This window comes from Accipiter gentilis, chromosome 24 (genome assembly GCF_929443795.1).
Source record: "Accipiter gentilis chromosome 24, bAccGen1.1, whole genome shotgun sequence".
In the NCBI taxonomy this organism is placed as follows: Eukaryota; Metazoa; Chordata; class Aves; order Accipitriformes; family Accipitridae; genus Astur; species Astur gentilis.
The window spans coordinates 12,746,385-13,301,626 of record NC_064903.1 but is presented as its reverse complement, the minus strand read 5'-3'; the positions used below and the strand labels follow the sequence as shown (position 1 = coordinate 13,301,626).

The following is a 555,242-nucleotide window of genomic DNA, read 5'->3' as shown; positions in this document are numbered from 1 at the left end:
CTCAAACACTGCACCTAAAAGGGGCAGAATCATGTCAGGGGAATTTCAGAGAAAGACAAGGTGATGCAGGACAGAAGCCGCCTGAACACTACCGTGCTATCTATTAATAACCACAGGCATTTTAATTGACCATTTTCATGAAACAGTCTCAGATAAATTTCTGCTTCAGTACAATGTGGCAGTGAGAAAAGACATTAAAACTGCAGTAAAATGTCAGTATAATATCTCTATAAAAATTGATAATGGATGTTCATATGCAGTATATCCAGTTTTCTTATGTTTTCTGCTGAAACAAATGTAATCCCAAATATATAATGCTGAAAAATCCTCCTCCTAGAACCCCAAAGAGTGACCAATTATCTCTTATCAGATGTGCACCCTGTACCAACAGGCTGCCTATGTTAGACAATCTCTTGTCTTTACAGACTACCTTAAGGTCATCCCAAATGCACACAGAATTTGCTTTACTTCCCAAAACACACTTCATCTACCATGCCCTAACTGGAGTTATTATTCACTTTTAAATTCAAAACGAAATACAAATACCACCAACTCAAAACCACACCATGATGTGTATTCCTACACAAAGTACTGACAACTGAATTGCTGCAACCTTTTGGCCAGCTGGCCCTCACAGGTGCAGCTAACTCGGTAAACTTTTGGAAAAGAGTGTTTGTCTTTTGTAATGTTCTTCACCAAAACCTCTATAGGAGCCATAATAGTAAATGTAAAATATTCCACATAGCAAAGCTTATCCCTGCAAAAACTTCAGACTATAAGAAAATGTCCCCCCCTTGTCACATTTCCAACAGTATGAATTACTGATCCGCAGTGGTGGCTACGTATTCTTTATTACAGAGGAAGAAAAGATTCTTCTTGGAGTCCAGTAACAAGAATTCTGTATTTATCTATATTGGGTTGATCTCCATCATTGTGCCCCAGCACTAGCAAACTATTTTTGGAAGCTACCAGTCATCTTTGCTTGCTAGAAGTGGTAAGGCACCAAGAACTGATTTACTCCTTTTGTAAGGCCACGATGCCAATTTACTCTTCCTCTTTCCCTCCCCCCCTGCGCTTTTCTTTCTTCTTTTTATCCCCAAGCCCGTAATTTCACTCCCGTCGGTCTCATCCAGCTGCTGCCATGGCAGGCACCTTCTAGCGCCAGGTTGTGAGAGGAGAGGCGCCCGCAGAGCGTGCCGGGCGGAGCTGCGGCCTGCCTGAGGGAAGGCTCACCAGACCCGCCCAACCAACCGCGGCACCGCAGGACCTGCCCGTCCAAAGAGGGATGAAACCGACCGCCGCTTATCGCTGACCCTCCTCGAGTTCCAACCTTTTAGGCCCCATCCCTCACAAACCTCCCCAGCTGCGCCCCCCCGCCCCACCGGCCCGGCCTCGCCTCCTCCCGCAGGCACGCCGAGACCGCTGCGCACGCGCCACGCCGCCGCGAGACCGCACATGCTCAACACCGCCCGGGACAGAAGCACTACCCTTGCCACCCTGCGCATGCGCGAGACGAGGAGGCAGTGGCGGCGGCGTGGGCAGTGCGCATGCGCGGGATGTGGCGCGGAGGTTTGAACTGCAGGGCGGTTGGAGCCGGCGCTGACAGGAGGTAATTGCGGCGGGGGCTTGCGGCCGTGGCAGCAGGCCCTGTGCCCGGGGGCCTCCCCGGGACGGCTTCTCCGCCGGGGCGGGGGGGCTCTTTGCTGCCGCTCTCGGGCTCCGGAGCCGGAGTGCCGGAGCGCGGCGGTGGGGCTGGGTCGGGAGGGCCTCGGCTCCTTCCGTTCCCTCAGGGCCGCTCCTCCGCGGAGCATCACAGAGGGGCCTGGGGGGGCGTCCAGGGGGAGCCGCTGTGTGTAGTTGGAGGGGGAAGAGTGTGCGTGCGTCGGCTGGCGAGGAGGGGGAGGGATGTTCGTGCCAAATACCCTTGTGGAAGTGTCTAGTACTGAAAGAGCTGTGCAATGGCGGGCTCACTGTTAGTAAGAAGTGGTGTTCCAGCCTGTCTGTTAGTTCTGCTTTAAGGTCTGGTGGTGCTCTCTTCCCCACCAAACCTTTCTGGTAGAAATCCTGCAGGACAACAGAAAAAAAAATAGGCAGAGCAGGCGCTAAGGAGTCTGTGAGAAAGCTGCTGTTGTACTCCAGAGTGTGGTAGCGGAGGACTGTTAGCTCGATCTGCTTTCTGAACCACTTACAGTGTGCTCAGGTGATTCAAGGTGCAACAAGCAAGATTCTAGAGCATTTGGGGTTTTCTGTAACTCTTACATGTCAGTCCAGCTCATGTCAATTTAACCACGGTATAGTGACCATCAGGAAGTTTCGTTGTTTCGAAGCATCTCAGTTATTCTTAGCCACCATCATGCGAAGCATCTTTGTGGGAGTTCTGATGTGTTTGGTGTTGTCCTTTAATACTGAGGGTGTACATTTCACCTGATGTCAGTAGGTTTCACTTGTAAATTGAATGCCCTGTGTGCTCTTCAGAGCAGGTCTCAACACAGCTAGCCAGAGATTTGCTCTTAGTATGCTGCACAGGGTTAGTGACAAACAAACCTGTAGGAAAATAGGGATGATCCTAACATCTTAAGGAAGTGAGAGCCGAAGAGGGAGTAGGAATTGAAAATCATTCTGGTTTATTGTGTCAGGAAAGCTGGGAAGCAAAAGATAGGCTCTACCATCTAGGGACACGCATGCATACTCTACCAAATCCAGGAAATTGTAGCAAAATTTCACATTTTGTGGGTAAAAGGTTGATGTCTCTAGCATATCAAGGAGAAAATGACACTTATTGTGGTTGTATTTTGCCCAGAGCTAGGCAGTTTTGTAGTGTTGGTAGCTCTTGTGCTTCACTTGGAAGTTTACCAAAATGTCATATTTCTTTCAATCCTACCAGCTGGGTAGAAGGGCTGCAGAAGAATCTAATTTTTTTGTAAAATAGGAAGATAAGTTTCTTTATGATCTTCTCAAATCTGTACATTACCTTGCAGGAAGTCATGACCTGATGACTGATTACATTGGCATACACAATACGATTAGTGAAACTGATAATGCACAAACTAAACTCAGAAGAAAATTGTTGATTGTGTTTTGCTAACTTTCTGCTTATGTTAATTTTTGGATTAAAATACTATATAAAATTTTATCAAACAATTTTTAAATTGAAAGGAGTTTGTGTTAATTTTTACTTGTACATTTTTTCTTCCCTTTTTAATGAAAGAAAGACTGGAGTTTTGATACACTGTTGTCCATGCATCTTCTGAGTATATTGTCTGATCTTTTTGGTGGCAGACAGCTCTAAGTGATTTCCTCTGAAGTTACTCTGTTACGTTATGCAGGATCCCTCCAAAATCTGTTTGCCAGGAAAATAAATTTTTCTTTTCTTGCAGGGAACCGGCTCTCTGATGTTCTTCAGCTGTTGGATGTTCATCTATTTTCTTGCCTCTTTGTAACTGAAGGATTGGAACCCACATGACAAATGACTAAAATTCTCCAGTCTCAGCTGAGAGTCTGAAAAGATGGAGCGAAGACAGAGTTTTAAGACCCAAAAGCAGCCTCTGCAAGTTCACCGTAAAAATCAAACTGATCTCTCTGCATGGCGAAAAGGAGGGAGAATTGACCCTGAAAAAAATGTCCAGAATAATCAATCTCCTAACAATCAGAAAAATGACAGCAAGCAAGGCTCCCTTGAGCAAGCTTTGAGCTACTTTGAGAAAGGTAAGAGCAGTTTTAAGGTTAGCTACCAAGTACTGAAAAAATAACCGAATTCTTAATAACAACAATGATAAAAAACCCTAATTTTACCTGCTGTTTTCCCTCTTCAGTGCCTGAGATTTGTAATATTTCTTTAATGTCTTAAAAGGTTTTCCCCTTTCTGTTACTATGTAAAGAACCCAACAAAAAGGAATATATGTAGGGACAGTTCAGAGGAGTTTAAAATAGTTTGTTTTCAGTTCAGAAGTCATCTCATCCTTGTGTTGTCTTTTTTTTTTCCCCCTCTAGTTCAAGACAGAGTTTCACTGAAAAAGAACAGTGTTCTGCAGAAACACTTGACTACTGTGGAAAGCATTGCCCTGCAAAGTGGGTTACCCCCTGAAGCATTTGATGTATTGCTAAACGTGGCACTCAGTGGCAAACTTGGTAAAATGTTTATATACTGCTAGTGTGTCCTCTGTGAATGTCTTTCCCCTCTAATCAAACCTGTTTGAGATAATGTGTTTATGGTGACTGTATTTTTAGGTACTTTTAGTGTAAAATTAATCTTTCTGGCATGCTTTGGTGTAATTTCTGAGTTCATGCTAAAATAACCTCAGGTTTTGCTACAAGGGAGTGATATCTGGAAAAATATTATGGTTTGTTACAAATATTTTTTGAAAACCTTATTTCCTTTATTCGTAACTGCAGGTGTCTGAAAGGCTTAAAGTATGTCCTTAGCAACCATTGTGTCTTTGCCTTGTTGTAACTGTGTAGGTTTCTTTTCCCCAAGATCAAAATAATTGAACAAACTGACGTAGTTGTATTAGTGAAACTTGCTAAAAGTAAAATGTCATCCTAACAATCAATTGAGCAATTTCAGTGCAGCTCTCATGCTGCTTTCTTAGAAATGGTGGCCACGGTTTCACTGTTTATACTTCTAAATAATGAAATACTCAATGAAGAAAAAACCCTAAACTTTCCCCTCCCTCCAACCCAAGAGGAGCACACAAGATTCTTTCCCCATTATGCAAGTGGTTTAGTGCTTTTCTTGATTTAAAATTACTAGCTTATCTCCAGAACACTAATCTGCTGATGTTTGGCTGACAGTCATATACTCATTTGCTGAAGGAATTGATTGTTTAATTTTACCAGAAATTTGTGTTACTTTTGGTGGTCTTGCCAAGAGTTTAAAGGCTATTTCAATACTAAAATACTCAATATTCCATTTTCTTTAAGCTGGAAAGAAATATTTGTCATTGTTTTTTGAGGTATAGGTAAGTCCCTACTAGATTCTTGTGCACTGTTACTTCAAGCAATGAACCTCTGAATAATCTTGTCCGGAGGGAATTTTGACCTAAGCTGCAAAACCATGTCAAAGAACCTGACACATGGGCACTGTCTTATTTTAAATTGTTTGTTTTCCAGCTGATACAGTGAATACTCGCTTACTGAAGAGCCTGCTTCCAGCCTCAGTAATACCAGAAACTTCAGTGGTTTCATCTGTATCTTGGCTCTGTGTCAGCAAATGCTCAGGCAACATCCAGGTAACTTAGTAAATGTTTATAGTAGTTATTGCTTCTGCACAGGAACGATGAGGACACATGATTTTAGGAAGAAAAAATCCTTAGGTTTTAATGTACGAGGTTCTTAGAGAAGATACTGTCATTTAAAAAAATTGGCAGAGACGCCCATTGCTGGAACGCAGTGGGAACTGAGGAACGTTTTTTAAGTGTGAGTGGAAATTTGCACAGTTCCTCCTTGTCCTGTATCCCTGAATTCCTTAGGAATGGTTTCCCCACCAACATTTCTGTGAAATACTTCAGCTATGTGAGGCATTCCTCACCAACTTCAGCAAGGTATTCCTTATGTTCTGTGTACATTGGCCATGGCATACATGACGACATGACAATGTTAGCAAAACAGTCTTGTTTGTCTTCATGTAGTCTGCTCAAAGGTTTACATCATAGCATCATTTAGGTTGGATCATTTAGGTTGGAAAAGACTTTTAAGATTGAGTCTAACCGTAAACCTAATGCTGCTAAGTCCACCACTAAACCATGTCCCAAAGTGCCACATCTACACAGCTTTTAAATACCTCCAGGGATGGTGACTCAACCACTTCCCTGGGCAGCCTGTTCCAATGCTTTAACCCTTACGGTGAAGAAATTTTTCCTAGTGTTCCATCTAAACCTACCCTGGTGCAACTTGAGGCCATTTCTTCTTGTCCTATCACTTGCTACTTGGGAGAAGAGACCAACACCAACCTTCCTACAACCTCCTTTCAGGCAGTTGTAGAGAGTGACAAGGTCTGCTGTGAGCCTCCTTTTCTCCAGACTAAATGATCACAATTCCCTCAGCCACTCCTCATAAGACTTGTGCTCTAGACCCTTCACCAGCTTCATTGCTCTTCTTTGGACATGCTCCAGCACCTCACTGTCTTTCTTATAGCGAGGGGCCCTCAGATCATGTCTAAGGGTTAGCACATGTTCAGAACTGAGCTGCTTTTTCCATTCTGATAAGGCAGTTGGTGCTCTTGGCAGGCTTTCTTCCACAGCTGAATTATCCCTGTACTGTTCATCTGTAGCTATTTGGTTGTCCTTGAAAGTGGCATGTATCCTTCATGATTGTGTCTCTTAAACTGTCTAGTGACTAGTCTGTCTTGCTTTTGCCCATCACTTAAAGTAATATGGCTTCTTTCCTTCCTGCAGCTGCTTTTTTTAAGATGGCTGATTGCGGTGTTTGACTTCATTGATCATAAGGAACAACTTCATGCCCTCTATGGTTTCTTCTTTTCCTTCCTGCAAGATGAGAAGATGGTAAGGAGAGCTGAAGAATATATGGAATTGACAAAATAAGCCTAAATGTTCATAAGTAGTATGCATATTAATGCTAGAGTTAGTCTAGAGTAGCTGTTGGTTAGAGACCATTTTCTGATGGTTGGATTTTTTTTTAATTTTTTTATTTATTCTAAGATTGCTGGGTAATTTAGATTCAGAAACAGGGAAGTGCTGTAGGATTGTTTTAGTTTCAGTGCTGTGGTCTGGTTGTTTAAGCATTTTTCCAAGGATTGCTATTCTGCATCACACACAGAGTGACAGTATATTCTGTCTAAATTCCAAAGAGTGACCATGATGCTGCAGTCTCCTTTGATGTCAGACATCAGCAGGTGAAGTCTCCCATTCCTGGGGAGAAACTGACTTGCACACCTTGGGCAAAAAGAAAAAAAAAACACTTTTAGAGCAATGTTTCTTTAAAGGTGAGGAACTCTAAATGGTGTTCTACTTAATCAATTTGAAATTGATTTGAAATTGGCTTAAATGAGAACAAGCAATCAGGAGATTTCTGCTATGGCAACTGTAAAATCCAGGTGCTGGAATATTGAAATGTTTGGATTCGGTTCATATTAAGATGATCTTGCCAGTCATGTTAGATGTGAAATTGTTAACATTCCTTCAGTTTAGGATGTTTTGTGGCTAACTTTTAAAGTTCCTGAAGTTCTGAGTTATACTTCTTGCAAAGTTTTTAATGGTTTTAGGTTAACATTAGTTATAATCTCTTCATAAAACTGGATTTAAGTTCTTACTGTTTAAAATAGCATTTTCAGGCATGATGGGCCAATTGGAAATTGCACCAGAGTTGCTGTGAAACTAATCTAAGACCCTTACAGCCTCAACTGTAGTTAGAAGCTCTAATAAATTATTTTGATTCAAAGGTGCCTTTCTTTTTGAAAATGTAATTGTACTTTCACTGCTGACTCCTGAAATATCTAGACCATGTTCCAAAAAACAAGATCCAAGCTCACTGAGTAGCTTAATTACTATGGGGACTGCTCATAGTGTAGATAATGTTTTTAAATAAAATTGACATGTGACATGTAAAAAAACCATGCTATTTTCTAAGGGAAGCAAGGTGTCCTCTGCCCCAGTGGGGACACAGTGATAACTTGAGGCAGCCAACTGAATGAAACTATGTTAGCTTGTGAAGCCTGTATGTTGCTTTTAGTGTATCCTGGTTAGCAGTCCGCACCAGCAGGATAGTTCATTGCTGCCTTTTCTTTGCAGTGCCCTTACGTCTGCCACTTGCTCTACCTGCTGACCAGGAAAGAAACTGGTGAGTATATCCAATTGTATGAGACAGAATACCATTTTATTTCTTATTCTGTTTGCTGGCACTGCCTTTTCTTCCAAAGGAGCTAATCCAATAACTAGCCAATATATTGCTTTTAAGGTAAGAGAGCATGAGTGGTAGTTCAGCCCTGATTTGTGTAACACTTTCTGAATTGGAAACCTGTCTGCTAGCCTAGAAATAAGACTGATTGGTTCTGCTCTTTGCCATGACTTTCTGTAATAAAGGTGATGTTGCATTTTTGCTTAAATATCTGATCCAGTGCTTTTTAAATCCATTATGTTCTTGATTGTGTTTCTAGTCAAGCCTTTTCGGATTAGGAGACTGCTTGACCTCCAAGCAAAAATGGTGAGTTTATTTCAAATCTTGTAGAGTTTGAACTGTGGTTAATAGTGCAGTTTGTAAGACTAATGTCCTTACAGGATGGAGAAGAGTGGTTAGTGTCTCAGGACAGGGTTAGACTTGGAATTGTAGGTTGTAGTTGTTGTAGCAGCAGGGCTTGTCCATCTTGCATATGCATCGTTAATTTTCTTTTGTGTTTTATGAGCACATGGAAACGACATGCACAAAGCTATACATTTTATGACTAGGTGTGGTAAAATCTCTGAAGCAAGGGGTAGCTTCATTTATCTATTACCATCTTTAATTTTCTATTCATCTTCCAAGGGGTATAAAAAAATGACTGAGAAATACAAGATTGTAGAGGATCTTGCTTCCTTTTTTGTGAGAAAAAACTGTATTATAACAACATGTTTTTGGAGCATTTAGACAGCAGAAGACTATTTTTCATAGTTTTGATTGTTAAACTTTTTATTAGAGTTATGACTACAGAAAGTTTTTTCTTCAATCCCCTTCCTATGGTATTTCATTTACATGGTTTCTGTTCTGCCTTTCATTTTCAGTTGTTCATCTATGGTTACTTACTGGCATGTAGCTGTAGAAAGCTTATAGTAGTCACTGGGGGTTTTTTGCTTCTAGAATACAGTATTCACTTTCTATATAAAACCATACCCCACATGTTTTACCTCTTGTTCTGCTATTTGACAGGGAATGCAGTCTTATCTGCAGGCTCTACTATCACTTTACAAACTCTACTGTCCTGAGCTGGTGACCATAACCCTTCCTGGGAAAATGAAGGTAAGAATTAGATTTAATCTACTTGGAACCAGTACTTATGACAGTATTTGTACTGAACTTTCCACTTAAGTTATAATATGATTTAGTGGTGAAGATTAATTCCATTTCCTCTTTTCACTGAGTAATATCAGGTTTAGATGAGGATTCCTAGCCTTGTGTTTTGTTCCCTTTTCAGCACAAGGAGATGATTTGAAATGGGATGGCATGTACCTTTTTCCTTATAAGGATTACTTTAATCCTCCTTTTGGTGTTCTTGCTGGTTTTGACTTGTTTCACACAGTGTTAAGTTCTTCAGGAAATGAACTGTCTTAATTGTAGAAGGCACTGTCCAAATTGCTGACTTTCTCAAGTACAAATAACAGTGAAGAACAGTAAGTAACTTCCTACTTGGAAAGTCTATGTCACAGGAAAGAGAAAAAAAAGTGGGGAAAAAAATGTGGTAAGCTGATTTGTCAGAGCTGATTTTCGTTTTAGAAAGGCCTATGTCTATGATTAGCTCCTTGACCAAGTAGAATATATGTAGCACAAACTGAATATATAACAGAAAATAGCAGCAGGTGAGACCTAAATTCTGCAACAAATTTTCTTTTGGTATTTCAATGGGATAGACTTAGGGTTTGGTTTTTGGGGTTTTTTTGTGTTGTTTTTTTCTTAGAAGAGACATTTAATTTATAAGTAGGCAAGTTCTGTTTGTGTAAAATAATTTGTTATATCTCAATCTGCTTGTGTACTTACATTGCTCTATAAATTTATACTTTGCATTGTGTTGCACAGTCATGTGTTGGAGAATTTATATTTTTTGGCATGCACAGAAGTGAAGTAAATAACTAGCAACTAAGACCCAAATACATCTTCAGCTGTTTTTATGGACATGCTGTGTTAACTTGTATAATAAAAGCTTGATTACCTAGGCCCAAACCAGTCTGATACTTTTGTGATGATTTGGCATTTGATTAGGATTTAAAGACTGATTGCAACTGAAGTGGCAAAAAATAAGTTTTGTGCAGAAAAGGTGTTGGGTTCATTTTTCCAGTTCTCTTTTTAGCTGTAGTATCCACATTAATTTGAGAATTCAGTTACTCATGGAATTGTTCTTTTCGGTGGATATCACTGATGCTGAATTCGGGAAGCTTTCCTAGTAACTTGCATAAGCTTACCTTGGTTATGCTTTATTTAATGCATGCTTGAGATTTATGCTATGAATTGATTTATCTGAATGAGGATTATAAATCAGAAGTGCTGGACATATCTTCTGAAAAAGGGAACATTATTTCAGGAGGAAATAAAAGTGTAACTGTTGAACTAAAGTCAAAAGGTAATGAAACTGAGGAACAACGAGAGTTCTGTGCTGTGAAAACCTAGCCTCTTGGTCTGTCAAACAGAGTTGAGTGTATATACATCGCTGTGGTGATGTTTATCAGAATAGAAACTGATCTTTCTGTCATTTTGTCTTAGTTTGGCTTCTTGCATAGATGTCTCATTTATGTTTTCAGACTTACTTCAAGAATTCAGAGGGCCCATGGAAAGCAGGAATCAACACAGTAAGGCGAAGAAACCAGGAAAACTCTCCAGTGTTCCAACCACTGTTTTTAGGCACAGCCCAACCTCAGTCACGAAAAAGGGTAGGTTATGGGCCTGAGGTAGACCCTAAAAAGGTGCAAAGCAGCTGTTTTCATAATGAATATTGCCAAATAATGGAAGTCAGGCTTTATTGCAGCACTGAGGAGGGTGGAGTAGCTATATAGAAATGCAGCATTCCCATTATAATGAAAGCTTGGATACCATTTTTGCAAAACAGGGTCTTTATGGGAACGCTGGTCACAAGTGCACTTGATTGCATTGGAAACCAAGTCATTGTCATTCATTTGTATTTCTTTTCTACAGAAATGGAATATCCAGTTGATTATACCTGTGAGCAGTACAAACACAAATAATTTAGAAGAGGATGAGAAAAAGAACCGTGTTGATTTGTACAGTATGAGTGAGTCTTTTCGAGTGGAGCAGCTGCAGACCTTTTCTCAGCTCCTACAAAATATCCACCATCTAGAAGTGAGTTTCAGGAAGGTCTTGGTAAGCTCACTGAATGTTTTGAGAGATCAAAGGATATTCCCCTATGCTCTGTTTATATGTGAATAGTGTGTGGGCTACCTAGTTCTAACAGAGCATCTAGTCCTCCCTGAGGGTGACGAATAAGTCCTGGAGATGGTCTTGTTGCTGGTGAAAGGATTGGACAACCTGACAGAATGAGATTCTCTGGCAATTTGCTGATGTAAATACTGAATAACTTTTTTTTCTTCATTTCTCTTGCAGTTTCCTTCCCAGATGGGTTCAGTGCTAACAAACCCTTTATTGCTTCACTACATGAATTGCATCAAAGATGAATCTATTTACCTGAGGCTCTACTATTGGATGGGCCAGACTCTTCAGGAAGGTAGGAACTTAGTATTACCTTGCATGGTATGGAGGTAAAGGATGCCTGAAGCTTTATACCTTTCAACAATGGTACTTTGCTATTCAGATTTATAGTGATAATCACATAGTGTTAAAACAGCTACTGGAGGAGAACTGAATTTTGTTTCTGATTGTGCTTATTCTTGCTGTGCTCATATTCAAATACAGTGTTGTCTCCTGTTTAGAATGCACCTGGTGTGCAGTTGATAATAACCAAGGTGAAGAAGAATTCAAGGACTTCCTGGAAACTATCTACAAGACCGAGTGTTTCTTGCAGGTAAGTGCCTGTTTTGTGGAAGCCAAGGGTTTCATGAAGTCTTCCCTTAAAATACTTTTGGGACTTAACTATTTCCTGTAGTATCGCTGAGAAGTGACAGTGTCCTAAGTAATAAAAATACATATTCCTATAGCGAGTCAATGTTCTGGGGATGGCCTTGTTTTCTGCAGGAAACATAATTTGAGAATGACATTGAGAATGATAATTTGAATGTCCTGGTGAATTGTATGGCAGGAAGGAGGTGTAAGCCTGTTTCTCCAGGGTGCAGTGAGCATGGCAAGGTGCAGGCATACAAGATGAGTTTTTGAGTGTTCATTTTCTGCTTTGTAGGAGGGATTTTCTTCATGTGAAGAGTTCTTGTATAAGAGCCTTCCTCTCTGGGATGGCTTCTGCTGCCGATCACAAATCCTCAGACTTGTGAGCTGGATCCCCCTCAGCAGCTTCTCTGGTATGTGTTGCAGATCCTTTGGGTGAGGCTGGACAATGTCCGATCTTGGGGACAGAATTTGTGCATAGATTGCATAATGCTTTCTCATTTCTTCCAGAAATAAAGTCACATCTCTATGATCCCCTGGCACAGTTCTTCTTCACATCGTCCCTTTACTTTAAGGTAATTTAAGTGAGTACAGTTGCTGTTTACTTCTAGTTAATATTGCTATATGCACTTGTGTCAGTTGTAGCAGTCTGAGGGATTGTTTAGGGGACTTCTTTTGGGGAAGTCTGTGTCCAAATGAGGGTAAAATATATACTTACAACATAACTTTTTTGGGAATTTGAGTGCCTTTAAGATATTTTCTTTTTTGACTGGAATTAATCTAGGGCACTGGAAAAAAGAACTGATAGTACACAGGACAATAGTTGGTTTGTTTTACTGTGATTTTAACTCAGTATTTGAAACTCACATTCTCCAGGAAAAACTATGTAATGCATACATTCAGTTCAAGGGGACATGCAATTATCTCACTGCTATTTGTGAGGTCCTGAGAAACTCTTGATACCTTTCCTTATATATATGTCAATTCTTGTGGCACTTTTTGTTTAGTATTATTCACTTACATAAATTGTCGTCAACCTGTTTTCTTTTTGCCTCTTGCAGTGCAGTGTTATTGAGTGCCTGAAAGAGCTGTTGCAGAATTGGTTAAATTGTCATGTGATTCATCTGGATTCAGAGTCTGACTCTCAAGTCCATTCTTCGTAAGTTTGTCTGAAATGAATGCTATACAGTGTTCTGTGCATGGTTCACTAGTGTATTTAGATACATATTCTAGCCCTATTACCTAGCATAAAGACCGACTAGAAGGTTAATAATGCTGTAATGTTTCTGCTGTGTATTGTAAGCTACCTTGTGAATCCTTTCTTTAAAAGTATTTCTATTGACACTGAAAACTGAAATGTCCAGAAGTCAACATCCTTGTAACACTGACAGCTGGGTCATGTTTGTAATGATGTTGGTTACAATATGTTACTAGATATATTGAAGAACAAATGCGTGTTGCTGAACACTTAGTGGGGCAGAAGGATAAACTTCAACTTCTTTTTTTACCGCTTTTCCTTTTTACTGTTTGCAATATTGTGTCATGTCATTGCTGCAGGAATACCACCCATTCTGAACTACTGAATGTGGTGGCTGAACTAATCCACTTTGTTGGATGGATCTCTACTCTTGCATTGCGTTTGGAAAACAATCCTACTTTCTTGCTATACTTCATCCTGGATTTCTATGAGACAGTATGTATCCTGTTAATTTTGGCTTTCAAAATCCCAATACTCTAATGCTGTTTGCATTTTTAAGCTAGGGTATGAAAACACCTTCCTTATTATAGCTTACAGAACTCTGTGAATAAATGGAAGAATGTTCCAAATACTTGGTAGATCTACAGGTGATTGCTGCTGTTGCATCTGCAGGCAGAACTAAATATGCTGCTAGAATGTGGTTGCTCTTAAGTCAGAGGTGTACTGTGGAAGGGGAAGTAACAATATGGCATAACTTGCTTTTTTAATGCTAATTTATAGAAAAGAACAATGTTCAGTTCAATTTTAAACAACATATCCTGATTTTTTTCCCTTAAATGTTCCCTTAAAAAATGAAATTTTTTCCCCAGTTTGTCCTGTAGACAAACTAAGCAGCACCAAATAGGCTTAAGCCTGTTCTCTATTTTCCTCACATCCTCTCTGTAGATGTGCTTACTGCCATGTGAACTCCAGCCATGCTGTTGTTGCTCCTACGATTTGGATAAAATTGTGAAGAGTTGAAAAAACAATGATAGTTCTGGAATCTACTTGTAACTAAAATGTCTATTAAAAATGCATTAAACTAATGGACAATGACATTTGCATAAGACACTGTGTTTAAAATAAATGCTCATTTTATGGGAATATACAGAGAATAATGCACCCTTTGATGTATGATTATTGGTGCTCTAGCAGACAACTAGGGTTTGAATTTTTTCTTGATGTTTTGCTTATGTATTCAGAACTCTAGAGACTTCTAAAATCATGCAGTGGAGATATTAAGTAAAGAGTCTAGATTTCTGAAAATACCAGAAATACAGTTACATGCAAATATCTGTCTATATGTTACATGGTATATCTGTACCAAAGGCAAGAGGAAAGGTGAAGGTCTGGCAAACAATCTTTAGTGAAAAGTCTGTTATGAGATTAGGAGAAGGAGTCCTAAAACAATTGTTGTACCTAATTTAACAAAATGTAAAAAGTATTCATGTTCGATGGTGGGCTGTCACAGCTTAATTGTTTATGGTCTGAGCTGTAGTGACTAGATTTGTATATTCTTAGACCACTACTCTTCTGAGAATGATGTGTACCTTCCTGAAGAGCATACCTTTGGGAATAGTTACTGTGGCTAAGCTACACAGGAAGCAATGTGTTAAGTTACAGCAATATTGCTTTCAATTATTTATCCATAATTTAAGACTTATCATAGCTGAAGATCTTGTTAAATCTGCAGAAATTTTAAAATGTCTTTTTTTACTTAAACTCAACCTTAAATTCTAAACATGAGCCTGATAATAAACCCACGTTTTATGACCATATCATCTTCTCTTAGAGCAAAGCTTTATTGTGTGTTCATGCAATTCCAGCAAGGTCAAATAGAAAGATTTAATTTCCTAGTTGGAAGAGGTGTGTGGTCTGTTTGGCTTGCTGCTATCAGCAAACTGGGCTAGGAACAAGGTCAGGTCTAGTGCAATCCCAGCTACATATGTCGGAATGATATAAAAGATCAGAAAAAAAATGGCTGCTGCTTTTTTACAGGGATCTGGGTAGATTTGACTCCGCAAGTAACGATGTCAAAACATATGGTATACCTAAATGGTTGAAACAGAGACCAAGATATGAACTGATGAATATGTCTCATACCAAGAAGGAAACAAATGGAATTGCTTCACCCTGGCCTTACCTCCTAGGTGAAGTTGATGGAGCTAGCTGGAGTTGCAGTGTCATGCTCTCTTTTGCTTCAGGGTTTGTTAATGGTAGTAATAGTCTGCCTGGATTTGCTTTCATTCCTGCAGGTGTGTGACATGTATCTGAGGTACAATCTGCCTTTGTTGATAATGCCTCCTGCTGGAGTTTTCTACCCAGCTCTCCTCAGCATGGATTCTGTCAGCTTGAATCAGCTCTGCTACGTTATGTACAGGTACTACAAATGGTGTGGGCTGTAGGACTCCTTGTCTTCTCTTTCTATCTTTTAGAAATGAAATTACTTTGGTGTAAAATCTGAAATCTACTTTTTCTTACCATGCAAGGCAAAGGTGAAAGTTCCGGTTGTGTCCAGCTTTCATGATACAGGATTTTATAGCTGTAGTTCCTACTCTTTTCAGTCTGTTATCCAAAATAGCAAGATTCTGACCTCTTTCCTAGTATTATTTCCACGTCTTTGATATGTGAAGGAAGGAGTTCCCATATTGTTTTGTGAGAACTTAAGTCAGCCAGCTGGAATCACTAGTAGTTAACTATACAACTTCTCACTCCTGTCCTTTGACCACTAAACTTGAGCTTTTCATTACAAATTCTGTAATGTGCTGAGTAGAAAGCACTTCTGCCACCTACAAACTGTGGGAATTTGGAACTGCCTTGTGCTGCCTGCAGGTCCAAATACAGCACTGTTTAGTGCTCTGCAGGATCCACCAACATGGCCACTGTGCTTGGCCTTGTTAGTTCCAGTGGTTGCATCTGAGAAGAAGAGTAGTCAATTGCTGACAGCTGGCACAGGGCTCTCCATGTGGCTTTTTCTCTAAGGAGTTTGCAGGGTAATTAACATGACAGGATGGTCTCTGGGAAATAAGAGGAGCTAGTGCTTATTATATAGAACAACTGTCAAGTTGTGTTACTTTCAGTGGCTTCTGTTTCTCTGCTTAGTGAATGAAAGTCTCCCTTCTTAAAAACACACTGCATTTTTCTGCTGATTTTAAGGCTCTGTGTCAATTCTTGTGTATTGTCTTTATTGAAGTGACTGTCCCAGGCAAACCAGTCATGTTTTAGTCATTTAAGAGATTAATATTATCAGGTGTCTCCCTACTGTGCCTGGAAAGGGAGTTCTATGCCAATTGACAAAGTCCCTTTGAATTCGTTTTCATGTTTCTTTTTTACCAGTAAAGTTTGATCTCTCTCATTGAGGAAATAAGCTTTCTTCATACATTCCTCTAGCTTTTTTCAACACTGCTAGGTAGTAAAAATTTACAGGCCCTCAACTTTCTCTTTTGTTTGGTTTTTTTCAGGTATCGAACCAACTTGGTGGCTGCAAAAGAAAATGAGCTGAGTAAAAAGGTATTGTGGACAAATCTGCTATGTGCTAGAATGGACCTTAGCAAAGGGTTGGGTTGAATGGAGGGGAGGTGCTCTGATGGCATTCTTTTAAGGACTGGAGAGAGCACACAACTGCTTTGAGGATGCTATTTATTGATTTGTTTTCTTGCCCCTCAGGAAACGGTGCAATTCAGGTTCAGTAACCAGACATACCAAGAGTACAACCAGTACATAACAGCTATGGTGGGTTGTCTGTGGACATCCAGTGTGTTCCAGAAGGATATTCACCCTCAAGGTCTTCGTATGGATGACGAACTGCTGAAGAAAACCGCAGTGCAGGAATTCAAAAACAGCTTTAACATTGTCTACCACCCAGCCATGATGGGCTATGCTGTTCTCTTCCTGCAGCAGGTAATGATATAGGCCAACATTTAGGCCTTTGGCATCACCAGATGTTCTGGCTTCACAGTTTCTGTAGAGAAGTGTCTCTCGGTGTACTGGCTGATTTGTAGAGTCAACTGATCTTTCAGAAGCTAGTAAGGCATTCTGTGTTTGTGTCAAATTGGTGGCACAATTTGAATAGTCTTTGTTGGCATGGTATGAAAGCATGAATGTAACAGTTTTAGATGTGAATTTGTGCTTATGATCATTTTGAGGATAGAACTAAAATGGCAAAATAATGAAATAAATTACTAATTCGGTAAAAGCTTTGCAATAGTGCATCCTGCCCCACAAAATATGAAGTGTGACCTAAACTTTTAAACTCCAGTAAGCCGAGAAATATGTAGTTAAATTGTATACAGGTGAGCACGATAACAGTGCTTTCTGGCTCTTGCAGTAGCTTTTGAGAATCGCTTATTAAAAAAGAAATACAAGTAGCTACTTCAAGTACAGAAGTAAGATAATATGGTGCTCTCTTGTATTGTCTGATACAAGTTCTGCTAGAAGTCATCTTGAATTCTGGGTGCCATCATATATTCAATGCAGCTACTGAAAGGTGAAGGGAGCAGCTTGCCAGAGTTGCTATTGTTCTGAGATGTGCACGCTGCTCTAAAAACCGAGGTTTTGTAGGGGGTGCACAAAGATGCCGTTTTGTTGCGATGAACACTGGCAGACTGAAGGTATGCGTAGGTGTGGCTCCTGGAATGAAGCAAGGGAAACTTGAGATTAAAGAATGCGGGTTAGGAAGACTTCATAAATTTTACTTCCTTTATATACTCAGTGTCCTGAATCTAGGTAGTTTGTCTCTTAGTGCTGTTTAAACCCAAGTTTTGTCTTTGCCAGAGATGGCTATTTTATTTTTGTTGTATACAACTGCTTTTCCTTGGTCTTTCTCCTGTTGTAGCAGGATTAGTTTTTCATATCCTTTGTCTAGATCCTTTCTGTTCTGAGGCTTCCTGATTCTTCTTTGTAGCTCTTGCAAGTAAAAAAAGCAGCCCAAAAAACCTAAACAAACAAACCAACACCAAACAACCGAAAAAACAACCCAAAACCTTCTGGTGGAGAATTTTTGCATTCTTCCTACTGCAGAACCAAGAAAGATTTTGCTTAGCAGCTATCATAGTAAATACTTAGTTGCAGTGCCATCTTTTCTTAAACACTTCAGTGCTGAGCACCAGAGGGCACTGCTCTGCAGCACACTCAAAGAACACAAGCAATAATCTAAATGTCAGTAGGTTCTCTCCTTTTGCTCTTTCTCTTTGTTGGGAATTATGTATTTAATGTTTTGAAGGAGTAGCTTTTACACTGTAGAGAGACAATGGTTAAAGATACTTATCAATATTCTCTGTGGCTGTCCAGTAATGCTGCAGGACAGGGCAAGAGGGTCTCCACATTACCTTGCCACTTACGGACACAGTATGATGCTGGAAGCCCATTCTGAAGCATGATTAAAAAACTCAGAATTTCTTTGCATGCCTGCAATTCCTGATTTAAGAGGGGACTAAGCAGAGGCCCAGCAACTCTGGACATACTCTTTATCTGACTTGATACTGTTTTTATTCCTCTCCTTAAGGCTTGGCCAGATGATACCACCTTCAACTTCAGTTTAATTAAGGTAAGATTTCTTGTTTTAGTGAAGTGAAAACAAGCGATTTTCAGCAGCTATGTGGAAGAGGATGAGGTGATAATATTCACCAATTCCACAAATGCTCTATAAAAACTTTGAAAGAGGAAAATTCCAGCTGTAGACTTTAGTTCAGTCTCTTAATAGGGCCAAACATGAGGGCGTCAACATCTGAGATGTTATGTATCTAGCCATCTGTGGGTAGTGGTCTGAGATTTTTATATATTTCCTCCATAAGTCAGTGCAGCATCAGGACAAGGCTGTTTGTTGTTCTCTGCAGGCTCCATATTTTTGGTGTACCTGAAGCAGAATTTCTATTATCAAGGAACTTAATATTAAATTCTGAGATGGATGTGTAGCTTTGTTATAGCTTTGAACAGGGATCCTCCACTTGGCAAATACAGTGGCAGGTTGTTTCATTTCCTGTATCACAGTGTACTTCAAACCTGATCTGGAAGAATCACCATTAGTGATAAAAGGAAGGCTTTAATATCCATATTCATTTGGTTCCTGACATCTTCACTGTTGATCCAATAGACTTTCCTCTTTTTAGAACTGGGATTTATAAACATCTTCAGTATTTAAAAAAGATCATGATTTGTCATGTTCAAGCTAAGAATGTGTAATAAGTAAGTGAAAAGTTTGGGCACTTGGGAAGAGGACATGTCCCTGTATACCTGTGGGTATTTACAGACTAGGATGGATGTTGTCAAACTGTGGAAGGTGATATTTGCAGACCTTTTCAGACTGGCCTAAGGAAGAGACTACGTTATGTCTTGTACATCTGACTATGCCTTATGTTTTTATAGGGAAAGAAGTGGAACTGGTATCTGGAATATCTCTATGCGCATGGTTTAAAGGGCCTGAAGGTCTTTATTGAAAGCAGCATCAATCGTGTTTCCCAGGCCTCTCACAGAAAAGCAGGGAATGTGCAAGTGTGACCCTGGGACTCACTGGAGCCTTTTTATCATATGGAACAGGAAAGCAGAATACAATGGACAGTGTTACTAAGTCTTCCTTCTTCAGAGGAAAGAACCAGAGCAATTACACTTGTCTGCATTTTTGTACTGACATCTGTTTTAGGAAAGTGAAGACACGGAAGGAATGCTTAGGCTGGCTTGGTTCACTAACACTGAACCCCTCCTCTTGTACCTGTTGAACTTCTCTGATCTGAAGCTGCTAAGCTTATATGTTATGTATCATCCACATTTTTCTTCCTTATTTTTCTGTTGGAGTAATTTCTTTGATTGAGAAACAAACATTTTCCATCTCAAAACTGCAGTAAGCAGTGCTGCTTCATTTATAAGTAATGTTGATCCCTGACCTGCTTTGCCTTCCTCGACAGTAGGTTATGAGAAACAATTTAATCAGCCTTTCAGGGATACCATATATGTACTGGATTGGAGCACAACGAATTTACCAATTCCCTGTTGTACCGTGTATATACTGGCTTTTAACAGGCTGACCAAACTGACCTTCCTGAACTTCATTTTCATTATGAAGCTTGCAAAAGAGACTTTTTGCTAACATTGCTTCTAATGTTCTTCTAATGAAGCTGGAAAATTTGGTGCTCAGTTGATGGTTTGTTGATGGTTTATTGATGATTGAGCACTTGAACAGAGTTGCCACCAGCTCACCATTTTCTGTTGATAAGTGCAAATGTAGTTTTCCCGTTTGTGGTTTTAGCTCTGTATGTGTTGTATATTATACGTGTACATATATATATAATTTATATTCTGTAAAATGTTTCCAACATGCCATTTTGAAGGAACTCTGCTACAAAATGTATCTTCTCCTGTCAATTCATTTTAACACTGAGTAGAAGTTGGGAGAAGCTGAACTCAGGTCTCCAAAATCTGAGTGAACTTTATTTCACTGCTGTAAAACGAGATTGTAACCATTTGAAAGATGGGTCAGAGTATACTGAATGTTGCATTTTGAATCTGTACTTTGATCCTGTAAAGGAATCAGTCCTGAGAGTGACTCCAGAGCCACTAAGGATGTGTTTGTTTTTTTCATCCTCTCAAAATCATACTGGCTCTAGGGTGAGTACCATACTTCTCAGCTCAAATAGATGATCTGGTTAATATGTGTATCTATATTTATATGTGTGTATATATTCTCCAGAGAATAAGAAAATCTTTCACTGAAGACTTTGAAAGAGAGATTTGCAGAGAGATCTGCTTAGACTAAAGTATTGCTCTTTCTCATCTGGTTGTGTTATTCCAGCTAGTATAAGTGGAATGCTTATAATTTCTGTCAAGAGAAACAGATCTTCAAAAACCCTGATTCTATTTTCTCAACAGAGGAAACTCCACAAATTACAAATTCCTCCAAGTGGCTATGTTTCAAGATGTGGTCCTAACATAGAACCAGTTTTCTCCTTTAAAGGCTGGTACTATTGTTTTGGACGAGCTCAGCTTGTTGGCTGAGGACTATCCCAACACCACTGGCTGGCAATCCCTGTCGTAGTGTCGCCTGTTGTTTGTTAGACTCGTTAAAGGTTTCAGGTAAGGACCCAAGAAATAGACCTCTGTAGCTTCATACTTGTTTTTATAGTTTTTCTATGAAGCTACCGTCAGAAAGGTGTTGGAAATGCTAGCACTTACACTGGAAAGCCTGTGTACTGCACTCCATAGGGACAACTTAATCCTTAGCTCTTGTCCTTGCACCATACAATTGTCTTCAGATGTTGACCAGACTTGTACTTCCATATTGCTGCACTGGAATTCTGTATAGGAATAGGGCTGGAGGGATTGACAGCCATAGGGAAACATGAGATGGAGACATGGACCCAGTTATGGATCTGTGTACAGCAGACTCATTCAGCGAGGAAAGGAGAAAATACAGAACACCTCGAAGAAGCATTTAGTTCTGGCTAGGAAGACAGACTTCGTGTTACCTGGGTGATGTTTGGAGTTTGTGGAAGGAGCAGAGCTCTGTATCATTTCTGTCAGACTAGAAGGTGCTGCCAAAGTCTTCATTTCAGTTGTGAAAGGTGCCTAGATTCATAAGAGTGTGTGTGATATATGTAAATGTATTTTAAGAGTCTTATAGAAGAATCCTTTAGGATATACTGAATGTTGTATAGTTATTGGTCCCTGAGATCAGTTTTCCCTTGAGGCTGGTGTTTGGTTGAGAAAACACAGAACAAGCATCACAGGTCTTTTATTATACCCTGTGTTACAAAAGTCTTCAAACAAATTATGTAGAATTTTGTCATTCAGGTCCACAGGCTGGATGCTTAGAGGTGCAGAAATAAAGAAACAGGGCAGATAATTTTCCTTTAATGTCAGCTTTGTTGGCCAAGATGGCTGTTTAAAATCCTTCCCATGCAGCAATGATGTGCCTAGGTATTACTGATCACTTCAGATGACTTTTAGCCTCTTTGTACACCTTGGTGGTTCTTGTCTTCTTTCACAGCTGGATATTTTTTCTTTTTTCTCTAAATGTCTGACTTTACTAACATTCCACTTTAATGGAAGAATGGTCCTTTTAGGGAGGAATGTGCTGCTGTACCTCTTCCTTCCTCCCCTGCCCCACGCTTTACCATCTAATCACCATGGTAAATTTTGTAGACCATTTTCTGTTACAGGCATGTGCTCAGAGACTTGGCTGACCACAGCATCCGCTCTGAGGACTAAAATGCAGATAGTTGAGACCCATCCATTTCATCGTAAGTGACAAATCAGTGATTTACTTCTAGTGCCTGTTTCTGCCGGTTGTAAGGTGCTGCCTGTATGTATATGAAACTAGCAGAAACAACTGTTTTGTGGTACTATTTGATAAGAATGATGCAGGATGAAAAGTTCATTTAAGGCTCGCTCACATGTTGTCAACCAGCACTCCAGAATATTTCAGTTTAGATCAGGCCTGCAACCTCCCTCCCGAGGGTATTGTATTCAACATGATTTACTAGAAAGTGCATGCTTTCATGTCACTTGGGTCTGCTTTTGAGTGTTTTTTCTTTCTAGAGGATGCTGTTTCAAGATCCAAATTTCTAGTATCAGCAGATCTCAGGGAATGCTGGTTTGTGTCCTGTCTACCTGTCAATAAAAGTTGATGACTTGCTCCAATTCCTGTCTGGCCTCCCTTTCGGGAGGCTTCTACATGCTTTCGATTTAGGGGTTTTGTAATACTACAAACAGGCCAGGGCAGTGGTCATTTCAGCTTAACCACATTCTGCAGCTTTTCTAGTAGCCTATTTAGATCCTTCCAAAAAGTGAGGCCTTTCCCTCTAGAAAAATCTTTGAGAGGGTATTAGATAGGATTTCAAAGTACAGGGCCAGAATCCTGTGTGGGGTAAGCAGGCATAGCTCCACCAATTTCTAATTGGATCTATGTTGAGTTGCACCAGCTGAACATCTGGTCCACAGTTCACAGAACCAAAGCCATTAACCCCTACCCTGTCAGACACATTAGCCTGAGCAGTATGCATCTGAAAATGCAAATACCTCAGGCTAGGGTTAAGCTGAATTCTTTTTCTGAAGCCACGTTTGCTTTGTGTTTCTGTTAATCATGATCTTCTTTTGTGGGGAGAGACTAATTTGTGTATTTTTATGCATCAGGCTGTGTTGCCCTTTCAGAGGGAGCTTGCTCTGAAAGTTAATAATTTCAACCTGTTTTCAGCTGGAATGAGGAAACTGGTTCTTCTGTGTCCCTGCTTTCTATTCTCTTGTTGGCCTACTTCTCTCTGCTTGCATTTTGCATTCCTAATGCCATGAATAAATCAGGACCCAAGGATTTAGAAGGTGGTACAGCTGTAGCCACTCAGAAAATTGAACCTCTGAGGCTTGTACTGCAGCTCTAACAACTGCCAATATGTGCGCTCCTGAACTCTTCTAATAACATTTTACTGGTGCCAAAATAAAATTCACTTTGGCCTTTTTATATAATGTTTTAAGTTTTTTGTGCCTCTACCCAGTGTCTCCTCACTTGGCTCCCTTTGTCTTTTAGTTAAAGCTCAGTTATAAGCCCTTTAGGGCAGGGCAATTGTCTCTCAGCTGCTGTGACAAAATGGTTTATCAGAAATCTTTGCACAGAGGATCAAAGAATAAGGGAAACTGAGGGATCTAACCCGGCTAAGCGTTCATCTTTACAGAATCACAGCACAGTGAAACTCCAGTCTGGCTGTGGTTGTAGATCCTCTGATAACTTGTCATTAATAATATACACTGGACTGCTTTTATTTGTAGTGCAGTGGCTCCTGAGAGAGAGTGAGGGAGCTCTTTATGTGCTCTTTAGTCAGAGGATACATCCAGTCTGGGTGAAGAACAACAGGCATTGGTAACAAGCTTGCTCTGGAGGATTAATATCTTGAAAGAACAATGTCTCCAAGTATTTTCTTTTTGGAAAGATTATTTATGTTGTACCAATGCCTTTCCCTCATGGCTCTGCTTTTTATAATAAAAATAATCATTCTAGTCTGATGATGGTTTGATTTCACCAAACTTTGCTTTTGACTAAGAAGGTCTTTTATGACCTTAGTATATGGTGACCTGGTTTTTGGCACAGGATTCCCAAGATCTGTATCTAGCTGTTAGACCTGCCCGAGTAACTCCCAAGTAATTATAGTTGGCAAGGGAGGTATTGAAGTACATAAATAATGTTCAGTAAAGTGCAGATCTTGTGATGCTGCTTCATTTCTTTGCTTCTCAGTTTCCTGTCTTGTAGGAGTAAAAAGTCTGCACAGCAGAGGGTAAGATTTTTAAAAATGCCTTAATTATTTTGGCATCTAATTTCCATTTTCAGGCTCACTGTGGTCTTGCACAAACGTAGAAACAAACAGTTGGTCTTCAAAAAAAAAAAAGCTGCAGATACCTTACACAGGCTCTAAATACTATTTTAACCTTGGCTGTATTTCAAAAACTGTAGGCTCAGAAGTGATCCCATTCTACAGCTTAATGAATCCACATGCATCAGGCAAGCTTTGGTACCTGCCAGAAATGTGACACAAAGTAGACTGTTCTAGTACAAGCTAGGTGGTGGGATATTAAGTCACTGTAATATAGTTGAGCTCCTGAGCCTCAGGCATTGGGTTTAGGTGCAAATTGCAACAGATAACTTTTGAAAATTTTATTCTCTGCCTACATCATTTGGGGTCTTCCTTTAAAAAATTCAGTGATAAGCTTCTTGTGTATATGTATACTTTTATATGCAGCTGTATTCCCATGCAGTGTCTGTGCTGCCTGTAAGTATTGAGTGTGATCTCTGCAGGAAGAGGTTGCTCTCTGCAGGTTTTCTCCCAAACCTCTGTCTAGAGTCTCTAGGCCTGTAACATTCCCATCATAGTCTGTTGTACACGGATCACTAAGCAGTTTCCTTTCTCTTAGGGCACCTCTGTTCTATGTCGAAGTGAATCTTCGGCAGCTTCTGTACGATTGCTTTCCTTCTCCTTTGTGTGCATGGCCCAGTAAATAAGGAGGGGGATGGAAAGTACATTGTAAATGTGTTGACAGCTTTTGAAGAATAAAACAGCTGCTGAAACCGCCTGTCTGCCTTCCCCTTCTCTTCTGCATGATATTTTTTTTTTCTTTACTACCATTTTCTCTTTTCTTTTTCCATCTCTCCCCCAGATTCTTTTACACTCTTTTGACACCCACCCCTCATTCTTTTGGTGCTTGCTGCTCTGAAAAGATTCCCTCTCTCCCCTATAGTCCTTTCCATTCCTCATTCAGGGGGGGACTGTTTCAATCTCTAGGAAGGAACAAATGAAAAGGGGGATTCATTCTGTTTCTGAATGCATGTCAGCTGTCTGCTTGTATCAGTTCTCTACCCATTCTTCTCTCTCACCCCAGGTACTGTGCTGTTAGAAAGTATCCCGCTGTTTTTCTAAACACTTTTGGCAGGGTCAAATCTGTGCTTGGAAGATTTTTGTGCTTATTGATCCTGGCAAAGGAGGTGCAGTTATTTATTTGACATCAGTTATTTAAACAAAAAAAGGAACAGGATGGTACAATATCTGGGCCGCTATTATTAGAGTCTCATCAAGCTGAATTTAGGGCCCCTAATTCTAGTTTTGCTCCTTCTTGAAAAGAGGCTTTTTGTGCTCTACTCACAGGCATGTTTGCCTATCTAATGTACTGGAATTGATGAGCAGGTCTGTCCCTTTGTGTGAGATATGCTCCCTCTGACTTTCCCTTTGCAGGTAGGCACAGTATAACCACTGAGATCAATGATTCTGCATCAATACCGAATTACTATTGTTTTGATGTGGATGGCTGTGTGAGAACTCTGTTGACAATCAGAATGACAATCTGTTACTTCAGTTAGGAGGAGACCCAGATGAGGGAGCCCGATGTCTCAGGAAAAGGGGGATTCACGGGCTCTTGGGGAGAAATAGGATTTCTTCAAGCCATAAGGGACCTTGTCCTGGTTCACAAGCCTTTCACCAAACCCTTCTTCAGCAGCTGGATCCACAACAACATTGTTGGTGTATGGCTCTAGGGAAAATGCTCTTTTTTTGGGGCTCTTCCTTTATTCTCCGTTTAGTAAGGATGCGCTTTCATATATATTCTCAGTCAATGTTTAGCTCTGTTCTTTGGTTTGGGTGTTTGGGGTTTGGAGACTGTTAGGTAGGATATCAAAGACTTGTTTCTGCATGTAGGAACTTCACAACCTCCAACTGCTTCTCCAGCACTAGTTGGGGAATTAAGCTCATCAGGCTCTACCAGCTGTTTCTCTGCTCAAAATGCCGCATGGATTCCTCATCAGAGGTTGCTTGACAAAATGCTGCAGCACTCTGTGCAAGGAAAGATCAGTGGAATACAGGTGTATGAACAGGCTCTAACCTACTGCCTTCCTTGCTGCTGCTGTGTTGTGCTCCCTAAAACCTTTCCTCCCTTTGCATTCTGTGTTAGGGATTTTTGACAATTTATTCCACACCAGTAAATTGTAATCTTCCTTGCACAATCTACATTCTAGATTCGTAGGTAAAGGATCATTATCTAAGATATTTTAATTGGGATACATTGATAAATTTGAGCTTTACTCAGAAAGGGAAAGAATCTAGCAGTTTCCAAAGGTTGGTAGTATCACTTCTTATGTACAAGAGGGAAAGATGATCCTCCTCTTTCAGGAGATGTGAGATTTCAAAAGGAGGGAAGTTGCAGTATTTGAAGAGGAGACGGTGTGCATTTTGGGAAACAATTCTCTGAGTCAAGGAGTCAGGGGTTTCAGCCCAGCTGACAACAAAGCACCATGAAGCTGCTTGCTTGCTCCTCCCCCCCCATGTGATGGGGAGAAAATATAAGGAAAAGCTTGTGGGTCGAGACAAGAACAGGGAGGGATCACTCACCAGTTATCATCATGGGTAAAAACCAGACTCGACTTGGGGAAAAAACAATCAATTTAATTTGTTACTAATCAAATCAGAGCAGGCTAATGAGAAGTAAAACCAAACCTTAGAACACCTTCCCCCCACCCCTCCGTCCTTCCCTCCACCCCTCCGTCCTTCCCTCCACCCCTCCGTCCTTCCCTCCACCCCTCCGTCCTTCCCTCCACCCCTCCATCCTTCCCAGGCTTATCTCCACTCCCGATTTTCTCTACCTCTCCCCCTCCCCCTCCAGCAGCGCAGGGGCATGGGGAATGGGGGTTGGAGTCCGTTCATCACACGTTGTCTCTGCTGCTCCTTCCTCTTCAGGGGGAGGGCTCCTCACTCCTCCCCTGCTCCACCGTGGAGTCCCTTCCACAGGAGACAGTCCTACAAGAACTCTTCAATGTGGGTCCTTCCCATGGGCTGCAGTCCTTCAGTCACAGACTGCTCCAGCACAGGCTCTCCCACGGAGTCCCGGCCATCTTCAGGGGCATCCCCCTGCTCTGGCATGGGGTCCTTCCTGGGCTGCAGGTGGGCATCTGCTCCCCTGCTCACCTCCATGGGCTGGGGGGGGACAGCCTGCTGTCTCACCACGGGCTGCAGGGGCACAGGGCTTTCTTTCACATTGCCATCTTCTCCCCCACTGCAGGTTCCCCTTCTTAAATATGTTATCCCAGAGGTGCTACCACTGTCACTGATGGGCTCAACTTTGGCCAGAGGCAAGTCCAACTTGGAGCCGAGGAAGCTTCTAGCAGCTTTTCACAGGAGCTGCCCCTGCAGCTCCTTCCCCGCTACCAAAAACCCCACCACACAAACCGAAAACACAGGGGCTATTTTTGAAGAGGAAGTCAATAGGTGGGAGGTTATGGGAAGCAAAGCAGTAAAAGTAGTAACAGCCTTTAACTGTGTCGACAACCTGAAGTGTTGAAAATGCAAATGCTAGAATTTTAGTTAATATTTTTATTGTTTGGTAATGCAAGACACTTAGTGTGATGGATGGTCCAGCTTACAAGTGATTTGGCCAAATTAATATTGACTTTGAATATAGAGAAAGTAATAGAGACTTTAGGGTCAGGCCAGACAGCCCTTGCTTCTAGCTTTTTAAAATTTTCAAACTAAAAGTACTGTTAGCGTATGTCAAAATAGCATAGTTTTCACCATTAATTTTCAGCAAATGCATTTGTATTCGGGGTATTCTGCATTTTGTGACTTTATATGTTTACTCAGTGTGGCTGATTCTGATTTCACAAGTGTAAACTGGAATCTGTTTCAATGATTTAAATTTATTTAGACTCCAGTATTTTAAAGGGAGCGATTCTGGTGTAAATCAGAACCTGATTTCAATTTCATGTTCGTGCCTTATAAAACCTGGCTTGATTTTTATCTATTGTATGTTTGTACACTGTATTTAGCGTTGTGCGTCTTGAGATGTCCCTGTTGGGTAGATGGAGATTCTTAGTTTTGCTAAAAAGGTACATATTTGCCATTTAGTAAAACATAAAATGTCTGAAATGTTTTGTTAGGGAAAGGCATATGGTAGGTACCACTGTGTCTTCTGGAAGCTGGGTTCTTGGAGTTCCTTGGGAGGTTTTTTTGGACTAAGTTCTCTTCAGAACTTAAAGCACACCAAATTTAGCATCCCATCTCATAAACCTTCTCACATACTTTAAAAAGTTGTAGTGCTTATGTTGAAGGTTGTGTTTATGACAAATTTGAGTTTGTCTCCCTGATTTCCTTTGAGTTCTGAATTGCTCGGCTGTTTGTCCTAATTTTATGCTTAAAACAGAAGGTATTGGGGGACTTAGGAAGATGCTCCCAGCCATGGAAGCAATTCTTTCACCAGAGATTCTGGTTTGTCTCAAAATTTAAGCTAAACTGACAGAAGAGATTTTTTTTTCCTGCTGCATTTTGCTGTCCCTAAACTATCAACAATTTAGGATGCATGTAGTGCAAAGCACCTTGTTTTTGTGGTTCATGCTGTCTGTTAATGTCTCTGTGCTGATGTCTGTCTTGTGCATGTGTAACTTGGCTTGATATGTAGTCACGTTGTTTATCCATGTTGTCATGTCCCTTATAGATGCTGTTCGTGACAGATGCATGTTGCAGTTGGATTTGGTCATGTCCCTCTATGGAATGGTGTGTTTGGAGTTACCTGGATAGCCCTTCCAGCACTCTGCTGTGTTTTTCCCCCCCCCCTTCACTCTCCTTACTTAACCTAGGACTTACTATTTGTGTGTGTGTATGTATGCACAAAAATAGCCCAGAAGAGACTCTCCTCATTTCTGTCTTCCTAATCATATCTACTTTTTTTGGTCTAAATACAGCATTTCAGAATGAGTTTTGTTGAATCAGTGCAGCTGTTGTGGAAGCAGAAGCTACTGAAGAAGCTTTTAAAAGCAAAAGGTGTGTGGAATGAGTACATATTCTTGGGCTGGTACTTGAAATATCCAGTGTTGCTCCTTTTGGAACCAATTATAAGGAGGTTGCTATTTAAAAATCTCCTCCTTTCAGTGTAGTTACATGATGTTTCTGTGCATCTTGCCTCATTATGTGCTGATGGGCTCTGCTCCTGACTCCTGGTTCACCTACCTAGGATGAAAGGAGAGGTTCCTCAGGGTCAGCCACCCATCTGCTGGAAGTTCTAGCTGGTACCACCATAAGGAGCACACTGGTTTCTTGAGAACTCTCTCAAATGTATCTTACTGAAAATCAACTATATTTTGACTGCCTTCTCCAGGTTTAAACTGGTGACCTAGAAAAGGTTTTGATCTGTTCACATCCACCTTCCAACAACGGTGTGGGATTAGAAAGTTTTGTTCTTAGGGTCCCAAAACTGGCTGAAAGGTAGACTTGGCCTCCCCACCATGCTGGTCACAGCAGTGGGCAACTGAGGCGGGTTGGGCACTGTTACTCTATGCAACAGCATTTCCTGACCTATGTTCCTCAATGCAGAGCTCATGGGAAGTCCCGTGCCACTGTGAGTAGTTTGCCAGTTGTGTTTTCCACTGCTGTGAGAGAGGTGTCTTGGCCAGAAATGATTTTCAGAAATGTAGTGGAATTGTGAAGCTGTCCTTACATATCTGTTGGCTGGGTCTAAATGAGCCAAAGCGAACCTGCATTTTGAGGTATACCTGACCTACCATTTGTGAGGAATAAATGTATGAAAATGGCAACCTTTATAAACAGCAGTGATATTTCTGTAGAACATGACTGTATGAGTAGAAAATGAACATCTTTAGTCTGCCAGCTCTGGGAAAGGAAGGGCTAAGGCTCATTAAAGGTTGCTCTGACAAGGACCAGGAAGATCGTGTTTCCCAAGTTTTAATCTTTCCAGGGAGAGGCCAAGACATTCTACTGGTGAAAGCATGGGGCTGGGATCAGATTTGAATCCTCTTTCTGACCAAGTCGTTTAACTCATCCTCTTTTTGTGTAGTATGGGAATAACTTCACTGGCATCTTGAGCAGTTTGAAATCCTTGGGTAGAATGATCTGAAGAACTGCAAACTATTTGTTACGTATGGATTGAAATCCCAACTCCAGATCTGCTTGTGTCCTCGGCCAAGTTAGCAGCTCAAATCCTTCTGTTTCTCATGAGCTGAGACAAGTTACCCTGACATTTAAAAAATCTTGGATCAGTATTTCTTCTCAGCTTGGGGAATGGGTTCTTCCTTTACTTATTTTGTTCTTTTATAAGAAGAATAGGAAGCATATCTGAAATTAAGTGATTATTCTATTTTTGCTCCTTAACTTTAATTTTAGAATGGGCTATTTTTATGTTATTAAATCTTATGCCAGACACCCAAATTGCAGTTAAGAAAGGAGGTGAATGTGTCTGGTATTTTCCAGCACACGCATGGCCACATCTAACCTAAAATGAGAGCCGCCAGTCCTGAAAGGAGGCGGGGAGATGTCGGCAGGCAGCGGGAAGCGTGTCTGAGCCCAGCAGCCTGTGTCAGGTCTCCGGAGGTCAGACCACAGCGCCTTTTGTGCATTTGTATATATGCCCCCCCCCCCCGCCCCCGCTCTTTTCTCTCTCCCTCTCCATGTGTATTTTGTCTCCTCCTCCTCCTCCTCCTCCTCCTCCTCCTCCTCCTCCTCCTGTGTGTGTGTCTTTCTTTGCATCTCCGCTCTTCTCCCTCCCCTCCTCCGGATCGATCGATCGCTGGCCGAGGAGACTTCCAAAGGGTCGGGCACTTCGTGGGATCGTCCTTGTTCCTCCTGCGTTTGCCAAGTCAAGGGTATCTCTTTGCAGGCTTGGAGAGATGCTGTTACTCCTGGTGATGTGATTGCATAGCAACACAGCAGCGCGGGGCGGTGGAGGAGGAGAGGCAGGGAGCGTGCAGACAGCCGCGCTCAGCCTCAGCATGCATCCCTGTCACAGGGACTCCTTTGCTGATTCACAGAGGCAGCCCCAGCCCCTGCTCCCGAAGCCCGGCGGCCGCTGCCCCCGTGTCTCAGACCTGGTGGACTCGGAAGGTAGGCCATGGCAAAATTTGTTTCCCACTCAGATCCTGACTGGGCTGGAAAAGGGGAAAATATTGACGGATGGTTAACCTCGGAAATACGCTCTTTGGGCGTGTGTGCGTGTGTGTGTCTGTATCCCTTCAGGGTAACACTGTCCATGTATGTGCGGGTGAGGCAACTTGCAGAGAAGAAAAGAAGGGTGTCACAGGGGACACAGTGGGAGCAAGAGAGGTGGCCAAGACCGTGTCCACAAGGGAGAGGCTGGGAACCAGTAAGTGATGCAGATTTCCAAGGCAAATAATAGTAGCCAGCATTCCAATTTCACCAGGTTTGATTCTTTTCATGCTGAAGGTTTATTTACCCTAGCAGTGTTTTCACCTGAGCTGAAGGACTGCTCTGGCCAGGGTGTGTGGTGGCCTTCTAGCATCCTCCTGGGAGGATTAGACAGCAGGGCAAGGCAGGGACCCAAATATTTCTCGAGTAGTAAGCCGGGATCAGACTCTGGTCCCAGCTCTTTCCTTTTAATTCACTACCTTACCAGTAGTGCCTTGTTCCTTTTATGTGTCCGCCCTCCCCTCCCCCAGCTTCTCCCCAATCCATTTCACTCATTCCTCCTCCTCCTCTCTCAAGGCCTTATATTGCCACCACTGACCTTACCTTTGATGCGGGCAGCCCTGACCAGCTGCAGAACCGGTCACAGGAGGCATGGGACTTTTGCTGCTCCCCAGGGCTCTGCCTCCCTCTTCGTGCCAGACAGGGCAGCCTGAGCAGCCGTTCACCAAGATTCAGTGCTGCTTTGCACAACAGATTATTACTGGTTGCCAGTCCAGTCTGTTCCCTTCAGTCTTCCCTCTGGCATGGCATCACCGGCATAGAGCTCCACCGGTGGAATTGCCATCATCATATTCATGGGGTCTCAATGCTGAGATTGCTCCACACCCCTGTCACTGTACACGGCTAATTCCACACTTTTAAATGCTGTGCTGTCTGTGGGAGAAACCGATGTTTGTTTGGGTTTTAGTTTTTAGCATTGAAAAAAAAAATCTCTAGTCAAATCTTTGTCAGTCTGTGTTTTACCTGTGCCCTAATCTGAGGTCCTTCACACCTTCTTTCCTGCTGTTCACCTATGTCTCTGGAGCCATGAGAGTTCTTCCTGCCTGATTATTGTCTTTAATGCCCTTTATTGCCCGACCATAGTACCCTACGGCAACACACTGTGCAAAGTCCCAGCTACAAGGCTCAGTCGTGCTGGGAGGGTTTCTGTTTTTCTGGCAGCCGTGTGTAGCCTGTGTGCCTGCTGTGGCTCTGATGCCACCTCACATCCTCCCCTGCCAGATCCCCATGCTGAAAGCCGCTTTCTCTGCTGCTGCAGGAATTGGCCAAGCAGGGCTCTGGTGACAAGAAGTGTGTGATGGCACTCCGGAAAGGGACCAGACTATATACGGGCAATTTCAGACTGTTTTGTTTTGCAGCACTGTGGCCAGGAACATGGGTGCCTGGAGTGCTGGGATGGGAAGGTGTTGGAGTGGTCACTGTGATGTGATGCTTCGTTAGTTGAAGAAACTAAGATGAGGACCATCTCTCTCTGGTTTAATACCTGAGACAGATCAATCCTACTTGCTAAAATTGGTCAGGACTGTAACCGTGAATGGGTTTGCTCAGGTTGGAGTGACTCTTTTCAAAACTAAACAAAGTGAGGTGGGGAAGGGAATAGAATAAATGAATGGGTTCAGATGAAAGCCCTGAGTTTTGGAGACGTATGGTGAATTTCTGATTTTAATACTATTTTGAGAAATATATTCAGGGCTTCCACTTGAGGCTGGATGCCTATGATAAAAGCAGAAAAGAGGAATTGTAAGTCTCATGAAACAAGACATACTGACGAGAAAGAATTCAGCCTTTAAAAACCGCTTCATTTTCACAGGTGTATAAAGATGAAACTGAGCTTTTCAGAATTGAGCCAAAATATCTCCATCCCATTTTCCTTTGCTGTTTCCCTTAGCATAAGAATAAGGTTGCTCTGATACATCTCAAGAAAGGAGAGGAAATGTGACTTCATGTGGCACACAGCCTGCTTATAAAATGTGCGTCTTCAGAAGGCCAGAGAAGCCCGTGCATTGACTGGGAGTTTATTATAAAGACAAGCTTGTTGGGGGCAAGGCAGAATATTCAGTACAGAGAAATAGATATTAGTCTGACACTGAGAATGAGAAACAAAGAGTCAAGGAAGCCAAAAGTTAGCACAGCATTACCTTAGCTATCGCTGTGTGGTGGGTATGCTCTTCCCACTATTGCTGATCAGTTATACAGTATGGCAAATGGGTGATGTGTTTTTCACAATGCAGCAAGACTCGTTTCCTGCCTCTAACAGCAGGGAAAGGAAAGCTCGGGTTCCTAGAGGAGAAAGACAAAGACAAGACTGAGGATTTTTAGTGGGTTTAAATAGGCTGGTTTCAGGGCTACAGGACATGACCAAGTCTATGAAGAATTGGGTTCAATTTTTATGGTTGGTGCAACCTTCTTTTGGTCGTTAGGCAAGTGCGCCCTGCCAGGCCCGCACTGTCCCTTTTGGGAGGTTGGAGGATGTTTGCTGCTTCCCCTTGCTCCTTTTGTTTGTCAGGTCTACCAGACAGCAACTTCCCTGTGTCCAGCACAGCAGGGCTGTCTGTTTACAGCTGGGTCCTCAGAGTGCTTGGGTAATTATTTGTAGTACTTGTCTAATCGAAGGAGGAGGAGAAGAGATGGGAAGAATTCTTAGGCAAAGTGAGTTTTGGAGAGAGCAGCTTAAAACCCAGCTGGGAGTCTGAAATGGCATGTGAAAGAAATTTAGATTTAAATCTTCCAAAATAAATTCCCATAAATTATTTTTAAGCAGAGAGAGGAGCAGTCAGTCCTGCATGGCTGCGATGTGGGCGTGCACCCACACTCACCTGGTTAGCTGGGGACACCATTGTCCCAGTTCTCTGGTCCAAGACTAACTGCTGAGATTTTTCAGCTTGAGTTTTTGTGTGCATGTGTGTATTTTGCTTGGGAAAATGGAGAGAAAGTGAGCCAGCAGAAGAGATGCTGCTTCTTTATTAGGACCTGTGGCACCTATTTATCCATTGAACTAAAATTACATTTTTGTTATGAGCTCAAAGTCATTTAAGAATGCAGCTCATTAGATGTGAGAGTGCCCCACTTCACCCACCCTCAGTGAATATGGCATCTTCTGTGCCACTTGCTTACTACCAGATACAGCAAAAATTTTATGTTACTTCTTAAGGACAGCTGCTGAACTGAAGGACCCTTCATTCTAATTAATGAAGGGGACCTGGCACTTAGGTGGAAGTGCAGTGTGAAGCCCAGCTGCAGCTTTGGCATCTGGGTTTTTTACCCCTTGGATGATGGGGTTGTAAATGCCCAGTCCTGGGGAAGATTGCTGATAGTCCTTTTCCCCTTTCCTTGTACACAGGAGCAAGTGAGAGCCAGGAGACTGTTGGGGTGGGTTTTTTTAAGGAGCGTGTTTAGGTATCTATTCCTGGTTTGTGAAGAGATGGAGACTAAGGGCCCATACTCTAAGAGGGAGTTGTGTTGTTTGTACGCGTGATCCCAGTGGGACAAAGACTCCTCTTCTTCTCTCACCAAACCTTCACCTAACAGGGTCTTGGGAAGTAGGTCTGCTGGCCCTCGATCTTAGGCTTAAACTATTTACTTACATGTGCAAAAAATAATTTTTGCTGGAACAGGATGTGCTATTGCGCTGTCAAGGGAGTCCTGCTGTCTGCTAGCTTGGGAATGCTCTCTTTGTTAGCATCTACATGGGAGCTGAACTTTGAAATATCTACAAGCCTCCCACCTTTCCCCTTAAAGGACACTGAGCATGCTGAGCTAAAATGTTATTACTTCTCTTGTACAGTAAGTTAAACAACAACAAAGTCATTAACATTTCCAGCAGCAGGGAATGTGTTTATATTTCCATTCCCCTCATGGGATAAAGGCTGAGCTGCCTTGCCTCAAAATGTTGCTATATTTTTTCCTTATTGGCCAAGATCTGAAGTGGAAAGTTTCAGTCCAGAAAGAACATTTTGGAGGAAATTAGCAATTCAAAGCATAAGCTTTTGTGATTGAGAGACCTCTTGACCTATATGCTGTATTTGCTGGTGTTATATGTGGTAGAGAGCTGGAAATTCAACACCTGACATTGGACTCTAGCTTCCAGAGCAGGTCCCTAATCCTGGGGGTTACTTTTACCAATGCAGGTCAGCTGCAGTGTGAATTCCCTTGATGTTTAGGAGGGTTTGGATCTGGGTTTGTATCAGGAGGATTTTAAACAAATGCAGCAAAACAGCAGAAATGCACTGTGCAGCATGTGTGCTGGTGGCAAGCTGTCATCTTACTGTTGGCTGGGATGGAGAAGAGATGCTACAGGAGATGGGGCATAGCCTGTGCACCTGAGCGCTGCCTCTCTGGCTAGCCCGTGTTGCTGCTACAACAGGTCTGTAAGTAGGAAAAGTGTAGAGATTGCTGAGTGGAGCAGTAAGTTGTGTGGTAGAGCTGAAGCAGAAGTGATTGGGCAAAGACTGTTCCAGCTGCCTTTGTCAGACTGTCTGGAAAGCAGTGTGGTGAGCTAGGCTCTCCAGTGCTGAATTCGTAACAGATACAGCTCATGTAGGAAGAGGAAAAAGGCAACAACTTTGTTTTAAATACACCCTAATGCCCAAGCATTCATCTGTTGAAGTAACTTCAAGATTTTTGGCTTTCTTACTTTTCAACTAGAGAATCATCATGGTCTCCAACTAGGCTAAAAAGTTGTGACTTGGTTACTAAAGTGTTTGGAAGCTGTAACATTGTGAAACATCTAATGCTTCATTTCTTAAGGTCTACTAAGGGCAGAGGCAAGTGTAGGATGCTTTTCATGTGGGAGGATGCAAAACAGCATCATGTAACAAGGTCGTACCTGATCTTTCTGAGGAAGGGTCTGATTACCTTTGGGCCTGGAGTGGTGGAGTGGGGGCCTCCAGCAGACCAGATGAGACACACCAGTGGGAAAGGTTTCACTCCTTGCGCTCTCCACTCTATGGGTGCAGTGCCCCAGTGCCTGCTCTGTGGTGACTTGTAAGACTGCTTCTTGCAATGTCTTCCTGTGGAAATTCTCACCTGCTCCTGCTCATACGGGCCTTGATGTTTTTCCTTCTTGCACAGAAATGTGCCCAGAGGAGCAATGTCGCTTTAAATCTGGTTGGACTGTCTGACCACATTGCTCCTTGAGTCCTCCAAAGGAGGATTTTTCAACTCCTTTTCAAGTAGAGGCTTGTAGTAGACTGCAGGGATGGTAGTTTTAGTTGCCAACACTTAAATCTTTTTTGATGGAAGTTGTCCCTTGGCTATAGCATACTGGGTCTCCAGCACCAACCTAAAGCAGTGTGCAGAAGGTGAACACTGGTGTGGGAGAGGCAAGGTGGATCGCAGGCTCAGTTCTTGACAGGTGTAGGCAGCAGGCAATAGACATTTAGCCAGGAAGCATCCACAAAACATCTACTCCACATGCTGCAGTGCCCAGACACAGTGCTGTACTGAAGCACTGAAGTAAAAGCTCAAGAGTCAGGAGCTATTTTGTGTGCCATGACAGAGGAGCAGAGCAGATCAAGAGCATTTCTCCTTGCCTGGTTCCTGTAATAGCAGGGAATTTGGCAAGGGATCATATGTAGCTGTTGGTTTGCTTGCAGTCGTGCCTCACAGTCTGATTGTCTCTCTCTCCCACTGAATGTCCTCCTTTGTGCTGGCTGCCGTGCAGCTGAGTTATTTCCATATTATCTTGGGTTCTGCATATCTGGGCTTTGTCTTTGCAATAGCAGAGTGGCAAAGAGCAGCTGAGCCATTGCCATCAAACCTGCAATAAATTTTCCATGTCAGTAAGATATTGCACAGGACATGCTTGAGGTAGTGGGTTTTGCTGGCACTTAGCTTTCCAGCTCAGTCTTGTTCTTTGAGTGCTGCCTCAGACAGGCTTTAGTTACCTTGTGCCACGGCTCTGTGTCCTGACAGACCTTGTCATCACTGAAAGATTTCAGGAGCCCGGCCCTTAGGAGGTGAGGCAAGGGCAATTCTTACTTCCATAATGCTGGCAGACAGCATAGAGACCCACCACGTTCTACGTGTCGACACCTATAGGACATGGTTTACCCATCTCTGTCTCCAGGACAGCACCTGTGCTGTGCATGAAGACTTATCCTTGAGCAAAATGCAGTAAGATCAGAGCTAGTGACCTTCCCAGTATTGCTCCCGTTCAGTGGTGCTGGTGGGAGGAACAAATGACCAGGCTGTGCTGGGAGGACTGGGAACAGAGGGCCCCTGTGTGTGGTGTTGAAGGGCTGGCTGAACCTGCCTGGCCAGCACACATCACTGCAATTACATTGCACTGCGCCACAGAAAAACTGAGGCCTCAGGATGGCAGCTGCAATGAGATGTCACAGAACCTCATTGGCAAAAGCCATGGATTTCCCAGTCACGCAGTAGAGCTCAATGGCATTCCTCTGATGAAGGCTTTGAGGCAAAATAACTTCATGCCCTGAGAACTGTATCTCTGCTAGACTGGCCCTCATCTAGAGGTCATTTAGAGGATCAGGGACAGCTCAGACCCCAAATAGCATAAGCACTGGAGGAATAGGACGTGGTGTTACCTGCTGTCAAAGACGGAAATCATCCACTGTACCCTTGGAGTTGCATGAGGTGAATTTGCCCCGCGAGGCTGTGGGGCTTTGAAGACCCTGGAATTTATAACTATTAATGTGTCCTGATGATCATGCCTGCATGGGGAAAGGAGCAGGGTGAGGGTGCTGCAATGCACAGTCTGCGATGTTCATTTGTGCAAATGGGCAGGAGGGGTAAAGGACAGGACCGTGGATTATCAGCATGTTGGAGAGCTCTCCAGAACAGGCTGTTCTGCTGGAGAGAGAGAGAATTATGGCTGTAGAAATTACTAAGGGATTTAAAAAATCATAACAGGATAAGCTGTTCTCTTAAAGTGTGTAATGGAGGGGGGAGAGGCAGTGAAAGCCCAGGCAGCAGAGTGAGGGATGTGAAAGCATGAGGGGTGGGCAGCGTGTACCAGGTCCTGGGGGCTTTCTCCTCACCAAGCTGTCCAGCATGATTGCTGGCTGTGCAGGATGTGCTGCCTGCTCCTGCCCTGCCAGGATCAAGCAGGAAGTTTCTCAGCTGGTCCAAGTGAGCTGGATGTGAAAGAGTCAACAACCTTCCAGCAGCATCGCTCTGTCTGTACCTTGGAAGCAGTCCCATGTCTGCTTAGACTTGGAGGTCTGGCTGCTGGAGCCAGGTGATAGTTTCCTTCTAAAAGTAGGAAAGCAATCACCAAGTTAGGTAGTAGGTTGGACAGGAGGCAGCACAGTCCCTCAGCACTGCCTCTTGACCCATCACAGGAAGTATTCAAGCATCACTCTTGATTTGCTCATCTGACCTCAGATGTGCTGAGTGTGGTCTGGGCAAAGCCCTGTGTAGTGTTCACAGCTTTTGTACGTTAGGTCTCCATCCTGCTGTGAACATGTTTGTGCTCAGCTCCTTTCATGGCACTACCACCGGCCAAATGTAGAGTTGTGGGATTGTGCTTCAGTTCTAGAAATTTGCCAAATTCAAGTAAATATTACCTTGCACCTTTTTCTCTAGGCTTTATTTTCTCATGTCTTTCTGTATAGCCAAGATGATTCTGGCAGTGGGATAAATCACTATTTTAGCTTATTCAGAGTACAAACAACAAAAAAACCAGCATTGTGACCAGAGGCTGCATTTCAGATCTATAGAATAGACAAGAGGCTGCTGCTAACTGGCTTTATAGGTTGTACAGTTTTAAAAACAGAATAAAAAAGGGAATTTTATAACTCAGAATGAGTAAAAACTCATGAAAAGGTAGCTGATAGTGTGAGATGCATGTATGGGGGACTGAGGCTTTAGGCAATTTTCCTTCTGAACATAAAAGGGAAAAAGAATGTTTGAAAATATTGTTGGTTATGGGGATATGTCTATTATGTCTAAACATAAGTGGACATGACAGTGAGATCCTCTCTCACCTCCTCCGTTAAACCCTGGGCATCTCCTGTAGTTCAATAAACTCAACCCTTTTTAAAAATGCAACATAATCTGTGGGATTTACTAACACAGGATATCATTACAGCAAATTGTATAATTAGATGCAAAAAAGAGTTGGACATTTAGGTGAAAAAAGATTGCAACATTAGTGCAAATATATTAAAACAAGTGCATCCTTTTAGTCTTCAGCCTTCTTGAAGGCAGCACACGAGGCACCTGGGAAGGGGGTCAGCTCCATGAGGAGATGCAAACTGACCCAGGGATTCTCACGCTGCTTTTCAGGTGCTCGTGCCCAGAGTTGTCTCTGTCCCCATGAACAACGGTTCTGATGCAGCCCCTGGTGATGCAGGAATGGCCCTATGTCCTCCCACGATGTCCTGAGTGGCACATTACAGACCAGGCGCAGCACAGCAACACTGCCCACCCACTGCCTCAGGTAAGAGCTGGGTCTGGGAGCTTTTCTCATGGCAGCTTTTTGCAGTGGTTGCAAATGTCTGTGGAGCAAACCGGGACCTCTGTTCCTGGTGGCAGAGAAAGCTGTTAGCTCCAGCCCCCCCATCGGCTTGCACTTAATGAGAATGTTAGCTCTCCTTGAGCGTTTTGGCTGCAAAGTGTTTTTGAAAGTAGAGCAAGAGTGACAACCTGCAGAGGTGGATTTCAAGCTTCCTTCAAAATAAAGAGCAAGAGACCACCATTAACAGCTTTTGTGTATTTGATGGGTTTACTTTTTTCCTGGAAACTTGGAAGAATGTCAGCTTTTGCTGAAAATGTAGGTTTCTAACCTTCCTGCTTGCAGAGAAGAGTTTGGAAATAAGCCCCTGGTGAATGCTGAAAGGCAGAGGAGGAGCCTGACCTCTTTCTAGTCTAGTTACCTTGAGGAACAGAAAGTGGATGCTCACACTGTTGGTCTCCCTCCTCCTTCCTCCAGGGTCTCTGAGCTGGCAGGCCAGGGTCCTCACGAAAGCCAGGCAGAGAGGTGAAGGTCTCCAGGATCCCTGGATAAATGGCAGGGCAGAGTGGAGGAGAACAGAAAGGTGTGATGGTGACTGTCTGCAAGGCTGCCTGCCTTGTGCTCTGCACTGAGCTGTCACAAGCTGGTTTACCACCTTGTCCTGAGTCACCCAGGACAGCAAGGCTGGGGAAATGCTGCCTCAACTCTGCTGGAGTATGGTTTCCCCTTTGCTGCCTGTAGCTGTTGGCCCCAGGGTACCTCTTACCTGACAAGGGATGATGGACAGTGCCAGTTTTCCTTGGGCACTGGTGTTGCTCCCAGGACAAATGAGGTCCATGGCTCTGCCTTCTCTTTCTTCATCACGCTTCAAACACGAAAAGCAAAGGCTGAGCCTGGGGCTCTCCCTGCTGTGGCTTGCCATCTGTCTGGACCCATCCTGCCCCAGAGAGTCAGGGTCTACAGGAGGAAGGCAGAGCTGTCTCTGGAACGGCTGCAGCATGCAAGGATGAGGCTTGCAGCTGGAGCAGGCTTTTGCTAGCTGAGTTAGGGCTTATTGGCCCTGGGGTGGCTGTTAGGTAGCTGCTAGCGGGCCAGTGCACGGGGGGTTAATGAACAGCCCAGCAGATGAAGCAAGGAGGGAGAGGGATAGAACGAGATGAGCAGGGAAGCGCCCTCCTGAGCTGCCTGAGCAGTCCAAGCCTCTATGAGGGGGTCAGAGTCCTGTGGGGTTTGCTGGGAGAGGGGATCTGGGGCGGGACACCCTGTAGGACCCACCACCACTGAGCTGCAAGACAGCGCACAGTGAGGGTGCAGACATTCTCAGCTCAGGTCAAATCCACTACAGGTTTCCCCCATTCCCTGCCTGAGCCTGGCTTTCTTCTGTGTGGGCATCAGTGTGTTGGGTGCCATGCACCAGTTGGCTGCTAGCTCCTGCAATGTTAAATGACAGCCTGCCTCATTCAAAGGGTCTGCCATGCCCTCCTCCTCACAGGTGTAGGTGTTGCCACCTGGGAAACAGCCTTCCTCTCTTTTCCTTGCTTGTCCTGAAAGCTGTCTGCAGGCTGCAGACAACTCATCCTTAGTTGTGCCCTGGCCTTGCTGAAGCCCCCTCCTTCAGCTGGTTCTGTATCTGTTGGGCCTGGGAGGTGGTGGGGAGAGGAGGCTGGCCATGCTGGTTCTAGAGGGAGAGATGGCAGCAGTCAGATGTGCGGGCAGGGAAGGAGGGGAAGAGAGGGAGAGAGAGATACAGGGAGCTTTTCATTCCTTCCCTGTAGGTGGAGGAGAGCATGGAAACAATGCTGGGCAGCAGGACTGTGGGGGGCACAAGGAGCCAGCCCAGAGCCTTCTGGCAAAAACAAACTATTTGCACCCAGTCTAGGTGGGCAGGAACATCTGTGCTGGCACCCAGTGCTGGGCTAGGGCACATGGTGGGCACAAGGGCATCTTTGGCTTCTTGGGGGTTAGGTCTCAAGGACCTGACTATTTACATTCCAGGTAGCCAAAGCTTGCTGGGGCCATTCCCTGGGTAAATCTCTTCCCTGGCAAACACCCCTGTCTGCCCTGCACGTGCTCCAGCATCTGAGGGCAAGGTGTCTGCTGGTCACCCCAGCCCAGCCCACCATCACCTTTGTCATGCCCTTGCAGAGGTGGATCTTCCCCAGTGCCCAGAGCAATCCCTCTGTGCACAGCCAGCTTCCCGCAAAGACCTTTCCCACGCCAGGGTGCCCTGCAGCACACAGATCTCTGTCCCCTTTGTGCTTTTCGGGCAGCCATGATGGCACCACCGGGGTTAAGGCAGGTTGGAGGCTGCTGGAATGCCATCGGACAAAGCTGAGATTGAGGCTGGCTGCGAGGCACAGCCGCCCCCCTCCAGATTCCTGGGGGGTCAGTTCTCAGGGTGGCCCCGCTCTGGTAAGCACAGGGCACTTGCCTGCTTCCCTGCCGGGTGCCTGGTGGCACCCGGAAGGGTGGGAGGCGATGCCCGCTCCTCCGGCGAAGCTGAGCAGCCCTGCAGTGGATCTGTGTCTAAGCACAGGTAGATGCGCTCGCCAGAGCTTGTGTGAGTGTTCTGTGCCTGAAAATAAAGGTGTTCAAGGGTGGAGGGGGAATGCAGATCCAGGCTGCTGCTGCTGGGAAGGTGGGGAAGGGATGCTTAGGGGATGCTTAGAGGGAAAGCACTGCTTTTTCCCTCTGCTTGCTTGCAGGGGTTTTGTTCTTGGGGAGCAGATGCCCTGCTTGGCCACTGTCACTGGCTCATCTGCTGGGGATGGTTTGTGAGTTGCAGGCTTGGTGGGCTTTTAATTTCTTCAAACAAGGCTGGGAGGACTGTGTTGTCTGGTGAGCTGTGCTGCAGTTGCACCCAGGTAGAGCTGATCCCTTCCTTTGGTATCCTCTGGGTTAGAGGGGAGGGCTGGAGTGTTCCCTGGCAGCACTATGGGGCTAACCTACTTCAGTGTCATGAGGATGTGCACATGCAGAGTATTGAATTTTCTACATGCAAGCAGCAATTTTAGCTTGAGTGGCTTATTATTCATGGCCCCAAGATTCCTGTGAACTCTGTGGGTAATGGTTTTCTTTGTTTTCTTGATGGTCTTGGAGTGGCAAGATGGGGAGACAGAGAACAGTCTAGCGTTAGATGTTTTCAGATGAAGCAAACTTAGCACCAGTCTCAGTGATCATTTGATTTCTCTCTGAGAACTGGCATGGGGGGGTATTGTTTTAGCTGTGCGGCCAAATTCCTTGTCTGATGGTTTCCTCCTGCCTGTTGTTCTCCTTGGCTTGGCTGGATCTGTCCCCTGGACACCTCCAGGAGCCCTTGGACAGGACAAGTAACACATATCTGCGCGTTCCCCTTGGAAGAGCTGCTGCTTTCCCCCAGAGGTGGCTGCCCTTCTCTGGCAAAGCGGTGCCTGTTGTATGTCCTGTTTAGAAAGTGCTAATGCAGTTAATTATGCTTGATTAATCACCTGTGGATAATTATCATAAATGAGCTCTAATATCAAAGTAGCATTAGATCGAAATGGTGCCATTTCCACAACAAAGCGCATCAACGTCTCACTTGTGGAAATGCAATGTGTCCGTGTGTTTTGCACAACAAACTATTTTTCAGAGAGGAAATCCCCTCTCACTCACTGAGTCCTATGTGAGGTGCTTCTAGTCCTGCTGGTGTGTGTTACTGTCACCAGCAAGTACAATGATGTCTTTGCTGCCATCACGAGCAGGAGCATGATACAGCGCTAAAAGCTCAGGAGAGGATTCCTTCCCCCAGCCACTGAGGATTTGTCCAGGTATCAGCAGCCAGTTTTTCAGGCTGAGTGGCACTGTACAAAGTGTGCTTCCTTTGTGTGGCTGGGTTAGGATTTGCTGCCATCTGCTCCACGGCCTCACAGAGCATCCTTCCCACCACTGCTCGTTCTGGAGAGGTGCAGAGGAGAAGCAGCATCTGTGGAGGAGAAGCGGCATCTCAGATTTGCTGTGTAGGCAGGGAATACCCTTGTGCTTCTGTAGAGGAGCAGGTGGCAGCTCCCAGTACTGGGGATGGCGTGAAGGAGGTTGGCAGTTCCCCTTGTTCCCTAGGAACAACAGGACCCATGGTGCTCGCCTATTCTTGAAGCACAGAAGCCCTGTATGGTGTGGAAACAAATCACTGTTAGCCCTGCAGGGACTGTGACACACAAGGGCCAGCTCTGATTTAATACCTAGCAGTGAGAAAAGTTCATTGCTGGATAACTGAAGAGCACAGAGATCCTGCAGAACAGGAGATACGCAGTAAGCCCTTCCTTCAACCTTTGCTCTTAGGGCTGCTGGAGCTGGCACTGCATCCTTCCTCCAGGCATGACCATGAGCTTCCCTGGAGCTGCTAACAAACCCCTCTGGAAGCCCGGCAGCCCCCTTGCGAGTTGAAAAGCCAGGCAGGGTCAACATGGGGGGGGTGGGGGTGGTAGGTGTCCACAGGCAAGTGTCATAAGCACTAGGCAGCGACCTCTGGATGCAGCGTGGTTCTGTTTCTGCCCAGGTTGAAGCCTCACAGGATGGTGCAGGACCTTTGTGTGTAACCTCCCAGGCTCCAAGCAGTGCTGCCAGGACCCGGGCCCCTCTGGAGATGAATCTTTGCTGGAACGAGATCAAAAAGAAATCCCACAGCCTTCGGTAAGAGTCCCTGCCTGGAGCAAGCTCCAGGGCTGGCTTGGCCTTCCAGCCCTGCCTGCAGCATGTGTTTGTCAGGAGGTTTTTGAACTTGTTTGCTTGATGAGCCGTATGAATCCACAGTGGCCTTGGCTTGGTTTCCCCTCTTGTCCACAGACCTCTGAGTCTTTCTCCCTACGCTGAAAAGCATCCCCTCCATTTCCACCCATCCTGTCCTCCTCTCCCCTCCCCTCCTTCGCACTTTCTGCTGCTTTCTCCATCCTCTGCCGCTGCTGTTTATGCGGCTTGTCTCTTTTTGTCCCACGGCCTTGCTGCCACCTTCTCTGCGCTTGTCCCTTTGCTGGGAGCCCCCTCCACTGCGCAGGGGGAACATGCCTTCCAGACTGTCAGAGGTTGCAGCTCCACAGCCAGCATGACAGAGAGCTTAACTGGGGCGTGTTAATTGTCTCCTGCCTTAATGCAAGGCTCCTGGAAGCTGCCCAGTCATGTAAATGCTGAGGCAAGCCCTCTGTGCTAGCCAGAGCACAGCCCTGACCCACAGGCAGACGCAAAGTGACTCTGTTCTCTGCTCTGGGCTCCAGGGTGATGAATAGTCTCAGAGTTTCCTCTCCCCAGTGCCTCCATGCTTCACCCCACCTAGCAGTGCAGCATCTGTGCTGGCAGAGGGTCATGCATAGACCATGCTGAGGCATGCTGCCAGTCACTGGTGGGGTCCTGTGGGTGCCTGGGGTCACCACCCCAGCCATGGTGCTGTGGCTTCTCTCCCTGGGGAACCTGCTCCTTTCCTGTCTGACCTCCATCCTGCTGTTCTCACTCTCCTGCCAGGGCCCGGCTGGAGGCCTTTTCTGACCACAGTGGGAAGCTGCAGGTGCCTCTCCAGGAGATAATAGACTGGCTCGGGCAGAAGGATGAGGAGCTCTCTGCACAGCTGCCCCTGAGGGGCGATGTCCTCCTGGTGCAGCAGGAAAAGGAGACGCACGCGGTACGTTCCCTCACACCTCTCCTGCAGCCGTTCACTGCTAAGATGAACTGCAGGTGGGCAGCCCTGCCTGGGACCGCTGCCTCGTGTCACTGCCCATGCCCACAGCCTGTGAGTGCACCAGTCCTTGCCCACCTGCATCTCTGCTTCCTATGGAATGGCAGAGCCCTAGTCCCGCAGCAAATATCCATAGCACGCAACAGGTGGAGCCCATCTGGTTTTAGACAATAAATCTGCATTATGACCTCAAGTCATCTGCAGCTACTGCAGCTGGTAGTGGGCCCCATCACTTCTCTCCTAGTTTCCTCCTTGTGTCCTACCTGTGCAACAGAGGGAATTGCCTCTTACTGGCCTTTGCTTTTGGGATCTCAGGGCCTGAGGAGGTCAGTTGGTCTAAAGGCAACCTGGTGGTCAGGACATGAGTGATTCCTGCAGTAGCATGTTATCATCGTATCTGGAACTGGGGTAAACCCAGACAGATCAGTTTCCTGCTTCCTTGATCAGAGCATTTCCTTCTTCCTGCAAGTGGCTGTTGGGCTTTAGTTGTTTTTACCTTGAAAACAAAACTAAACTGTTGCTTACTGTTGCTATCCCTCATCCTCGCTGGAGCTAACCACTTCCCCAGCGCACAAATAGCCAATCAAGCAGACAGAACCAGTGGGGGGCTGCAGTCGGAGAGGAGGAGAGGCCATCCTGAACCAGCCTGCCTCCGAAGTCTGCCCTGGCTATGTGCTGCTTTGGGGCATCCTGCCGTTCCTCTCCTTGCTCCTCTGGCAGCTGGACCTGTTGCTGAACAGCTGCTGGAAGGACTGTTTGCATGACCATGGTCTAGCTGCATGAGTGAGGAGCTTCTCCAAGCAGTCCTGTGAAAGCATCATCAATAAAGCAGTTCCTCTTGCACAGCCCTGGCTCAACACACCCTTTTGGGTTTGCTGTTCCACCTCCCCTCTCCAGAAAAGCTGCAGTCCAGACCTCTGCAGGAGCCACCTTCTTGCAGGTGGTCATTCCTTCCACGAACTGCAAAAATATTTCTCTGTTAACTTCTCTCTGTGTCTCCAGTGAGGTTTGGGCCCTAGAGTGAATAAATCACCTCAGCCCTTGGTGAGAGGGCAGCAGAGGCACAATTCTCCAGCTCAGCCTGCTGTCTCATCTCTGTGTTTTCCAGGCTTTCATGGAAGAAGTGAAGTCTCGGGGACCATACATTTACTCTGTCCTGGAGTCGGCACAGGCTTTCCTTTCCCAGCATCCATTTGAGGAATTAGAAGAACCAACTTCAGAAAGCAAAGGTCTGTGGAGCTCCCCCTTCCTTGTTCTCCCATAGCACAGCAGAGGTCCTCCTGGGCTGGGCTGGAGAGGATGGAATGGAGATGGTTGGTGTGGCACAAAGCAGCAACAACAGTGCTCTGCCTTGCACCATCATGCACCAGGCTGTTTCCAATCCTTTGCCCAAATGTCAGACCAGCACAGAGAGGTGCTTCTGTCCTGGGCAAAGGCAGAGGCTGCTGGCACAGCCCGTGATGGGGTGCACCTCATGAGACAGTATCAAATGTGCTCTGGGTAGGTTTTTAAAGGGCAGCAGGACTTCTGCTTGTGAGGACAGACAGCAGACAGAGGTCTGTGGACAGGCTGGATAACTAGAGGAGTTGGTGCAGAGATGGATACTATTATCACTTGGTTTCCCTCCCTCTTTCCAGATTTCCCTAGATTTTTTTATCTCCCTTTTTCCTGCCCTCCCTCCCTCTCTTGCCCACTCTTCTCTGGGCTGAGATCTCATTTTTGCTCTCTGTTCCCTTTCTGCTTTGCCTTCACAGATGTCTCCCCCCGCCACCGGATCCAAAACATCAGCCGCTTTGTCTGGAAGCAGGCAAACGTGGCCAGTGAGCTATGGGAGAAGCTCACGGCCCGGTGTGTGGACCAGCACCGCCACATTGAACGGACACTGGAGCAGCTGCTAGAGATTAAAGGGGCCATGGAAGAGCTCAGCACGACACTGGACCAGGCTGAAAGCGTGCGTGAAACCTGGGAACCCATTGGGGACCTCTTCATTGACTCCTTGCCAGAGCACATCCAGTCGACCAAGGTACTTCTGGCTCTGAGAAGGCTCCAGCCTTGGCCCCAGAGGTGATGAGATGCTGCTTCCCAGGAGGGCAATGCTGCTCCTCCTGACTGCTCAGTCCAATGCAGCCTCCTTACTTGGGGTCTCAGGGGCCAGTCCTCCTGCCAACAGCCCTCTAGCTTTTTGAGCGTGGATTTGGTCTGCAGTGTCCTGAGCAATTGGCTGTGCTGAGCACCTTGCCATGGCACAGACCTTACACAGGTACAGTGGCTCAGCATAGATGAGCCATTGTCCACATCCCACTTCTCAGGAGATTTGAGTAATCTCCAGTCTGGCTGGTTTGTTTTCTTGTTTTTTTCTTCCCCTGCTAAAGTACACTGTGGGAAGGGTTAGTCAGCAGCATGTTGCCAGCCACTAGACCACCCTAGCTTGTAGCAGAGGAATCAGATCCAAGTCCTGACCACTCGCCTGCTTCTTTTCTTTCTTACCCTGCCCTGTGCCTGTTCCCCTGGGCATGGGACTCCAGCTGTTCAAAGAGGAGCTCTCCCCCATGAAGGATGGGGTGAAAGTGGTCAATGATCTTGCGCACCAGCTTGCCATCTCAGATGTCCACCTGTCCATGGAGAACTCCCGTACCCTGGAGCAGATCAACACGCGCTGGAAGCAGCTGCAGGTAGGAAGGAATCAGGACCAAGCACTGCAAATAAGTTACAGGCAGGAGGACGCTGGGGAAGGGCTGTCACTGCTGAGCTTCAGGGACGATAAAGTAAGGCTTGGCATAGCAGGGATAGTATAGCTGGTGTTCCTGGAGGAGGAGAGCATCAGTTCAGTGTGAGGAGAGTGGCTGGTAAATCTGTAGAGGTCTTGAGCAGGAAAAGGCAATGGGAGGAACAAAGGATGCTGTCTTGAGAAGAATCAGGATCTGATGGAGGGGTCAGTACCAGCTATGGTTTTGTTGATGTCAGTGAAAATATGGATACAGGTGAGCTGGAGATGTGGCCTGTGCTGCCTCAGCCTGTGGGAGGAGGTGTAGAGGGCTGAGTGGACTGGGGAATGCAAATACCAAGGCAGATGGAGAAGGAAGAGGACCTGCGTGCTGGGGCGTGTCTGAGTCCATGCACAAGCCTTCCTGAATGGGGCTTCAATCTGAAATGCCTGATGGGCTGCCATTGAATTCTTCTGTCCCTTTCTCCAGGCCGCCATAAACGAACGCCTGAAGCAGCTCCAAGACGCCCACCGGGACTTCGGACCAGGCTCCCAGCACTTCCTCTCTTGTACGTGAGAGGTTCCTCCTGGCTTCCTGCCATGAGGCTGCCTCTGCAGAGTGGCTAAGCATGGGCTATTGCACAGGAGAATGGGGTGCAAGGTCCTGTTGCTGGGCCCAGAGCCACACACACAGCTAGGAAAGGGCCCAGGCCAGTGCCTGGTGCACAGAAACCAGAGCAGAAGGCATCTCCCAAAGTCAGCGTTGTGCTACCTCACCTTGTGGGACCAAGGGTGGGACATGAGTGTGGTTCCCCTTCAGAGCGCAGAGCTGTGACACTCGCAGCAGCAGCTCCCAGGTGATGCTGGGAGCGTGCCAGCCTCAGAGACTGGGTGGGCAAGACAACAGATGGCAGAAAAAGGCAGTCCCCGATACCCCATGTTAGTCATTCGGAGGCCAAAAATGTGCACATTAAGGAGGCTTTTGTTCACAAGGTGAGGCAGAGGGATGCTGTTCCTACAAAGCTGAGGTGCTGCTGGCTGGTGGCTCTCAGTCCTGCAAAGGATGGGCAGCCGGTTGTGCTCCAGAGTCTGGGGTCCATCCTTGGAAATGCTGAGCCCAGCAGTGGGGTTTGTTGGCCTGTGTTTCTCTGCAGACCATGTCCTCCTATCTGAAAGGAAGAGCGACTTTTCCAGTTGCAGGAATTGATAAGCTGCCTGTGACAAGGGAAAATAGCTGAGGATCATAAAAGGGTTTTCATCCTCTAGATAATAAACATAGGGTGGCTGGCAACTGGTATGGGATGCGTCCTCATCTTCCCTAGATGCTGCAGCTGACACACAGACCATGAGTAATGGAAACAGCAGATGCTGTGGGTGCCCAAGCCTGGCCATAACAGGCAGTGCTCTGTGTGTGTCCAAATCCCAGCTGCTATGAGTCCTGCCCGCTGGTGACCACAGCGTCTCCTTGGGCATCATCAAAGCATCATGAAGCATCTCTTCCTGAGTTCTGAGCTCAGCCAGATTCAGTGCCCCCGCCTCAAGAGAGGCAAGATGCCTCTGACAAGACCTATAGTCTTGCATCTTATAGGCAGCATTAACTTGCCTGCTCCAACACCCCCAGCTGGTGATTTGGGAAGGTACAGCCTCTTCAGAGGCTGCTGGCCTCTGACCCACCTGCTGGCACAGTCCCACTGGGCTCTCATCAGAAACAGAATCAACGTAAAGGAGTATTTGGTGTTGATCCGACATCTGTGTCTCTCTCCTTGCAGCCTCTGTCCAGGTCCCCTGGGAGCGAGCCATTTCTCCCAACAAAGTGCCATACTACATCAAGTGAGTGTGCTCCCAACTGCAGCCCGTGGTCTTCTCTGGCCCAGTGGGAATAGGAATTGGGGACCAGTTAAGAGCAGGGGGCAGTGAGCAGACTGGCCTAAGCACTGACCTCCATCAAAGCATGTGACCCCCAACCTAGCAAAGCCACTCTTTTCCTGCCTGGTGAGATGCCCCATATGAGGGGGGACACTGGCTGGAAGGAGGGGGGCCTGGCAGCAAGTGGTTCTGTGGGCATCCTCCATGCTGCTGTGGCTGGGGAGTGTGCTCACTGGGGTGCAGCAGCCCCAGTGTCTGCAGGCACTGGGGGACTTGCTTCCAGGGCTGGCCAGGTCCTTTTTTTATCTCTCATGGCAGCTGCTTAATTCCCAGTTTGACTCTTGGTTTCCTTCTATTTTCCTTCCAGTCACCAGGCCCAGACGACATGCTGGGACCACCCAAAGATGACGGAGTTGTACCAGACACTGGGTAAGGAGGCTGCCACAAAGCCATTCGAATAGCATCTGCCTTTTCGCAGTTTGGGGTGCTATGTGAGATCCCCCCAGCCCACCTGCTCCCCTCTGTGGCACAGGGTCCCCCCAAAGCAATGGGGTGCAACCACCTGCCAGGCTCTGCCCCTCCTCCTACTGCACAGACTCTGCTTCTGCTGGTGGGGCTGGAGTCTGGGAACTGCAACTGCTGCTTCCTGCCCTGGAGATAAGGATGTTGAGCTGTGGTTTTATTCTTCTTTTCCTGTGTTATTGCAGCGGATTTGAATAACATCAAGTTCTCAGCATATCGGACAGCTATGAAGCTACGACGGGTGCAAAAAGCCCTTCGATGTGAGTGCAGGAAGTATTTCCCTCCTGCTGAGTCTCCCTTGATAAAGGCATTAAACTAACACAAGCTTTTATCAGCACATCAAAGGCAGGAGCCCACCAGGAGACAGGTAGCTGAGGCGAGAAGCGCTAGGAAGATGAGTTGTGGCTGGAAAGCTGAGCAAATCCAGCAGCAAGGTGTCTGTGTCAGCTTCTTTGCAGGCATAGGATGGAAATGCCTCAAGGGCAGGTGTTAGTCAACGAGATTTGAGAACAAAGAGGTCCATCTCAGAGTTACAAAGTTGTGGGATCAGGCAGAGGCTCACCCACTACCTCCAAAGGAGCCTGGAGAAGCCATGGATGTAACCAAGAGCAGAGACCAGCCTTGCTGGCAAGGGGCAGAGAGGGCTCCACTACTTAAAGAGGAGGAAGGAAGCCAATAAACCTGACTTCTGCACTGTTGGTAAAATTCCAGTTGAAACAAGGATTAATAGCGAGGTGGATATGATATGACAGGAGTTAAACACAAAGCGTGGGTCTCTGAGAGGAAGCTGCTCCTTGGGAGCTGCTGAGGAGTTTCCAAGGGAATTGGTGAGCAGGTGGATGGGAATCTGATAGATGCAGCACCCTTGGCTGTTGGAGAGCTTTTGGTAAGGCCTCTCGCCTAAGGCTCTGTCAAAATGAAACAGCAGCAGGATGAAGGAAAAGCCCTCCTGAATTAATCGTTCCCAATGGGGAGGAGACACAGCCAGGCAGCAGTGGGGTCCCAGGCAGACCTGTGCTCCTTGACATTTTGTGAAAGGCCTGGAAGAAGGTTGAGTGAGGGTGAGAGGAGGTTTAGTACTCAAGGGACTTGAACCCTGGTGGCGGAGTAGTTTCATGACGCTGTGGTGACCAGGCTGCCCCATACCTGGGGATATTCAGGGCTGATATAGTGCAAATGAAGGAAAGCAGCAGTTAGCTTTTGCCACCCTGCAAAGTTGCCATGCAGCAGTGGCTGGAGAAACACCAGACATGGTGGGGAAAAGGGCAGAGAGCAAAGAAGAGCCCTTCCATGTGCTGCTTGTGCATCTTTGCCCATCTCTTGCATCTCACATGCTGTGCTGGTGCCTTCTTCCCAACCCAGAAATGACATGGAAGAACATGAATAAGTGCTTCTTGTCGAAGGCATATTTGAGAAGGGCAAAGAGGCTGCCAAGGCAGCTTTCCCATGGTAAGAGGTTTGATGGAATGAGTGGCCATGTAGGAAAGGGGCAGTGTGCAACATGCTAGAGCCATATGCAGTCATGGGCAGTATGGACACAAGGGTGAGCAGGAGTGATACTGGTGTGTGAACTGGGGTGCCCCAGTGCAACTGTCAGCAGCTTTGACAGGAGAAGGGAGGAGTTTTCCACAGAGTGAAGTTACAATGTGGAAATGGCACATGATCCCCCAGGCACTGAAAACATAAATAGTCTCAGAAATTGAAAGATTTTCAGGAAAGTAAGGTTGTTGGCTGCTAAACATGATAGCACATGCAAACTGTGGCCATAGAAATCTGAAAGCAGGGTAGCCAGGGTAGCTCACACTGTCCTAGCCCCATTTTAGGTTTGTGCCCTGACACTTGCAGCCAGTCAGAGCTGGAGACAGGGCTGCTCCACCTCTGGGCAGCTGTTCATATGGTCTGTGTGGCTCTGTGGCCCCTCACCTCCCCACACCAGCCCCATAGGGACCCAGCATGTGGGAGGCTGGCTCTGGGCACCTGTGGCTCTGCGCAGTGCCTTTCATGGGTAGCATTTTTGTGGCCATGGTTGGCCACAGCAACAGGGAAAGAAGGCCACACAGAATGGTGGTCCAAGTTGACCATAGGTGGAGATGTGGCTATTTTGGGAGGGGTTTATGGGTGGGAGAGCAATTCTGGGAGCTGTGCCCATCCTGCCAGCATCTTCCCCACCGCAGTGGGGCTGAGACTGCCCAGGGCAGGGCAGGACTGTGTCTCCCTCCTCTTGGTTCTCACCTCTCCAATTTTCCTCTGTGCCTCTGATCCCTCCACCTGTGCTTTCTGTGCAGTGGACATGGTAAGCCTGGCCACGGCCTTGGAAATCTTCAACGAGCATGACCTGCAGCCCAGTGACCGGGCGATGGATGTGGTGGAGGTCATCCACTGCCTGACTGCCCTCTACGAGAGGCTGGAGGAGGAGCGGGGCATCCTGGTGAATGTGCCACTCTGTGTGGATATGAGCCTCAACTGGCTGCTGAATGTCTTTGACAGGTACCACTCCCTCGGCATTCCCCTGAGCTGTGGAGCTGCCATGCTTGGAAGGAAAGCTCCATGTTACTCTTCCAGCTGGCAGTGCTGCAAAAAGGCCCTGGCCACTAGCGAGGGGGCTGCCTGGCACAGGCTTGCCTTGCTGACCCCCCTGCATAAAAAAACCCTCCAAAACATTTGCAAACCTGTGCAATATCTTGTCTTGCAGTGGCCGCAGTGGGAAGATGAGGGCTCTCTCCTTCAAGACGGGCATTGCATGTCTGTGTGGGACAGAGGTCAAGGAGAAGTTTCAGTGTGAGTGCCCCATCTCCATACCCCAGGGCCTGGTGTGGAGTAACCTGGGGAAAGCAGAACTGCTTTTGTTTCCTGGCTTAGCCTTCTTTGCCCAGGAAGAGCAGAGAAACAGCTTTCCTGCAGTGACTAATCTGCTTGCATCACCACCTCTCCCTCCCTTCCTCCCTCCCTCCCCAGGCCTACGCTGCCTAAATTAGGAGGCATTTTTGCAGACTGACTAGTGCTGCGGTGATCTTGCTTGCATGGCACTATAAGGAACAGCGCAGAGAAGGCAAACAGGCAACAGTTATCCAGTGCTTCCCAGAAGGAAAAAACCTGGGGGTGCATGGCTGGGAAGTAGGTTTCAGCCAAAATAAAGGAAGCCCCTTTCCTCACTGCATTTTAACCATGGTACTCTCTGCCATGGGATACTGTGGGGAAGTTAGCATAAGAAACATCAAGGGGTTAAATAAAGGGATTGGGCAAATTCATAGAGGACAAGCCAGCTGTGGCCATTAAAGAAGTGATGTATGTAACCTCTGTCTCAAGAAGACTCTAAACTCGTGGTTATTGGGAGCTGGAAGGATACTGGTGAAGGTTATTTAATCATAGCTCAGTTTTTCCTTCTGATTTGAGCTCCCTGCTGGAGACAGGCAATGGGGCCTCTGGTCTGATCCACACACCGCTCCCCCATGCCTGTGTCCTGCCCAGTGTATCGGGGCATCAGCTGTGTCTCTAATGGGGCTATGTGTCTGTCCTGCCAGCAGATCTCTTCAGCCAGGTGGCGAACACTGGGGGACTGTGTGACCAGAGGCACCTTGGCGTCCTGCTCCACGAGGCCATCCAGGTCCCACGCCAGCTGGGGGAAGTGGCAGCATTTGGGGGCAGCAACGTGGAACCCAGCATCCGTAGCTGCTTCCGCTTTGTAAGTAGGGTGCCATGGCCCGTGCCGCCCCCTCTGCACCAGCCATGCTGGGGAGAGTCTCTCAGAGGTGGCAAGGAGCTTGCACACCATCACAGCTGGGTCCCAGCTCTGAGCAGCCCCTTCCTCTCCCCTCCCCAGAGCAATGGGAAGCCTGCCATTGAGGCATCCCAGTTCCTGGAGTGGGCCAACCTGGAGCCACAGTCCATGGTGTGGCTGGCCGTGCTGCACCGGGTGACCATAGCTGAGCAGGTGAAGCACCAGACCAAGTGCTCCGTCTGCCGGCAGTGCCCCATCAAGGGCTTCAGGTAAGGGTTGTGATATGGGACCTTGGCCCCCAAGGGAAGTACATGGTGTCCTGCAGGAGGGAGCCGAATTTGCTCTGTGCTGTTGGGGGAACCTAGAGCTCTGCAGCAGCAGTGTTTCAGGCAGGCCAGACCAGGGGAAGGAGCAGGATGCTTTTCTGGGGACTTATCCATCAGCACTGTGGTTCAGTGGGGTGCGAGAGCAACACAGACCACCTCTGTCCCCTGCTGAGCTCTTCTTGGGCTCCAAAATGATGTGGTTTTGCTGATTCTTGCTGCTTCCCTGTGGCCTCTTGATCTCTCCAGGTATCGGAGCCTGAAGCAGTTCAATGTGGATATCTGCCAGACTTGCTTCCTCACTGGGCGGGCCAGCAAGGGCAACAAGCTGCACTACCCCATCATGGAGTACTACACCCCGGTATGGAGCTGGGCTGCGCTGGGAGGGTCTTGGCTCAGAGGAGTTCCCCATCAACGCCAGCAGCCTTGTGATGTTTAGGCTGGTGCAGCTCCAGAAGTGGATCTCTTGTGTGTTTTCATTTCCCTCTGCGTGCTGGAGGTTGCCTGTATCCCTGCTATTCTGGGGCTCGTGGTGAGCAGGATGCACGGCACCCACCGATGCCCAGTTTGGCTTGTGCAAGGCCCCGTGACAGGCTGACAGAGCTGCCCTGTGCCCTTCCTGCTTCCTCAGTTGTGTCTGCCTCTTCCTCTGTAGAGTTCGTGCCCAGCCTGAAGGGGCTTCTTTCCTGTGGATGCTGACATGTGGTCCCCCACTTTTCATTAAGTAGCGTCTTGGTAATGTTTGTGTCTCTGCAGACTACATCCAGTGAGAACATGAGAGACTTTGCCACAACGCTGAAGAACAAATTTCGGTCCAAGCAGTATTTCAGCAAGCACCCGCAGAGAGGTTACCTGCCCGTCCAGTCCGTACTTGAGGCTGACTTCTCTGAGACGTGAGTTGTCTGTGTCCTGGGCTGTGTCTTTCAACCCTGCCTGATATGTGGGCTCCATGGATGGAAGCAGCATCTTAGCTGCAAGACAGGGCTCCCCTGGGAGGGCTGGAGGGGGCACTTGCTCTGGGGGTGATACGGCACCTAGTTCTTGGAGGAACAGAGATTTCAGTCTCCCTCTCCAGCCTGTCCCTGGCTCTTCTCAGCCCACATGAGACCAGGGCAGCCTCTCCAAGCCCTAGCTTTGAGCGAGAACTGCCAAGCCTTTCCGACCAGTGTATGTCTCTTCCAGACCAGCCTCCTCCCCGATGTTACCACATGCTGACACCCACTCCCGGATCGAGCACTTTGCCAGCAGGTACCACCACTGGGCACTCCTGTCACGCCAGGGCACGGAGCATGACTCCAATGGGTGTGGAGGGGTTTTGGGGCAGATGCGTGGTGAGCTCTTGCTGCCCGCAGTCCCCTCCACACTTCCCAGCAGGCTGCCTGGCAGGCAGAGGCTGGCTGTGGTGGCTCAGGCTGCAGTGCCGTTGGGAAGAGGCCTGTACCACTTTGTTCCTGCCTGGGACATGGCTAATGCCATGCAAATTGGCAGCAAATGCCATGCATTTGACAGCAGGTGTCTTGGTGATGAAGCAGCCTCCATGTACCCTCCTGCTCTTCTCAGTATGAGCTGCTGGTTGGATTCTCACCAGGCAGATCCCTCAATGTCTTGCTCTGCCTGTGCGCTCACCAGTGCTGCTTGCACACTTCCCATGGCTGCTGCCTTGTTGTTTGTAATGCCTCTGCCCTCACCACGGGTCCAGGCAGAGTGGGGACCCAAGGAGCACAGGGAGCCTGTAGCTCAGGCCCTAGGTTGGAGCTGGCATGGTTTCAGCCCTTTGCTTATGTGAAAGGAGGCTGAGCCAGCTGCATGGCAGCAGACCTTTATTCCAGAGACTGTCACCCGAGAGCAGCAGTGTCTCTTGTTTTCTAAAAAGGCAAAACTCTCTAGAGCCTGTAAAGGGGGGCAGATTGGTGCAGGCATGCTGAGAGACCCTGCCAGAGAGGGGTCTTGCAGAGGCTGCCATAAGTAGGGTGCATCAAGCAGACATTCAGGGTGTCTCTGACCATATTTCAACCTCTTTCTCTTTCTTCCAGGCTTGCAGAGATGGAAAGCCAGAACTGTTCCTTCTTCAATGACAGCCTGTCCCCTGACGATAGCCTGTGAGTTCTGCCTCCTTTCCCTCCTCCTCACCTCCTGCCAAGTCAGGGCTCCTGTGGCTCCATCCCTGTCTAGCCAGGGCACAGAAATTCTTTCTTTCCCAGCTCCTTTGAGTCTGAGGCTCCTGGGCACCCCCAGCTACCCAGTGTTGCTGAGCCACTCCTGAGCTCTAGACCTGGAGCAGCCAGAATGAGCTTCCATACGAAGCCATCTCCCTCCAGGCTGTCCTTCCCCAAGGGCACACAAATCTCATGAGACTGATGTTTCTCACTAAGGTGTTTCTCCACCTGCTGCAACAGGGACGAGGACCAGTACCTGCTGCGCCATTCCAGCCCCATCACTGACAGAGAGCCTGGGGGCAGCCAGCAGGTTCCAGGAAGCCTCAGCATGGATGACAAAGGAGAGCTGGAGCGAATCCTCGCCCACTTAGAGGATGAAAACAGGTAGGGGCACGGGCAACTCTGAAAGTGGGGTTTATAGCCTAAGGTGAAAGGGCTGGAGAAGCTTGGCAGAGCTCAGAGTGGATCCAGGGGATAACTGCTGGGGCTGGAGCTGGGCATCAGAGGAGCCGAGTGGGCTGGTTTGGAAGGTGTCTAGGCTGAGCCCTAAAATGTTTATGGGAGCACTCAGTGAGGGTGTGCTCTCCAAGGAACGGAGAAGACTCTGTTCCCCAAAATGTTCCTGCCTCCATCCCCAGAACCTGTTCCCCTCCTGAACCCCAAAATAGTTGAAGTGCACACAGGGCACTGCTGTATCTCTTGTCCCTGAGTCCCTTGCAAACAGTTGTGGTGCTGCTCCGGACCACATGAGGTGAGGCTCTAGGCAGGGCAGATTGGCTCAGGAGGAGGTGATCCTTTCCCTGCCCTTGTTTTCAGCCTCTTAGAAAGCAGTTGCATGTCTTTTTGTAAACTGCCTGAGGGGTAGAGCTGCAGGCAGGCCACCCTGTGGTGCAGGGAGAAAGTCCAGGAGTGTGCTGGTCCTCAAGCTTCACATCTGGTAAAGCCTCCAGGATTGTTTTATCTCCGAGTCATGGGCCATCCCCAGTGTGCAGCTGTTGGGTGTTTCCAGCAGGCTTTAGAAAGGAGAGCGGTGATGCTGACCTAGGCTATCTTGCAGGATACTCCAGGGAGAGCTGAGACGTTTGAAATGGCAGCATGATGAGGCAGTGGAGTCTCCAACCTTGGCTACAGGCTCCCCTGAATCAGTGCAAGACCCCCATAATGATGAGCTCCTGGCAGAAGCACGAATCCTCCGGCAGCACAAGAGCCGCCTGGAGACCCGCATGCAGATCCTGGAGGACCACAACAAGCAGCTGGAGTCCCAGCTGCACCGGCTGAGGGAGCTGCTGCTGCAGGTACTGTCAGAGCAAGGATCCAGGGAAGCCCACCCTTGGGGTGGCCTTTGCCATAACAGAGCTGGGGTAGTGGCAGAAAGGGATAGTCAGAAGTGGGGGAGGACAAGGACAGAGGATGGTGACAACCCCCCTTCTCTCTCTAGCCTCCAGCAGAGTCAGATGGCAACAGTTCAGCAGCCTCTTCCTTGGCTTCCTCTCCACATCAGTCTGAAGGCAGCCAGGCAAAGGAGAAAGAGCACAACACCCCTGACACGGAAGCTGCAGGTGAGGATTGGGGTTGGGCTGAGCACTCAGCCCCGCTCCCTTGGTTCAATGCTGCAGGAAGCTGCCTGCACCATGCCATCCTGCAGAGATGCTGGCTGGTGAGGTGGATGCCCAGAGAGCCTGCTCACCACCAACCCCTCCACCCTCTTTCCTGCTGCAGATGATGTGGAAGCCAAAACCCAGGAAGTCAGCGTGTGCCTGGAAGAGATCATGGAGAAGCTGCGGAATGCCTTCCCCAACTCTCGAGGTACTCGAGTGAAATCCCCCTCTCTGGCCTCTTACTGCTCCCTCAGATGAGGTTTTCCCCACAGAGCCCTGCCCCGATCCCAGCTTCCCTGCGATGGCCGATCCTCTGCAGCACCTACAGCCAAGAGCTATGCTGCCACGGTGCTGCTGGGACTGGTGTGTGGCCTGGGCACAGAGAGGATGAGGAGAAGGTTTCATACCTGCAAGGAGAGGCGATCAGAGCTGCCAAGAGTATGGACCAACTAGATCCCCTCAGATGAGCTGCAAGGCAGCCTCCTGCCCTGCTTGGGACCCCGCACCTCAGGGGCTCCCCACTGTGAAGATGGACAGACCTGCCAGCATTGAGTTTGCAGCAATCACCTTGAGCGACCTCCTTGCTTCATCCCTGTCCCGACCCCTCTCCAGGAGAGGTCGAGGCCCCAGTTACCTGGTGAGATGGAAGCAATGGTGCATGCTCTCCTGGCTGCTCATGGACGGCTCTTCCCAGCAGGGATGGGGACTGGGGGATGTGTGTGCGGACGGTGCTCTACTCGCCCAGTGGGTTTTGGTGTTGGTCTTCCTGCTGTCCCTCTGTGCTCCAGCCCAGGAGCTGCATTCGGTCCCTTACCCAGGCTACCCATATGTATGCTGGGGGGAGACATTGCCTGGTGCCAGCACTAACATGAGGGTGGGGAGAGCTTCCCTCTCTGCCCACGCAGACCCTCACCCACTTTCTGCCATCCCTGAGCAGGATCCTCCTGGCTCTGCACCAGCCCTGTTCTAACCAGGTGGCTCTGCATCCTATTTTCCTGACCTCTTCATTTCTCTTTCAGGTATGACCTCCCTTATCTAACACCTCCTGTGAGCCAGAGGCTTTTCCTAACCAGCTACCTGGCTGCTTTCCTCCCCCTCCTCTCCCTGCCATGCTCCCTGTGCTGCAGCAGACCTTGCACAGACTCCCTCTGAGCCGGTCGTGCAGGATGCTTGCTAGCTCCAGAAGATCTCAGGGGAACATAGGTCATGCAGGAGTGGGACTGTGGGCTCCACAGGAGGCTGGCTCGGTCACTCGGCCACAGTGTCCAAGCCTGGGTGGAAAGGTTCAGAAGAAAGAACCGAAGCCATGAAAGCTGCCTGTCTCCGCTAGTGCTCACAGGCTGCTGCCTTTGCCCACAGCTCTCGGGGGATGCAGAGCTCAGCATCCTGTTCCTCTTCAGTTGTGCACAGGGGTCTCCAGGTTTATGGGCACCAAAACACTCCTGGAGCCACCGTTTTTAAAAAAACTCTTTCTAACAGTATCCAGCTGCCAGCCTTACGGATTGATCTCTCTCTGCCACCCAGGCCTCCGCAGCCAGCCAGGTACATACCTTCTAGTGGGGAGAGTCCCCGAGGCTTATGGAGTGGGGATGAGTCCATGTTAGAGCTTCAGCCCAGCTAGTAGCCTTATCTTGAGAGGGTCTTTATAACAGAGCCTTATCATTTAATTTGCATATATTTCTATATATATTATATATATATATATTCTGTACTTAAATACTCTCATGGACTCAATCCATAAAATTCTAATACTGTAAGTGCAGCTGCCCTTCACTTTCAGTCCAGCCCAGCATCTGCTCCCGTGGGGACCAGCACCTCACCCATTGCTGGTGCTTGCCCTGGAGCAGGGCCGCTGCAAGAGGAGCTCAGCAGAGGGCTGGCGGACTGGCAGCAGGTACTCCATCCCACCTAGTTTCCTGGGGAGCTGTGCCTTTGCCATGGCACAGAGAGCCTGTCCTGCCTGGACCCAGCTCCATCCACGAGAAGCCCCAGCTTCTACAGCTGCCAATCCCCACGGCACTGCAGAAACGGGTTGCTCCAGCCATAGCTCCAGCCCTGGGGCCACCAGCATGTTGGGCTGTGATGCAGGAGCATAGTGGTGCGGGCAGGCAGCAGGACAGGCAGGACACCTCATTGCCACTCCCAAGGAGCAGTTGCCCTGCTTCTGTGCCCCAGTTTGAGCTGGGCTGAGGGGCAGGAGGCACTCGTTGGAAGCAGGTGAGTCGTGCTGGGCAGAGGAGGCGGCTGTTCTGCAAGCTGGCAGGGTAACTTGGTGGTGGTGGCTCCTGGTCCCAAAGGCTCTCTCAGGCTGTCTGTCTCATGCTGTGTTATGTCGAGAAAGAGGTAGAGTCAGGTGCTGTGGGGTGCCCCAGAATGGAGGCTGAGATGGCCCTGGTGCTCTGGGGCCACAGGCTGAGGGATGAGATTCCGGAGCCCTCTGGGCAGGGCAGGGTGCAGGCAGGGCTGCATGCTGGTGTGAAGCATCCTGCCCAAAAAAGGGCTTGCTGTGAGGACAGGGATGGGGCTGTTGTCACTGGCTGGGATGGCATGCAGTGGTGAGCTGTTTGGGGAGGTTTGGACCAAGGCAGTGTGTGGCAGCACAGGACAGTGCGGTTGTCTTCAGTGTACTGGCAGAGGTATGAAGCAGTGCCCACTCCAGGGATTAGGTGGTGCAAGCCTTACAGCCAGGTGTTCGGGGTCTTGTGCTGCAGTGTCCACCACCAGTGGTGCAGGCTGCTGTCCTTGACATCCCCTTTCACACCCAGGCGAGCGGCAGGAGTGCAGAAGCAGTGGCATTGGTGTTAGGCTGGCTGTAAGTATGCTGTGTGTCAAGCTGCTTGTTTGACTGTGGTGAGTGACCAAATGCCAACCTGTGAGACCTGGCTGGAACCTCCTGTTATTCCAGTGGCAAGATGGGGGGACCGTGGGGAGGAGCAAGGCCTTGGACTGAGGATGAGGTCAGGAGTACCTGGCCTGGTGGGAGCTGGAGGAAGGAAAAGGCAGGATGAGGGCAGAGCTTCTGGCCCCAGTGCCAAGTATGGGAAGCAGTGGTGGCCAGGCTGGGTGCTTGGGCTGTTTGGGAGCTGGGATGCGTCAGGGAGGGGAGCAGGCTGGCTAATGCTCTGGTAACCTTGTACTGTGGTGCTGCTGTCCTTGCTGCTTCACACCATCTCTGCTTTGGAAAGAGAATAAATTTGTATTTATACTGAGACCCAGATTGGTGCTCTGGCCTCTTCTATTCATGCACCTCGGCTGAGTCAGAGCAGCTCCTGGTGCTGTGCTATCCTGACACTGCTCCTGCAGGGCTGCTGGGACACAGATGTCCCTGTGCCCTGTGTCACCCTGGCTGTCCACACCATTCAAGGCAGAGCAGAAGCAGTGAGCAGAGCCCTGGGTTCCCCAGACACAGGTGCATGCCCCAACCACCATCTTCCTTCACCGTCTTCCAGCAAGGTCTGCTCAAGGCCATGTGGCAGGCTGAGGGCTGGGGCAGGGTCTGTGTGGGGACAGTCCCTCTTCCTTGCCCAGGAACTTCTGCTATAGGAAACCCTTCAGCCCCAGGAAGGTTATAAGCAGCAGTGGGATGCTGGGCAGGCAGTCCTTTCCCTCCATACTTTCTCCCGGGACGCCTGTTAGGTTTCCAGTGCCCAGAGGTGTCCAGGTGCCTCTGCTGCAAGTGCTGCCCATGTTTCCCATGTCTCCATGGCACAGCAAGGGCCTCAGCTGAGGACTAGCCCACAGCAAGGCTGGGGGCTCTCAGTCCCTTCCTGCCACACAGAGTGCAGCCCAGCCTTGGCTGATGGTGAAGCCTGCCCAGGACTGATAGTTGTAGGGCTGGACCTGCTACCACCCTTGCCTGGAAGGGCTGGTGGGGCTGGGCAAAGGCCTGAGATGGTGCTACTGCAGGGAAGTACAGGGACAGCGCTCACACAGGAGATTCAGGTGCTTAAATGGGGGTGAAATGCAGCCTCTTGCTCTTCCCCTTTCAAGGGTAGAGCAAAATGCCCCATCCCTGTGCCACAGGCTCCAGGGCAAGGCAGGAGGTGTGGGCTGTGATCAGGGAAGCCGGTCAGGTCCAGGAACAAATCCAGCAAATGGTGCCAGGGAAGATCTTTTATTTCTCAGCCATAAAGCTCAGTGGGGCCCAGCTGAAAGGCCCTGGAGCCAATGAGTTGGGGCAGGGAGGCAGCAGGCATTGCTGCACAGCAGGGCTGGTGGTCCCTGGCAGGGTGAGGACAGCATTGTTCCAGTGTCACTGCAGGGCCAGCCCCCAGCCCTGGGGGTTGCAGGGTACAGCAGCCCCAGTGGTCCAGCAGCCTTTCCTGCATCCAGGGGTAACTGGTCCCGCTCAGGGCTGGCTGTGCCCAAGGGTCGTGGCCTCACTGCACTGCCCTGGGGGTGCATCACCCCCTTCCCTGGCTGCTATGGGGCAGGGGGGTACTTCTGCCCCTCCACCCAGCTCCTTCTCTGCCTCCAAGTGCCCAGCCTGGAGCACCGTCCTGGGGGTGAAGCTGTCTGGGGGGATATTGCCTTCCCCAGCATTTCCTCGGCCACTGCCTGTTGGCTGCTCCCCACAACTCCCCTCTTCCAGTGCCTCTACAGGTGTTTCATCCTCCAGCTCCAGGGGCCCCTCGGCTGGCCCCAGCCTTTCGCTGGATGGCCCAGGTGCTGGGGTTCTGCCTGGCTCAGCCCTGGCAGTGCTCCTTGTGCCAGCTCTCTCTGCCCCACTGGCTCCCTGTTCCAGTCCCTGCCCCAAACCTGCTGCCTCTGTCCTCCCCGCTGCCTCATATTGCCCTACAGCTAGCTTTTCCCTCTCTGCTGCTGGGCTCTCTTCCTCATCCTCCTCCTCCACTTTCTCCTCCTCTGCTTTCTCCTTCTCCCTCTCCTCTTTTTCTTTCTCTTCCACCTTCTCCTCTTCTTCCCCCTCCTCCTCTATCCCCCTCTCTGCTCCCCTGCTCTCTGGCTCTGCCCCAGAGGTGCCTGGGTTTCCTTCTTCCCCCAGTCCTGTCCTATCCCTCACTTCCACCTCCACCCTTGCAGCCTGCCCCTGGGCTGCTTCTCCTCCTGGCACTGCCCCTTCACACCCAGCCCCGGGGGTCCCTTGTTCTGCTTCTTCCATCCCTGCATGCCACTCCCCCTGCCCAGGGGTCTCTGGGACCCCAACCTTACCCTGGCGCGCCTCTTCCTGCAGCATTACCCCATCGCCCACCTCCCTGCTCTCCTGCCCCTTGCTGGCCTGTGGCCCCCGGGGCAGCTGGAAGAGCCCCTGGTAGCGTTTCTGATCCTCCACATGCTTCTTCCTCATCCTCTCCCCCAGTTGCTTCAGCTCCTTCTTCACAGCAGCTGCCATGGAGGGGTCAAGGTGAGCCACCCGCAGGAAGTCCTCCCGTGCCTCCCGCTCATTCCAGACAGCAGCATGGGCCTTCGCCCGCTTGAAATAGGCCTTGGCGTTATCTGCCAGGAGAGGAGAGCCCCCGGTGGGGGTCCTGCAGCTCGGGGCCACTAGCCACAGGAGCTGGAGACCCCGGGTATCCAGGGGACACAAAGCAGAGGTACCATCATAGGCAGGGGAACATAGGGTGGGCACACTTGTAGTTAGGGGTACCATCATGGGCAGGGGGACCTGGGCCATGCAGGTGCCATGGGGTGCAGGGATCATCATGCGCAGGGGAAACCATGGTGGGCAAGGGCATCTGGATGATGTGTGTGTGACAACATCATGGGCAGGGGGACCTAGAGGACACAGGGTGCAGGTGCCATCATGTGCAGGGGAAACCAGGGACATGGGCACTGTCATGGGCAGGGGGACCAGGGACACAGGTTCTGCAGTGGACATGGGGAGCCAGATGACATAAGTAACATCACAGGCAGAGGGATGTGGGATGAGCATTGTCATAGATTGGGGATCCAGAGGACAAAGTCCCTGAGGGCCTTGGGTAGAGCAAGGGGGTGGGATGCAGGGCACAGGTACCGTTGTGTTTCTGGAGAAGCTCCGTTGTGTGTTCCAGCACCTCATAGTACTCGCCCAGCTCCAGCTGGCACTGGCAGTAGTTGAGCACCAGTGGTGTGACCAAGCTCTCCAGCTTCAGCCAGCCATCCTCCCATGGCTTCTCCTACCCCAGGGAGCCACAGTGGGTGGTTCACAGCTGTGGCTGTCTCCTCCTGGGCACCCAGGGCCCACAGGGGAGTGCTTTGCTGAGAAAACCCAGGCAGGGATGACAGGAGGTGGCTGGATCCTGCTCACCTTGGCCTGGAGGTTCCTCAGGCAGATGACAGCCTCCTGGTACTTTGCTGCTGCCTGCCCGAACTCCTTGCGGAGGACAAGGCGGTTGCCCTCACTGTGCAGCACGGGCACTGCCGCCAGCTTCTCCTCCTTGCTCATGGCCCAGGTATCACGCTTGTATGCTGAGGGCTCCTCCACCTGCATAGGCAGGGGGAGCTGAGCTGCCTGCCCTGGCCAGCCCTGCGCTGGCAGCCATCCCCATCATCCCCCTTACCCGGAACAACTCCATGATGAAGATGAGGGGCTGCGGTGTCCGCTGCAGCTCATCCAGATCATCATAGCCCGTGCTGTGGTAGTCAAACATGTTGCCCATGCCACAGCGGTGCTTTTGTCCTTCTAGGGGGTCCCGGCCCTCTGCAATCCTCCGCATGCCCCTGGAGACCAGGGCATACATGCCCGTGTGCTGCAAGGAGGGGGAGCACCATGGGGCCAGCCTGCACCCCTTTCCTCTGGGGCAGCCCCCTGGTACCATGGCTAAAAGTGACAGCTGTGCACCCTGTGCTTGCACCAGGCAAGGCTGGAGCATCTCTGGGGTGCACAGTCCTATGCCCTGGCTCTGCAGAAAGGAGGGGAGTGGGTGCCTGCGGGCCCCTCACTCACGATGGCGTCGCACCAGAACTCGGCCACCTCCCCGACTCTCATAGAGCTGAGCAGTGTCTCCCAGATCTCCAGCTTGAACATCTTGCCCACGATGATCTCCATGGGGATGCCAGCTTCCCGACTGTCATCGATGACTGTCCGCTCAAAGTCATCCTTCAGCGTCTGGAAGTGGAAGGTGATCTGCCCCAGAGAAAGCTCAGTGTTGAGCCAGGGCAGGCACCACAGTGAGAGCCCCCCTGTCCCCTCCCCAGCCCCAAAGCCCTCTGCCACAGGGCCAGGACACAGGGCCAAGCCTGCTCCCGGTGAGGTGGTGGTTTGAGTGGCAGCTTTCCATCCACAGCAGGAGATTGTTCCTCCTACCCACTTGTCCAGACAGTAAGCAGATGGTGGAGCGTCTTAACACCCATCAGTGCTATATCCTGCTGCTCTCTTTGTATTCCCCCTTTATAACCCAGTACAAATTGTTCTCCCACAGCATAGACCAGGGCCTGGCAGAACCCACACTGATCTGCCCATACCCATGGGCTGGGCGATCTTGGAAAGCCCCAAGAGGTCCCCATTGGCACCACTCACTCGTTTGACACGTCAGAAAAGGCAGATTTCCAGCAACCCATTGTGGCTGCTGAGCTCCAACAGCCCCAGGACAGAGGGAGGAGGTGGATAACTGCACCAATGCAAGGCGAAGGCAGTGGGCAATGTGGCTGCCTGTGCCAAAACCAGCCCCTCCTGCACCCCACTAGCGAGGTATCTCCTGGAGATGGGATTTTCCCGTACCTGGAGCCTGGCTTGCGAGCAGGGAATCTAACTGTAATGGGCAGGGATGGTGGTTGCAGACCCACTCCCCTCTCCTAGGGCTTTGGGGTAACAACCAAGACAACTTACCTTGCTCCCATCCTGCAACTTCGGCAGCTCCCCTTGGCCTCCATGCAGAATCTTCTTTTTGACCCCTTCCACATTCAGCAAGTATGTTTCCTCCATGGCTGCTCCTGCCAGCCCCCCGGAGCAGGTCACAAGCACGTGCACACAGGCACACTCTGGTCCTTCCTAAGCTCCGCGTCTTCCTCAGGGTATCTCCCTTTCTTGTCTATCTGGACACACATGTCATGTCCCAGGGCTGCTGCTGGCCTTTTGCTTTGTGTGCTGGCAACGCAGCTTGGAAGCTTTCTCCCCTATCCCTGCCCTTCAGGTTGTGAGAGGGGCACACCCTCACTGAAGCCCACAGTGCCCTCTGTTGCGTTCTGGAACTGCCTTTCTAATCCTCTTCCCACCCTATCAGGTTAATCTGGGATTTGCCTGCCTAGTCTGTGAGGAATTAAAGAAACTCCCTGATCAGGAGGGCATTGTTCCTCCCACAGAGTGACAGCTCACAGGGTCCCCTTTGCACGCAGTCTCCCTCTGACCTAGCCCCGCAAGGAGCATTTCAGTGAAGGAGCCCAGCAATGCTGGTGCAAGCACCAGCCAGGGGCTGTGTGTGGTCAGGCACAAGCTGGCAAGAAGCAGTGCTAGTCTGTGCTCCAGAGACCACAGAGGAACAGACCAGGGTTGGAAACAGTACTTTATTAAGTCTGGTTTGCAGAGACAGCATTCCTCAAACATAAGAACAAGCCCATCAAGTCCACAACTCAGTAAGATGCAGAAAGATGCATGGCACTGTCCCAGGGAGAACTAAACCCCTCTGAAGGATGGTGCTGAACATTTACAGTAAATGCTGTATGACTGCTCTCACAGGCATAGTCCAGTTCTTTAGCTGAACCAAGCCTAGCACAAGGTATGTGAGAGCAAGTCTGGACACGTAGCCTCTAGCACTGCCCAGCAGCATACCTGGCAGCAGAAGGATGTTACTAGAGCAGACTTCAGCATGGCAGACAAACAATTCCAGCTCTGCTTGCAGGTACCAAGACCCAGGCTCACTCCTCACTTCTCCATGAGGGACTCCAGCTGCTCCTGCAGGGACGTCATCTGGGAACAGAGAGTGAGGTATTACAGTAAGGTATGGCTGGGACTCCTGGCAGCTCCAGCCCAAGTGCCTCTGTGTCTGCAGATCTTCCACCTATGCCAGTGGCTGCTTTCCCTGTACGTCACAGGGAGGCAGGCCTGGGCACCTCTGGGGCAGAACTCAGCGCTGCCCACAAGCTGAAGCGGCACAACAGGAACCTCGGAGTAGGAACCTCCTGCCTTGGTACCTGGCTGAAGCTCAGCAGAGCTGCCCAGGCAGGAAATCGGCCAAGACCCTACACCTACTGCCTTTCTTGTACACGAGCGCTAGTGGGTTTCTGTGTCATGTTTTACCCCATGCAGCAATCCTAGCAGCCTTGTACTGCTGACTAGACATATTTTGGCTCACTGTTCCTCCAGAACAATCAACCCCATTTCCCATACCTCCTTGTGCCTTAGGAAGCTCCATGCAACTACAGATACAACCACACCTGACCTTAACACTGGAGTTCAAAGCAGCTGGTGTGGTACAAGACTCAGGAAACTTTGTCAGAGGCCAAGCCTAGAACAGTGTTGTGCCCCAGTGCTTCCCACTCCACTGTGGGAGCTTCCTCACCTGCTGCTTCTCACGCTCTTCCTGCTGCTTGAACTCATCCAGCACAGCCTGGAGACGGGTCTGCAGAGACAAACGTGCCAGGCCACAGTTACCAATGTGTTCTCAAGTGAATGGGTGCTGGCACATGTCAAATGGTGCAGCAAGTCTCAAGCTGCATTGACAACCAGCCCCCTCATCTCCTGCAGTTTCATGGACTGTTTTACCTCCATGGGGAAATGCTGGAGTGTGTATGGTCACACCACAATTATTTTTAACCCAGCAAGGCAAAGGCCCCTGTCTTTTCCAGGGCAGCAGCTGCATCAGTCTGCTGGATCTAATGGCAAACCCATGCTAAGCAAAAGACTTGAAGAGACCCCAGGAGAGCTCTCACCTTGAGGGCTAGGTTCTCCACTTTCATGATAAGATCTTCCTGGCGCTTCCTCCTGTCCTGGGTCTCCTGGAGTTTACTTTTCAGGTTGTCAATCTGTTTCTGGATGCCCATGACTAGAAGAGAGAGTGAGCTCAGACCCAGAGCAACAGCAGAGCCTGGCACCCTGGTGATTCTGCTGTACTCTGCCACCCACTCACCTATCTGGTTAGACCCCTCATTCTCCTGTTGCTGCCCATCTGACTCATTCAGCTTGTCCTGCAGCTGCCTCTCCAAGTCCTCCTCAGTGTCCATGATGTTCAGGTCTTCATCGTCATGATGATCCCTCTCATCTTCATCTTCACTGCTGCTGCTGATGTCATTAAATATCTCCCGCAGTTCATCATGTTCTAGCAGGGTGCAAAAGGGAAGGGGAAAAACACAGCTAATGACCTCCTAGCACCCTTTGCCTGCTAGGGACCACATCAGTACAGGATGCCTGTCTCAATGACCTCTCCTCTTTGCTCTGATTAGGGCTTACCCCAAAGGGAATAAGCCCAACCGATTAATTAGTGGCTAGAAAGAAAAAAACCAGCCTTCCCCACTGCACCTGAGGAGCCATGGCCTTGCTTATGTCCCGACATTCCTGGGGAGGAGATGTCCAGGCTGGTGAGTGAACCATGGTTGTCTACTTCTTTTGTTTCATCTTCAGCAATGACTTCCCAGCCTAACAGCCAGAACAAATGAGTCAAGGGAAAAAGAAAAATGCAGTGCAACAAAAGAATGCTAAAAACTGCAGGAGATCACTGCTTCTCCAACAAGACTGGTCTTGCAGCTATGGATACCCAGGGCGAACCACTCCAGCCCCTTTTTTTGATGATTTCTCCTCTGCTGTTACACAAATTCCAGCTCAGTACCACAGTCCACAAGGAAGGTCACCTTGAAGAAACAATGAGCTTTGAACAAAGCAAAGATGAAGCTCCAAAACTTCAGTGCCTCTTGTGTGCTTATCTCCCAGTCTCTCACGCCCACACAAAGCTGAACTTGTCTCTCCTTTCCACAACCCCCAGGTCACACATAGTGTCCTGTCCCCCACGTGAGCTTTTTTTTCTCCTAAAAGGATACGGACGCTGACAGCTTCAGCATCTGTGCTCAGGAGACGCTTCACCTCTTTTTCCACATCAGGAGACTCAATATACTGGGCAAGGGAGGGGAAAGAGAACAAAGACACTGTGAAATGCCTCATGCACACTGCTGGTGCTGGTGAACTCCAACCCTCCACCTCCGGACAGAGCCCTGTTTCAAGCCTCTCTTCTCTTATGCTTTCTGCTCAGCCTTTGCTCGTGGTCACCCTAAAAGTAATTTATGCACCTCCAGAAAGCAATCCATCTTTTTTGTGCAGAGCTCCTTGGTGGGTTGTATGCTCTCACTTTTCTACTTATACTACTTATGAAATAAGACTTTCCACATGTATTCAGAAGTCCTTGAGGTGCTGTTTCCTGATGGATGGTCAACTCGACTCCTCCCCATCTCACTCAAAAGAAGGTTTCATTTTTCACTTTTAAATTACCAGGAATCTTAATGCAGTGACATCAAACCTCTCCTGTGGGCTAGAAGAAAGTCTCAAGTAATTTGCTTCCCAAATGTCATGCAAAATAGCACCCCATCCTGTTCTCAGAAACTGCAAAGAGGAGAAAAACAAGTCTTCCCAGCCTCACTGCTCTGCACCTCCCCAACACCTTGCCTGGCCTGTGCATATGCACAGAGACAGTCTCTGAGCTCCATCTGTTGTCACTCCCCCAGCTGAAATGACAGTTATTCTATTTGTAGTGTTGCTTGTTGGGGAAGTGAACAGGCTATGCATAGAGAGATTTCAGCTGGGAAAGTAGGAATGAGTGATGCCTCATTTCCATGCGAGTCCCCCTTTCTTCTCAACGAGCAGGAAGAGATGCACTATAGCAAGGCAGCCACAGAACAGAGTCCAGCAGTTCTCTGCACAGAGGATTTTGCCCTCAGGAGCACTTTGGAAAACATGGAGGAAGCACCCAAAGAAATGTTTAAATCTACTGCCCTCTCTTCACCCTCATCTCGGGCAAGGAAACATGTGAAGCAATGTTAAGAAATTACATGTTTTTTGGACTAATAGACAGTTATAGCTCTAATGCCCCTGTCTTCCTATCCCTTGGTTATTGCATCTGCATCTGTGTGAGAAGCAACTCACCTTCTTCTTAGCTGTCTTCCGGAATCGTCTCTTTCGTACATTTTTCAGGGGAAGAGTGACTATGACAGAGGAAACAGATTGCATGTGTCAAGCAGATGGCTTAATGGGAGAGCTGCATGCCAAAATGGAGAAGATCCCCTCAGGAACAGAGCACGCTCTTAAAACAGAGCAGCAGCACCCCCAGGACATGGCAGTGGTGAGTGCCATGCACAGCTGTGGGGACACTGGGGTGGTGGGATGGAGGGATTTGGCACAGCCTCTACTCACTGCCATGATTCCAGATGAATTTCTTCTCTCTGTCCTTGTCCTTCTTCTTGTTTGCCTTGGGGTCAGTGCTCACAGTTTGCTCTTCCAAAGGCGGGTAGAGATCACCATCCACAGTGCAAACAAGCATCTGGAATCACCGCATAAACACAAAGGGTGCTTATTGTAATGCAGGGACAAAAGGATGTGAAAGGTTTTCTGGAAAATGAACAATGACTGCCCACTGCATGTTGTGAGCCAAAAGGATTCATGGGCACAGGGTACAAGAAACAAAATGTTTCACACCCAGCTCAGTTCATATCTAAACACAGCAGCAGTTAAACTGTTACAAGGACAATCACATTTCATGCTTCAGAAATGGGATTTCTAAACACCAAGCAGCATGGGGAATTTTGAACTGCTAATATTGTGAGAATACAGAAACTGCCCATGTTATACTGGGTGTCCAGCTGTCACAGTGTACAAGGGTTTTCCTGGAGAGGGGAAGGAGGAATTAAGCTGTTGGGGCAGGCAAAAAGGACAGCCCATACCTGGCAAATATCTGCTGTCTTATAGAAGGTTTTCTTGTCAATGGTTTTTAAGCTCTCGATGATGCAGGGCAGATCCACCAGCTTGGCTGCCAGCGGCACCCGGTCTACACGGACAATCCCGTGGCGCCCATCCGCTGCAGAAAGCCACAGGAGAAGTTAGTGCTGTTGCTAAACAGCTAAACTGAGCAATACCTTCATGGGCAGCAGAAATTTCAGGGGAAAACACACGCAAGTTGCACAGCTTCACTTGTAGACAGCCAGAGGAGTTTTAAGATGTCCTGATCCTGCTCACTCACCATGTAGCTCAATGGTGAGCCTGTCCTTCAAGTTGACATTCCCAGACTGTACCGCTCGCCGCACAGTGGAGGCATATTCCTGGGAAGGTTGGACAGACTTACATCAGGACTGGGTGTGCTTCCTCTGAGAATCACCAAAAGCTTCTGTCCAGCCTACCCAGCTATAAACACCCCTGCCATCCCAATGCAGAAAAACAACTGCAAGAGCCGCAATGAAAATTGCACCCTCCTCCCAGTGTTAATCCTGTGGCTCTGCTATTCCCAGTGCCCTTCACACCCCCTGACACAATACAGCTGTGACAGTGGTGTGAGGACTCCAAGAGATACCCTGCCAGAGGACCACAGCTCTGGGGGAAGTTACGGCTCCCCTCACCAAGCTCTCATGGTCTCAGCAGGACATAGTCTCAGCTTTATGCTGACAAATAGCATAACAAATAGCATCAAGTGCACTGACAGCCACAGCAACTGAAGACCCAGCACTTGCTAAAGCTCTACCCTTACAGAAATTTCCTCCCTAATCCTCTAAATTGTCTTCCAAGCCTCCTGCTCTGTGTCACAGAAATGCCTCTCAAGAGGAAGCCGTGGAAAATCTGCTCAAATGAGTGGGAATGGGCTGCCCAAGGCCAGAAGCACCCAGCCTGCTTCCATGTCCCTTGCCAGGTGTGCAGATTTCCCACAGACTTCACCCACCTCGCTAATACCTCTCCCAAGCCCGGCGCTCGCCAAGCAAACTGGACCGAGCTGCGTGTAAAACGTGATGGCAGCCACTTCAGCTACACCAGACCAAACGGCCTCTTACCGGTGGCAGTCGCAGCACGAACTGGCTCTCCAGCTCATGCGGAGCATCGTCCTTGCTCTTACTCATCCTCTCTTCTTCAGCGTGGAACACGAGATACAATTACCTCGTCGCCAATTAGGCTCCTTCCAGGTAACCCGAGCCCAGCACCCCCACGGCCAGGCTCTCGCCCACCGGCGTCCCGCACAGGAGCGGCGGCGGGGGGAGCCGGGGCCTTGCCGGGGCTGCGCTGCTGTCGGGACGACACCCCCAGCAGGGCCTGTCCGGCGCCCGCGGGCAGCCCCACGACCCGCCGCCACAGCCTCCCCCGCCCCCGCTCAGCGGCCCGCGGCGGAAACCAGGCCCAGTGCGCCGGCATAGGGCGGCCCGCCCGCTCCGCTCCGCTCCGTTCCGTTCCGCTCCGTTCCTCTCCCCTCCCCTCCGCCCGGCGCTGGGGGAAGGGTGCTGGCGGCGCACCGGAAGCGGCGGCCGGCGGCGGTGCTGCCATGGGGGGCGCGGGCGGTCCGGCCGGCTTCTACGTGGGGCTGGGCCTGGCCCTGGCCTCCAGCGCCTTCATCGGCGGCAGCTTCATCCTCAAGAAGAAGGGGCTGCTCCGGCTGTGCCGCCGCGGCCGCGCCAGGGCAGGTACCGCCGCCCCCGGCCCGGGGTGGGGGGCTCGGGCTGACGGGCTTTGGGGGGCGCAAAACGCCGCGGTGCCCCCCCCCTGCGAGCGGCCCGTCACCTCCGCCTCCGGCTGCTGGGCAGGCGGCCCCGGGCTGTCACTGCGGCTGCTCGCCCGCAGCCGCGTTCCCCGGACACCGCAGGCCGCGCCAAGCCTCCAGCCGGGCAGTCCGGCCGGCGCCGGGCTTCGGCCGCCCCCCCCCCCCCCCCCCCCCCTTGCTTGTGGGGCTTTCTGGTGTAAAAGTAGACTTTTTCCACAGGGAAGAGGCTTTTTGGCGTAAAGGTAGACAGACTTTTCCCAGCCGTTGCCCATAGCCAACAAAGTCACGTTTCTAGAACGGCTCATGCGTTCTTGAAATTGCAGTCTTTCAAATGCGGAAGAACCAGGGGATAAAATCTTTGGTTTTAGGGTAAAAGAATCGGTGCTTGCCCATGTCTGGGTCAGGCCAATATGTGACAAAGCAGGCAGACCCAAGGCAGCCTTGCATTTAAGAGATCAGGCTGCTCCCACTTGCTTCTCTGTTCTGGCAGGACAATGAGCCTTTTGTGTAGCTTCACCTGAGGTTTCTTCTTACCCTTTCTTCCTGACTTAGGGCAAGGAGGTCACGCGTACCTGCAAGAGTGGCTTTGGTGGGCAGGGCTGCTGTGCAGTAAGTACCTGCTCTGAAACTGTAGCAAGATGCACTTAAGAGCATGGTTCTCATTGTTTCCAGTTGCTTTTGTGTTTTATTATCATGATTGCTGTTTGACTGCTTGATTTTTATCTGAGTGTCTGAGGATGTTGTTGATCTAATTATAACTCTAAAATATTCTAAAGTCTCATGCATTTCCAGGTTTCCCTACTAAACAGGAATTGAGGAGCTGGCCTGACTGTGTTGGGTTAAGTGCTTCTGAAATGGGCTGCCCAGATGATGTAGTTATAACGGCACATCCAGCACTGTGGGTTTAGTGCTACAGCGATTTCAGCAGCTCTGTTTTACACTTTTTAACATTAATAACAAATTGTACTTGATTTACCCTTTAAAAACTTATAAAAGCTGTTCCAGGAGAAGAACATGACTTAGAAATACGAAATGGGTCAAAACTCCTTTCAGCTTTGAGGACATTATGGAAATATTTTTCTGTGGTTACTGCTCAGGTGCATAGCCATGTGTGACTAAGGATCACCATGCGTAACCACGAGCCTTCTCTTCCCAAAAGAACCTAAATTGGGCTTCTGCTTGTTCTTGCTGGTGCTGTTCTTCCCTGGTTGCACGACATACCTCAGAGGAACATGGGGTGCTTAGGTGGAAACTGAGGCTCTCTTCTGACTGCACTCTTTGATGCTCACCTGACAGTTTCTCTTGCAGTGGGAGTTGGAGAAGCAGCAAATTTTGCTGCCTATGCCTTTGCCCCTGCAACGCTGGTAACTCCACTGGGCGCTCTAAGTGTCCTTGTTAGGTAAGCAGCCTCAGAAACACCCTTACCTCACCTACCACCCCTTAGTGGTGAAAGCAGTTGCTCTGCTTTCCTCTGTCTCTTCCCTCAGCTGCTCCATCTCTTGGCCTAATTGGTTTGGGGTTTTTTTACTATCTTTCAGTGCAGTTCTGTCCTCCACCTTCCTGAATGAGCAGCTGAATGTTCATGGGAAGATTGGCTGCATCCTGAGTATCCTGGGCTCCACGGTGATGGTGATCCATGCTCCGCAAGAAGAAGAGGTTTCCAGCCTGGAGTCAATGGCAGAGAAATTGAAAGATCCAGGTACTTAAGTAAAAGGGGTCCTGTCAACTTCAGGCTTGGAAATGACAGCAGAAGGTAGGATACAACTTGGCTAGATTGGGAAGGACTGAACTAAAGGGTAATTAAGCTGCTTCTTGTTCTGCATGCCAGTGGAGGAAACATTTCCCTGTGTCCAGGATAGCTTGTGGCTTGCCTTCTGTGGTGGGAAAAGGCTGGGGTCTCCACGCTTCTAAGCATGAAAGAATGATGACAGTCAAACACTATTTAATGGACATGCTCAGAGGAATTACACCTTATTAAGTAGCTCAAAAGATAGGGCGACAAGTCAGCTTTAGAATAGCTTTTTAGGACTGTCAGGTTCTCTTGACCCCAGATGAAAGAGGCAGACAGGAAACCCACTTTGCAGAGAGGGAGTCTGGGCGATGCTCTTACGTCACTGGGTCTGTGCCAAAGCAAGGATTGGAACTTGGGTCATTAACAGTTACCAAGTGTGCTTTTTTTGTACTGTCTATGAGGTATAGATGCAAAAAGTGAAGAGCATGGGAATTAGCTGCAGCTGGCAGCAGAAGGGGTTGGCCTGTAGTAGTGCCAGGATAGGAGGGGGAATTCCTGTATATGAGGGTGGCAGTGATATGGCTGAGGGAAGACAGAGGAGGAACTTCAGGCAAAGATGAACAAGCAATTCAAGTTACAGCCAAAAATCAGGTAGTCCTGATATTTAGAGGATGAATCAGGTTGCAAGGATATGATTTAGGCAATAGCATGAGTGGCAAAATAAGCCACAGGAGATGGAGGAAGGAAGCGCAGGGAGAAGAGCAAAGCAAAGTAACGCGTAGATGATGCTGCTCATTACAGGGAGCGCTCTGGTAGGGCCTTGCATTCCTGTGATGCGGCGCTTTCCTCTTTATCCCACCACAGCCTGCAGAGTTCAGCTAGGGCTTCCTGAGCCACCTGCCTCCCTCCTGGGCCTCCTGCAGAGCTGTGCCCCCCATCTTCCTGGTCAACAAGCCCCCCACCTCCACTAGTGCCGTAGAGCCTGGCTGTGCCACATCCATTCTACCACGGGTGCTGTATCCCCTGGCAGGCTGAATTGTGGGGCAGTGCTGTGATCAGCACCATAAAGAGCTGCTGTCTCTGCAGCTTTGCTCAGGCTGGAGACCAACTCTGCTTCCCAACCCTGGTCCCTACAGGTGGAGGCTAAAAAAGACAGAGTGATGGGGCAGTTACCCGCCTGTCTTCCATCACTACTTGCTGTTCAGTTACATCTGTCACTAGTGCTACTGTTCTCTGATAGAGCTCTTTAATTATTTCCCCAAGGATTCATTGTATTTGCTGTGTGTGTCCTGGTGAGTTCCCTTCTGCTTATCTTTGTGGCTGGACCCCGTTATGGACAGAGCAACGTCCTGGTTTATGTTTTGGTCTGCTCCGCCATTGGCTCGCTTTCCGTGTCCTGCGTCAAAGGCTTGGGGATTGCCCTGAAAGAACTGTTTTCTGGGAACCCAGTCCTGAAAGAACCACTGGGCTGGGTGCTCCTGGTGTGCCTGGTGATTTGCATCAGCATCCAGATCAACTATCTGAACAAAGCCTTGGACATCTTCAACACGTCTGTGGTCACACCTGTTTACTATGTGCTGTTCACCACAGCAGTCATGATGTGCTCTGCCATCCTCTTCAAGGAGTGGCAACACATGGTGCTAGACAACATCATCGGCACCATCAGTGGCTTCCTCACCATTGTGTCCGGCATCTTCCTCCTGCACGCCTTCAGGGACATGCCCTTCACCCCCGACCTCCTGCCCCTCTTCCTGCAGCAAGCCAGGGCAGACCTGCACACCTCATGGAGGAGTGCAGACAGACATCAGTCATGTCAGCACCAGCCTCTTCTGCCCTCAGAGGACAAGGGCTCTGAAAGTCCAGAGGAGGAAGAGGAGGAAGGTGAAAGTGTGTGAGGAAGCCTCTGAACTGCTAGCTTTCTGCTCCCACTGCTGAGCAGTTCCACTGCAAGGTTGAACATACTGCCTCAGCCGCTGCTAGCTACTGCTGCACTAGCAGGAGTTGGCAGTTACCATCTACCTGCATGAGATTGGTGACCTGCAACTGCCAGGAGGCCAACAGGGACAGCAGCCTCCTACGGTTACAGACAGGAACCCTGGGAACTGCCCAGTTCCTGGGATCTGGTGCCTCTTCACTGTTCTTTTACTTGAAGAATTGATCCGCCCTCGTCAGGACACAGGCTTCAGCTGCGCAGAGGCCTGGAGCACTAACACAGTGCTAACCCTTACTGAATGCGAAGACCATGCATTTGGGGAGGCCTCGCAGCATTTTAAGAAAATATACTTAGAAGATTAACAGTCACAAAATAATTTAACATGGTGCTAAGATTACACAGAGAGAAGATGGATGTCTGGCTTTAAAGATGACATACCTAGAATATTAATTAAAAAATCCCTCTGTCAAGTACTTGTTTTGCTCACTCTGCTAGAATTTATTTACAGATTCACATCCAAGAACAGAATACAGCCAAAACTGGAAAACTTCAGTGGTGCTGCCACGTGCTGCTGTGGCTCTTACAGAGGGACCAGCCTCTTCACACATCTGCAGTGCAGGTTGATGAACGACCAGCTTACTGTATTCTATTAAAAACCAATTTGTTCAGTTACTGAGTAGCCAGTGATACATTTGTACCGAGAGCTGGGCCAGTACTGAAAGGCATGCAGGATTACAGGGGTAGAAAGAACCGTGCAGATGCTCGAGAGAAACTCAAGATAGGGACAGGAGAGGGAATCACTTACACTGGGAACAGGAGTGACCTGAGTCCTTAGCTATTGAGGTAAGTTTCTGAAAGGTAACAGCTGTGTCCTCACTTACATAGTAAGGACTTATGTCCTCACTTATGTCCTCACTCATCTGCACAGCTCTGTTTAATACACCCTCAATTTGTTCCCAGAAAGGCTGCTGGCTACAAGCCACCCATGTTAGGAACTCACAGGCCCTGTCCAGCCACCCACAGCAAATGGATGTGTACAGAACTGCTTTACCAGGTTCCTGTGTAAAGCTCCAAGCCACTGTCAGTGGGTCACTCCAGGCTTCCCAGAGCCATGCTGTACATAAACACTGCTGAAATGCTATGCTGCCTTTCCAGAGGTCGGATCAGTAGTTTGTTGTTTTTCCAGTTAGAAGCTCCTGTGTCCTGGGGGCAGAGGTCCAGAATACACAGCCATAGGCCTCCCCTCCATGATCTCCACAGGTAAAGGTGCATGAGGTTATAAAGTAGCTGGTTACTTATCTCCTGCATTTAGTCTCTCTAAAGAAACTACGCCTTGACAGGGCAGCAGGAGCTGTTAACCCTTTGGGGAAGAGGAGGAAAAGCCACAGCCTCTCCCAGAAACAAGTTTGATTTATGGGACCAAATTGAGCAACAAATCAGACTTCAAAGCAGACCTTCTAGCCAGAAGACAATGATGCCCCCTCCCTACTAATTTTGCAATAAACAGGATCACTGGGAAGGAGGGGGAGTGATGAGAAGGCCAGATTTTCAATTCTCAGTGGTCATCCGTCTGAACAAAGGAGAATCTCATGTTAAAAATTGACCCAGTTAATATTTATTACATTGACCAGGGGAAAGCAGTTAATGGAGCAAGTCAGTATTGACAGAGTTGTGCTGCAATCTGAAAATTTGTCACTTGGCCACGTGAATGATTTACCTGTGGAAGCCTGAAAGTATTTTCCAGTAATGAGACTGCCTGGGATGAACAGCGTGCCCAACAAGCTCTTCTTGCTAAGGGTACCTGTAGCGGACTGCACAGCAATGGCACCTGCAGGGCTTGTTCGCATCCACTCAGGAGGGTTCGTTTTGTGCAGCACCGTTTGAGGCAGCAGTCGCAGGCTGACCTCGCCTAGAGCTGAGTGAGATTTGCGTCAGCGCTGGGAGCACCCCAACGTGAGCATCGACACCCCTCCATTCAGCTGAGTGGGTGCATTCCAAACACTCACACAGCATTGGCAGCCCCGAAGTCCCAGTCCCAGCACAAAGACGGCTGCTGGCCTGTGGGGCCAGGGGCAGCACATCACCCCCAGGAGGAGCAACTGTGCCTCTGTCGTGGGCTCTCATCTGGCTGCAACTTCCCCGAGACTGGCATTTAATTAAATCCTAAACCCCAGAGCTCATCCTGGCTCACTTGGGTGTCAGAGTGACCAGGAACTGGCATGGCAGAGGACCTGGCCTCGTGGGGGGCTGGCTGGTGTCCCCTGGGGCGCGGGTCCTGCTCAGTCGGACAGGCTCTCCGAGAAGGCGGACTTGGACTTCTGCGTCTGCTCCAGCCGGTTCAGGATGAACTGGCTGGTATCGATGAAGCGCTCCACGCAGTTCACGAAGCACGTCTCGGCCCGGCTGTCCAGCTTCGGACCCGGCTTGTCCATGCACTTCTCCTGCACACAGCGGGGGACCCGTTGGCCCCGGGGGCGCCGCGGCCCGACACCCCCGGCACACCGGGGACCTGCCTCCTGGCCTTCTCCAACCCTCGGGCACACCGGTGTCATCCCCCCACGGGAACCTCATCCTCTCGGGTGCATACAGCTCCCGCCCCGCCCCGTCCAGGGCTCGTCCCGGCCCGTTCCCCCGGATCGCCCCCCCCCCCCCCCCGCGAGAGCGTCCCCCGGGCTCACCGGGGCTGCGACTGCTCCCACGGCGCCTCCATTTTGTTCCCATCTCCCTCCTCCCCCCAGGGGCAAGGGTCAGCGCGACGTTCCAGCCCGCCTGTCCCACCACCGCGACCCGCCGCTCCGGTCACCGGAGCCGGCGGCGCCACTCGCGGGCCGTCCGTACCCAGCAGAGCTCGGTCATCTGGTGCACCAGCTGCTGGAAGCGCTGCTTCTGCGTCTCCACCTCGATGAAGCGCTGGAGCTGGGGGTCGGCGCCGCCCAAGCCGGCGGCGGACGGCGCGTCCATCCCGCTACCGCTACTACCGGTACCACCGGTATTACCGGCACCGCCGCGCCGCGACCTTCACGTGCCGCGCCGCGCCGCCGCCGCGCATGCGCGCCGCCCGCCCAGCGCCCGCCCCTTCCGCGCGCACTGCGCATGCGCGGCCGCTGGCCGCGTGCCCCCTACCGGCGGGGCGGAGCGCGGCGGTGCCGGGGCGCGGCGACAGCCAGGGAGGCGGCGGCGTCGGGAACCGTTTATTGTGCACAGGCCCGGCCCGCCGCCGCCTGCGGAGCTGGTCGGCACCGGGGCCGCGGCCGTCAGGGTCCCCGCCTCTGTCCTTGGCTGTGAGGGACGCTGCCAGTGACGGGGGCTGCGGCGTGGCTGCCCCTCGGGCTCCTGCTTGCCCCGGGGGTGCAGCCAGTGCCGTGTCCGTGACAGCGGTGCTGCGGTATCGTCCGGTGCGCAGGTCAGTCCCGACGGGTGGTGGGGCAGCACCAGCCCAGTAGTAGCAGCCACTGGCACCAGGCAGGGGCCAGCGGGCCAGGCCAGCCCAAGCCTAGGGTCAGGGCTCTTCGTCCGTGATCTCCCGGATGCTGCCCAGGAGTGCCGTGAAGGTGGGGCGCTCCTCGGCCTTCTGCCATGCAAGAGGGGGGGCCCTGCTGGAGCCTGCCGGCCACCCCACTGCTCCCCGCACCCCAGGGGAGCCGCAGAGCCAGGTCAGGTGCCCCAGGGCAGCTGGGGGTGGTCACCAAGGGCAAGAGCAACTCACCTCATGCCAGCAGCTGTACATGATGGCATAGACCCGCTCTGAGGCCTGCTGTGGCCGGTAGAGGCGCAGGCCTTGGATGACGTGCTCTGTTGTCTCGCTGTTGTTAAACCTCTCGTAAGGCATCTTTCCCAGAGAGTAAACTTCCCACATCAGAACGCCTGTTACAGGAAACAGCAGGTACAGTTCATGGCATGGGAGCGCCTGTGCCTGAAGCTAACCAGCAGAGGAGCTCGCTGTTGGGGCACCCTCTCTTCCTGATCCCCGAGTCATTAATGCCATGTTCTTACCAAAAGCCCAGACATCAGACTTGCTGCTGAACTTGCTGTACAGAAGGACTTCAGGGGGAGACCATCGCACTGGAAACTTTGACCCCATGGAGCTTGTATACTCATCATCTAGAACATACCTGCAGCAGATAACTGGATCAGGGTGCCTGTCTTGGATTTCACCTTTCATTCCTCCATTCCTCCATGCAACCAACCAAGCCCAAAAGAAATCAACAGCTCTCAGAGTGACCAGAGGTTGCACTCCACACGGGCTTCAACAGGCAGAAATGTCCCTTTGCAAACAAGCGTATGTTAGTCAAGATTGGGAAAGGGATACGGTGACACAGAAGCACAGCCAGTTTGGACAGATGTGGAGAGAAAGCTGCAGCCAGGAGACTAGAGGTGGGGGAAAGAAGGAGCAAAGAGAGGGGGAAAAGGGACAGGGGAAATAAGAAAGGGATGGTGGAAAGTGGAGAGGCAGAAGGTTAAGTCAGATATATGAAGCAGAAAGACAGGAGAAGATGGAGGAAAAGCAGAGCTGGAGGATGGTGGGGAGAAAGACTAAAGTGTAGAAGAGACTGAAGGAGGAGATGGGGGATTGAACAGGACAGTGACACAGACTATCTACCAGACCTGGAAAGGCCAAAATCTGATACTTTCACAATTCCTTGGTCGTTCACCAAACAGTTGCGAGCAGCCTGTGAATGGAGAGAGGGAGGCAGTCACTCCTACCTGCTCCTGCCTCTCCCATTCCCCTGTACCATCTGGAACTTCATCTCACCCCCACCCACTTAACACTTTGCCTCACTTTGTCCTGCAGGTTCACCTGGGTTGGGGCAATCTACAAAGTCCTCAGCAAAGATAGCAAGAGAGGCCTCCAGGCATCCTGTTTATCTACAGAGGAGCAGCTTCCCTGGTGGGATTTTGTGTGAACACAGCAGCACCAGCAGGAGATCAGGTATGGCACCTAGCAGGACTGCAAGCTGGCAATGGCAGCCTAAGGCCTGACAAACTGCAGGCTCAGCTTTTCATGGGGGTTGAGAGGTCCCTTTTCATGTCTGAGTCAGCAATGCTGCCTAACGCAAACCCTGCCTTAGCCACAAATGCATTTCCCATCCCCTGGAAAACTACCTAGTCCTGCCCTTTCTGCAATCTCTGCTAACTTACTGCAGAGCAGTGACTTCAGAGCATCCCACCCATGCTGAGGTGGGCAGGGAAGCTTAAAGTGATGTTCTGCAGAGAAGGCTACTGAGCTGCCTCTCCTCATGCTGATGAATTAGCTGGACCCTGTCTAGGACATGCTGTGGCTGTCTCTGAGCTGGAGATGTGTCCTTCAGCCACAGCCCTACCAGGTCTCGGTGCAGGAACTGCTTGGATTCCAGGTACTCCATAGCTTCACAAACATCCTTGCACATCTCCAGCAGCTCAGCAGGCTGGAACCGCTGCCGAGTTTCCCTCAGGAAGTTCAGGAGGCAGCCGTTGGCCATGTACTCTGTGATGATGAAGATGGGACGCTGCTTGGTGCAGACCCCATAGAGCTGCACCAGCTTCTCATGAGACAGGTTCCTGTGTTGGGGACAAGAAGGGCAATTCTAAGCATCTTGAAGGCCAAGCAGCAAAAAAAGCATCTGTGAATAAAGAGAGTTTGGGAAGGGAAGGTGCTTCTGGCCCAGCTGACGGTGGAAAAGTTCACCAGGGAATCAGCACAAAGGCAGTAGGTTCCCAAATGCATTCTGCAGAGTGTGAGGGTGCCTGAGACTGCCCCTCCACACCACCCAGGAATGCAGCCATTCTGGCGAGGCATATGCAGCACTGACCTGCAGGCTGTTCACCACTTACATCATAACTTTGGCTTCATCGATAAACTCATCCTCTGACATGGAACCCTCCCTGATCATCTTGATAGCAACGTCGTACTGGCCTCTCCATTTCCCGTACTTCACCACGCCAAACTGCCCAGTCCCCAGTTCTTTCAGGAAGGTCAGATCCTTTGGGTCAATCTCCCATGACCCTAGGACAAAGAGTGCAGGACAAAGAGTGCAAGCGTAATGTGAGTGCAGGTGACCTCCCTGCAGGATTCTCCCAGTCATCTGATCTGGCAAGCCCAAGAAGAGCTCAAGAGCATGTGCTGCCTAAAAAACCATCCCAAAAAATCCATGAAATCTGAGACTTGTTCCCCCAAGGGATGAGGAGCAAAGTAGCTTGTGGTTTCTCTTGGTCAGTACTGTCACTAGAGGGCCAGTGATTGTTGGGAAGTGATTCCTGGGAAGGCTGTGAGCCCTGCTGCCATGGGACAGCCAGGGTCCCAGCCCCAGAAAGTTACTGCCAGTAGAAATGGCTCCTGCAACCAGGGAACTGTGAGATAGGCCAGGCCAGCTTACCATAGCCGAGGCCAGCTGTGGAAGGAGCACTTTTCTGATGTTGAGACACAGGGTACTTCAGTCTGGATATGAGCCCTGAAACACAAAAAGGTAGATTGCTGCACCACGCTTACCCGCCACATTCCCACAGGGAACACAAGCATCCTGCCTTCAGTGCAGGAAGGTGAGGATACTGTCGTGTCAGTAAAAACACTGCTGGCCTCACCCTGTCTCCCAAACACTGACCGGCAGAGTTGTGCTGATGGTATGTGATGAGCTCCGGGATGGTGTTGAACAGGTGCTTTTCTGCCAGGTAATACTGATTCTGGGGCGTGCAGCATACAACATAATGGCGGATCGTGCCTTGGGGGTCTCTGGAGAGACATTATGTGGGGTCAGCGGCATGCGGAGGACAGGCAGAGGGTGAGGGGTGCCTGGAGGGGCCCTCTGAGGTAGGAACAAGCTGTTCCGAGATCCACTTACACAGAGGACTTGGCGTAGACGGAGACAGTGTATTTCCCCGTTTTGCTGGTGGAGTCTCGGACAATGAAGCCCCCTTCCTTGCCCTAAAACAAAAAGGGGTCGGACAGGATGGTTGCATGACTATAACAGGCAAGACATAAAGTGAGTGAAGATCACAGCATGGCTGGAGAGGGTGCGGTAAGTCTGGAGTCCTACTTCCAGTCCCTGCCTGGCGGACCACCTACTGAAGTGCCTGCCAGGAGGGTAGAGATGGTTCCTGGGACTGTTGGCATGACACTCGCCTGCCAGCGCAAGCCATGGTTGGTCCCATGCTGGAAACAACGTGACAGCAGCCCATGGAGGGCTGGTATGTAGAAAGAACACAGCCTCAGGAGTCAACACTTACCTCCTGTTTCAGCAGTTGCTCTGCTTGGCTCCGAGTGATATTCTTTGAGTACCACCTGGAACAGGGACACAGCCATCAGGGAGATCACTGCAGCCACCACTGTCCCCAGCCTGGTCTGACCTTGGCCCAGCCAGGATAGGCAGTGCAGGGAGCAGGGCAGAGATGGCTGTCACAGGGCCAGAGGCTCTCAAAGCGTGTGCAAGAGGGAGAGCGACCCAGCCAGGCTGGGCTCGCAGGCTGCATAGATTAACAGAGCTGAATGTAAAAAGTCTCCGACCACGCACAACTTGCCATGTCCCTACATCTTCTCTTACTTACTCAAAGATCTCCAGGGAACTGCTGGTTTCAGTGACATAGTTGCTGGGTATGTATCCTTCCCTCCTGCAGGAGAAAAGGGGCTGGTCACACACTGATGGAGGAGGCCAAGGGGGAAGCAGGTTCCTGTCCCAAGAAGGCTGAGTAGAAATGGGCTCAGAAACCTTGGCACAAACCCATTTGGGTTCATGCTTGGGGAGCGCTGATACCACAGCCTGCTTCAGTCTCCCTCACCCTCCTCATGTGCCATCCCATGCAGGAGCCTGCAGGCAGGCAGGCAGCCTGTCCTAACCCCTGCAATGCTGAAGAGGTGTGTTTGCCCACCAGTGCCTTGGCATCAGGAGAAGGCATCATTGTGGGTCGAGTGGCATGGGCAGCAGGAGCTCTTACCCATTCTTGTCACAGGCTTTCCACCAGGGCAGGTGGCTTTCCTCCAGGATGAAGTACTCCTCGCCTTTCTGCAGTTGCAGGTCCTGCGCGTTCATCGGAAGGTAGTTGTAGAGGGCCACCACCTTCTTCATCTCGCCTGCTGTGCTGGGGGCTGGCTCAGGTGGCAGGGGCTTCATCACCATCTTCCCCAGAGCAAGGGAGAGCGTGGGACACAGTGAGGCTGGCAGACACACCGTTTCCCAGGCAAGACCCTCCCCAGGCCTGGTAGGGCAGTGGGCTCAGGCCAGGTCAGCGCAGCATTCATCTCAGCTCCCACATGCATCTACACCAGGAGACCAATCACTCCCCAGCGCTTTTTATTGCAACATTTCCTCCTTGGAGACCCATCCTCACAAAAGATAAGTGTTTTCTCTCTACCTTTTGGCTTAACCCATGACTCCTCCACCCTATATCAGGGCTTCTCTATCGTCCCTGGGTTACCTCAGGGGTAAGATCATTTGACTTTCCTGCAGGCCTTTGAGCTCCATCCCCTGGTTCAAGCTCCTCCTCCCTTAGGGCACCATCTTGACAGCCCTTTCCAGAGCAGAGCCCTGGCCTGTACATCTCTCAGCAGTGCCCTTTAGTCACTCAACATATTGGCTTTTCCCAGGTAGACCTTTCCTTAAACACCTTGGAGCTGATGCTGGCCCCTACCTGGTCCTCCTCAGGAGTAGGGGGAAGAGGCTTCTTTGTCTTGCGATGTGACCGCCCAACTTTTAAACCTTCAGATCAGAAAAGGGACTAAGGTGAGAAAAGATCAACAGCGTCATGCTGCGGTGGTCCCCAGGGGCTGGGGAAGGGTGCCCCCAGTGTCTTACTGCCATTCCTGCTCTCCAGGATCTGGCAGCCCATGGCGTTCTTGGCTGTCTGGGAGCAGCACAGGTACTGGCCATCGATCCAAAAGCAGGGGTGATACTTCTGTACCAGGTCGCTGTTGTACCGGATCACTGTGGCAGAGGAGGGGAAATGTGTGTGACACGGGGCTGTGTCCCCAGCCCGCTGCAGAGAGCTCTCTGCTCCCTGAATGCATATGATCAGCCCCATTAAATCATTTCACCCTCTGCTGTGCTACTGATACACAGTCACATGTGGCCCTGCTACTCAGGCTTCCCTCAGATCGTTTGTGTTTTGGTGCTGTGGCTATTGCAAACCCTGTGCCACGAAAACCCTAGCTTGGGGAGGGCCCGGCCTTTCCTCTCAGATCTGATCAAAGCTCTTTGGCAGCTCTGCAAAGGGATACAAGCATGCTTGGAGGGCTAGGTGCTGCTGTGACCAGCCCTCCAGCCCCCGAAAACGTCCAGCATCCCCCAGGCTGCTGAGGCCCATGGTTCACAGCTCTTTTGAACCCTTTTTTTCAGAAGTGGGGAGGGAGGCCTGTGCTGTGCCTGGCTTTTCCATAGGGAAAGCAGGGCACTGCCATCATCCCCTGCCTGCTTAGACTTCCCTTGCTGGGAAACCGCTCACTTGCCACGCAGGTGCTGACCGGCTTCCTCATACTTCTCCCCAACCTAGAGGGACAACTGGATGTGCCTAAACACCACCGCACCACAGCAGCTCTGCAGGGTGCAGAGAGCCCCTTCTCTGGTGGAGCAGGATGAGGGCATCCCAGTAGCAAAAGGCCAGTATTTTCTCTCCCCTCTTCCCTGTGGATTTTACAGTGGCTTCAGCTGCCACAGCACCCCCCATCCCATAGCAGGGAAGTGGTGAGAGGGCTGGCTGCCTGCCGGCGCAGAGCAGCAGGGCTCTCATGAAATAACCGACTTCCCCGTTATCAGCCTACTCTGCTTCCGCCCCACTCGGTCAAACTTCCCTGTGTCAATTTGAGCAGCTAATCTCGCCCCACCAGCACAAAGCCACAGAAAGATACATATGCACCAAGAGACACATATGGGCAGCTCCAGCGGATTTTGGCTGACAGCAAGCACCCAAGTCCCTCTGCGCACTGCTGCTGCAACATGCTCTCAGCTCCAGGAGGTAGCACCCACGCAACTGAATGTTAGCTCAGCAGCACTGAATGAAGCTCAGGATGGGTTGGGAGAGACGTTCCCTGACTTCCAGCAGGCTTTTTGTCATGTTTCCTAAAGCACCTTGCATGGCAGTACAGCAGCTGCGTGGCCATGTCTGCTATTTCCTCTTGCCCTCAATAACTTCTGAGCCTGCTTGAGCTAATTTGGAGCAGGCTTGTGAGAGGGCAAGAAGCCTCAGCCAAGGTGGCTGCAGCGCTGCAGAAGTCAGGGGGTGACAGAGGTGTGTGTCCACCTCCCCTGGGCAGGAGTGGCTGGTGTCAGCTCAGGGATGTTAGGGAGCATGCATGTGGGGGTATGGCCTTATGAGTACGCTCATCACGGGAGAAGTTTCTGATCAGCGCTTGCTCATCCGTAGACATAGGATAATGTAACCACAAGATAGCAAGCCCCCGGAAACCCGGTGCTCTAGGTTGTGCCGCACGCACAGCCAATTGTTTGTGTTTGCTTTCTGAGGGACCGCAGAGCCCCCAAACTCACCACTCTTCAGCTGATGGATCCAGCGTTTGCGCAACTCCTCTGTCGGGGAGAAGACGTAGAGGGGCCCTTCGTCATATACCACCTGCAGGACCACATGCCTCAGTGCCCCAGCTGGGGGTCTTCCAGGGAGGACAGGGACAGCCAAGGCTTGTGGCCACCCTGAGCAGCCGGTGCAGAGCACAAGCCGTGCTGGTGTGTGCTAGCCCTGCATGGTGCTCGTGGGACCATGACAGAGAGGTTATAAATAAGCCCCCCTCCCCCGAGGCTTTCCACTTCCTTCTCTGACTTTCGGTGTGGCGGGGGCCAAACTGGGTGCCAGCTTGGGCAGGCAGCTGGGCTGGGGGCTGAGCAGGCAGCCAACAGACAGCATACCTCCAGCATCAGCCAGGGGACTGAAAGGGGCAGCACAGAGCTCAGAGCAGGTTTCCATCTAAGCAGCCCCCTTAAATAGAGCTGCCCAATGCCTCGGGGCTTGCAGAGGCTCACCTGCCTGCCCCCCACACTGTGGACAGCAGCAGGGCCTCCCAAAATGGCTGAGTGACAGCTGGCACTGGGGCAGTGATGTCGTGTTTGGCCCCAGGTTCCTCTGGAGTCGTCCCCCCAGCACCCTGCAGCCAGGCACAGCGGACTGGCAAAAGGGGTGCAGTGAGGACTCACCTGGAAGGGGTAGGGGAACCTTTCAATGATTGAGATCTGCTCCATGTTGTAATCGTCTCCTTTCCTCTGGAAGAGAGAGGCAGAGGCGGATGCTGGCATCCTGCTGCTCGGCTGCTGGCATCTCCCTTGGGACCCACAGCCTTTAGCATCCCCCTGCTCCCCCAGCCCTGCATCAAGCCGGACCCCTGGTATGGTATGGGCTGTGCATGCAGAGCCCCCCATGCCAAGCAGGGCTGTCCCCCTCTCCCACCACCTCAGGGCAGGGTAACTCTCCCTCCTTCCCCATCAAGGGGACAGGGGGACACAAGTGGGGACCCCAGGACCCTTCTCACCGGGACCTGCCGCTCGGGGGGAGGGTTGTTTTCAGGCACCACTGTCTCCACACAGGTGATCTTCTCAATGTCCACTGAGCCCTTCTTACTGCCCCGGCGCTGCAAGAGATGGGGTTGGTTCGAATGATCGCTAAGGGGCAGACCCGGGGAGACTCAAGCCAACCACCATCCCCATCCAACCACCCCGGGGGCTGGGTGCTGGTGAAGGACAACTGGTGACCCTTGGGCACTGCCACGGCACAGCCCCTGGGGCCCTGGGGCCGCTGACTCACCCCCCGCTCAAAGTCATACTCGTAGTAGGACAGCTTGCTCTCCGTCAACAGGAACAGGCGCTTCTTGAAGTTGAGGGGAGATGTCTTCTTCTTCTGCTGTGAGCGCTTCAAGAAGATGCTCTCCAGGATGACATTGGCCATGTCAGCCCCACCAGCCTCCTCCGTGCCGTGCTCACCAGGTTGCTGTGGGCACAACAACACTGACACAGTGCTTGCTCAGCCAAAAACCTGGCACTGCTGGACCTTGCTCAGGTGCACTCTCCCCACACCTGAGGGGCAGCCAAGGGGTGCTGGGACCCCCACGAGGGGAATCAGCTGCAGAGGTCTGCAGCCGGTCAGTGTCGGGTATTTGCGATGTGACCTCTCCCTCTCACGTCCCCTCTCCGATGGCAGGCTGCAGACCAAGCCACCACCCAGCCACCACTTTGGCTCCTGCTGGATGCTGGAGGGGGCGCCTGGGTCTACAGGCGGACACAGACAGCTGGAGAGGGAGGGAGCCAGAGAGGCTGTGAGAAGCGTAGCCCCGGGGAGGAGCGCATAGCCTGAGCAGCAACACCCAGCAGGCTCCCTCCTCCCCTCCAACATCGTGGGTGTGTGTTTGTGTGGGCTGTTTCCTCCTGCCACACCACAGGCCTCTGTGCCAGAGACATGCTGACTTGGCAGTGTGCAAGGGACAGCCGCAGAAGGCCAGTCCCTAAAACATTGTGGTTGGGTCCTGGCCCCCAATAGCCGCAGTGCCATGCTGCCGAGAGCAGTAGCGCTAAAATCATCCTTGCCCTCTGCGTCCATGGAGCCTGCAGGAGTGCAGGGATAATGCTCAACCCCCTTCCCTCCCCTGTGAGCAGTGCTCACCAGAGGCCAGTCTCAAAGGGCTGCCTCCAGCCAGCAACCAGAGGAGCTAAATCCTCCCCCAGCCCTCCTCAGTGAAGCTCTCCTCCTGAGCCTCTCCTGGGATGGTCTGGGCAGGAAAGGGCTCAGATGAGAGCCCTGCATCCCACTGCTGCCCTGCCTTCAGGGGGTTGGAAATCTGCCCTGGCCCAACTCTTGGAGCAGCCCATCCATCTCGCCCTGTGCCCCTCCATGCTGCACCCAGGCACTGAGACACCCAGACAGTTCCAGCACCCCACAGAACCACGCAGCTGGAGCTGTGGTCTTCTCCTCCTCTGAAGGCTGTAACCAACACCTGACTCTAGGCTGGACCTAACAGGCAGCTGATGAGCTACGTGGAGCCACTGCTGAACTGTCATCCCCTGGAGCCCTCCTCCATGTCTCCTGCCCTGAAAACCTACACGCTCTGCTACCCTTTCACCTCCACCTTATTCCCTTTTTTCTTCTACAAACACAGCTTTGGAAAGCAACCTGGGAGAAGGTGTTCCCCTCCCTGCTGCCCGCAGCCTGTCTCCTCTGGGAGAGGCTCAGAGATGGGCCAGAGTCAGAGGTTGAGCCCCCCACTACCCAGCTGGGCAGTCCATTCACTCCCCCCACATAAGAGGCAGCATTGGCTCACTCCTGACAGTGGCCAGCTGGGGACCAAAGATGCCAGGAGCTGGTCCCACCCACTGTGCCTCTCTCCAGGGCATGTCCCAGCCCCGGAGCAGGAGCGTCCTCCCATCCACTGGCAATGCCCAGACTCTCCCAGCACAGATCCTGCTGCTGCAATCCTGACCCTGTCCCACTGCAGTGGCTATACAGAGAGGCTGGGGACAAGCAGGGTTCCCCCCTCCCCGGGTCCCCCCTTCTGTCCCCTTGTGGCCCTCATGGCTCAAGCCTTTCTGGCTTGTTTGGGTGGTTTAAAAAAAAAAAAAAAAGCTTAAAAGCTGAGCCATCAGAGTCTTTTAGAAAAAACAGCAGCCTCCGCTGCCTGATCCAGGCCTGGGGAGGAGGGAACTGGGGTCCCTGCTGGGCACAGGGCAGGTAGCTGTGGTGCCCACTGACCCCAGACTGCTGGCGGGGTGGTGGGAGAGCCCAGAGCGACCCCAGCATGTCCCTGTAGCCTCAGTTTCCCTAACTATAAAATGTGGCTGCTCGTCCCGTGTCCCAAGAGCAGGAGGGCTCCCATTGCTCCCCCTGGCATAGACACGGGGGCTGAGCAGAGGAGCCACCAGCTCCAGCCCATCCCAACTGCAGCGCTGGGTCCCCAGAAGCTTTACCTTGAGTCGCAGAAGCTGCGTCACCGCCAGCAGTGCTGGGCAGATGGGACACGTCCTCGCTGTGTCCTCTGGAACAGCGCCACCAGAGAGGAAAGGACGATGAGTATCTCAGAGGGCTGCTCTGCCCCAGTATGGCGCAGCAGCCCTGTCCCCAGCACAGCCTCCCTGTCATCAGCACTTGCCTCCTTGTCCCCAGCATGGCACAGCCTCCCTCTCCCCAGCACTGCCACCGGCCCCTTTCTGTCCCTGCCTGTCCTTTGGGGTGGTAGGTGCCTCACAGGACTCACCCCCGCAGCCAGCCATCACTGCCACGCTGTAACAGCAGAGGTGGCGAGTGGGTGGGTGGAAGCATGTCCTGTGTGTGGTCCCCCCCAGCTAATGTGACTTCCTGCTGCTGTCACACCTCGGCCAAGCGTGCTCTGACACCACCACCGGGCCTGGCCCAGCACACACCGCTAGCCCCATGCCACCAGATGCTGTGCCCCACTGCAGCCCTGGGGCCACCCCCCTCCAGGCAGGCTCCCTGACCCCTGCCTGTGTCCTGCTAAGGAGCTGAGCCTGGGTGCCACCACTGGTTGATGGGGGACTGGCAGGGGGCTGGCATGCTCAGGGCAAGTGGGAAGGGTGACGGCATGTCTGGGAATAAGAAACTCCACAGTCCCTGTGTTTCAGGTGCAGCCTGGAGGGTGACAAAAATGAAGACCAAGAAGGACAGAGAAGGGAATCTGCTGCATGGGAGAGACTTGGGAACAAACCCAGAGCTGCACCCCAGCAGCACCCACTGCAAAAAGCACGAGCAAGGAGTGGTCAAGGGCACTGTCAGCACCCCAACCCCCTGCACTGGAGCACCCCTGGGGTCCCCAGCACCCACAAACCACCCTGTTCCTGTGCTCTGCTGCAGCCCTGGCGTCCCTAGTGCCCATACAACACCCTGCCCCCCTGCCCCAGTGCACCCCTGCAGCCCCTGGCACCCATGCACCACCCCACCGCCCTGCTCTGCTGCACCCCATGGCCCCCAGCACTGTGGCCCCATGGCAGCTGTCCCACCCCCAGTCAGATGCCACCTGCTCAGAGCTGGCCAGGCTGCAGGACAAGGCTGAGGCTTCCCAGCTCGGCTCACCCGCTGCTTGGCAGCGTGCGGCCTGCACCAGGGATGGATCTCCAGCCCCCGTCAGGCACCACGGCCCCCGGCACTGCTGAAGAGGTGACCAGAGGCGTGAGGCCACAGGCAGGCACCGCATGGAGGCTCCGGCCTCCCGCTGCCATGCCCCCAACCGTGCGACATTGATGGGCCATGCTGGCGCCCAGGGCACGGCCACCCTCGTGCTCCCTGCAGTGCCTCTCCCCACACCACGCAGTGCCGGGACGGGGCTCCCGTGGGCCCTCTGCGGCCCAGCGCACTCACCGAGCCCTCCCGCCGCCGCTCCGTACAGCCGGGGTCCTGCCGTGCCCGCTGCTCCGTGCCCGCCTGAGCGGCCCGGGCCGGCAGGTCGGGGTGGCTGTGGTGGCGGGGAGGCAGGGAGGCACGGAAGGACGGGGCCGGCCAACCCCACCCTTTCGGTTCCCCTTTTTTTGGTTTCTGACTCAAAAGCAGCAGCTGTGTTTCCTCCTGGAGGCAGCCAGGCCACCTCTGTGGGGCCGCCGGGGCTCCGGCCGCAGCCAGGGCCTGCCCTGCACGGAGGGGGACGGAAGGCCTGGACGCGGGGCCGGGACGCGGGGACCGGAGCGCAGGGCCGGGGCTGGGGCCGGCGTCCGGGCCGTGAGGCGGGCAGGGGGCAGCGCCACGTTCCCGCTGGCTGCCTGCCCCTGCTCCCCGCGTCCCACTCCCTGCTCGTCCCACAGACCCCCTACCCCAGTCAACCCCTGGCACTCCCCCGCCGCGTATCCCCCGCACCCCCACTCCTCCGCAGCCCCCCGCGCCCCCCGCCCGGGGCCGCCGCACCGCTCTCCTCCCACGGAGAGGGGGCGCTGCACGCCCACCGCCCGACGGGGCCGCTGGCCCTCCCTGCACCGTCCCGCTCTCTATGGTCCCCCGCTCCCAGCTGCTTCCGCTTCCGGGGCGCTCCTTCTCTTCGGGGGGCGGTCGACAAGATGGTGAGTGCTGGCGGCAGCGGGTTTGGTTCCATCTGCTGCCATCCGCCCCGGCAGTGGCTTGTTCCGCCCGCCCGAGGCGCTGGCCGTTGTGGTGGGTGTTCGGCCGGTGGCTAGGCAGGGTCAGGGCGGCGTGGGGAGGCCCTAGGCCCGGTATGGTGGGGCAGGGCCTCCCCTGGGGGAGAGGAAGGGCGGCCGGGCTGCGCTTGGCAGCGCCCGGGCGAGGGAGGTCCCGGAGCGCGCCGTCGCGTGTCTTCAGTTCCCTGCGCGGCTCCTGGCCGTGCTGACTTTTCCCTGCTACTCCAGGTGAACGTCCCGAAAACCCGTCGGACCTACTGCAAGAAATGCGGCAAGCATCAGCCGCACAAAGTCACCCAGTACAAGAAGGGGAAGGACTCCCTCTACGCCCAGGGTAGGGATGGGTGCCCTCCGGGGGCTCTGGGGCATGGCCCGGGGGAAGTTGCGTGGTGCCCGGGTGGTCATGCTCTGCACCAGGGTGATGGCTGTGGGAGAAGGGGGGATTGCTTCTGATCGGTTGTGCAGCTGCAGGCTGAAGTCTGCTAGAGTTTGGTAAGAGTGCCATTTGTGCTTGTAGCATGTCTTGAGCTGTTGCCTAAACAGAGCCATTTCCTCCCATAGGAAAAAGACGCTACGATAGGAAGCAAAGTGGCTATGGGGGTCAGACAAAGCCCATCTTCCGTAAGAAGGTGAGTGCTGCTCCTGGAAGGAGGACCTGGAACTCTTTTGGCAACCCACATGCCCAGCTGAAGAGGGACATTTCAGCCTCCTGCAGCCTTGTGGTGGTCCTGTGCTCAAGCTGTGTAACAGCAGGTCTTGTGTTGGTAGTGCTGTCTGGGGAGTGTCAGTTCCCCATCCACATCTGCTCATCTTCCCTGCTGCTCTGGTCTCATGTAGATGCTCCTTTTTTTTTGAGAAGTGACGTAGCATGTGTTTGCAGAGCAGTTTCTGCAGGGAGCTTGATGCTGTAGGGGAGCAGCGTCTTAGTGGAAGTGATACTTTTAATGATAAGAGTAGTGTATTCCTCACTGCTTGCCAAAGGTGAAGAGTATGGTGAAGGGAAAGGGAGCCTGCGGCTTGCTTTCCTTATGTTCTTGAAGTGGCAGTAGTTTATCACTGAAACTTTTTGCTGGGTTTGTGAGGCTCTCTGTGTAGTGAGGCTGCCTTCACTGACAAGGGTATGATCAAAGTGAAGCGTGTGCAACTCCTGGGGATACCACAGAACATGACATAATTTCCTTGCAGTCCACTGTTTCCAGAGAAATCCATATCATCGAGCCAGGAAATGAGAGCTGCTGCATTAGGCCTTTCCTGAGGGTAGTGGAAGGACAGCAGTGCATTCTGTTAGATGCGTTGCAGAAACCTTCCTCTTCAGTGCGGGTACCTAGGACTGCAAACTTGCAGCATTTTTTTGCTCTGTACCTCCTGCCAAAGAGTCGAGTGGGAGGGAGCAAAATCTGTGGTATTTACAGCAGCGAAGCAAAACCCGATGGGCTGATTCGTTATAGTTTTGTGTGAACTGTTTAGTTACACTTATAGAGCTGCTTGGTTTGTTGCTGGAAAGCCCTGGTGTTCTGCTGGAGATGTTCAGGAAGCCTTCCAGCAAGAATTAAAAAATGAGGCAGCAGTTTCTCAAGTTGACTTTCAGCCAGGAACTGGGAAGACCTTGCAGAAAATGCTTCTGCAAGCAGGGTACCCGAAGCCACTATACTACTCTCACAGATTGGCACTCCACCTGTACACTTCCATCCCCTCTTCTGTTTCTTCCCAATCAGCGTTATATGAATGATTGGACGAAGCTGTAACCGGTGGTTACAACTCTGTACAGCTGCTACAGTAGCCTCGCAGCTTTGGATTCTTCCCTCTGTAGTCTTCTGAGTTTCATCTAACTTCTCAGCTGCAGGTCTGCATTGTTGCTGCTCCTTCCAGGGAAAGTTTGTCACTTGTGCTGCTTTCAGGTGTTTCTTCTGCCTGGCTTTCGGCTGAACTTCTGAGCCCTGTCAGTCTGTTCTCCCACACTGAACAAGTGCCTCTTCCTTCATACGTTCACTGGCACAGACTTTCTTCCAGCTTGGCTGATCTCTGCAGGGGACCAGCCCTGCCCCACTGAATGCTTTTGCCAGCATCCTTTATTGTCAAGGTACAGATCCACTGTACTTGTGTACTGGTCCTTAAGGTGCCCTTCTGTTTTTAATGGAGAGAGCCTAACTCTGTTGATACTCTTTTCTTTACACTGAGAACAAGCTGCTGAATCTTCAGGAGTGCAGATAACAAGCTTTTCCTGAGTGACAATTTGTCCACTTGTGGATATTTTGTTCATTGATACACTCTGTTCCTCTCCTCCCAGGCTAAGACCACGAAGAAGATTGTGCTGAGGCTGGAGTGTGTGGAGCCCAACTGCAGGTCCAAGAGGATGCTGGCGATTAAGAGGTGCAAGCACTTTGAACTGGGAGGAGACAAGAAGAGAAAGGTAGGTTTGTGTACCATGAGTGGCTAAGAAAGGGTGGCAACGTTCAGTGGTGAATAAACTCGCTCTGTCTCTTCCTTCTTACAGGGCCAGGTGATCCAGTTCTAAGCTCCATCCTACTTGTTGTTATGGTCCATATTAAAGTATTTGGAAGCGATCTGTTGCTTGTTTTTGTGTCTCTTTTGTTGGTGGGATGGGACTTGCAAGTACATCAACCCAGGAGGAAGGTGTTGCTTGCAAAGCTGCTTAGTAAGTAAACAGTTCGTAGTCTGAAGGCTTTTGAAAAAACCCTGCCAATGGCTGGGATCTCCTTACTGTGTTACCAAGAGGTGGTTTAGAATATGTAGAGCCTGAGGCTCTGATGGATTTTTGCACCAGTGGCTTCTCTGCCTGAGTGTTGTGTTGCTACTTTTCTCCAGGCTTATTTATGAGCTTCCATGGTGGAAGGCTGTCTTCAAAAGGGCCTCCTCTAAACTTCTGGAGCTTGTTTCATTTAAAATAGTTCATGACTCCATTAGACTGGTTCTGTTTCAGAAATGCTATGGTGAATTTGAATTGTTGGTAGATGAAGTAGTGATTGGAAAAAATAAAAAAAAAGCAAAAAGCAGAGGTGTCCAATTAGGCCTTTTTCCTCTCCCAAGCCCTTGCCTGAGAGGAGAGGTGTGTTAAGATTCCTTGCACCCAGCAATGGTTTCAACACAGTAGGGACCAGAGTAATCCAAACTCCGCCCAACAGCCCCTGCACATGACTGTAGGCCACTCTTGACAAACAGGGAGCAGTTGCACTACCCTAAGGGGCAGCACATGAGCAAAGGCCCTGGAGCAGCTAGTGGGTGCAGTACTAGGGGGTTCATCTGATGAAACATCACACGCAATGTCAGATGGGGGTTATGTGCTGTGGCTCAGCTATGACCTGCGTGCAGTGGCTGTGTTACAGTAGCTCAGAGACAGGAGAGGGACAGCTTCATGCCCATGGTTCCTCCAGCTGCATGCTGTCACACTGAAAGTGATGGTGTGACAGGCCTCAGCTGCCTGCCCTGTGTCTGACTGCTGTTGGGACCTCTTCTTGGAATTTTCCTTAGAAGAAAAAGCCTAAGCACAGCACTGAAATTTCAAATGAGTGGTGACTGATGGACAACTACTGAGAGCATGGTACAGGATAGCCTACCCTGGGCTTTGATGGGATCATCCACTTGAGGTAGCAGTATACTGCCTGTGAGAAGGAAGTCCACTGTCAGCAGGTGCTGAGAATGCAATGTGGATCTTGCTCTCTCAAAAGTAACTTTCATGTAGTGGAAATAGAGCTGGAAGATGGAGAAATGCCTCTGCACATCTTCATAGGGACTGAGAGCGCTCAGTTACTGAACACTAACAGAATTTGTATCTTTCCTTATTCAGTACTGGCTGATGTGATTGGCATTTTCAAACTCCTGCTGCTCAAGCTGTTAGCAGCAGTGGTTTGGTCTTGGCCTACAAGATGGACTGTATGGCTGCATTGTGTCAGCTTTACTGAGGGCTATTTGTAGTAGTCGTGACAAATTTCACAGGACCTTACTGACTGGAACAAACTGGCCTGTTTTCTAAAACCTGATTTAATTTCAGATACCATGCTGTACTGCTGTACAGTGGAACAAAGAAAAAGCTTAGCCTTTTTAAGGGACGTTTTAATCAGTGCTCAATCATGGAAATAAGAACAAATCAAGATATCCTGATTGTGTAGTAGTCAGAAGAGAACATACTTCATCACTTATGCAATAATGACTTTTGCAACCATCATGTACAAGTATCCATCCCCTGTATTGGAGGGACCTGTGTTATTCAACCTACAGGCTACTGCCAGCAGTGGAAAGCACACAGGTGTTTCTGGAAGGCAGCTCACTGAGGAAGGGGACCCCAGTGGCCTCATGAAGGGTGGAGAGGGAACTCATCTAAAGGGAAGTGATAGCCACTGGTGGGAGGAAGACTCTTGGGGTAAGGAGAAACCCTCAAAAGCTGAATCCTAAGCCCTGATACTTAATCACATTTGGACTAAGCAGGCAGCTGTCAAGAAAACCGTTCCTAAGTGCAGTGATTTAGGCCAGTCCCTGAGTTGTTCAGAAGGTGGAAGTAGACATCCACACTATGAGGACACTTACTGGGTTTCTTCAGCAGGGGTAGGAGCAAGTTTTCTTGATCTTGGACTGTATGCCCCAGCCTGGCAAAGCAAAAGCAAGGCAGCCAGCCAATGCATGTTTCCCTCTTGTCCCTGAAATGCTCAAGGAGAGCTGTCAGATGCTGCATGTAGCCTTTGCATTTCTTTGGTTGGTAGTGGCAGTGGGCATTAACAGGAGTTGCTGCCCTGCTGGGGCCCTTCTAGCTCCTTGGAGGAGTTCACTGAGATGCCAGAGAAAGGCTAAATGGAAGAGAAGCAGCACCCCTTTCTCTGTTATCTCTTGGTGATGGAGTGATGGGTATTTGTCACATTAGGCTGAAGGTTCAAAGTCCCCGTAGAAGCACTTCGAGTAGTAAATGCCTGAGGAGAGAACAAAGGCACCCCGTTTGGAGGAAGGAGACAGGCTTCTCCGGACAAGATGTTTAGACAGAGCCTGAGGCTTACAAAAAGACTGTCTTTGTGCCTCCTATAGTGCCACTACTTTCAGCAACACAGTGCCTGTTGGGTTCACCTCCACACTCAGGGAGGACACCCAGCTGTAAACCCCCCAGTCCCTGCTGGCTGGCAGGATCTGCCGGATGGAGCATGCTGGGTTGCAGGCTAGCCCATTGCCAAGGAAGGTGAGGGAGAAGGTGAAGTTCTGGGGTCCCCCGATCTCCTGCTGGTTCAGCACTGCCACGGCATAGGCTTGGCCAGCCAGGGGCCGCTCCCACAGCTCAAAGTTCTTGTCCTGCCAAGGAGAAAATAAACCTGTGGCTTACATTAGGGGAGGTAGAACTGATGGTCTTCATGTCTAAGTAGGCTTCAGGAACAAGTGGGCTCACTGGGTTCCTGTTTCCAAACCTGAGCACTCCTCTATACCCCATGTGTCCCCCTTCTGGGGAGGCTGGTTGCCTGTGCCCCACACTGTGCCCCCAGCCTCATCCTGCCATACCTTGGTGATCTGGTATCCCTGCTTGCCCAGCGGATCCTGGTTGATGGCGATTGTCTCTTTGTTCTGGAGCAGCCACTTAGCCTCAGGACTAATGCGCCGCAGGTCATTGGACATGAAGAGGGGAGCTGCCATAATAGCCCACATTGCCATCTGAGTCACCGCCTGGTCCCAGCTCAGCCCAAAGTTTCCAATCACCAGCTGTGACAAGAAAACAAAAATGCCTAGTAATGCTGCCTGCCGAGAAGAAACTGGGTCACCAACTTGAGCACTGGTAAATAACAGGATGCTGAGCGTGGGAGCCCTATGTGGGGACTGGTTAGATAGCCTGAGTGCCAGGAACAGGACCAGCTGGTTGGGAAAGGCAAGGCATGCCTAGTGTGGCAATTTAGGATGAACCACTGGTGGCAGTAAAGAAGGATCCTTAACTGGCTAGGCAGCGTTTAACAATCTGCTTTTGGATGCAGCTATTCCTTCCTTGCAATGCTGGCACCCAGCCTGGCATCCAGGGGTTTTCCCTGTGGTGGGAGATCAGCACTTCGGAGACAGTCTGCTGCTGCCACAACTGTGTTTGGATCTGGCACTGCTGGTGGAGGTTGCAGTACACAGAGACAGTGCTTCCTCCGTACTGTCTGTAGCTCTCTCTCCCTTTCCAGCGAGAGACCCTCTAATCAAGTTCCTGATCCTAGGTCGCTGTCAGAGCCCTTCCCCTCAACATTTCTCCCCCAATTCTCTCCCTTCCCATCCTTCTCAGCCTACAGCCAAGGAAAGGATTTTTTGCTGGTGCTGCAAGGGAGGTGGGCCTTGCTCTACTTGCCATGTCAGGATCATTCCAGCCCCCTGGCCCAGCTATCTTCACAATGCTGTCCTGGTGAAGTGCTGTCCAGTCCAAGATACTCTTGATGCTGCTCCAGGAATCATAGACATCAAAAAAGTTCCTCCAGTGATTGCAGTACTGTTTGATCTCCGTGTAATTGGGCTGCCAAAACAATGAGTGTGATTAACTACAGAGCCTGGCTGTATAAGAACAAGACCATACACAAGGCTAGACTGGATCAGGGATAATTTCGGGGAGAAGTATGGTAACACCTTCCATCACCAGCTATCTGGATGATCTAGTGCATGTTGGTTCCCTAGGATGCCTTGTGCCCAGCAACTCCAGTCTGCCATTCTCCAGACAACACTATTGCTTCCCTTGGGAGAACAGTTGTGGCCACCTAGCTCTGTTAGAAAATTCCTTTGAGTGCTATTTTACTGAAGGTGTGATGGGGCCAGTGGGATTAAACTGTGACATCCAGTAATTACTGGCATTTCTTGGGTTTACACCCTTTGGTGACTAATGCATTTAACTCCCAGTGGGAGGGAACAGCACCATCCTGCCATGGTGGAACAGGGGAAGCCAGCTATGGGTGGAGGGCAACATGTCAGTCATGCACCCTGGCTGGCAGAAATCTGTCAGTAAACAATGCGGAGAATTACTATTAAATAGGCTGTCCTAAAGTCTCTCTCCTGGTCCCTAGAGGTGACTGTAAGGCTGAGTCTGTAGCACTCTGTGTCCAAGAGAAATAACACCAAACTACCCGCTAGCTGTATGTCTGCATTGCCAATGTTTTGTTGCTTGGTTCCTTGGAGACAGAAAGCAGATGGATGCTGCTGTATTCTTTAGCATGCTCCAGCTGGGCTGTGCCATCATGCTGCAGGATACTACTGAATTCTTTTCAGCAGAGTAATGACTTGCCTCAGGTATACTTCAGGGCTCCAGGGGAAAAAATGGTTTTCCCCCACCTTATAGCCTTGTTCTCATTCAGACCAGAGAGTGGCAAGTTTCTTGGGAGGCTGTTTTGCAGTATTAATGCTTCTCTGTTCTTCCCACTTTCAGCCCCAGGATAAGCCTTGATAAAAAACCCTTACCTGCTGCAGGGGCCTCAAGTAGAAAGGCCACTCACAAGAGTACACGATGCTCCTTCCGGTCTTGTTCAGGGCCAGAGACATGTGCCTGTAACCTAAAGGAAGAGGACAGACAGAGGTTACACAATCTCCCTGGTCAAACAGAAACTAATCCAATGTCACAGGTTCAACTCTTGTGAAGTCAAGGCTGAACACATTATTGTGGCTGAAACACCACAGGGAAGACAGGGGAGCTTATAGTCTGCAGCCAGTCTTCTACCTCCCAAGGACAGATGAGCTTCTTCACAGCTTTGATACAGGTCACAGGCAGGCTTATTGCTCCGAGACTGCTGATCTCTTTGTACACAAAGCCATGGGAATAGGCTGCAATTTTGCTGTATGGCATTTTTTCCTCTAGACACCTGGGAAATACAAGTTGGTATCTATCAAGCTGCTGGATACAGCTTCACTGGGTAATGTTGCAGGATTATGTTCTTATGAGGCTTGTGCACCATATGGATAGGGCAGGAATGCAAAAGCACTAGTTTTTTCCTATCCTTGTCCCCAGACAGCCTGGTTAAGTCCCTTTTAATCAGCAAAGAAGGAACAAAAAGTTTGCTCCATCCCCTGGAACTGTTTCAGTACAACTGGATTGTATCTGGGTTACACATATGATCCAACAAGAGCTTTCAGCTCAGCTGTCCCTTATGGTGTTCAGCTGCTCTCCTGGCTGTAGCAGGGGGCATATGCCCCACCAACTGGCTTCGATGGGATTGTCACTTGGGCAGGTTCTCCTTGTCAGGCAGAGCTAAGGCTGTGTGCAAGACTCCTGCTGCCAAACACCGTGGTGCTGACTGTGCCAGCAGTGAGAGCCCAGTCAAGAGAAAACCACCTTCTGAGTTGCATCGTTCCTTCCCACAAATCTGCTCCTGTGGCACTGGGATTTGCTTGTGCTTGCAGACAGACTGCAGCCAAGCTCTCTCGGCACAGCGAGCTACTGAGCTTTCAGCTGCTGACGTGCCAGCCTGTGCACAAATACCTTCTGAACTGGGATTTACACTGGCGTGCTTTAAAATGAAAACCCCAGTAGGACTTTCATGCCAGAATTCCCTTCATTTTTTTCCTGTTAAAAGCCATGATAACTTCCCTTTTTACGGCTGACACAAGCTGTTCTAGCCTCAAGCTGATCCACGTTGACATGGCCTCACCAAAGGGATTAAGGGTCAAGTGTGTGAAATGCTTTGAGCTCTCCAGTAAAGGCACTGCTGAAAGGCAAAGCCTCTGCTGCATTAAGAGCTGAGGCAGCAGTCTGCACAGAGAGCCCCCAGAGTACACAGTTGGTGTTTCCGTGATCGGCATGATGAGGTCTCTGGTGTGAGAAAGCTGCTTTTTCAAGCTGTGCACACCAATGAAAGCTCCAGGAGGCTGAACAGGTGAAAGACACTTGGGCCAGCAACACTTACTACCTTGGCCTTGGGCACAGAGTCCCATACTTGCTTTTGTAAGCAAATCCCTTAAATGAGTAGGCTCAGGGAAAAGCAACTCCCTGGAGCCCACCCTGGGCCTAGCATTGCTGCTCCCTGCAGAATATTCCACCCTGTGGCACAGCGCTGCCTTGAATCCACACCTACCTTCTTCCAGCAGCTCCAGCGTGCCAGAGTTGCAGCCGTCAAACTTCAGCAGGTCCACGCCCCAGGAGGCAAATGTTTGGGCGTCCAGGTCGTAGTGGTTGTAACTGCCAGGGAAGCCAGCACATGTCTTGTTCCCAACATCGCTGTAGATTCCCAGCTTCAGCCCCTTGGAGTGGACCTGTGCTTGCAGACAGAAAAGAGCACTGGGGACGGGGCAGCTGTGAGGCAGCAGGGAACGGAGCTGGGCTGGCAAGGGATGCAAAACTCCGCTCCGGCAGGCAGGGCCTTAGCTCAGCAGCTACGCAGCTGTACCCCTCCCAGCCTTCCTTCTCCTCCCCTGCTCCCAGCGTGGCTGCAGGTCAGGTCCCCGACTGCTGTCACTGCCCTACGCCACGGCGGGTAGCACTCACATAGTCAGCCAGCCTGCGGATTCCGCTGGGGAACCGTTTTGGGTCAGCCTGGAGCCTGCCGCGTTCATCCCGTGTCGGGGCCATCCAGCAGTCGTCAATGCAAACGAACTCATAGCCTGCGTCCCTCCAGCCCTCGGCAACCATCACGTCGGCCATCTCCACGAAAAGCCGCTCACTGGGCAGGGGGAGAAGGCACGACCAGGAAAGAAAGCGGAGAACGTGGCAGCCCGATTTCTAGCACCGGCACGGCAACCGTGCCGCCCTTCTGCCACGGGGCTGGCCCAGCCGTGAGCACGAAAACGGCCGGGGAGCGCAGGGAATGCCCCGGGCCCGGCACGGGGGCGAGCCTGGCTCTCTGCGCTGGCATGGGGAAGGCACACCGGCTGCCACGGGACCGGGCCGCAGAGCACCGCGCCGGGCCGGCTGTCCCCGGCCCAGACACCCCCAGTGCCGGTAGCAGGCCTGCCCCGGGGCCGGTACCCCCCACCCCACTCCCGCCGCCGGCAATACCTGACGCAGCGGCGCGGGTCGGCGGCGCAGTCGGTGCCGCAGAGGAAGCGCTCCCAGTGCAGCCAGCCCATCGGCGGCGTCCGCGCTAGCCCGTTGTCCAGCGCCAGCCCGTTGTCCAGCGCCAGCGCCGCCGCCGCCGCCGCCAGGACCCAGCGAAGCGCCCCCCGCGCCGCCGCCATGTCTGCCCGCGAGCCGCCGCGACGATGGGCTGTCCCACCGGCTAATCGCCGCGCGGCGCCCTCCACCCCTCCGCCAATCGCGGGTAGCGGGGCGGGCCTCTGTCCGGGCGGTCACGTGGGAGCGGTGGTCACGTGAGCGAGGAGGGAGAGGGGGTGGGGGTGGTGACGGGGCTGAGGTCCGGCGGGGCTGCGGCTTCTCCGGGGTCGCTTGCTCCGTGCCCGCCGGGGGACGCGTGTGCCAGGCCGGCCTTCCCTGAGGCCCCCCGTGAGGTGCTAGGGGGGCTGCGCCCGGGATGGGAGCCTGCGCATGTTCCTCTTCCCTGCTGCTGAGCCCGGTCCTGCCGCAGCGCGGCACCGTGCCCGGGCTCGGGTGCGCCAGAGCTGTCCGGGGCGGGGGGGGGGGCCTTGGGGCTGCCGTGAGCATAGGGGCGGTGGGCTTGTGCGTGCTCCGTAGTGTCAACGCTGACCGAGTGAGCACAGGGCCCTGTGGAAGGGGATTTGTTCCCCGTGGGCCTAGGGCTTGGTTTTGGCTCAACTCTTAAGCTCTGCCTCAAACGCTCCCGTGAGCAGCTCCTGAATGAACCCTCTGATGGCACCTTCCTCCTCGGAGTGCCTTCTTCCCCCTGAATTGTTTCCTCTGTCACCACTCCCCTCTTAACCCACCTGGGTTCCTTCACGCCTCTGAGACACACCGCTGCGTTCATTTTCCTCGCTTTGCCTCGCTTACCTTGAGCACTACCACGCCTTGACCATGACAGCTTGTCTGACATCAATGGAGGAAGAGGAGTTTGGTGTTACAGCGTTTCTTCAGACAGCGTCTTGGGGCCTGCCCGTCCTGGCTGCATGGGGTGTTTGGAGGACAGGGCTCTCGGGTGTCTCAGCTGTGCTGAGGAGCTGGCAGGGTCTCTACCGTGAGCTCAGGGTGCTTTATGGTACTGTAGGTTAGGAGGTAAGGAAGGGGAACGGGGTCTCTGCAGAGACTGGCTCTCTTGCAGGGATCCAAAGATCAGAGTGAAGCCTGGAGCCGGATCCAGCGCTGGCAAGAGGCCAATACAGAGTGTAGGGTATGGGCAGGCTGTTCACTGCCGGTCTGCCTGTTTGTGGGGCTGGATCCAGCATGTCTCTGTCTGGGGTGCCTGTGCCCATCCAGATCTTTGCACTCAGATATTGTGGTCTCTCTTCAGACAAGTTGAGCCATGTGAATAAGTCATAGTCAGTGGGCATTGCCCCATTCACACTAGTAAAATCAGCTTGATTGGGGGGTTGAGATGAGAACCTCTGGCAATGCTGGTGTCAGCGGGTCCCAGAGGGCTGTAAGGGGCACCTGCCTCCCAGTCAACGTCTCTGAGATGAGCCCCAGATTTAATCCCTGTTTTTTGCAGGAGTCACGCAGCTGTGAGCGCTGCTGGGCCTCACTCTGCTGGAGGTATCAGCTTTGGCAGCATGTCTGACCTGTCAGGGAGGCATAGAGGCTCTCACTGCCAAGGCAACAGTGGGAAATGGGAAAGGAGGAGCTGATTCTTCCCCCTGTCCATCTGCCCCAGGGCTGGACCAACCCCTGCAGCCCCACTGGAGCTCTCATCATGGGCCCCACCACAGCAGGAGGAGGTGACCAGGATGCTGGTTCGCAGCGGGACCACTGTAGGGCTGCGGCCACCAAAGCATTGTGCTCTGGGTGCTGCTGGTGTGCGGGGCCATTGAGCATCTCGCTAGGTGTCCTCCGATCCCTGCTCTGGCACATCCAGCGAACAAAAGCTCTTCAGAGCCCATGGTTTGATAATTGCTCCTTGTTTCAGTGCTGGGATCCTCCCCCTGCCCCTTAAGGGGCTGAAGCGCAGAGGCTTCTCAGAGTTGGACAAAACAAGCCACTTCGGGGGCTGGAAAACCTCATCGCTTTGTTTTTTCTTGTGCAAAACCACAGCCCAGAGCCAGGCAGTTATCCCATGTTCCCAGGGCTTGGGAGCGCTGCAAAGCTGATCCCTGCTTGTGTCCGGGCTCCAGCCCTCCCTCGCTGCCCCTTTCCAGGTGTCCTGCCTGCCCCAGGAGTGCCTGGCACACCCACACCCCTTGGGCTGGGGAGCATGTGGGGTGCCTTGTGGCCTGCATGTGCTGGCTGGCTTCCTGAGTGGTGCAGGCTGATCCCAAAGCAGTGCTGGGGGGTGGATGTGGCCATGGGCATGTGGGGTTTGGCAGGGCACTGGCAAAGCCCCTCTGAGCGGGCAGAGGTGATGGACTGTGGTGTGATACTGCAGCTTAGACGGCAGGGACATGCTGGGGGCCAAAGTGCCCCTTGGCTCCTGGGGCTCCTCTGTCGGCAGGGGCAATGCTGGCAGAGCTGTGCTGAGGGCTGGGATGCCAGCACAGCCACGCTGCCTGAGCACCCTGCAGCTGGACCTTCCCTGTGTGGAAGGATCCTACCCCCATGGGGCCGGCTACAGCAGTTCTGCAGTCCTGCTAGGGCCCTGTGCACTGTGGTGTGGCTGGATCCCAGCAGGGCATGCTGTCAGTCCAACTCCTGGTACTTTCCTCATGCCTCAGTTTCCCCATCTGTAAGGAGCAGCCCTGGTCTGCTCAACACTGGCTGGCTGACTTTAGAGCTTGATAATTTCTTTAAAAAAAATCCATGCCTGGGCAACATGCAAAGGGCGCTGAGTGCTTAGAGCCCCAGCAGAGCTGTTGCCTGCTCTTGCTCTGTTGAACTCACCTGGCTCCAAGCCTGGTGTCCCAAACAGAATGGGACATGCTGTGCTGCAAGCATTGGTCCATCCAGACAGGGGTATTTGCTAAGCCTCTGGCATTTGTTGCCCCAAGGCAGCTCCAGGCTGTGGGTGCAGGTAGGAGGCCCTGGTGAGGGAGGGGGGGAGAAAGGGAAGGTTTGGAGTCATGATGCCACCATGCGCAGAGGCAGATCTCGGCTCCAGCAGGATCAGGCCCTCTGTTGTTGGTGGAGCAGCAGCCTGGCTGGCATGCCATCGCAGTGCCTGGCCGAAGGCACATTTCCTCAGTCCCACTCAGGGAGACCTTAGGGCTGGTGAGGGGCCGTGCTGCCCCAATGTGGCCCTGAGCATGCTGTTGGCAAGCTGTCTGGAAGCTGCCAGTGCTGATGATGCTCATTTTACTGTCTGGGAGTCCTGTTATCCTGGTGTAACTCCACTAACTTCCATTTAAACCAGCAATTAACTTGGCCATGGCTGTTTGGTCCCATGCTCACAGCTGCTTCCCATGGTGGCTAGGATGCATCTCCCAATGCAGAGCCTCCGGCAGGGAATAGAAAGCTGACTCCATCTGAAGGCTGTGGGCTTTGCTGGGGGACGGAGCCACCTGGGCTGGCCCTTGGCTATGCTGCAATCTGTGGGAGGGCGCAGGGCTCAGCACCCCCAGCCTCTGTGCTGCTGCTGTCTCCAAGATGTGAGGGACCCACTGGAGCTGTGTGCTGGAGGGCAGTGACAGGCCTGCAGCTGTGGGGGTGTCCCAGTGGCTCCCAGTCCAAACTTGGCTGCTGGGAGGACCAGGGGCAGGGGCTGAGTGCTGCTCCTGGCCCCAAAACTGCTCCTGGGGACACCCAAACTGCAAGGGGCTGTGGGGCTGCACTTCCCTCATGCCTTTGCTAGTGCAGTGCCAGCAGCAAGGCCCCCCAACCTTGCTGCGACCAGTGCGTGGGACCCAGGGGCTTTAGCTTAGGAAGAATGTGTTGGGTTTTTACCATTTTCGTTTTTCCGGGATGCACCAGTTCCCAGAGCCGTGTGGCTTAGAGCTGACTGCAGCATTTATCTCCAAACAGACGCTGAGTGCCCAGACCTGATGTTTGGCAAGGGAGAGAAAGGAGAGCAGCAAGTGAAGAAATGGGGCCCACCATGCTGGCATGAAATGGCTCCCTGCTCTCTCCTTGGCCATGTGCTTTCTAGGTTTGGGGTGGGGGCAGGAGTAAGACCTCAAGGGGGTTTGGTTTGTCCCATCTAAACAACCACTGCACCAAGACGGCATGTGTGCACCTCGCTTTCTCTCCTCCCTGCCACAGAAGACCCCGATGGGGCTGGGCAGGCGACGGGGCTGCGAGGTACCAACAGAGCCGGTCTATGAAACTTGGCCGGGAGGACAGAGGGAGATTGATGTTTGCTTGGGCACTCAGCCCTCAGCTGCGGGCTCTGCCTGCCCCTGCGCCAGCTGGGGACAAAAGCGCCGGCCCCGGATGGCACTGCAGGGCTGGTGTAAGCCCCCTGGGACAGCTGGCAGCTCTGTAAAGCTGGCACCCGCCCAGCAAACCAGCGCAAAGGGACCACGCAGAGAGGCTTGCCCATCGGGATGCTCACCCATGTTCGGGTGTCTGAGCTCCACTGTGGAGCCGGAGCACCCCCCCGCCCCGCATCTGCCCCATCTTGGGTCCTGTCCCCTGGCCAAGCCTGGATGGGGTGGAAAGGAGCTGGGGTGACCACGGGGAGCACCCCACAGAGCTGGCAGGGGGAGGAGAGTGATGGGGTTTGGGGCTGGGAGCTTGCAGAGTCTCCTGCCCAGCCCTGCTGGCATCTCCCACATGGGAGATAAAACCTGACAGTCACCACCAATTATGTCAGAAAAATCACCCACGTAGGTAATGATGTCTGGGTGTAATTGCAGGTCAGGGCTCCTGTCCCCACAGGGCTCTTGTGCCCTCGTCCCCATGTCCCTCCCACATATGGGGGCCCCCACCTGGACCTGGCCGCAGGGTCCTTGGCAGAGACAAACCCCCAACACACCACTGAAAAATCCCAGAAAGGCTTTATTTGCGTAGGAAGATTGATGCTGTTTTAAAACCCACCGCTGCTAGAGGGTGGCTTGGCTGCCCAGCGCCTGCAGGTGCTGCCTGGGTGCTGGCACCTCCCTGTCCGGCACTGCCTCGGGGCGGGGCGGGGGGGGGGGGGGGCAGGTGCCAGGCGAGCCGAGGAGACAAGGTGCACCCTTCCCTCTGCCTCCAAATGGGGCCTCCCCAAAAACAAGTCTTGAAAGCCTGGCCTGGACATATGGTGGGGCCCTGCAGGGACCCTCACAGTGGGGAAGGCATGCACTGCGGTGGTGGTGGGATGGAGCTGGTTTGGCCCATTCTGGTGGGTCCCAGGCATGGCCTGGGGCCAGTTCTTCTCCACTTGTCCTGTCTGAAATAGGTGCATGCAGCTGAGCAGTCTGCAGGGTTTAGGGGGCTGGGCAGGGGGGTGTGGGGCTTTGCTCTTGGTAAGTTGTACAAGGGAGAGGGTGATTCCTGCCCAAGGAACGGGGCCAGGGGCCATGGCGGGGATTTCTGTCCAGGTCTGGCTTCAGTGGGCTGTGCTGGCCTCCTGCCCACATTGCCCTGCCCTACAGGGTCCCTTTTGCCATGACAGGCAGGTCACCGGAGCCCTCACTATGCCATGGTGGCACCACTGCCTCCAAAGAAAGGGGCGAATCCCTTTTCCATCCTGGCCTGCCTGAAAGACCCTGGGCCCTCTCCTGCACCCACAGCCATGGGGGGATGGACTCCACCAGGCTGTGAGCAGGGGGAAAGGAGAGCATCAACACGTTTCTCTCTGTAGGTCCTACATAAACATCACCTACTGCTTTTATTTCCTGCTAAGCATGGAGGATATCCAGGTCTGGAGGGCTAGAAGCCTTGCTGAGCTTGTCCTGTTGAGGTTTCGAATGCTCTCCTCTGCGGTGGAGGAGCAGCAGGGGTGAATCCGCTCAGAGGACACCGTGCCTGGGCGCTGGGGTGGGAAGAAAGCTGGGGAATGGGGCGGTTTTCACCTCCAGCTCTCTGCTGGCACTGTGGTGCAGTGGGAACGCAGCAGTCTGGGGATGCCACCACTCACTCTACTCCTCCAAAGGGATCAGCCAAGATGCCCCCACTACTCTGATCCCCAAAAATCTCCCTCAGAGGTTGGGCTGTGGGCCCTATGCTGCAGGTAGTGCAGTGCTGGCTCCGCAGTGCCACACAGCACCCGTCTGCTGCTCCAATGGCCGTCTGTGCCCCTTCACCATTAGCGAGACTGGGCTCGCCTGCTGCCTGCCTGAGGGCTGGTGTTTCCTTGGAGGAAATGGGAAACAGAGCCTCCTGCCCAGTGTCCCTGCCGCAGTCCTGCCTGCGGCCACAGGCATTATAGGCAGCTCTGGGCTCTGCAGGGAGGAGAGCATCTGCAACCTGCTGCTTTGCTGTGGATTGGAGCTGGCTGGGGGCTGGAGGGGCCCTGTCTGTTGCTGGGCTGGGGACTATGGGGCCATAGCCAGCACCCCACACAGTCCAGGTGCAGGCAGGGGTGCTGCCTGCTGTTTCCTGCAACCGAGCTCTGGGCCATGGGAGGAGAGAGGGCTGAAGCCTCTCACCTGGCTGCTCATGGTCCACAGCTTGGTGATGCAGCCTGAAGAAGCAGCAGCCTGACATGGAGGGTGTTTGGCTGGAAGGTGGTGTTCCATGGCCACCAGCTGTCCAGCACCCCAAAGTACCAGGGGCTTCCCTGTGCCCTGGCAGCACAGCATCCCCGGGTACCTGGGGGTGACACCATGCAGGAGGCAGGAGGGGTCCTTCTCTCCAGTTGACCGTGGGGACCTGGGGTTGCTGATCCCCCCTTCAGTGCCCCAGCATCCAAAGGGACTTGGGGGCTGCCACATGTCCAAGCTCCAAGGCCCAGCCCAGCTGTGCCACTGCTCCAGGACAGAGGGAAACGTGGTTCTGGCTGAGCTCGCGGTGCCTAGGCACACTGCGGGGGTCAGACTGAGAGGCAGTCGTGCTTTGCTGGGTTTCAGGGCACCGAGTGGATGTCCTCCGAGCGCAGCACTTTGTAGACAACCCAGTAGAAGATATTGAAGACCAGGAAGGTGAAGGGGAAGACAGCTCGGGAGATGGTGTCAATGCGCTTGGCCCGGTCGATGTAGCGCCTGCGGAGGCCCTCCCCTTCCCGCAGCAGCACGCTAGTTGTTGGGGGGCTGTAGATGCCAGGGCCCTCCCCAGCCCCATCCTTTGGCTGCAGGCAGTGGCCGAGCCCGTAGCCTCGCAAGTAGAAGCGGCTCTCGCGGACAAGCTCTTCCTCCTGGCGAAGGGAATGGCTGTCAGCCGGGGCATCCTGCGGGCACCAGTACTGCAGGGTGAGCAGGCGCTTGTGGCTGCATCTCTTATATGCCCCCCACGAGGCAATACAGTCATGTAAGTGCCCAGCACAAGGTTAGGCACTCTTTCAGAAAGCCCGAAGTGTGCAGGTAAAAGCATGGGGCTGGCAGGCTGCAGGCAGTGGCAGGCAGCAGTGTGCATTGGGTGTGGGGGCGAGCACTGACGGACTGCCTTGTCATCTAGGATGTGTTTTAAGGGTGCATCCAAGGGCAACCTTGACCCTGGCAGCCCGACACTGATCCTCCCGGCCTCCTCCCAGCTCCAGCTCGGGGGCTTGGGAAGCCCTGCTCTCTGGCAGCCAGGGGGGACAGGGGCGAACTGGGGGGGGGGGGGGGATGGGCACATGGGGTTGCAGGGCACAGGGGTGCAGAGTACACTGGGGTGCAGGGAGCTTGGGGGTGCAGGGAGCTTGAGGGTGCAGGCACTGCTGTGGCAGCTGTGTTCACTGTGAGGTGGAAGTGTGCCTGTGCTGGTAAATAGGAGGGGGCAGGCAGCTTGCTGGGGCAGAGCTGGGCAGGGTTGCAGGGGCCTGGCTACCATCAGGGCTTGCAGGGCCTCCCAGTCCCTCCAAGGGCCTAGGCCCCTGTTTCTCCCCGTGGCTGCTTGGCAGGGACTGCCTGGTGCAGCAGAGGAGAGAGGCTGAGAGAGCTGGATTCCTTGCTGGTCTCTGCCCTTGCTCACCCCATCTGCCCCCAAGCTGGCGGGGGGCTGCAGGGAGGGCAGCATGCCCGTGGGGCTGCATGCCCATGATCAAGCCTGCAAAAGTGCCGTGAGAGCTGGGCGCCTGCCCTCACCTTTGGGTCGCAGCCCACTGCCATCATTCGCGGCAGAGCCCTGCTCGCCTCGCAGCCCCTTGGGTGCTGGCCAGTGGTGCCTGTGCTCCTCTCCACTGACAGCTGCGCATCGTTAGCAACTTGCCTTGTCCTGCTTTTTTATGCTTGGGGGTGTGTGTGTGCAAAGATCTGGTGAGGGACCAGCATGTGCAAGCCTAGGCTGCGCATCTGGCATCTCACCAAGCCCGCAGGCCACTCATTTGGTCTCTGTGGCTCATCCCCTCTATGCCCTGCCAGTGCCATATCTGGCTGTGGTGGGTCTCTTCTCCCAGGGGGTGCTGCAGGCCAGGCCCTCGCCTCACACCATGCCCACACGCAGCCTGGATGACAGATCCCAAATGCCATCTCTGACCAGCACTGCCCTCCAAATCGCCTAGAGCAGCCTCCTCGCTGAGGTCAGCCTGCACAGGCGCTCAGCCGGCAAGGGGGCTCTCATGCGGAGAGCTTGTGCCCTGGCATCTTTATTTAACTCAGCAATCCGCCGGCTAAGCAAGATTTCTCAGTGGGAAGAGCAGCAGCGCCTCAAATTGCTGAGATGATTTGTTCTCATTTGCAGCGGAGTTTTATTCCCCTGCCCCAGGCTGAGCACTTGCGGCTGCCCTGAGGGACTTAGTGGAGGGGAGCCGGGGTGCCCTGGGGCCAACAGCTATTCCCCCAGCCCGGGGAGCCAGTGGGCCCAGCCAGGGTGTTTGGGGCAGGAGATGGCAGACTGGGAGTGCTGGTCCTCCCACCTGGGTCCCTCTGGGCTGGGGCAGCCCTGGGGTGCTTACTGGGGGACGAGGCTGGGTGCAGGGAGCTCCCTGGGCCCAGCTTTGCAAGGTTTGTGGGAGGAATTTGCCATGGGGCTGTGGTACCCAGGCTGTGCTGTGTCAGGCAGTGCTGGCACGGGAGCTGCAAGCAGTGGGGCTCTGCTCCAGTCTCTGAGCAGCAACCCGGGATGCTCCTGGCTGCACCCAGTGCCTTGCCAGCAGCACCCCAGGGTGGCTCTGCAGCCTCCACCTCACGGTGACTGCACTTCAGTCTCTTTTAAGCAGATGGTCCCTGGGTTTGGCAGAGCCTCCCCCTCCCTGCTCCCGTTGGTTTCATCTCCAGGAGCCGGTGCTCAGGGGCTGTGAAAGGCAGGGAGAAAGGGAGCATGCTGGGGGGAGCCAGGAAGATTCACCCGGCATTCAAGGGCTGATGATGGTGGAGGGGAAGCTTGGGGCAGCCTGGCTGGGTGGGGAGGCAAGAATGTAGCAGGCCTGATCTCCCTGGAGCTGTGGTCGTCCCCCAGCATCTCCCCCCAGCCTGGGAGCCTCTCCTGCCCCACCGCTCCTCCCTATGCCTCAAGCTGCAAAGTGCCCCTGTGCCCTGAGTAAACGCCTGCACTGGAGTTTCTGCAGGCAGCCATGAGTGCTTCAAGCCTGCCTGTGCCAGGAAAGCCAGGCAGGCAGAGACCTCACCCGGCCAGAGGCATGGGCATGGCCTGGGGAGACGGGCAACAGCCCAGGAGCAGCCATCGGTCTGCCCTAGCATCACTCACACCTCAGCAAAGGGGGCTGTGCTGGTCCTGCTTTATGGAAGGAGAAACTAAGGCACGGAGCAGGGGTGTCTCCAGGGAAATCTGCTCCATTCTCGTCCCTCTCACAAATCTCTTTTCAGCCCAGGGAGCGGCAGCTCCATCCTATGGGCACATGCTCTGTGCATATCACTGCCCTGCTTCTTCCATGGGCCCCTGCTGGCCCCCGGGGTGAGCTCCTGGGGGGGCTTGTTTTGGGGAGAGGGAGGTGAGACTGGCTGGGGGTGCGCTGCGCTGCACTGCACAGGGGGCTGCCAGAGGGTTGTGCTTTACCCGGGAGCTGGAGAGCGTCGCGTAGGTGTGCTCGCTGCCGTGCCGGCCGCTCAGCTGCTGCAGGGACTCCAGGCTGGCTGTCCCGCTGCTCAGGCCCTTTTGGCATCCGACAGTGTGCACCAAACAGAAACAGGACAGCAGTTTGACCGATGGCTCTGCCCTGGCCCCAGGGACAGAAGCTCTGGGCACTGGGATGGGGACAATGGGGGGACGGGCGCGCCACGTGGGGGGAAAAGCCCCCCCAGCAGTGCCCGGGCACTGGGATCCATCTTCAGCATGTGCCAAAGGGACTTGGCTGCACAGGCCACTGCGTGCCTGTGTAGTGTGTACATGTACTCATGTTTTCCATGGAGGTCTGGTGCCTCACAGTGTGTTTATGGCAAGAAAATGAGAGTGGGGCAGCCGCATGCCTTCCCTGAGCATCTCACAGGCCTGATGCCTGCGCCGATGGGCTGATGGAGGGGAGGGCTGTCCCACAAGCATGAGACCCTGCCTCTCCAGGCCTTGGTGTGCTCTCATCTGCAGCTCAGACCCTCTCCCTGAGTGCCACCAGGTCCCCTTGGTGCTTCACTACCCTGATGCAGCAGTGGGCCCCTATCACCGCTGCAGCACAGCGAGGAGCCTGGGAGTTTGGGGCTGCAGGGGAAAGGCCATTTCCCCCACCTTTGCTGTTTATTTTTCTGCTTTTTTAGAGGTAGCAGAGCCCTAGTATGTCCTGGCAGGAGGAGGACAGCACCCTGGGTGTGTTTGTGCTGCCAGGGCCTGGGGGACCCATGGGTGCTGTGCAGTGTGCTGCTCAGGCAGGCAGAAGGACTACGATGCCCGTGGGTCCCTCATCTGCTGGAGGGGCTGGCTCGGAATACAGTCCAGCGCTAAGCCCTGCCCCGGTGGCTGCTGAGAAACTGGCGCTGCAGTCCCAGGGTGTCCCCTCAGCGGCTGAGGACAGACAGATATTGTGACAGTGGTGGTGGGAGGGACTTACCATCCTCTGCCGCCGCTGACGCCGGCGCAGGCGCATGAACTCCTTGTGCTGGCGGGAGACAAAGTTGACAGCTGCATACTCCAACAAGGCGGCGAAGACAAAGAGCAGGCACACAGCCATCCAGATGTCAATGGCCTTCACATAGGAGACCTGCGAGGGCAAGAGGGGGCTCAGGGACCCGCTGCCTCCCACCTCACTCATCCCGCCCACTGCCAGCTTTGCCCTGCTGCCAAGGGGCACAGGAGCCCTCTCAGTTGGGACACATGGGCCAGAGCTCGCCTGGCCAAGCAGTGCCGTGTTTCCCCTCAGCACATGCGGTGCCCCAGCCAGCAAGGCTACGGAGCCAGCCATTCCTAAGGGAATACTGCCCCTGGCGCACCGGGGGCAGCAGTGGGCACCTCAGCTGCCCCAGGCAGGCTGCAGCATGGGAGCCCAGCATGGAGCCAGGACTGACCTTGGGCAGGGAGGCACGGGAGCCGGCACTCTGCGTGGTCATGGTGAGCACGGTGGTGATGCCCAAGCCCACCCGGGCTGGTGCTGCGTCCATGTTGATCCAGAAGGAGACCCAGGAGAGGATGACGATAAGCAGGCTGGGGATGTACATCTGGATCAGGTAGTAACCCATCTGCCTCTCCAGGTGGAACTTCACCTCGATGCAGGTGAACTTGCCTGCAGGGAAAGAGCCCCAATGGGTGAGAGGCACACCCAGGCCATGGTGGAGGGGGGGTGGCAGCAGGTGCCTGGGGTGCTCACCTGTGTTGTAGTACTTGGTGCAATAGCCCAGGTCCTTCTCATCCCTGAGGATGAACTGAGGGAGCGTCAAGCCCTCAGCCACCTGCACAGCCTCCTGCTCCTCCAGCCACTCAAAGATGAGGTCATTCATGGTGTAGCCAACTGTGGGGGGATGGAGGGAGCCATGGGATGGGGGGGACATGGATCCCATTCATCCCCACCCTGAACAACCGCTCCTTCCTTCTCACCTCCCTCAGAAGCAGGGAGATGCCAGCTGTTGGATGGGATGGGATGGGATGGGATGGGATGGGATGGAGGTGGGGGGTTGACAAAGCACAGCTTGAACCCCCCCTAAGTACTCACAGCTCTCCAGCTGCATGGTGCATGTCTGGATGTCCATAGGGAAGTTCTTGAGGTCCATGGGGCAGGACAGGATCAGCGTCAGCCTGGAGGAGGAAGAGGAAAGGAGGGGGTTGCTGGGGGCTGGGGCAGTCAAGGGGGAAAAGCTGCTTCACAGGAGGCAAGAGGAAAGCTTTGCCTCCCCACTCAGGCACTGCACCAGAGGAGAAGAGTTCTACCTAATGCTGTAGAGCACGTTGCCATTCTTGAAGATGCGCAGCAGTTTGTTGTCAGTGGTGACCTCGTGGAAATTGGCCCCTTTCTCATTGGCGAAGAACAAGTCTGGCTTCCAGATGGAGTCGAGCATGGAGGGGTCGAGGTCAAGGGAGTCATCAGGGTACTCACGGTAAGCCAGGCGGGGGTCATTCCACTGCTGCCGCAGGAAGACATTCACCCGGTAGTCCTGGGGCAGAGGGCACCACCTCAGCCGGGAGCACCCCACAGTGCCCAGGGAGGAGGAAGAGATGGAGGAGGAGGAAGAGATGGAGGAGGAAGAAGAGATGAAGAAGAAGGTGGAAGGGGGTGTCTCAGTTGAGGCTCAGCTCTACAGGTGCTGCCTGCCTGACACTAACCACACACAGGGCAGGGGCAGCTCAGGAGCCTTCCCATGCTGTCAGCAGCCAGGGGAAATTAAAAAGCCAAAGCCACAGCAGCCAAGAGGAGGAGAAAGAGAAGGACCAGTAGCTGCTGCCTGCAATGTTTGTCGCAGGGCTCTGTGGCCCTGGGGGGGCTTGATGTGATGGTTGATGGTATTAAGGCTTTGCAGCAGCACAAATAGGGAATTTTTAGCCTTGGGGCTTCCTCAGAGGAGTTCCTCATGCACCCGAGGAGGCTGGGGATCACAGGGACACAGAGCTTGCTTGCATTGTACGGCACCTGCTGAGCCTGCGAACAGCAGGGAGCTACCACCAGCTGCCTTGCTCCGACCCTTCAGGGTGTTTTTCCCAGCTCAGGCATGGGGAAAGTGGCCCACACAGCCAAGTTCTGGTTAACTGACCCCAGAAAAGCCACAGCCAGTTGCTATGGCTCTGCATGTCCCCACCATAGTGCCAGGGCCAGCTCCGGAGAAGGGCTCACAGGACCCCTGTAAGCACGGCCACCCCTGTAAGGCTTGGGCACCAGGACCTGCACACTCCCTGGCAGAGCCACCACCAGCCCCAAGGCGCTGGGAGAGGAGCCTGTCACACTGGAGAAACCCTCACCATGGTGGTCTCTGTGACGGAGCCGAAGCTGTTGATGAAGATGTTGCACGTCACGTTGACAGGCGGACCTGGAAAACAGCATCAAGCCTCCTCTCACCACTGGCTGGGGAGACATGTGCCCTGCACAGGCACACGTGGGGATGCCACCTCCTGTATGCATTGTGCAGATGAATGCACATGAGCATCCCCCTGCCTGCTGGGGTCACCCCCAAAGTGTGTCAGGGTGAACCCCAGCACTCCCTGCAAGTACTGCAGCTGCCCACACTGCCAGGCAAAGCAGGCACATGCAGGGTGGCTGTGATCGCTGGAGCAGCCAGGACTCTGAGGAGGGTGTTGGATCGGAGGGATGTGGGTCAGGCTTCTGCCTCCATACCTGCCCATTCCCTGGTTTTGGGCAGCCTTAAGCATGGGTTGCTGCCAGGTCTGGAAGCCTCATGTCCTTCCCTTACCTTTGAAGTTGGGTCGAATCCGGGCATCATACCCTGATGTTCGTCCCATAAGCTTGTCCAGGAAATCAGAGGGTGACATGGGCTGGGGTGAGCTTCGGGAAGCAGCTTTAATCTCTTCCCGCCCTGAGACCAGCCTGTGGGGCAGAAGAGGCAGGTTAGGTGTCTGCCAGCACCAGGGGTCTGCAGGCACATTCCGGCACCTCGGGGTGATTGCCAGCTGTCAGGGGAAGCGGCTGTGCCTGCGCCGCACCCGCTCCAGCACTGAGTCAGCGCACTGACCCCAGGACCCCTTCCTCCTTCCACTGTGATCCCGACGGCTTCCCCTCCTTGCCTGCCACAGCCTGAGTGCTGTGTGCCGGCATTTTGCCTGTCCCCCCTGCTAGCAAAGCCCCTGCCCACCGTGTCCCCTGGCATGGTGTACGGGGCTGGGTGCCTCCTGGCTCCAGGGCTGCGGTGGGGACCGGGCGCAGCAGGCGATGGCCTTGTGCATGACAGCCGGGCTCTGTGTGGGTGCTGGAGGGGGAAAGCGGACAGAGTCCCTACCGGCTTCAGTTGCCAGCCTTGGCCTGAGTTGCTGAGCAAACATCCATACCCCGCCTGGCACAGACTCAGGGCTTGGGGGACACAAAAACCCCCCGAGCCATGGGCTGGCCTGGCATGAGTGAGGAGGTGCCTAGGAGCACAGTTGGGGTTGTGACACCTTGCCAGGGGCCAAGATGATGTGACAGGAGAAAAGCAGTGAAGCCCACCTCTGCACCGACTATGGTGTGGAGCTGACATGAGCTCTCCCACGCAGCACTCCCAGTGATGATGGAGACTTATTTAACCTGACCTTGGAGCAGATATTTCTGTGAACGCATCTTAGCCTGCCAGTTTCTCTCCTTCTGTCAGTCTATAATGATCATTTCAAGGAACAATGCAAGAGACATTCACTCACCACATTGCCAGGCATGTGGCTGTGATGGAGAGGAATTAGCCAGAGAACTCCAGACACAAAGGCAGCTTTGAGCATGCTGCTGGTGCTGCTGCACACAGCCTCATGACTCTGCCAGGTCCATGCCCAGGTGGGTCCCACTCCTTCTTGGAGCTACAACCCCATTATCACAAGCAGAGAATGATGCTGGGAGCTGGGACCCCCTGGGGTCCTTGTTCCTACCTCCTTGTTCCTACCAACACACCTTGTTCCTACCTCCTCTCAGGGGAGTGGGATTCATCTTGGAGGGGCTTATGTGCATCCTTGCCAGCTAGAAATGGCCACAATGGCCACCCCAAAATGATCCAGCCGAGCAGGTTTTCCTTTAATTGGAGATGGGCAGCAGAGAGTACCCAAGACTGCTCCTGGCCAAGAGCAAAAGGCTTGGAGAAATTCCCCTTCCAGGAGCTGCATTAGAAAGGTGCAGCTTTGGGAGGAGGGCTGCGAGAGGCCAGGGCAACAAGGAGTTAAGTCAGGCCTCTGCCTGCCACATAGCTGTGAACCATGTCCTCCTCTGCTGGAGAGGAGGATGAGGGTTCTTCCCTGGAGCATGTGGGAGGAAGGGTCCCTTGGTGCAGTGGCAGCTAGCTCCTTGAAGAGGCTCAGCTACCTTGCTGAGCAGCAGCGGATCTGTAGACCCAGCAATGCTTGGACCTTGGAGACCGCAGAGCATGCAGAAATGCCCTGGGTGCAGCCACCTCCAGCGGCATCCCTGGCAGGGCCATGCTGGCACACAGCCCCTGGGTCCTGGCTCTTCTCAAGGTTTGGCTGCAGCTCCCGAGTTCGGGCACTGCCTGTCCCGGGGGACTCTGCCACTAACCTGGCAGGGACACTGCGGAGCCCTGGAGCTCAGCACCTCTGTGGAGCGAGGGGATGGTGGGGCTGGAAAATGCTCACATCTGCCTAAAAATGCCACCCCAAGACAAGCAGTTTCCTCATGTGAAGCAATGACATTTTGATACGATTTCCCCCCTCCCCACCAAAAATGCTGTGGTTCCCCGCTGCGCTGCTCCAGCCGTACTGGCCGAGTGATGGGAGGGAGAGTGGGGGCAGGGAGCAGGCTCAGCCCAGGGGCACTGCAGACACCCAACCCCTCCCTGCCTTGCCCACTCTCCCCTGCATCCCACCTTGTCCCAGATAGCATCCAAGGTGGCTGGAGAGGGAAAAAAGGACCTGGGGGCTTTGGATTTTCTACCCAAGTGGGCCAAGAGTTCTTCCGGCACCCATGGGACCTGGGACACCCACTGGCCTGGATGACCCCAGGGGCTGGGTCAGGGACAGTCCTAAGCCCCCCCCCCAAACACCCTGAGCCAGAAGAGGGTCTGGGCATCACAGGGGCTTTGCAGCACTGGAGAAGGAGCTGCCTGGGCCATGACCTGGCTCAGGTCGCCCCTTCTCCCACTGTGGCAAGGGTCCCCAGCTGGCCTGGGGCCAGGGAGACCATCAGGGACCCAGCACTGGGGTAGGGGCTGCTGGGGACAGGCAGAACCTGGCTGTGTGCAGCTGGGGCTGGAGGGAGAGGGTCTGGTGGATCCCCGCGGTGCTGGGTCAGGGTCCCAGGGAACAGGGGGTGAGGCCAGATTTGGGGGGAGCTCCGGCAGCCTCTAGGGAGGTCTGGTGTGGAGCTGGGAGGGTTCTGGCTGGAGGGAGCAGCCCCTGGAGAGAGGTCCGGGTCGGGGGTGGGGGTCCCGGGGGTCCTCCGGGTCTGGGACCGGGGTGCCCGGGTCCTGCAGGAGAGATCCACCTCCGAGAGGGGTTGATGCCTGGGACCCAGAGGGGAAGAATTGCGGCTCCCGGGGGATGGGGGTCCGGGTGCCGGAGGAGGGGGTGCCGGGGGAGCGGTGCGGAGAGCAGCGGCCCCCGCAGCCCCACGGCCCGCGAGTGGGGGCTGCCCCGCCGGACGCGCAGCGCCGAACACCCGCGCCGTGCGCTCACCTGAGCGGGCCGCGCCGGGGCAGGAGGCAGCCGAGGAGGAGGAGGAAGGCGAGGGCGCCGGCCCGGAGCGCGCCCATCGCGCCGCAGCCCGCAGCCCCGCCGCCCCGGGCGCACGGGCATGACCCGGCCGGCGCCGGCGGCGCCCCCGCTCCCGCTCCCGCTCCCGCTCCCGTCGCACGGGGGCCGCCGCCGCCGCTGCCGCCGCCCCCCGCCCGGTCCCGCTCTTCATAGTCCGGGCGAGCGGGAGCCCGCCGCGGGGTGGGCGCCGGCCGGCTGCGGGCCCCGGGAGCCGGGCGGAGCCTCGCCCGCCGCGGCGGGGAGGAGGCGGGCACGGCGGCGGGGGGCTCCCCGCCGCCGTGCCCGCCTCCTCCCCGGCGCCTCGGGGACCTCTGCCGCCCCGTCGGGGCTGTCCCGGAGCCCACGTCCCCCGCGAGGGGCTCCTCGGCGCGGGGCGGCAGGGCCCTGCCCCGGTGGCGGGGAGGGAGGTGGCTCTCTGCGGGGTTTGCGAGGGTCCCGGGGCGCGCCGGGGCTGGGGGATGCCCTGGGATCGAGGGATGCGCCGGGGCTTAGGGATGCGGCAGGGCTGACGGCTGTGCTGGGATCAAAGGACGAGCAGGGCTGAGGGATGCTCCGGGGGCGAGGGATGTGCTGGGATCGAGGAGTGTGCAGGGGCTGAGGGATGCCCTGGAGGTACTGCCCGTCTGAGTGGGAGGGAGCGGCTGGGAGCGGCCGGGCTCCTTCCTCCCTCTGCCTGGCCTGGCGGTGCCTGTCCGGGGCCGCAGGTCAGGGCCGGCCCGCAGGCAGGCTGGGGCAAAGACCCCTCCTGCTGGGACCCCTGTGCTTGCCTTTTCCAGAGGCTCAGCAGATGGGCAAGCCTGTCCCTCCGTAGGTGCCGGTAAACTCCTAGGAGAAGACAAGATGGACAGTCACGTCTGCGTGATACGGGCAGCTGCAGTGGCTGCCGGGGAGCGGGAAACCAAGGCAGAGCTGCTTGTTAACCAGGGCAGCACAGGCAGGGCTGAGACTTGGGCTGCCGGGCTGCCTCTGCCCTGTCCCCTTGGGCCACCCGGCCAAGCTGCAGAGTTGCCTCTAGTCCTAGGCAATCTGTGATTAATTTGTGAGGAAGCAAGTAGTATTAAAAAAAGAGAAAAGCGCAGAATAAATGAATCCCAGCGGATATGTCATTCAGGTTTCCATTCACCCTACTGTGGCTAGCTCATCTCGTTTATTTGTATTAATTACAGTTTGGTAATGGCTAGAAGCTGCTATATGAAGCCATTGCTGCAGGCGCCGGAAGAGGAGAATCTCAGCGGAGCAGGACGAGAGCGTGGTAACCCCCATGCCTGCTCTCCCCAGGGCAAGTGAGGGGCTTGGGTCTGCGCCGCCTTCTCCTCGGCAGAAAGCCAGCACAGGATTTTGAGAGCTCCGTGCTGAGTTTGCTGTAGGGAGGCAGCATGAGTGAGGGCTGGCTGTGTGAAACCAAGCCTGGGATGCCTTGTCCAGTGCCAGGGAGAGAACAGCGGGCTGAAGGCAGCAGGCACTTAGCTGCAAGGCAGCGTGCAGGAGTCCTTGTCCCCACTTATTGGCTCTCCCAGCACCAGGAGCTGGGAGAAGTCTCCTCCGATTACCATTGCCATTAATGTTTACGGGGCCGCGGTGCTGAGAGGCGCAAGGCAGGATCTGGAGCCCCAGGGCACAGCGTAAACACACACTGTGTGACAGCTCCTCTTCCAGGGACTGTCCGAGTTAAGTGGACCTGACACTGTCAGGAGGAGGGGAGCCAGCGACATCCTCTCCACCCTCTGGGGAAACCGAGGCACCCGTGTGTTGTGCCTGCATCCGTGCCTGCATCCATGCCTGCATCTGCCAAGGGGCCTGGGGATGGTTGGAATGGCTGTGGAGCTGGTTCTGCAGGTGGCCATGAGCATGGACTCTCAACATAACCAGCTACAAGCCTCAGCCACGTGTGCTGTGGTCAGCAGGGCACCAGGGCCAAGCTAATGAGGCCCTTGGAGAGGCCGGTGAAGCCAATGCGGCAACGCAGCTCCCTGATGGGTAGGGCTGCAGGGAATGGTGCAGCCATAGCCCTCCTGCCCGCCTTGCAGCTCTGCAGGCAACCAGCACTGCGAGGAGCAAAGCGGTGCTGAAAATAAGCTCTGAGAAAATGAAGGCAGCGAGCATCCCATCGGGAAGGCGAAGGCAGCACTGATTTGTTGCTGGCCAGTTCAGGGGGATGGAGCAGGAGCTGCAAAAGCAGAGCCTGCCTGTGCCTGGGGGACCCCAGGCACTGCGCCACATCCCGGACGGGGATTTTTGGAAGTGACTAGAATAGGCTTCTTCCCCATGTTCCTCAAATCAGAGCATGAGGTGTTTTTTCTGTAAACAGCAAAGATGCCAGCCAGCAGGCAGCTGCTGGCAATGGGCTCCCGGAGGCAGACACCTACCTCCAGGCTGCCCTGCAGCTGCTCTCCCCGGGGACAGCAAGACCGGGGGGCCAAGGACCCAGGCCGTGGGCAACTGCTGCCAGCCTGGTGCAGTCCCCAGGGCTGGCATTGGCATGACCCTCTCTGGGAATCCCTCTGTCCCTGCCCTGAAGCCATCCTCACCAGGGCGCCAGACTCTGCTAATAAAGAGAGATGCAGGCAGCAGAGGCTGGGGTCCCTAAGACAGGGACAAAAGCATGGTATCTTTTTTCCCTTTCCCTCTGCTATCTCTGAGCCCACATCAAACTGTTCCCCTGGGACTGGACTGTTACCTGCTGCAAATCTGCCTGGATCCAGAGCCTGGAGGAGGGCTGTGCTAATCCACACTGCCTGGATCCTGACCCCTCTCTGCTGCTCAGCCCCTGCGTTGCCACATCTATATATTTAATCCCACCTGATAAACCCTGTAGTGCATTTGCAGACAACACAATTCTGAAGGGCTGAGTGATTCAACCCTTTGAAAACAGGTTTGGTTTTTTTCCAGATTGAGGTGCTTAAGCTCAATTTGAGGATGAACAGTTGCCTGTAAGATCAATTTTGTGCTGTTCATGTTGTGGGGGGAGCAGGAGGGAGGGCAGCAGGTGAAGGAGCGTGCTTTGCTCTTCGCATAGGGCCACAAAGGCCCCCTGGGCTGGCAGCCCCACTCGGGGGGTGGGGGGGAGGGGGGCTGGGGACCAGGATGCTGCTGCCCACGCTGCTCCTTGGTCGGTCCTTCAGAGTCAGCTTGGATCTTCACCTTTGCCCCAGAGCCAGGAGATCCTGCAGCACCAGGAGGGGTAGAAGCTTCAGCTGGGCACAGGTTTGTGGTGAGCTGTAAGCAACCTGCTCCAGCTCCCCTCCAGCAGGCTTGGAGGGTGGGGGGACTCCGGAGTGGGTTTGATAGCAGCTTAGAGGCAGCTCCCATTTTGGGGGGTGTCGCATGCTCTGCATCTTGCAGTCCCAGCCCCAGTGATGGTCCAGGACATGGGCCAGCCTCCCGCCAAAGACAGGATAACAACTGCAATTAATCAGAGGCAGAGGCAGATGCTCTAGGAGACTCTGCTTATTTTAATTAGAGAGCACCACATAGCACGCACCTCCATCCCCTGTCTCCTAATTCCCTCCTGCCTTCCTTCCCCTCTCCAAGACTCCCAGCCAACGCAGCTGACTCCAGACATCCTCCTCTCTCTTTTGCCCTAGGACTGGGATTTTTTTGCAGAAACCAAGGCGTGAAACAGAGATGCTGAATGCAGAGGGCTCTGCCAGCCAGCCAGTGTGCAAGCACTGCCATGAGCTTCTGCTCTGTACCGATTGCTTAAAAGCTTAATGAGCACTGGGGAGCAAAGTGCTCCTTGTGAAAGATTCAAGGCCTCTGTGTCTTCAGTTTAGGGCTATGTAAGCTCCCCTTTCCATTTTTTAATCCTCTGAGCAGTGAAAGCAAGGGAAAGCAGACACAGTCTCATCGCTGTTTCTAAGGAAAGCAGCAAAACAAATAGGAAAACCTGCATGCTTGCATTCAGGGAGAGGACAGCCCCTCCGCCCCGGGGTGGACATGGTGGCAGGCTCCCCCAAAGCAAACATTTTGAGGCGTCTAATCAGGTGTGAAATTAATGCCAGGAAGACACATTCATTGCTGCCAGCCTGAGGCTCTCCCTGGCCACCCAGTGTGCACCCAGATTGGGTGCTTCATTCTCATTTAATGGCACATTCATCTAGTTCCCCAGTGTTGTGCTGGTCCCCATCTTTCCCCGGAGAAGCTGTATAATGGGCTGAAGGTGCTTTCCTTTCCCAGCAGGAGCAAAAATCATCTCAGGGCAATAAATGCATGGCTAGGGGATGAATAACTGTGGTGCTGTTTTGGTGGGGAGACTGGGGCCCTGCTGGCATCAGAGCACAGGCAGAGAGCCTGAACTCCTACCACACCTCAGCAAAGCAAGCGGACACTGGGTTTGGGTGTAGCTGCTGGCAGGACATCCCCTCCAGTGGCCCAGGAAGGTCATGGGGTGCTGGGGGGATTTGGGGCTGCTCCTAGGGAAAGGTGGCACTGTGGCATGGGAGGAGGGGACAGGATGGCAGCAGTGCTGGGGAGCCCAGTAGGTGCGTGGTGCTTATGCAGCAGTGCCAGTGGGACCCAGTGCCTCGCTGAGCTGGGCAGGGTGACCCAGAGGATATTGCAAGGTGAACCAAGACATTGGTCCCAACTCCAGCTAATGTCACTCTATGATTTTGTGGCACTTTTCCAGGCTAAAAATACCCCTGCTGTTGGTGCGGCGCGGCATGGGGCGGGTTCTGCGTGCAGTGGCTGCGGAACCGGCCAAGGGCAGCCAGCCGGTGGGGCTGGGGTGGCCCTGGAGCAGCCATGGGGCTGACCCTCCTGCTCCCTGAGCAGCCAAATGCAGAGGTCACCTATTTTCTCCTCCTCCTCTGAGGTGACCTGGCACCTCTCTCCAGGGCTGTACCGGATGCAACCGCTCAGCCAGTAGTCCCCAAAACACCATGTGGGGAGAGAGTCCTCAGTGATGTCTCTGAGCTGTGTTTCACCCCAGCAATGGGTCCTTTGCTGATTCTGGAGGGTCATACCAGCTCCTCAGGGTGTGTCTGGCCCATCTGGGGACCAGCTTGGGGGTGGGATGCTGCAGCAAGCCTCATTTCCCCAGTGAGTGGCAGCGAGGCCTGAGGAGCTCAGCCCATCGCTGTGGCTGTGGGGCTGCTGCATGTGCTAAGGAAATGGGGGGTACAGCTGGGGTGGTGGGCGGCACCAGGCCAAGGGACCTCACCTGTCTCGGTGTGTCTGAGCTGCTGGGGAGCTGAGTTTGGGACACTTGAGTGGGTGGCTGGAGGGGACAGGGCTGACAAGCCTCTCCCAGGCTTGGAGGCAGTCCCAGCACGGCAGGATGTGGCTGGGCCAGCCCCATCCACCTTCACTACCCTCCTTGCCATGGGGGCAACTCAGCCCTGCGCCACTCTGCTGTCACAAGCAGATCACTCAGAGCCGGGCAATGAGAAATGCAGGATCTGGCCCTGGGCCCACATCTGCGTCCATGGTGGGACTTTTCAGGATGATCCATAGGGATTCAGTCGCCTGTGCCATTGTGCAGCCTTGGGGTATGTCATGTCATCCTGGGAACCGCTGTGATGGAGGCCACATGGGCAGAGCGTGGCTGACGTTGGGGCCAGATGCTGTGCTGGGTGGGAGCCAGCCGCGTGGCCGAGGAAGGGGCAGGCCATGTTGCAGAAGCCACACTGCCAGTGGCTGTGCAGCTCCAGCTCAGTGCTGCCTTGGAGAGCTCTTCTGCACTCTGTCAAGTTGGTCATGCAGGTTGGAGGGTGTTTCAGATGTTGCTCTCCTGAAAGCTATCAAAGAAAAGAGAGTGTAACACTTGTTCTTCAATACCCACCCTCATCTAACGGCACTTATCCTCATGTGTCTAACATATTTCTGATATTTTATGGCAGGTTTTCAAGGAAATACTTTGTGTACGTTGCCCCATCACATATGAGCAGGGGGCTGCCACCCTGGCCTGAAGACAGGTCCTAACTAAGCCTAGATCATCCTAACTTGCCTTTTCCCATCCAGGGGTAGTGGACCTTGTGCTTCCTGCCACAGATGGTGCTCTGCTTTAGGTGAACTACGTGGATCGTATTTGCAGATAGAGCACATGCAGAGGGAAATGGAGGCAGAGGGAAGGCTGGAGCAACGGTAGCGGCTGATCCCGTGACCTTGACAAGCTGGACATGCTGAACGGGGAGATTTAATTTAGATAAGTGTCAAGCAAGACTCTTGGGGCCAGCAGCAAAGCCTGGCACAGATTCCAAAACCCTCAGTGGGTGCCTTGCTCCCCAAGGGTGACCTGGCCCTTTCCCATCTTTGTGTCCCTTCTCTTTTACCATGGGTCACCCCTTTGCTGCCTGCCTTGTCCCCAAATTGCCCCATGGTGTGGGCTGGTTCCCTCCTGAGGCTGGGCATGCAGGAGGGGAATTACAAGGGGGAAGCTTGGACTGCAGCAGAGCTCTCTCTTGGCTGAGGATGCTCCCATCTCTGCTCCCAGAAATGGCCCTGCTTGGCGAGGATGGCGATCGGATGGGGTTGGGATCTGCTGATGGGCTGCCGGGAGCTGCAGCAGTAGCCTAACCCCTGCTGCAGTTGTTTCCAGCATTTCCAATTACCCTGGGGAAAATCTATTGGATTTTGACACTGCAAGACTCCCCAGACCGTAACCTCTGCCTCCCCCAGCTCTGTCCCGCAGCTCTTCTCCCTGCCTGAGCCTGGGGAGGAGAGGAGCTGCTGTGCAAAATCAATGCCTTGGCCAGTGCTGGGCTAAGGGGTGTTGTGTCAGCAAAGGCAGGTGGGGGATATGGGACAGGGTCAGCGTGGTCCCCGAGTCTCCTCCCCACTTTGGGGTACCCAGCTCTGTGCATCCTTGGCCACGGTTGCCATGGTGATGTGCATCCCTTGCTGCAGCAGGAGTGCTTGCAGAGTTTGATGAGCTCTGTTTGCTGTTCTCGCCTCCGCGGCTCTCCTGCCCTTGGCCCTGGCGGTCTCCAAGCATGAAAGCAGGAGATCACTGGGAGCAAAATGCGTGGTAGCGTTGCAGGGTGTTAACCACAGGCTGCCTGCCTCAGCCTAGTTGGATAGGATTGTTTTTTTCCACTAGAGACCCCCAGGAGGGACAAGTTTGGAAAACAAAGCGTTACACATCTGTGGCATTAAGTGGCAAGCAGGAGGGAGAAGGAATACGAAATCAGCCCCCCTGCCCTGTGCTCCCCTGCTGCTCCCCCTCCCCCCCACACACCCCCCCCCCCGGCACGGCCAGCGTGGTGGAGATGAAGGATTTGTTTAATTAGATGGCAAATCCCCCTGCTGATGCACAAATGCAAACAGCAGTGGCTCAGGCAGCAGCTGCTTCCTGGGGGAATCTTGGCTGCGGCAGTCAGGGTGCAGGGCTGCCATGATGGCACCTGCGTCCCATGGAGCTGGTGGGTGTCACAGTGCCCACGAAGCCATGGCTTGCGGAGGGACATCATGCTGGGTGCCACCCTATGTGGCTGCAGAGGATGGTGCCGTAAGAAGCCTAGTGTAACCCTGGGTTTGCTCCCCCACTCCATCCTCTTCCTCCCATGCTGTTATGGGCTCTGGGGTGGCTGTCCTGGGGTCCTTGATGCAAGTGGCACCCTGGCAAAGGCATCTCATCAGTCCCCATGCCATCACCTTGCCATCCCCAGGGAGCAAGGTTGATTCTCCCTGTGCAGCTGCTGGCACAGAGGGGCTGCACAGCAGCATTACCTAAGTAAATGTAACAACTGGAGCAGCAAATGAGTCCCTCGTCCCCAGAGCGACCCCGGCAGAGGAGCCTGCATGGCATTCGTGGGTTGTTTCCACCTGGCCCAGCTGCAGGGGATGCAGGAGGGTTGTGTGGCTGCTGCTCTCCACCCAGGTCTCCGAGAGCCACCTGCATCTGTGACTCTGGGGAGAGACAGTGGGTGCCAGGTAGGAAGTGTCTGCATCTCTGTCATCCTACCATTGGGTTTGCTATCCAGGAAATGGCACAGTGTGCCCAAGGTGCTGTGGCAGTAATGCCACCCGGGGGGCTCTCACTGCTGTCCTTTTGCTGCCCCACGGAGTGGTGACCTCCCCAGCGCTCACTTACTCTTCCTTCGGGAAAGCCCCACCACAGCTGGCACCTGCTGGCTCTGGGAAGGGTCCTGCCAGTCCAGGGACAGGGTCGGAGCGGCCAGGTCAGACCCTGTCCCCTGGTCCCTGGGACGGGCATCACCCCTGGCACGCATGGGTGAGTTGGGCCTGGAGCTGGCATAGGGGTGAGCAAGAGGATAAGAATCTTCCTGGGCTCTGGAGGGAAATACAGGGAAAAGCTCCCTCTCTGGGTAGAAATCCAAGACAAAACACCACAGACACAACCTCCGCTGCTCAGGACTGTGCTGGCTAACCCAGGACCTCCCTCAGCATCACTGTCCCTCCTCTGGGCTCAGGGAAACCATGGCCAAGTTAGCACCTCCTTGGCTCTTTGGAGGCATGCAAATTCACCCGAAACTTCCACAATGGGTCCCATGGGCGGCAGGAAATAAATGAGGGTGCCCTAGAGCTAAGCCTGTCCCTGGTCCTGCCTTCACCCTCCCTTTACAGACCCCACTCTGGCTTCGCAGGGGCAAATAGAAACAGAGTGATCCTGGGCTGTATTTGCTCTTGTCAGACATCATCGGCTCCAAGGAGGCAGAATGACATTTGTCTTTCGCTTCCAAGATTTTCTGAAAGGTAAATGAGAACAGTTCAAGAATACGACCCCACAAATGGCAGAGCAAGACAGTAATGAACAGCCCAGAGAACATCAGCGTGAGGCGTCTGTTTACCCTCCTTTAGGAAGCAAATCAAGGAGAAAGGCAGTGGACGTGAAAGGCAAATCTGCTGGAAAATCAGCCAGGGGAAAAAAAAAAAATCTTCTCCCCAAACCTATAATTAACCCAGGGGACTCACTGCACTGGGTGAGGAGCTTGGTAAGAATTTTGGGGGGAAATTAGAAACCAGAATAAGAAAGCAGTTTGGACCAGCATATTACCCCCAATTTCTGCAGTAAATAACGGGGCTATTTGGTGGGTAAAGGGAGCAGCGAGCAGCCAGCAAGCCCTCTGGGCCCTAGGCTGCCTCTCACATCAGCTGGACCCTGGGTTGTGCTGCCAGCAGCTGCTTGTACCCCTGATTCCCCCCCGGGCACAGGCAGCCGTGCCTGCACACGTGCACTGTGTGGCCCTGCCACCCTGGGCTTCACAGCCTGTGAAAGATCTGGGGACAGCAAGGCAGCAGCAGCGCTCCTGCATGCATCACCTCTGGGGTGCCAGACACCCTGCCCCAAGCACGCCTGGGGGGCTGGTGGTCCCCTCTGCCCTCCAGGCTCACAGCTCCTCCTACACCAGTGAGCCCAGGCATGGAAGAAGACCTTCCAAATCTTAAAACTTGGTATTTAAAAAATTTAAGTTACAAAAATTTAAATTTAAGAAATTTAAAACTTGGCTCCTGCAGGGAAAAACATCAGCCAGGCTCACCAAAAAGGAGGCACGGTCATCTGCTCATCTTCTCCCAAGGGCGACTAGGTGGGGAGGTGAACTCAGCTCAGGTGTAATCTCAGCTGCCCAGCACCTCCGTGGGTGCCACTGGGGTCCCAGATAAAGTCCGGCAGCTGATGCAGGCAGGAGATGGGCACTGGTGCCAGGGAGGAGGGATCTGCCCCAGGTTATCTGGCAGGGCTTAGTTGCACTGCCTGAGGCCCTGTTTGCTGGGGTGTCCTGAGAGCATCCCTGGGAGGCTCAGGGTGCAGGATCCTGCTGCTGCCCACGCCCGAGGCTGGTACCCTTTGCCCAGCCCTTGGCTAAGCCCGGTGAGGGTTTTAGCCCACTCCTCTCTTGAACAGCCCCTGCCCTTCCTCTCTCATCCCACAACACTGGCCTATCCATCCGTCCTTCAGTGTGCCTCCCCTGTCCTCTGCCAGCAGCTGCCAGCTTCTTTTTTTTTTTTGTTTCCAATTTAATTTTTATTAGCACATTTTGCAGCCTTGCAGCAACCCAGGAATACAAATAGGACAGCGAGTGCAGCCAGGCCCAGGCAGCGGTGAGCAGGGCCAGCTCCAGTGGGCATCCTTGGCACTGATGGGAGGAGGCAGCTGGACAGATGCTGCCAGTGCCACCATGACCTTCCCGTGGTTGCCATCTCCTCTCTGCCTGCATGGGGCTGCCTGGGAGAGCAGGAGATTTTGCACAGCAGGAAAACCCTGGGCATCCCTGGCTGCTGCAAGCAGCTGCCTGGCTTGCCCTGGCTGCAGAGCTGCTCTGGGGCACCTGATAGCAGGACACCTCTCAGGCTCCCCGGCTGGGGTGTTTTTACCCTGCTGATGGATGAACTGAGGCAGCAAGGCAGGTGAAGAAGGACAGTTAAAATCAGCAGCAGATAATGAGAAATTCAGCCTGGTCGGGGAAGCAGCTGCCTAAAAATAGCAGCAAGGTTCTCAGCTGTGACAAGATACACCCAGATTTCTCCCTCTGCCCCATCTATAATGGATAAGGGCGCTGCATGCGCCGTCACTGGCTCCTCTTGGGAGTACCAGGGCTGTGCCTTCAATTTGGAGGCTGCAGGGTGGAGGGGCTTTCTGTGTTTTGCAGGATCAGCACCCATGGAAGCATGTGATTTTGGCCACCATGTGGGGACATAAGCAAAGAAATCAACTGGGTGGGTGGGGGGAAATCCTCCCTGAAACTGTGGGGCTGCAGCAGCCAGAAGCGGGCAGGAAACCTTCTCCCAGCCAGCCCCCACTGCGACTGGCCTCCCTGCTGCCTTCTGGCTCACCCTGGGGAGGGCTGCCTGCGTGCCCAGTGTGTGCCAGGGGGCCAGGGCAAGCAGGAGGCTGTCCCATGCCATCAGTGTGATGGGAGCAAGTGTGACAGGCTGTCTGCAGTGATTATGGGTGAGGTGCATATGGGGACAGGGACAGGGATGATGCTTTGGTCTTCTGCCCCATATACTCCTGCTTGCTTTTCCATCTTGCTTCTTTGTGCTAATGTGGTGGAGCAGTGCAGATCAGCGGTGCCTGTGTGGCTCTTCCTTTGCCATTGCTGTCACCTGCTTGTCCCTCCAGCCCCAAATTTGCCTTCCCCATGGCCCAGGGAAAGCTTGAGTCTGAGATGCAGCTGTGAAGCATCAAGGATGGAAGAGAAAAAACCCACAAACATCCTAGAGAGGCCTTACCATGCAGGGAGTATATTTAGAGATATATGTGTGTGTTTTCCTCCAGATACTTCATTATGGTGCAGCCTGTCCCAGTGTCTTAGTGCAGATTGTGGGTGGCTGGGGAAGGAAAGCCTTCTCCGAGTCTAGCCCCCAGCACACTTCACAAGGGGCAGCATGGTAGTCCCAGCCTCTGTTAATGAGTGCAGATAGCTAAGTCCTTAATTGCCTTGTGGGTGGTGGTTTTGGACATAATTGGCCACTTCCAGTTTGTGATGTTACCCAGCTACGGTCACCTCGTAATGGCCATGGGAGGGTGACAGCCTTGCAACATCCCTTTGGAAATAACCCATGACCCCTACAGCCACTGGAAACCAGCAGGGCCCAGCCTGCAGCACAGGGTCAGCACAGCAAAGGGTCAGAACACATTGCAAGGTTATCTGGATTGATTTATAAGCATGTTTATTTTTACCAGCCTGGCATGGCCCTCTCCTGGCTGGCAAACAGGGATGCGTCTTCCCTTCCACGCCTGAGAAATAGCAGCATTTTCTCTGGCAGGGACAAGCTGACAAGGAAGCTTTTATGCTGGCTGGCAGGCTCCCTGCAGCCGCACGCTGCCCTGGGGGCCTCATCCAGGAAGGGGCTGAGCTGCAGGATTGCTCCAAGTGTGCGAAAGCATGCAGTTACAAACTGAGGATTTGCAGGAGAGGCTCTCAGCCTTTCCAACTGAAATGTAAAGGGAGCGACATGCAAGAAAGCCTTTTCAGCATCCCTGTGGCCACACATACCCCTGAGCCTCTGCCCCCCCCAGCACAGGCAGATGGTGCAGTGTTCGGGGTCCGCTGTTGGCTGCCCACCCAGCTGCTCAGTGCGTGGTACCTGCCACGCTGACAGAGGAAAGGCAATTCCAACTACTTTCCTGCATGCTTTCTTCTACCTTAAGCCTTAGAAATCCAGGGAAGGGATTTTCCCCTTTTCCCATCTCCCTGTGTTGCAGCTCTGCTCTGGAGCACTCGCGGGAGCACTGCTGGGAGATGGGCTGGTCCCTACAGCCAGTGGGTGATGCTAGCAGCAGCACTGAGGGGTTTCCATCCCAGGAGGGAAATACTTGCTGACAGAGTGGCCATTCACCAAGAATTTTAAGCCATTTTGTGTAGAAATCACAGTCCCTCTTAGCTTCCCACCTTTTCCCCAATGGTGTCAAGCTGCTGCTTCCCTTCAGGGTGTTCCGAAACTGCAGAGTCAGCAAGACTGGGCTTTCTATGGAAAGAAAAAGAAGAACTTATATTTTTTTTCCCCTATGTAATTTTTTTTTTTAATATATTATGTTATATTTTATATGTTATATTTAGGGGGGGGTGTTGTGTCATATTTTTTCCTCCTGGTGGCCAGAGGTCCCCCTGCGCTGCAGGCTGGGCCCTGCTGGTTTCCAGTGGCTGTAGGGTAGTTCTCTGCCACCCTGCCTTGCAGTGGGAAACTAAGGCAGGGACTGGTGCTGGGGGGGGTGAGGAGCTGGGTCCCACAGATGTGGGGTGCAGATGGCCACCATGAAGCACAAGTGGTGTTTCCCCCACAGCCCACCTGTGGGCAAGCCAAGGGGTGGCTGTCAGGGTGGGCAAGGAAGGGGCAGGGGTCCCCACAAGGTGGCCCGCCCTGCTCCTGGCCTGCCACAGCCCAGAGACCCCCCAGCCCACCAGCGTCCCCAGCCCCAGGGACAGCCAGGCCCTGCCACCTCACTGCCTGGCACAAAGCGGGGCATTGAGGGACACAGCAGCGCTTTGTCCAGCCCGTGCCCACCGGGAAGGGGCCGGTTGCCCTCTGCAGGCTTCCCTGGTGCTGTGCTGGCTCTGCAGCCGCAGCACCCAGGCGAGCTGGGGGCACCCATGGGAGCTGTGGCAGCCATGGGACATGGGGCATCCAAGGGGGCTGGGGTACCCATGGGAGCAGGACCACCCAAGGGGGCTGGCTCCATCTGCTGCAGCCCTGGAGCCGTACCTGTCACTTGGGGACCCCATGGCTGTGCCCACCTGAGCGCTGTTCCCCCACGGGGGCCAAGGGGCCTGGGAAAGTGGTCTCAGGATTCCTATTAAAAGGGGTAAAACTCCCAGTTTGGAGCCCCCAAGGCTGAAAGCAGGTCCCTGGGACAGGGGACCCTGTACCCCGCTGGCAGGTGCTGGGGTGTCAGGGAGGTGTCAGAGGGGCACCCCCAACCGTGGGGCAGTCTCCCACACTGCCACAGTGGGCAGCCCAGGGCAAACACAGCCTGGCGGGGCCAGGGGTGCCCGGAGCCACTGATGAGGGGACACCCCATGAAGCCTCCCCACTCTCTTTCTTTTGCAGAAGCCTTTTCCCCCAAAAGCCCTGAGCGGGGCTGTGGGGAGGCTCTGCCCACGCAGCTGCCAGGCACCCAGGAGCTGGCAGCCAAGGGGTGCTGCTGGGGGGGTCGAGGGGGAGGGGCGGGGTCCTGTCCCTTTAAGGGGGGTGGCTGTCACTCAGAGAGCCCTTTTCTTTGCTGGAGAGCGGGACAGGCCCCCAGAGGGGGAAATACAGGGCGAGGGACCGCCAGGCAGGCGAGGGCTCCAGCAGACAGCACCAAAGCAGCCGAGCGGGTGGTCGGAGGAGTTGACCAAGTCCAGCACAATGGGTGAGTATGGGGTGAGGGTGGCGGACACCCGGAGAGCTGTTGCTGGTGGCTCTGTGGACCCTGTCCCAGAGCAGAGGCCCCTGAAACTTTCCTCTGGTGCTGGTCTGGTCGGGTGGCCCCTGTGTGGCCATGCCGGCCATGGGAGCTGCCGGGGGAGGATGCCTCGGCACGGCGGGAACGGTGTTTTCTTTCCCAAAGTGATTTTATGTCCCTGTATGCTCATGCGCTGTCTGTGGGGACAGGTGCCATCCCCATGGCTGGTCCCACCCAAGCCCTCGCCACACAGGCTGGAGAGATGAGAGTTCCTGCCCGGGGCTGGTGGGAGCTGGGAGGTCCAGGCGGGGTGCTGAGACCTGCCACAGCTCGTGCCACTTGTACGCCGGGAGCCGTGGGAAAACAGAGGCACTCCTCATGCCTCAGTTTCCCTATTGATACACCAGAACTAATACTTACCAGCATACCCCCCAGGGCATCAGGGGTGCTCTGCTCCCAGAGGTGACAGGGGCTGCCGGCACTCTGCCTCCTCCTCCTGTCTGCAGCCTATCGTTTGGCTCCAGCAGCCGCTGAGCCTGGGTACAAGGCCTGGGGTTGTGTGGCACAAGGGCTCTTTCTCTCCTCCCTTCCCCTCCCCAGGCTTCCCCAGCGCAGCTTCCCAAAGCTCGAGGGGCCGGAGCTGTGGCAGGGAGCCTGCCAGGCCCTGCCGCATCCTGGGACCCGCAGGCCCCCAGGAATGGGGCCATTCACCATGCCCCAGTCCGGGCACCTGCCATGCCACTTCTCAGGTGGCCAAAAATAAAAATGAAAAAGGTGTGTTTGGCCCAGCACCCTGCTGCTGTGGGTCCCAGTGAGGTTCAAGGAGCAGTGCTGGCCAGGAGGAGCAAGACCCCCCTGGACCTGCCACATCCAAGGCAAACAAGCGGGAGGGGTCCCAGTGCTCCCCCATAGCACTGCCTTTGTTCCCTGTTTGCTTTCAGCATGGGGCAGCCGCCAGGGCGTCAGTGCCAGGACAATCCCCCATTGTCATTGGTGCCACCGCGCGACCTTGCTCCCAGTGGGGAGGGGAGGGCACCCCACGGCTTCCTTGTCCTTTGAGGGAGGAGATAAGCACTGTGGGATCCGTGGAGGGAGTGTGGGTTTGGGAACGCTTCCCACGGGTGCCTGCCTGGCATTCAAGGCACAAATGCTATGCCCAGATGGGATATGCCCAGGCAGCCACCATGCCCAGGACAGTGGGGTGCCGAAGCTCACATCTTGGGGAAGGGGAGCAGCTTCCCTGCACAGAGGTGTTGCACAGCCAGGGCAGCAGGTTATTGCAGCTTAGCTGGAGCCAAACTAAAGCTCCAGAGCCAGATGCTGGTGGGTGCAAACCCACCTGGCTGCCCACCCCTAAACTGGGCAGGAGAGTGGCTGGCTGAGCACCTCTGAACCCAGCCCATCAGGAACCTGAGCTAATGATCCTGTATGTTAGAGCCCTGATGTGCAGAAGGAGCAGGTGTTCATGGCCCCACTGCTGAAAAAATTCCAGCATTTAGGCAATCCAAGCAGCGTACTGGCATGTGCCCTCGCTTTCCATACCCACACACAGGTACACATGCCCTCTTGCCAAATATCTGTCCCTTAGGACTAAATCTATCACACAAGCACTGACGTTTGGGGAACTAACATGGCTCCTCTCCATAAGCACATCTGCCCGTGGAACGGGGCTGCTGCAGCACAAGCTGCCCATGGGGTGCCAGGAAAGGGGATAAGTGCACCCCAGCGTGCTGCCTGGAAGCCCAGTGTGCTTGGGGCATGTGCCAGCTCCTCCTGCACTGCCCCAAAGCTGGGCCATGTTGCTAGGTCTCCAGTTAAGTTTGTCTCTGTGGAGGTGCTGGTCTCCCCTCCATCTTCAATGGCAAAAGAAAAATGCAGGCAGCTGGCATCGCCATTGCCCGCAGCTGGGCTGCGCTCACAGCGGGGAGCCCATTAGCAGCTTGTTTCGTGGGTCCCACTGGCATTACGCTACATCGCCTTGTATTTCCATCTTGTTTCGCATGGGTCAGCACAGCTGGCTTGCCTCAGCTCCCTGGCCGCCTCACACCCAAGGGCTGACTTGCAGCCCCAGTGCCCCACACTGCCGTCACCCCTGTTCCTGGGCACACTTGGGTGCAATCCTGCCTGGCTGCTTAGAGAGCTCTTGGGGAAGCTGCTGGGCTTCCTCTCCAGTATTGCAATGAATCACTTAATCATTTCTGGATTTTCCTTCAGCCTGCTTCCCTCCTCCTGCTGGGCACCTTCCTCGCCCTGTGCTTCCCTGCTCCTGAGCTGCAGGCTCCAAGTGCTCCCTGTCCCGGCAGCCCCATCCCACCTCAACTCTCTTCTCCCTAGGTTTGCTCGAGTGCTGTGCCAGATGTCTCATTGGGGCACCCTTTGCTTCGCTGGTTGCCACTGGCTTGTGCTTCTTCGGGGTAGCACTGTTTTGTGGCTGTGGGCACGAAGCCCTCACAGGCACCGAGCAGCTCATTGAGACCTACTTCTCCAAAAACTACCAGGACTACGAGTATCTCATTGATGTGTAAGTACCCTGTGGTGCTGCATTGCCCTCGCACTGGGGCCCCTCACGTCTCTGTCTTGCTCTGTGCTGGGAGGAGGTGTCTGGCCACGTTGGCCGGGCCGATGTTGTCACCCAGGCACCACGGAGACCCCAGGCTATGTTTGCCATGTGCCAGTGCCGCGGCTGCATGGCAGTGTCCAGTGGCCACTTGTTTCCGTTTCACACCTGTTTTATCTGACCCTCGCTAGGTGCTCTGGCTAGTGCTGGACCTCTGTACTGGGTAGGTATGGAGGGTACGGGGGAGCCGGCAGTGGCCCACAGCCTTGCTCACCACAGCTTTGCCCCCGTTCGCTCCTCTTGTGGCTTCACCCTCTGTTTCAGTCCCCCCAGGGTGGCACGGGGAGGGTAAGTCGCTGCAGCCAGGCTGCCCCGGCCATGCTGCACGTGGGGCTGAGCTCTCCAGCACCACCCCAGCACCTGAGCATCCCTGCCCACTCCTCTCCCTGGCAGCATCCACGCTTTTCAGTATGTCATCTATGGCACGGCCTCCTTCTTCTTCCTCTACGGAGCCCTGCTGCTGGCCGAAGGCTTCTACACCACCGGTGCCGTCCGGCAAATCTTCGGGGACTACAAGACCACCATCTGCGGCAAGGGCCTCAGCGCAACGGTAACTGGGGGCCCGAAAGGGAGGGGAGCGCGAGGCCCCCAGCGAGCTCACTCATTGCAGCGGGTGTGTCAGTGTTTGGGAAAGTGGCTAGGACATCCTGACAAGGTGATCTTAACCGGGGTTTGGCACCCCTTCGCGCGCCTGCAGCGGGTTCGCCACGCTCGGCGTGGCCGAAGGGCAGGAGACTGTGGCCGTCCGGGTTTCGGGGTATCCCAAAGGGAAGCGCAGCCCGGCCACCCTCCCCCAGACCTGCTGTGGCCTCTGGGGACCAAAGCAGCCCAAATAGCCACATTTAACAAAACTGCTTCATGTTTAAGCATTGGCGGGGAGAGCCAGGAGCATCCGTGCGGTGCTGGCAGCCCAAGGCTCTCTGGCACCTCGTCCCCCTGGCGTTGTCCCCTCTGCTGTGCTTGGGGACCATGACAAAGTGCTGGTAAGGGGAGCCCGTGGCCTGGGGGAGCGGAGGGGGATGGCTGCGGTTCCCTCGGGGGCTGGTCGGGGTGGCACTGCAGAGGGAGGGCAGGAGAGCCACATTTGCACGCCAAAGCGGGTTTTGCAGCTGCCCTCCCGCAGAAGCCAAGCCCTGCTTGCCGCGGCCGTGGTTACTCGCCCTGCGCGGGACGTGGCAGCCATCCTGCTGCCGCCACCAGTCACCCCCACACACGCGTAGCTGGCCGTGAGCCCGGGGCGAGCCTGGCGCTGGTGCTGGCCCCATGAGCCGCAGGAATGCCCGGCTTGGGCTGCTGCTCCATGCTGGCTGCTTTGGGGATCCACCAGGTGTGGTGGGCAGCGTGGAGCCAGATGCAGGCAGCATCCCAGTCCCCTGCCTGCCCTGCACCCTCTCCTGCCCGGGGACCCTCGCGCTCCCCTGTCTGTGTCCTTGGCCAGTCGGTAACCACGCTCTGCCTCGGCTTGTCCTGCCCCTTGCAGTTTGTGGGCATTACCTATGTCCTGACCATCATCTGGCTCCTGGTCTTTGCATGCTCCGCGGTGCCCGTCTACATCTACTTTAACACTTGGACCACCTGCCAGTCCATTGCCAACCCCAGCAAGACCTCAGCCAGCATTGGCACCCTGTGTGCAGATGCCAGGATGTATGGTGAGTGACGGGTCCACTGCCCAGGAGCCTGGGCTCAGGGTGGAAGAGAGGGGATGGAGGAGAGGGTCCAGGTGGATAAGGCTGGGATAAAGCAGGGGCAAGTGCTGAAGAGCCCCGAAACACTGGGGCGTGTGGCACACGTGACTGTGGGAGGCTGAGCAAGGTGGCTGTCTGGTGGCCATGCCTGGCTCACCTGGCTTCCCATGTCTCACCAGGTGTCCTGCCCTGGAATGCTTTCCCCGGCAAGGTGTGTGGCTCCAACCTGCTCTCCATCTGCAAGACCAGCGAGGTGAGGACCTCTGTCACCCCATGTGTGCTTCCCTCAGTGAGTGGTCTCGGCACTGGCCTTCCTGGCCAGCACACAGGACCCTGGGCACTCACCCCCTCTTCCCTTGCAGTTCCAGATGACTTTCCACCTCTTCATCGCAGCCTTCGTGGGGGCAGCCGCCACACTGGTCTCACTGGTGAGTTGGTGCTCCCCCTGCCCGGCTGTTCTCCTCCACCCAGCGAGGATGTGGGGGCAGAGGACAACAGAGGTGGTGGGCATGGATGTGACAGAGCCTGTGCTCATGTCATTTTCTGGCACATAAGTGCAGATGGTGAATTCGGGCCATAAGAATGTAGAGGTGACTGATGGAGGGGATCTGGACAGGCTTTAGGAGACCACCAGGGAGAGGTCCTGCTGCCCATGCACTGAGTCCCCTGCCTTTCCCTGGCTCTTCTCTTGCTTTACACCAGTGATGAGACACTACTGTGTCCTGTCGGTGCAGCGGGGCCACAGGGCTCCATGGGGCAACTGCCCTGTTGGGGTTCTGGGCTCAGGGATGTGACCTCAAGTGTACCACAGTGAGGTGTGTCCCCCGCTTGCACTCCTCGCCCATGAGAGCTTTGTTTCTCCTCCTCCCCTCTTGCTCACTCTCTTCCCACCCACAGCTCACCTTCATGATTGCTGCCACCTACAACTTTGCCGTCCTCAAGCTGATGGGCCGAGGCACCAAGTTCTAGCCTGCGCGGTGGAGTCCAGCCAGACCAAATGCCCTTCTTCTCTCTAACCCCGAGGCTTTAACACTGCAGCCACCCGACACCAGGTCTCCTGCGTTAACTCTGCCTTCGCCGCTGACTCCCCTCCTCTTCCTCCCTCGCATCCATCGTGCTGAGCGTGACCAGGAAGGAGAGCTTCCCACCAGTGGACACCTCTTCATGCACTTTTCTCTCTCTGCTCATCTGCAACCGGTTCGCTCTAGGGCCAAGCCCATCACAACCAGCCAGAGAAGAGGAGGGACTTACTCCAGTGTCCTGATGTTGCCTAGGGACAAGCAAAGTCCTTCATGCTCCTGAGAGGAGGAAATCCATGTAGGTTGCTCCATTAGTAGCAAGAGGCTACCTAGAGAGAAAAGGAAGTTGGCCCAGTCGCGGTACCATTGCTAGAGACTCTCCTGGAGCTGTCTGCTGTCACCACCCATGGATGGAGAATAAGAGAAGGATTATTTTTTTTCCCTTAGCAAAGAAAGGTGAATTTACCCCAAATTGCCTGCTGCAGCCAAGGCAAAGGGAGTTTAGGGCAAGGATCTTCCCGTTGCGGAGAAGAGAGCCCTGACCCCAATGCTGATAGAGCCCTAAAACAGCTGCCCTTACTAAAGCCTAAAGGAGTTTGGTGTCTCTGTAGACAAAAGGGGCTCCTGGCTTTACACTCCAGGCAGCAGAGAGGCAGCAGATAGGTTTGATTGAGAGGGGACATCTCTGCACTGTGCCCCGGGAGCGTAAAGCCAGAGCTGTCCCTCTGTAGGCAGGGGTGACCCTTTGGACTGCGCACCTTTGCCCACCCTGCCCTGCAAGTGCCACGCTCACCGCACGCTCTCGTCCCTTCACAATGGTGCTCTTCTCTGGGGTGACGTCTGCTTCTCTAACCTCTGCTGCGTCAGAGAGCTTGATTTGTTTCTCACCTGTGTCAAACATAACTTTCCCTCATTCTGTCCCCCTCTTCCCCTCACTTTTCTTCCTGTGCTTCCTGCAAGTCAGGACAATTGTCTTGTATCTGCCAGAGCGGGAGGGACTGGCAGCATCTCGCTTCTAGCCAAAACCCATGAAGGAGTTGAGGAGGGAAGGAAAGGCAGTGGTTTGGGGGTCACGAGGCGGAAACACAGCCTGTCTCTGCAAACCAGACCTTTTCCAGTGCCGGTTCAGTCTTTTCCCACAGAAGGGGGCAGCAGGGTGAGGGGTTTGGTGGAAACAACCTCTCCCCCATGATCGCTCACCATGGCAGCTGGAGGAAAGCCCCCTGGCTGGGTAGCATGGGTCCAGCCAGACCCGCCAAAATGCTGTTTCCAGTCCTTCCCGCCAACCAGTATTTTGTTTTGCTCTTCCTTGCCTCTCCTTAATGCTAATCTTTGTGTTTATTTATTGGAGAAACTACTTTCAGTGGCAGACTGTAGCTCCATCTTGCATGGATATTTTTTTTTGTCTGTATTATTATTATATTTTTTTTAAGTGCCGGTTTCAGCAGGGGCAAGGATAAAGGAGCAGATCTGCTGAGCAGAGCATTCGAAGGACCCTTGCTGCCAGGAATGCTGAAATAGGTTGGCCAGGCTACCAACGCACACGGGCTGGGGATGGGGGAGATGCCAGGAGGGACAGCAGGGTGGGGAGAAACCAGTCAAGATCCGGAAATTCATATTGACTCTATCTCTCTTGGGGGTTTGCTGGGGGTTTTTTTGGTACCTGTTTAACAAAAAAATAACCAGATCCTCCTTCCACCCTTGTCCCCAGACCCCAAACACACACACACACACACACGCACACATGTGCACACACACACACGCGCGAAAAGGAGAGTTAATCAACTGAAAGTGTTTCCTTCATTTCTGATCTAGAATTTCAACTTGTTAACAACCAATAAAAAGGAGCAAGTTTTTAGAGACTTATCTTACAAGATGTATTTTATAAAAATTAAAGGAAATAAATTAAAATTAAGAACATTCTGAACAAGATACATGTCTGTCTGTCCATTTGTTGTGCAGGATTCCGCCCCCCCGCCCCCACCCCGCGCCAAAAAAACACCATGGATGGGGAGGCTGCAGAGGAGAAGGTTGTAGAGGAGCAGTACTCACCAGCCCCATGTGTGGGCCAGCAGCCCCTGCAGGACTCTGCCCACCCCACCATCCCACCCCAGCCATGAGGTTCATAACTCTGACTTCAAAATCTTGGTTCCCAGCTGGGGAGCTCTTAAAACCTCTATTTCTTCTTCAGCCACCCAGAGGAAAGCTGGGGTCTTGTAGGAGCTGCTTGCTCATGTTTGGCAATGTGCTGCTGTCCTTTAATATTCAGCCTATGTGGTGACAGCCTCTGCCACATCTCCTAACGTAGCACCTACAGCAAAACCGCAGCAAAACTAATCAGCATGGCTCAAACAAAGCTCGCTGGCTTGCATCAGGCAATGCATGTAGTACAAGCACATCCAGAGCCACGCAGGATGCACCATTCTCTCACTTGCAGAGAGCCCTGTGTGAAATAGGATGGTCTTTTTCAGGCACGAGGGCAGACTCAACTATCACAGGGCCCTACATGTCCTGTCTGCAACTGTGTGGGTGGCTGCGTGCCGTTTGCTGCAGGGTTGTTAACAGTTTGCACAGTGCTGGCACATGGGGAGACCATTGGATGGTGTTTTTCAGCCCTTGATCCAAACACCGCCCGTAGATGCACATTTCCATGGCAGCTACTCAAAAATTATCGATTCAAATGTTGCTTCTCTTGGAAATTCCCCTCAAGAACTGTGCTCAGGAACCTCCAGGGAGCAAGGCCACAGAGGGATGCTCTTAGCCCCATGCTCAAACCCCAGCACTACTCCCGTTTGTAGCAGATCTGCCCAAGAGGCAGATTTCAGGCAAAGCTAGGTGCCCATGACCGGCAGGGCAGGCTAAGAGCCAGCAGGCTGTTACCTACCCACAGCCAGGACCCATGCTGCACTTCCTAAATGGGACGCTAGCCCAAATCCCACTCTCTCCTCTCTCCCCTGGCTTCAGCCCCCTCCGGGCAGGCAATAAGGCTTCCCATACAGCCCAGCCAGGGGAGGTTTACTTCATGCATTGCTGCTGCCCCAGCTCAGTGCACAGCTGTGCCTGCACACCAGCCTTGCCCCAGCTCACAGAAACCCATGGAGCTGCAGCCAGCATCAATGGGACTCTTTGTTCCCTGCATTCCCAGATGCCATCACCCTCCTCTCCCCATGCTGAAAGGGCCCTGTGTGTGCACGACCAGCCACTGGACAGGAGCGAGCCGGGGAACAAAACACCATCTCTTTCCCCTGGCAGCGACTGGTGCCCCCCGGCCGGGGTGAGAGTTGGGGACAGCAGCGCAACATAGCATGTGAAAGCGGCCAGTGTGGCCAGGACGCCGGGCAAGTCTGAGGGCCGAAGAACACATGTAGCGTCGTCGGGTGTACCCTTGGCTGTCCCCTGCTGCTGCCCTACCTGGGGACATGGGACCTGCCCTCACAGCTCCTTCCCTGGGCACCCTGTGCCCTCTGGGAAGTGGCTGAGAAAAGACAGGGAATAAACCCTGCTGGGTACCAAACCACATCTCTGCAAACTGGCCCATAATGAGAGCTGCAAGGAGGGGAGCCGATGCGATCGAACACCTCCCTCTAACTAGCAGGTGAAATGTGGCTGCAGTTTGCTCCCACAAAGGCTGGACCAGGGCGAGGGACCCTAGAGCAGGTCCCATGGGCTGCCTTGCCGGGCAGCAGGCAAAGAGACTCCCACCCCTTCATCCCATGTCCTGCCACTCCAGGACGCAGCCCTGCACTGCTGCTAGCCAGCGACACTGGGCAGCGAACCCTTGGGGCAGCGAAGACGGAAACCTCCCCTGCGGAGGGAAAGGCGAGGGGAAGGGATGGCGGCACCCAAGGGTCTTCGTGTAGGCGCGGCCACGGGCGGGTCCCCAGCCCCCCGCTGAGGCGGCCTCCACGGGCGAAGCCCCGCCACGCCGGTGCTGCTCCCGGCCGCCTCCCTCGGCCGGGCCGGGCCGGGCCCGGCTCCCGCATCCCCGGTCCTCCGTCTCCTCCCCGCGGCCGCCGGCCGCAGCGGCGGCTGCCCGGGCTGGTGCTGCCAGGCCCAGCGGGGCAAGGCGACCGTCGTGCCCCGGCTTCCCCCCGACCCCCGACCCTGCCTCCTGTGCGCTGCCCGTGCTTCCCCGGGGAAGCTCTCCCTGCAAAGGCAGGAGACCTGCTAAGGGTGACCTGGGAGCCTCCAAAACAAAGCCAGCCCACCAGCCACACATCAGAAAAATAACGACCATCTCCCTCCAGCGCCTTCATTTACACTGGGCTCAGTCCTGCACAGTCCAGCAAGGGAATAGTAAATAAAAGCTACCCTAAACATCCAGACGCTGCCATGCAAAGCCTGTGGGCAAGCCTCTAACTACATAGCAAATTCCTCTGAAGCCACACAGGCAGTCTCCTGCCTTGCTCTCTTAGCAAGGACTCTGGCTCAGCCCCGGGGAAAGGCTGCACAGGACGAGCAGGGAGGCTCAGGGAAAGGAGACAGTGCTAGAGGCAAACCCGACAGCTGCCCACTGCCCTGGCTCAGCCCTCCACCCCTCTGCTGCACTAACAGCAGAGCAGACAGCAGACACACCGGCTGTGGTAGGGCATGCTCATGCTGCTCCTCACCAGCAGCTCCCCCAGCCCTGTCCTGGCTTCAGTTAGGGCAAGGAAAGGGCTGCGAGCAGCCAGCAATGCCCTGGCAGGGGTGGTAGCTGGCGAGCAGCCCTGCCTGCCAGGGCCACGGCATGGTAGTGCTGCCCATCTGCCCTAGATGAAGGTTTCACCTGCTGCCTCTCAGGCACTCAGCTGGTTTCTCTCCATTTCTGCACATGGTTTGGCTCTGTTAGGGAGATGCCTGGGGACAGAAGGGAATAGCAAGTGGCAAGTCCTCATGGAAAGGACTGACAGATCTTAAGACAGGCAGATACTGTACTTGGCTGCTCATGAAGACAAGAGTCCTGCATCTGCATGTGGCCACATGCACCAGCCCCTAAAGGATCCCTTGCAGCCACCAGGAAGAGCTGCTCCACCAGCCATGCAAGCACTGGGGTCAAGGTGTATCTCTGTCCATCCCCAACTGCTTTTGCCTGAGCAATCACCTCAGCAGGTAACCCATCGTTTCACTGACTTCCCAGATTGTCCCAGGCCCCAGTCTGCCAGTCAGGGGACTCTGACTCACGTGAGGCCTTTGGGCAACCACTGTCGGAGCTGCCATTGCATCCCACCACATCCCTCCTCGGCAGAGAGGGGAGTGTTCCTTACTCCAGAGCAGAACATGCCAGTGCCCCCGGTGCCAGAGCTGCAACAAACTCCCTGTTAAGAACTGGAGCCTGGAGTGGGGTTCAGAGGCTCCTGAAAAAGCATTTTTAGACTCTTTATATCTTTTTGCTCATCCTCAAACACATACAAGAACATGCAGTCCCCAGAGACCGTGTTCCCATAAACCTCCTTACAGCTGTACTGCTGTGAGGATCCAGCCTCCTGAGCTAGGGAGGAGCTGCACTCAGGAAACACACAGTGGGTGAGCAACTTCAGTCACCCAGAGAGCAACTCCAGGGCATAGGCAGCCATTTGGGGCTCCTCAGCTAGAGGTTCTAGATAAGATTTTGGTTTCCTCAGCCCACCAAGCAGCTGCACAGCCTTACAGCTGCACTACCTGGCCCAGAGCCGCAAAATCCTCAAGATGCCTGTGGGAGAGGGATGGATGGGACACCCCCCCCCCCCCCCCCAACACTCATCTTGCTTTGCAAGCACATAGGGATAAGCTACAGCATGTTCCACACAGTGCAGCCCACCACTTTCCTTTGGAGACACTCCTTTGCCCTCCAGGGATCCATCCTCTCCTCAGCCCATGACAAAACCCCATGAGCTACTGCTTGCAGTGGCAAAGTGGGGAATGAGGGAACAGCCTCACTATTGCTCCTGCCTCAGCCCCACTTTTTCTTACAAACATCTCACATCAGGGGAGTCAGTGGCTCTGATGGTTTTAGACAGACCCTTGCTGACGTGAGACAGCCTCACCCAACTCCCGTGACTCCTCCAAGCCTGGGACCATCTCCCACCAGGTCACGCTGTCTGTCTATTATCAGCTGTGTCTTGAAACGGCTGAAGTAAGATGCTGGAGGTCCCCAGATAGTCCAGCCCACACTTAGAAAGCAGGATTTTCAGGGACTTGAAACCCTACGCTGCCTCTGGAAGTATGGATAGGCAAGCAGACATGCAAGAAAAATAAACTAAAAGGTTCTGCCAACAGAAACAGCAGGCACAGACTCTGTAAGCACACAGAAAGCCTCCCAAAATAAGCGACAATCCTGGCAGGACAGGGGAAGAAAACAGTCCCCATATGCTGATTTTTGTCTCGGCATCCTGTGGAAATCATGCCTGGTTACAACCCCCTGGAGCCCAAGGAACCAGTTCCAAGACTGCAGGAAGAAATCAAAGGAAAGTACCCGGCTTGCTGCTGAGAGCCCAGGCTGAAAATTAAAATGTAGTAACAGAGTGTGGAATATTTCTGTTATGAAAGTGTTTTCTGATAGATTCTTGAAAAGACAAAACTGGTCACTGGATTCAGCTGGTAAATAAGTTATAGTCCTTCAACTACTGGCCTAGCTAGGTATATTCAGGAATAACCAACCCCTTTGATCCCTTCTTGACTTCTCTCTGCCAGATGCTGTAACCAACCCAGTTCCACATTCCTCAAGAGAACAGGAGCCATCTTGAACTTTGATAAACCAAGAAGGCAGCCACTTCTTGAGTTCACTTGAATACATCCATGTTTTATTTCCTTAAATAAAGATAGAATCTTGGTTTTACAATTCCAGTTCTGTAGCAATAGCAACAACCGCAGCAGCATGAGTAGACACAGGGAGGGGATGGCTGTTGGCACTGAACTTTGCAACAAAGAGTTCAAAATCCTGGCTCCTTTGGAAATTGTGCGTATCATTTAAAATAAATTAAGCAATTTAAATATATTATAATTTACTTTTTTAGTGTATTTTTAAAACACATAAGCCTAATAAAATAGGTTTGATTTTTTTTTAAAAAAAAGTCAATGGTCCAACGTCTGTTAGGAATAAAAGATGCTGCGTAATACTCTCCGGCAATACAGTTGCACAGCCTGTGCCCAATGCGGCTCTTGAGCTTCAGCTATCAGCATCAATACACGCCCAAGGTATGGCAAACAACTTGCTGTACCCGTGCCTCCTACACCTTGGCTTGTTCAGTCTCTGCCCTCTCCCACAGGAAGTGCCAGTCCTCACACAGAGCCCATGAGATCCATGCTGGGGCAGCAGCGGTTTCACCTTCAGAGAGCTCCCTCAGCAGTTCCTCCAGCAGCGCTGGGCAGTGCACAAGGGCCTGAGCTTGTTCCGACCCCGGGACCCCTGCACTAACCAGTTCCCAGAGAACGTGTCTGTTCAGAGATGTAAATCAGAACCACAGGTCACAGAGTCTTGGATCTTGAAGGAAATATCAAGCAGTGTTAAACTGAAGAAAAATCTAGAGGCCTGGGGAGGTCAGACATTGGTAAATAAACAGTAACAGTAACTTTAATATCCTGTAAAAATCTGTTGCACCCATGGAGGCAGAGCCTTCTCTTATACCTCAAGGGACCTGGTTGTCCAGAGGCTGCAAGCACTCCCTATCTATCTCTGAATCCAAGCGTTCAGCCCTGTTTAGAAATCAAATCCCTCTAAAGCACTTTGCATTAAAGCTTCAGTCCCTTTGACATGTGGCTGCCCCACAGAGAAGGGCAGGATCACCCTGAGTTCCCCCAGAGGAGACTCCTTGCATGCTCAGAGACTGCTCAGCAACAGGGATTAGCTGCCACCAGCCAGCCGGAAGGCAGAGAGTGCCCTGCTCTAAAGCACAGCATAAGTGAGGCTGCTCGATTTGAGCTACACAATTTACCATCTAGTAGCTCATCACAGTGGGAACTGCATTCAGCAGCTAGTGGATATGTACTCAGGGAAGCTCTCCCTGTGGCAGGCTCCTATGTGCTTATGGGCAAAGTCATAGTTTTGGACAAACGTTTGCATGGGAAGTTGCAGGACATGAGGTTATAATGGCAAAGACTGCAGTCAGCAAGCACTCACCTCTTTGCTGCACAGACAGCTTGGGACTAAACCTAGCAGGCGGCAGAAGCTGAGATCAACAAGGCCTAGCATCCTTTTCTAGAAGGTTCCCTGCCCCACACTACCACTTTTCAGCCATGTTTAAACAGAGGTGGAACCACTGCAGCTCTCTCCCCAGTGGACTGAACACTGCAGCCATAAACAAAGGCCAATTAACTAAGTAGACATCCTCTACCAGTAAAATCTGTCATATGAATTATAGATAAAACATACTGGATTCCCCATTAGGGAGTTAGGGCCAGGGCAATGGCATGAGTTAACTGTGTTCAGCTGCACTGCACCTGACAACAGGTAATGAAGTGAATGGTTCTATGTTGCAGCATCCAGATGAGAACATCCGTGCTAAAGCAACTGAAGATACTGATCCACCAGCTAATGAAGCACAGTGGCCACCAGCCCCACACACCGAGCGAGGGGATTTAACAGCTGACCACGCATGACTCCCCCAGTCACCTGCACACCTAGGAGACATCCCACCCACCTACCATCAGTCTGCTAGAGAATATCACCTGGACAAGGTGATTACTTGTGACAGAAACCAGCTGAAGTTTCATGGTCCAGATCTCCTGAACTCCTGGTAACTCTAAACCCTTTGACGTGACCCGGTGAGTGTCCACATAGGTATTTTTCATCGAGGGCTTCAAGGTATGAGAAGCGAGATCCGGTGTTGAACCTCCAGAAGAGACAAGGAAATATATATTAAACAAGCAGCAGACAGTCTCTCCACAAAACAACACTCACACAAGACAAAGTTAGATGTGAGGAAAAACAGTCAAGAAATAGGCAGCTACGAAGAAGTGATGCTGCCACATTCAAACACAGGTCCATCTCTCCTTCATATGTTGCTTCAGGTCAGAGCTCTAACAATTCTCAGCACAATTCAGTCTCAGGACACAGTGCACTTCTCCCAAACAACAGATACACACACCTCAGCCACTCTAGTATTTGGCATTCTCACAGTGCATGGGCTAGGTTCTACAACAGGTTTCGTTCAGTATGCTGAGCAGACTTTCCTTTGGCAGTAAGGTCATGAGTTTAGTGGGTCTAGTATTTTTTATTTTTTTTTTTTTTTAGTTCAGGACTAAAATACTTCAAGGAGTGTCTAGAGTGCTCTCAGCTTTGTTCCACAGGCAGTTCTTGGTACAAATCAGATCACTACTGTCTTTAGTGAATTTAAAGGACTTTAACCCAGTCCTTGAAACCTGCTAAAACAGGCAGAGGTGGAAGCAGGACTACGCTCACATGCTCTTTTAACAGCTCCCTCGTGCAGATGCATGCTCTGTGCCTGAAAACTCCAGCCAGAATTCAGATGGTGAGGCTGCAACTCCCCAGTGAGCAAACCACCTATTGTCCTTGTGGCCACTCTCCTCAGAGTGCCGCAGAGCTGCCCACGCTTATTCTGATCCAGCTGCTGGCTTGAGCGACATTCCTGAAGCAGCAGCCACTCTTAACAACAGGAAGACCCCGATTTGGAGCTGGAGTGCAGGTCAATGGTGTGGCCCAGCATGCAGTGCTCTAGCTGCTCCTCCACTGCCAGCACCTGTCGCACAGCCTCCTCAAAGGCCACTGCCACATTCGTGTCATCCTTGGCACTAGTCTCCAGGTATGGATAGTTACCATTTTCCATGCACCAGGCCTGGGCCTCCTCTGTGCTCACTTGCCTCTCAAGTTTGTCTATCTTGTTGCCCAGGACTACAAATGGGAAGTGTTCAGGGTCCTTCACATCAGCATAATAGACAAACTCCTTCTGCCAGTTACTGAGGTTCTCAAAGCTCTGCCGGTCGTCCACACTGAAGGTCAGCAGGCAGCAGTCTGCTCCCCTGTAAAAGGGGGTTCGCAGGCTCTTGAATCTCTCCTGTCCCGCAGTGTCCCAAATCTGGAGGGTCACAAAACGTCCATCCACCTCCAGGTCCCGGTTTAAGAACTCCACACCAATTGTGTGGAAAGCCTGTGAGTCAAACTTGTTGGTGACATACCGGTTCATGAGGGAACTTTTCCCAACTCCACCATCCCCAAGGAGAATGACCTTTAAGAGCAAGGACTTCCCACTCATTGCAGCAGGACGGAGGGGCGCAGTACCAAGGCAATCTGCAGGGTTCAGAAATAGTACAAAATAGCTATTTGACTCCTGGATTTGCAGAAAGTTGCACACAGAAGAATAGAATATGGTATTTCCATCCCCATTTCTGAACAAGTTTTGTATATAAGAGGTAACCTCTCTTATTAGAAAGATTAGAGCTGGGAATTGGACAAGCTTTCAGGCACACAAGTCCTCCCCAGGTCCAAATTGGAAGCAGCAGGTCAGCACTGTAAGCACAAGGTGAGAACAACTGTTGGGAGTTTAGTATCAATTATACCACTTTTGGTGAAAACTCTGTATCTGAAAGCTTGTCTAGTTTTTCCAAAGATACCATCACTAGTTAAACATCTTTTCTGGCCTGTGTCCTCAGGCTATCACAGAAACAGCAAAATCACCAGGGATCACTGTCACCAGGCTTTCCCTTCCACCATACAATCACTAGCTAAATAATTTCTCCTATCTGACTTGCTCTACTGGAAGGATGTAAAAGATGTACAGGCCTAACATCAATACAAGTCATCCGGCAAAACAGTTCTTAATCACCCCAAGAACGCTGACTCACCTTACAAGTGGAGCTGTGCTTGTTCTCTGTGCATGATCTCTACAGCTCAGAAGGGGTTTCCCAGGCACAGAGACTCAACTTCTCTGCTGCTCTTTTCTGGCAATGCTTTTCACAGGCCAGTTTGCTAGGGCACAGGTGCAAGTTCACATTGCAACAGCCCCAACACCACAGGTTCCTTAGTCAGCAGTTGCAAGAGAAAGGCCAAGTGCCAACCAGTCCCCCCTTCCAGGGACATTCTGCAAACGAAGGTAAAGGCCTGACACGGAATAAGACATTTGTGTGGTTGCTGTCTGTACTGTACCTGCTCTAGAAACACAGTGCTTCTGTCTCCAGGACTGTCCAAGGAACACCTTCCTCCAGCGTAACAGTCACTAAAAAACAAACATCAGTCAACAAGGTTGCCAGAGCTCTGCTCGGTGCACTGCCTTTCAATTTGTAATGTTGATGCAGGCTGGAAGAACAACAGCAGAGCTCTAGGAAATTGGAAGTACAGTATTGATGGGTGGAGTAAAACAGGCAAGAACAAGGCACCGAGGACAGAGTTTCCCTTGCCCTAAGTAAAATGGAACACAGCCCATTTCTGACCAGGGCAGAGCCAGTACCTTATGGATGCTAAACCCAAAATAAGAAAAGAATAAATTGAAGCAGCTCTGGCATGAGTGCACAGGCTGTGTAACCTGTATCTCCCCTCAAAGCTATTGACATCCCCTGGATTGATCTGCTTGGCCTGCCTACCCACACACTCTGGGAATCTGATCTGAGGATTGAACATGTACCTGAATCTGCTAACCAGAAGAGTGAGCCAGCTGGCAAGAGCCTGGTATGAAAAAAGACTGGCTTGCTTACACCTGCTATCAACATTCCTGGGAAGGGTGTGGACACATAGAGCTGACACCACCTCCGACCCATCAAAACAGGAGCATTTGACACTGCTCAGATCAGCACTCCTACTCCTTCCAGACCAAAAATCACTTTCTGCATTAATCGCAGGGGGCCCTCTTCAACATTGTTTCTGCTCTTTTAACCAGTGCTTACCACAAAGCCAAAATCAGAAACTTCTGCGTCAAGTTAGTTTCTGTGGGAAGTAGAGAAACTAACTAAAGGCTCCCCAGTTTCACTTCCCCTGCAAAGAAACACCCCAAATCCAGCACGGCTAAACTAACTTGATGAGCCATGGGACATTTAAGAAGCATCTGTGCAACCCAGTGGTTCTAAAGCAAAGAACAAAATGCAAATGTCACAAGAGACAAACAGGAATGCAGCATAGCTCCCCGGGGCCGATGGCTTTGGGGAACTCTCCCTTGAGCATGTGAGCTGTTCAAAACCCTTGCTCTTCCTTTTTCAAACCCTTGCTGAAGGGGCTTAAGATGGTCCCTGGCCCTGCCACCAAAGCCCTTCCTGACACACGCCACCAGCCCTGACAAGAGTTTCCGTTTAGAAATGGTTTGTTAGCAAGTGACTAGCAGAAGTTTTAAAAACGACTAATGGGTTAGGCTACTCCAGAGCCTGGCAGGTCAGCAAACTAGTGACAGACATGACACAGCCACGACACCGATGGGCACACTGCCACCCACGACACCGACGTTAGCAACGCTGTTTGCAACTTTCGTTCACCAGCCAGCCCTTTACAAGCTATTTCAGAGGCTAACCTCGACTTGCAGCAGGACCGAAACCCCTCACGCAGGACGCCAGAACCTGTTTGCAGATAAAAACAGAGGGATGGGTGCGTGCGTGGGAGCTGCACGCTGGCCCCCCCCCCTCCCCGCGCCCCGGCTCCCGGCTCGAAAGGAGGCGAGACCCTCCGGCGGGCCCCTGCCTGGCTGCCCGGCCTTCTCCCGACCCGCAGCCGGACCCCCAGGCCGGAGCGTCCGAGATGAGGCGCAGGGAGGAGGGGGAACGGGACGGGACGGCCACGGCCGAGGAGCTGCACCCCGCCGCGGGGCCCCTCGGAAGAGGGCCGGGGGAAAGAGGCGGCCCACCGGCCCCAAGAAGCGTCTGGGGGCCGGGGCGGGGGGGAAATGGCGCCGGGCCCGCCCGCCCTTACCTCCCTCCGCGCCGCCGCCGCCGCCGCCCACCTGACCCGCCGGGCGCAGGTGCCGGCCGCCCACGCGCCTGCGCAGCGCACGCGCCCTACCGACGGCGGCCGCGCGAGGCAGCGGGGAGGGGCCGGGCGGGGCCTCGCCCCGCCCCCGCCCCGCCCCGCGCCCTCCTGCGGCGGGGGGGTAGGGCCAGGCCTGGCGGCCGGTGCCGCGCTGGTGCCCTCCCTGCCCCTCGTGCCGTCCGCGCGTCAGCCCGCCGGGCCCCGCCTGGCCCCCTCTGCGCTCTCCTGCCACTCCCCTCGCTCCGGTCCCCCACAGTCCCCTCCTGCCCCCTCGCCGCCCTCCTCGCGGTGCCCTCCGGTCGCCCTTCTGTCACTTCGTTCCCCCCGTCTGCCACCCCGCGGTCCCCGCACCAGCTGGCCGCTGCCGACCCGCTGCCGGACCGGGGGGTGCCCTCTCGCGTGTGAGGCCACGGCACCCTGGCCGCAAAAAGCCCCTTACCCGCCTGCAGAACACGGTCCCCTGCGCCGTGTCACCGCAGGCCGGCGGTGGTGGCCGTCTCCAGCCCTGCGCATCCCCCCACGCCTGTTGTGGCGTGCTCGAACGAAGGCCCGTCCTTCACCCCGCCAGCAGGATCCCAGCTGCCGCGCGAGGGGGGCGTACAGAAATAGATTAACAAATGCCCCAAATGGCTTCTTCCCGATTCCCCGGTTAGCGCTGAGGGTGGCAAATGGCTGCCAGCTGCCCGAAGGAGCGCGACTCCTCCCACCCTCGCCATCACCCGTGGGACCAGGAGGGAGAACGTCTTAAAGAAGGAGGCTTCTGGGGAAGAGCAGCAAATACAGACGGTTCAGAGGGATGGAAGGAAAAACAGAGGCGAGGTCACCCCAGACTGGGGCAGACAGCAACGGGAGAGGGATGGGGACACCAGACCCCTGGGTGGCTGCAGGGGTGGGGGGGGGGGGGAACCGGAGCCACCTGCCCCCACCCCCCCACCCCCGGCATCGTCAGCTCTTCTTCCCGCCCTTGCCTGGTGCCCACCCAGAGACAGCTCCAGAATCTGGGGACGTCTCTCGCTGGGGGCTGCAAGATGCCCCAGGCACCTTCCCCAGGGAGGTGAGAGCGGGGACCCCTCACATGGACACCCAGGGCTTTTTGGCAGTCCGAACTCAGCACCAGCCCCAGGGCCAAGCGGGTGCCATGAAAGTGCATTGATTCCCCCCTCCCCCCCGGAAAAACCATGAGATGGGAGGAGGATTTAAATTAAGCCCGGGATTATAGTAATACCAGCCTCGGTGATCTGTCAGAGAAGATGGGGAACAAGAGAAGCGTAGGGGGATGAGGAGGGGGCAGCAGGCCAAGGGCCTGAGGGTGCAGGGTGTTGGCAGTCTGGGACTAGGGGAGTCTGGGGAATATGGGGGTGCTCCTCAGGCATGTATTTGGGGCACCAACGTACCTACCAGCACCAGGGCCAGAAGCACAGGGTGCTGCTGGTACAGGTGGCAGACCCAGCCTGCACCACCAGCTGGGGCTCGCTCCAAACGAGTCTGGATCCCCATGCCAGCCCTGCCAGCACCGCACACCGCTGGGGCAAGCCTCCGAGCACGGCACACCTCCCCCTGCCAGCTCCCTTTGCCCAGCAGCCGTTTAATCCCATTATTTGTCATTACTTATTTATTAGAGATCTAATTTAGCATGTAAGAATACTGAGGCCAGGAGGGGTGAGACACCTCCTGAGTGAGATAGAGCCACCAAGACACATCCTGCTAAGGCAAGAGGGGCACAATGCTCTGCAGCAGCACTGCACTGTACCCTGACAATCTGGACCACCCCAGGCAGGTCTGGCAAACACTAAAGTCTCAGGGGATGCTGCTTGCAGGGCTTAGGGAGGGCAGCATGTCCCCACAGTGCAGCCAGGACAGCACAGGACCCGTGGCCTCAGCTGACTGTGCCGGTGCTCAGGAGGCCCCCCACGTTCCCCCAGGCTGAGCCGTGGGTGCCGGGAGCTGTTGGAGAGTCACCTGCCCGTCTGAGCAGGGATCTACCTGGGCAGGTTTGGCTCCAGGCAGCTGTGCATCTTGGCTGCCTCGCTGAGCTGGGCTACAACCCATTTGGCATCTATAGTGGGTTGACCTTGGCTGAATGCCAGGTGCCCACCAAGCCGCTCTATCACTCCCTTCCTCAGTAGGACAGAGGGGGAGGAAATAAGATGGAAAAGAACTTGTGGGTCAAGATAAAGACAGTTTAGTAAAGCAAAAGCAAAGGTCGTGCACGGAAGCAAAGGCAAACAAAAGATTCATTCTCTACTTCCCATCAGCAGGTCATGTCCAGCCACTTCCCAGGAAGTAGGGCTTCAGTAAGTGTAGCAGTTGCTCTGGAAGACAAATGTCATAATAACAAACGCCCCCACTCCTCCTCCTTTCTCTTAGCTTTTACTGCTGAGCAGATGTCCTATGGTATGGAATCTCCCTTTGGTCAGCTTGGGTCAGCTGTCCTGGCTATGTCCCATGGCAAGATCTTGCCCACCCCCAGCCTACTGGTCAGGGGGGAATGTTGGAGAGACAGCCTCGATGCTGTGGGAGCACTGCTCAGCAGCAGCCAAAACACTGGTGTGTTATCAACACCTTTCTAGCTACCAATACAGAGCACAGCACTCTGAGGGCTGCTAGGGGGAAAATTAACTCCATCTCAGCCAAACCCAATACCTTCTCCACCCCTTATTCCATACTATTTGCATCATGTTCACGTTCCACATAATTTAATACATATATATATATCTCTTCTAACCATCCCATTGTATTTGACTCTCATTACTGAAATCTCTTCTTACCAACACTTAGAACTTATACTACATACTTAAACCATCTTTATACCCAACATACAGATTTATACATTCTCATAAACTACTATCCTCTGTCCTTTAACAGATAGATATTCTGCCATTCCATGGGCTTCCTCTACTCCTCCAAATGTTCACAAGAACAGGCTATGACTTGGGCCCCATCTGTCAAAGATGGCTGCTCAGGACAGGAGAAGCAGTAGGTTCAATTGTTGGGCACCAACACGGGCTTGGTTTGGGTCATCGTTGCACTTGCCTGGTTCCTTGCGAAACTCACTCTTTGTCCATTCAGGTCATTCCTGCTGCATCACTTCCTACAACATACAACTCACATCACATTATTTTTCCCCAGGGTTAAATCTCCTTGAGACACACACTAGGTCTCCCCATCCTTCCACATTACCCACAAAGTACACCCAGGTCCTTGAGTGAAAACAATCCCACAAATGGGTTTGCCTTTTCCCAAGGGAGAAGCAATCCACACTGCTTTCCCCAGCCACTTCTCTATGTGCACTACGGGGACCTTATCTTCTCCCAGAGTATGTAGGGGTTTTGTTTGGGCAGGACCAGGATAGTTAGCAGATCCTCTGGTGTTAACCAGCCAAGTGGCTTCTGCTAAATTTATATCCCAGTGCTTCCGTGCCCCATTGCCCAACGCTCTCAACGTAGTCTTTAAAAATCCATTATATCTCTCAGTCTTTTCAGAGGCTTGTGGGTGATAGGGGATGTGATACAACCACTCAAAGCCATGTTTCTTGGCCCAGGAGTTTATGAGGTTATTTCAGAAATTAGTCCCATTGTCTGATTCAATTCTTTCTGGGGTACTATGTCAGCACAAAATTTGCCTTTCAAGGCATAAGATGGTGTTTCGGGCAGTGGCATAGTTTACAGGGTATGTTTCTAGCCAACCAGTAGTTGATTCCACCATGGTGAGTATGTAGCACTTGCCTTGGTGTGTTCATGGCAGTGGTCTAATATAGTCAGTTTGCCAGGCCTCGCCATATTGAAAACCCCAGCCACACCACCCTCTGTTCCAGGGAGACTTTACTCATGTGGCTCACTTGATTGGAGCACGTGTTTCACATTCATGAGTGACTGTGTGATGGTCTCCATGGTCAGGTCCACCCCTCTATCACAAGCCCATTTGTATGTTGTATCTCTCCCTAGATATCCCCATGTTTCGTGGGCCCATCAAGCTACGAATAGCTCATGCTTATGCTCCCAGTCCAGGTCCACCCAAGCTAATTCAATTTTGGCAGCCTTCTCTACTTGTTCATTGTTGCAATGTTCAGTAGTGCGGCTTTGGGGCGTGTGAGCATCTACATGACATACCTTTAGAGAGATGTTCTCTACCCGGGCAGGGATGTCCTGCCACAATGCAGCAGCCCAGATGGGTTTACCCTTGCACTGCCAGTTGGTCTTCTTCCACTGCTGTAGCCACCCCCACAGGGCATTAGCCACCATCCAGGAGTCAGTATAGAGATAAAGTACTGGCCACTTATCTTGTTCAGCAAGCTCTAGAGCTAGTTGGATGTTTTTTAATTCTGCAAACTGACTTGACTCACATTCTCCTTCAGTGGCTTCAATGACTTGTCACGTGGGACTCCACACAGCAGCTTTCCACTTCAGTGGTTTCCTACAACATGACAGGATCAGTCAGTAAACAAAGCATAACGCCTTTCATCTTCTGATAACTCATTATATGTTGGTGTCTCTTGGGCATGAGCCACCTCCTCAGGCAATGCTCCAAAATCTCTGCCTTTTGGCCAGTCCATGATCTCTTCCAGGATTCCTGGGCGGTTGGGTTTCCCCAGTCGAGCTTGTTGCATGATCAATGCTACCCACTTACTCCATGTAGCACTGGTTGCACAACATGTAGAGGGGATGTTTCCTTTGAACATCCAGTGTAACACGGGCAATCGTGGTGCAAGAGGAGATATGCTTCTGTACCAACAACTTCTGAAGTGGCCCAAACCCCCTTATATGCTGCTAGTATCTCTTCTTCAGTCGGGGTGTAGTAGGCTTCTGATCCTCAATACCTCCAGCCACAAAACCTTAATGGTCAACCTTGGATTTCTCCTGATGTTTTCTGCCAGAGGCTCCAGGTGAGACCATGCTCCCCAGCTGCAGTGTAGAGTACATTTTGCACAGCTGGTCCTGTCTGGACAGGCCCAAGAGCTGCCGCATGAGCTATCTCCTGTATGATATGCTCAAAGTCTTGTTGTTGCTCAAGGGCCCATGCAAAATAGTTCTTTCATGTTATTGGATAAAGAGGGCTCACAAGCTGACTATAACCTGGAACATGCATTCTCCAGAATCCCACAAGGGCTAGGAAAGCCTGTGTTTCCTTCTTGTTAGCTGGTGGAGACAGTTGCTATCTTGCTGATCACATCCATAGGGACATGATGCCATCCATCCTGCCATTTTTATTCCCAAGAACAGAATCTCCTATGCAGGTCCCTTGACTTTGCTTCTTTTTATGGTGAACCCAGCTTTCAGAACAATCTGAATTACTCTTTTTCCCTTCTCAAACACTTCTTCTGCCTTGTTGCCCCACACAATGACATCATCAATGTATTGTAGATGTTCAGGGCATCACCCTTTTCCAGTGCACTTTGGATTATTCCATGACAAATGGTAGGGCTGTGCTTCCACCCCTAGGGCAGTCAATTCCAGGTGTATTGAACACCCCTCCATGTGAAAGCAAGCTGTGGCCTGCATTCTGCTGCCAAAGGAATTGAAAAAAATGCGTTGGCAATGTCAATTGTAGCATACCACTTGGCTGCCTTTGACTCCAGTTCATACTGGAGCTCTAACATGTCTGGTACAGCAGCACTCAGTGGTAGTGGGACTTCATTCAGGCCACAGTAGTCTACTGTTAACCTCCACCCTCCGTCAGACTCTTGCACTGGCCGTATGGGACTATTAAAAGGTGAGTGAGTCTTGCTGATCACTTCTTGGCTCTCCAGTTGATGAATCAGCTCATGGATGGGAGCCAGGGAGTCTCAGTTCATGCACTATTGCCGCCGGTGCACTGTCCTGGTAGCGATGGGCACCTGTTGTTCTTCAGCTCGCAGCAATCCCACAATGAAGGGATCTTCCAAGAGGCCAGGCAGGGTAGATAGCTGTTTGATCTTCTCTGTGTTCACAGTGGCTACACCAAAAGCCCATCGGTGCCCTTTTGGGTCCCTGGAGTACCCTCTCCTGAGGTAGTCTATGGCAAGGATATGAGGGGCCTCTGGACCAGTCACAATGGTGTGCTTTTGCCACTTGTCCCCTGTTAAGCTCACCTCAGCCTCCAATAGACAATTTTTGGCATCTCTCTGTCAGTCCAGAGATCCCAATGGGTCCTGTGCCTCTATACCCTGATGGCACCAGCATACATTGTGCACCAGTGTCTACCAAAGCTTTATACTTCTGTGTGTCTGATACAGCAGGTCATCAAATCCACACAGTCCAGTAAACCTAGTCATCCCTTTCCTCCTCCTGGCCGGAGGCAGGGACCTCTATTCCTGTTCCTGGTCAGAGTATTCACTGTCTGACCCTTTCAGTGCCAGACCAGAAGTCCCCTCACCAGCATCAAGGGAAGTGATTTCAGTCCTTCTATGTCTGGGAGACCGCCGATTGCCTTCTTGGGTCTCTACAGCAACTAAGCTGACAGTCTTCTTGGGTGACCCCTACATAACAGCTGTCTTGCCTCTCAGTTCGTATACAAGGGTTTCCAGCTTAAAGGTGGGTTCACCATCCCACTTCCTCATGTCCTCCCCCTGGCTACGCAGGAAGAACCAGAGTGCACCATGTGGCATACGCCTGGGCCTCCCTTTCCCTCTGACCAGGGGAGGAGGGGACTGACTTATTGGGGCAACCCTGACAGCCAAGGCACTGGCCCATGGGGGTGAGGAGGGACAGAGATTTTCTTCAAAGTTTTGGAGCCAAGAAGACACTCTCTCCATAGTTGGTGTATCCATATCCGGGCAATACATCGTTGCCAAGCTATTAGAATATGACACTGGGGCACCTTCATCCACATGGCCCATGTGCACAGGACATCTTCTGGATCTCTGGAGACCTCATCGTCATCTAAGTCACTGTCAATGACTTCCAGCACTTCTAACTCTCTCAGGTACTGGATCCCTTCATCTGCGGTAGTCCACTTTCATTAGTTCACAAGATCTTCCTTGAATGGATATCTTGCCCTCACACTTGAGAGGAGCCATCTTCAGAGACTGCAAATTTCTGCCTCTTTTCCAATTCCTCTCAATTGCCCGGTTCCTAGCAAGGGATCTCAGCTGTCGGGCTTCCTTACCTTCTGATTGCTGACTGTTGGCCGCATTATACCAGCATTGGAGCAGCCAGGCAGCAATCCGCTGACCTGGCTGGCGACTCTGATCTTTCTGTATGTCTCAAAGTTCTGATGAGGTCAGAGACTGAGTGGTTTCCACTTCTTGTCTGATTTCCCTCACTCCTTTCTCCAATTTCTTTGCTGAAGGACCAGCTTCTTGATCAAACCCTTCCTCTTCTTCCTCCTCCCTTACTAATCGATGATATGGACCTGTTGACCTCCTTGTCCACTCTTTCTTTTTCACTACTGGGACAATTACTATAGTTGTTGTTGTTTGGGTCCCTATCTCAACCATAGTGTCCTCAGATGCAGTTTGGGTCCCTATCTCTACTATCATGTCCTCAGATGTAGTTTGCACCCTGGTCTCAGTCAAGGTATTCTTGGAAGTGGTTTGGGTCCCTGCCTTAAGCACAGTCCTCTGATAGTACTGAACTATGTCTCAGTAGGCACAAGCCAAGCCTTAGTGCAGTGCTAGAAGCTGCTGGTTTTCATTGGGGTGGGCAAGGCACCCCTCTATCAGGTGGCACATGAGTTTGCCAGGGTTGCTTGCCTGTTCAGGTGTAAAGTCCCAGACTATGGGAGGTGACAACTGCCCTAGGCACCTGCCCAAATCCTTCCACACACCCTGCCACCCAGGGACCGGCCACCTCAGGGCACATTTCAGTATCACCTCACCCAAAAGTTGTCTTCTCTTACACCAGGATGACACCAGATTCCACAAACCCCATAATATGCCAAGAGTGTTAATTAGTAGTATTAAACAGCTCATGTAAGGGTGAACAAGGAGCTCAGGAGCCTGCATAATAAAACCACCCACATCAGTCCTGAATAGGAAGAGGGAGATGTATTCCCTCATCCTCTCCACAAGATAGCTCCCACAGCACAGCAAGGCAACCAATGCCAGGGAAAAGCAGAAAGCCATTGTTTGTACTAACATGTTCCGAAGCTCAGCAAAATAAAGAGATAAGCAGTGTAGCCAACAAACTCTGTGACCCACACAGATGCTTGCTACTTAATAACTACTATAGCTATAGCATCCTTAATGCAAAACTGCTGTTATCTTGAACTCCACAGTGGGCACCAAAAAGGACTGTGGTGGGTTGGCCTTGGCTAAATGCCAGGTGCCCATCAAGCCGCTCTATCACTCCCTTCCTCAGTAGGACAGAGGGGGAGGAAATAAGATGGAAAAGAACTTGTGGGTCAAGATAAAGACAGTTTAGTAAAGCAAAAGCAAAGGTCGTGCACGGAAGCAAAGGCAAACAAAAGATTCATTCTCTACTTCCCATCAGCAGGTCATGTCCAGCCACTTCCCAGGAAGTAGGGCTTCAGTAAGTGTAGCAGTTGCTCTGGAAGACAAATGTCATAATAACAAACGCCCCCACTCCTCCTCCTTTCTCTTAGCTTTTACTGCTGAGCAGATGTCCTATGGTATGGAATCTCCCTTTGGTCAGCTTGGGTCAGCTGTCCTGGCTATGTCCCATGGCAAGATCTTGCCCACCCCCAGCCTACTGGTCAGGGGGGAATGTTGGAGAGACAGCCTCGATGCTGTGGGAGCACTGCTCAGCAGCAGCCAAAACACTGGTGTGTTATCAACACCTTTCTAGCTACCAATACAGAGCACAGCACTCTGAGGGCTGCTAGGGGGAAAATTAACTCCATCTCAGCCAGACCCAACACAGCATCTTAGGGAAAATCATATTTTATAAGTGAAAGGAGATCTCTGAGATGACTAACTGTGGCTTGATGGGTTTGCAGACAGTGTCACAGCTACTGCCCCCATGGCTCTGCCACCCTGGTGCAGTGACACAGCCTCGTGGCACAACCCGACAGGGCTTGCTTGGCCATGCAGTGGGGAGGGGGGCCTGGAGCCTCTCCTGAGGCGGTCTGGAAGGGGCAAGGGGAGAATTAAATAGGAGGTGAATTGCAGAAGCAGGGCTCCCCGCTGAGCCCCCAGAAGAGAGGAGAGGGAGGGAGCCAGGGGGAGCTGCTGGGAGGGCTGGTGCTTCCCACGGTGCCTGAGAACCTGAGCCCTGGGCTCAAGGGCAGAGGAACAGGCTTATCTGGGCATGACCTCATGCTTGTGGGAAGCCTGCTGAGAGCTGGCATGGCCCAGGCACTGCAGGCGGGACAGGACCTTGCCTGCAGGCCCTGGGCACAGTCACTGCTGCAGGGGATGGGGATGTTGTCCTGGGAGCATGTGCTGGGCAAGGAGCGCCAGGGCAGTGGGGGCAGGACCAGGGCGGTGGGGCAGGGGCTCTGCAGGGCACCAGGCTCCTGGAGCGTGAGATTTTACTCCCCTGGGCTTGGCTGCATCCCTACCTGGAGAGGCTGCGACACACGTACCCGCCACCTGGCTCTCGCTCCCAGTTCTGGGTGTTACAGCAAACATGGGGAAGCCGGTGCCAAGGTAAGGAGCCCTGATACAGCCTCGTCCCTCCTGCTAGCCTGTGGCCATGCAAAGCGCTGCCAGCTTGTGCCCCGATTAACTCATCACACGTCCCACACTGCAGCTGGAGCTTGGGCCTCTTCCTTTGTTCCAGCCCCAGTTCACGGCTCTGCAGCTGCTTCTCCAAGGACTGTACCCAGCAGCAGCTCCAGCCCATGGCATCTGCTCTGAAATTCTCCCCAGAATATGTTCCTCCTGAACAGCCCCGCCATTCCTAGCCTTGGCCACCCACATTTCCCCATTTCACAGCTCTGAGCAGTGGCTGCCAGGCACCCTGGCACCCGTTTCCTCCTGCCTCCAAGGATGAGCATAGCCAGAGCAAAGCTCAGGAAGGCCCCCCCATGCATCTCCCTCTACCCCACACAGCTCAAGCTGCCCCGAAGAAGTGCCCTATGCGGTTTTAGTGAGCTGGGCTGAGGCCTTGCAAACTTGACACTTGCCAGCCACCACACAGGCAGCAGTAGCTCAGGGGTGTAGCAGTGTCCCCAAACAGCATCATCCACTGCGGCAAGACCACATAGCTGGTGACCGGCTGGAGATGGAGCGGCTGCCAAGACTGTAGGGGAATTGGGACCATGGCAGCAGGGATGGGAGCTGCCTCCTCCCCACCACGGCACTGGGATGCCAGAGGTGCTGTCGGAACCTTCCCTGCGAAAGCTATGCACACTGTGGGGTCCCTCCCTGCAGAGCTGGGAGTGGCGTGGGAGAGGCAGCCGGGAGAGGAATGTGCCTGGGCTGCTGAGTCTCCTCTTGGAGACACAACACTGCAAGCAGGGGCTTGTCCCAGCTTCACCACAGCCCCAGGGCAGGTAGCAGCTGAGCTGCATGCCACCGCCACAGGCTTTGCCCTCTCCTCTGCAGCCATACCCAGCTCATACCTGGAGCCCCTTGGCCGGTTACCAGGGATGTGCTGGGTGACAGGGTGGTGGAGCAGGTAGCACCATAGGAGGAAGCACCAGCCATAATTTTACCCTGATGGAGGTGTGCAGGCAGGTTGGGGCTCTGGGAGATAGCATGAGGCGTCTGTTGCTACACGCTTATCTGCTGCCCATCGCTCCTGTGCTGGTTCCTGGAAAGCCGTGGAGGCGGCTGGCAGGCACCGGCTCGTGGCCTTGCAGGAGGGAGCTTGGCCCTGCTGCAGCAGGCTCTGCTCAGGGACTCACAGCAAAGGCGCACGGCAGCAGAGTGAGAGGAGGGGGACAGAGGGGCACATAGCATCCCAGCTGCCTCTTGGCAAGGAAAGTGCCTGGGCAGAGGGATGGAGAGAAGCCACTCCTGCTGCTGCTTCAGAGGTGCCTCTGCCCTGCCCACAGATGATTTTGGGAGAAGCAGTCAAGGGCCATATTCCCATGCTGAGCCCCAGCTCAGATCCTGCACCACAGCCTCTGTGCCCAGATCGTACCCTGCACTGTGCTCTTCCCACCCAGCCCAGCCCCAGTTCCCCGTGGGCAGCGGGACATTCCCCCACAGGCCCATCCAGGTTTGAGGCTGTGACACCACATGGTGCTGCCAGCAACTGGCGGTGGAGCAGCAGGGAGGGCTTGGGGACAGCAGTGTCCCTGGGGAGAGAACACCGACCTCTGCCTTGTCCGGACAAAGCAAGGCAACATCACCTCACAGGTGACAACCACCATGGAAAGGCTTTGATTTTGTTTTTCCACGCCTCAAGGTTTCCTCACATCATGCAGGCGCTCACACAGTTGATAGCAGTCTTGGGCACTCCTGGCAAACCCCACCCCACTGTGCCGTGGCATGGGTGCTGGATGCATCCCTGCTGCCATCACTGCCATGGGTTTGAGCCCCCACCTTGTCACCCTCCAGCTCCCCAGGGTGCCATAGCCCAGCTGCTGCCTGTGGAGAAGAATAAATCACAGAGTGGGGGCTATGCAGTGGGAGAAGGGGAACAAAATGGCTTTTCATGCCATAATCCTTTGTAATAAAGCACCAGGGGGAAGAAAGACGATACACAATGTCTCCTGTGTGAGCCAGCTGCTTCCTAAAATAAAGCGCTCCTCTCCTCCATCAGCTGCCCGGGCTCAAGCACAAGTGCGGGCACTGCCACACGACACCGGAGCTTCATCCCCCACGGGATCATGTGCTCCTGCAGCTCCCAGTACTGCCCCATGGGTCAGTGGGAATCTGCAGAATGCAACTGGGGGGGACAGAAATGAGCGATTAATACTGGCCACTTTCAGGAGCAGGCTGTGAGGCATCGAAGGGCTCAGCACCCCCAGGCGCCAGCAACATGCATGCTGCTTGGCAAAGGCGTGCAGCAAAGCTGCTCCCACCTGTGTCCCACACCGGCAGCAACCCAAGCAAATGTGGGGAGCAAGGCGGGTTGCAGAGTGGCTCAGTGTGTAACTCCCCAGCTTTATATAGCCCTGGGTGCTGGCAGGAGCCCAGTTCTCACCACGGCTCTGGAGGAGAGGGCAGGAAGCTCTGAGTGCTCCTGGTTCATCATTAGTCAGGCTGAGCCCTTGCTGTCAGGGGATAAGTAAGCTCATGCTGATAAACCTGGCCTCCCAGGCATTATTTCAACAGCAGCAACAACTTCTTTGCCTGGCTTTGCCAGCCACCACACAGCCCACAGGAGAGTGTACCAGTGCAAGTGTCTGTAGGCACCTGGTTCACTTTGCTGGTGCCTTTGCATCCACTGGTCAGGGATATGGTGGCTTTCCTGCCCCATGGCCACAGGGCTCTCCAGCACAGCACTGCTCCCTGCTGCAGGATGGGGACAGCTTGTCTGTTAATCCTCCCCTTGTGTCACTGAGTGTCCCCAGGGTATGGTCTGACCTACAGTGCCACATCACACACATTCTCCCACCCTGTGGTGGCTTCCCATCAACTCCGTTTTCCAAAGGACCATGTTCACCAGCTCGCACAATATTTTCATTTCCCCATTACTGCTCACTCTTTTCCGCTTTCAGCTTTTACAGCCAAACACAAAACTATCCCCATGCAGGGATGCACACACATATCCTCCCCCAAAACTCCCAGCAGGGGTTTTTCCCTGGCAGCTCGTGCTTGCTGCCCCCTCACCTCCCCTTTCCACCACGACCACTGAGGGGTTTGAGCTCTGCGCTTGGCAGTGTGTCCACCCAGGCAGGGGAGACCTGGCTGGGAGAGGCTGGCCTGAGTGATGCAGAGGTGGTGACACATTTTCCCCAGGGATGTGGGGAGTGGTGGGTGGGGGAGGACCCACACATGAGGGAGCTGCAGCATACGCCCGCCTGCACAACCTGGCTTTGCCATACCCTGTTTGCTCTGGTGATAAACCTACACTTCCCAAGGGAGTGTTTAGTTGGACCAACCGCGGTGTGGGCTGGGACTGGCAATTTCCTGCCATCCAAACCCGGGAGCTGCCCCAGGCCCCCCTTGCTGCCACCGGTCACTGCCACCTCTTAGCTCTCACCACTTTCTGCCGCAGCTCCGGGGGCTGCCAGATGGAGAGCAGCCAAGGGAAAACCCCGGCTGCCGGCATGCAAAAGCCTCCCTTGTGCTGGGCGATCCGTGCTGCAAACCAGCATGGTGCTGCGGGATATGTGGAGGGTACTGCAGCCTGGCAGGCTGCGTGCGTGGCTTGGAGGAGGGGGACACTGGGGTGCCCAGTGCAGGGCCATGCACAGGCTGACTCAGGAACGTCCTCCAAGAAAGGGGATTACGATCCTCCACACAAGCGTATATGGGGTCAAATCCTCTCCCGGCTGAGTCAGAGGGGATGGAGCAGTGGTGGGGGCAGATGCCCATCCCAGTTGCAAGCCCTGATCTGAATTCCCCGGTGCTGCTGATCACCAGGTATTTGCCCAAATTCTTCCTGCGGGTGACTCAGCCTCCTCCTCCCTCCTCTGCAGCGTCGGCCACAGCTCACCACTCAATCGAGTGATGGGAAGAAACCGCCTCAGGAGCAGGGGGATAGGTCCTGGCCAGGGAGAGGCATGGATACTGCCAGGACGAGCTGGCACATATAACTTAGCTGGGGACTGATGAGGAAAGGTGGCATCGAGCCCTGCCAGGAAGGCCCAGCTCCCGGGATGGCATCCTCCATACGTGGGTGGCTGCTGGGGCAGCCCATGCTGCCGAAGCCACCAGGTTTCTAGGGAACATCAGCCTGGCAGGCATCCTAGCCTCCCACACCACTGGCAACCGTGTGCCCATGCGTGCCACGGTGAAAAAGGGAAAGTCTGGGGCAGGGATGGAGGGAAAGTGTTCATATAAAAGGCTTTTCTGTAATGGTTCTCCCCTTACTGGCTAATCCTCTGCTGGCACCAGGGACGTTTTGGGCACTGGGTTGCAAAACAGCTTTCTCTTTTTCCTCAGACCTGAGGATACGGGGTTTGGGCAAAGTGTCTGGTACTTTGCTGTGCACCATTCTGGCAGCGATGTGGGTAGGAGAAGTGCCTGGGCTGCCCTCATTTTGGGTGGGCACAACTGCATCAGCCATATGACCCACTGAGATGGGTTTGCTGGGGCTGGGGAGCTGCCCCCAGCTCCAATTGATGTCCCCAGTGCCAGCTGGGGCTGCCAGCCCCTGGCGTGGTTTCATTGGGGTACAGAATTGGCCGTGCCAGCACTTAACCCCAAGTCTAAACTTGCATCGCTGCATTCCTGGGGTGGCCACAGTGAAAAAGTAACCCAAACCGAGGTGTATCGACATCCCTGTCCTCACCCCGCAGCACCCCAGCATGCAGCAAGCTGGTCCCATGGGCTGGTTCCACAGGCTTGAGGCAAACGCTGGAGCATTGCTGGCTCCTGGCACCAGCAACCCTGCCATTTGGGGCAACCGCTGGGGAGCCGCAGCCCTCACCCTGGCTGGTGAACCAGTCAGCCCCATAGGAAGGAGCTGCGTGGTTGGCAGGCACCTGGGGTACCCGGCACCCCTGGGCAAAGTCTCTACTGCCCACATGTGCAACACAGGGGAAAGGGGAGGTTTTTGTGAGCACGGTGGTGCCAGGGACGGGGGACTCCTGTCGTGACCTTGCAGAGGTCTGAGTGACTCAGGGCGAGATAAGTCGACTGGTGGTTTTCCATGCCTGCAGAATGGCCCATTGAAGCACAACTAAAAGCACACAAGAGGGAGTAGCACTGGGTGCAGCCAGGGTACTATGGGCAGCCACCAAGACCTCTCTGTCCCTAAAAGCCTGGCTGAAGAGAGGGGATCAGCTCTGCCACTTTGTGTTTCCATCCCAAAAGCTTCATTTGGTTCAACTCATGCTCTGGCTTTCAGGGACAGGGAGAGGGCTCAGGCTGGCTTTACATCTGGGTTTGACCCGACTCCCAGCTTGGGCACATGAAGTGGCCAAGGGATTGCAAAGCCTCTCTGCAGAAGGGAGAAATGCTGAAGCAGCGAGAAGGTGCTTAACCTTTAGTGGTCTGCAAGCCCTGCCTGCTGCTCCCGAGCCCAGCTCTTGCTGACGTGACCTTTTCTACCTTCCGCTTTCACAGAAGGGTCCGAAGAGGGCCCCTGCCCCCTTCCCAGCACAGGGCTGAGCCTGCCTCTGCCCAGTGAGACAAACCACCCCCAAGAAGGGATAAGCCCTGCCAGGGCAATGAGTGGCTGCTGCCACCCTGGCGCCCCGGCAGCCCACCCTGGCAGTTGGCACTGGGAAAAGGATTCCCATGTACAGGATATGGTGCTGTCCTGGGGACATCGGGGTTCTGAGGGGCCACAGCCATGCTGGCATGTACTGAGCTTCCCAGTGCTCAGCCTGGTGCAAGCAGCAGCCCTAGCTGGGCCTCAGCATTTCTCCCCACCACCCTCACCCCACGGAAAACCCCACACGCTGCTCTGACAGCACACAAACACCAACCTCTTACCTTCAGCTCTTTCGATTCTGCTTTTTAAGGGGCAAAGGCAGTTGCAGCCACACAAGCAGTATTATTTGCAGTGTGGGTGGAGGTACTAGGCAGATAGGCACCATGTCCAGACAGGCGCAACAGCCCCATGTTTGTCTCCAGCTGACCAGGCTCACTAGGGACACTGGCCAAAACTGTTAGGTGGCAAGTCTGCCTCCACCTCCTCCATAAGCAGCCCATTCAGTGGCCCTGCAGGCCAGGTGGAGGTAAGGAAATCCTAGCAGCATCCAGGAAGCCTCAGCATAGACCTGGAAGCACTATCAGACCCCAGCTCCCTCTCACCCACACTGTGCTGGAGGCTGACGGCAAGACACATGGATCTCCACTCCTGCAAAGCAGGGCTGAGACCAGCCTTGAGGGTACCCAAGGGGTGTACTGCATTAATCCATCCTTACAAAGCTGCAAAAACCTCCTTCAACCAAGGGCTGGGGTGGAGGCTGGCTCAAGGTGAAGAGAAGGGCTGTGCCAGGCAAAGGGAAGGGAGAGCTCTGCTCTTGAGAACTGGGTGGACAAAGCCAGCCTGGCCACAGCACCAGTGGGACCCATGCCAGCATCCATATTGCCAGCACAGGCACCTCCAGCCATGCAGGTGAAGAGCCAGCCCAGCTCCACAAGTGATGTTTTAAGCAGGGGACACTAACTTCTCTGAAGCAGGAGGCTCAGCCTTCAGGTGGGCAGGAAGGCTCAGGTCAGCCTCTACTTGAAGATGCACCAAGAAACTGCTATGGTGGTGGGACTGCTGGTAGAACACAGTGGCCTCAGCCAGCTGAGCCCCCAGCACCACAGAAGCAATGCTCCCAGCTCTAGTCTCCCCCGGGGCCACCAGGAACTGAGCCCTACACAAACACCAAGCTGGACTTGCCCTGCAGGGAACCAGCCCATATAGCCCTCCAAGCAACACCAAACCACCAGCGCTGCTGCACCAGACAGAGACCCTCTCACCCCCTGGGCAAGCCAGGCTGCAGCCTGAACCTTTGCCAGGGAAGAAGCCACAAGCCATAGGTAGGTCATTACATTTTTTATTTTATAATAAACTTCTCATTTTTCCCCCAAGGAAGACAAAAAACTGAGGCTACAGAACACTGTCAGTGAAGAGTATGCGAGACAGACCCAGTCCACAGGCCAGGCCAGAAAGGATCCCCACTCCCCCAGGCAGAAGGGGTCTGTCCCCAGGAGCCTCCATAGCCCTTGCTCACCTCCCCACTGCATTAGAGCAACATCAGAGCTGTCAACAGGAGTTGGCTGAGCAGCAGAGATGGGGCTGGGTCAGGCTATTGATGGACTGAGGGGGCCACACTTTTTTCCCCCCACCCGCCAAAGCTGCCAGCAAGGTGGGATAGTGGGTTAGGTGATGCAGCTGTTTTCTATACATGTACATGATGTAAATTTAAAAAAAACACATGATTTAATTCAAAGCAAAAAAAATCAAGTGGTCGCTCTTCCTGCAGGCCATGTCACTCTAGGAGGACTTCACACATTCCTTCTCCTGCTCAATAGCTACAAGAGAAGAGAGGTCCATTAGTCTCCAGCACTTTTTTGTGGAAACACCCACTGGAGAAGGTTGCGGAGCAATCACTCGGGCCCTGGCACCCAGTTTTATGGTCTGACCCCAAGTGAGGTAGGCGAGCACTTCAAGTCAGAGGGTGATGAGACGCACACAGGGGTGACAGCAAGTTGGGCACCTGCCTTCAGCTCTCCTCAGGGAAGTCATGCCTCGAGGCAACCTGGGAGCAACAGCCCCCCGGCGCCAGATCGTGCCCGTTGCCCCAGAGGGCCATACCTGACCCCTCACCTCGACTCGGTGGTCTTCCCTGGGTCAGAGCCCAACTGCCCCAAAGCCTCTCTCCACCGGACACCTCGGTGGTGAGACCAGCACCCGAGGGCACCCACTCCACCGGCCGTGGCCAACGCGTGCCTCCCGCGCAGCCCAGCGCTGGGGCTCCACCCTGGTCCCAGCCCCCCACGCCCCCCCCCCCCGGCGCACTCACTCTCCTTGGAGGGCAGCGTGTTCTTCTCCTCCGTGTTGGTTTTCTTCAGCTTCTTCTTGTCGAATTTCTCCACCTCCGAGAGGTCTGGCTTGTCGCACATTTTGCCTGCGAGACCGCCCCCCGCCCCGCGGTCAGCCCGGGTTCCCGGAGATAGGGAGCGGCAGAACAAAGGCGGCCCGGCCCGCCCCGGCCCCCCCCGCCCGGCCCCCGCCGCGGACAATAGCGCAGGGCGGGGCGCGCCGCCGCCGCCGCCCCGGGCACCGCGCCGCTCCCCGGCTCCGGGCAGCCCCGGACCGGCTGGGCGGCCACCTGGGGCGGCCCCCGCCCCCCCTGCTCGCGTCCGCTGGGCGAGACCTCCCCGCCCGCCCTCGCCCGCCGCGCTCCCCGCGGCACGCAGCCCGTCCCGCCCGGGACCCCCCTCCCCTCCCCTCTGCGTGCCCGCAGCCCCCGCCCGGGGGCGCCCCCCCATTGCGCTCAGCCCCCGTCCCGCACCCGCCGGCGCAGGCAGCCCCTCGGGCAGAGAGCTGCCGCCGTACCGGTGCCGCGCTGCCCGTCTCGTCTCGTCCCGTCCCGCCCCGCTCCGCTTCCAGGTGAGGCTGGCGCGCGCGGCGTGGGGCGGCGCCTTATATAGGCCGGCCGCCGCCCAGCCCGCGCGCCCATTGGCCGCCCGCCGCCCGCTGAGCCTGCCGGGAAGCGTAGTCCGCCCGCCGGCCGCCGCGGCCGCGCCGCCCACCCCGGGAGAACTGCCGCTCCCGAGGCGCCCCGCGACGAGCGGGGCGGGGCGAGCTGGGGGCCGCGCCCCTGTGGGAGCAGCGGCGGGGGGAGCGCGTCACCCGCCCTCGGCAGTCGCGGACGCGACTGGCGCCGCCGCCGCCCCCGCCCGGGGGCAGCGCCGCGCGCTCACCTCACGGGTGCGCGCCCCGTGCCTGCAGGCTCAGCACGGGCTCGGCACGCCGCCCGCGGCGTGTGCGCGCACGTACACGCGCCCCCAGCCGGATCCCACCCAGCCCCGCCGCCAACCCCGCTCCCCGCACCTGGGTGCCCCCCCCACGGGACCGCGCGTCCCCGGGGCCGCCGTCCCAGCCCCAAACCCTCTCCCCTGAAGCAGGTGCCCCGCAGCCGCGGGGGCAGCTGCGCCCTGCGCGCATGGCCGGGGGCGCACCCGCCGCTGGCCACCCCCCACCCTGCTGAAGCAGAACTTGTTGAAGCGAGCAAGCCCCGGGGATAAAAATAACACCGTGTTTTCGCAGCTGTGGGAGATGCCCCACGGTCTTGCTGGCTCCAGCCACAGCGCTTCCCGGGGAGATCCGGTCACTGGAGCAGCAGCAGCGCAGGCCGGCAAGGAGCAGACCGCGCTGGCGGGCAGAGGCTCTCGCTGGGCCGTAGCGAGGCAATAGGGTGCTGGAAGCCCGGGGGGAACCCAGCGCAGGCAGAGGGTCTGGGGTGCATGTGGAAAAAACACCCCTGGGGGGGGGGGGAACTGAGCGTAAGTGCAGGCAGCCTATCTGTTGCTGGCTGGAGCGGGGAGTAGGAAGGATAGTGGCGGTCCGGGGGCCACCTGCGCATGGGCCACCAGGATGGGGAGCGGTCGAAGGGCCAGGATGCCTGGAAGGCCTTCCAGTAGGGTCCTGTAGGTGCTGAAGGGAATGAGGAGAAAAAGAAAAAAAGCATCCTGACCCCCACGGCAGGCTTGCCAAAAGCCTTCTGCAGAGATCCCGGTGTTGACGGTAAGCGGGAACCCGCCGTAGAGCACCAGGGGTAGCAGCTGTGCTGCAGCAACTCTCACAACCACCTCCACCTCCTCCCAGCCTGCCAGCCTCTGGCTTTCTCTCTAGGCTTATCGGAGATTTTGCAGAGAAAATCCCCAGCAAGCATAAGGAAACACTTGCTTTGTGTTTTTTAGCTAGAAGGCTGCCGTCTTGGGAGGGGGGCTTGGTGCTCTCCAGCGACGGCAGGTCTTGGCTGGAGGTGGCCCTTTGCAGCAAGCCCCAAGAACACAGGCACCTTGCCCCTCCAAGCCAGCAAGCATGCTCCAAATTAAAGAAATGCCAATGGTTGGTGTATGCAGAAAAGGCAAAGCCTGAGATTTAAGGCTGGTTGCTACTCTGAGAGAAGTCTGGATAGCAAACAGCCTCCGGTCCCTGTCCCCCAGCGGGGTGGAGGAAGAGGAAGAGGCTGCAGGCAAAGCCCCAGGCCAAGCTGCTCCGGGAGCAGCTTTGATTTGGTGTTGTGGCCGCTCCCCTCCCCCAGCAGGGCCAGGTTTGGAGGGTGTCACATAGCCAGGAGCAGCAAGCCCAAGCAAGGCTGCCTTCACAAGCATCCTTCAAACCCACCCTGCAGAGCCTGCATCACAAAGTCCACCCTGAGCTGAGAAAGGGCTCATTTTTCCTGCACAGCCAAAAGGAAACAGAAAACCCACCCAGTTTCAAAATGAAAGCAGGAAATCCTTTTTGCCTTTATGCAAATAGTCAGACAAGTGTTTTACCGCGTATTTACTCTCCAGCTGTGTCTGCCTTCCCCCCAGCTTCCCCCTCTTTCCCTGCCTGTTCTCCACACGCTTCTCTTTTGTGGATGCTGCATGGTGCGCTGTAGCTTCTGTCCCCATCAGGCAGCGAGTGCGAAAGGACCCGGTCCCCGTCCTCCCCGTGCACAGCCCCTCACCAGCATCAACTGCACCCACCCCAGCCAAGGCGCAGCCCCTGTGCGACATGTTGCATCTCCTCAATGCCGCAGCGCTTTGCAAACCTGGGGTCTTTGTCTGGGCACAAAGCCGCCGCGGCAGACACACAGGCAGGGGAAGGAGAGCTCCCGCTTCCCCGAGCCAGCCACAGCCACGGAGGCACCACCACGCTCCTACAAACCACAGCTGGTGCAGCTTTAAAGCCAACCCTCTGCATTTCCAGCCGGCAAGGTGTGAGGCTGCTGCTGGGGAGCTTTTAAAATCCATCTGGCACAAAGAGGAAGAAAGGAGCTTATATCCCAGCAAGAGCTTTTTCCCCTGACAAATTTGCAAAGCCTCCCATAACCACACAACCTGCTTCTTTCCCCAGCATTTTGGTATTTCTGCTTTCAGTAATTTAAAACAAAAGAACCAAGACATCAACAGACAGGGGGAAAGCAAAAACAGCCCTGGCCTGAAATGGGAAAGAACAACTGCCAGCCATTTTAGATGAATTTTAAATCTCCCAGAGAACAAGGCTGTCAGGGCTTGAGATACAGCCTCGCTGATGGCCATTTCCAGGAATGCTTTACATTCTCTTGTACAGGAAGGAGACAGCAGGAGGTTTTCTCTGTCTCATCAGAGAGGGTTTTTTCAGCCTCCTGCCTACTGCCCCTCTTGCCTGCAGGGACAGGCAGCCAGCCGGGACCTGAGCTCCCTTCAGCCACCGCTGCCCGGCTGTGAGCCAGTCCCCTTACCCTGCAGGGCCACAGTTTACTGCATTTTTCTGCTCATTGTGAACCCCAGCCTCCTGCCATGACCTTTTCCTTCCACCAGCCAGGAGCAGAGAGCCCCAGGAAGGCAGCCAGCCTTCACCAACACTCGGGCTGTTGTGTCTTCCACCAGTACTCATTCCTCCAGTGGATTTTGCTGCCCCTTGCAGTTTAAAGAAGGGCTTTTCGTTAACCCTTACTTGTCCACTGCCCAACAGCAGCAAGTCAAGCTGCTGCTTTCTCTAGAACACAGACACACCCACTCCAAGAGATGAGAAATCATCTGTACACTAGTAAGGCTTGGGGAAAAGCAGCATGAAGGTGCTGCTGGTGAGAGCAATTTGAGATGTGTCTCATCTTGCTCCAAGCAGCAGACAAGTCCTGCTGCCTGCAAGGCACAAAGGGTAAGCCCAGCTTTCACAGTGGCTTAAGGCACCCCCACCCTGCATATTAGCTTCAGCTACACAGGCAGGTGAGCTGGGCTAACGTACAGGACTTCTGATTGACGTGTTCCGTTCCGCTCCTGCTTTTACAGGGGGCAGCTGACAAGACAGACGTTAGACAGCTACTGGCACCAGTACGAGCATCTGCACACCTGCAGCCATGCTCCAGCAGTGTCTGTGGCACAGCAAGCTGCTGTAGCTTGGCCCTGCTCTTCCAGCTCTCCAACTACAAAAGCACAGCAAACTACTCACTTGGTATTTTCTCCTGGGGAAGTAACAACTTGCTTTCTATAGTATTTCTTCAGCAGCTGAGAAGAAAGCCTGAGAAGCCACCACACAATTCATCTCCAGAGCACCCTGCATGCTCCGTTCTCACTCCAGCAGCTCTCCAGGACAGGCTGGAGAATCACCTCTACTACAGCAGGTAGCTCAAGATATAGCACAAGCACTTCACATCATGGCTGATGGTTCTGGAGCTGAACTTGCCTGGGCTAAGGGATGAGCATCCCTGCATCACTCCCAGACTAGGGCATTGGAGGAACTTGGCGCTCTGCCATTCACACCTCTGGGGCTGGTTTCCTCCCAGTCCATGCTGCAGTGAAGGGATGCCCTTCCCACAGCTGCCTGGTACTACATCCATGAGTGTCCTGGATAAGAAGAGTGCATTCTACTACATGCATGTCTTAAAAGGCAGCCATACATGCTCTAATAGCACAACGGTTACTTCTAGTCAGTCAGTCACAACCTGACTACAAATAGGTTCAGTAATTAGAAAGTTTGGTGTTTTTTTTCGGTTTAGGGAAGGAACTTTGGTAAAGCGTCCAGCCCTTCTGATCTGAAGATTTCTAGAGCACAAGAGCCTTATCTCCTTGGGGCAGTTCTCATACCCCATGCATCACCCATCCTTTTCAGAGCTACAGTGCTGTCATACAGCATTTTACGTCTGTGCTCTCCCTCACTCCAACCCCCAGATTTTATTAAAGTAACTAAGAAAGCAGTATATACACACACCAGTAGCAATGGTCACCTTTGTACAAATTTTTGCCTGTAAAGCTCATGTTCTGTTTCTTCTCTAAGGAAGGTGAAGCCTGTGTCCTGGTTTCAGCTGGGACAGAGTCGATTGTCTTCCCAGTAGCTGGTACAGTGCTGTTTTGACTTCAGTATGAGAAGAATGTTGGTAACACTGATGTTTTCAGTTGTTGCTAAGTAATGTTAAGTCACCAGTCAAGGATTTTTCAGCTTCTCATGCCCAGATAGCAAGAAAGCTGCAGGGGCACAAGAAGTTGGCACAGGACACAGCCAGGGCACCTGACCCAAGGTAGCCAACAGGGTATTCCATACCATGGGACATCACATCTAGTACATAAACTGGTTGGAGTGGGGGCGGGAGATCACTGCTCAGGGATTACTGGGTGTCGATGGGCAAGCGGTGAGCAACTGCACTGTGCATCATTTGTACATTCCAATCCTTTTATTATTACTGTTGTCATTTTCTTAGTGTTATCATTATTAGTTTCTTCTTTTCTGTTCTATTAAACCTTATCTCAACCCATGAGTTTTGCTTCTTTTCCTGATTTTCCTCCCTCATCCCACTGCAGGGCAGGGGGAGCAACTAAGCAGCTGTGTGGTGCTTAGTTGCTGGCTGGGATTGAAGCACGACAGCCTGCTATATCACCCTGACCAAGACCCACATCACACCCCTGCTATTTGAGGAAAAAAAAAAAAATACACAGTTCACTTATTCATTGGCCAGTACTGAAATATGTTTTAACAGATGAATGACATTAGTGATCCTCAGAGACTACCTAAGGCCATGGTCTGTTTTTGGAGGCAACGTTCAATCTAGGCCTGGAAGTCTACAGTAAGGCCAAAGACTTTTCTCTAGACCATGTCATCCTTCTGACTTCATTTATACTTTCTCAGTCTACAATATACAATGAGAAAGGATGATGGTTTAGTTAGAACAAGCACTTACTTCTCAGGACATAATCCTGCTGCCTCTGATCATTAGCTTTGTGCAAGATACTTAGCAATTCTTCACTCGTACTTGCTAAACTATTCAGGTCTTCCCCTACCTGAACATTATGTGAACAGATCTGCTCAGATACATAATTGAACAGTACAAGAGAAACTGCACTACCACCTCTAACAATTAAGTCTAAGAAATCAGAAACAGACAAAAGCCACTACTTGCTAAGAGAAACAGCTTGGTCCCAAGCTTTTTCTTCCATGCCATGTGAGCACAGCCAAGCTGAGCCTCAAAGTCAGCCCTGCTGCAAGAGGGCTAAACCAGATGACCCTCCAAGGTCCCCTTCCAAATAACATTACTCCATGATCTACATTGCAATTGATCCTACTCAGAAGATGCACATCACTTTTGTAAGGTTTTTAAAAGCATTTATAGGCAGAGGCCATGGTTTTTAAATAAAAGTTTAATTCCTTCATCAGGTCTTAAATTTAAACACAAATGCTGCTGAAAATCCTCACACCGCTGCTCCAATGTCCTGGCTCTTGGGTCTTAGGGCATTCGCAGTGCGGCAGCAGGGGCTCCAATACAGGAGGCAGGAATCAAGACTCTCAGTAGAGCTCAGTGCAGGATGCAAAGCAAACAAGCAAGACACACACATTTTCCAGACAAACACCAATTCTTATACAAAAAGAAAAACCCTACACTGTAATAGAAGTGTTAACGTTGCCACAGGACAGGAGTTCTAGGAAGGGAGAGAACTCTTCAGTAAAAGGCACAACTAAAGAAGTACTCCCCTAGATCTTGACCAAGTCTTTCAGTTAGTTCCACTTATACCCCAGCCTCTAGCCTCTCAAAGCCATGCTGGTTAATCTAGCATGTAGTTTCAAGTTCCTTCTTTTCCCTTTTTCCCTTCCTCCAGCTCAAAAACAAATAAAAGAGGAGTGCTTATAAAAACCAGAGCATAAAACAGCTTCATCTATAACCCCACAAGAGTCCAGGAGAGACTTAACAGTTTACCTTACGATTGTCTGGTACAGTTACTAAGTATTCAAGTTTCAGATGATACTTATTACATCTGGGAGCCTCAGTCAGCTCTAGTTTTGGTATTTTTTTTCAGGCACTTTGCTGCCTGTCAGGTTGGTGTTAGATCTACAGTTTTCCCAGTACTATGTATCACCAGCCTCTTCAACCCATTGCTGTAAGAACTCATTAGCAGCATCAGACCCACTCCAAGGGCTTCTTCAGGTTTTGTAGTCCTGCAACCTCCTATGCTCCTTGGTTTAAGATCTTTTGCAAGGAGCAACAATTTCAAGGCAAGGCAGACAGTGACCAGGACAAGCAACCAGAACGTGTCAGTAACTTACAAGACTGCAGGCAATGAGAGGCTAAGACAGCTGGACACAAAGCTGTTGTGCATTAGGTCACCCCAGCGTCTGAGCAGGCACTTGCTAGATGCAACAACCAAGCTACTATGGGATAAAGAGGCTGTTTACTAGTGTACTGGTAAAAAAAAAAAAAAAAAAAGATCAAGGATTTGCACAGCAAGTCAAGGTGCAGCTATAGTACATGACAGCAGTCCTCTAGTCACTAGCAAGGCTAACAGTGAGCTGTGAAATTGAGGAACTGGTCTTAGCCTACACTAGAAACTAAAGCACACAACCACCATGAGTCCTCTACATAAGAGGGAGAGGAATGCTTGTCCAGGATGCACCTTCACCACTAAGTTAACACAGCGAGGCAGTACTGCACAGACTATGCTCTCACCTTCACTTTGCTGTGTAGCATGCTATAGGACATTTGAATTCATCTTAATTACTGATGAAATTAAGTTTGCAAGCTAAACTGATCTCCTTTCATGGGAGGAAGCTGTAGCGGAACCACCTCCCAAATGTCCCCCAGGGCTTCACCTAGGGTCAAGCTTGGCCAAGATACAAGCCTTCCCCATCGATCTTCCCCATATACTGTCAGGCATAGAGTGGTAAGACAGCCAGCAGTCACTCAGGCTCTTGCTGTAGATCCAGATCACCATGTCCTAGGGAGCTCTACTTCCCAAACAATTTAGGGTGCGCATGCCAGATCATCTAACACTGCCCACAGACAAACCCTCTCCCTCCCCCACCCCAAAGTAACTGTGGCAATTAGCCATGTGTCAGTCCCGCTCTCCACAGATCTGCAGAATAGAGTCAATACTACTGATGAGCCCCAATGCACAGGGTTGCTGGTGGAGTTGGAGTGTTACGGAGATGAGCTTCTCCCCCCAGCCTCCCAGCGTTGGGATCAGAGCCAGTAAGCCTGACTTAAGCAGGAGGAGCTGTGGAGAACTGCACTGGAACAAGCAGAGTCTTCTACTGAACTTTACAACAAGCTGAACAACTTTTGGTTTTAAAAAAAGCCATACAAGCAGCAGCTGGCATCTGTTGTTATAAAGGGACATGGCTGAATAGGTAGGAGACAGATTCCCCATTATGAGTCCTCCTGATGGCCTCCGCAAGGATCATTGAGATGTCAATCACCTGGAGGGGAAGAAAGATGCATCAGTGTCACTGAGAAAAGACATCAAGCCTGGAAGAACGGCTGGTAAGTTAGGAAGAACTTAAGGAGTAAACTCATCACCCAAATCTATAACATGCCAGACAAATGACTTCTACACAGGATTGGGATTTACTTACATATAATTCTGAAGATATTCTACATATAGCACTACAAGAATTATTTCACTGTTGATCTTTGTCAGGATGACAGTCTACTGTCACCTTTCTTTGCTGAGACTCCCTAAGCTCAGTCTGTTTACCCTAGGACTATCTTATTCACTTTGTGTAGGTTGCAGAGAAGTTAGGGGAGTCTAAATCAAGATCAGATCGCTTCCCTTGAGTCACGAGGCTTTACCATCACTGCCAGCAGCCTAAGAAAGATGAAGCGACTGTGCTGCAGCTCAGCTCCCATCACTGTGCTGGCTCCACCTGGCGGGGTAATCCAGTTAAAAGGAGGGAAAAATCAAGTCTCAGTAAAACTCTAGCTCTGAACCCCAGCAGCTAAAGTATTTCAATATATGTAGTCTCAGTAAGAAGCACCATGTTCATGGTGCAATAAGGAAACTAAGCGGAATCCATATTTTACATTTTCTTTCTTCCAGATAGTTTGCCTCCTAAGGAAGGAAAGAAAAAAAAAAAACTTAAGAGCTGCAGAGCAGACAGAGCATGAGACTTATGACAAATCCTTTAGTTATGTATTTCTCAGCACTGAACATCAGATGTTAGTTTAAAAGAGTGAGGTGTTAAGTGAGAGTCTGAAAAAATACTCCACTGCAATCTTTGGCTACAGCTATTTACATACTGATTAACCAGTTTAACATTTTGCCTACATTAACTATAGTGTGGAGCTTGGAAAGATGTTGAAGCATCAGACATCTTTTAGATGTGCTCAGCTGCAGGAATATCATCTAGAAGTTAGTGTTGAAAACAATGCAACCCAACAGCAGTTTGGAACCGGCTTATAACTTACTTCCAAAAGCAGCTTAAGCTTCAATGCAGCTTCAACCAGCTGATCTTCCTTTTCACCAGAATCCCAGTATGGGGGCATCTGCTACATTTACAACACAGTACTAGCTGAGTCTTAGCAGTGCCATTGACTTTCCAGAACTTCTCTAAATGCCTGTGTCCTCTATATCTGCGCTGTGAAGCTAGTATTTAGGATGTCCTTGGCTGTGTATGCACTACAGTAGTACCTGAAGCTTCTGATGGACCTATTATGCCTGAACGCTCAGGTAAAGCTGCAACTTCCAGCTGTCCATTAACACAGGAAATCCTCAAGTTCTGCCTAGCTCAGGTTGTACAGCCAATTTTTTTTCCAGGAAAGTCAGCCTCAGCTTGAGAAACAAAATGCCACAGTACTCTTCCTAAATGGAAAACCCAAGACATGGAGTGAACATCAAGAGACCAACTTTTAGCTTTCACATGGATGGCAAAGTGTTTTTGTTTATCTTTGGCAAGTATCTGAACATTGTACTGTGGAGCTGTGTCAACCGCTCTTAGTCAAATCAGCAAGATATGTCCACGGGACAAGACTACACCCCCTCTCCAGCTCACCTGCACTGCTGTTATGACCAGACATGAAGCATCCACCTTCCCTGGACCAGGCCTACTTTGCTTTACAAAAGGAAGGGACACTCTGTTTAAAAGGGCTGGGCATTACATGATAGATAGACAACTGAAGCTGGCATCACCAACTTTAGAAGTTCCTATCTACTACTTCTTCAGTATTATATATCATCAGCATATTACTCCTCCAAAGTATACAGATACAACCACTTGCTTACATCACAGCCCCAGTAGCTCACTGATCAGATCTAGGTAAAACAAGCCCTGAAAAAAATTTACTTAAATGCATGGTTTAAGATGAGCTGGATTAGAAGTGCATTTTATCAATGTAACAGGTCTGTTATCCTACAGCAATAGGAACAAGAGAACTAGTCAACTCTGCCACTGATTCCAGTACCAATGAAACTGCTGTAAACACTAAACAGTATTATGAGTTTTTGCACCAACAGGAGGACAGACAAGTGCTACCACCCCCCAGGAGTGACAGAAGAGAAAGTAGACACTCACCTGGATTTTAGGGCACTGCTTCATCTTGTCCTCCTGGGGTATTGTGTTTGTGACCACAACTGCCTCAAAACAGGCATTGTTGATCCGAGAAATTGCTGGCCCAGAAAAGATCCCATGAGTTAAGATGGCATAAACTTTGGTGGCTCCAGCTGACACAAGCCTACAAGGGGGGTAAAAAGAGAAAGATGAGAAATTCTTAGCAAGTATTAAACTGACATTAGTGCAGGGCACATGGTAAGCATGAAAGGAGACAATACAATATGCTCAGGGGACAGGCTATCTTTGATTCCTCCCTCCAGCCCACTATTGATTTGGGAGAAGAAAACAGTTTAACAATTACCATAAAATACACCACAGGCAAAGTATACATTGAAAAAATATTGTTCTTAGCCCTGAGACATTTGGACTAGATCATACAAATCACCTTCTGGTGATTTTTGCCAACACAAGGTAGCAGATGCTTAATACCAAGTATTGCATATGCTGGCATTTCTAGTGTAGAAGGCTTGAAAGATATCAAAGCTTGAAAAGCTTACTTCTAATAGAAATGAAGATGTATGACCTTAAGATGACAGACCGACAGCACTTAGTTCTGCCTAGCATAGGCAGTGACTGTAGTGGAAGACATACTTTCAACACAAGCATTTTTCAAATAAAAAAAGACACTATGGTCTTCTGTGAGAACTTTAGGCTTTTTACTTATTTTGTATGACATGAGATAATCAAGAAACTATATGTTACTTTGTGAAACTTGATATGCAAATAATCTGATTAACTCATTACATAGCATTCACTAACAATAGGTTTCTGATTTAGGAAAGAATCCGTCAGCCCTACTCACTTGTCTGCAGCATGACAGATGGTACCACATGTGTCTGCCATATCATCTACCAGAATGGCGACTCTGTCTTTCACATCACCCACCAGCACCATGCGATCCACTTCATTGGCCTTCTTGCGCTCCTTGTGAATGAGGGCAAAGTCTACATTCAATCGATCTGCAATGGAGGTCACTCTGAAGAGAGAACAGTTTCCAAACAACACTTAACTCCACACACCAGCTTCAATTAAATCTCTTTTAAAACTATTAAGAACAGACTGCCACTGCAGTAAGAGAAGCTGTCACCACATCTTTTACTGCTCCCAAGCAATTAATAGAAGACACTCTGCCACCTTAGTTTCCCTTCAAGCAGTTGAACTGCAATCTCTGATCCAATCTCTCCCAATGAAAGCAACTAGGTTAAGATAAAACAGTCTTTCATCCTGACCACTGTAAATTAATTTGCACTTAAACCTCAAAACAAACCTTAACCAGCAAGTTTGGCAAACCTGAAGTGATCAGAATGCTTAGGAAGTTGTCATCTTTAATGCTACACTGGAAAGGCTTACGTTTTGCTACAAGAGGGGTTTACTTACACTCATATAAGCATTCAACTGTCATGCATCCAAGTGCTGGCACAAGGACAGTGGCAGGAGTACACATCCAAGAACTGCAAGTCCACCACCTCACATTTACTTTAACTAAAGTGACCACAGAACAACCTTAATAGAGGGACCTAAACTTTATATATTGATACTGATGAATAGTAAAGAATTTAAAAGTATTAAGAGTGAGCAGGAAGAAAATACACATGCCCCTAAGAAATTCTACACCTGAGATGAGTAGACTCCTAGCCTCAGTAGATCAGCCTCATCAGCCTGGGAGTCCTACACAAGATTGTTGAACTAAACTGTTTTACTGAAGTATTTAGTTCTGCAGTACCGCCATAAAATATTGCGCCAGCTAAGATCGACACATTTCAGTTTAAGTGGCTTTTGAAGAGTTTTTTCAGGAGTCAGATTATAGCTGGCTGACTTGGCATTTCATATACTGCATTATGCAACAAGCTACAAAGTAGCTGAATATACAAAAGGTCTTGTCCAATACACGGGCCATAACAAAGCTACAGAAGACATACAATGACCTACAGCAGTAGTATCTCTTGGCTGTTTGCAATAGATAGCTCAAAACACTCTAAAGTATGTGAATCAGGTCAGCATGCACCAATGTTTTGGTGTTACAGTCCTGGATTAAAGAATACATCTGCATCCCTTTGATGTTCACATGTAGCCCTTATACAGAAGCATCAAGAACAGCCTAGTTTCTCCTAATAAGCACCTGAGAACATTCTGAACTGCCCACAAACTGGCATGTTTATCTGCAGAAAGATGGGAGATTGTCAAACTATCAAAAGTAGAAATGTGCTGTAACATATGTTGCTGCTTTTTGGAAAGAAACCATCTATCTTCCTTGCTCTCCGGGAAGAGGAAGAGTAGCAGCAGGCTTAAGTCCCAGCTAGATATTCAAATCAAGAGTAACAAAGTAAGAAAACATCTCAAGAGACTAAGCCGAATACTGCAAAGAAAACAGCCTGGATGAAAATGTATCATTAAGCAGCAGCAGTGACCTTGTCTCGATTCCCTCCTTCAACCTGCATAAATTACCCTTCCACAAAAAACTGTTTTAGTCCAAAGGATGTAGTAATTACACAATTCCTACCTATGCAGCTGTGATTCTAGAAGCTATTTAATTCTCCGTGTAGCCTAATAAACCTTCCAAACATTCCCTAGGAAGAACATCTGACTGCTTCACTAGCTGCCACAGACTGTCTTAAAGAAGGTAGGGTGGCAGAGGGAACATGTGTCTTAAGAATAAGGTCACAAGCACTCTCAAGAATTCAAATAGATACAGAAGCACCTCAAGCTAGCTGTTTGACAGCTTACCTCTTGGCTCCACCTGCATCTGGTGAAACAATGGTGCAGTTCTTCCACTCCGCAATATTCTCTTTGATCCACTTCAGTACAGCAGGCTCAGCATATAAGTTATCAACAGGGATATCAAAAAAGCCCTGCAAGGAAGACAACAGGAACAGATGTAGCTGAAGGTCACATTCCAAAAACAGTTGGAAGAAGCCTTCTATATCATCAGGCATGCAGCCACCATCTCTCCACAGCTTTCCTTTCTACTCCCCTTAATGCAAGGGCAGTAGCATTTGGGATACACAGAATAGTAATGCAAGAAGTCTTCAGAGCCAGAAATAGTTTAGCAGCATAAATAACACTTCACATTTGACACCTTCACAACATGGAACTAGTTCTATCCCTAAGGGGGTGCAGAAAACCAGCATCAAACACACTCATTTTCAGAGCAGCTAGCTGCCTGTTTACAAAGTCAATCTTTAAAGCTCATTACCTACACTGTTTGCACCTACAGGAAACCTATGAAAAAGGCTTGAGTAACATTTGGATTTAAACTAATACAGCTGGTTCCACAACTTTACTCCTTCAGGTAAACCTCAAAGGTCACTAAAAGCCAGAAGTTAATCCTGGACAGGGAGCAATAGGCAGGAGTGGGGGCAGCTACTCTAAAGGAATGCGTCAAGGAACAGGGGTAACAGATCCTTCATACCATCATTCTTTCTGCACTCAGCAACACAGCAACTACAAGAACCAGGCTGAAACCAGCCAGATGCTGGAAGCTTATATACACAAACCCAGTTATTCAATCCAATCTCACCACTGCTGCTGGCGAGTCAACCCTATGGCACACATCACAACTCCAAGCCTCTTAGGGCTCTGTTCTTTTATTCCATGATCTTTCAGGAAGTCTTCTCAGCTGTGCCCCCACAGATTTTTCCCATCTGAGACAAAGTATTTCTGGGCAAATTATACTGGAAGAAATTACACCAAAGTGTGAATGGCTGCATTTTCAACTGTTAAAAAGACAGCCAGCCCACGTACTTCACCAGGCAGGAGATATTTTAGCCTTCTGGATTCAAAGTGTTTGCAGCAATAGAATAGATATCATCCCCTCTGCCACACCCCTTTCAGTTGCACTGAGGTGGTTTCTTGATCTCATAACACTTGCTCAAGGTGGAAAGAAACAAGACTGATAATTTAACAGCTTGCTCTCCCTCCTCTCCCTGGTATACACTCTTGCCACTTCTCTTACACAGCTCTGGTCAAGATTTCAATTGCTCTGTGAGACTATTCTGTTCACTAAGCCAGCAAAACCCATGAATAATTTTCAGTTCACCAACAGCTTGGGAGAGAACCAAAGCCAACTGATGTGGAAGGATGGCACTGAATGGATACAAGTGGGATTGCCCACCTTGTCAGCAGCAAGCTGTCAGATCACTGTCCTAGTCAACAGAACCCTCACAAGCAGCTGTGCCAGTACATCTGGAGGCAGAGCTAACCTCAAGGAAGCAGTATTATCAGCCACTGTGTCAAACAGAGGACTGCTCACTTCTCCCTGACAACTCGGTAAATATCAGAAAGCTCTCCTCAATATTTAATAACACTCTTGATAAAGCCTTTCTCCATCTCAAATTCCTCAAAGGACCAGTTAAGAATACACAGTGTCACTATGTGGCAATAAAGTTGCACGGATCATTTACTAGCCCAACATTCATTTACACAGGACTCAATATGCTTAGTCTGATCAAGAACATCTATAATGTTACCCATCCCCCATCCTCTTCTGACTGATTCTCCAAGTCCCTTCCAGTCTCATGTTCCCAAGTCCTGATCACTGCAGTGTCTAAAAAGAGCAGACTACTGGGAAGCCTGTAAGGCAGTAAAGAGGCTCAGACTGGAGCAGGTAAGTACTTCCCCGATTTTAGCTCCTACCTGAATCTGAGATGCATGCAGGTCCATGGTGATTATATGATCTGCACCTGCCACAGACAGCATGTTTGCAACCAGCTTGGCAGATATTGGAGCTCGGCTCTGGTACAGGAAAAAACAGTATTTAAGACAAGTTCAATTCCTTCAAGATGTCAGTCTTCCACTTCTAGGCAATGATTCACAAGCAGTTACGAAAAGGAGTACTCATTAACATTGCATCTTTTCATCAACAGGTGATTACAGCTTCATGTCCTTTCAAGAAGAACTAGATCTTTATGAAAAGATGCATTTGCAGTCCAATGCCCTGAGGTTTAAAGAAATTAAAATAAGTTTTATCTCCTCCTCTACATATTCAGCTTCATCTAATCCCTATCCAGCAGTCAGGACTTTCAAGGCATGCATTCATCTTCCCAGCAGAAACATTTACCCCACCCCTTACCTTGTCCTTTTTGTCCTGCCGAGCGTAAGGGAAGCAGGGTATGACAGCTGTGACTCTGCTGGCTGAGGCAATCTTACAAGCATTTATCATGATAAGGAGCTCCATCAGATTGTCATTGATTTCACCACAGCCACTCTGCACAATGTAGACATCCTCCCCGCGTACACTCTCGCCTATTTCCACACTGGGAACAGATGAGGAAAGGAGAGTTGTATCCAAGCAGAAATTAAAACACAGCCATTACGTATGCCTGCAGAGCAACCAAGTGATTGCATTCCCAAGGGTCTGTGGGTGACAGTGTCATATAATCAAGGGTGTTGAGCAGGAACACTGTTGCTTATTTGCTCAGTAACTATTTTACATCGCTCACTGATCAAATTTAATGGTTCAGTCAGTAAGGCTAAAAGCACTCAGCATGTAGTCTCAATCTCAACACAAGCTGAGCATGTAAACACCCCAGAAGAGGCCTTGTTCCCCCTGTATCAGAAAGAAGTACAACCACCTCAGCTAATAGCAGCAGCGTACAAAGGAAGCAAGGATGATAGCCAGACAGCAGAGAAAGCAAAGCCAAACTTCTACCAGAAGCTACACTGCAGCCTATTATTAGATTTAGAGTCATAACAGCTATTCACTGGCTTGAACAGAGAAGCCCTCCAGCACTTTGGAAAGGCTTTTGGGGTTAACTTCCTCCTGGATGTAATGCACACTAATCCCTGCTGATGAAGGGACTGAATACAAGCCAAAGGTCCTGTTTGCCAGCAGCAAACTGCCAGCTTCAGCGCGTGTATCAAGACACCTGCACCAGCGGTAGAGTTGGAAAGCAAGCAGTAGTCTTAGGTTTGAGGCTTCATACGTGACAATCCTGCATAAGGCCTTTCATAGGAACAGATTAACTAAGTACTTCTACCATTTCAGATCAGAGAAGCCTGCCACACATCTGGAAGTAACCAGAAGTCAGTCTACTGAGGACAGAGCTTTTCCACAGTTTGCTGCTTCTTGCGCTAGAGATGCTTACCCACTCTGCAGACTGCTGCCACATCAAACTCTAGAAACAAGCAGACAATCACCCAACTCACTCCTAATGGCTTCATTTATAGAGCACCTTAGGGCAGATTTCTAATTTTAATACTTCATTCTCTGATCTTCCTCCCCTCTTCTTCAAAATGTTCTTGATAACTGTTAGGTATTTATAGTCTTACTGCTCAATATCCATCAGCAAACTGCTGTCATCTTTATTGCATCTTACAGCATACACCAAGATGCTTCTTCTTGTGAAGAATTTCAGCCAGAATGAGAACTTTCTGCTAGATAAGGGTGTAAATGGACAGTAGTTAGCATACAAGTGTCATCTCCAACTGTGCTTATTAACAGCCTAATATTAAGGCGATTCAGGACATTTATTGTACAAAAGTAAACTACTCTGTTAAAACAATATTACTTTATCCGGGAAGCATCTGCTATCAGTTTATTGGGGTAAATAAGATGTATATTAGATCTTAAATTCACATTACCTGCTGACATAAGGACCTGCTGGCTAGCTAACTGGATGGATAAGAACAGTTGATAAAGGGGAATGAGAACAGTGCAGTCGCAATGGCTGTAAATCAAACAGACTCTTTTTACAACTCTCCTCAAACTCTTTGTACTACCTCTGAAGTTTTCAGTTACAATCAATACCCAGAAACATAATATTCTATGTCATGTGTACATCCTGGATTCTCCTGGAAAAAATTACTGTCTCCTGAAGAAAGGAGTGGGTTGGACCAGTCATTCAAGGTTCTTTGTATTATACTGTGTGGTGTATATGTGATTAGTGTACCTCTCTAAACCAAGGTTTAAGGGCTCCAAATAATTTTTATCCTCTCCTTTCCTCTAGCTTCTTCAGGCAGGATGGCAGCAAGACTTATAAAGCATAGAGACAGAAAACTAGACGAATCTTAGGTTTCAGAGCTTGGGGGGCAACACAGACTGCATGACTGCAACTGCATCACGGGGTGCAAGGTGGTGTCAGCCGCTTGTCTTCCCTGAATAATTTTATCAATACCTTTAAGCTTCTCATGCTCTTCAGAATAGTTTAAAGGCACCAGCTACAACCTAAGCGCAAAGCTGTCACGCCTCAAGTCGTCAGTGTTTAGCCTAAGCACGGAAGAGGCTCTTCAGCGCGGCTGGAACCCCGGGAGGTGCGCTCTCACCGCCTCCTAGCTTTTGGGGTAGAGGGGACAAGGTCCGGCTGCTGAATTCTGCCGCTCCGACCCCTGCCGTAGCGGCCGGGTGACACAGACCCTCTCCTCCGCGCGTAGCACCGCCGCGGCCCCCAGTGCAGCCAGACCACCACCCCAGCGGGCGGCAGCCCAGCACCCAGCGGCGCGGCCCGCCGGGCAGGCCGGCGCTTTTCCGCGGAGGCCGCTAGAGGCACGGCCGGGCCGGGGCCCTGCAGCCGCCCGGCACATGGCTCGCCGCCGCCGGGAGCTCTGCGGGTAGCGCCGCGGCCCCGGCCTCTTCCCGCCCCCCCCTCCTCCCCGCCCACGAGAGCCCCCCTCCCCGGGGCTCCGCCGCCGCCCGGGGTGTCACGCGTTACAGCGCCGGCTGCTCCCGCTCGCTCTCTCTCAGCGCTCCGCCAGCCCCGGCCCGGCGCCACGATCACCATGCCGCCCCAGCGCTGCCGCCCAGGACAGGGCTCCGGGCGGGGAGCGGGCTCGAGCGCAGCCAGCGGCGCTGCACGGCGGCCCCTTGGCTGGAGGGCGCCCAAGGGAGACCCGGCCCCGGCCGCGGCCCTGCCCGCGGGCTGCGCAGCTGCTGCGCGCAGAAGGGCGGGATGCGGTGCAGGGCCGCCGCCCCAGCGGGGCCCAGGCAGGAGCGCTCCCCGCTCAGCGGACGTCTCCGAGCGCGGCCCCCGTCGAGCCGCCGCTCCCCCCGGGGCCGGGCCCCGGCCGCAGGGCGCACCCCGCGCCCCGCACCACAAATCCCAGCACCCCCAGCGCGGCGGCTGCGCGGACCCCAGCGCGGCGGCGCCCCGCGGCCCGCCGGGAGCTGTAGTGCAGCCCCGCCCCCGCCTCACCATGTCTCCTGGTTGCTGAACTTCTTGGTGACCACCTTGCCCAGCTCCAGGCCGAGGCGGTCGGCGATCTTCTGGGACAGGTCCTGGTGCGAGCTCCCGCTGAAGATCTTGATGTTGGGCATGGTGGCGGCCTTCTTCTTCTGCTCCTCCTCCTCCTCCTCCCCGCTCCGCCTCGCACCGCAACCGGCTGCCGCACGGGGACCCACCCGCCTCCTGCGCGGACGCGGCACGGTGAGCGCGGGCCACGCCGACGCGCGCCTACTCCGCCATCTTACCCTTCCCGCCAGCCGCGCGGGCCCTGCAGCGGCTCCCCGCCCCCACGGACACGCCTCGGCGCGCTTCCCATTGGCTCCGTGGCGGCCGGGGGCGGGGCCCCGCCCGCCCCCGCACTGGCGCGGACGGGCGCTGGGCGTGGCTCGCAGGTCTCCCTGCGGTCCCGCCCACCGGCTCGACCACGGCCCCTGGCGGGGGGCGGGGACGGGAGGCGTGCGCGGCTGCTCGGCAGCCCCTCCAGGGGGAGGGGCGGAGGGCAGGAAGAGGCCTGCGATTGGCCACCGCTTGACCGCCTGGCCTGCGATTGGTCAGGGCGGCCGCGGCCGGAGCTGGCCGGCGGCCCTGCCCCACGTGGCTCTGGGGGGGGGGTGGGTGGTGGAGGGACGACGGGGACGGAGTTCGTTGGTCGCATGATTGACGGTCGACCCCCACCCCCACCCCGGCGGCCATGATGGCTCCCCTCCCTCAGGGGGGGCCCCGGGGAGCGGCGGAGAAAATGGCCCCGCTCTCGCCACAGGGCGCCGTGCCCGCGTTCCCCGCCGGCCTCCGACCCCGGCGGGTGAGGAGACCCGCGGCGGCGGGGCGGGGGTTACCTCAGCATGCCGGTGTGCCTGCGCCCGCTGCCTCCTGCCTCCGCTGCCGCGGGCTGCCGGGGCCTGCCCTGCGCGAAGCAGGCGTCACCTCGCCGGGCCGCAGTACCGCGGCGTAATGCAGTACCCCAGTGGCATGCTGTGCGGGCGTCACCTTGCCCGGCTGCTCTACCGCAGTGTCACACTGTACCGGCGTCACCTCGCCAGGCACCGTGCCCCCCCCCCCCCGAGACAGGCTGTGCAGGCGCCGCCTCGCCGGGCTGCCGCCCCCTCCCCAGCGCTGCGCGGGGGGTCAGTCACCCCGCTGCGTCTCGGGCAGCGCCGCACGGCCGCCCTCCCCCCACCCCCGCCCCCGGCCGCTGCACCGCGGCGAGCGACTCGGGGTGTTGCGGCGGGGCAGCCACGGGCCGGCCGGGTCCCCTCGCTCGCCCTGCGCTGTGGCTGCCCCCCCCCGCGAGCCGTGAGGCGACGGCCTGCGGAGCCCCAGGCACAGCAGTGCCCGCTAGGCCCCGCCATTTCGCGTTCCTCTGTGGTTTTCACAGGGAACAGGTTCTCGTGAAGAGAAACGGTCGCTTTCCCAGCACAAACGGCAGGGCAGGTGCCTCAGCCGAAGGCCGCGCAGAGCCGAGGACAGCTGGGAAGCGGAGCTCTGCTGCCCGAGCAGCTGCGCCCAGGCCGGCCGCGCTCAGCCCACCGCTTGGGAGCGGTCCCAGCTGTTCGCTCCGCAGGTCGGGTGGGACTGTGTCCCCGTTCGCCAGTGGGAGCAAGTTCTTAATTCTGGAAGGACAGTGCTTACCTTCTTCACCAGAAGATAAACCTTTCGCTCTTTTGTCTTGCGAACTTCTACTCTACAAAAACACTAATAAATGATTTTCTTTGCCCTTTCTTTCAAGTATGATGTCCTCGGTCTCTTTTCCTTTGGCTGAATCGTGAGTTGATCCCACTTCAAAAGTGAAGTGATGGTAGCAGGCTTTATGTGCGAAGAAGCACTGACTTCTCACACATGCAGCCAGTCTGGCTGGTCTCACTGCAAACTCAGAAAAAAATACCATGATAGCCATAATCAACATTTTCTGCACTTGTCCTCAGAATTTGCAGCAATACTTTCTGCTGTTTATTTGTCTATTGGAAATAGCCTTTGGCCATGTTTTGAGAGTACAAAAAATCATAATTGTGGTGGATACTCTGAATTGCAAATACAGAGGTGCTTCTTTCTGTCTTCTGAATCACTATTAAAACCCATGTGGGTACTATTTTAACAGACTAATTTAATTTCTGAGTGTTTTTTTTACATTTATAATCAGGGTTTTGTACCTAATTCTGTAATTAGTCTCCTGTGAACTTTCAGCCTGTACATGATTACATTATGCAGATTAATTTAGCTTTTGCAAAAATAAACATTGTGTTTAAAGGTCTTTAAATAATAAGCCACAAACAGGTTATTCAAAATTTGCATGCAGTTGTGCAATTCCTACTCATTTTACTTGACTGTCTCATAGACAACAAACTTCTGCAATAAATTTGGCATTGATGAGTTACTGCTTTGAGTCCTTAAGAATTCAACCAGAAGAAATAGTCCACAATTCAGAGGCTGGCCTCATTCTCTTTATTTCGTCTTGCAACTATCCTGGCCCAAAATGCTGCTGTCACTATCCCCAAGGGCCAGTAAACTAATGATTACAGAATCATACTTTGAGGAGTTTTTCTATAACCCTTTGGAGGGTGTCATTAAACTGGGAATTAATCTGTATTAAAATATATTAATTCCCATACTTAGCATTGATGGGAACTGGAATATCAATATGTGGTAATTCCGATTTTTTTTGTATAACTATAGCACCTTGTGAAATGCTGTGACATACAGCGAATCCAAGGAATGGGAAAGGAAGAATACAGCCCTTTGCTTCTAATTTGTTGCTAAACATTGCTCATCTTAGTAACACAGAAAACTTCACCGTCAGATGGCTACCTGGTGGCTCAAGTGACGGGTTTTGTGGATACCTCCCAAATTTCTAGCAGCCACATTCTTGCACAAAATCCACATCACTGTAACCACTCCCTACTAATGACTCCTGTATTTTTGTCTGGAAGACACCTAAAAAAATCCAGCAATTTTGTTGGCATTCTTACATGGGCCTTTCACAGATCACAACTGTTTTTTCAAATGATAGTTTGGGAGAATTGGAAGTTTGCAGTTGCTGTTCTGTACATACTTTCCAGTGATAAAGCTTCATAGACTAAAAATAACTTCAAAGCCTCTCCTCCCCGCAAACCAGACTACAGAAGGTTTATTGCTGCTATTGCAGTTTGAAGAATTTGGAAGATGGATAACTTCTTTCCAGTCCCCAAAATACTTGTTTCTGGTTTTGAACCATTTGCTTCAGTCTTAGTTTAAATTCCATTTTTCCCTCCCCTGCTCTTGCATGCAGAATGAGTGTTTTCTGTGCCTCAACATCCCTGTCCCCTCCCTGTTTATTCGTGAAACAGGCACTGGGAAGCTGAGGCTGAAGGGAGTGGAAGGCTTATTAAAACATGCAAATTATGCCTCTCATTGATGAACTCTGTCTGAGTTTTCCCTAAACAGGACTTTTGAAGTAGCATGTCTGTCAGTTTCCTCCTGGGATCACAGAGATGGGATTTGCAGGAGTGAAAAATCTGACAAAAGATGAAATTAGATCCTTAAACCTGTAAACCAGGGACTGGCAACCTTTCATGTGTAAAATCAAAGACTTTTTTTTTTTTTTTTTTGCCTTTCTGAGCTAGAGGCCAAACATGCTCTCAGGAACTCCAATAAGCTGGTGGAAGCTGCTCCCCCAGGAGGGGAGATTTTACGGAACTGCTGGTGGGTGACACCACCTTTTTTTCCCCAAAGGCTAACAGCCAGGGGCTAGGTGCTGTGGCCACTTATAGTCTCTCCAGCTCTGCGTCGTCTTGCTGCCTTGCACTGCTCACAGCAGCATTAAATGGCCACGAGTGCTATCTAAGAAAAGTCCCTGCTACCCTTCAGTGTTTCAGCTACCACAATGTCTTTGTAGGTTAGAAAGCACTTTGATTATGAGGACAAAAGTCCATCGGCCTTAACGATTTATCACTATCGCTAGCAAAGCTCTTGGAACAGGATAATCTCAGAGATTTGCTTGAGAAGAAGCTCTTAATCCACCAAAGTCTTAGTCAAACAAAGCCAAAAAGCTTGCTCCTGAGGTTCTTCAGACATAGCTTGTCTATTAGCAGCTTGCATTGCCATTAACTGAAGAAGGGACAAGGAGAACCAGCTTTGAAGAGGGAGATATTTATCTGGTTATTGGCCTAAATGGGATGAAGGGAGGGACTATGTAGTTGAAAACCATTGACCTGTAAGTCAGGTTGTCTGTCAAAGGATGCTCAGGAAAACGACCACAGCCTAAGTGAAGTTTGGGTGTTAAAGTGGATTGGAGTATCTCAACTCTTATGTGGGCACCCTTTCTCAAAATTAAAGCACCTAATTCCAGTTGGCTCGCTTCATTCTGAAAGCAAAATATAATAAATTGAATTATCTACTTCCAATCTGAAGTATTTTAATTTAATTTTCCTGTGGTGGTTTACAATGTGGACACGTACGAGTTGGTTTTGGTAGCAGAAAGAACAAGCTCATAGCCTGAGCTGCTGTGTTCCTTTATGTTTTGAAAATTGTGAAGTAAATCACTGCCCAACTAAGGAGAACCTGAAAGCCCACAAATGGCAAAACCCCCTTTTTATTGATCTGATTCTATAGAGATGCATTTAATCAGAAATACATTTGTTTCATGCCCTGAGAATACATTTTCCAGGAAGTTTTAAGCAGCATGCATTAATGCCATCAACTTTCACGGTGAAGTCAGTCAAGACGAGTAGCCCTTATCCCTCTGTTAGCATATTCCTGCATACAATTGCCACTTAATTACCACCTGCCACTTAATCAAGGACACATTTTCATATGGAAAGCCTGTGGCTCAGGGTTATTTTTTTTCTGTTGCTTTATGACTGCACTGCCTCACAGCCAGTTTGGTTAGGAATAACACAAGGCTCTGCCTTTTGCCTTGGTGGCTGAAAGAAAAGTAGAAGCTGGAAAAAAAAGTGAATGCCAAAAAGGGGTGGGAGGCAGAAAGAAAAGTAGAGGCAGAGAACAGGTGGGAGGATGAATAGGAAAGCAGAGGCTGAGAAAAAGGCTGAAAAGGGGAGGGAGGCCAAAAGAAAAGTGGATGCCAAATTGGGCTGGGAAGCCTCAAAGTTGTGTGAGAACAAAAGTGGTGTGAGGCCAAAAAGGGATGTAGAGGTTGAGAAAAAGTTAGGACTGAAAAGGGGTGGGAGGCCACAGTGGGACTCTTCAGTGCATGATGTACACCAGCCTCACAAATGTCTCAATGAGGCTGCTTAGCACCTGGAAGCTGCTCGTGATGGCAGAGAGCATGTGGGTAGGACTCTTGTCGACGGCTGCCACGCGGCAGCAGGACGCCTGAAACTCCTTGAACTTGAGGGCGAGCTCTTGCTTGTACTCAGCCAGCTGGGATATGTAGGGTTTGCAGTCCCGGGCATCAGGGCTCACCACACATTGCCTCAGGACAGTCAGGAGCTCATTGGTATCCAGCTGCACTTGCAGAAACCCATTGGGAAAGCTGTAGGCATGGCCTCAAAGGGTGTTGATCTTTGCTAAGCTCCCCTCAAAACTGGAGGTCCTTAAATCTATTTCCTGGATCTGACTGTCATTGGGACGGCTGCAGGCTGTTGCGCGGGAGCTGTAGTGCAGCCCCGCCCCCGCCTCACCATGTCTCCTGGTTGCTGAACTTCTTGGTGACCACCTTGCCCAGCTCCAGGCCGAGGCGGTCGGCGATCTTCTGGGACAGGTCCTGGTGCGAGCTCCCGCTGAAGATCTTGATGTTGGGCATGGTGGCGGCCTTCTTCTTCTCCTCCTCCTCCTCCTCCTCCTCCTCCCCGCTCCGCCTCGCACCGCAACCGGCTGCCGCACGGGGACCCACCCGCCTCCTGCGCGGACGCGGCACGGTGAGCGCGGGCCACGCCGACGCGCGCCTACTCCGCCATCTTACCCTTCCCGCCAGCCGCGCGGGCCCTGCAGCGGCTCCCCGCCCCCACGGACACGCCTCGGCGCGCTTCCCATTGGCTCCGTGGCGGCCGGGGGCGGGGCCCCGCCCGCCCCCGCACTGGCGCGGACGGGCGCTGGGCGTGGCTCGCAGGTCTCCCTGCGGTCCCGCCCACCGGCTCGACCACGGCCCCTGGCGGGGGGCGGGGACGGGAGGCGTGCGCGGCTGCTCGGCAGCCCCTCCAGGGGGAGGGGCGGAGGGCAGGACGAGGCCTGCGATTGGCCGCCGCTTGACCGCCTGGCCTGCGATTGGTCAGGGCGGCCGCGGAAGCCAGAAGAAAAGTGGAGGCCAAAATGGGGCTGGTGGCTGAGAGAAAGGTAGAGGCCGAGAAAAATACGAGGTGTAAGAGGCCGAGAAGGGCTGCATCTCCAGCAGCCCCCCTTGGAACATCTGGGTTCCTCTCCCCTCTCTGTGGCAGCAGAAAACCCAACCTCCGCGTCTGGGAGCAGTTCTGTTGGCTGTTTGCCTTCTGCCTGCTTCTCTGCCTGTAGCATTTGTTTCCCAGGGATTATTTTTAGATAAATCCTCTCTCTGCTACTCAAAGCCACTCGGTTGCAGGAAGAACCATCTGGGTTCAGATTTTTACTGACTCTACAAGAGCCCCCCATTCTTTCCTTTGTAGAGACGATCACTTTATCGCAGGTATGGGTCTGAAGAGTTGTATTTCGGAATGAAGCTCACCTGCAGCACTGCAAACGCTACCAGAGTTACACAGCACGTAGCTGAACCAGAGCACATCCACTGGGAAAAAGCACACCATTTGTCAGGAAAAGGAGAATACTTTGGGAAATAAATGGTATTTTCAAATCTGCAGTAGAAACAATAAAGACTTAGGGATGAAAAGCTCTTTAAAGGATTCTGTCCAGTCCCTTTGTGTTCCTGATCTTTTTATGCAGCATTTTTACTGTGCCTTTCTAAGGAGCCCAGTTAAAAGTATGAGGATGGAGTCCTGTTGCTCTAGCAAGAGTTAGATGCAGGAGTATTTCCAAGGTGCTTTTCAAAAGTGGGATTTAGTGGAGTGCTATAAAGTGTCCTGGACTGTGTGTGTAGACCTGGTGCGTGTCCCTAGCCCTTTAATCTCTTTTTCCAGTCCTTGGCATGTGCAACAAACCTCAGAGAGGCAGCACTGGGATTTCTGCTAGTTTGAACACAGCATGTTTGCTTTTTAATGACTTTATAGTCCAGCTGCAGAAAACACCCTTCCCTGTTCACTGTGTCTGGGGGGCAGGTGACAGCGAGGGGCACCATCTCAGCTGGGTTGGAAGGTTGTCAGCAGCTGCAGTGGGATGAAGCATGGGCAGGCACTTTTCTGCTCATGCCCTGACATTGGAATTACATAGCCTCACACAAAAACCTTTGGAAAAGTTTCCTATCATGTGTATGGACTGTTTTCATATACACTAAATAAGGTTGGGTGATGTAAATAAGCTGAGGTACCTGTCTTCCCTGGCAGTCTTCTCCTGTGTCCAATAAAAGTCATGGGTATCCTAGCCAGCTTCACCGTGTCTGCCTATGTGAGGAATTTGTTAGGATCTTTTACACAGGAATCCAGACACTGTTCTTTAAATGAGGATAAAATTTAGACATTACGCATTTCTATTTGACTGTCAGCTCCCCTGGGCTTGATGAAAGCAGCAGTGGGTCCCAGCTATTCAGCTCGCCCTGCTGTTGTATCTGGGGCTGCTGTGATTCCTGTGTAGTGTTGCCAGGACCTCAGAGAGGATGGAAATCCTGACAGGAGAATGCAGCCACTATGCCGCGGGGATTAGAGTTCAAAGTGCTTTAAACCATGGTGCCCAGTTGTCTCCAGCTGACAATGACCAGCAAAGTCCACAGAGACACAAGCGGTTTTATCCGAACCTATCTTGGGACTACTGCTTGAGGTCTGCTAATTTTCCAGCTCCTGCTTTTGACATGTTAACCCCTGAAAGCCAGGTCTTCTGTTTTTCTTATGTGTATTAGAGGGACCAGCGATGGCCCAGTTTTTGTTCCTTTTCTGTCCATTGTCACTGATAGAGCCCTGGTGAGGACTCCTTGGGAGTGGACATAATTTAGAGAACATTAAGGGAGGGACCAGACTATGGGAGTGCAATGACAGATGGTCACGAATGCATGTTGTGGCTGAGCAATGCTCGTGGGAGGCGTGAAGGCCCTGGAGGAAATCTGCACCAGCTGTAACGCTACAGCAAAAAAATCAGAGCGAAGGCAGTATGAGAAGGGCAGTTACCACTGACACTGCTCTGAGAAGGTGCTAAAGGGCAGGTGAACACAACCTGCCATGTCCAGGCAGATTGCTCTGGTGGGAGGGGATGGAGAAAAATTGATTTATCTTCTGATTTAGCTTCTATAGGTATGTCGGTGATAAAAGGAAGACTAGGGAAAATGTGGGCCTTCTCTGGAAGGAGATGGGAGACCTGGTTACCTGGGACATGGAGAAGGCTGAGGTACTCAACGACGTTTTTGCCTCAGTCTTCACTGGCAACTACTCCAGCCACACTGCCCGAATCACAGAAAGCAAAGGCAGAGACTGGGAGAATGAAGAACCACCCACCGTAGGAGAAGATCAGGTGTGAGACCATCTAAGGAAACTGAAGGTGCAGAAGTCCATGGGACCTGATGAGATGTATCTGCGGGTCCTGAGGGGACTGGTGGATGAAGTGGCTAAGTCACTATCCATCATATTTGAGAAGTCGTGCCAGTCCGGGGAAGTTCCCACTGACTGGAAAAGGGGAAACATAACCCCCATTTTTATAAAGGTAAAAAAAAGGAAGACCCAGGGAACTACAGGCCAGTCAGTCTCACCCCTCTGCTTGGCAAGATCATGGAGCAGATCCTCCTGGAAACTGTGCTAGGGCACATGGAAAATAAGGAGGTGATTGGTGACAGCCAACATGGCTTCACTAAGGGCAAATCGTGCCTGACAAATTGGGTGGCCTTCTACGATGGGATTACGGCATTGGTGGATAAGGGAAGAGCAACAGGCATCATCTATCTACCTGGACTTGTGCAAAGCTTTGACACTGTCCCACACAACATTCTTGTCTCTGTATTGGACAGACGTGGATTTGATGGATGGACCACTCAGTGGATAAAGAATTGGCTGGATGGTCACACTCAAAGAGTTGCGGTCAACAGCTCGATGTCCAAGTGGAGAGCAGTGACAAGTGGCATTCCTCAAGGGTCGGTATTGGGACTGGCACTGTTTAACATCTTTGTCGGTGACATGGATGGTGGGATTGAGCACACCCTCAGCAACTTTGCCAACCACACCAAGTTACGTGGTGCGGTCTACATACTGGAGGGAAGGCATGCCATTCAGAGGGACCTTGACAAATACAGGCTGGGCGGTGAGTGGTTTGAGAGCAGCCCTGTGGAGAAGGACTTGGGAGGTATTCGTGGATGAAAAACTGAATATGAGCCAGCAATGTGCGCTCGCAGTCCAGAAAGCCAGCTGCATTCTGGGCTGCATCAAAAGAAGTGTGGCCAGCAGGTCAAGGGAGGCGATTCTGCCCCTCTACTCCACTCTGATGAGACCCCACCTGGAGTACTGTGTTCAGTTCTGGGGCCCCCAACATAAGAAAGACATGGACTTGCTTGAGTGGGTCCAGAGGAGGGCCATGAAGATGATCAGGGGGCTGGAGCACCTCCCCTATGAATACAGGCTGAGAGAGTTGGGGTTGTTCAGCCTGGAGAAGAGAAGGCTCTGTGAAGACCTTATAGTGGCCTCCTAGTACCTAAAGGGGGCCTACAGGAAGGATGGGGAGGGACTCTTTAACAGGGAATGTGGTGATAGGATGATGGGTAATGGTTTTAAACTGAAAGAGGGTAGGTTTAGATTAGGTATAAAGAAGAAGTTGTTTACTCTCAGGGTGATGAAGCACTGGAACAGGTTGCCCAGAGAAGTTGTGGATGCCCCATCCCTGGAAGTGTTCAAGGCCAGGTTGGATGGGGCTTTGAGCAACCTGGTCTGGTGGAAGGTGTCTCTGCCCATGGCAGGGGGGGTTGGAACTAGATGATCTTTAAGGTCTGTTCCAACCCAAACCATTCTATGATTCTATGATTTATGCACACACACCTGCAAAACAATATTGTCCTTTTCCGAGAACCGTGTACTTTGCTTTAACTTGCTGGGGTACAGTGGCTTTGATCTGAAGAGATGCTGATGCTAAATGAGAACAAGGCAGTCTGCAGGTAGATAAACTAGATAGACAGTGAAATGGGAACAAGATTCGGAAAAATATTTACTTTTAATTCTCTGTACTTTGTAACTGAGATGCAGTTTTTTGAAAAATCTGTGATTCAAAAAAAATTAAGAAGAATATTTCACATGGATCATTTCCTTTAAGAGTATTTACAAGTGCCCAACTGAGTGAAGCCGCAGGGTCAGCACCTAGAAGATGAATACAACAATAACAAAGGCACGGCTTCATGATCCTTCTCAGGTACGTATCGATATAACTCCTCCCTTCACACAGGGACATTTGACTGATCCTGGAGCGCCTATCACCACTCCTGTACAAATAATAACAGTGTGCTGTGAAGAAATAATTCCTTTCTGATGGGGTGCTGATATGCCCACTAGATGGTACTAAGCATTGACTCTGAAATTGCTGATCAAACTTCCTGCTGTCAATATTTTCAGGCTCTGGGGGTTGTTAGAAAACCTCTTGGCTTTTCCATTTTTTTGATCCATACCCAGCTTTATAAATAGGTGGGGTTTGTCCCATTCAGTGTCATTGTTAGTTAGTTCAGCATGGGAAATGGTGTGATACAGATTAAAATAACGAGCCTGGAGGCAGAGAGAACGTGTGTGAGTCTTAACTGCTGCCGCCTTTGCTTTAGACAACACATTCAACCCCCGTACAGAGAATGACCCAGTTCCTAAGGGTTTTTTTTTGTGTTGGATCTTTATCAGACTTGGCTTTTATAGTTCCTGGAGGCTTTGGGGCTCATAGAGGGCACACATCGATGACTTCTTCCCTGATAAATAGAGAGCAGTTCATTGTGTGAGGCAAAACATGTCCTCAGAGGGAACGGGATATTGGAAACATCATCAGTAGCTAGCAAACTGTTTGCCTTGCTCAGATTTCTCCCCAGGCCTGGCATTATACTTGTGCTGGGCTTTCCCCTGCAGACACACCAGAGCAGTCCCACAGGGCAGCAGAGCCATCAGGCCACTGATGGCAAGTCGCACGCTGTCGCCTCTTCCCAGGCAGAAGAGCAGATGCCAGGCAGAGGCTGCAACTTGGCTGAAAACACGCACTGGAGCTGGTCAGTGGGTGCTCAGCTTGGCTCATCTGAAAGGGATCAGGCAGGAGTTTGCTAACAGAGGGGGCGGGGGGGGGGGGTTAAAGCATGTCCTGGCTCTCCCCTGCTTTAGGGCAGGAGAGTGTCCTGCAGGGACCAGGAGGACCACACTTTCCCCAGCATGGCTGCAGTGCCCAGCACCAGCGGTGAAGGGGTGAGTGCCACTGGAGGCATTCCCCTCCCGGAGGGGAATTAAGCCAAAACGTTCATTAATGACACAAAACCATGCCAAGTCAAACAGTTCATTTCAAACCTGCATGTTTGCTGCTTCATGGCTTCCTTCATAGCCTGGTACTTAACTGCTGTGGAGTCCAGCAACATTGTGGAGTCCTTAAGCTGTGCCCTTCCACTATGGCGATACGTGCATTTCTATAGCAACAAAAATTGGGGATTTTGCTTATGAACAGTGTTTTGTACAGCTGAGAATTTCCACAAAATTCTTAAAAAAAGACACAAATGCTAGTTTGGATATTAAGATTAATATATTTAATCTTTCTTGTTTGTAAAACAAGACATAAATTTGTGTATATATATAATTTATATATTTTTTATTTATATATACTATATACAGACAATAAAAAAATTTTCCTCTGTATTAGACTGAGAGATTTATGGAGGAATGATATAGACATAACGGGGAGCTCAAAGAAACTCAGAGTTTCACAATAGATAATTCACGGGTAAAAGAAAAACACGGCTCCCTGTCGGCCTTCAGCATTATAACAGGCTTTGCCCACCACGGACTGAAATCTGAATTGGCTCTTCCACTGTATATTTGCTACATGGTTCTTGAAAGCAGGAGGCTGTCCCCACAGCAGGATCCTCTCTGCCTTGCTGACAGCAATGGCCAAAGTCCGGGACAGCCACGGGCCAGGGGAGGTTATTGCACTCGGTAGAGGATGCGCATGTTAAAAGCACATTGTGCATTTCCATAACTTCTATGGAAGAACGAGAGATTTTGAATGTGCATATTTATAAAAAATAATAGAGATGGGCAGCGATTGATCATACGGAGATCCCTGATCATCCCCAAGCGCTGGGGCAAGCTGGCTGGGTTTGACAACTGGTCTCACTCCTGGTGCCATGAGACTGATGCTACGGTCTCCCTTTCCAGCCGGAGGTGGGTGCAATGGGGAGAGGTGCAGGGATCCTGGCAGGACCCACTCTCCCTGTGCATGCGTGAAGTGCAGTGGGTGGCAGGGTAAGGGCAATGCAATGTGTAACCTTGCATTTTTCTCCTCGCTCTGTTTTGGAGTGTGGGTGACTGCAGTGAAGCACCAATTAAGGCGGTCTGATTGATTAGGTCTAGAAGCTAGACTGGGATGTGGAGGGGAACCTCGGGGTGAGAAGGGAAGCAATTAGGAATCATTTTACTATTCATATGGAAGTGAAAAAAAACAATCCAAAAACCCCAACTCCAAATAAATAACCATTACACAGTACTAAATAATGCTTCTTATGGCAGTCAGTCTGATGGAAGCAGGAAAAGGACCCCAATGCCCTGGCAAGGAGGGCAACTCCTTTGGCTGATGGCAGTAGCACTGCCTGGCTCAGGAGCAAGCCATAGCTCACAGACAAAGCTGATCTGGGATTCCTCTCTAATGGGTATGGTGAAAGGAAATAGGAGAGGGTTTGGGCTGAGCCTTGGAGGCATGGACCTGACCTCTGAAGAATGGTGTGAAAGAGGTTTCCTCTCAGCTGCTAGCCCAGCTTCTGGCTTGCAATGGTCAAAGATCAATCTGGGTTCCTTGCAGGCTCTCTAGCATGGACACAGCCATCCAGCAGAGGAAGGGGAACACAGAATCATAGAATCGAAGAATCACTTAGGTTGGAAAAGACCTTTAAGATCATCAAGTCAACTGTTAACCTCGCACTGCCAAGTCCACCACTAAACCATGTCTCTAAGTGCCACATCTACATGTCTTTTACATATCTCCAGGAATGGTGACTCAACCACTTCCCTGGGCAGCCTGTTCCAATGCTTGATAACCCTTTTGGTGAAGAAATTTTTCTTAATATCCAATATAAACCTCCCCTGGTGCAACTTGAGGCCATTTCCTCTTGTCCTGTCACTTGTTACTTAGGGAAAGAGACTGACACCCGCCTTGCTACAACCTCCTTTCAGGTAGTTGTAGAGAGTGAAAAGGTCTCCTGTGAGCCTCCTTTTCTTCAGGCTAAAGAACCCCAGTTCCCTCAGCCACTCCTCATAAGACTTGTGCTCTAGACCCTTCACCAGCTTCATTGCTCTTCTTTGGACATGCTCCAGCACCTCAATGTCTTGTAGTGAGGGGCCCAAAACTGAACAGAAAATCGAGGTGCAGCCTCAACCAGTGCTGAGTACAGGGGTACAATCGCTTCCCTAGTTCTGCTGGCCACACTATTTCTGGTACAAGCCAGGATGCTATTGGCCTTCTTGGCCACCTGGGCACACTGCCAGCTCATATTCAGCCGGCTGTTGACCAACACTTCCAGGTCCTTTTCCGCCTGGCAGCTTTCCAGCCACTCTTCCCCAAGCCTGCATTGTTGCATGGGGTTGTTGTGACCCAAGTGCGGGACCTGGCACTTGGCCTTGTTGAACCTCATACAACTGGCCTTGGCCCATCGATCCAGCCTGTCCAGATCCCTCCGTAGAGCTTTCCTACCCTCAAGCCGATCAACACTCCTGCCCAACTTGGCACCATCTGCAAACTTACTGAGGGTGCACTTGATCCCCTCACCTAGATCATTGGTAGGGATACTAACCAGAACGGGCCCCAATACTGAGTCCTGGGGAACACTACTTGTGACTGGTCACCAACTGGATTTAACTCCATTCAGCAAAACTCTTTGGGCCTGGCCATCCAGCCAGTTTTTTACCCAGTGAAGTGTACACCCATCCAAGCCATGAGCAGCCAATTTCTCCAGCAGAATGCTGTGGGAAATGGTGTCAATGGCTTTATTAAAGTCTAGGTAGACAACATCCACAGCCTTTGCCTCATCCACTAAGTGGGTCACCTTGTAGAAGGAGATTAGGTTAGTCAAGCAGGACCTGCCTTTCATAAACCCATGTTGACTGGGCCTGATCACCTGGTTGTTCTGCATGTGCCGTGTCATGGAACTCAAAATGATCTGCTCCATAACCTTCCCTGGCACTGCGGCCAGACTGACAGGCCTGTAGTTCCCTGGATCCTCCCTACTTGCAGGCATTAAGCCCTCGCCTTTTGCACAGGCAGTACCTGTGCTCAGGACTAGGGCACTGCTGCCTAAGCTGTGAGAGTAGAGCCTGCTAGGGGGACCTAGCTCTGCCCCAGGGTTATGGCATCCTGCCCGTGCTAGGACTACTTCTGAGGCTCTAGCATAGCAGCAGGGACTTGCACCCCAGAGATCCATTCTGCTGCTAATTACGTTGCATTTGTGGGCCAGGAACATCCTGGAGGCAGAAGAGCTGTTTACATGGCAAGACACTGGTTTGGGTCCAGACTGCCTAACTGAAGCCAGATCTTGGCTCAGATACTGCTAACTCACTGGCCTACCACACACTGTGACAAAGGTCTTTGTACAAGTGAGGCCCAGAACCACAGGAAACCAAACTAGCGGGGAGATGGGGTGACTGTGCCCCGCAAGTATCGTCACCAACAAGACAGCATGCGAAAGCAAGCAGAAGAGCTGCTTGAGACCCCTGACAAGCTGGTTGCACAGCTTGTGACAGGGCATGAATTTACCCTCCAAAAATACCACCAACACAACCATCCATTCTGCAGAGATAAAACAGCATCTTGGCTACTGCAAACCACAGTAGATGTGGGCTTGTAGACACACATCCTCACCAGACCTATGTGATTTGAGAATCACTAGCACATGGCCCAACACACTGGCTTGTTGGTTTTCATAGCTGTCTTACTTATTGATCAACGTCTTTAGGGAGCGTGTGAGCGTGCTCATGACAGTCGCAACTGTGGCTGACTGGCGGGCGAGCTGCTCCACGGTCTGCTGGTGGCTCAGCGTTCTGGCCGTGGACTCCTCCGCAGCCTTCAGGAGGAAGGTGTAGTTTCTCACCACTTCCTCCACCTTCGTCAGCAGCTCTTGGCGCTGGGACTCCGAGCGCACGACATACACCAGCCTCACAAATGTCTCAATGAGGCTGCTTAGCACCTGGAAGCTGCTCGTGATGGCAGAGAGCATGTGGGTAGGACTCTTGTCGACGGCTGCCACGCGGCGGCAGGACGCCCGAAACTCCTTGAACTTGAGGGCGAGCTCTTGCTTGTACTCAGCCAGCTGGGATATGTAGGGTTTGCAGTCCCGGGCATCAGGGCTCACCACACATTGCCTCAGGATAGTCAGGAGCTCATTGGTATCCAGCTGCACTTGCAGAAACCCATTGGGAAAGCTGTAGGCATGGCCTCGAAGGGTGTTGATCTTTGCCAAGCTCCCCTCAAAACTGGAGGTCCTTAAATCTATTTCCTGGGTCTGACTGTCATTGGGACTGCTGCAGGCTGTTGCATCTAGGACCTGAAGAGTCCTGCTCATGACTGGGACCATCTGATTGTCCAGCTTCATTCCTGGGAGTATCTGCATGGGGATGGAATAGGACAGCTCATCCTTCTCACTCCCATCATCTGCAACATCGCATTTCCTGTAGTAGAAGCAGTACCGGATGGAGCAGCACTTCTCATCCTCCATGTCTTCATCCCGCAGCTCAGCAGGACTTGGATACATCTCCTCCTGGACAGAGAACACTGCTGAACTCTTCTGGTTCTTTTTCTCCTGTGCTATCTGGACATAGGAGGGGTCAGCCACTCCAGAGGCTTCCTGGATTTTGCTCTTCAGAACAGGACAAAGGATGCTGGGCTCAGGCTCTTTCTGGGGGCCTTTCTGCTTGGTTGTATAGATGTTCTGGTAGATGTCAGAGGACAGGGATGTCCTTTCAGTCTTATCTATTTCACTGACACTGTAGCGACGCAAGAGCTTCCTGTAGTGGGGAGCACCCATGCATTCTGCCTGGGAAGTGCACGTTGTCAAACAGGACACACTGTTTTCTGGATCTGACCGGTAGTCTCTGGACTCTAAACTTGTGGATCGTATCCGCTTGCCTTTGGAAGGGCTGCTCACGCTTGTCAACCTAATGGCTTCTGCCTGCTTCTGGTCATCAGTAACTTTATCCCTTCCTCGCCTCTCCAGTTCTGGCATCACCAGCTGGTTAGGGGGTGGCCTCACCCCCCTGCAAATCCGCTTGCAGTCGCAGCTGCGCCTTTGCTCCCTGGACATCCCTGGGACTTTTTGCACAGGACTGCTCCTGAGCTGGCAGCTGCAGCGCCCAGGGGCAGGAGGGTGCAGATACTCCTGTGGTGGGAGGTCACCTTTGTTCTTTGGCTTGAGCAGTTCTTCAAGGAATTCTAGCTCATACTGCTTCACCTTCTGCAGCTGGGCCTGCCGCTCATCTGTCTCCTTCTTCAGCCGAGTTGGAAATGTTGCAGAGAACAGGTTCCTCAACCTGAAGGGAGCTTTTGGAGCTTTGGGTTTAGCTGGGACATCAGCATCTTGTTGGGTTACCTCCAGGACTTTTTCTTCTTTTTTGGAAGGCACAGTGCTGATCTGCAGGCTCTCAGATCTGGGCACCAGCTGGACTGGCCCTTTGGGTTCCTCACTGGTGCTCCTGAAAGTGCTACCAGGTGATGGAGAGTGCAGATTGCTACTCTCAGCTTTTAAGCTTTTGGCTGAACTATCCTGTTGCATTTTTTGTCCTTGGTTTGAAGGAGCTGTGTGTTTCTGAAAGACGAGGCTTGTGGCTTCCCCACCTGCCTTCTGACCTGGCTCTCCACTTGTGGCTTTTCCTGAAGCATCTCTACTCACTTTTTGCTGGTAGCTTTTAGAGGCAAAAGTCTTACCAGGCATTGTTTCCTCACCTGCTGAGGCGAGGTGGAAAGCTTCAGCCTTACTGCCATGGGCTTCTTTAGCACTTGGAGAAACTTCACAGCACTGCTGTGGACAGAGTTGCTGCTGCTGCTGCTGCTGACAGTTGCATAATATCTCTGCAGTTTGTGGACCTCCTTTAAGTTTCAAAGGCTTGCTGCTGGCTGATGCACAGCTGCTGGTACCATTCATGTTCTTGTCTTCTTTTGAGGCTGCTACCACTTGGGGAGCTGAGCCTTTTGCATTTGCCACTTGCTGCAGAGCAGCTGAAATGATGGCTGGATTTACACCACTTTTTTGATCCAGGAGGAGCTTGGAGCTCGGCTGGACCTCTTTGAGCATCTTCTCTTGTAGATCCTGTGCCTTCTCCCTGCTTGGGACTCCTGTGGCATGCAGCGATACCTCAAAGGCAGCTTTTGTGTGGCCTGCATCCTTGCACTCAGAGCCTGGCACTGGAGCCCCCCTGTTCTGCTCATTAAGCTGTGGGGTCAGCATCGGCTGGACAGCCAAGGTGTAGCTCCGATCAGCATGCTGCTGCTCCTGTTTGCTCTTGGAATTGCTAAGGCTGGGGCTTTGGTGAGGGAAAGCTGGCTTCAGTGAAGGGCTTGGCTCTTGGTGGCTGAGGGAGTAGGGTGAGGTGAGAACAGCTTGGGCAGCACAGCTCTGTATTCGGAAAGGCAGGTCTTTTCTGGCCAGGAGGTTTTCTTTGTTGATGTGTTGAGCGAGGAAGTAGGCTGCGTTCTGATGCTGTTTCATAGCAGAGACCATCTCTGAGACATCAGTTAGCTCTGAAGAGTTGGTTTCATGGCCAGAATCCAAGGATGACTCAGGAGTAATGGCAGCCAGGACAATAAGACCTGAAGAGGGACATAAAGAAAACCCCACGACAACATCCACACACACTGCTTTGCAGAGAAAAGGAGAACTTCAAGCAGCAGGAGGGTCCCAGGAATGCAGGACACAGCATCCCATTGGAGAAACTTTAGTGACTTCCCGCAACCAAGAGTTAATGCTTTTAGGAGAGATCACTTGTCAGCACTGAGCTGGCTTGCTAGCTCAATTCAGCAAGAGCTCTTGGCCCAGAAAAAGGTCCTGGGAAGCCTTCCAGCATTAGTGATAGCAGAGCTACTGGGACTTGTCTGGAGTGAGAAGGAAAATTGGGCAACAGCTACTCTGCCATAGTGAGTAGGGCAACCAAGATGGGGAGAGGGACAAAGGACCATGCTGCCAGAAGGCTGGTTCCAGGGACACCCATCTGACAGCAGGTTTGCCCTGTGAAGGGCTTACACACTTCAAAACCTGGGTGGGAGCCTGCAAAGACAAAGGGCCAAAGGTATCAGCTGCGTGGGGTCACAGCAGGGAGGAACTCATGCTCACAGTACTGGTTTGTTAGTGCCTCACCCCAGCATCGTGTCACGTGGACCATGGCAGATACAGGATAATCAAGAGACTCCTTCAGCCGCTGTCAGGGAGAGGAGTCCCACCTCAGCTTCTTAGAAATCTTCTGAGCAGCAGCTTGGCTGCTCCTGCTAGAGCCTGTTGCTACAACTTAGTTTTTACTAGAAGCTGCTCCACAATCACATATAGGATAGGAGAAGGAGACTAAAGGGAAAGATGTACCATAGGAAAGAAAGGCTATAGGGAAAAAAAAAAAAGTCACAGCCACCGAAATACCTGCTGTCTGCTGTGGTGGGGGATGCGGACAATCCTCTGAAGCAGCCAGAGCTTCCAGTGCCTGCAGGGTGGACACTAGGGCATCGTCCAGCTCTTGGGCATGGTCTCGGACCGTCCGTGGTTGCACGTTGTCTATCAGCGTGACAGGGATCTCGTCATAGAGAATGCCGCAGAGGTGCCGGCCCTGCTCGTGGCTCTGGGCAGCTGCCCGGCGCTTGGGGTCGTCCTCATCTGAGCTGTTGTCTCGGAAGCCGGGAGGGGGGGCAGCAATGGCAGGGAGCAGGGATGTTGTCTCGTCTTCTTCCTCATCGCTCCCGGGAGGGGGAAGTGACATCAAGTCCACCATATTGTCCCGGGTGCTGCCAGGCTTGCCCCCCTTGCATGAGGCCAGCCGGCTCTTGATTTTGGCTTGGCAGGACTCACAGTAGAAGTGTGAGGCATCGCTCCGCAGGTGGGTGTCTATGGTATGTGCCCTGGCCCTGCTTGCGTGCCTGTCTTGGTCAAGGCCATCTGGGTCATACTGGTTAGCTGCCCCATTGTAGCCTTGGCCAGAGCTTTTGGAAGTGGGGTCGGATTTGGTCCTGGGACGAGTTTCCTCAAAAAAAATCAGGTTTTCATTGATATCTGTCCTGCTCTCTCTTTCCTTCCTCTGCTCTCGCATGTGCAGGTAGCAAAAACTGATGAGCTCTGAGTCCGAAGCCCTGGCAGCTGGAACCCCAGCTGCTCCGGTGCCGGTGGCAGAGCCACCCACCAACCCGCTCTCTTTCTTTCCCGCGTGCCCCGCCGCAGCGGGCCGGTGTAGGTTGTGTGTGTTGATGTAATCTAAACAAAAACCACAACAGGCACATTAGCAGCAGCATCTGGGAGAAGGGAAAACAGCACAGGGAAGCTCCTGCTCACCCTGGAGAAGCATTCACGTGTTCTCTGCCCTCCAGCCCTTGGCATGCCAGATTGCAGTGGAACATGGGTGTTCCCTGTGGCACAGCCAGGTCACCTGGCTTGTCTTTTGAAAAACCATCTTCTGCAACCTGCTGGGCTTACCTGCCAGTAATGACTGCAGGAAGAAATGTCCTGCACATGCAGATCATAGAATCATAGGATGGTTTGGGTTGGAAGGCATCTAGTCCAACCTTCCTGCAATAAGCAGAGACATCTTCAACTAGATCAGGTTGCTCAGAGCCCCATTCTACCAGACCTTGCATGTTTCCAGGGATGGGGCATCTACAACTTCTCTGGGCAACCTGTTCCGGTGTTTCACCACCCTCATAAAAAATGTCTTCCTTATATCTAGTCTGAATCTACCCTCTTCTAGTTTAAAGCCATTACCCCTTGTCCTATTGCTATAGGCCCTATTAAAAAGTCCATCCCCATCTTTCTTATAAGTATTGAAAGGCCACAATAAGGTCTCCCCAGAGCCTTCTCTTCTCCAGGCTGAACAAGCCCAACTCTCTCAGCCTGTATTCATAGGGCAGGTGCTCCAGCCCCCTGATCATCTTCATAGCCCTCCTCTGGACCCACTCAAGCAGGTCCATGTCCTTCTTATGTCGGGGGCCCCAGAGCTGAACACAGTACTCCAGGTGGGGTCTCATCAGAGTGGAGTAGAGGGGCAGAATCGCCTCCCTTGACCTGCTGGCCACACTTCTTTTGATGCAGCCGAGAATGCAATTGGCTTTCTGGACTGTGAGCGCACATTGCTGGCTCATGTCCAGCTTTTCATCCAGCAGCACCCCCAAGTCCCTCTCTGCAGGACTGCTCTCAATCCCTTCATCCCCCAGCCTGTAGCGATAACAGGGGTTGCCCCGACCCACATGCAGGACCTTGCACTTGGCCTTGGTGAACCTCATGAGGTTCACATGGACTCACTTCTTAAGCTTGTCCAGGTCCCTCTGGATGGCATCCTGTCCCTCAGGCATGTCAACTGCACCACTCAGCTTGGTGTCATCTGCAAATTTGCTGAGGGTGCACTCAATCCCACTGTCTATGTCATTGATGAAGTTATTAAACAGTACTGGTCCCAATACGGACCCCTGAGGGACACCACTCATCACTGATCTCCATCCAGACATTGAGCCATTGACCACTACTCTCTGGATGTAACCATCCAACCAATTCCTTATCCACTGAACAGTCGACCCATCAACTCCATCTCTCTCCAATTTAGAGAGAAGGATGTTGTGGGGGACCGTGTCAAAGGCCTTACAGAAGTTCAGATAGATGACATCCATAGCTCTTCCCTTGTCCACTGATGTAGTCACTCCATCATAGAAGGCCACTAGGCTGGTCAGGCAAGACTTGCCCTTGGTGAAGCCATACTAGCTGTGTCAAATCAACTCCCTGTCCTCCATGTGCCTTAACATGGCTTCTAGGAGGATCTGTTCCATGATCTTCCCAGGCACAGAGGTGTGGCTGGCAGGTTGGTAGTTCTCAGGGCCCTCCTTTCTACCCTTTTTAAAAGTGGGGGCAATGTTTCCCTTTTTCTAGTCACTGAGGACTTCACCTGACTGCCATGACTTTTCAAATATCATGGAGAGTGGCTTGGCAACTACATCAGCCAATTCCCTCAGGACTCTGGGATGCATCTTGTCAGGTCCCATAGACTTATGTATATTCAGATTCCTCAGGTGCTCACAAACCTGATATTCTCTTACAGTGAGAGCGACTTTGCTCCCCCAGTCCCTGTCATACATCCATCCATTTGAAAGGTGTGGGAGAGAGGTTGCCAGCGAAGGCAAAAAAGTTGTTGAGTACCTCAGCCTTCATCTCATTCATTGTTACCAGTTTGCCAGTTGTGTTCAACAGGGCAGTACACTTTCTTTGACCTTTTTCTGGCTGACATACCTATAGAAGCCCTTCTTATTATTCTTTGCGTCCCTTGCAAAGTTCAGCTCGAGCAGCGCCCTGGCCTTCCTGACGCCATCCCTACACAACCAGGCAGTGTCCCTATACTCCTCCCAGGATACCTGTCCCTGCTTCCACTGCCTGTACATTTCGTTCTTGCCCTTTAGTTTGACCAGCGGGTCTCGACTCATCCATGCCAGTGTCTTGCCTTCTTTTCTTGATTTCTTACACCTGGGGATTGAGAGCTCTTGCACTCTATGGAAAGCATCCTTAAAGATCTGCCAGCTCTGTTCTGCTCCCTTGTTCCTGAGGGCAGTTTCCCAGTGTGTCCTATTGGCTAACTCCTTGAACAGATCATGAGGTGGAAGGGATTTTGGGTGATCAGCTTGTCTGTACCCCACCTCTGAGGCAGGAAAACCATAACTAAAGCAACCTTCATAAATGTGTGTGTGTGATGGAGGGGAGCACATTCCCATGGGCTGCTCTGTATGCGCCACACGTGCCTCGGCCTCCCTACCTGAGTACGTGGGTCTCTCTAAAGGAAAGGGTTCAGCCCTGAGGGACACCATGCATGTTGCCACCAAGAGCAGGAGGGGACTGCTGACACTGAAGTCAAGGGACCTTCTGGCTCTGAGACATCAACCCCTCCCTGCAATAAGGAGAGAAGGGAAGACCTGGAGGAGGCAGAAGGAAGAGGGACATACAGATTTACATGGTGGACATGGAAGATGGCCAGCTCAAAAGAAGCCTGTGCGGTACTGAAGAAGCTGTCATGCCTTTTTTTCCTAAATCAATAAAAATCTGGATTCCCATTAACAAAGAACTGTTGGAAGTGTTTTAGTGAGGCCCTTAGGTGTGGCTGGGCTATAGCGATGATGGAGGCCAGAAGAGCCTAGAGGGTGGCTGGACAGGATTTAGAAGCAGTTGAGCTCCAGCCAGCAAAAGTCCTGTGACACACTGACGGAGCAGGCCAGCTCCTCGTGTGGTTTGCTCCATTGTCTCCAAAATGATTACGTGCTATAGAGTTTAATCATATAAATTTTACAAAGTTAAATATTATGACATTTATGATAAGAAAGTATTGACCCTAAAGATGTTTTTTTGTGAGGAATTAGATCAATAACACTGTGGACCAGCAGCACAACTGATCAGTGCCCTTTTACAAATGACCTTTAGACATCAGAAATATTGTCCTGTTCCTCCCTCTCCATCTCCACACCTATCTCTTTTCTAGACTAACCGCAAAAAATACCTTTAAGCTTTCCCGACATGTCTGTTTCCTAAATGTCTCAGCTTTCTTACTGCTCTGGGCTGGACTCCATCCACATTGGCTACCTGGGAAAATGTCTTGTTTCTGTGCTGCATGACAGCAGCAGGGAGAGGAAGCAAGATCCCAGTAGCTTGCTGGGAGGCAGAGCTGGGCAGAACCAGAGGAGGGCTGGCCAGCACAGTAGGCAGTGAGACACAGGGATGCGGATGCTGCATCATGGAGCCACCAGCCATATTTGGAAGGCAATGGGAGCAGCCTGGCTGCATGCATGAATGAGGACCTTCAGCCTCAGTCTGCCAGTTCACACATTACAAGGCAAGAAGGAACTGTTGTCACCATTTTTGTATAATGGTGGCCAGACCAAGCAGTTTTCCTTAGGACACTGCTAAACGTGGTGCAATATTGCCTTCCGCGGAGACATCCAACATAGCTTGGCTGACTTTAAGCGACAGATATCCCCCTAGTCTCTTGTCCCTCACTGCCCAAGATCCATGCATTGTTTCTGTCTAGCTGACAGCTATTGGATCAGGCTAGCTCCGAAAGAGCCCTCTGCTCCTGCTATTAAATATTTCCCTGCAACAGCCTCCTCTTTCTCCCTTGTGCAAGGCAAGCAGCTGAAATATTGCTCGAACTTCTGGCCAGTGGTGCAGCCCTCAGGAGGGGCATCTGTCTGCATTACAGGTTGAATTGTGCAGCTGTGCTGAGAATGGCTGCCAAGGGGATGCAGGCTCTGCCTTACCAAGTATAAATTAAATCAAATAAATCCTAATTAAATTCATTAGCTCAACAAATTGGACAATTTGTCTCCCCAAACACATCTTTGTATTAGAGTGTTCATCACCTGCAATGCTAAAATCCCAATCAAAACAATCTCTCTCTCATTTATGGACATACTGGTACTCAGAAATGGCAGCTGTGTGAGTGAACACAAGGCTGCTGCAGCTGGGGATGTGCTTTCAGCACTGGGCTGTGGTGGGGTGGCATGGACCAAAGCAGAGGATTTCCCAAAGCCAGACATCTCTGATGGGTCATGCTAGCAGCCTGCCCTGCTTGGACAGCCTTGCTGGCTGCCCATGCCAAGCCAGGGCCTGTTGCCGAATGGGGCCAAAATCCTAAAATCCATAATCCAGCTGCTGGCTGCTCTGGGGAAGAAGGTCCCAACGAAGAGCTGAGAGCAACCAAGAACATGGAGCTGCTTGGCTGATGATGGCTGCTGGTGGGAGCGGGGAGAGCAAGGGGCAGGGAAGCAAATCGCCTGCGCAGCTCCAGCACGACACAACCCTTCCTGCGGAGGGCAAGGATCTGGCATATGGCTCTGCGGGGAAATGCGGAGAGATGGATCTAACTGACAGCATCCGGACAGAGCGTGCATTTCTAAAAATGTCTGCAGTTCAGCAGGAGGTTTTAATGGGCCTCAGGGAAGATGGATAAGCTCCTCTGCTAGGCAAAAAGCATGGGCCAGGGCTTGATTTTACATTTAAGATTCTGGCACAGCCTGCCTGCAGCCTAGAAAAGTCAAAGCCTGGGCTAACTTGATTCATCCCAGTGGGGCTTTCTTATCGTTCCTGCAGAGATGTGCTAATGATCAGCCGTCCCTTCTCCCTGTGATCTGCCTAGCTCCTGACAGCTCAGCCTGCAGCTGTAGCGAGACCAGAACTGTGAGCAGACTTTGTTTTCTCAATACACACTAAATTCACTCCTTCTGAAGAATGCCTGAGTGGCTGGGCCACGTGTACTGAGTCTGCAGGGAAACTGTTCCACTCCACTGGTCAGAGAGGTTTTCATTGCACCCCGGAGGATAGACCAGGCTATCCAGAGAGGGGCTAGCTCTTTGGTATGAAGACCATATATCGATTGCTCCATCGCTTCCACACTGTCACTTTCCCTCACACTCATTCTAGCCCCCTGCAGAGTGACATTGGTTTCTTGAGACTGTCAAGAAAAGGGCAAGACCTACTACCCCTTTTGGCATATGTTTGGACCATGCCCTCAAAGCACAGTCTCCCTGAGGAAAAATGCTGGCTGTTATCATTGTTGCTAGAGTGTGGAAAAGCACCACTCGCACATGCTGAGACATTCCCTGAGTGACCAGTAACTGTGGGTGCTGCCAGCCTCCCTCTGAGGCCTTGGGGATGTTCTGGGATGCTCTCCACTTCCCACTGCATTCCTCTGACTCCCCACAGGCATGTGCCCCATGTGTCCCTGTAGCCGATCTCAGGGTGACATGACCCAGGGAAGTACCACTCTCATGATAGCCAGTTAAGTTGGAAACACCCTCCACTCATAGCAAAATGTGACTAAATGTGTTTCTGTAGGGCACCCAGAGCAGAGAGCAGTGACAGCTGTCAGTAAGAGGTGCAGCTGAAGAAACAAAAGGAAACCATGTGCATATACTTACACCAACATCACCTGCTAGGTCTTTCCCTGGATTCACTGAGGTTGCCACAGATGCTTTCCTGATGCCTCATGTGAGCGTGTCTCCCACATGTGCCAAGCCTGTGTCTGGGTGCCTTCCTCAGACCTCAGAGGCACCAAGTCCTTTCCCAAGGACCCTGCTAGCTCTCAGCACTCCTTCCACCTCCCCCAGCTAGTCCCATCTTGAGGAGGCAGTTTTGACACTCTGCCAGCTAAACTGAAGACTTGTCACAGCTCTCTGGAGCTGCAGTGTCACTTGGGAGGTCTAGGGGCAACCTTCCAGAGTCAGATGGGTGGGTACTTTGGCCATCTCCAGCCACTGATCCTGTATTTCCCTACACAAAACATATTCAATGTGAACACCTGCATGGAACAACAGCACATAGCTGATGGTTGGCTTTTGTTTGAAATCACTCTTGAAAATCATCGATCATTCTGAGGGTGACTTGCACCTGCAATCCATCCTCAAGGAACAGAGCATCAGTGCCTGGTGGGACAGAACCTGTCTTTAGCTGTTCTGGTCTCCTGCTGTGCCCAGACCAGCCCTCTGCTCCCTGCATCAGGCTGGGCACCTGAAAAGCTGGGACACCAAAGTTTCCTTCCTGATTTAGGAAATCAGCAGAGCAGCTGTGCTTGCAGAGCTGCCTTTGGAGCCCAGACCCCCACTGCTGAAGGCAGCAGTGTCCAAAGGCAGCAGGAGCACAGTTCCTGGCTGAGTGCATAAACTCACGTTGGTCTCCGGAGCCGGGATGCCGGCCAAGAGGCATGTGCTGCATCCCTGCGGCAACGCACAGGCTGTTCTGCGAGGACCCAGCATTTAGCTGGCAGCATTACAAGTCTTTTCAAATGGCACCTCCTGGATCTGCTCTAGGAGCTGCCAGAACAACACTTGCAGTGAGTGTTTAGGGCCCAAGCTGACACCACAAGTCAGAGCTTATCCAAAATGAGGACTTGTTTCCCTGCTTCTTGTTTTCTGGTTAAAAGGCGTCTGCTGGTTCTGCAGGGGGAATGGGAGCAGAGGGGAGATGCCAGAGAAACCCTTCTCCTTTCTAAAGCTGCAGAGCCCTGGGCAGAGGGAGGAGGAAGAGCGGGAGGCTGGGGAAGGGGCTCGCACAGAAAGCAGAGGCTGAAACGTACCTGCCTTGATAATCTGAGGTGGGGGTGGCTGGCTGGGGGCCCTGGAGAATATCATCTTCTTGGAGTCCACCAGAAGACGGCAGTAGCCTGCAATCAGGCAGGCGAAGTTGGTGGCTTCAGGCCACTCCATCAGCAATACCAGCGGCTGGAAGGCAAGAGAAGCAAAGCACATGAGGGTCACATGGCTCAGCCAACATGGGACCAGTCCTCCAAAGGGGTTGCGCTTGGGCCCTGCACTGGTGTAACTTGTGAGCTGGCTGGCACTTTTAGTACCCTCACCAGAAAAACCAGCCAGGTGCACATCCTTGCTCCAGATCACCTAACAAATCGCTGTGCACAAGAAAGTGCCTTGCTGCAGCTGTAATTCCTGCTTGCTGACTCTCCTAAGGATGATGAAAGAAGTGAAGCCCTGCAGGGCACAGACTGTGCATGGCAGGGTCCCCATCCAACTGGCTCCTGGTTGTTTGCATGTCAATGTTCTAAGCCTACCTGCAATCACCAGTTTAGCCATCAGGCCCTGGGGAGCTCAGGGAGTTTGTGGAGTCTCCAGCTGCCAGAACCCCTGTTTCATTGCAGGCACCATGCTGCCCTCCCATAAACTAAGACATCTGCTTCCAGCAAGATGCAGAAGGGGCAAAAACCCATTACAGGCTCCCCCAGCCACCACTTGGAGCCTGTGGATCTTATTTAAATCTAACCCTCTGGAAAATTAAATTTGTGCTTAGGAGCAGATGGTGTCTTCTCTTTTAGGAGAGCATTTATTCACACACTAAAAAAGGTCTTTGCTTTAAAGAGAAGAAAAAAATCAGACACAATCTGTGTGCCACGTATAACCTCACTGCACAATCTAGTGGCAGGCACCATGACTCCCCGACTCCCAGCTTGTCCCAAGGAGAAGGTTAGCTAGCCTGGGGAAGCTGTCGGGGTTGGATCCACTCTCTTACCTGCCTGGTGAGGTCCCATGCGCTGCTGGGACCCACCTGGGCAGAGCAGCCTATGCCAGCATACCTCAGTCGAGCAGTTCACACTTGGTCTGAGCCCCCAGCACCGTACTAGGCAGACCCATGAGATGGAAAAAAAAATGACAGTGCCTTCAATAAAGTTACTGCATGGCAGGTCTAGTCCTCATCTACCCCTTGCACAAAGCACCCCTACCTAAAGGACATTTGTACCCAGGTACAGGGCTTATCTGAGGCAACTGGGGGATGTTTAGCTACTGCTGTGGCTTGGGCTGCCTGTCCTGCCATGCTCAGTCTCTTGCACACTGACAGCCCTCCAGGACTCAGAAGAGCTTGTTTACCACATCCAGGGCAAACCAAGCATGTTTTAAAAACCACTTAAGCCTATGCAGTGTGAAAACCATTAAAGCTATCAAACCATTAAAGTTTTCTTGTTTTACAACCACAGGAAGTTCCTGGCACCCACTGGCCAGTTCTGTGCTCTGCTCAACACTTGTTTTCTTAATCCAACAAGCCAACTCTGGCAAAGGAAGACCCGGCTTTACAGTACATCATGCTCTGGACCATACAACGCAATTAACCTGGGTGTGAAGTCATCAGCCCTGGGCAGAGCTGCGTGTGATACCAAAGCCATGCCAGGAGCCTGATTCCTCCTAGGACCAGGGTAAAGAAGTTCCCTCCTTGGCTGCTACACAGGAAGAGAAAGGAAAATAAATAACCCAATGCAGAAGAGAAATAACCTGACAAGCGAACACACTCTGCTGAGAGGCTCTGCCCCTGCCCACTTGACGGGGCTCTTTCTGCATCATGGAAAATAAACCTGAGATGACACAGATCAAAGGGAAAGTATCAAGACAGAGAGAAAAGAGAGAAGAGATTCTCCACATAGCTTGAAGGAAGCAGGCATGCAGCGGTGAGGGGGGTGTGTGTGTGTATGACACCTCTTAGCCCAGCTCCAGTCTTGACATAAGTGATGAAAGGAAACCATGTGTTCCAGTTCTGCCATATGAAGCATCCTTAAAACAAGTGCCTTCTACATAGGGCTAAGCCTTCTTGGGTTTTTCAAGCCATCTGTTGAATAAAGAGACATGTGTGCATTTTCCCACCTCTGTTATGCAGCAGTGAGGGTTTCAGTGCTAGCTAGCAATAAGAAAGGAAGCAAATGCCAAGGGGAGGGAGGCAATTGCTGATGAGTATCCACTACTGGGAGATTAAATGAAAAGGCCAAGGTGGGTTGAGAATTCCCTTTCAAAAGGAAAGCTATGGGGGGTAGTTTCCACCACATGTGAGTCACACACCAGAGATTCACAGCTAGTGTGTCTCAGGGACACCAGGGCTGAGTGGCACAGAGTCATGGACCTTCATTGCCTCCCTGTCAGCACTCATTGTTCAGCCCACAGTGCAGTCCCAGTACCCCAGCTGGGTACCCGTAATTCTGAGATCCAGCCCTATTTCCATCTTTGTTCAGATACCTCTGCTTCAGGATGCACCCACCTATCCAGAAATGGGACTGTAGGTTCTTGCTGGCAAGAAGCAGCCCCTGGATCAATCCTCCTGAAGGGAGACAGGACTGAGATACCACTACCTGGTAGTGGTACACCTGACTGGTGTTTCTTGGCTACAAATAAAACACAGGCAACGCACCAAGATGCCGTGAGCTCCCTGCCAGGTCTCCGAGCAAGCTCAGCCTCCAGACCAGCTTCCAGCAATCAGTGTGTGGCATGCTGGGGTTAATTGTAGCACGCTGCTCTGAAAAAGAGGAATCTTAATACTGATTAGCATTACAGCTTAGCGAGGGTTCTTAGAAACAATTACTTCACATCCTGGCAAGCAAGCGGTGTGAGAGCTCTTCTCTAATTGTCAAGCATTCAAATATTGTTATTAGGGATTAAATCAGTTCAGGGGCAGCTTGAAGCCATCCACCCGCGCTGCCGGCAGTGCTCCAGCAAACTCCCCATGGTCTGGGATCCCATGCTGCAGGGGCTCTGTGTCCTGCTGATGGATTAATGGCTATTTAAAAAGATATTGAATGTGAGCAAAGCTGCTGCAGCTGGACTGTGCATCTCTCCTGGCCTCAGTGGCTTCTCTGCTTCTCACCAACAGAGGTCTGGCTGTAACCCTTTCCCATGTGGGGTTGCAAGACTGAATCTCTCTTCCATGCACCTAGATAATTTTCCTGAGATTGCAGCAGCTCAGCTGCCTTTGAGACTTCCACCCTGCTGCCACATCTCCCTGGAAGTGGCCAACAGATCTGAAAGTGATTTGTGGGGTCAAGAGGCAAAGAGGCAACATGATCACAGCAGCCTTGCTTCCTTGAGAAATCAGGCTACAAAGAGGAGGTGTCAGGGATGGAGATGCTATTTTAGACATTGGCAATCTTGGTCACCCTGTTCCACGCAGGCAAGGCAAATGAGATCTTGCGGAGATAGCCAGGCATAGGCGAGCTAAGCAGACATTGACTTTCTGAACAGTTGCATGAAAAATTTCCAACTAATGTTCTAGGGGTTTTAGATGGTAAATCCAGGGCAGCTTTGCAGGGACCTGCTTTAAGTAACAACAACGCAGGACTGTAGTCTGTGCTTTGGGCTTCCTTGTGATACCTGTGTCTTGCAGCAAATGGGATTGACGTCCTTTCCTTTGGAAACATTCTGCAAGGAGCAGTAAGGGCTCATGCCTGTGGTCAGTACTGGCCTGGCCCCCAAGGGGCTGGGGCTCATGCAACATCCCTGCCTCCCCCTGCAACTTTTTTTAATTCACTGCTCAATCTCAGCCAGATCTGACAGAATGGCAGCAATCTGAAAGACCATGAATCTTCATAAGTTTTCTAAGCCCGGTGGTGTGGTAGAGCAGAGAGACTTCTGTGAGCAGCTGGAAGGCAGGGAAGGATGCAGCAGGAACAAAACTTCCTCTAAGACCTGCTCCCTGCCTTGTTGGCACTGATTTTTTTGGAGGTGGCTACAAAATGCAGTACCTCTTTCCCAGCTGTTAATCAGGAGATGGTGTTAATCACTGATGGGGAACAAGTTATTAACTAGGATAACCCTCTGGTTGTCATCCTGCCACGCACTGATGGCGTGTCTCATGTGAAGCAGCCCATCCTCTTCCTCCTCCTCACCAGCATGTTCTTGCTGACAGCAGCAGGGGCTCATACCTTGGTGGTCCCAAGGACTCTGCTTCCCTGGGCTGCCAGAGCAGAAATGCCTGTCTGATTTTTGTCAGGGCAGCAGCACCTTTAGAATGAAAGCTGTTTTTACACAGAAGCAAAACTTAGTGGGATAATCCTACTGCTCTAAAGATGCCAAACATCAGATTCCTAGCGGGACACACAGGTAACGGTTCATCTCTGACCTGTAATATGCCAACATGAAAAGAAGAGAATTTTAAAGAGAATGCTCTTTCTACATCTAAATGCATAATACCAGCCTGAAATTATTGATATTTTGATCTTTCATTCATACTGGTTTTCTAGATTTTCTAGTCATAATGAGAAAAGGATATTTTTTCACTTAAATTTTCCTGCTTGGCAACCAGTCTCTCTGGAAAGTAAAACAAAATACATTTATACTGGATATGAGAGATGAGTTTTCCATTAGCTTATTAAGGATATAGTGCTTTTTCTATTATGCCCTGCCTTTAAATCAAACCTCGATGTCCTTCTGGAGGATATTCTCTTTTTCAGACAGAGGTGAAGGTTTCATAGAAGAACGTCTGAAGCAAATTTTATGGCCAGGGTTATGCTAGAGGATCTTAACAGTCCTCATATTTAAATTAATTTATGACCCAATCTGTGCATGCTATAACCCTTAAGCTTATGTGCATTTCCTTTTAATCTCCCCCCTTTATCATGTACTTTGGGTCTTACCCTGCTTCCTTTAATGTAGTGCAGTAGAAAGGTGGGAGATGAGTTTACATAATTTATGTTCCCTGGTTTACTTGAGATGCGCTGCCAAGTTTATACTTTATAATGTAGGCATTGGGGCCTAATGAGACAGCAGTCAATTTTTCACTTGTACATTGACCTTTCCTTCCCTCCCTTTAAGCATTATTAACTCAGCTCTATCAATACCAGGCTGCTTGTGATTACGACCATTATTTCCCATTTGTTGATCAATAAACCTCCTGCCTTTGTTAGCAGCAGACCTTCAGGTTTCTGCAGCAGCGTCTCCTTCCTTAGGGTTTGAGCAGCCACCACCTCCGCTGGGTGGATGCCCTCCTCGTTCCCTGCATGGTCCCACAAAATGTCACAGCAGAGGGGGACGTAGCACTATAGACTGCGAATTTGTAGGTGTCTCCTTCTCTCCACTCCGATGGTGATGCTGTGTCCCTTGTGGTGCTGCTCTCTCTGGGGGAAGGCACAGGTCCAGCCAATGCCTTCCCATCGTGCTGCAGCTGCCACCCTTGGCTGGCTTTCATCTTCCCCCTGACTACTCAAAGGGCTTGTGCTCTTCCCTGTGGGATTTCTAGTAACCAGAGCCTCCTGGAACTTTTGGCATCCTCCACATTTCCTATTTGTTGAAACAAGTTCTCAGGACTCCCAAGGTTGCAGCACCATCGGGCTGCGCTTACGCCCACAGCACTGGATGCCTGAGGTCTGCTTGTTTGTTGGGGTTTTTTTCTTCTTTCTTTTTTTGAAATAAACAAATCAGCCTGGCTTTGCAGGCTTGGAAACTCATCCTCTCCACATTGTCTGACTCTTGTGTTTCTGGCTGGCTCCCGTGTTTCCGGCTGGCTCCCGTCCCAGGTGCCCGTGGGCAGCGCTACGGGTGGTGCCAGGGCTGGCACCACACGCTGGTACATGCTTTGCTTTGCATCCCACTAGAAAGGCTCTGCGAGGGGGGGGACACTGCATCTGCCCCTCCCGCCCCAGGTACTGAGCCAAAGGAAGCCTCAGTCCCTCCCTCTCTCCCACAAGATGACAGCATTTCAGAATGGCTTAATGCAAATAAAGATGAATTCAGCTTAGGGAACCAGAGCCTTTAGGTCCATCATCACTCCAAAACCTCGCTCTTTGTGTAGGAGAAATCCAATGGCCTTCAGTCATTGCTTGCACGAGCGGAAGCAATGCTGGCCTCACCTGCCCTCATCAGTTGATGGGGCTCCCCACCCCAGCAGTTTTCAGACTACAATTTGGCAAACGCACGTACGGCACTGGCCTCGGCACCCACAGTGCATCCCTGCCATGCTCAGCTGCAGGAACACTGCTGGGCCCAGGGCCAGCTGTGGCCCCACCACCACCCGCTGCTGCCGGCTCCGGCAGGGAAGGCTTGGAGGCAGAGGGGTCACCATCCCATCGCCAATGAGAGGGAGGGGTGGCCAGCGGGCAGGACTTGGCTCCTTGCAGGGGAAGAGGAGAAGGCTGCATCCCAGCCATGCACGGCTGCTTTTTATTTCCGTGGCAGGCTGGAAGCATGCCAGGGACCCTGGGACACTGTCATCAATAGCCAGATTCCAGGCACAGCAGCAGCCGGGGACCTTTCTGAATTAATTTTTCCTTTGTTTTCCTCTGTCGAGTCTTGATCTCGGCTAAAGCACTGGCTGGCTACAGGCCCTGCTGGGAGACATGAAGTCAATTACCCCGCTGCCTTTGACTGAATTGCGCTTGGCGAGCAGCCAGCCACCGTGGGCTCCTGCCCCACAGCCCGGTGCAGGGACTAGGTGCAGCCTGGGACAGCTCCTCCGTTACATTGCAGACACTTGTCTGGGCTCAGGCGATCCAGGTGCCCCCTGAGCGTTCCTCTCTCATTCCCATTCAGAGGGCTTCAGTAGCTTTTTTGCCAGTGTCAAGACTGTTAATAATAAAAAGCCCAGTGGTGTGTAGCTGTGTAAATCAAAAAGGAGAAATGCTCCATTTGAAAAGGCATTTCAGTAAGAACAAAACCTTTGCTTCTGCAGGAGCTGCAAAGCCACACAGCCAAGGGTGTGACCTGGTGGAGCCACCTGGCTGGACATCAGGAGCTGGCTCTGGCGTGTCCATGGAGCTGAGCAGCTCTCCCCGTGTCATCTGCACTGGGGAGCTTGGGTGAGCGTGGCGAGCAGCAGCCCCTCTGCCTCCTCTGCACCCCGTCGGTGCTGCTGGGCTTGCCCAGATGCCGGGCAGGAGATGCTGACACTACCCTTCTGGGAATGTTGGGAGGTAGAAGAGGACTTTGCAGTCCTGTCTGTGCTGGGGAGGAGGGGAGATGCATGTGTGGAAGCCCAAATCTGAGCTGGCTCAGAAGGATTGGGTGCTTTCAAATGCTGGTCCCAGCAGTGCCAGGCAGCTGGAGGGGGAAGCCCCCAGGAGATGCAGTCCTGCGGGGCCCCCAGACCACCGAGACAAGCTGCATTTAATGCATAAAGAACACAGGAGACACCACGTGCCACCACCCTGTCCCCACTGAATCTATGAACTCCACAATCAATGCTCAAACACCACTGAGTCCAGAGCACAGGAGGAAGAGTGGAGAAGTGACAGCCCCAGCAAAGAGGGGCCTTGGCCAGGTGGGAATGACCACATGATCCTGCAAAATGCCTGCACCACTGCAGCATAGCTGGGGAAGCACTGTCCTGCCTCCAGCCATGTGCTGTGAACTTTCTCAGCATTTCCAAGCAAGCTTCCCCTGCTCCCTCTGTGGCTGTCAAGGCAAAACCTGCTCCTCTCCTCCCAGCAGCTCCCTTGGACACTGCAGGGAATAAAAATCCTTCTTGGACCCAGAAGCAGAGACCTGGAGGCTTTTGTTCCTCTGTCCTGAGGTTCCACGGCTCCTCTACGAGGGGTCCTGCCAGCATTTGCCCCTGTCTTGCCACCCTTACAGTGGCAAACAGCTAAAGAAAGCAAAGCAGAGACACCAGCCCTTGGGTTTGTATCTGAAACGGGCTGTTTTAAACAGAAACTGAAGCCCAGGATGGACAAGCTCCAAAGCAAACCAATTAACTACCCAGTGAATAATTTATAAGACAAACCGTTTCTCTTCCTCCTGAACTAAATGCAAATGGTTTACAATCTCCTCAAGCCTGCTTGTTACCTGAAAATCTTCCCCAGCTCCTTCTGGCAGGTACGTCTGAGCTGCAGTTGCAGGCAAGCAGCAGATAAGGATGTTTGGGCAGCGCTGGCTGGTGCGGTCGGGGTGTGCAGACCTCCCGGCTGATGGCTGCTCCGTGACCTGACCCCTTTTTTTAACCCTTAGGACCAACTACACAGCATCAATAAACCTGGTGCTTAGAAATTCAAAATGGCCTTACTGCACAAATCCCTTAACCGTCACTGCCCATCTGCTGTTTCCACAGTAACTCAGCGAGCAGCTGCAATCGGCCGCCACCACCCCACCGATTCAGGCTGGCTCACCTGCATCCCTGCCGTAAGCTGGGGAATGCTCCAGAGCTGCCCCAGCACCAGCATCCCGCAATGCAGCGCCACACATCACAGTGCAACAGCCCCCAGGGACACCCCCACCTGCTCTGCAATCCAGGGGTGATATGGATTTCAGCGCAGGACCCCAGAGCTGTCGGGACACTACTTCAAGCACAACCCTCTAATGGTTTATGACTCACAGCAGAAACAGATTTATTTGCAGCCCAGGGCTTTAGCCAGCGACACGTTCAGTGCAATAGAATAATTGCAGAAAGCAGATTACCATTGCGAAGTAATGATCTTTTTGCCTGCTTTTCTTAGCCTTGCCTCATCTATCGCTGTCCCACGTAGGATTAGCATATGCCTCATTTTGGAGCAGACATTCTGGCTTTAAAACCCAGCCTTTTGGATAACGGTTAAATGAAGACAGATAACAGCAGCCTCTGCACTGGCAGGGTGCTGTTGAGCCTGCTGAGATTCACAAATGGGATGCTCGCTCCACTCCAGGCAGGCAGAGGGGCTTTTGGTGGCTGTAGGCAGCTGCCTGGAATTTCTCAGGGAAGTAAAGCTGCCATGCATGCCTATGTGCTTGTGGCAAGTTGTATGTGAGCTGCCTTTTATCCAGCAATTGGGAGGCTGGATAGAGGGGACATGGGAGAAAGACTACTCCTACAGCAGGAAAGGGCTGGTGGTGTTACAGAGTTAATTACTGCTGCAGAGCATGGCTGAGGGGAGCGGCACTGCAGGATCTGTGGAGAAGCAGTGTGGGAATTGCCACCTAATTTATAACGGATGGATGTCAGCATCACCTCAGCCTCCATCACACCTGCCACTCCTGTGGCCAGTCTCAGCTGCACACCGGAGTGTGCCGGGGGGTACAACTGCCCTCTCCCATGGCAGAGAAGGGACGGCGGCACCAGAGAGGCTTGTGCATGCCACCGTGAGCTTGATGCACTCCCAGGGCTGAGCAGCACCGTGTGGAGAAGAGCTAACACCGCACATCTCCTGTGCAGTACTTGCAGCCAGTGAGATGGCCATGGAACTATGTGACAGTGGGAACACGCTGTGCTCCAAGTGCTCACAGTGAGCCATGAGCCATCACAGGGTTGTGACCAGCCTATTATTAATGTATGAATATCATGATTTATACACACCTATCCAAGGGGTTTGGGCACCAGGAGGAACCAGAAGGGCTATTCATGGTGCAGTCTATATCCCTTGGTTGTACCTGCTCCATAAGCAGTAAGGAGGAGATCCAGTGGGCTCCTGCACAGCCCAGGCAGCCAGAGGGCAAGGAGGGTTTCCACCTGCACAGGCTGCAGGGTGGGAGGTTTGAGGGTTTTGAAGGGTAGGGACAGGCACAGCAGGACACCAGGACTTCACCTGGGCAACGACTGACCTCAGTGGGATGCAGAAGAGGGAATATTACAGATACTACAGTTGACCAAATACCCACTGAATTACAATTGCAAAAAAAGGACTTCACCGACGAGGCTGTTGGAGGGGACAGCTGAAGCAGAGGGGATGAGGATGAGCATGGCTCTGGCAGAGGGTACTGGGGTGTTACTGCGGTTCAGTAGAGCTACTGGACCAGGCACAGCAACAGCAGGAAAACAGACGTGGGGGAATTAATGAGTCTGGTGGGAGGAAGTGCTAAAATCCACCAGGAGAGGAGGCAGCAGGAGAATCCTAAACAAATCCACCATGATTACATCTGCGAGGCTATGGCTACAATAGAGAGCGCAAGGAAAGGGCTGCAGAGACGGCTGACCTTAGAGACCTTGCAGGAGATGAGGAAACATGGAGGCAGCCAGCAAAGCAGCTCAACTTCATCAGCCTCAGAGGGAAAATGGATGAAGGCGGGGGCAGCAAAACTGACCTACAGCCAAAGGCTTGAAGAGCTTGTGCAGATACACCCTGTTTGCTGTGCAGCAGCATCTCCATGCCCCAAAGCAGTCACAACTGCACTGTGCCAGATGTCAAGGCACGTGACAGCACTGCTTCTGTCTAATTTGGCCCAAACTTAATCCTAACTCTGTCCTGTTGAATTCAAGGTGGGAGGAGAGGAAAGGATGAGGCTTGGCATTGATCTGTCAGATCGCTGCTTCTCAGCTCTGTCCTTCTCTACAGGGCAGGGAAGAGCTGGTCAAGGGAAGGCAGTGAAACTGAGGATGCCCTGGAGCAGGTACATGGCTACCTGCCTGCAGGTCTGCCGGAGATGTGTCCTAGCTTATTAAAAATCTGAGCAAAGGCCAATGAAAGATGTCCTTAGGATCTTGTGGCTGCAGAACCAGACACCAAAGAAGTCAGTAAAGTTCTTACTGTACTGCTGACAGTCCTTCTGAAGGGTTTGGAACCCAGGAGAGACCCAGGAGGGGTGGTGGGGCCTGACCATGGGGATCGACTGCCAGAACCAGCACTGCACTGAGCAACAACTAGCAGGGAATGGCAGGATGATAACACACAGGGCCCAGGAGGGCACGTATGCCAAGGAGTATGCATGCAAGGAGGGCATGTATGCAAGACTGCTCCATGAACTGAAGGGGAGGATAATGGAGGCAGCTGGCAAGATACCCAGGGGGTGGCTTACTGGAGCCAGGGACACCCATGCCCAGGGATGCCCAGCGATCTCTTGCACTCTGAGCCTGACACCCCCTGTCCCAGCATTTCCAGTTCATTCAATGATCCTGCATGGCTTGACAAATTCCACAAGTGCTACTAACACACAAAACCCCACCAGTCCCCTCCAGTACCTGCATCCAGCCCAGGTATGGCCATGGACTGCTCCTCTCCAGCCCTGAGGAGAGGCAAAGGCACTGTCCTGCCTCCAATGGGCCCTGCTACCTGTCTGGCCTGTGTCATCCCCATCTGCCCCAAGGACCCTGCTTGGACCATTGGGCAGGTGTTTGGATCATGGCCAGAACACCACCATGCCTGCACCGTGCACCCTCGGCGTCAGTCCCTGCCTCTACAGCACAAGGAGCCAGTCAGGCAGGGGAGATGCCGCACACCATGTGCCCTGTGACCGCAATGTGAAAGCGGCTTTTGAGTCCCTAGAAATCTGCAAGCAGATGCTCCAACATGCCCTTGTGTCCTGAACCCCCTCAAAGGTGAGCATGGAACACCCAGCTACAGCCTCTGCACTAGCCCCTCTTCCCAGAGCCTGCCTCTGGGGCACCCCTGCTTACCTTGGCATCCAGGATGCTTGTCTCCACCCGGGCCACCCCCTGGTTCTCCCTGAACAGCTGGATCTTGCTGACCTTGCTGAACTCCGACAGCACTGTGGTGAGGTTGGTCTTCAGGTCGATGACATGGCTGATGCCATGCCGGGGTCCCACCAGAAGTGTGGTCGCTGGCTGCTTCTCATCCTGGTAGCACGAGCATGTGTAGAAAGAGACAGACAGACAGGAGTGAATAAATGCACCCTGGGGCTGCATGGGCTGTGCCTGGCTCTCTCTGTGGAGCCAAGCCTCGATGTCAGCCACTCAGCCGGGTGCTGGGTGGCTTTTGCAGAGCAGCAGGTGAAGCTGGTGCCATGAACCACCCTCCCTGAGCCTTCCTGTGGAGCTGGGAAAGGTGTGCAGGATGCCAAGGCTATTTAAAAATAAAACACTGAACTGACCATCCACATGAAATACTCAGGCCTGCTGGTGTCACTACAGAAAAGTAAGAGCATATTACAAATCTGCCTGATCTGACATTGCCTCTGAGAAAAGGAACCAGAGAAGTGAGTGAATGTATTTTAGAAAAGAAGAAAGACTAAAGCCTTGACTGAAAATAGAGATGTTTCTTGCTCTGGTCTGCCCAGGAAGGATGCTTCAAGCCAGACCTGGACGTGAAGAGGAGCTGGGCAGACCAGTGCAGAAGAGAATAAGGGAATACTACTTACCATTTTCATGTGGTTCAACTCCTAGGCTGGCTCTGAGTCATTGCTTTGGTGTCAGAGATGAAAAAAAGGCAGGGCACCCACATCAGAAGCGAGCTGCCCAGCGCTGCACACCCAGGCAGTGTTGGGAGGCAGGCTCTGACCACTCAGCCATGGCACCGACCAGACACCATATGGTTCTGCCTTTACCAATTTCCTACAGGCAGCCCTTTGAGCTGCAAGGTGAGGAGCTCTGAGGCATGGTGGAAGCAGAGCAGATCAAAGGCTGCAAGAGATGGAACCCAGGAGGCAAAGCAAGGGAAGCCAGGGAATTGCTGAGATCTTGGGTGGGGGTAAAGGGAAGGGTGGCAGAGAGGTGACACTTACATGGAGATCCCTGGATGGGAGGTAGAGCAAGAGGGATGGAGAGGTGAGCCAGGCAGTGGGGAGCCTTAGCAGGTCCACCATTCTCCTGTTTGGCTTGGTGGCTTTCCTCCTGCCGTGGAGAAAATGAGGTGGCTTGGGTGAGGGGTGGAGATGCCTCTGATGGGAATGAGGGAGGAGTGGGTTGTGGTGGTGGCAGCTTCCTGAGAGCTGCCAAGCAGCGGTCAGGCTGGACAGAGACAGTAAGGCCAGCTGGGCTATTCCCTGCACGGACAAGCGATGAACATGGTGGCCTTTGCCAAGGGTGGCTCTCTTCTGAGACAGATGGCAGGATGCTGCCAGGGCAGTACCAAGCTATAAGCATGTGTCTGAAACTACTCCAACTTCATTGAGCAGGTCATCTCATTGGCCAAAAGGCTGTCAAGAACAGAGCTGACCCTGACCCTGTGGAGCTGAAGATCTGATCTACTGTCAGCAGAGGCTCTGAAGGCTTTTCTGGATGGGCTTGGACCCCAGCAGGGCAGAGCAAGAGACTGAGGGAAGTAATTTCTGTGGGAGCCACATCTCCCCTGGCTCTCCCCTCCAGCACACACTCAGGATCAGTGCCAAGCACCTCCCTGCCCATCCTGAATTACCGTACCAGTCCCACTGTGTTGAAGAGGACCCCAGCAAAGGTGGGCAGCTCGTTCAGGATCCTCAGGTACTGCAGCTTTGCCTGGGCCGTGGAGACCTGATAAAACACACCACACAGGTGATCACCACGAGCACAAGGGGGAAGAAATGCAAAAGGCTGGCGCAAACTTGGGAGTTCCCAAGCAGACGTGCGCAGCATGTTGGCAGGCAGCTCAGGGCATGGGCTCTGCTGGCAGTGAGCCTGGGGGCTTGACTTGGGGTGGAGGGGGTCCCCTCTCCCCTGCTGCCCTGGGCAGATGCTGGGAGGTAACTCAGAGCAGAGGCACAGCCAGGGAGGAGGCCAGACGCTTGATGTATAACCCCCCTGGGGGATGTATAATCCCCCCCGACATGTATAACCCTCCTGGGGGATATATAACCCCCCCAGGGAGCTCTGACGGCTGCAGGGACCAAGTCAGTGGCTCAGCAGCCTCCTCCAGATCTTTCCAAGCCCAGAAGCAGAGATAACAATAAACACAGGCTTAACTGATGTGTGCAGCTTTGGTCAAGCTGAGCACTGGCTCTCGGCTGATCTCACCCCACTGATCCACACCGCAGTCCCCAAAATCCAGATCAGCTCTTGGAAGTAGATTCAGGAGAGAGAGTGGCTGCCTGGATGTCACCCCAGGATTTATCTCCCATGCAAGGGGATTTAAGCAGCAATAACAGGAGTCCCTGGCCAGCCGGGGACAACAGGATGGCTGGGGCGGAGGGCGTGCTGCAACCCCACCAGCCCTGAGCCATGGCCGCGCTGGTCGGGCTCACCTTGGTGCCGCCAGGCTGGTTCTGGTGGACTTTGAGCTGCTGCGAGAGGGATTTCCGAAGGCTCTTCTCTTTGACGAGCTGCAGGAGCGAGGGGGGCAGGAAGGGCTCCAGGCCCCACTCCTTCCTGCGGGGAGGGAAGTCTGCCTGAGCAGCCAGGCCAGAGGCCCTTCGATGGGCAGAGAGGGCCAGAAACCAAGGATGCTGCCCGAGAGCATCCTCTTGCCATCAGAGGGAGCTGGAGCCACACCAGCACTTCCTTGGTGCCACAGCTGGAGCAGCAGCAGCCCCCAGCCTGGGTACCCCAGGGGATGGGAGCCCCAGCTGGTGTCACAGCCACCAGCACTGGGCTGGGGAATGCAGCAGTGTCAGGCTCTGCAGCCAAGTCCAGCTCCCATTCATCGTCATGTAAGGTTAAGGGATGCAGGGCAAATCCCCAAACCTCTTTTGGGGTCCTCCCCAAAAGGTGCCATCTCCCCCCTTCCTCCCTGTGCACACGGGGCAAGGCCAGCCTGCACAGATTGACTCTGTATGGATTTTAAGACCGCCGGGAGCCGCAGAAGGGCTGAGCCAGGGCTGTGCGGCTTGGTGATGGGCTGAGATTACACAGCCACAGTGTCTTCTCCTTGCCTTGGATGCCATGTGGAGAATCAGCCCGGGTTCCCATGGAAATGATCTTGGGCTCACAGCAAATATCCCTGCCAGCCCTGGCAAGGCTGCCATGCGTGGCTGGATGTCAGCGTGCGGGGGTCTTACGTGTGGTGGGACCAGGGGCTGCGTGTCACTGCTGCCAAGCCAGTGAGCCACCAGCAGCTCCAGGGGGGCTCCCAGGGCATCTTACGCTCAGCACCCCAAAACATTGCTGGGAGCACCCCAGTTACACAGGGGCTGTGAGCAGGAACACAGGCAGGGGACACAGAGGAGGGCTGTGCGGGAGTGTGGGGAGAAGGAGGAGGACTCACTCCACGTTCTTGAGGGAGACCTTCTGGCTGGGGCGGGTGGCTGAGACGGTGATGTAGATGTGGAGGGCAGCCAGCCCCAGCAGCATCTCTGGCTTGGGATCTGTGCCAAAGCGCTCTCTGATCACATCGTTGCGGCTCTGCAAGAGGGAGGAGAGGTGTCCTCAGACAGCCATGGGGACAGGGCACCCAGGCTGGGCAGACACGTGGGCCACAAGCACCATCAGCTTCCAGTTCCTAGGGCAAGTCCCCTACCTGGATGTACAGGTACTCAAATGCTGCAGGATCCCGGCGCAGCAGCTCCACTGGGTCCTTTGGGAAGAAGCTCACACGGAAGAGGCATCTCATGCCATGGTAGTGTGTCCTCTGCACAACCTGTGCCAGGAGCAGAGGGGAGCGGTGAGCCCAGGAGCTGCGTATAATTGCCTGCAGGGCACGAGAGCCTGTCTCCTCTCCCCTGGGGGGGGATTTGATTTCTTCTCTTCATGCACTGCCTGATGCTTTCATCCCGGGAACAGCCCAGCCTTCCTTGGTGTGAGAGCTTGCCTGGTGCTGCAGGGGTTTATGCCACCAAGGCTAACGCTTCCTCCACAACCCCCATTTTATCCCTGGTCCCGTGCAGCGCCAGATTCCTGGCTCTGCTGGGCAAGCCAAGGTTGTTCACAAATGCTGTCTGCAGCTACCCAGGCTGGAGCACAGAGCAGCTCCATGGTGCTATCAAGGCAGGATGGGTAAAACCCTGATTGTCTCCTTCTTTGGCCACCCTTTGCACCCCCGAGCCTGCAGGACCATGCCAGAGGCAAGGAGAGGCTACGCCACCCCATCGCACAACCCTGGTGAAGCCCCACGCTGGTGGGAGAAGAGCATCCCTGTGCCCCAGCCACTGGCCATGGCCATCCCAATGCCCTCCCGCACCCAGTGGCTTACGTGGGCCAGTGGCTGCTTGTCCTGGAGCAGCAAAAACCGGTGGCTCCGCTCCGGGCTGGAATACTCCAGGACCAGCGCAAAGTGCTCGATGTGCCTCAGGGACAGGCGGTCCTGCAATGTCACCATCACATCCTGCAAACACCACAGACAGGCTTGGGTGCAAGACACTGACTCCCTCCTAGGGTGGGAGCTAGCACCCCACTGAGACCCCCCCTCCTCCCTGGCACCTTGGGTCACACCAGTGCAGGATGAGGCCCTGCAGTGCTGAGAGGGGCTGCGGGATAGTACCCAGCCACTGCTGGGCAAAGTGACCTCGCAGCAGGAGGTAACCAGCAGCCAGACCCCCAGCACCTAGGGTAACACTGTGGTGTTTTGGAGGGGGGGCTGCAAGGAGGTGGCCCCTGGCAGGGGGACTCACAGGAACTTCCATCCTGGTTGGAGGGCAGGCTCACAGCAAGGAGAAAAGTTAGGAGTGGGAGAAAGACAGCAAAATCCCATTCCTGCTAGCTGCAAATCGTGTCACCCAGGGAGGCAGAGGGGCTATCTATCATGCAGTGGCAGTTTGCAGCCAGCCAAGAACCGCTGCGGTGTTTGTGCAAGGAAGCAGGAGACAAGGAAAAATGGATAGGGCAGGCAGGAGGAGAGAAGCATCACGATGCTGTAGTGGGAGAGGAGGGGCCCACCTTCACAGTGGTTCGGCCATCGAATGTGAAGGATTTGATCTGCCCGTTCTCCAGGAAAACCTTCAACACGTTGGGAATGAGGAGGAGAGCTTCTTTCTTCAACATGTCCTGGTACGTGGGGCCGGCAACAGAAGAGGCAAGGAGTATGGGGGGATGGAGAGACAGAGGGAGGGTGGAGAGAGAGAATGAGTGTCAGTGATGGAATGGTTACGGCATCCTCTGCTTCTCTGGGCTTATGCACTAAGAGGCACATTTCCCTTGAAATCCAGCATCTCTGCTGAGCCATTGAGAAATGCAGAGCTGGAGCGATTCAGAGCTGACAGATTCCCCTTCCAGCTCCCAGTAGCTGCAGCAGGAATGGAGCATCCCAGTCCATCCGGCACATTCCAGAGCCATGCCTGTGCCTGGCAGCCTGTCCCGCTCCCCAGCTGGTGTCCCAGAGGGGAGGCGATGGCCAGGGTGGCTCAGAGCTGATACCCCTTTCCTGACCCTTAACACAAGCCTAGCCCACCTCAACCTTGCACATGCCCTGTGCAGGAAGTTGGGTGAAGGCCGATTTTATTTGGCAAGAAGCATTTAGATCAGATAATTACTTAATTGATTTTGCCTAAAAATAAAATTTGCTAGAAGCACTTTGCAGTTTGGGTTTTGTTTTTTTTTTGTTTTTGTTTTTAATATGCTGCTTAATAAAGCCTTTCTGCAATTAGGAGATAATGGCACTGGGCTGGAATGCTACTGCAGCGTAACAGCTTCCATTGTCACACAGCAGTGCCCTGGTCACCCTGCCCCATGCACAGGTGCTCCTGCAAAGCCTTTGGCACGAGGTTGGAAGCCACAGACCTTCCTTAGGGCAGGTGCTGGCACTGGCCAGACATCACCCTTGGCTGCCCAGGGGGACTGAGGTGGGACCAGGTTTCCAAGGACAGTTTCTGGGGCTCTATCCAGATGGAGGGACAGGGGAGGACCATGGCATGTCCCCCCAGCACTGACCAAATGCCTTGAGTGTGCCCAAGGACATCTCGCCTGTGGGCCTCCCTGGGCCAGAGGGCTGCTCTCACCTGCGGAGCCCAAATCAGGGGAGAGGAGCCCTGTGGCCCCGGCCACCTCATGCCCCATGGTCCTGGGGATGCCTTAGGGGGTTGAATCACAGAGGAAGGCAGGGAAGGACTTACTGGGTCTGTCTCGCCGACTGTCACCTGCTCTGAAAATCGGACCTTCACCGGGTTGGACCTTAGCTTCGCCTTCTTGGCTGCGCTGATGAAAGCAGATTTGGGAGACTGGAAAGAGAGCACTGGGTAAATCACCTGCCTGCCCTCAGAGCTGTGGCACGGGGAAAGCCAGACAAGGGGACCAGAGAAATCCTCTCTGAAGTTATCATGACAACGGGGAGCAGGCAGCGAACCATGAAATGGGGGGTGGGGGAAAGCGAGTCCCCTTGTGGTTATACAGTGCTGCAGGCAGGGCCAGAATGAGGAGCAGCAGCCCCTGAAGTCACACCAGCACCCTCAGCATGATGGCAGAGGCTGCACCCCCAGTGGGCACATCTGTCCGGCATCCCCTGTGCAGGCTGAGCTCCAGCAGACATGAGCCAGGGCTCACTTGGAGGCACCAGCACTGGTTCGGATGGGAGAGACGAGCCCCTCGAATGTGGGTCTGCAGTCGCAGGGAGGAGCTGGGTGGCTGGGAGATGACAGGACCCCAGGCAGCCCTGCGGGTCGTTCTGGTGGCAGTGCCAGGTGCCAGGGAGCCTCTGCCTGCACACACTCTGGCACGGAGGCAGTTGTGCCACAGAGCTGTGTGCGTCTGAGGGCGCCGGTGTCTGCTGAGCAGCCTGTCCTGGCTGGCGGCCATCCAGGACCAGGAATAAAAAAGCTTTTTTTGGAGCCTGGTACATGCCCCACTCCTGACGGAGCAGCACTGGGTGGTGGCATCTCCTTCCCAGAGAGGAGGGGAGCACAGGGGAGCTCTCACACTTATCTCCTTCACCGACATCAAAGGGCTCAGTAAAGCAGAAATGATGCCCTGCCACCACTGTTGCCAGCATGACGGTTCAATGTGCTCCAGCGCCACAGGTGCTGAGCCCCAGTGCACCATCACCACCCGGTGCCAGCACCACCGCCAGCCACATGGCTCAGGGCCCAGAGTCTTGCACTCCCATCTACCCAGGGACTCCCTGGCCGAGCCTGCCGGGAATGGCAACAGCACGTCCCTCCCTTCCACCTCTGGCATGATGGGTCACTTCATCAGACGCGTCTGATGCCCTTAGCAAACCGTATGGGTCTGGGGATATTTTTCCTCCCTCCCTCCTACAAGGAGGTAGTTATGAGGAGAGGGAGATGGCTACATGCCTACACTGACCCTGTGGGCCTGTGGCAGCTCTCAGACCCAACTGCTTGGAAGAGCCTTGGGGTGGTGGGACACCAGTCCAACACCTCAGTTGAGCTGCCTGAGTGGTCACCCGGGGTCTCTAGGGGCCCCACCTCAGTCTCCCAAAGGGCTCTTAACCCCTGTCCTGCCTCCCCCAGTGCTGGCCATGGCCCTGTCCGTCTCACCTGGTGGGTGTGCAGGACTGTGAGGATGATGAAGTCCTTGGCCTTCCTGTGACAGAAAGAAAATGTGAAGGTGGATGGGACCTCCACGGTGGTGGACCTCAACATGTCCATTTGGCTATCACGAGAACACATCCCACCCTCCCCAGCCCACTGGTGGCCAGGACCTTCATAAGCTCCTTGGGGTGCTTGGTGATAAGTCTGTGGGTGCTCTCCCAGAACTGCTGACCCCTTGGCCAGCTGGGAACAGGTATGGCACTTGCTCCAAGGCACTCCCAACGCTCAAGTTGAGGCTTCCCCATGCCAGCAGTGAGCACTGGTGACAGCAGAGCCTTGGGCTGTGCATCGACACCCCAAGGCTCCAGTCGGGACACAGCATGAGCCCCCACCCCAGAGGTGATGAGGGACCAGTGTTGTCCTCACCTGACAAGCTCGATGAATCTCTCTCTGGGGGCTTCACTCACATCCTCATCGTTGATGGCCAAGATCTGGTCTCCTGGCAGGAGTTTATCCTCAGAGGGGCCGCCTGCCAGGAGAGAGGGTCAGGGCCAGCCCAGGCATCCTGGGGCTGTGGGGTAGGAGGGAAGCAGGATGGTCCCAAGCACCCCCAAAGCGTTTGCCCATGTATGTGGGTGTGAAGGGCACCCCGCAGGTCCACGGGAGGCTAAAGGAGAGGACAGGAGCCCAGGGAGGGGTCCCACCAGGGGAAGGAGCCGCTGTGCTTCCTGGCACCCCGTGGCCATGTCCAGGGATCCCCCCACCGCACACCTTACCTGCTGCCACGGAGCGCACCACCACCGGCCTCTCGCTGCCGGCCACAAAGCCGAATCCGTAGTGGGGGTGGCGCTGGACCGTCACCTGTCGGAGAGTGTCCGAAGACAGCTGCCCACATTCCATATCATCGCCACCACGCTCCTCCGGCATCACATGGCTGCGCTGCAGAGTGGAGGGGCAGGCTGTCATGCACCCTATCATGGCAGCCCTCCCTGCTCACCCCAAGCCCTCTGCAACCCGGAGGGCAGCCCCGCTCCACCTGCCTCCTGCATTGCTGCCAGCACGGCAGGTCCCAGCAGCTTGCTGGGACATCCGCAGCCCCCCATCCTCCTTTGCAGAGCGGTGCTGTTCAGTGCCTGTCTTTGCCACAGCACCAGCAGCTGAGGCAGGGGACATTCATGGAGATACCCACCAAGGGTAAATCATGTCACCCTCTCCCAGCATCTCACTGTCCCAACCCTGTCCCAGCATCTCACTTCATTAGGTGGAAGACATGTGTGGGATAAACTCCTGGTGGTGTGACTCTGGCCATTACCTGAGGGATGCCACCGCCATGAGGTTCAGAGGCAGCAGCCCTGGCATGGCTGGAGTGCTGTCTCTCTGCCCATTCTGCGGAGGTTTAAGAACAAACTCATGCTTGGCTTTTTCATGCTGTGTAACAGGGCTGCACAATATCAGAGTTAAGTGGAAACAAGTTCAGCCAGTCTAAAAACTGGGATTAAGGCAGGCTCAGCCATGGCTGCTGGCCCTATGACTTGAGTCTTGATGGCCAGCCCCAGGACTCCTCAAAGCACTGACAGCCAGAAGACAGGAAGACTCAGCCCAGGACAAGGTCATGCCAAACCTGCCCTTGGAATCCCAGAGCAATGCCAGCCGTGGCTCCAGGCTGTGAGCCTGCTATCAGGGAGCAATCCCAGCACCATTGGGATGGCGGCAGAGCGCAGCACAGACAGATGGCAACGTGCATGGCCGCAACCAGAAAAACAAAGTGATGAACGTGCCATTGTTTCTGTGCTGCTCATTGCTTGTTCCTGTCCAGACTATTAAAATAGATCTTTCCTGGCCTTTTGGCAACACATGAATTGTTCTGACTCTTACCAGTTTAGGATTTGACGTATCATCCATCTAATGTAAACTGTCTGCATTTCCGACACCCCCCAGCCCACTCCTAGCACCGCATGTTGGCACATGCTGCAGAGTGAAGAGGGATGGCACATGGGGCCAAAAGAGGACGGGACCTTCTTGCAGCTCCACGCCAGCACATGCACAGCTTTGGGCTTGAGCACACTGCTGCCAGGAAAGACAGCCCTGTGCCGGCCCTCATCCCCAGGTGACCTGTCCCAACATCCTTTATGGGAGCAGGGTCTGTCCCTGTCCCTGCTGCCTTGTCTCCCATGGGAGCCAGGAGGGCTCTGAGCACCGGGCGCCTCCACCCAGTGTCAGGGATACATCAGTGGCTGTGGATGAGCTGTGCTCTGTGGTGATGGGATGCCACCGCTGCTGGGTCCACCCTGACCCATACCCGGTGCCTAGCCAGATGGGTACGTGTGGCTTTCTCCTCCCTCATGCAGTGGCACATGGCTGGAGAAGCAAAACAGTGAGACTCAGGGAAGGGAACTGCTGAGGAGCAGAAGGGTGCGGGCATCTCCCAGGACCGTGGGGAGTCCTGCACCCGCCAGTGGTCCCAGCGGGGGTGCAGCACCCACAGGTGCGGGGTGCAGGGCCAGCTGCATTGCCAGGAGAGTGCAGCTGTGGGAAAGCGCAGGTGAGACCATCTCTCCTGTGACTGGCTACCCGCCGTCTCATTACCTGCTCTGCTACTCCCATGATCATTTAAAAGAACAACAGCAACAACAATAAAAAAAATCACACGATTCAACCAATTTTCTCAAATGAATGTTATCCAAAGCCATTGTCTGTGGCTGAAAAGGGGACTGAACATAGCGCTGCATCTCCGCATGCCTGGCATGGCTGGGGAGAATGCCAGCTGTTTGCAGAGATGGAGCTGAGTGCCAAGAGACAGCAGAGCCACCAAGCTGCTGGCTTCCCAGGGGAGACCTGTTTCGTTCCCCCCAAACTGCCCACAGCAACTCCAGCCCCCCCATCCAACAAGCCCCCACAGTGCATGAATGTGAGAATGAACTGTGGGGCTCAAAGCACTGGGATGCCTCAGAGATGTGGCTGAGCTCAGTGCGATTGCTCTGGGGAACCGAGGCAGGGGTTTGCTCGCCAAGTGGATGACAAGTCCTGGACTACAGCTGCCCAGTTAAAGCTGTTGTGTCCCCATATCTGTCCTTTTGCACGCAATTTGGGAGTGGGTGTCAACCCCACTCCTCCTCACGGAGCCTGTAGCCAAGCCATGACCCTCCGATGACTGCCCAGGAACAGCAGCCTCTCATGCAGCTGAGTTACCATCAGAAAAAGTTTAGCAGCTTAAATGGACAAAAGGAAAAGAAAGCACACCTCGTTTCAGCCACAACCAGCCTGCTGTCCAGCATTAAAGGGAAGAGGGGAATAAAGAGCTGGATACTGACAATAAAACTCCTTTACCAGGCTCTTAAGCTGCTCCTCTCCTGATAAGACTTTGATGCTGCAGAAGCATTACCAGGAAATTAAATAAAAGAGGAGCAGTGTCCTCGTAAGCAGGACTTATCCACTCCCGGAGAAGCAGTAATGTGCTCAGCAGCAGGTATGACATGCCTTCTCTGGGCTGCACGCTGGGCTTGGGGCACAACATGTGCTTGCCCTGGCCCAGAGCTAGAAGTCGGAGAAAACCAGCAGAAGCAGCAGGTAACACTCTCCCTAACACTGGTAATTACAGGTTGGCTGCACCCCAGAACCACAGGAGCCATTGTTTCCCTGAAGCCTCTTTTTTGTGTTTCTTCTTCTAATTCCCAAGCATAGAAGTGCACTGGGCTGCAAATCTCTCAGCTTTGCTCTCGCAGCACAGAACTGGGACTATAAAACAACCCCTGGAGCTCAGCAGCTCTGCCCCATCAGCAGCACCCAAACCCAGACCCATCCTGGGCTCAGAGGCTGGTGATCCGGGCCACGCTGCTTGGAAAACACACACCGCCCCCCTCAGTGGGCACATACCAGCGCTGACCCCATCCCACTGCAGGGAGCAAATGGCCTTTCATGTCTGTGTCCCCACCTTGCCTATATCTCTGCCTGCCTGCTGCCTGCCCGCAGCCTGAGAGGCTGCACCGTGTCCCCTCATGTCTCCAGGGACCACCGTGGCGCAATGCCACCGAGACACAAGGTCATTGGAAAATGGCTCAGCACAAGGCGAAAGGACTCACCAGTAGAAACCCCCTGTTTCAGCAGTAGGAGCCCACCATGGATGTGCCCCCATGGGAGGACATCTGCTCCTCAGCTGGCTCTTCACAGTGTCTTGACCAACATGGCATGAAGATATCCCCTCTCCTGGGGCTTAGGCACTTATCTTTTGTGCTCAGAGCTCAGACACCGATCCAGTCACGCTCTGCTACCCAAGGTAAGAGAGACATGAGCTCCATCCAGTCACTCTCCACCACGATATGCCACCAAAGGATGTGCCTTCAGCTTCCTGAGCACCTTCAGACCTCCGTGCTACAGAGCAGGGCTGAATCCAGAGCCCTTATTTCCCCACAGACAGGTAAAGGCAGAGCAACAGTTACTCTAAAAGCTGATGCATGCATTTTTAATTTCCTACTGCAATAAATCTCTGCTGCCTCTGAGGACTGCTTTTCTCCCTTTGATGACTGACCATCTCCGCTAGTGGGAAACGCCACCAGAACAACCCAGTACCACTTGCCTGGGTGGAGCGATGGTCTCCATCTACCCAGGACAGTCGCACCATTTCCAACCACCTTTAACTTATGGCTGAGTCCCAGGATGATGAGTGGGTACGGAAAGGTCTTGAGCCCTTTGTGGAGGGGCATTTTGCACAGACGGTGCTGCAGGGGTGGGTGCCAGCTCTCCTCCCCCTTCCTCTGCTGCCATCAACACCCCAAGAACAAACAGAGCCTGTGGATTCCTGTCTCTCCTGCTGCAAAACTGTGCCCAGCTCCTCCATCTGCTGGGCTGCAGTTGGTGAACGGCTTGCGAGGCATGTGGGATCCTGAGCATGTGTGGCAGCGGCAGGAAATACCGGGGAATGGGCCAAGAAGTGTTTTTATGGCGAGCATATGGCAGCTCCAGCCTTGCATGCTGGTCTCCATCTCAGACGGAGCCCACAGGGCTGCCAGGGCACGGGGGGACCAACGGCAGGGACAAAAGTAGAGGGGGCAGAGCTGGCTGGCACAGGATCCACTGTGACATGCATCTCTGCTCTGTCAGATCTGCACATCTGTGCCCAGCAAGCATCAGGTCACCTTGGAAGGTGCCATTTGGACCACGTTAACATGTCAGATGTCCCCAGCAAGGGCAAACAGAAGATGTATTTCCAGACCACTACGAAGCTGCTCGGACGTGCAATGCACACAGAGGCAGCATTTGATGGCCTGGTAATGGCTGCCCTTGCTTTGGCAGCAGTTAACAGCTGGCTGAAGCAAGGAGGGCTGGATGGAGGGGTGCCAGCCTGGCTGAGACCAACGTTAAAGGCAGCAGCATGACCCAGGCCTTCACGGCTGAAGTCCTTCATGGACCCAGCCTAGAGGACTGCAGCCTGCATACGGCTCTGCCATATGGCACAGGACTTTACTCCCTGTGCTCCAGCTCGGATTTGCTGTCAATATTAGGAAGCAATTTAAAATCAGTAGAACTCTTCAAAAGGGTTAGCGAGGGTTAGCTTTACCATTGGCACTGGGTCTGTCCTGACCTGGCAGGTACACCAGGTACACTGCTGGTACAGAGATCGGGTGCCAGATGGCAACTGTTTGAGGGCAAAAATACTCCTGGGCTTTCAGCGCAGGAACAAGCAGACGGCGAGCAGCGTCCCCCAGCACAGCCAGAGCTGAGCTGCTGGAGAAGCCAGTGAGCAGCCAAAGGCAGCTGTAAATAATGAAGCAGCAGCCGCAGCCTGGCTCCGAGCAGCAGCCGCAGCTCTCTGCTGCTCAGCCTGCAGCTTTTTAAACGCTCCTGGCATCTCAGCTAGAGGTTAACACAGGCAGAGGGGCAGGGAAGGATGGGGGCCAGGTGGAAATCCCAGGACCTGTGATACCCCAGGGGGGGCAGAGAGGAATGGAGAGGGGCTCAAGCCCCTGGCAGGGAGTGGGACCATCCTGACCTGGCACTCAGAGCTGCATCTTAGAGGGCGAGAGGGGCCATTTCCAAAGTAATGCTGCTTATTAACAGAAAATACAGTGCGAGCATGGCTAACAAAGACCCTGCACCCCAACCTCCAGACATGATCAGGTCAACAGAAGAAACAGCTTCTGTGCGGGAAGAGACTGTCCTGAAACAGGCCCTGTGAGACAAAGCCAGAAGCACCACTGAGAATCTGAAGCCCAGCCTGGATCGCACCTTCCACAGGCAAACACTCACAAACATCATCTTCCCCATCTAAGACTTGGGCTCTCCAGCCTGGAAAGAAGAGGAAGAGGGACTGTGATGGGGCTCCTAAAACAAGCCTGACAGAGGGCAGGGAGCTAGCACCACATGAGAACTGGAGGGCACCTGTGGAAGGAGGTTTAACACATGGAAAAGGCAGGACTTTGCCACCTAAGAGCCAATTAATGCCTAGAGCTCGCCACCACAGGATGTCGGGGAGGCTGTAAATTCAACTGGGTTTGAAAAGCAATTTTCAGTTACTCAAGCCAGAGCCCTCCAAAATTCCCATGCTATAGCTTGCCAAATCCTGGGAGAATTTACACCAAGAAGAGTCTGATTGGGATAAGCCCTCTCCCTCAATACTCAGCAGGAGAGAGGACCTAAGCCCACCTCTCCAGTACACCGATGGGGCGCGTACCCACCTGCGTGTGTCAGGCCACTGGCATGGGCTCCCCAAGGTGCGCGTGAGCGTGGCAGAGATGGGACCCCGCTTGCACGTGCCCGAGTGTGCTGCCAGGTGCCCTCAGGAGGGAGCAGGGCTCCAGGGCAGGCACTTGGCAGCAGTGCTGCGGGGCATCGGGTACCTGCAGGAGTGAAGGATGCTGAGTGTGAGATGATGAAGACCTCCAGGGTATCCGCGCACACAGCCTGGCCTTGCCCGTACAAACTGGGGACAGGCTGGGGTGCTGTGCATCCTGTCTGAATGCCCCCCAAAGACAGCCGGTTGCCTCATTTGTGTGTGTTTCCACACTGTTACAGACACTGTTCTATAAATACAAACTGTTTTTACCTGGGGGTTCCCACCATTTTCTCCTCCAATTTTCCCTACAATTTTTGGCCGTTTAAAGGGTTTCTGTTCTCCCCAGCTGAAGAAGCACCTTGCCGAGAAGAGGATCAAAGCAAATTCCTTTAGCAACAGGGTCAGGCCCAGAAGGCTTGTGCTCCTGCCTCAGCCAGCAGCAGGCACGGGAGCTGCTACCCAGGGGCTGATGGCAAAACTGAGCTGAGCTGGAGAGCCTGGGACGGAGGAGAGGGACTTGGGACAGGCAGGGCTTCCCTCGCAGGGCTTTACCAAATCTGCCTGCAATGGGAGAAGGATGGTGAGAGGAAAGCCTGTCTCCTCTCCAGTGCAGTAAGCACATGCCCTGAGCATGGGCTGAAAAGCCACGCCATGGGACAATTTTTTTAGGACATTTCTCTTTTCCTTCAGGGATGCCTAAGTGGCTGGGCACTAATCTAAGGTCTGGGAGAAACTGGTTTCCAGCCCCTCCTCTGCTACCATCCGCTGCGGTGACTACGGGCACGTTACCTTGGTCCTCTCCTCCGCGGCGCTCCACCGGTGTCAGCAGGCAGGAGCCCCTGTTGCCCAGCCAGGGCAGCGCTGGGGAAGACGTTACAGACTCGGAGGGATTTTTATCTCTGCGAGGACTATAGAAATACAGTAAACAGACAGTCAACACTGGGCTAAAATGAGATGAACACGTAAGAGGATTAATCAGAGATAAGGAGCAATGGAATAAAATTTGCAGCACTCTTCTCCCTTATTTGCGTGACACTTCAGCTGTGTGATGGGGGTTTGGAGTGACACCAGCTCCCCACCAAAGCCTGGCCGCTCTCTGCCACTCAGTTACTGCTGCTGATTGAACCACTCAGCTCCTGAGTTCTCTGATTTTAACCTGGGAGACCTTCATGTTGCATTAACTTTGCTTTCTGGCGGTACTGGAGACGAACACTCTGGGCCCTATGGGGAGGAGGGGGCTTACACCGGCTGACGGGTGCCAGCCCCAGGCACTCTTGCGCCTCTCATGCTGGCACAGGCAGATTGAACTTAAACCGAGCCTTTCACTCAAGAGACCCCAAATGCACACAGCGTGTCCCTAGAGCCTCGTGGTCCTCAGGGACAGGCTCTGGTTGCTGCATGGTGTGGCGGCTCCTCTTTGGTGGCGAGGCAGCAGGAGCACAGCTCCCTCCACGCCTGCCTGGGCACTAGGTGAGGGACCTCGCAGCTGCCCGCCTTGCTCCCAAGGATTTGCAGGAGAAGTTTATTGCTGCATACAAAGTCCAGAGGGGAGCCAAATAAAGGGGGGAGAGTTACAGAACCTTTACCTCCCATTAGCGAGAGGGCACAGTCTGCACCCCCTCCAAGGCGACAGTGAGGAAGATTCAGGGAGGCTGTCAACCCCTCTCTCCCAGTGCTGCAGAAAGAGGCTTGAAAATCCAATCAAGCACTTTCCTTCGGGCCCTCATGAATCCCAGGACTTTCACTCTGGATTTACAGAGAGCAATTTGCTCAGCTGATGACTTGCTGGAGGGTTTCGGGACTGCTATCTCCACCCAGTGCAGCGCAGAGCAGGCAAGTGGCCTGGGGGAAGGGATGCCAACAGAGGACACAGAAACGACGGCAATATTCCCAGCCCTGATGGCTGCGTGACAGCTCCTGGGTGCAGAGGAAGCATGAGTTGGACCCAGTGAACTCACCCAGCACCTCCCAGTGTGGTCCAGCGACCCACGGCTCAGCCCTGTCAGTTATTCCAGGGCAAGAGCTCACCTTGATGTAGAGGTGGCAAACCCTGGAGCATTTCTGGCAGCACAACATTGGCGAGAAGGTCCCGCAAGCCATGACAGCTGGCCCACAAGCCTGCCTGTGTGGCAGCAAGGACTGTCCCACCAAGCCACCGACACTGTCACCACCCTTCACCAGAGTTACACAGGAACCCACTTATGGGAGTTGACAAACACAGCATCACTGGATCCCCCTCCACCCCTGCTTTTTCTGGGACCCCTTTCCATGCTCTGAGGCTCAGTAAAGCTCTTGAGCTGATGCCAGATAAAGGCAAAACCATTAAAAAAAGAAGAAAGCTAAAGAGCAGGGGGAGCCTTTGAGCGCGATGTTTCAGCCTGGGGCTGCCAGCATTTCTACCAGAGACGCTTAATTTATACTTCTTTATAATCTCTTTATAACCTGCTCCGAGCTCTGCTGCCTGTGCCAGTGTGCTCCCGGGGGTGCAGGGCGAGGAAGGGACTCTGCAAGCTGCAGTGAGTGGGCTTGCGAGTGCAGCACACTTCCCAGGTAATCAAGCCTATATTTAGAAGCACACCCGCCCACACATACTCTGTTTTCTACACGTGTGTGTACAAACGTTGCACTGAACCAGCAGCCTCGGGAGACGGCGTCTCTCTGTTTGTCGACAGGAGACGTGCATCTCACCACCCGCACGCCTCCTCGCCCACAAGTCACCTGAAGGTGCTCGCCTGGGGAAATGGTGCGGGCATGGGGATGCGGAGCTGCTCCTGCAGTGGCATGACCTGACACACGTGCCCCGGTGTCCCTGTGGGATGCACACAAGTGTGCTTCCCTGTGGGATGCAGACATGCATGGTCTCCTCTGGGATGTGCACACATATGGTCCCCCACGGGACACAGGCACCTGGGGTTCCTATGGGACGCGTGCACACACGGTCCCTTGCGGGACACAGGCAGGGGTGCTGGGAACGCCCGAGGGACCTCCCTTCCACCAGGCCAAATGCTACCAAAGAGATACCACTTGCCCACGGCACAAATCCCTGCCGGTCACCCACTCAGCTGCCTGCCCACTGGCACCCGGTCCCTGTGCTCTGCCACGGCTTCCAGGCAGCACCCAAGGTCGCACTTGCCCGGCTCTGGCAGAAGAAGGAGCGCAGATGCCAGTGCAGCCTTTCGGTCCCCAGCGTACCAGATGGGACCAAATTACCAGCAAGAGCGAGATGCTCGTTACCCATGTGCTGTGAGGGTGCCCCCCACCGCCAGTGGCTTGGCTCTGCCCATGCCATCAGGCACTGCTCCGTGGGGCCGTCAGGCTCTGCACATACCACAGCCTTTGGAAAGCATCGGTAATGCAGAGAAACACCCCAACAGGTTTCTAAACCAGACTAAATGATTTATAAATTATAGATGTCATGAGTTTGCCTCCCCTGTCAGACGAGGGGGAGCAACAGCTCAGGCTGCTGCTGGCAGGCAAGCAGCGACCACCTCAAACAGAGCCAGCACGCCTGCCATGTCCCATGCACAGCTCCTGACGGAGATGCCCGTGTGGCTACTGCTGAAGGCACGGTAATGCTGGCAGGCATCTACGCACCAAGCTTCATAGCAGCAGACCTCAGAAGTCCTGCTGAGTAAGAATCTGATGATTTCCCGAGTTTCTGCTGTAGTAATTAGCTTGATCAGCCCAAGTAAATCAGTTTCTATTTGAAACCAGCCTTACTCAGTGGGATCCACTCACTATTTGCCTCCTGAAGTTTTCACACAGATCAATCTTCCCCATTTCAGGTGTGAAAGGCAACTGGGGCAGGGAACAGTTTCACTTGCCCCAGCACAGGACTCAGCTCAGTGCTCGCCGGCCATTTCTCAGCTTCATTTCTCACACACAAGTTGACGTCATTTCCAGAAACAAAGGGGCTTAGGCTCTGAAAACCCATCTCCTCTGGCAATGGATTATGTCGTTAGACTGTTCCAGTCATTTAGAGGAGCATTTGGATAAGCAAATTTACACAATTTAGACCTTGGTGTCAGCGGGTTCAGAAGGAGAGCCCCTCCACCGTGGCCTATTTTGAATATGCAAATCAACCACGCACAAGGACATTCATTTTGTAAAGTGCAGGCTGCAAATGCAATGCCAGTTCTTATCCATTTCTGGCTGACATTTTATTTAATAGGCTATTCATTTGCCCCAGTGTCCCCAGCAGCAGTAACAACCGCCCCTTCAACCTCCCATAACTTGCCGCGAACACCCTTCCCAGGAGCCAAACTAGGGGTCCCAGTGCCTCGGTGGGGTATAACCCTCCTGATGCCCCTGGGAACATGGTTGTTCTCTGCCTGGCAGTTAATGAGCCCTCAGGGCAGGGGTTCCCCTTGTAGCTGTGTCCTGAAGGAGGCTGATCGCATTAGCAGTGGCAAAGACATTATGAGAGCAACCTGCCCCGAGCTGTTCAATGCCGCATCCCCAGCACTGGCTCCAGGAGCCCTTAGATGGTGCCATGTCTTCCAGCATTGACTGATAACCCCAAATGGACAGATAACCCCCAAACCTCATTGCTCAGGCCTGACCCTTCCAGGGATGCAGAAGCCTGAACCCTCTTTGAACAGTTGAGACAGGGGTCCCCTGAACTCCTTAGAGAGCCTGGGCTGGAGCCCAAGCCAACCCATGCAGACTGGGTCTGCATTGCACAGACATTCCCCAGCTCCATGGACCCTGGACCAGGTGTATTAGCATGTTGTACCCTGAGACATGCACAAGCCCACCAGCGAGTGAAACCCCTCGGGATGCACACAGGTCTGCCTGGAGCACCCACCCAGGGCCCAGGACCCCTCTCGCTGTCTGTCCTGCTTGGGTTTGTCTCGCTCCCTCCTACCTCTTTTCTGTTCTTCTCCAGAGCCCTGCTACAGTGCTCTCAGCTGATCCACAGGGGCTTTAGCTCACTGTCCACTGGGCTGGACTTGGCATCTCAGCCCCAGCCAGGGCAAATACAGGGAGCAGGTCTCAGAGGCTGCTGCTCCCAGGCCAGGCTTGCATAGGGCAGATGCTAAGTCTAAATGAGCTTTGCCCAGGGGAAAACCCCCTCCAAGCAGAAGGGAAGGAGAACATCCAGAAGGGTGTCTCAGCTCTGCAGAGAAGGGCACAGGGCTGTGGGGAGGGAGCTGGGCAGCAGAGCAAGGAGCTGCCTCCGGGTAAGGAGCATGTGCTTGAAGCAGCCAGCTTCCCTGAAGCTGCCCTGGGAGACCACAACCGGCACGGCTCTCCCCACCAACTGCACTGATCTCCTCTTTTTTTTTTTTTCTTTCTCTTTTTTTCTCCAATTTATCTTTTTGACACGTTCAATGATGCTCCTGCAGACTGAAAACAATAGAGACAGAGTTTCAGCCAAAGCAATTTCAGAGCTGAATCAAAGCTAAAATAACCTAGGCACAGAGCAGCTGAGCAAAGACAATGTGGTAAGGGGGAGACAGAGCAGTGCAGGAGCCCTGTGCCCCTCCGCAGCTCCGATTGCCTGGCTGGCCAGATGGCATGGGGGATGGCGAGTCCCACCCAGGAGCTCAGCCTGTCTCGATCTCCTCTGCTCCCCTTCTGGCCTTGGTAGTGTTATCTTCCCCCCTCCTATGGATGCAAGCCCCCACCCCAGGACAAAGACGGCCCTCGCAGCTGCAGCTGAGTAAGTACCTGCTTGCCCTGCATGCTGGCTCCGTGCTCTGCATAGCAAGCACCAGCTTTTGTTTTCCTGACCTTACAGCCCTGCAGAGTAACCCAAATCTTCCAGGCGGAGGGTTTTTTTCTTCCCTACAGATGCTACTCTGCTGCTATGTGAAGGAGCTGGGAGAAATGGACGGACAGACAGACAGGTGGGCAGAGGTGGATGATAAGCTGACTTCTGCCAAGCAAATATTGTATCTGGACTCTTAACAAGGAACAAGACACAGTCCTCAGCATGACTCAGCCTGGAAACACATGCTACTTACCAGCCTCACTGCCGGGACCAGTGCATCCCCGTTGCTCAGACACTGTCCCACGAGGGAGCAGCCCACAGCTGCTGCCCCAGTGCCCACCCCAAATGCATTTCACAGCCAGGACAGGTAGAGCAAGGCAGCTCCTGGGATGTGGACAGGCTGTGCGTGCCAAAAGGCAGCCAGGCAAAACAGGGGTTGATGCTCTGTAGGACGAGCTATGCGTGGCTGACATGTTGCTCAGTCTCTTGCAGATGTCCTGAAAGCAGCTGTCAGAGCCTGTCTTGTTCCAGCTCCCTGCCTCTCCAGACATGCCGGTAACTCTGCTTTGCCGTGCGTGTTCCTGGTTTGTTTCTCTCTGAGAGTGAAAGGGTTTGAGCACTGGGAGCCTCACTGCTCTTGGAGAGCATCAAGAGCACCCGGTGCAGCAGAGAAATGGAAGGCACGGGACCGTAGGCATCCCCCCAGGGTGGTCTGTGATGGCACCTCGTGCCCCAGAGCTCCTGCCAGGGGGACAGTGGTCCGTACAGGATGCTACTTGTATCCTGGGTCAAGTTCAGGGGGCTGGGGAAGGCAGCAATATGTCCTTCTGCTCCTGTGTTTTACATGTGAAACTCCACATCCAGCTCCAGGGTTAACTGTGGGGCTGGGCAGGAGCTGCCTCAAGTGCCTTCTCTGGGTGAGCCCCCACATGAGCATCTTTAGCCCCTTCCTTCCTAAAGCAGCTCCCTGAGCCTGGCAGGGGTCAGTGGCTACCCCAGCCCCAAGGAGCCAATGCCACCCCCACCCGGTCCCCAGCCACAGCACCATGAGCACCATATGCTGTGGCAGCTGTGGCTTGCCCAAGTGGGTGCAAAACCCCTCGCTGGGGCTGGGTGGGGACGAGCCCCAGAGCAGGGCATAGCAATGCTCAGCTCCTACCAGAGCCCTGAATCTTCTAAGGGAGTTGCTCAGCATCACCTCCTCAGACCAGGGGAATGTTAGACCCCCCTCCTCTCCACTCTCCCACCAGCCGGCTCCATCTCTGGAGGATACAGCCCAGTGCCAATTAACACAGGGCTGAGCAGCCTCCCGAGGACATGCAAATAAAACCACAGCCCTTCTCACTCCTTATACACTGGGGAAACAGTTACCCACGCTGCCTGTTTACAATAAATGCTGTAGTGCGGAAGCCAAAGATTGACAGCTCTGAAGATGGCATGTCAGCTCCGGCTGTCCCAGGAGGGCCTGTCAAACTGTCACACAGCATTAGCTGCAACACATTACTGCACAGCACCCTGCAACCTCCACTACCACGGGGCTGTGGCACCTCTGCTATGCTGCAGCACCCAGAGCCCCCAGTGTGTGGGAATGCTGCTTCCCCTCCATTACCTCTCTGGGCAGCCACCTAGCCAAGGGGTACTGGCCACCGCTTTTGTCACCTGGCCTCTTGCATCTCTTCTGCAGTGGGACGCCCACAGTCTGCTGCCCATGGGCTTTGCAGACCATGATGGACCGATGGGATCAGGCTGAAACAACCAACTGGCTGCCACTTGAGCACCTGGAGCTGAGGTTGGCACAGGGGGGAGGGGGCCGGGGTTGTGAGTACAGCAGGGGGAGTGATGGGGGTCCCGTGTGACAGCCCTGGGCCACCTTACACCCACACTGCAACAGCCCTCCAGAAACATCTGCCCAGTGAGGAAGCTAGTGGTGGCACAGAGGGCTCTGGATGGGGCAAGACACCTCCCCATGCCAGCCTTGGTGGGGCTGGCGGAGTGCCCTGGGACACAGCCCCGCTCCTCATCCCCATCCCCTCCCTTGCCAACTGCTATCTGCCCCTGTCTGTGCCCCCAAGCCACTGCAGTGTGAAGTAAACAGATCTGCCTACAGCACCTCTACTTTACTTTCACCAAGGGGTGTTGAAACAAACCCATTTTGCGGCAGGTCGAACCTGCTGCCGGGCAGTGGCCAAGCCTCAGAGGAGAGGCGGCACAGCCTGGCACAGCAGCGACGACTTCCTAAACTGCCTTGCCCATTCACACCGGCTGTTTTAGCATCTGGAGAGCATCACAGAGCCAGGATCTATGCTGCTTCTCATCTGCAAGCAAAGCCACTGCCCATGCTCTCCACAGCTGTCACCTTGGCACTTTTGGTGAATGACAATTCATAGCTGCTGGCGGGAACACATCAGATTACTTTGTCCTAAGTCACAAGAAACAGGAGGGAGAGCTGAAGCTTGGCCTTGGGAGCTTGCTGCCCCTTCCTCTGCCTGCTCGGATCAATGCTTTGAGGCAGCGACCAGCTCCAGGCAGCTGTGAGGCCAGGGTTAAGCATCACGGGCTGTTTGGGCACCAGCTGGTCCATGGATAACACAAGGGGCAGCTGCAGTCCCATGAGGCCAGGCCAGGAACGCCTCTCCCTGACACTCCTAGTTTGGTTGAGAACATCAAAATCACCTCGCAGAGACGTGGACAAAGAGCCCCTGCCACCTCCTCAGTAAGCTCCAGGCACAGCTTCTCCCATTTCCTACTTCACTGTCCAGATTAAAATTCTTCTGATAGCCTATAAAAATGGTAATCAAAAAGATAACAACAACAATCAAATGGTCTCAGCAGATGAGCCAGTTGGTCCTTAATACCTCCTGGCTGCCAGCAGCTCATTGTCATGGGGAGACAGAAGCTACAAGCTCTGTCCTGGGGCTAGAATGGACATCCATCTGGGAAATATGGGGGGCTCCTGGGGCAGGGAGTGGGAAGAGACAGGTTGGGGGTTCAGCTCCTGCCCTGGGGTTCAGCGATGACTGCAGTGGTGGCCAAGCCCTCAAGGGAGGGGAATGTTTTTCATAATAGCTCTAAGCAGTGAAGCACAAAGGATGGAAGGCCACCAGGATGGCTGCAAGAAAAGCCACCAACCCCAAAGGGCACCCTGGGAGAAGATCAGTCACAGCCCCCCAAACTCTTCAGACTCAGAAAGCCACCCACTGGGCAGAGTGCCCTGGGAGGGAGGTGCATGCAAGACCTCAGGAAAGAGGAGCTGGGCTCCAGGCCCACCATCTTGGTACTAAATCCATACAAACCAACCTTTCTCCCTGTCTGTTAACTAGGCATGATACTGGGCTCTTTGCAAGCATGGGAAGGGGTCGCAATGAGGCTGGAAGGGAGCAGGCAGCCTGCCTGGCTCCAGGGGAAGGTGGTTAGCACAGACCCTTGCTGAACACACTGGGATGCTCTGGCAGCCCCCCGGCACTCAGCTAGCCAGCTCCTCTGAGCTGCAGGGGGAGAGGAGCCTCCGGTTATGCCTGACTGCTGGCAGGGAGCTGCATGGGTGTTGGGGAGGAAGGAGACCTCACAGGCTTCCCGAACTTGTGCTCAACCACAAAACCAATTATCCTCATTGTAATTAAAAAGGAGGAGAGACAAAACACCCTGACCCAGAGCATCTGCAAATCCTGGAGCCAGCGCCCACGACAGAGGAAGGAGGAGCAGATTTCCTGGAGGCATGGCTTCCGGCCAGCCCGTTCGCACATTGGGGATGGATTACACAGCAGTGCTTTCTGTAACGACAGGTGGTACCGCAAATTTGCAGGACAGAGAAGAGATGCTCCCAAGTCCTTGGGTCACCTTCTTATGGCCCTGCCAGTCCTGCTGCTGCAGACATAGTGGTTGAGGTATATCAGAGGCTACAGGCAATAAGAGGCTTAGGGTCTAGGGGCAGTTTCCAAATAACACCTAGGGCCACTGAGGCAGAGACATAGCATTGTTGACTGAGAGATGCTTCCTAGTTTCCTTGGAGCTGGGGCTGGGGGCATTGCTTGCACCCTGTGCGGGACTGGGAGATCGGAGACTTATCTGGCCCAGCTCCTTCATGGACAGGCAGGAGCAGGGCTCTGCAGCCAAATCACACAGGGATTAGGAGACCCGCAGGTGTTATACCTGGCCTTTGCTCGTCATGCCAAGCAGAGTGATTCCTGGGGAAGCAGCCTTCATTGAAGCTTGGGTAATAAACTGCCACTTTCTCAGCAGAGGAGCCTGCAGGAGCTGTGGTTAGCACGTGTGAATTCAAGCCGCTTCCACAAGGACCCACTGTTGAACAAGTGCCAGGTGAAGGAGCAAGTGATGAGACGCTGTCATCTCAAACCGGCCTGGGAGATGGACCTTCCCCACATGCCACTGGCTCTCTGGCTGGATGCTAGTGTGACTCCTCCTGACCACACACCCCAGCCTTGCTTTATTGGTCCTGTAAAACCCCCCCACAGCAGCTCGCACGTGCCAGCATCCCTGCTGACACCTCATTTGCAAGAATATTGCCGGGGGCAGGTAAACACAGGCAAGTTATTAGTATCAGTGTTAGCGGAGACTAACTTGGATCTCACCCTGTGTGAACAGGTAGCAAGGGAAGGCATTGCCATACAGAGATCTCCTCTGAAGAGCTGAGACAAAGCAAACCCCGGCATCCTCCTCTTACAGAGCCAAGGGATGGGAGCTGAGACCAGAGCATCCAGCTTCACTCCCACAGCCACAAGGTCTTTCTTCCTCCCTGGAGGAACCCACAGCTCCGGGATGGCCCCAACTCCCTGCAGAACACTCCCTTCCCTCTCCCAGCTCAGGCCTGGGTCCCCTCTGGGACTAGAAGATTTTGACTAGGGAAAAGCACTTTAAAAAAGAAAAGAAAAAAAATAATCAGCATTTTATTGCTGTTAAGCATCAGTGAGGCACATGCTGTGCTGTGTTGTCTGCAATCATACAGAACCTCAGGTTGATGACTGCAGCCAATGCGGTGGGGATGCTGCTCACAAGGTCTCTTCTCTGTGCCCCCACCCCATGCAGGACCAGGTATCTAACACCTTCTCAGAAACATCTCTCTAATCATTAGGGTTACAGCAGGAGCAGACCCAAGGCTCTTCTGCTTGAGTTCTCTGTACAGCCAGTGGAAAGAGTCTCACGAGAGCTGCTTGGAGGTGATGCGGCAGCAGCCATGAGGAGAATTACCAGCTGCTCCACGCACAGAATACAATTCCCATTAAAGGGAGTTAAAAAAAAAGGAAAGCACTTTTTGGTTTTTACCAGCCGAGCACCGAACCACTTCAAAGCATCCTCTGTCTAACCTGAAGAAAGGATCCTCTGCCCATGAGAGCTCACAGCCTGTAAGATGCTCCCAGGCAGCCTCCCCCCGCCCCGTGTCCCACCACCTACTCTGCTTGTGAGATGGTAACGAGCTTCCTCCAAGGGGGGCTGTAGAGAGAAACCTCCATGGGGTCCATGGGGTCTCTGAGGCAAGGCGTTGGGTGCCAAGTGCTTTGAAGCCCTACCTCATGTGGGAGGTATCACCTGCTTCCCCCTGTAAGGAATCAAAGATGGGCGTCTGCAGGGTGTGTGGCAAACACTGCCGCAGCATCCCAGCACCCCAGGCTCACCCGGCCCTGGGTTTGGCTGCCTGGCGATGGGGGGACCCTCCGCCAGAGCCGTGTGCTGGGGCCAGGTGAGAGCTGCCAGGAGAGGGCATGGACCCCACCACAGCCAAGCTCCTGTGCCCCACGCAGCCAGGCTCTGCAGCCGGAGCACTTCTGCGGGGAGAAGGACCAGGAGGAGCCAGGAGGGGCTGTTAACTGGGCATCCTGCTAAAGGGAAAGGGAATTAAGGGCTTCCCAGAGAGACTGGCACTGGGATCTGGATTTAGCAGCATCGTTCCTTGGGGACTGCAAAGACAATGTAAACTCCCAGGGGATTAAACCTGAAGAGGATATCAAACTAGCAGGGGGAGAGGAGAGGCCAGCACCATAGGAGGGACGGTGATTACAGAATTACCTGCCAGCCTTTAGGAAGATAAACGACATTTTATACAGATAAACTGAGACTTAATACAGACAAGGAGATGATCGGTGCCAGAGCAGGAGCAGCTTCCACTACCTGGCTGATGGCAGCACGGAAGCAAGGCCTGGAGGGTAAAGCAGGCAATAAACAGGAGCTGAGCTTGCACAGCAGAGCCATGCTGGGAGCAATGCGAGCGCAGGGGAGCTCCCACCCAGAGAAGGGTGGGGAATGGCACAGCTCAGCACACACTGAGATCGGTGCTGCAAGAAACCTCAGCCCCTGCTTAGCAGTCAGGTCAGGCAGCACCAACGCCACCTGGGCGCCTGGAAGAGGACGCGCTGGATTTTCTTTTGCAGTCAGAGAGTGCAGGGATGGTTTAACCTCTGCACCGTGGGCCAGGCTGGGTTCTGCATTGCTGCCTGTCCCAGACCCACAGGCATCCCAGGACTGGTGGACAGCACACGTGGGCTTCACAAGAGCAAGACACAGAAATAATTCAAGACAAGAATAGGCTCTGCTTCCCCCGCTTAATGGGCAGCAAACCCCAGAGCCAGCTTGCAAGCCCGCGGAGAGCTGGCTGCTTGCCTCTCCTCTCCGGGACTGTGGATGGCTGAGACCTCAGAGCCAGGCATTTCCCTTGCTCACTGCCACATCCCAGCCGGCAAACAGCAGCCTCCTCACGGCCTTTCCAACCTTTGCCAACGCTGGGCAAGACTAGGCTTTGCTGCTTTTCCACTCCAACACAGGCTGCCCGGTTTGCCACCCCAGGTGCAGGGGTCCTGCCCCCCAGCCGGCCGCTTCCTAGCTCTCCTTGGTGGCAAGGGAACATGCATACTCTACCCAGGCTCCAGGGACAAGGACTCGGGCTCCCCGCTCAGCCGTTGCCATTCAGAGACATCTCCCATGTCTCTTGGAAACGACACGCTGCCGCGTGGGAGCTGCCGCTCGGGGAGTGAGTCACGCTGCCGGGCGGGCGAGGGTGGCACATGGGCACACCAGGCACCGGCCACTGCTCGCCCCCTGAGACCCCCCACTCCACCAGGTGCCATGCCACGGTGGCATGGGTCAGAAAGCCAGTCTGTTCCCATGGAGCAGCACCTCCCGCGGCTGGGTGACAGCCCCACGCCTCCCACCCTGCTCTGCGCTCCAGTAGCTGCTAAAGCACTGCAAAGCATTTCCCAGAAGCTGCTTTCCCATTCCACGGCATCAGGGAGAGAGGGAGCAGCCCTGGGAGGGCAGCTCCTGCAGAGGTGGAGACCCTGTGTCTGGCTGCATGGAGGCATGCAGTGTGAGAAAATCTGCCCCCCTCTCCTCCCCCAGCTCGGAGGCTCTGGGGCTAAAGGGAAACTGAGGGCACGAGGCGAGGAAGGGACTTGCAGCAGGAGATCACAGATGGTGCAGAAGCCCATGGGTGAAAGGCTCCCCTGAGCCTCTCTGCCCTGGGGGAGGCATCCCCCAAGTCACAGGGCAGCAGCCCAGCCACCCCCCTTTGGGGATCACATCCTCACCTGGCCTCAAAGAGCACAAGCTCCCCCCAAACTGATGGGATGATAAGCACCTCTTCTGAAAGGGAGCAATTACCACAAAATACAAATTATGCAAATACCTTGGTTACCAAAATGATGCTCCCTGAATGCTGAGAAGGAAAGAAAAGAGCCCCAGAGAATGAAAATTCGTTTAGCCAAAAGCTCCATCATATCTCTTCAAAGTACTGAGAGGCGGCAAGGGGCCTCCTTGGGCAGAGGGGCTTTAGGAGGCCACCACAGCCCACTGACCGTCACACCACAGAGACAGCGCTCGGCATTTCCCTTCCCTCCCAAAGCAATTCAGAGCTGTTACTGTGCTCCCCTTGGAAGAATGAGGAAGACGAGGCACAGGAGAAGGCACCTGGACACTGAGACCCAGCGTGTGGAGACAGACAAGAGGTTAAGGTGCTGCTGCTGGGATGCCCCAAACTGGGTACGGAGTGGGGCACCCCACTGCTTCCCATTCCCCCCCACGAGCGCTCCTGGGCAGCTGGCATTCACTGCTGTGGTGTGATGGGTCGGACTTGTCAGTGTCAGCTTTGCGTGGAGCGGAGGTGTTGAGAGAGGCAACAAGAGCATGGGGCTGGGGAAAAATACTGTGGGCTACTCAGGATGGGCTGGGACAGCAGCAGCCACCAGAGCAGGCCGGAGGCTGGTTAGGGGAGAGCTAAGGGGGCACCCATGAGTCATGATTCAATGGGCAGGGACTGCCCTGCCTCAGCACACGCTCCCTGGCACAGGGGCAATGGTGTTCCCAAGGCCTGACGTTACCGGCTCGAGAGGGAGAGGAGCAGGGCTCAGCATGCCACCCACCACTGCACAGCCCTGGCCATGATCCTCTGCTGTGGGTTTCTTCCAGTCTCATCCGCTGACACGGTGGGTCCATTTTGCAACCCCAAGCCCTCGAGCAGGCTGCGTAGCTGGTGCCAGAGCCACAAGGGGAGTGTGGCTACCCTGCTGCTGAGAGCAGAGCAGGCCAGAAGCGTGGTGCCATCCTTGGTGGTGGCGGAGGACCCCGACAGCCGTTTCAGCCTTGCAAGCAAGGCAGCTTTGGAAGGATCAAGTGCTGATTTGGAAGGATGGAGGGTGACGCATGAGACAGGGGCCATCAGGCAGCACAGCAACAGTGGCTCCATTTCGTGCCTGGCCACCACATTTCCCCTGGTGCAAGGTGGGTCTAACACGGACAGCTGATACGATACCACCATGCCATAACCATGCAGCATCCCTGAGCAGGAACAAGTGCTTCTCACAACATCACTGGAGCCACCAGACCCTCACACGGGTCTGAGCTCCCAGCACACCAGCCCTTGCCCCACGCACACTCACCTGCCTGGCAGTAATCACTCGCCAAGTCCCACTGACGTTGCACAGGGAGGAAGGACGACTCATGACGCAGTAAATGCCAGCAGAGCCAGCCACACGATGCTATTTCCTATCCCCATGGAGCAAAGAAGCCGTAAGTCAGCAGGAATGCTCTTTGCATCGTCCCCACGCACCAATGCCAGGCAGATTTACAGTAGCAGCGCAGGCACTGCCGCGCCGGTCGGCAGCCCAGCATCCCCTCCTGCAGCCAGCGGCAGGAGCAAATCCCCAGTGCGAGTGTCTCCGTGGGCAGCACCAGCGACCCCCTCCTACTGCCAGCACTGTCTGGCCAGAGATAGTGAAGCATGTCCTCTGGTGCTCCAGGGTGGAGGGGACCCATGCAGTGGACTTTGCAAAATCTGGGTCCCCACCCGCCCTGGAGCACCGGAGGAGATGCTGGACTGCAGCAGCCAGCCAGCCCCCTCCTCAGCTGCTCCTGATGGCCCGGCTGTCCTGGCACGTGGGACCCCACGCCACAAGGCAGCTCTTTGTGCTCCTGGTCCTGCAGGAAGACCCTGACCTCCCTCCTCTTGTCACAGCCCCTCTATGGGCACCTTTCCAGCACAGCCTGTTTGTGAACAGCCTGGTGCAGCTATCGCATACACAGGTGGTGCCACATGTAGACCGGTGGCATCACTTGCCCAGGAGGCACATGGCTCCTCCAGCTGCTGCCCTGGTGCAGGTAACTGCCCCAGGGGCTCAGGCAGCAGGACAGAGCCCAACCCAAGCCAGCATCAGGAAGAGCTGCAAAGTCAGCTGAGCCTTTTCCATTTCCATGGTGAAATGCCTGCCTGAGGACCGGGACTTTGTCCACTTGGACTACGACAGCAGCTGCCTCTTCAAATCCATCTCTGGATTTGAGTGCCCCAATGATATTTCCAGAATCCAGGAGTTTCTTCCCATGACCAGGGAGAGATGGATCTCGCCACCAGCTGCTCTGCAAGCCCCTGCCTGGCTGCCCAGCCCCTTCCCAACCCTACCTTGTCCTTGGGCAGGTCTCCTCCACCACAGAAAGCCGTGTTTGGACTCTTGGCACTCCTGCAATGCCAGTATTTGTCACAACAACGCATGTGTTGGATTTTTGATCAGCAAAAAAACCCACCTCCTCCTTATCTCCCCCCCCATCCTGAGCTCATACTACCTCAGGAAAGACAGAAAGTTAAATTTGTGGACAACGTGAGGAAAGCCAGATGCCTCCTGCTACATATAACCACAGCAAACAGCGCAGGCACTTTGCAGATCCCCTGTGACACCAGTAATCCCACCTGCTACTGATACAGCTCCTGACTTCTCTCAATTAGCTCTAACTCATAACTCCCAAAATCAAGCATCCTGTGCTCTGCCGGGAGAGCAAGGGGCTTGCTGGAGGTGTCAGTCCACCCAGCAGGACTAACCTCAGTTTCTACCCACTTCAGGTGGAACAAGCCTGGCCTCGACTGCTACACTATGCTGGGGACCAAGTGACTGGGTGGCAGTGCCTGCTTTCTCCTCCCTCCCATCCAGCACTTTATTCCTGCCTGCTTCAGCATCTGTCCTTCCCCCCACCACTGTCCTTCCCCCCAGCAACCCCACTAGGCCACCCCCAGCACCCCAGAATTGCCAGTGCTGTAAGAGCAGGACACTGCTCCGGCACGTTGGCACCGTGTGGCTTCACACCAGAGATGGCCTATGGAGGAGTGTACAGGTCTGTCTGGTGGGATCGTAGCTCCAGCCTCAGGTGTGGACAAGGCGGACTTGTTCTTGGCTGCCTGTCACCTCCCAGCCACGCTTGCTCTGCCAAAGAAAGGGCTTAGCTTTGGGGATCAGAGCTCACATCCTGGTGAGCCCTGCCATGGGGTCTCTCCTCCCTCAGGCTTAGGCTCCTGGGAGCTCAGAAGACCTGGAAGGAGCCCTGCTGATGCTGCTGGCCTCTCCCACTGATGCCAGCTGGGCCCAGGGAAGCATCCTGGCACTCCTCCCCATGCTTTTGCTGACAGGGATGAAGGCAGAGATCCTGCTGTGCCTCCTCCTGTGAACATACAGCAAAGCTACAGGGGCTTTCCGCCGACACCCAAACCGCTCAGCTGCCCACACACCACCCACCTCCCCAGGCCAACAAGCTGCAGCCTGTATTTTCACTGCCCTCAGGAAAAACAGCTCAGGCATCCAGGCAGTAAGATCCCCCTGGGTTGTATCCGAACTTTTTCCAGGCACCATCCTGATCCTCTGGAGATGTCTGGGGATTTTTGCTGCCAGCCCACTTAGAGACACCCATCATGCATACAACAAAGGGCTGCTCGATCACTCCCAGTCCCTGGCCAGAGTGCAGTGCTGGGACCTCTGTCTGCCCCTGGGATGCTGCTGGAGAGCAGCCAGCCCTGGTAGATAACCACCCAGATACCATGTCAAGTCTTCCCCAGAGAGACCTGGGTGCAACCCCAGCAGCTGGGAGGAAGGATGTGACAGCCAAGGCGGCCTGGTTGTACGCTCTGATGGCAGCACGCTCCTGCCGACCTCCCACCAGCACCGCATCAGCCTCCCTGGACCGTGGGCAGCAGCAGGAGGAGCATTTCCAGCTCGTGCTTGTAAAGGAATGGAGAGAGCAGCCTCCAAACCATTCCCCATGGAGGAACAGATTGCTTCAGGTGCCCATGGACAGTGCCTTCCTGCTGCTCTCTCCACCTGAACGCAGTGCTGCGTGGTAATTCTCAGTACTGACCAGTCCACGGTCTTCGCACAGGCAAGCCCCTCCATTGCAGCCCAAAGTCAACAGGAGTAAGCAACAGCAAAGATGAAGAGAGGGGGATGGATGCTCAAAGGTGGCTGCAGACCATGACAGAACAGGGCGCAGGATGCAAGGGAGCGTCGAAACAGTGGAAATAAAGAGAAGAGCAAGGAAATATGACCTGAAAGAGGCAGTTAAGCCTCCAGAGAAGAAACATATGGCAGGGCATGGACTGAGGCTGGATATCCACACAGGGAGATGGACCCATCTGATCTGATCCACCCCTTGGCCTCCCCACCTGTTCCCAGATGAGCAGAGCACTTGCTGTAGGCTATGCCACAGCCAGGCAACACCAGGGAACAGATCTGCTCAAAAAAGGTCCCAAAGCTGGATGGAGGCCGGAGACAAAAGTTCTTTGGGGTAGGGACCACGTCTTTTGTGTTCTCTGCATCTGTCCCAGTGCCCAGCTGAAAAGCTGGCAGGACAGCAGTGCCCTGTACCCAGCCCACCCGCAGCACTCGTAGGAGCAGGCTGGGAACCAGAGCTGCCTGCAGTCTTGCCGGGCCTCTATAGGCATTTCAGCTGAGACATGCCTCCAGATTTGTTAAAGCACTTATGTTATGAGTGATGGCAGAAGGAGATCGGCTACACCGTGTCGGCTGCCCTTCCCGCATTGTTTTTAGCATTGCTCCTTTTAATAACTCCAGTTATAGTTAATATTATGTGCCTCTATCAAGAGTTCTTTTAGACCAGCAGCCTCCAAGTTGCTTGGAAACTGTTTGCTGCAGCGACCGAAAGGCGCTGTCAGGAGGGCTCGACGCCAGCCTGCTTCCCGGGGCCGCCAGTGCTGGGAACCCCGCAGAACCACCATGCTCCCTTTCCTGGCGTGCATTGGGAGCTGGAGGAACCAGAAATGAGATGGAAGCAGCTCCAAAATGCACTGGGGACGAGAGAGCCAGGAAAGGTTCAGGGACCATGGGGCTTGTTGGAGGACTTGGAGATCCCACGGCTGTGTTTCAAAACGTTCCCGGCCAGAGGGTAAGGGCGAGTTTCCAGACTAGCGTTCACAGGAAATGTACTCGGCCTTGCAAGATTTATTTGGCCAAGTCTGGACATCAAATTCAATCATTAAGAAGTGAGAGAGGGTTTTGCTTAACAGGCAAGTCTCAATGCGGCCTTAATGGTGAAGTCATTTACCGACACCTCTGTAATACTCTATGAATAATTAGGTATCTCTTCCAATTTATGGTTTACCATAAAATGCTACAGTTTTGGAGACAGTCCTTTTTTTTATATTGTAGCATGGCAAAAAGCATATTTTATTGCAGGAATGGCAGAGTAAGCATATTTATCCATTCGCCAGGATTCTGTGGTATACTTTCCTCTCTAATGGCTGTACAAACATATACACATCCCAGATTTATACCCAGATTTTCCATACTTTGCTTTTTAATTTACATAATATGTGAAAATTTCTATATAAAATGGAGAAGAGCACCAAGCCATGCCTGCCAACCCACCCGCCTGGATTCAACGCTCCCCCGTCTCGCACCGCTCCCGTTTCCTCATGGTGCTGGTGCTCTGGGGATCCTGCAACTGCCTTTGGGATCCCACCTGTTAGCTCAGCGCTGACGGGGAGAAGGAAGGCCGAGGGGGTGGTGGGTGAGGACTCCAGGGCCAGCTCAGTGTGGGAATCCCCAAGAGAAGAAATATGAGGGGAGCAGGTTCTGCCAACACTGGTGAAATGCATCTCCAGCACCATCCCACCTGACGCTTTCCTCCATTGCCTAGGTGAAGCACTGCCTTTTTTTTTTTAAATAAATATTGTGGAATTAGAAGTCTGATTGATATGAATATGTAACAACGCTGCTTTATTAATAGCAGCTGCATTATCAGTTCGCTCCCTGCTATTGGCAGGAGATCTGGGACAATATGTGGTTTGAAAACTAAAGAGAAATGCAACCTGCAAAGGCAGCAGCAGTGAGATAATTTCATTCCTTTTCCTGGTGAGCAGGCCAAGCCGACACAAACATGATGGTCACTGATGCATTGCTATTGCTTTTTTAGCCCAGTCGCGGGAACAGGCATCGGGACAGCTCCATGGCATGGATGGTACCGAGCACACCATGTAGCCAACTGCAAAAGGATTTGCAGCCAAGGCCCCCAGCATGGGCAGGAGACACCCCTTCAAGCCAGGGAGCACCACAGCCAGCTTTAACCTCTGCAAATTGAGGTCATTCGGTACAGAGCATCACACAAAACTCCCTGGCACGGGTAATAAACTCCCTTTGCAGTTTGCTTTCCTTACTCCCCCCATCACCACCCTGGAGGCTTAAATGAAAACAAGATTACAAAGGAGATTGGATTGGACATATTTCTGGTGTGCTATTTTAGCTGTAAATTATGCTAGCTTCATAAAACCCCAACTGTTCTTTGCCGAGATCCCTGCATAGATTGGCTTGCTAAGATCAGGCGACCGGGCGCTCACTGCGGGCAGGCATAGTCTAGAAAAACACTTACGAGGTCCAAACAGTAGCAAGATGCTATAGTGCTACACACACATATATATATATACACACACATAGACACGCACTTATATATATGCACGTACACATAGGCATGACAGCACCCAAGAACTTCCCATGCTCATTGATTAGCTAAACAGTGACACACACGCACAGGTCTTCCAAGCCCCTATCCGCCGGGTGTCGGCGATCCAACCTTACGGATCATCTGTGCCATTTCAGCTGCCTGTGCCAACGCAGCTGACACTTTCCTCAGCCTTAGCTAATCCCAGGAGAGAGCACAGAATCAGGCAGCGCAGTCCGAAGCAAGGCTGCACACAAGGTACGGGACATGGGGTCACGCTCTGTCATGCCGCACGGAGCGAGCGTGAGTTAGCACGCATGGTGAGGCGAGCAAGGCTTGCTGCTGTGGCAGCCGCAGGGCTCCCAGCCCCCGGCAAGGCTGGGGAGCAGGGCTCTGCTGCACCAATGCAAAACGGCCACAGCCTGAACTTTGCTACGGCAAACCTGGCAGGAGGTTTTGCAATTCCTCTCACGAGCGTCACTGCACCTTGGCTGTGCTCCACGACCCTGGAGGACGGAGCAGCCAGGCTCCCAGCACATGCTGCTGCTTCAGGGAGAGTCTAGCAGTGCTGCCCAAAACCAAAAGGACAACAGCTTGGTTCACACTCAGCTCCAGCCCCTGGTCCCTCTCCTACAGTGCTACCAACACCCGCTCCCCCCCGCATTAGGGGCTGCCTGCACACCATGCTGCCTGCTCTACAAAGGCGCGTGCAGTGCAGGCAGCTAGGCAACGGGAACCTTGAGCAGAGTGCCATGACTCCAGCTGCTGCAAGCATTCTGCCACCTCCGAGGGACAAGAGCCACTCTCAGCCCTGAGGAGACGAAGCCAGCAAAGTCCCCCAGCCCACGGGAGCCCTCCTCCACCCGCTCCCCGTTACCTGGAGGGAGACGGCTCGAGAGTGGCAGCACACTTTGCCTTTCCCCGAGCAGACACAGCAGCGAGCCGTCTCCCCTGTCACACTCCCACGGCTCCACCTGCTCGGAGCTGAGCCAGATCCCACCGTGCTTCCCGCATGCGTCGGCTCACGGCCCGCACTGCCAGCCTGGGGAGCAGCACAAAGTAAAACCCTCCCTGGCAGGATGGGTCCAGCCCATCTCATCCATCCTCCTCTCTAACCAGCCACTCCAGGCAATGCTACGGCAGACTTTGTTTTGCACATCTATCCCAAGTCTCCCATGTGAAGAATCCCTGCAGGGTCACTGACCTTTGAGGAGACCATGCAAGTTGTGGGCAGATGCCTGCACAACTTCTCCTAAGGAAGGATACAGCATCCTATCCCACCTGCAAATGAAGAGGCAATGCAAGCTGGCAGAGGTGTTTGCATCACAACGTCATGTATTAGGAAGAAAGGGGCAGAAGCTGAAGAGTGGTCAAGGCAGCACAATAATGCTGGACAGATGCGAAAGGGTTCGTACCCAAAGACCCTGGGGTGCCTCACCTTGCTTTCTAATCGGGAGCTGCATCTCCCTCATGTGGACACACACACACATCCCCACCTGCGACAAGCCATCTCCACAAGTTACACTGTACTTTTCACCACCGGGACCTGGCACGGGGCTTGTCTGCATGTGTACGTATCTATCAATACAAAAACAGGCTTCCTAGGCAATCAATAATGCTATTTAAGAGATAAATCTCACTATTGACTGGCTGCTGAGGCCAGCTCCTGATTAATTTGAATGAGAGATACAGAGAACAGTGAGGGAGCTCTGAAGTGTTCCCAGCGTCACTGAGCATCAGTCCTGCGTGCTCAGGCTGTGCAGGCGGAGATGGATCGGGCCAGGGATGGATTGGGCCATCTGTCTCTGGGTTACAACAGGATGGGACTGTCCAGGGACCCATCTTCTAAGGGGGACGCAACTCCACTGCCAAACACCTCTGTGACCTGAGACCAAAGCCTTGGTCTCTTTAAATCCAGCAGAGACCACGAGGTATGGCTAGGCAGAGACGTGCCGATTGTTACACAGCTGAGGATCCATGCACCCCTGGGGAAGAGAAGGCCCATCTGTGAACGCGTGTGAGCCCTTATGCCATGCACAAATTAAAACTGGACATTATATTCCCTGAGTCCAGCTGTGGCTGTGCCAGATTTGAAACCCCTCTACCATCCCACACCCAGCCTTGGTATTTTGATCATCACTTTGAGTGGGCCGAAGGGGCTTGTTGTCTGCCAAGCCCTCAAAGGCAGCTCCTGGCCACCATGTCTCTGTCCTGGCTGCAGTAGTCTCTGCTGTGATGCATGTAGGGTCTCCCTCAACCCACCTCTGGCCCTCCATTTTTGGGAAAGGACAACTCCCACCAGAACAGGTCAGAGCAGGGGATGAGCAGAGCTCACCCAGCCTCGCACGGGAAGATGGTGAGGGAGCCATCCCTCTCCTCCCTGTGGAGGAGAGCCATCCCTTACAAGCATTCGAGGGAGAACGACAGAAGGGAAAGCACTGCTGAACCCAAAGGACAGCACTGCCACACCAACAGACTGCCACTGCACCGCCCAGAGGTAATACTCAGCCAGATCAGAGATTTCCAGCCCTCCAAGCAGCAAGGATCTGAACAGACCCCCAGCAGAAGCCACAGAAGAAGAAAGACTCTATTTTAGGTAGGCTGGATCAATTGGAAAAAAATGTGTCCTTCAACAATCCAGGGGCATCTTCCAGCCTGCAGTGCCCAAGGCCACCACTTCCCTGAGCTGCACAATTTGAGGATGTATGGTGCCACATTGCCTTCCATGTTCCCAAGCGTTTCTTCCTGGCTGATATGGATCCATGTCTCTGTCCCCCAATTTCAAAGCCAGAGCAACCCAACAGCACCAGTGCTGTGGGTGGGTGCTGGATGGACAGGAGCACATCCAAACAAGCCCTGCTCTGCCAGGGAGCAAAAGGCCCCATTACAACAGCTCATCTCCTTCCTCCCATCGCAAACTCTGAGACATCACCCAGTAATGCCGTGGTTGAGCCCTGGGAGGGGAAGGCGGCATCAAAAAACATCTCAGCCCCAGGAGATTCGGGCTGCTTTCTGCCCCACAGCAGGAGAGAGGGGAGCAGTCCTGCTGCCCCAGGCTCCAGCGATGGTGGGGGGGGCTCATTCTGTGGAAGACCCCTAGATGATCTGAGCCTTGTTCCAGCCAGGCTGGAGGCTCCTCAAGGCAGCAGCCAACTTGATGGTTATATAAACACGTTTTTCACTATAGAAATGTGGCGCCTGTGGGCTGGAGCTGCCCTGGGAAATGACACTGAACTCACAGGTACAAATGAAGAGAGAGGCTTGCTGCTGATTTCAGTGGGAGGAGGGAAGGACCAATGCTAAGGAAGACCTGAGGACTTGAGGCTCTGCCCTAGAGTGCCAGGGAACAGCTGCCAAGAAAACCATAAAAGCGTCTTTCTGGTATCACGGGGCTGCGATTGGAGGCAAAATCCCAACTCTGCAGACCCACTGGCAACTCCCAGAGCCCTGCTTCCCACTCAAGCGCAGTGTGCAGGTCAGGTCCCCTAAGATCAGGCGGTGAAGCAAAACACAAAGGTGGCTGGTGCAAACACCGCCTTATCTCCCAAACTGCTTCCCACTCAGGGACTTCTGCACTAGACTGGGCTTTATGCTTTTAGGCTTCAATTCAAAGATCGAATTCGCTTACTTCAAGACAGAAATGAGCTCCAGAGCTCACTACAAGCACATCATTGTTCACTGCAAGCATCAGGCTGCCTTCCTCCCCCACGGAGCTTGAAGCCAACGGGTCCCTGTCCACCCTAACTCCATGGGTGGCACCTCTTCCCTTCCCCGAGCTTATCTCCAGCACCCTGCTCCTTGGCTTACAGAGGGACCAAGCCTCAGCCCGCTTCAGTTGCATCCCCAGTGTGCTCCGCCCACCTGCCACTGTACAGAGAGGATGTGGTTTTGCATCTGCTCCACAGGCCCTTCCTTAACTAATGATCCCAATTCCCCCACGCTGGGAAAGCCTCCTGGGAAACCGAGTCAGCTGCTGGCAGCCAGCGGCGTTGGCCCCCGGGACGGGATCAGGGACTTCACACCAGGACAAGCTGCAACAGCCGGGGCTGCTGCAGGGACAGCCCTTGGTGCCAGCGGTGCCGAAGCCCTGGAAAGAGGCAGATGCGCTCCGACTGTAGGGCGCCAAGTGGCTCGGTGCTACCCACACTGGACCACCCAGCCAGCAGCACCCTGTTCCCCCTTCACGGGCGGATCCTGCAGCAATTGCCCACAACAGCGCTTAAGCTGGGGCCTCGAAGTGGTGCTGCAGCGCAATGGTGGCTGTTGCCATGCCAATCGAGCGGGCAGTCGGAACATTGAACTAACAAACCAGGAGAGCAGGCACGCTACTGGAGATGGACCCATGCCAGGGTGCCGAGGGGGCCTGCTTTCCCCCGTGGGCTTCTGCAGCAGCATCACGCAGCCTGAAGAGCTCAGCTGCTCTCGACCGAAGCCCTCACCAAGCACCAGGCACTCCTCAGTGCACGCAGCCCCCAGAGCCCGCTCCCCACCCCACCGCAGCCTTGCACCATCGCACGCCAGCTCCAGCCGGCAGCTGTTTACAGACACGAGCACCGGCTGGTCCCCACTGCTCCGGTGGCTGCGTGGCAGTAGCCACACTGGAAGGAGGCAGACAGCGTGTCAGTAAATGCAAGGGAAAGTTCAGCATCGCGGTGGGGGGGGTGAGCACAGCAGCAGGTAGGTCCTCAGCAAGCAGCTGGAGAGCAGGAGGCTGCAGGCTCAGCCACATGCTGGTGCTCAAAGGCACAGGGAGAGGGCACTGTCTGGGCAGGCGATGACCAGAGGGGATGTCGGAGCAGTCCCGTCTCAAAAAAAAAAAAAAAAAAAAATTGTGAAAAAAATGGGTTTTTGTTTGCTACTCAGGTGTGGCACGAACTCCTTGCTGCAGGACGACATGGATGCCAGCCGCTCACGCAGGGGCATGGATGAGTATGGAGGGCTGCTAAACAGAGGGAAGCACCCTGCCTGGCTCTCTGCCGAGAACGGAGCCAGTGCCAGCCCTCCCCTGCCCTCAGTGCCTGCCTCCACCCAGAAACGGGCCACAGGCTCAGCCTCCTTGGGCCTGACCCAGGACAGCTCTTGCCCTCGAGGCAGTCTTGTGCCAGGCGAGGTTCTCATGCATAAGAACACACATCCCAGCCCACCCTGGTGCAAACCAGCTTTTCTCCCCCCTCCCCCCTTCCCTTGTAGACCTGGGGAAACTGAGGCACGGGAAGGTGGAAGGTGGCACACAGCTCACTGGTTGTCATGAAAGAAGAAAAAGATGCAAATGTTTTCAGATCGGTCTTCCCCGAAAGCAAGCCGTGTCTCTCTACCAGTCCTGCTGCTGACAAGGAGGAAAACTCAACCCATCCAAATCACTCTAGAACAGGGAAATGAGGGAAAAAATCCAAACAAGCCCCAAGCCAGGAGCCAAGTGCGTTCAGCTCTGTTCTTTCAGCTCAATCAGCCACGATCTGTGACGGCAACTGCCACGATACCGGACTAACATCGAGAACGTTGCCGCCACCCAGGAGCATGCCAAGGTGACCTGAGGGGCAGCGGCGGAGCTCCCTGCCCTGCACCTCACTTTCTCTGCGCAGCCTTGTCCTGCCTGGCGGCCCTGGGATGGGGGAAGCCGTCTCAGGTGAGAGCGGTTGCTCAGCACCATTGATTCGATTCAGACCACGCGAGCCCCCAAACCAGATTCCTCCTCCCGTGCGTCGAGGCGCGTACCTCCCGCACATACACCATCCGGGGGCCACCGAGGCTGTGACAGGGAGACAGGGCAGCGGGACGGCGGGGAAGGGGACACCCCATCACTACCCTGGCGGGCCACACGCATGTCTCCAGCTGACCCTGCGGCCTTGGGTTCTCGCAGGAGGACGAGGCAGATCCCGGCTCCGGCACCTCCGCGCTACCGGTGGCTTCTGGGCGCCCAGAGCCCGGGGAGCCGGGCGGCCCTCCCGGCACGCCGCGGGAAACACGGAGCCGCCGGGCATCAGGGTGCTGGGAGGTGCCGGGGAGGAGCCGGCAGGCCTCCTGCCTCCTCGCCATCACCTTGCTCCAGCCAGCGCATCCCCGGGGGAAGCCGGCCAACTCCCGCGAACTGGCAGCGCCCCCGACGGAGCGCAACACCGACGGGTCTTCCCGCCGCCGTGCCCCGCAGCTCCCCAGCAGGCGCCCCGCTCCCCCCCCCCCCCCCCCGCCCCGCCCCGGGACGAGGGCTCACCTGGGTTCCGCCGCCGCCGCTCCCTCCGTAACCCCCCCGCCCCGCAGCCTCAGGCGGGCGGTGCGGCGGGCGGCGCGGCGCGGCGGGCGGGCAGGGCAGGGCACCCGCAGCCCCCCGCCGCCGCCGCCCCCATGGCCCCCCGCCGCCGCCGCCGCCGCCCTCAGCGCTCAGCCGGGGCCCGCCGCCTCCGCTGCCTCCGCCCCGCAGCGCCCGCCCCCGCCATGCCGGCCCGGTCCGGTGCTCCCCGCCCCCCCCCCCGGCCGGCCGGCGGCGGCGGGCGCTGTGCGCGGCTCTGCGGGGCGAGGGCGGGCGGCGGCGGCGCGGGGCGGGGCGCGGGGCGGGCGGAGGCGGCGGGCAGTGCCCCCCTCTCCCTTCCGGACGCGCCTGGACGGTCACCTTCGGTGGGCACCGGGACTCCATCAGCGGCCACCTGATGGAGGAGCCCCTCGTCCACCTCCTCAGGCCGCCCGCCGCCAGCTCCATCTCCAGCCGAAGCGTCTCTGCGGTCCCCGCTGCTGCGGGCTCGCCCCGCTCCAGCCCCGCACCGCTGGAGGCAAGGCCTGCAGGCAGAGCGGCAGGCGATCACCGCAGACCGCCGCTCGGCTTCCCGCTCCCCTTCCGAGCAGCCCGGGTGCCTTTCCCACCGCTGCCGGGTGCGGAGCCAGCCTGCCCAGGCACCCGACCGCGGCGGCGGAGGCTCCTTCCCCGAGCACCAGCCCGTTTCAGGGCCACCGCTCTGCCTGCCCTGCTCCGCCTGCAAGCCCCTCTGCCCGTGGCACTTTCCTCGAATGCCACTTGCCGTTTTGTCACCCGCTCACTCAACGTCATGAGCCCCTTCTGCAGCGCTCCGTTAGCTTTTTGTTTGAATTGTTATTACCTTTAGACATTACGTACGATGTGCAAACATTGACACCTTACTCTTCGTCCTCTTTTCCAAACGCATGGGATTGTCTGCTTGCCCACAGGTAACTCCATGGTAACATCCCTCTCCATCTGGGGGGGCGGGGGGGAATCAACAAAAGCTCTTAAGGAAACTACGTTATCAATGCACAAAAGGAGGTTTGTGTGCATTTCTTGTGAAAAGATTGGGAAACGAGGGCTGGGAGGGAGGTTACCATGGATTTGGGGAATTCAAGGACACTATTAGCTGGCTAACATCCTCAAGAAAGAATGCTAACAGATTTGCAAGCCACGAATCCCTCCTTTGAAAATCTGACTGGCTTCCATTATATCATTTTCCAAATCTCCCCGTTCTGTTCTTTATCAGAGCTTCAAGCAACCCACTTGCTCTGTACAGAAGCTGGACTTGTCTATAGTTTCCTGGCTCTAAGCTTTTCCAGAAACTGCAGTCACACTTGCTGCCTCCCATTTGTATGATACCAGCACTCATCTCAGCAGCAGGGTACTCGGCCCCATTGGCAGCTCCATGCTGCTCTTCCTCCAGAGCCCTTAGGGAAATCCTGCCTGATCTGGGCAATCCCTTGCTCTCCATTTCACCAGTATTTTTCCAAAACCCTCTTTTGACATTTCAGTTTGAGAGAGTTCTTCAGATTTATCTGCCATAGGAAAGGGCACAGTATGTGAATTTTCCAACATCTTCCATGGCAGATACTGCTGTAAAGAAATTAATTTGGGGTTTATGCAATGCCCTTATCCCAGAGCTTTTCGCAGCCACAGAAACCCAACAAGCCAGCACAGCACTGGCTGCCTTCCTTCTAATGACATTGGTATAGCTTTCATTACATGTTTTTATGCTTTCAGCATGTCCCACCTTAAAACTTGTCTCATCCTAGAGGTTTACATCTACCTCACCCAAATTTATGTCCTCTCCTATTTTCCTTGTTTGAACACAATATACACCTTCTGAAGGCTGTCTGTTGACATGTAATTGTCTCCTTTATATGGCTATTTTAAACCTGTTGGCATTTTTTTGGCCCTTTACAGATACAGCTATGAAAAGAACTTTTACAAAATATTTCTAGAATGAAGATTGAGAAGATATAACAAAGCTCAAATGGTTTTCTAGATTTTAGTATCAGAATCTATTCCATAGAAAACCATGCCCCTCTCTCTGCCTGTCTGTACATGAAGACATCCCTCACAAAACATAAGCTGTTCGTTGCAGAGTATTAGGATTTGTTTGTTTGCACCCACCTGCTTATACACACCTGTCACTTTTTCTTTCTTTCAGTTTGGATGCTGGTATAAAGCCTGCTTAAAAGCAGGAGCTAAGTGCCTCAGAGTAGCGGTATCATCTGTGAGAATTTTACTCTTTCAGTTGCTTCTTTGGCCAAGTTTCCTTACTTTTGCACAGCTTGTTTTCCAGAAGGCTGTTCTGCAGTTGGTGTTAGGTGAGAGTTGGGAAGCGATGGAAGACTGGAATATGTGCAACTTGCTCCCTGCCCTGTGCACTGCCTGGGAATGAAACACAAAGTTATGTCTCTTCCTTTGGTGCCTGAATAGTTGCTACACAGGTATTCTCTGCCCTCTTCAAATGTTTTAAGGCTCATTGCCAAGTACAGTTAATTCAGAGACCCTCCTCTGGCATCTCCTAATCTCACAATGTGACCACCACACACCTTATCCATTTCTTAGCCCATGCTTCCCATGGATGCTGTGGACTCGCCGGCAGTGCCGGTACAGCGCCCTGGGCTGCATGTCCCTAGCTCCTTGCTGCAGGATGAGACAAAGACCGCTGGGTTTGTGCTGCAACACTTGCCACTCTTCCATGCTTCTGCTCAGTGCTGGATTAGCCTCTCGTTAATTAGCTGCTTTATTGCCCTCCCCCCGTGGACTCTCTCTGTCCGTGATGTCAAGATGAGGGGTTTCATTGCTGAGTGCAATCCCGGAGGAACCTCAGATGAGACTCTGCTGGGGCTTTTGGTGGTCAGAAAAAACAGCAGAATGGAGGTGAGACCAAGGCGACACATGTACACCACAGAGTTCATGGAAAGCATGAAGCAAACTTCAAGAGGGCTCTTGTACAATCTCCAAAGAAACTGCTTACCGGCAGGCATGGCTACCCCAGCACTGGGGGCTTGGGTAAAGGAAGATGACACCAGCATGTGGCAGAGGTATCATGGAGCCAGTGTGTACAGCCACTGATCAAACTAGTGATGCTGGTGGTACCAATTGCTGTTTTAAGAACACCTGCCATGGTACAACCCTCACTGCCCCGGGAGCAGCACACAGCAGGAATCAGGTGAGGATGGAAGGTGGGGAGCAAAGCAAGTGTCACACTCGTGTAAGGGGGACAGATGGAAAAGGGATCTGTGTATACCTGGGTTTTCTCTCTTCCACAAGAAAAGCAGAGCAGCCCCCTCCTACTCTGTCCCTCGCTCCAAGCCAGAGCGAGTAGGAGAAATCACGACTACCTGATGGCTGTTTGGCAGTTGTCATGAAACAAGCCTGACAGTTGTCAAGCCAGATCCTTGTCGCCTGGTTATAGCTGCGCTGTCACGACATGGCAGGACTCTGGCACACGTCCCAGCCTCAGCCCTACCTGCTCAAGGCCAAAGACTCCTCAGGCTCCAAACAAAGTGAGGAGCTTCTTCCCTGGGCAGAAATGAGCTCAGCTGGGCACAAGCCCTCTCGGTGGGATGCGTGGACCAGCATTCAACTTCAGCAGCACTGGGAGCTGCAGCAGGGAGGGAGCTCATGTCTGCTGCTGGCTCAGTGGGAAAGTTAGAGCGTTGTTGGGGTGATGGTTCAGAGTCCCTCCTGCTGGGTGTTGAGGGAAGGCTGTTGTGGAGTAAACATCCCATTAAACCAAGAAAAAAATAAAATGAGCTTGCAGAGCCCAGTGGGGTGGGAAGCAAACAGCTCTATCAGCGCTTGAGAGCAAGCAGTTTATATAAGCAACAGGCTCACCCGTTGAGAGGAGAGCAGCAGCACAAGGGAGCAGAGCTAGGAGCAGGGGGAGACCATTGCCTTTTCCAAAGGGTTTGTCACCAGCAGGCAGGGCACACTAGCACCTGCAATTATTCCTGGGCACTATGGAGAAGGTCCTTTGCATGGGATGCTGAGGAGAGTGGCAAGCCCCAGGCAGCCCAGAACTGGCAATTTCAAAGCTGCAGCTGTGAGGAGGCTTCTCCCTTCTCCTTCCCTCTGCCCAGGGTCACTGAGAGGCAGTGAGGGCATGAAGCTTTCAAGCCACCTGCTCCACAGCTTTCACAGGTGGGGAACCTGGGGCATGCACAGAGCCAGGCTGAAGGGACCTGCAAGGCGGACACAGGCACCCTGCACAAGCTGGGGACTGGGAGTCCCCAGAGTGACTCCTGAAGAGTCATGGGGATGTTTGGTAGCAGCATCTGTGCCTCTCACAGGAGTGAGGTGCCCAGTCCAGGCCTGGGGAGGAAAGTCCAACAGCGGCCATGGCATAGGGACAGCCAGCCTCAAGGCCATCGTTTTCCTGCCTCTCCCAGGTTTGTCTCTCCATGTGCCCAAACCCCATCTTCCACAACACGTTCCTCAGCCCAGCCTCTTCCTCTTCAGTCCCCAAAGGCCTCAATTAAACGTACAATTAGAAATGCATTCCAATTACAGCAAAACAACCCTTCAAACTGGGGAAAAAAAAGAGCTTTCTTCACACAGCAATTTAGCTAGATGAGTGCAAGTTTGCATGCCTACAGGAGCTCACTGGAGGCAAAGCTGAATGTTTTTAGTAGAAGATGCGGGATTTTGCCTGTAAAGAGATATCTTCCTGTTTGGCAGGACTGCAGTCCAGCCGGGGGCTGGCTCCTGCCCCAGGAGCTGTACCTGGCCTCATGTTGTTCCTTGTGGGGAAGCATCTACAGCAGCCTGGGCACTGCCACACAGGTGCCACAAGGCTTTTTCACATGTGACTGCAGCACAGCTTTGGGTCTAAGTCAATGGGCACTCACTTCTGGCCATCATAGTAAGGTAGACACCTTTGGCTGGGTCTACACAGTATTTGTCAGCTCGATGCTATTGCTATAGGTGTGCTAGGGAGCCTTTCTGGTGCAGACAGACTGGGACAGCCCTGGATTCACATCTCACACTCCTCCCAGGACAGGGATGCTCTGTACCAGCGATGGTGCAGTTGCTCATGTCTGGGCCAAATGAACAGGATAGAATGACAGGGGTTTGACAGGTATCAAGGAAGGCCATTCCCCTGTGGATTTGTCTCTCAGACCTGAAATCAGCCTCCCTTGAAGAAGTCAGCCTGAAGTGAAGCTTATTTGGAAGGTGTCATGGTTTAATCTCAGCCAGCCACTAAGCACCACACAGCCGCTCGCTCACTCCTCCCCCTGCCAGTGAGGGAATGGGGTGGAGAATCAAAACCGAGTAAAACTCATGGGTTGAGATAAGAACAGTTTAGTAATTGAAATAAAAATTAATAATATTAACAACCATGAAAAGCAAGATAAAAAGTTAAAAATAACCCAAGACAGACAAGTCATACACAAGGCAATTGCTCACCACCTGCTGACCAATGGTCAGCCAGTTCCCAAGCAGCGATACAAGCCTCCTGGCCAATTCCCCGCCCCCAGTTTATATACTGGACATGACATCACATGGTATGGAATACCCCTTTGGCTAGTTTGGGTCAGCTGTCCTGGCCGTGTCCCCTCCCAACTTCTTGTGCCCCTCCAGCCTTCTTGCTGGCTGGGCATGAGAAGCTGAAAAATCCCTGACTTAGTCTAAACACTATTTAGTAAGGACTGAAAACATCAGTGTGTTATACTAAATCCAAAACATAACACTGTAGCAGCTACTAGGAAGAAAATTAACTCTATCCCAGCTGAAACCAGGACAGAAGGGGACACTCAAAGTCTCCCATCTGGTGTTATTATGGACTCATTAATCTTACACAGCAGATTTTTTTTCCCCACCATGGAGGACAGGAGAAGCAGTTTCTGTCTTCCACTCAGCTGCTGATTTTCAAGAAACCTGTCAAGTATCATCTTTGGGACCTCAGATTTAACTCGATATGTCATTTCACCCCAAAGCTGAGGGCAGGCCAGGGGTCAAAGCATGCCCAGGCAGCACAGCCACCTGGGGAAGCCAGGCTGAGAAAGCACAAACCACCAAAGCCAGGAGAGCACCAGCCCAAAGCCCCAGGGCAGAGCAAGCTGCTCAGCTGGGGCTCCAAGTCTGGCCCCTGCAGGGATGCAGTACCCAGGGAACGGCACCTCCATGGTGCTGCCACGGGTGCTGACCCGCTGGGAGGCCCCGGCAGGATCAGGCTGGGTGCGGGAGAGGTGACAGATACCGGCCATCTGCTCCCACCTGCAGCAGCAATTAAAGAGCAGAGAAACACCAGAGATGGCCAGAGAGATGGCAGCTCTCCAGCTCCTCACCTGACTAGATTGGTCCATCTGCACAAAGCTGCTGGGGCTGCCAGTGATCTCGCCCAGCCCCTTCCAAAAGCCAGCAGCAATGGGGAGAGGTGCTGGGAAGCTAAATGCCTTTGCTAATTGGACCTGTTACCATGACTTTTTGTTGTTGTTTTCCTTCCAGGCTGTGGTAGGATCCTGCTGGGGTTATTAGGGACCTGCTAGGTGCTCTCACCCATGCTGGGATGCAAGACCTGGAGGGCCAGGCATTAAATTACCTTGAAGAGCAAATTCCTTTGCCCATCCCTTTCCCCATCCTGCTGATGGGGATCATTCCCCTAACAAGGCTTGCTGCAGGCCAGGTGCTCCCTTGACAGAGAGGGTCAGTGGCCTCTGTCCCCTCTGTGTCACACGGGGCTTGGCCCTCATGGTGCTACTGATCCTCCTACAAGGAGCTACAGGGGCTTCTCCCCTCTTCACTCCTCCTGCTTTTTCTCCCTGCTGTTCAACTAGTGGTAAAACAGAAGCGTCTGGATCTTGAGAGAATAAATAGCTTTGATTTGGCCATGGAAAGGAGATGGAGGCATTTGCTAGAGAGCATCTGACAGCTTGGGGAGAGCAGGCAGAGCTGGCTCTGGAGGAGCTGTGGTAATTAGAGACTGTGTTTGCACTCACTCTTTCATTTAGCACCAGAGGTTGCCATACTCGAAAGCAGTTCTGTCACTACTAAATTACAGGGCCCTACAGCTCACACCCCATCTCACCGAGATGCTGCTGCCCCAGCATCTCAACACTGCTGTCTGCTGGGAGGCATCTTGGCAGCATGCAGCCTCCAGCAGCCAGACAGCTCTGCCCCTTCCCCACTGCACCCCAGCACAGCCCCAGGGCACCCTGGGGACCCGGCTGTTCTCCCCCCCCCCCCCCCCCCCAGCACCCTGCACCTGCGGCGGGTCAGACAAGGAGCCACGCAGCATGAAGCTGAATTAGCACTGCATGCACACTGCTCATTCAGCAGCAATTTACCTCCACGATGGCAAGCTTGATTCATTACCCTTCTCCCCGCACCCTGTTACTGGAGGAGCCAGCAGTGAAATTACACCTTCTGCTCCACACCCCCGCATTCCCTTACCGTCTCCTGACCAAACTCCACTGCCTGGTGTTATTTTTAGCTGCCGGGAACTCTGATCTTTTTCTTAATGGGACACGTGTACTATGAAACGTGTGCAGGAAGATTGCTCTGGCTGCAGCCTCGTGCAGGGAGCTGCTGGGCAGTCGCCCGTCTCTCCGGGCTCGGGAAGGGAGCAGCAGGTCCCAGTGCAGTGAGCACCCCTGGGCAGGGACCAGGATGGCATCACTTTGCCCCTGTGGCTGCCTTTACGCAGGGCTATAGCCCCAGCTAGGTCCCCACGCTGCTGGCTGTGTCCAACATGTTCCTACAGCATCAGTTACCTATCACGGGATTGAGAGCGGTCAAACTGCTTTGGTCCCTCCTGGAGGCTGGGGAGGCCACATGCAGCAGGAACGTGCCACAGGGGCACTACTTTGGGGTGTCAGAAACCCCCTGGGGAGTGACCAGGCTGAGGTGCATCACCCAGCCCACCCTGGGGATGCTGAGACCAGGTACGAGGCTGCTTATTTATAATGTTAATTAATAGGTGCTGAAGCAGCCACTTGCCAGCCACCAGGCTCCTGCAGCACTAGGAGGGATCTCCCCTCCAGGGACGGGGGAACTGCTGCAGCTCCTCCTTTTCCAGGCCCTGACTTCTATCCCAGGGCAAATCAGGGATACAGGAGGATTTGGGCTTCTTACACCTGGTGTTGCTGGAATGCTCCAACATGCCCAAGAACAGAGCACCTCCCTGGAAGCCCCAGGTCCTGAGCAGTGAGTGCCAGGGAAGAGAAAAGAAGAGGCAAATCAGTCTATTTATTGAAGTACCTAAATTAGGAGGTGGAAGTCTAATTTTAGGCACCTGGTGTTGCCCTTCAGAGTGATGAATTAAGCACTGTTAGGGCTTGAGTGTGCATTGCTCCTTTCCTAATGCTGTGGGAGAGAGCCTGTGTCTCTGGGTCTGGGGCAGGACCCCACTGAGATCAGCCCTTGCTGCCAGCCTGGCCCATTGCAGGGGCACTGGAGCTGCTCAGACATGCTGTAATGGACCAGGGACCCCATAAACTCTAACCAGTGACTTTACAGCCTGTTTTGTGACTGAGCCCAACTGTGACTCAGCAGCAGGGAAAACGGAGGGCTGTAAGCACCCAGCGCTGACAGCATGTCCCCTCTATTGAGCAGCTCCCTGGGGCTGGAGACACCTTCAGCTGAGCTGTATCACCATGCCCTGCAGCAGAGCCAGGCATGCTTTGTTAATGCTAATGAATTAAGTCTCCCAACACCCAGCAAGGAGTGGAAAGCTGAGCTGCTGTTGCACTGGGGATGAAGCCAGCACACAGAAGTACTGAGGTCAGGAAGGGAGATAGTGGGAGTGGAGACCTCCACCACCCCCTGCATCCCAGCTGAGGACAGCCACTGCTCTGGCTCCATGCTACCCATGGCGGGACAGATCCTTCCGGTGTTTTACATTGCTTCATGATCTCTGGGAAACAGATTTGCTGTCCATAACCCAGCTAAATGCCAGACTTCTGCTGCTGGAGACCTCCATCCTCCCCTGTCCCACATGAGAACCCCAGGGGCACCCACAGCCACTTCAGTCACCCCGGGCAGCACGAGGAGCATCTCTGGCTCAGCAGAAAGATAAATGGAGATCAAAGCACCATGCTGGCAGATTGCTGCTAGGCAATTGCCCCTTGGAGGACACCTTCTCTGCAGCTCTGCCAGCCCATTGTTCTCGTTTAAGACTTTCCAATCATCATAATAGAGTGAAACCTTATTTACTGTCCTCGTCCCAGCTTTCTAAAGTGGCCATGGGCACACAGCAAACCTCTTTCCTTCTGTATTAACAAGATGGCTTTTCTGTCAGAGCACAAATCAACCCCAAATAAGTGTGGGTGCTGGGGGAAGGCTGTAAGTGGTTGCTGGGGCAGACCCAGGTAAGGGGAGGGCAGGGGTGGCCAGCGATCTGGCTGGCACCCACAGGCAAAGGTCTGGCCCTGAGCAAGGGACAGTGAGCTCAGCAGGGTGGCCACAGTCTTCAGCTGCTCCTGGGGACTGATGGCATGTTCATCCAAGTTTTAAATGGTCCCATGGTTCAGCTGGGCCTGAAGGGCAACCACTGGCAGACACCAGCAGGGATTGGAGGATGTTGCCTTATGCTGAGCACACACAGACTCATCACACGTGGGCTCACCGCTGGCCATTGCTTTGGCGAAGCCTCAGCGACAGCACTGTGTCCATGCCAGTCAGCTGGGAAGCCCTGGGATGTGCACCGTGTCCCAGGGTTGTATTGGGGCAGAGTGGCTCCCCAGGGCCGGGCAAGACTGACCAGGCAGGACCTTAATCACAGGCAGATGCCAGGAAGGTGGGAAACCCAACAGGCAGTGCTGCCTGTACCCAGCCCCCGGGGCTTTCTGCCAAAATAAGGCTCATCGGGGCCTCCTTTTCCAGGAGGTGCCAATGGATCTGTGGCTTCAGAAAAGGCAGGGGTAAAGCTGGGCAGCCCCACTCTCCCACACATGCTCTGGTCCCATGAGGGGCCATGATGATGAGACAGGAGAGTGGGAATGCAAAGAGGCACTGAATCACCGGCAGACACCTTGAGGCAGGCACATGCGTGTCACACCACAGGGTGAGGATGGGAGCACATCCCACTGGAGCTGCCTGCTGGGGCAGAAACACTGCATTTTGCAAGAACATCTCAAGGCTGCTGATTTCCTCCAAGGAGCTTCTTGGCCCAGATCTCTGCAGTGCTAGAAATGCAACAGCATTTTCCTAATCAGCCAGCTCCATCAGTGTGGGGGATGCCAGCTCCCCATCAGTTTGTATGACGCAGTCTCTCAATTACTGTGCGCTAACCAGGGCTCCACCAAGAGCCTCATCAGGAGACAAACTTCACAGTAGAGTTGGGGAAGAAATACAGGTGCAGAGAAACATGGGTGCCCCTGGCAGGGCTGGGCCACTGCGGACGCAGAAACAGCACCTCTGGCTCAGCCGTTTTGGTACAGGGCAAAACTGCTCCTGAACAGATTAGCAAATTGGTGCTCAGAGGGCAGAGACACCCCTGTCCGCAGCCCCACAGGAGGGGACCCCCAGCTCAACCCTGTTACAGCCCATCACCGTCCCTGCAGGGGTTATTGGTTTGCCAAGGCTCATCCTTCAGATGCAGGATGCACAAGGTGGAGCCATCCTCTGTGGGTTGCCGTGGTGATGCAAAGCGCCGCCACCTCCCCATCCCTGTCCCAGCTGTGGGACAGCACGGTGCCCAGGCAGCAGGTTTCCCTTGGGGCAGGTTTGGGGCTCGGTGTGCCTCCTGTTGCACAACTCTGGGGCACATCCCGCATCCTCTATCCTGCCAGCACAGCCGCAAGCGAGTGCTCAGTGCTGGCTGGCCTTGCTCCTGGTTCAGGGAGCTGCTGGAGCTGGAGAGTTGGGGGAAGGAGGTGCTGGGGTGAGCCAAGTGGTTTCTCTCAATTTCCCTTTCCTTCCTTTCTGTGCTTTTCTCTTCCCCTTTCTTGCCTTTCCCAGCCCTGTGTCTGGACCAACTCTGCTTCCATCAGATGTGCATCAGCATCGCCAGGAGAAGAGCGGGCTTTGCAGAGCTGCGGAAGGGGCCCGGGAAGACAAAATGCTCTCATGCACCAGAGAGCAATTTCTGTTTGAGCTGAGAGGGGAGGAAACGAGAGGCAAGCCATCGACTGGAAGAGAGAGCAGCTAGGCTGCTGCAGGCCTGCCTGTGCTTTTTCCCTCCAGGTGGTTAACAAGGAGGGTTTCCTTCAGGAGTCCCCTCTCCTCATGCGCCCCAAAATCCAGACATGTCCTGGCCAGATGCATCAGAGGAATGGATTCCACCCTCTGTATTTCATGGATGGCTTAGAGGGTGTCTGACCTGCAGAGCTGCATGCAGCTGCCCTGGGGGGGGCTGCCTGATGCCATGGGGCTGGAGGTGCCCTGGCAAAGTGAGGAGTGCAGACCCTCCCTCCTCCAGTCAGAGGCAGGGGCAACATGCAGCCCAAGGTGACATCCGCCTCCTCGGCCCTGGGCTGTAGTGACATGGTGCGGTGCCTGCTTGTGGCAGGGGGACACTGGGCTCCCAGGGGTGATGAATTATTCAGCATAGCCGTTGTCTCCCAGTTGCCTCACTCTGCTTAAGCCGCACTTCACGTATGCCTGAGCTGCAGCCGTGGATGTACTTAGCACGTTTGCATCAGGGAAATAGGAAAAATGCTTTGGTGGATGGATGGAGCCAATGTGGATCGCTCCTGTAATGCCAGAGGAGCAGACACTGCCAGCATATGTCTGGTTCACCCCCTGTGCCCAGCTCGGCATGGTCATTGAAGGTGTATGTGCAAGAAGCCGGGCTGCCTGGCCTGGGGCAGCGCTGTGTGGGATGGCATCAGTGCAGTCAGGGAGCCCTCCTGCCCAGGGCTTCCTTGCCTTGGTTTTGCCTTCCCCTATCCTTAGTCTTTTCCCCATCTGGCCTGTGCTACCCTGGCTGGGAGACCCATAAACACAGTGGACACGTGCCTGCTCCATGTCTTCTCATCCCTGGAACGTCTGTGCTCCCTCCCCTGCCCCACACAGCCCTTTGGGACCTCGCAGCTGAACAGCAGTCCTGGGAGATGCTCTGCCAGTCCAGGTGTTCAGATGCGTGTGTATGCTCCCCCCGCTTTGGATATGTGTTTGCCCTCACAGTGGATACTGATGCTCCTGCATGCCTCTGACGTAGCCGTAGGCAGAGGGGCTTGTGTTAGCTTGTCTCCTGCACTTGCTGAGCATCCTGCTCACACCAGGGCAGCTGCTGAGGCCCTGCATAAATGGCTAGGGTGCCATTGCCCTGCAAAGCCATACTGTGCTCCTGTCTTTAAAAGCAAAACGGGAAAAAAATGTTTCAGCTCTGCAGCATGCTCTCAGGCTGTGCTAGAAATGCTTTCACGATAGTTGAAGATTCAATGCAAACTCAGCACAAAGGCTCCTGTAGCATAAAAAAGACATTTTTCTGAAAGCAAGAGCTGATTCATACCAACAGAGATGGCCGTTTATTTAGAAAGCTTAAAACCTCAGAAACCTCTCACTCCTGTTGCATCTAATGGGGTTGTAAGCTCTGCTGTAACCTGCCTGTCCAGGGAAAATAACACATTTACAACACTGTCTCTCTAGTGTTGGTGTCTCAACAATCACAAATCCACAGCCAGAGAAAGTGTGGTGGTGAAATCAAATACGATTCAGCCACACCTGGACTCGCAGTCAGCATGGAAGGGTGCAGGAGCCAGCACGGTCCACCTCCCAGCGCAGGCAGTACTGCTGGAGCCCAAGCAACCAAATTCTCCCTAAGCAAAATCAGAGGCTGCCTGTGGCCTTCCTTATTTTAATCTATGTTGCAATGAATTAAACATGTTTTAATATCAAAAATGAAAGATCAAGGATCAGCAGTAATAAATCCTCCACACTCATTTTCTGTATTAAGCCGGTATGTACCCAGGGCAAGCGCGATAATTAGAGTCATCTGGTGATTTATTTGGAGGAAGGAACTGAAGGCATTCAGATATTGGCATTCTCAGTCTTGGCACACGTTCATGCCCCAGTTCCCTGCCTACATTATAAATCCCTCCACGGTGGGACCCTTCAGGGTGGGAACGCTGGTGGCAGCAGGATGCATGGGTCTGATATGTGCAATGAGCCTCTAGTCCTGGGCGTTCTCTGCCAACATGAATCAAAGGGCGCCCGATGGGCAGTGGGCTGAAAGGGAGGATGTATCTGGGATCAGAAGTGGCTTTTGCCTGTCCCAGGAGGACTATAGCTGCATTCCCAGGGAGGTGGTGGAAGTAATATCACCCAGGAAGGCCCCTTCACTGAGGATGGGGAAGAGGGCTGGCTCTGGTAGACCCTAAGAGAGGCTTGAGCTCATGCAAGCAGCTCTGGGATGAGGGGTTATTAGTGTTCCTGAGCTTTCACCTCTTTGACCCTCGCTCAAGTGCTCCCCACTTTTGACACAGGGACTCCCACCCTGGGCTGAGGATGCCGCCGTCCTCAAGACCGTCCCCAGCCTCAGGAGCAGAGTGTTTTCCTGGGCGATTTCCCAGGCTCCGGCACCAGCACAGCAAAGCCAGCAGTAGTCATCTGCATTTCAGGCATGCACTGCAGAGAGGAAGCCATGGTTACTCACGTATTTCTACTCTCAGCCGTCATTTTCAGAGTTGTTTGTAACTTTTTCCTGTCTTTTCACCTTTTTGCATAGGAGGTGGCATTTTTTTCTCAGCATAGGTGTGAATTCTTGTGGGTAGTTTGTGCCTTTGTGAAGGCTAGAGAGGACTTCTCTTGCTGGGGAGATGTGACTGCAGGTTTTCCTCCCCAGCCACTCCAGCCTAGCAGCAGCAGGCAGAGGGGCTGTGAAGTGTGACAGGTATGCCTCGGGTGGTGTGTGGGCTTTTGGGCCGTCTGCTGAAAACCTGCAGATTCCGCAGCAGCTGGATGAGGCCATGGGCTTGAAAACATACAAAGGAGGAAGGGACCTTCAGCTCGGCTTGCAAATATCTGGAAGCTTCATGCCAATGATTCCATGGCTCAGGGGCTGCCCCATCCTGTGGCAGCCAGAAACTGCATGTGAGAGGCTTTGTAGATGCCTTTCAATTTTCCCCAGGAGGCACAATCCCCTCTGGAAATTCACCCCACCTGTGTACAGACTTCACATACTTTGTATTTTCCTTCCCCCAAGCAGTAATCCATGGACACCCTGGGTCTGTGGATCACAAGCAGAAGTCCTTGCCCTGAAGAAAGTGGAGGCTTTTGCCTCCTCTTAACTTGGGAAAAAGGGGAACATCAGTAGCTGCTCAAAGGTTGTGAAAGCACAAGGTCCATCAGTTCATGCAGTGGAAAGCATGGGGTTTGCAGGAAGCACGTGGCTGGCACTATTGCAGGTCCCAAGCAGGGGCATACATGTGCACTAATGTCACCAACATCAGGTCCCGAATGTTGAGGGGATCGTACACCTTGTGCTTCAGGGCTTGTGGCAGTCTCTAATGCATAGAGGTCAAGACCAGAGTGCGGGTTGCTGGAGTGCAGAGGTTGCCAAGGCTGGCTTTGCCCTGCCAGGGCGGGTAGCGGGGTGCCAACCCCCCTGCCCCATCCCTGCTCCCACACAGCAGGGACCCTGTGCTCACCCCAGCACTGCAGCCCCAGCTCCTCCTGCAGCAGAACTGCTTGGCATCGCTCTTTTTCAATCAACATTATAAATGTCCAGGGCTGGCGCAGGCTGCCACTGCCCCAGAGGGATCAGCACCAGGCTCCTGACATCCCAATCCCACCACCACGAAACGCTGATGGTTCTCACTGTCCCACCACGTCTCACGATGTTTGTTCTTTCCTTCAGACTTCAGTCTCCAAAATCACAGGACTGCACGAGGAACTGAATTTTTAATGTATTCTTTAATGATTAAATTTCAAGATCTCATAAACACCCACGGAGGCTTGGGGATACACACCTAGAAGCAGAGGATAAAAATTCAACAGCTGGTATTTAAAAATGAAAGAATCAGGGTTTTCAAGTCAATCTTGCTATATTTAAAAGCCTGATTCATGAAGGACCACTGCTCGCTGCAAAAGCACTCCGTGCTTGGTGTCGGTGCTGGCACGTGGTGTGAAACCCCAGCAGGGGTGCAGTGCAGATGCCCCACTGCCAGCAGCGAGGGCGTGAGCTGCTGTAAGTACTGGGGGGTCCAAATCCTTCAGGGGAGGGCTGGGATGGGGGTTACAGCTTTCCCCAACACAGCACTGAAGGGTAATAAAATGGTGTAATTCCTGCCAAGGGCAGATCACTGCAAAGGTTCATGGGGAAAAGCAAAATTTAGACCAAATGTTCTCAAGTCTCCTTGAGACACCACATGGGAAAGCCAGAGCATCCCATCCTTTTGTGAATGGGAAGTCCACCCCTCAGCCATGTTGCCGGAGCACCTGGAGCCCGATGGTGCCAGGTCCTAAATTAACTCAAAAGAAGGGGAATGTTCCTTTCCTTAAAGCAATGGCAGCCCTAAAGAAGGTCCAGAGGATCCTTGCTTTTTGGACAGTGCCTGCACAGCTCCCTGTGGTGATGTCCTGACTGCTGCCCAGAGGAGGGAGATGCTTTCCCTGCCCTCAAAGGACAGAGCTGGGAGAAACCTCCTGTTGTGGTTTAATCACAGCCAGCAACCAAGCACCACGCAGCCACTCCCTTCCTCCCCTGCTACCCAGTGGGATGGGGGAGAGAATTGAAAAAAAGTAAGACTCATGGGTTGAGATAAGAACAGTTTAATAGGAAAGAAAGAAGAAAATAATAATAATAGTAGTAATAAAATGATAATAATAATAGAATTGGAATATACAAAACAAGTGATGCACAATGCAATTGCTCACCACTTGCTGACTGATGCCCAGTTAGTCCCCAAGCTGCAATCCCTCCCAGCCCAGCTCCTCCCAGTTTATATAGCAGGCATGACATCACATGGTATGGAATACCCCTCTGGCTAGTTTGGGTCAGCTGTCCTGGCTGTGCCCCCTCCCGACTTCTTGTGCCCCTCCAGCCTTCTTGCTGGCTGGGCATGAGAAGCTGAAAAATCCTTGAATTAGTCTGAACAATACTTAGCAACGACTGAAGACATCAGTGTGTTATCAACATTCTTCCCATACTAAAGCCAAAACATAACACTGTAGCAGCTACTAGAAAGAAAATTAACTCTATCCCAGCTGAAACCAGGACACCTCCCATGGCTGTCCAGTGGAAGAGACTATGTTTCTTCTGTATTTAAAAATTCTCAATAATTTCCATGATTCGAGGAGCTGGGGCTTACTTCAGCCACTTGATATCACATGACTGATGCTTCCAGAGCTGCCAAAGGTGTGCATAGCTCTTAAATGTCCTGCCATTAAATTACAGCCTCCTTCAGCTTGTCTTGGTAGATCCAGGGCACTTGGCACTGGTAGGAACCCAAAGCAGAGCACTGCAGCAGCATGGAGAAAGAAGACGAATATATTATTTTTAGCTGCAAAGCATTTGGTTTTTTCCTCTTTTGCAGAGATGGGCTGAAAACAGTGAGAACAGCCTATTGCATTGAACTCCCCATCTAACACTTCAAACACTTGCCATCAAAATAGAAACTTATCTGAGATCTTACTAAAACATATGGGGTTGGGTTTGTCTTTCCAGCACAGAGGAGGTGAAGCCCTGGGCTGAGCAGAGCCAACTGGGGGGCAGCAGGGAGGCCGCTGGGCTGCTGTGCTTGGAGCAGCCACCGTGTTTGTCTGGGAGCATCTCTCTGCTTGTTATTTGACATGCTAAAATGGATAGAGGTGCCTTTTGATGTTCCCTTTGAATCACTCCTCTCTATTCCTTCTTGTCCCCAGGGTATTTTATTGGACTTTGTAATAAAGCTGGAGGGGGTGCAGAGGGGGAAAATTTCTTGGAGCTTATTGTATATGAGCTGAATCTTATCATCTGTCTGCCTCCTTTTTAGATTTACCCTGTAATCTTATTTACAAGCTGAATACCAAGTGCTGGAGTAATCAGGAGGTGATCGATAACTGAGAGAGGCTCCTTCTTGATCTGCAACAATTTAAAGTCAATCTGTTCACGTGCATGCAGGGGTGGAAGCTGCTTTTTTGGTGGAAAGGTGCTGTTGTGAGAGCCCAACACAGTGCCCTTCATGCAGATCGAACCAGGGGTCTGACAAGCCCCAGTCCTCCCAGGAGTCCTCCTCCCTGAGCCACCAGCCTTGCCATAAACTGAATCCTCAGAACGAGCCATGCTTTGGAGGTGGGATGGAGTCAAACCTTCCCCAGTGGGCATCCCCTTCCCCTGCCTTGAAGCAGGGCAGGAAGACCATGGTCACCACCTCTCCTCCCACTCAGCTCTGTAAATCAGGAGCAACACTCCTGAAACACAGTGATGTGCTTCTGCTTGGGGACGTGGGACCAGTCACTGTATTCACGGGAAGCTTAGGCTGGCATGCTGGGGAACACTCCAGCCCCTGCCTGCCGCTAATTAGCATGACTGCTCTCCCCTGGTATCACTAATCTTATTGTTTCTTTCTGCCCTCTCTTTTGCATTCAGCTTTGCCTTTCATTTACCTGAGGATGCTGGCAACCCCAGGGCACTTTTAACTGAAAATAAGGAAATCTGATTTTTAAGAAGGGCTGCAGGAAGGATGGAAAGAAGACTTGTCACCTCTTTGTTAATCTGTAGTCCAGACCTGGCAAAAATCAGATGGCTAAATTCTGACGTTACCTCTCATGTGACCGCACCAAACAGAGGGGACTGGGACACGGATACTTGCCCAACCTGCCTGCCTGCTTCCTCCCCCTCAAGCTCCAATGCTGGCTGGGGGACATTTGGGACAGTGCCTGCTGGGTCCCAGCCTGTTGCAGCCTCCCTCTCACTGCCTTCTCCTTACTCAGCAGTAGCATCCCCCCCAGCTCATCCATCATCCCGGATTAGCCATTAGTAAAGCCACCCATTTGCAGGGCTGCAGCTCAAATGAATTGTGTTAGTATTCCAGCTACCGCAATGAATGGCCTGACATCGAAACCATTTTGGATCGCAGAGAGAAAGCAATCAATTATTTCGTTCCCCTGCCTGCTGCCAGCACCAAGGCACACAGGGCTGGAACACACTCTGATCCCTTAATGGCATTTTGAAACCCTGGTCAAGAGAACGGTCCATTTTGTTTCACTCCACCCAAACGGGTGCTCTCTGTCTGGCCCTGCCTGCCGGTCCCTGCGCCCCTCCTGTATCGCACAGGGTCCCTCCTGCTCCCTGCCCAGGGACACACACCCATGCTCCTACAGAGACACCTCCTGCCACACTGCAGGTAGTCCAGCCTCCCAGGCAGGCAAGGGAAAAGCTAGTAATTATGTGCAAAAGGCAAAAACTTAATTGGAGTGCCCTGTATCTCAATTCACCCACCTAAGGCCATTGAGTTCCAGCACCAGTGTTGTCTCTTGCTTGCTTCCCCTATCTCACATAAGTATAGCAGCAGTAATTAGATGAGGGCTCTTTGCCCTCTCACTGGCATCTCATTCTGCGTGGAGCACGCTCAGGCAGACAGCATGGCATGTGGTCCTCTGCAGACCCAGCTGGCCATGCTGGGCAGTTGGCTGTAGAGCATCTTCTGGACACATGCTCTCCTGCTGCAGCCTGAAACACTCCTCCCGCATGGGAAATGGTGTGAAATGGCTTCAGTCACCCACCAGCTCCGACATGATGCAGCATGGCTGGACTTGCAAAGGGGCAAAGCATTCTCTCTGCTAGATGCAGGTCACTCGGGGTCAACAGAGCAACCAGGGACAATGGTGCCATGTCTCATTTTAAGGCACTGTGTTCTTCAAACACTGTCCCTCTGGACAGCCGTCCCAAAGCCATGGTCATTGGAAGGGGATCAGCAGGAAGGACAATTTCTCTGCCCACTGCCTCAGTTTCTGCAGTGCTGGCGAGAACATAGCTCTTGGTGGTGGAGCCAGTGTTCACTGAAGACATGTTGCAGCAGTTTCTGTTCCTGAGGCTGTGTGTCCAGAAACAACAGTCTGGGACATGCCAGGGCTGCTCACAGTTCCCTTCAGCTTGTGTTAAATCCAAGGAATAATGATTTCAGGGCAAACAATCCCATTTCCTGGTTTACAACACTCATTTTCAGAAGTCTCCAGCTCCTAGGGATCCTGAGCAGACACTTTCTCCCCTTGCTCTGCCTTTCACTCCCCATGAAAGAGAAATGCAGATCTCATCTCACACTCACGTAGTAAAGGGGATTTCCAGCTACTCCCTTCTCTGCTCAGTGGCTATGTGCACCTTAATGACTTTATTTTTGCTTGGAAGACTTTTTCACTCTATAATGATGCAAAAAAAGTGAAGTGTCATAACTGAGCTCAACAGCAAGGCAAATGCTATGGGACACAATGTTCTCCTTGATGCTGTGTTCCAACTCAGCTACAGCAGCAGGGCTGGAGGATAGCTTTCAAATCCTTCTGTGAACAGCATGATTGCACAGCTTTTCTCCACACAGGTGTTGAGAAACAGACTGAATGGAAGGTACCAGCTAAATATAGGCTCTAATTTAAAAGATAAGTGATGGTAAGTGGTTGGGAGCAAGGACCTCCAAACTGTTCACTGGAAGAGGCATAGCCAGCCCCAGCAGAGGCAGTAATTAAAGGTAAATGTAACCCAAAGCAGTTACTGCACTAATAAAGCAATGAATGGGGATTACTCTCCTGTGGTGGATTGGCCTTGGCTTGGTGCCAGGTGCCCACTAAACCGCTCTATCACTCCCTTCCTCAGTAGGACGGGGGGGGAAATAAAATGGAAACCCCCCCTCCTGGGTGAAGATAAAAGCGGTTTAATAAAGCAAAAGCTATGCATGGAAGCAAAGGCAAACAAAAGATTCATTCTCTACTTCCCATCAGCAGGTCATGTCCAGCCACTTCCCAGGAAGTAGGGCTTCAGTAAGTGTAGCAGTTGCTCTGGAAGACAAATGTCATAATAACAAACGCCCCCACTCCTCCTCCTTTCTCTTAGCTTTTACTGCTGAGCAGATGTCCTATGGTATGGAATCTCCCTTTGGTCAGCTTGGGTCAGCTGTCCTGGCTATGTCCCATGGCAAGATCTTGCCCACCCCCAGCCTACTTGTCAGGGGGGAATGTTGGAGAGACAGCCTTGATGCTGTGGGAGCACTGCTCAGCAGCAGCCAAAACACTGGTGTGTTATCAACACCTTTCTAGCTACCAATACAGAGCACAGCACTCTGAGGGCTGCTAGGGGGAAAATTAACTCCATCTCAGCCAGACCCAACACAGGTCCTCCTGCTGTGACTATAAACCCAGCACTTTTCAGTGGCTGGATATCTGAGGGAGTACCTGGCTGCAGTTGCACTGAAAACACTAATTGAAGAGGAAGATTTCTCTCCATCGTTGCTCATGGGACAGTGAGCCAGCGCAAGGAGCCGCCATGCAGGAGGAGGAGAAATGCATATGCTGCAGCTGGAAGGAGACCAGAAATCCAGTGCTGGCAGCCTCACCCACAGGCATTTTCCCCCAGGTGCCACCCAGAGAAAGTAATTTTTGCCCCAAAGGGTGAAAAAGGCTCACATCAGTGCCAGCTGAACAACACAGCAGCCTCCTAAAGATCTGTGTACCCTGGGAGGTCACTCCCCAGCCATCCCAAGAGCCCATGGCAGGGCCCCATCTGATGAGCAGCAGCACCATTCAGCTGCCACCCACTTGCCCTTCACCAGTCCCAGCACCCCTACATGAAGAGCGATCCGATCCCCAGCCTCCTGGCTGAGAGGGAAAGCATTTCTTGAAGATGTAATCTTCACTGTGCTCACTCAGCCTTATCAGGTTTTGTAGTAGGCTGCAGTATTTAAATGAGGTGAACTGAAAAGATTTAAGAGGCAGCAGGAGGCCTCTTGAAGAGAATGAAAGAAATCATCTACAGCAATGGAGAGAAGAGACAGAGCCTGAACAGGTAAGGAAAGGAAAGCTCTGACAAGCAGTGAGCCGCGGCACTAGTTAGATGCAGCGCAGGGCATGTTGTGCACGTGTTTCACGTGCCAGAGTTGTGCTGGCAGTGATGGGAGTCCCGTGGCTTGACGCAAGCAGAGTGCGTCCACCTGTGGTGTTAGCCTCCTTCAAAGATGATCATCCACCCCATCTGCAGTTCAGGAGTCCACACAGGTCCTAAGGTACTTGAGTGAGGGGGATTGTTGCTTGCAACTCTGCTTCAGGACATCTGGTGCTCTACTTGAAAGCCAATCAGTTTTGACACAGGGATAGCTTCTTTACACAGGGTGAGAAACACCTTATCAGTTGCAGTGGGTACATGTCCACAAGCATGACAGGACCTCGGTACTCACAAGCCTGAGGTCCCTAGACCTCTGCTAGCCCTCTTCTGCAGAAGGTAGCAGTGCTGTCCCTGTTTCACAGCTGGGGAAACTGAGGCACCAGGATAAAAAAAAAAGAAAACCTCAAAAGTGAGATCAAAGGAGTCTAGAGCAGCAAAGGGACAAAACACATAAAAGCAGTTACAGCAGCAGGGATGCTCCCAGCAGGCACCAACAGCCCACAGCTCCAGAGCAGCTGTGGCATGCAAGGGGTCTGAACGCACTGCTGGATGTCTGTGTCACACACCCAGTGGTGGCTGTGACCTGCTGACAAGCAGAATCCAGGGGAAAGGAATGCTGTTAGGGCTGCTGTGGCGTGCCTAGCTCCAACCCAACCACCACAGGGAAGCAGAAACCTTCAGCCACCAGCATTTTCTCACCTCAGCCCTGCTTCCCTCTCTTGGGCTCTCCAGGGGAAGGGGCACTGCCTTGGTGCTCTGGCCACACAGGGCATTGGGTTGCTACCTTGGAGAACAGGAGTGACTGCTCACCCGCGGCCCAGGGGATTTTCAAACACAAGCATCACATCAGTCCCTCCCATCCCAAGGTACATAAAGAGGCTGAAACAATTTGAAAGCCAAGGCAGATACCATGAAGCCTGGATAGCAGGTAGATACCTCTGTAGGTATCTAGAACCCCTTGAAAATTTGAAACTAGCTTGCAAGTGGGATTAGGGTCTTAGAGTGTATAAGCAGCTTGAACAGAGCAGCCTGCCCAAGGGATGCTTGCAGCCAAGGCAGGAGCTGGAGGCAGATGCAGCAAATCCCAGATGTATGCACTAGCCTCAAGCTTCCCTCCCAGCCTGTGGGGCTTTGCAACCCCCCCCCCCCCCCCCCTCCCCGTTCTCAGCCACAGTTTGCCTTCTCTCCCCTCCCTGCAACAAAGCTGTATCCTGACATCAGCAAAACTAAGTACCTGTCCAGGAGAAGAAAGCAAGATTGATTTGAGTCCAAATGCTGCCAAATGCATAAAGCCAACACACTGGGAAAAATAAGGCAGGCAATTTTATCCTACTTGCTTTCAGCAATAGTGACATTAGGTGTTATTTGATAAAAGAGAAGAGCCAATTTTTCCAGACTGAAGGGCAATTATTTAAACCTGTGTCTTTAGAGGATCTGGAAGCAGTTCAGAACAGGAGCACTGGGGAACAGCTTCTGATTCAGGATTGTGTTTATTGAGGGCCCAACACATATCATGATGGTTTCACCCTAGTCCAGACTTTCCATTTAAAGAAAACCTCAGGCAAGCTTTCCAAAAGCAACATTGTCCTGACTCCTGTCTGCCGTCTATAACTATCAGATGGATCAGTGCTAAAAGCCAGTGATGAAAGGTTTTGCAAACTCCGTATTTCCAGCTAGGAGCAAAGGAAGACTCCTGTTCATCTTGCCACACGTGAGCTCTGGAGCTCCAGCCTAATAACATAAATGTCAGTCACTGAACCTCCAGCCAGTCTTTGTGGGCGTCTCTGGCACAGTAATGCATTGCCAAGATCGTGAAATATTAAATGAGGCATTAGAGTCAAAAGAACAAAATTACACATCTGAAGGCCATTTTCCAATACCCTCAGGGTTTGGCTCTGACTGCCTGTGACGTAAACGGGTATGGATTTATGGCAAACCTGCCCCAGCACGGGCGCCAGCGCTGGCAGGGAACAGGAGGCAGCTCCTGCTCACTCCCCGAGAGCCCACATCTCATGCCTGCTGGAGGCAAGTGCAGACCCACAAACTCCAGCCCTGTGCTAAGTGTGCTGCTGCTCTGCCCTTTGCTAATGCCAGGTCCCTGGTGATGCTCAGAGCCCCCTCCAGCTCCCTCCCATTTCAAACAGGACATGGGGCTTTCAGGGCTCAGAGCTCCCCACAGAGCCTGCGGCAGAGGAGGATGATGGATGAAGGCTCCCCAGTGCCAGACTATTGCTTTCCCCGTTACTCCATTCCATTTTGCCACAGGAAGAGCCAGCAAGCCTCAGCAGAAGGCTGCTGTAGGTGAGTATGAAAAGCCCCAGTCAGTGCCTTGGTACATCCGCTGGCACCAAAGCAGCTTTGCAAGATTGAGCTTCATAGACCTGATCTGCCAGAAATGAAGTAAGGAGCCTCTGCCAGAACAGCAGAGACATCCTGGAGAGCAGGCAGGAAAACAGAGCAGGTACAGAGGGGAGAGATGCTGAGATACTGCAGGCATGGAAATCCAATTCCTTGTTAAATTGGAAAAAGTCAAGGCTTTGAAGATAATGCTGATAAGGTAACATCACTCAAACAGAGATGAAGCTGCAGGTTGGAGATGCAGAATGGCACTCATGCACACATGGGCATGTAGAGGAAGATGTTTGAGAGAGTCCATAAGTGTAATACTGGAGAATATAGAAATTAATACAGAAAACAGCCTGGGAAATTCAAACAACCAGTGCCATGCAATGGGCTGAAAGCATCTCAAGTGCTCTGCAGCTACACAAGGGAGATGTGATGCCCAAGACATGGGGAGCAGCTGCTAGGACCACTCACATTCTGAGGCTTTTTAGGAGCTATTTTTGCAATTCTAGGCAGCTATTATGCAGGATGTTCAGCCCCCAACATTCCCCAGAGAGGGTCATCATTTTCTCTTGGCATAACCTCTCCATTTGTTTGAGGTGGAAGACAGAGGCCTGGATCACACAGCCATCAGGAAGGCAGGTTTCCTGGCCTCAGATCTTCAGCCAGCTCCTTGCAGCAGCAGAACACAAGGACACCTAGAAGCAGGTCTCCTCTCATCCCAGGGGATGAGGGCAGGAGGGAGCTGCACTCCTCTGTACATGAGCTGCACCAGCCCTGCAGCTGCTGCTCCAGCACTGCCCCATCACTCCCATCCTACAACACTTTTATTCACAATACCCCTCCGCCATGTTGTTATGGTGACAGCATGGAGCCATTATCCATCAGCATCCTGGCAGAGAGCTGGGACCTGTAATTAGTCTACTCTGTGAAGTCTCTCGGGTGCTTTGGCTGGGTACAGTGTTGGTCATGCCCTTAAGTGCCATGTGAAGCTGCCTCCCCTGGCACTGCAGCCTCCTGGGCCAGCACAGCTGCTCAGCCCCAGCTTTGTGTTGGAGCCAGCTCCATCAGCAGCCTCGTGGGACCAGGGAAGTCCTGTGCTGAGGAGCGTGGAGGCACATCCATGCCTGCAGCCAAGCACCCCAGACTCAAAGGGCTTGAACCTCACCAGGATGGTCTCGTGGAGTCAGTGCTTACCAAAGCTGGATAAGATCTGGTATGTTGTGAAGGAAACCACCTCTCCTTCAGAAGGAGAGGGAGGGATGTGTGCAAAGCAGGACTGAGAATTGACAACCACAGGAGGTTCTGCCACCTTCAAACTCCAACTGCTCCCAACACACCAGCAAAGATGAAAGTGCCAAAATCTCTGTTAATGAGGAACATGGCAGATGAAGACCATTTTTGCAAAAAAATTTTTAAAGCACAACTATTTCACCACTTAATCCCCCTACATCTGTGTTGAACCAAGATCCCTTGATACTCCTGGTCTCTAGGTCAGAGCATTTTACCTGAAGTCACCAAAAAATTGCCATTTAACACCCAAACCCTGACCTCTGCTTCCTCTCCTATGCCCCAATGGGTCCAGAAAGCTTACCATGCTGCACTTACATCGTGGCAGACAGGCAAATGGACAGGCACAGGGAGGGGTGCAGGGGGCCAAGCAGACAAAAGGAGTCCCTGGGATCATCAGTCACCAAGGATTGAGAAAGTGCTGTCTCAGCAACTTGGACCCCACAGGGTTCCACAGTGCCAGGGATGCTATCCCAGCAGGAAGGTCTATCTGATACATGACACCAAGAAACCCACCTCAGAGATCTCTGCCTTGCATGCTGCTGTCTCTTGGAAAGGCGATACCTCAACCTGCAAGTCTCAGGAGGTACTGCTCTCAAAGCTGCAAGGACAGGGGCTTTAACACAGCATAAATATTAAGTAAAGACATTTACAAAGTGCAGCATAGACATTAAGTACAAAGCCCAGGGCTGGATGTGGCATTCGGAGTCCTGGGCCGCTGCAGAACATGTGTGTTACAGCTTGAGCTCTGCTAACAGGAGAAGAGGCTGTGGGTGAAGAGCTCCCACTGGGACAGGCAGGGCTATTTCCAGTCCACCTGTCACAGCTCTAAACCGGTGCTGCAGGTCTTAATTCAACCAATGGAGCTCATATGGTTGAAGGGAAGGAAAGATTTAAGTACCCTTCTTAATCATAAGCCCCATGAGTCAAGAGACAAGGGCTCCTGATGATGTTGAGAGTGAGAGGAAACCAATGATAGTGGCAGGATCTTGGGACAGGAGATCCAGGCTTCCCTGGACAGAGGCAGCAGCTGTCCTTGCCTTAGGGAGGCAGGAAAGCCTGTTCTAGTATTGCATGCATACAGCGTGGGAATTTCAAAGGGGGTTAAGGGCACAGAGATCCATGTCTTCCTAATGCTAACTCTTCTCATCCTACTTCTCCCAGAAATTAATCAGGAACAAAACCCAAACAGCTATTCTGTTTGCCCAGGTGAATGTACCACCAGAGCTGGTGAGCTGTGCCCTGCAGTCCTGTCTCAGCCCCTACATGGCTTGTGAGAAGTCCTTAGCAACTGTCTCGCGAACTATATGCGGTCTTAACTACAGGCTCATGTTGTGCAACTGGTCCTTTTGGTTTCTGCCAAGTATCTCTTAGGACGGATTCCTTCACTCACAAAACCCTCACAAGTATTTTTGACACTAGCTGTCCTGCAGAATTACTTCTGCATAAATAGTCACTGTTCTCTGCTTGCAAGTATTTTTGTGCCTGGAAACTCATTGACTGAAGGAAAGATCCCCCCTGCAGCCTCGACACCTGTCCCTGAACTTGAGAGCACCATTTCTGAACAGTCCCAGACTTTCCCCAGCCTAATTAGGGCTGTCTGAGTAAAACCAGTCCTTCCCTGCGTGGCCAGATGCTGCATTGTGCCACTAGCCTAGAGAGAAAGCAAGCAACTGAGGCTGTACTAACAGAATTCCTAATGGAATAATTAAACTCAAATAATTCAATTATCATTGCAATTGAGTAATTGCATTTAGAGCATTGCTGTAATTGAGCAATATTTGTATTGTCCCAGCAATGAGGATAAGCACAGTCTTCTTTCAACAGGCAGAGGGAGACAGATGGCGCTAATGAAGGGCAGAAGATAAATGCGAGGTCACTAGATTAAGTGCTCTTCCTTTTTTGGCTAGAGAAGAAAGTCCAGCCACTGTGATCCTGTTGCCTTTAAAAGCCTAAGTAACAGAAATAGAAGAGACTCTGCAGGACTGCAGGAGTCTGCTTTACCATTAATTACTTTTTATTGAAAGCTCACAGCCCGCTTGGCATTGCATCAACAAGAGGGCAGCTGTGGTCCCTGCCCAGCTAGTCCGTTATCTTAATTGAACACTGCTTCAGAGTTCAGACATCACCAGCAAATGGTGAGCTAAGACTTCAGGAGGAGTTTCTGCCTCCCTTAGCAACCTGAATGAGCCTGCAGCAAGTGTCAGGCCAGAAGTCAGGAGACCAGATCTCAGTGAGATAAAACAGAGACAGAAAACTAAAACATTGTTTTAGGATGTCTCACTTGTGCTAGGTGTAGCTGCAACTTGAGAGTCTGCAAGACTGAGACCAGTGAGAATGCTCTGGGTCAGTGAAGATGGCAGTTAACTTACCACCCATGCCAACCCCACTTGCACTGCAGCCCAGTTCTGGAGAAGAGTGTCCAAACTGGCCACCCCATTATCTGTAAAGTTTGGCCCAAGTAAATCCACTTACTCTTCTTTCCCTTAGAAGAGAAAACAACAACAACAAAAAAAAGGTGGTATTGCAGTGAATGTAAAAGCCAGTATCTCCTCTTTACCTGTTACTACAGGGGCTTCAGGTGCTGGGTTTTTGTCTTTCCCTTGAGGATCAAGTTGATGATCAGCCTTGGAAGTACAGGCACTTGGGTTTTCAAGGATTAGCCCCTTACCAAAAAAGAGCTGCAGCTTACAGCTTCCTTGCCAGTATTGGGTGTTTCCTGGGAACCCAACTTTATCATGTAGCCTAAGGTGCTGGGCATGGAAAGGTTAACAGTATGGTTAACACCTTCAAGTCTGTGAAGTCACTGCAAGCATGATGTACATCACCTCTATCTATGCTGATCTGGGTTCTTCACAGCTCTGTTACAGTACCATGAATCTCCCTCCTTCTTCCTCTCCCCAAGCAATTTCAGTTTTGTTTCCCCACTCCCAGAGCTCTCTATGCAATTTAAATTTGTGTGGCAGACTTCAATTTTTTTTATTTTTTTAAAATTTTTTTAATTTTTTTTTTTAAAGAAAGAGGCAGCTGATACTATTGTGCTGTTTGCAGCTCCTCTCCTCTCCCACTCTAGGCAACTGCTGAGCTCAGTGGTTAATTACTATGAGACCTCTACACTTTTATCAGTGTTGGCTGGAATGATGTTTTTTTACGCCTTATGTATCAACAAGCAACTAGATGGAAAATACACCTACCAATGCTCCCACTGTTGGGGAAACCAGCATGCTGATTCAGGCTCTATCAGGCATCTGAATCCATGTGGATGACAGGCACATCCTGGTCCACAAGAGCTCTGATCACCAAGGCCCATATTAGGTTCTGCTATGTCCACTGCAAGACAAATCCATAGAAACTGGGCTTTGTTAACTCAGCTCAGTGCTCTCATTTGGGGCAAGTTTTCCACACATGCAAAAGTTGACTCAATTTAACTGTACTTGAAATACATTTTGAAGGCCTTTTCCCAGGCACCCATAGCCAGGAAGGAGCACGGGACCCTCTCTGGGTGGAAGAGCATTGCTAACAACCCCAGGGTCTTTTCCAGCCTGTGACTCAGGAGGGCAGCTGGCCATGGGCTGCCTGCATCTCAATCCCCATGCTGCCACCTGGGTTGGCAGAAAGTGAAAACAGAAGCAGGTCTGTTCCTTTGGGCACTGAATGTCTTGCTCCAGACCCATGGCAGAGTAAGCCACAGAACTGAGTTCTGGCTCCTTTTTCTTCAAGACACACAGCAACGCAAGTATGAGGGGACAAACATGTCCTTGTGACTGGAAAGCCACATGATAGTGACGAGTCTGGATCTGACTCATAGCCCAAGTGATGCTGTAATATACCACCACTGGCCTGCTCTGCTTGCCCGAGCACTGAGGCAGAGCTTTAGCATTCATGTCCATATTTACTCTAGGACCCCATTTTCCCACCACAAAAGCAATCCCAAATCTAGGGGGAGAGTTATCCTTGCTTACTGTAGCAGCTTGCCTTCCGATTAAGATCTTGCACACAAACTCATTCCCAGCTCTCTCAGGGAAATATTACCAGTGTTTCTCAGTTGGGCTTGGGCTTTCTGTGTGCTTTGGTTTTATCAGGTGTTTGAGTAAGAACAACTAGCATTAGCATGCTCCAGGAAATCCTGATGTGCAACTCCAATAAGGCCAGACATGCACAGTGGCATTGTCACAAGAACAACCCTAGTAATGCTCTCTCTGCACACTCCCTTTGAAAGCGGGGACTGCATTAACAACAAAAGCAGCAAAATCCCTGCAGTGGCACTGCTTTACACTGAGGCAGGTCACCTGAACTGACATACTTCCAATAAAGTAAATATCTCTGCAGGTTTGAAGAACCCTGCCCTAGACTTGGAGGGTAGCATGGTCTCATTGCCTCAGGAAGAGGCAGATTCTCATCGAGAGCTGTATACTGCAATGGCTGATTCCTAAACTCACTAAATGCAAACAAGAGTTGGGCTGTTGCAGCATATTGCATGTTTACCGGAAAAGTATACGTTTGGGGGTTTCAAAGCTGTATTCTGGCTTCTGTAGGTGGGAATGCAGTTGCCGTTAGTCCCTGTTTGTGCCAGTAGTCTGTAGTTAATATGCTTGCTCAGAAAGTGGGTAGATAGATACTGGAACTTTTTTTTTGAATAAACGAATGAGTAAAGAGAGTGCTGTTGTCTGTGTGTATATGTATATGTGAGACATATAGCTCAACATCAGCAGGCAACAGTGCACATACACCTCCCATCTCTCTGACTACCCTGTTGCACACTAGCTGGTGGAAAAGCAGTTGCTACCAGTCTAAAGAGTCCAGCCTCCAAATTCCCTTGCTTTCCTTGAAGGAACCTCAAACCAGCTGATTTTCCTTCAGACCAAAAGAAGGATTTCAAGTTGTGGGAAACAGCAGAAAACTTCTTTTGGCAAGGAAAGAGGAATTCATATTCTCCCCCCATCCTTGATCCAAGTTGAATTTTTCAGTTGCGCCACTGGTCTTGAAGGGTGGGGGGTGGGAAATAATTATTTGCAAAGCTCAATTTACTATCTGACGACTTGTTTAATATCAGCCAGTGAATAGCCCATTTGTACTTGGAAAGGCATCCAGGTCCCAAAAGCCACAGGCACTGTCATCTGTCAGAGTCAACAGCAAGTGCCAGAAGCTGGCTGTGTGATGAGGAATAAGAGGCTCTCCATCCCTCCAAGAACACCTCAAGATCAGTGGGCCACTTCTTTTGTCTTTGCTACAGACCCATTCTGCAGCCTTGGGAGAGTTGGCCTCCCCAGCCCAAAGGCAGGACTTGGCAGTTCTACAGCTTCCAAAAGTAAAATCTCCACTGCACAGAAGAAAGTGATGCCCAGTCTGGGAGAGACCAAGCAGCATGGCTCTCTGGTGGCATGATGCAGTATGCCAGCTTTCATTTCACTGGGCACCACACACTCTGGAGAAGGAGAAGCTGTCACCCAGCAGCACTTGAATGCTCTGCCACCTCCTAAGCCAGGGAACTCACTTTCTGAAGATGGGTTTAATATGGCACACCCTCTTACCCCTCCAGTACTCTGCAGCGATATCTCCTGCCTCTGTGCCCACAAATCTGGCATTAAGTTTCTCCATCCCCTAGCACTAAGCAAGCTGATCACACATGCTGCATCAAGGCTCACATGCAGGGGACAACCGTCTCCCCCATCATAAGTTCCAGTGTTGTATCATGTTAAAGGTTCACAGTACACCCTTTCTTCCCCCCTATTTGACTGACAGTGTTTATTTTATAAAGATCAAAACACTGCTGCAGGGCTGTTGATCTGTGCGGGCTGAATAGCATGGTGCACACTAGGCCTATGAGTTAACTTTTTCTCAGTAGATATTCTCCGTACAGAGGCCTCAAGTCCCACCAGCTCAAGTGTCCACAGCATGTAATGCTTATCACGGAAGCAGCCTTCTCCATTAATCTCTTGGCAGCACCCTTCTGAGGGAGGACATGGCCCTCGGCACTTCTATGCCTGTAGATACAATGTACAACGAGTAACTGGCCAGCAGAGAGTCCTGCAAGTTAGAGTGTCTCCAACAGAAAAATGCAGCCATAACACAGAGAGCTCCACCAAGGCTGTAGCAACGAGCAAGGGGAGTGAACACAGGGTCAGGGCTTTAAACTGCCACCCTCTACCCCAGGGACCTGCATGCCCTTCAGTTGAGGAACAAGGTCAGAGCCCACCAGGCCTGCTCCAAATCAAGCACCAAGTAGAAAGAGCTGCTCAACAGATCCCTTCCTGCTCACCCCATCTTGCTCAGCCATTCACCCCACAGGTGCTCTGATTTCAGTCCCATGATGATCACTGATACTTTCCTCCAAGTGGTTCTGAACTTCACATAGCAGGCTAATGCCTGAAACACAGTGCACAGGTCAGGCCATCTCCACTTCAGTCTTAGCCCCTCCAGTGAGTACTAAAGCATTAGTCTGCTTCCAGGTGACAAATTACTACATAAACCCTCCCCACTACCCAGCTGGTCTTTTTTTTTTTTTTTTTCCTATTGGTAGGGCATATAAGCACATAGATTCTCTCTTTTGATCCATATCACACTTTCTCCTATTTTTGTCATGTACACTGCTCTATTACACAGCATATGTCTTTGTACCAAGAAATACTATAATAAACTCATATGTAAGTGGTATTTAAGCAGGTCCATGATGCTTCCAGGGAGAACAATTCCAAGAGAAAGAAATCTAACTTGGTAAATGCTGCCCAGGAACAGCCCCAATCATCCTTATGCTGCACTGCACAGCCTTCATTAACTCACAAATGAATTCCTGCTGTGTCTCATGGCTTTCTTCAGATGTTATTATTCCAGCCTCCAAGGACATAAACAATTCTCTTGATTTAAGGAACTAGGCTAAGATGCTGCTTGGCTGTGTCTTGGGGAGGGGCAACTGCATTGGAAAAGATGTTTTATTCAAGAAAACAAAAAAAATATTTCCAAACAGAAGCAGAGGTCCTATTTAAATAAACTTACAGAGCATAAGCTGGGGAATTCATGGTTAAAGAGAACAACAGAAATGGGGTTTTGTATTACTTCAACTATTTTCTTCACTCAGGACCCATGTCACAGCAAACAATTGATCACCTTCATCAATCTCATCTAAGCACTCATCAGGACAACCTTGTGGGATCTTCCTAGATGATGAAACTCTTCTCTTCATCTAAGGGATGCCATGCCCCTGGTCTGAAGGTAGCACCTTGCTGCAGAGTAAGAACAACTCTAATCCCCTCATTTACCTACTGTTCTTAGAGCAAAGGCTTGTTCTCTCTCTCTCTCTCTCTCTTTTTTTTTTTTAAATAAACAAGGCCTGCTCTAAATAGGGAAAAGGATAGAGGCAAGAATGCGTATGCATGCGGGCCTAAAACTAGATGTGACATCCACTGTTCCAGGCCATGGCACAACAATCTGTCACCCAGGCACTTCACACACTAACTCTGCTTACCCAAAAACAGGTGCAGCAAGGACAACACAGAGTCAGGCTGTTGTAAGCATTTGAGAGGGTTCATGAACTGCAGCCACTTTTCCCACACTGATTTCCTTTTCATCCACTGTGATAAAAGTAATTGCCATGTGCCACCTTGGGCTGACCCCTGGAGCAAGACAGGGCTCCCAGCTCAATAGATCTACATGACCTTAGCACTCAGGTCCTCTTGGAGACCTCATAGCTATTCCAGGCAGTCCCCTTCCCACAGCTTCTTTTGGCACAGGATTTCCAGCACTGGTGACATTCTAACAAAGGTGTCTCATCTGTCCTGAGCTCAGGGTGATCAACCGTCTGCTCTGACCTTTCCCTTCAGCACAGTGGTTTTAAAGAAACGTTGATAATTTCTTTCTCCTCCCAATTGTACTTTTTCCCAATACACATCACTTCCCCTCTTTCACTGTCTCACTTCATCACCACATACACCATTTAACTTGTCACTCACTGCCTTACAACACAGCTCCAGTCCTACATGACCCCCTATGCCCCTAGCCCTGAATTCCCATAGAGCTCTGCCTGCACCCTCCGGTCCCAGTGGTGTTCTCTCTACCAATGCTCAGAGCCTTGTCCAGCCCTCCACCACACACATCAGTGATAGCCTGCAACATCTTCACCCATATTAGTCCCTAGCCTCCAAGCAGCTCCACAGATACACCATCATCTGCATCTGGCAGCAAGTTACTAAAGGCAAATGACAAAGCAGGTTGTACTTGGGGCCAGAGGGGCTTTTTCAGTGTTTTCCTATGACCTCCTACAGCTCCTCAGGTTCCTCCCCAAAGCTTGTTACAGTCCTGACAGTTGCTGCTGACCAAGAGCCATACATCCAGCTAAGTCACACTGACACTCCAGCCTTCACACAGTGCCCATGACCCAGAACAAAACCAGAAACATTTCTCACCTTGTCAGAGCTTCCCACATCCAGCCATTAGCCAAGTACCTCTTGAATCTCCCAGGCACAGCACAGATAGTCCCAAAGCCAAGACATATCATGCATCTCCAGCTACCTTACTGTTTTTGTACAACAGTCATAAAACTTGCTCTCTACTCCAGAAATACCATGAACATAGCGCATACTACCCCTGAGTCCCCTACTTGCTTAGCTTTTCCTGGTGCTGCTCTGCAACCATTTAACTCCTTCGGGGTGGAGCTCTCTGGTTCCCAGTTGGCTGGGGTCAGGTCAGGTGAGACAAGGTAGAGCTGACTATACCAGGTGAAATTAACCCCTTGTTCCCCTCTATATACTTGCCAGCTTGCCACAGTACCATTCAAGGCTCTGCTTCAGAGATATAGCTACAGGAATCTAAGTCCTCCAGGAAGAAAGTTATTGGTCAGGAGATCCCATCACTTGGGTCCCCAGCTAGAGAAAACTATGGGGGTGGTAGACTCTCATTACTTGGGCATGTGTGAGGGGTGGAACCCACCCAAAGCTCACAGCATCCTTAAGCTCAAGCATTGATGCTTACATCTGCTTCAGTTCCTAGTCTGCTGCTGTCTGGCACATGTCATCTCCTTATGAGTTAACAAAATCAGCTGTGTCCATCTCCATTCCTTTCCTCTTCCTTTTTATGCAGCTTTCCAAGAGGAAAAGGATTTTCCAGGAGAGGTCTATGGTTCTCTTCTTCTCTGCTGAGAAACTGCAAGAGATAGGTTGCCAAATAGAACCATAGAATTGTTTAGGTAAATACAACCTAGCTTCCTGGGCAGTCTTTGCTGGGTTGTGATGCCACCAATTTAAAATGGTGTGGATTAAAAAAAATGCAGATCAGCATCCAAAGTGAGCTGCCGGGCTGCTGGGATCCACAAAGGAGCCTCACAATTAAAGTGAGATGGTCTCTAAGGATTGTAGGTGGACAGTATCCGCTACCATGCTGGCAACTTCCTATGATCTTCTCTTCAGAAATGAGTGCATGAAGACAGAGAAAAGAGATGAAAAGGAGACCTTGAGATAATTAAGCCCAAAGCGGTCAAATATTTCAATGGATTGAGATAAATACTCCAAAACTAAAGGCACTCCTGTGTTGTCTGTGTCACTGTTGCCCTGGACTGGATTTCAAAAACTTAAGTACTCATCTGGGACCCAGAGACACACATGGGGAAGCAGAAAGAAACTTTTCAGGCCTTGGGAAAGGCTGAAATTCTGAATGATTCTGACTTTTTTCTGAATTGGCTCATTCCTTCATCACCAGCCCTATTTGCACCGATGACCTCTGGGGCTGGCTATGTTTGAAGCATAGGCTCAAGCAGGTTGTGCTCATGCCAAGAGGCCCCTCCTCAATTCTGTCAACACTCCTTACACAGCTCTGCCTTGACCTGCACCATCTTCTGCTTTTATGGTGTGGTCCTTCAATATAACTGCCTTAACACAATCCAGGTTCTGCCTGTGGTGCTCCTGCTTGTTTCTACTCTCCATGCATGCAGACTGGACACATTGCAAGGAAGAAAAAAGTGCTTCACTGGCATTAAGCTGAGTGAGGGGAGGTGAATCACACACTTCAACATTTGGCACATCCAGCAAGGGTCAGATATGTCAGCTGCTACCTGTGAGGAGACTGGTGAGAAATGTCCTAATGTGAGAATGACCAAGGGAAGTGAGATAAAGCACTTAGGAAAGGAGAGAAGAGATCAGAATCATTTGAAACCAGCACAGAACAAACAATTGGGAGGGAAAAGGAAAGACAGGGACTGGCTGTTCCGCATCACAATCTGAAAGTAAAATATACGTGAAGGAGAAGACAAAGAGAGCGAAGAGATACACAAAGACAGAAACTGTCTCCTGTTTGTGAAGATTATAAGAAATAAATATCCCAACCCCTAGCAGATTCCAGGCACCTTCCCTGGAACCAAGACCATAGGCAGACAACAGTGATTGACTGTCTGTGGTGGCAGCAGCTCCTGAAGCAGATCCCAGATAATAAGGATGAATCCAAGCTGCAGGTGCTGCAGAGAAGAGGGTAAAGGTCTGCCAACACCAGCAGGTTCCAAGGCACCCACTCCAGCATGAGGAGGTGCACAAGCCATGGATATGTGAGCATGCAGTGAGCCTGCTGCACATATTCGAGGCACTGCCTGCATGGTTGGCATTGGTGCGTGCCCTTGCCCATCAGTCTGCTTTGCTGTATACCCAGTAGCCTGTGCTGCCAAACATCCAGAGTAGACACTGCTAAAAGCAGTCACTTGCTACCTATATGAGAAAATCTGGAAGGCCTTGGGGAGAGAGGTTACTTCACTGAGAGTTTCCTTTGTGTATTCACACTCCTCTGAGTGTCAGTGTGCACCGCAGCCTGCAAGGGATGCTGCAGAGCTCCGTTTTGCTCACAGAAGCCCAGTCTCATGCACTGACCATTGGGGCCCAAGGTTAGTTGAGAAAGACAGAAGCAATACCAGTCTTGTCTTCTTACTTACTCTGCAGGCTGTAGGGGAGAGATCTTTCTGTACACATAGATACTGCTTAGTTGTTTTAGATAAACTTTATCTAGAGGGAAGCAGATACCAATAAAGCAGCATTTCACACAATGAAAGAAGTACATAGAAATTTTGGATGCAAACCTTATACTGAACAGCAGAAAAATGAATTAATTTTCCTTTTAAAATAAAATAAAAGAGGTATATGATGATACCAACAACAGACCTGGAGGAAGATGGGAATGAAAGCAGCCCAGAAGCTAGACTGCAGGTTTAAAGGAAAAATAAGTTCTTGTTCCGTCTTGGGTGTTTATATGGAGCAACTCTTCTGGGTTTTTTTCTTTCTTAGGCTGTAGAATGAGGACAATATCTTTGCCTCAGAAGGTCAGTATGCAGACAAAGGGGAATATGAAGAGAGGTGAGACACAGAGCAAGCTAGGCTATGTACTTTAGCACAACACCATAGTTCTGACAGAAGGCAGGAACAAGTCAAAATGGGAATGGTGGCTCTGCAGAGGACAGAATGCATGAACAAGGTGAGATGACAACCTGCAGTTTATTGGGATACTACTGTAAACATCTTCTATCTCATTTCCACAGCTACAGTACCCCCTACTTAACTGCAATACATTTAATCAAGATGTTTCTTAGGGAACCAAATAAAGTTGATGATGCTTAATGGCTGGGGCTTAATGGCTGGGTTGTTTAACTGGGCTCATAATTTTGATTAATTAAGATGCCTACAGGTGTTTGGAGTGGTACTTAGGCAACAGCTTTGATGTTCAGAGGCAAAGGGGGGTTTGTATCTCCTTCAAAAGGATTTCTGCCAGTGCTAGTTCAGCAAAGCAAAGCTGCCTTCAAGTCCCTGCAAAAAAGTTAACTCTCTTGTAGCTGGCAGTAGCCCCCAGATTTCTGGGAAGCTTGGCAGCCTGCATGTCCTTTTGACCAATTTCCTCTTGGGATGATCTATGGAAAAAAACCCCAAACCAACCTTTTGCCTAGGGTAGCCTGTGTCTCCTTGATAGGAAGAAAGTAAGAATGTGAGCAGATCTCCAAGTGGTGATGGTATATTTAGGCAATAGATGCAATCAGAACAGCAAATTGCCCACCACCAGACCAATGTTTTTACTCTGTTGAAAACAGCAGTAGAGCTTGTCATTTTGAGCAGTGGAAAATACGAAGCCTGGCTTCTTATGAGTTTGTCCTCTGTGTTCATATACCCTGACACTGTGATTTCAGCTTCCTCCTGCCAGCATATGTCCTTTTCCCTGCAATACCTTCCCTATTCTGCTATGTCACCAACTTGCCAGCTTCCCCTCATGGAGTGGTGTGGATGACCTACTGTAGCCTGGACTATGGGTGTATAGAGTGACTGGCCAGCAGGTACAAGAAGTCACACTAGAACTTCCCCCTTAGGCAGTGCTAATTTGTATTTCCCTATTCTATTCCACAGCCAACTTTCTTATAAAACATACTTACCTCAGATTTTTGTCTCTTGAATGCAGATAAAAATGCCACCCAGGTTAAAAAATATTTGGGGAGAAAATAGGACATGGGTACCAGTGTGGCATATGCTCATTTCCATAGGAAACTAAAACACTGGAGAGAGGCATAAGCCAAACTCATTGTCGTTTTCAGTATCAAGCATTGACGCTAAATTAAGCTGAACTTGGTGATTTAAGGCTTAGGAAATTACTACTGCCAACTGTAAAGGCAACATTACATTGTGGATAGAGCACTGGAATGGGGCTCAGAAGAGCAGAGTTATACTCTTCTTTGCCATGGATTTACTGAATGAATTTTGGCAAATGTTACCTTCATGTGTATAAATACAGGTCAATCTTCCACTTTTCTTGTAATCTGTATAAGAAATGCAAAAATGAAGCAGCATATTGTCTAGGGACCACAAAAACAATCTTTTTTCCAGGAAACAGCCTTACTGTAACTTCTTGGCAACCACAGGCAGTACAACCTGAGTCAGGAGGAATGATCTCAGCCTTTTCATACATCTGTATTGTTCCCCTCCACCACAGCTTTGTAGAGTAGGAGTAAGAGACACTCAAATGCAATTTATGGAAACTTAAGCAAATACAAATTGGAGTAGCCCCTTAGTGTTATCAGCATATTCAATAGCTTGTGGTGAATCATAACTGAGGTATCTGCTTTCCAGTGCATTAACACTAAATCAGAGGTTGGGTAGTATTACTCTGACCCAAGCAATGGGTCCACTTCTATGGGAAGTGGTTGAAATGTCCAGACACCAGCTTAATTTGTCCTAGAGTTACAATGCAGTATATTACAAACATACTGTGAATTCTGAAAATTCCTGACAAACCGAAAAAATACACCTAGCAACTCACCATCAGTGTCTTCAACGCATCACGGAGGATCCTTATTACAGACTGCCACAAATTTAGCTACATGGGTACTATCTGCAACCTAGCTGGTCATTTATTTTCCTCTACTTCTACACCAGCTGAATGCAGGAACCAAGCCATTTTATTTTTAAAGTGGTTACAAGCTTTTGATTAAGTGTACCTAAAGTCCATCAACATGCAAGGCCCTGCTTGTCCTCTCCACTTTGATTATTGAGCAAATACCTTTGTTTCCTGCATGATTAACAACATTAAATGAGTATCTTAGTCCAGCAGCTAGTAAGAGAAACATCTTGGTTACCCATCTCTGTAGCTCTAGATGGGACCTGAAGGCCAAAGAAAAGCTTCAGCCCTTTAAGTGGTGCTTTGTTATGCAAAGTCCCTCTTGTCTCACTTTTAGGAAGTCTCTTGGGACATAATATAGAGAACTAGAGTGAAAAGTAACTGGAGTTGTTCATTAGAATGCATTGTTTTATTAATCAAGAAAGATCAGAAAAAGCTGGAGGGACAGCAGATGAATAGATGACACTGAACCAACACATTGTCAAAAATTGTTCAACAATCCAACTATAGTTGGTTACCTTGTTCTGCCAGTGTAAAGGAGCCTCAGATGTGGATATGGATCCCTGAAGAGCTTTGATCTCATCAAGAAGTAGCTAAGAGGAGATTCTGAACTGGTCCCAGTCACAGCAATGGAGGCCAAGCAAGAATATTAGCACTTGCAAGTCTTGCAACAGTAAGTAAGCACCAGACTCATTGACCAGAGCCTCATTGTGCTACTTATCGGCCATAACCACAAAAAGACTTTCTCTGGCTTACAGAACTGTAATCTCCTATTTTCTGATTCACAGAGCCTGTATCAGACTGAAGGAAGCAGAACGTTAACCAGAGCAGTGCAAGAACTGGACAGCCTCAGCTTTAAGAACCTATAGGTGCTACATTCCTCCTGACTCATTCAGTTTCTCCAAGGATATTGCCCTTGGGCTGTTCCAGGGAAACAATCTACTATTTCATGACCAGTTAGGTTTCAAGAAGACTTCAAACTAAGAGATTACTTTTTGCAAACTTTCTCTATTTCTCTATCCATCAAACAAAATTTATGAAATCAAACTTCCTTGATACTCTCAAGGTAACTTCCAGGGTCTCCTCTTCAGAGAGGAAACGAGCTTTACCGTTCTTGCTGTCTACATGGTAGGGGAGGTGCAGCAGCAGCTTCCTGTAAAAGAGGATACAGTGAATTTCAGTGTCTCAGACTGGGTGAGCAATTGAGATGGCATTGCAAGTTACTCTTGCAATTTGACAGTCAGTATACCAAGGCATGTTCTTTCAGTATATCTTGTTCTCATGACAGTTTGTGGGGTTCCTACAATACCAGGTGCACTGCTATACAGGCCCTGAAATATTTCCAACACTATTCCTTTCTTTTGGCTGTGGCTATGACAACGGTTTCCAATGATGGATTGTGAGCTCTCTCCACTGTTCTTGCTTTTGCACGGTGCTGCATTTTAAATGCAGAGGAAGGAGGAGCTGCATTGATAATGGTCTCCTGGTGGTAAAAATCTGAATAATGCCTAAAGCCTGAAAGTGTCTTCAGGAGTCTGTCTTCTCTAGTAAAAACAAAGAAGCGGTACAGCCTGATTACAGATTCCGGCCAGTACAGTTTCACAAACGGTTTATCTATACTGCAAAGCACAGTTCAGTTATGAGAATGGATTTACAGTTACAAAGTTGCTGGGATTTTAATCTACATTGAAGATTAATTCAGTGATCCCCCACCTGAGGCTCAGGCACATAATACACAAAAAAAAGCTGGACCTTGGACTCGGGAACTATTCTACAGTCCCTTGCTATGTTAGACATACAGCTTTTCCTGGAATGGCTGACAAGCCTTCCAGTTTATCTCCTCACGAGGATGTCTCAAGTCTGGACCCATTCAACTCTTCTCACTGACAACAGTTCAAACTTATTTGCTCATGCAAAACCCAGACTCTTTCCCCTCTCATCCCAGGCTTATATATTAACAATATAAATGATGGGTCAGTCTTGGACCTCCACTCTATTCACAGTGCAAACAGAATCAAGGACACTTTAGAATCAACAGATCTGCCCAGCCAAACACTATAAAGCCTAACAAGACAACACGGTAGCATAGATGGTGGTCACTTTAAATTGGCGTTTAAGTCATGCTGATTCTTTTTCAGACCTTTTCAGCTGTCTTGTAGGAGCCATGGCTGAAAGACATACAGTCAAAACACCTTTGCACCACACCTACTGAAGGCAGCCATTTGCTGTAATTTGGAGAAGTCGTTAAATCAGCTTGGCTTAGAATCAGCCCCGGGACTACAGAGTTGGAAACAGTTCCTTTGAGGCATCCTACACATCTATGAGAGTACGGAGTTTTTCAGTACGTAGAACTTGAAACCTTGTTTGTTTCTTTCATATGGAGAAGACTTGTACTTATATTTGTGAAAGCAGCACTGGCTCAGGCTGTACCCAAGCAACCATTAGATTTACGGCGAACTTTTTATTTGCTAGGCTTGTGACTAGAGACAGCTGGATACTAAGAAGATAATGGCAGATCTGAGTCACCAAAAAGATAGAATTGCAAAAGAAAAAGGATGCTGAAGTTTTCCTACATCTGCAGTATTGCATTAAGCTACCTCTTTTACTACCTATAGGTTCTGCAAGTCATTAGCTGAACAATTATTCCTCCTGATTTTCCAGTTTCACAGCTAGCACTTCCAAATATTCTTCCACTCCTGTTGCATCTTTGGGTTGAGTCAAAGCAGTGGGTAACCAACTCAGCCTGGTTTTGTCTATGAGAAAGGTGGCTTTTCTATAGTTAGTCCACTAGGGACAGAACTTATTTGGGCCTTAATCCATGTCCTACACCTTGAATTTATTTGCAGAAAGCTATTCATATATGATCTTCCCACATCCCATTCAATGCAACAAGTCAGCCCAGAGAGAATTAAGCTTTCTTATGAAAGCACTCTATTGTGAAGAAGTACTTGAAGCAAAACAGACAAGGGAATTATCTGGAAATCTCAGGCAGGGTAATTGCATGCTGTGGGAAAAATGGAGGAAGACTGAGAAGTCTGAGAGTACATCAGTCACTTGATTATCTTTGTAGGTTTGAAATAGCCCTATTAAAAAAAGAACTCAAAGGAAATCTCTTCAGGGAAACCTTGTAACATTTTCATCCCTGCATCCATGCCTGGATATGTCCACAATTTGTCTTTCAACTTCTGAAAATGTATCTGCACATCTTGGACCATCTTCAGTTATATATTTGTACAAATTAGTATTTAGAAAGCAAACTCGCAAGAAGTCCTTCAGGACCGTGGGCAGTTTTTTGCCAGACATTTTGGGCCCTTGAAGCCTTGCTGCTTAAGTAGGCAAAATCTGTCTTAAAGCTATTTTTGCTAGAACAGTATCACAGATTCAAAGTTAGCACACTATAAACCTATGGAAGGACTATGGTTGTTTTAGTCCATATCTATTTTTCATGTGCAATTAATAATCCAATCTTCATCTTTAGTTTTGCTTTCCACACAGCATTCAGTTGAAGGCTCGGTTAAACCTCCTTTCAACCAAGATATTAACTGTACTTCTATCAATTGTGTTTCACTTACTTTTTGGGAGTTCGAAGGTCAAGAACCTTGTCCTGGATATCTAATGTGATGTCTGAGTACTTTGTCTCTGGTAGCTTGATTTTAATCTGAAATGATGGGTAAAGGTAAAGCTGTGGTTAGATATGTAGCCCTACAAGCCATAAAAGATCTCATCTTCATGAATATTTTGATGCTAGTGTCAAAGAGCAACATTCCAAATAGGTAATTTGTATCAGAGAAAATATGATAGTGAAAACCATTGCTTTCAATAGCTTAGTGATGTGTACTGATATCCTATTTTCTTCAAAATCCTGAGCCAATAATGTACTTGACATGTATTCTACATCCACCAAAACCCCTGGCTTTGTGTATTCCAAGGACAGCTTTTTTCTAATACAAAAACTGCACAGCAGTTCTACCTGTCCTGAAGTTCAGAAAGCAGGGAAATCTTTCATCATATAATAATGGGACAGGATCGATACCTGCAACTTTAAAGACTGTCAGTATTGTAGCATTATGCTAACTTGTATACCTTGTAATAAATGCAGGCAGAGGAAAACTATCTCCTTCCCAGCCCCTCTCCCCTCCAAAACTGTGTCCAAGATGAAACTTCATCTTAGAGCTACTTTCTATTTTCCCCAAGTCTGTATGTGGCATATGCATTTGCACAGATTCTCCTGGGTACACTAGGACCTTGAGAAGACATACACGAGTTCCTCAGGTTAGCAAGTGTAAATATTATCTACAAATGCTTGAAGAACTACAAGAAAATCCTACAGGAGGCCGAAGGCAGCAATACAGCTTGGTGTTTACATTCTGTCCCTCAAGAAGGTGGCAAGATTGAAAAAGGCAGAGAAAGGGCACAAAGAAGGGAAGGGAGATACAGGTTCAGCTCACCACTACATCTTCACAGCAGGCTGTGGAGGGGTCTTTCCTGCTCATCCCAAAGAAGACATCCTCTGTTCCCACACACTGTTTGAATAAAATCTGATACCTGAGAAAGAGAAATAGTTGCCTAATAATACTGGAGAAGGGGCAAGAGACTAAAGGAGATGGTATTTCTCAGAGGACTGTAAATATCCTCATCGCATGGTCTCTCCTCCTTTTCAAGGCTTCAACCCATCTGCACTGGGTTTCTGTTCAGAGCCATGACTAAGTTAGCCAGAAGACAGGTAAAGATCATTCACTGCACCTTCCAAGGCACTCACTTTGCTGCCTCCACTAACCAGCCTTTGCAGGATCAGGAAACGTATCCTAACTGAATATGATACCTATCAACTAGTTAAATACCACAAACTCTTGGGAAACAGATTTCAAAAGGATGCTGTTGCAATTATATGTGTTCTGTTCTATCTTTCAACATATTCTTGCAGCCTGAGCATAACAGTCTTTTGTCAGATTATAATTGTTTTGCATTTGGCCAACATTTATTTTCTACCCCTCCACATCTACAAAATGTAGAATCACGTACTCCCTTGCTCTTGATACTTAATGAGTGAGGAAATACAAACGAAATTTGTATTTAGAACATACGTTACTCCTACTATATTGAGCAAAATAAGTGGAGTGAGTCACTTCTCTAAGCTGTTGGAAAGAGTGTATGGAAGGTCTTTTTCACATCTCCAGTGTTCATATGCATATGTAATAATTCCTAAGTCAATGAGAAATCTGTCTAATAGCTCTGGATGCACCTCTCTAGCCATCTGTTTTCCTTTTGGGCCATTTTCCTTGATTCAATTTGATGAACTATTACAAAGACTTATACTCTCTTTTCATCTGTGCAACACAGGTCGTAATTGCTTGAGACTAGAGAAGCACCACATTTTACCCAGCAGGGAGAGGAAGGGTCAAAAAACGGCATGAGAAAAGCTTCTGTTGTGCCCACAATACAAAGACAGCATGTTCTATACCTCACAGGCGATGGTTTCAAGAACAAGTGTACAACTGTATGTGAGGCTATAGCTGAATGTCAAATTCAGAAAGGCTGACTCTAAGTTCAGGTGAATCTCAGTCCTGTGTTTACATCAGGAAATTGAACACCTCATGGCATGACTTACGTGCGGAGAAAAATGAGGATTCTGGACTACAAACTAGCATACAATGTGCAGCTTCATGGGCTTCAGTCCATCTGCTCCAGCACTCCAGGATTTGACATCAGAACTCAATGATTAGAAATGCAAAGGCTGCTTTGTGGATTGACCCTGAAGGCTTTCTGACTTCTACAAACTACAACTAACATGCCTGATTGCATCTATTTCAAGAACATTTTTGTTATTGTTTTTCTATGAGCAAGGGAAAAGACTCTGGTTTTAGGCTGTCCCTTGAAAATGTAAGATTGCATGACAAAACCTAAAAGTTCAAAACTGCCTGCATATAGCCTTTCTTCTTGTAGCACTATTTGTCTCTAAAGAGCTTAATTCTTTGAAATGCAAATATAAGTTGGAGTACTTTATGAATTTATGAGTATGAAAAATGAATGCATCTCAGTTGCAGCAGGAAAAGACAGGTATTTCACACAAATGGCATATTTGAAAGCTAGTAAATCATTTGGCTGGCCTAATTCCTTTCCTAATCCCACTTTATACAAGTACCTGACACTGCAAGTAATCTTATGATGGGAAAAACCAACTCTACGTTTCTGTTATGAGATCAGAAGGTTTCCAAGGGAGAGGTTAAAATCACTCCTCTGGTGTTCCTTTAGATGCAACACCAATATCCCTCCTTTCTCCTTCCATGACACAAGCTTTTCAGATGGCTGTTTCACTCAAATGCAGTAGATGCTCGTATTTCCATTATTGCTATGTAAAGCTGTGCTGGTTTTGGCTGGAGTAGACAATTTTCTTCACAGTAGCTAGTATGGGGCTACATTTTGGATTTGGGCTGAGAACAGTGTTGATAATTCAGGGATGTTTTAGTTATTGCTGAGCAGTGCTTACACAGAGTCAAGGCCTTTTCCACTTCTCACCCCACCCCACCAGTAAGTAGGCTGGGGGTGCACAAGAAGTTGGGAGGGGACACAGCTGGGACAGCTGACCCCAACTGACCCAAGGTTATATTCCATACCATATGACATCATGCTCAGCATATAAAGCTGGAGGAAGAAAGAGGAAGGAGGGGACATTCAGAGTTACAGCGTTTTGTCTTCCCAAGTAACCATTACTTGTAGTGGAGCCCTGATTTCCTGGAGATGGCTGAACACCTGCCTGCCAATGGGAAATGGGGAATGAATTTGTTGTTTTGCTTTGCTTGCACTTGTGGCTTTTGCTTTACTTATTGGACTGTATTTATCTCAACCCACGAGTTTTCTCACTTTTACCCTTCTGATTCTCTCCCCCATCCCCCTGTGGAGGAGTAAGCAAGCAGCTGTGCGGGGCTTAGTGGCCAGCTGGGGTTAAACCACAACAAAAGCCCATGCAGACAGTCTCAGCTCACTTACTCTGGCTGTTCTCTAGGGTCCCAGGTATCATCAAATTCAGATCCTTCTGGGACCTCCTCTGCACTCCAAATTGTTTTCCTGTTTTCAGATTTCACTTGAAAAGTACCTGTAAGTGATGATAAAAATCACATTGTCATATTATGGAATGTATCTGTTCCTCTAGGTTTGTTGAGAACTTAGATTTTTCTAGGCTTTAGAAAAATCTTTGTATTAAAAGCATTCTAGTTAATGATTACAGTCTCCTTCACCTCAGTATCTTATGAATGAGAATTTGCAGAGGGAGGATGTTTTCCTTTCCCTTAAATCTCCTTCACCCAAACTCTATGTCAAGGAAATCCTCCTTTCAGGCATAAAAAAATCTAGCACTTCAAAATGGATAAAGTGTAGAAGTATGAAATATTAATCTTCTCCAAGCCCCCTGACATGAGATTTTTAAGTGAGCAGAGTCATTTACAAAAGGACCTCCTCCTCACACAGAAATCCAGTTCTTCCCATTAACTATTGAGCACAGCCCAGATAATGTACTGAAGACACATGAAAGTTCACAGGCAGAATACTATGGTTTATGCCTGTCCTACATGGAAAAAATATATTTTCTAGGAGGGTGGTAAAGCTGTAACTTCAAGATTGTTATAGTAGAATCTCTGGCTATTGTTGGAATCCCAAGCAAAAATACTCTATTTGTTATATTTGCCACAGTTCCTTTCCTGCTACACTCATCCTGGTCCTTGTTGATCTTTCTTATGGCTCATAACTAAGCTGCCCAATAATGTAACAGCATTAGCTCCAGGAAGAACTTTGCATCAACTTTGCCAAGACTAAACTTGTCTTCCTTTCTTTCCTGAGTACAATCCAAGGTGTTGACACAAATTTAGGAACCTTCAAGATATCTGTTCTCATTGTCTGAAAGTCTGCCTTTTTATACGATGCCAGAACACCTGGAGTCAGGTGAAGCATGTAACTGTCCGTGGTTTCCAGGCAAAGAACTATGTGCAGGAAGGAGAATAACTGAAAAACGTCTCTCGGTCAGTTGAGGGCAGCACTGAACAAAGCTTCTATTTTCTCCCATGTGTGGTCTAAATAGTTGTGAAACTTTTGGGGAGAATATGGTATGACTGTGTTTCACGGTACATGTTATAGCTCTTCTTCCATATAGGCATAGGCTCAGTTCCATGCAGTTTACTCCACGAAGATACTTTCAGGTGAGTACTTAGAAGCCCATCTTCCTTGTTTGCTCTAAGTGAGAATTAACAATTCCATGAGCATACTTATACACAGCTTTTTGCTGCTCAGTTATGATTCCCCTTAGCCCATGACCAGGCTGTGCTCTGTACTCTGTTTATCATCATCATTTGAGGCTGCTGTGTTCTGGAGTTACCCTTTCTGCTTCTCTTTGTATATTTCACAGTTAAGCTTTCAGGAAACAAAGAATTTTACAGTGGAATTGTAAAAATGTAGTGCTATTTCCATCTCAAAGGTCAGTGACCACTCTCTTATTGAAGCAAACCCTATCAGTAGTAACTTACTACAGCTGTTATAGTCTGCTAACATGGGACTGAATGCTAAAACATACAAACACTTCTTACCAGTGGCCTCTTTCTTTACTGGTCCAATACTACCAGGAGTCATGGTGCTAACAGAACAGTGTGGCTGCAAAAAAGGTAAATGGAAATTCAATCAATTTTCATAGAGCCCAGCTCAGTAACAACAATAATGTTAATAAATATAAAATGTTATCTGAGGTCAAGCAAATCCCTGCTAGAATCCTAAAAATATTATCCTACAATTTCATGACCGAACCACTGAACGTTCTCTCTTCTTCACTCTCCCCCAGCAGAAAGTGTCTTCAACACACTGGGTTTAAGTAGAACTCCCAGAAGCACAGTATTACAGACAGATGTGCTTTTTGAGTATTAGTTTCCATGGTATTTTGGCAAAATTTCCATGCTTTGCCTGCCATGAAAATATTGCAGGAAACCAAAGGTGCTACATGAAAACCCCATCACAGCATTTGGATTCCTTTTGACAGTAGAGATCATATGAGGCAACAACATTTTCCTCCAATTATGAAACAATTTAGTACTAATAGGCCAACAAGAGGCATTTCTCTATATGTGAACATTTCTTGGTTTGATAAAAGTGCCTCATATGCACAGAACATTAAATTAAATCAAAATAAAGATTTCAATTTACCCAGATTGACTCAGACTTAATTGACATCCCTTGTGGCAATTTTCCATTTCTGTCTCTGAAGTGTCATTCATTTTATTAATAAGATGTAAACAAATTCTTTTAAAATCAGGCTGTTTACTGCAAAGATGGAGACCAATAATGCTAGTTTTAAAAGGCAGGCATTAAACAGCTGAAGGGTAGAGTGTGAAGGACCACATCTACCACCTACTGAAAGGAAATTTCAAGGGATATGCAGCCCTTTTATCCCAAATATTACTTCTATTGCCACTACTAGTGCACAACTGCTGGGTCAGACAGCTGGCTCTTTGTCGAGGAGTGATTTGGAGGAATGCTGAGGCATTTGCCATTTTTGTTATCCATGTCACAACTTTTGACTTGTTCAAAATCCTGAGAGACTTGGCAAAGTTTTGAGCCTTCACAGAGGCCTTCTACATTGTGATTGTTGGCACCTCCTGGGATATTTCTCCCCAGCACACATGCATGCCTACATAAAAGCAGCAGTTGCATATTGCAGGAACAATGTACGTTTTCCAAGAGCTATGATTTTCATCTAGTCCTGAGAGGAATTGATATAGAAGAATTGAAAGATATTTCTCATTAATCATTCAGATCATTCACCTTAGAATGATTACTCACCCCTCCCTATTCTACAATCACCAACATATCTATTGTACTTCAGTGATCAATTATCTCTACAGTTCTTCAACGGCTGACACACAAAATTAGTACACTCAGTCACCTGTGGATATTTTAGTCTTTACTCAGAAATTGAGCAGCAACTTTTCTCCCTTTATATGAAGTATTTAGCTGTAATTGCCTTCATCTCTGGCGGACTTCAGGGAAAAGTAGGGAGAAGACTAAAGTATCTAAAGCTCTTTCAACTACATGTTCCCATTTCCTTCAGGCTGAAAAATTAAATCTCCCTCCCATTTTGTGGTCACAATCTCTTCTTGTTTTCCTGGGGCATCTTCCTTATTCTCTCCCTCAAGCGCTTCTTACCCTAAAAGTATCTTCTAGCTGTTTCAGTCAGTCCAAAACCTTCTAAGGTTTTCATTCTCTTTTTACTCACTCTGGGAAAAGAGAGGTTTGCTTCTCCTCAGTTAACAAGGTTAGGCTATGGTACAACATGTAAAAGAAACAGCATTTCTTATGACAGACTCACCACATATTCATCATCATCATCATCATCTTCTTGAGCATCATGAAGTAGTTTGGCAAGCAACTGCAGAGAAGAGCCTGAGGAAACACTGTCCATATCAACACCCACCACTCACCTATGCAGAAAAGACAAGTGACAGGTGAAGAAAGAACAAAATGTGTTCTGTACTGTCTGTAAAGAACAATTTTCCTAATGAGTGTTCTGGAAGGGTAAATTTTAGCCGACCTCTTACATGCATAATGTTAAAACATATATAACAGAATATAATCAACCTTTCCTCTCTGTGATCAGATTATAGACTCTTTTGCTCCACAGGCATTAGTTGCAATCACAGCTCAAGCCTTACAGTGACTATTAGATCTGCCTGCACCCCATGTCAACACGGAATGGCAGCTACTGCCAGGGCGAGGGCAGTAGGACGCCTTGGCTCAGGCCTGGCGCTAAGAAGCCAGGCAGAAGTATTCGCAGAGGTTCTCTGCCCGCCGGCCCTGCTCCAGGCCGGCTTAGGACAGCCCCAGCTCCAGGCCCCAGCCGAGGGCGAATGGAAACGCGGTGTCGGGGAAACCCGCCCTCACCACGGCGCCGCTTTGAGGCCGCACAGCGGCTCCCGGCCCCGCGGCACGGCCGCCGGGGCAGCCCACCCTCCCACAGACGCCCCAGGCCCGGCGCGGCCGGGTCTCCAGCGGCAGCGAGCAGCCGCTCTGGCCCGCCCGGCCGCCCCGGTGCCGCCGCCGGCCGCGTCCCCCGTCACTACGGCAACGGGCAGCCCCAACGGCCCCTGCTCCGCCCGCCTCCTGTAGCCTCGCGAGCCAATCCGGCCGGCCCGCCCACGAGCGGCGGCGGGACTCGCCAATAGCTGCTGAGGGCGGGAAGGCGCGGCCGGTGGTTGGGAGGCGGCGGAGAGGGGCGGGCGCGGAGCGGCGGCAACGTGCGTCATCGCTGCGCGCGCGCGCGGCGCTTGGCGGCTGGGGGCGGGCGCGGCCGCCGGTGGCGGTGCGCCGAGCGGGTCGGCGGGTCGGCTGTCCGGCGGAGGCGGGGGGCTGCGGGAGCCGGGCCGCCGCCGTCCCCGTCCCCGCCCGGGCGCGGGCCCGGGTCTGGGTCTGGGTCTCCTGACGGTGGCCGTCCCTCTTCCCGCAAGGCCGCCGCCATGAACCAGTTCAGCTTCGGGTCGGGCGCGGCGGGAGGCGGCTTCACTCTGGGCACGCCGAAGACGGCCGCCACGACGGCCACGACCGGCTTCTCCTTCTCCGCGCCCGCCGCCTCGGGGGGCTTCAGCTTCGGGAGCGCGGCCCAGGCGCCTGCCGGCAGCCAGCCCGCCGGGCTCTTCTCCTTCAGCAGGCCGGGCGCTGCCGCGCAGCCGGCCAGCTTCAGCTTCGGGACGCCGGCCACGGCCACCGCGACTCCGGCAGCAAACGTGTTCCCGCTGGGGTGAGAGGCCCGGGGGCCGGCCGGAGCCGGGGTGGGCGCGTTGGCTTTGCCGAGCGGCCCCGGCCGCGGGGGAGCGCGAGTGGGTGATGCCCTCCTCGTGGCTGTGGAGGTGCTTTGCAAGCAGCTCTCAAGGGAGCGAACCTGTTGCTCCTGTGCCTTAGAGCTCCCGCTGTGCTGTAGCACATCCGGAAAAGCGTCCGGCGAGACCTGGTCCTTGTCGATGCCGACTTTTTCGGACGGGCGAGGTGTTCCACGCTGCGCTCCGTAACTGGGGTACCGATGCTTGCGTGAGGCAAGGATAAAACTTAGCGTCCGAGCGCGAGACGACGTGTCCTTTCCGATCCGAACCGGGAGCGCTCGGCCTGTTTCTTCAGCCAAGCGGGACCGTTTTGTCCTTAGGAAAGGCCGTAAGCTTTGAGGTGATTCGTCAGAACTGCTGTTGTGTAAGAGGCTTGCCAGATGGGAGCTGTGGGAAGGGAGCTCAAGTGGGGACTAGCAGTAAAAGTTGAAAAAAATAGTCTTGTGTAGGGGAGGTGAAGAGGGTGCTTGGGAGCTGAGAGAATAAGCAACTCCGCTTACACTGCCAAAATGCCTTCTGGTGCCTGGATGGGTTGGAGGGTAGTTAAGGCAGTAGACTTAAGAGACTGGATCGCTGGTGCCAGGAGCTGCGATGCAGTCTTCGTCAACATTGAAGCGTAAGCCTGGTCAAGTGCACGCCGTTTTGTGAGGTGGTTTCTGCTGTCAGCAAATGGTCTGTAAGAAACTTGACTGGATGTACGTGTCAAAGAGATTGGCTTCTTTTCTTTTCTTTTTACTTTTCTTTCCTTCTCTAGGGCAAATGCACCAAAGTTAAACTTTGGAGGCAGCACTGCAACTCAGGCTACTGGCATCACAGGGGGCTTTGGATTTGGTAGCTCTGCACCAACCAGCGTGCCCTCAAGTCAAGCAGCAGCCCCTTCTGGCTTTGTGTTTGGGTCTGCTGGCACCGCCGCCACCACCACCGCCGCCACCACCGCTCAGTCTGGGACGACCGGAGGGTTTACTTTTTCCAGTGGCACCACAACTCAGGCCGGAACAGCCAGCTTCAACATCGGCACTGCAGCTCCGCAAGCAGCGCCCACAGGGTTGACCTTTGGAACAGCACCTGCAGCTGCTGCCACCACTGCTGCCACCTTAGGAGCTGCAACCCAGTCAACAACCCCCTTCAGCCTTGGGGGGCAGTCCTCAGGTGAGTGCCTGGGCTTGAAATGGCAGCTGTAGTCAGGGAGCCTGCCATCACCGAGAGCAGCTGGGGATGGTGTGGAGGTTCTGCAGCCTCCTGCTTCTGGTGGTGTGAAATGAAGCGAGTGGCTGGAATCAGTGGTTTTTCTGATATGCCCGTCCAGTGTCTTCAGTGTCGAGTAACGATTGCTATTTAGCCTTTGGGTTTGGAGAGTGAGGCTGAAATAATTTTGCCAGTGTGTGTGGAAGCGCCAGCTGCATTTGAAGCGCTTTTAACATGTTTTTGGTGGGTTTGCTGGTGCAGAGGGAAAGGGCTGGGGAGCGGTGGGGAGGGTGAGCCGCAGGATGTGCCCGTCCCACTGTTCACCTCCCTGACGGCAGGAACCTGCGCCCTCCCGCAGAGTCTGGCAAAAGCTCAGTTTGCAGCTTTTGATTTACATGTTGGTGATGGCGCAGTCCTCGGAGGGAAGGTCGTGAGCTCTGGGGTGAGGGTGATGTTCACCTGTGTTAGAATTGTTCTTGAAAGTCTTTTTAGGTAATGAGCTCTTTAGGTAATTAGCTCTGGTTTGTTTCCTGGCTAACGCGGAGTACTTGTTACATTGAACGTTAATGTTTTTCTGATACTCTTACTGCTTCTAACTTGACTGTTGCTGCGATCAGCAGAAACTACAGCGTCTCTGTAGTAAAAGGTCCGTCTTTTCCTTTTACTTATGCTGCTTGTTCCAGGTCTAAACTTTGGGTCATTGCCGTCAACAGCAGCCACTAGTGCACCCACAGCAACGCTGACCGCTAGTACCAGCCAGGGACCCGCTCTGTCCTTTGGAACCAAACTTGGAGGTAGGAAGTGATTCTGGGAAATAATTACTCAAGCCTTTATGAATTTGCCGTCCTTCTGGGAACGGTTTTCTGACCCGGAGTCTGGAAATGGGCTACAAGCGCTTGTTACTGTGAATTTGAAGTGGCCTCAGTAATCTGTGACGGGTCATACAGCCGTTGGACTTGGTATGCTGTATTTTTTATTGCGTCCCACGTGCCAAGTTCTGTTCTGTAGTTGTGGCTGGAGCGTAGTGGAAGGATTTAAAGGGTACACTGGGAATTGGAAACGAGGTAGAGCTGAGGGTGAATAAGAGGAGAAATAGTTTAAAATTCTTACATAAGCCCAATACACATCCATAATAAAACCCGGTGTAGATGGGCAAATTTGTGTCCCGTTCTCAGCATGATTCTTCTGAAGTGGGCGAGAGCTTGATGCGGTCTGGTTGTACAAGGTGGACGCTTTTTCTGTTTGTAGTACCATCCACAGCTGCTACAACTGCCTCTACCACCACAACCTCCATTCTTGGTTCAACGGGGCCTACGTTGTTTGCATCTATAGCGAGTTCTTCAGCACCGACGTCGTCTACCACCACGGGCCTCTCGCGTAAGACACAATATACAGCTTTTATGTGTTGTGGGGATTAAATGAGCAGCGTGGTTGGTGCTGCCTGTCAGTAGTGGAGCTGCAGATGCTGGGGTGATATGGGAGAATTGAAAAGGCCAGCTCTTCTCGCTCCTCTTTGCCACCTTCCTTCTTTGTGATTTCTGGCAAACTGTCTTCAGTGGTGAGGCATGGAGGGTTTTGTTCAAACCAAAGCACTCTTTAGATTCAGACTGGGCAAGCAGCATGGGTCAGTTTTAGCTGTATGTGAATTTTTTGTGTCTCTGTCTGGGTAGCGTTGCCACAACTGAGCTTTCTAGTGATGTTTTAGCTGCTGTCTTCTCCAGACGCCAGTGCCTTGAGTCTGGTTGCATCTGCCTTTGACTCTTGCATTAGGTGTTGGCGCTTCTTTAAGAACAGTGGTCTGTGACAGTGGAGATGCAGTGTGCTAAAAACAGGTATTCACACAGGCGTATGTTTCCAAGTTCCTCTGGTAATAACTGGCAAGTTTCCTCTTGCAAAACTATTTTCATGGCAGGAAATAGTGCCTGTTTTCTGATAGCTGTAAGGCAGTAGCCCAGGTTTGAAGATGGTCCTAACAGCTTTCTTTCTGAACCTGCAATGAGATGTTAACGCTTCAGTTTCCTTTGGTTATGGAGACTAGCTACAGTCAACGTTTACCAGAGCTAATGCAACTGTTCCATAGGTAATGCTGCCTGACGCCTACCTCTGAAAATTTAGGCAGCTGCTCCCAAGGACCTTCACAAGTTTTATGTTAAAGCCGCACTGGTTACTTTTAACTGATCAGCTGCAATTTGTAGATGCCATGTATACCAGCCTAACCGCTTGTGTTTTTAGTAGCTCTACAATGCTTGCACTGCTACTCGAGTTCCAAAGCTGACCTTAACCTTTGTGTTACAGAATGCTTTTAAGCTAATGGGCATTCTCTGTTTATGAGGATGTCTGAAACCTTGTTCTTAGATGATGATAGGTGGGTTGTTTCCAGGCAACCGAGATGTGACCGGCATGTTTCCTGTAGTATGTGCAACTGTATTGCTTTAGCAAGCAGGCTCATGCAGAGATGGCGTTTCCTGCCTGCCCGTGTCTGGTACCCATTGCTTATTTTAGCATTTGGTAGCGGTTAAATGTTAGATAATTCAAAGTAGGTAAAGAGAAGAGACGGTAGCTTGGCACCTGGGTTGATCAAGCTTCCTGGAAGAAGCGCAGAGCATTCTGGCTATTTTATAGCTTCAGCCTGCCTTTTTCAGTGTTGCGTCTGGGTGATCCTTCACCTGAGCAGTAATCCTGGTTAATACAAGTAAAGAGCAGATGGAGATGGGTGAGCAGGCAGGGTAGAGCTTTTCAAAGGGGCAATGTATTTAATGGGTTATGCAAGCTCTTAATGTTGTCTTTGGTTTGCAGTTGGTGCCCCTTCCACTGGGACAGCCAGTCTTGGAACACTTGGGTTTGGATTAAAAGCTCCTGGAACAACAGCTGCTGCAACAAGCACTGCCACTAGTAAGAACTAGATGCTGAAATAACACAGTATTTCTTTCTGCGATCCTTCTTTTCCATCTCCCCAAGTGCACAGTTATTTATGACTTCTGAGAGCCTGTCCACGGCGAAGGGAGTTTGGGTGAAGGGAGGCCCGTAGGCTTTGATGTTGTAGTCTGGAGCAAGTAAAGTGAATAGCTTAGCTGCTCCTTCTCTAGCCTGCCTGTGTATGTGCAGAATTGCTCTAAGGAGTGAGGGCGAGGTGTCCCGATGGGGGAAGGGAGAGGCTAAAGACTTGCAGGGAGCATTAGGGAGAGATGTTTTGCCCCATTAATCTGTTTCTTCCATATCGTAAGTTTCAAAGTGTAGGATTTCACTAACTTTTCTTCAAAAACAAACAACCAACCCCCCCCCCCCGCCCCCCAAAATAAAGGTTTAGATGCGTGCTGTATTTAAGTGGCAACCCTCCTGTGAAAACCTGCAGTGGAATTTGCTGCTGCACAGTGTTGGGATTCAGGGCTGAACATCCTTTTCCGGATGCAGTTATCAGTCAGTTTTCAGTGTAGTAACGTGGATGCTGCTCAGCTCTCAAGGTGTTCCTAAAGCTTGTTTCTGGAGTATCTGTGAAGAATTTGAGCTCAGTGCCTAGAAGTGTTGTGTAAGTGGCTGCCAGTACCATGTGATAGATGCCCTTAGTTTTGTGAAAACATGGAAATGGCGTGTCCTGCAAAGATGCAGGAGAGGAACTGGGTGTGCTGGTAGTTATTAGGCCTAATCTTAAAACACAGGAGACTGAGAGGGGTGTGTGGCCTAGGGCTGTGTTTCTTTGAACAATGCCGCGGTGAAGTGCAGGTGAGGTGTTTATTGCACCTGTTCTCAATTTGTTAGCTAGCAGAAGTGTCCTCTTCTGTTGTGTGACTTGCATCTCTTCCTTCAGGCACTACTTCTGCTTCTGGCTTTGCTTTGAATCTTAAGCCATTAACTACAACTGGTGCGATTGGAGCTGTGACTTCTACAGCTGCCATAACCACAACCACCACCACCAGGTGAGTGTTGTGTTATAACCAGCTATCTCCTGACTGGGGCAAGAGGCAGTATTAATGCTGGTATCTGGTGGAGGAAAGGGAAGTGAGTGTTGTCATGTTTATATTTTGGGTTTTGATCTTGTGTTCTGTACTGTCTCATGCTTCCTCTCAGTGCGCCTCCAGTGATGACTTATGCCCAGCTGGAGAGTTTGATAAACAAGTGGAGTCTGGAACTGGAGGACCAAGAGAAACACTTTCTCCATCAAGCTACGCAAGTTAATGCCTGGGATCAGACGTTGATAGAGAATGGAGAGAAGGTAAGGTGACATGCAGTGTAACCTGATTTTGCTTGCTTGGGATCCCTAAAGGCCTTCAGTGTTAGAGATGCGGCAAGCCATTTAGTGGGACTTTCTACTTGTAAAAAAAAAAAAAAAAAAAATGTGAATTTTATCTGGATGCTTGTAAAAGACTCACTGTATGTCTGTTCTGGCCTTTAGGCATGGAAGCTTGGAAATGTGTTCTGTGAGTTTACACTGTTAACTACACAAGTTATCTTAGGGTGGAGCTTTCAAAGCCAAACCTCCATTATTCAGTTTTGGGTTTGTAAATCTTTATGTAACTGTTTCTTGTTTCTAGTAGACATTTGTATGATGCTGGCTTTCTCAGTTCCACCACTCTTATGAATTGAGTTTTGAATTTTTGTAGTATCATTAAGTGTCTTCTGTTTCCAGATTACTTCATTACACAGAGAAGTAGAGAAAGTGAAGCTTGATCAGAAGAGGTACGAAACTATGAACGCTTGAAATGATGCAAGAAAAGAAAGAAAATCTTGGGTTGTGGTATGGCAGATGTAGAATGTGTATAACCTCTAAGTTGAGTAGCTAACATTTTCTCTTTCCAGACTGGATCAGGAGCTAGACTTCATTCTGTCACAGCAGAAAGAGCTTGAAGACTTGTTGACCCCTCTGGAGGAGTCTGTGAAGGAACAGAGCGGGACTATCTACTTGCAGCATGCAGACGAAGAACGGGAGAGGACGTAAGACAAAGATCTGCTTGGAACATGTGATGAGCAGGCTAATGTGGTGATGATCAATCAGCAAGAAGTAGAGTTGGGATGCATGACAATGTGGAACTCTCTATGGCCTTTTTCAAATATGTAATCCTGTTTTATGCACAGCAACTTAGATTTCACGCATTAGAAATAGGGGAATTGCGACGGGAAGCCCTTGAACGAGCATGAAAAGCTCTTTGGATGTTGTTCTAATCAGCCGTCTGGGAAAAGGTTACTAATTCTGGCATAATCTCTAAAAATCAATGATTATTTAGCGATGGAAGTGATGAGAGCAGAATGCACTATGTGTGGCTCAGGCATCCTTGTAAGCCTTAAGTGTTGACTCGTAGCAGGGTAATTAAAAGGAGTGTCTGTCTGGTTCAAGAGATGTGAATCTTGAAGAATCTGGGCGAGCTGGTTCCTTCAGTTCTGACAAAACCTTCCAGAAAGCCCTCCACACTATTGCTTGTCTGTCTCCATGTTATCTATGAAGAGAGAAAGAGGTTAGGAGTTACTTCATCTGTGTGATAGAATGCCTCTCATGGTGCTGTTCCCACCTATCTGCCAGCCTTGGCTGAAAGGCGTGGAAGCTAATTCTGATTGCCCAAAGTTGGTGTGACTGGGAGCAGGTCTTCTGAAGTTTGCTTTAATTATTCTGACCTTGGTTCCCATGCGTTTTGCAGCTATAAACTGGCTGAAAACATAGATGCTCAGTTGAAGCGTATGGCACAAGATCTGAAGGACATCACTGAGCACTTGAATACATCAAGAGGCCCAGCAGACACAAGTGACCCGGTAAATCCAAGCTTTATTTTGTTGTGCATTGGTAAGAGAGAAAGGATATTTAAACAGTTCTAACTCTTCATTTGTCCACTTGTGGATACTTTGCTGCCCGTAGTTTCAAGCTTGGAAGGGTATTTTGTTTTGTCCTTGGGTTGGTTTTCTCTTCTGGTAAAACTTGTGTTGTAACACAGCACAAGCCAGCCTGACTCGTACTTGCTCTGCAGTTCTCTTAATGGTTTTCAAAGTATCTCATTCTGGTATGAACTCTGGTTATTTGCTTGTTTTCTAATGGTAAAGAGAAGCAAGGCAACAGAGTTCCTGCACAGACTTCCCTGGGAAATTGGCTGCTAAGTTAGCGGAGCTCCACATATGAGAAATTTGAATGCATCATGTACCAAAGGGATGGACAGGCAGGCTGTTTTTTACCACGCTTAGCTTTTATGTAGTGTAATAAATTACTTGCTCCTTCTCTTTCTACTCAGCTTCAGCAGATCTGTAAAATTTTGAATGCCCACATGGATTCGTTGCAGTGGATTGACCAGAACTCAGGTGAGAGTCATCTTGCAGCTTTTGGGGAGTATAAACAGAAAGCATGTAGCATGTGTGCAAGTGTGTTTTGAATGTAACTTGAATTCCTGAAGATCCCTGAGGAATCTTCTCCTCATCACCTTTGTTGGTACAGTCCCTTCTGTGCTTGAATTCTCCTGATGTACATTAAAGGCCTCTGCTGAGAAGTAATTCTGGGCAACTGCTAATGTTTTACAAAAAAGCAGTGCTTGAAATGCGTCAGTGCAAAGCAGAGGGCTTGAAATGCGTCAGTGCAAAGCAGAGGACTTGAAAACCTTATGCTTTATTCTATCAGACTAAGGTTAAATATTTCAACTTCTAAAATGTTGTGGGGTTTCCCTTTGGAATAGGAAAATTGGTGAGGGTGTATGTGTTTAATGTTGTCATCCTGCCCACCACAACAGGAAAGCCACATCCAGGTAAGCCTGAGCAGCATGCATTTATCTGCAGGCATGGTAACTCTGGAGTCATGGTGTGGAAATTTCACAGTAGCAGTAACTTGAGATGTAGTGCAGAGCAGCAGATGCACTCGACAGTGAAAACTTGATAGTGTAGTTACTGTTGTTTCTTGGGTTGGATTTGCCCTTAACGAGTATACCATGGTGCCATACTGAAAACAAGCAGAAAAAAAGGAACTTTTCTTGCAGGGAGTGCCTCCTTGTGAGGGATTCAAGAATTCTGCATTCCACAGGTTTTGATTTTAACTGATGTTAGCAGCCACACGGGGGCATGGCAGAATAAAGCAGTGCTGCTCTCACCAGCACCAAATTGCACTGTCTGGCTGCAGTGCTGTGAAAGTGCTTACACCTGGTGTACTTCTTGAGTGAAAGCAGGCATACTGCTATCCATGTTTAACTAGTATTATTGGCTTTGGTCAGGATTTAATTTGGCTTTTTCTTCCGGAACATAGGTGCTAACTTCTGCATTGCAAACTTGCCTGTATAGGGAAGTCTGGTGCAGCTCCTGTGGCATCAGAATTCTGATTTTACAGAATGTGTGTGAAAATAGCAACCTGTTTCCTTTAAATTTTCCTAGAAGGAAGACGCATTTTTTTTCCTCTGTCATTCAGTACTGAAGAAATTGTCTTATCAGTTAATAACGATTCATTCGCTTTGCTGGGAAATGTACATCTAAAGAAACAGTTCCTCTTCAGTTCACCTTCAAACAAGAAAGAGGCAGTAAGCCCAAGAAATTGCAGTTTTTAAAAAAGGTTAATGTACCTCACTGTTTCCGTGGGGTCCTTAGCAAGGAGAAGAATTCCTGTTACTACTGTGTATGTAAAAGTGGTACTGTTAAAAACCTCTGTCCTGGTTTCAGCTGGGTTAGGGTTAGTTAATTGTCTTCCTAGTAGCTCATATAGTGCTGTGGTTTTTAGCTAGGTATGAGAAGAATGTTGATAATACTGATGTTTTCAGTTGTTGCTAAGTAATGTTTAGTGTAAAGTCAAGGATTTTTCAGCTTCTGATGGCCAGCCAGCAAGAAGGCTGGAGAGGCACAAGAAGTTAGGAAGAGGACACAGCTGGGACAGCTGACCCAAACTGGCCAGAGGGGTATTCCATACCATGTGATATGTCAAGTATATAAACAGGAGTGGGGCTGGGGCGGGATCGCCACTCAGGGACTAACTGGGCGTCAGTCATCGGGTGGTGAGCAATTGCATTGTGCATCACTTATATATTCCAATCCTTTTATTATTACTCTTGTCATTTTATTAGTATTATATTAGTTTCTTCTTTTCTGTTCTATTAAACTGTTCTTATCTCAACCCACGAGTTTTACTTCTTTTCCTGATTTTCTTCCCTGTCCTACTGGGTAGCGGGAGGGGAAGTGAGTGAGTTGCTGTGTGGTGCTTAGTTGCTGGCTGGGGTTAAACCATGACAGTCCATTTTGTCACGCAACCTGGGGCCCGAAGGGTTGAGATAATGACAAACCTGACCAGAGCTTGTTAAAACAAATTTGTTATGAGCATTCATTATATTGGTCTAACAGTCACTGGTCACTATGTTGATTTATGTGTTCTTGGAGTTGTTGCTCTTGTTTTTAAAGTTCTGTTACGTATCACCTCACTTGCTGTATGTAGTCCCGGTGCTGCTGCTTATCATCTGTGGGAGATGAATTAAGGTTTTCGCTTTGATGTATTGTATAACACTGGTTTATGGTATGATAAAGTTATCGGTTGTGGGATTAATCTGGTATTTGCACTCAGCATTGTCACCTTTATACTTTGGGAGCCATCTGTGGGAAACTATTAATAATTACACCATTTACCTTTCCTCCTTGGAGAGACAATCTATGGGTGGGGTACCTTTCTTCCCTTATCTCTTCTTCAGTCCAGTTAAAATGGTGTTTGAGAATTTTGAAAAATTTAAATATCCTTGGGATGTTGAGACCAGCACAGTCCTAGCCCTACTGTTAGGCATTAGCATGCTTCTGAATGTGGTTCAACTCTTGTTTAAGGTTAAACAACTATTTAAGAAGATTACCCAGAGATCTGCCCTGAGGCTGGATAATTATGAGTGGCAGGGTGTGTGGGGTAGTATGGGCAAGTACTTAGAACAGTGGGCACCTCCAATGTTTTGGAAATTCACTTCTGAAGAAGTGCAGAATCTGGAAGAACTAGTGAAATATTTGGAAAAGGTATGCTGTCACCCTGGCAACTGAAGAGAGATACAAATCACTACAAAGTGCTGGGGCCTGGCCTATGCCTATAGAGCCCTGTTCAACACCACTCAGTACCTTCAAGGGGAAGAGAAGGTCTCTGGATCTAACAACAAGATGACAGGTACTGTGGCTACCCAAACCTCGGCAAGCGGTACTGCAACTGAACCAGCAGACAAACCCGCACCAGTATCAGTTGCCCCATACAGAAGAAGAAATAGACAAAAAAATCAGTTCGCTTAGCGAAGGATGAAGATGAGCCAGGGTCATCATGGGAACAGGAGGAAGAGGCAGAATCAGAGGTAATCACCTGATCCCTATCTTTGAGTGAGCTGCGGGATATGTGAAAAGATTTCGGCTGCTGTATGGGTGAGCGTATTATCACCTGGCTTCTCTGATGCTGGGACAATGGGGCTAATAGGTTGGAATTAGAATGTAGGGAAGCCAAGCAGCTGGGATCGCTTGCCAGGGAAGGTGGCATTGACCAGGCAGTTGGAAAAGGGACACAAGTGATCAGCCTCTGGAGGCGACTCCTTTCAATTGTGAAGGAAAGGTACCCCTTTAAGGAAGATGTTATATGTCAATCAAGCAAGTGGACCACCATGGAAATAGGTATCCAATATCTGAGGGAATTAGCTGTGCTAGAGATGATTCGTTATGGCCTGGACAACCCACAATTACCCAAAGATCCAGATGAAGTCCCATGCACATGACCCATGTGGCGGAAGTTTGTATGCAGTGCACCATTGTCCTATACCAACACACTGGCGGTAATGACCTAGAAAGATGAAGTGGCTTGCCAACTCTGGCAATACAAAGAAAATATCTTCTCCTCCCTACAAGCTTGCATTTTGGCTGTGGAGAAGCTGTCCCAGGATGTCCAGCAAATCAAAGAGGATATGTCCTACTTCCCACTTGGAAGGACTAATGTCTCAACTATTAGGAGTGAGCGTTCCTCTGCCCGAGAGACAGAATATAGAAGGTACACACCACGAGGTATGCTGTAGTTTTACTTATGTGATCACGGAGAGGACATGAGGAAATGGGATGGAAAACCTGCCTTGGTCCTAAATGCATGGGTACGTGAGTTGTGGGGAAAAAAACACCACAAAAGGGGATTCTACCAGGAAAAATGCTGCTCCAGTTTCCAAACAGAGTAGAAGGGCTGATCTTATTTCTGATCCTCTTGAAGGGCCTTCTGAGCCAATTTTATGGGAAGTGAGTACTGGATACTCTGACCAGAATTAGAGGGGCCCTGCCTCCAGACAGGTGGAGGAAAGGGATAGCTGGGTCTATTGAACTGTGTAGATTTGATGGCCTGGCACGTTAGACCCACAGGAGTACAAGGCTCTAGCAGACACCGGTGCACAGTGTAGTCTAATGCCATCGAGTTATAAAGGGGCAGAACCCATCTGTATTTCTGGTGTCTCAGGGGGATCCCAAGACTTAACTGTATTGGAAGCTGAAGTAAGCCTAACTGGAAATGAATGGCAGAAACACCCTGTTGTGGCTGGTCCAGAGGCTCCATGCATCCTTGGCATAGACTGTGAGGAGAGGGTATTTTAAGGACCCAAAGGGGTGTCAATGGGCTTTTGGTATAGCTGCCTTGGAGATGGAGGGACTTGAACAGCTGTCTACCCTGCCTGGTCTCTCAAGACCCTTTGATTGTGGGGTTGCTGAGGGTTGAAGAGCAATGAGTGCCAGTTGCTACCACAACAGTGCACTGGCGGCAATATCGCACCAACCAAGACTCTCTGATTCCCATCCACAAATTGATTTGTCAACTGGAAAACCAAGGAGTGATCAGCAAAACTCGCTCACCCTTTAATAGTCCCATATGGCCAGTGCGAAAGTCTAATGGGGAGTGGAGACTAACAGTAGACTATCATGGCCTGAATGAAGTTACGCCACCACTGAGTGCTGCCATTGCGGATATGCTAGAACTTCAGTATGAGCTAGAGTCAAAGGCAGCCGAGTGGTATGCCACAATTGACATTGTTAATGTGTTTTTCTCAATCCCTCTGGCAGCAGAGTGCCATCCACAATTTGCTTTTACTTGAAGGGTGTCCAGTACACCTGGAATCGATTGCCCCAGGGGTGGAAAGAGCCCCACCATTTGCCATGGACTTATCCAGACTGGACTGGAAAAAGGTGAAGCTCTGAAACACCTGCAATACATTGACATCATTGTATGGGGCAACACGGCAGAAGAAGTCTTTGAGAAAGGGAAGAAAATAATCCAAATCCTTCTGAAGGCTGGTTTTGCCATAAAAGTAAGGTCAAGGGACCTGCACAGGAGATCCAGTTTTGGGGAATAAAATGGCAAGATGGATGTCGTCAGATCCCAATGGATATGATCAACAAAATAGCAGCTATGTCTCTATTGACTAATAAAAAGGAAAACCAGGCCTTCTTAGGTGTGGTGGGTTTTTGGAGAATGCATATTCCAAATTACAGTCTGATTGTAAGCCCTCTCTATCAAGTGACCCAGAAGAAGAACGATTTTAAATGGGGCCCTGAGCAACAGAAAGCCTTTGAACAAATTAAGTGGGAGATTGTTCATGCAGTAGTCCTTGGGCCCGTCCGGGCAGGACAAGAGGTTAAAAATATGCTCTCTACTGCAGCCAGAGAGAATGGCCCTATGTGGAGTCTCTGGCAGAAAGTACCTGGGAAAACCCGAGGCTGACCCCTGGGGTTTTGGAGTTGGGGATATCGAGGATCTGAGGCTCACTATACTCCCAACTGAAAAAGAGATATTGGCAGCATATTGAAGGAGTTCTAGCTGCCTCAGAAGTGGTTGGTACTGAAGCACAGCTCCTCTTAGCACCCCTAATAACAACAGATGATCTGTGTTGTGGCTGCAAGTGCTCTGCAACTCTTCTGTGCGATTGCACTGTCTTTTGTGTATTTACACTTAAAAGCTTGTTATGGCTGTGTGATAATGCTGCAAGAAAATATGTATATACTCCTAACAGCTTGTGTGGTTCACCTGTAATTTGCATCATTTGATTACCATTAACCTTGTTAGAGAAGCGCAGTTCAGTGCAGGCATCTGGTATTAGTCACTCTGCAGTTCAGACCCTGGGTGTCCTAAGGGAGAGAGTTGGGCATCGAATCTCATAAAAATATTTTGATAGAGTGGTACAGCAGCAGGATCAGCTCAAGCTGGGTACCTCTGGGGAGCGACCCTGAACAAAGAAATCCCTGGGCCATTATACTCTTACAGACTATGCACTTGCCCTTCGTGCAACCTCCACACCCCTTTCACGCGCCCTTTGGTCCAATAGTGATTCTGGCCTGAGATCTTCTGACTCCTTGGATTCCTTCACTGTTGCCAGGCAGGCTGATATCTTGTCTAGTTGCAGCTGCTGTTGACAGTTGTTCCCTCCTCATTGTCTGGTTCGTGCTGCCTCTGAAGGCCTTGTCTTGCTTGAATAGATACAAATTCAGTACAAGTTCAGCAAATCTGCATGAAAGTTTGCAGCTTGCAGGCTAAGCCTTCGGCAAATCTAGCTACTCAAGCCAAGAAGGTGAACAGCATACGAAATCCCACATTACAAGTCTAAGTGCTTCATTCTCTTTAAAACTTACTTATTTAAGCTGAACAACTAATATTCTTAACAACCTATCCTGCCACAATTAAATAGACTTGCTGAACAAGGATGTGGGGTGGTGCTGCTTCTACAAGCGAAAGGAGTGTGTGGACAAAGCCTTGTTCTGACCTTCTGCCTCTCCCTGAGAGAACCAGAAGGTCTTCTGTTTCGTAGTGACAAGTGAATTCTGAGTTGGGCGAGAGAGATCTGTGAGACAGTGAAGCAGACTGCCATTTTATGCCATAATTATTTTTGCATGGTGGATTTTTGAAAAGTGACAAACTGAAGTGTGTTGCCTAGTGTGTTACTGGAAGGTTCTGGGTTTGGCGTGCTGTACGAGATAAAACCAGAGCTGGACTATCTATCTCCAAGCCACAGGCTGACATAACGTCGTAGCCCTGTTGAATAGCTTCTGATAAGCTTTCATGGAATGAAATTAGAAACTGCTTTAGCTTGTGCCAAGAGTTTTTGTGTATTGCGATGCCCGCTGCATTCAAAGGTGGTGATCAATCAGTGGCTTACGTATTTCCAAATCAGTGATCTGCAAATAACAGATGATGTGTGTTGTGGCTGCAAGTGCTCTGCAGCTCTTGTGTGCGATTGCACCGTCTTTTGTGTATTTACAGTTAAAAGCTTGTTACAGCTGTGTGATAATGCTGCAAGAAAATACGTATATACTTCTAACTGATTGTGTGGTTCACCTGTAGTGTGGGTAATTCAAAGCGAGTATAGCGGGGGGGTGGGTAGGGGAAACTGGTTTATAGAGCCATTGCTTTCCCTCAAGCTGCAGACCAACGGTTCCTGTTCAGGGAGGGTTTGCTCTGCGCTCTGATGCAGTGCCCTGAAACTACAACAGACTGGCATGGCAAACAGTGCCAACAATATGTCCCAGGATTCTTCCAGTTCTGCCTGCCAGTCCCTGAATGCCTGAGAATACTTTTTAGACAATGTTCTTTCTTTGCCTTGGAGTGTTAGCAGTGCTTTGTGTTGGTTTTTCATCCTTCTTTGTGCACCGTGAAATCTGAGTGACCGTCAAAGTGAAAATGTTTTTCTTTCTCCTTCTGCAGGCTGAACTGTGCAGGTTGTGTTTTAGGGTGATTGTAAGATTAACCCCTTGTGTCTCCCACAGCCGTGTTGCAGAGGAAGGTAGAAGAGGTGACAAAGGTTTGCGAGAGCCGCCGCAAGGAGCAAGAGCGCAGTTTTCGGATCACATTTGATTGAATGACTCAAAGTTTAAAGGATTAACCTAAGATCTCCACAGAAAACGGAGGTTGTTGGGGACGTAGGTCTCAAATCATGACCGGGGTTTGTTTCTTTTCTTGCAATAAAATTTGTTGCTTGTTCCAAAGCAGTCTTTGCAGTGTCTGACCGGAATTCACCCGCTGCAGTCTGAGAGACCGCATGAAGTTTGTGCTGCAAGTATGTGCTGTGTGTGTCTCTGTTCTTCATAACTGCATGCAGACTGGCGAGATACACAAATGCTGCCCTCGAGGGATTTAAGCAGTATGTGACTCCGCGGCTGCGCTCTCCAGTACTTGAATGTAACTGGACTGTGTTTAGTTGGGACTTCATAAGCTTGTACTCGGGTCCTTACAGAGGTGGTTTAATGAAGAGCTGTCCTCAGAAGGAGCTGCAGCATCCGGAGAGACTCCAGTTCTTCCTGTCACTAGCTGGAGTTTGTGTTTAAATTGGGTATGCTTCCACTTCTGAAAGTGGGCCTTGTTTTCTGTACTTTTGGCGAGAAACTGCTGTTGTGCTGGTACCTGTAAGGAGAATTTCTACGCAATTAAAAATTGGTAGATGTGCCAGTAGAAAAATGGTACTTGTGTGGTGATTTGGTGTAGCGCAGCTTGTGCAGTCGCAAGGGTTCAGGAAGGAACAAGGTCAGCGAGTCTGCTGCGAGGACTTTTTAAGAGGCAGAGTCCCATCGCTGCTTTTTGATCAAGTGTGATTACAATGCACGTTCCGATGCATCTTCACTAATAGAGGGAAGTGAATGATCATGTATGTCGCAGACCTGCCCTCATACTCAATTCTCCTCTGCAGTTTATGCTTCCGTTCTGCGAAATGCTGAAGGGGTGCGAATAATGCGCAATGGGCTTTTGTTCATGTTTCCCTTTCTCTATCTGCCTTGTGTTCTACATCGTCCCCTGGAAGGGAGGGCAGGGTGGCTTACTGGAGTCATTTACTGACTTTAAGGTGAGTTGAAACTTGTCAGTTGCCCGCTGACTTCGTTTAGGGCAGAGGTGTTCGCAGAGGTTCTCTGCCCGCCGGCCCTGCTCCAGGCCGGCTTAGGACAGCCCCAGCCGAGGGCGAATGGAAACGCGGTGTCGGGGAAACCCGCCCTCACCACGGCGCCGCTTTGAGGCCGCACAGCGGCTCCCGGCCCCGCGGCACGGCCGCCGGGGCAGCCCACCCTCCCACAGACGCCCCAGGCCCGGCGCGGCCGGGTCTCCAGCGGCAGCGAGCAGCCGCTCTGGCCCGCCCGGCCGCCCCGGTGCCGCCGCCGGCCGCGTCCCCCGTCACTACGGCAACGGGCAGCCCCAACGGCCCCTGCTCCGCCCGCCTCCTGTAGCCTCGCGAGCCAATCCGGCCGGCCCGCCCACGAGCGGCGGCGGGACTCGCCAATAGCTGCTGAGGGCGGGAAGGCGCGGCCGGTGGTTGGGAGGCGGCGGAGAGGGGCGGGCGCGGAGCGGCGGCAACGTGCGTCATCGCTGCGCGCGCGCGCGGCGCTTGGCGGCTGGGGGCGGGCGCGGCCGCCGGTGGCGGTGCGCCGAGCGGGTCGGCGGGTCGGCTGTCCGGCGGAGGCGGGGGGCTGCGGGAGCCGGGCCGCCGCCGTCCCCGTCCCCGCCCGGGCGCGGGCCCGGGTCTGGGTCTGGGTCTCCTGACGGTGGCCGTCCCTCTTCCCGCAAGGCCGCCGCCATGAACCAGTTCAGCTTCGGGTCGGGCGCGGCGGGAGGCGGCTTCACTCTGGGCACGCCGAAGACGGCCGCCACGACGGCCACGACCGGCTTCTCCTTCTCCGCGCCCGCCGCCTCGGGGGGCTTCAGCTTCGGGAGCGCGGCCCAGGCGCCTGCCGGCAGCCAGCCCGCCGGGCTCTTCTCCTTCAGCAGGCCGGGCGCTGCCGCGCAGCCGGCCAGCTTCAGCTTCGGGACGCCGGCCACGGCCACCGCGACTCCGGCAGCAAACGTGTTCCCGCTGGGGTGAGAGGCCCGGGGGCCGGCCGGAGCCGGGGTGGGCGCGTTGGCTTTGCCGAGCGGCCCCGGCCGCGGGGGAGCGCGAGTGGGTGATGCCCTCCTCGTGGCTGTGGAGGTGCTTTGCAAGCAGCTCTCAAGGGAGCGAACCTGTTGCTCCTGTGCCTTAGAGCTCCCGCTGTGCTGTAGCACATCCGGAAAAGCGTCCGGCGAGACCTGGTCCTTGTCGATGCCGACTTTTTCGGACGGGCGAGGTGTTCCACGCTGCGCTCCGTAACTGGGGTACCGATGCTTGCGTGAGGCAAGGATAAAACTTAGCGTCCGAGCGCGAGACGACGTGTCCTTTCCGATCCGAACCGGGAGCGCTCGGCCTGTTTCTTCAGCCAAGCGGGACCGTTTTGTCCTTAGGAAAGGCCGTAAGCTTTGAGGTGATTCGTCAGAACTGCTGTTGTGTAAGAGGCTTGCCAGATGGGAGCTGTGGGAAGGGAGCTCAAGTGGGGACTAGCAGTAAAAGTTGAAAAAAATAGTCTTGTGTAGGGGAGGTGAAGAGGGTGCTTGGGAGCTGAGAGAATAAGCAACTCCGCTTACACTGCCAAAATGCCTTCTGGTGCCTGGATGGGTTGGAGGGTAGTTAAGGCAGTAGACTTAAGAGACTGGATCGCTGGTGCCAGGAGCTGCGATGCAGTCTTCGTCAACATTGAAGCGTAAGCCTGGTCAAGTGCACGCCGTTTTGTGAGGTGGTTTCTGCTGTCAGCAAATGGTCTGTAAGAAACTTGACTGGATGTACGTGTCAAAGAGATTGGCTTCTTTTCTTTTCTTTTTACTTTTCTTTCCTTCTCTAGGGCAAATGCACCAAAGTTAAACTTTGGAGGCAGCACTGCAACTCAGGCTACTGGCATCACAGGGGGCTTTGGATTTGGTAGCTCTGCACCAACCAGCGTGCCCTCAAGTCAAGCAGCAGCCCCTTCTGGCTTTGTGTTTGGGTCTGCTGGCACCGCCGCCACCACCACCGCCGCCACCACCGCTCAGTCTGGGACGACCGGAGGGTTTACTTTTTCCAGTGGCACCACAACTCAGGCCGGAACAGCCAGCTTCAACATCGGCACTGCAGCTCCGCAAGCAGCGCCCACAGGGTTGACCTTTGGAACAGCACCTGCAGCTGCTGCCACCACTGCTGCCACCTTAGGAGCTGCAACCCAGTCAACAACCCCCTTCAGCCTTGGGGGGCAGTCCTCAGGTGAGTGCCTGGGCTTGAAATGGCAGCTGTAGTCAGGGAGCCTGCCATCACCGAGAGCAGCTGGGGATGGTGTGGAGGTTCTGCAGCCTCCTGCTTCTGGTGGTGTGAAATGAAGCGAGTGGCTGGAATCAGTGGTTTTTCTGATATGCCCGTCCAGTGTCTTCAGTGTCGAGTAACGATTGCTATTTAGCCTTTGGGTTTGGAGAGTGAGGCTGAAATAATTTTGCCAGTGTGTGTGGAAGCGCCAGCTGCATTTGAAGCGCTTTTAACATGTTTTTGGTGGGTTTGCTGGTGCAGAGGGAAAGGGCTGGGGAGCGGTGGGGAGGGTGAGCCGCAGGATGTGCCCGTCCCACTGTTCACCTCCCTGACGGCAGGAACCTGCGCCCTCCCGCAGAGTCTGGCAAAAGCTCAGTTTGCAGCTTTTGATTTACATGTTGGTGATGGCGCAGTCCTCGGAGGGAAGGTCGTGAGCTCTGGGGTGAGGGTGATGTTCACCTGTGTTAGAATTGTTCTTGAAAGTCTTTTTAGGTAATGAGCTCTTTAGGTAATTAGCTCTGGTTTGTTTCCTGGCTAACGCGGAGTACTTGTTACATTGAACGTTAATGTTTTTCTGATACTCTTACTGCTTCTAACTTGACTGTTGCTGCGATCAGCAGAAACTACAGCGTCTCTGTAGTAAAAGGTCCGTCTTTTCCTTTTACTTATGCTGCTTGTTCCAGGTCTAAACTTTGGGTCATTGCCGTCAACAGCAGCCACTAGTGCACCCACAGCAACGCTGACCGCTAGTACCAGCCAGGGACCCGCTCTGTCCTTTGGAACCAAACTTGGAGGTAGGAAGTGATTCTGGGAAATAATTACTCAAGCCTTTATGAATTTGCCGTCCTTCTGGGAACGGTTTTCTGACCCGGAGTCTGGAAATGGGCTACAAGCGCTTGTTACTGTGAATTTGAAGTGGCCTCAGTAATCTGTGACGGGTCATACAGCCGTTGGACTTGGTATGCTGTATTTTTTATTGCGTCCCACGTGCCAAGTTCTGTTCTGTAGTTGTGGCTGGAGCGTAGTGGAAGGATTTAAAGGGTACACTGGGAATTGGAAACGAGGTAGAGCTGAGGGTGAATAAGAGGAGAAATAGTTTAAAATTCTTACATAAGCCCAATACACATCCATAATAAAACCCGGTGTAGATGGGCAAATTTGTGTCCCGTTCTCAGCATGATTCTTCTGAAGTGGGCGAGAGCTTGATGCGGTCTGGTTGTACAAGGTGGACGCTTTTTCTGTTTGTAGTACCATCCACAGCTGCTACAACTGCCTCTACCACCACAACCTCCATTCTTGGTTCAACGGGGCCTACGTTGTTTGCATCTATAGCGAGTTCTTCAGCACCGACGTCGTCTACCACCACGGGCCTCTCGCGTAAGACACAATATACAGCTTTTATGTGTTGTGGGGATTAAATGAGCAGCGTGGTTGGTGCTGCCTGTCAGTAGTGGAGCTGCAGATGCTGGGGTGATATGGGAGAATTGAAAAGGCCAGCTCTTCTCGCTCCTCTTTGCCACCTTCCTTCTTTGTGATTTCTGGCAAACTGTCTTCAGTGGTGAGGCGTGGAGGGTTTTGTTCAAACCAAAGCACTCTTTAGATTCAGACTGGGCAAGCAGCATGGGTCAGTTTTAGCTGTATGTGAATTTTTTGTGTCTCTGTCTGGGTAGCGTTGCCACAACTGAGCTTTCTAGTGATGTTTTAGCTGCTGTCTTCTCCAGACGCCAGTGCCTTGAGTCTGGTTGCATCTGCCTTTGACTCTTGCATTAGGTGTTGGCGCTTCTTTAAGAACAGTGGTCTGTGACAGTGGAGATGCAGTGTGCTAAAAACAGGTATTCACACAGGCGTATGTTTCCAAGTTCCTCTGGTAATAACTGGCAAGTTTCCTCTTGCAAAACTATTTTCATGGCAGGAAATAGTGCCTGTTTTCTGATAGCTGTAAGGCAGTAGCCCAGGTTTGAAGATGGTCCTAACAGCTTTCTTTCTGAACCTGCAATGAGATGTTAACGCTTCAGTTTCCTTTGGTTATGGAGACTAGCTACAGTCAACGTTTACCAGAGCTAATGCAACTGTTCCATAGGTAATGCTGCCTGACGCCTACCTCTGAAAATTTAGGCAGCTGCTCCCAAGGACCTTCACAAGTTTTATGTTAAAGCCGCACTGGTTACTTTTAACTGATCAGCTGCAATTTGTAGATGCCATGTATACCAGCCTAACCGCTTGTGTTTTTAGTAGCTCTACAATGCTTGCACTGCTACTCGAGTTCCAAAGCTGACCTTAACCTTTGTGTTACAGAATGCTTTTAAGCTAATGGGCATTCTCTGTTTATGAGGATGTCTGAAACCTTGTTCTTAGATGATGATAGGTGGGTTGTTTCCAGGCAACCGAGATGTGACCGGCATGTTTCCTGTAGTATGTGCAACTGTATTGCTTTAGCAAGCAGGCTCATGCAGAGATGGCGTTTCCTGCCTGCCCGTGTCTGGTACCCATTGCTTATTTTAGCATTTGGTAGCGGTTAAATGTTAGATAATTCAAAGTAGGTAAAGAGAAGAGACGGTAGCTTGGCACCTGGGTTGATCAAGCTTCCTGGAAGAAGCGCAGAGCATTCTGGCTATTTTATAGCTTCAGCCTGCCTTTTTCAGTGTTGCGTCTGGGTGATCCTTCACCTGAGCAGTAATCCTGGTTAATACAAGTAAAGAGCAGATGGAGATGGGTGAGCAGGCAGGGTAGAGCTTTTCAAAGGGGCAATGTATTTAATGGGTTATGCAAGCTCTTAATGTTGTCTTTGGTTTGCAGTTGGTGCCCCTTCCACTGGGACAGCCAGTCTTGGAACACTTGGGTTTGGATTAAAAGCTCCTGGAACAACAGCTGCTGCAACAAGCACTGCCACTAGTAAGAACTAGATGCTGAAATAACACAGTATTTCTTTCTGCGATCCTTCTTTTCCATCTCCCCAAGTGCACAGTTATTTATGACTTCTGAGAGCCTGTCCACGGCGAAGGGAGTTTGGGTGAAGGGAGGCCCGTAGGCTTTGATGTTGTAGTCTGGAGCAAGTAAAGTGAATAGCTTAGCTGCTCCTTCTCTAGCCTGCCTGTGTATGTGCAGAATTGCTCTAAGGAGTGAGGGCGAGGTGTCCCGATGGGGGAAGGGAGAGGCTAAAGACTTGCAGGGAGCATTAGGGAGAGATGTTTTGCCCCATTAATCTGTTTCTTCCATATCGTAAGTTTCAAAGTGTAGGATTTCACTAACTTTTCTTCAAAAACAAACAACCAACCCCCCCCCCGCCCCCCAAAATAAAGGTTTAGATGCGTGCTGTATTTAAGTGGCAACCCTCCTGTGAAAACCTGCAGTGGAATTTGCTGCTGCACAGTGTTGGGATTCAGGGCTGAACATCCTTTTCCGGATGCAGTTATCAGTCAGTTTTCAGTGTAGTAACGTGGATGCTGCTCAGCTCTCAAGGTGTTTCTAAAGCTTGTTTCTGGAGTATCTGTGAAGAATTTGAGCTCAGTGCCTAGAAGTGTTGTGTAAGTGGCTGCCAGTACCATGTGATAGATGCCCTTAGTTTTGTGAAAACATGGAAATGGCGTGTCCTGCAAAGATGCAGGAGAGGAACTGGGTGTGCTGGTAGTTATTAGGCCTAATCTTAAAACACAGGAGACTGAGAGGGGTGTGTGGCCTAGGGCTGTGTTTCTTTGAACAATGCCGCGGTGAAGTGCAGGTGAGGTGTTTATTGCACCTGTTCTCAATTTGTTAGCTAGCAGAAGTGTCCTCTTCTGTTGTGTGACCTGCATCTCTTCCTTCAGGCACTACTTCTGCTTCTGGCTTTGCTTTGAATCTTAAGCCATTAACTACAACTGGTGCGATTGGAGCTGTGACTTCTACAGCTGCCATAACCACAACCACCACCACCAGGTGAGTGTTGTGTTATAACCAGCTATCTCCTGACTGGGGCAAGAGGCAGTATTAATGCTGGTATCTGGTGGAGGAAAGGGAAGTGAGTGTTGTCATGTTTATATTTTGGGTTTTGATCTTGTGTTCTGTACTGTCTCATGCTTCCTCTCAGTGCGCCTCCAGTGATGACTTATGCCCAGCTGGAGAGTTTGATAAACAAGTGGAGTCTGGAACTGGAGGACCAAGAGAAACACTTTCTCCATCAAGCTACGCAAGTTAATGCCTGGGATCGGATGCTGATAGAGAATGGAGAGAAGGTAAGGTGACATGCAGTGTAACCTGATTTTGTTTGCTTGGGATCCCTAAAGGCCTTCAGTGTTAGAGATGCGGCAAGCCATTTAGTGGGACTTTCTACTTGTAAAAAAAAAAAAAAAAAAAAAAATGTGAATTTTATCTGGATGCTTGTAAAAGACTCACTGTATGTCTGTTCTGGCCTTTAGGCATGGAAGCTTGGAAATGTGTTCTGTGAGTTTACACTGTTAACTACACAAGTTATCTTAGGGTGGAGCTTTCAAAGCCAAACCTCCATTATTCAGTTTTGGGTTTGTAAATCTTTATGTAACTGTTTCTTGTTTCTAGTAGACATTTGTATGATGCTGGCTTTCTCAGTTCCACCACTCTTATGAATTGAGTTTTGAATTTTTGTAGTATCATTAAGTGTCTTCTGTTTCCAGATTACTTCATTACACAGAGAAGTAGAGAAAGTGAAGCTTGATCAGAAGAGGTACGAAACTATGAACGCTTGAAATGATGCAAGAAAAGAAAGAAAATCTTGGGTTGTGGTATGGCAGATGTAGAATGTGTATAACCTCTAAGTTGAGTAGCTAACATTTTCTCTTTCCAGACTGGATCAGGAGCTAGACTTCATTCTGTCACAGCAGAAAGAGCTTGAAGACTTGTTGACCCCTCTGGAGGAGTCTGTGAAGGAACAGAGCGGGACTATCTACTTGCAGCATGCAGACGAAGAACGGGAGAGGACGTAAGACAAAGATCTGCTTGGAACATGTGATGAGCAGGCTAATGTGGTGATGATCAATCAGCAAGAAGTAGAGTTGGGATGCATGACAATGTGGAACTCTCTATGGCCTTTTTCAAATATGTAATCCTGTTTTATGCACAGCAACTTAGATTTCACGCATTAGAAATAGGGGAATTGCGACGGGAAGCCCTTGAACGAGCATGAAAAGCTCTTTGGATGTTGTTCTAATCAGCCGTCTGGGAAAAGGTTACTAATTCTGGCATAATCTCTAAAAATCAATGATTATTTAGCGATGGAAGTGATGAGAGCAGAATGCACTATGTGTGGCTCAGGCATCCTTGTAAGCCTTAAGTGTTGACTCGTAGCAGGGTAATTAAAAGGAGTGTCTGTCTGGTTCAAGAGATGTGAATCTTGAAGAATCTGGGCGAGCTGGTTCCTTCAGTTCTGACAAAACCTTCCAGAAAGCCCTCCACACTATTGCTTGTCTGTCTCCATGTTATCTATGAAGAGAGAAAGAGGTTAGGAGTTACTTCATCTGTGTGATAGAATGCCTCTCATGGTGCTGTTCCCACCTATCTGCCAGCCTTGGCTGAAAGGCGTGGAAGCTAATTCTGATTGCCCAAAGTTGGTGTGACTGGGAGCAGGTCTTCTGAAGTTTGCTTTAATTATTCTGACCTTGGTTCCCATGCGTTTTGCAGCTATAAACTGGCTGAAAACATAGATGCTCAGTTGAAGCACATGGCACAAGATCTGAAGGACATCATTGAGCACTTGAATACATCAGGAGGCCCAGCAGACACGAGTGACCCGGTAAATCCAAGCTTTATTTTGTTTTGCGTTGGTAAGAGAGAAAGGATATTTAAACAGTTCTAACTCTTCATTTGTCCACTTGTGGATACTTTGCTGCCCGTAGTTTCAAGCTTGGAAGGGTATTTTGTTTTGTCCTTGGGTTGGTTTTCTCTTCTGGTAAAACTTGTGTTGTAACACAGCACAAGCCAGCCTGACTCATGTACTTGCTCTGCAGTGCTCTTAATGGTTTTCAAAGTATCTCATTCTGGTATGAACTTTGGTTATTTGCTTGTCTAATTTTACGTAGATTACAACTTGTTTCTTTGCTTTGATCTGGCTACCTGCTGCACCGCTTGTATCTTTCTTGAGGCAAATCGAAATTTTGTTCAGACTGCCCTCCATAACTGCTGATTCTTTTTCCTTATACTGCTTTTCTATCCTCATGAAAACAAGATCTGAATTACCATCTCTTTCTGATATGTATTAAATTGGTCTTGACACTCTTTCTGGCTTTACTGAGATGCTCTTTTTCTGTAAAAATTTCCCATCAGTATTGCAGGTGGAGGTTTTTTCCCATTCTTTTTAACTTTTGCCACCTCATGCCTAAGGTGATTAATGTGGTGGTTCCTAGGTCTGAACTGGAATAAGCCTAAGCCACAGCCGTATACTCTAAACCAGTCTGTTTTCCTGATGGTAAGGAGAAGCAAAGCAACAGAGTTGCTGTTGGGAAATTGGCTGCTAAGTTAGCAGAGCTCTACATATGAGAAATTTGAATGCATCGTGTTCCAAAGGGACGGACAGGCAGGCTGTCTTTTACCGCGCTTAGCTTTTATGTAGTGTAATAAATTACTTGCTCCTTCTCTTTCTACTCAGCTTCAGCAGATCTGTAAAATTTTGAATGCCCACATGGATTCGTTGCAGTGGATTGAGCAGAACTCAGGTGAGAGTCATCTTGCAGCTTTTGGGGAGTGTAAACAGAAAGCATGTAGCATGTGTACAAGTGTGTTTTGAACGTAACTGAATTCCTGAAGATCCCTGAGGAATCTTCTCCTCATCACCTTTGTTGGTACAGTCCCTTCTGTGCTTGAATTCTCCTGATGTACATTAAAGGCCTCTGCTGAGATAATTCTGGGCAACTGCTAATGTTTTACAAAAAAGCAGTGCTTGAAATGCGTCAGTGCAAAGCAGAGGACTTGAAAACCTTATGCTTTATTCTATCAGACTAAGGTTAAATATTTCAACTTCTAAAATGTTGTGGGGTTTCCCTTTGGAATAGGAAAATTGGTGAGGGTGTATGTGTTTAATGTTGTCATCCTGCCCACCACAACAGGAAAGCCACATCCAGGTAAGCCTGAGCAGCATGCATTTATCTGCAGGCATGGTAACTCTGGAGTCATGGTGTGGAAATTTCACAGTAGCAGTAACTTGAGATGTAGTGCAGAGCAGCAGATGCACTCGACAGTGAAAACTTGATAGTGTAGTTACTGTTGTTTCTTGGGTTGGATTTGCCCTTAACGAGTATACCATGGTGCCATACTGAAAACAAGCAGAAAAAAAGGAACTTTTCTTGCAGGGAGTGCCTCCTTGTGAGGGATTCAAGAATTCTGCATTCCACAGGTTTTGATTTTAACTGATGTTAGCAGCCACACGGGGGCATGGCAGAATAAAGCAGTGCTGCTCTCACCAGCACCAAATTGCACTGTCTGGCTGCAGTGCTGTGAAAGTGCTTACACCTGGTGTACTTCTTGAGTGAAAGCAGGCATACTGCTATCCATGTTTAACTAGTATTATTGGCTTTGGTCAGGATTTAATTTGGCTTTTTCTTCCGGAACATAGGTGCTAACTTCTGCATTGCAAACTTGCCTGTATAGGGAAGTCTGGTGCAGCTCCTGTGTCATCAGAATTCTGATTTTACAGAATGTGTGTGAAAATAGCAACCTGTTTCCTTTAAATTTTCCTAGAAGGGAGACGCATTTTTTTCCTCTGTCATTCAGTACTGAAGAAATTGTCTTATCAGTTAATAACGATTCATTCGCTTTGCTGGGAAATGTACATCTAAAGAAACAGTTCCTCTTCAGTTCACCTTCAAACAAGAAAGAGGCAGTAAGCCCAAGAAATTGCAGTTTTTAAAAAAGGTTAATGTACCTCACTGTTTCCGTGGGGTCCTTAGCAAGGAGAAGAATTCCTGTTACTACTATGTACGTAAAAGTGGTACAGGGGAAAACCGATGCAATTTTGAAGTAAGCCTTCACATAGCCCTTGCCATTAATAAATTGAGTAGGCCTGGGAAGAACACATTCCTTAACATTCTTTTTCTATATAAAAAAAACCCCAACAACCTGCAAAGCAAAACTAGGACATCTGTGCTGTAGGTAATGCTACCAGTTTTGCTTCCTGTGGGATACCTCCAGCAGTGTTTCACAACAGCCAGTGATCTTTCCCAGGAATACACATACACATTGGCTGTAAAGGTGTCTGACTTGATAAACAATTATGTGCAACTGTTCACCTACTGTGCCACAATTAAATAGACTTGCTGAACAAGGATGTGGGGTGGTGCTGCTTCTACAAGCGAAAGGAGTGTGTGGACAAAGCCTTGTTCTGACCTTCTGCCTCTCCCTGAGAGAACCAGAAGGTCTTCTGTTTCGTAGTGACAAGTGAATTCTGAGTTGGGCGAGAGAGATCTGTGAGACAGTGAAGCAGACTGCCATTTTATGCCATAATTATTTTTGCATGGTGGATTTTTGAAAAGTGACAAACTGAAGTGTGTTGCCTAGTGTGTTACTGGAAGGTTCTGGGTTTGGCGTGCTGTACGAGATAAAACCAGAGCTGGACTATCTATCTCCAAGCCACAGGCTGACATAACGTCGTAGCCCTGTTGAATAGCTTCTGATAAGCTTTCATGGAATGAAATTAGAAACTGCTTTAGCTTGTGCCAAGAGTTTTTGTGTATTGCGATGCCCGCTGCATTCAAAGGTGGTGATCAATCAGTGGCTTACGTATTTCCAAATCAGTGATCTGCAAATAACAGATGATGTGTGTTGTGGCTGCAAGTGCTCTGCAGCTCTTGTGTGCGATTGCACCGTCTTTTGTGTATTTACAGTTAAAAGCTTGTTACAGCTGTGTGATAATGCTGCAAGAAAATACGTATATACTTCTAACTGATTGTGTGGTTCACCTGTAGTGTGGGTAATTCAAAGCGAGTATAGCGGGGGGGTGGGTAGGGGAAACTGGTTTATAGAGCCATTGCTTTCCCTCAAGCTGCAGACCAACGGTTCCTGTTCAGGGAGGGTTTGCTCTGCGCTCTGATGCAGTGCCCTGAAACTACAACAGACTGGCATGGCAAACAGTGCCAACAATATGTCCCAGGATTCTTCCAGTTCTGCCTGCCAGTCCCTGAATGCCTGAGAATACTTTTTAGACAATGTTCTTTCTTTGCCTTGGAGTGTTAGCAGTGCTTTGTGTTGGTTTTTCATCCTTCTTTGTGCACCGTGAAATCTGAGTGACCGTCAAAGTGAAAATGTTTTTCTTTCTCCTTCTGCAGGCTGAACTGTGCAGGTTGTGTTTTAGGGTGATTGTAAGATTAACCCCTTGTGTCTCCCACAGCCGTGTTGCAGAGGAAGGTAGAAGAGGTGACAAAGGTTTGCGAGAGCCGCCGCAAGGAGCAAGAGCGCAGTTTTCGGATCACATTTGATTGAATGACTCAAAGTTTAAAGGATTAACCTAAGATCTCCACAGAAAACGGAGGTTGTTGGGGACGTAGGTCTCAAATCATGACCGGGGTTTGTTTCTTTTCTTGCAATAAAATTTGTTGCTTGTTCCAAAGCAGTCTTTGCAGTGTCTGACCGGAATTCACCCGCTGCAGTCTGAGAGACCGCATGAAGTTTGTGCTGCAAGTATGTGCTGTGTGTGTCTCTGTTCTTCATAACTGCATGCAGACTGGCGAGATACACAAATGCTGCCCTCGAGGGATTTAAGCAGTATGTGACTCCGCGGCTGCGCTCTCCAGTACTTGAATGTAACTGGACTGTGTTTAGTTGGGACTTCATAAGCTTGTACTCGGGTCCTTACAGAGGTGGTTTAATGAAGAGCTGTCCTCAGAAGGAGCTGCAGCATCCGGAGAGACTCCAGTTCTTCCTGTCACTAGCTGGAGTTTGTGTTTAAATTGGGTATGCTTCCACTTCTGAAAGTGGGCTTTGTTTTCTGTACTTTTGGCGAGAAACTGCTGTTGTGCTGGTACCTGTAAGGAGAATTTCTACGCAATTAAAAATTGGTAGATGTGCCAGTAGAAAAATGGTACTTGTGTGGTGATTTGGTGTAGCGCAGCTTGTGCAGTCGCAAGGGTTCAGGAAGGAACAAGGTCAGCGAGTCTGCTGCGAGGACTTTTTAAGAGGCAGAGTCCCATCGCTGCTTTTTGATCAAGTGTGATTACAATGCACGTTCCGATGCATCTTCACTAATAGAGGGAAGTGAATGATCATGTATGTCGCAGACCTGCCCTCATACTCAATTCTCCTCTGCAGTTTATGCTTCCGTTCTGCGAAATGCTGAAGGGGTGCGAATAATGCGCAATGGGCTTTTGTTCATGTTTCCCTTTCTCTATCTGCCTTGTGTTCTACATCGTCCCCTGGAAGGGAGGGCAGGGCCGGCTTACTGGAGTCATTTACTGACTTTAAGGTGAGTTGAAACTTGTCAGTTGCCCGCTGACTTTTCCTGCGTGCGTGTTCGATGGGCTGTAAAGGAGCGGGAGGGGAGTCTCCCCTCCTGTAGAGGAGGGTGTTGAGGGACGCGTTCCCCACGCGTTGCCCAGGGCTCCGGGCCGTTCGCTGGGGGGTTTCACCTGGGAGCGAGCCGTTTGCCTGCCTCAGCCGCTGCCGGGAGCAACCGCATTCTAACCCGGAGGCCTGCAGGGAACCGGAGGGGGGCCGGGCCGGGCCCGCCCCGCGGCTCGGCGGAGGCCCGGTCCCGCTCCCGCTCCCGTTCGGCCCCGCCGCGCTCCGCCTCCCAGCGGCCCCTGCGCCGCGGCCGGTCGGCGCTCGCGGGCGCTGCTGGGGGTTGGAGTCGCGGGCGGCGGCGAAGGCCGGGGGGGCCGCGGCCATGCGGAGGTGAGCGGGGCGGGCCGCGGCCGCGCGGGGGTGAGCGGGGCCGCGCTCCGGGCGAGGTTTCCTCCTGTTTCGGGACAGCCAGCGTGGGGCTCGCGTCAGACCTTCCTCCGGGTGACAGCACGGCCCGGGGATTCATCCGGCGCCTCGCCGGGCACGACGTTCCTGTGGGGACGGCCACGCCTCGGAAGCCTGCTTTTTAGGGGGGTCCGCCGGGGGCGTCAAGCCCTCCTGGAGCTGCCGTGGTCCCAAAAGCGGCGGCGAGAGCTTTCAGCTGGAGCTGGGCCGCGTGCCCGCCCCTCGCCGGTGCAGAGTCGGCCCAAAACGGCTTCTCGGGCCCGGCGTGGGCGTCCCCTGCCAGCCGGCGCGACGGCTGAGCCGAGCTGGTGCCGGTGGCCCTGTCCTGCGGCAGCCACGGGCTCGGCAGAAGCCCACGCCGAAGCAGCGGCGTTTGCAAAAGAGGGGTCAGCCGGGCCCCCGCTGCCATGCCAAAACGCGCGCTGTCTGCGGGGTGATGGTGGGTGCGGTGTCCGTCTGCCTGTCTGCGTGGAAACAGGTGACCCCAGGAAGGAAAAAGAGAGCTTTCCGTAGAGTGCTGCTCAAATTCACTGTTTCTCTTTGCCCGCACCGTTTTCTTTGTTTCTTGACTCATTCGAAACTAGCAGTGTCTGTTTAGAGACTGATACAAAACAGCTTTCCAGCAATCAAAATAAGATTGCATGTGATTTTAAAAAAAAACCAAAACAACAAACCAAACCCAAAACAACCTCCCTGGGGTATTTTTAACGTTCTCAAAGCAGTCCCAAATCTGTTGGCTTTTCTAGTTAAGATTAGTGGGAGCTTTGGTCAGGTAGTTTTCGTTCCTTGTTGCGCTTTAAATCCTGTAAAAACAGTCAAGGAGGTAGAGAGGCTGTAGCAGTGGTGCGTTTTGAGCAGCGTTTTCCCCGTTGCTTTACTGACCACCTCTGTGCTGTGCATGTGTGCCTCAGGGTCAATAGCAGCCTGTCCAGCGATGAGCTCCTCCTAGAAGACTTGGAGACGGAAGGAGAGAGGCAGCTGAAGAGCCTCCTTCACCACCAGCTCGATACCACCGCTTCCATCGAGCAGTAAGTCCTGGTCTGGCCCCTGGGGGGCTTGCCAAAGCGGCTGGTGAGCAGGCTCTGGCTGTGTTAGGGGCAGCAGCAGCAGCATTGCCTTGCTGGGGCCTACTCCTTGGGGAGATGTTTGGCGCAGGCTGTTGTTGTGCCGGGCAGACCTTTGCTGTGTCTCCTGCCCAGGCACCCCAGCAGGAGATAAGCACTCCTTGTCTCCTGGAGCAAATGCTGGCTGTAACTTATTTTCACCTGTTAGGTGAAAATAACCCATTTGCCTGGGCCAGACACAGGGGTGAATTTCTAGGCTAGAGAGCTCCTCCCCATCAGGCTGGCCTGTGTTTGCACCTGCAGGGTGTTTGGTGTTACAGTGTCACGATATGCCTCCTGCCCGTGTTGGGGCAGCTTCCTGCCCTGTGGGATCTCGTGGGCTTGGAAAAGGGTTGGGAGAGTGTGGCTCAGCCATCTTTTGGAAACACTGCTTCTCTGCCTACGTGCAGCAGGACCAAGCATGGTTGGGGGGAGAGGCCAGCCCGCTCCTATTCCCCCAGTTTCTCGGTGCTAAGTTGTTTTTGCTGTTCTGTTGCTTTGGGTTACAGGTGCAAGTCAAAGCGGAGATGCTTCGCCCCTGCAGCTTTTTACAAGCCTTTTGGGGAAGAGGCTGCGGGGGCTTTGACCTTGTCGCAGTTCCAGGCCCTACAGGAGAGCAACAAAGAAACTGCCTCACTCCGGGAACTGGGGCTTTCCGACTCAGAGATCCTGCTCTGGAAGAACCGGGCTTCAACAGAGAAGGTAGGCATTCTCTGCTCTGATGTGAACATGGCCAAGTCCCTCTAACCCCATGGCCTGTGGCACCCTGGTAGAAAATTCAAGTCCTTTGTAAGCCCTCTGGTAAAGAATGTCAGCTCCATGTATCTCTTGCCTTTAGGCCAGCATGATCCCACATTTCTTCTGGCCTGTTTTCTTTGGTGGACTGGTTTGTGCTCACAGCTGCCACAGAGAGAAGAGTTGGTCCTTTGGAACACAGCAGGACCTGACTATATTCCTGCCTCTGTCTTGATGGTCTCAAGCAAATCATTTCACCTGTTTATACCTGTGTAAGAAGGATTTAAAGGCTGGAGGAGAAAAAGGAGGAAACATTTCAAAGCACCTCAACCTCCACCTTGCTGTATTCTGATATCTTCCTGGACCCCATGGCTGGCTTGGGATAGCTGTCTGTAGGGAGGGTTTTGTACATTCTCCTCAGGGGCTTGCAGATGTTTCAGGGGACTTGAAACAGCCAAGTAAAAATAGCAGTGCAGAGCTGTTAAACCAAGTGTATGATTGCAATTACGTGCTCCTCTTTGGGTGCAGTTTGCAGCAGAACAGTGCCAAAGCAGGTTTCTCCTCTTCCCCTACCTTCACCTTTGTTTTTTCACGTTCCAGAGACAAGGGGCTTTCTGGGTTGTCCTGTGTCAGGTGCACTGGAGTATCCTACTCTTAATTTGGTAAACCAGAAGGTGCAAAACAGGACTTTTGGGCTGACCCTTGGCTTCCCTCTGTCTCCTCCTCTTACTGAGCAAGAGCTGTGTGCAGGAGGAAGCCAACTGTGGTAGTCGTGGGTTTGCATCTTGTCAGCTGAAGTCATTACTTGCTTTGCTGTTTAAATGCAAACCCAGCCCTGGTGTGGCATGTATTAAAGCTTGGTTTAGAGAGGGGTGGTGTTAATTTAAGAATGAAAATTAATGTAAATAGTACTAGCTGTTGTATTTGGTATGAAATCGGTTCTGGGATGCTTAGAAATAAAGATTAGCATGGAAAAGACTACTCTGACAGAAAGAACCAGTGACATTAGGGTACATCTTCTACAGCTTGTGAGAGAAGAATATTTAGAGAGAAAGCCCAAGTCAGGTAGTGATGTGCAGCTTTGTATGTGGAGGCACTGAGTGAAAGATTCCACCAAGGAGGAATCAACTGAAACAGAGAGGACTTCAGATTGCCCGTGGAGCTCTTGGCAAAGTACTGAGTGCAGGCTTCTGTTATTTTCAGCTGCTAAATTGCAGCTTTTTTGAAAACAAAGTGCTACAAATGATTTCCCAGAATTGGTCTTCCATATAAACAGCCTTTTGTGCCCCAGGGAAGCCATGAAATGGTGAATGGAAGCTGTGCAGATGTGGGCCCATGCAGTCAGGCGGGAAGGGAGAGGTACTCGTGGGAGCGTATTTGTTAGATTGTGCTCAGTGTAGGGAGAAAAGCTGGTTTCTTGCCTGAGGCAGAAGGATCTGTCACAGTAATTCTCGAACTGAATTTGAGGAAAGAAAATCCACCTACGGCCCCATAAAAGTGTGTTCTCTGGATTCTGATAGAGGTGGATGGGGGAACAGAAATGCCCCTCCAGAAGTTGGGGTATGTCTCTGTGCTTTGGCAGCACAAGTCTGGTGAATCTTAGCAGTGTCCTGGCCCTGTGCAGTGAGGTTTATTTATACAGGAATGCTTGCTTGTAGCCACATTAGCTATGAGGTCTGTGCTGCAGTAGCTGGGTCGTTTCTGGGAGCTGGCTCATGTGAAGCTGGTCAGGTGTTTAGTTCTCAGCATAAACCTACCCTTGGGTGCCAAACAGCAGCTTGGGGTCCGCTTTTCAGCAAATAAGGTTCTCTCACTGACTCCAGGGTCATAGACCAAAAGCTTGGTGGAAACTTGAGCTCAAGGATGCTATAAGGTATGTAAAAAGAAACGCTAAAGGTTGTTTGTGCAGTTACTGTAGGTGGCTGTCGTGGTTTAAGCCCAGCTGGCAACAAAGCACCGGAAGGCCGCTTGCTTATTCCTCCCCGCCATGGGATGGGGAAGAGAAAATACAAAGAAAAGCTTGTGGGTCGACACAATTGCCAATTATGGTCATGGGTGAAAACCAGACCATTTTGTTTTTTGCGGGAAAAACCAAAATCAATTTAATTTACTACAAATTAAAACAAGCATAATGAGAAGTAAGACCAAATCTTAAAACACCTTCCCCCCTCCTTTGCGGCTCAACTGCACTCTTGATTTTCTCTACCTCCTCCCCCCAGCAGCGCAGGGGGATGGGGAATGGGGAATGGGGGTTGGAGTCAGTTCATCACACGTTGTCTCTGCTGCTCCTTCCTCTTCAGGGGGAGGGCTCCTCACTCCTCCCCTGCTCCACCGTGGAGTCCCTTCCACAGGAGACAGTCCTACAAGAACTCTTCAATGTGGGTCCTTCCCATGGGCTGCAGTCCTTCAGTCACAGACTGCTCCAGCACAGGCTCTCCCACGGAGTCCCGGCCATCTTCAGGGGCATCCCCCTGCTCTGGCATGGGGTCCTTCCTGGGCTGCAGGTGGGCATCTGCTCCCCTGCTCACCTCCATGGGCTGGGGGGGGACAGCCTGCTGTCTCACCACAGGCTGCAGGGGCATCCCTTCCTTCCCCACTCCTCCTCCCCTCTTTCGTCACTGACCTCGGTGTCTGCAGAGATGTTCCTCTCATGTTCCAATCCCCCTACTTACTGCAGGTTCCCCTTCTTAAATCTGTTCTCCCAAAGGCAGTACCAGCATCGCTGATGGGCTCGGCCTTGGCTGGTGGTGGGTCCAACTTGGAGCCGAGGGAGCTTCTAGCAGCTTCTCACAGGAGCCACCCCTGCAGCCCCTCCCCCACTACCAAAACCCCGCCGCACAAACCCAAAACAGTGGCCTTAGAAAATGGCTATAGCTGGCAGAGACAAGGACTTCTGGGACAGAGGGACACAGGTGCCGTCAGACAGTGAGGCCAGGGAAAGGAAAGCAGCACAGAAAGTTCAGGAGAAAGGGGCTGTTTCTCCACTTCTCTCAAGAGCTGAGGATTGCTGAATGGTTGTATTTCTGTTCTACCCTTGCAGTAACAGGACCTCTTGGTGACCTGCTCTTTGGGGGGTGGTTCCTAATTGCACCCACTCCAGGCCTGGAGGATGTGAAATTTGACTGCTGGCTGAGTCTCTGAAAAGGAGGCATGTGCTGTATCTAAGCAAAGCTGTGCCTATCTTCCAGGGCTCTGGGCTGGGAGCAGCCCCGGAGGCCACGCAGGACCGACTCCATGCCATCCAGGAGAAGATGGAAGAGCGTCAGCGCATACTCGCTCTGCCCCAGAGGTTTGCTGGCAGCAAGCAGCTGAGCCGGCGGGAGATGGAGATTGAAAATGCCCTCTTTCAGGGAACAGACCGCCACTCCTTCCTCCGTGCGCTCTACCACGAAGGTTTGTGGGCTCAAGGCTGTTCCTGCCTTTGCTTCAGCACAGAGAGCTGGGGTGTGTGGGAGTCTAACACATTTCTGTCTGGCCTTTTGTCCCTGAAGACATGGTTCTGTTTTGGCACTGTGTGGGAGGAGATGTTTTCCACTCTTACACAAGCCAACAGAGAGTGGGTTTTCTGAAGGGTTTAATATAGAGGCTTGTAAAGTCCATCTCTGGAGAGCATGGATCTCGTTGACATGCTGTATGTATTGCAGAGCCCAGCTCAGTATGTGGAAGAGCAGCTAGGATTATGCTTTGGTAGAGCCCAGAGGTCTCCACTGAGCTGCACCAAGTGACACAAGGTGTTCTGTGTGGGGCTAGAGATTGTCCCTTCCCTGATTTAACTGCAGTCTAACAAGAGTGGGAGGGAAGCAAAGGCACAGAGCAGGAAAGAGTAGGAGTGACTTATTAAAGGCTCCTCCCAGTAGCCAAAGTGGAATTGGAGCCCAGTTGCTGATTCCCAGTACCGTGTCCACAGGATGACAGCACTTCTCGCCCCAGCAGTGTTGTCCCTGAGCCTGTGGCTTAATATGACTTTTCTGGATGGAGAGTCAAGTGTTGTCCAGAGATGGCAAAACTACTCCAGTCTGCTTTAGCTGGATAACATGTGGGCATGAAGCTCCAGGCCAGACTGATTTTTGTAAGACAGTATTAAATAGAAGATGAGGAGGAACTTCTAAACTCCTAACTCCTAAAACACCACTTTGATTAGTGTTGATGCTGTTCAGGCTATAATGTCCAGATGACCCAGCATCCTCCAGCCTCTGCTTCCTCCTTTGGTGTTAGTGTTCTAGCATTTAGCAAAACCAAGAGGTAGCAAGGTTGAGGCTTGTAGGCTGGGAGATTGCCCTCTCACTTCTGTCCTCATTTCCATTAAATAGAGTAAAGGAGTTATCATTGGTCAGTCCATGCCATGGACCTTCTTTAAACCCAGGAGTTTAATCTGATGTCCCTGGAAGCAAAAAGTTTTTATTCCACGTAGTGGTGTAGAAAGGCAGCATGGAACATCCTGGCCCTGCATGCAGAATGAGGAAGTTCTGTTGAAGGAGTCACTAGGATGTGCTGAAATGTGGCTGCGGATAAGCTTGTGAGGACACCTCTGGGAGAAATGCGCTCTGTACAAAGCACTGGTGGAGCTCCTGCTCTCTGCACGTTCATCCTGAGCTGGGACACCAGCACTTGCTGGCTGCTGGGGCTGTTCTTGTTTTAAATAACCTGCAGGGCCTGGCTGGCAGATGCATGGAGGCTGGGTTGGAACAGGGTTTCTCCTGTGTCTCCTCCTGCAGTCTGTGCTTTTTCTAGGTGCTTGGTGGTAGTCACATTACCGTGTTTCTCCATTGTGGATTAGATGACACTCAGAAGAGGGTAACAGACGAAAAAGACCCCATGGTTCACCTGGAGAGTGTTTACCAAGAGCTGCTGAGCAAGAAGTGGCCTGAAGAAGTCCAGCCTACCAAGAATGACCCATGCTTGTGCCCTTCCCTGGCTCCTCAGGGGCCTGTGGCTGAGGAGTCATCGCTTCCAGACCAGGAAGAACAGGCAAGAAGTCCCAGTCTTCCTGCAACAAGGCTCCACCATTCCCCTCCAAGTCCTGTGGTTATCAAAGAGCCTGTAGAGTTTGTCCCAGAAGAGGAGATCTGCAAAAACCGTCTCTCAGAGGAAGAACTCCAGAAAATACCCAGGTTCTCGTCCTACCATCCTGGGGAGCCCAACAAGGTACACTGAGATGAACCAGGATTTCTTCTTCCTCACGAGCATGCCCTGAAGCTGCTTCAGCAGGCAAAGGCTCCTCTTTGCTGTTGCCTGGAGGGTGCTTGGTTGATCCTTCCCCAGCCAACGAAGAGCAGCCTCTGCTCTGGGAGGGAAGGGGGACTTTTGGCTCTAGTGGGATGTTGCCCAGCCTGGGCAACTTGCAACTGGCAAGTACTTCAGACCTCAGCCCTTCCTGGCTTTGGCAGGTCATTAGTCAAGATGTGCTCTCCCTGTTTGGGCCTGACTGAGACCAGCTGTGACTTTACTCAAACTGTGTTTAACTGGCAGCTGGAGCTTGTTGCGTTTTATAAATAACTGGAGCTATCAGCACTTGGCGTGGGCAAGCATGATGATGCCTTGAGTCCAGAGCTGCCTTTCGCCGTACACCCACATGTCTTCCAAACTCCACCGTTAGCATGCAGGTAGAAGGGCTCTGAGATGGCAGAGGGACTGAACTATTTCATACCTTTGAGGTGTATGGACTTGGGACCAGGCTGAAAAGTGTATGTTAGCATGGCACAGGCCACCTGACCCTCTGTGTCTCTGGAACAGGTGCTGTATTTGAAGAACCTGGGCCCTCGAGTGACAGTGAAGGACCTAGTGTCCTTGTTTGCTCGGTTCCAGAAGGAGGACAGCCCACCGATCCAGTTCCGCCTCCTGAGTGGTCGGATGAGGGGTCAGGCTTTCATCACCTTCCCTGGTGAGTTGCCGCCTCATGCCTCTCAGTTCTTCCCCAACCCACGAAGGTGCCACATCTTCCCGCAGAACACTGGGCTGGCACCAAGCCTGCTCTCCAAGGAGGAGGGCAGTTCACTCCCTCTTCTTCTTATCACGTCATAATCTTTTCCCTGGATTGGAAGAGGATTAATCAAAACAGAAGGGATGCAGTCTGTTATGTGCTGTATTTATATTCAGCATGTCACTGGCTGGAGGATCCCAGTGCTGCATTGTATTGCAGTGCAGTCTGAGGGTCCGTGAGCCAGGAACATCTGTATGAACACCGTGTGTCTATGCCAGAACTTGCCATGTGACCTGCACCCATTTTGCTCTCTTGTTGCAGATATTCAGTCAGCCCAGGATGCCATGCTGTTGGTGAATGGGTACAATCTGCAGGGGAAGCCGCTGGTGATTGAATTTGGGAAGAGCAAGGGGCATTCAACAGACGCTGATTCTGCCATCCCCTGCTCCTCTGCTGGAGAGAACCTCCCTGCCAAGTAAGGGATGGATAACCGGGAACCTTGTGCATTTGCATGGGCCGTGGGAACTCCTTGGCTGTATCTGGGATAGCGAAGGACTGTTGGGAGTTAACATGCAGGTTCATAAATCTCAAAGTGGGGAAGAGAGTGAGCTGGGGACTAGGCTCTTCCTCAAGAGAGATGGGCACTGTCTTTACACTGTTGGGGTGTACTGGCTTTTTCTTCCTGTTCTACATGTGTGTTTGCCTTCTCAGCCCTTTATGGCAAGGAGGGAGGGAGGAAGCTCTGTAAATAAATGTATTTATTATGGTATTGCCTTAGTGTGTGTTTATTCAACTTTGTCTTCTGCAAGTCTTCTAGAACCAAGTGTGCTGCACTCTGCTGATGCAGGACTGTGTCAGCAGAGTTCAGTCCTGGCCTCTGTGCTGGGAGTGGGAGTACCTGACTGGTCCAAGGACTGGTGGGGCTACTGCCCCTTCTCTGGTGGCAGCAGATATGTTGCTTTAGGACAAGAAAAAAGGCTGCCCCTTTTCTTCCAGACATTTTGGCTGCACAGGTGTCTAATTACACAGGTCTTTTATGATTGCAAGTATGTCTTGGCTCCTCACTGTTGATCCCCATAAAGCCCTGTGGTGTGGAGGATGGTTGTTCTGGTGGGGTACCATTGTGGTAGACGCAATGGTTTATCTGCTGACCTGTTTTAGCACTTTTGGTGAACAAGGCAAGCTAATGTCATATGCTTCCCACAGTATCCCAGCGCTCCTGGGAGAGTGACATCCAAGCTCTTGGTGATGGTGGCTGAGGGAACCCAGGCTTTCCCAGCTGAGCCAAGTTGCAGGCTTCCTCTGTGTACCTAAATATAGCCATGTGGAGAAGAGAAATGTTCCTATGAGCTGTTGTTTTTCTTCCTGCTGCCTTCTCCTCCTCCAGGCTGCACGACTCCCCTAACAACTGCCCTTCTGGCAAATGCACTTGAAGCAACACATATACCGATCTGGCCGAGGCTGCACCGGATCTACAAGGAGGTGATTCTGGTTCAGAGCAAAGTGAAAAATTGAAAGAGAAAAGGGGCTGCGGTGTTGCTGAGCCGCCAGCTTTGCCCTGGTGCCAGCAGGCTTTTGTACAAGCTCCAGAGGAGCTGGCGTTGCCGCGGGGTGGTTCTGGGCCCCAGAGCTGTAAACAGACCGCCGTCTGCCCGCCCCGTCCCCAGGGAGAGCAGGGCCGTGGCAGAGGTAGGCTCCGGGGGCTGCTTTCTCCCCCATCCCCGCGAGAGTTGCCCAGGCCGAGGGCCAGGCCTGTCCAGACCCACGTGCCCCTGGAGGTCCGTGCCCTGGGCTGCGGCTCCTGCCGGCCACCCGCCCAGGTTGGGGTGTACTGGCAAAACCCCTGCCAGCCCGGCCCGACCACTGGGACTTCCCCACGCCTTCCCCCGGCGCTGCGGCTTGGTAGCGGGCGCCGCCATCTTCTTGTACGGCACCGGGCGCCGCCATGTCACCGCGCCCGGTGGGCGGGGCGCTGACGCGCAGGGGCTGCCGTGCTGTGGCGGACGGCGGGCTGAGGGAGCGGGGTGGCCTGGCTGTGGCCAGCCGGGCCGGCACCGGGGCGGGCATCTGCCGTCGCTGTCTCTGCCCCCACAGATAAGGCCCCGCTGCCTGCAGAGCTGCAGCACCGCGGCCCTTCAGCGCCGTGGCCGAGCAGCTCCGAAAGCAGCGGGCACCGAGGGGAGAGGGGCCCCAGCAGGGCCCCACCGGCCTTGCCCCCGGACAGGGCTTGGTGCCCATGGCCTGCGCCTGGCCTTCAGCCCCGACGCCAGGCTGGCCGGGGTGCCACAAGCTGTGGTGTGTTTTAAAAAAAAATCCACGCGGATTTACTAAGCAGCCTCTCTGTAATGCACGTGATGCACTGAGGGGATGCGGAGACCACGGAGATTTTATTTGTAGTTGCTGCGGTGATTGCTAGCTGGATTTGTACAGCAAACCCTCAGCCCCGGTGGCAGCGGTTCCTGTTTGTTGGCGTTGCGGCTGTCCCCACGTGCTTTGTGCCACCTGGCTCCAGCACAGACTCCGCGCCTCACCACTGAGAAGGATGTTCCCCCCTGCCTGGAGGTTTAGCCAGCGTGCCGCCTCCCTTCCCAGACACAACCTTCCATTTGGAAGAGAGGGGGTTTGGGAAACTGCTTTTGCTCCTTGGAACTGACTTGAGGGCAAAGAGGGTTTGGGAGGGAACAAGGGTGAAATACCGTTATTTATTACTGCCCAAGTTTCTTCTTTCCATAGACATTGCTTCACATCACAGTGTGATAGCTAAGCTTTTCTGCATTGACGTTGTGGAGCTCAGGGGTCACCTTTGTCTAACTTTTATGGATAACAAGACAAGAATGACTCCTCACAGACTCTACCGCACACTCAGGTAATGAGCTATGAGCCTTCCCACATCCAGCTGTTGGGCCGGATTCTCCTCTCCTGCAAGCATTGCTACTGCCCTTTGGCTTCTTATTGTAAGCATCCAGCATTAATGTATACACCTCTCACTGCTTCTTCCTTGCCTTCCCAGTACGCAGAGGTGCAAAATAACTGTTCTTACATGCGTACGCAGTCTGCCTCAATGTGTAATGGGTGGTCTAGGGACTCGTAGCAAGCTTTTTGCTTGTCATTAACCACCCTAACATAAACCATTTGGCTTATTGGTGTGCAAAATGTGTAATAAGCAGAGGTGGTACTCCTGTGCTGGGACATAGAGAATGTCTGCATAAAACTGAACATATGTGCCTCAAGTCAAACCAAGAGTCCTTTTCTGTAGACTTATGTTACAGATGAGTTTTCCCTCTTGTCTGTCTTACCCTGTGGATGCTGAAAGGAGTTACGGCTTTAGTGGATATGTTTACATCATGTTCATCTTTCTACGTGAAGTATTTTTCTATAGCGATGAGAGAGAGTGAGGCAGGCTAATGGCAAGAGATTCAGCTTTGGGTTCACAGAGAAGGCTGTGAAGTCTGGCTCCATGCGGCTGGGGAAGGATGCCATCATCTTCACCAAGACTGGAAGGGTTCTCAGTGTGGGGCTGCTTTCCCAGACCTCCATGGACTATGTCCATGGTGAGACAGTGATTATCCCACTGGTGTAATTCAACCAGCAAAATGGTATCTTCTCTTGGCTGAGTGGCTGGGCTGCTTACCCTCCTCCAAAGGGACATGGGGGGCCAGTGGCACTGCCACGATGCTGAGGGCACAGGCTATCCCTTGGTCATGTGTGCACAGCACAATGTTTGGAGAGGGTGAGAATGACTGTAATCAGTGCTGCACCTGGAGAGTCCCTGCAGCAGGCCTTGCTGTTAACACACTGCCATGCAGCATTATTCCTTTTTCCTTGGGCTAGAACTTGTCATGCGTCTGCTTGGGGGTGTCTGCTGCAAACCTGACTCCTGGAAAGCCTTTGCAGTCAGGCCACTGACCTATGGGCTACCTGTTTCTGTCCCTTTCCCCCCACCATGCAGACTCATGTACACATCCCCTGCCCAGGAGCTATGCTCTCTGCTACTTTTCTGCACCTGTAATGGCCTTTGGTGCCAACTGGGCATGCTGGCACACTTCCAGACTGTGTTTCCTTCATGCCAAAGGGAGCTGAGAACATACAGCTCCCCAGCACTGCTTGTAGATTATCAGCTGGCCTGACATTGCTGCCCCTGACTTGGCTTGGTACTTTTAAGTGTTTTTCCTCAAAGCATCCTACTGTCATGTCTGTCCTAGCTCAGTCTTTCTCTGAGACCACCCTCCTGTAGTCTCTCCTGCGTCACACTTCCTTGCAGTGTCAGGCCTGTGGCCAAGTCTTAGCAGCTGGATTTTGTTTTGTGCCCTGTGGCAAAAGGGAGGTAGATGGACTGGGCAACCCTGTTCTCAGCTGTGGCTTTTAGAGAAAATGATTGTTACAGAAGGCTCTGTGCCTAGCCTGGAGACAATCCTGGAGCATACCGTCTTCAATACCAGGGAGGAGCTGCTGGCACAGTTCAGTGCCATTCCAGGCAAAAAGGGCATGCATATCCTCATTGGGAACATTGGCAGGTACGGGGCTGGGACATGTGGCGAGGTGGCAGTGCCCAAGGATGGGGAAGAGCTAAAAGCAGAGACAGCTTCAGGACAGCGCCTGGCCTGGGTGGTCTAAGCCTGCTGTCATCCAGCCTGGCCACTGGAGGAACAAATGCAGGGATTTCTCCCGCTTCCCTCTGTACGACTGAGTGCTTGGGGTGCCACGCTGGAAGTTAAGAGATCAGTCTAGTTCTGCCTGTCGCAGGCGTGCTCTTTTTTTCAGGGGAAACCAATTAATACATTTACTTCCTTTTCCCATCTGTGCAATGGAACTTCCATATTTCTGTGTTATTAAGACTGTTCTGAAGTGCTCTGCTCCTTTGGTGTTCTGCACAGAAGTACCTGTAATTAAATGACTGACTAATGAGATCCATGGAGTGTGTGAAATATGCTGTTTTATCTGCTCTTCTGGAAGTTCCCTTGGGGTCCTGATACAGAAGAGTAGACCGGGTTGCTGATGATTGTAGGAGACTGTCTTTATTTTTGTGTTTGGTGTTTTTCAGAAATAAAGATGGGAAGCTGGAGCTGGATTTTGATACTGACGAGCATATTCAGATAGCAGACTTCCTTGCAGATGATGGAGAGATTCCCAGCACAAAGGTTCTGCACTCTCAGAAGATGGTTCCAGAGTTTCCTGGCCCAGAAGTGGAGTACTCATTACAGGTAAGTTCACAAGGGCTGAAAGGGAGCAGGATAGCCCTTCCCCAGCCTTGTTTTGTGCATGACTCACAGGAATGAAAGACATTAAATCCAAAATAGATTTTGGGTTCACCTGGAAAAGACTACATGCAACTAGAATTCTCCTGCCTCTTCTGTTGTACTGTCTGTTATGCTTTCCCAGGCATACTGCAGTATCTTGTACCTAAAGCCTTGCATGCAGATTGTCCTGCAACAGAAGAAGGTGAACACTCAGCTGATCACCAAGAGCCTGGCCAATGTTGAATATGATTTTTACAAGCCAAGATTCATCATATCCTTCCTGCTACCTCTTGGCACTCTGCTCCCACAGCAGCCTCAGCACACTGTGGGGTTCCAGAACAACCTCACAGCTGGGCTTAGGCCCGTCTGGTCTGATGCATAAAGAAACCCAGGATTTAAATGAATAGAGAGGCTGAATTATCTTCTCCGTCCTGTCTTCTGGTCACCTTTGAGAAGCCAAATCCTGATGTGCAGCTTAGGAGGGAGCCCTCAAAGCTACTTCTGCTGGAGCAGTGGGTGATAGGGCTCAGGGCTCACCTTGTACACAAGGCAGTTTCTGCCATACCCCAAGGCCAATGGGCTGTGTCAGGGGAGAATGAGGTGGACAAAGGCTTGAGGCTTTTGCTGACTGGTCAGTTTTGCTTGGGAAAATATCTGCTGAAATGTGTTTTAAATGACAGCATTATTCAATTCAGTGGAAAAAACACTTTATCAAAATGTATAATGAGACTAGAAAAGCCTTTCTTCTCCTCTGTCCTGTTCATCAGCAGCTGGTTGCTGACTTTTCCCAGTTGACTAGAAGTTGGTCATTTGAGTTCCTGGAGCATGTTGATTCTCATTCCCAACAGCCATTCCTAGGCCACCCCAGCTCTTTGGGAGTAAGATGACTTTTTTGGCTTACCTGGTGACGTGCTTTTGAAGAGCAGCGTCCACAGAGTAGAAAGCAGTATCTCCAAGTGAAGCCAAGTACAAAGAATATACCCTTTAAATCTCTTCCAGAAAAAACTTTGCTTAAGCTGTTTCAAACTATACCTGAGCATCTTTTATTCCCCCTCCTCCTACATGCTTTAAAGGTCATTTTGTATTGTGAGTTTCTGTGCTTATGTTAATATGAAAAGGTTGACCAAAGATGAAAAGGTGTTACTTAAATTCTGTACCTATATACTTAGGAATTGGAGAACCAACAAAGCTGCTTTCCTGCTTTTGTAGCTTCACAGTGGTTTCCATCTGTGTGCTAATGCTCTCTCCAGGGATTGCACAGCCACTGTGTTTTGACATGATTTGCAGAAATGCAGCAGGTTAGAAACCTGTAGTGGTAGTGACCAAGCAGTAGTGGTTTTCCACTTGCTTTCATAGGTGCTTTGGCCTTGCATAGTGGGTGTGCATAAAATGACAGATCCTTGAGATTTGGAGTTTAGCACCTATAGTGTACAGATAAAGTAGCATTGTATTGGAAAGCACGTGATGACTACGTACATTGCAAACATATGAACTCTGACTCTTAAGAAGTAAGCAAATTAAAATATATTTAGACAAAAAGTAGTTAATGAAATACTTTAATTCTAAACCCACAGCTCCCCATCTAATAGTGGTCTGTCTAGCACGGAATTTGTGAAACTGGAGCCTGCTGAAGTAGAGCTTGCTCTTCTTTGGTGGACCTTAGTGTTGTCATTAGTTGTTAAGATTTCTTCAGCCCTGACTGGATGTACTTGATTTGGTTTTGTAAACAGTGGTCATTTATCTTTTAATCACAAGTAGAATTTTTAGTCATGAGTTATCTCATTTGTGATATAGTCCAAGGCAGTTTTCTTTGGCCAGATCTTGCCTGTTCTCTTATCAGGGTAATATAAATGCATATCAGAGTTTTTATTAAAGCTATCACCAAGGCGTATTTTGACTTGGCAGTGACAGATTGGCTCCGCTCAGTACAGCTGTATCCAACTCCCCTTCAGTCAGTTATGCATGTTCTTATCTGTGATTGCTGGCTGCATGCATGGGGTTGTTGTTAGCAGGCCAAGGCTGAGCACTTTTTCTGTGCTGAAGAGGGAAGGTGGTGTGCTGAGGAACTCAGCGTGGGTTGCTTGATGCTGCAGCCTCTCTGGAGTGTGTCACTCCTTTCTGTGGAACTTGTGCATCTCCCCCACTCCTCCTCTGGAGCTTGTTGTTTATTTCTTTCTTGACACATTTTCCCTTAGAGCAAAAGGGTGAAGATCACCTTTGGATTCACCCGCAAGAACAAAAGCCACTAGGGGATCATGATGTACCACAACAACCGGCTCAATCAGATCCTATGAGAAGGTGGGCTGTCAAAGGAAGGTGGGTAATTGGACTTGGCTGTTACCCCTTTTTAACTCTGAGAGGGGAGAATGGGGCTTTGCAAAGAGCAGCGTTGTCTCAGGTCCTTGCTTCACCGTGCACATTGCATGGTGTCCAGAGTTGAACAAGAAGACCTGGTATGTCCCTAGGATCAGATCAGTGTGTGCATCTGCACAATGGGTGCCTGACCAGGTTTTGGGTAACTAGAGATGGCCAGCTACTGTTCAATATTGCTGTGGCTGGAGGTGCTACCAGAGGATGGGCAGCCTGCCTCTCCTCCAGGGTGATTTCCAGAAGAGGATCTGCTCTGGCAGGATAGCCTGGACTCTGTTGGGAAGTGATTGCTGAAGCATTTGCCTCTAGGTGTTATCTTGCAGCAGCATCTCAGAGCTATGGCATACTTTGGAGGTGACCATCTTTGCCACAGATAATTCTGGTCTGTTAGTTAAGCCAGCCTGTGCTCTGCTTTCTGGAAGAAAAAGCTTCAGTATAATATGCCCAAAATACCTTTGCAGGGGAGTTTGCCAGGTGTTTGTACCTCATATGTGCTGTTGGCATGCAATGCACAGGCCATGGTGTTGCCATCAACCTTTGTATCAGGGGTTTGGGGTGTCAGCGCTCCCCGAAGGACTACTACTTTTTTGTTCTGAGCAGAATTGGCTAAAGCAGCTCTCTCCCTTCATTTCTGGACCCTGGTGCAGGGAGGTGGTGTAGGTGTGATTGGTATAATTAGAATGCAACTTCCTGAATCAAGCACACAACAAAGAGGAGTTTGAAGAAGGCAAAGAGTGGCAGTAAGAGAGACCTGTGCCCAAGGCTGCTGCTTGGAGAGGGTTTTTCTGTGATACAGCCTTTGTTCTGAACACTGCACATGTTCTTAGGTCTGTTTATTGTGAAGGAGCCCCAGACTGGCCTGTTTTTTCCTCTGCTAGTGCCCCTAGAGAGCATGGAGAATTTTGTCCTGAAAGTCTGGTGCAAACATGTAGCCTTGGGCTGAGGAAAGGACACATCCTCTGTGTTCCTTCAGCTCATTCCCTCACAAGACTCTGGCCCTGAGCAGACTCCTCTGAAATAAAACAGAGCCTCTGTTCATGTATGCTTTAGCAGAGCTGCCCAAACTGGGAACACACCTATAAAGCCAAAAGAAAAAGTCGAACGCTCACGTGGAGCCTCCAGTTAAGGGGTACAGCAGAAGCAGGCAATGTCCTCCCTTCAGGGACTAGCCCCTGCTCTCCTGGGGGTGCAGCACTCCACACTTTGGGAAAGGTTGTACCTGGGGAAAGAGACCTGTAGCCTGAATGTTTTTGTGACGATATTGGCCCATTTTTTGCAGCTGTGGGGTGGGTGATACAGAAGGGCTGTTAAGGTGCCAACCTAAAACCTTCAATCACAAGTCTAAGTCAAGTTCTTGGGGAAGTGGTTTGTGTTTGCCCTGGTTGTTCCTTGTGCTGCCTGTTGCGCCAGTAGGAGTTGCCCAAAGTTAGCACCTTCTTACGGAGTTCTTCCAGACAGACAGACGATTGCTGTCTGCTGGGACAGAAACTCAACAGCTATTGGAAAGTGAAGATGGCACAGATGAATTTGGGAAATGTGGATGTAGCTTGCATGATCGCGTAGGAATCATTTTGCTACTGCTCTGATCTTTGCCAGCATTAAAAGCCTGGGGGCTTGGCCAAGGTGAGGTGGCAGTGTACCACCACAAGAAGCAGAGGCTGCCGAGGGATGATTGGACTCCTTCCTATAGGGAATTGAGATTTGAACCTGTGGGATTTGGCCTGGTGGTTACTGAGAGGGATGCCACACCATGGGCAGGGTGTCCCTGGGAGAGCAGAGACATTTTGGCTGCCCCGGACCATCCCATGTCCTGTGCCAAATGGGCTGGGATTGGTTTGGGGTCAGGTGACAGCACTTGTTCTGAACAGCCTTTTCTGGTGTTTACTCCACACTTGAAATACTCAGACTGAGCATTGGTTTTGGCAGAGAGAGACCAGACCAGACATGGGTACAAAGTGAAGAGTGTCTGAAGTGGAGGAAGCTCCCTGACCAGGTTGACTCTACATTGTTACCAGAAAGCTGGTTTTTTCATGTCTATCCCCTTCCCAGATACAGGTAGGAGACTCATGAATTGAGTCCTGGATGACTTTTTTCAATGCCATCTCACATACTTGAAATATGAATGGTTTCTGTCAAATGCTTGACTTCCTGCTTTCCTCCCACATACCTGTGAATGTAAATCTTCATTAAAATAGGTGATGTTAAAATAGGAACATGTTACAGTATGGTTGCTTGGGTCACTGCCTGACCCCTTTTCTCTTGATGCCTTTAAAATAACAGCTTTTGATCTAGAGGAATCTGGCCATTTAAAATATAGTGCTTCTGAGGGATTGGATGGGTTTTAGTTAAATGTGCTGACTGAATTACAGTCAAATGGCAAAACTGCTAATAACAAAATACAGTTTCTTGTTGAGATCTCCTGACCTGTTGGAGAATAAAAAAGCTTTATTTCCTTAACAAGAATATCAGCTTAAATGCTAACCAGAAAGAACTGGTAGAGTTGGGACTGAGACCAACTGTCAGGATGTTACTGAAGGAAGTTCCTTTTCTCTGATCAACAAATTCCAGGGTGCAACCAGTTTATACAGCTGAATTGCTGTTATTTGTTGAAGTTCAGCATTCCACAAAGATAGATAAGATAGCCTTCATGATAAACTATTAAGGAAATCAGTTGGCTCTGGAGGCTGAGGAGTAAGTTTTTATAGCCTAGAATCTAGATAATAAAGACACTTTTCAATAGAGGAGGAAGCTAATACAGGACTGCCTCAATTTAAAGCTCTTTGATACATTAAGAGTGAGTGATCTGGCAGAGGAAGCAGCACAGATTACAGATGGGAGACAGTTCTTTGTCAGACCAGACAAACAGACTGTGGGATTCCTGAGTACCTTCAGACTCACCTGGTTCAACTGAGCAATCAGCAAGGTGGTTGCAGACCAGAGCAAGCAAGTAAGGTACTGTAGAAGGAGTAATTAGGATTGCCTAGGTGTACAGATAATTTCAGTTAGCAGTATCATCTGAGGATGGAGACCTAAGAATGTGTTGGACAGTTCAGTGAAAACATCTATGCAGTACTTGTGGCTGCCAGAAAAGTAACAGTTACATTTCTGTTTTAAACCTGTATATGCAGGATTTTTATCTTGTGTTTCAGGACATCACTGCAAATGTATAGTGGTACTTAGAGGGAACTTTTCCAATAGACTGTTTCCACATAACTCATGACTGTGACAGTTCCTTTCCTTTGAAGCAGCTGCTATTAGTGGTCTATGCTGCCCACATGGGTTACGATGCATTTCTCTGTCAACTCAAAACTGAAGCAGAAATGACTGGCATTATAAGTGGTGTGCTGAACTCTGTCTCATAGTCTGTACTTCATTTCGTCAATGTTATTTTGGGATTCAAGTAGCTCTTTTTCCCTTTAGCCCTTAAGCTAAAGGGAAACTTAAGCTAAGTTTGATTCTTCAGCTGTTCTCTTGATCTTCTTTTATCTGAAATCCTGAAGTATTAGAGACATTGCATAGATGTTCAAACCATGGAGATTTTTGGTGGAAGAGAGCAGTCAAACTGTTCTTTCACACACTTAGGCATGGTTAACTGGTCTTGTTGCAGAACCTGTTTGACACCCTAGGAGCAGGAATACAGTGATGAGAAGAAGAGACCCAGATAAAGACAGAAATGCCAGAAGGGGTGAGTATATCCAGTTCCAGTTTGCGGCTCAGCTACCTGGAGCAAGGATGGGGGAAAGAGAGGCGTTGGGCGTCCTGCATACAGGAGATGTCTGCTGCTTTTCTCTTGTTGACCTGTTGTTCTCCAGGTGAAAGAATGTTTTACCCCTTGGTAAGACAGCAAGGAGAAACCTGCTCTTTTTTTCCCCTTTTGTCTAGGGAGCGGAATGGAGAGAGGAAGAGGAGATTGTTATCATCCAGGGAAAGTGTGGAACAGCAAGTGAGGCAGGAGGGAGAAGGCTGCAGGAGTCGGCACAAGGAAAGTCTTGATGCTGGAGGGCTTGGCAGGTTCTCAGTCCTGCCTCACTGTTACTCGTGTTCCCTCCTGTCAAGAGAGATGCCAACACGTGAAGGTGTTGGAGCGTCATATAAAATGAGACTTTGATTTTTATTTGTGTACACCTTGGACGTGCTTAAAACTCTTAACAGTAACAGGGGTCAGGGCAGTTCCAGTCCCTGCGCTCAATCTTACCCTGTACTGCCTAGTCCTAGTGTGTTCCTTCCTGCCTCTCTTGGCTAGAAGACGATATGCAGGGAACTGTATGTTTCCTCTCTTGGGGTTGCAGCTCTGGTCCTGTGTGGCCTCTTTCCCCATTTTCAGGTTAACTGGTTATATTAAAGACTCTGATGTTTTGAATTTTCAGGAGAAGTGTCTTTTGGACATGGCTGCCCAGGATGGGTTCTCCAGGGAGCTCTGTGACACTGCAGCAAGGAACTCTTTGTGGCAGTTGGTGTTTAAAAGACTGCTGCAAATTGTGAAGCTCCCATTTGGCTCTTCCCTTTTGGAATGAAGGTGAGATGAGGCGAGCAGTTCCAGTGCTGGCATGACCTGTAGCGGAATTCGCTGGCACAGTGTACCAGGGAGTTTTGTGATCTGGGAAAACCTTGCGGTAATGGAGGGACCCACCAGGATCTGGCAGCTCATGCAAGAGCAGCTGATGAGACCTGGGTGGTGCCAGGAGCAGCCATGGCCAAGCCCCCACAGCTATAAAGGAAACCCCTTCCCAGGTGCCAGGCCGGAGAGCGTGCACTACTCTTACACCAGTACTGGATGGCTGCAGTGAGTACACCTGTGGGAGGTGCGCCCCGGCAGAGGAACTCCTCAGCTTAGTGGCAGAGCTCTGGGAGGAGGTGATTAGGTTGAGGAATATCTGGGAGTCCAAGAGAGAGAGAGATATTACTGGAACCACACCCTAACTTTCCTGGGACAGGCCTGTCGGGCAGACAGGATCTGGAGGATTCCCTATCCTCTCTCCACCTGGCAGAATGTGGTGACTTAAGGGATGGGGGGAATGGCAACAAGTTCCTGCCTCATGCAGCAGGCACATTTCCTCCATGACTACCCCACCATCCCAGGTGCCCTTGCATAATAGGTAAGAGGCTCTGCAAGTAGAACCACAGTGATGAGGACAATGGTCCATCGAGTTTGGAGGTTTTGCCAAGGTCAAGTCAGCCTGTGCCCCATATCAAAATTGCTTCCATTAAGAAAAAAACCCAGGTTATTGTCATAGGAGACCCACTTCTGAAGGTCCAATAAGCTGACCAGTTAGTAAGTTCCCCTGGGAATCTGCTTTTGAATGTACTGGAGTCCATGAATGCTGGTCACTTTTTAAGAGCCATCCCTTAAGAGCACAGAACCAGTCAATTCAGAAGTGTTTAAAGTCAAGAAAGTGGGGCAGAAGGCCAGCTTAATGAGCAGGGATCTTCTGCTAGAACTTAGGTGGAAAAGGAAAGTATAGGTACACTGGAAGCAAGGACAGGCAAGACAGGAGGACTACAGAGATGCTCTTCGCCATTGTAGGGAGAAAATTCATGTGGCCAAAGCTCGATTAGAGTTCAAGCTGGCCAGTACTGTGAAGGACAGCAAAAAGGGTTTTTTAAAAATTTGTTAACAGCAAAAGGAGGATCAGAGATAACATTGGTCTGTTACTTGACAAGGTCAGTCACCTCACAAATAGGGACATAGACAAAGCAGAGACCTTTAATGCCTTCTTCACCTCTGTCTTCATCTCCAGTGATGGGCCCTGGGACCCCCAGAGCCCTGTGTTGGAAGACCATGGCTGGGGAGATAATAAACTTGCAGCCAAACCTGAACTTGTTTGAGACTTGCTGCTCCAGCTGGATGCACATAAGTCTATGGGGCCCAATGGGATTCATCCCAGGGTACTGAAAGAACTGGATGACATCATCATGGGACCTCTTTCCATTATTTTTCAACCATCTTGTGAGTTTGGAGAGGTCCCTGTCAACTGGAAGCTGGCAAATGTTGTCCTAATTTTCAAGAAGGGCAAGAAGGAAAACCCTGGTAATTACAGGCCTGTCAGTCTTACTTCAGTGCCTGGTAAAATTATGGAGAGTTATTATTCTGGGAGTTATTGAAAAACACTTGAGAGACAATGCAGTCATTGGTCATAGCCAGCATGGGTTCATGAGGGGAAAGTCCTGTTTAATGAACTTAATTTCCTTTTATGACAAGATCACCCATCTAGTTGACCAAGGAAAGTCAGTAGATGTGGGATTTGGGAATTTTAGCAAAGCTTTTGATACTGTCTCTCACAGTATCCTTCTGGACAAAATGTCCAACACACAGCTAGACAAGTCCATAATATGATGGGTGAAAAATTGGCTGACAGGTCAGGCTCAAAGGATTATAGTAAATGGGGTTACATCAGGCTGGCGGCCAGTCACCAGTGGCGTTCCCCAGGGCTCAATTTTAGGGCCAGTGCTCTTCAATGTTTTTATAAATGATTAAGATGCAGGAATTGAACGTACTTAAGTAAGTTTGCCAGCGACACTAAACTAGGAGGAGCTGTGGACTACCCTGAGGGCAGAGAGGCCTTAGAAAGATCTGGATAGACTAGAGAGCTGGGCAATCACCAATCATATGAAGTTTAACAAGAACAAGTGCCAGATTCTGCACCTGGAATGGGGTGATCCTGGTTATACATGTAAATTGGGGGATGAGAGGCTGGAGAGCAGCCCTATGGGAAGAGTTCTGGGGGTTAGGTTTGGCCAAGTTGAATATGAGTCAACAGTGTGCCCTGGCAGCCAAAAGGGCCAACCATGTCCTGGGGTGCATCAAGCACAGCATAGCTAGCTGGTCAAGGGAGGCGATTGCCCCATTCCACACCGCACTGGTATGGCCCCACCTCGAGTACTGTGTGCAGTTTGGGCACCTCAATCTAAGAAGCACATGAAACTATTAGAGTGTGTCCAGAGGAGGGTGACCAAGATGGTGAAAGGCCTTCAGGGCAAGACTTAGGAGGAGCAGCTCAGTTCACTTGGCTTGTTCAGCCTGGAGAAGAGAAGGCTGAGGGTGGACCTCATCCCAGTCTACAACTTCCACATGGTGGGCAGTGGAGGGGGAGGTGCTGATCTACTCTCTCTGGAGACCAGCAATAGGAAATGGAGTGAAACTGCGTCTGGGGAAGTTCAGATGGGACATTAGGAGAAAATTAAGAGGGTGGTCATTCACTGGAACAGGCTCCCCAGGGAAGTGGTCATGGCACGCAGCCTGTCAGAGTTCAAGGCACGTCTGGACAATGCCCTTAGTCATATGGTTCAGATTTAGGTATTCGTGTGAGGAGCAGGGAGTTGGACTTGATGATCCTTGTGGGTCCCTTTCAACTCAAGATATTCTGATTCTACTTGACAGATCAAAGGTGGAGAAAGGCCCATGCCTCAGCAGTAGAGACAGAGGAGGAAGAGAATTGCAGGTCCATAACAAACAGGAACAGGAGGACATAATGGAGTGTGAGAATGTGAAAAGACCAGTGTAGAATCTCTTTGTGGAGCTGAAGACTATTTCAGCAGTGCGGGATGTGCTCCGGTGCAAGGTAATGAATTTGTGGCTGTGCATCCCTGCTGGTTTGGAGGGTTTTGGAGAGAGCAGGTCAAAGTGGGTTGAGGAGGAGTCACTTCTCTATAAAGAACGTAGTGGGCTTCTTCCTTACCTGCTGACTCTTAACTTCTTCAGGCCTGGCAGAGCTCTTTTTATCTTGCTGATTGATATAATTCCTGTGCATGCACCCTCCTTCCATTTCAGGTAGAGAAAATTGAGCATGAAAAGTGTTGCCTGAAAACAGAGTTCTTGAAATGCCAACAGGAACTGGCACTGCTCAGAGCTCAGAAGATAGAAGGCTTGCCCTGCAGCAAGAAATACACGTGTTAGTGCCAAGCTGTGTGGCAGAAGCAGAAAGCAAAGCTGGCGAGGTCTGCAGAGGAGGAGGCTGAACTGACAGAGAGACTCAAAAATACAGAGACGCACTTAAGGGTGCTGAGGGAGGCACAGGTTTCTTGCAGGGGCCCAGAGAAAGAAGACCTGATGAGGTCAGAGCTGTGGGTTGGCTGGTTGGCAGTCCCTGTCATCCCTAAGGTGGGGGGAGAGGGCAGGAGTCATTGTGGGCTGCTGTTTCCATAGGACACTGCTTCCCTGGTATCCATCACCCTGCTGTATAGGTAGCTGGGTTGTAAGTGAGGATCCTGCTGTTGTGAGGAGGTGGAATCACCAGATGCATCCAAATAATTGATCCGACTTCAAAGATGCCCTACAGAAAGGTGCTTTGTCCATACTTTGTCTATCCTATACTGTGCCACCTTGTTGCTGGATTCCTCGCACAGTGTTGGGTCTGTAATGGAAATAACATCCCTGGTAGCCAAACGGGTGTTAGAGGCACCGGGAACTGATCTTTCCTGGTTGAGTCCCAAGGACAGTTATTGCTGGGGGATCTTGATTTAATACCTGGCTGGTGGAACCTGCACAGAAAATGCTCTGTTGTCTTACTGTGCCTCTTTCCTCTTGGCTAAGGCTTGGTTTCTTGTGGTGCAACTGACATATTGAGGAGCTGTTCACACTTTTTTCAAGCTCACTTCTCCCCCAGGTGTCGTCCCCTGCATCAATGCACTCGTCTGCTTGGACCAGCAGTTTCACCTGCACTGTGAAGCTGGAGGCTGAAGAAAAAGGGACTGCTGACTTTCCCCCTTTTCTCAAAAAGATGACCTTAGTCCAGAGAGGAGATGGACCTCAGGAGAAGACCAGACCCTTAACAGCAAGGTAAGTGGTAGGTTGCAGGCTACTGCCTCACACCATGTTCTGTCTTCTGTCCCTTGTTTGTGATCTGCACTGAGGCCATGTGGAAGGTCTTGGTGAGATGCAGTTAGCTGCAAGGAACCCTGGCCAGAGCTAGTGGATCTGTCCGGGGTAGTCTTACCTTCTGTCCCTTTTTGGGAGAGGGGTCTGCAGGACTCAAATGCTCCTTCATCCTCTTGTGTCCAAAGTGAGAAGGGGTGCAGGGTGGAACAGAGGGAGGAACAGAAATCCTTGCCAAGTTGGTGTTTTTAAATCCTCCTGGTTTCTGTGTATCAGTGTTAACAACTTCACACCCCTGTGAGCTAAATTCATCTCCATGATGCCCTGTGGTCAGTCTGGATGGCAGCTGGCGTGACTACCTGTCCACTGCTGGAGCATTCAGCTCTCTCTGTCTATGAATTGCTCTGTACAGAGGACATCTTTACCCAAGAGAAGCCAGATACCTTTTGGCTTCCAGCAAGGAATCAGGTTTCTGGCTGAGAGAATTTCTCTGGATAAGTTCTCACAGTCTCTTCAACTTTTGGGATGGGGATTGAGATATGATTGATTGATTGATTGATTGACTGATTGATTGATTTTCAACTTCTCTCTTTCACTGCCTCCCGAAACCCTTACTGCCCATGTCATGACAGAGCAATGTGGGCTGCTCCCACACGGTGGCACTACTTGCCTGGCTGAGGGGCTGCCTGGCTGTGTCCTGCACTTGTCCCTTCTGTGTGGACACTGGGCCTGCCCACCGGTTGCCCAGGGAAAGGCCTGCAATGGGGCTGCTGGCTTGTTATGAGAGCAGTCGAGGGGACCTGGCATCTCTCTCTCTCTCTGTGGCCCTTTGCACGTGATGCAGCTGGTTGGTTGATTGCGGATCTATCTGGTTGACCTGCTCCTCCTGGCAGGATGTTGCGGAGGGAGAAGGCCACTGGGTTACAGCAGCTTTGAAAACTGTGTGATAAGAACAGTCCTGCTCATCCCTAGCTGGCTCAGAGCAGTAATTCTCAAAGCTGCTTCTCTCGTCATGATGGTGGGGCCAAACATCTCCTGTTGCTCCTGTTTTCCCTGCCCAGGCCCCTCTTGTTTCTTTTCACTGCTGCTATGCTGAACTACTTTTTCCAAACATAAGCTTTCCACAGCACCTCCAACAAGCTCCGTCAACATCTTTGCTCTCCAACCCTGTTCATCTCTCCCAACATCTTTATAACTCCCCTAGGCTCTTCTTTTTCCTGTGTTCCTCCTTGTGCCCACATTCCTTGTCCTGTTTGCCCAGCACTGTTGGGAATCCGACCAAGGGCCTGGGCCATAACACAGACTTACAGATGGACTGGGACTGGCCTTTCCCATCCTGAAGTCAGGCTTTTGATTGCATTACAAATGGGTCAGGTATCCAGGGCACTGACAGGCACAAGATCTGGTTGGGTTTGTGGACAAACATGCTCCAAATAATTTTATAGCTGAAGAAGCTTGAAATGGCAGCCCATCAGAAACATACCTGCCTGCCATGTTTAGTGAAATGTGTCAGGCAGGTGTATTTCAGACAGGACATTTAGCAAATTTCTGTGGGTTTTTTCTTCAGAGACTGCAGTTCAACCCCACTGCTATCTCAGATGGGAGACAGGCAGTGAGGCTGGGTAGGCAGGGAACCAGGGTCTTTGGGCTTTGTAGCTCTGCTACTGACATGTCCCCTGCATGAAATGAGCATGATAGCTGCTTGTCCTAAAATGAGAGTGAGTGTCAGGAGCATTATGCTATAGAGAGAGGCTGATGCCATGAGTTTCTCTCAGCAGCAGTCCTCTGTGCTGGGGCAGCAAACACCTGGCCAGGTGGATGATTCATGCCCACAGTCACAGGATTGGTAGTTCGCTACAGCTACAGCAGGTATTGAGGTCTAAGGTTAGCTGTGCTGTGAACTGGGGGCACTTCAGCCTGCTTAACCTCTCTTTTTCTTTTTTCTTTTTCTTTCTTTTTTTTTCCCCAGCAAGCCAAAGTTCACCATAAAAGAAGAAATACTGGAAAAGTATGGCGACCTAGTGGAAGCTTCTCCCCCCGACCTGACTTGTCTCAGCCCTCCTACTTCTCCCCTTCAGAAGAGCTTTGCATTACCTTACCAAGAAAGGGAAAAACTTCTGTACATAAACCAGGAGGATATGAATGTAGGTGGCAGCTTGCACACCTGTCTGCTCAAAGAGCAGCTGGCAATCTGAGCAGCACCATCCCTGCTAAGTGTATCATGCCGCCTCAAGGCAGAGAATCCAGCATTACCCAGTAGCTCAGCAGGAGATCAGAAGGAGACTGGTGTGGTCCAGGGGAAGCTGGAAAAGCAAATGTCAAACTTAATGGCAGAAAGACAGGCTACAGTCTTAAGTGTGTCTACACAGACTTAAGTGTGTGTGTAGATTCATACAGGAGGACGAAAGACATAGACAAGTGGTTCTTTGTGGCAGTTGGTGTTTTGAAGGCTGCTGCAAGTGGTGAAGCTCCGCCTTGGCTCTTCCCTTTTGGATGGAAGGCAAGACTTGACAGATCAAAGGTGGAGAAAGGTCCATGCCTCAGCAGTAGAGACAGAGGAGGAAGAGAATTGCAGGTCCATAACAAACAGGAACAGGAGGACATAATGGAGTGTGAGAATGTGAAAAGACCAGTGTAGAATCTCTTTGTGGAGCTGAAGACTATTTCAGCAGTGCGGGATGTGCTCCGGTGCAAGGTAATGAATTTGTGGCTGTGCATCCCTGCTGGTTTGGAGGGTTTTGGAGAGAGCAGGTCAAAGTGGGTTGAGGAGGAGTCACTTCTCTATAAAGAACGTAGTGGGCTTCTTCCTTACCTGCTGACTCTTAACTTCTTCAGGCCTGGCAGAGCTCTTTTTATCTTGCTGCTTGTGCTGGTTTTGGCTGGCATAGAGTTAATTTTCTGCACAGTAGCTTGTATGGTGCTATGTTTTAGTGTTGTGACTAAACCAGCCTTGATAACACACCCATTTTTTAGCTATTGCAGAGCAGTACTTACACAGAGTCAAGGCCCTTTCTGCTTCTCACACCACCCTGCCAGTGAGTAGGCTGGGGGGGGGGCAGAAGAAGTTGGGAGGGAGCACAGTGGGACAGCTGACCCCAACTGACCAAAGGGATATTCCGGACCATATGATGTCATGCTCAGCATAGAAAGCTGGGGGAAGAAGGAGGAAGGGGCAGACCTTCAGAGTGATGGCATTTGTCTTCCCAAGTAACTGTTGAGCGTGATGGAGCCCTGCTTTCCTGGAAATGACTGAACACCTGCCTGCCATGAGATGTGGTGAATTAATTCCTTGTTTTGCTTTGCTAGCATGCATGGCTTTTGCTTTATTAAACTGTCTTTATCTCAGCCCACGAGTTTTTACTTTTACCCTTTTGATTCTCTCCCCCATCCCACCGGGGCAGAGTGTGCAGGTGGCTGTGTGGGGCTTAGTTACTGGCCAGGGTTAAGCCACAGCAGTCCTTTTTGGCGCCCAATGTGGGGCATGAAGGGTTTGAGATAATGACAGATTTGATTGGAATATGCTAGATCAAATTTATAGCCATTATTGCTGTTTAGCTATTAATTGGCAGGCTCCTGTGCTTGCCACGGGGCTTGCTTGCCTTACTAGATATAAGAGTCAAGTGCTCGTTAGTGGCTGCTTTTTGCTTTTGTTGCTCGCTGTACTGCTTATCAACTTACTCTGCTGTGCCTGGGAACATTTTGCTAACAGCAATGGTGATGCACCTAGGCTGGCAGATGGCCAGGGCATTGCTGCTGTTTCTGTGCTGCTGTATTGGACAGGCTGGAACTCCAGTGTGAACTCAAGTCAAAGGGAGTGTGACCTGTGGATGAGTCCATGCAGGAGCAGGACACCCCAAAGCATCTGTGGCTGTGGATAAGTCCATGCTAGAGCAGGTATATCTCAAAGCGTTTGTGGCTGTGGTTGTATCTGTGCCACAGCAGGTATACCTCCGAAGGGATTGTGTCCCAAGGATAAGTCCATGCTGGAGAAGGTACATCTTGAAGCATCTGTGGCTGTGCATGAGGTCATGCTGGAGCACCTCAAAGCATGTGGCCATGGATAAGCCCATGACAGAGCAGGTACACCCCTGGAGGGACTGCAGCCATGGGTAAGGCTGTGCTGGAGCAGGTTCACTCCTGAAGGGACTGTGGCTGTGGGTAAGGCCACGCTGGAGGAGGTATATCTCTGAAGGCATTGTGGCCCGTGGAGAAGGCCATACTGGAACAGGTGCACCTCAAAGCGACTGTGGCTGTGGATAAGTCTAAGCCACAGCAGGTATACCCCTGAACAAACTGTGACTCATAGATAAGGCTCCACTTGGAGCAGGTACACCCCTAAGGGACTGTGATCCATGGATAAGTCCGAGCCGAAGCAGGGGCACGGGGAGGAGTGCATTGCAGTGTTAAACCCTATAACCTGACCCAGTGGGACCAGGGGTGGAGAATGTAATGGAAATACCTTTAAATTGTTTGTAACCCATGGTTTGAGTTGCATGTTACAAGAATTACTATAGCAGGAACCACCTGAACCAATGGAGGGTGAGCCTTACAAGAAGCAGTATAAGTGCAGCAGTGACCTGATCTGAGCTTGCTTTGGTGCCCAATAATTCCATGTGGGCTCTAAACATCTGCCTGCTGATGGGAAGTATGGAATGAATTCCTTATTTTGCTTTGCTTGTGCTCATGCCTTTGGCTTTACCTATTAAACTCTCTTTATCTCAACCCATGAGTTTTCTTACTTTTACTGTTCAATTTCTCTCCCCCATCCCACTTTGGGGGGGAACTGAGCAAGCTGCTCTGTGGGGCTGAGTTGCTAGCTGTCCTGGTTTCAGCTGGGATAGAGTTAATTTTCTTTCTAGTAGCTGGTATGGTGCTATGTGTTGGATTCAGTATGAGAAGAATGTTGATAACACACTGATGTTTTCAGTTGTTGCTAAGTAGTGTTTCTACTAAGTCAAAGATTTTTCAGCTTCTCAGGCCCAGCCAGCAAGAAGGCTGGAGGGGCACAAGAAGTTTGGAAACGACACAACCAGGACAGCTGACCCAAACTGGCCAAAGGGGTATTTTATGTGATATCATACCTAGTATATAAACTGGGGGGGAGTTGGGCTGGTGGGGGGTGTGGTTCGCTGCTCGGGAACTAACTGGGCATCGGTCAGCAAGTGGTGAGCAATTGCATTGTTTTGTAATTCCAATTTATATTGTTATTATTATAGTATTATTATTATGGTCTTTTTTTTTCTTCCTTTCTGTCCTGTTAAACTGTCTTTATCTCAGCCCACGAGTTTTACTTTTTTTTTTTCCCTGGTGCTCTTCCCCCATCACACTGGGTTGGGGGCAAATGAGTGAGCAGCTGCGTGGTGCTTAATTGCTGGCTGGTGTTAAACCATGACACTGGCTGAGGTTAAACCGTGACACCAATTGATATAATTCCTGTGCATGCACCCTCCTTCCATTTCAGGTAGAGAAAATTGAGCATGAAAAGTGTTGCCTGAAAACAGAGTTCTTGAAATGCCAACAGGAACTGGCACTGCTCAGAGCTCAGAAGATAGAAGGCTTGCCCTGCAGCAAGAAATACACGTGTTAGTGCCAAGCTGTGTGGCAGAAGCAGAAAGCAAAGCTGGCGAGGTCTGCAGAGGAGGAGGCTGAACTGACAGAGAGACTCAAGAATACAGAGACGCACTTAAGGGTGCTGAGGGAGGCACAGGTTTCTTTCAGGGGCCCAGAGAAAGAAGACCTGATGAGGTCAGAGCTGTGGGTTGGCTGGTTGGCAGTCCCTGTCATCCCTAAGGTGGGGGGAGAGGGCAGGAGTCATTGTGGGCTGCTGTTTCCATAGGACACTGTTTCCCTGGTATCCATCACCCTGCTGTATAGGTAGCTGGGTTGTAAGTGAGGATCCTGCTGTTGTGAGGAGGTGGAATCACCAGATGCATCCAAATAATTGATCCGACTTCAAAGATGCCCTACGGAAAGGTGCTTTGTCCATACTTTGTCTATCCTATACTGTGCCACCTTGTTGCTGGATTCCTCGCACAGTGTTGGGTCTGTAATGGAGGTAAGAATGGAGTGGAGGAAGGCGATAGCAGCTGGGTGTGTGATGGGAGATATCAGATTTGGGATTTCACCACTGACTCTCCTCTTGGCTTTTGCCCTCTTGCCCGCAGTGTTATGGAGAAACTTAAGAACCTGCTTATGAATGTGGGCTGGCTTCTCTCGTTCATCCTCACCCACTTGGAGCTCCAAGATATTAACTTCGAGTTGGATCAGGTAGATGAGATCTTGCAGACCATACTGGAGGAGACCAATCTCATGTTGGAGTAGTCTCCTCTCTCCTGCCACTGTGCCTTTTGCACATGATTATTAATAAACCCCTGTTTTCTTTACTGGTGGTCTAGGTCATATTCTGGTGGGGCAGGGGGTTCTCCTCACCCTCCTCTGGTCTTGCAGGACCAGCGTGGCTCTTCCTCTCCCTATTGCTGGGTGCTGGGGTTCTCCAGGCAGTGGAAACCCAGAGGTGGTGTGAGCAGAGGGGACTGCAGCATGGACATGGCTCCAAGCACAGCCAGGCTGGGTCATGCCTGGCCAGTGGACACCCTAGACAGCCTCTTTGCTGCGCTCCTTAGCAGTCTGGGTTGAGTAGCAGAGGGGCAAGGAGACGCTGGCAGTGGCTGCCTGGCTCCTGGTGCAGGAAGTATCCCAGGAGAGTGCAACCCAGGCACTCCTCTGTGGCCATGCTGGAGTCTTCTTGTGACTAACAGAGCTGACTGGCTTGGGCTAGAGCAGCGTGGTGCTGAGGTTCAGGATTTGGGCTCTTTCACTCTGGGAAGCAGTGTCGAGTCCATAGGTGTGATCAGTCCATGCAGCAGCTAAACTGGGTCCTTGCCTGTGTTTTCCTCTTGAGTGCGTCTGTTTGTTTGTTAAATAATGTAGCAACACAAGGTTCCTTGAACTAAATTTATCTTCCCGTGTAGCTATGGGAACAGTAGGTGGTATGGTGATGCTGGGGTTTGCAGTCAGATCTGCCGCAAGGCTCTGGGCTAACGTGTCTGAGCCCAGCTTCTTTCAACAGATGCTGTCCTGCGTGGGAGCTTTGCCTTTAAACCTTCTTTTTAGGCTTATTTTCTTAGACTCTTCTTTAGCCAGCAGCATGACCATCCTTTTAACCTATGAAATGTTGAAGATGATGGGGTGTTTGGGGGAAGACGTGGGGTTCAAGAGCAGCCAGACATTTCACAGGGGAACAATCGCACTCAGACCAAAGGATGCTGCAGCTCCCTGTCCTGCCTCCAGCATACTAAGGGCAAGGGCAAGTGCATATAGTTCAGTATTGTTCAAGCCTGTACTTATTTCCAGCTCAGAAGCTTCCTGAATCAAACATGGTTTCCTCCAGGTATAAAATGACTGGCTTAAAGGAGCTGAGGAGAAACCCGCCTTACAGTCATGCATTCACTGTCCTTTCTGAACTGGGGTTTCTTGCCCGGATGGTGGGTGTGAAGGAGAGGGTGCGTGGGTGGCCAGCACAGCATTGCTTCTTTGACTCAAACACTTCATTTATCCTGGAAAAGCACGAGATCATGTGGCAGAAACCAGTGGCTTAGGTGGTATCACCAAACGTGTAGTATGTGTTGCCTGAAAGTCAGTGTTGAGCAACACAGCTATGTGGACAGAGAGTGCCCCATCCTGTGTGGTAAGGACTTTGCCATGTGCCCCCATGGCTGGACTTACACACATTACCGCATAAATTACTTTCACTGTTGCTAGTGGAGATAGAAAGGATGTGTCCATACAACTGTTTTTTCTGCAGTGTGTAGGTGCTGTCTCTGTGTCTGCTGTTCCTGACTTCCTGTCTGGTTGAATCCTGTTTTGTTCTCAGCTCGTGTTTCTAGATCTCAGAGCTGTTTCTGTGACCTCTCTTGACATTGTCAGATTGTGCTGTTTACTGTGTTTTCAGGTCAGTACGGTGGGTGGTAACATTTGAGCTTGAAGGTAGCTCCCTTATCTGCCTCCATTCATGGTTTGAAGGTAGCATTCTTATCTCCATTCATGTTTGGTTTTTTGCTTTTGACATCTCACCAGCTGGTCCTCAAACCACAGGAATACGCCCTCCTTGCATTTAATTTTCAATAGAGCTGTTGAGGAGATTGAATCTGCACCAGGACATCTCAATGAGTGGAAGTTTTCCTTTCACGGTGTTTGGGAGACTTGCATTTGTTTTTATGATTGCATGAAATACGGTTTTTGAGGTGCAAAGTAGCCAGCGATCTTGGGGAGCTGTCATGCTTCTGATCATGTTAGGAAGTTTTATCCCAAAAACCAGTCATCCTTTGAAGCATCTACCCTGGGCAGGGGAAGAAACAGATCTTTATTTTCTTCTCCAAAGCTGCTTCTAAAGCAGGAAATACCTACACCTCCTTCAGGCTTGATCTCAATGCTCTTCACAGCACATACGTGTTGAGCTAGTAATCTTAGCTGCTGCTGCTCCTCTTTTCATCTTGTTTATTCTATCCCATTATAACTAGCTCTGGGATCTGAACTTTATTCCTAATACTACTTGACCTTATATTTTAGAATATTATCCACAGACATCCCCGATGTTTGTCATATATGCGGAGCCCCTGGCTTAGACCCTGTCTCCGGGAGGGAGCTGTGGCACAGCCTGCACAACTTGGAGCTCTTCCTGGTTAATTCCTGCCACCCTGGGAAAGGAGAACGTGTTTGTGTGATGTACAGAAAACAGATGCTCATGCGTTGGTGATAGGAATGGGCTTTGCTGAATGAGGAGGTGGTAAGCAAAGGGCAGCTTTGGTGCAAGCATCAATCAGCAGAGATCCATGAGCCTATGGAAGTGTTTAACAGCTTGCGAACAGTTAGCAGGCTTCATGCTCTCACCTCTCTGTGTCTTGCATTGCCAGCAAGGCAAAATCTGTGCTCCTTACAGCCGTACATGGGTCTTTTGACATTTCTTGAGCTGATTTGTTTTCCTCAGTGTAAAGAAATAACACACAAAGTGGTTCTGTGATGGAGTGTTTCCTAAATGGATGTAACTTGGCAAACAGTGCAGCTATTAATTTTCCTTAGATAAGCTGGTATCACAAGTACCTGGTTTTGAAACTTGGCACTTCTCTCCTGCATCTTTTGAAGCTCACTCAACAGTGCCTGTGCCAGAAGGTTGATGCCATAGTAATTTGGGGGGATTAAGTTGTGTAGTGAAGATAAATACTTATTGCAGGTGAGGAGGTCAGAAAAGCTTCTCAAAGATAAGGCTGTTTGGCAAAGCTTTCTTCTCCCAGACTTCTCCACATCCTCCCTGTTGGTACCATGTTGTGCCCTGTGAAGTCCTGGGGCTGTAGCCGGCAGCCCTGGCAAGGCTCAGCGGGGGACACCCAGCTTGTTCCTGTCCGTGCTTCCCAGCGTTGCATGAGAAGCATGTAGGAGCAGGCAGGCGGTGCGAGGAGCCAGGGAAGAGCCGCGCCGCATTTCCCCTCTGCTCATGGTACTGCGGGTGGTGCGGCTCTCTTCATCCCACTAGTGCACTGGGAGCTTTAGTGCTGTATTTGGTGGGCAGCTTCCCTCTCCTTTGCAAAGATCTCCCATTGGAAAGGGTAGCTGCACTCAGGGATAGCTGAGGATAAACTTGTCTCTTCGTGTAAGACTGAGCTGCCTTTACAGTGTATTCTGCCCTGGTTATTTCTTTTCTTTTTCCCCCCTGAGGCTTTTACTCAGGCAGAAGTAGTGAAGTGGGGTGGATTAGCTGTGTCTTCCTGTGACCTGTGTGGTAGAACTTACCTATTTTCAACTGCAGACTTACAAGCCAGAAATCAGCCCATGGGGCTTAGGTGGGATGCTAGTTACCCTAGCACATCTGTGAGATGGGATGTTTTGGTTTTGGGAAGGAGGCCATAACTCACAGTAAGAGTCTTGTTTGTGAGCAGGCCCTGGGACGTCAGCTACAGGTCTGCTGTAGCCAGCTCCTCCTGGGGAGGTGGAAGTTTAATGTGTGTTAGCAGGCTCCTGGCAGCAGTGGTTTTTCATGTCTCTCTCCCTGGGGCTGAGCTATGGGGACTTTGTGCTGGGACCTACTTTCCCCTTCCACGGACTTTGCTTTGCAGTAGAGAGGTCCCTCCCCTCACTGAGGAACATCCCCACTTCTGAAGTGCTTACTCTCCTTGCCTTGAAAATAAGGAGCTAATTGTTTTTTCCACCTGCTGTCTCTTACCTGCTGGCCTCCCTGGGCACAGGCAGCCTGTGCCTTCTCTCCCTGCACAGAGATGGAGAGAGCAGCCTTGCACAGGCCAGCGGCCAGGCCTGGGGTGAAACAACCTGCAGTTTGCAGTCGGGAAACACCATTAAAATAAAGGTGGGTTGGGAAGAGCAGAAGACCAATGGGGAAGCATTCAGTCATGGGGGAGATCAGAGGTTAATTGCCCCCTTGCCTACCCATGCTCTGCGAGATGCGGCACCTGGCCTCTGCTGCAGCCGAGGGAAAATCCAAAGGCAAAGGGCAGCACCCTTGTTCCTGTAAAAATGCGCTGGAATAGCTCAAAGGGCACAGGAGCATCACGGTCATGGAGCCACAGATGGCTGCGGTCTGCCCTTAGCTCTGTAATGCCTGCAGACTTCCTGGGCTTCTCTACACCTTGGAAAATACTGAAGGCTGGAATTGCTCCCACCCCCCCAAAAGAAAAGGGCTAAAAATTTGGGTAATGAAAATGCATCTGTTACAGAAATCTTGGGAGGACCTGCCAGGTATAGCCCGTGGTGTGGGACTTTGCTTCAGTGACCTGAGAAACCTAGAGAGACAGCTTTTCTAGGAAAGTGAGTTCAAGGCAATCACGCTGTTTATGACACGTGTCTTGTCCTGCTTTTTGCCTTTTTTAGCAGGCTCGACATCCCAGAAATAGAGGGTGTTGTAAGTTCTGTGAAAAAAGGCACCTGTCTTGAGGAAAGATTAGTTCTCTGGTGTGGGAAAAGCTTCATCAAAGCACACCCTTGCTCTGAAATCCTGAGTGGAGATAAGAGGCAATCCCAGAGCCAGTGAAGCCTCCCTGGTTTCTCTGCTTACGGGTTGACTTTTTTCTTCCAGACTCCTAGCGCACAGCAGAGAGCTTGGAGGGGCTCTGTTGTGTCTGTCTGGGGTTTGAGCATCTTCTAGGTATGAACCTAGGTTATCAGCTGCCAAAATGCTGGTGCCCTCAAGTGTACCCTGAGCAGGAGACAACAGACTGATAGACGATTGCTTGGGATGACTCTGTGGACTGGCTAATGTGGTTGCAGTTTAGTTTGTCCATGTAAAGGTGTTTGGGATCCTCTGGTCTTCTCTTCTGTGCAGTGCAGTGCTGTTTAACCATCAATCAGCAGTGGAGCAGCTGAGGGTGCAGGACAATTTCTCTTCAAGTCTCTAGGCCAGTTCTCCAGGGCAGATTTTGTCTAGAGCTGGAGTCTGTTTTCGCCAATATTTCTGTAAAATCCCTGGTAGACCTTATGTTTATACCACCATAAAAATGTGTCTTGCTGATAAAGCTTATTTTGCTCACTGAATTGTTGTAGGTTCTACTGATAAAGCCTGCTCTCGCTGCTACTGATTGCAAGTATGCTAGGTTTGCTGTGATCGCTAACCTGAAGCTCCTCTAGCGTAGATTAGACTCAAATTACTGAGAAATCTGATTGTGATGTTAACGTAATGCCTGGAAGATCAAACCTCCGTGTCCTCTTCACAGGTATCATGGTTTTCTGAGATAAAAGCTTTTTATAACTCTCCTGATGGATTTCTGAGCTGTTGTTCAAACCCAGCCAGGAAGGTGCTTTCTAGCAATCTCCTCTGGTGCAACCAAAGGTCTCTGTTCCCTGCAGTGCCATGGAGTTCATTCCGCCCTGTTTCGCTCATATCTTTCTTTAGAGACCAAAAGATCCTTTAAAGCGCCTTTCAACAGGTCTCTTCCAGGAGGCTAAGGAAAGCCATGAGTTTACAGACAGGCTTTTCCTCCAACTGAAGGTGTTTTCCAAAGAGGAGCTGGTTTCTTACTACCCCTCACTTCCTTTGCAATGTCTTCCATTAAAACCAGAAGAGCCAGGCACCAATGGTCTCATGGCAGTGTCCCAGCTGTGTAACTGCAGACGGGGCCATCCCCAAGGCTTCGGGAGGGCAGGAAGCCTTTGGAGACAAAATGTGAGTGCAATTGCCGGCTAAGCATCATAGATGCCCTGAGGTGAAACCATGAGTCTGTTTCCCAGGCTAGAGTGTGGCCACCAGCCAGGGACACCAGGTGGGGCCTGGGGCATGGCTAGGGCATGGAGTGCATCTCCCATTCCCACTAGCACAGTCCCTGACTGGAGCTGTTGCTTAGCCCAGCCTGGGAGTCAGGATTTGCAGTGCCTCGCCATAGCGCATTCTCTGGTGCTCCTGAAAAGGCTGCTGTAATGCCATGGGTAGGAAGAGTTTGTCCTCTTCCATGCCAGCCGTGGCTTGCTGAGAGGCCGGGAGGCTCCAGCGTGGTGTGGGAGGCAGCTGGGAGTGTGCCGCGGCAGGGAGGAGGGTGGAGGAATGTGGAGGTCCTTTCCAAGTGCTGTCTCGGCCCATCAGGTACTTGGCCTGAATTTTCTTCCCCCTCCTGCCTCTCCTATCTGAGCACTTCCCGGGGGCTGCGGGCAGAGATGGGCTTTCTCAGCACCTGTCCTGATACTCCTCAGAGAGCTTGCATGGATTATTTGCTGCTGCTTTGGATCAGCTGTGCTGGGCAGGAATGAGAGGCAGGATGGGGATGCCAGAAGGAGCTAAGCTTTGCTTGCCTGGAGGGCTCCAGGGAGGCAGGAGGCATGGGATCTTGCTGGGTGTGGGACATACCTGTGCCCTTTCACCCCTCGGGCATCCCTACCCAGTGCTTGCTCTGCAAGAGAAGAGGCTCCGCTTGCACCGGGCAGGGGCCGGGCGCTGCTGGGCCAGGAAAGCAGCAGGGTGCTTTGGCCAGGGCATGTCCAGGGGTGCTGTGGGCAGTGGGTGGGGGTGCCCAGTGGGTAAGGGCTGGCTGCAAAGGCCTTGGTGATGAGGATGTGTTGTTCCCTCTTTGGAAAAAGTCAGGAATTTTTGCATGTTTCTCTTGATCAGCCGATGAGGTTGCAGCCCCTGGCCCAGGTGCAGCTGTGGGTTTCGGTGTGCTGGGCATTTATAGTGCCTTTATTGCTTTTGAAGATAAGGGCATGTTAGTATTTTATTGCTCCCTTTCTCCATCTGAGGCACCATCCAGAGCAAGAAGAAGAGAGCAGAAGGACTAATTTCCTTCTTATAATTAATAATAATAATTATATTCCTTATATATATGTCGGGGATTAGTCATTGCAGCCTGGCCCTCCAGCAAGGGGCTGCAAGGCTCCCTGCTCCATCATGCTGTCCTGGGAGGCGAGGGCTCCAGCCCAGGAGCTCGGAGGAGGGAGCTGTCCCCACCAGCCCTCTTCCCACCTCTCCTCTGCTTTTCCCCTGCCTGGCCATCCCCCTTGCATCCCACTCCTGTCCTGATCTGGGGCTTTGCTCCTCTGTGGCTTTCATGCAGGAAAACCCAGAGCACCCTCAGCTTTTCTCACTGAGCTGGTGAGGGGCAAGAAGCGACCCGAGGGCCTGGCTGTGCTGCGCTGGCTGGTTCGGCTCCATTGCTTTGCTCACGCTCACTGTCAGCGGAGCTGGCTCCCAGGGCAGTCTGGGCTCCTGTCCTCTCTGGCCCTGGGCTGGGCCGCATCCAGCCTGCCCTCAAGGACCCGGCTTATCGATAACAGGGAATGTGGCTATTGCATGAGGCAGAGATAACCACTGCCACCACATTCATGCACCCAGTGTCCTTCCCTTCCCCATCCTCCGCTCCTGCCGGTAAAGAAGTGGAAAATCCTTTTCAACCTGCCTTGCCCTGTAGCCAAGTTTCACATCGTTGCATGCATTCAAGTTAAAGGCCAAGAAAGCTGGAGGGGACAAACCTTCTGCTCCCTGAGTCCACCCACGCTTAATGCAGGGGGTCCCTCTTGGCAGGGCCGTAGGCACAGGGGGCTGGGGAAAGGCTTGCCCCCTTTTCAGTGTGATGCTTGTCAGTTCCTCTCCTGCCGTGCCGTGGCTGAAGCCGCTGTGCTGCACCCATGGAACAGGGGTCTGGCGTTGCACAGGTGACAAAGAAACCTGAGGGGCTGTTGGGGACACGGAGGCCCCTTGCAGTGCCTCTGCCCTGTGCTTGTCTGTCCAAACCGCAGGTGTTGCTGTACCTGAGCTCCTCACTCTACCTGCCCTTGCCTGTGCCGGCTGCCTCTCTCCTTCAGGGGAAAGCTGTGCAGAAGCCGGCTCCTCTAAAACCTGAAATCTTCCCTTCTGCTGCTTGAATTAAAGTGTTAATAAACCCAGCAGCAATCAAACTCTGAATCGAGTGTTTCAAATGCCCCTTTGTTTAAGTAGTGGAGCCCCTGCCTGCAGACACAGGCAGCGCTGTGCGGCCGGCAGCCTGGGGTGGGAGGTGAGGGGTGAGGACGCGGTGCCCAGGAATTCCTCTTCTTCAGAGGCGCGACCTCTCATACCAACTGTTTTCTCGCCTCCTCTCTGCATCAGCTGCCCAGAAACAAAACACTTACAGCTGAAGGACTTAAGTGACCTCATGGCATCTTCTGGGGGCTGCAGCCGGCAGGCTAAGCCCCATGCACGCTTTCCATCCTCTGCACCCAGGGCTCTCTTTTCCCCAGGGCAGCAATACGTAACTCAGCCGGCCCAGGGTTAAGGCTGCGCTTTGCCCCTTGGCCATGGAAAGGGGGTGACTGGCCTTTGCCTTGAAATCCACCCTGGGCCCCTCCAGTGAATGTCACCCTGAGGATGGGTCCCCGTGTGGCCCCTTGCTTGGTGAGGAGGGGAGAAAGCATGACTCACCATTATCAGGAGTGTGTTAACCCCATGGCAAATATGATTTCACTGGTGCAAGGGTAATGGTGGTGACGTCTGAGCAGGGAACACGGTCCCCTCCTCTCTGGGACCTAATCTAAATTGCTTTATGAGGGGCCAAGAGGCAGACCAAAGCCTCCTGCTCCCTGGGGGACAGGGAGCCAGGGCAAGGGGGTCCCCCAGGCGGCCCTGTGCTGTGGCACAGCAGCGCAGGTGTTATCTTGCCTCTGGTGGTGGGACGTCAGAGGGGGCTCGGTGGTTAAAATGGACTTGCTCCTCAGTGGGCTGTGGAGCTGGGCTGCCTGCACCTCCTCTCCTCCTGCCGTGCCCCGGTACGCACCCAGCATCATCCGGTGCCACCGGCAGCCTGTCTGAGCTGTCACGCTGCTGCTGCTGTGCAGAGCTGTGACCATGCAGCGTGTCCCACTGCTGCCAAAGGGTTGCGTGGAGCAGTCTTGGCCCCTGCCTGCCCATCCCTTGCAGCTTGCTGATGTCTCACTGGTGGTGTTTTTCATCCCAAAACAGACCCCTGCAAGGACCCCCGGGCTCAGGACCCACCTGCGACACCCTTCTGCAGCTGTGTTGGGGTGCTCAGCCTCCACCATGGCCAGTGGCTGCCTCCAGTGCTTGGGACCGTGTTGCCTCCTGAGTGCCGATGCTCACAGCATCCTCGGATGGAGATGCAGTGATGCCAGGGCTCGCCCCACCACCTGGGAACCTTGACGTGCCGCATGCACCCAGGGGCAGCGAATCCCCCTGTGGGCACCCCCGTCCCAGTGATACCTGCACCCTTAGAAGCAGAGCAGGGCTGAAGCAGGGGGTGTTGCCTGCCATTAGCCTCTGGGGAGCTGTGCTTGCCCCCACTGGCACCCTCGCAATGGTGGCACATGGCAACCTCCCAGCATGGTGCCCAGGGACAAACCATGCAGGAGAGTGACACCCCTCCCACCCCCTGACAGTGCTCCCACCTGCCTGAGCTCCTGGGTGGCAAAGCCATGGTGGGGGGACAGGGGCCAGGACAGGACAGGGGAAGGGCCAGGGGCACTCTCTGCGGTATGGACCTGCCAGGTGGGCAAGTGTGGCCCCTACCACAGCCCACCATGCTGGGGGAACTGTCAGGGCCCCTCAGTGCCGGAGGAAAGCTCAGCCGCAGCCTGGCTAGAAACACAGATTTATTATGACATTGGTTTGCAACCAGCACTCAACCCCCAGCAGCAACTCCAGACCCATGCAGATGCCCTGACCCCACTGTGATGCCTCGAAGGCCAGCAGGCTGGTCCCTGGGGGCACAGGCCCACCCACTCCCATCCAGGCAGGCTCTCTGGGGCTGCAGGCTGGTGTCCCACTGTCCCAGGGGCTGTCTGTGGGCTGGCAGCACAGAGCAGGGAAGAGAAGCTGGATTCGGGGTCCTTCACCGATGTAAGACATTGGCTGGGATCTCTGAGCAGTCATAAGGCTCTTGGGATCCCCAGGGAGAGAGCGGGGTTAAACCCCCCAAGCATGTGAGTGAGAAGGCTGAGCATGGGAGATGCCGCCATGTCCTCTCCTCCTACCACGCTCCCTCGGTGCCAGCCCAGATGCTTTGGGAATCTGGGAGAGATGCCAGCCCAGTTCCCACCTGCAGCCGCTACACATATCCCGTCAGGTTGTAGGAGTTGAGCTCACTCTTGGTCTTCTGCGTCTGGCTGACGGAGGGCCGGGGACTCTTGCTCGCCAGCAGCCGGGGCTGGTAGGTGCTTGTGTAGGTGGTTGTTGGGTCCCGGGCAGGGCAGGAGGTGCAGAGGATGAAGCCGCCGACAAGGGAGAGGAGGGAGGAGATGATGCCCAGGTAAAGCGCCTCCCCAAGCTCAAACTTCATGCTGTCAGGGAGGCTGGGGTTGCGGAAATCCCGCAGCACCACATGGATGTTCCACACCAGCGGGATGAAACAGAGCAGCCCCCCGAGGATGAAGACAGTGCCGCCTGCCACCGCCACCCGGTCCTTGCCCGGCGAGCCCTGGCTGAAGACGGTGCACCTCATACCCACGACAGTGAGGAGGCAGGCGAGGGAGGAGACAGCGCAGGAGCTCACCATCAGGGCTTGGGCCGCCTGGATGTCGGCAGGCAGGTTGAGCAGTGAGCTGTAGATGTCACACTGGGTGATGCCCGTGCTGTATGTGGCGCACTCCATCCACAGCCCCTTGGTGAAGCTCACAGCTGTCACGATGCTGGAGCCGATGTAGGAGCTGGTCTTCCAGCTGGGCAGCAATGTGGCTGTCAGCGTGCCGATGTAGCCCAGGAAGGCCACGGCGTAGCCTAGCAGCTGGAGCCCCATGGAGACCATGGTGGGGGCTGGCTGTCACCTCACGGGGGCTCACGGCTTCTCACCTGGTTCGTCGTCGGCTCGCTCCTGCGCGCTTACCTTCCCATGGCCCTGCTAGCGGCTCTGCTCGCCGCACCGCAGCTCCACCCCACTCCCGGGGTGCTGGTTTTGTGTGGGCACCGGCGTGTGGGTGGGAGCCAGGGGGAGGAGAGGTTACCTGCAAGAGTGGAAAGCAATCCCTCCCCGATTAACGATTGACCCAAGCCTGTGGAGGAGTGCCAAGCGCCCTTTCACCTCCGCTATCTCCCCAGCCAGACTTCAGAGGCAGAGCAGCGCTGCCCGGGAAGGACGCCAAAGCCCTCCCTTGCACGGGGGCCACGGGCAGGGATGGAGAGCTGGCCGCTGGCAGGGGAAAAGCGCCTGCTGCCTTCTTGGGGGTCCCTTGTCTTCTGTGATATCCCGAGCCAAGGAAGCCAAAAAACCTACAGCTGCACCATGTTTTTTGGGACCTGCCGGAGGCGATATCAAATGGTGACCCTGAGGCTCCCCCAGCCAAGGAAGGGGAATTGCACCTCATCCCCATCTGCATGGGGCTCACCCAAGGCATCTGCAGCCACCCACCATGCACCCTGAGCTACCAAGACTCCGGTGGGACAACGGGATGTGCCCACTTGAGGTTGAACCATGGCTATCAGCCCTTCTGTGCCGCTGGGGACAACGATGGAGAGGGATGCAGGTGGCAGTGACACCTGCATCCCCAGGACAGCCCGGAGGTCCACGGAGGGCAGAATTACATCAGGGCAAAGCACGCTGGCAGCATCTCAGGGATGCTTTTCCAGGAGCACCCCAGCCAAGCGGTGCGACCCGTCCCTCAGTGGGGTGAGCATACTGGGGTGCGGCTCGTGCTTGCTGCTGCCAGTGGGAGGGTTTCTGCTGGTGCCATCTCCTGCCCGAAGCCCTGGGTGGGGGGGGTTGGCAGGGGCAGTGGAGTGGGGTGGTTTGTTTTCCCTCTGCCTTGTTTCAAAATTTCCCCTCCCGTGGCATCTTGCGAAACTGGACTGAGCCCATGCCACATCATGCCGACACTGCGGCCGGCGGCCTCTTGCTCTGGGAATGCTCCCGGCTGAAAGTGCCGCCACCGCCCAGTGCCTCTGCTCCTCTCCCCGTCCCCCAGCTGGCACCTCAAATGCTTGGTACTAAAGTTCCCCAACTTTCTGTCCCCTTTCCTGTGCGCTAACCAAGACCTGCTCTGTCTCAGGGGTGTTGCTGCAAAAGAAACATCTGGGGTGCTCAGGGTTCTGGCAAAAAGTCATGGGAAGGTTGTGCTGGTGCTCTGAGGTACTTACGGAGGTGGCTGCAGACGTGGTGCAGGATGGAGGGTGGCCGTGGCTGGGGGTCACCCAGGACCGGAGGTGGCTGTTCGGGGCAGGGCGAGTAGCCGGGGCCCCGGCCAGGGGGATCAGAGGCTGCGAATTGTTTAGCTAGGGCTTTGCAAAATCCACCTGCAAATCTCAGCCTGGATCAGAGGCTTACTGCAGATCAGAATTAAACCCTTTCGGTGTCGGGAAGGACTGGGGAGCTGGGATGCCTCATTTTGCTTGTTGTCTATTAATTGTCAGGGTAGGTTTGCCTAAGTGGCTCAGGTCTGTGGCTTGCTGTCACCTTTCTGGCCAGCCTTGGTGGCCAGTGGATGATTGTGTGCCACCATCCATGTGTCTGCTTTGGGCTGCATTGCCTGTGCTGGGGTCAGAGGTGCAGTGAAATGCCAGCAGGTTCAAATCCCTGTGCCCGCAGGGTGAGCTTGGGCTTTCAGTTTGCTCCTCTTGGCCCTGCTTGTCCTCTGCAGGGTTTGTTGTTGTAAGACTCCTGGCCCAAATGAGGAGCAAATGGAGACAGTAATAAGGGCTGCACTGGCCCCGTGCCCCCTCCTGCTTGCCGGCTGCCGCAGATGGAGAGGGGCAGGGAAGGCCTCTGGTGACAAATTGTGCTCAGAGCTGAGCAGGGTCCGGCCGGCGTTTGGACAGGGGTGTTTGGATGCTGATAGCAAAGCTACAGCAGGGACCATTTGCTATTTTCTTTCCTTGTCCCAAATTGAAACGCTTCTGGCAGCAGGAGGTGATCTGTCTGCGAGCAACATCTTGCCTTGAGCGCTTGGGCAGGAGCAGCAGGCAGAGGACGGGATGTATGGCAGTGCTGGGGGAAGGCGGGGTGAGCCTTGCACCCTCGTATCGAGAAGCTTTGCTCTACCTCCTGGTATTGTCCACATCTCAAAAAGCCAAAGGAGAGGGCAGGGAGCACGGGCAAGCAGGTGCTCTCCTCATTGTGCCAGCAGTGTGGAAACGGGGCCCGGCAGCTCCCTGGGACGATGCCCCTACCAGTTGCCTTCCTTCCCTGTCCTCTCTTGAACTTCCCATCACCTGCCTCCTGGTTGCTCTGTGCTTGCCACCACTGCAGCCCATCACACTGTCCCCATCACCCGGTCCTCATCATGCCCATTGCACTGTCCCCATCACAAGCCCACCACACTGTCCCCATGGCATGCCCATCAGGCTGCCCCAGCACTACCCATCGCTTCCCCACCCCCCCTTATGCAAATGGCTACAAAGAGCATTTAATCATCCTTGTTAATTGTCTCTGCCCTCCCCTGTTCCCCCCTGGGGATTTTCTCACAAATGGTGTCTAACTTTTCCCTTCTGTGTTTTGCTTTTCCACCAAAGATTGCAGCCCCTCCGCCCCCAGCCTCCCCCTGACCCTCTGTTTACACAACTGGGACAAATTTCACACCCTGGGGACTTCTGTCCCCCCACCCCCAGTCCCTCACTCCCCTGCCCTTGCCCCTGCCCCAAAGAATTTGTGAGTCATGGGCCAGGGCAGGGCTATAAAGATGTCCTTGCCAAGGGTCTGCAGTGTTAGAGAAGACACTGTTGCCTGCCACCATGGAAGCTGCTGCCTGTTGTCTGCCTCCCAACAGGCTCCCAGTGCCTGGGGCCAGTGCTCCCCTAGCCCCGGGACTGGAGCAAGGGGGAAGGTACCTGGGTGCTGCACAGCCTGGTGGGACTGGGGAGGGTGGGGAGGGCAGGGGGTGCGTGGGAGGTGGGATGGGGAAGGCTCCAGCTGGATTGAGGTGAAGGCTGTGCAGCTCCCTACTCTGATGGGGACCCTTCTGATCTCAGCAGTTCTGAGTAGGAGAGAGGGGGCAGAGCCTGGGGTGCAATGCCAGGGGCTCCCAGGGTTGCTGTGGGGCTCAAACAGGGAAAGGAGCACTGAAGCCAAGGTGGTATGAGTGCATCCACACGTGCCTGGCACCCTAGCCATGCACCCAAGCAGGGGCTGAGCTGGGCGGGTGAGGCTGTGGGGCTGGGGGGGTGTGGCTGTGGTGGTGGTGGGGGGGGAGCAAGGCAAGGGGAGAGCGGGCCAGGGTGGGCTGCCGTCGCACTGAACCTGCTCTCTGCACCTAGATCTCTGCCTCTCTGGAGACCGTGGCTGCCCAGAGCAGAGGAGGGAACCAAGCAGCGGAGGCAGCAGACGGACATTGTGAGTTCTACACTCCCTGCTGCGTCCCCCCCAGTTTCCTGCTGGCAGGGTTGGGGTCTCTGTTTGGCAGAAAACCAGCCTCTCGCCCCAGACTCCTTCACCCCCAGCACTGCTGCATGGCAGCGCCATGCCCACCTCCCCTGCTGCATCACCTCTCTGCCCCACAAGCCACGCAGCCTTGCTGGGGCAGGGCCAGGGAGACCCCCCCGCACAGCCACAGCCAGCACAGCCGCCCCGCAGGGGCCTGAAAGGGCCGCCTGTTCCCAGGCCTGGCGGGCATTCCTCAGGGGGTTAGCGGGACGCCTGGGCATGAGCTTTTGAGCACGGGGTGGGGGGGGATTACACTGGCAAAAAGCCCGTCGGGAGTGGGGGTAGATGCCAGCCTCCTTCGTGAGGGCATGAGGACCTAGACCCAGGGGCAGAGGAGGGGGGAGATGCCGGCTTCGGGGCAGGCTGACCCTGCAGGGCTCTGCCGGGTCTGTGGGGCATTGCCCCACTGCCAAGGGGAGAGGAAGGTCCCTGCCCTTGCTGCCAGCTTGGGGTCCCTGTGCACCATGCTGCCGCTGTACCGGGAGGAAGGGGCAGCGGGAGCCCCAGGGCAGGGCCCACCCCAACTGTGTCTCCGCAGGCTTGGGCTCAGGAGGCGGCAGGGAACGGTGGCCCCGACAAAGCGCTGGCGTTTTTCCACCATCCAGTCAGGTACGCTCCCCTGCCGCCGGTGCCCCGGCCGGGACCGAGGGCAGTGGGCAGGCAGGGGCCCTCACCCCGACTCTGCCCACGCAGGCTGCTCTGGCCCAAGTCCAAGTCCTTCGACTATCTGTATGGCGTGGGGGAGAAGCTGCTGGAGAACTTCCCGGTGCAGGCCACCCTCTGCCTCTACGAGGACTCGGACAGCGAGGAGGAAGAGGAGGAAGAAGAGGAGGAGGAGGAGCCAGGGGACATGGCGTCGCGTCCCCCGCCGCAGGCAGGCAGCCCTGGCAGGCCGGTGTGAGGGCGCGGTGAAGCAGGCGAGAGGGCAGGCCCGGCGGCGGCACCGAGGAGGTGCAAGCAGACGCCTGCCCCGCAGGCAGCGGGCACAGACCTCACCGCCGGGGGTCACCGGCCCTCAGGGGCGGCCCTCGCAGTGGCCGCGGGGCCCCGCCCGCCGCGCCCGGGCCCCGGGCCCCGGGCCCCGGCCCGCCCCGGCAGCGCCACCCGCGGCGGACCGGGAGGGACTACAACTCCCAGCAGCCCTCGCGGCACCTGCCGGCAGCTGTAGCCCTCTCTCATTGGCTACCAGTCTCCCTCGAGTCGGGGGAGGAGCGTGTGGCCCCGCCCGCTCTCCCCGCTCCGCGTTCCTATTGCGGGCGCGGGAGGAGGAGGGCGGTGCGCGATGGCTGCGGGGGGGGCTCGATTGGCCGAGGGGCGGTGCCGGCGGGGAGGAGGCGGGGAGGGGGCGGGGCCTTCCCCTCCCCTCCGCGCCGGCGGGAGGGAGCGGCTGCGGCGGGGTGCGAGGCCGCCATGAGGTACGGGCGGGGCGGCGCTGCCGGGGGGTCCGGGGCGAGGGAGGCGGGAGCCGTGGGGAGGGTCACGGGGCGAGGGGGACCCGCGGGGCGGCAGGCAGGCTCGTGGGGCGGGGGGCCGGAAGCTGTGGGGCCGGCTGTGGGTGCTGGGGCCGGGGAGGTGGGAGTCGGGGGTCGTGGAGCTGGCAGGGGGTCTCCGGGAAGGGCTGCGGAGGTGGGGTGTGCCGGCAGGGCAGGCGGATTTGCCGGCGGGGCAGCGGGTGACGGTGGTGGGGGGCTTAGAAAGGCCCGCTCGGTTGAGCAAGTTCACACTTGGGGCGATGGAGCGGGCGAGTTGGGGGGGACACCCTGCTGCGGGGTGGCACTAGAAGCTGAGGGCGATGGAAATAATTTGGGGGTGGGTTCGGGCAAGGCAGGGCCAGCGCTGGGATGGAGGGGCCGGGGCGGAGGCTGGCCGGGGGCAGCGTGAGGACCGGCTGCGTGGGGTGGGACGGGATCCGACGGCTGTTTTGGGAGGGCAAGGCTTCCTGGCAGCCTGCGGGGACCCCGCGGTCCCTGGCGAGCAGACCCGGTGCAGCCTCTTCTCCTCGCTGTGGATCTTGGCACAGAAAACCCCAAATATTGCTCGGATCCTGCTGAGCGGCTGGCAGCCGCGGCTACGTGATGCCAGGACAGCCGGCAGCCTCCTCGCGTGCTGTGGCACGTCACTGGCGCCCGTGGATCCCCCCCGGCCCGTACCTGCGCCCCTCCAGCCTGGCGAGGAGGTGCCGCCTCCCGGTGTGCCCCCCAGGCCGCCCCCCCACGCCCGCTCGAGGTCTGCGGGGAGCCGGCGCCACGCGCGCACCATATTTTACCAGCACGATTTCCTCCTTTGGCATCGGTGACGGGAGCGGGGGCGGAGATGGGGGGAGCCCGGGGGAGACACAAATGTGCGACTGCAGCATCCTCGCTCTCACGGCCGCATCCCTCGCGCCTCCTCACCGTTGCCTTAGCAACCTCCTATCGATGGGGTATTTATAGAGGAGGCAAATGCGTGTTAGAAGCCGGAGGGGGGGACCAGGACTGGGTGGGCGTCTGCTAGGTCAGCTTCCAGCTTCGGGCTTCTCTCGGCTTGCGTGGCGGCTGTGCGGAGGCGGGAGGGATGCTGCTTGCCTTGGCATCAGCGCGTGCCGTGGTCCAGCTTTTCCTGCTCATCGGAGCCGGGGGAGGCGGTTAGGAATTTGCGTGTGGAAAACAAAAATAAGCATCTGGGATGTCTGCCCTTCTCGCAGGCATTGCTCGTGCTCGTAGGCTTGTCTAGACCTGGCTTATTGTTGCACTGGAATAAACCATCTCTGAGCTCTGACGCTGGGTGCATTGGCACAGATTCTTGGAAAAAAGTTAAAATCTTCTTGATGCATTAAATGTGCTGCCCGATGTATGACCTGGGTTATGGAGCTGGGGGTCCTGACGAATCTGGTCTTGAATATCCTTATTTCTGCGTCTCTGTTCTCCTGTCTATCAAAGGGGGAGAATCCCTGTAACAACAAGCAGTACAGACGTTTGTGTGGAAACTGGCAGGTTTTCCATGCCGTGCGTTCTTTTATCCAGTGGGTTTGGGTCTCTTTGTAAAAACTGATGACAACAAAAGCAGGTCAGGTGGTCCCTGCTCAGAGCTGATGCAGCCTGTGGGGAGGCGTAGATCTGGAGGCCTCTCAACTGCTCTCACATCTCCCAGGACAGCTCAGAGAAGTGGGGTAGGGTGGGCAATTTCTCGAGAAAAGTCCTCCTGGTGCGGGCTGTGGGGCGCAAGAGGCAGCAGACCTCTCCTGTGCAATTCTGGTGGTCTGCTGCTTTCCCTCACTCCCATTTAAGCTCCAGACTGAGGTTCGCAATCTGAGTTTTGCCCACTTGGAAAGAAGCTGTTTTCTGCCTTCGGAGACAGCTCCAGGCTTGCTTGGCCTCTTGCCACTTTTGGTGCAGGAACCTCAGAAACCACAGGAAACCTGATGTTGGCAGGGAGAGGTGCTAGATTTACTGAGAAGGTGGCTGTTGGGGAGGTGTGGTAGTGCCTGCTGTGGTGGTGTGCATCAGCCCGTCTGTGTGTCTGGATGCCTGCCTTTTATGTGAAATGAGAAATGCAGTTCCAGCCCTGCTGACCCCGTGAATGGCTCTGTGCTGTCCCTGACCTCGCTCCAGCTGAGTGGATTCAAGTGCGTTTGGGATAGCTCTGAGTATCTGAAGTCCTGCACCTAAGATCAGCACATGGTTTAGTTCCTGCTGTTTCTAACCATGTTTGCTCCTTCCTCCGCAATAAATCACTACAGGAGCTGGTTAGTCCTGTCCCCTCTGTCTCCTGGCAGAGCTGTGGCTTTGCCACAGCAAGGCGTCACACAAGGCAAGAGGAGATGAGGTTGCACAGAATGGTCTGATCGGTGGGGCATTGGGCACCGGGAGAAGACAAAGGATGAAAAACAAGTGATTTAAACTCCTGTGACAGAGGGGGATATACTCTGCTTCTGCAGGACTTTGTTTCGCTCCTGTGGGGTTTTGTTTAGTTTAGTTTAGCTTTTGAAGCAGAAAAGGTGTTTTTCCAGCTGGAGAGCTGTTGTTCTGGGTGTGCAGGGAGCTCTGTCACTCTTGCTGCTGCTCTCAGCTTGGCCCAACAGCCTTTAGGAGATGCATATGCTTTTCTTTCCTCCTGTGTAGTCAGCTTTATGGCAGTGGAGAAAACAGTATGGCCCTGTTTATTGCAGATTGTGGGTAGGAGTTGCAGAAGTGAGAACAGTCATGGCTGTGAAGCTGATTTAAAACAGGATGACTTGCTTTACCTGTACCCATCAATCTTTTGTGGAAGGGAAGAGCGTCAGGCTGCTCCCAGCAGCCTCTGACATGCAGGTCATCTCATCTGCTGATGAGATATGGGGACTTTCCTTCATCCAGTTCTCCCCTTCCTACTTCACTTGTCTGCAGCCCTCTGGGCTTCTTGGGCTAGTCCCTGGCCCTCCCTGGAGTGGTGCAGCACAAGTACTGCAGAGACCTGCCCCAGGCTCTCAGAGAGCTGAGGGTGCCCTGAGCCCCTCCAGTCCCTCCAGCCATGTGATGATGAGTGGGGGGGCAGCGTGAGTCCTTGGCTCTCTGAAGAGGCATTGCTTGGCTAGGAACTGCTGTGGATCCACCAGACAGCACCCTGCTTTCTGCATGAATCTGACCCTGGTGATGGAGATCTTGGGCTTCAGGGGGTGAAATTTAAGCTGTCAGTGACTCTCCTGTTTTCTTTCCTGCAGGTAGGCAGGAGCCCCCCGTAGCTGAGTGAGGCAGCATGGCAAGTAAGTGTTCCCCAGTCAAGACGGAGAGGTGGCGGTGGTGCTGGAGGAGAGAGGGGGCATGTTTGGCAGCCACCTCTCAAGGAAGGGGTGCCTGTGCTTTTTGGGGGGTGTTGTTCTCTGTGGGGAGCAGATGCCATCGGCTGTTATCCCTGGATGAGGTCCGGCCTGACTTATGCTTCTCTCTCCCCTGTGCAACCTGGGAGTTGAGAGGAGGTGCTGAAGGGCTGACCTCTCCAGGACTCCCCACAAGCTGCAGCATTTCTTTATTTGCGTGATGCTGTGAAAGGCAGGCCTCCCTGAGGCTCTTGGGACTGACTGGCCCCTCTGCAGGGGTTGCTGGTCTGCGCTGATATCTCCTGGCAGTGGTGCTTGTCGTGGCCCATGACTGGCATCCCATGAGCTGCCCATCCTGGGAGCCACACTGCCTTGTAGCTTGTGTGGCTGGTGGCACTGGGGCAGCAGCCTAAGTCGGTCCTGCCGGGAGCTTGCTGCGTCTTGGTGCCTGAAGGAGTGCCTGGCAGATGGGGCTGCTCGGGGCCAGCGGCTAAAGCTGGGGCTGAGACTGGCGAGGGTGCAGGGTGGAGGATGGCGTGTGGTCTGTAAAGAGCTAGACTCAACCCTCCCTCCTCGCTCTTCTGGGCAGCCTGTGCGGAGGCTGCATGCAGTGATGGATGGGAGCTCAAGGAGGATGGCAGCTGTGAACGGGGAGATGTAGAGATCTGGCTGGGATCTCGGGATTTGCTCAGGGTGTTGCCAGAGCCAGCTATGAAGGTGGAGGCAGTGGCCACGCTGGGCAGGAGGAGGACCCCAGGGATGACAGGTATGCCTTCTTTCATTATCTGTGCTAGGTGGGGGAGGGAGCAGTGATCTTCAGGCAGTGTTTTTAAAAGGCATTTTTAATCCTCTGTTAATGAGGAGTGTACCCAGCTGAGTCCCTGCCTTCCTCCACTGCTGCCTTTTCTCCCTCCCAGACCTCAGGTGCTGGCTCACCAGCACTTACTGGTTGTGGGAGGTGTCCCCTGTGGTGGCAGTGTCCCTTGCCAAGCAGTCCCCTTTGTGATGACCCTGACGAGCAGAAGGGGGATGTGGTGGTCAGCATGTTTCACCATCACGCGCTCTCCGGCAGCGTGCAGCCCTGGCTGTCCCTCCGCAGACACAGCCACATGTCATCCTGCAGAGAAGCAGCTCCGGGGATGTCCCCACAAGCCCGACAGCAGAGCTGTGGGGTAGTGGTGTGACCAAGCCTGCCTGCCACCAGGGGCCAGCAGCACCTCAGGAAACCCAGCAGGGATGCAGTGAAGCCAGCCCTCTCTCCTTCTCCCCCTGCCTAAAGCTCTGATCTTTCCTGAGCACCGGTTCTCCAGCTGGTGTGGGGAGACTTGGAGAGGCACGAGGGGTCGGTACTGAGGCTGCTGGGCCTTGGGAAGTCCCCTCTGCCCTGCGGTTTGGGGACAGTACCTGCTCAGCTCTCTGCTCTTCGTGTCAGTTGGGCATCCAGGCTGGAGATGAGAGTTGGCAAGCCTCTTGTTTCCTGAAGGCCGCTGGTTTTCCTGCTCTGGTCCCCAGGCATGTGGGAGCTCTTGGCACTTTCCGTGTAAAAGAGGGAAGGGGGACAGTGACTTAGTTTCTGCTCTTCTGCTGTTTCTAGGTTCCTGAGGGAAATTTGATGTGGGGAGAGGCACGCACCTCCATTGCAGCATGCTTTCAGTCGGGACATTGCTTGTGATACCTGCCTGCCTGTATGTCTGTTTTTATTTCCCACCATAGTGGCCAGTTCAGCACGGCAAAGCAGGGAAGGGGTCGAGTGACTGGTATCTGCAGGGGTGGGAAACCCTGACAGCAAGATCTGCGGCCAAGTTTATTGCTCCAAGGTGCACTGATGAATTTGTAAAGAGGCTCAGGCTCAAGTGCTGAGGAGGGGAGAGTTGATATCGCAGCCTGATCAAGGTGAGAGGCAAAGGAGGTGAGGCCAGACTTCTCCAGCAAAGGATGGGACATTTGCGGAATGGATGGTGTCTTTGTAAAATTTCATCTCGTTCTGGAAAGGCTCAAGAGAAGGTCAGCCTGCCAACCTGCTCCCTCTCCAGCCAGGATAGCCCTCCTCAACTTTGAAAGTCAAGGCAAGCTGATCCCTACCCTCCTGCAAGATGCCTTCTGTGCCTCTTAAAGATGCTTTTTGGGTTGTCCTTGTAAAGAAAAAAAAAAAAAAAAAGGTTTGCATAATAAAGTCGATTCTGAGGGAAGGTCTCTGACTCACATCATTCATGCTGCTCTTCATTCACACCTCAGTGGTTCAGCCCTCTGCAAACTCTCTCACTGAAGCAAGCCATTAATAAATCACGGGGGCGAAAATGCACCTACACAGCACAAAAAGAGCATGGTGCCTCGAAGCACAGGGTGGTGTAGCATGATCTTGTCCCTGCCTTGATATTTACAAACATTCTCACAAATACCTTGCTCTGTTGTTTTAGGAGCAGGATGCATGGAAGGAAAAGCAGAAGGAAACCTGCTGGTTTCTCTGGTAAAAGACTCCTAAAGAAAGAAGCTGGTAGCTTTTTACTAACCATTATATTAGTAAACAAGCTTCTTATTGAAGGACTATTTCTGTGTTACAGCCAAGCTGCTCTAATGGGAGCTCTGGCTGTCCCCTTGCCTCCTTGTCCTGCATCTGTTGATGTTGCTGCAGTGTGAGTTGGTTCATCTGGTTGATCCATTGGAAGACTGAGCCTGAGGGTGAAGGAGGTAAATAGGTTTCTGCAGATCAGCCAGCTGAAGCAATTCATCTTTCTCAAGGGAAGCAGCACAATTATGTGACTTGGTGGGAAGAGATGGTGCCAGCCTACAGCCAAGTGTGTTGAGCTGCATTATGGAAACACTCTCTTACGAAATGCGTGCATGAGATGTTTGGATCATGGAAGGATTGTGCGTTTTGTGGAGGTTCTGCTTTCTGGGCAACAACTCGTTTGCCTCTCCTGTGCTGCTGCAGGTCCTGGCAGGTATTTGCTTCCCTGTACCCCATGGAGGTCTCCCTCCTGCAGAATATGGAGGGAGAGGCTTTGAAAGGGCTATGTCTCTTGCAGGCAGGAAGGTGCTGTTCCTGCTCAGTCTGGCTTCCTGACTGCATGCTCTGTGGGAAGATCTGATGTGGGCAACGTAGAGTCTCCCAGGCTTTGGGAGCAGAGAAAGGTTTGTGAGGCCTCTGCAGCAAAATGCAGTAGGGATGTGAATATGATGGCACGTGAAGAGAGGTTGCTCAGGCCCCTTTCAGTATCTGACTTGTGACCCCCTGTGCTGTCACCATGTGTTGGCGATGTTTGCCCTTGTTGGGCCTGAGCCTAGGAGAAGACATACTGGTTTCTCTGGGACCTGAACAGAGTCCCTGAAGCCACCTGAGCTGGCACGACCACACAACAGCTAGCAGCAGGGACACTAGCTTCCAGCAGGTTGTCTGTCCTCTTCCTGGGGGGGCTGTGGAGGTGTGAAGCAAGAGCTCCTCTCTTGCCTCCTGCTCTGGACTGATGCACGGAGGGACTGCGGAATGATGCACAATGCACTGTGTGTTGTGAGTCCATCTCGGTGGTGGTCCCATGTCTTGGCAGAGAGGCCTGGCTCTGCATCCCAACCCTGCAGGGTCTTGCTTACCCAGTGGGATCTCCCTTGCCCTGCAGCAAAGGGGCAGCAAGGTGAAATCTTGCCAAGGGCAGGAGGTTGAAAACAAGTCTTTTTGGAACCTTCCGTCTCTTCTTCAGTTGCCCTGTGTGGTCTGCAGCTGCCAATTCCAATGTCTCTAGCATCTCAGCCCTGCTGGAAGGATGCTCTTGGTGTCATTTGTCTCCGGGCAAACCCCAAGTGCCCTGCATCCCTCTGGGGGTGCTCTCCCTCAATGGGAACTCTGCTGTGCTAGCTGAATTGTAGCCCTGGGCTTTTGATGTTTGGGATGCCTGTACCACCAAAATCCTGTGGGAAGCCAGGTGGGAAAGCCTGGCTGGGCAGAGGTCAAGCATGGGGTTGTCCCTGCTCAGCATGTTTCTGCCTTGTGTGTTGCAGTGTTCTTGGGGGCCAGGAATGCCCACTCGGTCCTGAAGCGCTTTCCCCGAGCCAATGGCTTCCTGGAGGAGATCCGGCAGGGCACCATCGAGCGGGAGTGCATTGAGGAGGTCTGCAGCTATGAGGAGGTCAAGGAAGTGTTTGAGAACAAGGAGAAGACGGTGCGTTTGTCCTGCCCTGCTCCCCAGTGGATGTGTGAGGGCTTACGCCTTAGCAAGCTGGAGGCAGAGAAGGAAAGCACAGGGGGAACAGCCTCTCCTGTTCCCTTTGTCCTCTTCCGCCTGCAGGCAGCATGCTGTGGCCTTGCTTTGCAGCATGACTTTCCCTTCCCAGGCAATGCCCTCACCTTGGTATTGCCAGGACACCCTGCCCACAGCTGCAGGTTGAGCTGGCATTCCCATGGCATGTGTGGGAAATTTGTGCTGTTGTCCCCGACTCTCCAGGGTGGGGTTGGTGTTAGCCAAATTTCTCCCTACTTGGTGTGGGGGCTGTTGGCTGCTGCTGAGGGAAGTTCCCATGATCTTTTGTGTCGGTTCCCACAGCACTGGTGAGAGTGGTGGGGGGTGGCCGAAAAACTGCCTCTGTGGGCCTAAGGAGGGCAGTGATTATTGCTCCGGGTTGGGGGGGTGCTTGTCCCATCTGCAGCATATGATGGTTGCTTCTCTGTTCCTGCCACAGATGGAGTTTTGGAAGGGCTACACCAACTCTGTCTACTCTGTCAAGGACCCTGGGCACAGCACGGAGCGCTCAGACGCTATGTACGTGGTGGTGCCCCTCTTGGGAGTGGCTCTTCTGATTGTCATCGCCCTCTTCATCATCTGGAGGTGCCAGCTTCAGAAGGCCACCCGCCACCGCCCTTCCTATGCCCAGAACCGTTACCTGGCCAGCCGAACGGGACGCAGCCTTCCCAGGGTGATGGTGTACCGGGAGCGGTCGCAAAGCCAAGGGGAAACCCAGTATCAGCGAGAAGCAAGCAACCGCGTGGCTGGAGATGGCAGAGCTGGGGGCACCCCCCAGCAAGATGGCACCCTCTACCCGCCGGAGCATTCGGTCTCTGTCCTCTCCAGACTGTCCAGCGCCACCCCTCCGCCTTCCTATGAGGAGGTGACGGGCCACCCTGAGAGCAGCAGTGGCGAAGAGACCAGCATCTCCTATAATGACCCGCCACCCAAGTATGAAGAGATCGTGGCCACTGCCCCTGCTACGGGCAAATAGCGGGTCTGCCTCCCTCCTGCCTCTTCACACACTCACGCTCACCCACCTTCCCTTCGCCGTGCCCGGGACCCCCTTCAGGTGCCAGTTGGCAGCCTGTCTCACCTGTACAAGCTGGTGCCATCACACAATAGCCTTACCCTCCTAACCAAAAATAGCTGTCCCCAAGTGGGGTGAGGCTAGGCTGCGGGGATGGCTCTGGAGCCAGCCAGCCGTTTCCTGCCCCTCACTTCCCACTCACGTAAGTGCTGTAGCAGCCAGAGCAGAGCGGCAGCTTGTTCCTGGCTCAACACGGGGGTCTCCCCATGGTGCATTTGATTTCCTCACTTCCCCCTCGAATAGACATAACATTTCCCATGATTAAAACAGCCTCACTGCCTCCCTGGGGTGCTGCTCAGCCTTACCCCCTGTCCTCGCTGGGCCCCATTTTGCTGGTTGGGGCTCTGATTAGGAGTTGGGGATGCAGGAGGGGTGCTGCGAATTTCTGTCCATCCCCACAGTCGGTGCCCACGCTCTGTTCAGGGAGAAAGTGTTTCCCTTGTGTGGGTTTGCTGCCAGGTGCGAGTGGGGAGCCCAGTCCATCCTGCGGTGCCTGTAGCGATATTTGCTGTCTGGAGATCAGGGAAGAGCAGCCAGGGAGGTGCTCTCTGATCTCCTAGATTCCCTTTGGTAAAGGGGGAAAGGCTTGCGGTGGTCTTGTACGTGAGGTAAGTGACTTTGGAGTACCAGGTCCTTTTCCTGATGCTCTCCACTTTCCCCCTGTGCGGTGCAGGGCAGCTGGATGTCTGGCTGCAGCGGAGCTGGCCGATGGGGTCATCTCTGACCTTGAGCCAAAGGTGGTCCCATGGCTTTAAGCCGTGGGGGTGCTCCTCTTTCCTGGGACTGTGGCCTGTCCGGTGTCTTCCCCAGAAGTGAGATGCTGGCACAGGAAGCCTGCAGATGGGCCAAACCTCCCCTCTCCCTACCCCAAACCTCTGTGTGCTGCCTGGCTCCTCTCTTTAGGGCTCTTTCTCCTCCAGTGCAGGTAAAGGGAAATTCGAGACCCTGCTCTCCTCCAGGCCCCTCTGGTGCGCAGAGTGCTTGGTGGCCATGCCCACGGTGTGGAGGGCCTGCTGACGGAGGCGGCTGCAGAGGTGAGAGCTGACTGATCATGCCAAGACCCGGCGATGCCAATGGGTCGAGAGTGAGGCCAAACCCTGACTGGGTGGTTGTGGTGCCAGGGCAGTGCAGAGCCAGGTGCTTTGCTTGTGGGACCAGAGTGTCCCCTTTTCCCAGGCAGCTGCTTTTGGGGTCCAAGCAATGGGGCTGTCCTTTCCCAGTCATGTCTGAAGGGTTAAAAAGGGGGTTGTGCTCACCAGCCACCAAGGAGTAGCCCAGAAACTCCCAGCACTGCCACCCCTCGGTGTTCACCCCAGCACCAGTCTCTCCACCAGCACCGAAAGGCTATTTATTGTACATCCATTGACTGCCCACACCCCGCTCAGTCCCAGTCATGCTCTCACAGCAGGTGCCCTCAGCCCAGAGCTGAGGCTTGCCCAGCATGGCCATTCCTAGGGCAAGACATGTGGGGTTTGCAGCTGCTGGCACCTTGTCTGTCCCCTCCCAGGCCTTTACGCTGCCTTTCGGCCTTAGCAAATTGGGGTTATGGGAAGGCCTGACAGTGAGCGTTGGGGTCAGAGCCTGGAAAAGACCGGAGGGAGACAGAAGGGCGCTCTGCATCCTCTGTCTTTGATGCTCGGTCATTAACCCTGCAGTTTGTATTCTGTAAAACTTGGTATATTTCTGTGCAAAAAAAGGTATTTATTAAAAAACCCTCACTGTCTGAGTGGCACAGGTGGCTTTTTCCCACAGGGAGGATGTCTCACTGGGCACAGCTGGATTTCCATCTTGGGGTGCTGGGGATCAGCTCTGCAGGGTGATGGAGACAGCTGTGGGATGACGGTGCCAATACCCGCCCCCCCCTGCCCTCGGGCACCGCTGCAGCACAGTCCCCAGTGAGGAGGGGACCATCTCTGGAGATTGGGCGCGTGCTGCTGTGGGGCTGGGAACAAACCCCACACATCCGACAGGAGTCTTTGACTTCCCTGGACATGTGGTGCAACTTGGTGAGAGCTGGAGGGTGTCCTGTGAGCCCTGACCAGTTGGTGGGTGAAGTGCGGAGGGATTTCCTAAGGCCTTTGAGGGGATTTAGGTGCACAAGTTGTCTTGCTGTTCCTGTGTGTGCTCCTAAACCTCTTAGATAATCCCCTTTAAATAGCAAGGCTAGGGCAGCATGGGATTTATTTTAAGCCCTTTCAAAACCAGATTTTATGGTCAGGTCTTGGACTCTGTCCCCATTCAGAAGTGTTTAAAACTGTCGTTCATCCCAAACGGCCCATTTTATCGCTTCGGACTCCACCGAGACAGGAGAGATTAGCTCTGGCACAGCTCACCGCTTGGATGGCCGCCGTCTCCGCTCCTGCCCGGGCTCCCACCGTGGCATGGGGACACGCTGTGGCTGGGACTGCCACGGGCACCAGCGTTGGGGTGCCAAGAGGAGGCGGGCCGAGCCCTCCCCTTGAAGCGCGGGTTGCTTTGCCTGCAAACATCGCTGGGCAGCTTGTGCGTGGGGACGAGGGGGACCCGGTGAAGCTCCTGGGTTTGCTCTGTCCCCCCCGTTTGCCCTGGCAAGAGCCATACTTTCGCTCCGCCAAACTTCTGATCTTCGCGATCGGTGCTGGGAGCGGCTGACCTGCGGGGGAGGGGGCGGACACTGTCCCCGGAGGGGTGTCGCGCTGATGAGTGGCAGCTCGTTAATTACCCCGGCTGCGGCTTTAAGCGCAGCGGGCGTGCTGCCGGGAGGGCGGGCGTGCTGCTGGGGGCTGTCCCGGCCGACACCGACACCGTCCCCGCCCCGGCTGGCAGCGGGCGCGGCTGTTTACGGGTCTGAAGGTTGTCTTGGACTGCAAAAAAAAAAAAAAAAAAAAAAAAAAAAAAAAGTAAGTGGCCTCCCCCCCCCCCCCCTAATTTGCAAGCTGCAAAGCCGGTGGGTGCCGGAGCCGGGGTCCGGCCGGGGCTGGGCTCCGCCGGCAGCCCCGGTGGCGGAGCGCCTCCGGCGGCGGGAGGCACTGGGGCGTCCCGGGGGGGGCGAGGGGCGGGATGCCTCCCCTGGGAGGGCATGGGAGCCCTCCGTGCCCTGGAGCCGCCTCCCAGCCCCGCTCCTGTCCCCATGCCCCTGTGGGTGGCCCGCTCCTCTCACGCGTGTCCCGTGGAACTGAGTTTCTCAGCACTCCCCCCCCCCCCCCCCCCCCGCCTCTCCCCGCCGCGGTGGTGCTGTGTCTGGGATCCCTGGAGCCCTTTGCTCCTCCGCGCACCCCTAGGCCGAGGCCCGGGGTCCCGGGTGGCAGAGTCGTCCTGCCCCGGCTCTGCGTGGCCGGCTGCGCTCAGCGGCTTGGCGGTGGCAGGCGGCAGGAGCTGAGCCGGGTGACAAAACCCGTTCCTTTCCCTCTGAGCCCCTCTCTGTCGTGACAAGGTACGGCCCCGATCCGAAGGGGAGAGCTGCGAGCGAGGTCAGCTCCTCTAGCAGAGGGCTGCTCACTCCAGCATCCCATCCTGAGAGGTGAAGGGGCGGGGGGTGCTGGAGCGGGCTGGTACCCCCGCCTGCCTTGTGCGGAGTATCCTGGGCTGGGGAGGGATGTATGGACAGAGGGAGGTTGTGGGGTTTCCCTCCGCAGGGCAGGTTTTCCCGGCTTGCAGGACTTAAACCTACTCACAGGCTTAGTGAGCCGGAAATTCCCTGTCGCTGCAAATGCAAGGAGAAGTGCCAAGGCAGAGGCTGAGAAGCAGTCGTCTTCCGCTGGCGAGGGGGGGTTGCTTGGCAATAGCTAGAAAAAGCCCTAAAGAAAGTTAAAGGAGGAAATCCAGCCACTTAAGCATTTTGTTCTTATAGGTTTTGACAGCTGATTTTTTTTTTTTCTTTTCTTTTCTTAATAGCTTAGTCTCTCAGAGCCTGCTTCTCGCTCCCCTCCCATCCCTCTGCTCTTTGGGAGCTGCAGCAGTTTCATAGGTGATTAGAAAATGAACCGATCTGCCCTCTCCAGATTTATTGTTGTTAATATATTCTGGTTTCCCAGAGAGAAGGCTGAGAAAGGAACACAGGGTGTTCACTCCTCTAAAGCACCAAAAATGTGAAGGAGAAACCCGGTGGTCTCCATGGTTGTGGACTGTGGGGCTGGGTGTCTGATGCAGGTTTCACCTGTGGGACTGATGCCACTTTGGGACCTTCCCAAGACTTACTGCCCTGCTCTCGGGGGGGGGCGGTCCTGCAAAAATCCACTTTCCTTGAGGTTTTGGGGAGAAGCAGGCTGCATATGTGTTGTGACACCCATGGGGTGGTGTCACCCATGCCAGTGTTGGGTCTGGGCAGGGTGGTGGAGGTGTGGGGCAGCCTGGGGCTGCTGTGCCCCCACGCACCGTGTCTCTGACAGCACCTCTGGGGCAGACCTGGTTGCAGAGACAGGGATCTCATCTCTGTGTGGCTGGAAGCAGGAAATTGCCACAGCTGATGCTGGGCAAATTTCTGTCTCTTTAATTGAAAGGTTTTTAATGACAGAGGAGGAGAGCAGTGTGAGGCAGGTGTTCACTGGAAGTGCTTGTTACTGCAGGCGTGGAGCCGGTTCTGCCACCCTCATGTACCTGGAGTTACAGGGCCCAGCTGCTGCAGGGGATGGGATCGGTGGCTCGGGGGCCATGTCTCTTGTGGTTCTTCAGGCTTTGGGAGGTGGTGCTCCTCCCCAGGGATTTCCCTCTGCTCCTCTCCCCTGGGTGATATCCCGGGGGTGGCAGGGGGCTGGGGCAAGTGAGAGGGTCCGAAGTACCCTGAGAAGTAGCAGCAAGGGTGGCAGTGGGCAGCCCTGGCTGCTGCCGGCTTGGAGCAGCCTGGTGGGCTGGAAAACCAGTGTCAGAGTCCTGGCTGCTAAATATAGACCCTGGACGTGATCAAAGAAGGCAGGGCCCCTGCACGCTCCTGCTTGCTCGCCTCCTCCCATTTCCCCCGCCTTGAGCTTTGAATAGGAAAACCTCTCCTTCCTGTGCCTGTTTGGGCTGTGCCGGAGCAGGCAGCCCTTCTTATGCTGGAGATTTTGACCTGGAAGCAAAGGGGGACCTTTTTGGGCATGGTGAGCTCAAAGGGTGGCAGCAAGGAGGGTGCAGGGGAGCTGTGCATGCATGTGGCACGTCTGGGATGCTGGGGCAGCGCTGTGGTCTGTCAGCCTCGGCAGCCCTTGCTTGTTGGGGTTTTCTCCTTGGCTGCAGCTTTTTGAGAAAGAGAGTGCAAGTGCTGGGAGCCAGGAAGGTGTTTTTTGGGGCTCCTATCCCAAAAATGTACATTGATTGCCCTCTGCTTGCATCACTCAGTGAAAAGTGTTAGGACATTGTGGTCCCAGAGCACTTCTCAGAGCCCTGGGACTTGGCAAAGGGGAAGCTGAGGCATGTGGCAGTTGTGCGTCCTGAGCAGCTGCAAAGCCCCATATAATGTCCATGTCTCATGTCCTGCTCCTGCTGTTGGCTACCACCAGGAGCCATGAGAGCTGGGAACTGTGTCCCTCCTCAGTGCCAGTTCTCTCCTGGAAGAGACCTGAGCCAGCAGTGGCCTGGGGGAGCTGATGTGTGCTTTTCCTTCTCCTCCAAGAGGATGCTTCAGTGTTTGGCAGCTCTGCTCAGAGCGAAATCCATCTTGTTCAGCTTGGTGTGGGTCAGTCAAGGAGATGGGTGCTGGATCGGGTGGGGAATGGGGTATGGTCCTGGGGGATACTGAAGCGAATGTGTGTGTTGAGGAAGAGTTTAGTGCTTGGTTTTTCCTGTGGTAACCTGGAATCTTATCACCAAAACGTGTGTTTTGTTTTTAGAAAACCTTATTTTCCTTGAAGTTGTATGAATATAAAAATGTGCTCCCAGCCCTCCAAAAAACTTTACTTCTGGATGGAGAATAATTTTTTTTTTCATTAGTTTTTATGGTATACTGAATCGCTCTTCTTCCATAGGTGTGCTGAACTATTGCCCTTTCCTTGCTGTCAATTGAGGCAATAGGTGCTAAGCTCATGCTTTGCTCCCAGGACATGTAGAAGTTTTCTCCTTTCTCACCCTGCTGGGCAGGAGTTTGCACCTGTAGTGGTCCTGCACCCTTGCCCTGCCAGCTGGACTTCATGGGACACCCTGTTCTCTCAGACAACTCTGATGGTGTCTGTCTTTTAGGTTGTTTCTGCCTGTATTTTAGCTGTCTTATAGCATGTATGTTGTCCCTGTGCAGGTGCCAGTTTGGAAGAGCTGCTTGCTACCACTTTCACTCAGCTTTCTTTTCCAATATGTGAAACCCCAGGGTGCTTAAGCAATCTGAGGAAATAAAAAAAGATGTGGCCGTTTTGGGGACTGGACCTGAATAGAGTCCGCTGTGACCTGCTCTTCACAGAAGCCATCAATCAAAGGATGCAGGTTCCCAACAGGCTGAAGGTAGCAGATGGCTTCAGTCCTGTGGATGAGGAGCCAGTGACAGAGGATGTCCCTCCTTCCTTTCGGATGCACATTCCTGATAGGATTTCTCTTGCAGGTAATGTCCTGGGTTGTCTTTTGGGGTGGCTGAGGGCTGGTGGGGTTCTACAACATCCTGCGGAGTAGGATCCCTTTATAAAGTCCCCAGGTTTGCTTTGCCAAGAGGAGAGGATGGGGCAGATACTGTAGTCAGCTTTCTTCCGAAAGGTAGGACAGGACAGTGGGGAGATGCTTGGGGAGAGGTGGGCAAAGGTGACCAACAGAAAGCAGGAGGGCCCTTAGTTCCAAAAGGTGAGGAGCAAAATGTGGAGGTATTTCCCTCTACATCTCTTACAGTTCCCTCTTGGCCTTTAGTAGGCTCTCTGCTTTGGCATGCAGAGACATATGTCCCTGTCTCTTTGAAACACAGCTCCGAAACTTCACTTTCCTGGAGCAGTGTGTCTGGTTGCCTTCCAGTCCATGCCTCTCTGGGCTGTCCCGCCACTCACAGCTGCGGGACATGTTTTTTGATGTACGTCTGGGACTAGACACGGGGTTGGCTCTCCTATATGGTTGGATCTCTCTTCTCTCCTTCCTGAGGGCATTTGGGTTGGTTTAATTCTTCCCTCTCTCCTCTCTGTAGAAATATCAGATGCCAGTTTGAGGCCCATCCCACTGAATCAGCAGAGGAAGGTCCCCTCTGTCGTGGTGCACATGTCCCCGGACTCCTCTGCGCAGCCCACCCACCTTGGGGAGCTTCCTTTTCTGCACGTGGCCGGCAGATCAAGCTCCCAGAAACGCAAACGATCGGTACTATATTGAGAGCAGATGGGGTTGCCTGTGGTGGGAAGGGGAGCAATCCCAGCGTTGGGTTTCTCCAGAGGTCTGTTATCAGCCCAAGCCAGAATTCATCTTCCAGATTGCTACCTCCTCCTAGTAGTCCTAGGAGTGAGAGTGTGGGGGTGGTGGGATCTGTTTCTGTCCCATAACCAGTACACACCTGCGTGCTGGAACACCCATTCAGCCAGATGTCCTACTGCATTTTGTGAGCAGGAGATAGGCTGAGGTAGGTGCAGTGCCCCAACAACCTCATTCTGCTGCTTTTGAAGTCCTTTTTCAACTACTGTTTCTCCTGGATGAAGTATGTGATGGAGCTGTTTCATCATTGCAGCGTAAAGGGTTCTGGTGTCAGAGTTGAAAGCAAATTTTTTTTTTTTTTTAAAACTAATTCAAAGAGAGGCCCCTGACATGGGCAGGCAAAGGCTTGGTATGACTGCTAGAGCTTCTGATCTGCCTTCTGAACTGCTTTCACCTCCCTGAGATTCAAGAGCCATTCCCGAATGCATTAAGTTCAGGATTTTTGATCTGAATAGAGGTCAGATCAGCAGGGTCCTTGCTGGTGACCCTCACCCTGCTCCGACCATGTGTCCCCACCCACCCCAGCATCAGTTCACCAGGTTTGGGGCTCACATAGTGCTCCCACCACTGAGGGCTTTCCCTTTGCTGACAGGCTTCTGGCACTGCAGACCATGCGTGGCACCAGGCTGGGCTCATCCTGTGCGGGATCTCTGTGCTAACACAGTTGCATTTGATGCCAACAGGGCCATCACAGCAGCAGGTCGCGGCGGGAGAGGACTCCAAGTGACTGTACCCAGCTGGCCTTGCGCAGCCCGGGCCAGCACCATGAGCGGTGAGCACAAACCCAGAGCCGTGTGGGGTGGGTGGGGATCAGCATCTCCTGTTGTCTGTGCTGCTTTGATGCTCTCTGGTGTCGGTGCCCCGGGGTGGGGGGTATCCAGATTGGGGCAAGGCAATGCCTGGCAAGTCCTGCTCTTGCACAAGAGGAACATGGCTTCTGGTGTCAGAGAGGTTTGTGCCAGGCAGTGTTGAAGGCAGCTGTGTTGGTCCCCAGGGTGATGAGCTCTCTGCTGAGATGGACATGGGAGAGCTTGTCGCCTCTTGCAGCAGGCTGGGAGTGCTGTCGGTCCTTGCCTGGCTTGTCCCGGTCTCCCTGGCTCTGCCCATCTTCCTGTTGGTGCTTTGCAACGTGCTCTCCTGTTCCAGCACCAGCATGGCAGAGTGCTGGGGGCTATGGGCAGGTGACCACGGGCAAATGAGGCACCAGGGCTTAACTGAGTTTCTGAAAGGGTTGTTGAAACTTGTGGTGCTGTGCAGACAGTGTGGGCTAAGAGCACACTTGCTTTTCAGCTCTTTGGGTGTAGCTTGTGAGCAGTATCATGGTGATAGTGATCCTCTGATCATGGCCTGGGGCTCCGGAGTCTCTCCAGTGGAGAAATCGTCTCTAACTTAATCCTAGAGCAGAGCCACCTTTCCCCCTAGAAGTCTAGGGTTGTCCTGGGTGGCAAGAGGTCTGCCTTCTGCAACCCCTGTGAGAACAGCTGGTGAACCTCTGGTTATCACAGAGCCATGGCTTGGCTTTGGAGGACTCAGGCAACTGCCTTGGAGCCTGAGGGCTGCTGTAGGGGGTTCTCCCACCTGGTGACATGGGGGGTCTGGGTGCCAATGGCATTGCCCAGAGGTGCTTGGAGCTGCTGAAGGGATGAAGGGCACCGCCAAATGCCAGGCTGTGCTGGTGCTGTATGAGGCCGGAAAATGACAGGCGTGATTCTGTGTGCACCCCAGGCCAGACGCGTGCCCCCCGCCTGCGCGCAGTGCCCCGCTCCCACTCCTCACAGAGACGGGCAGGATCTACTCCATGCAGAACATCTTCCAGACCATGTACCTCCTGGGCCAGGTGCTCTTCCACCGTGTCCAGAACTCTCGGCAAGACCCAGTGCCGTCCAGGTGACTTTGGCTCGTCTTGAGCCACCTCCCTGTCATTTCTGCAAGGACTTGCCTTTGCCTTGCTAAGGCATGAGCCAGGCATGAGCTCTATGAACTGCAGGCTGCAGGGTGTGGGAGCAGGATGGTCCTGCATATCGGCCCCAGACTCTCCTTCTCGCCTGTCCTGTCTGCCAGCTCTGGGTGCCGGGCCCGGGAACGCCTGGTGCAGCCAGCCTGGGTGCACCCTGCTAACTCAGCCCAGCTTGTGTCTCCTGCTTGGTGTAACACCGATCCCCCAGGCACCCCAAGTGACTGAATGCCGCCTGTGACGTTGCTGGGATTACAGCTGCTCTTCACTGCTAAGCAAGTGCTAATTTTTCTGCATGCCTTGATAGCTTGATGGAGAGAAATGTGTGAAGGGAACCAAAATCCAGAACAGACGGCCTGACCCAGGTCCTGTCCCTGAGACACCCTCTTCTGCAGGCTCCCAGCACCCTTGGCTGTATCTTGGTCACTCTTAATTAACCTTTTTCTACAAACTGGCTGCACAGAGTTACTCATCCCATAGCCGATGCCTCTGGCCAGGGTGCAGTATGCCTGTGTGCTCACTGGAACAGGTATGCAATGACCTCAATCTCTCTGGATGTGCTGGAGCGACTATGTCCACCACACTCTTATCTGTGCACGTACAGTAAATTTAATGTGTTCAAAGACATCATTGCAGCCTTAAGGTGTCCCCACTGCTCTAAGGCTGCTGAGCCCCCAGAGGAATGTCTAAATACTTCTAATTCTCCTTGAGCAAAGCCTCCAGGCAGAAAGGGAGGACAGCGAGCATCCATCATCAGTGCCATCAGTGGCACATCCTGCCTTCCCTCCCCAGCTGGCGTGGAGGTGCAGGCAGCAGAGCTACCTTCTGCCTGCGGATGATGCAAAGTGATGTCCCTGCTTTTAACCACAGTAGGCTGACTGTCTTCAAATGTCACTTTTTTTTTCTTTTTTTTTTTTTTTTTAAATGAAGTCTAGGCATGCCAACAGATCTGATTAGTGGCTACGTAAGACCTTCTCCCTCCTCCCATCAGCAGTAGAGGAGGTTTAGGCCATGGTACCATGAGACGTGGTAGCTTGCAGACTGCTGTAATGCAGTGGGGTGAGTCCCAGGCCTCTCCCCAGGTCTTGATCTCTCTTTGAGGCCAAGCCACCTTGAAACACCTCTTCTTGGTACTTTGCATTGCTTTAGATGCATACAGTATCTCTTTGATACAACAACTTTGTACCCTTATGCAACAATAAAAAGAAAAAAAATGACTGAGCTGACTTGTTTATCCTGAAATTTTAGTAAAGAGAAGTCTGGTCTTGGACAGAGACTGGGATATTTGCCTGACAGTGACCTCTTGAAGGGTATGAGTCATCAGAAGGTAATTTCTAGTCTCTACTCTGAAGGGTGTTCTGTATCAACTGGGATTTTTCAATCAAAAGCTGCAGGATGTGTCCTTTTTAATGGCTCTGTGCTGTGAGAAATTGGATTTTCTTTCTGTTGTGACTTTCATTTTACACTGCAGCTACATTATGTGAAGGTATTATCTCTCAAACATATTTTCAGAGATTCACTGAATCTCCTCTGCATGCTGTTATGGCTTGTCTTCAGTGAGATCAGCATCATGTTGCAAACAGGAATAAATACTGTCTCCTCCCCAGAGTCTCCGAAGGAGTGGTGTTAGACACTCATTAACCCATACGGTATCAGCGAGTGCCCACATGAGTTATTGGTGTGCATAGGGGACTTCTGATTATAGCTGAACTGATGTAGAGCTAGTCTGTGATGATGGGAGCAACAGAGCGAATGTGGCAATTTTGATTTTTCTCACTGTGGATCTACTTTTATTTTGTGGCTCAGTGCTGTGGGCGCTGCAGCAAGCCTGTGTCTCCAGGGGATGCTCTGGAGATCCACGGTCTGTATTGCCTCTGCCAGTAGAGCAGCTAATCCCAGTGGTGGCCTCTTTCTTTCCATGGATGGAAGAAAGTGGTGCATGCTGGGGTTGCTTGTTTATGTTTCAAGTTGCAGGTGAAATTTGCTTTAAGAGCAAAAAGTGATACTTTTTTTGGTCTGGGAAGTTGGGGGAAGTGAGCTTGTGGTACCTGGAGATACCGGAGAGGAAGAAATCCTTGTCTTGGCAAACAGGACCCTTTTCTGCTGGCTGATGCACTTGCTCAGATAGTTTCCCCCCCTCCCCCCCGCATTGATGGCTGCTTCCCACCAGCAGGATCCTCACCTGCTGATGTAAATGAGATCATCCCTCCATTTCGGCATTGGCCCTGTGATATGTATTTACCTGACTGGCTCTAAAGATGTTTTATCCAACCCTTAACGAATTCCTCTGGCTACAAAGAGTGGATGCTCGGTAAATATGTTTTCTCTCTTGGACCCCTAAAGAAATACAAGCATGCAGGTTCCCTGTTGTCTGTCATGGCATGTGCTGTATGTTTTGTTGTGATCACTGTGGGGTGCATGGTGGAGGGGTATAAATATGCATGATGGGGGTTAGGAAGAGATGAGCACGTGCTGCGCGGGTGCTGTTTCCTCTCTCCTGGTGCTGCATCCTGACAGCACATCCTGGGCACGCATGCGCTACCTGCATGCTCAGCTCCCCGTGGCAGTGCCATGTGTGGGAAGGCAGCTGCACCTCTTGAGCAGTGTTTGTCTGTCTGCATCTCTGTTTTCCTTCCCCAGCTCCCAGGAGGCTGGCCAAGGCCCAGAGAGCGCCTTGGAGGAGGCTGGGGTGGCTGAGATGGCAGCGATGAGAAAGCAGGTGAGATGGGGGTGAAGGGCTGCAAATGTTTCCTGTGAAAGCCATGGGAGGGTGGGTGAAGGGGCTCCAGGGGTCTGTTGCTCAGTCCTGATGGGCTGGTGTTGCCAAGCTAGTCCCAGCTGATGCTGCTAATGAAGAAGCAGGGGAGGGCTTGCATGTCTGTTGACCCATCAAGCTCCTGCCCTGAGGGGCTGTAGGGCTACAGAAGACAGCCAGACCCCTCCATCTGCTGGCAGTAAAGAGCTCAGATGCTCTTCTCATGGCAAGGGCTTTTTCCTGAAGCATCTGCTCAGGAGCTGAGGTACTGCTGCTAATTGTGCCCCCTCAAAGACAGCTGCTGCTCTAGAAAAGGAAGACCTGAGGGAGAAGGTAGCTCCCATCCCTCCATCGCTTGCTGTCCCACGCCTCTGGGCCGCAGCCAGCATCCTGCACTTTGCTGCAGGGCTGACAGTGGCCCCGCTGCTTCCCTTGCAGTTGACGAAGATCTCGGGGAGGCTCCGTGTGCTGGAGGAGCAGTGCAACGCCTGGCGTCAGAAGGAGACCCTGGTCTACTCCGTGCTGATCTCTGCCTGCCTCATCAACACGTGGCTCTGGCTGAGGAGATGATTTCCCGTGCCCTGACCTCCCCTGCCCAACCCTGGCAGGGTGGGTGAGGGCAGGGAGAGGATCCTTGCTCGTGTACTTGGAAACAGTAAAACTACGTGTTTCTTCTTAACTTGACCTGCTTTTTGCACTGTAGGCCCTTGAGGATCTGTGTCCTTTAGGCCCCGATTACAATGGAGGATCTGTGTCCTTTAGGCCCTCTCCCATGCTCTAGTATCAGAGGTGGGCAAGGGAAATGATGAAGCTGGACCTCGTGCCACAGCAGCTGGGGACGGGTGCGAGGGAGAGGTGGAGTACAAGGAGTATGGCCCAACACGTGTAGTCCCAGGGCTGGGCTGTGGCCGCAAATGCTCTGTGTGCTCTAGCAACCACCTTGTATGTTTGATGGGGTCAGTGCTTGTGTGGGACAGTGCTGCTGTGAAGAGCCCAGGTCTCATAAGAAATTGGTGGCTGACATAGGAGATGTCTGTCCTGCGCAAAGCAATGGGAGACACACTGGCCCTTGGGCTGTCTGCTGGAGGAGATGCAAAACCAAGGCGTTGGGTGTTTGCGGACATGGGGTCCTGTTGCAGTCTTAGACTGGTGGGCCCAGTCCCCTGACCATGTCCCAGCTTGGATAACTCAATTCTGACCCCATAAAAGTCCTCAGCCAACTGCTGCGGTCTGTTCCTCATCTTCCACCCCAAAAGCTTGTGTAGAGTGCTTGAGAGTTTTTTAAACTGCTGGTGGGTTTTCTTTTCTTCCTTGCGCAACTGCTCTTTGGTGGAGGTAGTACTGCCGGTTCTCCTGTGCCATAGCCCCTGCTCTAGCAGGTATGGAGCCAGAGGACCCAGGAGCTCCCGTCCCTGCAGCCACTGCTGTGCCACCATCTCCTTGGCTCCTGTCCTGCTGGAGGCATTTCAGCAGTGGGTTTGCAAATGTTCAGATCCAAAGTGATTGTAAGAGCGTTGCTGAGGTCTGGACTTATCCAGGAGCTTGTCTCTTTCCCAGAGAGATTTAAATGGGAAACCTCCTCATGGTGACTCTCTGGATTATAAGACCTTGTACCAACAGTGATAGCACCAGACACGCCATGGAAGATTGCCCATTTGGGCAGCAGTAGGTATTTGTTAGATTGCCAATGCCAGAGGGTAGGATTGCTCCCAGGTCTGCTGCCAAGCTGTAACTTCAGCAATGGTGCAAGAACACAGGTGAGGGGAATTCTTGGCCCAGGCCCAGAGGCTCTTTAGCTAAAAACAAGCCCAGTTCAACAGCTTTGCTGTTTCTTTCCTTCTGTGGAGTTTAGTAACACTTGGATCTGAGGTGACTTTGAGATGCTTTTGGTGGTTCATCCAGCACATCTGCTGGAGTTGTGTTTGCAGGCTCAGGGGGCAACGTCTTGGCATGGCTTAACAGGACCTCTGTGTTCCACCTATAAGTAATTGTAGCTGGTCATCCAGGTGTCCCAATAGCTTATTTACAGACATCGATGCTTGGGTGTTTTCTGCCTGCAACTGCATCAAGCATCTGTGACTGTAAATCTGGCAGCTGGACATTGACTAATAAATAACTGTCCCACAAGTAATTGCAGGTCTGAACCTGTGCCTGATAGCTGAGCTGAGGAGAGCACTGAGATTTATTGCAGATGAGAGCCAGGATGGTGTGGTGGGCTTGGCTTGGCATGCCATGCCGTGCCGTGGCAGTGTATACGTAAGGGATGGGAGCACTGATGCAGGGGTGGTTGCTCTGGCTTGTGGCTCAGGGATGTGGTCAAGGTTACCAGGGGACCTTACACAATGGGCCTGTGTAAGGAGGCTCCTGCTGTGTGACTCATGCCAGGAAAGTAAGTAAATCATTTGGCTGGTTTCTCTTCTCTGACAGGTGCAAACATGTTTTGGAGAAGGCTTATGGTTGGCTTTTTTTTGAGCTTTATTTTAGGGTGAGAAGGGCTGACCATCTGGGGGACACACCACCTTCAATGTGTGGATTGAAGATGTTTGGAGGAGAGGTGATCAGACTGTATGTGTTCTCAAAGGCTAATTATTGGCAGGTTGTAGGGGATATAATATGACTTTTACGTGACGCATAAATCCTGGTGTAAATCTGGAAATTATGACCTGTAAAATGCATATTTTAATAAACTCTGTGTGTTCTGGATGTGTTCTTCTGCCAACCATGGAGTCTGATCCTAGTATCCCAGTGGATGGGAACAGGTAAGATTTATTCCTTTGGCAGCAGGACCCTGACCTGGTGCTGGATGTCTCAGCCACACATCTTATTTAATTGGAGGCTGGCTTACTGACATCTCTAGAGCTACAGGCTGTTTGGCCTGCTGGTGTAAAACACGCATGCCAGCCACCCTGGCTGGGGGTGATCTGGAGCAGGAGAGTTTCTGGTTAATGCCGTTCCTGTTGGGGTCTGATGCTTTTATTTATTTCCTTTCTCTCTTCCCTGCTTCCTCCTGCTGGCTCTTCTTTGTCCCAGGGCAGCACATGTGGCAGGCCTGGGTGTCTCCTAGGGTCACTGCCACAGCAACGTGCATGAAAAATAAAGTGTTTTATGCAATATGATGCTCGAGGGAGCTGTGAGGGAGCAGCTCTTGGAGTTCCCATGTGGCTTTTGAAGACAACTGCAGGCAGGGAGCAAAAAGAGAGGTGGAAGGAGGACACATCCTGCTGCAGGGGCTCCTGCTCTGTGAGCTGTCCCCAGTGCTGGGGTCTGTGGCGTGGGGACGAGAGCACGGTGATGCACCCAATGCTGCCAGCAGCCCTGGCCAAGGTTGCAAAAATTCCGTTTCTTCTTTCGGGCTCCTTGCTGTCCAGGTTTTCAGTGAGATCAGAACAAGTGGAATTTAAGGCTTTGGAGGAAAAAAAAAAAGGTAAAGCTTTGATAGCAAGGGACTCCAGTGCTGGTGCTTTCAGATCAGCCCTGCGCATGGTGCAGGACTCTATGTGCATGACAGGGACTGATCCAGCCTCAGCCACTGCAAGGGGCCAGATGCTGGAGGAAGGGGGTAAAAATTAACCTCTTCCTTATTGCCTTGGGGATGCAAATTTTTTGCTAACTGGTTATTAGAATGACTTTGTGAACAAAATATGAGGGCAGAAATTGGTGAAAGATGCATTTCGTGATCATCTTCAAACTCTGCATCTCTCTTCACCAGGACTCCAGAGCAGCACGTTTGGTCTCCTGTTCCCTGAGTGTGAGAAGAGGTAACTGGATGGGAGGGTGTTAAAATGTGGCTACTTCTGCAAATTTCCCATCATAGCAGTAGCTGTGGCACAGCCTGTGAAGCAGGGAAATAGTCACCAGCTTTGTTTTTCCCTTAGGCAGAGGCCTGGGAGGGGCACAGAAGATGTTGGCCCAGGAGGCGATGCCAGTGCAATTCCCTCATGCAGCAGGACTTGAGCTCAGCTGGGGCTCTGCTACCTGTGCCTGTCCCTGAGTGGGCAGTGATCCTTCCCCAAGGTTTGCTGGGGACTCGGGAGCTGCCAGATCCAGAGCTGCTCAGGACAGCTGCAATCTCCAGCTGGGCTCTGCCCTGAGAGATGTCTGTGGTCCCTCCAGCCACCAAGGAGGTGACAGAGGGAGAAGGGGACGTGTGGGTGGGGAAATGGAGCATCCCTGAGCAGCATGTTTCCCTCCTCCCCTTTTATCCCCCAGACACAAAGCTGGCTGCTATTAACTCCTCTGAAGTGCGCCTTGCTGCTCTGGGCATTGAGGATGCTCAGGGGATGGGCGTGCTGTTGTGACGAGACACATGCACGCATGCGTGTGTACCCCCCCTGCTCACCGCTGCTGCCCGGGCACCTCACCTGCTTCTCTGCTTAGGCAGGGGAGAAGGGCAGGAGTGCAGGCAGCTTGTCCTAGCTTTGCTTTGCAGCCCTACATGTGTTTTAAAAGCCCGAGTAGTCCGGAGACAACTTGGGAGGCTCCCGGGGCAGGGATGCTCCCCAGCCACCCCTGCTAGCCCACGTTAGGCAGCAGCCAAGTGTTGAAGGCTTCGGGGGATGCCAGGCTCGTAAGTAGACAGTGGTAGATTCTTGGCAGTGACTCTGCTGCCCCAGGGAGGTGGCTTGGTTGGGCTTGCATGACTGACCCTGTGCGTGCAGCGTGGATATAGTCTTTGTGTGTTGGTAGAGGTGTACAAGGCCTTGCCTTGCCTGAGCAGAGCCTTGGCCGTGGGCTGCACTGTGTGAGAGCATGAGTGTGTTGTCTCCAGGAACCTGCCTTATCCATGCATTGTGGGTATGGAGGGCATACTGTGCCTTGGGGGGGAGCAGGCAGGGCGGCCAGGGTGGGAGTACGTGATCTAGGTAGGGCTGGGCAGTGCCTGTGTGCCTTTGTGTCCATGCATGTGCAAGTCTGTGTTTCTGTGAGGTGCTTTTGCACGGTGTGATCTCTACTAGGGTGCAGCAGAACAGTGAGGGCTGCACAGGATGCTGGAACTGGGTAAGACCCGTGGGTGTCTCTCACTTTTTAGATAAACCCTGATGAAATTCCACACTTAACAGCTCCACAGCAGCCTCCACGTATTAATGTAGGGTCTTCTCTAATGCTCTCTGAAACCAGATGGTAGTTCCTGCCAGCAGGAACCTCAGCAAGGGTCTTTTAAAATAGAAAATGTTAATTTCCAGTGTAGGGGAGATTGCTGTGGTGACGAGAGGTGGGGCTCTCTGGGCAGACCACCAGTAGGCTGCAGTGCCCTGGGGAAAGGAGACTGTTGCTCAGGCGCAAACACCCTTCTACATGCAAAGTCTACCCCGTGCTGCTGCACAGCATCATCTCCCTGCCAGGGCTGGCCTTGTGCTTACATTCCTTATGGGTCTATTTTCTTGTCCTCGGGCAGGCAGTGGTGCCGAGAGCCGTGGGCTTGTTGTTATGGCACAGCTCGCTGGCAATGCTGTTGCCCTGGCAATGGTGAGGAGCCTGAACAATGAGGAGAGCATCTTTCATGGGCCACAGGCAGATGTGGGATCTCTTGGGGAGAGCGAAATGCTCTGCAGGACTCTTACTGCAGCATCAGTGACAGCTGGTGGTGGAAAACGTGGCGTGGGCACATCCTATGGTGTTTGACCCCCTCTTCCTATGCTGTGCTGTATCTCTGTGTTCAAACCATGTCACGTGTCCTGCATGGCTCTTCCTGTGGAGGTTTTTTGCTCTTTGCAGGCCTCTGGGCCAGGGTGTGTGCCCATGGTCTCCTCACGTGGAGGATGACTGCCAAGAGTAATGGTCTGCACAGCTCACCAGCCAACTGCCATCCCTGCCCACCCACCCAAGCCTGAGAGATGGTGACACAGAGGGGACGGGGCTCAGCACCAGGAGGTCAGGCTTGTCCCTGGTTTGGTTGAAAGAGACAGCGGTGGGGCAGAGGAGAGGAGGGCCAGTTTGGTGTGTCTGCCGAGACCTGGCATGGTCCTCATTTGCCTGCTTCCTCCACCTCATCTGGCTGTGGGCCGGTGCCATGATGGCACGGTGTGGCTGTGAACCCCCTTTTCCCCACTGCAGGACCGGCTCAACCCAGGATGACACCTCCTCAGAGCTGCAGAAAGGGGGTCCTTTGGATGGGAGGGAGCAGCCGGCTGCCCCCGCTTTCCAAGGCAGGCGAGCCTTGGCCAGGTACCTGTCTGTGTGTGCTGCTGGCCTGGGGTGAGCCTGAGCCTTTTGTGCCTGGCTTTGTCACTGGGGGCTTGCATGGGTTCAGGATCCTCTCCTGCTGTATGGCATTCAAGGGTTGCAGGGACCAGTGTCTGTGAACGCTGGTGTGCCCTGGTGCCCACGGAAAGGGATGTGGGAGGAGACAGGTCCATCACCTCTGGGGCCCTGGGAGGGCTTGGGGGCTCCTTTCCCTTTGCAGGCAGCCTCACTCTGCCCCAGTCACCCACACATTCCTCATGTCCCTGTGGGAATGGCAGCAGGATTGGGGAAGGAGCTGTGGGACTCTGCCAGGGTGGGCTCTCTTGCTCATATATTCTTGGTCCCAGACCATCGCTACAAGGGGGGAAAAGGAAATGTTTGGACTTGAAAGGAAGCTGTGAGAGTTTTCTTCTCAGCTCTAGCCCCCACTTGCTCTCAAGCTTTTGCTTCTCCTTGCTCCACAGACACCTCCTGACTCTGCCTCTCTCCCCTGTCCAGGATAGTCCGACTGGTGCTGGTGCTGAGGAACTGGGCCAACAAGAGCTTACATGAAGAGCAGCAAAGGCCAGACCCCTTCCTTGAGCGCTTCCAGGGCCCTGAGCTCCAGACAGTGGCTGCAGGTGCTGGGAATGATCTAGAGGACGAGGAGACCGAGGAGGAAAACAAAAAGTAGGGTCCCTTTCCTGTGGCCTCAGCCACCCTTGGCTGGAGATCAGCTGTGCACAGTGCTTGGGGGCTCCCAGCAGTGATGGCTAATGGAGGTGGATGAGAATGGGAAAGGGGGAGGTAGGACGCAGTGGTAAGAAGGGTCCTCCCTGCCCTCTCCAGCCACTGTCCTGGCAGCCAGCCTGTCTTTGCTGGGCTGTTGTGCAGGCACACAGGACCTGGTAGTCTGTCCCTGTGGAAAAGACCTGGCCTGTCCCTCACCCATGTGGTCTTCCTCCACTGGTCCATGCCCTGGTAGAAAAGACACATTGCATGGCTTGTGACAGCTAGCAGACCTCCCCATTTTCAGAGCAGTTCAACACTAGGATTGGCATTTGGAACCAGCCCTGGGTCTGTAAAGAGATGCACCTTCAGCTTGTGCGTATGAGGAGCTGGGGACAAGCCAAGGGACGTGGGGGTCTCTGCCCAGGAGGCCACAGCAAGCACAAACGCATGGGATTTGCCAGTCTCATTCATCATCTGCAGGATGAAGGGAGATGAGGGGAGTGCGTTTGCTGCCCATGCCCCGCCGAGAGCAGACACTGTGACGGCAGCTTTCTTTAAAGGCTCTTTCATATCCAGCCCTTTCATCTCCTCAGCTCACACTCCTGGTGAAAAGTAATAACCTGGCTTTTCTTCTGCTGGCTAATTAAAGGGCAAAGCTCATGGACTACTCTGGACCCTACCATTATATATGGTAATTAAAACACCAAGAAATAATTGTTTTCTGTAGGAGAAAAATATCTGAGCCTTGTATCTGGGTCTTTACTAGGCATGGAAAAAAACATTCTGCCCTGTGAGATTAAGGGGAGCTTGTTAATTATCAGAAGGAGCTGAAGCATGCTGTGAAAGGACTGCTTGGTGCCCAATGGGCTCCTGGGGAGACAGCGATAACTTCTGCTGTTTTGTAGGTCCTCAGCTCCACAGGTAAGAGTAGCCCTGAGTCTGCTAACTCTGAACATGAGCTGCTGTTCATGGCCATGGGAGCCTCCACAGCTGCAGGCTTGGTGCAAAGCCTTTGGGAAGAGGCAGATGATTACTCCCTCTTCCTGGGTTAACCCAGAGCCCTGGTTTTCCAGCCCTGGCTCTGCTGTCAGCATAATGTCAGTGATTCTGGTCACCTGTTGCCGCGATTGAGAGACGGGACACAGCTTGATGCAAGCAAAATGTCGATTTTATTATGATTCTTCACATACATTTATACTAGTTCAAGCTAGCGTGTTCTAAGCCGATTGGTTTAAATTCTACATTAAGCATTCACAGATACATTAAGCATTCACAGATTGGCTAATGCTAAAGGCATTTTTCTAAACACTTCTTCTATCTACAGCAATCTATCTTGAGCAAAGACAATAGTTCCTCTTTTACAAGGTGATTGTTTTACAGCCTCACCAGCCCACAATCCTTGTATAAACATAGAGCCAGCACTCTCTGTCTCTTCTAAACAAAGTTCTTATCTTACCCTTCCCAGGGCCTGTGGCCGACAAGTTCCAACACACCTCCTTCCATCAATTTAGCAGTGCTGGGGGTTTTGCTGAGACCAGCCAAATCCTGTCCCATGTCTCCCCCTTCCTGTTGCACAATAAGAACTCTTTTCATAGAGCGCTCTATCAGTCGTTTCAAACATTGTAACAAGCAGGGTAAAAAAAACAATAAGAGAATAAAGACAGCTAAAGTATAAACAATACTAATGATCCCCAGTCTATGAGGTTCCGTAGGTGTCCTCCGTAGCCTCAAGAAGGTCAGGGAGTTGTTGTTCAGGAGGGTGATCTGGGGGTATATGTATGGACGCCATGCCTTGCCGTTGTTCAGTCTCTGTTATCCTGGTCCTCCTCAGGAGATTCACCAGTCTGTTGCTTGAAAAACTGGTCCGGAGCGTGATTGGAGTTTTCACCGGATGATTGTGGTAGGGATTCACGGAAAGGTCGTAAATTCTTTGTCGGGATCCATCGGGGCCTTTCTCTGTGGAGACACAAGCATAACCTCTTCCCCACATGACAAGGGGATATGGTCCCATTATTTTACCTGTTTCTGGGTCACGAACCAACACTGGGGCTTTAACTCATGTCTCGAATGACGTATTCGCGTTAAAATGTCGAACTATCGGAGGATTATTATCTAGCAAAGAACAATTCTAGAAGTTAAAAATAGACAAAGCTTTTTGTAATCGTTCCTCAGGGGTGGCAGTCCCTACTCCCCCTTTCTGTTGTAGTAAGTGCTTCCAAGACTGGTGAGAACGTTCAATTAGAGATTGACCTGTAGGGGAATGAGGGATGCCAGTAATTGGAATTTTTTCCGGTGCAATACAGAGGCCTGCTGAGTTGACGGCAGCCGTGACAAGGGCTACAGCTTCCTCCATGACCTCGTGATGTTGTGTGGCCACCAAGATGTCATCCATATAATCATATAACAAGACACTAGGCATTGCAATCCTAACTGGACTAAGTACTTTAGCTACATACCATTGACAAATTGTAGGACTATTCTTCATTCCTTGTGGCAGCACAACCCACTGGTATCTTTGCAATGGGGCTTGCATGTTAACGCTTGGAACTGAAAAAGCAAATTTAGGAGCGTCATTTGGATGCAGGGGGATATTAAAAAAACAGTCTTTGAGGTCAATAACAGTCAAATGCCAATCTCAAGGAATCATAGTGGGGGATGGGAGTCCTGGTTGAAGGGCTCCCATGTCTTCCATAGCGTCATTAATTTTTCTAAGGTCATGGAGCAAGCGCCACTTGCCAGTTTGTTTCTTAATAACAAAACCAGGTGAATTCTAGGGGCTAGTAGAAGGCACAATGTGTCCTTTCATTAACTGTTCCATGACTAATTCTTGGAGGGCGCAAAGCTTTTCCAGTGGTAGGGGCTATTGATCTACCCAAATAGGGGTATCGGTTTTCCAGGTTAATCTTAGGGTGTTGCGCACTTCAATGGCCCCACCTAAAAATGGGTCTGAATGGACATTCCCCACTGGGACAGCACATCACGCCCCCACAGGATCATAGGGACGGGTAACACAAAAGGTTTAACAGAGGCTATATGCCCTCTGGACCTTGGATTTGGATTAATGGGGGGCAAGAGTCCCGAAATATTTGTCAACAGCAAGTGAACTGAACAATCAAGTAACGTTACTGTGTGGGCGGTTGTCAGGTCCAATCCGGCACTCTCAGCTGTTGCTGGATGGAGACTTGAGGCACTGCTGCTTCCCTCCGTGGGGGTTGAGACGTTGGCTGCGGTACTTGTGTTTGCGCGCGTCGCTGCCCCGCGCTCCGCGAACGGTTTCCCTGTATCAGTTGACCCTGAAAATCATACTTAGACCGACATTGATTAGCATAATGACGCCCTTTTCGGCATCTAGGGCAAACCCCAGGGGCTTGGTGCTTGGCTCCCGTATTCATAGACAGGCAGTTCTTTTTTAAATGCCCTGGTTTACCACAGCCGTAGCAATTCCCCAAATATGATGGACTGCGCATGGCTGCAAAGGCAGCAGCCATGGCCTCAAATTTATGATCTACAGTGCCAATTCTATTACAAGCTTCCACCATTTCAATCAGTGTGGGATTTGGTTTAGGGAGGGATTTCAGGAGCTTTTTACAATCCACATTAGCATTTTCTACAGCCAGTTTCAACAACAAAATTTCTCGCACTTCCGCATTGTCTATCTGATGCTCCAGAGCCTGTTTTAATCTATCAATAAATTGAATATAGGGTTCTTGGGGTCCTTGAGTAATAGTTGTAAAAGCTTTCTGTGGCTTTTGCATGTCAGGGACCTTAAAAAAAGCCTTTTTCGCTTCTTCATGAACCACTTCAAGAGCCTCCTGAGGGATATCCCGTGCCTGGGCTATCGGATCAGTGTGCTGACCGGTGCCAGTACGATGTTCTGTGGTTAATGCAGCCACAACTTGATTAGCATTACCCACAAACGTGAGAAGAAGCGCCTGGAGGCCCCCCCTCCAATGTGATTCCCATAGCGTAAACTGAGTCGGAGTTAACAGTAATTTTGCTAGAGACTTTAAATCATGAGGAGTCATAACATAAGTATCAAAACCAGAAGATAACAGGCTCGCGAAATAAGAAGAGGAAAGCCCGTGCTCAGTGACGGTACGGCGCAGTTCCTTAATTACGGGAACGGATAAGGCTTCCCATTGTACCCCCCGGCCCTGATAAATTACGGGGGCAACTATCATTTTGGCAATCTTGAGATCCCCTTCCTTTAAGGCTTGGCGTCTTATATTAGCCCACATGTCATGTGGGTCAGGGGGATATAGGTCTGGCTCCTTCTCGGGCTTTACCGGCCCCAGATCAAAGGGGTCCTCCTCCGGAGGATAATTTGCGGCGCCGACCTCTGGGGATCCTCGGCAGCTTTGATTTTCCGAAGGCAGAGAAAGGACCGTGGGGGCATTCCCTTTAGTCTTTACATCGCCATTATCACTCTCCTCTTGAGCTTTTAGGGTTTCAGAAATGATCCTCCACCACGGAAGCATACGCTGTGCTTCTACATCCCCCGATGTGGCAGAGTCCCACAACTTCACCCCCACATCATCCCAAAGTTCCCGCGTAAAGATGCTAGAAGCAGTTACAGAGGGTATCTTCATTTGTACCCATTTAAGCATTGCTTTAAGATCATGCCTGGAGATAACTTTCCCATGCTTTTGAAGAAGAGCTTTCATAAGCTCATATACGTCTCTTTCTGCGGAAGACGCTTGATTCCGCATGTTTCCCACAGCTCACCTCTCTACTCCGGAGGGATTTCAGGCCGGCCGGCTCCCGCTTCCTTTCAGCAGCTCATTCAACGTTCTGTGGGACTCGCAGCATGCCATGCAGATAGGTGGTTCCTGAACCCTGGAATCACGTCGGGGTCACCAATTTGCCACGATTGAGAGACGGGACACAGCTTGATGCAAGCAAAATGTCGATTTTATTATGATTCTTCACATACATTTATACTAGTTCAAGCTAGTGTGTTCTAAGCTGATTGGTTTAAATTCTGCATTAAGCATTCACAGATACATTAAGCATTCACAGATTGGCTAATGCTAAAGGCATTTTTCTAAACACTTCTTCTATCTACAGCAATCTATCTTGAGCAAAGACAATAGTTCCTCTTTTACAAGGTGATTGTTTTACAGCCTCACCAGCCCACAAGGGCAATAGTTCCTCTTTTACAGGGTGATTGTTTTACAGCCTCACCAGCCCACAATCCTTGTATAAACATAGAGCCAGCACTCTCTGTCTCTTCTAAACAAAGTTCTTATCTTACCCTTCCCAGGGCCTGTTCCAGCACACCTCCTTCTATCAATTTAGCAGTGCTGGGGGTTTTGCTGAGACCAGCCAAATCCTGTCCCACAACCTGTCGTGGGCAGTACTGGTGATTTAAAGCTGAAATTACCAATGTAATTAAACACCGTTATTGAGGTTATTAGTGCTTGTGGGTGTTAGAACAGTACTGGCTGGCTGCAGGTGAGTCAGTGCTTCCTGTATGTTGATGCTGTACATCCCGGGGAGCAGAGTCCCTTTCTCAAAAAAAATTTAAGTCATACTTTCTGAGCAAAAGATAGGCACTTTTAATGGGGAGGTTGGACCATCTGCTTGCCTGTGGCTGTACCCAGAGCGAATATGAAGGACTGCCGCTGGCTTTGCACCGAGTACTGCTCCACACACTCCGGGCAATGCAGGTGCTGCTGCCTGTGCCGCTGGGGAAGGAGACTTCAAGGCAGAGGTTTTGCTTTTGAAGCTGTCTGAAGCAGTGGGCTAGACAGGAGGAATCTGTTGGCAAGTGGGTTGTTTTTTTCCTAGCACTGGAGGGAGTTTTGCGTGTTCAAAAGCTGGAAGGGAGGGAAGGAGGGAGAGGAAGAGGGAGTTTTGCCCTACCACACTGCAGCAGCTAAGCCTATCAGCCGAGCTGCAGAGCTTCTCTTCCCTGGCTTCTCCAGTGAGATCTGGTGACTGCAGCACACACATCGTATCTCAGAGTCCCAAGATGAGCAGGATCAAACACTTGGGAGCAGTTCAAAGGCTGGACCCAGGACTGAGCAGACTGCAGGCAGGCAGCCGCGAGCAGCATTGTGATGGCAGACTTGCAATGCCAGCTCCCCCCCCGGGTTGCTGCTCTGGGGTTGGGCATTCCCTCCTGGTGCTCCCACTGATCTGCAGCACACTTTCCTTCCTGCTCTAATCTTTTCTTAAGATCTATCTGGCACCAATCCATACCTCATCTGGGAGAGGCTATGGCACGTAACGAGAAGTTTTCTGATCACCCTCTTCCATACATCTGTTTCTGGCTCTGCCACTGGGGTGCTGTGTCCATGTAGGCCACCTGCTTTGCCTTACTGTCCTACAGTTTCCTCTTCTGATACCTTACTGAGCCCAGTTTTGGGAATAAAGGAGCTTAAACAGTGCCGGACATTTTTGCCTAGCACTCCTGGGATTGGTTCTAGCTTACAGACTGGCACTCAAGCTGCAGCTATGTTTGAGCCAGTCTAGTGCAAGGGATGAAGGATGTGGCTCGATAGTTCCCTTCCAACCCTATTTTCTATGCTTAGCCCTTTATTCATACGTTGCCAGCTCTGGCTTCTCTCTGCTTCCAGGAAAAAATGGCAGATCTTTGTGATGGACCCTGCAGGGGACTGGTATTACCGTTGGCTGGCTGTCATTGCAGTTCCTGTCCTCTATAACTGGTGCTTGCTCGTAGCCAGGTGAGCTGGGAGGTTGTAGGGTCCCTGTCTCCTCTAATCTTCCTGTTCACATGGTTGTTGTGGCTCAGCCAGGATCAGACAACTGACACTAGTGGTGCTGGGGCTGGTGGGAACCTAAAGGAAAGGGACTCCCTGCTATCACTGTGACTTCTACAGTGCAAAGGCAGAGCATCCATTCTGTGGCCCTGGTTGGAAAGGACCATGATCTCTGGGTAAAGCTGCAAGGTGCATTTGGGAGGTGGTTTCAAGAAGTTGCTTTACCTACATCAAGGGAGGGCAGATTTTTCAGAGAAGGGCATTTTAATCTCTAGGAGAAGAGGGGCAAGTGTCCAATCTCTTTTGTAGAGTCAGGAGCCTCAGAATCAGCCTATATTCAGCTGTAATAATTGGAGATGATAATGGAGATGTGTTGGTCTCACCGCCCAATTTTATGACCTTCCTCCAGGGCTTGCTTCAATGACCTGCAAAAGACCTATGTTGTCCTCTGGCTGGTGTTAGACTACATCTCGGACTCTATCTACATTGGGGACATAGTGATCCACCTGCGCACAGGTAAGCAGAAGCAGCATCCTAGCTTGTGAGTGCTTTGCTTGAATCCCCTAAAAATAGAGATAAGCTGCAAGGGAGAGGTCTAAACTACAGCTCCATTAGAAGGAGGATTTTGTCTACCTTGGCACTTGCTAGTACGAAGCAGTCTCCAGAGAAAGAATCTAATTAAAAGATCTGAGAAACGAAGTAAGTTTCAGAATGAAAGATTAGTCATCCCAGCTTTTAACTTCACCTTTGAATAATTGTACAAAATTACCTGCATTACTATTAGTATTCGGGCATGGCTGAAGGTCTGTATCTCTGATTTTGCATCAGTTCAGCTAATGAATTACCTACACAGAAAAATGGTAGAATTTAATGTTCTCGGAACATGGCAGGTGGCTGTACGTTTTCTGTTGGAACTGCAATAATTCATGATCTGGAGGATGGAAACCTTTGTGTCCCCATTTCTTCATGGCAACAGGCTAAATCCCGTAGTGATATCTTTAGGTGGCTTTTGCCAGATGAAGGGCTTGAGTGATAACAAAAGCCTGTAAACTGAGTATATCAGGTGGAACTGGTAGTACTTGGATGATCTTGTGTGTATATATGCACACATGTGCATGGCATACCATAAAATGTTTCTCAGAAGTGCTTGCAAAGCCTGCAGAAGAGTTGAACATAAGGCAAGATAACTCTATCATTTTCTTCTCTGTTAGGTTTCTTGGAACAGGGCCTCCTGGTTAAGGACCTGAAGAAGTTACAGGATAACTACATCCGCACCTTACAGTTCAAGCTGGATGTTATCTCCATCCTGCCCACAGACCTGGCATACTTTGCTGTGGGATTACACTGCCCTGAATTGCGTTTCAACAGGCTACTGCACTTCTCCCGCATGTTTGAGTTCTTTGATAGGACTGAGACCAGAACCAGCCATCCTAACATCTTCCGCATTAGCAACTTGGTTCTTTACATCCTGGTCATCATCCACTGGAATGCATGCATTTATTATGCCATCTCCAAGGCCATAGGCTTTGGAGCAGACACCTGGGTCTATCCCAACATCACAGACCCTGAATATGGGTATCTGACCCGGGAGTACATCTACTGTCTCTACTGGTCTACATTGACTTTAACTACCATTGGAGAGACCCCTTCCCCAGTGCGTGATGAAGAGTACCTCTTTGTGATCTTTGATTTCCTCATCGGTGTCCTCATCTTTGCCACCATTGTGGGGAATGTGGGATCCATGATATCCAAGATGAATGCCACCAGGGCAGAGTTCCAGGCAAAAATTGATGCCATCAAACACTACATGCAGTTCCGCAAGGTGAGCAAAGACATGGAAACCAAAGTCATCAAGTGGTTTGACTACCTCTGGACCAACAAGAAGGCAGTAGATGAACGGGAAGTCCTCAAGAATCTCCCTGATAAGTTAAGGGCAGAGATTGCCATCAACGTTCACTTGGAGACACTGAAGAAAGTGAGGATTTTCCAGGACTGTGAGGCAGGTCTACTGGTGGAGCTGGTGCTGAAGCTTCGCCCTCAGGTGTTCAGCCCAGGGGATTACATTTGCCGGAAAGGAGACATTGGGAAAGAGATGTACATCATCAAAGAGGGGAAGCTAGCTGTGGTGGCAGATGATGGAATGACACAGTATGCTTTGCTCACTGCAGGAGGCTGCTTTGGTGAGATCAGCATCCTCAACATTAAAGGGAGCAAAATGGGCAACAGGCGCACAGCCAACATCCGTAGCTTGGGCTACTCTGATCTCTTCTGCCTGTCAAAGGAAGATCTTATGGAAGCAGTCACAGAGTATCCTGATGCCAAAAAGGTCTTGGAGGAGCGTGGCCGGGAGATCCTGATCAAGGAAGGCCTGCTGGATGAGTCAGCTGCAGAGGCAAGCACGGAAGGGATTAGCATGGAGGAGAAGCTGGACAGGCTGGCCTTGAACCTGGACACACTGCACACCCGCTTTGGCCGGCTCCTGACAGAGTACAATGATGCCCAGATGAAGCTCAAGCAGCGCATCACTGTTCTGGAGTCCAAGATGAGGCAGCAGGATCTGGAGGACTTCTTCTCTGATAGTTCAGACAGTCTGCTTGAAGATGAGGAGAAAGATTTACCTGGTGAGACGCAATGAGGGGATGCAGAGGTCAGCTAGATGATGTCTGGCCTTGTGCTGAGACAGTGTTTGCTATTTCACAAGGCAGATCCTGTGACTTCTCTCAGGTCCTTAGCACTGCTGCTGCCACTGCCTTGATGGCAGCTCCTGAGATGGCTCCAAATCAGGTGATGGTCCTAGCTCCTCCTCTGGCCTGTCCCTTTTCTTGTTGCCTTGATCTGAGACCTTGGACTTGGATCACTAAAAAGAGGAGAATGGCTAAAGCCACTGCTAACTTTTCCTTCCAGCTTCTGCAAAAGTTCTGTGCCCATCACACCTCCTTCCTCCTATTTGCCTTAATAGAAAGTGGGGCGTGAACCTTGCATGGAGGGGTACCTGGACATGCTGACCTCCCACGTATGTTGAGAAGACACAGAGTCATAGTGGACTGAGCCTGCCATGTGCCACCTACCCATCCACACAGGAACAAAGGAGCAGATGGTCTTTGGAAGATGCTGCATTCCTTGCAGATAACAAAACCACCCCAATGACAGAGACCGAAACACAAGCCAGATATTTACAAATGCATTTTGGGTTGGGCCTTTGTAACTCGCTTTAGGTAAATAGTCTTCACTGAGTGTCTGCAGGCACCCAGTCTGTACTGAGAGACTCCTTACCTGCAAAATACCAAAACCCAACTAAGATGGCCCAACCTCTGCCTCTTACGTCTGCAAATGGAGAGGCTTGTCTGGGTCACTGTCACTACCTAGGTCATCTCCACCACCCACACTGAGGCTGGACATCTAGCTGGAAGGGCAGGCAGCTGCCATCTTCCTGCCTGCCTCTTTTCCCTCTGCTATATTTGGTGCTGCCAAATGGCACCTGATGCAGGTGGCTCAGTACCCCAAGCACTGCACCTTCCTGGGGGACAGCATTCTGCCCTCCTGCTGTGGAGGCAGCATGCTTTCCATTTGGGCTATGGATGTTTTGGATGACAAGTACAATACAGAGGTAAAGATGGCGGCTCGCTGGCCTGACAGCGCCTGTTGTGCTTTGTGCAGAAGGAAGACGGTAATTGTCTCATCCAGCTAATGATGGCCAGATGTGCCAGGAAGGGTTTGACTGAAATGAGACATTTTTAAGGAACAAAGCAGTGGTGGGACCCAACTGTGCCTGTATTTGCTTGGCTGTGGGTAGCTCAGAGAGAGAGTGCAGAACACATTTATTTTCTTAGGCGGGAGGTTTTCTTGTACTCAGTGGGAGTTTGAGGGCTTTGCAGGCCAGTTGCCTTCTGGAGGAGAAATGAGTGGCACAGCCATGGGGACACATGTGCAAGGGTGAAAACATGACACCATCGCAGGCACTGGCAAAGATCTGCTGGGCTGGGCTGCAGCCCTGCAGGCTGCACGGTGTGAGCAGCTTGTTGGTGAGGGGTGCAGTGCAGGAAAGGCCATCAAAACCCTGCAAGTAACAGCAACCTCAGCACAAGCAGTAATGCTACCCATGCCTAACAGTACCGCACAGGTGCTGGGACTGGGGCATGCAACCTTAGTGCTTGCTTCTGTCGTGTAGCTTGCCCTGACCTGCATGTAGGCATCTGTGACCTCCTGCTCCTGCCCACTGGGTCCATGGAGTGGGCTGGGGCTGATTTCCAAGGAGGAGAATATTTGGTGGATAAGGGAATTTTGGAGGAATTCATGTTCTGGGTCAAATTCAGCTGATAGTTTGGCTAAAATAATGGGATGACACATGGGGAGGTATCAACCTGGAAAGGTTAATGGTGGAAAACTGAGGGTATTTGCTTTGTCCTTTCTTTTCCCTCCAACATAAGACTGCCTCTCTCCTTTTTGTATGAGAATTTTCCATTTAAAAATAATGGCCTTGTTTTTTGGAATTGGTGGGGGAGGGAAGGTTAAATTACCAAAATGAGAATTTGGGGTAAGATAAAAAGGTTTTTGTCATCTCTAAATTAAACTGTAGGGTTTCTGTGTTTCGTTTTTTTGTTGGTTGTTGTTGTTGTTGTTTTGTTGTTGTTGGTTTTGTTGTTGTTGTTGTTGTTGTTGTTGTTGTAGTTTTTTTGTTGTTGTTGTTTTGTTTGTTTTGTTTGTTTGTTTTTTATTACTAAGGTGATTTTGGCTGAGTCTGAGGTGGTTTCTGCTCTGCTTTTTCCTATAACACCTGGCTCCCGGCTTTCCCCTTTCCGGTGATTTATCGCTCCTGAATTTGCCGCTCGTTCGTTGCCTGCGGCAGGCGGGGAGGGTGCGGACCCCCCGCTCCCGGCCCAGCTCGGCCGGGGGAACAGCGGCGGCCGAGCACCCCCCGCCGCCGGCGCCGGCGCCGCCCTGCGGACGCGGGGAGGGAGCCAGGAGAGGGTGCTGTGAGCCGCGGAACGGCCGCGGCACCCGGGGCCGGCGGCCGCCCGGGGCTGCAGGGGCTTGGACGCCGGTCCCTCCGTGCGGGCTGTGGGTTCGCAGCCACTCGCGTTTCGGCGGGTGCGGAGAGCCGAGCGTTTGCCGGTGGGAGCTGTAGCTCCCTGGAGGGTGAGTTGGAGCCTCTTCCATCACCCCGGCTCTTCTCAGTTCCCTTTTGCCTGCCCCATGCACCTAACGGGCGCCCCTCTCCGCGGGTGGCAGGCTGAGAGCCGGGGGGCTTTGCTTCTCCGCAGCGGCGGCCGGGGGATACAGCCGGCCAGGGACAGCGGGTGCCTGTGCTCATTGCCTGGCCCTGCCCGTCTCCGGGACAGGGCAACTCCTGCCTCCAGGTTGGGGAGCTGCTGGCCCTTAGGGGATATTCTGGTTTATTCGGGAGTGGGGGAGGAAGCAAAACCACTCCCTCTCCCAGTTTTAATCCGAGACAATAATCCACTCGGGAAATTTTAAGCCTTCAGACAAATCGCCCCAGAGGACGGCTTTGTGAATTCAGAGCAGATCCCGCTTGTTTCCTCGCGGCAGCGAGCCAGGAAATCATAGATTGATGAACCGCTTGACGGGCCTGCTAATGAAATTAGCAGCAGCTCCGTGATTTTTTCAGTGAGCAGGACAGGCAGATGTTGGAGCGAAGCACACAATGGCACAGCTGCACTTGCGGGCTGCCTAAATTCCCGGCAGAGCGGACAAGGGGCACAGCAGATACAGCTTTGGCTGCTGCCCATTTTGCAGGTGGTTTCGGTACATGCCTTTTCCCCATAAGGCTCTCCTGGAGATGGGGAGCACGGGGTTGCCAAAGGCTGCTCCTGAGAGCTGGTATCCAGGAGGAAAACCTGAGGGTGCCCACTGTAAGGGTCTCCTCAGTGCCCTGCAGAGACTTGCCCATGCACTGTACATCAAACCGTTTTGTCCATATATTATCATTTGTTTCCTTCTTTTAGATCTCTCCCATTGCAAAAAATAATCCTCTATACAACAGAAGCTTTCTCAGCTGTGTGTTGTGGATGGGAGACATTAAATATGGAGCAAATATATTGACCTTCAGAGAGGTCAGACCGGGGGGGGAATGTGTTTCCCTCACCAGGCAGATACCCCTTCCAGTGCCATCAAACCAGGGGAACCCCCTGCCTTCTGTGGTGGATGTTTTCTGCAAAAGTGCTGCTACCAAAGGTTGCTTCTTCAGACCTTGCCTGCCTCTACCAGAGCTGCAGGAAAAGGGCTGGGATCTTGGGTGAATCAACCATAAATGCATTGTATGGTACTGGGTTTCCCTCCTCCTTTCTGAGCACTGCTTCTAGGAATGAAATAATCACTGCTTGCTGATACCCAGAAAAAGCTCTCTCATCGGCCTCTGGGAAGTCTAAGTACCTGTTTCACAGCTGGGGGAAATGGAGAGAGCTTGCCAGGACACAACGGTGATAACTCCTGCCTCCTGGCTGCCTGCTTTTTGTTTTTCTTAAGAAAAGGCCCAAATTAACCTCTTTTCTTTAGGCTGTGGACAGCAGGGCTGGAGACTGCAGCACAGGAGACCATCTGTCTTTGCCCCTTCTCCAGAGGTAAGTTAGGTCAGCAAGTTGCAAGCAGGTTTCATACAAGTTTGGACCACTGGATTTTGGGATTTCAGAGTAGGCCTGGCTTCAAGCTCAGGGTCTGGCATGAAGCCTGAAGCTGCTGAGTCTTGCAGCACAGCAGGCTCACCCTGGTGAGAAGACCTGTTGTGGTACATGCAGAGCTGGGGAAAAGGTGTGAAACACAGAGGTTGTGGGGATGGTTGGCTCATGGCTCACTGGGATCCCTCATGACTGCAGTTCTTGCGTGTGGCATGGCAGGGGCAGCTCTTGGTGCTGCTGAACTTCGTGATGGTCTTCTCCATAGCGCTGTGATGCCGCAGCAGTCTGCCCTGCACTGCTGAGATGGAGTCTGGCTGTCCAGCCAAGACCTCAGTGGTGCAAAGCAGTGGGCAAGCTCCAGTCTTACTCTGTCTTCCTAACTGCATCGTGTCTTTACTATGGGCTCAGCTGGACTGAAGTCTCTTGAAAATCAGGAAAGTTTGGAGGCAGCTCCAAGCTCTCCAGCACGCGCCCCTCTGAACACTCCCTAGATGGCTTTGCCTCCTCCAGCTCTTGTCTCCTCTGCACCTGAGGGAACCAGGACTGCCTGTGTGCTGCTGGTGCTGCCTTCCCAGGAGGGAGGCACTGCATGCAGAGGGCTGCTGTGAGCAAGATTTCTACCTGTTCTCCAGGGGCAGGGATGTGGAGGTGGTGTAGAAGGTCACCAGACTGTCATGCAGCTGTTCCCTGGAGGAGGGATGGCTTGCTCATGATCATTTGAATTCAATAGCTCTGAAATCAAAGCACTGCCTGCTCGTCCTGCAGGTATGAGTGAGGTTTCAAAGAAAAGGCTCTATGCTCAGCTTGTTCTCATGGTCCATGGGTGATGCTGGATGTGCTGTGTCCTGGGGCTGCTTCTGGGAAATGGCTGGAGAGGACAGCTACCACCCACCAGCACAGGAGCTACTGCCAAAGGGGTTTCGGTGGTGCTAGGCAATGTGTGTTTTCTTTGCAGCCCCTCATGATTATCTGAGGACCTTCCTGAGGTGTTTCAGTGAGTCTTGACTCACTGAGGTGTGGTCTGCCCTTTGGAGGGGAAGGTTAGTGCTGAGCACCCAGTATGTCATATAGACTGGTGGGTGCTCAGTCCTGGTTTTGTCACGTGGAGCTCAAGCCCTCTATCACCCATTTTCATGTGGGGTCTCGGAGCGGCATGGGGGCAGCATCACCATCACCAAGAGCACCTTTCCCAGCCATGGGGAGCAGAGCTGATGTGGCTGACATTTGCACCACTCTTGCAGGTGGCAGGAGGCTGCAGACCTCCACATCATACAGGTCTAGGTCAGCCTCTGTGTGAGCTCCCATGCCGACTGTCTCACTCGCTCCCCTCCTCCTTCCCTGTTCAAAATACCAGGGTGCTGCCTCCTCCTTGGTTAAACAAGCAGAAGTACCCATTCCTTCCTGAATCGGAGCATGTGTTGCCATGACAGCAGCTCAGGGCAATGGGTGAGCGGGAGGTGAAGCCTCCTCAGCTGTCTCCCTTGGAGGGAAAACCCTGGGATGCCTTCCCAACACCCCTTCTCCCCCTGACCCAGTAGTGTGAGGGTCCTGAGGGTGAAGGCTTCCTTGCCCCATCATGGGGCTCTCCCTGGTGCCCTCCTCAGCCCAGCCCTGCAGGTGGTCTCCTAAGAGAACTCCCCAGGCTGGTAGTCCATGGGAGAAAGGCTCAAGCCGAGATGGTGGTCAGTAAATCAGTTGGTGCCAGGTGGGGTTTGGGAGAGCCTAGCAGGCTCTGCCTGCTGCTGGGAGCTCCACAGCGCAGGCAGCCTTGGCAGGGTTGCAGTGGTAGCATCTGAGTTTGGTCTTGAAGCCAGGATCCAGGCTTGGGCTGGGTGACATTGGCAGAGGACTGGTTGCCTGTAAGCTTGCCACCTCCTGTGGTGACATCTGCCTTGGCTGGTTCCTCTAGCCTCTGAGATGGGACATGTCTCCTCCACGCAGCTGGGTTAGGGTGAGACCGTGCAGAGACAGAGGGATGTTTGTAGACTGCGGGTCTCCTTCCTCTGAGACTTCAGTCACCCTGGTCCCCTCCTCTCCCAAGTGACATGTTTTTCCTGGACGTGCTCCTAAACATTGCCTTTTGGTCTTGGCTACATGTCATATTACATCTTCTGGACTAGAGGGTGGAGGGGAGGGAGGGAAAATCCAGTAGAAAATTTAGGCTTACCCTTCTTGGAGCCAGATAAAGTCTGCAACAGAGAGTGAATCCCTCTGCCTGCCTGGCTGGATTACCTGCAGTTGTAGCAGGACCTTTGATCTCCTCCAGCGCTGTGATCCCTGCATGTGGTGCAGGATGGTACACACACACCGGGTGAGCGGCCGCTGGCTCTCCCTGTGTCTGGCTGTGCTCTGGGAAGAGCTGCCTGGATGCTTTGCTAGGGGGGATGGTCTGCAATAGCTTTGGGTAGAGCAGGCTGCTGTCTGGGGAAAACAAGATAGGCTGGAGGAAGCGGAGAAGGAGGAGCCTTAAGCATGTGCCTGCAATGCCCCACGGCTTTCCCCAGAGCTCAGAGGAAGCCCTGATAACGCACCGGGCAGAGGGTGAAGATCGTCTCAGGGCCCAGGCCCATGATGTGGATGCAAGCCTTGCCGAGGAGGCTGCCAGGGCAGTTTTGAAGGTAAGAAGTTTTAAAGGTACACTGGCACTTCTCTGAGAAGCTTTTGGAGCGTAGCCAGAGCAAAAGTCCTTGCCTGCAGGATCATCCTTGCTTCTGAGTCCTCAGATGGTGATGCTGCACTTGGGTACCCTGCTCCCTTTGTAATCTAGGCCATGGTGGCATCTGCTCGATGTGTATGATCAGAGGGATGGAGAGCAAGCATTCAGTCCCAGTTTCTGGCTCTTTTCCGACCCCATGAGGACAGCTGCCGGTAGCTACTCAAGACAGAGGCATGGGGAGATGGTGACATGGGTAATGCGGAGCAAGAGAGTGGCAGTTTCTCACCTCATGGGTGGCTGTGGGTGCTTCTGGGTCTATTCATAGCTCTGTCACTGGCAGAGCACTATCTAGATGCTCTTCACTTGGCTTGTCTCTTGAGTCACAAAGTTTTTGCTCTTATTGAGAAGTGAGGATTCAGCAGCCACCTTCCTCTCCAGACAGACCCACGCTGGCCAGGCACAGGCAGCCTCAGCTCCCGTCTTGTCATAAGCACCTTTCTCATCTAATGAACTGGGTGTTTCTACTTAGAGAAACCTAGCCGTGGCAGACACCTGAGTCCATAGTGATGGCCTCCATCTCCCCTGCTCCCATTCCCATGTGAGCTACAGGCAGTGACTTCAGTGCTAAAAACCATCTTCTTGTAGCAGGGAGGAGTCAATGGTGTGCAAAGCAGATGAACTGTAGACCATCTAGACTGGAAGTTGTCTGGATTTGCTGGCCCCAGGGACCCTCGTAGTCCTGCATGTACCTGAGTCACAGAGACAACAGCACACAACTTCGCAGATGTGAACATCAGAGGGGACTGCAAGCGGTAACCTTCAAGCGTGCTGTGCCATTGCTGTAGAAACACATCCCAACTGTGCTTTTCCCCCATTTCAGGATTTTTGTCTGCTTACCATCACCTAGTCTTAAAAATACATGGGGCACGCCAAGCGTCAGTGAGGGTTCATGTGGAGCTGGTGTAATGGGAATCTTGGAGACTTCTCTGGTAAAGAAAAGACACAGTGTCTTGGCAACAGTGCATTGTAGGAGCAGGATTGTTAGAGCAGAAGAGTCTTCCCCATGGTAAGAAATCACAGGGAGCAAGGATACACCCATCTGTGCATCCTGCTATCCCCTCTTCTTCTTCCAGGCTCCTTATTCCTCTTTCCCCCAGCTTGCTCTGGATAGTTTTGAATGCCACATGAATCGATACTTTTAATTAGCTGCCATTCCTCATTTCTGCTCTATTGCTTGGGTAAGCAAATTAAAAGTGAGCATGTTGTGGTGAACCCTCACCCTGGGCAGGCTGTAAGCACAGGCTGTTTCTTGCCCCCAGGAGGACTGTGAGGCTGCCAGGCACTGGGACAGGGGCTGAGAGAAGCCGGGGGGGGGGGTTTGGGGGCGGGGGGGGGGGTGGGGGTTGGTGGCATGCAAAGGAGCTGGAGAAATGCCTGGTTTGTTTCAGGTGCTGGGGGGAGCTGGGAAAAGTGCCCCTGCTTGAGATGCAGGATCTGGGGCCATCCAGCTCTCTGCCAAGCTCCTCTGTATCCCTCCACCTGGTTTTCATGGTGGGGAAAGCCTCTGGACTGAGAAGGTGCAGCTGATGGGATCACACAGAGGGGTTTTGCCAGGGTTAAGCAGCCCCACAAAATGCCAAGTTTTGGGATTGAACAGTGGGGCAGAATCTGGGGCACTGTCAGGCCCATGCCAGCCTTCATGACAGCACTTGTCACAGTCCTGGGGGAGGCTGCAGGAGGTGGAGCAAACAGAGGAGGACCCTGGCTGGGGTTGGTGTGGGGGTGAGATCTTGCTTACTGGCAAATAACCTCAACTCAGCCCCACAGCATCCTTCCAGCCCTGCTCAGAGCCAGGTTAATGCTGTGGTCAGATCCATGGTGTCTGCAGGCGGGAAGCTCCAGCAGCCACAGGGGGATGTCCTCTGCCCCAAAAAGGGATCCTGCTGATCCCTATGCGTGGGAGAAAAGGGCTCCCTGCTGCTACAGTGGGTCAGCATGGTGTAATACTCTCAGGAGCTTATATGAACCAACAACATGCTGCTGTCTGCATGGGTACAGAGATGCTTTCCCATGGGCAGACTTGTCCTTTGCAGAGGTTTAAAGCCTCCCTTTGCTGCCTCTGACCTGGGCTGCTCCTGGGGATGTGGCTCAGCTACCTGGAGCATGGCTGATGTGAGCCAGTCACTGCTATCCCCTTGACCTGCCTCTGCGGCGATATCAGCCACTGAAGATTAAAGCTCTGTGCTTTTCCACTATGCCTGTGTGTGCCAAGGCCTTTGATGCAAGGTGGGAACTGGTTGCTGAAGGGGATTTCAGAAGTCAAAACGGCTGCGTCGGGCAGCCGTGCAAGGTGGACGCAGTGAGTTAGTCTGTGTCCTGACCCACAAACAGCGTTAGCTCTGACTTTGCCTGGAGAAGAGTCTCTGTGAAGGGCGTGGTGCTGAGCCATAGGAAGGATGGCAGCTCCCTGCATCCCATCCACCCTGGGAGGCAGGGCAGGACAGAGACGTGTTAGCCAAGCTGGGGGATGTTACCCACCAAAAGTCAGACACACCTTCTTATGCCAAACCAAGAATTTATTGTTAGTCTAATTAAAGCTTTTAACAATATAACAAAAAATTCAATGAACAGTTGTTATTATTAGTCCAGTTAAAATGATACTAACACTGACAGCCTATCGATTCAGCAATCAATACTTAACAAATGCCATCAGCAGCACTGGAGTTACAAGCTTCTGTGCAAGTAAAAGCCAGTATTTCCCCTGTGCCCCTGGCACTGGGCTCCCCCTCCGTGCCTAAAGGTGGGGGCAATGAGCCATCACCCCCTTCAGCTCTTTGCCAGGAGCAATGTGCCATTCACCGCGGGAGTTTCTTCCTCCTCTCTCTTGAGTCCACTTGAGGCTGGTTTTATGTTTTCCAGCAGGCCTTACTCTCAGCTCTTTCTTCACTAGTCTGTAAGTTCACGTTGCACCTGACTTGACTACATCTGGTGCCTTGCACATATGTGGGTATCCTGGTTTTGGCTGTGATAGAGTTAACTTTCCTCCTAGTAGATGGTATAGTGTTATGTTTTAGATTTAGTACCGGATGAATGTTGATAGCACACTGATGTTTTCAGTTGTTGCTAAGTATTGTTCAGACTAAGTCAAGGATTTTTCAGCTTCTGATGCCCAGTCAGCAAGAAGGCTGGAGGGCCACAAGAAGCTGGGAGGGGACACGGCCAGGACAGCTGACCCAAATTGGCCAAAGGGGTATTCCATACCATGTGATGTCATGCCCAGTATATAAACTGGGGGAGTTGGCCTGGGGGGATCGCTGCTGGGGAACTAACCAGGCATCGGACGGCGAGTGGTGAGCAATTGCATTGTGCATCACTTGTTTTGTATATTCCAATTATTTTTTTATTATTATTGTCATTTTATTATGGTTATTATTATAATTAGTATTTTCTTCCTTTCTATTCTATTAAACTGTTCTTATCTCCACCCATGGGTTTTACTTCTTTTTTCCTGATTCTCTCCCCCATCTCACTGGGTGGGGGGGAAGTGAGCAAGCAGTTGAGTGGTGCTTAGTTGCTGTCTGGGGTTAAATCATGACAGTGGGACCTCTGCTTTCTGATGTTTCTGTTACCCCTGGAAGGGATTTTGCTCGGCTCCCAAATTTACATTGCCATCCGTGAGATGTGGGTAGCCCTGGGGTCTTTTGCATCATCTGTGCCTACCTCTTCAAGGCTTGGGCTCGTAGTGCTGCCACTGTAGTTTATTCTGGGACCTTCAGTAGTTCACCCTACCTCAACTAAGGACTTTTTAATCATTTATCTATATGACAGTTATGAACAACAGGTGCTCTACTCCACAATGAGCCTTCTCTGCTTCCCTCCTGTCCTGGCAGTCCCTTGTCCCTCCTGCCTGGTCCCTGGTTCCCATCAGACCGCTGTCCCGAGCAGGTGTCCCTGGACCACCCCTCGCATCCCAGTGAACTCATGAATCTGGGCTGGCGTGAGCTGTGGATCCCAGGCATGGCTCGTGCCCACCTCCAGCCCCCTCAATGAAAGGGAAGTGTAAATGATTATTCTTAATGATATGTGCTGATACAAGCTTTTCTTGGAGCTAGCCCCCATGATGCTGGCATGTGCGTGGCTTGGTCTGGGTCGTGTCAGCTGTGGTCCCTGCTTGGGTGCCATCCTCCAGAAGGACTGGCAGGAGCAGAACAAGTTCCTCGCAGAGTTTCTTCATTGTTCTCAGGGCTGAGGAGGACCCTGCACCCAGTGACCGGGCTCTCCTGACTGTTCTGCAGTCTGCAGGTGACACATGCCCTGCTTGAGAAAAGTCTTCAGGAGCCCTGCCATTTCCAGATGCTCTCTCCTGCCTGCTCACCTGGGACACAGTGAGTCTTATTCCTATTCAACCCCCTGCGATCCCTGCAAATCTCACCATTGTCTGGATGCTCCTAAATTTGGGACTGTTCTGTATCCTGCTACCTGGATAATGTCTGCTTTGAGATTTCCCGCTGTGGCCGCCTACTGCGGCATCTCCCTGGCAGTAAATTGAATTGTAAGACTTCTCCTTTGTGAAGTTCTGCCTTGTGCTGGTGCTCTCTGGTTTCTGATAGTGCAGTGGCCTTGAAGGAAAAACTCCATTAGGAAAATAAAAAAAGTTGAATGCAAAACCTTGACTGTAGCTGGGAGGGAAAATGTGGTCTGACAGTTCCTTTGGCTTGTCAGAGCCTCTGAGTGATGGGCGCCAGTGGGCTGCTGTCTTTAAAAATGACCTTTTGTGAAAGACAAATTGAGGGAAAATGTCTCATGAAAAAAACCCCAACCAGCAAACTAGCAGTTCATAGAAATCTTTCTACTGCAAAGCAATGGCAAATGTTCCCTGTGAGTTGGCCTTGGCTTGATTGCTTTCTGTCACACACGAAGGGCGTAGCTTGTGCTTTCTGTGAGAACTCAGACTTATGGACCTGTCTGCATGGAGTGGTTGGCTGTTATTCCTTTTCACTTCTCCAACCTTGGTCTCAGACCAGGCGGATGGTGAGGCTCTACTACTGATTGATGGACTTCAGGCTGAGATGTTTCCTAGCTGCTCATCAGCATGGGTTGTGTTATCTCTGGAGCCAAGCAACAGCCCAGAGAATTTCTCAGCTGCCACCTCCAAACCCAGTTCTGGCCAGGACTGGTGAGCGTTCTGGTGACCTTCCCAAGCTGACTATCGTGCTGCTATGCATTGACCCACCAACCTCACCCTCTTGCTCCAGCACAGGATATTCTGCATTGGTTTCTGCCACGGCAGCTTGTGACATTGCCACGCAGTGTTCATTACACTGGGTGCCATAGTGCTCCCCAGCTGATGGCTAGTCTGGCACCCTCCAAGCTCCATGTCCCCATGTGCCAGCCGCAGCTGGGACGCAGGGGAGGGGGATCATGTCAGCTGGACGGCCTCAGGCTAAGCTTGGCATCTCCAAAGGCCCTGCGGGAGCAAATCACAGTGCCTGGGGCCTCCCATCCGCATGACACTTCACTGCCTGCTTAAACCCATGCCCTTTCTTCCCAGCCTGTTCTCTCTTTCTGGAGTGGGTTGGCTTTACACTGCAGGACCTTCAAAGGGTCAATGAATCGTATTGATGATGTTAACTTTCTCTGTAAATTCAGAGAAATTACCAGATGAATATTTGATGAGGCTAATTAAGGCTGAATTACTGCCACACTCCTCCTTCCCTTCCCTCTGTTCTCTCTGCAGTGTGGATGAACGTTTGGTTCCCTAACATGTCCTGTCCCCAAAGCCCTGGTCTTCTGGTGGTCACAAACCATCCACGACCCACATTGGAGCAGAGCAGCTTTTAAATCAAACAAGTCAGCCCGAGAAGCTCCTGCACCACAGCTTGCTGGAGGCGGGGAGCATGGGGCAAGTGTTCATGCCTCCTTCCTCTGCTCCTATTCTCTTTCTGTTTTTCTCCTGGTTTTCTCCTGGTGCCCATTATAAAGCCACAGATTTTCAGGGTCCTGGTTCTGTTCTGGTGAGATTTAAGGCTGTTTCAGCCTTTGGCTGCTTCAGCAGTCAGTTCAGGCAAGAGCCAGCACTTTTGGGGAATTGTGGAAGGATTTCCCCAGCATGTGGGAGCTGCGCTTATACGGTAAAGCTGGAGGTTATTTATAACAACCACGGCATTTAACATGGTGTGAATTTGGGAGGCAGGAGAGGGAAGAGATGCTGGGACCATTTTACTGAAGGTGAGACATGTCTGAGAAAGTGAGACTCATGCCCTGAGGCTGTAGATCTTTTCCACTCCAGCACGCGGCAACATTGGAGGTGCCAATGAGCTTACAGTGGAAACAGTGCAATAATGAGCTGCTCCATGCCAGATAAGGGAGGAAGAGAACCTGCACTTGTGCATGGCAGGATCTCACTCCTCTTGCCCTGCTCTGCTGCTGGCGATGGGGCAAGGAGATATGAGAAGAGGGATTTGGTGAGTGCCTGGCTGCTGCTGGGAGTACCCATTGCTGTGTAACCTGCTGAAGCCTGGATGGAGCATCCCTTTGGGACAGTGATGGAGTCCAGCCACCTTTACCCATCCAGGCCTCAGTTTCTCTGCCTAGGAGCGTTACAGAGAGCACCAAGCAGGTGTGGTGAAACTCTTGCACGGGATGTGCAAGCATGCACCTTCAAAGCCCACCAGATGGCAAACAGCATGGGAGTAATTTGAACCATTAATTTGGAAGCCCTGGACTGCAGTCTTACCCTAGAATACCCAAAGCCAGTACATAAACCTTCTTTGCATCCTACCCCTTTTTCCTGATCTTCCCAAGAATCCAACAGGACTTTGTAAATAAGGACTTGTCCTTGTAGCCTCGCTGTTATTGTCCTTTTTCTGTGAAAGCAATTTCTAGCTGAAATGCTGCAACTACAACATGGGGACGGTTTTTGTTGGAGGTGCGAATCTTCTTCAGTTTGTCTGCCACTGGTGGTTGTTTCCTCATCTCTCATTCGTGGCTGTGGCAGAAGGGCAAAAAATGGTCTTTGCATCAGTGTCTTGGTTGTTGCTTGCCCAAGCAGGGGCAATCTGGTAGTTCAGAGAGAGTAGTGGAGATAGATAGCAGCTTTTTTGTCCCTCAGCTGCTATGGGCCATGAAGTAACCAAGGTTTAGTCCCAGGATTTCTACCACACAAGGCCACTGTGACTCAGGATGCACCTGCAGCTCTTTGTCCTCCTGGATACCATCCTACAGAACCTTCAGTGAAAACCCGTAAGCTCTTCCAGAGATCATCACCATGATATGTATCCGTCCCCACTCCTGAGAGGCGTGTCAGGTTTGGCAGTTCCTTTGGCTATATTTCCATGGAGCTGCATGTTCTCGCTTCAGCCTTTATGAGTGCTCCTGGGAGCAGCCATCTCACACTGCTTGGTGGGGTCAGGATTTGGGGATTCCTGGGGATTTTCTGAGGGCCTCAGTCTCACTCAGGAAGGGCACTGGTCTTTCTGCTGGCTTTCCAGGAGAGTCCACACCCTGTACATGTACTTGCTTACTTTTGCCTGGACAACAACAGGGAGCTTTACAGTTAGGAGCCATCCTTAGGAAAGCTGTGATAGGCACATGGGACTGACACTTGCTGAGGATCCAGACCTACCTTCTGGCCAGGGTCTGGGTATCCAACCCCACCTTGTCCACCACATGTAGCTGTGGTGGCTGTTGATGAGTTTAAGCCTCTGTTAGTGCTCCAAGCCCAGTTCCTCAGCAGAGGGTAAACCAGTCTCCGGCTGCCAACCTTCATGACATATGGATGTCCCAGTGGTTTTGGGTGTCACTCTGAATATACTATGTGCACACTAAACACGGTGTCCAGAGATGGGGCCTCTAGTGTGCTTGGTCCCACAGAAAAGCATGAAAATATGGACCAGAACCTTTGTGAGGGTTTCAGCCCTGTCAAACCCTGGGGAGGGATGTCTGGGCAATCTGGGCATCCATCAGTTTAAGCCCTCTGAGAAGTGGCTGTCTGCTGAGTAAGAAGGGACTTTATTCACCTGCTCTGAGACAGAAAATCCTTCTCCTTCCCCTTGTTCTTCTTGCACAGCATGGCCCACATTAACAATAATGAGTTAATGAGCCAGGGTAAGTGATAGGGCTTTGTTCTTGGCCTCTTTTTCCCAGTTCCCCTTTGAAGACACAAAAGGTGAAAATAAAACGAGCAGCTCTGAGGACACACCTCCATCCTCCCCCTTTTCTCAGTCTTTCTTTTCTCCTTTCATCTGCCTTTCCCTGTTCCCTGCTTTGTGCTGCTACCCCATGATACAGCCAGAGTGGAGAGCTGATGCCACTGTTAGAGATGCCCTTATCTCCAAGGGTATAGCTAGTGCTTTGGATTCAGAGATGGCATTGTGTTCAAGGTTCTGACTAATCTCCTCCCAGAAGGTGTGTCACAGCAAGAGTCACAGGGCAGAGGGTCCAACATTGCAGCTCGGGTGGCTGCTGCCTGATTTATATTTATGCCTTCCCAGGCGCAGTCAAGGGGATGCTCCAGCCCTGCCAAGATGGGGTTTCTTCTTGACAGAAAGCAGCTCTGTCTGCCGGGCTGCTCATCTCCCAGCCCCTGCCCAGGAGCTGTGTGGGCACTGCAGGCTGCCACGCGGTTCACTGCTTGGTGTCTCTCCTTACCAGGGAAGTGGAAACATGAAAAAGGAGGCTGACATGAGCTACACATTGTAAAACAGGACAGGTGTACTGTGGTAAATCGAATGACAGGCAGAAATAAGCACAAAAGAATTAGATGGATAGATAGGAATGAGGGATCAATAAACCGAGACTAAAGATAGCAAGAGAGATGCACTGAGGGCTGTTGACAGAGAAATAGATGTTGCAGCCAGAAAGATCCTCGAATAAGAGAAACATCAAATGAGAGAGATGAGGCTTAGAGAAGGGTCATTTTAAGTGCACTTCACTGCTAGGCCAGGATTAGCCCAGACAATACATGTTTAATGCTTCCTTTTTTCTCTCCTTGTTTTAAATCCCCTGAGTGGTGGGATGGGAACAGCTCCACTAGCCCCAATCTCAGCTGCTGGATTCAGACCTCCATGTTAGAGTCAGCCCATTGCATGTTTTGAAATAATCCTTTCTCAGGTACCAGCTTAGCCAGTGAAAGGCTGCTTGGAGAAATCTCATGGAGCTGGGCTGTGTAACTGCTGCTCTCATGGTCTCTTGATCAAATCGATGTGCTGTATAGCCATATTCCAGATTTAAATCAAACTTAGCCATAATCAAAACCTGCCTTTCTCTTGAGCCTGCCACTGCCAACTAGAAGAAGTGGCAGTTTTGGAAAAGGAAAAATGTGTAGAACGAGCAGCATTGGGGTGCTCAGGTACAGGGTGTCCTGGAGGACACAGCCTGACAGAGGGATGTCAATGGGAAGGGATTTTGGTGGGGTAGGGAGTAAAGGCTTCCCAGGTGTTGATCCCTGGCAGGTTGATTTGTTGCACTAAGCCTGGATTTGGCTTGGTTGGCTTGTTTTTCACCAATCTAATGATAGTGAGCTTGTTAGGGAGTCCCTGAGGCATCCTGTAATACCTGTCTTTATGGGATCCTGTTCCCCAGGTATTCCCAGCACAGCTCTGCCTAAAAGCTGACTGAGCTTGAGGAAGCCTCATACTCTGGAATTGCTTTACTTCTTAAGGGCTGGTCTGTGAAGGGAGTGAAAGTGTTCAGCAGCTTCAGAGCAGCTGCTATTTTCCTCTTGTTTTTATTAATTAGGCAAGCTACTCCCCATCTCACTCCTTTCTAGGCATTTGCTTAAACCCTGTGAAACCACTGAAGGCAACTGAAGACCACCCCTTCTCTTCATGCATCTTGGGAGGCCCAGCCAGAGCAGGCATCCCCCTCCGGGGGCTGTGATGGAGGCATCTTCTCTGGCTCTGCAGGCTCCTTTCTCAGTCATGTCCTCCACAGCAGAAGACCCAGAGCCTCCAGCTCTGCTGACCCACAACCTGCCCATTAGACAGAAGACAATGGCCGTAGATGGGGACAAGTGACAGTGTGTCATGCTCTGCAGAGGTGGGCTTCTCTCCACCATCCTGCAGCTGTCTGGGAGGGCAAGATGCAGTGGAGTGACCAGCACTGGTGCTGCTCCAGGAGCACCTGAGTCCCCTGTGAGAAGGGATGGGGGAACAGGGGACCAAAATCCTCTCTCATGCCAAAGAAGTGTTTGCAGAGGTACTTGAGAGAAGTGATAAAGGGGGGTGGCTGCAAGTCCTTCTCTGCCAAGGCTTAGGGAGTTTGGGGAAGCCTCCAGCTCCTCCTGTCCATTGGAGGCTTGGGCACCCTTCCAGAGTATGCTGGTGTCTCATGGTCACTGTCCCTAGAGGCCTGCACCCTGGCTGGTGTCTCTGCAAATCTAGCAGGGCTGAGAAGCAAGAAGGACTCGGAGGGGTTCATCTGCTCCAAATTTGACCTGAAAAGAGAGACAACAGACATGAAGCAAGAGCCCAAGGGGACTGATTTATTCAAGGATGGCTCAGATACCATCTCCTGGATGGTGTCTCTGTTCAGTGGTAAGAGCAGGGGACAGGATGAGCTGTGAGAGGGGAGAAAGCCTGTCCTGCTTAGGAGATGCCTCCTCCCCTGGCCACCTCTGGTTTACCCCAACACAGCCCTTCCCAAGGGACGTATCCATGCTCAGAGCACTTTGTTCAACAGGCTGGCAGCGATCAGCATGCTGAAGCCGTTTATCAGTCCCGATGCATATTTAATGCTGAAATGGTGAGCAGAAGTGAAGCAGTGTTTGCAGACGGGTGAGCTGGAGAGCTTTGCCATGGCCGTTAACAGTCCTGCATTAATTATGATAGAATAAATAATTCACAGGGCTAATAACAAAGGCTTGTTTTTAACAGTTATGGAAATCCCAGCTCGGTCCTGGAAGAGGGGGGGGTGGGAAAGCAATATCTGGCTCTGCTTCTGAACCAAGTGGACAACAGAGTACTTGATCTGCTGGGGATGCTGCGCTGGCTGGTGACATTTTGGGCGATCTGTACCCTTGCTGGGCCATGTACAACCTGGGGGCATCGTGGCTCTCCGCAGCACCTGCCAGTGCATACAGAAAGCCTGCGGGGATGAGGGCAGGAGGCATCAGCTTCTTCTGTCGGCCCAGGCATTTGTTTTCCTCCTGCTCATGTTGGGGAGCAGGGTGGCAGCCAGCTTGTTCACCAATGCTCCCTGCACACCCCACTCAGGTCCTGCACTGAGCATCTCTGCCATGATGCCTCCATAACCCCACTCCTGCCCTCCCCCTCCTCCTCCTCCCACCTGGTGCCAAAGATTGTCTAATTTTGCCTCTCCATTTAACATTGTCAGGCAGGAAGCGTGTGGATGCTGAGCTCTGCAAAAGCATCGATCCCATGGGAATCCTCCCCTGTGAGAGGCAGCTCCTGCTTGGCCCCTGCCTGGCAGCTCTGTGGTTTGTCCCGCCTGTATCTCCCCTGTCTTTCCTTCAGGCCATTCATTCCTCCCTTCCTTCTCCCCATATCCTGCTTTTACTTCTTCCAACATTAATATGGATGTTTTCTTACCACACTATTGTCCTTCAGCTTAAATACCTTTTTCCCCTTCCCTGGTGTTTACCCTCCAGATGTATTTTTAGAGCAAAAAAATCACATCACTGCCAGCTTGCTTTACCAAGGCTGAGCAAACTATGTTCTTCTATACTGCTTTTATACCACATGTCCTCCATTCACCAGCCCACTCAGGAGCCCTTCTCTGCTTGTTTTTAAGCAGAGTTCTTTAATGTGGATAGCCTTCTGGCTTAGCCACCATGTGGTGAGTGACCCTGGGCAAATAATTTCACTTTTCCTGCCTCAGCTTCCCCACCTATAGAGAGAAGACAATGACCCCATCCTGTGGCATGCCGTGGGCTAGGTGCTGTAGAAGGTATAGAAGCTTTCTCTTTCCCAGCCCTGGTCCTTTATGGGGGCTCATTTCAATACTCTGAATTTACATCTTGACAGAAACATAAACTGAAGTGATATGGTACATGAGTCCTGTCCCAGACCATTGCAGGCAGCCTCAGAATAGCTGAGTAGTCCAAACAACCATCCAGAGCAGGCTGAATGCTGGTGACTTACCCACACATCACCAAACACATCTTAGGTCCTGCCATAAACCTAAAACTGGGGGAAAAAGTCATGATAAAAAAGTTTTCCAGGGGAAACAACAACAGCTGGGAACTTGTGTGATGCCACCTCTCCAATCTGTTGATGCTGAAGGGTTTTCCTGAGGGTCTAACCAGTGCCCCATAGACTGCTGTGAGTGGGTTTGTAACACCTACCCTAGACTTGCATTTCTCTCTTCTGGGGTCCCATCACACTCATAGTTTATCAAGGCTTTCCTGGACTGTCAGACTTAGATCATTTTCTCCCTTGGCTCTTCCCAACTGATGAGCCCTTGGTGGGCAGTGGAAACAGCTGTTCCTAACCCCATGCTCATGAGCCTGAGCCCTGCACGCTGCACTCCTCGTTCCCCCTCCTGGTGGGCTCCAAGCTGTCTTCTGCTGGGTGATGGGCTGTGCACCCTCCATCTGCTCTTGCTGCCTACTGGCTTTGTACCAGCGTCAAATGTCATCAGCATGGGGTCACGAATGAAAAAATTGGTATGGATCACAAACCTGCTCTGCAGGGAGCTTTGCTGGTACCTTCCCTCCAGCCTCAGTCTTCCCATTCCAGGACTCACTTTTGGCTGGTTTTGAGTTCTCTCGCTCCTTGTGTGTTCCTGCTTTGGTCACCATAGCCCATGGAGCGCCAGCACTAAGACCAGAGAGGTGAGACTGCTCTATTCCCTTTGCCTTTCTCCTTCAAGACAGTTATTACATTAGCCTGGGAGGATAAACCCACTATGTGTTTTAACTCTTTATTCTTTTATGTCTCTGCTGTTCACCATCCTTTTCTTCCTACTCCTGCTTTGCAGCCCCATCTGCTGAGACGGCACAAGGAACGGAGCGCACCTAAAAATGGGGGATGCATTTGCATGGGTAAATAGCCACCCTCAGAGAAGACCAGGACAGCCTGAAGCACTGACTCTGTTGACACAGGAGAATGCAGCAGATCTCACCTAGAAAGTGGCTGTTTGAACAGAGGAGCGCAGCACAGCTCAGGAGTGCTTATGTCTGGAGAGCAGATGTTTACACAGGGGAATAGCGTGCTCACCTTGCTATTAGAGCACAAAACAAATGTTTGCCCAGGTAAGTGCAGATCCTAAGCACAGGTTTTGCATTGGGTGTGCAGCTGTGGAGCGCACATGCAGGGAGGCACTGCCTGACCAAGGGTTGCAGGTTAAGTGTCCTGCTCTGGGCATCTGAAGGCAAAACAGCAGCTTGAAGAGCTGCTCCCAGTCTCTCCCTGGGCACTTGCTGTGGAGACCGCGCTGGGTGAAGGGCTGGGCCTGGTTGGCTGCATTCACAACCAAAGCAGGGCTGAGGGAGGCGGGACTCAATCTCATTTCTCAAGAATTAAAAGCCATAAAGTATATGCTGGTGAAAAATTGCTTTTAATATTATTTTTATTAGACAAATTCTCTCTCCCTCTCTTTTTCTTGGACCAAGAGGACCTGGTGAAGAAAACCTCTGACAGATTTCCTCTCCTCTCCATTTTAATCAAATGAATACGTTTTCACACCACCAAGTTCCTGTCACGCTTGCCTGAGTCTTTGGAGAAAGTTTTGGGGCTGGCACCTGGGATTAATCACAGTGTCCTCATGCACCTGTAGGAGGTGGCAGCTCATGCCCCTTTGCATTCAGCTGTGGTAAGACATGGACGCAGATGCTCTGATAGTTAAAGAAGATACATCCCTGTCTTCCCCACACCGCTCACACATTGCAGGGCGGGTACCAAGCCTGCCGTGGCAGAGAGCAGCTCTGGTGGCCGAGTGCTTCTCCTATGCCACGGGGAGGAGGAAAAGAGGATGAGACTGGAAAGTGGGGTGGCTTGTGGCTCGGGGTGGGCTGGTGGGTGTGTTGTGTGGGGTAAGGGCAGGATGTGCGGCAGTGGAGATTCATTCCAGGGAGATGCTCTGGTGCTGATAGGAATCGCTCGTGTTGGGAGCACTGCGAGGTGGTGCAGTCGGCAGGGCGGACAGATTCCCTGTTGCATTGGGGCTATTGTTTTAATTTCAGAGTAAGCATTAGTTTTTAGGTGTTAACAGGAAAGTGAGTGGACTCAGATCTTTTCTGTCATGGGAGATACCAGGAATAAAAAGTACCAAACAGCTCCATGAGAGCCAGATGGTGCTGCAAGGCAGCCTGCCATCTCCTTGGCCCTAAATGTGGTAATTGCTGTGGTCCTTAGGGGAAGCAGCACCTTCCAGGAGCTGAAAGCCTTCTTCCACTCTGCCAGAAGCCTCTCACTCATGGCAATTCCTGGAAGGTGTGTGAGCCTTTGCGGGCAGTGGGGGGGGTCACATGCAGGTTTGGGGGTTTCTGCCCCAGCCAGCCAGGTGAGTTTGCATAGGCTTTTGTTACAGCAAACCGGTTACTGTGCGGATCAGAGGGAGCCGATTGCCAAAACGGCTGTGATGAGGGCTGCTGTTGTGGTTTCCGTGCTGGAGCTTGTGGGCTGGAGAGGAGGAGGCAAACCAAAATATTTATACCATAAAATGTGCACTTTTTTTGAGCTGAAGCTTGGGCAGCATCCCAGCCCCTCCATATGGGCTTGTAGACATTGCTTACCTGATTTCTTTCTCTCTCAGGGAAAGCACAACGCAACTGCCTGGATGCAGAGGGGAAGGCAGGCATCTCCCACGGCCGGACTCTAGGGATGCGGGAGCTACAGTGGCTGTGGCTGCTCTCGCCCTGTCCCCTCATGCCCTGGTGTCCCTGGCTGGAGCCTGGGGCTTCCTTCCTTGCTGTTGATGCTGGCTAGCAGGAGATAGAAGCAACCCATCTCATGTGGACCCCAGGCTCAGGGGGAGGCTCCTGGGTTTGCCCATTGCTGCTGAGTTCACAGTCCCCAAGCCCTTGCCCTGAAAGCTCTACCCACTGGGCACATCTGCCTGGCCTGCAAGCTTGCCAAGCTGTGCAAGCACCTGAGGGCTAGGATGGAGGGGAGAGCACGTGCGGGGTGCAGGCAGAGTGGTGTGCATGCACCCCAGCATGGGCTCTGCTCAGCAGCACCCACGTGATGCAGAGACAGATGAGTGGCTCGGAGAGGGGACAGAGGTTTTGTACACCTTGTGCCGTCAAGGAAAGGACCTTCTCAGGATCTGGCCCTCTCCAGCCCTTGGGAAGCTGCTGCAGGGCTGTGTACTTATTCTCGTGGCTGGGACGAGGGGCACTGCAGGGGCTGGGCTGGCAGTGCAGCGTTATTAATCAAGGCTGTGGGAGCAAGGATGTGCGGGGCTGCTGGTGTGTGCCACTGGACAGGACCAGCGTGATGTCCTCAGTAGCTGAATAGTTTGAGCCTTTGAGCTGAGCCTTTTGGTGCATCCTGCATTTGGGCTGCAGCAGCCTGGTGGTGTCATGACCCTCCTTGGTCTTTGGGAAAGATGCTGAGCTTCTCCGCAGTGACTCCTGTGTTATTTAGCCTTCCTCCCTTTGTGGCTGGCTGAGAGCTGGCCCTCTCTGACTGTGGCAGCCGGCATTCAACCCTAACCAGCTCTGAAAGCTGGAGCGGCAGCCAGCGTGGGGGGGCTTATTTTGCGATTACGCTGCGGAACAGCAGCGTTAAATCTTCCAACCTGTCCACTGGAGACAGCCCCTCTCATCCTCCCTCTGACAAGATTTAAGATGGTCACGGATAACTGGCTTTCATTATCGCTGTGCTCATAAATCCTTCCGTTATCCTCTTTTGGGCGGTCTCCTGCCATCTCCCGCATAGTAGCCACTCTCCATCTCCAGCAGCAGGTAACCTCCCGCTGCTCCCCTTGTCCTGCAGTTCCTGCCCATCCCTGCTGCCCTGCTTCCATGTGCCGTTGGCTGTTGTGCAGTTGGTATCTCGTCCCTCCCACCCATTTCTCCTGTGACAGGGCCAAACTCTCTGCAGGTGCAAGAGCTCTGGCTAGGCAATTTTCCTTGTTGTTGCTCATACAGCTTCCCATTGCTCTTCCACCCTTGCATCTAATGTCCAACACCAATGAATTCCCCTCTCGCAGGCACTGCTCTTGCAGCTCCCATCCTGCTGGGGACTGTTCAGCCAGGCAGGGCATGATTTGGCCCTTCCTCACGCCTTGAGGTTTTGAATGACATGTTACTTTCTTCCAATTCCCAACTCATTTTTGACATGTTTTTGGCTCTGGCTGCCCAGTGGTATTGATTAGACTATTTATGGAGTGAGTGCTCTTCCTGTATTTAGTTATCATGCAAGACGCATTTCTCTGCTACAAGAGCTATGTGATTAAAACAAACTGAAAAAGAAAGAAAAAAAGAAAGAAAAAAAGCCTCTACATAAAACCAGACCTTATGTCCTACTCCTCTAATTGCCTGTGAGTAGAGATGGCAAATAAAAATTCTTCAAGGCTTCATATCTCATTTTTAAGAACATTGCTTTTTGCAGACCTCTGGCCCTAAACACAGGCTGATAAAGGTTTCTTTTGGGTATATATAACAGTTTCCTCATCCTTTGAGAGCATGGTAACCCCACTGCTTTCTTTTGTCTAGGAAGGGGAGCAGTATGGACTAGTGATGGGAGTTTTACTGCCACAGGGACTGGCTGTGTGCAAAGCATATGACAGGTTTGTGTAGGGGAAGACTCTGATTTTGGTTTCTAGACACTGAGATTTAAAGGTGGCAGTAAAACCCCTGCAGCCCCTCCAAGACCCAGCTTTTGCAAAGCAACACTTATCATGGAGCGATGCGTCTCAGCTGCTGCTTGACCTTGTAGCGGGATGGGAGAGTGCATAGAGGGGCTTCCCTCTCAGGATACAGAGGAGAGCAGGTGCAGTGGTGGGACCCCCTCACCTCCGATACGCTTGTGGTGAAGCAAAGCTTGTCACCTATAGAGCACCTGGGTCATCAGTTTGCAGCCAGTTTTAATGGTTAGTTCTGGTGGTGGGATGGGTATGCACAGGGCTGCCTGGCAGTGGGCTCACAGCTGAGCCTGTGGGTGCTCCTCCATCCAAGGAGCTGCCAGATTTAAAAGCGGGGGTGAAGGAGGTGCTGAAGGGGTCAAAATGAAAGACAGCGCTGCAGAAAAAAGCCAGAGAACACCCACAGCTTTATGAATAGCAGCCAGGAGTTGGTAAGCACTGACTACTAGCTACGGAGCATAGCAGGACCCCGGAGCTCAGCAGTCACTGGGGGAGGAGATGAGGTGATACAGCCATGAATCAAGGATAACGGTTTCAAGGAGGGACTGATGGGGGAAATGCAGAGAGCCATGGCCAATGCTTTAGGATGCTGCCGTGGGAGCAGGGCCAGCCCTGGCAGAAAGTATGGGGACACTGATGCCCGAAAGGCAACTGAGGATGGGAGCCAGTGGAGGGAAGAGCTGCTGAGCATCAGATTTGATGCATCCAGGTGAGAAAATCCCAGGAGCTGTTGCAGGGCAGACCCCCCTCTCTGGCCTCGACGGAGAATGCAATCTCATCCACTCGGCTCACAGCCGCTCCTGCCAAAATATTTGCATTTGGGGTACAGACAGTGCCAGCCAAATTTGGGTTGGCCAGAACAGCGTTCTGTAGTGGCCAAACAGCCACAGGAGATGGAGCCGGGCTTGCTCACCATCTGTCTGAGCTAGTGGCAGGGCTGTGACGCCGGCTCCAAAGGGAGCCTCGCCTCGCGCCTGCGCTGGGGCAGAGCCCCTGGGTGTGGGTGTTTCCCCCAGCCTATGCCAGACCAGGAGGCAGCAGGGAGGCCCCATCCCACCACCAGCAGCACAAGTAAAGGCAACCATGTCTGGCACTGCTGCTCTCCCCAGCCATTGCCAGCTGAGCAGGGGGCTGGTTGGGATGCCAGGCTGAAAATGGAGAGGAGTTCTGTGTTAGGTGGGTGCCAGTTTGGAAGGAAAACACTGATCCTGGGCCAGTTTTCCAGTCCATTTGGTTTCTCTGTGGCTTGATGGGTACATTAAATGGCAGGCATTATGTGCCAAGGTTGGGCATCACATCCCTGTGTGGAGAGGCCAACGATGAGCAGTTCTTGGGCATGGACACAGGGATAATCATTAGCAGAGCTGACTATAGTTGTAGAGAGGAGTCTATCTGCAGTGAGAAACAGAGCCAGTGTTCACCGCAGGAGCTCGCAGTCCAGTCCTTCCCAGCCCTGGCCTGAGTTGTTTGGGCTTGAGACAGAGGATTTGATTTGTGGACTGCAGCAGTCAGGGGAGAAAGTGCTTCTGCAAACGGACTCTGCCTTGCTGCACTCCAGGTGGGCTGTCACCTTTGGCTGCGCATCCCCGGGATGATGGTGAGTAACCCAGGGACAGCAGGGCAAGGACTGGACATCTCTGGTCTGCCCCAATCCATCCCCAGGCTCTCTCTGCTCCCAGCAAATGAACTTTAAACAAGGTATGTTTTTCCCCTGTACTTGCCTGCTCATTGACTAGATTTCCAATAAGATCACTGCAGGTCTTAAGCAATGTTTCCTAAGTTAATCCCCCTGAACATAATCATCAGAGAAAGCCTTGTTTTTGCAACGCTGTGCCTTACGCTTGTTAGGAGGTGAGCAGCAGCAGCTGTCACTGAATAATTGTTCTCATTAACTCATCTTTGTACCTTTCTTTTCCCTGATGAAACCCTCTCTCCAAAACACAGCCTTGAGGGCTGCTCAAAAATAAGGCAGACAAAGAAGATAAGCTAACAAAGTGGACAAAGAGAGACAGGACCAGGGAGGCTAGAAACTCTTCCACGTCCTTGTCCCATAGAGAAAATTTAGAGGGAGAATGTGCCCCAATTCCTGGTCCCTACTGGGCCCGAGAGGACAGACCAAGCCAGCTGCACAAGCTCCTGGGGTATGGCCGAGGTCACCATCTCTCTCCTTCCTTCATCCCTTCCCCTGCTGCCAGTGACTCCAGCAGAGACCTCATTACCACTGCCCCTACACTGGCCTGCTTCCATCCCCTGAAGAAAACCTGCCCACATCACCTGGGGCTGTTTTTTTAAGAAAACTCTCATAAATTGAATGTGATCTTAATTTTTGGGATATGCTGTTTTGTGATGCTTTTTGCAATCCCAGAACCCAAAGCCACTGGAAGGGTACTCTGAGTCTCTGATCCCAGCTGTGGGTCAGCAGGTCAGGGTTGTAGTCCTGGCTCTGCTACTGGTTTCAGTGACAGAGGCCCACTGACTCCTTCTGAAAACTACAGAGACCAGTTGCTTGGCCATGCTTAGAAGTGCCACCAAGTGAGCAACCATGAGAAAATAATGTTAGGTCAAGGATTTCAAGCTCAGACTTCAAAGTCAGTTCCTGAATCTAGGTTTTAGTATACTCAGTATGGCACTGGGGTCTGTCAGGCATCTGGAGCTCTCACAGACCTGCTGGAACCTCTCCCTGTCTCTGTGTCTCCACTTCCTAACAGCCCTTCTTTGCCTCCTGCTGTCCTGTCGTGGTTTAACCCCCACACAGCCGCTTGCTCACTTCCCCCCCACCCAGTGAGATGGGGGAGAGAATCTGGGGAAAAAAAAGTAGAACTTGTTGGTGGAGATAAGAACAGTTTAATAGAACAGAAAGGAAGAAAATAATAATTATAATAACCATAATAAAATGACAATAATAAAAAAAAGAACTGGAATATACAAAACAAGTGATGCACAATGCAATTGCTCACCACTTCCCAGTTAGTTCCCCAGCAACAATCCCCCCAGGCCAACTCCCCCAGTTTATATACCAGGCATGACATTGCATGGTATGGAATACCCCTTTGGCCAATTTGGGTCAGCTGTCCTGGCTGAGTCCCCTCCCAGCTTCTTGTTGGCCCTCCAGCCTTCTTGCTGGCTGGGCATGAGAAGCTGAAAAATCCTTGACTTAGTCTGAACAATACTTAGCAACAACTGAAAACATCAATGTGTTTTCAACGTTCTTCTCGTATGAAATCCAAACCGTAACACTATTGCAGCTACTAGAAAGAAAATTAACTCTATCCCAGCCAAAACCAGGACATGTCCCCAAGATGCATCCTCCTTCCAGCCTGCCCTGAGCTCCTCCAGCTGTAGCATTCAAAGGAGGGAGTTGCATGTGGTCTACTGCCATCTCTGCCTGCAAATGATGAAATACTCAAAAAAGCAGATGCAGAGGGAGACTAGGGGCAGGAAGGAGTAGTCCTTCCTCTGAGGAAGGCTCCAGGGGCCATGAGCAGAGCAGATAACAGAGAGGCACCAGGTCTCCAGGCAGGACAGGGAAGGTGGGACAGTGGGCTGTATTTCTGGCTGGGAGGCAGTGATGCAACGGTCAAGGTTGGTTGAAGGTGATGTGGTCATATGAGAGTGATGGAGAGAGAAAAGGGACTTGGGTGGTAGAATGATCCCCGTGAGATCTGTGGGAATGGTGCTGTGACAGAAGATGAGGTGTCGGGGTTGTTTTGTGGTGTAGCCAGAAGGATCCTTTCCTATCTCCACATTGCAAATTGTTCCTAGGTGTTTATATCACTCTGGGGACTTTCCCCTTCTGCCGGTCTTCAGCCTTTCAGAGAAGCGGGATCCCTAGGAGGCCATCATGAGATGAAGAGCTATCTGCCTCCTTCTGCTCTTCTTGCTGCATATCTCTGGGACACTGAGCAGTTCTGACTTTTATTTGACCAATGGTCTCCTGCTGACAAGGAGCATACGGCCAGAAAGGGTGCAGAGGGAGAAGCAATAGATTATTCTTAATTGACTAGAACAGACGAAGCTGACCTTCAGAGAAAAAAGCCATGAATCTTCAGGCAATGGAGTGAATGTCATGTGGATTTACTGTCCTCTGTCTTTAAAGGGCTGACCTCCATCACCTCTCCTGCTCTTGCAAGAGAAGAAGGACTAGGAAGATCTGCTGGGCAAAGCCCTGATTTACAGATGTCTCCCCACTACGAGTCATGAACGCACATGAGCTTTCAGGAATGTTTTCCCTGCAAGCTGCTCACAGCTAATGGACAAGAGGGAGAACAGACAGATAGACATGGAACAGCAATAGATGGAGGGACACAGTCTTCACCAAGATTTTCTCTAGCCTTCTCTGGAGAAAGAAAATCTCTCTAAGACCAGGAACCTCATTAAGAGCTCTAGAGGAGCCTGTTATTTTTCTGTTGGTGATGGTGCCTTGATAGTTAACTTGGGGGAAAGCTATATACCTTGCAAAAAGGAGTGAGAAGTTGAACAGGAAGATTTGTTAAACCTTGGGTTGTTGAGGGGAAATTACCCTACAAACCTTGCAGTGCTCCATCACTGAGGCAGCAGGGACCAGCTGAGCTGGAGGTAAGTGCCACTCTCACCAGAGTGACCTGAAGGATCCCAAATTTCTTGCTGTCTTTGAAACATGGTACTGTGCTCCTGCCAGGACAGAGGGAGATAGTACAGCATCTGCCTTTCCCTCTGCTTGATCAAACCTCACCCTCGACATGGCTGGGAGTGGTGGGCATAGCTGCCTGTCGCTGCGGCTCCAGGGCTCCAGCTGTACGAAGAGGGATGAGAAGTCAAATGTGATAGTAGGGTCTTTCTGTGTGGTTTCCACTTCCGCAGTGCCAGTAGTCCCCAGGTATGTGTTGCTGATGTGGTAGGATTCCTATCAGATGCTTGGTGACTCTGAATCAGCAAGGCTGTGTTGGTGTGTACCAACTGCAGCCTGGCCCCTCCTGCAGACTCTTGGCTGTGCTCAGTACCAGCTAAGAACCAAGAGAACAAGATACAAGTAGAAAAGAGGGGAAAAAAAGCTTTGCTGCCTGAGAGCAGCTCTGTGAATATCAGCCAGATTCTTTGTGGGCAAAGCCAGAAGCATGGCCAGGATTTGTTTGACTAGCTCAGCTTTTCCAAGGAAGAGCCAGGGTGTTTGTATCTCTCGGGACCTGGGAAAGGTGAGCATCTCACAGGGGCTGCTAGGGCCAGGAAAGCAAGTGGCAAGAGGGGACAGTGTGTTGACAAGGGACAAACCAGTATCTTAGCTGCAGTCTGAGCATGATAGTCTCCCCAGGAGCTCTGCATGCATTTGGTTTCCTCGCTCCTGTACTGCTGTGTCGTGGTGTTCATCTCTCCTCTCTGCTCTTCCTTGGGGCAGGAATAGATCCTGTAGAATAAGGGAGAGAAACTCTCACCACGCTGCTTGTTGTCAGTGCACTGACAAAACACATCTCCTGCAGAAGGAAGGCAAGGTTTCCAGAGGGCGGCACTGCTGGCTTTGCTAGTAGGCAAGACAAGCTTCTGCCTGGCAGCTCCATCGTTTGCCATCTGCAGTGTTAGGGAGGGAGAGGAGATGGGGAGTGACAGGTCAACCCTCTGGGTGGTGAGTATCTCTGCACAGAGAAGGCACCAGGAGAGCGCCAAGGAAACCTTGGGGTGATGTGCAGTGCTAGAGGGTCTTCTTATGGCAGGAGGTCCCTCCCCAACTCTCTCTCGCCTTGGGCTGCTCCATGAGATGCCTTAAGACACATGTGAGAGTGTCAAGGGGTGATTTTAATGGCCGCTGAAACTGTGTTTCCACTTATGTGCCCAGATGTCCCCTGTGGACCACCGGCTCACTCCCACATTTCCAGTGAGCCTGTGACACCTGCAGCTCAGCAGTGCCCAAAGCTACCCCCATTTTCAAGCTGCACAGCCCCTTTTCCATCATCTTTGCTATAGCACACTCATTGCTGGGCTGCCCTCCTGCCCTTACAACTCCCTTCCTTAGCAGATCCTCCTCCCTCAGCATCTGTCGTGGCCCTTCCCATCCGGAGCCATGATGATGTGATTCTGCACATGTGGGACTGCAGTTCCAGCTGCTGGTACTTGGCCTCAGGGAGTAGCACCTCTCCCTTATGGAGCAAAGGGGTTCATCCAGATGGTGGGTGTCTCTGAAGCATTTGATCATGTGAACACAGGGATGTCTCTGAGTGTCATTTCCCTCAGTGGGGCAAGGTGGGCTTTCATCATAACTAATTTGGCCACACGATCATACTGAGTGTGTACAGGCTCAGGCTCTGCATCAAAGAGGCTAATTAAAAGCCAGAGCCTTTGATGCAGGGTGGTGGGACAGAATGTGGTGGGACAGAGTATGACTCTTGCTGGCACTGCGGATCAGCATGCTCTGAGGGGCTGCTCCCTGCAAGGTTGCCTGCAGTCCTGGCTGGGTTGGAATTGTGCTGGAGGGGTGCTTAGGAGAAGCAACACTGGCAAGGGCTGGGCCAGGAAGAGCAAAGCAAAGCAGCACAATGCCTTCAGGTAGCACATAATCTGTGCACTTCCCTAGCTGATGGGATGCAAAGGTGCTTTTGGGTACTGTAGTGCTGATTTCTTATTGCTCTGTGTCCTCCCTAGAAAAAACTCAAAAACTGTGACCTGGAGCAGCTGGGCTGAACTGACCCATGTAACAGCAGCTTCTATCCTGTGGCTTCTTCATAGAGATCAGGTTGGTACCATCAAGAGATGAGGACAGGAAACATCCCCTCCTAAAGTAGGAGCATCTACATACAGTGGATCTGGAAAATTATTCCCCTGCACTGACTGTCAGTATGGCCTGGATCACCTTTAGGTGAAAAGGGAGCCATGGTGACTGGCTTGTCTAGAGTCATCTGTGTGTAGGCACCTGATGTTAGGGGAGATGAGTCCCACCTCCCATGGTTGCTCTGCAATGGAAGAGCAGCCTCTGCAGCAGATGTGGGCGCAGAGGCCATATCCGCAGCTGCCACTTCTGTGGTTGTGTACTGTGAAAACCCATTCCGTGGTCACAGACATGCTGACCACATCTCAGGTTGAAAAGCAGGTGGGAGAGGTCTTGAGGAGGCAACCAGACACCCTGAACTGGTAGAGGAGACAAAACAGCAGGAGCTTTGGAGTAAGACATCAGCCCTTCACTGCTGCAGCCTTAGCTGGGTCACCAGTGTGGTGGGCTTGGTCTGGGGTCTCTGGGGAAGCTACCCTAGGACAGGACTCTCCTTCCCTAGCCATGCTTTGATGTATGTAGTTCCAGCTGCTGAGAAGCTGCATGTTCTCTCCAAAGAAAGAGCACTAAGGGCTTTTTCCTTGGTCCTAGATAGAAATAGAGGCAAAACCTACAGGGTTCAATCTCTTGCACTACATTAGGGTGGCATAAAGGGGAAGGAGAGAAGTGTAGCTGTTATAGAGCCTTTCCCTGGCTGGATGACATGCTCCCTGCATTATTAAACATCTGATGCTACAGCTGGCAGAGGACAGTGTCTGTAGAAGGCATGTTGTCTGGCAGTGCAGAGACCAGAGAAAGCAATTTTGCATAAAGGTGAGTGAAGGGATCAGCCCTTCTAGGTATGAACCCTGGATACTGGGGTTCCAGCTCCATCCAGATATATGCACCAGAGTTGCTGGGATTGGCTGTATGGGTACCTTTCTATCACATTTTTGTAATCTTTATATTCTGATCCTGCAACACCTAGTGCTCAGAGGGACTGCTGTCCCCAGGCAGGCAGAACTGCAGTGGTCAGCAGGGCGCTGCAGAGGCTTCTGGCATCTGGACACAGGGTCCAGGCTCAAGCACTAACTGGCTCTTTTCTCCCGCTGTCACACCGCTCTCAGGTCCTGCTTATGCTGCCAGGCACAGCTCTGCCTTTGCAAACTGATTTAATGCTGCTGTACCTGGGGCTTATGCAAAGCACAGCTCTGGGGAAATAAAAGCATCTGTAAATCACCTCAGTGGTGCTGGATTCCCAGGGTGGGCAGCTCCACGGACTGCGGCAGAGGTGGGGGCAGGCTCGGACCTGGCTGATGGAGCTGCTCTGCAGCAGACAGGTAGACAGCAGCTCTGTGGTGTTTGCTTTTTACGTGTGTCTTGGGGATCTGGCACAGCCACCTATGCATGATCAGCTACAACCTGCAAGAAGGACTAGCAAAGGTCATCTTGTCCAAAGGCACTGGAGCAATGCTAGGGTGGTTGGGAGCATCGTGAGGATGGTAGGGAGCATCCTGGGGATGGTTGGGAACCAAGAGTGGCAGGTGCTGAGAGCTGTCCCAGGGAGTGGAGTGATGAGACCCATCTGAGAAACCTGAACCCTGCTGCTCTGTTTGGAGATCATTCCAGACCTTGCTGATCCTCAAATGCCAGGCTGCATCTTCCTTGGCAGCATGCTTTTGAAATCCAACTCTGTGTCACAGGGACCCTGTTCCCGTCATCACCACCGTGTTGCACGTTGAATCGGGCACACAGGATGATCACATGGGCAAGCCCCTTTGTGAGAAGGAAGAGTGTCATCTTCAAAAGGGATGTTCAAGAGACACAAGTCTTGGATCCTTCTGCAAATTACTCCTCCTCCAGTAGTTCCAGCAGTGGCTGCTGCTTATGTATTTTTCCCAGGCTTTCCACAGGTTTATACAAACTTCATATCATAAATATGAATTAAATTGGGGACTTCTGGGTTAAATCCTCCAAGTGGTTGTTATTTTACATCTTCCACTTGGGATTTCTGGAGGAATGCAGTCTGTAGCACATATTTAAATGACAAGAAAGTACAGGAAGCTTAAAGACTTTTCTACTTCTATTTCATTAACCTTTTTGCTTTCTGAAGGACTGGCAGCCTCAGAGCAGATTTCACAGTACAGGTGACTGTTGTCATACCTGTCAGGAAGTCCCACCAGAATTCAGAGGCTGTCTGCTTCTACTTTTCACATCCTAAAGCTCTTTTTTATTATTATTATTATTGGTAGGCCTTGACACCTTTTCATTCATTTCTTCCACTTTCAATTGACACTTCCCATTGAAGAAATATCCACAGAGTAGACGTCTCCCTCTTGATTTCTGACCCCCGCAACAGACCCTGTAGCACATCCACTAACTTCTGAAGAGTCCCTCAGAGTTTCTGCTCTGCCTAGTCAGTGGTGGGCATATTTGTCCCTTATTTGTATGCCATTCTTCCCTGCACAGCCTCATCAGTCTTGCCACACTTGAGGTTTACTCTCATTGTTAGCACTATTATGTTTATGGTTATACCTGTTCATATAGTGATGGTGTTGGGTTTTCTCTTCCCTGATCTTGCTAAGGAGCAGATGTGATCTCACATAAGTGCAATCTTCTTGCAAGCAAATAAGGTTTTGTTATTCTCATTCCTGCTATGCTTTTTGCCTGTTACCTTGGTGCTGTACAAACTTGTAAGTCAGGCTTCCCAGAAGAGTTTCCCTACTAAGCAAGCACAGCAAAGGAAGGCTAGGAAGGAGGACGCAGCACGCCAAAGTGAGGATTTTATATTTTGGTGGGGGTGGAAGTTCACTGAATATGATGAATGATTGGGAATAATGCTGCATTTTCAATTATCTGCCATCTTTTTCAAAATACACACATAAAATAACAAATTCACAGCAGTCATAGCTGAAACGATTGGTCTTGGAAGCAGTTATTAATTCTTAACCACCTGCATCACTTAATAAGCCTCACGACTGCTTGCATTATTCGAGGCGGATGAGATAGCAGGCAGTGAGACAGCACGAGAAGCATGTCCCCAACAACAGATACTGAGAGCTGCTGTGCCCTGCTGTATTTGGGAGAATAAAGCTTCACAGCAGAACTAAAAGGGAAATACTGACAAACTAAGCTATTCTGGGAGCAGCAGGATGTGTGCAGCCCAGTGACTCCGGGGCTGTTCATGCTGTGGGGCTTCGCCAGGGTCTGTAATGGGGGTTATGCCCAGGGTCTGAGAGTGCTCTGGTGTGGGGAAATGTAAAGTCAGGTCTCTCCTCCTTCTGCCCACCACTCTTTGTCCATCACACGCGTGGGACAGCTCTCTGCTGCCGCCTCTCCCAGGGGTTCACCCACACACAGCTTGGCATATACTCTCCAAGACAAAGGAGAGGATGGAGGAGCAGAGGGAGGTAAGAGGAAGGGAGTTGGCGAAATTTTCCAGTTTGGAAAATTGTTTTAAAGCTAAAAGATGGAAAACTAAAATCACCCACTGGGAAACCCCTTGGAGGATATCGGAAAATGAGGCTGAGTGGTTTCTTTGGATCCTGTGGAATTTAACGCAGATTTGTCATCTAGCTGTCAAACCCACTAGAAATGTCTCACTCTCTATTAATAGTTTCATAGATTTTAGAGATTTTCCAGCTCAAAAGACCATTCTGTTCCTCTCTTCTTGCATAAAATGTGATAGTCCTGCATCAAGCCCATCCACCCTGGACAAACAGAAGCTTATCTTTCCAAAGGTTCTCCACTGAGATTTAAACACATCCAGGCACAGGCTAATTGGTCTCACAATTAACCATGTCTTTCTGAACATATCAAGCCTTCCAGTTGCTGCCTTTGATCCTGCAGGCAGGGATTCAGCTAGGTTAAAGAGTTCTGAATCATGAGGTTCCCTCTCTAGGGACTTGTTTGCTTCAGCAGCTTTTAGTCTGTTGTCTGCTGACCGGTGGGACCTTTCTCAAAGGGTTGCAACAAGGAACCTGGGAGCAGCTGGCATGTCAGAAAGCTTCAATTAATTGTAGATGGGTCACCACCAGAAAAATATTAGAATTGTGCTAAAGGGAAAGAGCTGAAACTGTTGGTTTGTGGGTCTTTGGAGAAATAGAAATGGGATGCAGTTGTTGCAGTGTCTGCACCCATGTGTGGGAAGGTGTGGGAGCAGTGGGGAGCTGCTGGTGGTGGTGGCACAGTGCTGGAGTGCTCCTCCTTGCTGTTTTCCAGAGAGTCAGTTGCAGAGAGTTGTGCCAAACCTCATAATTAAGAGCCAGTAAAACCTTCCCCTTGCTGCCATGGCTTCTCCATGTGGCTTGTTACGGCTGCATCCCAAGAAGCTGATTTAGAAGTGTTATTTGGACCGGGACGTTTTTATGAGGTGCTGCTTTCACACCCCAGTGCTTGGGAAGTCCAAGCTGCCTTAATCAAAGACCTGGAGGGACACAGCTACAGCTGCTGGGCTAACCAGGGATACCTCTGCAGCATCCGTGACCTGGCTCCCAAAGTGGGATAAATGCTGGTCCTAGCTCTGCCCTGAAGGGGTCCAAGGACAGCGCTGGTGCCTGCTGAGGGGAAGAAGGACACATTTGTAGTGCAGGATTATTTTTCAGGGCTCATTTTCTCAAAGCTCCTGGAGCATTGTGCTGGTTCTGCCTGGGGATAATCCATCATGAGACAAGTTTCTCTTCTGCACTGGGCTGTATTGTACAATGATTGTCCTTGGAGCCTAAGCAGTTTGGATGTACGACTCCAGCAAAAGTGAGACCCAACAGTAAATGAATGCAGCTATGGGCTGGAGTGGATTGCTCAGCCTTTTGGTTTGATGTAGCAGCTTTATTTTCTTGAAATTAAAACATATTCCACTATCTGCCATACCTCTGTTCTGCCAGTTGAATGCTCTGATTCATGAAAATCTGCACGTGGCCTGTACTTCATAAATGATAATAAAATCATGTGTTAATTTAGTTATATTTCTTGAGACAAGCTGCCCAGATAGACATGTTCAGTGCACAGGTGATGACAGAAATTTGTATTTTTTAAAAGAACAGCAAATCTAATTTGTCCTTTCTGATGGAGAGCTTCAAGAATTGCACAATCTCCAAATGCTCTTTAGTCATTAACCCTAACTACTGGAGCTAGTTACATACAAATTTACATTTGCAACTGGGACAGCAGGGAATCTAGCTATTTAAATAAGTATGTAGATCTGCCAATTTTATTAACCCTTCTTCTCCCTGCAGACAGTGGTGTGATCTGAAAGGAAGAAAGTCCAAGAGGCCTCACATGTGTGATGTACGCTGGTTTCTAACTGCCAAGCAGGTGTGATTTGCAAAGCTTGGTTTCAGTAATGAAGCACCTTCTTTTAGTTTATTAAGAGTAGGTTAGAGGTGATGTGGTAATGGTCTGGAAGTACCTACATCCAGGGGGAGCTTCTGGGAGGCTCTTTAATCTCTCAGACAAGAGCACTGTTAGACTGGAGAGTTAGCCAGAAAAAAGGTTAAAGGTATAGCATGCAACGTGAGTTTAATTATCCAGAGGAACAATTCCCCAAGGGTGATGTGTGCTGCTTTCAGCCAGACTTATTTTGAAAAAGTGATGCAGAACTGCTGGTGGGATCCTGTCGGGTGCCCAGGAAGCAGCTCCTGCCACCTGCCCCCTGCGAGCTGTCTGGACAGAGTGAGCACTTTAATCTGGGAGCTCATCTCAATACCCAGGCTTCTACGTGGGACTGACGTGTTGTACATTTGTCCCAGAGTTTTGGACAATTGCTTTCTTTTCAGCTTACTGGTTGATGCGTGGTTCACAACAGTTCCTGGGAATTTATGATAGCCTGGGAAGAGCTGGTGAGTCAGGACGCAGGCAGTCATTAATTCCCAGTAATGCCTTGGACTGAGTTCATTACTGTTATCAGAAGATGAAATTATGTGAAAAGTAGATTTATTTATTTTTCTGAGTCTGATGCAGTTTGCTTTTGGAAGATACTGTGCTCTGGGGAAAAGCAGTGCCAGCGCATTGGCAAGCGAGGAGCCTGAACCCTCTTGCAGCAGTTTGTTCAACGTGGAACTGTTTGCTGTGTGTTTGAAGCAAGAGGTTGTATCAAGGTCACTCCACTGAGATTCAGCTTTGCAGTCTCTGTGAAAGGAGAGCTTTTGCTCTCCCTGTCCTCATAGATCTTTTTTTACTCCCATCCACACGTAAAAGGCAGATCTCACAAGCTCTTGCAGAAAGAATAAAAGGTTTGCAGAATGGGACTTCTACAAAGTGTCCTGCTATAAAGGACTACTCTGAATCAGAAACTGCATCTGTTTCAGAAACTGCATCTGTTCCAGAAACTGTCTCTGTCTTTCTTGCACCCTCCCTCTGGGTTCAATCCTTGCCTCTGCTTCATTGCCAGGAGGGCAGTTTGGTGGTTGCAGAGATGATACAGGGCTGTTCTTCCCATACCAGACCCTGCAGAGTGCCTAGAAGTAAATGGAGAGGTACCCATTTGAAAAGCATTTAGCAGATTACAATAAAATTGATTTGGCAGTTGCCATAAAACCTTCAGGAGCTGTCCTCAGTTTTTCCCTATTCTTTTTTAACGTTGCATGGAGGATTCATGGACAGTGAGACCAGCAGCATTTCCCACTGCCCTCCCAACCCATGCAGGAGTGGCAATGCCATTTAATTTCTCTGCTCCGTGTGCTGTCACACTGGGGTCAGAAAGTCAATCTTGGTTTGAATTTCATTCCTTTCCAGCAACATAATGCAGGCGGAGTGTGTCATGGTCACCCTCCCATTCCCAGTTAGTGCTCTGTTGATGTCACAGGGAGGGCAGCAGCCAGGACGGACTGAGCCCCGGGAGCACAGCCCCTCCTAGTGCCAGGGAGGACAGTGGGGTTGTTCTTGCACTGATGGGGGATGTGGATTAATTCAAACACTGCCAGCATTGAAGGAGAGACAAAAGCACCCATCCAGGCTGGAGGCTGAGCAAATAGAGACTCTGATCACTGGAAAGTTTTACGAGGATAATAAAAAAAAAAATCATAATAAATGGTCATGAATATTTCATGGCGGGTGTAGCGCTGGTATGATGTATCATAGAGGAGTGATGGGGTTTTTCAACACTTGGATGCAAATGGGGAATGTGTTCTATATTTTGCAGGTTTCTCCCCAGACATGCTATGTTTTCTAAAAATCAGATTGACTGGGAGCTTTTGATATGAGAAACAACTTCAGGGATCTGGTTAGAGTAAAAAAAAAACAACACAGGCAGTATCAGAGGATTCTTGGTGCTAAAGATGAAAAAATCCCATGCAGATCAAGTAGCCCATCTCCCTAAACATCAGAGAAGCTAGGTCAGCATTACCAAAGAGAAATCATGTGCTGTGTTGTCCTTGGAGCTGGAACCCCAGTTCTCTATCTGATAACAGCAGCCCCTCTGTGCTGGGGAGTCCAAAACATCAGGTTGCTGTGGCACAACTGGTACCTGGGAGAGGAGATGAAAGCTAGGGGTCAAGCCCTCCTTCCTCACTTACTGCTCAGCGGCAGATGTTTGAGCTTGCTTGGAATCAGCCTGGGGCAAACAGCAAAAGAATCCCCTTTCTGGAGGATATCAGATTTTTTGAGTTATTGGGTTTTTTGAGTTTCACCCAAACTTGCATACTAGATTTGCTTTGGTGGAGCCCTTTGTTAAAAGGCATCAGCTGGCAAGATGCCTGGCCTGATGCCTTCATCTGAACAGGTTCCTCTGCAGGGACACTGGGTCCCCCTCCTCCTTGGCATGCCAGGGGTGCTGGGCAACTGCACAGCACAGACCCGTTCTACCCCGGGAGCAGCACGCTTACCTACCATGAGCCCCGCAGGAGTTGGCCCCATGCTTTGTCACACAGCCAGAGGAAACTGGATTTCTTGGGTGTTTGTTTCCTGCTCTGTACTGGCATATGATTCTGCATGAGCATGAGCATGTTTCAGGGAACAAGCCTGCTAATATATAGTCCCTTGATAGCCAAACATCTATATGCCATTGCACGCAGGAACACATGCACAGACGAGCACAAGCAAGCGCTTACAGCTGCCAAGGCCAAGAACCAGTCTGTGCCCAGATAAGACAGCAATGGGAGGACTGATAGCCCCCCGTTTTCTTCCCACAGCTCTCTCTAGCCTTTGCTGATACATACTGCACTAACACTGGCCCACTCCTCTTCACAAGCACCTTTCACATACTTGTCCTGTCTCCCTCTCTTTTAATTAATTCTATCAGGTCTCCAGACATCTATCAAAATGCAACGCACATTGCATATTAGCAAGTTTGGGTGTTGCAAGAAGAGTTTCTAGCAAGCCACCTACCTGCTATCCCTCCCCTCCCTACACTGTCTTGTTTGGCACAGGTGGCAAAGCCAGGGTTTGAAATGAGAGATGGGGCAAGAGGAAAGCAGCCTCTGCAGGTGCCTGGCTGGGCGGAGGAACAGGTATGAAGTGGAATGAGCTGAAGGAAACAGCCTGCAGGCATGTGCTCTGCTTCATCAGCTGTGTGATAAACTTGGCTGTTTTCACCCGTGCCTCTTCTCTCTCTGCTTCTGTTTTCCCACTTCTAAGGCAGGGTGAGGGGCACTCTGAACCTGCACTGGTGAGGCAGTGAACACCTGAGGCACAGGTAAACAACTAAAGGACTGGTGAGGAGGACCTGCAGATATGCACCTCGTTAACAGGAAGGTCCAACAAGTTACCAGCTACTGCCCCTTCTAAAGCCTGCTTTACAACCCAGTATGGGCTGGGGAGCATCCCTTCTGCCTCCTCTGTCTGTGGGGAGCCCCTCCATCCTTTGAGGGATATCAGTACAGATACCCTACCAGGGCCTATTTCTCCTCTTTGGTTTGCAAGTTGCCAGTGAACCCACAGTGATTCCTTTGGATTTCTCACTTAGTTCCTCCTATAGATGGACTGCTGAACTGGTGGCACCAGTGATGCTTACTCTGGGTGCTTGTTCCCCAAATGGTTGCTGTATGTTTTTTCCCTCTGTGCTGTATTGGTGGGCTTGGGTGGCACAGGGCCTTGCTACTTATTGCCTTTTCAGGGTCTTGTTCCAGCTTCCTGTTCACCACAACCAAGGTCTCCTCCTCCCCATTTTCATTTCACTCCTGACTACCCTGGTTGAGACACAGCACCCACACACAGGTGTGGATTCTCCTCATGAGAGCACTTCTGCAGAGGACCATTTTCACCAACACATCAATGAATAAACAGGTCACAGCCATACACAGAGCAAACCTTTGCTGATGTGTTCAGCCAGATGGCATCTCAGTGGAGTTGGGCCCATCAAACTACAAGTACCTGTCCAGAAAAGGAAAAAAAAAAGGAAAGGGGGGAGAGAAAAAAAACGCACTTGTTTTTAAAGTCTGTGCGTGAATGATGCTGTGAGCTAATTTTTCCCAAACTGGGTGTTGCCAGTTGATGAAAACTCTTTCACAAAGGTGCTAAGCTCACTTGCTGGATCAGAAGTATTTCTTCTTGGAGAGTGCTGAGATTGTGCCTTGATCAGCCAAAATGGGGCTGATTTGAATGTGCTTTACTACAAAGCAGTCATTACATTTCTCTTTAGGATTCAAACAAACATTTCCTCCATATTTCAGCTGTGCTGAACTGGCTTTGCAAAGACCCCTCCAGGCATTTGCTTAGGAACTGGTGAAATTACCCTGCCTAATGGCCTCCAGAAGTTAAGTTACCCAAGCGGAAACTGTGCTACGGAGCTCCCAGGAGCTGTGCGAAGCAAACGGCATGTTGGTTTCTATGCCAGTCTCAAGGTAGCAGCTGAAGCATAAACTGGGGATGGAAAAGGACTCAATACGCTCACACTCTTTGTTGTTTTGTTTGGGGCTCTTTTTGTTCATTATTTTGTCACTGCTCCTCCTGGAAAATGTGTGGATGGGAGAAGCAGCATTTGTCTGTTTGTTCCATTGGCTCTGCTAACACCTCGGGTCAGGAGGGCTGGGGCTGCCATCAGCAAGTCCCATGCTGAGCGGCCAAGGGCAGTGGCTGGGGACCAGGTTAGCTGTGCAAGCATGGGAGACCCTCCTGCCACCTCTCTGACTGCAGCACCCTGTAGCAGAAGAGCCTCAGGCTTCTTGCTCACTACAGACAGGAGCTATTCAGCATTGCAGCCAGGAAGGATGAATCCCAGTTAGCTGTTCTGTGTGGTGTTTCCTTCATGTGGAAACTGGTGGGATTAAATCCACAGATATTGACCATATAAACGTCTGTCAGCTGGACTGACAGTTTTTGGCTGTGGCTCTCCGCCTCCCAGCCCACTGCAGGAGGAAGAGCTCTCTCTGGGGGTGAGTATGTACTCAGGTTTCCTTTGTCAAGGTTGAGTTTAGCTGCCATAAAGTGTAACGATAAAGACAGCTCGTATCACTTTCAAAATAGCTTACAGAGCTCCAGATAGTATTTTCTACAAAATTTAAATCAAATCAGACAAAAGATTTCTTAATTAAATTCTCCCAAGTACAGAGTTTTAGTTAGGAGCTCACGGGAGTACTTACATGTTCTGGTTTGTCACTTGGAAAGATGTTGGGGAAGAGAAAGAGGAATGCTGGTAACCAACATTTTGTAAGCAGCTGCAAAGCAGCTACAGAAAAATCACCACTGTAAATGTCGGGGTCCAGCGTCAGTGTTGCCCCCTTCACCTTCATGGGGCTTCTCTTGTTTTGTCCAAAGATGGAGCCCAGCTCCACACCCAAGCTAGGGGCTCTTGGCTCTGCAGAGGCTTTTTGTACATCTTGAGAGCTCCAGGAGGTTCACTGTGAATTAAGGATGTTATGAATCTCTGTAGCTTCATACCTGAGGGCTTCTTGATTTGAGGTGTCTGCACTGGCAGGTCTAGGGTCCCGTGCTGTTTAATCCAGTGGTCCTGCTGGGGCACAGAGGGGAGTCTCTGGGATATTGCAGTGATTTACTCCATCCCCGCAGTGACGTAGCTGTGGGCTCAGAGGGTGAAATCTCTCCCACACAGGTCAGGGAGGAGGTGCAGAAGAGGCAGGTTATGGGTGGAGGAAGGAGGGATGGTTTGCAGGAAGTGCTTTGCCTCTCCCCAGGGGGATGTGAATGCCCCAGTTTTTGGTGGCTGGGGGCTCTGCAGCCCCTAAGCTGGCAGGGGGAGCTTGATGGTGCACAATGTCAGTGCTCCTGGGAAGGAGTGTAGTCTCATGGCTGAGGGCTTTTTTATCTTTCAAACTATCAGTTACCTGGGTAGATTTGGCAAGTGCTATCATGCATGTGAAAGGAGGAAGCATGATAAAGTATCATTAGAACAAGGTCTGGCTGATTGGGAACTCCATCACCAAATGTATGTACCTTGTCCCTGCATTGGTTTACTCGAATAACTCTGAGTTATTGCAGACCTCTGAGATTTAATCTCCTTATGTTTACAGTGACTAGCTGTAAAAGGAGACATCTTTTTTACTTGTCCTGTGTTAAGCACAAATGAAGCACTTCCCTTGTAAAAGCATTTTAAGTTGAAATAATTAACAAGCAGGAAAACAACCACCAGTTTGGAGCTTTGTGAAGCTGTTTACGCTTCCCCCAGGACCCTTCCTCTCTCTCATCCCATTTCTCCTGTTTTCCCTTGCAGTTTATGTCCCTGAGCCGGTAAATCACATTCAGGCCTGTGCCTTGCTCTGCACGTAAGTAATGGTGTGATCCCATGGAATAAATGCGTGTGATAAGAGTGCCTTCAGTGAAGCACACTCCTGCTCCCCACCCCTGGCCCAATGCATCTCCCCTAGGCTTGTGAGCACTCAGCTCATAGGTTTATTATTTATCTTAGTGAGCTGTGTTCAAACCTGAGAACCTGACTTCATGCCCCTGAATTACTGCACCAAATCTGTGCGTAAGGACCTGAGTTTCCGCAGTGACTGATATGAATAGGTCTGCCTGCAGCTAAAAATAGAAAGCCCGGGGCAGGCTTCCTGGCAGAGCCGTAGTAACTTCTAATATAAGGTGGCTCGGCAGCAGTTCCCATGGCGAAGCTTCCCCCACCGCACTGAGGAAGGCTTGTAGCGTGTGTTCAAGCCAATATTAGACAACAGAGATTCCTTGCAGGAACCGACTTGTGAGGCACAAGGGTCAATATTGAGTTTTGAAGTTTCTTTCTCCCTACTAAGGGGTGCCCTGCCCTGGAGAAATGACTCCTTGGCTTTGTACTTCTCCATGCCTCCGTTTCCCCTCTGCAAGGGGGTCTGGGTGCTGCAGTGGATGCATTTTAGCTGCACGGTTTTCTTGCTCTCTCCGCAACAGGAACAGCTGCAGCGACTGGGCAGACCTGCAGACCCTCTCCCCAGTGAGCCTGTTCTGCTCTGTGGCTGCCCCCTGTGCTTTTATTCCTCCTCCTCCACGTAAGTGTTTGCACATTCCCCCACTCCCAAGCCCAGCAAGAAGATGCACTTTCTCAGCAGCCCTGGCTATTCTGCTCCAGGTATTGCTCTATGGCCTTGCTTGTAAGGAAGCTTTCTCTTCCTTGCAAGGCCAGACATGTCTGTTGTAACTCTGTAAATCTCCCGCATAATGGGAAGTTATTTTGTTATTTTGCTGTTCATTAGGGCTTATCTGCTGTGAAAATCTGTCCCCCACTCGGCCGCCAACTCCCCCAGAGTACTCGTGCCATCAGTCATGACAATGGTTCATCACAGCGATGCTAATCGCAATGAGTGCCTCATTGTCCCCTGTGCTGCAGCATATGGTCTCCTGCCTTAACGCTGTCCCATGCAAAGGCTTCTGCACGAGGAGCAGCTGTGAAAGGGCTTAGTGGATCTCCCTAGGGTCAGCCAAGTGTAATATCCATAAGGAAGAACACTAGACAACTGCATGGCAAGACGAGGCAGCAGGAGAGTAGGGACGGCTCTCGGGATTATCACTGTGGCTTCAGCGCAGCTCTCCTCCTTGCCCAGGAGCAAGAGTGCTGAAATGCAGCTGCCTCTGGGGTGAAGGGTAGCAGCAGGACAGCATGAGGACAGGGCTGAGGGAGGCCAGGCGAGGAGGAGGTCTTGGCCACTGCTGCTGGGCTCAGCTGCGTGTTTGTACAAAATGAAAGTGCTGTGATCTTTTCATCCTAGGCAGAACACTCTGCTCCTGCATCAGCCTGAGCAACCCCTTGGTGTAGGACTTGGTTCCTCTGGAGCTGAAGGGAGCTGTCAGGTGGCAGATTTCTTGGGGCTATTGCATAGACCACAGAGTAACCCACAGGGCTGGGACCTTCACCTGCAAGGTGCTTAGCCCCTGTATCAGCATGAGAATAGGTGTGAATAAGTGCTGTGGATGGAGAAAGGCCCAGGCCCTGCTCCCCAGCGTGTGTGACTTTGGAGGGGAGGGAGGGCAAGCACACACCCTGGCCAGTTTATCCAGACTCTTCCCAAGCTGGGGAGTTGGCTGCTGGAGCAGCGTGCACACTGATCTCTCCCTGGGCACCCTCTTGCCATGTTGCTGGGGTCCCTTTGGCTTGCTGGTGCTGCAAGAGGGTAGCACAAGTCTGAGGCTGCCCTGGTCTCGCTGAACTTCATCCTGCCACCTCCCTGGGTAGGAGGCAGGAAAAGAGCAGGGGTAACTTTATTTCAAGGCATAGCTTAGCTGGAACAAACAATCCAGCTTTTGGACAAATGGGTTGCATAGACAGGCTGCCATTACTTTCTTGTTCTGCCCTCTCCCCCCGCAAGTGAATTTTGGCTGGCTGTAGCAAGGAAGTTGTCCCTGGGGCTTTTTAGGTGGTGAAGTTGCTGGGTTAGCACTGATTTTAGCTCCTGTATCAGCATGTCTGTGGTGTCGAAGTGAGCAACCCCAGAGTGTTGTGGGTGCCAGGGGCATGCAGGGGGAGGAAAGGGCTGCCAGGGAGGGGGTACAGAGATTAGAGATTAGGGGTGTGCCCTGGGTAAAGACAGCCCTTTACTTGGGATGGGAGCCCTCCACACCTTTGGTCTCCTGTTCCCCTGTTTTCTGTCCTGTCCCCAGAGAGCTTCTGGGGAGACCCAGGACTGTTGCTTTCCCAGTGCAAACAGAGGCCTTGCTGGATAAGCACAAAATCCTGCTGTAGGAAGGCTATCACTTGGTGTTTTGTTCACGGTCCATCATTTGATGCTGTCTCTGCTGCATACAGATGAAAGGCAAGATGGAGATGTGCTTGTGGCTGCCCGTGAGCCCTGGTCACTCACAGATCCATCCCCAGGGCAGCTGCGCTCCCCAGAGCCCCTGCTGTGGGGGGTGGCTGATGGGTAAGAGCAGAGCCCAGCCCTGGCAGAGTGGATCTTCCCCGATTGCTGCCTAGAAGGTCTGGCAGTGTCCATAGGGCATGTTTTGATGCTGCTAGAGATCAGGCATGCTGTTGAATGAGTCTTCCTTGATTTGCTGTGATAATGGCTTTAGGACTGTGGTGTGACAGATGCAGTCCTCCTGTTTGAACTAACTGAACTTTGGTCCAGGCAGATGCTCAGCAAGTAGGCCTAACAAAGTTAATCCTGTTGGGTGAGGCTAGCAGTGAAAACTCAGCACCAACGCCCCTCCCCCAATGGTTTGGCTGGAGACTGGGCTGATAAGCAGCTGAAACTGCATTAACATGGCAGAAAATCTGACTACAAATCAACCACCACTTTACGCTATAAATATCTGCAGCCATCAGGGTCCGTTGAGCTCTCCTTCCATAGCAGCTGGCTGTATGGCGGTGATCTCCCCTTGAGTAGGGATGCCTCTCAAGGTTACCCCTCGAGGCTGAGAGATCCCTTACCTGACACCAGGCATCGGTGGGTTGGCAAGTGACACTTTTTTGCACGCATGTAACATTTAAGGTATGTATAGTAAAGCTTAAGAGATAATCTTTGTGTTCCATACTATCTTTAAGTGTAGTAAATAGTAGAGTATCGACTGCCAATCTATCTGTACTTATTAAAATATTTTATCTACTTAAATTTACTGATTAGAACTCAATAAACTAACTGCTAGCTCAGATCCAAGTGATCTCTGACTCTTCTCCTGCAACACTGTGGTTGGCATTCATTGAGTTGAAGCTGCACTGTGGGATTTTAAGTCATCTTTTCTACTGTTCTGCTCTGTTTTTTCCCTTGCTGAGATCCTGCATCCTCTGTTGGTTCAGCTTACAGGGAACTTTCCAGCTTGCTGTGAGTGGGATGGGATGGATTTGTGTTCTGCGGTCAGTGTTAGCTCCCCAGTCCCATCCCAGCTGAGAGGGAACACTAAGAGGTTTCCAACACAAAACCAGTGCAGGAGCTGGCATAACACTGATTCTACCTGGTGTCTTCAAGGGCTGGAATAGAAATAGGAGGGATGGGCTGTGAGATGGAGAACCTTTTACAGATGTAAGGTGATGGAGGTAGAGATGCTGTGGTTGCTGTGGCTTGCAGCTGGGTTAGGATATGTGCTGGCAGCGCAGAGCACAAAAAAGAGCCCAAATCCATCTAAGTTTCCGATCCCTACCCAGAGGTGGCCCAGGCAGACTGGGCCTGCTGCAAATGGTCAGTGGTGCTTTAGTACTGCTGCATCTACAATGTGGCTGTATCCAAACTTCTAGGAGCAATTTACAGAAGAAAAAAACGTGATACCACTAAAATGAATAGACTTTTCCCTCAATCCTTCTGGTGGCTTTGAAGACTTCTGCCTGTATGGTCAGTTCAAAGAAGTGCTGCTATGCTGCGACTTGAAAGTGGCATCTAAGAGATGGTCATGAAGTGTCTAGGTATGAAACCAGACTTTAAATAGCTGCAAAGATAACCAAGGGCTGGGAGATAAGCCCTGTTACCTCTATGTTTAGATCAGCATTAAATTAGAAAGAGGCCTGGCTGTTTGCAGGGAGATGATCATACTAGCTGAATATTTGGCCCACTGCATCATCTCTTCCAGAGTGGAGAAAATAGCTGAACAAAAGGAGATATGCAGGTGATCTGCAGTTCAGGGACTTGCTTTCTGCCTTCTGGTTTGGGGCATTTTTTTTGTTTTTTTACTGCTGAGCTCTGAAGGGATTTGGATGGTTGACTCTCCCCAGCCTGCTGGCCTTGGCAAGAAGGCTTTAGCTTCTCAGCACTGAATAAGACAACTGTGCAAGTGTAAGCGTTTCAGCCAGCTTGGATGTAGAGCTGATTTATTACTCAATAGAGCCATTGAGGAGCTAGAAATTGGATGTGATTTGTACTCAGGGCCAGTGCTGGCTTGCTGGGATGAATTCTGTTCAAGGCATCACCTGTGACTGCAACCTTCCCTCCCCTTCACTTCCAGAGCAATAATACTGAAGGGTTTTACAGTGACCTCCCCCTCTCCACAGTGGGCCCAGCCAACAGTGGGATGCCCACTGCTGCCCCCTCATTTTCTTCTACCTGCCCACACAGGATTAGCCAGCCCAGATATAATCTCTTCATTCCTACTGAACTGCTGAGAAATCCTGCGCCTGCTGCTTTTGGGCAAAAAAAGCTCTTTGCTAATTCACAAAACTGAGGGGGGTGGGGAGTGGGGAGGGGGGGGGAGAAAAAGAAGCTAGGGAGAATAATTGGCTGATTCCCGTCATCCTCGATGGCTGCTCTTAAGCAATTACAGGGACTCAGCAACACCCGTATCACAGCACGTTCTCAGAGATTAACCGTCTGCTCAGCTGGCAATTAGAGCTGGTTAAATGGGAAGCTGCCACTTAGCTTTGACTTTGTAGCGGCTGTTTTCACTTCTCCAAGTCAGGCTCCAGGCACTGAAGGGAGGGGTGTGAATATCTGTGGGGACGATTAAGTGTGAGCTGCCTTTCCTATGCTGGGAGAGAGGCTTGTGGACAAGGTGCCTGGAAGGGAATTAAAGCTATGCTCTGTTTTCTTTGTTAGTTCCACCTCCCAGCTTTTTCTGTCAACCTGGAAAGCACAGGCTGTTCCCCGGTCCCATGTTTCCTCTTGCTCTAACTTTCTCTCCATCTTTGTTTGTGACCTTGGAAAATGACTTATTATTGCTGATGCCATCTGTGAAAACACCAGTGCTGTGTGTTTATGTGCCGGCCTCATTTGCGCAGGAAAAACGCTGAGCTGGGAGACACAGGTTCATCTCTCTGCCCAGACCACAGACCTCCTACGAGACCCGGCTCAGGTCAGTAGGGTGCACTACATGGTTTCTTTGCTACTGAAGAAGCTTACAATGTTCCTGCCTCTTGCGCTGTGGTGCATTAGAGGACCTGAATGATAAAAAATCCTTTAGCCTCAACTGCTTCAGTGACCACTGGTGTATTGCTCCAGTGCTTCATGTAGACCCACTGGCCCAGCCGAGAGAGTGGCAAGCCTTCATCTCTGGCTCTCTCTGTGGGGTTTAGTACTGCACTAAGGCAGTACTAAGACTCTTGCCCAGCTCCTTTGGTGGGGTTGAGGGTCTCAGATAATGACAATGTGAGGAAAGGACTGGAGTACGGAGGTCAAGACAAGTCCTTGCTGGTCCGCTTCAGCCCTGTTTGCATCTCACAGACATGCAGAGGCCCGGGTTGGTAAATCTGCCCTGCAAGCATGGCGCATTGCAGATTGAACAGCCGCCCCTGTCCTGCAGAGCAGGTTCCCTGCTTGTGGGAAAAGCCATGCAGCCACCTGCTTTTCCTTGGTTATAAACCATGCTGATGTGAAGGGCTCTGGCAGCTCCCAGCTGTGGCCGGGTGCTGGCCACTGGGATGCTCGGTAGCAAGGAGTTGCAGCAGGAACTGGTGCTACGTGGTGCCTCTCTCCTGTGGGCTCAGCAGGAACCTCGCACTTTGGGATTAGCTTCAGGTTTTTTCTTGCCAATTTATCTTTTGAGTTTTCTAGGCCAGCTGTCCTCCTTTATTATCCTCACACTACCTATTTATCTCATCTGCCCCCTCTTCTTCCCACTTTCCTCCCTCTGGTCGCCTGTCCATTGCTGAGCTCTTGCCCGCCAGCAAAAACAAGCCACAGCGGCAGAGCGTGACAGAGCCCGCTGAAGACACATAGGCCCCGACAGCCGAGGCCGAGTCAGCAAAGCAGGTCCCCGCTCACTGTCCCCCAGCATCCAGCCTGCACACGGGAGGAAACTCCCGAGGTGCCCTGCCACTGCCAGCACCTTGAACCATCTGCTGTCCTGCCTGTGTCGTTTCTGCTCTGCAAGGACGACCAAGGTGTCTGAAAGCTGCAGGTAGGAAGGCTGTTGCCACCTCCTCTACCTATGTGGTGTGCTCAGGCCATCTGCTTCCCTACCCCCTCCTCTCACCCATGCTCCCCTAACAGCCCCAGGCTGACAGATTGAGAGGCAGATCCAGGGCAGTGCTGGCCCCAGCAGACACTATTAGACTGCAGATCATCCTTCCTGGAAGTCCTTGATTATGGTCTCTGGGTCTCTAGACATGGCCTTTGTGGTGACAGTACAACCTGTTTGCACACAAATAATAATAATAGTAATATTCTGCATTTTTATCTTCTGTTCTGGGCATCACATTTTCAGAAAGACCAGCTAGAGAGGTGAGACTGAGGAGTTTGGGGCCATGTTCATATGAAATAGTCTTGGTTGCCTGGCCCAGAGTGGCTGTGGATATGAGGCAGAGCCCAGGGGCCCATCATCTGGCCAACCATAAAAAAAAGAAAAAAAAAAAAAAAATCACCTGTAGGTGCAGCTGCTATAAACACAGCCTTTGTAACACTCTGCTTTAACTGAACTCCAGCCACCATGCACAGCCATGAACTAAACTGCAGGGACCCTTCAGTTGAAGGAGGATCATGGAAGGAGAGGTAGTAAACCCTGCCCCAAAATATCCTGTGTTTATTTTTGCTCCCTCTTATCCCACATACCAGCTCTATCCTACAGCATTGCTCCCATTTGAAATCAGAGATGCTGATCAGAAGTAGCCTGGTGCTTCAGAGATGTGCTTTCAGATACTGGAGAGGAAACCAACCCTTCATTGCCCACAGCTGTAGGACACAGATATGCTGAGGCCCGGGCCTTTCCAGAGACATGTTGTGCCTGTGTCAGAGCTGTGCTTTTGGGAAGCTTCAGGCTTGCATGCATGTATTGACTGCCACGAGAAACCTCAGCACATGCAGGATCTCAGGGCAAGGCCAGAGGGCTAACTCAGGTGAGACCTTGTAGTGCAGCTGACTTACAAGCTGCAACCCTCTGGGACAAGGCTGTGCAAACCTGTAACTATGACTCCAGATGTGCAGAACATCATCAACCCCGCTGGCAAGAGGGGCAGGAATGAAATTTAGATTGAACTGAACTTGCCCTGTCACAGTCCCTCCTTCTTTATCTTTCTGTACTGTCAAACTTTGTCAGGAACCTCCTGACAAGGTACTGGGGTAAAGGCAAGAAAAAGCAAGAAGTCAAATCCCTTTTAACTTCTGGAAGCAACAGGAAGGCCGCAGAGGCTTTGATAACTTGTTCAGCTCAGCAGCCAGAGCTGTTCCACCTGGCTCTGACTCAGCACAGCTGGAGCAGTATATGAGCCACATCTGCAGAGCTCAGTGTACCCCTCGATGGAAAGCACTAAGGGCTGTGTGCAGTGTCCCACCTGCCTGGAATTTTAGAGAAGTAGATGAGGCTTAATCAGCATGAATCCCATTGGAAAAAAAAACAACAAAAGCTGTGTGGCAAAGACCCTGTCTGATGGTTTTAAAAATGTAGGTGCCTGCCTTGGATGGGCAGGGAGGGTAAGGAGAAGCATTGAAGTATTTGGAGATATGAATTTCCATCAGGAAAAGGACAGACTGAGCCAAAAAGATCTGGAGGGGAGGCAGACCTCATTCTACTGTATTTAAATTTGCAGGGCTGCTAGAAGTAGAGAACATGGTAACTGTGTTCCTATCTTCCAAACTTGGATTAAATTTGGTGTCTGGATGTTCCCCTCACAAAGATTAGGGCTTAGGAAGGAGGATTTCCTGGCCCGTGTAGGCCAAGATCCACAGCCCAAATCCAGGAGCCCTTGCTATTCCAACATTGACCTCTCATCAGGGGTTTAGATTTCTTACCACTAGGCTAGAGACTGCTTTGGGCTCCAGTCCCTCAGGCCTTGCCTTGGCCTGAGGCCCACAAAGCCTCCCACAGACAAGACAAAGCATGGAGGTCCAGCAGGGTGTAGGTGGGTTGCCAGCTGCTGTGTGGCTATTCCCACCAGGCTGCACTACTCTCTTCACCTTCAAGGAATGGACAGAAAATCAACACACTCGAAGTGCAAGTGAGACTATAGGTATAGCAGGGAACTTCTTTTCAGCGATAGTGGTCAAATGTAGTTTTGTGGAAGTCATTATCAGCAAGTCCTTAGGTAAAACTGTGCAACTGCAGTGTACTGTTCCACTGGGCAAACTATCTGATGCTCTCACGGGATCTGCTCTTACCCGGGATGCTACACAGGAAAGTCAAAAGCTCAGTGGAAGAAAGTCAATAAAAGGTGTCTCATGCAATGGAGAAGGCAAAAGCTGGATCTTTTTGCTGTTGGAGTTAGTGCCTCCATCTTTGTCCGCAGTGCCTAGTTCCATCACAAAAAAGTAGGTTGAGTGTGCCAATGCAGACACCGTTTTGCAGGCCACTTGCACGTGATGGGCTGAAGTATTTAAGTTTTACTTTTAGGAAAGCCAAACTTTTGCGGAGAGAGAGAGAGGGCAGATACTATTTAGCAAGTGACTGCAGAGTCTGTGGGTAACTGCACTGCTTAATGCTATTGTGCTGGGCTCAGGGTTAAAAGGGACTAGTAACCTCTAGCGAGATTAGAAAGAACATGCAAAGGAGAACCCTGAGTTTGTATTAAAGATGCTTAAAAGTCTCTTGTATCAGCAAGCTCTTTTCTCTGGGACAGATTAGGAGTGCAGTTTCTCTCGGCCACTCTGTTAATCTGGTCTCCATGGAAACAGGATGATGTTAGTGGTGACGCGCTCCCCTAAATGGCTGCTCAGCAGCTGCGTTAGAGGGGAAGACTGGCTTTAATTTGTCACCCAAATCTGGTTAGCTTGTACCCCGTCGGTCCCTGACAGCTGCTGCTGGGGGAAATTTTGCTGCTCGTTTTGTGCTGGTAGAACCTGCACCAGTGCCCCCGTGGTGCAGATATTTTGCTGGAGAGTTCACAGGCTCAAGTCTTCACTCCTCACTCAGCCAGCCCAGAAAAAGCCACAGACATTTACACAATCATGATTTTACTGGTGCTCCTGAATAGGACAGGCTATGGCTCTCTTGCAAATGTGGCAGAGCTGTATGTCTTCCACCCTTCTACATTGCCTGGTGTGACCCACCTCCAGGTGACCCACCCTCCTCATTGTGGGACCATATTCAGGAGGTCTCCTGGGTCTGCTGCAGTGACCACTCTTGGACAGATACTGCAATGCAGTGTATGGACAAGCAAGAAGTCAGGAAACTTGCCTTGTCTTAAAGCAAATCCAGCCTTGCAATGTCCAGCCAACAGTAATCACTGAGGCAGACCTTGTGCAGCTTTGCTCTGTGCCTGTCTGTGCTGGGTACAGAAGAAATGCCTGTCCCAGGGATTCATCCCAAATGCTGTCCAGTCTGGCCTCCAAATGCAAACTGGAGGTGCTAATGTGGCCATCCAGGCTGAGGGTGAAATGGTGGGTGGCTTGTAAACGTTCCCTACATCTTTCTAAATCCCTTTTCATCCTGAGTCACACGCGGAAGGAGCGTGGGTGAGTGTGAGTAGGCAGAGAGAGAGGGATGGTAGGGCTGCATGAATTTGGATATGCACATCAGCTATCAAACATAGTGCAAAATTGCTGTGAAAGCAAGGAAAAAAGATAAATTTCATGTCACAGTCTTCAGATGATGAGCTACTGCTATTACTGTTTTCTGTGTTAGCAGAGTTAAAGTGGGACTTGTTGGTTGAGATGAGCAACAGGTCTTCTGCACCTCATGTCTCCTCTTCCTGACCTTCCCTCTTATTTCTCTCCACTGCTCCACAGTTGTGTTTCCCAGTGAATCTCATCCAGGTGTGTGGGACTGCTGCTGCCTCTAGTCCTTTCAGATAAGCCACAGGTTTAGCTAAAGAAAGTTGAAACAAAGCAAACAAAATGTAGACAACCTTTCTGCCTATCTGACTCTAGGTCCTGCTTCAATAACATTTTATGCCATCAGTTAATTCCACATGAATCTGGAACTGTATACTTATAAATGTCATGAAACTGAAGAGTCACGGATAGACTTTATCAGTAGTCTTGTTGGCCTCAGTGTGAGTCCAACTCTAAATCAGACCTGAAAGAATTTCATCCAGGAGACAACTCCACAGGGAGCCATGCTTCCCTCGCAGAGCAGCTCACTGGCTTCCTGGAATTGCTTCCCATGGCTTCCCATCTGGAATTGCACTGGAACAAGTCCATGGGTGTTCCCTGTAAAACCCATTGCTTTTTCAGCCCACGTGAACATTTTCACAGAAAACATGTCTACTCCAAACAGCCACTTCAGATTTAATATATGAGTGCTTAATTGAATAAAAAAAACAGCTACAGCAGCACAGTGTCATCCAACACCAGGAAGCCTATTAAAGAGAGGCCCAGCCCTGGTCTGGCTGTGAGTGAGAGACGGGGCTCTGCATGCCCTGCCCAGGTGGCCCTTTCCCAGCTAGCAAGCCCTGTGGAGGGGTCCTGCAACTTCATGTATGATTTAGAGTCATTCTGCTCTGCAAAGCAGGCAGCAGCTCCCGTGTGGGCTATACCTCAGCAATCATAACTCATCCCAGTTTATAAATAAGATATTTTTCCTTGACTGCCAGGTCCCAGTGACATCTAGAAGGCAACCTGTGATCTCTATGGCCTGCGTATCATCACTGGTAATGGCAATCCTGCTGGCCGACTCCTACTTTTGCCAGCTGTACCGCACCAGAGTTTGTGGATGCTCCCTGGCACTACAGCAAGGGAAACGGCCTCTTCCTTCTGGAGCACATTCCAGACGGAGATCACCTTGAAGGATGCCTTTATGGGCAGAAGGGTGGTACAGCTCACCTTCGCTGTCCCTTGAAGGTATTCCTACCTCCCTGAACCAGCCTGGGGAAGGCTTGGCCTCTCCCTTCATATTCATGCCTTCTCCTAGCACCAAGGCCAGGTTAAGTCCGAATTTTCTCCTCTCTTGCCCTCAGAACTGTTCACTGCCTGGCCCATGTGCAATAGTCTCCAGCAAAAGGAGAAAACTTTGACTGTTCTTTGGGTCTCAATATCTCTTCCTGCTCCTCCCTCTGGAGCATCAGGATCTCTGCCTTTATCCCTGGGATGTTTCCCTGCTCGGTTCAGAATTCAGGTAAGTCCTCTGCTTGGTCTGTGCATCAGTGTCCTTTTTACTGTGGTCATAAGAGCATTGCTCTTTGCCAGAGTGAAGACAGCATCAAAAATTGTGGGGCTTAGTAATAGACACCAGCTACATCTTGTAGGGTGAGAAACTGGAACCTGTGCGTTTGCTGGGAGCAATGCTCAGATGATGCTGGAGGCACTGGCTGGTCGGTGAAGTGTCTTGCGTCCCCTGCCTGCCTCCACTACATCTGCCTGGTGCAGCTGATGGTGTGTTATTTAGTTGCTCTGCGTCTCTCTTACAGCCAGGATAACAACACCTTGTGGGGTGAGAGTAGATGTTCATTGGCATTTGTTATCAGCTCAGCTGCAAGCACCCTGGGGAGGCCTATAAATAAGTGAGGGGCTGTGATTCAGCAGCCACTGGAGGAGCAGCAGCTGCCACTGTGTCCATTTCATGATGGCTTCAAAAGCCTAAACTCTCCTTTTGATTTGGGTTTTTGCATTAAATTTGCAAAAGCCCCCTCCACAAGTGGAGCAGGGAAGGTGATCTGCTGTGCCTCCAGGGAGGATGGTGTGGAAGTAACCACTGTGGTAACAACACAGCCCATGAGACTGATTGAAGGCTCCATCACAGCACCCTCATTCCTTGTTGACGTGCACCTGCTTTCAAGTTTCTTTCTTCTTCTGTTTTCTAGGGTGGGTTTTCCTGATGTCTGTTATCACTGGGCAGAGAGAGGCACTAAAAGAAATTGTTGAGGTCAGGCTTGTGGAAAAGCAACCAGTTATCTGGACGCATTAGCAAGGTAGCAGCGCTCTTGCATCTGCAAAGTCAGTGATGGGACTAATACAAGACTGAGTGATCTGAGCAAAAAGCACTACTGTGTACACCTCAAGGCTCTGAGCAGCAAAATTGCAGCTTGGATTTAGGTTCAGATCACCAAGCTCAGCTTTGCTTATTTAATTCACACAGTGCTGTGGGACATTATTGACAGTCATGCTTTTGTAAGGCTGTATGGGCCTGTGTCTGCTGGGACATGCTGGAGTAAAGGTCCTTTTCTGTGTGCATGTTGGGGAAAAAAAATGTCTGTGCGTGTATGAACTTCTGTCAGCTACAGCATCGAAGCAGCTCTTCTCTCTGTGGCATTTTTATGGTCTGTCCTCTGCTAAAATAATCTTAGTGAAGGCCTTAGCTTTATCTCTGTTTGGAAGGGAGGATGTATGTTTGTCTCTTGTGTCAGTGTGTAAATGCCCCTACAGTTTGATGGGGTAAAGCTTGCTGAGCAGCTTGGGTCCATTTCTGTACTGATGGAAGTGGGAAGATGTTTTGTGGGCAGCGGGAAGGGGAATCAGTTGGCCCATAGGGAGGTGAACAGTAACCATGAGAGCACATGTGAGACCTGCGATGCCCTAGGTGATCCGAGTGACTCCATGTGGACCCAACAGAAGCAGCACTGAGCTCCACTGCTGGCTCAAAACCACCTGGATGTCAGTCCCATGACTTGTTTGCAGCTTGGTGAATGAAGACATCCTCGGTGCCCTAGATGAGAACATGGGGAAAGAGCCACAGAGGCATCACACAGGCTTTTTGCTGAAGCATAGCCAATGCGGAGGGAAGAACTCTCGGCCAGGTCATCCTGTGGCTCTCACCCTTTCTAATAAAGCCTTGTTCCTGGTGGCCACTCAGGCCTTCTGCTTTCAAGTCAACAATTACAAAAATGGTAAAAAGCAAAGAGGAGGAGAAAAAGACAGAATGATATATTTTTGTGCACACTCTCCCTCTCCCTCTTCATTCCTTTGAGCCATTTTTAACCCAAGCTAATTCAGCTGGAAATATTAATAACCCTATAAGGACGCCACCTCCTTGTAATGAAGTGTAAAGGTCACTTCTGCTCAAATCACACAACTCTTTCATTTTGTTCTCTGCGAGGAACAGCTCCTCTCTTTAATTATTCAGTTTGCTTTTATATTGCAGTCACTGCTCTCTTGTCTCTAATCTCTGACACTTCCCCATTATGCAAGCCCCCGGGAGGCTGGGCGATGCGGCCTGCTGGGTCACATCGAGGACCATGGATGCTGTTAGCTGGAGTTGGGACTTGCCTGAGGGAGGAATGAGAGGTGGAATATGGAGAAGGAGAGCTGATTCTTGGTTTTCAGAGTTATTTCTTTGATGGTGTGGGTCCATTGGTGTTTCTTCATGGTGTGGGCATTGTAAAATATCTTAATTTTTGGTTAAGTTAAATCCTTATGCAGGAGATGCCTCTTGACTTGATGGGAAGGGGAGGGACTGGAGGGAAGTTGGGGCATTCCTGTCCTCTGGACTCACCTGATGAGTGGATAGAGATGGGAGGCTGTGGGATGGGAAATGACCTCTGGCTGTTGGCTGCTCACTGAGGAATGTAGTTGCTTGCAAGGCTCTGAGATGAAGCAAAACCTCTGGCATCAGTGCAATGTCCTCAGCCCTCGGGTGTCTCTTGGCCCATGATGTTCATGACCAGGCAGAACAGAGGCAGAAATCACAGCAGCATGCTGCAAATGTGAGCACTCCTGGGACAGGCCATGGGAGTCACCAGCACAAAAATGGGTGATGGATTTGGGGAAAGCTGCTCTCTGGGGATGAACTTGGGGTCACATGCAAGTTCTTCTTGGACAGGTGACCAAGAGAGGGCTGGGGAACAGGGTCAGTAGGACCACACCATAGCTCTCCATTGCCCCCAGAGGGGCTTTGGTTTAGCAGGTCCTCAGGGTCCTTCCCCACTCCATGCTGGCACTCAGCAAGTCTTCCCAGGAAAGCTGCAGCATCCAAACCATATGCTCCCTGCTACCCTCCCATGTGGAAGCAGCTCCTATTGCCCTCCACCCCAGGCCCTTGTTTGTGTATCTGGAGGGTGGTGGGGCTCTGACTGGGGTGGTCCTTTCTCCCTTCTGGGGCCACCAGCCTTCACTTTCCTAAGGGTGCAGTAGGGAGTCTAAGACCACAGGCAGCAAGACAAGAAACTGCATGGGAATCTGTGAGGTCCTGTAAGATCTTCAGGGGCTGGAAGGGGCTATTTCAGTGGCTGAGGTGATTATTGCACTAATTATTACTGTAGCATCCTAAATAATTAATAACCATAATTAATTGTATGGACCCAAGAGAGGCAGGAACAACTTTTGCAGTGGCTGTAACCCCTCCCTCCCCTGAGCACTGCTCCCTCCAGAACTTCTCTGCAGTGTTTTATCTCCCTGAATGTTTAAATGACTTGAGCAATGTGGGGTTTCCTCCATTTCCCCATAGGACTCCTCATTCTCTGCTCTAATTATAACACCACAGCAGCTGTTAATGCCCACAAACAAACACAGGTCCTCGGTAGCTGGGATGAGTTAAGGTTTATATAATCATGTAAAGATTTGAGAGCTGAAAAGCTTTTCACTGTGCACTGCATTAATCATTTAAAAGGAACCTGATTGATGGTTTTTGCATGTGTGTGTGGTTGTTCTCTTTTTTCCCCACTCTCCCTGGAGTCCAGCTGTTGTTGGCTATACTTGGTGTGCTCAGCAGCAGCCAAGCCATTGCTAAAGCCAAAATGATTTCTGAACACTCATGTTCACATTAATGTGGTGATGCACTCATGCAAGTCATGCATTGTGCTGGTAGTAAAGAACCATACCAGGACCTTTGATGAGAACATGTAAAAGTTATTCTTGTTAATCGTAAGACATATTTCATGGTGTAAGAAGTCTCACACTGAAAAGACAGCACTGGCATGGTCATTTCCAAATTATAGCTGGCACAGAGACACGAAGCAACACAGACACATGGGAAGTCTAATGAAGAGCATAGCATTGACCAGCTCTTTGGCCGAGGATGAAGATGTCCTCTTCCAAACTGTACTAGTGCCAGGGGTTTGCCCTCTCATTGCCCCTTTTGGACATGCTGCTGAAACAGTAGCATCATGGTTAATTCAAGCTATCAATTTAAACTTTGAAGCCATTTTCTCTGATGTTGCCTGAATACTGGGCTTCAGCAGCAGCCACCCTTGACACAACAAGCTGCAGAAGATAACTGTTGTCCATAGCATAAGTTGTGTACCAGCATCATCCCTCACTCCCTTCCCTTCTATGATTGCTCCAGCAGACTGTTAACAGCAGTGCAATATGCAGTGGCGCAGACCAGACTGGGGCACAGTTTGCTCTCTGTAGAGCTACAAATGTAGCTTGGTTTCAGCTGACAGGCTTATATGACCTCATCTCTATAAAACCTGTTCTTAAACATGCACTGCTCATTCATTCAAAACCTCACATGGACATAAAATCCAGAGTTCAAAATCTGTAACTTTCCAGAGACAGGGGAGAGGAAAAATAGCTGTGAGTTTTTAGGTGAAAGTCCAGAAACATTTGACTGTGGTTTTGCAGATTTCTATGCGGCATCCAGGATGAATTTTAGAGGGTACAGTGTGAGACTTGACACCTCTGCTGCCACCATCTTCCTTCCAAGCCCCTAAGCATGGTTCGTAGTAACAAGATTTAAGGATATCAAAAAGTCCTAGAAGAGCTAAGGAAAGGGTTAGTGTGCTGACAATGGGGGAAGAGACTGAAAAAGTGTGGGGGACTATGGCCAGGGTGGCTGAAATGCCACTTTCCAGAGTCATCATTAAGGCAAATCCAGCCTTCTGGCTGAAGATGTGGACTGTTTTAATAATGAAAACATTGGGATTAGAAACAGAAGCTGAGAAAACGTGGGGACTTGCTCAGGCCTGTAGGTAGTAAGTGCTCTGAGAAATTCATGTCCTAAATATGTTTGTTTGAAAGCATCTCTGCTGAAATTGATATGGCAGGTATTCCTACGGTAACCGTATGTTATGATGCCTTCTGGCCCTAGTCAAAGGCATTGCAATTAAGGAAACAAATGTTGGCTTTTTCTCCTGGTCTTGTTTAATACCTGAGATGTCTGGTGTGGTACTATCTTGCTCTTTGGTGGATCGTCTGTGCTGCACAGTGACAGCCCTCACCTGGATGCAAACAGTAAGCTCTGGTATGCAGGGGCTGGCATAGCTGTCTGTAACCTGGGGGAACAGATGGCACCGCCTGACAAATGCAGACTGTCCCCCCCCTTCCCTGCTCCTTTCTGCTGCAAATTGTGGCCTTAAAAAGGATTGATGGGGCTAACAACAACCTCATCTAGGATGCCTCTTTGGGGATTAATGACTAGTCGCTGGGGAAAGGTTTAATGGTCCAAAGAGATCAGCAGTTTCAAGCCAGTTTATTAATCAGCTGGGGCTAAGGCCATTATAGCTTAACAGCTCAGCTTGCATGGGGGCAGAGGAGGCAAGGGGCAGCAGTGATCCATCTCTGCACAGAAATAAACCAAACAAAGCTAAGAGGTCGCTGGAATCCAGTATAGAAACTCACTGGTTGCCAGGGACTAAGATTTAGCAAGGAAATGCAAAAAGAAAATGGAGTCATGGGCTTGTTTCATTTATGCCTGATACACTGCAACCCACCTTACTCCTTCCCTGCTGCAGTGGCTCCTGAACAATCCCATGGGCTTCCAGCCAGCTTTGTCTCTAGTGACGGCCACTAGACACCAACAAACCCTATGCTGTGTCCTGGACAGCTGGGGACTACTACTAGGAGAGGAAATTTCTTTCTAACATGAGATCATGTTTAGAGATCAGGCTTTTGCCCTGGAGCGTGAAAACTAAGGTTCTTATTATTTTTATCACAGCAAGTCGAAGCGCAGAAGCTATTCTTATTCATATAAATGTCTAATCCTACTCTGATTCCTCCTGAGCTGTTGCATTTGCTTTGATTACTTTTTCCAGTTATAGCTAAAATAAATTTTGCAGTATAATAATCTGCCTTTACAATGCAGCAGTCCCTGAGGTGAGAAGAGGAGGCACTGAGCAGGTCCTGCTATGGATCCTGTCCCATCTTGGGGCTCAAGAAAGGCTTGGCTGTGTCCTGGCTGCCCCACAGAAGGTAGATGCCATTTGTATGCAGGAGGGGGCTAGTCCTATTCCTGGTCTATCTAACACGAGCTCTCAATGCATGAATCTAATTACTTGCTCTTCAGTTTAGACCCTTTGGGGATAATATATAGCAGAATGTCTGAACACAGCATTAGGGATAAAGTCATTTCCCCTGGGGCACAGTGTGAGCGAGCAGTAGGATCACTGGGGAAGGAGACCTGTTTCTAGGTACCAGAGGTCTCTGGAGCAATTTTCAACTGCCTCCATGCAGTGGGACTGGGTAGGAGCCACTGATCCCTGGCCAGGCTGGGGTCTGGGAAATATTACAGCAAGCTGGTATGGGTGGCTTGGCATCAGTAGGCTCTTTGCCTGCTTGAAAGCGACATACCTTTGCTTCATCCTCACAGAGTCTGTTTTAAACAGCCTACAAAGAGACTGATCTTCTGAGGAGAGCTCTGGCTTTGCTCTAGAATCTGATCACAGTGAGAAACTGTTTCCGTTCTGATAGATTTTTAGGTGGTTGAAATTTTATATTAATTTTGTGGTTTTGCTTTTTATTTTTTCTGTGCTTGCTCCATCCAAAGTCATGAACTACACGTAAGAGCAGGTGCTGACTTTTTGCGCAAAACTTCTTCTGAACTCATATTCTGCTCTTCCTCTTTCTTCCTGTAAATGCACATATCAGCCGTATGCATTTCTGCACCTTGAGACCCTTGCTGATTCACTCTTGCCTCCCTCTGTAGAGCTCCTGGAGAGCCTGGATCTCTGGCTGGCCTAAGATGGTGAAGACCAGCATGCCCCATACACTTCAGTGCCTCAGCCTGAACAAACATCATGTACAGCACTACAGGTCTCTCCTGACTCAGTGTTTTCAAGAGTCACTGAGACAAACTCTCCCCTGGAGACGACCCTGGACAATCAGCAGGTGAAAGGTGTTTCTGCAAGAGATAGTTGGTGGCAAGAAGTGTGTGTTTTTGTGTGTGTGTGGCTTATGGAACAAACAGGGCTAGCAACCTCCTGTGTCTTTGGATGGTTTCTGGACATCACAATAAAGATTTCCAATTTGCAAGGGCAGTAGCCTAAATTTAATGAATCACAGAGCAGAAAAAAAGGTGGCAAGTTCCAGGGACAAGCTGAATTCATGGAGTTCCCTTTCTGAAGTGCTGTGCCTGGGCTTCACGGCTTTTTATCAATCTTTTCACCAGTGGGACAGTGTATGTGGACTCAGTTATCTGTAGTTTTGGATCCCAAGAGTTCCAAACTAGATGTTTCTATTGCTTTGGCTAATGAAAGATGAGGACCAATGTGTAGCATGCTGTGAGCTATGATTCTGTAAGATTAAGCAAAACTTGGTTATGAGACTTTTTAGCATGTGGCAGAACTTTATGCCACTAGTTCAGCTTCAGAGGTGACAGTTCTTGGTGGTGTTGCTTTTTATGGCTATAGAGACTCATGGTATTGAGTCTGATAATGATGTTGGCAAGCCAGCACATGGATCTATAGCTGAAATTAAACCAATATAAAATATGCTGCATTGTGATTCTTGAAGACTGAGGGCTGTTAATAACTGGGGGAGCTGTAGGAGCCAACAAGTAACTCCTTTACATGAGCCTGAAGTCCCTGTGCACCAAATAGAAGTGGAAGAGCTTCCTCAGATGAATTATACTGGCCCTGCTTGGACCTCCCCTTAGACCAATTTCTGAGGTTCTCTGGGACATGAAGAACGCACTGAGGAAACCATGTTAGAAATATGCTGAACTATGTTTTAACCTGCCAAGTTTTCCCCTAACATAAACATATGTACTGGTGCTGAATTTAAATTCAGGTCCTAAACACTGTAGAAATGTTGGCTACCTATAGTGCACAGGGAATGGTGACCCTATAACCCCTAAACCCACCAATATGTATTAATGGCTTATCTGAAGTCTCTGTAGCAAACATTTCAGTCTCTTCAGCCAGGGAGAAGTGGGTTACTTTGTGAATATCAATGCAGATCAAATAAAACTTATCTCAAGGACAAAGTTATTTGTTCTGAAAATTTGGCCAAGGAAATCGGAATGGTTCTTTAAAATGTATCAGCCTAGAGCAAGATTTTATCTTCCTTTTTGAGCAGTGAAAGTTGGTGATCAAGCCATAATTTGAAATATGTGGTAGGATACAGCAAAATCAATGCCATTGAAAATGCCTTGCAGTTTGGACATATGGATCTGAAGATTTGACAAAAACTTGTTCTCTGTTCTACAGACATTAGGCTGTTTTCCTTTCATTTGACTTCATATATATGTAGCCACCCTGGCTTGTTTTGCACTGATCACAACTGCTCTTGTGTTCTCTTTGATAAATCCACTTGTTTAATTTTGTTTGTTTGGTTTTGTTTGGGTTTTTATGTTGGTTTGTTCTTGGGTTTTTTGGGGTCACACTGGGCACGATGGTGGGTGTTGTAGGAAAGGGATAGTTATTTTATTTCATGTATTTGGCATAACTGGGCCATCAATCTCAGAAGAGCATGTACAAGATGCCTAACTAGAGAGATACAAAGATGCAATTGCTGTTTTCTTCCTTTACTTATGTAAAATGAAAGTAAAAGTCTTACTGTGTTTAAAAGTCCTCTTTTCTCCTCTGGAGTAAAGTGATTTATGCCTGCAGCAGGAATAGGTACCTTCTGGTTCCAGGCTGCATGAAACAATCCTGGGGCTATCAGCAATGTTGGAAAGGGAAAGGGAAAGGAGGGAAGAAGATGACTCACAAAAAGTTTCCCTGTCTGTTATGATTTTGCTTTGTTTCTTTGAGTTCTCTGGATGGCTTAGAGAGAGATGCTTTTCCCTCATCTATAGTTTGCTGCCAGATGAATAAGAGAATGAGAAGCAGAATATTGAGACATCTTAAAAAACTAATGAGAAATGCCTGAATGAGCTCGGCATGTTTCTCCACTTGGCTGTTCGTCTTTCATATCCCAGTGGTGTTGGGCAGAGGGGGCATGCAGGGACTTTGAGATGGTTCCACAAGAGTTGTGTGCTTCCTTTTGCTTTTTGGTTTAGCACCAAAATAGGACAAGGGGTAATGGTTTTAAACTAAAAGAGGATAGATTCAGACTAGATGCAAGTAAGAATTTTTTTTACAATGAAGGTGGTGAAACACCGGAACAGGTTGCCCAGAGAGGTGGTAGATGCCCCATCCCTGGAAACATTCAAGGTCAGGTTGGACGGGGCTCTGAGCAACCTGATCTAGTTGAAGATGTCCCTGCCTATGGTGGGGGGGTGGTGGACTAGAAGTCTTTTAAAGGTCCTTTCCAATCCAAACTATTCTATGATTCTATCATTCTACCTGCTTGGCCAAAGCACCAATGTATGGTCTTACTGACAGATTTTGTCACCTGGCATTGTACATATTCTTTTGAGGTGTGATAGTTCTAGCTTACTAAATTCTTCCTACAGATTTTTCTTCTCACACAGTGTCTGACTTTTTTCCCTGAGCTGTTGATCTCTGTTGGATGCTGCTGGGGGCTGGCTGAAGCTCTGTGATAGAAGGGTTGGTTGGTGAAGGACATTTCCTGGCGAGGAGTAATAGAAGATCCCCATTATGGCAAAGAACACAGCAGGTACCTGCCATTTTCAGGATGCTGACTGTAAACTCTTGGGTATGGATTTCTGTTTCTCTGGCCCGTTGAGTCTCTGCTGCCATATATACACTTTGAGGCTACTGGGAGTTTCTGTAGCTGAAATGGGAAAAGAGTGTAGGCCCAGTTCTGCCTTAAAACTGATTTTGGATCTGCCTGAACCGGGTTCAGCTGTCAATGAGGTAAACAACTTTTCCCTTTATGATGAACACAGCTGAAGGCATGGCTGCCAGCAGCCCTCAACTGCGTGATCTTGAAAATCAGAGTGCAGTGTGAATGCCTGAATTGCTGCCACGGGTATTTCTTTGACTAGACCTAATGTATTTCTCCAGGAAGAGTGACATATGCAAGGAAGATAGTACTCCACTCTCAGATAGAAAGTTTTGCCTTCAGCTCATCTCTGATTCAGGTAGTTTTACCCTGAGGAGATGAAAACACCAAGAGAAGCAGAATAATGTGAGAGAGACATCTGTGTTTCACCTTGCATTTGGAAAGGGGAGGTGTCAGAAAAGATTGCCTTAGGAGGTTTGTCAGGGTCAGTAACACAAGAGATGCAAATCAGCCCAATGGCAGCCTGGCAATGGCTCAACCTTTCCCTACAGCCTGTTTTGCTCATGTGTGTGACAGAAGTTCTTGCAAAGCTGTGTTACCACTACACACGAGGGACTTATTACCTTCCGTGGGCCTTTCATGCTACAGACTGATGAAGGGCAGGAAGCTTATGGCAATAGAATAAAAGCCATATCCCAGTAGCTGTGAAACACAAGTCACTACCTTGTTTTTCCGTGGAGTCTGTGACTGCCCTTGAAAGAGCATGCCAACACCCATGGGTGCCATCTCGTATCCACAGTGGTTGCTTTCTTTTGGAGCCCTATAGACCTGTTATGGCATATATATCATCCAGAAATCTCACCCAGGGGCACCCACCATATGCCCTGTGGATTTCACACCACATGTAACATGAACTGATAAGATGGGTCTGTACCTTCTCCCCTGTTCCTTGGACCTGCCAACCATTTGAATCTGGCAAAGGGCAATGTGATTGTAGGAGAGGTGCTGCAGTGACATTCAGCAGCTGGGGTAGGAACCTTCTCCCTTAGATGACTGGGTGGCTCTCCCATCTGTGTTCACAGTCGTCTGCCTTGATATGTGGTGTCCTGTGCCTTGGTTCAGAAGGCAGTCAAGAGGCCTGAGTTGTCTCAGATAAATGGCTCAGCTTGGAGAACTGTGGCTTGATGTTCCTGAAGCTGCTAATCCTAATTAACAGCTTTTCTGAGTCCATTTTATACCACTCTAGCAGCCCAAGTGGGCTTTAAAGTGAATAGAAATGACCCCATGGAGAGCTGTCTCGGGAGATGTTGCTATGCCGACCTGCTTACAGCAACTATTAAGCATCCGGTTGTTCTCTTCCATCCTGCGGTGGTGTTATTATCACATGGGCTCAGATCATGCCATAAGTGTGGCTGGGAAGGATGGGGCCTGGACTCCGTTATTTACTGTTTTAGCAGATGTGGGGAGAAGGGGAAAAAAGAAGGAAAGAGGGGTAAAATCATGCCAGGCAGTAATATAAAGAATCAGCAATAGCAAGAAAAAAAATCCCACCCTGAAAGACCTGAGATTCCTCTGACAGAAAATTGAGTCAATTTTCTCTTGCACAATCCTTCAAAAAAAACAACCCCAATTTTTTCCCCAGACACGCTTCTTTATTGAAGGTCTGCAGGCAATAGGGCTTTCCCCCTGGGTACCTGGGTTTCCTCACCTGGTCTGATGGGAACGCTGGGAGCCCAGCCGCATTATACCCCAACACTTCACAGCAGGTACCTCCCGCCCTTAATGGGCTGCCAGGAGCTGTGCTGTCGGGCGATCGGTGCCATTTCTCCAAGAGCCGAGAAAGACAACAAATGGGCGCCGTGTAGCAGTCACCCTGACACGGGCCTGGGGTGGCAGCTCCCATCCCAGCCACACTGGGGCTGTGCAGGCAGGTGCGTTCATGTCTCCCCTCTTGCAGCTTGAAACATTTTTGGCCACGCTCATTCTCCTTAAATTCAGTCTTCCCAAAGCCTATAAATCTGAGGCATTAAGAGAAATTATAATGAATGTATTTCAGCCATATAAAAAGTAACAACTTAATATAACTTTCTCTTCTCCCTCCGCCCTCCCTCCCTTCACCACCTCATGTTGTTAGCATTTTGGGATGTGTCAGAGCGTGAGGGGATGTAAGGCGTGCCGGAGGGAGGAGGGAGGCTTTCCCGCCCCGGGCTGGTGTGGAGTGTGCCCGCAGGGAGCTGACCTCCTCCCCTGAGCCGCCGGGCCCCTGCCCCGGGGCACCCCGGCCTTCCTCAGGAGCCGGCGCCCTCCCTCGCTGCGCTCCGAACGAAAATACCGACGCCTGCTGTTGGCACCGAGAAGCGGGGAAAGAAAGGGGGGGACATCACGTCAGAAACACGATGGCTTTACAGTTCGAGCACCGGCGGCGGAGCCGCGGCCCAACGGTTTCCACGGCGACGGGGGGTGGCGGGGGTGGGGGGGTGCGCTCGCGGGCCCGGCTCCGCGCGTGCGCGGAGGAGGCTGCCCCGGGCAGGCGGCAGTCGGCGACAGGAGCCCTTGTGTCGGGAAACGGCGGGCGGCCCGCGACAGGGTGGCGGGCGGGACGGAACCCAGAAAACAAGCCCCCCCAAGAGAGACTGAGGAGACGAAATAGCATCCGCGGGCGGGAGGTGGCAGGGGGTGCGGCCTCTTGGAGATGGCTCAGCCCTCCTCCATGTTGCGGGTGAGGTGAGAGGATGGCGGGGCCGCGTCCCCCCGCAAGTTCACGAAGGACGTGTGGGCCGTGGAGGAGAGGTGGAGGAGTCTTGCCTGGCAGCCGGACATCCTCAGGCAGGCCTCGTGCGATGCCTTGTGTGCTAGGGTGATCTTGTGGGGGTTTTCTAATGGTTGGGAGGGGGCTTTTTCGTGAGCGTCGACGCTCCCTTCCCTTCTAGCCTTGGCAGATTGGATATTTGGGGAGATTTTAGGGGAGTTTCAAGGCCGAGGGAGCGGTGGCAGCATGTCGGGGCCACGCAGGGTAGGAGGCAGCACTGAAGAAGGGAGACCGCGTTTTGGGGGAGGGGTAGCAAGAGGCCAATGTTTCTAGCACAGCAGGCATGACTAATGCATGTTTCTCCAAAGGAGCAAAGGGGAAGGCTTCACATACGTGGCTGTGTGGGCTGAGGGCTGGATTTGGCAGCCACGTGGGCACTGCTGGCCTTTGCTCCTCCTTACACTTTGGGGACAGGAGGCTGGGTGGCTCTTGGGGCAGGCCCTCTTCAGAGCTGGGGTTGTCCTTTTGATTATGATCACCCCAAAAGTCACCAGCATTATGATGGGGAGCAGAAAGGCCAAAATAAAGTCCACCAAATATTAATGCCACCCCCTCCCCCCAAAAAACACTTGGGGAGATACTGGTATTTTCTTTACAATAGCAACAGACTGAAAGGACCAAGCAAGGGTTTCTCTTGCATTAGAAACAATGATTTTAAATGGTAGAGACCATTTAAACATGCTTCTCAGCAGTGTTGATTTAAAGCAACTTCTTTCTTTAAAAAAAAAAAATAATCAGAAAAATCACCCACCCACCCCAAAAATATCAGACCAACATTTTCCCCCACTTTCCAACAAAATATTTTTCTCTGGGGAAATAACAATATTAACCAGCTCCAGTAACCCCATCAGAGGGGGAACAGGGGACAATTTTTAGCCTTCTTACAAGATGTAGATAGACAGTGGTGTTGAAGACAGGTAGTCCATATTGTTGTTTATTATTTATAATAAGTAGCATCCAGAAATCTCAGTTAAGGAACAAGCCCCTAGTGTGCTAGTCGCTGTACAAACACACAATAAGAGTGCCTGCCCTGAAGAGCATACAGTCTAAAAATGGTCCCTTACACAGCATAATTTGGAGGGGAAGGATAGGAATTGGAGACAGAGAAATGAGAAATCAACCTTTTTCCTGACTTCCTTTTACCTTCCAAACAAAAGCCATAAAACTTAAATGCTGAGATCACCGTTTCCAGTCCCCATCATTAGCTAGATATTAGAATCATAAAATCATTTAGGTTGGAAAAGACCCTTAATATCATCGAGTCCAACGGTAAACCTGACACTGCCAAATCCACCACTAAACCATGTACCTAAGTGCCACATCTACATGTCTTTTAAATACCTCCAGGGATGGTGACTCAACCACTTCCCTGTTCCAGTGCTTGATAACGCTTTCAGTGAAGAAATTCTTCCTAATGTCCAATCTAAACCTCCCCTGGTGCAACTTGAGGCTGTTTCCTCTTGTCCTATCACTTGTTACTTAGGAGAAGAGACCAGTATGCACGTCACTACAACCTCTTTTCAGGTAGTTGTAGATAAGGTCTCCCCTGAGCCTCCTTTTCTCCAGGCTACACAACCCCAGTTCCCTCAGCCGCTCCTCATAGGACTCTTGTTCTCTAGACCCTTCACCAGCTTCATTGCCCTTCTTTGGACACTCTCCAGCACCTCAATGTCTTGTAGTGAGGGGCCCAAAACTGAACACAGTATTTGAGGTGTGGTCTCATCAGTGCCAAGTACAGGGGGACAATCACTTCCCTACTCTTGCTGGCCACACTATTTCTGATACAAGCCAGGCTTGTATGGCTTGTATAGCTTCTTGGCCACCTGGGCACACTGCTGGCTCATATTCAGCTGGCTGTTGACCAACACCCCCAGGTCCTTTTCTGCCAGGCAGCTTTCCAGCCACTCTTCCCCAGCCTGTAGCACTGCATGGGGTTGTTGTGACCCAAGTGCAGGACTCTGCACTTAGCCTTGTTGAACCTCGTACGTTTGGCCTCACCCATCGATCCAGCCTGTCCAGATCCCTCTGTAGAGCCTTCCTACCCTCTAGCAGATCAACACTCCTGCCCAACTTGGTGTTGTCTGCAAACTTACTGAGGGTGCACTTGATCCCCCATCCAGATCGTTGATAAAGATATTAAATAGAACTGGCCCTAATACTGAGACCTGGGTGGTGCAGAAAGGAGACAGCTTGGCAGTGAGTCACACTGCTGATGTTGACACCAGTCACCTCAAGAATATGGTCCCCAGGTGCTATTCTTCCATCTGCAGCAATGACAGAATCCTGCAAGACTTCCTGAAAAATGTTTCCTAGTGAGGTGTCATTACTCCCCAGCTATCCTCATCCTCAACTCTTCCTTCAGGTCTTCTTGGTGTTCTTTGTTCTTTTCAGCCATAAGACTAACTTAACTCTCTGAGGAAGGTCTTCTTCAGTCTCCTCAAAAGCTGGATTAAGCAGTCCAGGCTCTGCAGTCCCTAGTGATACCACAGCAGCTGCAGAGCTTTCTGCCACAAAGTGATGATACTCCATTTGGTACTTCTGGATCCTTGTGTGTGTTTGTCTCCACCTTGGTAGGGGGATGTCCCTTCCTTTTGGAAATTGGATTCTTTTTCCACTGTAGTTCAGATTTGTATTTCTTGAAACCAGGACACCTGTCCTACAGATGAGCTTCTAGTTCTCACTGCTGCATTGTCTGCTGACACTGCCTTGAAAGGACAGAAGACAATCAGCTTATCCAACAGGTTTCATACTAGAAGGCTGGACTTGTGGCACTGCTGGAAAGAGAGCTTTTTCTGATCCACAGGACAAAAGTTATACTCCTGCATGAAGTTTTCAAGGCATTTGAAACAGTGCATATGTCCACAGGGGGTGTCCATAGGTTGGAGAAGAGCCTACAGGCAGATAAGTTCATTGTCCGCTTCATCCTGGAAGTTGTAGAGATGATTGTCCAGCAAGAGATGGAACTGACCACATTCACAGCAAAGTTCACTAACTTGGGATGTGTGTTCTTCTGCTACAGGATCAGCCATGATAGCCAGCATCAAGCACTCTCGGGCCACCAGCAAGAAAACTTGTCATGTAGTAGCTGTCTGACAGAGGTTCTCTTTTGGCACCGGGGCTGGAAATGTGACTTGCTCATCCCTGGGAAGGGTAGGGAGGAGGTGAGGGAAGTCCAGCACCAACTCAGCCTGTGATGGTGGCAATACGCAGCTCCTCCACCAAGTTTCCGGCTGGGGAAAAAAGTCGAAACCTACTTGAGGGAAGGAGGCAGCACAGCCACCCAGGTGTCTTGCAGTTGCCCAGGTGTCTCCATCCCTCCTGCCCGGCATAGCATGGCTCAGCCCCATGTTCTCGGGCTGTGTCCCCTGGAGTGAGCTAGTCAGACGCTGGTGAAAAGGCAAGAGCTGTGCCAGGCTGAAAGACACTGCAGTACCATAAGCCATCCCAGCATGATGGCAGAAACTACAGCATGCAGGGAAAGGCAGGTGGTTTATGCCAGTCTAGGAGGGGACCAGTGGGCCTTGGCTCCCATTGTCTTGCTGAGCAGGGCCACACATGGCTACTGGATGTCTCTGTGCCCTGGATTCCTTGCTGATATAGCAGGGAAACCTTTTTTTCAGGAAACTGGAGCTTTGCAAAGTAATTCCAAAAAATGGCAGATTTTCTTTCTGGCTTTTCTTAGCTTTCCTTTTCTGAGATAGATACTGTAGAAACTTAAAAACATGATTGAATTTGTGCATGCCTTTATTTATTGAGCTATTTATGATGGGCGCAGATTTCCCTAAGCCAAAAAGCCCCCTCCCTCCTCCTTCCCCAGCCTTAGTAATCAGCTTCCTTGTGCTCCAGCCCACGCTGGGCTATTTTCCTCTGTCAAATCCTCCATCACTGGTTAAATTACCTAGGTGTGTGTTGGCTTTATCTTTTTTTGGTGAAATCTCATAAGCTTTCAATTCTACTTTGCCCAAGTTCCTGTCATCCTCTTAGGGCTCTTGTACACACTGCTTCTCTCCTGGCTGATCTGTAAAAGGTCTAATTTCAACAACCTGCTGTTCTCAGGGCTGAAGTCTGTAGTCCGGTGCTGTGTCCATCTGTGTCCATCATCTGTGATGATCATCTGTGTCCATCAAGGCTCCCAAGTGCTTCACAGCTACAGTGAATTGCAGATGTTTGGACTCCTTTGCACATGGATGTTAAATTTTCCTTTCCACCATCCCTTTCTCAGATGCTCCCCTTCCACGTTTAGCTGCCTGTGTTCACTGCAGCCTACATAGCCTGCACACCTTTTATGCCACCGTACTGTTAATGAGCATATTTGGCATGGGCCCTGGTTTGCCACCAGGGTGTCCTCTCCCACGCACATACTAGCAACTGCCTTCTGACATGTGAAGACATGCTTCATTCAGAGTCTGTCGCGTGAGCCAGTTTTAATCTAGGATGCTCTTTCCTTTTGGCTCCCCACAGAGATCACAGGACCCTGTTTAATCCAGCTCCCTGTCGGTGTACAGTTGAGTCATAGGAGGTTCTTCTGTTGCTACATCTAACAGTGCTTTGCTATCAGGAGCAGAACATCAACCTGCTTGGCTGGGAGTCGGCACTGTCACCCAGCACCTCTCCTTGTCTGGAAGTTGTTTTGATTCTTTTCTTAGACTTCTCCCTCTCTGTGTCTTTCTCTCTAAAACATTAATTTCCTCTAATTAGAGCCTCCTTAACAATTCTTTTTTCCCCTCTCCTCAGTTAATTTCCTCTAATTAGAACCTCCTTAATAATTCTTTTGCTAAATCAATTTCCGCAGTTAGAACCACCCGCCATAATTTCTTTCCATCCTTTCAAAAGCTGTCGGAGTAGCAAAGCAAATTATGCTTCTGGGTAACCTTTATCTCTTACTTGGTATTTTAAAAGAACTGTAACAGGTTAGACAGGCACAATTTCCCCTTCCAGAGCTATGCTGGTCTGACCCCATTAGGTTATACTTAGCTGAGTGTTGTACTATTGTATACTTAATTAGGCGCTCTAGCTGTTCCTCTGGAACCAAGGTAAGGCTGAATGAATTAAACATGACACTTCATTATTCAGATCAGATTTAACAGTGTCAAAATCCGTCTTTAAACCAGATCAAATTGCTCTCTAAGAATATGTAAAACCTCCTGCCCGTTAGCTGTCCTGTGAGCCAGCTGTTCCTAACTTTTTCTCTGCAGCCATGCCACTTTTCTTCTTGTGACAAGCCTTTTAAGTACTAATTGTTTCTAAAACATGCTGTTTTTAAAAAGAATTTTTTTTGTTTGTAATTTACAGAGTAAGTAACTATTAATGGTACATTGCTTTTCACAATCATGCTGTGGGCCACATCAGCAGTTGGTATAAATGGGGGGGCAGCTGATTTACACATTATGGACCTTGGGCCTGAGTTTCCTCTTCTACATTATGCAGTTTCTTCCCAGTCGAGACTGCATTATGCATTTCTCTGTCCCTTTAAGATGGACTATAAGGAACCATCTCACTATGTCTGACCTTCCTGAAATCTACGAAGGACAACTCGCTCCATTTCCTGATTTTGGGAAGAAAAGGGCCAAGTATTGGTGGCAACTAGGAGGAGCCATACAGTTCTAGTGAAGTCTGGTTTTTTTTATGTAATTATGAAAAAAAAGAAGTAAGGAAACACATCTGAGCTGCAGGAATGCTCTCTTCCCACCACTGGTAGGTGCAGCACTGGTGGCTGATCATATTCCCTTTTCTAGTACCCCTTTCTCAGGTTAGCACCTCCTACCAAGCACAGATCTGATGGTTTTAACAAGTGTTGTGAAGGAGAGCACTGCCCTGCTATGATGCATGGTACAATAGGGCCCAGTTCACGTGAGACAGGTCAATGAAAGCTACCTCAAAACAGGCCTATGAGACTGCTTCTGGTCTTTGTAGCATAAGGACTTTCTCTCTCTTTTGGCTATGCCCAGCATAAGCTGCGTAGCCTGCTCAAAGTCCTGATCACAAAGCAGAAGGTCACTGTGAGCCCTGAAGAGTCTGCTCCAGTAAGGCAGATGGGCCCTTCAAAATTGTGAAGTGCTTTTTACCACCATCTGATGAGAATCAGCAATGCCTCAGTGGGTGGATGCCTTGGGTGCCACTTGGTACAAGTGGAGTGATCCATGAGGAAGGCTCCACAGATATTCTACAGGGAGCTGGTGGAGGCTTGCAGCTACTCCATCCTTGTCAGTGCCACTGTCAGCTTTCTGGGCAGGTTCAAAACATTTTAGCCAAGCCCAGCTACTGTGGAAAAGCTGTACTGCTGCCCTCTTTCACACTTCTTTCCTTTGGACCTCTCCAAGCCTCTAGCACTCCACAAAGTCTGTTCTGGTGGAAGTGGTGCAGAAGTTGTAAGATCTCCTTTATTTTCTTTGCAGTCTTAATAACTGTGCAGAAAACTCCATTTGCCATCACTTCCCATGGAATTCTGGAGTAGGATTGGATGGAAAAATGAAACCCATTAGGGTTTTTGTTTTTGACAAAATCCCTAATGTTTGAAATGGGAATAGGATGTTTTTGGACAATCTTACAAGGAGTAAAATGCTGGTGGTGCTGGAGAGGAGGTTGTTTGGGAAGGGTAAATTCTCTAAAAAGATACTTTAGAAGGCTAAAAAAAACCTGTCTGGTTCTTCTCAGAAGAGATGAGAGAGCAGGAAGAGGGAATCACCAGATTGAATTGTTCAGGCCGACAGTCGACTACAACTGAAGAGATGCTGTTCTCTACGCTCCTTGAGAAGCCCATCTTGCTGGTCTCCAGTCCTTTCCAGCTGAGGACAAAGAACAGCTAGAGATAGAGATAGGCAATCCAGTAGACAATGTTGAAGAGCAGGAAGGCAGTGGGGAAGAAAACTCGAGAGTAGGAGTCCAGGCGGGAGATGTGAATGCGGACCCTCCCCTCCCGCCACATTCCTGTCTGACAGTCTTCAATGCAGCAGAAGAACCTCTCGCATTCCTTTCCTTCCAGACAGGGGGAGCCAGGGTCTTCATCCTCATCCTCCTCTATCTCTGGGGGCCAGTGCATGATGCTGTTGATGTTGATGGTGGTAAAGGATGGCATCACCTGTGCACCAGCAGGTGGCTATAATGAGGAGGGGAAAGTGGATTAAAGGGAAGGAACAGGCAAGAAAACATGTTCTAGACACCCAAACCCATCCAATTGGCAATAGATCATAGCATAGGTGCAGTTCAATGGAGAGGGATGACTGATCATTCCCCATCTCTGCACCTGGTTGTAAATTACCACCTTGGCATACTGTAGGGACTGGCAGCTTCCTACATGACTGTGAGTTTCCTCCCTGGCAGCCTAGGGCATAGCTTTAGTCAGCAAAGCTTTGCTCTGATTCCCTATCTCTGCCACTAATAGTGCAGAAACAGGACCTGTTTGGTTTCAGCTGTGCTAGCCTCTTCCCTCATTCCCCTGACCTAAGCTGTCTCTGAAGACACAGCACACAGTCCAGATGTGTCTTCTGGTTGCTGTCAGTTACTGGAGAAAAGCTGGAGAAAGGCTGTGTGTGACCCATAACCTCTTGGCCCAGGAGCAGAGGCATATCATCAGCCTCATGGAAGAGCTCTCTCCACCTGTACTGGGAAATGAGGCTGGAACAGAAGAGATCTGTCTTTTTTGGTTTCAGTTCTGTCCCAGTTCAGAGGCCTGTTTCAACCAATGTCAGAAGTATGTGCCATGAGCTTGGGCAGATCTCAAGAGGATGATGACCACTCTGAGTTCACTATCCCCACACTCAGGAGGTCTTCTGATGGACAGACCACAAAAGAAAGTAGGTTTCTGCATCTCTGTGACATAAGATACCTCTGTAATCCACAGAGATCAAACCCGTACAGGTGGAATAACCTGGGTATGGATCACCCTGTCTTAAAGTGGACATTTACATTTGGTCATGTGAGTCATCCTAAACTGTACTGCTAAGCTCTCCAGCAATTCTGAAGAGAGCACAGGGTGCCTGGCTCTGACAGGGATCTCCTTGTTTTAGGGGAGCCTCATCTGCTTTTTCTGGTTGTGTCTCACCTTTCAGGTGCTCAGACCCAGCACACAGAGTGGTTTGAGGATGTTGTGAACACAGGATGGGTCAGGCAGTAAACCACATCAGCAGTTTCCAATGCAGGCTCAGAAGAGATATTTCTAACTAGCTTGAGGTTCTAACAGCATCCACCTCTGCTAGCTCCTTTGACCTACCAGTCTGGCTCTCCTGTTGTTTTGCTCGAGTGGTTTCTTGTTTCCCACCAGGTAGTTGAGTGTAGCGTACTCCATGAGAGCGGCAAAGACGAAGATGAAGCACACAGAGACAAAGAGGTCCATGGCTGTGATATAGGAAACTCGGGGAAGGTGCTTGCGGGAGATAGTACTCAGGGTGGTCATTGTTAGCACAGTCGTGATACCTAAGAGAGAAAAGAGCTGGTTTAAGTAATGAAGAGGAGCACTTGTATCTTCTGCATGCATCTAGACCCAAGAAAATCCGCATTTCCCCTCTCATGTGGGAGAGAAATTCCTCTGGTTGTCTGGTCCCATTTTTGCTCTGCTCAGAGAGACACTGGTCTTGAGGTGCCCTCTAACAATGCTCTATGGAAAAAGAGCTGTTCAAAACCCAGGTGTCACACAGGCCATCAATGTGAACTGGTAAAGGAGTGGGGAACTCGGACTCTGCTTAAGGCTGTATACAGGAACAACTGCTTGGATGATGGCAAGAGAGTCCAAAGGAAGGACATGCTAAGAGGCAATAACACTGGATGGATGGTTTTGGGCAGGCAATGGGTGAGTTGGGATTCAGTCAGTGATGTCTGGCTGAGTCAGCAATAAACATGGCAATGTCTTAGATGACACAGGACTGCTACTTCTGTCTGATGTGAACCAGAGCTGGAAGGCAAAGGCCTCTGTTCTTTTTCTGCCTTTGTCTTTGAGCATGTGCTCCCAGGATTAATTCAGCCCAATGCAAAGCTCATCATAGAATCATAGAATAGTTTGGGTTGGAAGGGACCTTTAAAGGTCATCTAGTCCAACCCACCTGCAATGAGCAGGGACATCTTCAACTAGATCAGGTTGCTCAGAGCCCCATCCAACCTGACTTTGAATGTTTCCAGGGATGGGGCATCTACCACCTCTCTGAGCAACCTGTTCCAGTATTTTACCACCCTCATTGTAAAAAATTTCTTCCTTATATCTAGCCTGAATCTACCCTCTTTTAGTTTAAAACCATTTTTCCTTCTCCTATTGCTATAATGGATGCTATAATGCTAATAAAAAGTCTGTCCCCATCTTTCTTATAAGCCCCCTTTAAGTATTGAAAGGCTGCAATAAGGTCTCCCCAGAGCCTTCTCTTCTTCAGGCTGAACACCACCAACTCTCTCAGCCTGTCCTCATAGGAGAGGTGTTCCATCCCTCTGATCGTTTTTGTGGCCCTCCTCTGGACTCACTCAAGCAGGTCCATGTCTTTCTTGTACTGAGGACTCCAGACCTGGATGCAGTACTCCAGGTGGGGTCTCACCACAGTGGAGTAGAGGGGCAGAATCACCTCCCTCGACCTGCTGGCCACATTTCTTTTTATGCAGCCCAGGATATGGTTGGCCTTCTGGGCTGTGAGCGCACATTGCCAGCTCATGTCCAGCTTTTCATCCACCAGTACCCCCAAGTCCTCCACAAGGCTGCTCTCAATCCCTTCCTCCCTCAGCCTGTATTGATACTGGGGGTTGCCCTGCCCCAGGTGCAGGGCCTTGCACTTGGCCTCATTGAACCTCATGATGTTCACGTGGACTCACTTCTGAAGCTTGTCCAGGTCCCTCTGGATGGCATCCTGTCCCTCAGGCTTGTCAACTGCACCACTCAGCTTGGTGTCGTCTGCAAATTTGCTGAGGGTGCGCTCAATCCCACTGTCTATGTCATCGATGAAGATACTAAAGAGTACGGGTCCCAATATGGAGTCCCGAGGCACACAACTCATCACTGATCTCCACCTGGACATTGAGCCGTTGACCACTACTCTCTGGATGCGACCACCCAGCCAATTCCTTATCCACTGAACAGTCCACCCATCAACTCCATCTCTCTCCAATTTAGAGAGAAGGATGTTGTGGGGGACTGTGTCGAAGGCCTTACAGAAGTCCAGATAGATGACATCTGTAGCTCTTCCCTTGTCCACTGATGTAGTCACTCCATCATAGAAGGCCACTAGGCTGGTCAGGCAAGATTGCCCTTGGTGAAGGCATGTTAGCTGTGTCGAATCATCTCCCTGTCCTCCATGTGCCTTAACATGGCTTCTAGGAGGATCTGTTCCATGATCTTCCCAGGCACAGAGGTGTGGCTGGCAGGTTGGTAGTTCTCAGGACCCTCCTTTCTACCCTTTTTAAAAATGGGTGCAGTGTTTCCCTTTTTCCAGTCACCGAGGTCTTCACCTGACTGCCATGACTTTTCAAATATCATGGAGAGTGGCTTGGCAACTACATCAGCCAATTCCCTCAGGACTCTGGGATGCATCTTGTCAGGTCCTGTAGACTTATGTATATTCAGATTCCTCAGGTGGTCACAAACCTGATATTGTCTTACAGTGAGAGGGACTTTGCTCCCCCAGTCCCTGTCTTGCAGTCTATCCACTGAAGAGGTGTGGGAAGAGAGGTTGCCAGTGAAGGCTGAGGCAAAAAAGTTGTTGAGTACCTCAGCCTTCTCCTCATCCATTGTTACCAGTTTGCCAGTCATGTTCATTGGGGCGGTACACTTTATTTGACCTTCCTTTTCTGGCTGATGTACCTATAGAAGCCCTTCTTATTATTCTTTGCGTCCCTTGCCAAGTTCAGCTCGAGCTGCGCCTTGGCCTTCCTGATGCCATCCCTACACAACCAGGCAGTGTCCCTATACTCCTCCCAGGATACCTGTCCCTGCTTCCACTGCCTGTACATTTCTTTCTTGCCCTTCAGTTTGACTAGCAGGTCTTGACTCATCCACGCCAGTCTCTTGCCTTCTTTTCCTGATTTCTTACACCTGGGGATTGAGAGCTCTTGCTCTCTATGGAAAGCATCCTTAAAGATCTGCCAGCTCTGTTCTGCTCCCTTGTTCCTGAGGGCAGTTTCCCAGGGCGTCCTATTGGCTAACTCCCTGAACAGCTTGAAGTTTTCTTTCCTAAAATTTAAGTTCCTGGCTTTACTCTTTGACTGACCCATATCCCTCAGGACTGTGAACTCCACCAGTGCATGATCACTGCAGCCAGGCTGCCTTCAATCTTGATGTCTCCAATTAGCTGACTTGCACTGGTGACCATCAGGTCTGGTATCACGTCCCCTTTAGTAGGATTGTATATTACCTGGCTTGTATATTACATTGAGTTATCCTCAATGCACTCCAGGAATCTCCTGGATTGCCTGCAGTTCACCATGCTACTTTTCCAGCACATGTTGGTGTGGCTGAAGTCCCCCAGCAGGATAAGAGCCTGCGAGTGCGATGCCTCCTGTAGCTGGAGTAAGAAGGCTGCGTCAATAGGCTCCCCTTGATTGGGTGGCCTGTAGTAAACACCAACCACAAGATTCCCTTTGTTGCCTCGGTCTCTAATTCTTACCCATAAGCTTTCAACCTGCTTACGGCTATTCTTCGGAGACAGCTCTTCACAATCTATCCATTTCTTGGCGTAGAGGGCAAGTGGGTAGGAGATGGTAAGGAATCTCTTTTGACTTGAATGGGGCATGGAATTATTTTTGCAGCAGTAATGCTTACAGACCTGTTTCCAGAGATGAAGTATCAGGAGCCAACAAAGGATCAGCTGCAAGAGCTGGTATCGTGATCTCATCGACTGCTTTTTAGGATGTGGGGAAGATGGAAATCCACCTGTTCTTTCTTCTCTAGAATTCATCTAAATCCACCTGCCACCCTTTCCTGGGGTCACCCCAATGCCTTTAGATGGGAGCATGGCAAGAGATTTTCATATTTTCCTGCTGTATTTGCTTTAGCAGATGTGATATGACTTCCCATATATTTGAAATGCCAATGGAACTGGTCTGGTTTACATCTCCCTCATGTAGGCTGGCAGGCTTAAAATGCACTGGGAATCATTTGTATTAAGTACAACAGGGACTGTGGAGAGAATACATTGCTCTTGATGTGCTGAGGTCCCTTCCCACAGAGAGGAGCCCCCCTCCTGGGGAAACTTGCCTTTGTTTTTTGAGACAGCCACCATAGTGGTGTCAGCCTTGCAGAACATTTTGCCTCTTGCTGTTCATTCCTTTCCCAGCCACAGACTATGGCATACCTTCACCTCCATTGGAAATGACACCCCACTCCTCCTCCTGCTCTCTCCATGGGCACCAAAGAAATTGATTTTGATAGAGAGGTGGGGAGAGATGGTCAGAATGGATGGGCTCTGACTAGCCCTGCCTGATGCTGATGGCCCCTTGCCTCTTCTCTTCCTCCACACAGAGGCCTGCAGGGAGGGCTGGGAATGCTACCTCCAATTAAAGGGAAAGTCAGCAAGGCTGATGGGAAGGACAGCGCCAGGAAGCAGAGCTTGCTGCAAAATGCAGATACAGCTAAAGTGTATTAAAGATTTGTAAAGACCTGTCTAGCGCCTATCAGAGCAGGATTCAATCAACATAAGCTTTTTCCTGCCTCAAAGAGCCACTGCAGGTTGCTGAGAAAATCTAAACAATAGGCAGAGCTGTTGCCATGTGCTGGACTCCCACTGTGGTGTGACTGACAGAGAAAGGCTGTACCTACAGGGCTTCCATGTCCTGCCAGAGCTTGGGACTCTATGGATACAGCTGAGCAACTTTGCTTGTTACCCTACAACCTTCTTGTCATTGGTCCTACACTGAGCCCTTGAAAAGTCATGAGGAAATGCAGAATACATGCTTGTGACAGGAGCCCTTTGGCCAGCATTGCAATGCCACAGCTCACCCTTTTCCCTTTCAGCACATGAGAATACCTCATTGTCAACTTGGAAAAGGCTGTGTTCAGGTCTCAGATCAAGATATGAGAGTGTTGTGCTATCCTGAAATAATCCAGTAGTCCAAGCCAGCACAGCTGGAGATTCAGTTAAGCTTGAGGATAGTGTTACAAACAGAAAGATGGAGGAGTGGACTATCCTCCAGTAAACTGAATAATGCCAAAAGATGGCAAAGTGCTTTAGGATATTTTGTACTCCAACACTGCCAGTCTGCTAGCCTTGCAGAGTTTGACAAGCATCAGACATGCAACAACCTGTCTCTTACCCAGAGATGTCCTGGCTGGCGTAGAGTCTCTCTTGATCCAGAAGGAAACCCAGGAAAGAACAACAGTCAGGATGCAGGGAATGTAGGTCTGAATGGCAAAATAACCCATACGTCTGCTTAGGTCAAAAGAAACTGTCATCACCATGTACTCCCCTAGGAAAAAGCAATGGAGACATTGGAATCATAAGTGGCTTCCCGAAACACAAAAATCAGCAAAATTTCAGAATTTGGAGTGTTTCTGATGAGGTTTTCTTGTTGTTTTAAGTGCCTGGCTGGCTGGTTTTGTGGCTGGCTTTGTGGCTGGTTTTGTGGCTGCCCAGATTGTTAGCTTTATGGACAGCTGTGTGGCTGGCTGAGTAGGTTTGGTGGCTCACTTGCATTGTAGCTGGCTTGCTGGTTTTGTGGCTAGTGAACTCTGTGGCTACCTGGCTGGTGCTGTAGCTGTCTGACTTAATGTCTTTGTGACTAATTTAAGAGCTGACTTTGTGGTTACCCAGCTGCTACCTGCCTGGCTGGCTATGTGGCCACCAGGCTGCATTTGTACTGGCCCTGCTGTGTGTCCAAGCACACTGAAGCACACTGTCTGGAAAAGTTTCAGAGAAGAAACTATAGAGTTTTCATCTTCAGCTGATTGCTGCAAGGGTTTCTTTTCTATAGAAGCTATTTAGCTGTAACAGGCTACATGTCCTGGCTTGCTAACTAACTACCTGAACTGTGACAAAGGAAGTATCTTTCAGTCACTTTCATTGAGACTCTGGTTCTGCCCCTGGAAAAGGAATGTGGTGCTATACATCCTAATTGCTCATTTGGCAACTTACAGCTGAGGTTCTTCCGCTTTTTTAGAGGATCCTAGTGAGTATTGGAAGAAAGCCACCTGACAGCTCTAGGGTTAAGATGGAGCTTGCAAGCAATTACCAAAAAAGAGAATTACAAATGTCAGACAGCCACTAGTGCATTCAAGACACTTTCACTGCACCAATTCTTGTCCCGGTTTGTCCTGCCTTTCTACCCCAGTTAGAGGCTGGCTGCTGGTGTTGGCAACAGCAGCTTTCTGCAGAGTGGGAGAAGCAATATGTGAACTTGCTGCTTCAGAGGGCTTAAAAATATGAGCTCACCCCACCTGCAGGAATCCAAAGACGCTTTCCTCAGTTGTCTGTGGGAAGGAAAGGGGATGTGAGCTATTATGAGGAGGAGAAGCTGAAGGGCCTGCATTCCGTAGTTTCTTCACACATGCAGCCTTGTTCCTGTCTCTTAAAGCATAACTCAGGTGTTTGTCAGCCCCACACAACTTTACAGAAGGAAAGATTGAGATCTGCAAGTTCTGGTTTCCCCACCCCTGTTCCAATTATAAGCATCATCCAGGAATGACATAGTATGCACACACTGCAGCAAGAGGGGATCTGAGCTCCATCTCCTCTCCCTCTTGACCCTTCAGGTAGGGATAGCTTCATTCACATCAGCATTGTCACCCCGCAGTTCACAGCTGTCAGTGGTTCTGGCCTACGCCTGTTTCGTCTTCCCCTCACTCTTAATCTCCATCACTTCTGCTCCCTCTAGCAAAGGTCCATCCCTTCATTCTTGCATTTCTCTAACTGTGCTGTTGTGACTTTCCTTTCCCACCACTGTGGAGCTGTCTGATGACTCCTTCGCCTCCCGCAAGGTCTCCAACACACTGACGTGTCTGTGGGCTGTCGCCCTTTGCCTCACCTGCTCCAGTCCTGAGAACTTCTGAGGTGTTCCTCAGCCCTGTGAAGTCAAACTGGTACAGCCTCCAGGTGCGCTGGTCGGAGACCTCAATGGAGTAGCGCCTCCAGCGATAGACAATCTCCTCACGTGGGTAGCCATCTGGGAAAAGGGTCAAGGACATCAATGAAATGGTACATCATGTGCCTCCACCTCATTCACCACCCTGACTGCAAAAGCACTGGCATCTCACTCTGGCTGTTTTGTAAACATGAAGCTTTCAGGCAGGTATTTCTCATGCCTCCCTTAGGCATCCCCACATGCAGTGTGGGTAGGGACAGCATCTCCCATTGTGGGCCACTTCAAATGCTAGGGATGGGAAATCCAGTGCTAGAAACAGAGTTTTTCTAAGGACTGCACTGGTGGGAATGAGGCTTGGATTGGTGTAAGAGGACTCCCCCAGCCTGAAATCTTTAAGGGTTTTAGCTCCCTGGGGCAGCATGGGGCCCTCACTACTCCTCATGACAACCTTCCCTTCCCAGGCATGACTACACCAGGAATAAAAAGCTGTGAACATGGGAGGTAGCCTGGCTGTGGCTGCTCTGACTATCTCTGTACCTCTCGCCCAGGGAGCTGATCCTGAGTATGGAAAAGAAGGGGTGCATTCTCCATGGAGAAGGAGATCTGGCTCCTGCAGGCTGGAGCATGGCTTCTCCTGGCTCTGGCTTTCTTGACAAAGAAAGAAGCCTACTGTGAAGCAGGGACCTCAACACCTACGAGAGAGTTCCTCAGAGGAGGAAAGGAGCAAGAGCTTGGCAGCAAATGAAAAGTGTGTTTCTAATTATCAAGCATGTACGGCATGTACTGTTAATTAGCAAAGAATGAGGGATGGTGGGAGATGAGGGGATGGTATCTCCTCAGCATGCTGCCTCCCTCTGAAGCACCTCAGAGCCACGTGCGCTGCATCTCTTCAGTGGCAGGGGAAGCAGGAGAGGCAAACCCGAGCTAAAATGACTGAATCAGATTTCCAACCAATGCATGAGGACAGGAATCTCTTGGTGTAGAAAGTCTCCCTGCAAAATTACCAGTGGAGATGTGCCAGCATCAGCAGCCCTCTCTGCTGATGAGAATGGACATGTGGGGACTGAGAGGGGAGGGCTGAGTACCGCTCCTTTGCCATCGCCTTGGGTGCAGAAAGTGGGCCTGTCTCTGGGCTGAGGTCTGGAAAGCCAAGCTGTCCCCTCAGAGAGCAGGAGAAGGGGGAAGATGCAAGGCAGGACAGGTGCCATTTGTCTGCCAGCTGAAGGGATATACTCTGTCTAGAGTGACCAGAAGGTCAGTGAAATAATCACCTCCAACCATCCACCCAAATTAAGGAGAAACTCAGAGGTGCTGTGAATCTGTCCCTGAAGACCTCTTCTAGCCCAGAACTGGGAGGATGTTTCAGGGCATAACAGGTAATGGCCCAGGAAGACAGTCACAGAGATTAGGTGAAAAACGTACCTAAAAGGGCGGATGGTCTTCCCAGAAGAGTTTTATTCTACTGAGGTTTCTCTACTTGCCTTCTAAAACTATCAAAAAATACATATACTCACAACTGGAAAAAACCAAAGGGCAGGAGTGAGTGTCCATTGGGAAATTCTGCAGCTGGAGCAGACATTCAGCCTCAATTGTCAGCCTGAGAGAGAGAGAGAGAGACTGAGATATTGTGTTGGTGAAGGTGGTTTGATTCCAACACCACAATGTGACAGAGAGATTCTCGCTTCCTTGAGAGAGAAACACTAATTTGTTGAAGATCAGTCTGTTTGCAGGAACATTTCAAAACAGCAGCAAAATAAAACATATGTTTGGATATTTTCAAAGTGAGAAAAACATCTAATTTTCACATTCAAAAAGCTTTTTTGTTTAGTAAGCTTTTCAGATTCATTTATAGGACTGAGAATTTATGGGAACAAAAGCCAAATGTTTAATATCAGAATTAAATAGCTGGATTAACCAACTTTTAAAAGATTTTGGTTTAGGAAACCATTTGTAGTTTTGACTTTTTTTCTAGGTATGATATGGAAAAACAGTTTGATTTTTTTGGAAGCCTTCATCCTGGGAAGAGGAAGCCCATTCTGCAACCAGTACTGCATATGCATTCCCATCAGCCCTGGGAGGTGTCTCCACTACTCTGTCCCAGGGCACCTGGACACCTCCTCTGCTTTGACCAGCTCCTTGTTCCCTCACCTCAACAGCCAGCTACAGTGCCTGCTGCATGTACCTGAGTGTATAGAGCACTTTTCCATCATTCCAGATGCGGAGGAGCTGATTAGGAGTGGTTATCCAGTGGGAATCAGCCCGCTTGGAGTTCCTGAAAAAGGTATCTGGGATCCAGATGCGGCTCACCATGTTGGTGTTCAGCGTGAGGGCCTTCAAGGTGCTGTTGAAACGAAGACGCCGGTCATACCACGTCTGAGCAAAGAAGATATCAATGGTGTATTCCTGTGAAAGAGAAGGAAGAACATGTCTTTTTGAGAGGGATTCAGGCAAAGCAGAGCCCTGTCCTCTGGTCTGCAGGCCACTGTTTTGGAGTCACAGCCAGAACATTTGCTTTTTAAGTCTGGGAGCAGGTGTCAGTGACTACTGACACCTTTCCAGGCTCATGTTCAGCTCAGGGTCAGGACATCCATGGAACACTTGGGAAGAGCAAAACTGTGTGTTGACTGGTGGGTTGGTGGTGGGTTGAGCCGTAGCATGTTTGGCCTGACCCATGCCTGGAAAGCCAAGACCATACAAACTAGGGCTTGGGCTTCCTCTTGATGGACAACTCAAGCCAAACACTCCTTTTAAGCACAGGCATGAAGGAATAGTGTGGACATTGGCTGAATCCAGTCCTAAGTTCAGCTACACCTTTCAAACACAGTCAAGGAAAGCTGCTTACCAACTTACCAGAGAAGGCAAGCAGACAGCAGTTTCTGTTATTTATTAGGACACAGCCCAGCAGTGCTTCATACACCTAATTTGTACATATAGCAATAGTAGTGTTGTGCATAAACCTAGTAAGAATCCATCCCTTACTTCAGGACTTATACTATAAATGGTTTATATGAGAAATGGGGGCACTGTGGGTTTCTGGGCAGATACCCTTTGCTGAAGATTAGAAAAGGAAGCTGGGGCAGGGGCTGCTATGGACCCAGCTGTTGGTGTAACCAGTTCAAAATCTTGAGCCTTTTGCAGACAGAAAACAGAGTTTCCACCATAATGAGGACCTTTGGTTGTGGTGAGAGATAGGGTGTCCTAGCTCACCCATAGCTAGTGTTTCTGGGAGGCAGCTCCTGTCTGGACTGGACTGGCAGTAGTCCACATCTTTAGCGCACCATTATCCTCCTTGCTGCTGCAAGACAGTTTGCTCCTTACCCTCTTTTTCAGCCTGCCTGAGAAGGTGCTAATTAGTGCCATGCAGAACCATGTCTGGCACTTAGTGGCACTCTGAACCAGACCCCCAAATCGAGTTCTACCAGTCCATACTAAAGGCTGTCACCTTCTCCTGACAGCTCCTCTCTGACTTGGACTTTGCTCCCTTTCACTCCTGTTAAACCCCCAGGACCATAGAGGCATCATCTCCCTCTCTCCTATGGGCAGAGATGAACAGCGTCTGACTTTGCCATCTCTTCCTCTCATTCTCCTCCTCCCTCTATTGATTTATCTCGATGGAATTTTTATGACTGCAGCACATCCTCCCTCCACTGCCCTCGCTGCTGGTTCAGAGCTGACTTCTTCAAACCATGCCATTAAAATAGATGCGGTGCTCTTAGTACGCTCCCTTGGACAGCATGTCCTGCTGGGGGCAGGCAGAACAGGGCAGCACACGACTCCCTGCTTCATTTTCTTCACCCTTGCTCCACTGTCAGCTAACCGGTGATGAGTGATTGGTACCAAAAACGTCCCTTGCATAGGAATGAGATCATGAGAAAAGAGCATTTGCCATCAGGCAGTCGAGTCACTATCTGAGCTGATCCTTCACCCTGGTTAGACACAGGGATGAGCAAAGGTGATGGGGATGAGGTCCTAAAATATCTCTAAATGGGGACAGATGCAGCATGTTCAAAGTGATGGCATTGCCTCTACAGTTCATTCAAAACAGACAAGAGGAGACACAAAGCTAGGATAGCAGCAGCCCTCAAAACCAACCGCACAAGCATGGCCACTGCCTGAAAACAGGAGGTGGAGAGAGCCCATTCTAGCATCTGAATGCTCTGGATCGGACTGGGTACTGCTTGGACATAGGGTATGTGGTGATGAAGGCACAGATCAGGTTGTGAAACAGTGAAATAGAGCCCACAGCCAGGCAAAGAAGCATTAGCACAGTAGGGACAAGATGGGGTAATGGCAGCCCAAGAAAATTACATATATGGGGAGGGCTGGCTTTATTCTGCTTGGGGCCATTTTCTTTTCCTTGCCAGCTGTTGGGTGAAAATAACACAAAATTTGACATATTCTCCCCCACCCCTGCAAACCCTGTTTGAGCCAGTATGAGCTTACATTGCTCCTCCTAAGCAATATCTCTGGTGTAGGAGAAAGCAACCAAAACTGCAATGAATGATGCCACTATTAGTTTCTATGTCCTAACTGGAGTCACTTGTGAGATCTTGCTTCTGGGCTGGCTGCTCAGATTAGGTGTCCTGCTGTAAAGTTCAGCATTCAAGTCTGGGATAACCAATGCTAATGTGTCAGGAGAGTGGAGGGTCAGCTATCCCAGGGGCTTAGTATTGTCAAGCCCAGATTTTCAGAAGGGATCAGAATTAAAGAGCTCCTCTTGTGCCATTCATAGCCAGACTTTGCAGAAGGTGCACTGCACAAGTCATTCAGCTCTTCTGAAAAATCTGAGTTGTTATTGTCACTGTCCTGTGGTTTGATCTAATTTCAGCAGCTATTATTAGCACAGCTATTCATGAGGAAGAACTTAGTGGCTGAGCTGGCTCCCTTGCCTCTAGGTGGGGAACCCATTGGGAAATGTTGGCATTTACAAATGTATTTTCATTCAGAATTATCTGAGGCAAGTTTATAAAAAAAATGCTCTGTCCTTTGGGAGCAGTTTTACCCTTCCAATTCTCTCCCCCATCCCGCTGCAGGGGAGTGAGCGAGAAGCTGTGTGGTCCTTAGTTGCCTGCTGGGGTTAAACCACAACAGTTCCTGAAGATTTTATCACCTCTTCCCATCAGGTGTGGTTTGCATTGATGCTGAGGAACCTTGCAGGACTGCATGTCCACACCAGTCAGTTGTGGGATAGTGTTCAGGCCTTTCTCTGAGCATTAATCAGATCCCACTTAGCTGTAGGCACCTGACCAAGGTGATTAAAATAGGAGGTGTTTTGACCATGGGTTCTTTACAGTCACTGGAGAGGGGTAGGTATTTCTGGAGGAAGATCCCAATATGAAGCAGACCAAGTTATCTTCTAGAAATGCCTCACACACTTGCTGACCTTCGAAGAGTCCAGATTGATCAAGGCTGAATAGCTGAAGTTTGGCAGGGTGCACTCAGCCCCTAAAACTTACAGCAGTGCTGTTTCTTGAACTCCTGCACCCCTGTAGTTTCTCTCTGTCCCTGATTCATTCTCAGGCATCACAAAGAGACTTCTCAATACCTCAATTTCCCCATGTGGAAAAAGCTTATTGTAAAATACGCCTCCAACTTTACTGTACCATCTGCTATGCGGCACATGGAGGTTGTTAACTTCTCTGTAAAAGCACAGGCTTTTTTGGAGTTTTCAACAGAAGGAGCTAGTGGAATAAGAAGAATCACTCTAACAGTTAGGTTGCACCATTTGGATCACACGTGGGGTAGCACACACATGTTGGCATGCATGCAATATTACATCAAACTTCAGTCATAAAATAAAAAATCAAACTACCCGTAAGGCAAACACTGAAGACTGCCTACCCTAAATACTATCACGTGAGTTTATCCAATGCTGAGGAATGCCCTGCAGCATTGCCACTGCTAGCTGTGTGGGCTCATGTCCAACTCAGCCTTTCAGCACGTCCCTGCTGGCCCTTGGTCACCGTCATCACCTGGCACTGCTGCACATCACTGATCAGTCCTTGTTTTCCTCATGTGGGCAGCACAGATGCTGGTGGAAACCCAATTCCAGAAAATGGTAAAATCTGAAAACACTTAATGGAAAAAAACCTGTCCTGTAAAAGAGCATTTGTGGGAAATAAGGGGATGTGGAGTTGACAAGAATATTTCATCTTGGAAGAAAGAAAACAACAAAAAGGTGTTACTGCACTCTCAAACCCTTTCATTTTTAAAAACATAGTTTAAGTGAAAAGCTATGGAATTTCCATGTGAAAAGTCATTTGAAAGAAAACCTCAAAATTTTCAATGCAAAAGAAAATAGGCAGGTTCAGAAATCGGCCTGTCCCCAGCACAAGAGAGTTGGGAGCTGGCCACTGTTCTCTTTGTGTGCTACCCTAAGCTCTGCTCCTTGGGTCATCCCAGCCCCAGCCGCTCTGCCCTAACCTTCATTGCCCAGGAGCACCTCCCCACTTCCCATCCTGATGTCCTTCCTCATACAGCAAGGACATCCAGCCTGGCCCCAGGTAGCTCCTCCCTGTGCCTGCTCTCTCACCTCTGCGTATATGTGCATACACATGGGGAATCAGGCTGTATTTCCAGTTGGATCTGGCCCCAGAACTCTAGACTAAGTTCCACCCTGGGTTCAGAGCAGATATGAGTTAGGGCTACTCAATTTCAGACTAACAGCTTAAACTCACAGGGTTAGCATGACACAACTTGAAATTAGCAGTTTGTATTTTCAGGTTACTTTATACACCAAATAAACACAGCTGTGCATTGCCAGAAGATCCTTTTCAAACGGCTCAAAGCAAGTTTGTGTGTGCAGTTCAGCTGACCCCTCTCAAGGGTGCAATTAGTGGGATACAGAGGAGTTTGTACTACATGGTTCCTCTGTATCCATCTATGAGCTTCGTTCCCTGTGTTCTGACAAATGCCAGACAGAAGCAAAGCCATGAGATGAAGATGTCTTAGATGTCTTCCTTAATTAGGATAAAATTAAGGATTTAAAGGTGGCTTTTGCAACTTCACTTGTATTCAACAGCAACAAGAAAACCTCCAAATAGAGGAGACAGACACCTAGAAACAGGTTCCTCCATTTTCCTCTGCTGGAGAGATAGTTTGGAAAATTCCTAAATAACAGTGGGGCTGAGAGATTAATATCCTAGCCAGTCTCATTCTAGCTTTTATTGTTCTGATATTTGTTTTTATTCATAGAGCCCTCTTCCCTCTGCACCTCCAAGCAAATCCCTTGCTGCAGTACAGTAAAGCAGGTTACTTTCCTGGGAAGCATGGCCAGCGTTTCAGGTGGGCTGATGTGAATCTGATGGGTCCATGCTGTCAATCACAGAGCTAAGCAAAGCAAGTATTACAGGCAAATGCTTTGGGGTGCTGCAATTCAGGAAAATCTCGGGAGGAGATTTGGGAGGAGACGCAGGAATGGGGTATATTTCTTTCAAGGGCTGGTAGGTCGCTCTGTGCAGCTCGAGGCAAGCCAGGAAGCCTCCAGTCTCCCTCTTCTGCAAAACAGGGGTCAGCCCAAGCATCCCCCCTTCAGACAGAACTGCACTTAGCAACTCCACACCCCTGCAGCCCTTCCTTCACAGGTGAGCATTTTCTTCTCCACAACATCCCATGCATCCCTACCAGCCTGCAAACATCTGTGACAAACCCTGGGCTGCTCCCAGCAGCTGGCTCCACGTCCCAGGGAACACACTCAATAATAGCAAAAAGTCTGGAGACACTCTCCAGACTAAATAAATAAACTAAATAAAATAACCTTATTTTAGGAAAATCTTCAAATCTGATGCACAACTTCTTGTCCCCACAGCTTGCAGGCAAGAATGTGCTTCTAGCACGACATGTGCAAGCACTCTCCAAAGGCAGCAAGCAGAGAGGACATGTACTAACAGCATATGTTAATGCCTGACACTGACCACTTTGGCAACCAGTTGGGCAGTGTCAGGCTTCTCTCAGTTCTCCCATTAGTAGCGTGAAACACCTTGCTTGTGGATGCCTCCGTGTCCCTGCTCTGGGTGAGTTTTGTCTCCCCAACACAAAGAGCAAAAGAATGAGAATGTAAGTTTCATTATGTTTCCAAGGTCCTCCTCTCTCCAAATCAGACCCTAGAGAGCTTTTTGGACATGATGCTGGAGTGACTAGGGGAGCTCACAAGGACAAAAGGAGCAGAGCTCTGATGATCTGTATTTTCAAGGTGACACACTGAACTTCCCATCTGTTTCACTTCTGCAGCAACACAGGCAGCACTGTCCTTGCCTGAATGTCTTTTGCCTCTGCCCAGGGAATCTCAGTTGAGACAGCATTCTTTTTATAATACAAACTCGCTGTTAAAAAACCATCACCATGTCCTGTGCTTGTGCCAGGAGCCTTCAAACAAGACATGCTGTACATGCTGCTCTGTCGATTGCAAACTCCCCAGTCAAGGCTTGCTCACCCTTGGAGTCTTTGCATTTGGGAACTGGACGGGGCTTTCAAAACCAAGTGCTGGCTTCTGAGATCTCTACCTGCCTGCTCCCATGCATGTGCAAGCAGGGACATCTAAAAGGCAGGCTTTTATACTCATGACAGCCAACCATCCCAGACTCTTTCTTTCCCCCCAAACACATTCTTCTGAGCTGTTCCCTTGTACCACCGCTTTCTGTCCATCAGTGATGTTATCAGCTCACATGCAACCCAAGATGGCTGCTGATTGCCTTGGTGCCTGTTCCTCTTTTCATGGGAATGTAGCCTGGCACCGTGGAGTCTCTCACTGTGAGCCCCAGGGGCATGTGACCTAGAGTGTGTGTTTTAGCATCTGATTAACAGTCATTACCCAAAGGATCAAGGAAAGTCCTTGAGTCGAGACATGACGTCAGCCAGATTCTGGTTTATAGAAGCACAGTCTGCCTGCACTGTCCCTGATGAGGTTATTCCTGAAAAGGCAGAGGTGTGGACACAGGATGCTATATGCAGGCGGGGCAGAATTAATTAAAGGGGAAGATACTGAACACTTCAATGAAGTATTATGCAAAGCACCATGGGGAAGGAGCCACCTCCTTTTAGATTAATTTTTCACCACTCTGGGGACAGGACATGGCCTGGGTGGAAAGTCGTGTGTAAGCACCTTCTGATGCAAACAAGGATGTAGCCCAGTTACCATGAGCTCTAGAAAATGCCTGGGCTGCTTGCAAAGCAAAGCCACACTTGTCCAAAGTCGTGTTTGCATGTCAAACCTTAGTGCTAAATGCTTAAATGCACACCACGATGTTGGGCTTGAAGCAACTTTGTGCCAGCAGAAGAAAGCAGGTGGGGGAAGAGAAGAGGTAAGGACAGAAGCACACAGGATAACTGGAAGAGAATACTTAGCACTTCAGGCAGGTGCTCTTGTTTATTTGTCCTTTGAGCTCATGGGGTGTTTGACGAGACAAAAACAAATTTCCTTTGAAAGGGCTAGAAGACAAACCTTTTCACTGCATACAATTAACTTCCTAAGATTGCTCCTCCATGACAGCTTGGCAAGATTCAGATGAGAAGCTGGAATTTCTTTAATTGCACTTCCCATTCCCATGCCACCCACTGTGATTAAAATGAAACACTGGGATGAGCAGTCTAATACTTCCCAGGCCTGGGAGAGCAGCTGCTGCAGCTCCCCTGTACCAGACAAAAGAAAGTAGGAGGTCCTGCGAATGCCCCAAGGTGTCCGGTCCTAAGCACTCCTGGGGAGGGGTGTCTGGGATGGTCAGCTTGTCCCCATGGAGACATCTGCAAGTCTATCATTGCCTAGGAACATGATCTGTTCCTCCAGCTCTGACATGTTCTTTGCCCTATCTCTCTGTCTTTACAAAACTCACTGTCCTGGACTGCTGGATTCCCATGAGCCTGCCTGCAGGCTCCTGCTCAGTGCAGGAGCTGGACACTGCAGCTTCACTGTCTCCTCCCTAGGATGGAGAGGCAGGAATGAGAGTAGTATCCTGTTGCAGCAGCAGGGAAATGGCCCTCGGGTGAAGCAAAGGAAGGCAGGAATGTCCTCCAAACATTAAATTACATGGGTGCCTTCAACTCTCAGAGGCACGTGGCTGTGTGGTTTCGAAGTATGAGAGCAAGCATCCTTCTAGGCTTAGGGCTCGACAGCTGGGCCTGTCTCCCTGCCTCCAATCTGGTACCTCATACAGAAGGGACCACCACTGGCATCACCACTGGCTTTGCCAGACCCCAGTACAGCCTACAGCTGCTGCTGGCTCACCAGATGGACTAGGGGGTGGCAAAGTCAACACTGCCTCTGAGATTTAGGGTCTGATTCTCTTTTACATCCAGTCCCTATGTGGGGGGAATGAGGGTTTTGGTGAGGCAGAGTAGTCCACAGTAGTCTGTAGACTGTTGTAAAGGTCTTAGCACTTTTCCCTGTCTGTTCAGGGACTGAACAGCCCACATCTGCTGCCCAATTACCTTTGCTGTTTTTTCATCTTTCCAGGCTTTCTTGGGTTTTCCCTATTTTTCCCTTCGCTCCCTGCTCTAGTCTTCTTTCCTCCTCCTCTTCTCCACATGCTCTTTGGTCTGTAGCTCACCACTCTGCTTCTCTGCCTCAGCAAGAAAGGCATTACCACCATGCCCACGCCCCTCCTCAGACAGAAACATCTTCAATTGTAATGGCCCTATTCAAGCACCACAGCATTTCCCATGCCCTTCCCACCTTCTCATGGGATTTTGCTTTGTCTAGTAAGGCCATACGCTCTTCAGGGGAGGGACCACCTCTCTCTATGGACTGAAAGGTGTCTAGGGATCTCAGCTGGATGCCAACTGTCATGCAATGAGAACAGACAAAGTCCCTCCCACTGCAGTCTTAGTGATGAAGAAATTGCTACAGAAGCTGTGCTTTGAGGTCAAGACAGGAAGGAAAGGGTGGCAGAGACAGGGAGCCACAGGAGCTCTGCTTTCTGTGTGGATCAGCGCCAGAAGCTTCCTTCCAGTGCAGGAATTGTATGGCATGGCACAACAGCATGCAAAACCAGAGGGATTAAGAATGGGCAAACATCAGGCAGCTTCCTTCTGTCCCAACAGTCACAGGAGCTTAGGGACAGAGTATAAAGAGCAGGAGTATCACTACAGCTTGCTAAATATGCCCTTCTCCATGAGAACCACTTGCTTCCAAAAGCACTGAGCTCTGTCAAACCACCTTCACGGGCAGCACGTTTACAGGGTGGAGAAGCCAGCAGAGCCCAGAACTGAAGTGCTGAAGAAGTGATGCTTGCCACCAGCCATGGGAGCTGCGCTGCTCCTGGGAGATGAATCACAGGCTGAGGTGGGCTAGTGGGCTGCCCCACATGAGGAGTCACGACACAGCACAAAGCATGATGAGGAAACTGGCCTTGGGTGGGCAGTATGGTTCAGCTCTCCAAGAACCAGTGAGCCAGAGTGGCACGTAAGAGAGGCCCACCTCCCAAACCCTGATGCTACTCTGTCCTCCTCCCACCAAAATGGGTCTGAGAAAGCACAGTGCACCCACGTCCCTGGGATGCCATCCATTGTACAGAAATGCCTTTGCTGGCCAGGAGGAAAACCACTGTTTGCATATATGAATCCCTTTCTTATCCTCATCCTCAAGGAAAAAAGCACATTCAAAAAAACCTGAGAAAGTTCTGCTTTCATAAAAGGGGAGGGTTTTTTGCCCTCTGCAGAAATCCTCACTCCTGACAGTGTTCTCTCCTGGCCCCAGATGAAGGAGGAGGTGGGGACAGTGTACTCTGCTCTACTGACTCTTTCAAGGAAAGTTGTTTCATGTTGTCTCTCATGCCCCCTTGCTGTGCTTGCCAGCTTTCTCTTCCTGCCCTGCCAGTTCCTTGATTTAGGTCCTTCTCCCTGCTTCATTTTGTTTTTTCTTTCACAGTTCTTTTCAAGCCACCACAAAACCACAGCCCAGCCCTAATGAGATTTCAAGGGAGCAGCAGGCTGAGGAAAGCAGCTGGGAGAAATTAATCAGGTTACAGAGAAAGAACAATTTCTTTCTGTCTTCCCTGTTGGGTATTCGAAGGGCAAAGCAAGCTGGACTGCAGTTACAGAAGGGACACCAGGCCAGCTGATTATCCTTTCTAGGCATACATCCACACTTCAGGCCAGATGTGCTGGTCATTTGGAAGCCAGGACACCAGCCACTGGCCAAGCAGGACCTGCAGAGCTCTGACACTCTGGGCTGCTCGCTTCCCATGGCACCTGGTGGCTGCAAAAAACTCTCCCTCAGAAACTGGGGGCCGGTATTCCCGGTCCTTTTTTCCAGCTCCTGACTGTTTTGAAGAGACCCAGCCTCCTGCAGATGCCTCCTTTAATATTCAACCAGTCTACCTTTCCCAGCTCCCCTAGATGGCTTTAGGACATCTTTGGGAAGTAGTGAAAAAGGTGAAAGCTCAGGTTTTCTACACAGAGGTATAAGGAATGCACTGGCAGAGTTTGTGTATCCCAGAATCATACACACAAAGAAACTGAACAATTTTGACTCTTGAGCTGAGTGCAAAGTTCCCAGGAGCCGGACAGCCCATTCTCTGCTGCTCCTTACCGAATCCCAGCACTTGAACCTGCCTTTGGCTTTTTGTGATAGCAGCAACACTGAGGTATTTTCATCTCTCTTCTTGCTGATCCAGTGAGAGACGACCAGTGTCTAAGCAGCCCCTGACCTCACTGCTGCAGAACTGGACTGAAGCTTGCAGCCAGCTCCTCAGGAACGTGCATGCAGAGCTGACCTCCAAACAGCCGTGAGCATCGGGAAGGGAGCTTGGCTTCACGCAATGGCTCACTCCTCCCTTGCCATGCAAACTGGGTGCCCAACATCCCCATTCACAGTGCTCCTTCTGTCCCCTGCCTTCTCTGCAGAGACCCTTCCTTCCCAAGCCTCCTGGTGAGATTTACTCTGCACATCCTTCTGGCACACTGCTCCAAGCCATGTCACCACTGTGGCTTTTTGTTGCGGCAGGGGGAACCAGGACACATTGTGCCTTCTCACAAGGTGCAGATTCATGTGACAAACTAAGGCTGCAAGCTCTGGACAGGTCTGTCAGTCCACCACTCCCAGATCATGAAAGGAAATGGTTGTCTTGAATATTACAGTTCTCTTTGCCTCAGCTTTTCTTTTCAAGGAGCAAATGAAGAGATCAGCCAGTTACCATCTTAACTTCTTCTTAATCTCCTACCTCCCTGTGGCTGTAGGAACAACCAACCAAACTCCTACAACTTTTTCCCACTTCTCACTCCCACCCCACTGCTCTGCTTCCTCTCCTTGTCCTCACTACACTACTAAGGTGGCTTTGGATGTCTGTGGAGGAGAATGACGGACCAAGGGACACAGGTCTGGTGTGGGAGGTGTAACAGGTACACTGGCAAAGCTGGAGGGAAAGAGAAGCAGATCATGGGCAAGTGTCAGAAACAAGGCTTACAACATTTGCAGAGTCCTAGCTCTGACCTTCCCTGCTCCCCAGCCACATGGAGACAAGGTGTTCCCCCACCCCCACTCCTAAGTGTTTTGGTTCACACATCCCATGTGCACCTGCCTGCCGGTGAGCCATTATCACTGACTGCAATTCTGTTGAGACAAGCTGATCAGATGGTTAGAACCATTCCCAGCTAACTGCAGGTCAGAGAACAACTACAGAAATCCTCACAGCAAAGCCCTCTGGACACGAAGATGGACAAGCAAGGCTTATACCAGGGTCCCAGCTACCATCAGCTCTGTGCTACCAGCACACACCAAGCCCAGCATGAAGCAAGCCCAAGACCCCTGACCAGACTTATTCCCCCACCCACAGTGCCCCATGCAACCAGCATGATTTCTCTGGGGCTTCAAGGAGCTTTTGCATTGGGAATTGGTGGGGCCAGTCTCAGCAGTGCTGGTGTGAAAAAGCTGCAACATCAGCAAACCCACAGCAGGGAACGATGGGCTGCTGCCGACCAGCGTGAGGCACCGCGGCAGATAGCTGTGAAGATCTACCTGCCCACCCACTTGCTGACCCTAATACATATCTCCTACCAGCACAAAAGACACCATGCTGAAGACACAGGGGCACTGAGGAGGTGCCTGGATGCGAGGGTTTGCAGGGAGGAGAAGCAAAGCGCTGCCTCAGCCCGACCAGCCCTGGTGCCATGGGGAAGCTTAGGCTGGCAGTAGCACCGCTCCACTGCTGCTCACTTGCAATTTGTATCACGGGCAATTAAACCCTTCCTGTACATTGAGATGGGATGTAATAGTCTGAATATTCAGCCTTTAATATCAAGGAATGAAGAGGTCCTTGAAGCATATTGCCTCCGGCCACCTACAACCACTGAATTCTGAGAAATGGTCTTCATTTCATAACACATTTATAGCAGGCAGATTTCACATCAGCCTTTTAGGGGAGATGGTAGGACTGCTTCATCTGGGGATGCAAGAAATAAATAGAACTGATTTGTACTGACAAAAAAGAAATTTTGCTGGAAATAAATTAAAATTGTCAAAACCTAAAATCAATTACCTCAACATCATCATTTCATTCAGAAACTTTTTTTTTCTTCAGTAAGCTAACAAAATATTTTGCTTTACCCTTATCTATTTGATTCTTTTATTTTCAAATACTCATTTTCATGCTTGACTTATAGGACAGAATTTATCACTGTATGAAAAACAAATCAAAACAATCTGATGATACTAAATGTAAATGTTTTGATTGTCCCTAAACCCATTTTCTGTCAGAAATGCTTAAGAATTTTGGCTGTTTGTCCCATGCGGGAGGGGAGAGCGAGACCCCCTCCCCTACAATGCTGGCTGTTTGCCCTAGACCAGAAATCCTGGCCTCTGACCAGCTCTTTGGCTTGGCTGTCACGCACCTGAAATATCCAGACCTCTCCTGTGGAGACATCTAAAGCCTTCAGTTCAGATAAATCAACTCTGCCTTAAAAGTAATTCAGCCCATCAAGTGACAACTATTGGTACAGCTCAGAGCCTACATCTTTCAAATTTGACACAATAGTGCTTTCCCTTTGACTTGGAAGAATCAATTTAATGAGGTTCAGATCACAGATCAGTACCTGAATGAAACACATGCTTCCTGGCCTGTCCACGCACACACATCTCCATATGGAGAAGCGGCGCCATTGGGGAACTGCAGAGCAACTCCATTAGCTAACGTGCTTGTGATGGAGACAGCTGCATCCGCACTTTTCTTCACAAGATGCAGCTGCATGCAACTGCTCCGAGCCTGAGCCCACATGTCCCAGGCACATCCCTACCAGTGTGCGATGGGCAAGGTTGCATTCCCACTGCCCAGCAACTGCAACCATGTCCACATCTGTGTGTCACCACAAAGCCTCTTTTGATGCCCTGTCAGAGGGCAAAGCTCCTACCAAACCCAGAGAGAGCTGCTAGCTGCCAGGGTTGCCAGGGCAGGGGATGTCCCTCCAGCCTGGTCCAGGCCCCAGGAAGGAGAGTCTCGTGGTCACTGGAGAATTGTCATCATCCTCTATTAGCAAGCAGAAACCCAGTTGCTGGCAGACACCTCTGGAAAGGGAGACCAGATGCAGTTGCTGCGGTCAGGAGCTGTGTTAGAAATGTTTTCTGTGGGTAAGGGTGAAGAATTATGAGTTACAATGCTCTCAGGTTGGGCACGGTGAGCACACTGGCTACTTGGGAAGAGTCTACAGTAAGCATAATTCCCAGGCTGCCTGCAAGGGTGCAGGGCAAAAAAAACCCTCTGCATTCAGCGCAGCTGAAGAAGTGTGAGTTTTCTCCAAAGACTGGCACAAAATGAATGCAGAATTGAGCCATTCCTGCCAGGAGGAGGCCGGAAATCGGATCCGTGAAGGAATTTACAAGAGCCGCTTACTTCATTATGAATGTTGATTTATCTCATGTTGCCCGAGGGCCAGAGGCCGCAGGAGCTGTGGGCTCTGTGGAGGCATCTGTGTGCCAGGACTGACGCTGCAGTTTAAGAAACCTGACCGAGTACGGCCACATTCCCCATTTAGCGTCGGACTGGGGAGCACAGACGTTAATTAACTTTAGGGCTTTGCTCTCCAGAAATGCCTCTGAAGAAAAGCACTTTTCCCCCCAGGAGGCCGCTGTCCAGATTTTCACATTTTATTTAGCTCCAAATTTTAGAGGCAAAACCCCAGCTTTTTGTTCATCTTCCCTGATAACAGACTCCTTGTGTTTTCTGCACTATAAACAGCCTATAAATAAAATACCAACATGGATGTCACACAGAAAATATCTGGAGGGGATTAGTGTTTGTGCTGGATAATAAAAGGAGCTGGTTGAATTATTCATAGTGAATAAATCAGTCCTTTTCCAGTTTGGGAGCAGACCCTGAAACTTGCAGAAGCTCTTGGGATACGTTCAGGATGGGAGTAACTATTTATTTCATTAGATCTTCTGTTGCAGTTTGTGATTTGTCCCAGAAGTCACATGTGATTGGTGTTATTCCTTAGTGGCCTCATGATTATTTTTTCTTAAGGCAATGACAAACAATGGCTACAGGACAGCTGCTGCCCTTCTCTGTACCCGACCTCACTGCCACGTGAGCACAAGCAGCTACGTGAGGAACGGTCCCTCTCCTAGTACTTGGGCACACAGGAATGGTGACCATTCTTGAACATCAAGGAATCAAGAGATATGAGCACTATCCAAGCAAATGAGTATTTGTGAAGATGTTATAAATGCACCACCAGCTCCGGCAGCGCTGAGCCATCACTCAGGCATGGAAACTAACGGCCAGAAAAAGCACTGGGGCCTTTAGTGAGTAATATCCATTTCCCAACACTTTAAATTTCTATGATGTACATCTTTATCAGGGACCAAAACCTGAACTAGCTCATTACATGAGTGCACGTCCTGTGCAACTTCACTAGATTTATGCTGATGCCTGACTCTCGCTGCACACCGGGCAGGCTGAGAAGAGCACCGAGTCCTTGGCAGAGCATTGTGGCATGCTTCAGGCATTGCAATCCACCCTAGAAGTGGGTGCATCTGGGCTATTGCCTCCTAGACAGATGATTTGTGAAGCATTTTTAAGTCCTTTCAGTTCAGAAGTGCTGTGCAACCGCTGGAGTCTATTATTATCAGGGAAGAAGGGGGGGAGGTAACAAATTTCCTTTACCTATAGGCTTATCTTGTGCTCCAGAGCAACATATTCAAGCATTTTAAAAAATGTGCCATTTTCATTTCATTTCCTTCCTACTTATTCCAAAGCAGCCAAAGCTAAGTATAATCAAGACTTAAGTGTTCCTCAGAGCCAGACAATTATTACCGGTCTCGGTTTCCCCATCTATTAAGAAGAAACGAAGATATTAACCCAAGCCTTGCAGCGGGACACAAGGGCTGTAACCCAAGGCTTCCCACTGCAGTTCCCACACTAACTGCCTTCCAACAAAGCACAGCTGCCGTTCCTCGGGATGTGGCTCCGCTTCGGTGCGGAGATGCCTCAGACCGCCTAAGGGCTCTCCGCGAGGGTGGCTTAGCCCCATATGGCTTTTGTAGAGCCTAGCTCCTCTCTTGGGGATCTTTGCCCCTGCTGCTGGGATAGCTCAGCCATTCACAAGCAGCTGCCGGCTTGCTGCACACTCTGATAACGTGGCATCGATGGGGATTTTACTCAGAGCTGTGATTCAGCAGCTCAGCCACCCGCAGCTCGGAGTGGGGAAGAAGCAGTCCTTGGAAGAGGGTTGTGCGGACAGCCACTGCCTCCCTGCCCTGCTAAGCCATCCCTGCATGGAAAGCACCCGCGAGCAAAGACATAGTGGCCCAGGTCCCCAAGCTGGCTTTGTCACAGCAGCCCCCTTCCTCACTGCTACCCCTTGTCAGCTTTAACTTTGAAAGCCAAACCTCCCTCCCTGGCTCCTCAGGATTTACATGAAAGCAGTCAGTGGGGAGTTCTCTTCATTCATGCTGGGCTTATACTTCTAAATTATAAAGTGTGTCAAATGAGGATTTAATTTATATTTAACAAGACAACATTTGTAAATTAATTATTCATCAGCTGATAATGAATAAACATTTCCCCCTTCCCTCCTTCTTCACAGTGTTTTCACAAATGCACCATACATGCAAATCTATTAAATCTATTCTGCAGTACTCAGACGTGGGAAAATATGTTCTTCATCCTCAATTTCGTTAGTGTGTTGCATGGTAACTAATGCAGCCAGGCACAGCGTTATGAATTTAATAGTGCGCAGCATCTCCTTCCTAAAGAGGGAAGGGGGAAAATATTCAACACGTGTATTTGGACATATCACCTTCTTCGGGTTCCAGTCCCCCGCTCGCAGGCAGAGATAAGAAAATAATTTGCTGTAATAATGGAGGCAGGAGCTTAGCCCTACCCCTTGGAAGTCACAGGCACTTCAGAGGCAGCAGAATCTAGCCCCTGGGGAAGGATGGAGGCCAATTTTACTCTTTCCATCTTTATTATAATGAAGTAATGAGATTGAGCTGGTGCACAATCCCAGCAGAAGAGCTGTCACCAAGTTTTGCTACAGAATTTGGCACACAAGGGCATCTCCTCACACATACCAAAGAGAGGAGTCTCCAGCATCTAAACTAGCCCTGACTGCACCGCATCTGATCCCAGACTCCTGAAGCAGGTAACCAGGCAGGTTCCTGGATGAGTGGCACATCTCCATGCACTTCGGCCGGGAGGCTACCACAGTGTTTGGGCTATTTTCTCAGTGTTCAACTCCTTGAGCCTCATGCTCGGTTTTGCGCAAGGAAGAAAAAGATGTTCAGCTCTGACCTCTGGGAGGAATCCGAGAAGCTCTGGACAGGACTTGCTCCATCCCCAAGCTCGGAACAGAAGCACTTTTTCCACTCCTACCCATGCTGTCTCTCATGGACACTTCACGGACATTCTCAGGACTGAAAGACACTCAGCCCCCATAGCTGGCAACGACTGTACTTCTACAGCATCATTTCCTGAGAGTTAAGCATCCCTAAAGGAAGGTGATCCAGAACTCTAGGTGCCCTTGACACCAGTTAAAGCTATAATCTATAGCAATAAAGCCATTACAAAACAAAACCAGGAGCAAATCCCTCCAGCAAACCACCAGTCAGCGAAAAATTTGAACCAAAAGTCTCCTCCATCAGTGCCTGCTGCCGCAGCCCTCCCTGGCACCTCTTCCAGCAAACATGCTTGGAGAACCAAGGTGGGTCTTTGCATCAGGCTCAGCTTGACAATAAGCCAAGGACACCTGAACACTGTCTGTGTTAATAGGAATCTAACTGGGCATCCTGATCTGCGACACAGCTTGGAAAGCTGTGGCACTGTGGGTGATAACTCATTTGGCTTGAGGTGCTGTTGGCCAGCACCCAGGGGCAGCAGGCAGCTATGGAAGGGCTCATGGCTGAGCGCATCCTTTCCCCGGTGGTGTAAACAGACTTCCCACCACCCTGAGAAGTTCCAAGGGCCCCAATCCCACCCAAAGACAATGGGCTCATGGGGATGGGTAGGAAATCCCAGTCCATGCAGCAACTGGAGCAAACAGCTGTGGGACCTGATGGTCCCATTTTTCTGCACCCTTTTCCCCCTCAGCCCATCCTCTTCCAGCCAAGCCCCATCCCACTTCCTATCATTTAACTGTCTCCTAGATTTATTTCTGGTTACTGCCACATTTTGGCTGGCAGAGCACAGAGGGTCCTTTCCCCAGGGAGGAGAGAATGTAAAATTTGCAAGTACCTAAACGGGAAACAAGACTGCCATTCTGGTCTACAAAAGATACCAGGAAATCACTTTACATTTCTTCCCCCTACAAACCTGCCTGCCTTCTGCTGACTCCTGAATGTTAATGTTATTTATGACAAGTGATTGATGAGGGGGATGCAGAATTCACACCCAGCACAGGGCATTTTCAAATCACCTATTCATTTTTAAGGACCGGAATCAGTTTTGTATCCTGACTTGATTTATCATTTGGAGGTTGAGCAGCGGCTACACAGGGCCAGCTTCCAAGCCCTAACAGACCATCACCAGGCTGAAGGCAGTGGTGAGTAGTTAACCCTTTGAGGGGTGAGCAGAAGATCACAGGACACCAGTATTCAAACTACATTGCTTAAGTTGGAGCCTTCTATTCCACCAGCATGTCAGGCCGTCCTATAGCCTTCAGATGCACAGACCATGCTGATCCAAGCTAATAGCCACAGTAATGCTGCTACATTTCTTAAAAGCAGAACTAGGTTTTCATCTTCTACATAGCCTGGCTATGTGAAAGAGAAATATTTACATAAGATGCTGTCATTGCAATGCACCTAAAAGAGATCAATGGGACATTTCCCCTCCAGTGGACCTTCCAGCCTACATGAGTCTCTGTATCTGCAGCAGAGAGAAATCTTACCACGAGCTCAGGAGAGAACTAGCTCCAAGTCAGATTCTGGTTCCCTTCCCTCAGAAATGTGCATTTCCTCAGGTTGCATATGGGAAAAGGGAAAGATCAGGCATGTGGGACTGGCCTGACAGCTGGGAGAAGGCAGAGCTTCTCAGGTTGGGAGAAGCTATATAAAAAGGGACAAAGTGGGAATGACATGTCTCCAGCAAAGACATTCTGTACCATACATTTGATGCCAGCCTGCCAGTGGCTGGCACAACCCACAGAATGACTTAATTCATTGCATCAGCATGGAAAAGCAAACAAACACCAAACAAGTGGGTGAAGCAGCCAAGTCTAGAGGTGACACTGTGGCAGCTTTTTCACAGCCCTTTTCTCTTGCTTCAGGAGATACTATAGCAGGATGCAGCCTCTCTCATGAGCAGGGGGAGGTATTCAGAGTACAGACAGCAGAAAGCTGCCATTCAAGGCTGCAAGACCTGGGTCTAGCTGTCCTCAGTACCTCAGGGAGAAAGGTTTTAAAGCTCAAGAGCATCACAGATTCAAGCTTAGGAAGTTACCTAAGGGGACAGGGCAGGAGAGATGTCCATAGAGAGTCTACTTGTGGTGTCATATGGAGGTGTCATCAGATCACTGGTGACTATTGGGACCCAGCAGGGACTCCTGGACTTGTAGCATCTGGGCACTTTGGAGAGAGTGCAGCCAGTTGTGACTGACGCCACAAAATCCCTCAAGTGTCTCTAGGCCAAGTGATTTCCTCCCCTGCCTGAGCAGCTCCTTGCCATGCCATTCCCACAAACGGCAATACCTTCCTCAGGTGGGAGGGCTGCAGATGGGTAGATTAGCGCCATGGCAGCAGCTTCCCCAGCAGAGCTCTGCAGATGTAGGCAATTCCAATTGCCAGTCTTGCTTTCACACTCCTGGCTTGCATTAATTGCACTGGGACCCCCTGGGATCCTGTGCAGTCATGGAGCCCCACTTCATGAAGCGTAAAAGCTTCTGCTGACTCTTAGAAAGAGCTAAACACATGGGTTGAGCTGCTGTAGGAATGTTCAGGGCTGTCTTCAGCAGCACTCTCCCATGTGATTCTCTGGTGTCTAGTAAGGGTTGAGTTCACACAACAGTTTTTCCCCACAGTGGGGATGGCAGTTGTCACTGCCTTGCATCCTGTTTTCACAAAAGTACTGGAGATGCTGAATATACCTGAAGCTCCTATACCTGCAGTCATATATGGTTGGTATTAGCTCAATGGATCTAACATACTGAAGGATTGGGATGGACGTATGTATGTTCTCACATACCCATCACCATGGCATAAGCTGTGTTTCTTAGGAAACCAGACTAGCAGCAGTGCCTGGTATTTCCATTTAGAAGAGATGAACTCTGGATGCAAGACCGGATTTTATAAGCCATTCTCTACTGCTACCACCTGCATGGCTATGCAGTGCTCCTGCGACGGGGAGGAGAGCAGAGCTTCCCCCAGGGGCTGAAAGGGGTAAAGTAAATGGATGAGAGGAAAAGAGAAGGCATGAGGACGTGCACTGTTGTTGTGCATGGTTTTCTTGGCATATCCTTTGGCAGTGCAAAGCAGATGGGACAGCCGCCTATAACATGACTCTTACGCTCTACCTCCAGGCACAGCAGTGGCTGGGGAGGTGAGTACACCCAGCCCTGCACCCTTCCCCCTGCACTGCTGCTCTTACATCACTGTGGCTTCACGTCCACACACCCACGTGGTATGGAGGAGCTTGTGGTATCTGCTGGCAGTCAGGGATAACATCCATGTGCTTGGGCTGTGGTTCTCCTTCTGGAAACCAGGCCCACAGAAACAACGAATGGAAATTTTTGGCCTTGAGGCCATCCCTGCTGGGCCTCCTCATGGTGCCCTCATCGTGCAAGTGAGCACCCAGCCAGGTCCCCATCTGGTGGCTCATGAGCAGGCATTGCTCGGAGGCAGATGCTTGGTGGTGGCTGGTCAGAAGGGCTACTTCAAAATGCTTTTTGGAGTGGAAGTGGTACTACAGCTACGCTGCCATTCTTCCATCCATCCCCAGAGGGGCTTGTTCAGCGGAAATTTTCTACTTGGGAAACTAAAAATAACTGAGAACTTTCTTTTTTTGCTTTAAGGGGGCTGGTTTTGTTTCTTCTCCATTTTGCATTGAGAAAGACAAGAAAAGCCAAATTGTCCTGGCTATACCTCTCCTTTGTCCTCTCTATGCCACTGTCCAGTGGGCCAAAGAAGTCTTTCAAACCTGACAGCAATCAGGTTATTTCTTGCTAGAAAAGAGTTAAAAATGGCTTCACAGGGAAAATAATGGAAGTTTCCTGTGATAAATAAATAATCAACAGTTGATCTCCAGTGTATGTCCTGGAGGCTCTTCAGACCAGAGCATCTCTGTTGAGTCTTTCCACAGCTCTCAGTACAGTAGGGTCCTAAGCCACAAGCAGAAACCATTGCAGTTGTGGTGGCATCAAACTAAGGTGCTATGTACTGAAGAAGAGCCATTGGACCCGAGGCACCCTGCCTGCCCCTCCTCAGCACCACAGGCCAGGCCTGGGCACCCAAGTTTTACACCATCAGACCATTGCCATGGAAACCATCTTCATGTACCTATTTCAATCCTACTGGGAAGCGTGCTGCTCCCCCTCCCAGCCACCACCACACTGGCTCAACCAGGGTGGTGCAACTTGCTCTGAGCATCCTGGTGCCCTCATGCTTCCCAAGCAGGAGAGGGCAAAGCCACCAGCCAGAGGTGTCTGTCTACACATCGTCAGCGGAGACCAAAGAGCATCACCATCCTTCTCCCTGAGCTTGTGAGCATGGTAGGGCTGCTGAGCTCATCAAGGGCACTTGAGGACCTTGCTCTTAACTAGGGATGGCTGTCAAGCCTTTCTAGCTCCAGCTCTCAGTGGGTCAGAACACCTCTTCCCAGGGGAAGGGAAACAAATCCACCTCTTCTCATGACGCCACCACTTTCACACCATGTCTAGCCAGCATGACCCAACCTGCCAGCAGCGCTAGGCCAGCTACCTCCCACACTCAGCTGCGGTGATAGTGTGACCCTGCAGCAACGACACCACTCACCATCTGGATGACGGACACCGGCCCAATGCTGTTCACATAGATATCCACATCGATATAAGTGGGCTTGACTGTAAAGAAAATAAAATAGGTATGGTTGAGCTGGGGCTAGAATAATTTCTGAAGGGCTGAGGACCAGGGGAGCATCTGGGATCAGTGTGGCTCTGTCTCACCAAAAATCCCAACTACAGCAGCCACAAAAGCATGGAAAACACAAGACACAGCTGGGCCAGGCCACTACCCATGGCCACAGGGAGCTTCAGGGGACACTTACTGCCAATGTCAGGCCTCAGCTTGTTATCATAGTTCTTCAGCAGTGAGTTGAGGATCTGTGTGGCATCAGTCTCCTGTGCCTTGGGGGTGAGGACCCAGGTTTTATTGATGCTGAGGTAATCATAATCGTATTCCTCTGTGCTCTCACACCTGGATCAGAGAGACAAAAGGAGAGAGACATCACTGTGGCAGCTCTCTGGTGCTCTGTGGGAGCAGGGACACAGCTGGGTTTCAGAGATACTAAAGGAGGAGGATGCAGTGCTGCTAAAAGGCAGAACGTAAGGAGCTCGGAGATCTGCTTTCAGCCACACTGCTAAGAAGACACAACTCACCTGGCGCCTTTGGTGCCTTGAGGGTCCCCAGACATGCAGGGGCCTTGCCACCAGCAGTCAGGACTAGCAGGGATGGGGTGCTCCACATCCTCCCCAGCTTCCTTTGGAGACACACTGCTCATCCCCAAAGTGTGGGAGCCAGTCCCTGCCCTACCCTGCTGTGTTCCTGCCCGTTCCACTCCTGGCCCTCCTCTGCTGCCAGCAGCTCCTGCTCCTGGAGCTGCCTGTTAACCCCAAATACCTCAGCTGCTCTGCCTGCCACTTGCACATGAAGTGGGCTTCCTCTGAGAAGAGGACAGTGACCAAACAGCATTTTTGGGGAGCAAGGCCTTTACATTAAAAGCATTTCATAGAAAAGAGGTCCTAAACTACCAAGCAGGCAGCATGCATGTCTGGCTTGCCAGAAAACCAGCCATCTGCCCTGCACAGATCCTCAGAAAGAAAAGCTTTACGCAAACTCATCTGCCCTCAGGTCAAGACCTGCCACAACCCATTCCCTGTAGTGACCAACCCTTCCTCCCCAGCCTTTGGTGCAAGCTCCCATTTAAAGATGGTCCATCTTCCTGATCTTCCAGTTCCAAGCCAGGCAAGGAAAGCTTGCTTCCTCCTTTGGACACGATCCACTTAGCAACAGCTTCTCCCACTGCCTTTCAAATCTACCCTTTCTAAACCTTTCACACCCCTCCCTTTTCCTAAAGGAGTTTTCCTAAACCCTCTAATTAAATTAGGTCCACGTGGTCACCTGGGAAATTCTAATCACCTGCCGCTGCTCTGGGCAGCTCATTCACGAGATTGTCCCTGGAAAGACACAGCCATATGTGGGAGAGGATGCCGAGCACTCCCACACCCAGCACACACCCCCCTTGATGTCTGCCATGTCAGCGTGTCACCTGCTCCAGCGCCAGAAAGGGTCTCGCAGCGGGAGCTGCCACTGTGTTGACACTTCCCAGCTGGAGCCTCGCAGCTCGGAGGTGCAATCAGGCACCACCGATACACATCTCCCTTCAGTGCCTGGGGAGGCAGAGCCTGGCAAAGGTACTTGAGGGGGGGGGGGGGGAGGAAGCATTAAATTGACATGTTGCAGTCAATTTATCAGATGCTCCTCTTTTAAAACCGCAGATAAAACTTGCTTTCACAATCACTTTAAAACTCATTGCATCTCCCCAGCTTTCAGGCACCGGGATGTGTCCCCCGACAAGGGCTGGGCTGCATGCAGCTGGCTGCCTGCCGCCGCACATTAGGTATTGGTACATCAGCTTGTTGTTTCCTGTCTGATTGCGCTGCACTTTCTAACGATGCTTAAGGAGTCTTAAGCAACACTGTCAGGATGCGCTTCCCTATCTGAGCAGCGGCAGCGAGGGCTCGCCTGGCTGTCGTGCTGTGCCGAGCCTTCGAAATGCGGCCGAGCTGACAGCTCCGCGGCACCCAGCAGCTGCAGGAGGCACAGGGGACCACCACTGTGCCCACCTGAAAGCTGGCCAGAGCCGAAATCTGGGGCCGGCCCTGCTCCTGTGGGGCACAAAGAGGGATACGTGTCTCTGCCCGTAGCCCAGCTCAGGGCAGGGGAAAGCAATCCTAACTGCTTTCCCTTGCTGCCCATGTTTTGGGTGGTGCAGGCTGCCTCTAGAAGAGTGGGAACAGCTACACCAAAACCTTATCTCAGTGTTCCCTTGACCCTACTTGAAGTCAGCCCAAGACAGATCACCTGCCGGCACTGAACTCTGCATGTCCCACTGCCCTGCCAAAATCCAGTTCCTGGAAGGTGTAAGGCCACAGTAGAGTGTGAAACATCCCTCTGGGGCCGAACAAAACCAGGCTGGTTACTCTGACCTCAGCCTTCTGGCTTCCCACCGTTTAGTGTCCCTGATTAACATCCTAAGGCTTGGGATAGCATTTCCAGGGAGTCACATCCCTACTTCAGATGAAGTGACGCTACCAAAAATATGCTTTTTGCTAATGCAGTTAATCCTGGACTACTAAACCATACTAAGCCATCTTAGCATAAGCAAGCCAGCTTTTGCTGGAGAAAATATGCTTTTGCTGGGTGTCTGTGCACACACAGACACACACCAGCTCTTGCTCTTCAGGAGTGTGACTCTCGTGCCACCCTATGCAAGCCCCTGCCTCCTCCCCAGTGGCACCACTTCAATCAAGAAGGGAAGATTCCACGAGCTATTGCAGAGGAGATGAATTAAGGTGACATGTGCATGTCACCCCACAGCTGCTAATGGAAATGTCACACTGCAAACCTGCAGTGATCCCCAAGGCACTGTGAACACTTGCCGGCCCGGTGGCTCCGTCTCCTTGCGCAAAGCAACTGGCTCAGTGACAGGGGACAGCCGGTTCTTATATGTCTCTGTGCAGTCAGGAGGAAAGGCAGAGGCACGTTTCCTCACCCCAGCTTGTTGAAATATCAAAACATCCACCTCACAGCACTCCTGCACTTGGCCACAGGGCTGGGACACAGCCATGAGTATGGGCTGGGGGTGGGCAGAGGGGTTGATGGCAGGGCAGAGCTGGGGACATTGTGAGGAAACTCCTGGTCTGACAGACGTGGTCGGGGCTGTGGCAGCTCCCACTGGTGCCCAGAGCAGGCCTGCATGGCAGGGAGGTGTCCTTTCGGATGTGGTAATGTATATGGATGGGGTTGGACAACCCTCCCTGGGCAACCCTTGGCATTACAGCAGGACGGTGCTCTGCCTTGCATCCCTAATTCTGTTTTACTCAAGCAGACACCTGTTTTGCTGAGATTTCCAAGCACACCGATGGTCAAAGTAAAAGCCACCCGAAAAGCTGGTGGCTGGCTCCCTCCTCCAGTGCCCAAGCTGTCTGACAAGGTTTCCCTTGGCAGGAGGAGGGGAAGAGCAAAATGTGCCACGAGCCCTTGAAGACACTTCTGCTCCTTGCCTGGTAGGACCGCCAATGGTGCTTGACCAGGTTGCATACCCACTACTATTTGCAACCTGGTGTGTTAAGAAAGTCTGAGACCCGTAAACTTTTGTACCGAGACCTGCACCTACTGGGAAGGTGACACACACCCTCTCAGCCATCCCTAGCCCTGAGGCAGGAATGTCCTGGAGCAGATGCAGAGACCGGGGCAGTGACTGGGCAGCCCCTCTGCAAAGGCAGCACAAAGCCTCCCCTGCTCCGGAGGGACAAACAGCAACAAAATGCAAGAACATTTCCCTTGGTTGAAAAGCACTGTGGTCAATCCTAATTACCACATGCAAATGTGTCCTTCTACTGCCCATCCCAATGCCTTCAAGGGTTGTAGGCACAGAGACATTCAGGCAAATTGCTCTAAATTAGAAGCCGGCAGAGGATTTAAGGACAGGGTGCTCGCTAAACTGTACCCTACCCATTTCACATGTCTTTGTACCTCTCCTTTCACAGCATGATCCATGAAGCCCCAATGGTCAAGTCTGCACAGCTTCAACCATCTGCCAAGCCCAGCTTTCTGGTGGTGTGATGCTGTGTAGGGAGCCTGCCTTCAGGGCTCAGAATTGGGTGTCTTGGTCCCAGCCAAGCCAGTGCCCTGGGAAACGTGGTGAATTAGGCTCTGTGATGGGGGGACTGTCTGGGGAGTGCTGAGTCACTTGCCACAAAGCATCCAGCCTGCTCCAGCACCAGGGGATGGGTCTTGCAGCTTATGCCGGGAGAATAGCTTTGACACATGCGGCACCTGACCGGGCTCCTCACCCCAGCACCCACCATCAAGTGCCGGGCTGGCGAGATTCACCCCCTGCAAGCTGCAGCCAGGAAAAATGCAGTGAATGCAGAGTATGACCCTTGCTCCTCTTCTTCTTCTCCCACAGGCTTCCTCTCCTGCTCCATCACCCCCCCCAAGCATGCACAGACACTGCTCCTGGCAAAGCCAGGCTCAGGGAAGAGGTAGACACGAGGGATTGGGCAGAAGGAGAGCTGGGCCAGCTATGGGGTAAATCTTCCGGCCCAAGGGAATACATGACTTAACTGCTCCTCCATGTGATCTTGCAGATCACGATTCACCCTCTCAAAATGCAGCGTTCATGGCAGTCTACTGCAGGATGGTAGGGCACAGGAACCAGGACCACCACAGACCCCCCTCTAGGATCTCAAATGCCCCCTGGGACCAGCATGCTGGCGAGAGGCTGGGTGTCAGGGCACGAGATCTGCCGTGGGGCAGATCTTGCTGCCTTGACTCCGGGAAGGCCAAGCCCTGGAGGACCGCAGCAGGGATGGACTTTCTGCCTGCACCCGGGGTCGGGAAGCCTTGGCAGAGCAGACCATTAGTAGCAGGATTCATGCTCCCTGTCCCTGACTGCATTTGTAATGGGATTTGATCGGCTTTAAGGCAGCTTATTCTGCCAATTAGCTTCAGCCAGTAAAATCCCTCTTCCCCCGAGCCCTGGGGGCAACAATCTGCTGACAACATGTTCTTTCCCCGATCTAGCCATTAAACTCACCAGCAGGGCTAGGAATTGTCAAAAAAAAAAAAAAAAAAAGGGGAAAAAGAAACTTGAAAACCCCTTGTGCGTGGGGCCTTTCATTGCTGTTTACAGAAAAGCGCTACGAATGCTGGCCCTGGGAGAGAACCGTAATCCGCCAGCCCCACACCTCCGCTCGCCACCTCAGCCAGCACGCCGGTGGCTTCGGGCTGGCATTGGGCTCCCGGCCGGCACCCACAGCTGGGACCTGGGGCCAACCTGTAGAGCAAGGCAGGAGCCCGCGCTGCCCTCCTCCTGCCAGGCTGCAAGCCCTGCAGGGGCTTTCGGGGTGCCAGGGGATGGAGTGCAGGGAAGGGGACGCAAGCTCCTTCCCACCCAGGCCGACTCCGCGTGGAAATGCCCCGGTGATGGATGCAGCCCCCGGGGGGTGCCGAGCTCCCTCTGGTCCTGCTCTGGGCACCCCCAGAAGGAGCTCAGCCCCCGGCAGGATTCAGTCAGCGAGGTGATGGCGGGGTGGAAAACAGGACGCCCTCTCGATTCCCGGCATGCGAAGGAAGGGGGGACCCGGGGTGCAAAGGACGTGCAGGCACTAGGTGCTGCCGAGCCCAGACCTGATCCCGCCCCGGGGCCGGCTGGAGGGAGCAGCTGGGGGCACAGAGGTGACCAAACCCCCGCTGAAGCCGGGGTGGGGGGTCGTGGGGACACACGCTGCGACTCCAGCCCTCTCCCCTCCCCTTGTCCCGACGGGTAAACTGAGGCGGGGAGGGGGCGTCCCGGTCGGCGGTGGGGGGGCTCACCTGGCGCGCAGGGCCGGCCCGAGGGCCAGGCAGAGCAGCAGCACCGTCCCGGGCATCTCGGCGAGGCGAGGACCGGCCCCGGGGGGGTTGGGGGGGCGGCGGCGGCGGCGGTGCGCCCGCCCCGGCGGGGCTCAGCGCGGGGCCGGGCCGGGGGCGGCGGCGGGTCCCCCCCGCCGCCCGCTGCGCCGCGCTCCAGCCCCGCCGCCGCCCGCCCGGCTCCGCGCTCCGCGCCCCGCTCCGCGCCGCCGGGGAGGAAGGGGAAAGTTGGGCATCTCTTCTCCGACTCCGCGGCGGGGAGGGGCTCGGCGCAGGGTCCTACCTCCCCGCGCAGGGGCCGGCTCCCCCCGCACCCCCCCGAGGGCTGAGCGCCAGCGGGGGGGCGCGCACGGCAGAGGCAAACCCGCGCATCTGCCTGCCGCCGCGCTGCCGGGGAGCGAGCACCGTCAGCTGGTGTACGGATCTCTCGCTCCCCCTTTGCGTGACGAGGCGCTTGATTTCTCTTACTAGCAGCTTTTTTCAGTGCACGGCAGTTGGGGTTTTTCTTAAAAAAAAAAAAAAGGAAAGGAAAGAGTGGGTAATCGTTGTTTAAAATATGCAAAGCGTCAGTCCCCGCTGGGCTGAGCTGCAAGGGAGAGGCAGCCGGGAGGGGGTCCTTTCCCACCTGTTGGGGCTGCTGTCCCAAAAATAAGCCGGGAGGGTGCGTGGGTAGGAGCTGTGGGCCAGCCGCGGGTCGCGGGTGGGCGGTGGGTTTTCAGCCTGTCGCTTTCTGCTCGCACGGTTTGCCGAGCTGCACTCAGGCATTTCTTTTCACTGCTGGCATCCGACCTGTAAGCAGGAATAACAGATTCCTTCTTGGTCGGTTTTGGGTGAGACTTGCTCGGAACCAACTTTGTTACAGCTACGTGAGGTACCGATAATTATCCTTCGTCATCTGGTTACAGCCGTGAGTTGCAGGAGCCTGTCCCCAGAGGGGCCTGGTCCTGCATCTCCCAGAAGGTCTAGTAACACCGATGATAAATGGGGATTTGGTGCCACCTCTCTGGACTGGAGTGGGACCATCCCTGGTACTCGAGTGGGACCGCGGACAATTGAGTCTCTCACTCCTGGCCCTGTCACAGCCTTCCCTGCACGAGCCCGGGCAAATCACTTCGCTGCTTTCCATCTGCGTCGTGCTGGTAACCGCTGTCCTCATTTGCTCAGCTTGGCAGTATAGGGAGATACGTGTTCCCTAGGCACGATCAGTGCCTAATAGCCAGGACCAGCCTCGGTGGGGACAAGGAGGGCTACAGGAGCACAAGCAGTAAATAACAGCAGCACACCTGGGTGATTTTTCAAGGCTCTTCCTACGCAGGCTCTCCCTTGCTGATTCTTGCAATGATCACCTTAAGCCCTCAAGCATGAGATCTGAGCAACCCAAAGCCACGGGAGCCAGCTGCAGGCATCACAACTCCAAGATGGCATTTCCCTGTAACAAAGCAGCTGCAGAGGATGTTTCCTTTACTGCATGCAAAGAAGCCAGCTCTGGGATGGCAGAGTTTACAGGAAGCACATGTCAAAAGAGTAAATAATGAATATCAAAGCAGCAGCGAAGGTGAAAAGAACCCTTTAAGCTTCAAAGCAAGCCACTGGATTGCCCCAGAAGTTCTTCAGGGATCCAGATGAAGCTAAAGTTGGGAAAGGTGCAAGAACAGCTGCAGGAAGGACATAGCTGTCGAGAATTCTGGTCATGAGCAGATCACAGAAAATCCAGGGGTTCATATATGTGCTCTCAGCTCCCCCTCAAGACGCAGGATGTGAAGTGGTATATGGGGAAATTCTTGGGACTGATTTCTTTTGACCACCCCTTCTGCTACCTAAGAACAGAGAGATCTGGGGAGGACCAGTGCTTGGAGAGCTGGAGATGGTCAGAGCAGTATTAAGGAATCACAACATCCATTTACGATGCTGTTTTGGGGACACTTCCCAAGCAGTTCTGTGCACCGGGAGCATCCGAGCAGCTGTCCTCCCCGGTCTTCTTCATCTACAGTGGTTTCTTGTTGTAACTGGTACCGAGTCTCTTATTTGGACCAAAGATAAGAATGGAGTGTGTTGATGGTGTAAGAGAGCAAGGGGAGAGCACTGCTTTTCAAGCAAACACTTTATTTGTCAACAGCAGAGGCTTAGCCTGGGAGAAACCCATTTCAAATTCATGGTGTATGATTTTGACCAGGAAAAACCACCCTCAGTCTAAATGCTGGGAAGGACAAAATGTCCTGCACCAGTGTTTTGGGAGGAAACAGTCCCCATTTTCGACTCTGAAGAGACATTTGTTTTGAGGTCTACTGTCATGGGATTCTCCAAACTTAAACAGGAGATGAAATGTTTTATTCAAGATGCTTTTTGTCCCTTCTGGTATTTCGGTTTAACTGGCAAACTAATAAAACCTATTATTTACAGAGTTCTCATAAGCACAGAGCCCGGGGGGGGGGGGGGGGGGGGGGGCATGCTGCCACAGTAAATGAGGGTTTGATCATGCAGTCCTCACTGTAGGATTTAGCCCTGGGAAACGAGGAGACAATCCAGCCCTGGCCCAGGACCCCAAACCTTGCAAGGTTGGCAGTGCTTTCAGAGGGAGACGCCCCATAGCCAGAAAGTCCTGTATGACTCTGGGCACATCTGCAACCCTTTCTGAATCCTGCTGTGCTCTCTCAAAAGCTCCTTTGCAGTGTCAGTCATGGAATCTGTGCTGCCTGCTCCCGAGTTGGTGGGTGGTGTTTATGACGGCAGGCTGGAACAGCAGGTGAAGGCAGGAGGCAATGCTCTGCCCTCCTCTTCCCTGTGCAAGGGGCTGGTCACTCCTTGCCTCAGGCAATGCCAAAGACAAGGAATGTCTCTCTCCAAGGAGACTGCTTTTCTTCTGGGCTACGTCAGGAGTGCTGTACTGAGGGAAAATAGATACAAGTGGAGAAAAGTATTAACCCAAGGTATTTAGGAGCTTGTTTCTGGGAAAACTCAGGCTCTTGGCATTTACTGTGGCAGCATGACGCCCACCCCGGACTTGCAAAATCCTCCTCAGATACCTTGCAAGGGTGGAGGAGCAAGGGAACTCACAGCTGGGCTGGAGGACCCCGGGCAGAGACAGATCGCACAGGGCTCTGCAGGAACAGGTCAGGCTTGAGAGCACTGCTGGCAGAGCTGGGGACGCCAGGACAAGGAGCTGCCAGGGCATTTGCAGGCAGCTACTGCCAGGGCCGTGCAGCAGGCAGCTCTGAAGGGCTGCATAGAGGTGAATTTGCCTTCCCCTCCTCCTGTCACTGCTCCACGTCATCCGTCTGAGGATAGAGCACAGTTAGAGCACTGTCCTTGATACTCACTCTCCTCCTGGTAACGAACCGGGGCTCGTGTTGTTACTTAGCCAGTGCATCCTCCGGGAGCAACGCAGGTTCCCACGCTGAGTCTGCCCATTAATATCCTCCTCGTGCCCAGAGCTGTGGGCTCTGGCAGAAGGCAGAGGCTGGTCAGGCTGCGAGTCTCCTACAGCAGTATCCATGAGGCTGAGTATGCCGATACGCCTGGGACAAGAGCAGCGAAGGACATCTGAGGAGAAGCTGGTTACAGCATCCCTTTGGAAAACTCGGAGGATGAAAAACCCTGTATAAGCCTCAATCTTTTTCTCCAAGTTGGGGCACATCCTGCATGGTGGAAACATTTGTTTACTCTACCAGGGCATTTGTTCAACATGGCCAAGGTTTTGTCTTTTTCAGGCTCACCAGGCAGACCGGGCACAGCAGCAGATGCTGCATCTGGGCTCACACGACATCAATAACCGCTCCAGCTGGGCTCTGGCTTCCCACCATTATGGACAGCGATGATATATGAAGCAGACAGGACACAGTTTGGTTTTTAGGTGCTGGAGTGAACTTGCAGTGCTGACAGATTAAAAAACTGTGTTTGGAGCCTGAACAAATGTGACATGAATGTTTTCCAAGGAGAATGAAGGGTGTGGGAGGACAGGCCAGCCGTAGCAAGAGCTGGTGCAAGCTGTCCCAGAGGGTGACAAGAGCATTGACAGGAGTGAGAGCTTTACTTTCATCCTCTGCTGCTACGTCAGGCCAGGCATGAAAGAGTCTCCACATCCCTTTCCGCTGTGGACAATCCCTCTTCAAAATTAGTTGCTTAGTGGGAAGACATCACCGAACTGATAGGTGATCTGATCCTGGGTGTCAGAATGGTTCTCGCTGTCATCCTGGGGATGGGAAAGATGTTATATTTCCTGCACTTTTATGGTTCTGCTCTTCGGACGCTCTCCCCAAGTTGGCGCTTAATGTGTTACGTTCCTGCTAGGAATGAATATGTGAAAAGAGAAAACGTACATGGGAAAGGGTGGGGAAGGGAAGAGAATTGGCAGCATTTGACAAAAAAGGGAAAAATCTCAGCAAATTGAGCACTAGATATTTCAATACTTTTTCAAATGGGCTTCACAGCTATGCCATCCATCCATACATCTGATGTCATATGTCCAGTACAGTACCATGAGCTGGTACTTTGGCGTGTCGCCCCCAGAATAACTCACAGGCAGTACATCCATATTTTAAATACTGTGCAACTGCTGACACAAACTTTGGGGACATGCAGCTGCAGGAACAGGAGCAGCTGCTTCCCTTCATTGTAGAAAAACCTCTGCCTCTGGATGGAGACACACTAGCTCCTTGTCAACCCATGCCACAATAGTTCAGGGTAGGGGAAAAGGAGCCAGGAAGGTCATGGAGGCAACAAAAACTGTCATTGGGATGCAAACTGTATTTCACACAGTGATTCCGCCCTAGGGTTGCTCAATAGCTGGGAAAAACCTGTGCTTGGGACTCTGCAGAGGACATGCTGGGATTCAGAGCAGAGCCTACACATGCAGAAGATGGTGCTTATGACCAAAAACCCATGGGTGGACCTGGCCAGCAGTAACCTTGCCTGGCCTGACCCTTTCCATACCACAGCTCTGAAGGCACAGCTGAGGGGACATTATCACCCACTGGCCTCCCTGGCTGGATTTGAGAGAGAGAGAGAGGAGGCACAGTTGCCTTTTATTGTTAATACCCTTAGGCATTTCTGTTCAGAGATGTGGGGATTTCAATGACTTCTCTCTACACTGGCTCAGGAATGTTTATACACCAGTAAATAATATTAACTGCTCATCTGTGGCTGAGTTTAGCTGTTGCAATTACAGCTGTTTCCAGCATCTGGTCTGGGTCCTGCACTCTGCTTTCCCTCTTGCCCTGGCTCTGTGGTTTGCCTGGCAGTTTGACATTTTGTCAGCCTGAGGATAATGCGGGGTAGTTGACAAGTCGAGAAACCAGTGAAAGACGCTTTCCTCCCAGAGCTGAGGCAGAACGCAGTCCCTCCTGTGGCACGTACCAGGTGATCTGGGCTCTCTGTTATGGGACTGACTCTGAAGCCCCGGGACAGATCCCTGCAGCGAGCCCATATTCGGACACGTCTTTCCGTCTTGGGACCTACTAGGCCTTTTCAGGGCCTCTTCATTTTCCTTCTTTGTGGAGCTCTGGTGTCTCCCCCAGCAAGAGGGAAATGCCCTTCTCGCTCAAGTGCCTGAACTCAAAGGACACATTTTGGAGGGGCTGCTTTTTGTTGTGTTTTAGGGAGGCCGTGCTTGGGATCGTCATGCATGGTGTCACCCCAACAGGGCTGCATTAGCAAGAGTTCGCTGGGGAGATGACCAGCTGAGAGCAGGCTTGGCACACCGTGATGCACTTTGCCCATCTGGCATGTGGGGTCCCCAGCACACGCCTGCTCAGGGCAGGGGCAGTGCCTGCTCCTCACCTGGAGCCCCTCAGCAGCCCCTCTTCCACCCCTGGCCCAAAGCATCATTCATTCAGGAGGAAGAGAGCACCCTCTGTGCTGCTATTACCCACTCCCAGATGGGGGGAAGCAATGGGACAGCCTCTCCTTCCATCTCCTCTTGGCCAGATGGGACACAGCAGGACAGTTGGCCCCCACAGCAGCCCTGAGAGCCCCCCCATGGTCATGCCACCAGGGTTCCCCCTGAGACCATGGCAGAGCAGGGCTGCTCTCCCAGTCCAGACTCCATCCAGCAGCCAGCTGCTCTCCACTGCAGGCACTGCCATTTAGACTCTTTCCACCTCCACACCCTTGTGAGCACCCGTGATGCTCCTCAGCCCATGCCCGCAAGGGTACATGGAGAAATGCCAGCATTGCTCTCTTCCTCAGCTCCAGGATCTCCTGTGAAACACTGACCTAGTTCAACCCTGCGCTGCGCATGAGCTCGGGCTGCGGTGCTGTGACTGCCGGGCATGGCGAGCCCCGCTCAGGTGCGAGGAATACTCTTTGGGATTTTACTTTCTGACCGAATAGTCCTCACACCTCATCGGGTGGAAATCCAGACCCCAACTGGCCAATGTAGCCAATGCCACAGCGCCCAGCATCCACCATGCCCCTCACCCTTGGTTTTCTCCCCCTCCATCCCAGCCCCTCCAGTTGCTGAAAGCAATCAGTGGCAGCACAAGTGCAAAGAAGCCGACACTGTGAGCTGCGGCTTTCACGCTCGGTGCCCTCCAGCTTCTGCGCTCCCAAAGTCATCGGAGCAGAAATGCCTGCACACGCAGCACCTCTCCAAAAGGCAGATGCTGGCACTAGGATCTGCTAAGTGCCAGCACATCAGGAATGAGAGATCTTCTCCTAATACTCACTAAGCTCCAATCTTAATCTTGTTCGTTGCTGTTAAGTCTCAGAGAAATAGGGCTGATGCGTTGAAAGGAGGTAAAATAAAAAGATTCAAGAGGAGGCTGAAGTTTCTTTAGAAAACTGAAGAGAAATAATCTTCAAAGGTTCCCATGAGCCTGCACACCCTGGCCTGGAAAAGCGGAACAGATAAACACTGAGAACAGCAGTGGGAGCCTTGCTGGAGTTGTTTTTTAGTCTGGTATTTTGTGGGAGGGGACAGAAGAGTTAAAGTTGGAATATCAGAAAGCAGTTATGGGATCTCAGTACCTAGGGCTTGACACCTTCCCCTGCTGGCTGGTAGGGTCAGGTCCCTGAGGCAAAGCCCAATTCCCATTTCCCCACCTGGCTGGGGACCAGCCAGAGCAGTGGCACATGAGGGGCTGGATGCTTTTCCCTGGGTGAGACCCCCCAGGCGGGTCTGCGGTCCCTTCCCACTGCCCCACCTGTGAGCAAGTTCCAGCCAGGTGGAAAGAGCTGCAAAGAAACAGCCTGGTCTGGGACAAATGGAAGGAGTTGCGTCCAGTAGACAGCCTCTGCCTACATCCAGGCAGGGCGTTTGCTGCCCATCATCCCAGACTCTCAGGGCAAGGAGCCAGGGCACTGCAGCACCTTGCTCCCACCACCTTGCCCGGGGCTGCCTCACCCCTCCCGCATCCCATTGCCTTGCAGCATCTCTGCAGACAGCCTTGTGCTAGCACCCTCTCACCCTTGCACAAGGGACATGCATGGAGGGGTCTCCCCTCTCCTTGTATCCTCCCCTGAGGCCTGGGGGTTCCTGCAGTGAAAGCTGCTTCCAGACTATGTACTTGTCACTGCCCGCCAAGCTGCTGCTGAATCCCTTCCTCAGCCCACAGATACTTTTAGCCGCCCTAACAGCCCAAGGCAACACACACTGCCATTAAATAAGGCCCTGCTATGAAAGGTGCTGCCCTTTCACCTTGCAAAAAGTGCATGTGTGTGGAAGAGACCAGGGACCATCCCTGGCATATTCCAAATGCACCCCAATGCAGCACACCGAGCACGCACACCTTTGTCCCGCACACTGCAGAGGGATGTGCCCAGCCCCAGGGTGTTCGCAGAAGGGGTCACCACGCAGAGATGTAGATAAGCTGAACCAGACTGCGTCTGTGCAAGCAGGGTGGGATCTAATGGGGCTTCCGCAAAGTGGGAGCAGCCTGTCTGGAGGCTCTCGGCTAGAGCCTGTGGTGGGGAGGCAAAGCATTGACTCCCCAGGCAGCTCTGCCGGCTTCAGGTTTTGCAGCAAATTTTGCCTTTGTCATTGCCCATGTCTTTGGTGGACAGGGGACTCCTGTCTTCTAGGAGGCTGTTAAAAAATGCCTTTCAACAGCAGTCAAATTCACCAAAAAAAAAAAAAAAAAAAAAAAAAAAGAGCAAGCCATAATTACACCCACACAGCTCTCCACACTGCGCTAAGCTTCACCCCCCTGTCAGAAATGCACCCGCACCAATAGAGTGGATATGTTGATTAAAAGTCCCCCAAAATGAATAGATCAAGAGAAATCTGCCATACCCCTGCAGCAAGGGTGAAGTGCTTTTTAATTAAGGACAAAGAGATGCAAATGTCCTGAATCATCACAAGCAAATAGCAAAATAGCACCTGTCAGAATATTAAAAAACAAGCACTCAGCATTCCCTTGTGATCAGCTCGAAGGAGGCCTTGAGTTTAAAAAAAAATAAAAATTCCACCGAGAGTTGGAAAATGTAATAGGCTGAGAGCAAGCGAAGAAAATGGCTCAATAAAAACAAGTAGGTATTACTTGCTGGTGATTTTGGCGTGGGAACGTGTCAGCAAAGCTGACAGACAGGTCTGGAGCATCCCTGGCCCCAGCACAGCCTGCACTGGACCTGCTCAGAGGCCGGCACGAAGCACTGTTGACCTGCCCAGCCTGCCTGCAGGCTCCTTCCCATCAGTGGCAAAGCCCCGCTCCTCCCAGGTGCAAGATTCCTGCTGCGACCCTACAAAGCCCCTAATCACAAGCACTCAAATAACCCCAGTCAGCTGGGAAAAAATGACTTAATGCACACTGAAGTGCTTTGCTGGAGGATCAGCCTTGGGGTCTGCTCCATACCGATCCCCTCACCCGTGTCAGACCTGTCCGTGCTGAAGGAGAGGGGATTTAAGTCCTTCTGGGTAATGAAGGCGACAGGGTTGCATTTCAGAGCCATGCAACAAGAACCCATAAACTGTTCTCCTCACCGTGCATTTGTTTGTGAGGCAGCCTGGGAACATGCAGGAAGGGTCCTGTAAGTGCCCAGAGCCTTTATTATTAGGACTGATTACAGGGGGAAGATGGCTGGAAAGGATGCCTGGATGGCAATGCTGCTGGGGAGAGCTGGCAGGTGGTCTCAGGCTGATCAGGGCAGACAATTATTTCCACGGAATAAAAGGGTTAAACGGGGAGGTTTGAGGAATTCTTTTGCATTTTGGATGTGTTCATTGCTATCATCGCTTGCTTTCGCCTAAACCCATTTGTGTTCATGTTAAAAACCCAGACATGAGGGGCCATGGTGCCCCAAGGAGCGCCCCATGCATGCAGCCTGCCCTCTGGCCTCCAAACAGTGGCCTTGAGCACCCCCAGGTTAATGACACAGCTGAGGCCACTGCTGTCCCCACGGCTGTACCAGACCCAGGGGGGATGAGGGCCAGGAAAGGCAATGAAAGGAGCAAGTGTTGGGAAGCACGGCGAGAGCCAGCGCAGCGCAGGAGCAGCAACAAAGGGCTGGGGCTGTGAAAGGAAGGCAGAGCGAAAGGGAAATGCCTGGAATAATAAGTGACGGACGGATGCCTTTGAAGGGGACTCTCATATCTTGGGTCTCCCGCCTGACCTACTTAAAACTGGTGTAATCTGATGAAGGAGCATCCTCCGGCTCTAAATATAAACTTCACTCCTCTTTATTTAAATTCCTTCCCTCTGCCACCCAGGGGTAGGACTGTGGTTGACAGCTGGGTGCGAGGCATTGTACGTATCCCGTAGGTCCCAGAGTCCTGCAGAAGCCCCCCCCCGCCCCTGCCTGGGGAGGGCTGGGTACCCTAGGGAGGCTGCTGGGCAATTTTCCCATGAGGATGGGCCACACAGCAGCAGAAGCACTAGCACAGGGCCCAGAGGGACAGCGCTGGCATCGCATGGTTTTCTAGCAGCCTATTTATGAACAGGAGCAAAACTGCACTCCACAGGGCATTGCCTATAGAGGAATTACAGGATGCCCTGCTGTCAGGTAGCCATTCCCAGCACAAGTTGCAGAAAACAACACATCAGGACCCAAAAGTCAGGGGTCTCCCATTAGCTCCTTGTATATGTGTGATTTGCAGTCAAAGATTTTTCATTTTAAATGAACTGCAAATCTGATGCACAACAGAGTCCTGAGGCATCTAAACAATAGGCAACTTTAGGCAGAATTTGGCAATTAGTTTAAGAAGAAAAACAAAACCACAATCCAAGAAAAAAACCAGCTTTTTTCACCTGTTTTGAAATAAAATGTTTTGCTTAACAATGCCAAAATGTTTCATTGATCCATTATCTAAATTAAATGCTTCAAGTTTTTCCACTTCAGCACACCATTGTTCATTTAAAACTCAACTTTCTTTAAATAAAAAGGGTAGAAAAAGAACCACTGTTTTGGTTTGAACAACACACTGAGATGTCAAGATTAATTTTTTTCATTTTTCCTGTTTCACTGGAAAGCCATATTAAAAAAAAATAATGTTTTGATTCAATCTGAACCAAATTTAATCCATTCCTCACTCTGCTCCAGAGCAATTTCCATATCTGCAATGTGTATTCCCTGGAGAGCTGCTCTCGCTGCAGCCCCCGCCCCGTGCGCGCTCTCAGCGTGCACAGCCGGGGCCAGCACAAGGGGATGTTCAAGCAACACTCGGCCAGTTTTGTTCAAGCAGCTCAGCAGCGAACAGGTATCCGGCATGGGGCCAGCTTTGTGAGAGAAACAGTGACCACCGGTGGTAAAACTCCAGCAGAAATTAAGACCCCTAAGCAGCGAGATGGCCAAGGGCAGAGCAGGGGGAACGGACAGCCTGGCCCTGCTCCTGTAGGAAGCCCAGCAGCAGCGCATCCCTGGCTGAGATGGGGACACTGTGCTGTTCCCAAGCAAGAGCAGCTGCCACCACCCCAGACTATTGGGCTGTAGCCAGGGACATCACATCTCTGCTCTCATCCTTTCTGCAAGAACGACAAAGCCAGGACATGCCAGGGGCTTCTGGAGCTCCAGGTCTTCCCATTGCCACGTGGGAAGCAAGGTGGGTTTGGTGAGAATTCCCAGCAGATAAGAGTAAGACTCATAATATTGTTCTATCAAGGGCTTTCATCAAGCCCTTACAGATCCCAGCTCCCCAAGGATATAAAATTTCCAGCTCATAGGCTCTGGGACTGTATGAGCTATTTAGGAACCTTCATGTGCTTTATTCAACTGCCTTGCTTTGGTGGCAAAAATGTATGTGGGATTAGAAAGCCAAAACAATTAAATTAAAAACCAAGTCATTACAGAAAGCTAGCAAGCTGCACATCTCTCAGTATCATCATCAGAATTAGATGAGTTTGTTCCCTTTGTGGAGATAGGCCCCGTTAATTTTCTTGGCAGGATCTCCCATGTTAAAGCAACAAGGCAAATGTTTGCTTTGACTTTTTGACAGTGTTTGTGACCCCTGGGAAGCTTGGGGGGGGGGGAGGGGAAGGATAAATTCTCTTAATCTGAAATGCTATACACGTTAATTTTTGCAAAGCTCAAATTTAGGGTCAAATTTGAACTGACAGAGTCTCCTTCAAGGAGGAGGAGGGGCATAAGATATTTGGTAAAGAGAAGGGAAAGATGAGACAGGCAAAGTGGATTTTTTTTAAGCTTGCAGGGAGATGCTAAGCTCAATAATCAGACAAGAAAGGCAACGAGCAGCTATCAAAGCAGCAGCCGTTTTAAGAGCTGTACTCATCTGAAAGCGACTTTTAGTTCTTGTGAAAACTGCCGCCTTAACAGCTGTCCCAATTAGAGCCAGCCGGAAATTTCCCAATAAACCAACATTTTTGTCAGAAAATAATTCGCTGAGTCTGAAATGCTCCAAGTTGGCTGAACTTTTGTTGAATCCAAAAGCAGGGCTCCAACTGGGTCCGGTGCTCAGCTGCCAGGTTTGCGCTACGAGCGGCAGCGCTGATGGAAAAGTCAATTTTACTGAGCAGCTGCAGGCGCCAGGAAGCGCCTGGTTCCCATAATTTATGTTTGGGATTTGGTTTGAGTTGGAAAAAAAAAAGATAAAAAGGCAACTGAGTTCCTTATAAACTTGAACTTGAGCCAGCCGAATTTGCTCATGCCATGATCCCATATGCCTGACCTGTTTTAGGATCTGGCGGCTGGATCTGCGAGAAAAATAAAACAACCCCAAAGCGCTGCAGGGAGGCCAGTGCTGGAAGTGGCTCCTGCCAGGAGAGAAGGCTCATGGCCGTGCCAAATTCTGCATGACCCTGACGCTGGCAGGTCTCCCAGGGTCTCTCCTTCCCCAGGGTGGCCCTAGCAGAAACATACTGACACCACCTCCCTTCTCTTATTTTTTTTTTATTTTTTAAGTAGAGCAAAAGCAATGACTACAGTTACTAGTTTTTTTCAACTACATCTTTGAAAAGTGATGTGTTACCACTGGACATATCACCGGATTTGTTCCAGCTGCCTCACTGCATCAGAAACTGATTAAAAGAAGGAAAAAGTCGACAAGACTTAGTCTAGGAGACCCTGTGCAAAGCTTCACTTGAGCACAGAGAGATTTTAGGTAGCTATATTTAAATTATAGTTTTTAAAAAGAAAGGCCACGAGGCAGGACAACTGAGACTCCCCCCAACCACCTTCCAAGGGTCTGCCAGGCTCTGAGGCAGCTGCTGGGGCCAGAGGAGTCCCTGGGCCAAACCGGAGCTGCGTTTGCAGGGGAAAAAGGCTGTTAATGCTCAGTGCAGCTCCTGACCAGCAGGGAAAAGCCTTTCTGTGAGTGTTGATGATTAATTACTAATGATAATTAACCTGCAACAACAGTGGCACTCAGAAACTAGAACAGAGGCACACGTCCCATCATGTGCAGCTCTGAATGAAAACAGAGCCCCTGCCCCAAAGGGATTGCTTTTTAAAAATGCCTAGAAAAGATGACTGACACAACTGGAGCTTTTCCCCACGTGAGCACTCCCCAGGGGCGGTTTGCAGGGCACAGAGCCCGCTTGTAGGTAGCAGTCTCCCTTCCCACGCTGCTGGCTGTTGCTCATGGAGGGGCTCTGCTGCTTTGCCAGGTGGCTCCGAGGGCATCCCCGCAGGTCTCTGGTGCACCAAGCCTCCCTGTGCCCCAGGGAGAGGTGCTTCGTCAGGGCCCCGCTGCCTCCCCATCATCAGTCCCATCTGGCGTCCGTCACTTGCTGGGCCCCATATCCGTGCAGGCATGGTACCCACGCTGCCCATCGTCCTGCCACTTATGCTAACAGAAATGTAGGGGTATGGGGCTGGCGCTTGAAATCGTCCCCCTTTGGGCCATTGAAGCGATGCTAAGGGCTTCTTGCTAAGGGCCCACTGAAGCTAGAAAAAAAATAGCATCTGCCACATTCTCCATTTCATCTTGCAAGCTGTGAGATCCCACCCCTCTCACTGCCTATCCCTGCTGACAGCCGTGCTTCCTACAGAGCAAATGGGCTTGAAACTCCGCGATCAAAGTAATTTGCATTGATTTCCATGGCCTGGTTTCTCTGCCTTGATTCTCCCTGTCGCTGCCCTGCCCCTTTGGAGCAGGAGCACCGGTGTCTTGCTTGTTTGGGCCTTTGCTGTATCCCTGTTTCCTTCCCAGAGGAAGAAAAAATATTGGTGCTGGACGCCAGTGTTTACCCGCAGGTTTAGCAGCACACGCGCTGAACTGCTTTTGTTTGACCCAGTCTCAAGGTGGAGGTGAATATTTCCCTGCACACTGTTTCCCAGCCAGCTTTCCCATCCCTGCTCCCTTGCACGTCACATCAGCAGCTCACCTATCCCTGGGTTTTCCGTTTCCTACCAGACAGGCTCGCTCAGCAGCCCCTAGCCAGCCTGCCCCTGCAAAACCTCTCAGACAAAGAGCTCAGCTCCCAATGGGCTTTGCTGTAGGGCCAGTTGCCCAGTGGGCAGCAGCCCATGTCCTCAGCCCAGTCACTCCTGAAGGGGCTGCTTCTGCTTTCTGTCCTGCTCAGGAAAGGACCATAACAGCCTCTCTTGCTCTGGGAGAAAAGAGGGTCTCCATGGCAGCTAGGAACAGCACTAGCATGACAGTAAGACTGTGCAAGAAACTTGATATTTTTTTCTTAGAGAAAATGCTTCTATTTTTGACAAAAGGCCTTTTTGAGGTATGAAACCTCTTATGAAACTTCTCCCACATCAGTGCTTTGCATAAACTATTTTGCTGTAGTTGTGTTATTCATTGCACACATTTTACACCAGCGTGAACTAGTTTATCTCCAGAGAATGGAATCTAGAGCCTACCTGTGGGGCAGGGTATCCTGCAAGCCACATCCTCTGCAGGTCAACTCATCCAAGCCATGCCTATCACAAACAACATCAGCCTGGTGCAACTACCCTGAACAGGGCAGAGCCACACTACAGAGCCAAAAAAGGGTCTTGCCAGTGTGAACATCGCCTTTATCTGTGGAAGAAGAGAGTGTAAATGGGCCAGGAAACATCACACAGGTGTACCCTGAGTTACAGCCTCTGCCAGTGGGAGCTGCAAAGGTGAATGGCATTACGCTGATGTGCTCCTGAAAAGCCTGTGGCCCTACAGCACATGGGGAAGATGGCCAACTATATCCTCATAAGGATTACCAGGGTGAAGAGTCCATTCATTGCATTAGTATCACATCCTTTTTTTTTTTTTTCCTCTGAGCCTCAGACGTCAGGGCTGATAGCAGATAGTTTGTTTCACAGCAAATGTACAGCGATAGGCCAGAGGAACAAGTGAAAATGCCACCTTTGAGGGGAATTAGATCATTAAAATGTCACAGTAGTACCTTGGGAACCACCTGGAGATTCCAGCTGCAGTTTCTTGCTCCCTCTGCTAGGAAAAATACATTACACCTGCCAAGCAAGATCAGGCCTTTCTTTTCTAAAGAAATTACTATTTTTTTATATCGCCATTGTTTCACACCACTCTGCCAGCAAGAGAGTCATGATCTCATTTTCCATTGCCACAAAGTCTGATTTTGGGGGAGTAAAAGCTTTCCTCCAAGCCTGGACTAAAGGATAAAGGGAGTACTCTGGGGACAATAGCACAGAAGGGAAACCTATACACCACCCAACCTCCATTACATCTGATGAGCGTTGAATTAATGGTAGTGCTATGCTAGGGTTATTCCCTTTTCTAGCTTTTCACCCTCAGTGCATTTTTTCCAGCAGCAATTTGACTCTGTGGGTCTTTGTTTCTCCTCCCCCATCCACACTGCTGTTGCTCACCATCTCAGTGCCCTAGAGATTGCCAGACACTCCTCCCATCATGTGAAGAAGCATCATCCATTGAAAAATATCATGGTCTAGGGCTGTTCGCAGCTCTGAAGCTGTCTTGGTTGGAGCCTGCAGGGGATTTCTCAGTGCTCAGCTCCCCAGCTGTGTAATGGAAGAAATAATCCTTATCTTTAGCATGTGCCCTTAGCACTGAGGAACACTGTGCTGCTATCATCAACCACTGTCCTTGTTAGAAATTTTCTTTCCAAGCACATATGGAAGGAGACCTGCACAGTAATAGCACATTTTAGAAGCCACAGTAAGTAAAGCCAAGTTCTCACTGTGCCTCTTGTCCCATCTCCCAGTGGCTGCCCAGAGGAGATACTAAGGGAAGGGGCAGGTATACAGACGATTCCTCCCTTTCCAGGAGGACCCTGCATGTTTCAGCAAGTCATCTCTCATGAGTTGCCATTGTCCTATTGTCTCTTTGCTTTCCCAAGCTCTTGCTCCCCCCTCTCCCTTGGCAGGGCTGGGAATTGCTTCCCACACCAGCTCAGGGTGGAGAAGCAGAGCCAAAAAAGACTTTGACCGCTGTCAGGCTACCTTATCTAGGTACCCAGTCACAGGACAGCTGATGGCAGCAGCTGCCACCACTCCGGGCTTTTCTCTGCATTTCTCTCCTTCTGCTTCCCCTCCGGAGGACCAGCTCTGCAGCGAGCCCAAACCTTCCCAAAACTCTGAGCACTCAAGCCCTCGAAGTGGCGACCCCTTTGCTCTCCCCCGCGACATGCCTCAGTGCCTAATTGTTCATCTTCTGCCATAATTCAAGTCTTTGTTGCATGCCACAGTGCGGAGGGAATAAAGCAGAGCGAGGACAATGACAAACTAGACACTGAGGGGCAGATGACCCCTTCCCTTTGACTGTGCACACAAGGAAAATCAAAGCTACCTGGGTTGTTGTTTTTCAACACCAATCTGGTCCAGGCAAGATAACCAATACAAATGCACAGGGCTGGGGTGCAAAGAATGGGAAGGGAGCATGCTATTGTGGCTAGCTGAATGGTTCAACTGCTGGCAAAGCAAAGCCTTTTGTCCACTGATTTTTTTTTCCCTTGCAGATTACTTTATTGGTTACCTTTTGTGTTTTCCCTCTCTCTTCCCAAGCATCATATTACTCCATTTGGAGGGTATTTCCAGTAGTTTAGGGGTGGCCAGGAAAGTAATTCAAAGCAAGGGCTTCACTGATCTGAACCCCCACTTCTAAAAGGGACATTAACTCTGCACTGCAGTCTGTCTGTATCAGTTGAATTCACCCTAGCAAATTTTTAACTCTTTGCCCAGTACTTTTGATGAGCTATTTTCAGCCTGTCAGGCACAGGTTAACCATTGGGTTCATCTGTCTGCAAGGTGATCTCTGTGCTGCAGGGTCAGACAGTGAAGCCCCAGCTAGTCCTTTCCTATCTTTGATTAGATGATGGGATGATTTTTTTTTTAATCAGAAGAATCAGAGATGGCAAATAAATATTAATTTGGTTTTTTGAAACTTTTCATTTATTTATGCTAAAATTCACTGTCCCTTTTGTTTTCAACATATCCATGCATCAGGGGAATTGTGATTGTTTGGGACTTCTCTGACCAGCTGTAGCCCCGAGCACAGGAAATAAGCTAGGCAGGTTTGGAGTCACGCCACACAAGCAGGTTCAAGGCAGGGAGGCACCTAAGAACCAGAATATATTCACAGCAAAGGCTTTGATTCTCCAATCCTCCTGGTGTTTACAAGGAGAGGGAGAGAGGAACTGTTTAACTTTGAAACTCCAAAATGGCCTTGGTGTTCACAAAGGTTTTAGAGTGCTTGCAACGCAGCAGGAGCCAGGGATTAAGCTCTAAATCCATGTTTTGTCCCTGAAAATCTGTCCTGATCACTAATAAAGTGAACTCTGTGCTCTCAAGAAATATTTATCTACATCATTAAAACTCCCTGCTATTGTTGGGCATGACTGGCAATCAACAGCTGGGAGCAAAACCATAGAAGGCCTTCAGCCTGAGCCTGA

General features: G+C 51.5%; 23 protein-coding genes across 81 annotated transcripts; 10 read left to right on the top strand and 13 right to left on the bottom strand.

Annotated features, from left to right (window-relative positions):
• The first annotated feature begins 1,558 nt into the window (after positions 1–1,558).
• CENPI (centromere protein I) lies at positions 1,559–20,404 on the top strand. The gene is made up of 21 exons (XM_049827501.1): positions 1,559–1,609; positions 3,378–3,705; positions 3,991–4,128; positions 5,110–5,228; positions 6,393–6,500; positions 7,746–7,794; positions 8,111–8,157; positions 8,857–8,946; positions 10,440–10,568; positions 10,831–10,995; positions 11,257–11,377; positions 11,583–11,674; positions 12,005–12,122; positions 12,220–12,284; positions 12,771–12,868; positions 13,267–13,402; positions 15,202–15,326; positions 16,408–16,456; positions 16,613–16,846; positions 18,450–18,491; positions 19,310–20,404. The coding sequence occupies exons 2-21, from the start codon at positions 3,507–3,509 to the stop codon at positions 19,439–19,441; spliced, it is 2,256 nt and encodes a 751-aa protein (XP_049683458.1). The 5' UTR covers positions 1,559–1,609; positions 3,378–3,506; the 3' UTR covers positions 19,442–20,404.
• Positions 20,405–30,904: 10,500 nt separating this feature from the next.
• Positions 30,905–72,265, top strand: DRP2 (dystrophin related protein 2). Of its 9 annotated transcripts, none has more exons than XR_007509519.1 (25): positions 30,905–31,290; positions 39,643–39,796; positions 44,328–44,461; positions 45,284–45,440; positions 46,603–46,723; positions 47,249–47,517; positions 48,020–48,166; positions 48,689–48,767; positions 49,968–50,028; positions 50,432–50,493; positions 50,772–50,846; positions 52,872–53,073; positions 53,279–53,364; positions 54,111–54,268; positions 54,407–54,573; positions 54,877–54,988; positions 55,384–55,520; positions 55,810–55,875; positions 56,661–56,726; positions 57,024–57,167; positions 57,841–58,078; positions 58,222–58,342; positions 58,503–58,589; positions 70,431–70,578; positions 72,133–72,265. XR_007509519.1 is itself a non-coding variant. In XM_049828118.1 (24 exons), the coding sequence occupies exons 2-24, from the start codon at positions 39,689–39,691 to the stop codon at positions 59,418–59,420; spliced, it is 2,817 nt and encodes a 938-aa protein (XP_049684075.1). In that variant the 5' UTR covers positions 30,905–31,290; positions 39,643–39,688; the 3' UTR covers positions 59,421–61,577. The 9 variants fall into 9 exon arrangements, 6 of the variants coding, with proteins under 6 accessions (XP_049684075.1, XP_049684073.1, XP_049684074.1 ...); XR_007509521.1 differs by having other exon boundaries at positions 72,032–72,265; XR_007509520.1 differs by having other exon boundaries at positions 72,012–72,265.
• LOC126050344 (aryl-hydrocarbon-interacting protein-like 1) lies at positions 62,504–67,152 on the bottom strand. Of its 3 annotated transcripts, none has more exons than XM_049828125.1 (7): positions 67,086–67,152; positions 66,147–66,250; positions 65,265–65,444; positions 64,879–65,067; positions 64,626–64,802; positions 64,353–64,494; positions 62,505–63,835 (listed from the first exon to the last, which is right to left on the bottom strand). In XM_049828125.1, the coding sequence occupies exons 2-7, from the start codon at positions 66,240–66,242 to the stop codon at positions 62,730–62,732; spliced, it is 1,890 nt and encodes a 629-aa protein (XP_049684082.1). In that variant the 5' UTR covers positions 66,243–66,250; positions 67,086–67,152; the 3' UTR covers positions 62,505–62,729. The 3 variants fall into 3 exon arrangements, with proteins under 3 accessions (XP_049684084.1, XP_049684082.1, XP_049684081.1); XM_049828124.1 differs by having other exon boundaries at positions 62,506–63,835; positions 66,147–66,352; XM_049828127.1 differs by lacking the exons at positions 65,265–65,444; positions 67,086–67,152 and having other exon boundaries at positions 62,504–63,835; positions 66,147–66,489.
• Positions 66,802–72,598, bottom strand: TAF7L (TATA-box binding protein associated factor 7 like). Of its 2 annotated transcripts, XM_049828131.1 has the most exons (11): positions 72,272–72,594; positions 71,473–71,551; positions 71,177–71,310; positions 70,650–70,776; positions 70,383–70,441; positions 69,287–69,359; positions 68,772–68,888; positions 68,383–68,571; positions 68,186–68,298; positions 67,816–67,875; positions 66,802–67,223 (listed from the first exon to the last, which is right to left on the bottom strand). In XM_049828131.1, the coding sequence occupies exons 1-11, from the start codon at positions 72,335–72,337 to the stop codon at positions 67,179–67,181; spliced, it is 1,062 nt and encodes a 353-aa protein (XP_049684088.1). In that variant the 5' UTR covers positions 72,338–72,594; the 3' UTR covers positions 66,802–67,178. The 2 variants fall into 2 exon arrangements, with proteins under 2 accessions (XP_049684088.1, XP_049684087.1); XM_049828130.1 differs by having other exon boundaries at positions 68,186–68,571; positions 72,272–72,598.
• A 141-nt stretch (positions 72,599–72,739) lies between these two features.
• LOC126050348 (magnesium transporter NIPA2-like) lies at positions 72,740–91,595 on the top strand. Of its 2 annotated transcripts, XM_049828133.1 has the most exons (6): positions 72,740–72,892; positions 73,522–73,578; positions 74,278–74,368; positions 74,508–74,668; positions 81,427–81,564; positions 91,166–91,595. In XM_049828133.1, the coding sequence occupies exons 1-6, from the start codon at positions 72,754–72,756 to the stop codon at positions 91,591–91,593; spliced, it is 1,014 nt and encodes a 337-aa protein (XP_049684090.1). In that variant the 5' UTR covers positions 72,740–72,753; the 3' UTR covers positions 91,594–91,595. The 2 variants fall into 2 exon arrangements, with proteins under 2 accessions (XP_049684090.1, XP_049684089.1); XM_049828132.1 differs by lacking the exons at positions 81,427–81,564; positions 91,166–91,595 and adding an exon at positions 75,965–77,306.
• Positions 78,227–79,689, bottom strand: TIMM8A (translocase of inner mitochondrial membrane 8A). The gene is made up of 2 exons (XM_049828134.1): positions 79,473–79,689; positions 78,227–79,075 (listed from the first exon to the last, which is right to left on the bottom strand). The coding sequence occupies exons 1-2, from the start codon at positions 79,593–79,595 to the stop codon at positions 78,914–78,916; spliced, it is 285 nt and encodes a 94-aa protein (XP_049684091.1). The 5' UTR covers positions 79,596–79,689; the 3' UTR covers positions 78,227–78,913.
• On the bottom strand, positions 80,051–92,004 carry BTK (Bruton tyrosine kinase). 2 transcript variants are annotated; one of them, XM_049828123.1, is made up of 20 exons: positions 91,899–92,004; positions 90,494–90,561; positions 88,344–88,526; positions 88,072–88,170; positions 87,740–87,805; positions 87,083–87,164; positions 85,397–85,525; positions 85,233–85,300; positions 84,540–84,721; positions 84,153–84,215; positions 83,835–83,889; positions 83,450–83,532; positions 83,213–83,340; positions 82,988–83,062; positions 82,446–82,617; positions 81,956–82,172; positions 81,240–81,304; positions 80,628–80,746; positions 80,341–80,498; positions 80,051–80,205 (listed from the first exon to the last, which is right to left on the bottom strand). In XM_049828123.1, the coding sequence occupies exons 3-20, from the start codon at positions 88,482–88,484 to the stop codon at positions 80,134–80,136; spliced, it is 1,974 nt and encodes a 657-aa protein (XP_049684080.1). In that variant the 5' UTR covers positions 88,485–88,526; positions 90,494–90,561; positions 91,899–92,004; the 3' UTR covers positions 80,051–80,133. The 2 variants fall into 2 exon arrangements, with proteins under 2 accessions (XP_049684080.1, XP_049684079.1); XM_049828122.1 differs by lacking the exons at positions 90,494–90,561; positions 91,899–92,004 and adding an exon at positions 88,613–88,706.
• On the top strand, positions 91,672–95,226 carry RPL36A (ribosomal protein L36a). Its single transcript, XM_049828129.1, has 5 exons — positions 91,672–92,587; positions 92,891–92,996; positions 93,224–93,291; positions 94,950–95,072; positions 95,157–95,226. Exons 1-5 carry the CDS (start codon positions 91,733–91,735, stop codon positions 95,175–95,177), a joined length of 1,173 nt encoding a protein of 390 aa, XP_049684086.1. The 5' UTR covers positions 91,672–91,732; the 3' UTR covers positions 95,178–95,226.
• A 1,134-nt stretch (positions 95,227–96,360) lies between these two features.
• Positions 96,361–102,793, bottom strand: GLA (galactosidase alpha). The gene is made up of 7 exons (XM_049828128.1): positions 102,591–102,793; positions 102,081–102,255; positions 101,671–101,848; positions 100,064–100,155; positions 98,970–99,131; positions 98,156–98,353; positions 96,361–97,951 (listed from the first exon to the last, which is right to left on the bottom strand). Exons 1-7 carry the CDS (start codon positions 102,767–102,769, stop codon positions 97,688–97,690), a joined length of 1,248 nt encoding a protein of 415 aa, XP_049684085.1. The 5' UTR covers positions 102,770–102,793; the 3' UTR covers positions 96,361–97,687.
• A 4,901-nt stretch (positions 102,794–107,694) lies between these two features.
• On the bottom strand, positions 107,695–119,370 carry LOC126050289 (glycine receptor subunit alpha-4). 2 transcript variants are annotated; one of them, XM_049827974.1, is made up of 10 exons: positions 119,217–119,370; positions 116,309–116,442; positions 115,860–115,927; positions 114,837–115,060; positions 114,622–114,704; positions 114,280–114,420; positions 113,981–114,195; positions 113,527–113,676; positions 112,545–112,640; positions 107,695–109,803 (listed from the first exon to the last, which is right to left on the bottom strand). In XM_049827974.1, exons 1-10 carry the CDS (start codon positions 119,291–119,293, stop codon positions 109,516–109,518), a joined length of 1,476 nt encoding a protein of 491 aa, XP_049683931.1. In that variant the 5' UTR covers positions 119,294–119,370; the 3' UTR covers positions 107,695–109,515. The 2 variants fall into 2 exon arrangements, with proteins under 2 accessions (XP_049683931.1, XP_049683932.1); XM_049827975.1 differs by lacking the exon at positions 112,545–112,640.
• A 13,554-nt stretch (positions 119,371–132,924) lies between these two features.
• PLP1 (proteolipid protein 1) lies at positions 132,925–140,324 on the top strand. Of its 2 annotated transcripts, none has more exons than XM_049828017.1 (7): positions 132,925–133,050; positions 135,418–135,604; positions 136,094–136,250; positions 137,181–137,349; positions 137,565–137,638; positions 137,748–137,813; positions 138,283–140,324. In XM_049828017.1, exons 1-7 carry the CDS (start codon positions 133,047–133,049, stop codon positions 138,352–138,354), a joined length of 729 nt encoding a protein of 242 aa, XP_049683974.1. In that variant the 5' UTR covers positions 132,925–133,046; the 3' UTR covers positions 138,355–140,324. The 2 variants fall into 2 exon arrangements, with proteins under 2 accessions (XP_049683974.1, XP_049683973.1); XM_049828016.1 differs by having other exon boundaries at positions 136,094–136,355.
• A 4,819-nt stretch (positions 140,325–145,143) lies between these two features.
• On the bottom strand, positions 145,144–151,932 carry RAB9B (RAB9B, member RAS oncogene family). 10 transcript variants are annotated; one of them, XM_049828027.1, is made up of 4 exons: positions 151,207–151,234; positions 150,812–150,857; positions 149,163–149,533; positions 145,144–148,608 (listed from the first exon to the last, which is right to left on the bottom strand). In XM_049828027.1, the coding sequence occupies exon 4, from the start codon at positions 148,571–148,573 to the stop codon at positions 147,968–147,970; it is 606 nt and encodes a 201-aa protein (XP_049683984.1). In that variant the 5' UTR covers positions 148,574–148,608; positions 149,163–149,533; positions 150,812–150,857; positions 151,207–151,234; the 3' UTR covers positions 145,144–147,967. The 10 variants fall into 10 exon arrangements, with proteins under 10 accessions (XP_049683984.1, XP_049683988.1, XP_049683985.1 ...); XM_049828031.1 differs by lacking the exon at positions 151,207–151,234 and having other exon boundaries at positions 149,163–149,286; positions 149,464–149,533; positions 150,812–151,200; XM_049828028.1 differs by lacking the exons at positions 150,812–150,857; positions 151,207–151,234 and adding an exon at positions 151,703–151,932.
• A 15,752-nt stretch (positions 151,933–167,684) lies between these two features.
• Positions 167,685–169,261, bottom strand: LOC126050305 (thymosin beta-15A homolog). Its single transcript, XM_049828041.1, has 3 exons — positions 169,206–169,261; positions 168,670–168,774; positions 167,685–168,178 (listed from the first exon to the last, which is right to left on the bottom strand). Exons 2-3 carry the CDS (start codon positions 168,767–168,769, stop codon positions 168,141–168,143), a joined length of 138 nt encoding a protein of 45 aa, XP_049683998.1. The 5' UTR covers positions 168,770–168,774; positions 169,206–169,261; the 3' UTR covers positions 167,685–168,140.
• A 5,679-nt stretch (positions 169,262–174,940) lies between these two features.
• On the bottom strand, positions 174,941–193,289 carry PRPS1 (phosphoribosyl pyrophosphate synthetase 1). Of its 3 annotated transcripts, none has more exons than XM_049828008.1 (7): positions 187,283–187,519; positions 184,225–184,408; positions 183,789–183,887; positions 181,881–182,005; positions 179,959–180,132; positions 179,118–179,277; positions 174,941–177,658 (listed from the first exon to the last, which is right to left on the bottom strand). In XM_049828008.1, exons 1-7 carry the CDS (start codon positions 187,402–187,404, stop codon positions 177,590–177,592), a joined length of 933 nt encoding a protein of 310 aa, XP_049683965.1. In that variant the 5' UTR covers positions 187,405–187,519; the 3' UTR covers positions 174,941–177,589. The 3 variants fall into 3 exon arrangements, with proteins under 3 accessions (XP_049683965.1, XP_049683964.1, XP_049683966.1); XM_049828007.1 differs by lacking the exon at positions 187,283–187,519 and adding an exon at positions 192,925–193,289 and having other exon boundaries at positions 174,945–177,026; XM_049828009.1 differs by having other exon boundaries at positions 174,946–177,026; positions 187,283–187,626.
• Positions 193,290–199,159: 5,870 nt separating this feature from the next.
• LOC126050292 (gamma-aminobutyric acid receptor subunit gamma-4) lies at positions 199,160–538,130 on the bottom strand. Of its 2 annotated transcripts, XR_007509488.1 has the most exons (10): positions 538,009–538,130; positions 532,454–532,602; positions 532,183–532,250; positions 510,979–511,199; positions 510,311–510,393; positions 508,740–508,877; positions 507,033–507,185; positions 502,024–502,226; positions 495,479–500,910; positions 199,160–200,835 (listed from the first exon to the last, which is right to left on the bottom strand). XR_007509488.1 is itself a non-coding variant. In XM_049828000.1 (9 exons), exons 1-9 carry the CDS (start codon positions 538,062–538,064, stop codon positions 500,617–500,619), a joined length of 1,365 nt encoding a protein of 454 aa, XP_049683957.1. In that variant the 5' UTR covers positions 538,065–538,130; the 3' UTR covers positions 495,375–500,616. The 2 variants fall into 2 exon arrangements, 1 of the variants encoding a protein (XP_049683957.1); XM_049828000.1 differs by lacking the exon at positions 199,160–200,835 and having other exon boundaries at positions 495,375–500,910.
• On the bottom strand, positions 200,829–265,859 carry FRMPD3 (FERM and PDZ domain containing 3). 3 transcript variants are annotated; one of them, XM_049827946.1, is made up of 17 exons: positions 265,784–265,859; positions 240,435–240,553; positions 239,548–239,709; positions 233,653–233,815; positions 233,303–233,405; positions 232,883–232,928; positions 231,503–231,607; positions 230,331–230,438; positions 229,648–229,758; positions 228,976–229,095; positions 228,724–228,860; positions 227,765–227,888; positions 226,968–227,057; positions 225,267–225,446; positions 213,790–213,934; positions 206,130–206,951; positions 200,829–205,312 (listed from the first exon to the last, which is right to left on the bottom strand). In XM_049827946.1, exons 4-17 carry the CDS (start codon positions 233,801–233,803, stop codon positions 202,443–202,445), a joined length of 5,112 nt encoding a protein of 1,703 aa, XP_049683903.1. In that variant the 5' UTR covers positions 233,804–233,815; positions 239,548–239,709; positions 240,435–240,553; positions 265,784–265,859; the 3' UTR covers positions 200,829–202,442. The 3 variants fall into 3 exon arrangements, with proteins under 3 accessions (XP_049683903.1, XP_049683902.1, XP_049683904.1); XM_049827945.1 differs by having other exon boundaries at positions 229,648–229,779; positions 265,784–265,858; XM_049827947.1 differs by lacking the exons at positions 231,503–231,607; positions 232,883–232,928; positions 233,303–233,405; ... (2 more) ...; positions 240,435–240,553; positions 265,784–265,859 and adding an exon at positions 238,440–238,443 and having other exon boundaries at positions 229,648–229,779.
• On the bottom strand, positions 304,157–331,720 carry DNAAF6 (dynein axonemal assembly factor 6). 4 transcript variants are annotated; one of them, XM_049828038.1, is made up of 7 exons: positions 331,670–331,720; positions 314,086–314,197; positions 312,317–312,380; positions 310,731–310,836; positions 308,192–308,288; positions 307,316–307,401; positions 304,157–304,896 (listed from the first exon to the last, which is right to left on the bottom strand). In XM_049828038.1, the coding sequence occupies exons 2-7, from the start codon at positions 314,176–314,178 to the stop codon at positions 304,767–304,769; spliced, it is 576 nt and encodes a 191-aa protein (XP_049683995.1). In that variant the 5' UTR covers positions 314,179–314,197; positions 331,670–331,720; the 3' UTR covers positions 304,157–304,766. The 4 variants fall into 4 exon arrangements, with proteins under 4 accessions (XP_049683995.1, XP_049683994.1, XP_049683993.1 ...); XM_049828037.1 differs by lacking the exon at positions 331,670–331,720 and adding an exon at positions 314,658–314,756; XM_049828036.1 differs by lacking the exon at positions 331,670–331,720 and adding an exon at positions 314,355–314,706.
• On the top strand, positions 315,093–343,330 carry NUP62CL (nucleoporin 62 C-terminal like). Of its 4 annotated transcripts, none has more exons than XM_049827967.1 (12): positions 315,094–315,510; positions 316,344–316,738; positions 317,458–317,568; positions 318,023–318,151; positions 319,571–319,666; positions 320,580–320,688; positions 320,840–320,984; positions 321,399–321,448; positions 321,569–321,703; positions 322,402–322,513; positions 322,984–323,050; positions 330,449–330,667. In XM_049827967.1, the coding sequence occupies exons 1-12, from the start codon at positions 315,230–315,232 to the stop codon at positions 330,538–330,540; spliced, it is 1,722 nt and encodes a 573-aa protein (XP_049683924.1). In that variant the 5' UTR covers positions 315,094–315,229; the 3' UTR covers positions 330,541–330,667. The 4 variants fall into 4 exon arrangements, 3 of the variants coding, with proteins under 3 accessions (XP_049683924.1, XP_049683925.1, XP_049683922.1); XM_049827968.1 differs by lacking the exons at positions 316,344–316,738; positions 317,458–317,568; positions 318,023–318,151; ... (6 more) ...; positions 322,984–323,050; positions 330,449–330,667 and adding exons at positions 333,356–333,750; positions 334,470–334,580; positions 335,035–335,163; ... (6 more) ...; positions 340,379–340,445; positions 343,112–343,330 and having other exon boundaries at positions 315,095–315,510; XM_049827965.1 differs by lacking the exons at positions 315,094–315,510; positions 316,344–316,738; positions 317,458–317,568; ... (7 more) ...; positions 322,984–323,050; positions 330,449–330,667 and adding exons at positions 332,107–332,522; positions 333,356–333,750; positions 334,470–334,580; ... (7 more) ...; positions 340,379–340,445; positions 343,112–343,330.
• Positions 344,478–375,245, top strand: RBM41 (RNA binding motif protein 41). Of its 19 annotated transcripts, none has more exons than XM_049827985.1 (23): positions 344,478–344,610; positions 345,597–345,713; positions 346,298–346,490; positions 349,712–349,916; positions 351,301–351,668; positions 352,257–352,404; positions 352,765–352,918; positions 353,253–353,456; positions 353,831–353,925; positions 355,177–355,309; positions 357,485–357,644; positions 359,876–359,996; positions 363,658–363,735; positions 363,933–364,566; positions 367,429–367,609; positions 367,819–368,102; positions 368,194–368,330; positions 368,654–368,826; positions 370,832–371,557; positions 371,836–373,507; positions 374,328–374,607; positions 374,699–374,917; positions 375,027–375,245. In XM_049827985.1, the coding sequence occupies exons 1-9, from the start codon at positions 344,603–344,605 to the stop codon at positions 353,874–353,876; spliced, it is 1,443 nt and encodes a 480-aa protein (XP_049683942.1). In that variant the 5' UTR covers positions 344,478–344,602; the 3' UTR covers positions 353,877–353,925; positions 355,177–355,309; positions 357,485–357,644; positions 359,876–359,996; positions 363,658–363,735; positions 363,933–364,566; positions 367,429–367,609; positions 367,819–368,102; positions 368,194–368,330; positions 368,654–368,826; positions 370,832–371,557; positions 371,836–373,507; positions 374,328–374,607; positions 374,699–374,917; positions 375,027–375,245. The 19 variants fall into 19 exon arrangements, with proteins under 19 accessions (XP_049683942.1, XP_049683944.1, XP_049683945.1 ...); XM_049827987.1 differs by having other exon boundaries at positions 368,194–368,826; positions 371,836–372,756; positions 373,377–373,507; XM_049827988.1 differs by adding an exon at positions 364,782–364,833 and having other exon boundaries at positions 368,194–368,826.
• Positions 384,937–394,354, bottom strand: CLDN2 (claudin 2). The gene is made up of 2 exons (XM_049828024.1): positions 391,954–394,354; positions 384,937–386,280 (listed from the first exon to the last, which is right to left on the bottom strand). The coding sequence occupies exon 2, from the start codon at positions 386,082–386,084 to the stop codon at positions 385,389–385,391; it is 696 nt and encodes a 231-aa protein (XP_049683981.1). The 5' UTR covers positions 386,085–386,280; positions 391,954–394,354; the 3' UTR covers positions 384,937–385,388.
• On the top strand, positions 390,611–401,480 carry PRRG3 (proline rich and Gla domain 3). Of its 3 annotated transcripts, none has more exons than XM_049828022.1 (4): positions 390,611–391,102; positions 394,366–394,407; positions 398,455–398,615; positions 399,133–401,480. In XM_049828022.1, exons 2-4 carry the CDS (start codon positions 394,401–394,403, stop codon positions 399,667–399,669), a joined length of 705 nt encoding a protein of 234 aa, XP_049683979.1. In that variant the 5' UTR covers positions 390,611–391,102; positions 394,366–394,400; the 3' UTR covers positions 399,670–401,480. The 3 variants fall into 3 exon arrangements, 1 of the variants encoding a protein (XP_049683979.1); XR_007509492.1 differs by lacking the exons at positions 398,455–398,615; positions 399,133–401,480 and adding exons at positions 395,051–395,227; positions 396,056–396,928 and having other exon boundaries at positions 390,618–391,102; XR_007509491.1 differs by lacking the exons at positions 398,455–398,615; positions 399,133–401,480 and adding exons at positions 395,051–395,227; positions 396,175–396,664 and having other exon boundaries at positions 390,625–391,102.
• On the top strand, positions 404,155–412,481 carry FATE1 (fetal and adult testis expressed 1). Of its 4 annotated transcripts, none has more exons than XM_049828019.1 (7): positions 404,155–404,822; positions 406,022–406,249; positions 406,814–406,980; positions 407,772–407,860; positions 408,814–408,975; positions 411,683–411,761; positions 412,236–412,481. In XM_049828019.1, the coding sequence occupies exons 2-7, from the start codon at positions 406,054–406,056 to the stop codon at positions 412,365–412,367; spliced, it is 825 nt and encodes a 274-aa protein (XP_049683976.1). In that variant the 5' UTR covers positions 404,155–404,822; positions 406,022–406,053; the 3' UTR covers positions 412,368–412,481. The 4 variants fall into 4 exon arrangements, with proteins under 4 accessions (XP_049683976.1, XP_049683975.1, XP_049683977.1 ...); XM_049828018.1 differs by having other exon boundaries at positions 405,953–406,249; XM_049828020.1 differs by having other exon boundaries at positions 405,687–406,249.
• Positions 412,591–430,015, top strand: LOC126050284 (cyclic nucleotide-gated olfactory channel-like). The gene is given in 8 exon segments (XM_049827962.1): positions 412,591–415,555; positions 417,513–417,623; positions 417,626–417,668; positions 417,852–417,962; positions 418,479–418,649; positions 425,273–425,380; positions 425,826–425,932; positions 426,628–430,015. Coding segments are annotated over 8 exon segments (2,169 nt in total). The 5' UTR covers positions 412,591–415,461; the 3' UTR covers positions 428,052–430,015.
• Positions 538,131–555,242: the final 17,112 nt, after the last annotated feature.

Bases quoted from the DNA above. Each gene is read 5' to 3' on its own strand.
- GLA (XM_049828128.1), bottom strand. From the start codon at position 102,769: ATGGCGGCGGCGCGGGGGGCGCTTCGCTGGGTCCTGGCGGCGGCGGCG. The intron at 100,156-101,670 runs GTAGGTGTGGAT...CTCTTCCTTTAG, and splicing joins GCTGGAGCTGCTGGAAGAAG to GTTACAGGCACATGTCTCTG. The intron at 98,354-98,969 runs GCAAGTAGAGCA...TTCTTGTCACAG, and splicing joins GCTGGAATGATCCTGACATG to CTGGTGATTGGAAACTTTGG.
- CLDN2 (XM_049828024.1), bottom strand. From the start codon at position 386,084: ATGGTCTCCATGGGGCTCCAGCTGCTAGGCTACGCCGTGGCCTTCCTG.
- TIMM8A (XM_049828134.1), bottom strand. From the start codon at position 79,595: ATGGACGCGCCGTCCGCCGCCGGCTTGGGCGGCGCCGACCCCCAGCTC. The intron at 79,076-79,472 runs GTACGGACGGCC...CGCTGTGTGCAG, and splicing joins AGATGACCGAGCTCTGCTGG to GAGAAGTGCATGGACAAGCC.
- LOC126050348 (XM_049828132.1), top strand. From the start codon at position 72,754: ATGGGGGGCGCGGGCGGTCCGGCCGGCTTCTACGTGGGGCTGGGCCTG. The intron at 73,579-74,277 runs GTAAGTACCTGC...TTTCTCTTGCAG, and splicing joins GTGGGCAGGGCTGCTGTGCA to TGGGAGTTGGAGAAGCAGCA. The intron at 74,369-74,507 runs GTAAGCAGCCTC...ACTATCTTTCAG, and splicing joins GCTCTAAGTGTCCTTGTTAG to TGCAGTTCTGTCCTCCACCT.
- NUP62CL (XM_049827968.1), top strand. From the start codon at position 315,230: ATGAACCAGTTCAGCTTCGGGTCGGGCGCGGCGGGAGGCGGCTTCACT. The intron at 337,995-338,411 runs GTAAGGTGACAT...TTCTGTTTCCAG, and splicing joins TGATAGAGAATGGAGAGAAG to ATTACTTCATTACACAGAGA. The intron at 339,527-340,378 runs GTAAATCCAAGC...CTTTCTACTCAG, and splicing joins CAGCAGACACGAGTGACCCG to CTTCAGCAGATCTGTAAAAT.
- RBM41 (XM_049827979.1), top strand. The intron at 351,669-352,256 runs GTACACTGAGAT...TCTCTGGAACAG, and splicing joins ATCCTGGGGAGCCCAACAAG to GTGCTGTATTTGAAGAACCT. The intron at 352,405-352,764 runs GTGAGTTGCCGC...CTCTTGTTGCAG, and splicing joins GGCTTTCATCACCTTCCCTG to ATATTCAGTCAGCCCAGGAT.
- LOC126050305 (XM_049828041.1), bottom strand. From the start codon at position 168,769: ATGTGCGACAAGCCAGACCTCTCGGAGGTGGAGAAATTCGACAAGAAG. The intron at 168,179-168,669 runs GTGAGTGCGCCG...CTTCTCTTGTAG, and splicing joins CACGCTGCCCTCCAAGGAGA to CTATTGAGCAGGAGAAGGAA.
- DRP2 (XM_049828116.1), top strand. From the start codon at position 39,689: ATGCAGCCCCTGGTGATGCAGGAATGGCCCTATGTCCTCCCACGATGT. The intron at 46,724-47,248 runs GTCTGTGGAGCT...TTGCCTTCACAG, and splicing joins ACCAACTTCAGAAAGCAAAG to ATGTCTCCCCCCGCCACCGG. The intron at 58,343-58,502 runs GTGAGGATTGGG...TTCCTGCTGCAG, and splicing joins CCCTGACACGGAAGCTGCAG to ATGATGTGGAAGCCAAAACC.
- RPL36A (XM_049828129.1), top strand. From the start codon at position 91,733: ATGGAGGCTCCGGCCTCCCGCTGCCATGCCCCCAACCGTGCGACATTG. The intron at 93,292-94,949 runs GTGAGTGCTGCT...CTCTCCTCCCAG, and splicing joins AGCCCATCTTCCGTAAGAAG to GCTAAGACCACGAAGAAGAT. The intron at 95,073-95,156 runs GTAGGTTTGTGT...TCCTTCTTACAG, and splicing joins GAGGAGACAAGAAGAGAAAG to GGCCAGGTGATCCAGTTCTA.
- LOC126050292 (XM_049828000.1), bottom strand. From the start codon at position 538,064: ATGCCCGGGACGGTGCTGCTGCTCTGCCTGGCCCTCGGGCCGGCCCTG. The intron at 532,251-532,453 runs GTAAGTGTCCCC...TTTTCTTTACAG, and splicing joins GCTGAGGCCTGACATTGGCA to TCAAGCCCACTTATATCGAT. The intron at 502,227-507,032 runs GTAAGAGACAGG...TTTCTCTCTTAG, and splicing joins GCCAGCCAGGACATCTCTGG to GTATCACGACTGTGCTAACA.
- RAB9B (XM_049828028.1), bottom strand. From the start codon at position 148,573: ATGAGTGGGAAGTCCTTGCTCTTAAAGGTCATTCTCCTTGGGGATGGT.
- BTK (XM_049828123.1), bottom strand. From the start codon at position 88,484: ATGGCCAATGTCATCCTGGAGAGCATCTTCTTGAAGCGCTCACAGCAG. The intron at 84,722-85,232 runs GTAGGGGCCAGC...GCTCTGGGGAAG, and splicing joins CTACTCCTGAGGAGGACCAG to ATGGTGATGAAGCCCCTGCC. The intron at 83,341-83,449 runs GTAAGTGGATCT...ATGTCTCTCCAG, and splicing joins GTCTACGCCAAGTCCTCTGT to AGACCCCCAAGGCACGATCC.
- LOC126050344 (XM_049828125.1), bottom strand. From the start codon at position 66,242: ATGGAGGAAACATACTTGCTGAATGTGGAAGGGGTCAAAAAGAAGATT. The intron at 64,803-64,878 runs GTAAGGGGGATG...CTGCCTATGCAG, and splicing joins TCATCATGGAGTTGTTCCGG to GTGGAGGAGCCCTCAGCATA. The intron at 63,836-64,352 runs GTACCTGTGCCC...CTCTCCTGGCAG, and splicing joins GCTTCTCCAGAAACACAACG to ATAACGCCAAGGCCTATTTC.
- LOC126050289 (XM_049827974.1), bottom strand. From the start codon at position 119,293: ATGGGCGCGCTCCGGGCCGGCGCCCTCGCCTTCCTCCTCCTCCTCGGC. The intron at 115,928-116,308 runs GTAAGGGAAGGA...GCTGTTTTCCAG, and splicing joins GATTCGACCCAACTTCAAAG to GTCCGCCTGTCAACGTGACG. The intron at 109,804-112,544 runs GTAAAGCACAAC...TCCCTTCGCCAG, and splicing joins CGACGCTCTCCAGCTCCCGG to GAGGAAGAGCTTGTCCGCGA.
- FRMPD3 (XM_049827945.1), bottom strand. From the start codon at position 233,803: ATGCCGGAGGAGCGTGGTGGCGATGATATGGAATGTGGGCAGCTGTCT. The intron at 231,608-232,882 runs GTGAGACGGACA...CTCTCTTTCCAG, and splicing joins CAGTCCTGCACACCCACCAG to TCTCCCAAATCTGCTTTCAT. The intron at 228,861-228,975 runs GTAGGGGACTTG...TCCCTCTTGCAG, and splicing joins TTGAGTACCTGTACATCCAG to AGCCGCAACGATGTGATCAG.
- CENPI (XM_049827501.1), top strand. From the start codon at position 3,507: ATGGAGCGAAGACAGAGTTTTAAGACCCAAAAGCAGCCTCTGCAAGTT. The intron at 11,675-12,004 runs GTAAGTGCCTGT...TCTGCTTTGTAG, and splicing joins AGACCGAGTGTTTCTTGCAG to GAGGGATTTTCTTCATGTGA. The intron at 13,403-15,201 runs GTATGTATCCTG...TCATTCCTGCAG, and splicing joins TCCTGGATTTCTATGAGACA to GTGTGTGACATGTATCTGAG.
- TAF7L (XM_049828130.1), bottom strand. From the start codon at position 72,337: ATGAGTAAGAGCAAGGACGATGCTCCGCATGAGCTGGAGAGCCAGTTC. The intron at 71,552-72,271 runs GTAAGAGGCCGT...CAACCTTCCCAG, and splicing joins TCGTGCTGCGACTGCCACCG to GAATATGCCTCCACTGTGCG. The intron at 70,442-70,649 runs GTGAGTAGAGGC...CCTCTGTCATAG, and splicing joins ATTCATCTGGAATCATGGCA to TCACTCTTCCCCTGAAAAAT.
- PLP1 (XM_049828016.1), top strand. The intron at 136,356-137,180 runs GTGATCTTAACC...TGCCCCTTGCAG, and splicing joins GGCTAGGACATCCTGACAAG to TTTGTGGGCATTACCTATGT. The intron at 137,350-137,564 runs GTGAGTGACGGG...ATGTCTCACCAG, and splicing joins TGCAGATGCCAGGATGTATG to GTGTCCTGCCCTGGAATGCT.
- DNAAF6 (XM_049828038.1), bottom strand. From the start codon at position 314,178: ATGGACAGTGTTTCCTCAGGCTCTTCTCTGCAGTTGCTTGCCAAACTA. The intron at 308,289-310,730 runs GTAAGTGAGCTG...TCTCTTTCTCAG, and splicing joins GACCCTAGAGAACAGCCAGA to GTATCAGATTTTATTCAAAC. The intron at 307,402-308,191 runs GTGAGCTGAACC...CCATCATTTCAG, and splicing joins CCTGCTGTGAAGATGTAGTG to ATTAAAATCAAGCTACCAGA.
- PRRG3 (XM_049828022.1), top strand. The intron at 398,616-399,132 runs GTGCGTTTGTCC...TTCCTGCCACAG, and splicing joins TTGAGAACAAGGAGAAGACG to ATGGAGTTTTGGAAGGGCTA.
- PRPS1 (XM_049828007.1), bottom strand. From the start codon at position 193,046: ATGCCCAACATCAAGATCTTCAGCGGGAGCTCGCACCAGGACCTGTCC. The intron at 184,409-192,924 runs GTGAGGCGGGGG...ATCTGTTCCCAG, and splicing joins TTCAGCAACCAGGAGACATG to TGTGGAAATAGGCGAGAGTG. The intron at 182,006-183,788 runs GTAGGAGCTAAA...TCTTCCTTGCAG, and splicing joins TGCATGCATCTCAGATTCAG to GGCTTTTTTGATATCCCTGT.
- FATE1 (XM_049828019.1), top strand. From the start codon at position 406,054: ATGTGGCCGTTTTGGGGACTGGACCTGAATAGAGTCCGCTGTGACCTG. The intron at 406,250-406,813 runs GTAATGTCCTGG...TCCTCTCTGTAG, and splicing joins TGATAGGATTTCTCTTGCAG to AAATATCAGATGCCAGTTTG. The intron at 408,976-411,682 runs GTGACTTTGGCT...TTCCTTCCCCAG, and splicing joins CAAGACCCAGTGCCGTCCAG to CTCCCAGGAGGCTGGCCAAG.